Source organism: Lethenteron reissneri, chromosome 16 (genome assembly GCF_015708825.2).
Source record: "Lethenteron reissneri isolate LAM-NWPU_2019-01 chromosome 16, ASM1570882v1, whole genome shotgun sequence".
NCBI lineage: Eukaryota > Metazoa > Chordata > Hyperoartia > Petromyzontiformes > Petromyzontidae > Lethenteron > Lethenteron reissneri.
In genome coordinates, this window is record NC_083794.1 from 9,603,389 (window position 1) to 10,118,045 (window position 514,657).

The following is a 514,657-nucleotide window of genomic DNA, read 5'->3' on the forward strand; positions in this document are numbered from 1 at the left end:
CCAATTTATGCACGTTACATTTTAAGGCCACAGTGCCAAATACAATCGATTGCAGGAGAAGGAAGTGTGGGGAGAGGACGCCACTGTTTCGTTGAACAAGTCTGCCTTGTTTAGCGTTATAAAGGAATGGTCATTGCCTAACGTTTGTTGATTTAGCTTCTGTGATTGCGGCACAGGCGTCGCCTGCGAACACTTTGCACAGGGCCGCCGCGTTGCCATGGAGATGCGTCCGCGCGCGCCATGGCAACGGGCGGGCGGCAAGCGCGCGCACTGCGCATGCGCGGGAAGGTTCGCCCCCGCCCCCTCCCCCCACCCCACCCCGCCCCCCCCCGACCAACAAAACACCGATTCGTTTTCCCACCGCGCATAAGCCGCGCCCGCAGCCTGATTGGTCGCGGGGGCTTCCTCGCGCCCCGAATCACGTGCGCGCTTGGACCAATCAGACGTGCCGAGCGCCGAGTACTCCGGCGCGTCCGGTCTAGGAAATCTAATCTCGAAGCCGCATTAAATCAAAACACAGCCGGTTGGGAGAGCGCTCATTTAAAGCGACGTTTATGTCTTAAATTTTATCGATCGGTTTCAATAGCAACGATTAATCGTCGTGTATTTGTGTGTGTGCGTATATAATAAGCACACGGAACAGCTGAGCGACAGCGATGCCGGTAAATGCTGCTTGCACGCGACATTGTTTAATGGTGACACTAGCGCGCAGTTTCGCGTAGGCCCTGTGCATTAACGCATTACAATACATCGGTCGCGTGGTTTACTAACGTTCATGTCGTTACTTTTAATCGTGGCCTTCGCTGCGGTGCTGTGCGTTACACGATTTAAGTCGGGTACGCGCAGACGCGTTATTATTAGCACGTCATATGGATCGGTAGTGTTTTGGGGAGCGGTGGTGCAGCGGTTAGCGCGCTGCGTTACGAACCCGTCGGCCCGAGTTCGATTCCCGCCCACGGCTAACACCGGTGACGACTTTGTAATCGGTCCTGGGCCTCCCCTTGATCGAATCGGCCTCAAATGAGTACCTGGTGCGGTGTGTAAACATCGCCACTGGGGGAGACAAAGGCGGCCGGGCGTGGTGCTGGCCTTCATAGGTGCTACTCGCTAACAGCACTTGCCCAAACAGTCTGTTAAGACTACACGGGGGATCTTTGTCTTGTACGGAATGATTGTAATGTCCTTTATATATTGCGGTGTGTACGTACTGCAGGGCGTATGCTATATGGTTTTAGGGTGTGTACTGTGCATAATCCATATTCATCGTAGTGTGCGCTTATATATTATTCTTTGGTTCTTTCGGTAAAATCACGTAGGTAAAAAATGAAATAAAAATAAGGAATTCTATTTCCGACCATTGCTAGCATCGGTGGCGAGCACAATTAAAACCCGTCTTGGGCCTCTAATAGGCGAACTCGTCCTTAAATTAGTCCCCGGTCGTGATTAAAACATCAGCACTGGCCTCACTCAACTCATGCGTCGCTTGGGCTCCAATAAATACGCGGTAACGCTCCAATAAGCCTGTTAAAAGACGTTCTGTACTTGTACATTGTAATGCGTTTTGTAATGTGTGCTTCATTTTCTGCACAGCTGTGTATGTGCTATGCGCACCTTGTTTATTGTATACGGTACTGTAGTCTCTACATATGCATTGTAGGGTGTAATGTCAGTGCTATGCATATTCGGTGTGTTATGCATTGTGTGCTGTACTGTTTACATTTAATTTGCATATCAATGTGTTCCGTATACATTGTGTATACTGTACACATTGATTGCAGCTTTGTGTACCGCAGTGCTTTCTGCATAGGTATGTAGTAGTGGTAGTGTGTACTGATAATATGGACCTGCCCTTCATGGGATTCAATTCATCAATTTATTCATGTTTGTTTGCCTCATTTGTATGCTATGTAATCCCTTTCATTTCTACCATTAGGTTCAAGGGCAAAAACGCATAAACTTTGCATGAATTGAGAATAATGTACGCACAATTCCATGCATGTGTTGTGAATATTAGAGTTAATTAAACCCGTGGATACGCGTGCGGCACAGTGCTATATGATGTGATTTAAGCAGATGACAGCCCCTTACTGTTTTTTAAATGTATACGTCATTTATTAGGATTTAATTGTACTTAACGGCAATAGTAGTCATCCTATGGAGATGTTTATATGCTGACATCGGAATGTGGGCATTTCTGGCGCAGACTTAGGGCTGTCAGCCGATAGGAGCACTGACCCATGTTACCTTGAGCAGTGGATATACCGACCTGTCTATAGTACAACTACAAGTGGTGGGTGCAAACCATTTATTATCAGGAGACGGACTCTTTGGTTGACTGGCAATTGGGGTCATAATGTAAGTTTTTGGAAAGAGGCATAACTTAATTTAAACTTAAGTGCCACGCCTGCCTTATTTGAATCAATACTATCTCCGGGCTGTCATTTTTGTTGGCTCACGGACTCCAACATTTGGGCCAAGTCTCGGATGTTATACCCTTCAAGAACATAATTCGTGTAGACATACGTCACTTGGTTATGATTATCCGCATAAATTAGATTCATGTTTGCCATGGTGTAATGGTAAGCACATTGGAGTTGAGAGCTCACCTGTTCGATTCCACCTTCTTTTGAAACAAGCAATGGACCAGCTTATTAAACCCCCTTTGCTGTCCACCCAGCTCTATATTTGGTACACCACAGGCTCCCACCTCTTCCAAGATGTCTCGCCAGTGTGGAAGAGTAGGCCAAATACTCTCTAGAAAGGCTTCTTTGAGCTCCATCTATTGGAGGCCTTTCCGCCAGCAATGGCGTGGGTAACCAATTGCAGAGCTGCACCTTTACTCTTTCCCTTTGCATAGCACATGTGATATAGTATATACCATATGTGTAAGTTGGGGAAACATTTTCGAACAGGCATTGATTGTTGTCTGAGGATTAATTCTTTGCCTCACAAAGGACTCTTTGCTCTGAGACCAAGATACACCAGAAAGGAAGCCTCCAACCCCCATTTCCTACAGTCTGTAAATTATTCACTTTTAAAAAATGGCATTCTTGTGTTTAACCAGTGCAAAGAGCATGTACATGCTCTTGTATACACCAAATGTAATGCAGTGGCCAAGGCTTGAGTCACCAAATGTAACGATGCATTGTTAACGCCGAGGAACTAGCCTGTGTTATCCATCTTTTATTGCACTCAACGTGCACAGCGAAAGGACCGTCAGTGTGGGCAAAAATAATCCATAACAGTCCGAACATTAACAGAGTGCAATATGTTTGTCTAGCATGGCAAATTTTCCGTTTGGCATTCGGACAGACTTTAATTAGAACTTGTTTTATGTTTAATGTGAAATGCAAAACAGCTCTTTCTCCTTCTGCACTATTAAAATGCCATTTACAGTCCACGATAATTGCACTGCAACATCTAACAGAGCTAGCTTTTCCCTGTGTGCAAGGGTTCATCCACGCCATGTTTGGCCTACTGGCATTGTGGGTCAAGCACACGTACTATCAAAGGTATTTCATATGTGAAGGTGTCCTAATCAGAGGGGGGGGGGGGGGGGGGGAAACATCGCATGGCAAGACTACACCTTTACCACCAGAATATGGCAAATCAAAGCCAGTGCTTTTTTATTTTTTGCATTTTGTTCTCGAAAATACATTTTAGAAAATCTATTATTTAAGTAATTTAATATGTAAATGTACAAACGTAGTATATATCTTCGTTGGTGTTCTACCTTAGCAGTAGGTCCTTGGCTGTCATCTTCTCAATCCTTTCAACTCCCAATCCTTGCTCTTCATTTCTTTCCCATCCATTCTGCCATAATATTCTTCATAAAACCATCTCCTTGTAATAATGTGTTCAATATCATACTTTCTCCTTCTAATGACCTCTGTCGTTCCTATTTGGTTAATGCCATTGAAGATTGCTTCACTGGTCGTCTTCTCCTATCCAGCTTACTTTCTGCATCCTCCGACCGTCTTGCTTCGTCCTTAGTGTCTACGTTCCTGCTCCATATAAAGCTACGCTCCACACAATTGTCTTCACTCTCTTTACCGTTTCACTCATTGTTCTTGTCGACAACTTTATTTTTTAATGCCCCTTTCACCACCAATTCTCGATCTAATTTTCCGCATCCCGCTACACACCGTCCATCTTTGGCGATCTGAGTGCCTAAGTACCTGGATCTCTTCACCTGTTCTACCAATTGACCATAATTCTGGATATTCAGCCTTCCTCCACCTTCCCTTGATATTCCCATCACTTTAATCGTGTTTACATTTATCCTCATACCACTTATTTGGAATGTCGTGTAACCCATCCATGAGCCTTTGCAGTTCTTATTATCTGATTGCCCATCATCCCTTGATCAATAGAGAATTACAGTCCAACATTTTTTGTTGCATTGCCCTCAACTGTCTACCACATAGTCCTGCAAGCGCTATAGCAACCTGTGTGTGCAGTGTGGTCACCCATTCAAGCGCTGTCCAGGCGCAATTCCACTTAGCTGACGATATTTGATGAAAGATAGTGCATTCTGGGAGATTTACTAATAGACTCTACAAGTAGTTAAAGGCCACAACAAACTGCTCATGCTTGCCCACAGTCACTTTGCTCAACGGTGCTGCTTTTCCAACCTTTTATCTCTCTTTGTAGTGCAACAGAAAGGATTGCACTTAACCTGTCATAAGTTTTATCCATGAAAAACAACAGATGAAAGTCCCACTACATCGACAATCGGTTTGCTTTTGCTTCCAGACATTTTTGCTTCGGAAGAGTCTTCATCTTTTTTTGCGGTGTGGCATGCACAGGCCAATAGGTCGGAAAAGTCGGACTCTGGAGGGGACAACGTGAAGGTGGTGGTGCGATGCCGCCCCATCAATGGCAAGGAGACTGGAGCGGGCCACCGCATGGCCGTCCTTGTGGACGAAATGCGAGGCCAGATCGCCGTGCAGAGACCCGACTGCAACGATGAGCCGCCCAAAACGTTCACCTTCGACACGGTGTTTGGGACCGAGAGCAAACAGGTGGACGTGTACAACCTCACGGCGAGACCCATCGTCGACTCGGTGCTCGAGGGATACAATGGTGAGGGGATTGGAGTTTGGCAGGATGGTCCCAGGTGCTGAGCAATGAGCGGCAAATACATATTTAAAATGGCGATCGCTCGTGCCTATTTCGGCTAAATTAAGACATTTCCTTCGCTTCGTGTTAAATTAAGTTGAAGATCTTTAATCCTGCCAAACAGCTAAATAGGGAAATGATTTGCAATCAGCGTTTCTTGGCTTTCAAAGTGTATCCTGTTTGCGCTAAACTCTCTGGCTGGGTGTTGTTCATTACTTATGTTTACTTTTGTTTTATTTTTACTCGCTAGCATTACATTTTGAATGCCGCTCTGCTTTCTTCGCGTGGAGTTGTTTTTCCCTGTATAAAATGACAACATTGACAGTTTTTTTTAAGACTTCCATTTTCCACCCCTGAGTAGTTTCCTTCAATGTCTCTATTTTATTATCAACTATTCAATTTCAAGTTTTTTTCATTTTGGTTGTGTACTTAAGCCAATCTAACCAGTTATTTTTTTTTACATTCCTCAAGGTACAATATTTGCCTACGGGCAGACGGGGACTGGTAAAACCTTCACCATGGAAGGCATTCGAGCTGTGCCAGAACTGAGAGGCATCATCCCAAACTCATTTGCACACATTTTCGGCCACATCGCCAAGGCGGAGGGGGATACCAGGTTTGTTTTCTGAGAGCCGTGTTCCAAAGCCTGCTGTGCAACAAACAAACAAAAAAACGTGTGCTCGAGTTAACACGACACAATTTCAACGCCAATGATTATGCAGTTTATATTTTCTGAAATGTTATCTCGTGAGTGTGTCATTCTGAATAATACCATTATGCGGTGAATAATGAATCGGTTGAAATTTTCCATATTTTTAGAATGCTGCATATCTATCGTGGTGTCCTCAAAATAATGCATGGCCGTGACTGAAATGCTTGTTGACACATGAGACAATAGCCAGGCAAGATGATTTGCATTAACACTCTGTTGCTTGTAAGAGGTTCCAAAAAGTGTGAATCTAGTTTAAGTGAGAAGTAGTAACAATTGAGAGCAAGTGCAAAGCTCTACACTATATTCGAAGTTTCAAGCAACTTGGAACATTTTTGGCTGTTAAGATGTTTATATTTTAGAGCATGTGGGTAACATATTGCTGGCATTGCTTGCTTAACAAAAGCATAAAGGCCCATTTTTGGGAAGGAGAGGGCACCGTGACATCATTTGACTCGATATCCCTTGCCAGGTAAAGTGTTAAAATAAGAAAAGCGCCACGGTTGCCAGGCTGCGTGAAAGCGAATCGCGGCATGGTTCCAGCACTGGGCCGAGGCAGCGGAGCAGCTCCCGTTGCGCAAAAAGGAAGGCGTGTGCTGCATGTGGCATAGAGCCAGAGCAATGCTTACCCTTCCCTAGGACAGATGCTAATGGCCAGAGCAATGCATCGCTGCATAAATGCGAGTGCGAATCTCAGAGGAGCTGATTATCACGTGAAAATGGAATAATTATAGGCCTGGCAGTCCTGGCGAGGGCTCTGTAGGCGCGCGCTCTTCCCTTTCAAGCTCGCGAGCGGTGCTGCGATTTTTCCCAGAGCCCGCCCGCCTGTCTGATTCGAGCCGGGAGATGTGCCTTTCATTGCTGAGTGATGATGTCAGGCGGCTTGTCAGCGGCACAGGCCACCGTGTGGTTTGCTGTAATTGAGGAGCTTGTCTGCCCCTCTCTCGCAGGGGCCCCATGCACATGCTTTGAGTTCTAATGAGGCTTTTGACTGCCAGGCTCTGTCCGTGTTGTCACAAGATATGCTCAACTCGAGCCTCGTTCCTGGTGCACTAATTAATTTTGCACGTCACTTTTTGCAAGCAGAAGAGCAGCTTGTTCTCTTCAAAGTAGTTTTTCAAACAAACATTTCTGTAAACTTTGGCATTTTAGACAGTGTAAACCATGGACATTTTATGTTAAGATAACAGTTTAAGTCGGGGTCAGTTACATTTGAAGAGCTTTATATTTGCACCTTACCATCGCACGTAAGAAATGGAAGTGGTGTTGGGAGTGATAGCTATGATTAATTTTATCATGTAAATAATGTTAATTGGACAGATTACTCTAAACTTCTGTAAAGAATCGTTTTTACATTTAAAAACTTTACATCGTGCTTAACGTTTCACCACATTGTGTAGCAAGTTGTGTTGCAGCACACGGGATTCATTTTAGCATTCGCAACATTAAATTTGGTTCTTCTAGACTCCCAGCATTATTTAACATAGACTGGCCTGCCTCAATTAGCCTGGAGAGGGAAACATTCGGTATGCATGCATGCGGCAAGCCCGCTTCTGTGGATTGTTAGTGCTGTGCACCGCACATCAGATAGCCGCTGCATACACACACACACACACATCATCTGCATTGTCCTCGGTATGCAGCTTCACGGGCTAGTTTGCATGTCAGCACGCATGTGCATTGACAGAGACTTGACAGCTCGTAAGAGGGAGAGGGAGGCATAAGGGCCGCTCCCCTGACTATTGCATTTGTTTCATCTCGCCTGTCGACAGGTTTCTGGTGAGAGTCTCCTACCTGGAGATCTATAATGAGGAGGTGAAGGATCTACTGGGGAAAGACCAGACGCAAAGGCTGGAGGTGGGGCAGGGGGTGTTTTTTTGTGGTGTGGTGGGGGGGTGGGTTGTTTGGCTGCATGCTAACCCTTCCCATTCATTGCCTCACTCCCATTAGCAATAATACAACTAACCATGAGTGTTTTTTGAGGACAAGGAGGCGTCACAGTCTTATTGTACAGAACACTGTCCACTCTGTGCGTTACACTGTAATTGGTCATTGAGCTGGTATGAATTGGAAATAGCAGGTGTTTTCATCCGAGAAAATTTCCACTGCGATTGCCTTCTCATTCATGCGCATTGCCACTGCTAAGCCCCCTTACTCTTTCATTATAACAGTCGCCACGGTAATGCTGTACGCACATACAACCCTGTGACAGTCTTTTGGTAATGCATGCCTACAGATGTGTAGCACTTGTAAGCGGAGGGCATTATTACATGAAGAAAAAACAGTAAATGTGCCTGAATGGATTTCCTCGCTTACAATGTAACTGTTGCTTAAAGGCCTGCAGACATTTATTGTTCTCCCTGTGGTTCACGCTTTACGACTGATGAGCGGGTATAACACTTGCATTTCTGTTTCCACGGCAGATACACAATAGTATTCCTTTACAGTACAGTTATTTTACAAAGGTTAAATGGGTTGTAATATGCATCAATGTTTACTTTATTTTTTAAAAGAAGCTCTTTAGAGCCCATGTATTTTATCTGCTATGGAAATGTAAAGAAATTACTTTATCAAAACCAAGGTGCAAAATAAAGGCATTTACATTATAAACAGCACTTACGATAAAAAATTGTGTAATCTTAAAAAAACGTATACATTTGGGGAACACATGGAAAAAACTAATTCGATAAATTTGGTGCTCAGGAATATTAAGTGAGGCGAATTTCTAAATTCTAAAGGCAGTATGCTCGACAATATTGCACACCATGGACATGTTTTTTATGATACAGATTGTTTTTTATGGAAATTTAAATTATTGGTGAAGCCTACATAACAAGTGGTGAATTTTCCCATCACATATTGGCCTGCATAGGAAGTGCCGATCTGTATTACTTGTATGGAATGAAGATGAAATGTTTCTTGTCTCCAGTTTAGAGGGCATATTACTAAGTGATGCACTAACAGTGAGGGGTTTTTTTATTTAACAAGTTAATCTTGGCATTGTTGAACAAATTCAAATTTGACATCAAAAATATTATTTTACATACCTGTCATATGACACGTGCAGGAATTGAATTATGTAAAGTGTATATCATTGTATATTGATTGTTTTAAATGAATAAACATCAGTCATGATCTATTTACTTCTCGATGAAGGCCTTCCAATGTCATCTCCATCCCTCATGGTCTTGCAATGTAAATCTTTCTCGCTTCTGCGCGCGTGCTGATATCATCGCTCTATGGCGGTCATACTCTCAGGCATGTTTCCGGCTTTGGTTGCCACTGCCCCTAGTCAAACCATCGGCAATCATCACTTCTATAAATGTTTCTTGCCCAAAGCCCCACGTACTCGCGTTAGCAGTTGATATAACGTCTATAATTTGTGTATGCATTCTAATCCATATGTTCCTCTTTCACATGTCCATGCTTGTTTCTGAATTCACGGCACGGAGGAAAAAATATTCAGTTTTACAAAAGCATGCAAAAATGCTCTTGCGTCACCTCTTTCATAATTTTGATCCCATTGACTTTTGATAATTACCTTTTAAGTTAAGATACCTTCAATGTATAGCTAATTAAAATTCCTTCATGGGCTACAGCTTAAGAATTGAGAAATGTTTTAGCTTTGGCACCTTAAAGCAGGTCAAAATTGTAAAGGTGGATAACTGTATAAAGTATATACATCCTTGTCTGGTTATTGAAAATATATCATAGGTCTCAAGGTTACAAGTCAACATGTTCGTAAGAATTAGAGAGACAGCATCGCAGTAGATATTCAATGTATTTGTTTAGTTTCTTACAATCAGAGTGAATTCTGGCTTAAGCTTTTCCACCGTTGGGATTCTTGTGGCAGGTGAAGGAACGTCCCGATGTGGGTGTATACGTTAAAGACCTGTCTGCGTTTGTGGTGAACAATGCCGATGACATGGACCGGATTATGACCTTGGGGCACAAAAACCGTAAGTGGAAGGGCATTTGCGCGGTCTGCTCATTAGAGGTTATTTCACAGTGATGGCTTTGGGCATTGCTTTTCTGAACGTCAGCCTGGTATATGAAGGGCTGTCTGCCTCAAACTTTATGTTAAGATGATGATCTATCCAGATGTGCCCTGCTACATGGAAGTAGCCTCATATTGCTGCAAGTCACTTTTTTTGACAGTAAAAGATTCATGAATTGTGTCCAGGCTAGTTTAAACTTTTTCTTTGTTTGAATGTTGTTTCTTGTACACACTCGATCAATAACATGTCAAGAATTTTTTTTGGTTATCAGGCTCGTGCCAAGCTGCCTAAGCTCGCAGAGGTGAGAGATTGTTTCAGCGTTGCCACAGTCGAGGCTGATCCCCGTACTGTCTTGCCACAGGTTCGGTGGGTTCCACCAACATGAACGAGCACAGCTCGCGTTCCCATGCCATCTTCACCATCACCATTGAGTGCAGCGAGAAGGGCGTCGATGGCAACATGCATGTTCGCATGGGCAAGCTTCACCTTGTTGACCTCGCGGTGAGTATAAGCCCCATGTACAAGTACCATTCTAAATTTAAGGCACGTATAAATGTTTTATTACTGTTGACACTTGCCAGTTAAAAATGTTTCAAATGGGTACTCCAGTGTTTGCCATTATATTGCGGTCAATTTCAGTGTTTAAAATAATGTGAAGGAAGTGTAACTGCTTGCTTCGTCGGTGGTGTCCAGTCCAGATTTACCCTGGCCAAAGAACTTTGTTCATCTCACTTTTGGATGAAAGCCTCCCCCACACCACATTGGATATGGGGGTTGTACATTGCGTATCAGGGCCCCTGACTTAGTTATCGCTCGTCACTGACATTAGCCGTGGCCGGGAATTGAACTCTGGTGACTAGGTTTATAGTACAGTATTCAAAGTGCTGTACTGCTCTTAGCCAACCAATATTTAGAATCGGTGTAAAATATTTCTGTGGGTTGACGGCAAGGTGGACAACAGTGTTGCCTCACTTGAATCGGTGATATTTGACTGTCACTAGACGGTCCATGATAATGTTCTCTGATAACCATAATTCACAGTACAGTAACATTCACCTGTATGCCCACGCCAGGGGTCTGAGCGTCAAACAAAGACTGGGGCCACCGGTCAGCGCCTCAAGGAAGCCACCAAGATCAATCTGTCACTGTCTACCCTCGGGAACGTCATCTCCGCACTGGTCGATGGGAAGAGCACCCACGTACCCTACCGCAACTCCAAGCTCACTCGCCTTTTGCAGGACTCCCTGGGGGGCAACTCCAAGACAATGATGGTAATTGTTGTGACTTCACTAAGAACGGTTTGCATCCGGGATGCCACTAAAACCATTCACTCCATCAGGATCATTGATCATTAATCCATACCCTATATTGCACATTGCTGTGGAACAGCTTGCGTACCACTTTGTGGGAAGTCGGCTGAGGTTATCGTATGAATATATTTACCCCAGCCATAGAAATGTGGAACTTCTGCCAATTACTCAGTTCTATAAGAAGGAGAGTAGCACTGCACCATGTTCTTCACAGTGTCAAACCGCTGACCTTTTTACATGGCGGGATAGTTAAGTCTATTCTATCACATCGCAGCCAACTCGCTTCAATATCTGCCGCGTGTGAACATGTGTCATGCTGCACTTAAGACAACATGCACATCCATCTCTGGGAGGTGGACTATGTTTACTGCAAAAGTTGAAATGACTCTCCAAGTGGACTCAAAGGGGCCAAACTACTTCCCACTGCTCATAGTGCCACAAGACATGAATACTCTATTACTTATTACTATTAAATAAACTTTTTTTGATGTTTTATAATTCTTAATACAATCTGTCATTTAACAATGTGATTCATAAGTTTTGAAATTGACCGAAACAACCAAAGAGTTTGGATTCCTGCAGTCACGAAAGCTTCAAATCAAGATTGTTGTTGTTGTTTTTATTATTAATAGCTGTGTTTACATTATTCATAGTTTTAAAAAGTTGCGTTACGATGGAGACTGGATAATGGTAATATGGTTCAAGTGCATGATGCTCATGGCTTTGTTAGGAATTCATGTTGCAATTATCGCCTGGTGATGTGATCACAGGAGGTACGAGCAGTACACATAGGTCAGGGCTTCTCGTTTCATGCTAAATTCGATTTCCTCGTGAATCTGAGATTGCAACCAAATCGTGACTTTGCTTGCCATGTAGAAGGCCGTAAAAGATAGCCGGTAGAAAATGCAAGAATTGAAAATAATGCAACTTATTCACTTTTCCTGATGTATACAATTGGTGGTTTCTCTTTTTAAAACATATGTTTGAAGTTCGAAATTGGACTTCCGTGTTAAAAGGTGTACATTTAGCTGTGACTACATCCCTGCTTTTACGCAACTTGGTCCATTTTTCGGTATATTTTCATTTTTAATTATATTTTTTCAAAATGAATTTCAGTAACATGTATTGTCCAATCAAGTAATATGTGAAGAGCAAATAATTGCAAGCATTTACTAATCTGCTAAACTGATGACTCGCATTCAATTTTTAGTTAGATTTTCTTGTACTTTAAATAAATACTAAGTCCCTGCAGCATGTCCTGGCCATAGCTTCTATGTCAGCCATATGCCTTGATCATTATACACTCAAACATTTTATAAAGTCTACTTAATTTTATGTTGATTTGGAATTAATGAATAGCTGAAATGAGGACCCTGGTTACAAAAAGATAAAAAAGATGCTAAGTGGGTATCCGCGGGTCTGTATTTTTATATATATATTACGCTGTGGATTCTGGCTGACAAAAATAAATCACATGAGGGTTGGGTACATCAAGCATACACACTTCGGGCAGCACCGACTGTGGTGCTCTCTGACCTCGTTTCTCAAGATTTCACACCTCAAAAAAATCCCGCCTTGACTCTGCCTCCCCCATTTTCCAGTGTAATTAGTTCTGTGGGGATTTCAGCCAGCAAATAAGCTTCATTATCACGCTGGCGGTGGGGAGTGTGTATCGGGGGGTCGGGGGATGGAACGGAGGCGATGTGCAAAAAAAAAAACTTATTCAGGGGAAGGAAAAAAAGTACCTGGGTGGAGGAAAAAGCGTGCCTTTTCTCGTCAGTGCATTAAACATGACGATTTAAAATTTATCAGGATGCAGAGGCATGTCTCTCAGGTCCACTCTGCAACCCAGAGCCAAGTTCTGAACCTGTGATGTTCTGGCCTGTGATAGGCATCCGCAATGAATCTCTGGTCTGCCATCCCGGCTATACTGTTAACAAAAGTTGGTTCGAAACTTGCCATGCAAAAAGCTGTGTACTTAATCCCACATCATTTCACACCTGCTGTCTGTTTTCCCATTTAATTTCGCGTGCGCTATTGCCCTCCGCACTTGCTCCTTTTAATTAAAATGACTGACATTTGGACTTAAAAAAATAAACTACGTAATTTTAAAAAAATGTACAAAGCACAAACTTTATTAAATTACATGTTCATTTAGTTGCATCTTTAATTGCCTGACAACATAATTTCACAGTGAAATGCCATTTTGGACATCTGTATATTTTTTCGCTAAAATTGGCAGCTTGTTCTTTAGAATTTTGTAAATATGCAATATAACAAATGTAATAATGTTCATTAGGTTTTCGCAAATAACGCTTGTCGGTTTGTCTCGGTGGCCTTCAAGCAAATGCACCCTACGCTGGCCGAGCTCAAATAAAATAGAACACTTGGCCACGTCAAAACGATATAAGCCGCGCCGCATCTTCACGCTTAAAGCAACATCCGTGCCAATGCAAATTATTTTTGTGGGAAATTTAACGCGTCGTGCTCACACCAAACTCGGGGGGCATTCCCGCAGAATTACCAAAAGTGTTTTTGAATCTCATTTTGTCCGCAGTGTGCAAACATTGGTCCGGCAGACTACAACTACGACGAGACGATAAGCACACTGCGCTACGCCAACCGTGCCAAGAACATCAAGAACAAGGCACGCATCAATGAGGACCCCAAGGACGCACTGCTGCGCCAGTTCCAGAAGGAGATTGAGGATCTGAAGAAGAAGTTGGCGGAGGGTCAGTGCTGCCGAACCACGAGCACAATTCTAGTTTCCACCGCTGCCTCCTCTCTCGCGTTCTGACGACGATGTAGCTGTAGACAAAGCGGTAAACGTGGCATCGCTGTTTAATTGTCTTATTAAATATATATCTTCATGGCTTTTAGGTGATTACTAATATGTTGTTACTGTACGAAGGGAAACATGCTGGCATTAATTGTAAAAACTGAATTCGATTTTTGTGTATCTCTACCTGCAGTAAGGGAGATACTTACACAGCAGGAATGAAGGAATTCAAAATATAATTCATCCTTGCCGGCTTTATTTTTACTTTAAAGTGCTTTCTTTTAGTATGTTAGAACAACCGTAATTGTTTTAAAGTATCCAGCTACTCAATGCGTTATGAATTTGTTGGTGGTACAGGATATATCATTTTTAAGTATACTTTGTGGATACTATGATGACAACATGACTTTAACGCATATATTACAGGGGAAAATCAACACAATGAGTGCATTGTGGGATTATTCTCACGTGTTGTGAAGTTCAGCTTTAATTAACTGCTCACTTTAACAATGCTAGTGTTCTTGTGTAACGAAATAAGAATGCAAATGAGTTCCATTTGTCTGAAATGTGGTTTATGCTCAAAATAGTTCATTGAAACTTTACAGCCCTTTGTCAATCTCGGGTGGTTTGAGGTCTCCCCCTGCCTTTTGATCACGTGGGGTTTGTTTGACCGCACGTGACCACGCGCAGCAGTGTGGGTTCATAAAGACGGGGGTCTGGACCGGTTGTGATATCACTCACCGCTGACGTAGGCATGATGGGAAATTGAACTCAAGTTGTCTGATTAAGTGAAGTGTGATAACAATGGTAGCACTCAAACTTCTGAGGGTAGAAATAATTTGAACCAATACTAAATGTAGGACTTGCTTTAACTCTAGATACAGTCACAGTAACGATAACATCAAAGTGCACAATTTATTGTAAATCGCACATGCAAGTGTATCTTTCATGTAACTACATGGTTAAAGCCTGCAGTGTGCTATTTTAAAATTCAAAACCTATCCTATAAAATCACATTTCTCACGAGCCCAGCAATGTTTGAAAGCCAGCACAAAATAAAGTTTGATGACATTTAACTTTGAACTGCCTGACAATATTTTCCATAAGGGATCAACAGAGTAGATTCTTTTTGAACAACATCTATTTTGCTAAAGGAAGTGCCTCACCGAGTTAATTAGTTGAAGGTTTCATTGGGCCAGTAACCGTGTCAAGTTACATAGTGTAATCGCAGTGATTAAACTACCAGTGTGAATATGATAAAAGGCAGGGCCTTTAGGAAAACGATAATTTGAATGATGCGCCCCTTGCCTCTGGCCAGTCTGTTTAAATTTACATGTAAATTGATTTTCTTGCAGCTGCTGGTAAGAGTTTGTATTTCTGACATAATTGCCCGCAAGGTGTTCTAACTTCCGAAAGTTCTTTTGAGAATAAGCCGCTAGTCTTCCACACACGTGCCCTTAATCTGCTTATCGTAAGTGGTCTTAATGAGCACTTTTTTACCCGATGTCTGTACATTTTTCACTCGAAGCATGTGTGTATTTAAGACATTTTAACAACAAAAATCAAGATCAAATGCTTAAAATAGGGCATTGTCCCAATAGTTTGATTAGTAATCTTAAAGAACTGAAAAAAAACACTTATACGTCAATTGTCCTTTTATATAGATTATATGATATCTAAAAAAAAACTCTTTATTAAATTGCATTCAAATGCATTCAGATGCCAAACGATAGTTTTAGAAATGTAGCTCACGTGTTATTCATATAGAGTATCATTGCAATTCTTTTGTTTTCAAAATACACGACTGGCATGTATACAAGACATTTTATAAAACTTAGGCAGGGCTCACTGTCCAAAGCATACAGCTGTCTTCAGAGATGGTGCTTGCTTCATTTCCATATAAAAAGAATGTGTAATTACTTTTCTGCGGCAATTACGTTTCATAGAAAAGCGCAGCATGCAACACAAATAAGATATGAAGCTGCCTGCAAACCACACGTATTGTATTAAGCCGACCACCTTTTTCACTACCATGCTAATGTTAATATATATATAACGCTTATATTATGATCGGCAACATTTTAGGGTAAAAGAGGTTTCAAACGTGTATATGCATTTCTAGATATTTGCCTTTCATACTAATGGTATAATGTTCAGCCTTTTGTCAAACCCTGCCTGAATAAAGGCCTCCCCACACTCTGTAAGTTAACAGGATCGTTTGGCCATTCTTCACCACACTTGTCAGTGCCTGTTGGTAAATGGATAGCTAAGACCAGTTTAGATGTTAGCCATGGCTGGGAATCGAACCACTAGGTTCACAGCACGATGCGCAAACCGCTGTGCGAACACTGCCCGATATTTGCCTTTAGCTATTTTACAAGCAGATTTATGAAAATATTGGGGTTAAGTCATTGCGTTCACATGGCTGGTATATCCATGACTTAGGACTTAGAAAAACAATTGAAGATGCCTTCATACACAAGACCCATAGCACATGAGTTTTAACAAAAAAATCAATACCACAAAACAAAGCAGAGATAAATACTAATGGGTGCCAATTAGTAAATGTAAATATATAGGCATCAACTGTACCAGTTTTACAGCGGTGGTTATACATTTTCAGCCCTTTGTCAATTCCTTACACTGTCAGTTTTTTTAAAATCCACAATTCACCATCCTGGTCATTGTGGGTTTGTCGGGGTGGGGGGCAGGGGGTTTGCGCGCCCAGGAGCAGTTCATATATCATGCACCACTAATATTAGGGATGGCCGGTAACCAAACTCAAAATCGTCAGGTTCACGGCACGCCAACCACTTTTCCTCCACTTCAAGATATATTTGAGAGTAAAACTTTCATTTGTTGTACAGCTGCTTTTTTCCCGAGTAAATAGACTGCATCTCACTCCCTCTAATACCCCTGCTTTTCCATTGTCTTCTAAAGCTGAAAAGGCCTCTTCTTTCTGCTGCAGGAGAGGAGGTGTCGGGGTCAGAGTTCAGCGGATCAGATGACGACGAGAAAGAAGGAACGGAAGGGGGTGACGGCAACGAAAAGCGAAGGAAGAGACGAGGTAAAGCGTGACCCCTCCAACGATTCTGACTTTAGTCATGCCTTGGGACAACGGCAGCCATATCGGGGTGCTGTTTTAACAGCAGGGTTCTGGCGTGTTTTGTGTGTGTATATATTTGTATGCTGCATTCGGAGTGGCAATCTTATCACAATATTGAGCAGCCTAGAAGTTTAGTCAACCAAGCCAGCAGGGACAAATTTCATTTGTTTTACAGCCCAAGCATCTGCTGCGATGAATTCAGTATGTATCGTTTGCTAGTACTCTTGATGCAGAATGACACGCAGTATTGCTTGCCAATATGTAAATGTTAGTTTAATTAGCCATCGTAAGAATCTCTATTAAGATCTCTTAATATTTTGAGCCACACATTCATTACAAGACATGTACATACATGATTTTACATTACCTATATGCGGGCAAACACAACTTTGCTAAGTATACATATATAAGTACCTACGTGCATTTACATTAAAACTTATATTGTCATTTTATATAACAATCGTCCATTACAAATTACCACACAGAAAATCTATATTGATAAAAAAAAATCACAGGTTCGGCGACTCAAAAAAAAAACCCGGGTAATGTGATCAGATTAAATATTACGTTAAACTTTGGATCCTTTCCTTTCAGGGGTCTAATTCACCGTGTGCACCAAAGCAAATCTTTGGAGCACTCATTATTGAAATCCTCCTCTGGTGTAAATTGACGCCTGGCAGATACTCGATTGGATCAATCCCCTCGTTACGGCAGAGTCACTCGCAGCCTGTGGCTGTTATTGGGCTGGACTAAATTTGGTCCACTGATTAAATCTTGCCCCAGGCAAAGCTAGGAGGATGCTTGGGGCCAAGAAATCCTAATGTATTCTTGGCCACAAACCAATTTAGTCAAAGTTGAACCCAATGTGTAGAAGAGGGAATTTTTTCTCCCTCTACGCTTATCCACAAGACTTATAAGTTTCGATTCAAAGCTAATGAAGCTTAAGAGAGTACTTACGGGCATATTTATCTGAAGATATCACCTACAAGTTAATAGCAATCTGTTGCGTGACGGGTATAATTGCAGTCTTTGAAGTGTATAAAAAATAAAAAATAAACTACATCAATTAGCTTATTACTGGATTTGGAAAGCATTTACCCTAATGTTCCTAAACCAAAGGTAGGTATTCCCTATTCCTTTTCTAACACGAATTAGTGTTCCAAAAATGTCACCGTTGGCACAATTCTGTTCAAATTTGCCCTCCTCTGTAGTGCTCTTTGTTTTTCGTCATGTTTACGCAAATCCGAGAAAGGGCTCGACAAGTAATTTTGTGGTTGCACATCAAAGCGCACGTCACCCGCTGCCCAAATGAGCACCAACTTTTAAGCAGGCGTCGCAGCGCGCCGTGCAAGCGCGCCGTCACCGCCGCATCATTAGCGTCCCTTTACGTGGCGGCAGTAACTACTTACTGTGCCTCCACCTGCCCTCGTGTGAACCCCCCTGGCGCATCTGAACCCCCCTCCTCTCTTCGCAGGCAGCACCAGCAGCAGTAGTAGTGACAGTTCCACCTGCTCTGTCAAAGAGAAACCCATGGACAAACCACACTCATGTGGCTGTGAGTGTGTCCCAATGTTGATTTCCCATGCCCTGCTCTCTCGCCGCCGCCTTTTGCTGTCCCTCCCATTTGCGCTGGTGACAAATTCTTAACAGTCTACCCTCAGGCCCTCTGTTCTCGGAATTGCGCTGTTGACCATGGGCAGGTGCTTCAAAAATGCTCGGCTCTTCTGTCAAGCGGGAAACACGCCTGCTTATCATTTGCATAGTATAGCATCGTTCACAAACAGAGTACGAGAAATTACGAAGATTTTGACAGTCAGATGTCAAGACTGAATAATCACATAAAAGTTTTTTGAAGAATTATTTAAACAGATCATTAGGGCCAGTCTTCACATCTATAAAGTATTTTATCAGCTTGAAGCCATCTCATTTTTAATTCTTTCTTGTTAATTTAATGGTGCAATTGCAAATTCAGCAGCACTTTTCAGACACTGCAGTTTACGATAAGCCACATTCTCAAGTTGCAGCCATAATGCAATAACCGTCATCATTTATCTCACATCACAGCCAAGATTATTGCCAAGTTGTTTCTCATGCACAGTTAATCCTGATCAAGAGTAATGCCACTTTCTATTTGCGATTCTGGGGTCTTTATCAAAGCAAAGGCTGTATTTTAGCATGGGCTTCTATGGCAAGCTGTTGTATTTGCCTAGAAGTTGAGATGCGCCTTATTTCCATATCAACCAAACTGCCGATGGCTAAAATATTTCATTTGCTGGCTGTCATCTTTCTGGCTGAAAAGGTGGGAGAATGTGGTGGGGGGGGGACTCTCCACAAACCTGTGTAATGTTATAGAAATATGTTTAAATTTGTCATGTAAATATAAATAAGTACTCCTGCATCTGTAAATTTAAAAGATTGAACAAAACGTTTGCTTAGTTTCGCAACTGTGAAACTTTTACGTATTTTTTTTGACATTGAACACACTCTGTGCTGCTGATGCATCACATTGAGAAATAAATAAAAATAACGACAACAACACGTGCACTCAAAAACAGAAAAATCTCATTAAAAGTCTGTCATGGGATTGCTTTGTTTTAAAGCAGTGACTGCCCTGTGCAGCAAAGCCCCCTCACCCCCTCTTCCCATCATGCTCGCCCCCACGCACGCACGCGCACGCACGCACACACGCGCTGGCGCATGCACGCGCGCACACGCTCACAGCCCCCACACGCGCACGGCTGTCTGCGGCTGACTGTGACGAGATGTGACTGGAGAGCGCAGGAGCTGCACAGTGCTTTGTTCTTTCCACGCTTTTAAGAGAGGCACGGGGGAAGCAGCCTGCTTCCCGGTGGGAGCACCTCACGGCCAGAGGAGCTGCCCCCAAACCATCCTTCGCTTTCTTTTCCCTCCCCCCAGGTCCCCTTTCCTGTGTGCCTGGAAGGGATTTGTCCACTTAAGCTGTGCTTGCCATGCGCTAAAAAACAACCTCCCTCTAGCAGAAATGCACTTTTCGTTTATTTCCGGGCCCTCTCCACCCCGCCCAAAGTTTTAGCACTTTGACGCTTTAGCAAGTGGCCTGCTCTATATAAGTTAGTGTTGTCCTGAGCCACTTTTCGCTGGTTGCAATTCCCCTGGGATGATGGACCACAGTCAAATAGAATGCGCTTACAACTAATAATATTAACGCAATTCAGCATATTACTTTGTCGGGGGGAAAAAAGTACGAAACTGACATGTTGCATTATAAAACGCACTGAATATTTAATAAAGTAGTAATTCAAATGTATATAACTTTATGGTTAATGCTCAGTAAAAATAAAAGCATAAGCACAAATATAAAAGTGCGGGTCAAACTTAGTTTAATTCCAGCTCTTTTTATGGTCCTGGCATTGTAAACTCCGTAGCGTAATAATCATCATTGGTTGAACACATTCCCAATGTCACCAAATTCATACAGGCAATACAAATTCCCCAAGCACTATACCACCATAATGGCAAGCTGGAACAGGTTTAAAACATGAACATATATTTACTTACCAAAAATATATGTGCTTAGTTTAAACGAAATGACAATTAAATGAGATTTCACTTTCAAAGGAATCGTGCTGTTTCAGAACATTGTAGGCTTGTAATTATTAACCATTGAAGTAAACTTTTAGCAGGGTGGGTGGGGATAGGAGCGGTGTTACGTATGGTGCGAAAGATGTTCAACATACATATTGGACATCGATGAAAAAGAGCTTCATAGCTCATCGGATTCCTGCAGGATAAGTAGAGATTCTGATGATAGTTGAGCTTATGAAGGATATCCCATTTTAATGTTGGTTGTAAGGTAATAAAAGAAAATGGGTGGAAATAAGCGAAAGTGCTTTCTTACAAGCAACTTAAAGTGCAGTGTGCTTCGAGAGCAGGTCACTACCATGCTGTTGCTAGCTCGTGTCCATCTCTTGCTGCGACTGACGAGAAACCCCCGGATACTTCTCCAGCTGTTTTCTTTGCAGGCTGTTACATTCTTCAGATGCGTTTTCACAGGTGACCACGTTCATGCTAGCTGGGGGCCTTCAGCTGGCTTGAAACGATTTTTATTGGGGCAAAGCAGTGAAATGGTGGAAGGTAAAACTTTTGCTGTTTATTGTCTGCCTCCGATCTCTTTCACTGCATGGCCATGCCGTTGTCAGAACAAGCTAATGTACTCGTGCTGTCATTTTAGAGTAATGTTAGGCACTTAAAAAAAATAAAAACAAATGTAATCACTTTCTTTCCTTGCTCTTTTCACGCTGCCTTCTGGCTATAAAATTCTGTACAAGACCAAACAGGTTTGTGTTTCAACTTTCTCAGCGCCCAGCATATTAAATGGCTTTGTATATGCATCCTATCATGTCGATGTAAATGTAGAGCAGCTTTTTTCTAAACAATATAGTCAAAATCTAGTCATTAGCGCACATTTATCGCTGAAAACTTTTAATTGGCGAGTGTCTAAAGAGTTTGTACTTCTGAAGAACCTCTCCTATAACGATATATCTTTAGGATAAAAGAGCCATTCCAATTTGCCTCATTCCTTCCCACATCTCGATTTATGAATGCAAATGTAGAAATAGGTTGAAATAACCCCTCTCCCCATACATAAACTGTTTAAATCTTAACAATTTTTTTTTACCTTCAATGTTTTATTTCTTTTTAGTTTTTTGCACTGATACTGTTAGAACTAACAATTAGTCACATGATAATTGGTTCTTTACCCTTCTATCTGGCAACAAAACTGACACCTTTTTGCAAGGAGTCATGTTTGCATAGACCGCAATACCTGCAGTCATAAATACAAACAAAAGACATAACTCTGATAATGTGCAGAGTTATGTCTTTTGTTTGTATTTATGACTGCAGGTATTGCGGTCTATGCAAACATGACTCCTTGCAAAAAGGTGTCAGTTTTGTTGCCAGATAGAAGGGTAAAGAACCAATTATCATATTTTTACTGGCAAATGAGGTCCCCATAGTGTAGTCACATGATTTGAAGACAATGGTGAAGAGTTGGAAAAATGCATATCACTGAACTAGGTTCTGGTTGTATATGCTTATAATGAATTGAGATTTTAAAAATGTAGAGTTTTGTGTTTTCAATGGATTTTCAAATTCTTTAGGAGCTAATTGGTCACTGGTCTGCCTTCACTAGACAGTTAAGAAATAACCATGTCAGCTATAATTGTTTCAGGTTGGACATTTTATCATTACATATTATTTTAAAGTGTGATATTCAGAAGTGTGGCACAAAACCCCACATGACTCTTATGTAATGAAAATAAATGTTAAACAGCCCAGTAGTATTATTACAAATGCTTAGCCAGTAGTTCCACAGTGCAGCAAATGACAAATCTACTCAATGAAAAAAGTAAGTCCATGAAAATTTCCGAGTGAAATACATTACTATAAAAATATAAATTTGTAGGCCTGTGGGCATTCTGGCCAAGTGCTACAATTAATGATTTTTTTTGGCAGTGTTTTATAACCACATATAGAAAAAGGCACACTGGCAAATTGAATTGTCATTTGATAGTTGAGCACAGGCACTTACTGGCTCCTAGTGGCTTTTCCTAAGCACTGCTGTTGGAGTGCAAAATTACAAATCTTGAAACAGCCTGGGCACAATGCCCATCATCATAAGTATTGCACTAATGTAGGTTGGTGAAAAAAAACTAAAATATTGACGAGCACTTTATGAAGTTTAGGACATTTTTCCTCAAGTAAAATCTTTGCCCAGTATGATTTTACTAAAAGCTGTTGTACATTTTTATTTAACACAAGGTATGCATAAATCATGGAAATTCATTTGTACTTTCATTACTGTCATTCTTGGCACACATGCACACGCATTATTATGCTCAAATATACATATTTACCCTTTACAGGAATATATTGCTAGGTTGATATTTTCAAATTAGCACTGAATGGTATTCTTAGTTAAATGTTCTTTAAATGAACCGATTTATTAATTCTATGCCTTTACACTGCAAATAGCCTTCATGACATTAAGAAGAAATTATTTCCAGCCTTCTCTCTAGGGCACACAATACCCATTGGGAGCAATTATTGCAGTTGGAATAAGGTATGCACCAAGGTTCTGCTGGGAAGCATTATTTTATTAATTTAATTTTCATAACGTAAAAAAGCGCAATTTGCCTTATTCTTCATCCTGCTTCAGCAATGCGATGTTGGCAGCAATAAGCCTTCCACCCACTTTTTGTCTATGGACAGCATGCAAATATATTTTAAAAATTCTTTACACACATTATTATGTCCTCTGTGCATGTGCACGTGTGTGTGCATGTACTGACTAGGCAAAAAGAAGATTCCGGTTGAGAAGCTAGCAGAGATGCAAGCAAAGATTGAGGAGGAGAGGAAGGCTCTGGAGGCACAGCTGGACATGGAGGAAGAGGAGAGAGACAAGGCTCGAGCTGAGCTGGAGCGACGAGAGAACGACCTTCTCAAGGCGCAGTAAGTCCTTCCATTTCCACAATCATTGTGAATACTATTGATGATAATTGGTTTTTTACCCTTCTATCTGGCAACAAAACTGACACCTTTTTTACAAGGAGTCGTGTTTGCATAGACCACAATACCTGCAGTCATAATGCAAACAAAAACATAACTCTGATAATGTGCACTGTCCTTGAAGTTGATTGGTCCACACCCGAGACCGCTTTCCTTAAAGCCTAGTCTCACATGGGTTGGACCAGATGACGCCAATAGGCGCACAACTCAAAGACAATGCACCATCAGAGTATGAGAGCTCGGTAAAAAAACAATTATCATATTTTTTACTGGCAAATGAGGTTCCAATGGTGGAATAATATTGATGCCGGGCAGAGCTACAGAACATATTCTTTTGCAGTGAAGGTGAATCGAAATGGTACTCTGGGAATTATCTTTGCAGAGAGAGAAAAGCCGGCCTGACAATAGCTCATATAAATATGTCAACCACAAGGTGGCATCGTCTTCCAGTGCAAGCAATGGCTAGAACCAATACAGAATTGACTCATCTCACACAAATGCTAAAATAGTCTTCAGATATACTTTCAATTCAGTATATTCGTGAAGCTTTGTTTAAAAAATTCTAAGCACTAACGGGCACAATATGAATTTTTAAGAATTTTTTGCTGGCCCTCTTCGTGAATCAAGTTGTATGAAGAAATAAAATCAATTTTAGAAAATACCCTGGAGCAGAAATGAGGCAACATCAAATTCCATCAAAAGTTCATCGCCTCCTGCTCACACAAAACAATACCATAATTTTTTCCTTTTTCTTTTAAACCAAAAACAAAATTGGCACTGAACCCCTTAAGGAATCAACAGCGTACGAGACTCGACATAAAACTTTCTCAGAATAATAACAAGTCCACTATTCCTGCTGGGTGAATATAGCTGTGCTTGCTCACAAAGATTGTACGATTCTTCTTGGGATCTCTGGAGGGAACTTTAGGGCTTTCACACAGAAACACACGTCGAGAATCAAGGCATTTCCCATGGCAGAGTGCACGTACATTTTCTCACAGGAACATTCCCTTAAGAAAAGAGAGATGTCTTGTTTTATAAGCACAAAGGCAAGATTGTGGAAGTGTAAAGATCCATTCACAAGGTGCCACCATCGCAGGAGCTTAGACATTTTCCCCATTTTTTCTTCTCATTTTAAACCTGTAAAATTTTTTTCGCGTGATATGGAATTTATTGTTTTGTTTTTCTGTATGACCTGCATATCTATGGCCATAAGCCACACCCAAGTAATTTCCTATACGTTCGTGAATTCCGTTCGGTATATACACAGCTGGGGTTTCCCAAAGTATTACCATACCTCATTGTTTATTTATACATTAATGAATGCGTTAGGTTAAAAGATTGGCATACCTGATACAAACCTCTTGTTTGGTTTCCTGCCTTTCAAAACAGCTGAACAAATTGCATAAGAGTTTTTCATTTTGTTTACTTGCCTATTAAGTTGAAACATTTCATCCTACCTTTCAATTCCCATCTAGTCACGTCTTCCAAACATATCAACCCCTGTTTATCATGAGGCCAACATTACTGTGACTTTTATTTTGGCATCATAAGAGTGTTTACATTGTCTTGAAGATCCAACAGTGGTGAGATCATTACTGATGATGACACTGTATAAACATAGGTTAAGCCAAAACTAGAACCATTGTGCCCTTTTTACTTATTGCTGTAATACCCTGACATATACTTTGAGTTTTCGGGTTCATATATATACATATATATGAGGCTTATAATGCCTTTAGTGATGTCTCATTTTTGTACTCAAACAATAAAGGGCTTTTACTTGAATTCTGCAAAATGCTCCATCTGAGACTCAAAGGAGCACATTTACAGCGTTCATTACATGTTTACGCTTTGAAAAGGTAACTCAAGTGTGCTTATGTACTGCATGATATGTTGACACATACATTGCTTAAGTTTAGGGGGAAAAACAAAAAAACACGCACACACCAGGTCTGTTACTGCATAAGGGTCGCAATGAGGGAAGGGGGACGTATTAATTTTACTAATCATGGTAGTGACACATTGGTCAAACATGGGGCTGCTGCTTTCCATCTGCCAGGGAATGCAAGGCATTTTATTTCCTGTAGAGAGGAGCCTTTTACTTGAGGCTGAGTAAGCACACAGAGGATGGCACACATGGGGCCCCTTTTTTCCTGGCTCCATGGTGTGCATTAAATTTTTGGCGTAAACAGCTCGGGGTGTGAATACTAGGTTCCCATTTACGAGGGAAACAAATATCATAACTTAATCAAATAAAATGCACACTTCATTAGGGATGACATATATAATTTTGGCACTGCATTTTCTCACATTTGTGTGAAAACTTTTCACCACACCAAGTGACAACTTGGAAATCATCAATCAGAATTAATGAAAATATATATGTGAAGATGAAAGGCCACATCAGTCCCTTTGAACAATCCTTTTGTGCAACCAATGCTCTACTCGGCATGTGGTAACTTTGATATTATCCCAGTAGAAATAAAAGCTTGTATACACAAAGCAGTCCAGAGACAAATCTCTGCAGCATTAAGAGTACCTCATCAAATCGAACGATACAGTATATCACATCAAGGTGTAAACAGGCTTGCGACCTTACTTTGAAAATATTACATTAAACATTTACTCCTTTAGTGAAAGTATTCACCCTCAATTGGTGTTCCTTTTGTGGACCTGCAATTTTTTAAGTTGTTCGACACCTAAAAGAGTTAGAACATAATAAAACCAATGTTGGCTATTTTTTCTTCTTAACGGGTAAGCAGTTATATTCTTTGGGTCTTCCGGTAAAGTCACGTAGATAGGTTGAAAGAAAATAACAAAAAACTACGACGTTTCGATCACAACACAAGCGATCGTCATTCTCCGTTTCGATCACAACACGAGTGTTGTGATCGAAACGTCGTAGTTTTTTGTTATTTTCTTTGAACCTATCTACGTGACTTTACCGAAAGACCCAAAGAATATAAATTCCTGCAGTCACGAAAGCTTTAAGTCAAGGTATAAGCAGTTGTCCAAAAACTATTAGACGAAAGCATCCCCACACTTTCCATCTGATGGTTCCTGCAACATTACCATTCATCTCCTGCGCACGAGCTGAACTCACCCCCCTCTCTCCCTCTCTCTCTACTGGTAGTCATGTTGTCGGGATTGTTCTCTCCATTGTCTGCCATCTGTACTCGACTATGCCATTGGCTGTCATCCCTTCTAGCAATACATCTTTGCTAAATACACTTTCTTAACAGTCAATAAGTCTCTTTTTCTTATGTGATATGTTGATTACCTGCTCCTTTTCCCATCTCATCATTCTTACCAATGAAAAGATAATTTTCTTCATTGTTCCAATCACAATATGTATGTTTATTTTTTGCATTGGGATTTGAATGACTTCCACAGTAATAAAATCTCACTGTACTGGATTTTTGTTTAACATACATTTCCACCTGTGACATGTATTTGTTATGTTTAAGCCATTATCCCTTCCAAGCAAAAAACTTACCTGAACGCTTGTAGAGTTTAGTGATTCCTCAAAAAAACAATCAATTTCAATGAAGCAGGAATTCACATTCCTGGTTCGTTGAAATTGAACCAGGAATTTTAAATAAATTCAATAGAAAATAATCTATTGCTCATGGTGTACAGTGCAGTCTCCAACCATTATTCACCCTATCTCTCTAGCCTCTGTTTATGTGCCATAAAGAAGGGCCCTTGCCCAAATGTCACCTATAATATATTTTTCCTTTTAAGGCCACTGTTATTGACGAATGTGAGTTTTTTGTAATTCGCATAATGAGCTGCACTGAAACAGGAGTGGAATGCATCACCAAACCACAACTGCGACCCAACAGCTGTGCCAGCCTCTATATATCTCCAATGCACAAACAGTGAAGAGCTATACTTGGCTGTTCCAGGTGGCCACATGTCTAAATGGTGTAGGTCTTCAAACTGAAGTTGTGTGCACATACCCCAGCACCTCTGTTCCAATATGTCCACGCTTAAATATTCTCACTTGGACTATTTTCTTTATTCTTTCACGACAATTAATAGTTATAACTCACGTGCTCACAATTGTATAAAAACAAAAACACCAATTCAATGCAATATATATATACGTAGAACAGGTTACATGTTGCATGCTTTGTTAAATGTAGCTAGCAATTAATGTATGATAAAATTAACAACATTTATATTTTTAAAAAATCTCCATAATACACATGAAGCATTTGGGTTATACATATACAAATATTTCCTCCGTGCATATTGCAGGTTTTAATTAAAACATGTTATAAGCTGGTACGGTGCTGGGCAAGGGGAGGGGGTTGCAGTGGGGGGGGGGGGCAGAAGGCTGGAGGTCGTGAGCCACGAGATTCGGCTTCCATTAAGCCATCACGACGAACTGCCAATGTGGAAAGGCTGCAGAGTACACTCACGATGCTGTGTGTTTAGGCAGGAGCACCAGGCCCTGCAGGAGAAGCTGGCAGCCCTGGAGAAGAAGGTCATCGTGGGTGGAGTGGACCTCCTCGCCAAGGCAGAGGAGCAGGAGAGGCTCCTGGAGGAGTCCAACATGGAGCTGGAGGAACGGCGCAAGCGCGCAGAGAAACTTCGGCGAGAGCTTGAAGAAAAGGAGGCAAGGAGAACCCATTTGTGGGCAATTCCACGCATTCCTTGGGCCACTCTAAATTAACGTGTATTCATACTCTTAGTTTTTTCGGTAAAGTCACGTAGGTAAAAAATGAAATTAAAATTAATAAAAATAAAATAAAAATCACGACGTTTCGGAGACGGTCCCACCTGATGACGGAGACTTGTGTTGCCTCCGAAACGTCGTGATTTTTATTATTTTATTTTTAGTAATTTTTATTTCATTTTTTACCTACGTGACTTTACCGAAAAAACTAAGAGTATGAATCCTTGCAGTCACGAAAGCTTCAAATCTAGAATTAAAGTATTTTCATTTTACCAGCGAAGGCCCACTGAGATATATAGCTCTTTTTCAGAAGCGACCTGGCCACATATGACAGCTCAACGAAGTGGCTTATCATGTGGACATTTGTGGGAGCCAAATACTCTAAACGCATGTTGATTCTAAATGTGGAGGGAAAAACCGGTGGACCTGGGGAAAAATCCACGCCGCCACGGGGAGAACATGCAAACTTAAAATATACAGGCGTCGGATTCGGGATCGAACCCACGACCTCCTGTATACCAGGCAAGGGAGATAACATAGCACCACTGCAGCGCTCACTCCACTGCAAGGAGGTCATGTCTAATCTATATTGCCAGTATTTTGCTTGTGCATTATCTGCCCTTGATGTACCAGGCTCATTAGTGGTTTGGGTGCCCCGGATTATACGTGTTCTTAACAAGACCCTCATTATTTCCATGAAAACCCATTTTTCCTATTTACAGCTTATAATGTTACTTATTATTCTTTCCTATATGATATTAAAGGTAATAAAACACACCACTGGAGCCACAGAAAATCACAAGCCAATTCGGGAATGCACAATGCACTTCTACAACTACTTACTCTACAGCACTAAACTGGGACGGCATGGAGACCTAGTACAGAGTGAAGATGTAGCAAAATAACGCCGGTATATCCAGCCACACATTATTCCGAGGACACAGTGTGTGCTCTTGGCCAAGCAGTTGGTAGGGCTCAGGGTTTGTTTTGCCGAGCTTCAGAAGAAACTCGGACAAGGGCAGAGAGTGAACCATAACAGGCTGCGGACATCAGGTGTAGCCTATTACGTTAAGGTGAACGCGACAGTGTGCATTCATTGCTGAAGCGCTGCAGCTGGAGTTATTATTTTACTGCAGGAACCTATGTAAGTTACGGCACCTTTGCCTTGCGTGTCATGCTGGCCATTGCCTGCAGGGAAACTGAAGTTTAAAACTCAGCAGTGGCCAGATGTGCGCGCACTTAAGAGGTGGATTTTGTGAAAGACTTTGCTTACAGGCCTGGCTGTAATTTAGATGTTGTCTTTGCGTGCATATTCAGGGTTTCCACCGACCTCCAATTCTGATTAAACTAATGGACCAGTTTAGTTTTCCGTTCCCATGGCGAGGCCAATGCAATGATTGAGAATAAGACACCAATGCTTTAACCTTTCATTTAACGGTGCAGGACACACTTTTCATGCTGGAAAAAGCAGGCTAATTTGTCCTATTGGTAGACAATCAAAACCTATCAGGGAATGGTGAAGCAACATGATGTGTATTCTTTTGTACACATTCAGTCGAACAAGGTCCCGTTATTTCAAAACTTGTGGAACAAAAACTGTCCGGAAAAAAAGAGACCTGAAAATCACAGCGGGGCGACAGCATTAATCTCAGTTCCTTAGATTAAATTACAAACTATAAACAATTTTTCTTATGAATCTTTAAACAAGTGCATTACGTATTTTTCCCCATTCATGGGATTGTTTAGCAATGACAGGTTCTGGATTATAACAAACCTCCCCAATTCCAGACCTCCGTAATATTAACACAATTTCACATTTACCTTGTAGCCACAAAAGGGGGTGGGGGTGGTGGGTGGTACGATTATGGGGGTGGGGGAGAAGAAGAGAAATATTGGAATAAAACACTTGTCAAGAAATGACGACAACCAACTCTCCCTTTAATCCCCTGCATTATCCAGGGCAGCCAAGTTAGCAGCGCATGCAGGAGAGTAGAGGTGGGGGGTTTTTTTCCCCCTCTGGCTAATTAGTGTGCCGTCTGCTCCCACTTTGCAGCAAGAACGCCTCGATATAGAGGAAAAGTACAACAGCCTTCAAGAGGAAGCCGCTGGAAAGACCAAGAAGCTGAAGCGAGTGTGGACCATGCTGATGGCTGCCAAGTCTGAGGTATTGCAGAGATTTTCCAGATGCAGTCTTCTACACAGCACCGTATTCTTAGTGCTACCGTAGCATTGAGCTTTTGCAAAACACATAAGCTAATACGTTAAGCACAAACCCTGCTTTGGCCCCTGCAGTCCACACTACTTATAACATCAAACAGTTTTGATGAAATGCTAAATGCATTTCAGATACGTAGACAGATTAAAAATAATGTGTTCTAATTTTACGTACGTACTTGCACATACACAAAATAATGTAGCCCCAGCACAGAGATGCATATGCTGTCAGAGAAGTTAAGCATACCAGTACAGATGAACATAAAACATCATTGGATGTTTTATATATATACATACACATAAATACACCAGAGATCCCCAGTGTAGTAGCATACACAGGCTGTTTGAGTAATTTCTGTTAGCGAGCACCTATAAGGCTGGCATGCCGCCATGAGAGGCTGCTGTGGCCAAGACCACAACAGCCACCTTTGTTTCCCCAGTGCTGTTGTTTACACACCAGGTACTCATTTAATACCCAGTTGACCTCGGGGAGGCCCCATGTGTTTATTCAGATATTCGTCAACGATGTTGGCCATGAGTAGGAATCACTAGTGTGCTGGGTTTGTCGCACAGTGCACTAACCACAATGCCACCAATACATATATATACACACACATTTTACACAACATTTCCTTATCCGGTTTAAAGCATAAAATGCTTGCAGGCTTGTCCGAAATATGATGCTGAAATCAACTGCAGTTCAGGGGACCCAATGCTCCAGGAGATAATTATGACTGAAAATAATTTTCCCTTGGACACGTGAACTAATTCCCTGATTACCCTGCACACTAACAGCAGCCCCACACAGATACACACAAGTGTTACACTAAGGTAAACAACTTTAGTGCCTCGAACGCTGTGCCAAAAAGCCAACTCCATGTTATGAACGTGGACTCAAAACATTTCCGAAAAGAGAACATCCTAAAATTGAGAACATCCTAATATTAGAAATGGTAGCAAGGGACGTTGTTAGGTCTTGTCAAAATAACGATTTATAATGTTTCCAGTTGACCGTACAAAAAATCAGCATGTCTTCACGGTTCATGATGCAGTGGTCGTCTTATTTTTGTGTGTCCATGGCTCTGAACTTCATGACCTGCTTTGAGTTTGGCTTTTGTCCTGAGAAAAAAAGGCATCTTGAAGGTGATTTTCCTCATTCAAGTTCATTTGTTTGACCAAGTGAGAACTCATTGGTGTGAGGAGTTCAAAATAAGTGCAGCATATTGGTGTTGACAGTAGGACACGCGAGCACGCTACCTTGATTCAAATAGGTTCCCGTGATATGGAATGTATTACAGGTAGGAACAACAGTTCCACACTACCCACCAGGGATTATTTGTCTGTCGTGCATAGCCCCTCCCAAACATGTACGCTCCCGGATTGGTTGAAGTGCATCACGTGACCGCGAGCTTTCTGTCATGCACGAATGCGCTGTCCAACCAAGTTCCTACCTGCCCACTCCTAAGGAACGTGTTTTCTAAGTGGACGTTGTCCCGCGCCGACCTTGGAGCAGTTATTCCTTACTCCCTCTCCCACACATGGTCTGGCATTCCTGCGGTCAAGAAATCATTGGTAGAAACGGGAGGGAGGAGTATAAGGGATGTTCATGGGCTTATTTTGTCCAGTGGGAAATTGAGGTCCACCCACGCCTGCCCTGTCAGAAGACGTTTCTACACAGAGATAGGGTCAGTGATTGAAGAGCCAACCAATGTTCGGGTCAGGGGTTGCATATACACACACCACTGCCAAAGTAGATAGGAGGCTTTAAAGCCAGCAAAAGATTAGTCGCATGTGCCATTACATTATCTTAGTTTTCCATGCGTCTGAGGACTCTTGTGACAGTTTGCCAGAGCACACCTCACCTTTGATAAGATAAGCTTTATTTAAACCAAGCTGTATACAAAGATGATCTGTTTATAAACAGTGAGTGCGCAGTGAATGATAAGTTATAATATAAAGAAAGCTGTTGTTTAAAAATGCAACAATATTATTAATTGATACAACCTAGGGGGCCGTTAAATAGTACTTAATATGGATAGTTAAATCAACACTGTTGTACGCTAATAATGGGTGTTTATGTGGAGAAATGAAACTCGTTAATGCCCAGTTGATGAGTGGGATGTGGGGACCATCCAGGACTGCTTTGGATATCACTTGCCACTGAGGTTGGCCAGGTCAGTGGGTAAGTCGCGCCAATGTGCACTGGCGATGCATGGTCAGACAAACCCCACAACAGACACGGATTGTGGAGGCCTACAACCGGCAGTTGATTGATAGAGGTTTGATAAATACCAGCTGAGCTACCTTTAAAACTAACATGTATCAAAATTCGCATCATTAATCGGTTACAAAACTGCAATTACTTTTTTGCCATCAGCATTTCTGGCAGTGTCGCTCAGATGTTGCATTGCCAAAGGGGTAGTAGTGCCAACTGAAATCACTCTTATAAAATAAAGGAACATGAACAAGCTAAGAATCAGAAGCATTTCAATGGTACTCAGCCAGTTTCGGAATTCTCCATGCACAAATAATAACAGTACACTTGATTGGATTCCAGTGCATTTCAACCTTCCCCCCCCCCCCCCTTAATATTGTTGTAAGTATAATGTAGTAAAAAATGATTGTATAAATTCCCATAACACAAGTAAATATCACCCCCCACCCCCCCCCCCCCCCCCAAAACATTCGGTTTAACTTAAAATCATCAACGAATAATAATTTTGGTCAATTTGTAAAAGTTAAACCAAACTTTAATGTCAATATTATCATCCTTTAACTTTAGATTAATCATAATACATTAGCCCTAATTAGTTTTATATACCAATTTACCACACTGATCAAATTATGAACGCTTATAAAACCAAAATAAGCTTGCTTTGATTTGCAAAATATTGAAATATAGAATTGATTGTTTTCAATTTCGATTTAAAGCTTTCGTGACTGCAGGGATTCATCTTCTTGGTTATTTCGGTAAAGTCACGTAGAAGGGAAATAATAAAATAATAAAAATAAAACATAATAAAATACAATTCTCACGACGTTTCGGCCACAACGCAAGCAGCCGTCCTCAGGTGAAGAACAGGTCTGTCGGAAAGACAGCGTCTGAATGACTGTCTTCAGTTAATAACTTGAAAACTAGAAAGTTCAAAACACATTTATAACTGGTAAGGTGCAATGCACGGATTGTATCATTGTTCCAAGGAGTTAAAATTTACAAGCAGGACATGCATTCCACATTGACTTTATTCATGCCAATTGTTGTGTGAACACATTTTAAAAGGTTTGCTAATTATCTATTTGGCTTGCACTCTTAAAATACTATAGAATGACAATGGTAAAATAAGACAAATTTCCATTTATCATGTGACTTTACTGGGATTTTTATTGCATAGCACATCAATGCAAACCTTTTGCAAACCTCGTCATAAACATCTAGGCCATTAAAAAGCTTTACAACTGCTGCCAAGTTAGCTATACTTTTGCAGTTATTTGCCAAAGTTGTAAAATTGCCTTCAGTGCTGTAAAATAATTGGCAGTTGCCTACTTGATGAACGGCTCTCACATCCTTTGGTTGCGGAACACTGAACGGGAATTGAGACCAATGACGGAGGAACTGCCCACTGCTTGCTTCTCTAATCACTACAGGACATGTACATACTTCCCACCTTACACGCAGCATTATCTGTGGCCTGCGGCTTACACAGCACTCAACTAACCGGCATATGTACGAGGGGTGGGTGGGTGGTGCGGGGGGAGGAGTTTTTGTTGTTGTTGTTTTGAACACTGTCCAAAAGATGCTTGGGCAAAAGCATGAGCACGACCCGTTCTCCCAGAGTTCCTGAGAACATTACAGAAAACAGATGGGCGCCGGTAGTTCCTCGGTCTCACGGCCCCTTAGCTCCCTGCGGCTATAACCCCCCCCCCCCCCCCCCCCCGGTCCGGCCTCATGTTATTCTTTTTTGCAAACGTACACAAGTGAATTGCTTAGAAACCCTGGCCATGCACGTATTCCGCTTCCTTGCCATTGTTGTTCTTCCCCCCCGCACCTCCGATTAGCACGGTTGGCTACGTATGGTGCGAAAGAAGTTCAACATACATACATGTATGCTCCAATAATAAGCGCAGCTTGCATTTGAGCAACACGTGGAAGAACGCTGTTGTAGACATTTTCATCCGCAGAATGCTCGGAAACTCTGTGTTATTATTTGGGTGGGGTGTCGAGGTTGGAGAGGTTATCCAAATAGGTTTCTAAATGCCATTACTCTCAGAAAACTAATAGCAATAAATCACGACTTAAAAATGTTAGTTATTAATTATGGTTTTCTCTGTTGTTATGCACACTGCCATAGTGTACTTTTTACACAAAGTAGTTTTTAGTCATGGATTTCAGGGTGAGTATGTTTTCCATTAGTTCTTACCACACTAAAGAGTGGGATGTGTCCTTTGGTATAGCGCTGAGGACACTCAGGATGTCTCCAGTCTGAAGGGGGTAAATGCACTCTGTTTTGTCAACTCATCAAATAAGGCTTTTTCTATCCAATTAGCTTGCTTCACAAGGGATTTGTGTTTTTTCGATTGCTGTTAGCTTTGGGTCTTGTACACTTGAGTCCCGAATCGCTTATCATCCCCCAGGAGGGTTTATCAGTTAACTTACGATGGAAATGTTTACAGTTCATTCCTCATCGTGCCGGACAAAAATTCCGCTTCCTTGCCCGTTCGTGCAAGCAGTTGAATTCCAAGGGGCTCGATTAATCTTGCACAAGTATCTCAGTTGTTAACAAATGTTTCGCTTCTACTGTATACCCCTTTGCAAAATTGAAAAAAATGAAAAATGTGCATATTTTATGGCATTAACTGATTGAACCAATTTCTCAATTAAAATGAATGATATGGTTTCTTATTATTTTATCATAATGAGGGTCATGTAACGTAAATCATATAAATGTACACAAAGTCCTTGTACACCTCTTGATTCAGTTTCCACAATACTGTAACTGCACGCTGTTAATTGCTCAATTGGGACTAAACAGCAATCATCGCCCCCTACCGGCAGACTAATGGCGCAGGTCACTCTTGCAAATTAGACTATCGTGTTCTCTCGAATTCTCACCTGGCATAACAAAATAAACCTAATTAGAGACAGTTGTGGGGGGGGGCAGGGTGGGGGGAAGAAAATAAGCAATACAACTATCCCCAAGCTTTGTTTTACAATTTCAAAGAGTTGTAGAATTTAGGGTTTTTAATTCTCTTTCATAGCCTAAAAAGTAAACATTGTTACGGAAATGTTTCAGCTATAAAAAAAAAGGAACCATTGTGCCACGCACGAGACGTTTTAGTTTTCAACTGCCAACAGATCTTGAAACACGGTAAGGACGTGGTTCTTTGAGAACGGGCTTCCCACTTTATTAGCCAACAACTGCAAGGCATTTTCGGTCTACATAATAAGCAAACCATTTTCAGTATGCCTTGGAAAAACAAATTTACTTTATTACTGGCAAAATAACTTGGCAGTCTTTGGGCCCATTTGATTCATTACTGGAAAGGCCCCTTGGACAAAAAGTTCATTTTCGTTTTTACTATTTATTCACGTTGTGGAATAACGAGACGTGCTGTGCACTGTCAAACGGCTTCTTTGAGATAATGAATACCCTCCCAGCACTTAACAACTGAGCAGCACACATCCAGATGAGAATATAACTGGGGAATAGCTATAAATTAGGGCCACTTTACCATCGACAAAGCAGCAAATTTCCAACCTTGAGAAATGTGATTCCTGAAAATGTTTGAAATATGGCCGATTTTTTCCTTCAATGGCACTTTTATGACCCCGGCAATAAAGACCAACATGGCAGTGGAAAATAAATCCATAATTAAACATTAAGCATTGCTGTAGCTCTACACTTTCTGTCAAGAGAAAATAGGACAATAAAATTCATATGTGTGTATTGTAATTTATTCTTCAATATAAAATGCAGGAATATTAAAAACAGAGCAGTTTCTTTCACTTTCCTGCAATGCACACTACTTGGTTTTAATGTAATATACGATGCCAGTCACATAGGATCCATTTCACAGTTTCCAGGTTATTTACATTGGAAATAATCGCTTGTAGATATAACCATACAAATATTTACACCAGGTTTGTTAAGGTTTTGAAGATGTAACAATCGTATTAAAAAACATTGAAGGGCGTTTGAATTTCACGAACACTTTTTCAGGAGGATTAATTCATTCTATTTGATATATCGCCATGATTCACAGAGACATTTCTGACCGAATCAGGCAATCGCTATGTCTGGAAGACAAAGAGGCGCGATGGTGATAAATGCAGCAATGATGCCTACAGCCCACAGAACATTTTCTCCCCTCCAGCTTAGCCTCCCTTGTCTAACCGAAAATGGACTTTGTAGTAATGCGTGCCAGAGAGAAATGTCCCCGTCACCACTTGAAGCCTCATTTTTACAAAAAGCGGGCTCTCTTCCTCGACGGTCTGTGGTTTGAGAGTGGTTCTACTTTAGTGTCCAAGTGAACGTGTTTACTCATCAGTCTCCCTGTCTCCGAGAAGCGAGTCACAAGTGTTTTGGGGGCGGCCTGGGGTCAAGAGGTTAGAGATTATCCATGCCGCAAACGCAGCAGAGACACACTCGTGCAGGCGCCACGTCCCGTTTGTTCTCTCCCGCACCGGGAGCCATTGCGCCAGATTTCAGATGAGCACACGCAGCAAGGCATGTGCTTGGCAGCACATGCCGCACATACACGAAGCCACTCTCCTTTTATGTGCTTATGGAGCTGTTTGGTTACAGCTTTTGTTGATCAATGAACATAATGTAATTTGATATTTTGTATCGAAGGATTAACAGTAAAAGAAGTGGCAAAGGAAAATAATGTTTCATTTCAGTACTGCACATTCTTTGTTGTTGCAAAAAGACGTTGAGGTTATTTTTTTTTTTGGGGAGGGTTTGCTTTTTGTACGTCGTAATCAAAAAGCTTTTGCCTGTCTTCATAATTGAAAATGACAAATTAGAAATAAAATATGAAATGCTGTAAAGATAAAACGAAACAAGCAAAGTCTACATGGACCCATTTTGGAGGACACCCAAAATTATTGATATTCTAATGCAGTCAAGAAGATTATCCGCACTCCCGGGAGAAACCTCATGTGAAATGCAGTCTGCTTGAAAGCTTTCATCCTCGTGGTCTCCAACCCCCCCCCCCTTCCCCTTTTCCTCTCCCGGCCTCTCTGTAATTTCGCACGAGGGGCCGAATGGATCACGCGTTTGGCAATTGTGCCCCTGCAGACCACGATCTGATTCTTTCATGACTCTCCAGGGGGGAGGGAATGCTAACAAAATAAACTGTCAAAGAAATGTTTGCTGTTCTAGTTGCTGGTATCAGTAAAAACTATAGAAAATATTTTTCATATGAGTCAGCCTTTGCATTTAGGGCACACCAATGTACACATCTTTTGCATTGGAGAAAAAGAAACGTTCCAAACATTTAAGGTGAATTATGACCTCCCTTTATTTATTGGGCCAGGTTAGCATTTTTTCCTACTCTTCAAAACATTTATTGTAGAGTCTATACCATTTCTCTCTGCAATATTGTTTTATTTTGCATGATATTGATTTTAGTCATTTAAAAAAAAATCAAGAGACAGGCTTTTTTGGTCAGCCCAGCTCAGCAGTGCATACAGTGCCAGCAAAATACTTATTACAAGTTAAAAATATCAGTCCTTGGGAAACAGCAACCCCGCTGATGATGATCACACATGTTGCTTCATAAGGATAAATTCCCACAAACTCTTGCGAGACACCATGAGTGGATAGCATTACTGCAGTTTCTTGGAGAAAATCCTTCAGGCTGAACAGGGTCCTTGGAGAGCTTCCCTTCCCATTCCCAGAAAAGAAAAAAAAATGGAAGAGAACAGCATGAGTAGTAACCTTTACGTCCATAATTCAACGAGGACTCGGGCAACACACTGTTCAGTGCTCGGTTTTACACAGCAGCACTTAAAACGGCCCAGTGATGAAAACTGCACATGTGATATTTGTGTCAGATTTCATTACACAATCGTGGACATGGCACACTTCATTTAAAAGTACAAGTATGAAGTATAGGTGTTACACGGCAGCATCTTGCTTCCAAAGAGAAGAATGCAAAGGGAATGGCATTTTGGTCTAAAAAGTATTTTATTACCTAACTTTACCAACATATGCCATTTAACACTCCGGCAAATTCATTACAGAAGGGGAAATGTTTTTCGTGTGTACATTTTTGAAATAGCCAACCAATGATTTTCCAGAGTAATGTGGAAAAGGTGTGGCGCAGTAGTAATCATTTGTCTGTTTGTCCGTCAACTAATAAATTATAAGAGCCTTTCCGAACCCCCCCCCCCCCCAGATTTGGGGGTAAAAAGTTGATCCAACAGGTTTACAAAAATTGTCGACCCCCCCCCCCCGAGAAAAAATGTTCACTCCCTCCCCACCTAACTTTTTATATGCCGACATATAAAAGGATATATCTCCTGGTATATACGATGTATATGCCTACACATCCTATATACAGTAGTCAATAGTATCTGCACACATTAGGGGGAGGGGGAAGAAGAGGACATCGTTGGGGGCGCACGGAGAGGCACGAAGCGCTGAGAAGCCCTCCGCAGGAGCCAGCATTTTGGTGGACATTGAAATTCTGGTAAAACAAAAAGGTGGACAATGCAAGACATGTCAATTAGGCGCTAAAAATTTAACCCGTAAAAACAAAGTTTTTCACTATAAATCCTTTATATGCGTGGCGGCTAGAGTCCTCTCGTCCTCTGGCTTGAGATGGCTGCCACCTATGGGTCAGATGATTGCCTGCCACCATTAAGCAATTGGTAATTAAATAGATTTTTTTTTTTCCTAAAAAGTGTAAAATTTTGGATAAAAAATTTCACGAAAATAAATTGTACACGCACAACGAGTCTGTGTGCAAAATGTCAGCTCGATTGGATCACGGGAAGTGGGTTAAAAAACGACCGAAAGATTTGCACGGTCGCAAGCGCACAAGCAAGCAAGTGAACTTAATATAAAGGATTTTTTAAAACATTATTAGAGCTTAAGTATGTGAAATATGGGTGTGTGGACTTATAATGTGTTGTCTGATTTTATTGCTGCTTAAACCAATCGGTTTACTCGTGGCCATGTTTGTGGTCATGTCGGCACCGAGTCACAGACCCTTAATAATAATAACACTTTTATTTTATATAGCATCAGCCATGCTAATAGCATCCCACAACGCTGTGCATTAATTATATATGAGGACCAAATCCCATAGTACAGCCACTGCCAAGCAAATGAGAACCCTACTACCAAGCAAAATCAAAAATGAGTAAACAAATGAAATGTCACCAAAACAAAAAGCACAAACAACAAAAAAGTTAATTCTAGATTTGCAAGTTTTCGTGACTGCAAGAATTCATACTCTTTGGTTTTTTCGGTAAAGTCACGTAGGTAAAAAATTAATTAAATAAATTAAGACGTCTGAAGATGGAGGCTTTTGTTGCTTCTGAAACGTCATTATTTAATTTAGTTGTTTTCATTTATTTTATTTTTTACCTACGTGACTTTACCGAAAAAAACAAAGAGTAACAAAAAAGTTATCACAACAGAGCAATGTATCCATTAGGCAATGAGCAATAATTATGGAACTCGTGCAGAAGCTTTCCAATGCAATGTTTTGTATACATAAAAAACTACCTAAATACAGCTTACGTAAATTAAGGTGTGCATAGTTGCATTCAGTGTGCTTATATGTACTAGCAATTATAAATAAATAAGCAAATGTACCTGTCAAATTGAATTCGGTGAACCTTTTCGATTTTTACATTGTCCCTTGAGCCCTGTTGGTGTTAATTTTTTCACATTTAACATCAACCAGAAAAATAAATAAATGAATCCTTCAAACCTGTCAGAATATCTGTGCAGCCTTCCGCATCCACTGAACCTTAGCCTTCCACCAATGCTTCATGGTGATTCAAACACAAGTGATTCTTTAGTGTTATTAAAATTGCAAATATAACATTTTAAAGATTGAGCTAATCCTCATTACATTTTTATTCGATGTATTAGCTTGTAATTACATAAAGAGTATCAAATGTTTCTGTGATATTATGAATAATTTGCCAAACATTCCCATAACTGGAAAGGCTCTCTCTGGTTTTGAGAGGTTTTACCGTATTCACCATGAACATGCTTTGTCTGCAGCACAGATTATATTTATCCACCCACTGTTAAATCAAGGGTTCACTATATACACGACTACTTCTAGATTTGAAGCTTTCGTGACTGCAAGGATTCATACTCTTAGTTCTTTCGGTAAAGTCACGTAGGTAAAAAATGAAATTAAAAAAAAAATCACGACACACAAGCTTCCGTCTTCAGGTGAAACTGTCACAGCAAAATATCTGTATCAAGATAAAATATCTTGCCTCCGAAATGTCGTGATTTTATTGTTTTTATTTTTTATTTTTATTAATTTTAATTTCAATTTTTACCTACGTGACTTTACCGAAAGAACTAAGAGTATACACGACTACTATTTTTATTTTACCAGGTAAGGCCTACTGAGCTATCTGTCTTTTTAAAAAGCCACCTGGCCCACAAATGATATCTCAACCAAGTGGCTTATCATGTGCAAATGTATATCAGCCAAATGCTCTAAATGCATGTTTATAAATGTGGAGGGAAAAACTAGAGGACCGCCAGAAAAATCCACGCGACCACGGGGAGAACATGCAAAACTCCAAATATACAGGCGTCAGTGTCAGGATCGAACCAACGTTACCCTGTATACCAGGCGAGGTCGTTAACATCTCGCCACCCTGTCCTATAATGTGCAACTTTTCGACAGTAATAGGGGGGTGACCTTTTCCCGCAGATGGCAGATCTTCAGCAGGAGCACCAGCGCGAAACCGAGGGGCTCCTGGAGAACATCAGACAGCTGAGCCGTGAGCTGCGCCTGCACATGCTGATTATAGACAACTTCATCCCCCAAGAGTACCAGGTGATCCAGGCACCCATGCCGTGCACCGTTGACCCCCCTTTCATTCCCACAGTGCACGCATCTCTGCGAATGCTTCTCGGGTGGGGCCTTCGGGGTCATCACCGCGGCGTATAGCGTACACCCAGTTGAATTAATACGGTAGTGCTCAGGTGACCTGGTGGATCAGAGGCCAGAACACTGAGCTGGCCCTGCTGAGATGCTGGGTTAGAATCTTGAGCAACTGCCTGTGATTAAAAATTATTCTCAAGTACAGTGAGGTGATGTTCGCAGCCTTACCATCGATGATTGCACAAAATCATCGCAGATTTGGTTTCTGCACACAGTTTGGCTAAATTCCAGCTCTGCGATTTGTAAAAAAAAAAGTATATTGGCTATAATGTCATGCGACGAATATCACTCTTGGAGGTAAAGATAAAAACATTGTTTACGTAAGGTTTGAGTGATGAAGGCGATTGCGGATTGTATATATGTATGAGAATCGTGACGTGGTTCCTGGATATGGCTTGACACAATCTGTTGATGGTGTCCTGGAGTCACCCAAAAAAAACCCTGTTGAAGAGGCAATCGGAAAGCCACATTCATTGTCTTGCCCTAGCTCTGGCTCAACCTTAGTGCGGAGTGGTTCGGTGAATATTTGGGAGCAGGCGGGCATCGGATGAACCTGAGCTTAGGACCCGGATTTGGGTAGAGACCATTTAAAGAAGAGTTCAATTTACCTCCTGGATTTCACTGATGGACCGGCATTGCTTAAGCAGCAAGGTATTGATATTTCTTATTACAAGGGTATTTACAATACGGACAGTGTGGGCAGTGCCTGGTATTAGGGTAATATAGGTTATTGATCAATAAAAGGTAACATCCATCATCTCTGTCAGACATTAATCAATATAATGTGACCATAGGCACTGCCATGTTTTGTATGAAATTAATTTAACTGCCACGCTTCAGATTCTGGAATCAGCACCAGCAGGTATCACCGTTCCTGGTCTCATTAGTGTGGAATATCATATTTGCAGGTATCAGCAGTACTATTAAAGAGTCCATTGAATCTGCCAGGTACATGTCTTGCAGCAGAGCAATGCTGTTTGAAGGAAAGCAATGCCATTGTAATAAACGCAATGTTACATCAACACATGATTAAATGGTTTACAGTGTACGTGCTATCTAAAATGTACGTTTGTTACACCAATTATATTTAATGCCACGTTTTCTTGAAAATATGCAGTTAATTTCCAGTAACAGTTTAGCCCGTCATTATTGGTAGTTAGTGTTAAATTGTGCATGCATTTCTAAGAATTTGATTAATATGTTGAGCTGCAAAGTAAACCTTGATAACTAAATTATTGTTCGCAATCAGAAATGCTTTGTTCTTATTGTAATACATCTTAAGCCACTCGGGCACCATACATAGTTGTGAATGTTTGGTTAAACAGGACTCCCGTTTTAACAGGAAATGATCGAAAACTACGTGCAGTGGAATGAAGATATCGGGGAATGGCAGCTGGTAAGGAAATTCCAAACAACCTGTGGACATTTATCAGAACCGGAAATGTACAATTACATTCGTAACAATCTAAATTCTGTCCACATGGCAAAACATTTTTTCAGTCAAGGTCGAATTCGAAATGTACTGACGTTTTACAAAATCAATACCGAAGCAATACTAATCTGTTCATCACATTTTGATTGCCGTTGATTATCTCACGGCACGCTGTGAAACGTTCCCATTTCTGTTCGCGTTACCTACTTTTCCCGAGATTAACCTTTTTTTTCATTTTGGCAGAAATGTGTGGCATACACCGGAAACAACATGCGTAAGCAAACGCCCGTCCCAGACAAGAAGGAGAAAAACGTAAGTCATAACCAACACTGCAGAGACTCGTAGAATTAGCACAAACAAGCTACAAAATACAGCAAGGTCTATTCGGGCACACCTCATGACCTGCAGCTGTGCAGCTTGTTGGACTGACGACCGTGCCACCAGGATCCAATGGCTTTGTGTCAACAAGTTCCCAATTATACATTTCCCAAATTCTCCAGGACAAGGAGGTGTTACGCAAAGGGATGAAGGTCAAAAACGTGTGATCTTTCCACAGTCTGTAAACATTGAATGAGTAAGTCCATCTGAATTTGTGCCTTCTGAGTGTGGAAGGACAGTAGGGGGTCACACTGGCCCTTATATGGGAGCTTGTTGATGGTTCGGGGAGGCTGTCTCCCGATAAGCATTCCAGAGTCGAGGCCATTATCCTTGTATATATACGGACACCATGATATGGCAGCAGTAAAGTTACGGGCTGCCTTCACACATGAATAGTGCATTTTAAACAGATACAATAACTTAAGCTGCTACTAAGACTAGAAACGAAACTATATTTATTTTATCAGGTCAGGCCAACTGAGCTATATTGCTCTTTTTCAGATGCGATCTGGCCAAAACCGGAGTACCTGCGGAAAAATCTGCACGAACACGGGGAGAACATTCAAACTCCAAATATACAGGCGGCAGGATCAGGATCGAACCCACGCGCTCCTGTATACCAGGCGAGGTGGCTAACATCTCGCCACCGTAGTTTCAGTCCTTCATTCTCTGCCTCATTTCTATCCATGGAACACGTCTCAAGCGTCATTGGTGTTTCCTCCCTCTATTTATCCCACGCATATGACTCAAGAATAAAGAGTGACTCCTAATTTTTGGCAGAGATCTACTAAATATTAATTACTTATTTTGTCCCCCTCTAGCATCACGACTCTGTCCCACGCAGCTGTGCGAGAGTTTTTTTTCCACGTTCACAGACTTGCTCGCACAACAACAAAATGGGCGGACAATAAACATAATGCTGGCCTTCGTTTTTAAGTCTCTGGCAAGCTTTATAAACTAAAAATAATTAAAATAGGTCCCTGAAGAGTTCGTGCCCATTTGTGTAAAGTTAAAGGGCAGTTTAATACAAATGTTGGCAAAGCCTTTAAGCAAGCCGTTCCACTAAACATTGTTCATTCGATGCTTTTAAATTAGCCAACAATGGACCACGTCTTGACAATGGACGAATCCTTTATTAAATGGCTTGTTCACTGTTAAGTTCCCCTTTTAAAATGAAGAGCAATCACAATTACTTATAATTAGAAAGATTGTTGCAGAACGTATTGCGAATGCTATCTGTGACTTTTAAGTTCCCAAGTCCGCTCTGCTGTTCTTGGCCTCGTAGCGTCCAAATGCAGACCAAAAATATGGTTTGATTAAATGATCTAAGTGAACGTTACACACACTCCCTGTATAGCCATTAAGCTAGGTTATATACCACATTGTAAAAGGCTTAACCCCCCCCCCCCCCCTAACATACAATGCTGTATTGTAAATTAGTTTAAATGTACATTGACTGCATTCTCAACTCGTAATACTTCCAGCATGTGCAAATGGAATAATAACCTGGCATGCATTGTTGCCTTGTTAACCCCCTTCCTTCCCTCGCTTCGTTGGCAAGCCCTTTGAGGTGGACCTTTCGCACGTGTACTACGCCTACACCGAGGAGAGCCTCCATCGCTCGCTCATGAAGCTGGAGAGACCCAGGACCTCGCGCAGCGGCCCCAAATCACGGCCTAAAAGCGGCCGAAAGTAAGTGTGGTATCGGCCGCACGGGATATGGTCGCTCCCGTTTCGTGGCTAAGACATATTTGTCCCCGTGCATGCTTCAGTGCAGATGGCCACTCCCCACCCCAAATTGGGAGCTGCCAATTCAAGTGGCTGGCTAAACTTGTTTTTTGCATCTTTAAAAAACACGATTGGCTCATCCGTGGTTTCAATAAAGACGGCAAGAGGTGGTGAGTTACGGCAATGATACGATTTTTTAAAAATAAGGTTCCTCACTGATGGTTCATTCACCAACAAAAAGCCACCTCTTTGCGCAGTGATATTATTGTTTAGTCTGCCATTAAATACCTCTCAAAGGTAATAAAAGAATATGGAACACGTTCAACACTCCCACGAATTTAAACACAACCCGTGTGTGTGTATTAAACTTGTGTAAATATACAGTCTATTGAAGTTCTACATCAAACGTGCTTTGTACTGAACAATAAAGTGGGAGATGAGAAGCAGCCATGTATGAAGTACAGGCCATTTTTTTGTTTATTTTTTCAAAAATATACATATATATGTAAAGTCCACAAGGGCCAAAATTAAACGCCGCATAGTCCAAGTAATCCGCAATTGTGAAATGAAACCTTATCCAGACGGTAGCGTGTTTCATTCTACCCCGACATGCAGAAGGATCTGGGGCGCTGCACACAGCGGTGCATTGTGCTCGGCGTTGTTTTAAGTCCCGTTCACGTTAACGCTTTGCGACTTCAGAAGCGATGGGCACGGCACCAGCAACAGGGTCTCACTGTCTAGAATGAGGCACTGGCAAGGGACCCGTGTGCATTGCACACGGTGCGTGTGTGGACTGATTTATAGTAAGCTCCAGGGGCAGCGAAAAAAACACTTGGAAATTATTAAAGTTGGACCTGAACAATGAGCCATTTTATGCGGCGTAACTTACCTTGCCCTCACCACTGCAGTCTGTTTGGAAGAAATTGCTTCATCGTGTTTTCAGCGAGTGATGGACAAAGCTGTAATTGATAGGAAAAAAACGTAACGTCAAAACACGGCTAGTTCACCTTCGTTCAGCACACCGTATATATATGTGTGGAAGCCACTTTTTATATTAGAGAAGTTGTTTATTTTGGAAACTTTGCTTTGATGGTGGATGTTTATGTAATGAGTATGAAATTGTAGGAGACTGACCTGCGGGTCACTTCCCAACATCTCCAATGATTAAGCATTAAACTTGATATTTCGATTTCAAGGTTGTTTGAATTGTTATTGAATTTTTTTTCAAGGCTAAAGCTCGTTAATGTAATTACGTATAAACTCAGAAACGTGATACGTTGTTTTCCAGGTAACCGTGTAAGAAGAACTGCAGTTGTTTTTGACAGGTCTACATAACCTGCTTTCCAACATTTCCATTGTTTTTACTAAGATTTTATAGTCGAGTGGAGCACTGGTGCACCGTGCTATGAACTCGGCAAACAGAATTAAATTCCCGGCCATGGATAATGTCAGTGCCGAGTAGCAACTAAACCGTTCCTGGGCCTTCCCACTCTACTTTACAGACCCACTTCATGATGGTGAAGTGTGATTAAAAAAAAAATCCCCATGGCAGACACGAGCATTGAGAGGCCTTCATCCAGTAGTGGATTGACAATGGGTGAAAATTACATTTTTAGATGCCTCATAGCAATTACCTTTGCAGTAACAGATTCCAAAATGCAGGATATTACATGATGTAATTAAGCTTGAGTCATTGAAAACGGTGGTTCTTAACTTGGGGTGCACGCACCCCCTGGGGGTGCGAGATGCCCTTTCTTGAAGTGCGAGACATGGCCAGTTTTATTTAGAAGGTAAATCATCAAAACAAAAATTAAGAATGGTTACGTAAGTACAACAACTACTTTGTTTCATCAAACCGATGTATTTATTAACATATATTTTTTACGATTGAGAACCAAAGGGGTGCAAGGCTGCAGTAAAGGTTAAGAACCACTGATCTAAAACTGCTAGAAATCCAGCACCTCAATGTTTAGCAAGTTTTAACAATTTGTGCGTTGTGGAGTTTAAAAAATAAATATAATTTGGTTTGCCAAAATAGATAATTAAACTATGTTGATATGACGACGTCATCTGCCATCATTAAGAGATTGCATTCATCGTTCAAAAAAAACCTTTTCGCTTCCAGATGCCGTGAGAGATGCCACGATGCAGGGCATGTCAGTTGTGCGAACACGACACAGTGCAGTACGCCACGTTGGTCACTTGTTCGATGATTGTATTATTTCACACACGAGTTCACTTCTAGCCCAGTATTGCATAATATATGATTGCAAAGTATTGAGAGACAAAGTAATAATGGCACTTCCTCACTTCATAAAACTATTATTTACATCATGTTCCAAGACCACTCAAGTTTAAGGAACACTAAATTTTGATTTAAGGAACACGTTTTTTTTCGTCTGGACCCTAGACAGCGTCAAACTATTAACTCCAGGGATTCAAATGTGTTCTAAGCTGCACAGGCAAGGGTCTGCGCTCTCCGACCACAATGCTCCAGTCTGGAAATTCTAAGAAGGGCACATGGGAATTCCGATTGATGGTTAGCCGTGTCCTGCATTGAAGACTTACAGGATGCAATGCGTGCACACGTGTTTCAAACGAAACTTGTCGGAGCATCGGTAAACGATTATGGACCGGGCTTAAGCTTTGACTCCAATTTCTTTTGTTCGAGTCCGCGATGAATCAGCATCATAAACTTTGGCAGCGCTGAATTCACGTCTGTGTACAGTGTGCACTGCCCCGCCGAGGGAGCTAAAGCGAATTAAAGTGGTACGCGATGTAGCAGTTCATGTCACATTTAACTGTCGGCTTCTTAATCCCAACAGCTGTTATCCCTCCCGCGTGCAACCTATAGCCCAGGCAGCCCCTAACGGTGCCCAGGGATGCTGGCGCTGGAGCAGATTGGCGAAAATATATATAAACCGGTCACTGTCAGGACCGCAGCTGATTCCATCATCGTGCCAACAACATGCACCTCCCGAAATACAATGTGTTTACATGACATCAGCAACAGTTGCCAACATCTGTCTTATTGGACATGTGCTGTTCGACAAGGCAGAAGGAGAGGTCATGAATCAGACATTAACTTGGTAAATGTTGCAGCCACCGACAATTGGACATCTCCAGATTTTATGTAGTCCCCGTGCTCGATTGTTAACTCGGCATGATGGAAGAGGTTTCTAGTAAAACTCGTGCAAGCTGCGTAATGGTGGCGCCATTGCACTAGGTGCATGATAGAGCATTACGTGTATGCAAGACATACATCATGAATGTTACAGGGTGGTGCAGTGGTTATTGCACTGTGCTACAAGCTCTGACTCGAGTTCAATCCCCAACCATGGCTAGCATCAGTGGTGAGTAATATCTGAACCGGCTTTGAATACTTTTTACATTTCACCAAACAGCACTGACCTGATTTTTCGATTTAAAGCTTTCGTGACTGCAGGGATTCATCTTCTTGGTTCTTTCGGTAAAGTCATAAAATAATTCTCACGACGTTTCGGCCACAACGCAGGACGGCTGCTTGCGTTGTGGCCGAAACGTCGTGAGAATTATTTTATTATGTTTTATTTTTATTATTTTATTACTTCCCTTCTACGTGACTTTACCGAAAGAACCAAGAAGATGAAGCACTGACCAGCTAGGTGAAGTTTGGTCAAATGCATCTCCATGGTGTGGGGAGGGGGGCCTTAATATAGCTGTAGTTTAACAAATTGCAGGATGACTACTTTTATAACAGATTCGTGTATCAGTCACATGCACATCAACAGCAGTTATCACAGCATTTAATGAATACATAACCAGCCTCGACTGGCGAACTAACTCCAGGGCTTGCCTATATCCCTGCATCTCACAACCTGCAGGGCTTCTTTGTACGAGACCAACGCTGCGTGAAATCTCCCTTCCCGTCTCCGAATTATTAATTCATTTCCTGCCGTCTCTTGGCTTTGGTCACAGTCTGTACACCCATCTCACCGCGACGTTAATCTCCACCCTTCCTCCTGTCCATTGAAACTCTGCAGAGTTCTGGTCAGACAAATAGAAAGCACCTATAATCACAGCCCCGGAACGGTAGCCCACGTGGGATGGCTCAACGCACACGTTGAATTGTGGTGACGGAAGGAATCCACGCATGCCCTGTTGTATGTGTGCATGTTGAACTTCTTTTGCACCGTATGTAGCCAACCGTGCTAATCGGAGGGGCAGGGGAAGGACAAACTAAACACAAAAAGTACTTCTAAAGAAACGCGTTTTCAATCTAGATTTAAAAGTGCATAGCTTTAGTGGCTTCCTAATCCTGGAAGAGCGTTCCAGACGGCTGCAGAAGCGCATCTGAAAGTGTGCGGTGCAGTGCTCGTCTTTGTTCGATGGCTAGGCCAAAAGCTGCCGTGAGGATGACCGAAGTTGGCGTGATTGTTCATGCTCCTTGACGAGACCAGCGAGGTATTGTAGTTCATTTGTGGCATCTTGTCATGTGTTGTGTGCGCGGTAGAAAAGCATGCCCGCGAAGATGACCACCGGTGCCGGTGCGATGATATCGGTTCATGTGCAGCAGGAGTAAGGCATTCCAGGACTCTAAAAGGATGGTGATGAGAGTGGAGCAGCCTTCATCCAGCAGTGGATGGAAAATTATTAATGTGCATATTATCCAGGTACACCAGACATGTTTCATATAGGAGATGAGCAAAGGGATCATCTCGTGTCGGAGGGAAATGGAATGCGACCTCGCAGGACTCAAGAATGGCGTCAGCGTGGGAATGGCCTCAGTGGATGGGGCAAAGGATGATGAATGTGCACACCGCATATGTATATCGGTGGCAATTTGAATCGGTAAGATGGAACGAAGAGGTCATCTTGCGTAAAGGAGAGGTGGCTTGTGGCATCACAGGACCACGATGGGAGGCCTTCGTCCAGCAGTGAATGCACAATGGATCACGACGGCTGATAAATGATTGAGATGACGAGATGATTGACGCGGTGTTTATTGTTAAAGTGCGGACGGATGAGGTCAACCATTATTTCAAAATGTAAAACAGAGGGCTTGTCCTTTGAGGTTCACCCATTGCGTGGGTAGAGTCAGTGTTAAAACAACAACAAAAAAGTCTGCAAGGATGCACAATGTGCCCTGTAGGTGGGCGTTGTGCCTGATTTACGATAGGACGCAACGCGATAAGCGAGTATTGTTCGCGTTCGACTTGGCGTCCACACCCGCGGCACACGTGCAGGGTGATGTGCACGTATGCCGGTGCGTGCGTGTGCAACAAATATTCCATGCAAGCGCCCTTATCTCATCTTCTTGGTTCTTTCGGTAAAGTCACGTAGAAGGGAAATAATAAAATAAAAATAAAACATTAAATAATTCTCACGACGTTTCGGCCACAACGCAAGCAGCCGTCCTCAGGTGAAGACCAGGTCTGTCGGAAAGATTCAGACGCTGTCTCCCCGACAGACCTGGTCTTCACCTGAGGACGGCTGCTTGCGTTGTGGCCGAAACGTCGTGAGAATTATTTTATTATGTTTTATTTTTATTATTTTATTATTTCCCTTCTACGTGACTTTACCGAAAGAACCAAGAAGATGAATCCCTGCAGTCACGAAAAGCTTTAATTCGAAATTTAACCACCCTTATCTCGTTCGCTCGGCTCGTTTTGAAGGGGGGGGGGAGGAATCGTGGTGAAGGAGAGAGGCGTTTCCCACGCTCGCGGCCCAGACCCTTAAGTGCGTCAGCCACGCGTGGTCGCACTCCGAGGGACAATGGGGGCCCCAGCGTGTACTCTGTGGGGGAGGACGTGGGACACAGGGTGTGGGGGGACGTGGCGAGATGCACCACACCCTTGCATCATCCACCGGCTCGTACGGAAAGCAGCTGCGCGCTACGCACTAGCAGTAGCGACCAACAATGACAGCGGATTTGCACCTCTGCCGCTCCCACGCAACCCTCGCAACATCCTCCACCCAATAATAGAGCTTTTTGGGTTAGATCGCGTAAATATATAAATGTGTCGTTTAAACCCGCCACCACTCGACACGGCCAACTAGTGAGGGTTGTCACGTAAACAGAACGTGGCCAATTCGTCACTAGTCCAGCACTAGTGTAGTGTATAGTAGTGTATAGTGTATAGTATACTAGTACAGCAACACCGGTGTGTTGGAGAGCCAAGCCACAACATTTACAAACTGAGTACGACGTTTACGCGATCTAACCCAAAAACCTGTTATGGATGATATTGGTCGCGAAAGCCTACGTGTTAATCCTCCACCCCGCTACCCCCCCCCCCCCCGTGTCTTTTGTCTCATCTGCGACGCTGCGACCGATCTGCCTGCAGATGCCCTCTGACAACTTTGTCGAGCCTAAACTGTACGGGCGTCTTCCCACCGCGCGCCCTCATCCCGCTCACCGCCCGCTTCCATCGGCGCTGGCCGAATTTCAGCTTTTTAAATCCTTTATATTAAGTTCACTTACTTGCTTGCTTAGGACCGTGCAAATCTTTCGGTCGTTTTTTAACCCACTTCCCGTGATCCAATCGAGCTGACATTTTCCACACAGACTCGTACGTGACAATTAATGTTCGTGAAAATGTTTTTCCAAATTTTTACACTTTTTAGGACAAATATATTTAATTATCAATTGCTTAATGCTGCCATGCAATCATCTGACCCATAGGTGGCAGCCATCTCAAGCCAGAGGACGAGAGGACTCTAGCCGCCACGCTTATAAAGGATTTATAGTGAAAAACTTTGTTTTTACGGGTTATACTTGTTTTGCCTCTCATCTGGGTACTTCTGAAGCCGTCCGCCGGCTCAACAATCTTCGCCCCCCTCCCGCCAAGAAAAAGTATTGCTGGCGTGTTCTTTGGACGATTGTGTCATCACTTATTCCACAGGTCCGCGCCGAGGCCGTCTGAAATCGGAAAAAAATAGCATCGCACGTTAATGAGTAGCCCGGCTACACGTTTTATAAAGACCTTCAGTTGGTTTGTATAGTAACTGTGTACACACCCTTTTATATTTTTAAACGCTACTTATCAGCAATACTATTAAGCCCCTTCGATTCGAGCGGTCGTAAAGTTAGCCTCTCTTTTTTTTTTAGCGGAGCAAATATTTTGAGAGCTTGGGCCGTCCGGTCCAGTGAAGCCACCCCCAGCCATGTGAATTCAGGACTCGGGGAAATTATCCACGAGACCCCCGCGGACGGAGAGAGGAAGGGGGGGGGGGGGAAGGTGTCTTGACGAATGAGAAACAAAACACACGGTGGCTTTCACAGCTGCCAGAATGCTGCCTGTGTGTGTGTTTTTTTTTGTTGTTGCAGGAAACGTAGCCCCGGTGCAGATTCGATGCTGGACTCCCTCCTGCAGTGACTGCATGCAACTTCGGTTCTTGACGACCACGCATTGAGTCCCCATCGTTCGACGGCGGTCAAAGAACGAGCGATCAACCAATACCCCTCTGCAACCGATACCTCCACCGCAACCGGCCAACACGTATACACACACGCGCATGAAACACGACGCGTACACACACACAGCACGTGTTTTTTAGTTCCGCACGAAGAGATGGCAAACCAGCAGTCTACTTTCACCGAGGTGGTTGGCTACGTACGGTGCGAAAGAAGTTCAACATACGTATCGCATTTTTTTCAGGACCTGGAGAATTATCCACACGATAGGAGTCTATGGTTGCCCGTGCGAGGCAATACACGGTGTTAACCCTGTGCAATGCTTTTTTTTGCCGATCGAGTTTTTGGTGGCTATAGTACTTGTACACTGCAAAGCACTACCGGTACACACACGTGTGTGTGTGTGTGTGCGCGACACATCCGATTTGCGTTTTGCCGAGTGAATGAAAATTATTTACACGCACTTTCAAGGTGCGTCAGTCGTTCTTGCGACGTGTGATTATTGTTATATATGCACTCCAGACAAAAGCACGGTGTTTGCAATTGTTAATTACTTTTTGTCTGGTCGGGGTTTTTTGTTGTTGTTGTTTTCAAACGGTAGCAATTTTGCTCACTGCTCCTGAGAACTTGACGTTTTACGGACGACAGCGGTTTTCTGTTGGGGAGAGGGGCGGGCGATTTGGGCCGTGCACTATAACGTAGGGGCCTCGTATGCCTGTCAGATTTCATCACAGATTTGAAAGTAACGGACAAGGTCGACGTTGTAGCTATTTGATTCCCCGCCCTTTGCTCTCTCGTTCGTGGCGGACACAGCAAGCCGCGTGTACGGTATAAGTCGTTCAGACGTGGCATATTTAGTCCGCATCCCCCCCCCCCCTCTCTTGACTCTCCCCCGGCCCCTGCAATCCTCCACAAAAGGCTCTCTTGTGTCTTGTGTTTGGTGGGGAAGGGCAAAGAGAGAGGCCACAATTTAGGATGGTAATTGTTTCCTGTCTACTGCAGTTTGTTTGGAGACCTCGGTCTCGGTAATTAAGGAGATGAAGAAAAGAACGAGAGAGAGAGAGAACGATATGATGACCCCCGGGGGCTTAGAAAATTGCTGCACTTTGTGCCCGGGTCTGTTGTGAAGGGTGTTTCCATATCGGCTTTCAAGCACACATCACTCACTGTAATCAAGGTGTGTGGTGGTGGTGGTGGTGGTCGGGAAAAAGGAAAGCGTTGCTTTTGATTGGTACAATCTACTTTAACGCAGAGTTATGTAAAACTTAATTTCACGTGTAACTTATAAGATAATACTCAAGTGTTAACATTCGCCACGTTTTAAGCGTGCCCGCGTGTGTGTGTGTGTGTGCAGTCGTGTATGATTTACATCTCTGTCCAACCCCCTTGTTAGACAAAGGCCTGCTTTCATGTGATGAAACACAACTTATGGTGTATACAATATATAATAAATGTGACGCCTTGTATGCATTAAACACGCGCTTTTCGTGTTGGAAGTGGTCTCTAAACAGTAACCGTTTGTATGTGTGTGCGAAGTATATATATTGATTGGTAAATATTCACCTATTGAGAGCCATTTCACGCTAATTCCACGTGTTCTCGTGCCAGCTCTGCGTGTTCCGCGCAAATAAATTATGACAAATTGACGTCGTTTTGGAAGCACTTTTATGGACACCAATGTATACGCACGGTACAACCACGACCCTTGTGTTGCCCCACTGAGTCGCTCGAAGTTACGCCCGCCAAGGTGGGCTAGCTGGTCCAAGCATTTTAAATCACGTTTATAGGTTTTTCCCCCGAAGCTACCCGCTCCCAATTTTCCCGATAAGGCCAACTGTGTTAAAAAAAATGATTTACACAGGAAAGTCTTGCGGAGTGCCAAAACTATTTTTTCAAGAGGGTTCTGCATTGGGGCTGGGGGCATATGGCAGTTACATTCATCATCGTCATTATAATCAAATCAACCATGGTCAATCCACTGCTGGACGAAGGCTTCCCCAAGCTGCCACAAATTCCTCGCGATCCTACGGTGTGACAATAGGCTGCGAGCACACGCTGAGCAAAGTGCTGATCGAACCTCCCGATTAGCGCGCGGTTGGTTATGTACGGTACGAAAGAAGTCCCAACATCCGTGCGGACATAAAACAAGAGGTGGTGGACGTTTTCTGGGACGCGTTCCATTCCTTGGCCATCGCCCATCGTCATCCTGTCGAGCGGCGTGTCCTGCCCAAGAACACTTGCCATGAATGCGCAATAATAAATCATATTCTCGTTCTGCATCCCTACACGGCAATAACACTGTGTAGTCAAGGGGTCGGAAACACAAATAACAAGAAGAGACTTTTTTTTGTTTTTAATTCGGTAAAAAAAAAAACCCTCCCAAGATTTCAAGAGACGCAATGCCAATACGAGACGGCGAGTTCTAGATTTGAAGCTTTCGTGACTGCAAGGATTCATATTCTTAGGTTTTTTCGGTAAAGTCACGTAGGTAAAAAATGTTAATTAATAAAAGTAAAATAAAACAAAGTAAAAATCACGACGTTTCGGAAGCGAGTCCTTCATAAACACATCACGAAACAGATCTTGAAGAGCCGCACGCTGCTCCACAGCCACAGGTTGCTGGCTCCAGCCCATGGTAAACTTGGCTCCCATGGTAAACTGGACTCCCATGGTAAACTGGACTCCCATGGTAAACTGGGCTCCCATGGTAAACTGGACTCCCATGGTAAACTGGACTCCCATGGTAAACTGGGCTCCCATGGTAAACTGGACTCCCATGGTAAACTGGACTCCCATGGTAAACTGGGCTCCCATAGTAAACTTGGCTCCCATGGTAAACTTGGCTCCCATGGTAAACTGGACTCCCATGGTAAACTTGGCTCCCATGGTAAACTGGACTCCCATGGTAAACTGGACTCCCATGGTAAACTGGACTCCCATGGTAAACTTGGCTCCCATGGTAAACTGGACTCCCATGGTAAACTTGGCTCCCATGGTAAACTGGACTCCCATGGTAAACTGGACTCCCATGGTAAACTGGACTCCCATGGTAAACTGGACTCCCATGGTAAACTGGGCTCCCATAGTAAACTTGGCTCCCATGGTAAACTGGGCTCCCATGGTAAACTGGACTCCCATGGTAAACTGGACTCCCATGGTAAACTGGGCTCCCATAGTAAACTTGGCTCCCATGGTAAACTGGACTCCCATGGTAAACTGGACTCCCATGGTAAACTTGGCTCCCATGGTAAACTGGACTCCCATGGTAAACTGGACTCCCATGGTAAACTTGGCTCGCATGGTAAACTGGAATCCCATGGTAAACTTGGCTCCCATGGTAAACTGGACTCCCATGGTAAACTTGGCTCGCATGGTAAACTGGACTCCCATGGTAAACTTGGTTCCCATGGTAAACTTGGCTCGCATGGTAAACTGGACTCCCATGGTAAACTTGGCTCCCATGGTAAACTGGACTCCCATGGTAAACTTGGCTCCCATGGTAAACTGGACTCCCATGGTAAACTTGGCTCGCATGGTAAACTGGACTCCCATGGTAAACTTGGTTCCCATGGTAAACTTGGCTCGCATGGTAAACTGGACTCCCATGGTAAACTTGGTTCCCATGGTAAACTTGGCTCCCATGGTAAACTGGACTCCCATGGTAAACTTGGCTCCCATAGTAAACTTGGCTCGCATGGTAAACTGGAATCCCATGGTAAACTGGACTCCAATGGTAAACTTGGTTCCCATGGTAAACTTGGCTCCCATGGTAAACTGGACTCCCATGGTAAACTTGGCTCCCATGGTAAACTGGACTCCCATGGTAAACTGGACTCCCATGGTAAACTTGGCTCCCATGGTAAACTGGACTTCTATGGTAAACGTGGCTCCCATGGTAAACTGAACTCCGGAATCGATGGAGATTAACTCATTTACTAAAAACGCATCACTTAAGCTCTCGGCGAGGTGCTTTCCAATGTGTTGGACAGATGTGAAAAAGAGCTTAATAGCTCAACGGATTTGTCGAGTATCAATACATATTCAAGCAATCAATCAAAGTGTTCATAATAAAGGTTGTTTGGTTAAATCGCATTAGTATAAATGTAAGTATTAATAGTCGCAAAAGCCTCCGTCTTAAACCAATCAAAGTGGTATTGGTCGTATACACAGTGAAGCTGGTGTTACAGCGGGTGCAGATACATGCTCGAGTTGTCAGCTCCACAACATTGCAATAGAATGTCTAACAAATAATCAACAAAAAATAGAAAACAGCAAAAAATAACTTAAAGCTTTCGTGACTGCAGGAATTAATATTCATTGGGTCTTTCGGTAAAGTCACGTAGACGATTGCTTGTGTTGCGATCGAAACTGTCGTAGTTTTTGTCAATTATTTTGTTCTACGTGACTTTACCGAAAGAACCAAATAAAAAAAGACATTTTAAAAAATCACGAAATATCTGAACGAATCCTAATTCAAAACCAAATGACACTATAAGAATAATCCAAATAACAATCTGTGCGTATGTGCATGGGATGAATGAACACACATATATTCACAAATATGTGTACAACAATATATATTAGTTATGTAAATACGCAGTGTGTCTAAACAATATATGATAAAATTGGAAGTGCCCAGTGTTCAATGTCTTTACATACATAGGACAGCAGTGTTCACTGTGTATGTGTCTGTATGTGTGTGTTTGTGAGTGAGGGTGTATGTGAGTGTGAGAGTATGTTTGAGTGCGAAAGACTGCGTGTGTGCGTGGTGTGTGTGTACGCTTGTGTGTGAGTGTGTGTAGGTGCATGTGCATACTTTTTTTTACGTGTACAATGTGGGAAGCGGTAGTGTAGCGGTTAACGCGTTGTGTTACAAACCCGGCGACCCGAGTCCGATTCCCGCTCACGGTAAACACCGGTGATGATTATCTGAATCGGTCCTGGGCCTCCCCTAGGTCGACTCAGCCTCAAATGAGTACCTGGTGTGCGGTGTGTAAACATCGCCACTGGGGAGACAAAGGCGGCCGGGCGTGGTGCTGGCCATCCATCCTCTCGTGTGCTGTGCTAGCCTTTATAGATCCTCGCGAACAGCACTTGCCCCAACAGTCTGTTAAGGCTGTATGGGAGATCTCTTTCTTACGTGTGTATAAATGTCTCTAAGGTGCAGGTCAGAGAGTACATGGCAGATATACAGCTATAGTGATGGCAGATAGACAGCTATAGTGATGGCTGTTCAACAGTCTGATGTTCCGAAATTAGAAGCCGATTCTAATGAGTGTCTTGAGTGTTTCGGGGAAACTGGAGTCATCGAGAGGGGGCCCACCATGCGTACGAGGGGATAACACTGAAGATACACAAAGACGGGCTCGCTCTACTGCCATCTCCTGGCTTCCTCGCAGCCCAGCGGGTTATGGAGTTTCAGAAATCTCCGTGCGATCCACCATCTCTCGCCTCCAAAGAGCTGCGTCGCAAGCGTGCGACGCCACAACTTTCACATCCACCAGCCGACGTCATCCGATATGAATTCCCTAACGTCCGCTCATCTGGCCACCTCGACTTCGGGAATACGAAAGCGCGTCCTGCGTGGGCTCAGAGATTGGTACTGTGTCGAAAACAAAAGTGCAAATATGCTTGGAGAGACGCACGCTTCGCATTGCGGTCCAGAGGCAGACAGAGGAACGTGTGGATTCGGCAATAATGGCAAAAAGTTAAAGGTATTATTCTGACGGAGGAGAATAGTAAGTAGGCTTGCGCAGGACGCGTCGCTGGAAAGGGGTGACGGCCGGCGGTCGAGACTCGCGACGGAGTGACAGTCGAAGGAGGGAAACGCGTCCGACAGGAGAGCCCCCCACGGAGAATGAACGATGGCATCAGCTCATGTGAACCGTGCAGGAGGTGTATGGAATGTTGCATCGCAAGACAATGAGAGGATGGCGAAGGTGCGGTTCTGGCCTTCATACAGCAGCGAAATAGATCATGGCTGATGATGATATTACGATATCTGGAAGTGGGTGAAGGTTTAGCATCAAGAGTTGCATTTATAGAGATAAAACAGTCGATTCGACGAATCGCTTCCAACGTCACCCTAAAACTTAACCCTTAATTCTCGCTCACGTCCCTATCCATCCTCCCCCGTCCCACAGCCGCCCCGTGACCCACACCCACCCAGGTCACCTGAACCCACTCTCATTTGACCACCTCCCACGTCTTCAGAGATTCAGAGATTACTCACCACGGGGCAGTAGCAATTACTCAGGTTAACAAACGGAAGCCACGTTAACTCACGTCTCTGGTTGTTTTTTTTTGGGGGGGGGGGGGGGTTAAGACAAAACCACAGAAGTCATCCTCTCTTGCTTGCGGTGGAAAGCGTCGCGTCATCTCGAGGCGTGTTGGCCAGGGGGGTCCTGCACTCACACGCTTCGGACAGTTCACCTGTGGAAGTGGTTGCCCTGCGCATTTTTTGTGTTTATTTATTGACAAATCCCGTGGTAATCACGGATTCCCGAGGAAAAGCCCACGCATACCAACGAGGACGAGGATTGCACTCAATAATTCGAACAGAGAGGTCACAAACCTACCTCCTGATTTTGCCGTCTATTGGCCAACTTTTAGCCCCTAGGGGTTTTGAAGTCGAACGCCCGTGATGATGGTGGCGATGGCGGTGGTTCAAGATACATTTTCTGCTTCTGTCGATATCGGCAACGGCGCTGACGGTGTTACATAGAGCGGCGGTGATCGTGTTGGTGGCGGCTCTTTTTAAAAAAACTGCCGATGATTCTGGTACTCATGCTGCTGATTGTGACGACAATGATGGATCCGATCATAATGATGCCACTCATGCTGTGGCTTTTCCTGATGATGCCCACGCTACTGCTGCTGCTGATGATGACGACGCTGCTACTCATGTTGCTGCTACTGATTGCGCTTCATGATGCCGCATACGCTGCTCGCTAGCAATGCTGCATCTGCTACCAATGATCCTGCTCACCCTCAGAATCATCAATACGATGATCACCATCATCATCATCATCGTCGTTAGTCATGACCACACTTCTTTGTCTAACTCATTCAAATCTCCCCCACTTCTCCCCCGCCCTCAATCCTCCTCCTCCTCCTCATTTTCGCGCCGAGCTCTGCCCCCCAGCAGTGAGAGTCTGACATGTGAGCGAGAGAGAGTTGAGAGAGAGTTGAGAGAGAGACATAGAAAACAGGGGGAATATAGACATAGAGTAGGGAGAGAGGGGGTAAAGAAAGAGGGGGGGGGGTAGAGAGAGGGGGTAGAGAGAGGGAACGGGTAAGAAGGAGGAGAGCAGAGCGTGAAATCTTTTGTGAAATTTTTCATTTAAAAAGGTGGGGGGGGGGGGGGCAAAGCATTGAAAAAACGAAAGGATGAACGAAGCAAAGTGCCGACTACACCGAGCATCTTCTTGTTTCCTTTGATCGTATATAAAAATTAACCCGTAAAAATAAAAATTTTCACTATAAATCCTTTATATGCGTGGCATCGGTTTTTATTTTATTATTAATTTCTGTTTTTCTTGAGTAAGAGTTTCATTTTTATCACATTGGTATTTTAAATTAAATATGAAAAAAAAATTCCTAAAAAGTGGAAAATTTTGTACATTTTTTTTTCACGAAAATAAATTGTCACGCACAACGAGTCTATATGCAAAATGTCAGCTCGATTGGATCACGGGAAGTGGGTTAAAAAACGACCGAACGATTTGCACGGTCGTAAGCGCGCAAGCAAGCAAGTGAAAAAACAGAGTATCACGTGCGAGGGAGCGAGAGAGTTGAGAGAGTGAGAGAGTTGAGAGAGTGAGAGAGTGAGTTGAGAGAGAGTTGAGAGAGAGAGAGAGTGAGAGAGTGAGTTGAGAGAGAGTTGAGAGAGAGAGAGTGAGCGCGCTGGATCGGAGCGAGAGCAGTGCGCGGAGCATTTGTGGGTCGGCGGTGGAGCTGACGTCAGCGGCACGGGAGGGAAGAGAGAAGAGGGAGGGAGGCACCGAGCCGGGCATCACACGGAGCCCTGCGCCGACTCGAAGCGACACGCGGAGCAAGCGGCCACAGCAGCAGCAGCGGCGTGAGTCGCTAACAGCACCCCCCCCACCAACACATCCCACAGCGCCGCTTGCTTATATAGACCGCGGCGAGTGATCTACGGCGAATAAACGGCAGCGGTTGCAGGTAAATATTTAGGGGGGGCTTCAAAATAGTTTGCTTGACGGCGAAACACACACACACATAACAAGCGAGGAATAGTTTCCAAACGCAGAACCAAAAATCCATTTTGATATTTTTTCCTGTTTTAATACGTCCGTTGTAATGTGTTTGTAAACAAAACGAGCCAAACAATTACATTCGTGAATTTTTCATGTTTCGAGATGACAGATACTTGGTTTACGGCTAGGATTGATTTTACCCTAGATGGGTTTTTTATTGTTGTTCATGCGCAAAGCTCCCCACCAAAGTAAACTTTGCAATCATCGCCGCGCTCGAATTTCGCGACGGGAGGAGCACGCGGACACGAGTTTATATTTAGCGCCGTGTGGCTACACACGGAGAGCGGTCGAGCGCCTGGGCGGTTAGACGACGAGACATCTCGCAGTCGTGCCGCTCATGCCCGTGGTGGTCGTTGATGGTGGCTGCTGGTGGAATCTTTTTTTATTCTTCTTCTCTAACCCTAAGTCTATTCTTAGGTCGCGGACTCGAATCCGAGCGCACCCGCCGGGACATCTTACGCTGCGCCCTCGAATCGCCTCCTCCACCTCCTCCACCGCCGCGGCCACGATGTCCACCCCTAGGAGGTTCACGTCGACCTTCTGGCTCGCCCTGGCCATCGCCTTCGTCGTCGGCTTGGCCTCGGTGCACGGCCAAGGAAACCGACCGTTCTTTGAACCCTTAGACCAGTCCGAATCGGCAGACAACCAGACCATCGCGGTGATCAGTCCAGTGATGGCATCGCCGCCGCTCGGATCTCCTCGACTCGTGGCCCCCGCGAGCAATTCGTCTTCTCCTTCTTCGTCGTCGTCTTCCTCCTCCTCCTCCTTGGCATCCTCATCGGGGCTCAGACCTCCCGGGAGACCACCTCCGTGCCCCATCCAGAGCGGCATGAGCCACGTGTTCAAGTACATCAACACCATCCTGTCGTGCGCGATCTTCGTCGTGGGTATCATCGGCAACACCACGCTGCTCCGCATCATCTACAAGAACAAGTGCATGCGCAACGGGCCCAACGTCCTCATCGCCAGCCTCGCTCTCGGAGACCTCTTCTACATCGTCATAGACATCCCCATCAACGTGTACAAGGTACGAACGAGGAGGATGAGGGCGCGTGAACGGTGCGGTGTTCAAATCTCGATTTCTTAGCCACGTCGTGGCTCTTTAAAAAAAAAAGTTGTTTTTTGTTCTATATTTAAAATGCTGACCAGAGGGTAATGGATTCAGTCGTGTTATGTGAGAGATATGTGCTTGAATAAGATTGTTGTACATGCACATACCTGGGAGACAAAACAAAAACGAATAATCGCGCTTCACGATTTCGCGAAAAGATATTGAAAACAGGAGCTGCGTATAAAGCACGTGGCAGTGAAGAAAGTAGCTAAGCTGTACAAACTGGATAATCCCTGTAAGTCCACCCAGCAGCAATACTTTTCGGTGAGCTGTAACGTAGCGACGTCGTCTTCTTCGCGCTCTGACTTGCTGTCCCTTGCTCGCCGTCGTCCAAAACTCGCAGACGAACTTTGCAAAGCCTTTTGCTACCAGACCGCCACACGCGAGCGCTCGGTGTCTCGTCTCACGCGGCGCCCCATGCCACCTGTCCCGCTTATCTTTGACACCTATAAATAAAGCCCTTCTGAGGAGTGTCACTCTTGTCGATGAGTGGCAGCACGCGGTCGGTGTGGCCGCGCGCGCCTCTTTCATCGAACGCTTTTGCCTTGAGAAGTTCTCGCGAGTTCGATTCATCCGGCGGAGCCGATGAAGCGAGCGGGCTCCGCCAACGTTCGGAGAGAAATACTTTTTTTTTCGCTTTTTTTTACATTTAGTTCAGAGGTCATTCGCTCGGTGAGATGGCACGGGGGGCTGGGGTGGCGGTGGCGTAACACATCAACGTCCGTCCGCACGGGAGGATATTTGTTTCTAATGTGTGTGGCGGAGGCATCGAGCGGCCACGTTTTTGCCAAAAATAACAAGACGAGAATGACACGTTGGTCGAGAAACAAAATAGCCGTATAGTTTGGTATTTGTTTTACAGTGCCGCTTTATAAAATATTTCATTGCCACGTTTCTTAAATCCACTTTCTCCAGCCCACATTGATTGAGCGGAGTGAAGTATGGTCAAATACCCCCCCCCCCCACCCCCGTGACCCGCACGGTGTGTGGGGAGGCCCTCATCCAGCGCTGGATCGCACGTGTACACTTACAGGGTGTTCATAGAGGTTTCCATTATTATTAAATACAATGCGTATCGCGGTGCTCTTGGCGAAGCACGTGGCCTAGAAACCAGAACTGTGCGGAGGCAGCATTCAGGGTTGATGGATCACGCGAATGTTGTCAAATTTCCTTCCCGTGGGCATCAAGGAGGTACCATAACCCTGGCATTCCAGGAGAAGGCGGTACAGCAATCGTGGACTCTACCCGTTCCATCTGTATGGGATAGAGTATTGCCCCCTCGCATGCGTACATTTTTTTCTCCAGCTTGTTCCAGTTTCCTCCAACAGGTAAACACTCATTAATTGAATTTCGATTTAAAGCTTTCGTGACTGCAGGGATTCATCTTCTTGGTTCTTTCGGTAAAGTCACGTAGAAGGGAAGTAATAAAATAATAAAAATAAAACATAATAAAACAATTCTCACGACGTTTCGGCTACAACGCAAGCAGCCGTCCTCAGGTGAAAACCAGGTCTGTCGAGGCGACAGACCTGGTTTTCACCTGAGGACGGCTGTCGCCTCGACAGACCTGGTTTTCACCTGAGGACGGCTGCTTGCGTTGTGGCCGAAACGTCGTGAGAATTGTTTTATTATGTTTTATTTTTATTATTTTATTACTTCCCTTCTACGTGACTTTACCGAAAGAACCAAGAAGACTCATTAATTGTCCGATAACCCCTTCATATGTAGATGACTGCAGAGCTTGGAGGGAGGAGGGGTGGGGGAGGGAGGGAGAATGTCTGTGCTTCATTGCGCATCCGAGTCATTTTTCCGAGTGAACGTTGCGTGACCGACTCGTCGCAAGTTATTGTTCTAATTATTGGGCGGCAGTTTGATGTGGGGTCGAGGCAATTGCGGCCGCGCTCGCTCGCACGCACTTGGTCACGTAAAGATTTCACGGCGCGAGTCTCATCTCTCTAAAGTCTAAACCCTCCTCCCGCGTGTCCATCGTGGGCGTTGTGGGGTGACTCACACCGCATTGCAGGTTCGAGAGAGAGAGAGTCTGCCGCGTTCACCAGCGTCCCAGCTGCGATTGTTTCCTACGCTTCTTCTGGTTATCCTTTTCTTCTGTTGAAGATGACGCAAGCTTGTCGGTTTAACTTCGTGTGTTTGTGCAGGGGAAACACGACCAACATTGCAACCCACGCCGCTCACACCGCTGTCTAACTATAATTCTTGAAAGCCAAAAAACCAAGTATGGTGGTAACTTTATGGACCACCTGTAGAGTTTTTTTTTCTCTCTCTCTCTCTCCCTCCGGTCGTGTGTTGACAGAGTTGATTACAGACCTGAACGCGGTACACGTTGCCGAGGAATTCTTCAAGGAACACGAGCCCACAGTCTGCTAGCCGCAGAGAGTTGAGCATAACTTGGGCGTTTGGCACGAAAAAACAAAAACATGTAGCTACATCCATTCACATTAAGCCATGGCCGTAGAGTCCAACATTTCACATTCTTAAAACTGAGAGTCGTTATTTTTTGAGTGAAACTGTCGACTGCAATATTGCAACCGGCAGTGGATTTGTGTTCGGGACACAAACTTTCTGAAACACAACTTTCTCAAAACACAATTACGCATTTAGAAAGACCCGAAGAATATGAAGGTTTACAACTTACGTATCGCAAACCATAACTGCTCGTCTACCTTTAATTTTGAATGCGTATAATCTACAGTGAAGCCCGTTGTCAATCCGCTGCTGGATGGGTGCTGTTTGACCATACTTCACCATGCTGGTCAATGTGAACTGGAGAAAGGGGATGGTCCCAACACACAGTTCAAATGTCACTTGCGACAGATTCATAATTATTTGTTAGGTGAGATCGCGTTAATCAATTGTGTGCCGTATACCCTCCTCCACCCGACGCAGTAAATGTATCCAGTTGTCACGTGGTGAACAAACGTGACCAATGTATGATTGCTTCAGCAGCAGCACCACCACCACCGGTGTGTGTTGGAGAGCGATTTCACAACATTGGAACGCTCTTCTGCGGCCGTCTGGAATGCTCTCCCTTCCAATATTAGGAAGCCACTGGAGCTAAGCAGTTTTAAGTCTAGATAGAAAACTAATTTCTTTAGAATACATTTTTGTGTTTGGTTTGTTGTCCTTCCACCGCACCTCCAATTAGCACGATTGGCTACGTACGGTGCGAAAGAAGTTTAGCATACATATACACAATTGGGTCCGAAGTTTCGCTGTTAGTTACAACCAGCATCATCGAGCGATTATTTGGCTGTATCGGGTGTTGGAGTGTGTACGACACACGTTAGACTCACGCGATCTGACCAGAAAATTAATTATGAATCATAATATTGGTCGTGAAAATCCTACTACGTGTTAAACTTTCCACAAAATGTTTGACCGTGGCCAGGAATCTAACTCAGGGTGCTGGGTTCAAAGCGCAGTACGCTAACTGCTGTTCCACCACTGTGTGTAAATCTCTTTAACACATAATCCATGAGCGTCAAACATTTACAAGACTCATCTCCAGAGTTGAACATTTTAAAAGATGGTCCTTTTATTTAGTTGTGGCGTCGAACGAAGAATGTCTGGATGGATGGACGGAGAAAGAGAATGTGGAAGTTCTAGGGCAGGTACAGGAGGGGAGAAGTCTCATTCGAAAAATCTAGAATTGTGAAAAAGCGATGTGGATTGGGCACATTCTAAGAGGTGAACGCTCGATGAAGGATGCTCTAGAATGAGCGACGCTGGGAAAGAGGCCAAGCAGCAGAGAGAGAGAGCGAGATGTGGCGGCATGACAACTTGGAAGGCTTACAGTGAAATAAAGCAGAAAGCTCAAGATCAGGCAGGATGGAGAGAGAGTTTGAGCCAAGAGAGAGATAATTCTGGGTGACTGCACCCACCAGTCCAAATGATCTATTCATTCATATTTAGTCGTGCTCATTGGAGCACGAAGCCCCCCAAGGCGATGCAGACTCGGGAACCTGTACTGCGACTTGCAGGTCGCATACTAATTTCCGAGCCAAGATTACAATTAGTCTGTGAATACAGTCCGTCAACAACGAAAATAAATGTCACTCTGCCAGCTACAAAGTGACGATTATGCAATTCGTGACAATCTTGTCAGGTGGGAGAGGGGGGTGACGGTGATAATTTTGGCATTAAAGCTACCACGGTTTGCCTTACCCCAAAAAACAATAATGTGGATCAATGTGTTTAATTAATATGAATGCAACTATCATTTCCAGTCCGCTGTCAATCCACTGTGAGAAGGGGGCCTGGATAAGGGCCTCCCCATACCGTGTCAGTCATGCGGGCTGTTTGACCACGCTTCACCGTGCTGGTCAGGACAGGTTGGGGCAGGACCAGTTCAGATGTCACTTGTGACTGATGTTGACCATCGCTGGAAATTGAACTCAAGTTGCCGGGTCAATGGTACGGTGCGGTAACCACTGCCGTCACTACCACTCCACCACACGCATCGTGTGACTTGATAAATAGCAAGCTTTAAAGCTTTGAATTATAGACTGCTTCAAAATTTCGTTTGCTTCCATATGACTGATAAACAGATGGACAGAAAATATACAAAAATGCCCTCTGACGTATCCAGAAAAGCCTCAATGGAGTTTCAAGACTCTGTAAAACGAGCGTCCTGCTTGAGGATGTTTGGCCAATATTTAGGTGTGCACGCCATGGATTCGAGAGACTACATTCTGCACTGCCAATCTCCAGGCCACCTCGCAGCCCCAGTGGGTTTGGGAGTTTGGCAAATCTCTGCGTGATCCACCAACCATTGCCTCCAGAGCACTGAATCACAGGCGGGCACCAGCGTGTCTCCCCCCCCCCAGCTACAGCATGCTACGGATGTACAACCATAATAGAGTTTGGGTTTTTTTTTATATTTGCGCGATCTAACCCCAAAAAACCTCGGATAATATTGGGCGCGAAAGTCTACGTGTATATAAAACGCTTGCGTGTCTGCAGCCGGTCTGCACGGTCGGCTATGTATGGCGTGAAAGAAGTTTAACATACGTACATACACTTGGATACTATATACACGTAACTATATATACTGTCATGTTTTTTTTTACTGTTTGTTGTTCTAACGTTCTGACCCCGTGCCCCTACTGGACATCTGTGAAAAATAGATTTATAACTCATCGGATTCCTCCAGTATGAATACATATTCAGATTTTGATATACGAAGAGAATATTCGCAAAACGTTATTTGGCTAATAGACAGTTGTTATTCACTAACTTAGGAATATTCTGGCCAAAGTAAAGTGTCAAAACTTGTTATAAAACAAATAGAAATGCGTAGATGAAACGACGATGCCTCAATTGAAACATGCAAAGTATTTATTTACAACAACAAAAAGTACCCCAAGATTTTCGATTTAAAGCTTTCGTGACTGCAGGGATTCATCTTCTTGGTTCTTTCGGTCGAAACGTCGTGAGAATTTTATTATGTTTTCTTTTTATTATTTTATTATTTCCCTTCTACGTGACTTTACCGAAAGAACCAAGAAGATGTACCCCAAGATTGTGAAGTCAACAGCGGTGTTGCGATGAGTAGGCTCACCACTGTCATGGGAATGTGGAATTTCCACGACCGGTCGTGGCTGTAAGCAGGAAACGAGAGTTTCCCTGTGCTCGTTACTAGGATGAGAATTAATTAACTAATTGGCGCGTTGTTTACGTGACAAACCTTACTGGCTGTGTCGGGTGGTGGAGGGTTACGACACAACATTTCTACTTACGCGATCTAACCCAAAACACCTTTCTTATGATCATTAACTCGATTGACTTTTACCCCCCCCCCCACTCCCCCCTAAAAAGGCCTCAAAAAGTTCTGAAGACTTTTGTTGTTGTTGTTGATGTTTGGGAGGGCCCCAACTCATTTCCTCAGGAAAACCAAAAGTTCCCCACACCCTTCTGGGGTTGCGTGCGGTGCGTTTTTATCTTTTCAGCTTCACGCCGAGAACTGGCCATTCGGTGCCACCATGTGCAAGATGGTGCCCTTCCTGCAGAAGGGCTCTCTGGGCATCACCGTGCTGAGCCTGTGCGTGCTCAGCGTGGACAGGTGAGGGGAGACCCGGCCGCTCGCGTTAAGCCCCTTGCGAGACGCTGAAACCCGCCTTTGCCCGTTCGGAGACTTACGCAAGTCGTGGGGCGGCTGGGCTATTCCCGTTCACCGCTCAAATCGCGGAAGCGCTCAAAGCGATTGTTGGCGTGGATTTTGTCTGGAGAGGCGTAGTAGCGCCGTTGTTTTTGAAGACATTGTGCTCACTGCAGAGAACCGTAACGACACGACCGCACTCTACAATAGCCGGCACCGAGCTGTGCCACACTCCCTCCCGCATGGCCTTGTGGGAGCCTCGATACCGATAAAGTAATTTTATTTTAGTTGTTCTTCCGATTTTGTTCCGATGACGTACGTGTACATGACATACGTGTACATCATCGTAACGGAATCAGAAGAAGAATGGAAATGGGTTAACTACCTCGCCTGGTATACAGGAAGTCGTGGGTTCGATCTCGACCCTGATGCCTGCTGTATATTTCGAGTTTGCATATTGTCCCCGTGGTCGTGTGGATTTTTCTCCGAGTCCTCTGGTTTTTCCCTCCACATTAAGAAATAAACATGCGTTTGATTATAAATGCTTACAGTATTTGGCTGCTATAAATGTCCACATGATCAGCTACTTCGTTGAGCTGTCGTTTGTGGCCAGGTCGTATACAGCTCAGTGGGACTTGCCTGGTAAAATAAAAAAGAATAGGAACAGTCGCAGTACATCTCCAGAGTTTAAATTCCTCCTCTTGCCTCCCTCCTCCCTCCTCCCTTCTGCTCCTTCATTTATAAGCAGCAGGCTACAACAGTATTTTTTTTAAAGCAATTCCACAGCCCTCGGAATAGCCAAGCTTTAATTGAAGATTATTAAGTGACGGTATCATTCCTTGGGTGCCACCCAGAACCTCATTTCTCACTGAATATTATCCGACTTCCTAGTAGACTGGTATAGATGACACTAGCGCCGACTTGCAGCCACAGCCATAGCGAGCTTGTATACTTGATGTGGTGAGCCGCTGTGCGTACACATTTTTTCAGATTGCCAAACCGGACAGACGCGGCTGACATTAATCCCCGCTTCCCAAACATCCAGCACGTGTCAACGTATTGATCCAGCTCACTCCTGCGAGCGAGACTCACCCTGGCCACTCTCGAGTTCTCGCCTCGTTAAAACAATGAACACGAACTTGGCACCCTCTTCTTCAGGACCCGAAGCGATCGCCCGTTGCCTCTGCGTGTGCGTGGTGGTGGCGGTGTAGCGGTTAGCGCTACGCTGCGCTACGAACCCGGCGACCCGAGTTCGATTCCCGCTCACGGCCAACACCGGTGACGATTATTTGAACCGGTCCTGGACCTTCCCTAGGTAGACTCAGCCTCAAATGACGACGACGTGGTGCGGTGTGTAAACATCGCCACCGGCGAGACAAAGGCGGCCGGGCGCGGTGTTGGCCACCCAGCCTCTCGTGCGCCGTGCCGGCCTTCATAGGCGCTCGCTAACAGCACCTGCCCCAGCAGTCTGTTACAGGCTACACGGTGGTGGTTGGAGGGGGGGAGGATCCTTGTCTTTATCTTTGGTGGCGGTGGCTGCGCAGGTACCGTGCGGTCGCGTCCTGGAACCGCATCCAGGGCATGGGCATCCCCCTGCTGACGGCGCTCGAGGTCCTGGCCATCTGGACGCTGTCGCTGGTGCTGGCGGTGCCCGAGCTCGTGTCCTTCGACATGCTGTCCTGGGACTACCGCAACCGGACGCTCAACACGTGCATCGTGATCCCGCAGACGAGCTTCGTGGAGGTGCGCAGCGCGTCGCCCGCGTCAAGAACGTGGTGGGGGGGGGGGGGCGGTTTCGCACACTCCGGTCGGCACAAACGGAGATATGAATCGTCACCGAATGTTTTTTTGTCCGGGTTGCCGTTAAGACTGCGAGTGGGCACGTGACGGGTAAGCGGTGGCGCCACCACCGTGGCGATGAGATGTTGACTACCTCGCCTGGTAGGCAGGAGGGTCGTAGGTTCGATCACGACCCTGACGCCTGCTGCTGTGTATTTGGAGTTTTCGTGTCTTTCTCTCTCTCTCTCTCCCCGTGGTCGCGTGGAATTTTTTTCCGGGTTTTCCTTCCACATTTAGAATCAACGCGCGTTTAGAGTGTTTGACTGCTATACAATGACCACGTGTTAAGCCACTGGTGAAAATAAAAAATAGTTGAGAAATAGTTTAGTTTGAATTAGTCACTCGCAGCCATCATGATAAATATACTGGATGTGGTGTGCTGGGTGCGGACATATGTTCCAGTGTGGTCGACTGGGACGGACACGGTTAATAAGTAAGCTCTGCATGGTCACGTTTGTCCAAGTTTTACCGATTTATCTCCACTCGAATAGATATTAAGGGGTTACAAGCTGCGTTTGCCGAACGATTGGGTCATGCGATTGATGTGGTGGTGCACGTTGCGCTGAAATTGAATGAATATTGACGGCTTGTTTCGGCATGTGTCACCTCCGACGTGGAGAGGGCTAATTTGATTTGGGATTTGTGTCTGTGTACAGGTGTGTTGGTACATGTACGGATGTGCGGGGAGCGGCGGCGTAGTGGTTAGCGCACTGCGCTGCAAACCCTGAAATCCAAGTTCAATTCACACTCATGGCCAACACCGGTGACGAATATCTGAACCGGTACTGGACCTCCCCTAGGTCGACTTAACCTTAAATGAGGACCTGGTGTCGTGTGTGATCATCAGCATTGGGGAGACAAAGGCGGCCGGGCGTGGTGTTGCTCACCCATCTTCGCGTGTGCTGTGCCGGCCTACGAATAGATAACCGCTAATGAGCACTTGCCTCAACAGACAGTTACAAGGGGAGCTTTGTCTTTGTGCACACGTGTCACGAGTGACGTGCGGACTGGATAGTCGTCCGAATGACGCGTGCGTACCAGGCGGGGCGCAGAGCATTGCGTCTTCACGAGCGCTGCTCACGCCACGCGGGGCTTCTGTTGATCAGTAATGAGGCACGTGCAGCTTTCAGCAACTTGACTTGCAACTCGAATGCAGAAGGCCGGTTGAATGTGCAATGGCGGGCCGCGTTGGGTCGCGAGGACTGCAGTGTGAGAAACACCGATCCAGAGCATTCGAAGGAGAGAGGGGTGGTTGATGGTTGATGGTTTTTTTGTTTTTGTAGCAGATAAAGATGGCTAGGATGCTACAGGCCAGAGAGAGAGTTGTATGTATGTATGTTGAACTTTTTTCGCACCGTGCCTAGCCAACCGTGCGTGGAGAAGGGCGACAGACTAAACACAATGAGCGGCTCTATGATGACATTATTATGGCTGTCCAGGGGGGGTTTGGGGAGTGGTCGGGAAGGGGACTAAAGGGGACATTTCCTCTGAACCGCACACATAGGAGTGCCCCACAGTGAGCCTGCTTTGTTGGTATCCTGCCCTGGGCCTCCAGCCCTGACCCTCCAGGAACCTCTGGGCGCTCGCGGACGTTATTAGCCCCTTCCCATTGCGTCTCCCGAAGTAAGTCGCGTACGTCATCGGGACGGAATCAGAAGCAAAAGGCCACGCGGGAGGGCGCGTGGCGCAGTTTGTCGCCAGGCGTCGTGGAGTGTCGCTACAGTTCTCCGCGATGAGCACAATGACTTTAAAAACGACGGCGCCACGCCTCGCTCAATAAAAATCAACGCTGAGCCGCTTACGCGTTCCGAGATCCAGCGGTGAACGGGACACCCCATCCTGCAACTTGCAGACGTCTCAGAAACGGGAAAGGGTTAATGGACGAGCAGATGTAGAGGGAGACACCGACACTCGTAAGTAGAAGCAAGAAAGCCTTGAGCCCGAACTTGAATGGGATTGGTTGTCTCGGCCGTGCGAAACAGACAGGGGGAGGAATTCCAGACAGCAGGGGCAGCAGCAGAAGAGGGGCATGTGTGACCGCAGATAAACAACCCCTGGGCAGTTGAGGATGTGGTGGTGGTATGGGCCATGGTGGTGGGGAGGGTGAGCATCAGGGGAACCTAGTTTGGGGTTTTGCAGACGTAGAACAAGTGTCTCATAAGAAAGAAAAAAATGACCCAACGGATCCCACCGCGTTTCCCGAAGCAGACGATGTCACGATAAACCAAACCAGGGGCGTTTTAGGGGAAATCAACTCTGCTAAGGGCAACTCTGGCAGCGGAGTGACGGAGCTCTGCATTAAAAAAAAAAGCAAAATAGAAAATTGCGCGGTGACTACCGCCGGGCAAAGATTCGAGGACAGCGGTCGCTTTGACCGAACGTCTCTCCGCCCCCGTGACCTTCGGCGGGCCGATCTGACGCTGTCCGGCGGCGTCGGGGCAGACGCTGCGCGTTTGCGGCTCGTTCCACGCCCGTCCCACCGAGGCAAGGCGACAGCGAGAGGCCGCAGCTGCGGCACGAGCTGCATTTGTTTGTTCGGTCTAAACGCGCCGGCGTCTCGCGGCGTCTTCGCAAGGAGGGGGAGGCATGCCCATCCAGAGCAGCGGAGTTTCTCAACTCCAGTCTTTGCGACTCCCACCCCCCCACCGACCACCCTGCCCCCCCCTCCCCCCACACACAGGGCCGGATTAAGATTTTGGAGGTCCCTGGGCTGCAGATACTGTGAGGCGCCCAGTAATATTTTGAAAAGGAAAACAAAGTTAAAGAAAAAATGTAATGTTTTGTAACAATGATGATCATCAAATGAAATTCAGCATTCACAAATGAAACAACTTTTCACTTAACCTCATGCCTTGATCCGCCCCCCCCCCCCACCACACAGCCCAATACAAGTCGTAGATGCAGTCCAAAAAAAGAAGGGGCACACAAAGCGAAACCGCACGAGGAGACAGCTGCATGCCCACTCGCACACACAGTACACACACAGTACACACACAGTACACACACACGGTACACACAGTACACACACAGTACACACACACAGTACACACACAGTACACACACATGGTACACACACAGTACACACACAGTACACACACACAGTACACACACAGTACACACACATGGTACAAACACAGTACACACACACACAGTACACACACAGTACACACACACGGTACACACAGTACACACACAGTACACACACAGTACACACACATGGTACACACACAGTACACACACAGTACACACACACAGTACACACACAGTACACACACATGGTACAAACACAGTACACACACAGTACACACACAGTACACACACAGGACACACACACAGTACACACACATGGTACACACACACACACGCACAGTACACACACACAGTACACACACAGTACACACACAGTACACACACACAGTACACACACAGGACACACACACATAGTACACACACACGGTACACACACACAGTATACACACAATACACACACAGTACACACGCACAGTACACACACACAGTACACACACAGGACACACACACATAGTACACACACACGGTACACACACACAGTATACACACAATACACACACAGTACACACGCACAGTGCACACACATGGTACACACACACAGTATACACGCATGGTATATGCATGATACACACACAGTACACACACACAGTACACACGCATGGTACACACACAAGGTACACACACAACGTTGTCCCGCTTCTGACCGCGTAGTCACATATGAGTGAATTCAATCCGCAGAGTTTAGCAAATTTTGGTTAGCCGCATACACAGAACGCGAAATCTCACAATCGGAGCCCGCACAGAGCGAGGGAAACCTGTGCAAATTAAGGCAATGCACACTGCATGCGCCTGATAGTTGATAATCATGTAAATCTGTACCTGAGCTGATCTCGAGAGTGGGAATAGAGGTGATTTTGTTTTTTTATAGAGCAGGGTACACTGACTAGAATGTTTGCAGGCCAGACAGGGATGTGAAGCCGACATGATGGTAGAAGCTTGTATGAAGACGACACACGGTCCGTCTCTCAGTCACTCACAGAGATAGGCAGCTAATTAGATACTCTTTGGTTCTTTCTTTGGTTCTTTCGGTAAAGTCACGTATAAAGATAAAATAATAATTTATTATTTTATCTTTATACGTGACTTTTCTTTCTTTCGGTAAAGTCACGTATAAAGATAAAATAATAACCAAAGAGTATCTAATTAGCTGCCTATCTCTGTGAGTGACTGAAAGACGGACCGTGTGTCGTCTTCATACATATAATAATAAATTATTATTTTATCTTTTTACGTGACTTTACCGAAAGAACCAAAGAGTAATTCCTGCAGTCACGAAAGCTCCAAATTAACATTAATTAGATACTCTACCAACCCTGTGCTCGGCTGTCTAATCCGAGCACCTCCGCAGGTGTCACCACGAATTCCCACGTGGAGATTCTTCGCCCCGCCTGTATCTGACTAAACCCTTTTGTCTGCGCCCTCGCAGTTTTACACCCAAGCCAAAGACTGGTGGCTCTTCGGCTTCTACTTCTGCATGCCGCTGGCCTGCACGGCGGTCTTCTACACGCTCATGACCAGCGAGATGCTCGGGATGAAGAATGGGAACCTTGGCGCAGCCATCAACGAGCACCTCAAGCAGGTATCGAACCCAGGGACCTCGCTCCGGTACCGCCGGCCCCATCGGCTTGAGGCACGGACCAGACTGTGACCGATGAGGGGGGGGTGTGGTTGTGCGGTTATGTTGCCGATTTGCGGTGGCGGGCACGAGGGGGTGGGGGGGTGGGTGTCTGTGACGTTCGCCCCCCGACTTTGTCACCGAACGATGCGTAAAACTGCGAGATGTTGATTCGACCGATGTGGCAGTTAAATTCATCATCGTCGTTATAATCAAATCGCCCGTGGTCAATCCACTGCTGGACGAAGGCCTTCCCAAGCCGCCACAAATTCCTCGCGATCCCACGCTGTGATGATAGCACCTCCCGATTAGCGCGGTTGGCTACGTACGGCGCGAAAGAAGTTCAACGCACGCACGTGATGGCCGGGTGTCTCGGCGGTAGAGAGGGCGGCGAGCAGTCGAAAAGTTCCGCCGCCAGGTCCTGGTTAGGGGCTGACTCGGCCCATCATCCCACTGGGGTGGATAAAATTGTGAGAAGTCAACGGTGGAGAAACTCGACTGGCACAGGGCTGCAAACAGGAAATCGCTTTGACTGTTTTCTTTTTAATGTACAAGTTAACCGACGCAGCAACTTAATACGGCTAAGCGGTGTGCGTGTACAAGCGTGTGTGTGTGTTTTGTATGTGTGTACAAGTGTGTGTGAAGCGGTTAGCACGCCGCGCTACGAACCCGAGTTCGATTTCTGCTCACGGCCAACGGGAAACTTCTGTTAAGGCTATACGGGGGCTCTTTGTCTTTGCGCCCGTGCGCGTGTATGTTGCGTGTGTGTTGTGTGTGCGTATGTGTGTGCGCGTGTGTGCGCGTGCGTGCGTGTAGGTGCTCGCTAACAGCATTTGCCCCTACAGTCTGTTAAGGCTCTATGGGGGATCCTTTTTTTTGTGTGTGTACACGCAGCGACGTGAAGTAGCCAAGACGGTGTTCTGCCTGGTGGTGGTGTTTGCGCTGTGCTGGCTGCCGCTGCATCTCAGCCGCATCCTCAAGAGGACCGTCTACAACGAGATGGACCCCAACCGCTGCGAGCTGCTCAGGTGGGTGGGGGGGCCACCCCCCCCGAACCGCCCGCGTCCCCACCTCTCTCTTCCTCTCTACTCGTGCCCCCCTCTCTCTCTCTACTCGTGCCCCCTCTCTCTCTCTCCCTCTCTACTCGTGCCCCCTCTCTCTCTCCCTCTCTGCTCGTTCCCTCCTTGTCCCATGGGGAAATGAAGTGACAATCTTATTGTCACGTGACTATAGCAGCAGCAATAATAATAACGGTAAACGATGACGTTGTGTGTGCACGTCGAACTTCTTTCGCACCGTACGTAGTCGACCGTGTTCATCGGAGGTGTGGGGGGAAGGACAACAAACTAAAGGCGAAAAGCAGTTTTTAAAAGAATTTGTTTTCAAATTAGATTTAAAACGATGCGCTTTTCAAAAAATGTTTTTTTTTCAGGAGCGTCCAATGCCAAAAAAAAAACCCAAAGGAACGGTGTGACACTCGAAACTCCGCACGGTTAAGATTCGAAAATCCATTTGCTGCGTTGCCATCTCCTGTGTCACCTGACAGCCCCAGCCTGTTCGCAGGCAGTCGCAGCCGCCCCGGTGCTCGCCAGGCTCAAACCCCATGAGCTTCCCAACTCTGATGAGATCAGGGTACGTTCAGGGTGATTTGATTGTAGATTTTTCTTATTCAAAACATAGCAGCTTCGAGCTTCATGAAAATGGCCTCGGAAACACAACAACAACATCAGCAACAACCGCCATGCGCCGCTAAGTGGCGGTGACATCACCACGGCGTTCGTGCCAGGCTAGGTGCGCTTTGAGGCCACGTGAAGTGTCGAACGCCCGCTGGCAGGAGGTCACGGGACAGACCCCGTGTGCCACGGGTCGACTGGCTGAGATGAAACACACACGCGCGTTGATTTCGTGTCAGGTGACGAGCGAACGTGTCCGCGTTGCCACAATATTCTGGGTAAAGTGAGCATCCGCCGGCGCACAGAACCAAGCGAGGAACTGCTTCGGTGCCCTTGGCAATGAAAAGGGGGTGATGCCAGGAAACATCGCGTAGCTATGTAAGCGAGAGAGAGAGAGAGTGAGTTCGTGATTGACATGAGTACGGGGAGCGGAGTAAATACCCAAAACGCATTAATGTACATAAAAAATAAACCGCTTGAAACGCGGCGGAGTTTTCAGGATATAGAACGAGCTTCGAGTGAAATTTCCCCTAACAAAACACATCCTCATGTTGGCCTCTGGAATGTCTGGTGGCATTGTTAATTTAGCGTCACGTCAATTAATAACACATGTTTGGCTCGCGTGTAACAAGGGTAGTGGAGGGGGGGGGGGGGCGGACCCCAGTGGGGCCCTCCCTTCCGCGCGATCCGGAATGAAACGGCGCGACGGGCGCTCCTCGTTGTCACGGCACCTTCAAGAGGAAGGGGGGGGGGGGGCCTGCATAACCCCCCCCCCACTCCCGCCGCCCCCCCCCCCCCCCCACTCCATCCAGCCCCGCGTTTCCTCCAGGGCGTTGTTGTGAGCGTCCGACGCACCCGCTTCAAAACCCCCCCGGTGGTTTGCTTCTCCCCCGGCCCCGTTAACGCGAACGGCATGTGGCCGGCAAACGAGCCGGACCGCTGGATCGTGTCATGGATCGTGTCATGGATTGTGTCATGTGAGCGGCGTGGCAAGGAAGGGGGGGGGTGGATGGGACTCACAAAATATCGCAGCTCAACAGCGGGGGGGTGTGGGGGGGGGTCCCTTACCTATATCCATCACTCCTCTATCTGTTCACCGAATCCTCCGCTCAGAATCGTCACAAAAGCAACGCGGAGACGCAGCGGAGAGCTGAACGGCGCAACCGACACGAACCTGCGGAAGTCGTGAATCCAAATCGCAATGCATCTTGCCGAACCGACACTTTGCACTCCTATCGCGTTGTGTACTGTTTGCTGTTGCGACGTTCTGTCCCGCCCCTCCTACGGGACATCTGTGGAAAAAGAGCTTCGTTGCTCATCGGATTCCTCCAGTCTAAATCAATATTTAGATTCTGATCCGATTCTGATCAATGTTTCACTGGTGTGTTGTTATAACGCAACTCGTAGCGTGACTGTGTTCTTCACGGTTGGGCTACGAGTGGATTTTGTGCGTGGCCCCAATGAAATGTAAAGGTCTCCTGGCTCCTAATTCACAACGGATGTGTCCTCCGCCATCACCCCCACCCCCTGCAGCTTTCTGCTCATGCTGGATTACATCGGCATAAACCTCGCGACCCTCAACTCGTGCATCAACCCCATCGCCCTCTACTTTGTCAGCAAAAAGTTCAAGAACTGCTTCAAGGTGCGTTTGGTGGCGTCGGCCACGTTTCTGTCGTCACGGTTTAGATCACGGGCGGGCTTCTCAATCGCCAGTGCTCGAGAACCACGACAACAACAACAACAACAAAAATAACCACAACAACAACAACAAAAATAACCACACAGGTCTGACGATCGCGTTGCACGTTCGCGTGACGAATTCAAACTAATTTGGGTCTCGTATTATGAGTTGCGTATGTACGTATGTTTGTATGTATGCAAGTATGTATGTATGAGTGGGTGTGTGTTTAGCGGTCCTGGGCCTCCCCTAGGTTGACTCAGCCTAAAATGAGTACCTGGTCTGGTGTGTAAACATCGCTACTAGGGAGACAAAGGCGGCCGGGCGTGGTGTTGGCCACCCACCCCCTCGTGTGCCGTGCCGGCCTCCATAGGTGCTCGCTAACAGCACTTGCCCCAACAGTCTGTTAAGGCTATACGGGAAGATCTTTGTCTTTGTCATAGCAGAGTGTCATGAGTTAGTTTGTAAGTGAACGGCGATTAACTGGTGAAGTCGGCAAGGCATAGCACGGTGGTTCGTGAGAAGCGGAATTTGGGAAATCCTGCCGTGTATGTTTTCATCGGCCGGTACGGATAATTTAAAGCGCTCTTGCCGTGCTGCTGATAGGTCGAAGGTCAAGCATTTCCCGAGAGCTCTCCGCTGCCGTGGGTAATGGCCAAACCAAACATGCCCTATTGTTGTAATGGTTTTCACATTTGTAAGCATTAAGCATCCCGCACCTCCGATTGGCAGGGCTGGCTACGTACGGTGCGAAAGAAGTTTGATGTGCGTACATCCACTTCAGTGATTCACGCGAACGCGCACGTGACGCCTGATTGTGACTAAGTGGACCCCCACCCCCATGTCCAGGTTCGTCAAAAAGAGTTGCGCAGAGTAAAGGGCGAGTTTTACGTGAATTCGCCCGAATGCGCGCGCACCGGCCAAGCCAGTAATTGCACGGGAAATGACGGTGGAAGGTTTTGTTGATGTCGTGGATGTTTACGTCTCGTCAACAATGACGTCCGCGAGGGCGACCACACATGTGACAACCATCACCGCTCCCCCCCCCCCTCCGCTCCCCCACCTTGCAATTTAATGAATCGTCGCTGTGTGCAGTCATGATTCTACGCGAGGATCTATTTTTTTTGTTTCGTCTCCTTTTTACCGTTGAATTTGAATTGTTCATTTTTTGCCCGTCTTGCCCCGTGCAAGTTTAGCCCGCTCCCGTTATCCTCAAAGCTACATTCGCTCAGATATCGGCACTCTCCACGAATAATTATCTATTGCCCCGCGCACAAATTGACGCAGACGCCACGATCATTAAATTCGATGCTAACCGTTACGACGACGCACTCCATCGCCCTTGGGACGCGCGACCGTTCGTACGTACGTTGAACTTCTTTCGCACCGTACATAACCAACAGTGCTAACCGGAGGTGCGGGGCAAGGACAACAAACTAAACACAAAAAGCAGTTCTAAAGAAATTCGTTTTCAATGTTGATGATTTAAAAGTGCGTAGCTCCAGTAGCTTCCTAATATAGGAAGGAAGAGCGTTTCAGACGGCCGCAGAGGCGCGTCTGAAAGCGTGCGATGCGGTGACCACCGCCTTTGTTCGATGGCGAGCAGTCAGAAGCTGCTGCTGCTGCTGCTGTGAGGATGATGAGCGGAGTTCGCGTGATGGCTTTACGCTCACTTGACGAGATCGGCAAAGGTGTCGCGATTCATATGTGGCAAGCGCTTTGTGTGCAACGAGAGCGAATTCGATGTCGCTCGTCGCGGTGCCGACCCTCCTCACTCCAACTCTCTCTCCTTCTCGTGCACAGTCCTGCCTGTGCTGCTGGTGCCAGCACAAGACGCTGCTCAACGTCACCCCGCTGGACGAGAAGCAGACGGCGCTCAAGTGGAAGGCCATGGCGGCGCCGGGCAGCCCGCTCGACCGCAGCAACTCGCGCTCCAGCAACAAGTCCATCCTCACCTGAGCTCAGCCGGCCGGGGGGGGGGGGGGGGTGTGGGGGGAGGGGTGGTGGGTGAAGAGTTGGGTGGGGGGGGGCAACGGGGGCCGAAGTAAAAAAAAGACAGCGGTGGCGACGTCGGTCAAGCGACCAGGCGACCAGCTTGGCTGGCCGCGTCGGAGGACGGTGAACGCAAGCAAACGAAACAATCGACTTGGCGAGGCAATCACGAGGCGTGGCGAAGGACGGCGCGTGGCGCAGGGCGACCGGAGGGACAACGGCCGGCGCCGACCGCCGGAGGCGACGCTGTCGCGGTGCCTCGCCCAAGATGGAACGTGCCAGACGCTCGTCGGACTGAGCCGGAGCTGTCCGAGGTTGACTCGAGCGTAGCAACAACAACGACAACGACGACGATGATGATGATGATAGGGCCATTTGCATTTCAACAGGTTTACAGAAGGAAACGAATACAGACTACACAAGGACCAGTGGCATGGCGTGGTCGGCATGAGCCCTGGTGCGAGGGATTTAGTGGGCCCCGTTTGTCTAAATCCTCACCACCATCACCACCATCTCTGTAGCGCAGCGCCTGGACCTCTATGGCCCATGGACTCCGGTGCAGTTGCAGCGCCTGGACACTTGATAGCTACGCCACTGGCCACAACTCGTACATTGATTGAAGCTGTAATATTCAGGGGGTAATGCCACCACTAACACTGCATGCTGTGAGATTCGACTTTTAGACTCGGTTCCAACCCAACGTTGGATATTAGTTTGCAGCAGAACTAGCATGACTGTTGCACCGAGGGGGAACGACGTTGGCAATGTTTGTGCGTAAGCGCCGAGGCCAAGCAAGCAGAGATCCAGACAATCCAGTAACGGGACGCCGATCAGGGTCCCACCGTAGAATACCGTGAAGACATCTTCACGGTACTCACGACATCTGCAGTTGCTGTGCGTACACACGCATGTACCGCTCTGATCTCAATCCGCTTCTGGGCGAGGGCCTTCCCATTTGACTATAATTCACCACGCTGGACAGTGTGGGTTGGTGAAGGCGTGCCCTCTGCTGCCCACGATCTCGCAACAACCTACAACACCTGGTTTGTGCCTGGTCGTTGCCCATCCAAGCATTATCCAGGCTTAGCTTTCGACGCAAATTTTACGGGAAAAAATTTGAACACGTTCGTCAAAAACACTGCCTTGAACATAATAAGTACAGAATAGGGCGACGTTTCGGGCAACGGCCCCCATTCACAGCGCATGGAGAGGCCAGAGAGGGCGAGAGTGACATTTCACGAGCTCTGACGCATTCTGAGTGATTCGGATTCAAGGGAAAGTTGCTGTGATTAACCTTCCGATGGTCTTCACTCACACCGGCTTAACAACACCCATGACGGTGGTAAAGTGCGGTGTGTGTGTGGTGTGTTGAGCACAATACAAAACACGTGATGGGTTCAGTCAATGAGTCCTCCATTTAACCAGAACACCGCCATCAATGATAAGGCAAAGGGCTCAACTGCCAGCAGGAGCGACTGTCATATGGCAAAAAATAAACCCACACAGCCACCATCGCAGATAGGGCCGGAACACAGCCATCCATTCCTCCTCCTGCTGCTGTCACCATCCTTGAGGCCTGGTCACCAGAGAAGGACATTGGGATAGCGCAACAAACGTGAGGTCAGATCCCATAGAGCCATCGCCACCAGATCGTCAAATGTGATCAGAAATCAGAATGTTTATTTATCTCGGAGGAATTCGACGAGCGACGAAGCTCCTTCTCACAGACTACCAGCAAGTTACAATAACAAACGATACACAAAAAATATAGCAAAAAATTAGCAAATCTTTAAATGAATGCCCTCTCCCGCGGAAGACAAGCCCAGGCTTGTTAACCTTCGCGCCTCGAAGGTATATATTTTTTAAAAGTAATGATTATCTACAGCACACACTACAAGTTGTGGATTTTTAAATACGACATAGTATTCAAGAGCTAACTACCTTTTTTATATATATGAATATTTTAATGTAATATATTGCAATAGTCTTTAGAATTCACTGTACTATAACCATGTGTGATATCGTACTGTCCTGTAATTGTATCGGCCTCCAGTTCCATTTGTTACGAGTATTTTTTTTTAAAGGAGGCTCGTTTGTGTAATAAAAACCCAAAAATGTACACATTAAACCGTTATATGCCAACATGGAGCTCGCAATGGCGTTGTGTTTTTTATTTTTCGTTGAGAGTATTTGGCTGCCAAAAAAACGAAACGTTCCACGTGACAAGCCACTTCGCTGAGCTGTTAAGAGCTACATAGCCCAGTGGGCCTCACCTGGTAAAATAAAAAATATGTATATTTTTTTGTTTGGATAGTTGATTGTGATTAAAATGGGTAGGCCGCAGCTATGTCATATCAAACGTCCCGCACACGATCGTTGAACGCTCATTGCCAGAAGAACGCCCCCCCCCCCCCCCCCCCCGCTAACTATGTCCCGTACGCTTCTGGAGAGACAACGAGCAGAATGGGACATCACATCGAAAATAAAAAATTGTTCCGCGCGCGATTCTATGCACGTATCGCGAGCTTCCAAAATCGACGCATCGTTGCGCGCCTCCCCGCAAGTACGCATTGTACGCGTGCTTGCTGAACCTCTTTTGCACCGTACGAAAGAAGTTCAACATTTTGGGGGCGCGGAGGGGGGGAGGAAGCATTGCCGTGCTTTATTCCCCATTCCAAAATCAACACCGCTTGATCCGAACTTAGTACGGCGACCCGAGTCACGGGTCACCGACCCATAGCCGTTGTCTCAGACCTCCATTCGCCAAGGGTCAGTGCGATGCCAACACTCGCTTGACGGTCACCGATCAGCAGCGAACGATCGCGGCGACCTGCCGGGGATGGGTTTTTCTTTCTTCTTCCCTCCAGGAGTTGAGTTGAGCGGCTCAAAACGTCGCTTCCCAACTCGGTTTCTCGAGAAGCCTCCCGGCATGCCGAGCCGAACGTCGCAAGGGTCCCTGTTGAGCAAGACGCGCGTGGTTAGCAACTCCCCAAACCATGAAGCACAAAAAAGTCAGTTGTAGAAGCTCACGTAGCAGAGCAAACCACTTCGCAGCACTTACAAAGGACTCGAAATAAGTTCGATAACACTGGTCAAAAAAAAAAGTTTTTTTCTGGCCTGGACTTTTGCAGCTGTTTTAGACTCATTTCAGGGTGCTGATTCCAAATCTGCTCAGATTTGCTCTATCACATCTCATTTTTATGCTATCGGCATACCCAATTTTCATTGATCTTACCCGAAATTAACTCTGTCACTTATGATTGCAAGTTGTTGCGAGTCAGTGACTGCTTTAGTGTTAAAATATGGCGCTGTATTTTTAGGATAGTGTGTTTACAATATCATTTTATGTAGATATCCACATTGATTTAATATTTTTCTTCCGCAGTTTTTTTTGAAAATGCAATATTTGATATCTCAAAAACCTGACGTGATAGACAAAAACCGATGCCAGATTTGGAATCAGCATCCCAAAATTACCTTTTGGTAAAAGTGTGTTGACCAGTGTAAGAGTGGTCGACGTGGGAAGCTTGCTTTCGAGCGGTCCCCGCGGAATGGAAAGCTTGGGAAAACACGTTCGACAGTCACTGCTGTTGTTCTTCCATGCCTCGCCGTGCTCCCCCTCTATCCGTCGTTACAAATATATTTTTATTTATATGCAATGCAATGAACCGAGGGAGTTTGCAGCTGTAAATGCTCGGCAGAGCCGGTGCTCCCAACGGGTCGAGAATCAACTCGGAGCTGTCTTCGTGCTCGCAAATCAACGCGGCCGCAACGCGCTTTTTGGCTGCCCGTCAACCCCCCCGCTGTTTATTTAGCCACGAAATATCACCAACGTCAAGCAGAAATCTCTCACTGGCAGCCGAATCACCTGATTACTCACCCCCTCACCCCCCTCACCATCATCATCCCTCCCCCGCGCCGCTCCCCCACTACCACCCTGGGGATGAGAAAGAAGGGAGAGATGGGAGAGCAGTGGGCGATGGAGGAGGCCGTGTGCTCGGTGGCAGATGACGGGGAGCTCTGCATGCTGATATGAGCTACCCGTCGGAGGCCGTCGGACTGCGAGAAGGGCTGCGTGCAGAACGAGAGAGTGAGCAAGAGAGAGTGAGCGAGAGAGTGAGCGAGAGGTGGGGGTTTTACATTAAGCTAAGTTTTAAAATAATGAACGAAGCAAAGTGCCGAATACACCGAGCATCTTCTTGCTTCCACTGATCGTAAAAAGAAAAGAGATGGGAGAGAAGGGAGAGAAGGGAGAGATGGAAGAAGTGTGTGGGGTGTGTGGAAGGGGAGGCTTGGGGCGAACTGGGTCACGGAGGACACCTAATATGGCGACAAGTGAAAACGTTTGACGCTGAGAATACTCCCCTAAGTCGGCCTCACACGCTGCTGCGGTTCAACGCTGTTGGTGAGCACTTTTTTAATATCCGGATGGCACACGAAGCTATGGTGGGACCAGCATCATTGTCTCTCCAGTCGTGCTCGTGCTGACGTGCACGGGCCACAAGCAAACCACTGCTCGTGTTTTCACCAAGGGAACCTATTCCCAGAGCTAGTTGTTATTTATTAATGTTTGACTTTTTTTAAATCAATGTTATTGAAACTCTGCCATCAGCGTCATGTAATGGAACAACATGTTATTTCAAAACTATTACCCAGCAATGCATCACCCCGCGTATCAGCGAATGGCCTGCAGAAGGAGATATCACGAACTACTTCCGATATCCCTTTAATTGACTTACTTTTAATTCACAAACTAGAGGCACACATTCACACATACCGAGATGAATGTTTCTCGCGTGGCAGTAAAAGTGATTTTTTTTTGTTCATTCCCAGACGTGGAATTGAACCAAAGAAAGTAAAAACAAAACGTACTCTTACGGCACTCTTATTTGTTTGTGAAGCCATTGGTAACCGGGCTTAGACAAACTCGCTGCACTTGAGAACCCAGTGTGGTCACCAGGTGGCTTTGCAAAGCTGAACCCAGGATCCCAGTGGTCCCAAGCAGAGAGCTCTGACCCCTGGGCAGGAGCGTAACGAGCGTAGGGACAGGGGATGTGCCAGAGGTCGCAACCGGGTACCCGATACCCGTACCCTACCCGATACCCGGCTACCCGTACCCGGCCGGGTACGGGTACCCGTTTGCGACCCTGGTGCGGCCGGGTACGGGTACGGGTAGACCGTGAGTCACTGGTGAGTAACCGTTTGCCACTCATTTCCCAACGTCTTGTCTCTTCTCACAATTCAAGTTCCTAGAATCAACCCACACGCGCCTGCAACATGGCTTCATCCCAGAGGTCGCAATCGGGTACCCGTACCCTACCCGATACCCGGCCGGGTACGGGTAGCCGGGTATCGGGTAGGGTACGGGTACCCGTTTTCGACCCTGGTGCGGCCGGGTACGGGTAAGGAATCAAAACCCGTTTGCGACCTCTGGGATGTGCCTTGGGCCCACACGCTCGCGGTCTCGAACATGTAATGCTGTCGGGGCGCCCCGTCTTTGGTTGTCAAGGGGGCCCCCAACTCGTAGCTTTGGGCCACCAGGATGGGCCGAGGCACCCCGCCTGCCTACCATGGTAGTTACGCGACTGGGACGGACCGACGGACCGACGGACAGACGCTGTGGCCTGGCCCACGTGGCGATCCGTGATGTGTGTACGTGTGTTGAACTTCTTTCACACCGTGTGTAGCCAACCGTGCTACAATTGCGTGGTTTGTGTGCTGTGCGAATAATGTGAAGACGCGCTCGCGCGCGCGCGTGCGTAAAATGTTTACAAATACATACGTGAAAAAAATTGCTCGGTTCGATTGTGGCCATGAATTGTTATGAATTGATTCTTCGGGGGAGAGTGTGAATAGTTTTAAATGTCGGCGAGGACGACCCCGAGGCGCAACCAGTTTTTTGTTGTTGTTCTTCTTGCGCCCCGTTGATGATTCTCGAGACGTCGCGCCGCTTGGGGTAATGACACCGTGAGTATTATTGATGGCTCATCCGGCTCACTTAAGGAGGTCACTTCATCAGCGTTGGTTTCAACAATGACAACTGCCTGGCGTGGAAAATAAATGAGGTTCCGTACTCTCGATTGGTATCGGTCAAAATGATGCGCACGCTACATATTGTCTGTCACTCACTGTTGTTTTTGTATTACTTAGCGAGCGCTAATAGATACATAAAGCGGAGGGTATCGGCTTGAGAGCTTGTTCACGTTAAACTTGCCCAGGTCCACTTTATTCAGTCGAAGAGGATCTGCATGGATAATTAACAGGATACCATAAAGCATTGCGTCGCGCTTAGAATGTCTTTTAAAAAATGTAAAAATTAACGAGCTTGTTCGCTTGTGTTTAAATGTACACATCTAACTATACACACCTAACCAAAAACCTTTATTATTAATCTAACTACGCGTTTACTCCCAGAAATCCTATGCCGAGGCTGAACCACAGGAGCTCTGATCTACGACGTTGTTATTGTTGTCGTCGTTGTTGTCGTCGTTGTTGTTGTTGTCGTCGTTTTTGTCGTTGTTGTTGTTGCTTGGACTAAGTCTCGGTGTGGGGAGCGGTGGTGTAGCGGTTAGCGCTACGCTGTGCTACGAACCCAGCGACCCGAGTTCGATTCCCGCTCACGGCCAACACCGGTGACGATTGTCTGAACCGGACATGGGCCTCCCCTAGGTCGATTCAGCCTCAAATGAGTACCTCGTGTGGCGTGTAAACATCACCACTGGGGAGACAAAGGCGGCCCGGTGTGGTGTTGGCCACCCACCCCCTCGTGTGCCTTGCCGGCCTTCGTCGATGCTCGCTGACAGCACTTGCCCCAACAGTCTGTTCCAGGCTACACGGGGGACCTTTGTCTTTGGCATGGGGCAACTCCCCGCAAGAACGGCCGAAGCCGATGGATCCAGAATCCGTGGCGCAGGAGAGAATCCTGTCTCGCGGCTGTCCCTCGGATCGAGCTCGGTTAGAAACCGAACGAATGCACGAAACGAAATGAAATACATCTTCATCTTGCGTCGAGTGAGAGTGGTGCCGTGGTGGTTCCCGCGCCACGCTGTGAACCTGGAACACCTGTGCTTGATTTCCAGCCGTGGCTCACATCTTTGGTGAGTGACATCTCAACTGGGTCTGGGCCTCCTTCCAGTAAATCGCACTGACCAGTCAAGCGCGGTGAATCTAAAATAAAAAAAAACCTGGCACCGCATGGAAGAGGCCTTCATCCTGCAGTTGATGACCAAGAGACTAAACATGTATTCTTATTTTAATCATTAATTATGCAAAATTAAACATTTAAAATCTGCCGACAAACTTTAAATCAATCAATCAATAAGAGGAGCCTGTGTGTCTTTCTGGTTGAAGCTCGTGAAATTAAGTGAAATAGTTCCGCTCCGGGCAGCCAAATAAATTCCGCGTGCCCCGGGGAGCCGTGAGCAATCGCTCGTCTGAGCAAGACGTGCCGAGGAATGTGCCCGTTCGACCGTGGCTACGGGGACGCGGGTTCACGACTTCTCGTAACGGCGATTAAGACACAGCAACAAATAACATCGCCGGCACACACCAAACACCACCAACACCAACAACACAACCACTTTCCCCGGTGCCTCCACCTCACTCATTCCCATCCCCGGTATCGTGTGTTATCCATTTCTTGTTAGCCCGTCGCCGCGATTGGGGTAGTGGTGTGTTTATTTATCTATCGACTTAATCGGAGTGTGGAGAGAGAGAGAGAGGTACACGTGTGGATTTATACCGAGAGACAGGAAAGGGAGGAACACATCGATCAGAGAACGTGCGCAGGTTACGGACATAATATTGACCGACAGGGAAAAGTTCAGCAATATTTTTGGCAGGACGCATCGTGAGAAGGCCATTGGCGGTGACGGCCAAACGAAGAGAAGACGCATGAGTGGGTGTCACTGCAGAGACTCAGCGTTGAGATCATCTCGCTTGCAGCAGCTTCACGGATTGTTGCCACGATGGATGGTGGCGTCTTTGCAGCGAGGCTTCATCCAGCGGTGGATAGATCATGGCTGCCGCTGCTGATCATGATGACGATTCAAACAAGCCCGGCTGAATCTTGATTTGAAGCTTTCGTGACTGCAGGAATCCAAACTCTCTGGGTTTTTTTGGTAAAGTCACTTAGGTAGAAGAAAAATAATACTGGTAGGAACCTCCTGGTTACACCAGCCCACAGGGGATTATTGTGTCTGTCCGTCCGTCCGTCGTGCATCCGAAAATGGGAGGGGTGGGGCTGGGTGGAGAGGGGAGGGTGGGGAGAGGCTGGGTGGGGAGGGGGTGGGTAGGGAGGGCAGGGTGGGAGGGGTGGGGCCGGGTGAGGAGGTGCTGGTCACCCCGTGGTGCCCTTATACAACTCAACGTTTAACCTACTCACGCCGGCTTGTGCCCGCCCTCACAGTCGGGCATATTTGCGGAATACACCACGCTGCCGTTGACCCTGCCCATTGACCGAGCAACCCAACGTTCCTACCAGCTACCTCCGCAGAAATGTGTTAGATCACGACGTTTCGATCGCAACACAAGCAATCGTCATCAGGTGGGACAACCACAGCAAGAAGAAACAGCAAGAACAAACTGCTGAAGTAGGCGTGGTTGGCCCACCTGATAACGATTGCTTGTGTTGCGATCGAAACGTCGTTATCTATCATTTTTCTACCGACGTGACTTTACCGAAAGAACCAAAGAGTGAGCCCAGCTGACTCTGCTGATGAGCAAATGTCTGCCGAAACTCGTGAAGAATTTACTTTCATTGAGTTAACGCTACTGACATGATGCAATCCCAGAAAGGCGTGGGGCGGCTTGCTTGTGTGCGAACAAAACACATACTTTCGTTGAGTTGTCTTCAGCTGCTAGGGACACATCTATGAAGGGAACGCATCGATCGGTGCTGTCGCTCGCGCGCTGACAGATCTCGCCGCGCGCTCGGGCGTCGAGCAAGCGACGAGCGGCGCGCCGCTGTTGCTGCTGCAGCAGCTGGAGACTCGTGTGGGGGCCCGGGGGGGTGGGACACAAGCGGACCTGCGGGGTGTACGTGACGCACACGTGCACGGCGTGTCGCACACGTGCAGAGCGCAACGCACGCGTACACGGCGTGTCGCACGTGCACAGCGCAACGCACGCGTACACGGCGTGTCACACGCGCACAGCGCAACGCACGCGTACACATCGTGTCGCACGCGTACAGAGCGCAACGCACGCGTACACGGCGTGTCGCACGCGTACAGAGCGCAACGCACGCGTACACGGCGTGTCGCACGCGTACAGAGCGCAACGCACGCGTACACGGCGTGTCGCACGCGTACAGAGCGCAACGCACGCGTACACGGCGTGTCGCACGCGTACAGAGCGCAACGCAAGCGTACACGGCGTGTCGCACACTTGCAGAGCGCAACGCACACGTGCACATCGTGTCGCACACGTGCAGAGCGCAACGCACACGTGCAACGACCGCCATTCGCCACTAAGTGGCAGTGACGTCACCACGACGCTTGTGCCAGGCTATGTGCACCTTGAGGCCACGTGAAGTGTCGAACGCCCGCTGGCAGGAGGTCACTGGGCAGACCCAGCAGATGCCACGGGTCGACTGACTGAGATGACCGAAACGACTGGCTGATGCACCACCTGTGCCCCTTACTGTACCAACTTGTTGTGCTTTAGCCTTCCGGTGCTCCGCTCGTTGTTGTGAGCTGAGTGGACTTGCCAATGACTGGTGCCAGCGGTGTCAAGATCGGCCTCTGTGGAGGATGCTCGTGAAGGACGCTACTGGGCAGTTGGAGGCAGTCGCCCTCCAACAACAACGGAGGGCGGAGGAGCGACGCTCACAACGCTCACAACGCACACGTGCACAGCGTGTCATCCGCGTACACAGCACAACGCACGCGTACACGGCGTGTCCCACACGTACAGAGCGTAACACAAAAAGTAAACCTGCGTTCGTCAACGGCGGCTCGCCCACGAGTGCGTCATCTCTCCGTGCGCGTGTCATCCCGGTCAGCGTGACACAGAGCAGCGCTCCTGCAAGGTATATACACAGCCCCAAAAGGAATGACGTTATCCAGTTTTATTTATTAGGTATAACCCTGTGAGCCATGCGGCTCTTGACTCGGGTGCAGCCGCAACAAACAAAAACATGAACAACGCATCTGCGTTGGGCAAAGCATTGGCACCGCGCAAAAGCGACCGACGCCTATTTAACATCCACGAGAAAACACGCGCACACACACACACAACATATAAAGGTCTCTCTTTCCGTCTGCGAAGGGCGGGAAATGCGCTGATGAAAACACGGTTTGTTTTATGGCCGAAAGGTGGGGTGACACACACGCATACACACGTACGTTGTACCGCTTAGCCGGACAAAAGATCCCTTGCAAAGATTAACATTGTTTTCAGAGCAATTTGAAGGCGCTCCAGGGCAGATGTTTGCACTACCAAAAGAATTAATTGCTTCCAGACATGATCCTATTTTCTTTGGGGGTCTCGGCCCCTTTCCTGGCACGAGTATTTTGTCAAGGGTGGAGATGGAAAACGATATCAATCTTGATTTGAAGCTATCGTGACTGCAGGAATCCATACTCTTTGGTTCTTTCGGTAAAGTCACGTAGGTAGAAAAATAAAATGAAGTAAAAAATAATACATCACGACGTTTCGATCGCAACACAAGCTACCGTCTTCAGGTGGGACAATCACGACAGCAAGAAAAAACTGCTGTAGTTTTTTTCTTGCTGTGGTTGTCCCACCTGATGACGATTGCTTGTGTTGCGATCGAAACGTCGTGATCTATTATTTTTCTAACTACGTGACTTTACCGAAAGAATCAAAGAGTATATTTAAAGAAACAACTACATCGATGAAAAGTAGCTCCTACCTGTGCAGCAGCAGACCGGGCTTTGTTTTGTTGGTGAGGAGTGGAGAGAGGGGCCCAGCTGGGTGAAGGGACGACTGTCTGGATTTGGGATCCGTGCAGCTGAACTCGGAGCGAACGAAAGCCGCGGTGACGGACCCACGCGACCAGAGGAATTACTATACTCATTGGTTCTTTCGGTAAAGTCACGTATGTAGAAATAAAATAAAAATAAAAGTTTATTTTATTTTAAAATAAATTATTTTTTATTTTATTTCTACATACGTGACTTTACTATACTATACTCATTGGTTCTTTCGGTAAAGTCATGTATGTAGAAATACAATAAAATAAATTATTTTTAAATCAAATGTAAATTCTATTTATTTATTTATTATTTATTTTACGCGACTTTACCGAAAGAACTAAAATAAAAATTACTAAAAATAAAATTGTATTTTATTTCTACATACGTGACTTTACCGAAAGAACCAATGAGATTAGTAATTCTTACAGTCACTAAAGCTTCAATCCTAGGTTGAGAGGAATGTTGTTGCCAGTGAGAAGTGGGGACTTGTGAAAAGCTGCTGTTCATTTTTTTGGAAAATTCATCTTTTTGTTAAATCCTTTATATTAAGTTCGCTTGCTTGCTTGCGTGCTTGCTTACGACCGTGCAAATCTTTCGGTCGTTTTTTAACCGACTTCCCGTGATCCAATCGAGCTGACATTTTCCACACAAACTCGTTGTGCCAGACAATTAATGTTCGTGAAAAAAAATTCCCAAAATTTTACATTTTTTAGGCAAGAAAAATATTTTACATATATTCAAAAGAACTCATTCTTGGCTATGGCTGAACGTCACAGTATAAGAGCCCAGAGCGTAACCCCTCCACAGGCCGTGGCGGAGTAGCGCAGTTGGTAGCGCCCTCGTTTCCCATGCCAAAGGTCGCGGGATCGATCCCCGCGTCCTCCACAGGCGAATATATTTTTAAATCCTTTATATTAAGTTCGCTGCCACGCATATAAAGGATTTATAGTGAAAAACTTTGTTTTTACGGGTTACACTTATTGTTGTTGCTGTTGATGTGGCCTCTCTATCAGAAATGGGGCCGAGTGGCGCTGCACGGTCCACTTCCACTCAACTTGGGCGGGCGGCACATGGCAACAACTCACGGCAACTCACAGAAACTCACGGCAACTCACGGCAACTCAAAGCAACTCACGGCAACTCACGGCAACAACTCACGGCAACAACTCACGGAAACTCACGGAAACGCAAAACAACTCACGGCAACTCAAAGCAACTCACGGCAACTCGCGGAAACTCACGGCAACTCACGGCAACAACTCACGGCAACTCACGGAAACTCAAAACAACTCACGGCAACTCAGTGCAACTCACGGCAACAACTCACGGCAACAACTCACGGCAACTCACGGAAACTCAAAACAACTCACGGCAACTCAAAGCAACTCACGGCAACTCAAAGCAACTCACGGAAACAACTCACGGCAACTCACGGCAACTCACGGCAACCCACGCTCGCACGGGCGGCAGTGCCGTGGCGCAACGTGAATGCCGCTGTGGTTCACGGAGTTCTTTTTGACTTTTGTACTTTTCCTAATTTAGTTTTGATCTCCGAGTGTGTGTGGGTGTTGTGGGTGTTGTGGGGGGGTCACACCACGTGCGTCACGCCGCGTGGTAGAACATGGCCCGTAGAAGGAGGCATCACAGAAGTACTTCCGATACACTTGACAGCAACTCATGTTACCCCTCGCACTGCGAGAGAGAAATGTTTGTCATAGTCGAGTCAAACTGAGATATGTGTAATTGTCGGAGCTGGTGTGAGCCGGATTGACTCAGAAAACAATCTACTTCAATATGATGGTTATTTGTGCTGGCCAGGCTAACACAACCGACTCGCTACACTTAAGAAACGTGTTTATTCAACATGGGAGGTTGAAATTGGGGCGCCACGGTGGCGAGATGTTAGCAACTTCGCCTGGTATACAGGAGGTCGTGGGTTCGATATCGACCCGGCGTTTGTATGTGCGGAGTCTCTCTCCCCGTGGTGGCGTGGATTTTTCCCAGGGTTCTCCGGTTTTTCCCTCCACATTTCGAGTCGACGCGCGCTCAGAGCACTTTGGCCGCTGCAAACCTCCACGTGATGAGCCACTTCGTTGAGCTGTCATTTGTGACAAAGAACTACGTAGCTTAGTGGGCCTTAGCTGGTAAAAATAAAATGTATAGTTTAATTCGTTTAATTGTTCAGTTGAAATGCTGAAACCCGGATTCAAACCCATGATGTCAGTGGTGTTGGCTCAGTGCTCTGAGTTCTGAGCCTCTTGGCCCATCACTGAGGCTGTTCTCAAGACTGCGATGTGTTCCCAACAACACACATTTTTAACAACATGCACATTTATTAAATTACGTATAAATATCCTTTATGTAAACGTATTTTAAAATATTGTTTATACTTTTACAGACCCCCCCGCCCCTCCCCCCAACATGAAGCCTAAATAATGCATTTCATATTTTTGTGATTCAAGTGTGTGTGTGTTCAGTTTGCCAAAACTAACACTGGCGTAGGAAAACAGCATACCACCAGGAACATAAATAAAGAAATAAGTCATGCGTCCTGACATAATTTAAATCAATATGACCACGCAAGACTGTGCCGTGCTGGAAACTCTCTTCTCCTCCATTTACCACGGGGTCACACCACAATGTAAGGCAGCACACAAAGCCGAGAGCAAAGATTCATCCCCTGCAGAGCAGCACTGATCGTTGGCGCAGAGTGCTGTGAGCGAGCAGCACCTATGGAGTCCGGCACGGTGCGCAACAATGTGGAGTGGAGTGGTCAGCACCTCGCCCGGCCGCCTTTGTCTCCCCATCGCGAGATATGTGCACAGCTGCACCAAGTACTCATTCAAGGCTCGAGTCAAACCCCGGAACATTTCGGATATTCGTCACTGATGTTGCCCTCAAGAGGGAATATAACTCAGTTCGCTGGACTCGTAGTCCAGTATCGCTAACTCCCATGAGGCAGAGAATGACAAAGATCCCCCATATAGCCTTTAAAAGACTGTTAGTGCAAGTCCTGCGAGCGAGCAATTATGAAGGTCGGCACAGCACACACCACACTCCCAGGGTTGTTTATACACAGCACCAGGTACTCGTTTAAGGCTGAGTTGACCTAGGGGAGGCCCAGGACTGGTTCTGAAATTCACCACTGTTGTTGGTCGTAAGTTTGAATCAAAGCCAGGTCACCGGGTTTATCGAGCAGTGCCCTAACCATTACACCACCATTGCCATTAGGAAGTACACACACATGTAACATTCACACAATCTAGCACACACAAATTACTAAGGGGCCGTCCATAAATGACATCACGCGATTTTGGACGAGTTTTGATCCCCCCTCCCCCTCGTCACACAGCGTCACAAAAAGTCAGACCCCCCCTCAAATATGACGTCACAAGGCTCTAACCCCCCCCCCCCAAAAAAAAAAACATGCTTCAAATCGCTTTAAACTATTGTCATTGTAGTGCGTATTTAATGTGGCGCTGCACTCTGATGTTGTAGGAGAAAACATTTATTAAAAGTATATTTTATTAAGAAGAACGTGTTGTCCATATTTATTTAAAGTTGCGCATTTTGACGTGACGTCACATTTCTCAACCCCCCCCCCCCCTCGTCGTCACACATCGTCACAAATGTCTGACCCCCCCCCCCCAGGTGCGTGACGTCATTTATGGACGGCCCCCAACCAGACTCCCAGTTCGATTCCATGAATGTAAAACGAATCATTGGGCAGATCGCTCCATCACCAGTTGCCTCTGGGGCGTCTCTCTCCAGTGTGTGGATAATGGTTCACTGTCATCGTCGTTCCGATGGTTGCTGTTAAATTGTGGGTTATATCCCACCTCTTAAAAATACATCCTTTAACCTGGCACTGGGGAGAAAAAAACACATTAACGATTTCAATATACGGCTTGAATTTGCTTTTACTGCGGTGTTTTTGAAGATTTAAAAAAACGATCCTTAAATTTTGACTTAAAACTTTCGTGACTGCAGGAATTCATATTCTTTGGTTCTTTCGGTAAAGTCACGTAGATAGAATTTTTTTTTTATAAAAACCAAAAACTCACAACGTTTCGATCGCAACACAAGCGGTCGTCATCAGGCAACGTCGTGAGTTTTTGGTTTTAATTTTAAAAAATTAAGTTATATTATTTTTCTTATTTATATTTTATTATTTTCTATCTACGGGACTTTACCGAAAGAACCAAAGAAAATTAGAACGATCCTTGTTAAATTGACGTATTATTTATGTATTTATTACTTACAACGTGATACGTCACATTGAGATATTTTAAAGAAAATAAATATCCTTTTTTTTGCTTTGTTTTATGGGACAACCGTGTGAACCCAAAGGGCGACTCCTCGGCTCATTACAAGTCCTTGTAAAAAAAAATTCTTCACAACTGTCAAAATTATTTTTTATGTATTAGTTGGCAAGCCAACGCAATAAATTTGGCGTACTCGCACGGAGCACAGCACTTTCCCTCCCGTCGCTTGGGGGGGTGGGGGTGGTGGGGGAGGTGGTGGGGGAGGTGGTGGGGGTGGTGGTGAGGGTGGTAAGGGAGGTGGTGGGGGTGGTGGTGGGGGTGGTGGGGGAGGTGGTGGGGGAGGTGGTGGGGGAGGTGGTGGTGGGGGTGGTGGGGGAGGTGGTGGGGGTGGTTTTGGGGGAAGTGGTGGTGGGGGTGGTGGTGAGGGTGGTGGAGGAGGTGGTGGTAGGGGAGGTGGTGGGGGTGGTGGGGGATGTGGTGGTGGGGGTGGTGAGGGTGGTGGGGGAGGTGGTGGGGGAGGTGGTGGGGGTGGTGGTGGGGGTGGTGGTGGGGGACGTAGTGGGGGTGATGGGGGAGGTGGTGGGGGTGGTGGTGAGGGTGGTGAGGGAGGTGGTGGGGGTGGTGGGGGATGTGGTGGGGGTGGTAGGGGTGGTGGTGGTGGGGTGGTGGGGGATGTGGTGGGGGTGGTGGGGGAGGTGGTGGTAGGGGAGGTGGTGGGGGTGGTGGGGGAGGTGGTGGGGGAGGTGGTGGGGGTGGTGGGGGAGGTGATGGGGGAGGTGGTGGGGGTGATGGGGGAGGTGGTGGGGGTGGTGGGGGAGGTGGTGGTAGGGGAGGTGGTGGTAGGGGAGGTGGTGGGGGTGGTGGTGGGGGTGGTGGGGGAGGTGGTGGGGGTGGTGGGGGAGATGGTAGGGGAGGTGGTGGTAGGGGAGGTGGTGGGGGTGGTGGTGGGGGTAGTGGGGGTGGTGGTGGGGGTGGTGGGGGAGGTGGTGGGGGAGGTGGTGGGGGAGGGAACGTGCATTGCCTCCTTTGCCGTAGCTCTAAATCTCAGCAATGAGACGCAGCCTAAACAGGAAGCGGCCAACGCTGCATGCAAAACGATACTCTCTGGCTGACCTCCGCGTGCCGCTACGAGGGGATTGCACTTCACAATCGTGCGCCCGAACAAAGCCACGTGGCGCTTCTGTTTCGCGGGGGAAGCCGCACGCAGTTGTCCCACGAGACAATAATTATGCGTGTACGGTGTTGTCATTCGATGTACAATAAAAAATTAAAATCTGCTGTTTGTATCGTGAGCCAAAGAATTCGATGCGTCGTTACGTGCCTGCTTGCGTCTTGCTTCACCTGTCGCCGATTGCAAATGCTGCATGCGAATATTGTGCCCCAATGTGGCCTGGGGTCGCTCAGAGGTCAGAGCAAGGAGCATTGTCTTTGACACTGATTGGCCGACACCAGAGACAGCCTTCTGTACGGTCTCGTCTCACCAGTGCCACACCAGAGAATGCCAAAATGCGAACAGTACAACGACAATGCACGCATCAGAGCATGTATCGCCCGGGATGAGCAGCAATATCCCATGGTATAGCAATGCAAACTTGATCAGAGTTTGTTTGCACGCTCACCGCGAGCACGTGTGGTTAATGCAGACTTGTCTCCCTGCAAAAAGGTTTCTATTTGCTGTTTGAACATCGTAACACGTTCTGTTTTATTGCTTAGAAAGGGTAAAGTCATTTTGTGTGTTTCACGGTCCGTGTCAAGAGCGGAGAGAGAACACCCCTTGCAGATGGAGGTCGCACCAGCGTTAGTTCGTTTGTTTAAACCAGGTGAGAACTCAAGGTGCCCGGGTGAGTCTCACTCCCAAAGAGTCGCCTGACTTGCGGGTCCCCCTGAAAAGACTCCCAAACGCAAGTATAAGTGGGTAACATTTGCACACGCGTGAATAACGTTCGCATGAAGAGGTTAGCGAAACAGCCGCCCACAAGTAGATATTCACTAGTTGTTTACGTGGTGGTTTAGTTACTGCAGCTACATACTATTAACATTCCTTCCCTTTATTAATGTTACCCCTATCCCCTCCCTTTGATGCTGCTAATCCTGCATAATGCACGGGCATAATATGACTTTAAACCCCCCGCCAAACCTCCTACGCATTTCACAAGTAGTACTAATCGCATATCTGCATTTCCCATAAATATGCTAAATTCCTCTTGATATGCAACTGCTTTCGTCAAGGCGCTCTTCCCCCCTCCATCCCAGCTTAAATAGACGCTCCAAGCCTGGGGTGTGTCATTCAGACTCTGTCTTCTCGACAGACCTGTTCTCCACCTGAGGACGGCTGCTTGCGTTGTGGCCGAAACGTCGTGATAATTATTTTATTATGTTTTATTTGTATTATTTTATTATTTCCATTCTACGTGACTTTACCGAAAGAACCAAGAAGATAGATATTTACTACTTAATAAGTATGCGCGAACGGAAAAGTGTTCACATGTCTATTCAAACCCCACGGTTTATTTACGCCTCTGTGAGAAGCCAAATGTTACGCTGAAATAGAGTCGAGTGCGTTTATTCTGTTGTAAGGCAGTGTACATGGCTTGCGTGTTCAGTTAGTTTAATTTGTGCTCATGCACCACTGCTAATTGCAGTTGATTCGCATTTTTACTTAAAACGGGTTCACCGTGCTATAGGGACACAGTCAAATCCAAACAACTTACAGACTGAGAATCGTTATCGGAATCTGAATCTTTATTTTTGCTGGATAAATCCGATAGGCTAATGAAGCTCTTTTCCACACGGTGTCCAGTAGAATTACAAATTTTAAAAAAAAATTTGATGGTTGGATTGCTGCCTGGCTGGCTGTCAGGCTCGCAAGTCCGTGCGGTGGTGACGTCACCGCGCACACCTGCGTGATGACGTTACCTGCATCTCACCCTCCACCCCGGGCTGTGTATCCCGCGCAGATGCGATGGAGGGGATAGAGAACGGACTGGGGAGGGAGGGAGGGAGATAGAGGAGGGAGATACAGCGGGAAGGAAGAGACGGAGAGGAGATGGGAGAGAGTGAAAAGTCTTGAAAACGGAGAGGGACGAGAGAGAGACTTTTTTTGACTTTTAAATAACTTTTATTGCCGCCAGCAGCAAAAGCACTGGAGGCGATTTCGATATGAAATACACAAAGTCACCAGCAAACAAATGAAATTAAACGCTACAAATCGACGCGCTGTGGCTCTAAAAGCACCGCGCACAACACGAAAGAAAAGTCACGTGGTGGCTGTGGTGGTGGCCATCGCACACGCCACGGTGACGAGCGAGCGCTTCAGAAGGTGAACACGAGGGTGCCGTCCACGCTGGTACAGAGAGGGGCTTTTCCGGCTCCCCAGTGTTCTAAGAAGACGTGCACATAACCAACATGTGTGTGGTACATGGCGTGCTCCAGCCGGAGCCACGCCTTAAGCAGGCCTCTGAACACTGGAAGCACAGAGCAGCCGTCAGTGTCACGTTCCAGCATCTTTTATCTCGTTCTGTACACCGCCATCTTCGCCTGAGAGAGAGAGAGAGCAGAACGGAAAGTGGAGGAGAGGGAGGGAAAGCGCCAAGCAGTGGAATAGGGAAGGATTAGGGGAGAGGCAAGAGAGATCGTGACGGGAAAGGGAGAGGTGGGAATAAGGAGAGCGAGGGTGAGAAACAGGGGAGAGAGTTGGAGTGGGGGGGGGGCAGTGGGTGAGATAGAGTGGAGGGAGGAGAGGAATATAAATGGAAGAGGGTACAGAGGAATGGAGAGATATAAACAGAGACAAAGCAAGACATCTAGACGAATTCCGATATACAGTACAGAGAAGGCACGAGAAGGTTGAGAGACAGGGCACCAAAGAGCGTGCGGGTTGCTTATAAAAATAAAAATCCACCGCGTGCAGTGTTCGGCCAAAGATATTTTCACAGCCTTGCAAACATGACAAGTCTCTTAACAAGTCCTTCAGTTCGTTTGGTACACAACCGAGGCAATAAGCCACGAGCAACGTCGACGGAGAACGGTCACAAATAGTTGCACACTCCGGTCTCGTAAAGTTTTGGAGAGAAAAAAAATTCAGCAATTAAATTACATCCTGCTATCCGCTGCACCGCCATCACGACTAGCCGCAGGATGTAATTTAAAACATTAAATTATTCATAATTATCGTACTCTGCGCTATGGACACGCCGGGCTGTTCATTGACATCGTGTTTCTGCCAGCGAACAGGACCTGGAAGCAACATTGTATAGAGCCACCTCCAGTACACCTGCTTGTGTACACAGTACCAACAAAACTCAAACATCTCAACACATTCTGCAAGGTCCACTGCCTTAAAAGTAAAAAAAACGAATTTAATAGGCAAAACAATGTTCCCTTCATCTTCCCTCCACACTCGTGATAATCTAAGGTTGTAAAAAAGATGCGCGTTTCTAAATGTACCTACTCACTTTGTCTTTAAATAGCAACGCACGCGCATATGCAAGAGCGATAATGAACTTCTTTCGTGAATGCGCGCGTGCGTGTGGAGGTTGGTGAGCGAGGCAGTGGGGGGGCGGCTTGAGTAGCCTCATCGGAAATGGGTCGGCTCTTTCAGGGACTGCTTCGTGACCGTTATCCATTAAGGACCCCGCCGTCTCGTATTCAGATGCGCTTCTGCGGCCGTCTGGAACGCTCTTCGGGCGCCATTGGAGCTATGCCGTTTTAAATCTAGATTGAAAACGAATGTCTTTAGAGTTGCTTTTTGTGTTTGGTTTGTTGTCCTTTTGCCGCACCTCCGATAAGCACGGTTCGCTACGTACGGTGCGAAAGAAGTTCAATAACACATACATACGACTGCTTCGTGGCGTTATTTATCGAGAACCGTCTCCTATTCCACATGCATTGTGGCTCTTGAAATATTTAGTTTTTTTATTTTGCTTTGCTAACCCTTGCTGATGGGGAACATTTGCAACGTTACCAGCCAGTGGTTCGAAGCGGGACCAGTGCCGTATGTACCGTGCGGTCTACGGTTTGGAATTGGTGGTCACGGTGGCGCTGCGTGGGCTATTCTTGATTTCCCCATCGGTTTTAGGAGACGTTCGCATTTCTCGTGCGACTTTCAGTTACGCCATCTGTTCGGTACGTTCCCTGCCGGGCTAGCTGAGCGCGGGAACTCCTATTGAACCATGAGAAACACCACGACTGATCACTCACTTTTCCTTATTGTGCAAGTCATTGGCAACCCGGCCCGTCATCATACTCTTACATGGAAATTGTGTTATCTTGTGTGATCGCCATCGACTGCGTACAGCGATCGCAGTGGTGCTGGATCAGTGCTCAAGAGTGGGCACGAGCCCTCACGTGCCACTCAGCCATCCCTTGAGTTCACGCACGCTCATATCTGATTACTCTTAGCCAAAGCTATTGAGGATGACATCATGGTCATCATCATCGTGATCATCCGAAATCTGGGGATCAGCAGTATTTAAGCTCAATATTTTCCTGTCCCTTTTCGTAACGAATCGCACGTCGTGGTCTGCCCTTTTGAACCAAATCACGTCAACGCGTTGTTCACTCTCCCCTTTGTCTTCCCTTTCCATCTCTATCTAAAAATTTCACCAGTAATGCACACGTTTTGCCAATCCTTCTTGTCTCGTCGCATGTCCCAGAGATGTTGCATTCCTTTTTGATATGGCCTTTATAAGTTGCAGACATTGCCATGCTCTTTGTGTCACTATTCCCAGTTGTCGTTCTTTCCTAGCGCAGTTGATTTGCGGCATCGTCCGCAGAATCCACATTTTTGTTCAATCCAGAATTTTGTTTTATTTTTCTGCGAGGAAGACTCAGTGCTCGGTGGGACTGAGCGCTCGGTGGGACAGAGTGATCGGTGGGACGGAGTGATCGGTGGGACTAAGTGCTCGTGGAGGCAGTGATGGATTAGAGCCGAGAGCATGCGGTAACCATCACGATGTGACCAGTCAGCCAATTAGAAACCGGCAATGATGGAGGTTAATTGCTCTCGTCCTAACAAGGCCACTTTGTGTACCCGCGAACATGTGCGCGTGCCGTGCGTGTACGCGGTCGTAAAACAAGAAAAACAACCCTGTGTGTGCACGTATAAACATGACTACAACACAGCCTGTTTGCCGTAATGAAAGAAAACACCCCAAGCTTACATTGTGAACACATTTTACTTGGGTCAGTCATAAATGACCTCGCTACTTTTACTTGCAATTGAGAGGGCACAATAGGTCATGATGATGAATGCAATTCTACTTGAGGCTCATAACACATGGCAGACCAAAACATAATGTTTGAACGGTTTCCAAAGCCAGTTGATGGCGCACTGCTTATAACATTGTAGTGGTCTAATTAGTCATTTCTAAAAGGCCCATAAAAAATATAAACATTTCGCTCTTTGTCAATCCACTGCTGGATGTAGGCTTCTCTATTCTTTCTAGGTTTGAAGCTTTCGTGACTGCAAGGATTCATACTCTTAGGTTTTTTTGGGGTAAAGTCACGTAGGTAAAAATAATAATAAAATAAAACAATAATAGATGAAAAATAACTAAATTAAATCACGACGTTTCGGAGGCAACACAAGTCTCCGTCTTCAGGTGGGACCGTCACAGCTAAATTTACTGTATCAAGTGTTGTTTGACCACACTTCACCGCGCTGGTCAATGCGGGTTTTTCTAGAGCAGTGGTTCTTCTTAACTTGGGGTGCACGCACCTCCTAGGGGTGCGAGAAGCCTTTTCTTGGAGTGCGAGACATGGCCAGATTTTTATTTTAAGGGTAAATAATCCAAAGCACAATTTAAGCACGGGCACGTAAGTACAACTACTTTGTTTCATCAAACCTGTGTATTTATTAACATTATATATACATTTTAGGATTGAGAACCAAAGTGGTGCAAGCTGCTGTAAGGGTTAATAACCACTGGTTTAGAGGGTGTCTAGAACTACCTGGGATATCACTCGCCACTGATGTTAGCCGTTGCCAGAATTAAAACTCACGTGTCTGGGTACATTACGCAATGTGTTAAAGCAACTGCATCACCACTGCTGTACACAGATATTCTTTAGACTAATAGTCAAAGAGCCAAAGTTATTTATTATTCAAATGAGCATTGAGGCAGTGCTAATCTCTTGTTTTCAGCCCTGAGCTGCTGGTGGCAGAGATTCCACATTCCAATGGTTGGGGCAAATCGATCCAAAAGACAACCACTACTGACTTTCGCACAAAATGGCATTCGTTTTATCGACCCCAAAAATATGATTGGCTAAGTCAATCCAATTGCAAGCCACTCGCTCCAACGCTGAGACACTTGGCCGGCAATACTCGATCCCACTCACAATTCGTACAAACATTCCCAATTGAATTGCACAGTCCCGTTAAGGCAAGTGTCCTAAGTAGGCAGACGCCTATTAAAGTCAGCACGGCACACAGGAGAGATTGCTTGGCCAGGTTCAGACATTATTTCCACTGGTGGTGTGTGCAGCCAAGAATCAACCCCGTACAGCGTGCAAACGAATACAGATTTTCAGACGCACGAAGACACTCAGAGGTAAGGTAAGCTTGGCATGCACTCGTAGCCCATGATGTTGCCATTGGCCGCACGCTCCCTAAATCCCATCCAAATGTAAGCCTAGAGACCTATAGATCACAAAAAGAGTGCAATATGGGAAAATTTAAAACACGTGTGACCAAGGCTGGGTTGCTCTCCCGCATTCACCGGGATTGATGCTGTGTGTTTCTTCTCCTTGAGACGAAAACGTTAGCATCAGTATTTGCTATTTTCACTGGCCAGAAGCGCTCAGGAAAGAAGATTCACGTGAGAACAGCGGATTGCTTATATGTGCAACCATATTTGCATTGAAGAAACATAACAAAAGTCTCCTTTTATTATATAAACATTTAAACCAAAAAGAACTGAGCATAAAATCTCGTAAGAAAATGTTGCCATTCGTAACGTTTCATGGTAGCCTTGGGTTTATGAGTAAAAACTATTTTCACAAATACACGTGTTATGTGTGTCCCAAGCATGAGCACAGATGTGCGCGGGTTTCAGTCGTTAAATATTATCCGTGTACGGAATCCTAACAGGACACAAATTACGAACCCTACTCATTTCTTGAGTGTGCCCCTCGTAAGAAAAACAATACAAATAATAACAGAAGGGATAAACGTAATTTGCAAGAAACAAAATTACAACCAATTATTATTTTTTTTTCATAAAAAAACGTAAATATTCATGACCTTTCAACAACTCTTGATAAACAGCCGACGGAATAAAAGCGAAGCAAGTGATTATTATCATAGTCGTGCAAAAAAAAAAAAGTATTTCCGCGAGTTGAAGCCAGCTTTGCAAAGAAAAACATAATCGCCTGATATTAATCAAGCCAAGTGCTGCAAGGGAAAGAGCAGGAAATGAGCATTGCTTGTGGGCGGAGCGGCGGCGGGGGGGCATGCGGTGCCACGAAAATGATCGGGTTCCTCTGGTGAGTTACTCAGCCAGGGTGAAATTGGACACGTGGAGCGGTGGTGATCCAAGCTTGGTTCGGCACGTTTGGTGGGTGCGGTGGAGTTGGGCGGAAAAAGGCGGCGCAATCAGCACCGAAAAACTGCAAGTTCACGTGCGTCCAAGGGGCATAAACACGCGTGACCAACTTGGGCAGATCCGAAACAGATTGTGGGGTTGAAATGCGGCCTCGCGAGTAATGATATCGGCTCGTCTTCGCCGACGAGCGAAGCACACGGTGTTGTACATGCACTCGTCTCCCCTTCGTTTCAAACCACCGTGAAATGTAAACAGAAAGCAAAGCCAAAACAAGACCACACACGCACACCTTCAATGATTGTGTTGGGGTTTTTAGTTGTTGTTTTCGTTGTTTCTACGCACCAAAAGCAACTGCGAGATGCACGCTATGGGCGACCACAATCTGAAGGTGTCGAGGATTGTGTTTCGCCCAGGCAGACAGGAAGGGCATAATTCTAGATTTGAAGCTTTCGTGACTGCAAGGATTCATACTCTTTTCGGTAAAGTCACGTAGGTAAAAAATAAAATTAATAAAAGTAAAATAAAAATCACGACGTTTCGGAAGCAACACAAGCTTCCGTCTTCAGGAAGGGCATAAGCCAAACATCTCTAGACAGACACTTGGCCATTGAGACAGCGAGGGTCTGACTGAGAGCAGCACCTCACAGCGAGCGCACGCTTCAAAGCCTACGGGTTTTTTTTGTATGCTTGATCGGAGATCTTAAATGTACGATAAGCACTGAACATGAAATGCTCAGGGACGAAAGGCAAAACGTGAAAGTGTCAAACGACGCAAAAAAAAGAAATCACTTGTCGCTGCGTGCATTAATGGTCCATAAGTTTGCGGTGCATAAAAAGTATTTTCTTATTGAAAAAGTTATTCGATCTTAAAAAAAATGTTTAAACTATTCAACAGTACTGCTCTTAAATTGGAAATGTATAAAATGGTTATAAAACCAAAATTAGGAAGTACAGTACCATACTTTAAAATGGTGAATTCGTACAGTTTTCCGGAGCAAAACTAAATATCGTCGTGAGAATTACTTTATTATGTTTTATTTTAATTATTTTAATATTTCCCTTCTACGTGACTTTACCGAAAGAACCAAGAAGATAAATATGCGTCCTCGTGTAAATTACACCAGTCTGAAAGCATTGGTCATTACAAGATCCAGTAGAGATGATGATAAGTAAAAACTAACAAAAAATAATAACGTAGTTTAGCATTCCATTACACGACACAAATAATCAAACAAAAATCAACCCAAACAATAAGTGCCAAAAAAAAACACCACCCACCCCCACGGAAACACACCGCGCGCTACGCCAAAGAAAATTCGACCGGGCGTTTGTGATTGTGAACAAACGACGGCTTCCAAGGGCTTTCACGGACTGCTCGAAGTCGCTCCGCCGAGCCAGTGTCCATGTGGGCCCCATGTGCGATCAGCACCTGCCATCATCGCTGGGGGAAAGCGCGCACCCACACCGCGGCTCCGGAGATGGAGCCGGCAGGGGCGCAGGAGGGAGGGCTGCGAGCAGGAGGCCACCACAAACAGCAGCGCTTTATATTATTCAACTTAAAATGCATGGGGGGGGGGGGAGGACAAGCAAGCGCGTGTAGTTCAAACAAAGGGTAGCCATTCATGGCGGGGGTCCCTTGCCCCCTTCCTGCACGCACTCACTCACACACCCCACTCAACCAACCACCGTCCAAATGTTGGTTGGGGTGTTTTCCCTTCTCCCCCCCGCCCCCCCCTACTTCAGTTCTGCAGCAATCCTTACAAGGGTTACCCGCAATCACGGCTCGTGCAGTCACCGTTACGTTTGCAGATTGGTAAAAAAAAATGGTATTTATCGGTGTGCGCGCTGTACGCGGCATGTTTTCATTTAAGTTCGTTTGGGCAACAACGCACCGTGACGGCCAAACACAAGGGTCCATTCAGCGGCCGCACGGGAACGTGACGGTCGGGGTGTTTTTTTATTGACTCCATGAACACCAAGTCGAAACATCAAAACGTACGAAGAGGAATCTGCCAGCGCAGTAGGGCGCTGGCAGATAAAACGCCCTCTTACACCAAGAGGCTATTATTGCTTACGCTCTTGACTCTTTGATACCTGTAAGATTGTAAAACACTTGGGAGAAACCGGCTGGATTATTTCCCGCACCTCCGATTAGCATGGTTGGCTATGTAAGATGCAAAAGAAGTTCAACATACGTACACTGCAGACTTCTCTGCTGCCTTATGCGAGCTCATCTGCAGCTCTGCCATTAACTTGCTGAGCTTAAATGCAGATAATTGGAGGCAGATGGCTACACGATACCTACCAGAAAGACGAATCCTATTGCCGCAACGCAACGTTTTTACAAACTGCAGCACAGCTAAATTGTCTTAATTTAATTGGGCTTCATTAGCTACCTTAAATTGTTTGCAGCACGTTGAAACAAATTATGCAACACACGTTTTATCACTTAATGAACATCGGCGCACGTGGGTGCTGTTATCTGTACAATTTGAGGAAATATTTATTCAGGCCCAAAGTTGGCCGTCTAGTAGCAGAGAAAGACACGGGATCCCCCCTCCCGACTGTCACAACCCATCAGCGTCCAACTACAGCACCCGCGTCAGCACTGACAGAATGTCTACACAAGACAAAAACAACCCTCAAAGGCGTTAGCCGGAGGCAAACTGTGACGCAATGCTTCATTAAGTGCAAGCCGGCCCCGTGGAACTTATCAATATTATTCCATGGTGGTGTACCGAGCAAGCTTTCTTGGCTTGACAAGGAGCAAGCCTGATCAGCCAATAAAAGTAAGGCCTTGATTACGTTCACTCATGTTTTCCTTACAAATGAAACGCAGCTCCCCATGTGGTAATGCTTTTCCGTCCACGTTAGCTCGAACGCTGCCATCTGCTCAGGACCCAAAGCCCATCGTTGCTGGAGGGTGGCCAGATTGAGCATTTACCCACTGCAGCCCCCGCTGAGTTCCAGACATGGAGCAACACCGAGGCATCTCTCAACACTGGTCACCTTCATGTGTCCTTTTCAATCAAATGCAAATCACGTGTTTTCCAACTCTGCTTAAACTCATGTGAATTCCAGTTTCCATGTCATCTGCTAATAAAAAAAAGACAATCGCACGGTAAGACACTCTGTGCTCTCACCTACAAGGTTCCTGGCGATTGGTTGGTAACTCGGGGATTAGGCTGTGTGAGTGGGGAGTAAAATGGTCTTATAATCTTCTTGGTTCTTTCGGTAAAGTCACGTAGAAGGGAAGCAATAAAATAATAAAAATAAAACATAATAAAATAATATAATAAAATAAAATATAATAAAATTAAAATTATTTTATTTTATTGTTTTATTTTTATTATTTTATTGCTTCCCTTCTACGTGACTTTACCGAAAGAACCAAGAAGATGGATCCCTGCAGTCACGAAAGCTTATGGTCTTATAAGTAGAACTAGACCACATGGGAGCATTACTAGTGGAGGCCTACATCACAAAAAAGCAACTTGGCAACAAGACACAAATTAACAAATAAGTTTTGGCTGATTTAAGGTATTTATTTATTGCTGTTTACACTGCATCTAAGTTACAGGTTCTTTCCTCGGGCTATAAGATGGGGCCTTGCTGCCATGCAGTGGCTGCTTGGACCTCACACAGACGCTCGCGGCCGCCACCCATGCAGACTTGGCAGCGCAACGGAGTGGTCTTGGTGTCATTAACCATCACATGCGGAGTTGTTTTTCTCACAATGAGCTGCACAGCAGCCATACTACATACCAGAATCATCCAAGAAAAATGGTTCGAATTAAATAAAGTCCTGCACCAGAACCTTTATTCTTTGCAACTGCAGTCAGTGAAATGCTGAATGCACATGGATAATGCATCAACATTTTTTTACAAAAGCTTTGCAGGTCAGTATTAAAGCCTCAATACTCACCCAGTTTATCAACATTTATTTGAAATTCTCTTGCGAAGTTGCAGCCAATGCTGCAAACAGAACACTCATAAGTAGCTGCGTTATGTAGCTTTAATTACCCCTAGAACATAAAAAAAAAACTAAGAGCACATTCAGCTTGTGTCCTGGCTTGGCTAAATAGGCCTTGAAGGTAAATTACGTGCTTACAAACATCACTCGTTTTCCCCATGATTTAAGGCCCCACAGTCACGCAACGCTAAAGTGCCAAAGGAAGGTTTTACAGAGCTTCATTCAGCGTTAGGTGACTGGGAAAAAGACATCAGACAAAGATGTTAATTTGCTATCCTGGAACTGCATTAAAAAAATTGTGGTAATTTAACTGCATTTGCCATATCTGACGTGCAGTGAAAACACTGTACTGCTACCCTTGGTCATTTTAATTTTGACATGTTTATAATATAGATATTTGTGCTTAACAGATTGTGAGTGAGATGTTACTGGTATAGAGGGGTCAACCAGCCTCAAACGGAGAAGACTTTATTTTGTAAATGTTTGGAATAAAACTGTTGGCGATGGTTAGCTTTGTACTTCACACAGCATCTGCTAAAATAAATATCTTTGCTCGTACTTTATTTTAGGAGAACATTTTTAAAGTGTTTTGCATAAAAATTGTATTTTGAACAATTCAACAACGTACGAAAAGTAGATGTGAACACAGAGCAACACTACATGTGACACAATAACAGCTTGATGTACATTATTATTACGAATCATCCATCGGGTCTGCAATGCCGTGACTTGCGTTGTAGGTTTTCACGCTCGCCTGTGGAGCACAGAAAAACCAGAGCATTTCCATACAGCTTGTAAAACACACACTGTGCCGAGGGTTTATTATTGCACCACACAGAATTATAAACATGATCATGTGTATGTTTGCATCATTTCCCTTTTCACCAAATTACTAGTACAGCCCCTTTGATAATTTACTTACTGGATTTAGGTTTTCCCGTGTCAATGTCAGTTATGGGGTTGTTTGACCATACCTCACCACCCTGGTTAGTGTGGGTGCTCAGGACTGATTCTGATATCACTCAACGATGTTAGCTGTGGCCAAGAATTGAACTCGGGTTACAAGAGTTTGAATTGCAGTACTCTAAGCACTAAGCCACTGCTCCACCCCTTCCCACTATTTATTAAATGTAAATTGATATGAACATTTTAATTAAGAGTTCAGTATCGAAATTGTTTTTAACCATCCCCTATCGAGTAACATCATGTAATTATGGTCTCAAATCTATTGCACATTAAGGAAATTATATCTTGTAAAACCGCAAATGGATTTTCACAACACGCATCACAAACTCCCAAGTATTTAAACTTCCATAAAGTACACTTACAAAGGCAGGCCTTACCTCAAACGTGGCAAGTATGTGCTCACAAACTGTCGTCAGTTCACACAAGCCCCTTCGGAACGTATCGACAGCTGGGATTCCTGCCAAGCACATAAGAGCACACTCACATTTCAGCGCAGCACTGTAATTCAACCACAACTGTGTGCCTGTGTGGTACGTGCTTTCGTATCTGCTTTGACCATTATTACTGTGCGGTCTGCGGACATGAAATAACACGCTCCAATTATTTAGTTGTTGCAATTTAAATTTAATAGACAACATATTAAGCATCCACCCGCGATGTTAATGTTACCGTAAACGAGGGGTATAACGATGCATGACATGTGATTGAAATTGATTCTTACGCACTATTCGCGCGTATAGGAAATATTTTTTTCAGATTTGTACTCCTTAAATTAATAGGTTTACATGACATCTGCTACCACTAGAGACTGATGAATTCGCTGGAGAAATGTTTTTCTTTAATCGAATTACAATCCCGAACCATGGCAATTCATCGCATCAACTCAGACCTACTGTAGGCGTGCTTTTATCAATAAGGGGTGAAAGTTATATAACACGAAAGAAAATTAACAAAACCTCTCTTTATGTTGGCAAAAAACACACATGAAAGCAAACGGTGACAAAATGTGAAGGACAGTCAGTGCTTGCACTGGGAGCATCCAAAATAGGCTTGCCTCCAAAACGTGAATGTCCATAGGACATAATTGCAAACACAATAAACGACTTACCTCGTGTCTGAATTCGAAAGTTGATTTTATCCTCCGACGGATGTGTCACGCTATAACCGCAGAAGTCCACGTCAGGGCTGGAAACAAATTAGATTTGTTTACTGTACTTCCGTGCTGGCTTGCACGACTGCAACTATGGCCTGAAATCTCCTCAAATATGTTGCTTATTTATCCGGACATCCATGTGTAACCAATTTATATATATATATTTTAAACATCTCCTTTTCATTATAACAATATGTACCAGTTCTATCTACGCAGATGCATCAATGTCCACAACTGTATGACTTCACATTAATAAATCACAAACGATGAAGATGGGTTAGGTTTAGGGATAACAGACAGAAAAAAGCAAGGCACAACCACTGGCAATACTCCAGGCATAAGAGTAGCGGAAGTTGGAGCATATTCAATCAAAAAGTCATATATCCTCACAACGTATGTTGACAAATTAAACGGCATTCGCGTCATTTCATTGTTTTCAGCCCTCTTGTCAATCCGCTGCTGAACGAAGACCTTCCCCGTGTCAATAACGGGGTTGTTTAACCACACGCTGTCTCACTGATCAGTGCGAGTTGGTGACCAGTGGATAAAAGGGGGATCCAGAACTGCTTTAGCGAAAACTCTCCACCGATGTTAAAAGGTCGCAACGTTCAGAGCCCTAACCACGGAGCCGTGGTCTCTCCCCACAAGTCGATATCTTACAGCGTACACAAACACACACACCAAATGATGCCTCCTCTCTTCACGTGTCATATTTACACCACGCAAATGTGGATGATTTTGTCTCCAGCTTCACAGAACAGTGCCAGCTTCACAGAACCACTACGTCAGCACACCAAATGGGCTGAGCTGTAACGAAACACACAAAAAGAGTGGCTCTTTTTCGATTTAAAGCTTTCGTGACTGCAGGGATTCATCTTCTTGGTTCTTTCGGTAAAGTGACGTAGAAGGGAAATAAAAAATATTTTAATACATTATTATATTATTTTTATTATAAAGTCACGTAGAAGGGAAATAATAAAACATATTTTATTATATTATTATCTAAGTTTATTTTTATTATTTTATTATTTCCCTTCTACGTGACTTTACCGAAAGAACCAAGAAGAAGAGTGGCTCTGCAGCGTTGCCTTGCGCGAAAGCCGCCGTTTTGAGAAATCCGGGCGCGTTCACCGCTCGCCCTCTGGTGGTGGTGGCGGTACTCACTTCTTCATAACCATGTAGCGCAGCGGGTTGCCCAGAGTGTGGTCCTCGCCATTCAACACGAACGTGACGCATGTGTCGTCGTCCACATCCGAATGTATCTGCACACGGGGGTGAGTTACAGAGCGCGCGTGTCACCTCTCCCTGTGACTGACGACAGCCATGCACAGTGAGCCGCAAACGCGCACCTAGGGGGCAAATTGAGATGGAAAATCCAGCAACGCTGCATTAGCGGCCACACTATACCACCCATCACGTGTCCGGACCTAGTGTGGATATCACTAGCCGAGTGGTAATGAGCCTGGGTATTGCTTGAATGGGAGGCTTGCTTGGGAATCGGGAGATGCTGTGGACTTGGCTACGGGGTAGCCAGGAGATGGCGGTAGAGCACTGCTTTGAGTGTTTTGCCGGTGGTACCCTCATAATTTCCAAACACGCGTTAATTGAATGGTCCAAATATCTCCATACGGGATCCTGCTGACTAAAAAAATTAATGTAAACAGCTGCCTTAGGCAGAGCCCATACACGTGATGTAAATCTGAGTTAATCCACCCCGGAAGACGAGCTAAAAAACCATGTGTATTACATTGGTCAAAACAGTTTTTCTGGCATAAGGTATTCCAACGGTTCTAAGGTAATTTTGGGGTGCTGATTCCAAATCTGGCATCAGTTTTTGTCTATCACATCAGGTTTTTGAGATATCAAATATTGCATTTTCAATAAAAACTGCAGAAGAAAAATATTAAATAAATGTGCATATCTACATACAATTATACAATAAACACACTATCCGAAAAATACAGCACCATATTTTAACACTAAAGCAGTCACTGACGCGCAACAACTTGCAATCAATGAAATTGGGGTATGCCGATAGCATAAAAATGAGATGTGATAGAGCAAATCTGAGATCAGATTTGGAATCAACACCCTGAAATTAGTCTAAAACAGCTGCAAAAGTCCAGGCCAGAAATGTTTTTTTTTGTTGACCAGTGTTATCGTAGATCCGTGTTTATGTCGCTGCGTGTGACCCCCGTTTGTATCTGTACATCTGCATCTTGTCTGTATCCGTGTCTTTGTAGTGCATGCATCTGCGTCGTAACACTTTGTATTCGTGTGTTTGTCTCTTCGTATGCGTGTGTCCCCCCTATGTTTAGTGCTTCTTCCACGTGGGTCTGCCTCTCCATCAACTCCTGATGCGGTGCGGAGTGGTCCCTGGCAGCACTTGCACCAAATCCGCGGGTGAGGTCGCGTGCTGTAGTGGACGTGTGGCAATCAGTCTCGTCGCAATCGGTTTTGAACAACAGCAAAAATTATACCGGTAACCGCTTCGTGTAAACCGGTTTTTCCGCAATAAACGCAGCATTGCTATTTTGTCCATCAACTCTCTCGCGCTCTCTCTCTCTCTCCTCCCAGTGTCTCTTTATCGGCGATGCCGCACACGACTTGAACCCTGTTTCGTACGAGTCGCACGCCTTTCCATGCCGAACCATACGAATCGCGACAGTTGCCATGGCGACACTCTTTTCAACCCACGTGTACCAAGACGCGGTCATATATATATTATAAACACGAGGGTTCAGCGGCGACGTTCACGAGGCGCGCTGTGTTCCAATTGTTTACGGTGTTTCAGGTTGCGTTGAGAGCGCGAGAGAGAGAGCGACATTTGTGCCCTTACCGCCGAGAGGCAGCGCGGCCTTCCATCCACGCCACCCTCCATGCTCGCTCGCTCGCTCGCGCACGGGATTGTGGGGGCTCGCGCCGGTGACGTCACGGCACGCGGTGACGTAGTGAACTATGATGACGTCATTTTTCCGGTTGACAGTTTTTTTTGTGGGGGGGGGGTTTGAAATGAGACTTTCGGTAAAGTGACGTAGGGAGAAAAATAATAGCTCATGATGTTTCCATAGCAACACAAGCCGTCGTCCACAGGTGAAACAACACAGCAGGCGGACTGCTGAGGCAATAGGAAATGTGAGGACTTTTCCTGCGTGTGGAACACGTTCCTTCGGAGTGGGCAGGTAGGAACTTGGTTGGACAGCGCATTCGTGCACGACAGACAGACAAATAATCCCTGGTGGGCAGTGTGGAACCTGTTGTTCCTATCTGTATGTATACAAGATAACTTGACTTTAGGTAGCCAGGCAGACAGCCCCCTTAACTATCGCCCCCCCTCCCTTAGGCCCCTCCCCCCTTAGGCCCCTCCCCTGACCCCCTTTCCCTTAGGCCCCTCCCCTAACCCCCCTTCTGTTAGGCCCCTCCCCTGAGCACCCCCCCCCCATATCCTTAAGCCCCTCCCCTGACCCCCCCTCCCTCAGGCCCCTCCGCTGACCCCCCCCTCAGGCCCCTCCCCTGACCACCCCTCCCTCAGGCCCCTCTCCTGACTCCCCCCTTCCTTAGGCCCCTCCCCTGACCCTCCTCCCTTAGGCACCTCCCCTCTCCGTACCCGGCAGTAGGTCTCCACCAATCAAAGAGCTGTTTGTAAGGTCTCCACCAATCAAAGAGCTGTGTGTATTATATATTATGTACGACAGACAAACAGACAGACAGACAGCTAAATAATCCCTGGTGGGCAGTGTGGAACATTGTTCCTCCCTGTAACATTGCTCCTCCCTGTATTAAGGGCCGCCCATAAATGACGTCACGCACCTAGGGGGGTGGGGTCAGACATTTGTGACGATGTGTGACGAGGGGAGGGGGGTGTTGAGATATGTGACGTCACATCAAAATGCGTAACTTTTAATAAATATAGACCACACGTTCTACTTAATTAAATAGACTTTTTAATAAATGTTTTCTCCTACAACGTCAGAGTGCAGCGCCACATTAAATACGCGCTACAATGACAATAGTTTAAAGCGATTTGAAGCATGTTTTATATATTTTTTTTTGGGGGGGGGGGGGTGGGCAGAGCTTTGTGACGTCATATTTGAGGGGGGGGTCTGACTTTTTGTGACGTCGTGTGACGAAGGGGGGGGGTCAAAAATCATCCAAAATCGCGTGACGTCATTTATGGATGGCCCCTTAATGGGATTTGATAAATACACGACCTATGTGGAGGGTAGGGGGGGGCGTGACGTCAGCAGGCACACTGCGTGACGCTGCCGCATGCGGGTGACATCACAGATGTGACGTCACCGCTCACTTGCCGTGCAAAATATAACCATTATTTCGCCCTTCCCCCCAAAAAAAACCCACAAAAGTGTATTTTTATAATTTTTGCATGGTGTACAGTCTGGAAAGTACCCACATGCCAAATTTCAAGTTTGTTGCATGTCGGGAAGTACGCTAAACATTTTGAACAGACACACATTTACAAATTTCCCTTTCATATATATAGATGAAGACCTTGCTGAATAAAATGACTTAAAACGAGCAGCCTTGATAAGCTCTTATGTTACCTCTCACGGCATGGATACTAGAGTATCGTTGACGTTTACAAGGCTAGCCTGGCTAAACACAACTGCCACGCCTTGCACAATATAACTACACACTTGTATGCAGTGGCATGTATCGACATGCAGTTAACATTCTTGCACTTTGAAATTTTTACCTACCAATGTGGATACTACCACCCAATATACACGGTGCAGTGCTGTTAGTTACAGTGGTCATATGACAAACAAAAACTAAGCATACGTTGAGGTGTAGCAGTGGTTAACGCACTGCACTATGAATCCAGGAAACAGTAGCGACTATCCTGTCCTGCCTCCACTTCATCAACCTGTACAGACGAGCATGGAGAAGTCTTGTCGAATTGTAACGGAGGCCTTCTGACAGAAGTGGATTGACAGAGGACTGTAAATTATTATACAGGTACTTTTACATTTCATGAATTTCATTGAATCATTTTAATTGCGGTCTAGTCAATAATTGCCCTACGAGAGAAAAAAAGGCTTTACACTTTCTGACAATAAAACAGTCGTTAAATTTTTTAAATTTATTTAAAGCTTTCGTGATTAGAGATTCATATTCTTGGTTCTTTCGGCAGTCACATACAAGGGAAATAATAAAATAAAATTTACATTATTTATTCTTTCATTATTTCCCTTCTATGTGACTTTACCGAAAGAACCAAGAATATGAATAGGTGTTAAGATGTTCAAACACCAATTAGATATCTATTTCAAGGTATCAAAGTCTACATTAACCACACATACTTGTGACAAAATATGCAAACAGGCTCTGATATTGTATGCATCGTCTTTGAAACTGATTGGCCTACACCAAAGACAGCCTTCTTGATGGCCTTGTCTCACCAGTGTTAGACCAGAGAACGCCAAAAGGCAATGCAAGTGTAATGACAGGGTGACACCTATCGGCCTGAAGGGGTAATTGCGGTTACGGGGGTATTATGTAATGCCTTATTATAAGGGGGGCGTATCTGGGGTCAAGGTGAAAGGCGGAGTTAGTCCAGAGGCTCCAGGAACCTGCTCGAAGGTTCTGGAAGGGGGCGTGGCCACGCCGGGGCGCATATCAGGGGTGCCGAACCAGAGGTCTGGGTGCTGTTGCGGGTCCTGGCTGTGTCGCTGCTTGTTGTCATATCTTCGTCCCCGACCACGTGGCTGTTCTTCTGTAAGACCCTCTCAATCGCCATCGCTGCGCTAGTTGGACAGCTAGCGTAGCGTATGCCGGAGATGGGCTAATGTGTTAGGATCGCCGATGTGTAGCTGCGTTACGTAATGTATCGCCCCATGTGCTCTTAATAAACAAGAAGCCTTCTTTCTACTCGATGTGTCTCGGAAGTCGCTCACGACACAAGTGTCAAAGTATGAATAGCTCGGGTTGAGCAGTTCCATCAATGGGACCTTTTTGCCAGTATCAAGACGTTGAAAAGAACCGACGCAAAATATATGGATCATATTGACATAAGTAAAACGGGATTGGGAAGGACACATTGCGAGAAGACATGGATGGCCGCAGCCTTCACACAGCAGTGGATAAAGCATTGCTGCTGCGGATATTAACATTAGGAATCAAGAGCATATCAATGGTGAGTTGAATAAATATAATGTAAGTTTAAACTCAAAATGTTTATTAAACAAAGGACAACATAAACAACGAACAATACCCCCCAGGTTGGTCAAGCGATTTTGTCACGCCCAAAATAAAAAATAGAAAAATGAATCTCAAATGCATTTAATGTATTGTTAATAAAATGGCATATTATATAAATATCGCTAGATACGCCAACTTTTTCATTAAATGGCATTAACAATATCACCAGAACCATAATGAGCCCGACAGCATTCAAAGCTCAGATTACGTTAACACAAAAAAACGTGCATAGACAATTCTCCCTGCCAGCCATGCTGCTCAAATAAACGAACTAAAATTGTGTTAAAGAGCATGACTACTGTTCAATAATTAAGGCAACATCTGAAATATTCCTTTGTAAAAATGCAAACTATGGTTTTTATCAGCAGGATATCTACTAGGCATGTTATGATTCATCTCCCGAGTGGTTCAATACATCGTCACGATTCAGGCAGGGTTTGGGGTTCGATTCAAGAATGGTTCCTTTGCTCCATTAGCCTAAAAGTAACATTAATCGTATCATTTACATATAATTTGCATACATTTCAATGGATTCAGACAAGTGCAATTTTATGCATGCATCATGGGCAAAATAACTCACTTTCATTGATATACTATATTGATGAATCATTGCATGCCAAGTTCCTACCAAGTCCACCATACCTCTGTATTTGATTGTCTTGGAAAGTGACCAAAGAACCTAAGACAAGCACAACTTTGGTGAACAATTGGCCTGAGAAAGTTCAGCAAGTCAAAAAATATTGTACAGACGACCCTTCAAGGCTGCCATATAGTAAGTAGTAAGTGCTGCATTCGGGGCTTTTGGGTGCATTCATGCTATGCAATGTTTATCATTTGTAAAATATACGTACAAAACATATGCCACAAGTGCTTACAGCAGAACCTAAACATTCCCCTCTGTAACAGGATTTAGTAACAGTCTTTCTAAAGAAGTCAGTTAAGCATAACATTATGGCATGCAATGGGATTTGCTGGTACTGAGTTCTATGTAGTGCAATATTAGTAGTATCATTGTGTAAACACCACTGAAGGTTGTACCTTGTTGAAGCCACATACCACTGCATTTAACACACAAAGTTCCAACGGTAGGGCTGCAAATTCATGAACATGACAAAATATGATTATCCTCTTCGCAGAGCTGGTAAAAAATTTACTCTGTACCCATGTACTTGCAAAGCAAATGTTAACTAGCACAAATGATTGGGCAACCGTACCAGCGAGCCACTTAAAATAGTTTTTTCCTAGCTGTCTGTCTTATATGACAATCCGTAACCCTTCCATTTTCCTTCCAAATTACTCCAGTCCCATTTCAACAGCCACACAACACGTCCCCCAGACCCTCAACAAACACATCCCACTTCATCTACGAAAGCGTATCTGTAATGCCATCATTGGTTTATAACGGAAATATTAACCTATCCTCTACACATTTAACAACAAGACCTGCGTGCCCAGAATTTATTCGGGAACATTTATATATACTCCTGGTTTTAGTTTACAATAAATAGACCTGAATAATATTAATGGGGAGAAAAAACTAGGCTTATAAAATTGAAAAAGTATGACCTCTTTTCATAAGGTAGCTTATGTAAATTATACTTTGGATATGTGCATATATTAAATTACTAAACCTGCTACGATATCCAGTTCCATTAGTATATATAGTCAAAAAAACAATTACCACGTACACGCGAAGACTGAATAAAGGTTAGCGGACTGATTTTAGGCACAATAAAGGCTAGCAAGTTACAAGAAGAAAACACAAAGTACAACAGCATTATTCTTTGGTTCTTTCGGTAAAGTCACGTATAAATAAAAAATAATAAATTAAATAATAGCATACGACGTTTCGATTGCAACACAAGCAATCATCATCAGGTATAATGAAATAGCGACATAAAATCTAACCAGAAAAAATTACAGACATATAAGCAGACAGATATCACCAAGATACACAGAGCGGGCAACACAGGTACAGAGAGGGGTGATCGTCTCTGTGTATCTTGGTGATATCTGTCTATAATTTTTTCTGGTTAGATTTTATGTCGCTATTTCATTATACCTGATGATGATTGCTTGTGTTGCAATCGAAACGTCGTATACTATTATTTAATTTATTATTTTTTCTTTATACGTGACTTTACCGAAAGAACCAAAGAATAATTCCTGCAGTCACGAAAGCTCCAAAGTTAAGATTATAACAGCATTATTAAAATCCCTCCGAGTGCCACTTTGCAGGTGTGATTGCAAAATACACCGCACATACATTTAAAATCATTTTAAGCACGTGTGCAAAAGCACGCAAAGAAACTATGAATGTCTTCTTTGCAAAGCAAGGTGATTAATAAATGAATGCTTAAGTAGTGTACGTGCATGTCAGTAAATTATGCACATCTACAGTGGTTCAAAAAAGTCAAACCTATCAACTTGAATAACATTTGTTTTTTATAAAACAAGTCAAAACCCAATTATGTATGGGCATCCACATTCAAGAGGTATATAATCTGAATATGGTGCCTGTAATTTGAGAAAGGTATGATGAATGGCACCAGTTAACACTCATAACCTCACATGCAGACCTCCTATAAGTCAATAGATATCTGTATATGCTGGGATTGCTACATATCCTTCATTAGTAGTTGACTCTGCATGAAGCATCCTTTAACACCCCGAAAGACCTTTGCATTTGTAGGGACCTGTGGGGGAAAAAACAATGTCCAAAATTTACATATCAAATTAATGATGCTTGACATTACTTCTGTCAACATCTACAAATTGAAGCTCCTGACGCCCAATAGTTTTGAAAGATGGAAATGTAAATTACCAGCACGTGTAGCATTTACAAAATAGCAATTAAAATGTTTGACTTAAAACTTTTGTGACTGCAGGAATTCATATTCTTGGTTTTTTCGGTAAAGTCACGTAGATAGAAAACAAAAAATAAAAATAATAAAATAAAATTTAAATACATAATTAAAAGAATAATAAAACACAATAAAAATAGTAAAATTAAGTTTAAAAAATAAAATTTTAATATAAATTTTAACTGCATTTTATTATTTTTATCGTGTTTTTTATTATCTAATTAATTAATTTTTTAAACATTTTTTAGTTTTAGTTTTCTATCTACGTGACTTTACCGAAAGAACCAAGAATATAGCAATTTAAAAGTCCCATGATTTGTAGAGAGTAAAAAGGGTTCTGCCATTAAGTCCATGAATGATAAAAAAAAACCCTCCACAACCAATGCATTTCGGAACTGTGTGTCACAACAAGTTGCCTATGTAACATCAAACTATGTTTATGATTTTTACAATTCATTGTAAACGCAAGACTCCAAGTAGCATGAGACACATCGCAAGCAGCATCAAGCACTTGCACAGCTCCCTTGTTCCTCTATGTACATTTTTGTTTGCAATGTAATAAAGGCCATTTTATTATAATTTGCATAAAGTTTAATTCTAATACCCACAATTCACCACAAGTAACATGACCCACAGAATGGCTGTTCATCGATGCAACGTTAACTGTGCAATTAAACAGCATACCATTTAAGTACATGGTACATATTCACCTCTGAGTTGGCTGTGCCAGCTTGCTGCGAGGCACCGCAGAACACGGCTGGGTGTTAGGGCTGGTCTTGCTTGCCGCCAGCTTCGACAGCACACTCTTGCCCAACGAGCTGGTGCTTGCCGCCCGGGCGCCACCAATCCTGTCGCCGGCTCCTACTCCCGACGACGGGGACCCGCTCGGAACTACCAGGCGGGAACGGGGTTTCGGGGTTCCAGGCGAGGGCACTTTGTGCGTGGTGGTACAACCGGTTGGGCCGCCCTGAGTAGTGCCGGGACTGCTCGACTGGGAGGTCGTCCGATAGCTCGCTCCGGACGCGGCGGGAGGTGGCGTCGTTTTGCACGGCAGCCTCGACTGGGAAGTCGACGTCGGCAGACGCAGCCTCGACGAGCCTGTGACAAAATTATTACGGCACAAAAACGTTACTTCAAGAAAACGTCGTCCTTAACCCTTTCCGAGACATCTGCAAGTTGCAGGGTGGGTTCCAGTTCACCAATGAATCTCGAAACATGCAAGCGGCTCAGCATTAATTTGATTTAGAGAGGCATATCGTTGTTGTTTTTACAGGCAATGCACTCACCGCATATAACTGTAGGCACACGACTGCACTCTACGATAGCTGACGCCAAACTGTGCCACACGCCCTCCCCGCATGGCCTCGTGGGAGCCTCGGTACCGATAAAGTTACGTTATTTTCTTCCAGTTTCATTTTGACGATGTACACTTACGTCATCGGAACGGAATCGGAAGAAAAACCGATGAACGTAAACGTATGTCATCGGAACGGGAAGGGGTAAAGCAGCAGAGTATGAAAGCTTATTACGATATTTTGCAACAATGTTCATTTGAGATACAACCCACAAAAATCAAATAGCTGTGTGCACTGGGCTGTCCCATGAGTTTGAAGCTTTGTTAATGAGAAAATAAAGACTTTAACATCGGTCGGGGGTTCAAAAATAGCACCATGGTGATGTCAATGCACTGACAGTGATGTCACAGTGACATCACTCATGTTCCAAAATGACTTGCTTGACAGTAACTTTAAAGTGTTTTTATCTCATTAAATAAGCCCCATGTTTCTGTCAGACGTTTAAATTAAGGACACAGCCTGGGAACGTTTCTTCAACTACTATTAGGTAAATTTTTTGGGTTGCATGTTCCTCCAGTTTCTAGGCAATGTTTTATATTTAGAACCATCCGATTTTACAAACAGCTATCATTGTTTTATGAGAAACAATGCCAAATGTGTCATAACATGGGAGGACTCAACGTCAAAAGCTGCAAAACACGATGGGATGATACCTGTTTTGGTTTTACAGCGAAGAGATGCATCTGTAGCTGGATCCTGAAGATTGGACTCCAGGCTGAGGCTGTTTTTTACAACTGCAAGAGCCGGCCGCACGATAGTGCTGTTCAGGTTTGGCATGCTCACATGCATATCATCTATAAGGTGACATAGAATGGGAAAGGACAAATATAAAAAACTGAAAAATAAAACTAATCTTATGCAGTTTTTGCACTAAATGAAAATCCTTTTTCTCTTTTGGGTTGAATAAAATTTGTTGGCCTAGGCAGGCTCAAAATTTTCAAGACACAAAAGTGACCTCTGAACTATCACCTTTTTAAAAGGTTCCCTACCCAAAGAAAAATGCAGTATAGCACATTTCATGTTTTCATGCGTGCAGGCATGTACAGGTAACCTTTACATTTTATAACCGCACTTAAAATGCATCAACAAGCCAGAGCACTGTGCAACAGAGAGCAGACAAGTCAAGTTACCACACTCTTCCTTATGCAAAATAGCCAAAGCAGCTGCGATGGTGGGCAAACACAAGCCTATTTAAACTAACCAGATACCATATGGGCCAAAGAAGCAGTGTATCGAGCAGCACATGCGAAATTGGTGCCCAGGAGAATGCAGAAATTGCGTGTTGTGTCACGAGCTCCCTGGGTGGTTCAGAAATCAGAGTGTTGAGCTGGCACCGCTGAGATCCTGGGTTCGAATCCAAGCATCTTGCCTGCGTTTAAACCATGTTCTCAAGTGTATCACGGTAAATTTGGTTCTATAATATATTAAAAAATATTTGTTTGACTGCCATGCAACGAACATTAATCTATGTCGCAGGTCAGGTAGGAAGAAAGTTCTGCCTCATGCTGTGTAGAGCAAAGGTCACTTGAATGGCTCTCGCAAGTATTTTTCGAACAAAGATGTTCACTGCCATGGGCTCCAACATGGAGGGCTGCACCACTTTGCGAGATCTGGATGATACAATGATGGTAAAGACCAACATTTGAAGAGTGAGCATTGCATACTTGGGCTGGCATTGATTTGGCCGTGTCTCAGCGATCCCACTTTCGGCCTCTGTGCCTGCACGAGGCGTGACCGAGCAGGTGTGGTGGGACCGCTCGCTGCCCTTGGCTGCGGCGCCGGCTGCTTGTTCGTCGCAACAGTGCGGGGCCTCGTTTCCGCTGCGCGACCCACGTTCGTGTTCGCCAGCCGGACATTTTGGCCTGGGCTAGTGACCGCTGGCAGCCCATTGGAGGACGAAGGTGCTGGAAACACAAAACAATTACTATCTGAGAATTCACTGATGTCGTGATATTTAACAGAGTTCAAAATTGTAAGCATGCCCATACCTGGCTTTGGTTAATGGCACGGATACTATTAGGGGTCAAGATAAGGCCATGGGTTATAGCTAGGAATATGTTCAGGACAAGCAGTTTGATTTACAACTCGTATGTAGGTTACATTCTAGCTTCAGATTGTTTTATAAGACCACTGTTTGATTAGGATTCAACGGAATGTGAATGCATATTTACTAAGCCACTAATATATATAGTAGAGAATATATTACTTTTTAAAAGCATGCAAAGATGGTGCGAACGAACTCACGTACCCGTCGCCAGGCCTTTGGCTTGACCCGCACCAGGCACATCTACTCGACGCTGCTGAGAGCCTTGGGCTACCGCTGTACCCCGCACCACCGCCTGGGGCTGAGAGAGACTGGAAGCCACCCTCCCTGGCTCCACCATTAAATGTCTGCTCCTCTGCTGCAAGCCTACAAACCATACACATGTAATAATGCAGATTAAAATTTTCAATAACGCTTTAATTGTACAAGATAGTACACAGGGTGGAACGATGCATCGATTTACATTCTTTAGCTCGCGATACATTAACTGTATAGAGTGCATTAAAATGTATGTTTTTGCATGCGTATGTTATATGAATTAAACTCGCGTTATCATCTGCAGCCAAGAGGCACCAACATTCACCACAATCGAATCATGACCCTAAATTTAAATAATTGTACATCATCCTGAGATTAAATTGTATTGTGTCTGGTGCATAGCATACAGGGGAGCATGACACAAGTGGTTCACGCACTGCAGTATGAACCGGGTAATCTGAAATGAATTCCTGGCCACAGCTAAACATCAATGGAAAGTGATATCTGAACCGGTTGTGGGCACTACATCTTAAGCAAACTCTCACTGACCAGCATGAAGTACGGTCAAATAACTAGCATGACAGGGGTGAGAGATGGCCTTCATTCAGCAACGTATTGAAAAAGCACTGTAAATTATTATTATTTATACAATGCTTTTTTCTTAAAACGTGTTTTTTCTCCAAATATTGCTTTCACCTTCTTGGTTCTTTCGGTAAAGTCACGTAGAAGGGAAGTAATAAAATAATGAAAATAAAACATAATAAAATAATTCTCACGACGTTTCGGCCACAACGCAAGCAGCCGTCCTCAGGTGAAAACCAGGTCCGTCGAGGCGACAGAGTCTGAATGAAACAGCACACGAGCTTGGAGCATATATATAAGCTGGGCGCATTGACAATGCAAATTCCTTTGTCAATGCGCCCAGCTTATATATATGCTCCAAGCTCGTGTGCTGTTTCATTCAGACTCTGTCGCCTCGACGGACCTGGTTTTCACCTGAGGACGGCTGCTTGCGTTGTGGCCGAAACGTCGTGAGAATTATTTTATTATGTTTTATTTTTATTATTTTATTACTTCCCTTCTACGTGACTTTACCGAAAGAACCAAGAAGATGAATCCCTGCAGTCACGAAAGCTTTAAATCGAAATATTGCTTTCACGTCAATGTTGTACGTTTTTGATGCTGTACACTGTAGCATGAACGTGCATCCTGAAAATTTGTAAGTGAACACTTTAAAACATTATTCAACACTGCTTCCTTGATGCATACGCCAGTTGCCAGGAGATTGTTTATCCACTTTGACTGCAAGCACTCATTACTGTCAGCTGCGATTTTCAGGATTCAACTTGCCCCAGATAAATGAATGCAAACAATGCATACATGTACTTAAATTCAAGTTAAATACATGTTTGTAATGCACAGCTTGTTCTATGCACATATATATATATTTTTTCGCACTCTTAATATATGTATACTTTCTTTTCTGACAATTATATACATTCACGGTACAGTAAGTATACAATGAAAAGAAAAGGCACACCGTATTGCAATGCATCATTTTATTCGTGAAAGTGACTCACAAGGCTAGTGGCAAAAATTCCACATTTGGTCGGGGATCAGTCTCCATAAGGAAACAACTGCTTGACAATTAAAGGCTGCTAATTTTTCTCAACCCAGATATACGGTGGGTTGAGTGATCACCTGCTACAATATAAACTCATGGGCAACTGCTCTACTCTCTGATCTGTATTGCATGTTTCCATGATCTTTAGTTGTGAACATTCAAATTAGCCGCACTCGACCTTTGCGTTGTCAACATTACATCACTGGGTAAGCAAACCAAACTCGGCTTATGTTACCGTCTGTCCGGAGGCTTTGCGGTGCACGCAGACGTAAGGGCGGCTGAAGCCGGGACGCTTTGTTCGGGAGGTGGTCACTTGGGGATTCTCGCCGGCTTCCTCTCGAAGAATCGACATCGTCCGTGCAAGGTGAGAAAGGACCGCAGGTGTCCTCTTCCTCCTCCTGGTCGCTGAAGGGGGTGAGGTTGTGAAGAAGTGGTGCTCGGAGTCGCCCCGGCGAATCTGCGGGCCCCGAAACAGACGAGCCGTCCCCGTCCTGACGCTCATCCGCCACACGAGGCTCACATGGCGGCGGCGGCGAAGCGGGCGGGTCTCCTGTTCGAGGGTCGGCGGTCGCCTCCGACTGGAGGAAACCCTGGCACGAGGAAAGGTCTGTGGCAGTCTCTGCGAGCATGGTTTTCTCCAAACTGCAGATGCATGTTGTGTCAAAGCCGCACACCTGGATGCACTGCTTGAGAATGTCGGGAGAGTACATGGGCGGGGACATCTCATTGAGCAAGGACCCAAATTCTTGCTGTTGCAGCTCTGCAAGCAAAAGATAAGATGCATTTAATTCATAGCCAGATAGGAATCCAATGGGACCAGGTGTCTCTTTTTTAAGGGTCACCTGTGTTTAAAGAAATACAGCAACAACATGAAATAGATTGCAAGAAAATAATGCAGAAATACATACAATATATATGGAACAGTTACAAATTAAAGATAATTCAACTTGTTTAAAAAACTACTATTAACAAAAACAAGAAATTCCAATTAGTAAAAAATTATATGCAAAAACACCATGTTAACATGTTTTCGAGGGTGGATGGAGGGCAGGTGTGACATAGCACGCACGAACCCGGCTGAACGCAGTGGGACGTGGGTCACGTGAGCACAGTACACTTGTCCACCCACATGCCAGCCAAAAAAACGTTTTTATTTGCATGACTTCCAAATAATTATGACATTACATATTTAACAAAAGAAAATGACTATCTCGCCTGTTTAATAAATTACACTGATTTAGAACTTAATGTTGTGACATGAAAAGACTAAGTTTCACTATATTTTTTTGCACGACATGGGTAATTCCATGTTGCACACTTCCACGACAGCAAATCGATCAACGTGCCTTACTGTTTAAGTTAAGGACACACCCCCCATACATGCCTGAATAGAACGAACATTTTTGTTCAAACCATGAGCTCCAGGATAATTTTATAACTTGGAATTTATATTGTTACACTGCCACACAATGATACTCTTGTGACATACCACAGGAATTTCAACATCTATTTTTTAAAAAGGACATGCTTAAATTATCAAACAATAAGCCATCGACCATGTACATACTGGCCCAGTGGTAATAGCGTTGACTGCTGGATAACAGTTGCTCAAAATAGACATAGAATCTCAAAGTACTCACTCTGCTCCTTAAGCCAGACCATTAGTCGGAGTTCAGAGATGTTACTTGGGCGGGAATCCATACAAGAGTCATCACCATCCAGAATCTGGGTTCCGTCCATAAGCTGCATCATTTTCAAAGGTGTTTCATATTCTGGCCCCTTTGAGCTTTTAATCTCAGGGCTTCCGAATGTATTTAGGGGAGTGCTGTACCGCCTCGTCACATGGTCCAAGTCACAATCTGTGAAAGAAAAGGAAAATGTCAGCTCCACTGAAAGCCATTTTGCCATAAATAAAACATACCTGAAGCGTTGTTTGATATTTTTATTATTTCCCTTCTACGTGACTTTACCGAAAGAACCAAGAATATACCTGAAGCAGTCTATATTGTTTAGTGATAACCAAGTGGAGAAGAAAATATCTCAAAGATAAGCATATTGCAAAGTTGAGCTACAAGCAGAATCGAAGTAAAAATCAGATGACAAGGTGTTCTCACACGTTTCATTGCGATGTGATCATTTACGTTGTTTCTTATCCTCAGCTGCTCGCACTGTCTGGAACTCCCTTTCTTTATCTCCTGTACCTCCGACTCCATAAACATTATAGTTCAAACTAGAGGTCTTCATTTCCTCGACAAGCTATCACTCATCAGTTTTATCAGCTGCTTCCCCACTTGTACTGTTTAAGACTTTTCTACCAATAAATGTGCATGCAAAATGCAAACCATTCACTTTCACTCCTGTCACCAAATGAGTGCGTAATATTGCCTGATATTCTTGAATATACTTTACTTTCTTATTCAAATGTAACCTGTAAAAACCTATACATTACATTTAAACAGTAAATGCATAGGCCACAATTACAAATTGCATGGTGACTTATAATAAACACTGGAATAGCAACAATAAATCAGCCAACCTCTTTGGTTGGAGTGACGGCATCATGCATCACCACCAGGTGCGGTGGTGCAAACTTAATCTATAACTTAAGATTTATAAAACTTCGAAACCTGCTATACTGCAAGGCGGCCATGCAACAGCAATACCATCTCAGATGCCTACAATTCCTCAGGGTAATCAATTTCCTTCTGTATGAACATAAATGCTTAAAAAACATTTAGCAAAACACCCCAAAGTAGAACCCTCCCGAAAAGCATTATGAGCCTCATTGCAGCTTTCCTGGATAAATAACATTCTTATTGAAACTCAAGATCGATCTAAATGCAGACTGTAAAGACGAGCAGCTGTATCTCACAGTGTTCTCTGAAACTCGACGCCACTTTAGCCTCAGTCAATACTTCAAAGCCATCAGTACACGTATGACCCCATTACCATCCACAACGGCTCGTCGGTGTCGCCCCAGTTGCGGCGCGGAAGATGGCAAGGTGAGGTTAGCTCCTTTGGGGCTCTCGCAGCCCACCATGGTGTACTGCCGATTACAGCCACTCACTCGGTGCATCCTATTCCTGCTCCCTGCAAAACATGGTCAGGAAACAAAACAACACCGTTACGACCGTGAAACCCACGTGTCGTTCCATTGCTTATCCGGCGTGTTCCCAATAAGTGCACGCCTTACGCCATCGGGCAAAAATGTTTTTAACCAAAATACCCAAGGCGGCACACGTTGGGGACAATTTACATCCTTTTGTTTACGTTTCTCAACGGACAGCTGGACTGCTCCATTTTGTATAAATATACAGAGCAAAGCCCGAGGGAAGAAAGAGGAAAAAAAAACGTAGGCACGCGAGCGTAAATTATCCAGCAGGCAAAAACGTGTTATGGAACTTTCAGCATCGCTCGCTTCTCTTGCAAGCACAGGAAACACACCGTGAAATTATAGGAAAAGCACAACCAACTTAAAAACAACACGCAACTTATTTGTTATAATCTATCATTCTGGCACCAATTCTTTTCACTATTAATCTAAATTGTGCATGTAATGTATTAGCTACAACAAAAACCACACATATAAAGCACAATTCAAGTTGGGGGGGGTGGGGCTGGAGGGGGGTGAAAAAAAACATTGCCTAAAAATCCCTGAACTTGCAAACTGATCGTGCCGGTTCCTGTCTGAGCGCTTGTGATATGGCTGTAGGGTTTTGAAATGCAGGTGTATGGGCTTGGCAGGTAGCCTGCGATTTAGCTAAATCCCCTGCAGGAAATCTATGAGTGTCCCGTTGCTGATGAATCCGAGTTGGGCGTATCGCGTGTCACTCCCCTTTTGTACGTGTGTCGTACAGTAGACACAAACTGGTCGAACCAAAAGACACGATTACAAACAATACATTATGTATAGCCATTTGTAAACACCAGGTTTAGTACTTAAGACTCCACTGGACACATTTGTATTGTTTGACTAATCACACACCATGTGTAGGATTCCATGTACGTAGCTGTGAAAGCCTCAAGGTGTATCAAGACTTGTGGATTTTCAGGAGAGTCCTGCATTGAAATATTTGGCCCATTCCTTTATGAGAAGCGTTTTCGCATGTCAGAACAAACCAGAGTACCCAAAGAAAACCCACACAACTAAGGGAATGAAGCTGAAAGATTTACACCAACAGGTTCACAAACATATCTCTACTGCCATCTTATCACACAGCTCAGCAGGTTTTAGAGTTTACAAAATCTATAGGATGCACTGACCCCTGCTTCCAATGTACTGGATAAGGGTCATGCACCACCCTGCACACCCGGTAAAATATTTCAGATAATAGGATTTTCAAATAATGTTGCACGCACAGACGCCAAGGCAACATTTATAAGGAGTAGGTTTTTTTTCGGGCAATTATATATCATGTAATAGTTTGTAGTGTCTATGTGGCTTCAGACACTTATTAGCCATTATAGAAATTACAACCTTGGTGTGCACTCGCACACAAAGCTTGTTGACAGGAATTTACATTAGATAATGCTCATCATCTCAGCAGCTCTTCGACGAGACTACTCTATTGGATTCCAGTTCTGAGCAAATTCACACATCCGTCCGGAGAATGCCACTGGCGAGCTACTGGAGAAGATTTGCGCCAACCTAAGTCTTCCGCTGACGTCAAACATCTTTTGCCCGCCTACTGTCCGTCTGTCATCACGGCACCCACTGTGGGCCAATATGCCATGCAAGGATGTGTCAGCAGAGTCATTGTGGTGTGAGGAGTGGCTCATCATCAACAAGGAACCAATTCCCCGTGGTGGACCGATGCTACGATCCGCCCACCGTGACTGGGCCCTGCTCAACAGGTTCTGAACTGGCCAAGGCCTGTGTGCATCAAGTCTGCACAGGTGGGGCCGATACGACAACCTGAACTGCAGCTGTGGTACAAGACAAGAGGATTACGCATTGTTTAAGAACTGTCCGCTAACCAAGCTTAGCGGGTTTGAGGACACTGCATTCTGCAAATGATGCATCTGTGGCCTGGCTTGGCACAAATGCGCACGCGAAATTAATATGAATGACCACCAAACTTGTCAGAGCCTGCCCAAGCTCGTAGCCATAGCTCAGACAAGTAAAAAAAGATGCAGCTCTACAATTGCTTGCTCATGCCACTTCTGGGGGAAGGGCCTCCACTAGAGGGAGCTCTAGGGAGCCCCTCTAGAGGAGATTTGGCCTACTCTTTCACACTGGCCAGACATCTTGGAAAAGGTGGCAGTACCCACTTTACCCCACCACAGGTGACCTGCCGATTGACTGGTGTACTCATTTTTGCACTGCCATCTCCTGGTCAACATGAAGCCCAACCCTACAACACCTGGTATTCCCAGGGAGTCTCCAATTCAAGTACTAATCAAGCTGAACTCTGATTAGTTTCCACGTTTTGACATGATCAGGTGCATTCAGGGTGATTTCAGGGTGATTTCACCAGACACGAAAGTCGATCAAATTGAATGCATTCAGCTTCAGTTGCTGCATGAACGAGGTAGATGTTGATTTCATGGAAATATTAACGCTGCATGCAAGAACTTCAAAGCTGTGCAAGATGCTATGTACCCACATCTGCCAATCACTGAAAAGTTGGTATTAACATATCTTCATAAACATACAAGGTTATTACTAGGGCTACCGCGATATAATAGTTCATCGTACATGATAAGATCCACAATAATTATATTTTCTGTTTTGTTAAGTATTGCTAAATCCTGATTACCGTTGCTCATCGTGTTTCTTAAATATTTTGCGATTGAAAAAATATGAAATCACAAAATAAACTATTCAAGTTGTAAATAACAGATATCCATTTAATGACCACCTTGTAAAATGTTTTCTGGAGTCATTGACAGCATGAAAGTTAACGTGATATCGTCATCTCAATAATTGAATTAACTACTCAACTGTTCCTTGCATGGCTGACGGCACTGCCCTGTAAGCATTATAGATTGTAACTTTCCAACGTTTAGCAGACTTATGGCAGGTTGTACTGAACTGCAGTTAAATAACTTAAGTAATTTCTGTGTGTCCTGGAAATGCAGAAAAGCATACATATTATGGAATAAAAACTAAAATTACAATTACAAAGTAGTGGGATATTGATACGGCAATAATCATCATTATGAAATTTTATATCATATCTGCCATATCGTGAAAAACGTTATCGCTGTATCGTGCAAGCATAGTTATGACTTTCAATCACGCAGTGCCACAAGTAGCATGTATAACTGCTGTCACTGACCTTCCACAGCTTAGGCCAAGCTGTACATAAAAGGAACACTGTGGAACTGCCTACAGGACAGCAAGAACATGGGACGGGGCCACGGACCTAATCGGTCAAGGCACAATGGGGCTCTACTGCGCTTCCACTACGGCTGCCAAATTCCAGAAACTGCTCGCGTCCCGTGGCCCCCTTTGACCATTTGGCTGAAACAAGAGTTTTGTGTCGCGTGTTTGTGCCAGCACAAAACACTGCCTTTTATGATCATGCTATAGCAGTGATGGCCACTATATCTATTCACCAGTGTTCCCTTCTGTGCCACACTGGCAGTTTTGTACCATATAAAAGGCACTGTATATTGTGGGTGAAATGTAAAATAAGGTGAAATTGCGGGATAACCAAATGGGAAATTGTGTGATGTGTATATAATGTGTGCAAACATACAGCCATGTTTATATGGTTGAGAGTCCTTTGTCAATCCACTGCTGGAAGAAAGGTCATCCTATGCCGTGTCAGTTACGTGGGTTATGTGACCAAATTTCCCCACGTAGGTGAGTGCGAATGGTGAAGGGAAGGCCCAGTACTATTTCAGGTATCCCTTTCCACTGAAGTCAGCTTTGGCTGGAAATCAAATCTAGGTTCCCTGGCTTGTAGCACAATGCACTAACCACTGCATCACCACGCTACCCACCCCACAGTCCTGCTACCGTTTTAAACTATCATATATCCTGCAATTCCCCTTATGTGGCTAAGAGTGGGTCCCAAATGTGCTAAACGAATCTCAAAACCATACAGCACACTAAAGTGGTATCCCAGTGCTGATATCAAAATTCACATTGATTCTTGGCCATATTTGCAACAGGACATTTCACTTGATTGACATGCTTAAGAGATTGATAATGACATTATGCAAGAAAACGATATGCTCGTATCATCTGTCAATACGCTTTTTCTTAAAGCTAAGAACACCGACTATAGGGGAAGAGCAGAGTAAGCAGGGTTGAAAATCTTATGAGTGCTGCGGGTAGAGGTGGCGGAGTAAATTTGATCACAGGCAGGTACCCCTGAAGATTATTTGAGTCATGGCAGATTAAACCGACATCTATAGTCCGTCTTTAATCACCAGCCAAGCCTGTCGACTACAGATTCTTGGCGCACTACCCTCCGTGTCCCCTTGCTCATTGCTGCAGGTGCCCTCTTAAATTTATTTGACCAATGGCACTTGCCACCTTAATTTAGGGGTTATAAAAAGAATGTTATTTTTAATTGAGTCTATTTATAATCACCAGACAACCCAGAATACTTACATATTCACGTCGCAGCAGCTCCTGCATCTTCTTGCTCTTTAAATCTGCAAGGGATCCCTATAATAACTTCAGCCACGGTTCTGCGACCTTAAACCTAGAGGCTATGAAATGTATTTCTGTAATATACAGGCAAGTCTTCTTCTTGATCATCTGCTATTAATCCATATTAAAGAAGAATATATAGCCGAGTCTGTATGACGGTGTGATATGAATCTTAAGACTAAAGACTCATACCACACGACCATAGTCATCTCCTTGCCCTTAGTTCGAGGGTTGCTCGACTGCGGGCCAAGTGGGTAAGTGCTGCACCCCATACCAAGCATTGTGCTGCTGAGGCGCGACATGAGGGAGCGGCGAGCCGCCTCCATCTCGGGGCTCGGGTTGTCCAGGACTTGACGGCTCCACTCGTACCAGCTCGGCGGCGTCCCGTCAGAGGTGCTGCATTTGCGAGAAGACGTGTACAGCCTGCGGGCAGGAAGGAGCGCACCCCAGGGGAAGTGGGGGGGGAAATCAATGAGCTTGGGGTGGGATTGTGGTGGGCGCTGGAAGGTTATCTGGAGACATAAAAACTAAACAATTTATTCTTTCCCTGGCAGCATTAAACAAACCAGCTAATGCATTCTGCAAACTCAAAAAGGCCTGAAAGGATGACGGAGGGGAGAGTGCCAACGGCTAAGTGGATGAGAAAAAAAGAATAGCTATTGATGTAAAAAGTGCACTAATGACCCCAGATTAGTGCAGGTTGAAGGAAATTACTTGATAAACTTTGCATCATTGATGGTACTGATATTACTTAATGATAGCACCAAGGCTTATATATACTAGCTCACTTAACCTAAAATTATCTCTGTGGAAAATGGGCTCTGTTAATAATTAACAGATGCTTTTATGGTCACATTCCCGAGTAAGAAAAACAGCTATACCTAAGCAGCTTAGACATGTTTTCATTATTATTAAACTGCTACACGTGTTATTGTTAGCCTGAAAATGTACCGCGTAAAAGTTGAGTCGGATAATTTCGCAGGAGCGAAGCGCACGGGAGACAGGCATGGGTCAGCAAAGTACAGGCAAACCAAGAAATGTAAATCTGGTGAAGATGAAACCTCGTTCTAAATCCAAGATTCACAGAAGTTCTGAGTGGACGAGGTAACCTTACAGAAAGTACAGTAAAAAAAATAACACATGCATAACAATACAGTATAGTATGCTTGTTTCTTTCGGTAAAGTCACGTAGAAGGGAAATAATAAAATAAATATAAAACAATAAAAATTCTCACGTTTCGACTGCGACACAAGCAATCATCAGATTTCACACCAGTCGAAACGTCGTGAGAATTTTTATTGTTTTATATTTATATTATTTTATTATTTCCCTTCTACGTGACTTTACCGAAAGAACCAAGAATACGAATCCCTGCAGTCACGAAAGCTTTAAATCGAAACTATACTGTATTTCGATTTAAAGCTTTCGTGACTGCAGGGATTCATATTCTTGGTTCTTTCGGTAAAGTCACGTAGAAGATACAGTATAGTGTTACACAGTGTAACTTTAAAACGAAAACTACTGGATGACCATGTTGTTACACGAGTGAAGCAGCCAGAAGCGACGAGCAATTTGCACTTGCCAGCTCTCATCTTGCCAGCGTGCGCACTCTTCAAGATCAACTAAGGCCACGGTATTAAGGGTTCCGTCTCGGTGTCCTCCCGGCCCCACCAAGGTCTCCTCCACTCGAACTGAACTTGGAGGCTGTGGGTCTACGAAAGTGGCGAGGCCATCCGACGAGACGGCATGGACTTGTCGGTGAGAAGAAACCTGGAGGTCTGAGGACACACGAAGATCAGTGGGAACTGAATGATGGCGCAAAGACACGTGGGGGTGCGAGGGCATGGGATGAAGGTCCAAGGACATGGGATGCAGATTCGGGGTCACTTGGCGATCTGAGGGCACATGGAGATCCGGCGAAATGGGATGAAGATCCGAAGACAACTGCAGATCCGAGGCCACCTGAAAGTTTGAAGACACGGGATAATGGTCCGAAGGCCCAAATTGTTGTTGTTGTAGCTGTTGCTGACGGTGTCGACGGTGGTGACGCTGGTGGTGATGACGGTGGTGGAGACGTCCCGACCCTGCATCAGGCATCACGGTGGTCTGGAGATCTGAAGAGGGACTTTGGGGGCCCGAGGACATCGGCGACACCGGCGACGTGGGTGACAGTGGCTGAAAGTCCGCGCAACCACGACACGGCGGCCCTAGCAACGGAGACGTTAACCCGGCGGCGGCGGCGGGGTCCATCCAACCTCTGTGCTCTTCAGCATTTGGTTGTCGCTGCTGGTGGATGAGCTGGAAGTCGAGGAGTTGGCGGTGATCGTCGCTCATCTGCCGCCTTTTCGCGCCCGTCCTTCTCGCCCGACGCAGCTGCTCGTTCTGCCGCTCGAGTTTCTTCACGAGCTCCTGCAGTTGGGCTACTTCGGGTGAGTCTCCTCTGCGCTGCGCAGATGCCGCAAGCCGCTGCCGACGGCCGCCGTGGTCACCGTCGTCACCGTCGACATCACCGTCGACGCTGTTGCCGTTCACCACCATCACCGTCGTCATCGTCGTCGAGGCATCATCCTCCGTCTCCTCCCCCGTCATCACCACCACGTCCACCATGGCGAGCAAACTAACTAGCGCGCTTGGGTTAGTTAGTAATCACGCAGAGCGAAGTGCTCGTCCGTATTTGTGTGCGTACAGAAAAATTCCAGTTGCGGCGACAGAAATTGGCGCGGCGACAATGTGCGGCGGTCGTAGAAAACTTTTTATCGCACAGACCTCCCGACTCCTCCGAAGCCGCCGCCGCCGCCAAAGCAGCGCCTCATCCTCCACCCTAAATCAGTGGCGCGCCTCGAACCGTGACGTCAGCGCGCGCCGTGACGTCCGTGCGTGGTGACGTCACGACGCACACGTCGCTCTTAACGCACAGCGACACGCCCCCAACGCACAGCGACACGCCCCCAACACACAGCGACACGCCCCCAACACACAGCGACACGCCCCCAACGCACAGCGACACGCTCCCAACACACAGCGACACGTTCCCAACGCTCAGCGACACGCCCCCAACACACAGCGACACGCCCCCAACGCACAGCGACACGCCCCCAACGCTCAGCAACACGCCCCCAACACACAGCGACACGCCCCCAACGCACAGAGACACGCCCCCAACGCACAGCGACACGCCCCCCATGTTGTTGCCGATTGCCTAAGCGACGCGGAACGCTGCTGGGGTTGATTTAATTTTTCCGCTTGCACCATCAATGACGATTTCGATTCACAAATTTCTCGCACGGATGTGACGGATGCACGTACTGGTGTTGTTCGACCCAATATTTGTTTTATTGGGTCGGGCAACAATTTCACAGCATTTGTCGATGACACGGTGGTCGAAAAAGAAGAACAAAAATACATGATAAGCGACGTTTCGGGCAACGGCCCTTGTAGCATGTTGACGTTGTTTTTTTGTTAACTGCGTGTGCGCCACTGCCAACGCAGCAGCACAAATTGCTTGTCAATAACCCTCCACCACCCGACAGGATTCACACAAATTATTATTCAAACGTGCCAATCAATGTACAGTATTGATCAACTCCTGACCAATAACGCTTCTCACCGATGGCTTAAGACTTTCGTGACAAATTTGTTTGCAAAGTGACAATCCAGTTGTTGGGTGATGCGAGGGTTAATGTCAATAAAGTTGTCATGAAACTATCGCGTGGCCTAACCCAACAAATATTAATCGATTCTAGACTTGAATAAAATATGAATCGTATTGGTTACGAAAAGCCACTTTTGATGTTGTACAGTACTCTCTGGCTCTTCACAAAATTCATTGTCATCAACAACCATGTACGATCCAATGTTGGGAGAATGCCTTCCCGTGCTCCGGCCACCTCTCTCGATGCTGCGATGTAACATTCCATCCTTGCACCGTCACAGGAGCTCTTTTCATCGCTCCATCTCCTAGGTTTAAGTGCTCTCAGACGATTTCAATTTCTTGGCTGCCACTCTTATTTTTCTTGGCCATCTGCCATCATCTTTCCAGCCGTGACATGTCCTGCCCAAGCCCACTTTTTTAAAAGTTTGACTTGTAATTGACGTTCCCATGCCCTCTAATCCACGTGTTTTTCATCTTTTTGTCTCTAGATGTAATTCCAGGAAACACATCTATGCTACGTAGATAAAAAAAAATTAAATTAATAAAAGTACTTAAAAATACGGGTTTCTTGGAATTTCTCTCACTTGATACAGCTATCGTGCTGTGACTGTTCCACCTGAAGACGGAAGCTTGTGTTGCCTCCGAAACGTGATTTTTATTTTATTTTTATTTTACTTTTATTGATTTTAATTTTTTACCTACGTGACTTTACCGAAAAAACCTAAGAATATGAATCCTTGCAGTCACGAAAGCTTCAAATCTAGAAAGATCTATGCTACTTTACGCCCTGTTCAGTCTTGTTGCTAATGATGGTGTTTATGAGTATATCTCATAGCAGGTAGTATGCACTGATTTTGGTATTCTAATTCCTCGTTTTGGCTCTCGATGTAATTCCAGGAAGCATATGTGTGCTTCTTTACGCACTGTTCAGTTTTTATGTTAATAATAACCATGTTTTCTAGCACATCTCATGGGTAGTACGCACTGATTTCGGTATTATAATGCCTTGTGTACTTATGTGGGCACATCGGTATGTAACTTCTCATTGTAAAGTTCAGCTTTCCAAAAGGACTCCAACCTGCCCTTGTCTGCTTATTTATGTCATCATTCTTACTTCGGTCCACCTGCAGTAGCTGGCAGACAGAAGTTTTGTTACTCTGGAAGACAATTCAAATAGTTTAGAGAATTGTTCCGTGAATATTTTTGTACATGCCCTCTGCTTCGCTCATATTTATTACATTTATCCGGAACCCAACTGTAAAGTAGTGCATTGTCCATCAGATCATTAATATTTGTTTAGGAATGTCAAATCTGGACCAATTTCACCTTCATAGTCTCATCAGTAGAGGTGTGCCTGTTAAATCAATGCTGCTTGGTTATTATGTACAGTACAACCATTTGGCAATTCACTGCTGGATGAAGATCTCCCCACGCTGGGGTTGTTTGACCATACTTCACCACGCTTGTCAGTGCAATGTTGGTGAAAAAGGTGGGGGAGGGGGGGGCGTGGTTGTCCCTGACCAGATAAAATATCACTCGCCACGAATGCCAGCCATGGCAGTGTGAAATGAACTCTAACACAATGGGGCCCGCGGTGACTTGTACCAGTAAAGCCCTCTGCTGGGTTGCTTTGTAATAACAGGAAACAATCATGAGATAGGAGAGACTTAAGCGATTTGAATAAAGCTGTCAAATGTGTATTTATTATTTATTCGGTGATGCCACTGCGTTGGCAGCGGTACAGAAACACAAATTAACAAACCAACTTAACACATTCGTCAATAACACTGTGGCCTTAAAAGGGAAACAATTTTAAATGGCCCTTCTGCATAGCACGTCCTCTGAATAATTATGTAAATGGACTCATCTACTTACGAACACTCGACTTATGAACTTTTAGAGATACGAACAAACCTGTCCGTATGCCCAGTTTGCCTGTTCGGACGGAGAGTCGTAAGTTCAACCGCAGCGCAATCGATGGAGGGAGTGGCATCTACATCTGTGGAACAGGAACAGCCAGTGGCATCTACATCTGTGGAACAGGAACAGCCAGTGGCATCTACATCTGTGGAACAGGAACAGCCAGTGGCATCTACATCTGTGGAACAGGAACAGCCAGTGGCATCTACATCTGTGGAACAGGAACAGCCAGTGGCATCTACATCTGTGGAACAGGAACAGCCAGTGGCATCTACATCTGTGGAACAGGAACAGCCAGTGGCATCTACATCTAGAGGAGATTATACATCTTTGAAAGCCATTCCCCGTGTTTAGTGTAGAAGCCGTACAACATGTTTGGAATCGACAGGTGTAAAGTTGGACTTACGAACAAATCCACTTGTGGACAGACCTCTGAAACTTATAAGGTGATAACTCAAGACCAGGGTAGTCTAATTTGCAAGGGACCTGGGTGCTCACACGAAGCAGTGCTGCTGATCTATAAAGATGATGAAACTGGTACACGGCTGAAAGTCACGGGATCACTACTAATATATGTACGTGACTGAATAGATAGCAGCTGTTGGAGATGATGAAGTGATGAAGATACTGATGCTAATTGACAGTAATAATGACGACACATACACATCATGATAATGACTCGTGATACAGTCATGATAATGACAGATCCACATGAAATAAAAATTTGATCAGCTTTCATGATGGTGGTGGTGATGGTGATGCTTATGAATAACTAGACGTGCCAAAATAACAGGACGCATGGCTTGGTCAGCAAGTCGAGACATGCCTCCGAGATGTTCAGGTGGCATATTGGTGACTAACATCGTGACGCATTGCCATGTTAATTTCATATCCTTGGGCTATAATATACAGTATTTGCCAACACTATAGACAGGTAAGTTGGTGTTATGTATACATTCCAAATTCTCAACTGGGTTACATATAGCAACATGACTCCCTATTCGCAGACAATATCCCTCTGTAGAACATAGCATCCTCATGATAGCCCTGCGCTATAAAAACGGTAGGAATACCAAATGTGGTATATTATTATTGCGACCACTCATCGGTTGCAAGACTATGGTGTAATGGGTGCCAGGGTGGTGCATTGGTAACACTTGTGTCTCAACAGCAAAAAGTACTTAAGTTTCATTCCCGTCTTTCTGCGTGGAGTGTGTATGTTCTCCCCCTGTTCTACATGGGTTTCCTCCTGGTTCTCTGGTTTCCTTCCAATGCTCAAACATTTCTCGCAAAAAAATACTTACTTGAGATTATACATAGTAATATCCCCCTCTACTGAAAAAAAACTTGGCAGGACCCTCCTGAAAAAAAGCCTTGAGATTAAGTTAGGCCTTCCTGGACAGACAAGCATAATAACCGTAAAGCCACCAAACATTCCAGTTTTGTCAGGACAGTCCCGGTTTCATTACCAGGTTCTCGGTGTCCTGAAAAACTTGGAAAAAGTCAGAATTTTGACCCTGGTTTACATGTCTGGCATGACTCAAGAGAAGGCCAAATAAGGTTCTGGTGGTTGAGTGGGCAGGGCTATGCAAAAGTTGGCTGATGAGATGTAGAGGGGGCTGCTAGCTCACACGTATCCTGGTGGAGCTCACCAGAAATGTTGGAATCTTTACTCTGTCATCACTGGCAGGGAGATTTCCCGTGAAACTTTTATTTTTACATTCTCCTGGAGTGTGACCCATAGCGGTGGATGGGGTCATGCAGAGATGTCTGACATTCCATGGTCACTGTATACCTAGAGAGTGGAGGATTTTTTTTTGTAAAGTGGGTTAATGATTAAAACGAAAATACATGTCCGAACTATTATGTAACATGCACATTCACCGTTAAGAAAACAGATATAGTAGTTAAATAATACATCGGTATATAACGTACATGAACACAGAAATAATAAGGAAAGGCCAAGGCGCATTTTTTTTAAACTTTCAATAGCATTGATTGTGTAGCCTATACAAGAATAGTTGTGAAACAGGAAAATCACAGCAACAGCATTCTCGTAAAAAGTGAGAATAAAAACGGACATTTTTGCATTTCCCTGGAGTCCTGTAGTTTCATCCAGATGGTGTACTTCTAACTTAGCAAAGGCACAAGCATTGCTGTATATATATGCAAAGTTTCGAGTTAGCACGTGAAGCTGTAGTCTTGTTTATTGTTCTGAGACAGTGGTGGACATTCCACATTCCCAAGATGAGGACCAGTCCATACATAGGGTGTGTGTGTGTGTTTTTAAAGTTATCAATCCCCCGCAGAATGGCCTCTCCAGCTCCGTGTCCGTCATAGGGGTTGTCTGAGAATACTTAGCAAATCTGTCAACCCATTCTCAGTGCCCTACCTTATTACAGACCAATACAGACCTTATTGATCACCTCGTGCCCCTGATAAATCTCAACGTTCATCCTACAAAGTTCCATCAGAAGGGAGAAACACAAAAACAATGTTTTTTTTAACTAAATTCCTCTATACAAGAATACGGGTAACCGGTATGACTTAGGAAGGACGTATCGTACCGTAATAATTGGATTTACATGCAGCAAACAATTTACATGGCACTATTACGACTATATTCTTGGTTATTTCGGTAAAGTCACGTAGAAGGGAAATAATAAAATAATATAAAAAATATTAATTCTCACGATGTTTCGACTGCAACACAAGCAATCATCATCAGGTGTGAAATCAACAGCAAGAAAATTTTCTTCTGATGATGATTGCTTGTGTTGCAGTCGAAACGTCGTGAGAATTTTTATTGTTTTATATTTATATTATTTTATTATTTCCCTTCTACGTGACTTTACCGAAAGAACCAAGAATATGAATCCCTGCAGTCACGAAAGCTTTAAATCACTATTACGACTGTTCACATCTCTCGACATGCAATGCTTAAGAGCAGCCAGCGAGTGGCGTGCGTTTGCTGGAAATCGGCGTGAGACCTACAGAGAGATGGGATGTTTCATAATCAACGTTTTGGGGTTAGATCGCGTTATTTATAAATGTGTCGTAACCCTCCACCACCCGACACGGCCAATCAGCAAAAAAGTGTCACGTTGACAAAAGACAAATAGTTCACTGCTTTAGCCCACCAGTGTGTTGAAGCGTGAAACCACAACATTTTAAAATTTTGAGTCGTACGACGTTTCGCTGGTAATTGCATCCAACATCAACGGGCAATTCGCCAGAATGGTGAGGCTCTGCTCTCGCGATCTAACCCAAAAACGTTGATTATGAATAATATTGGTCGCGAAAGCCTACGTGTTAAACGGATGGGATGGTGTACTGACATATCAAACGGAAAAACCCACCCTTCCCCCAAAGAAGAACCCACCCTTCCCCCCAAATTTTTTTTTTGTCTCACACGTGAAATTGCGTGACAGAAAATAATCTGTTACGTTGTGCCTGCGTGAGTCTCGCGGTTTGATGCGTGAGACGTGGCAGGCGTGTGCCCTGTGTGCGACACTCGATGTTGTAACGGGTGCACGGGAACGCCGGACGTGCAATGAGTGAGAGCGACCACCGAGTGGCGTGAGTTCAGTTTCATTTATTAAGCATAGCCCTGTGAGCCATGCGGCTCTTGAATTGGGTGCAACCGCAACAAAAAAAAACATGAATAAGAAACATCTTAAAGTGACTTCGCGCAACAGAAACATCCAGGAAAAAAACAGCAAAGACTTCCAGAAAAGATCGCTACCATCAGCGTGAGGCCAGCAAACTGGGTTGTGTGTATGATGAGGAATGATGTAATAGCCACACTGAATACACAAATATCCTTGCCCAACGTCCCCCCCCCCCCCCACTGAATTTTCACACACACACATTACACACGCGAAACTGCACGATGTTACAACACGTTGTGCCAGCGTGAGAGGATAGCTCGTGTGTGTCTCACGGCCGCACGCGTGAGACGTGACGGGCGGCTTTGCTCTCAGCACGTGCTCTGGGACGCGTCCTTTTGCATCAGGCGTGACCCGGAAGCGCGACCACGTGGGGGCAGCGTGCGTCTGGACACGGACCACGTGGGTGGTGGTGGTGCTGCTGCCGCTGCTGCTCCACAACCTCAACGTGTACGGGCAATAAACATACACACAGTACATAGATTACATATACATTGTGCATGCGGTACATACAGTTTGTACAGTAATGCAGTACACACCGTACGTACACACAGTACATACATTACATAGTACATACATTACATAGTACATACAGTAATGCAGTACACACCGTACGTACACACAGTACATACATTACATATACATTACATATACATAGTACATACAGTAATGCAGTACACCGTACGTACACAGTACATACATTACATATACATACATTACATATACATAGTACATACAGTAATGCAGTACACACTGTACGTTCACACAGTACATACATTACATATACATTGTGCATGCAGTACATATCGTTTACATAGTACATACAGTAATGCAGTACACACCGTACATACACACAGTACATAGATTACATATACACAGTACATGCAGTACATACAGATTACATATGCACATCACATATATACTGTACATACACGCGGTACACACGGTTCATACACATGACATATATACAGTACATAAGTTAACATTGCGCACATTTCATACAGTACGCACAGTACACGCAGTACATACAGTACATACAGTACACGTGCATGTGCCATAGACTCTCAGGAAATAGACGTTCTAATAGACACGTATGTATGCGGTGTACACTCCGCATAAGCATATACTCTGTATATTTAGATAATACGTGTATGCTATGTATGTGCCGTTTACAGCTCAGCGTCACGTAAGTACTGAATTGTATGTATTGACCTGTAGCATTTGTGGAGACTTTGCGTGTGTGTGTGTTATAGTGTATAGTACTTTACACCAATGAAGCGTGGAAGATTGCAGTGGCGTGCGTGTGTATAGTGCAGCGGTCAAGAACCTATGGCTCTTGTGGTGACGGCATATGGCTCCCAGACAATTTTGAGTTGAAAAAAAAATACAAAAATCAGTTTGGAACTGATTTTAAAATACTTGTGATATTGCTTAATAATAGTGTGTCATTTTAAAGTAAACAGAAATTAGTTTTGAAGATAAATTTCACGGGTCACGCCTGCACGAAGCTCAACCTCACCACGTCGTATGAACCAGACTACTACAAGGCCATCAGCAAAACCATGCAGCACCAGAAGTCGCATAAAAGTAAGACATATTTAATTTATTATACGTTAAAAATACTATATGGCTCTCAATGCAATATATTTAGAAATATTTGGCTTTTATGGCTCTCCCAGTCAAAAGGTTCCCGACCCCTGGTATAGTGCGCGGTTGCTTGCGACTTTCGCATGGGCTACAATGCAACAGTTGTCATGTCCATTAAGCTAGCAGTACCTACATGCGTTATGTCCATATAAAAAAATTAACCCCCACTAAGAGTAATGCTTGTGTAAAGGGTCGTCCATAAATGACGTCACGCACCTAGGGGGGGGGAGGGGTCAGGCATTTGTGACCACGTGTGACGAGGGGGGGGGGTTGTTTGAGAAATGTGACGTCACATCAAAATGCGCAACTTTAAATAAATACAGAATTGTTATAACAACACTAATTGTTATAACAACACTCCTACAACATCACATTAAATACGCACTACAATGACAATAGTTTAAAGCGATTTGAACCATGTTTTATTTTCAAGATGGAAATATGGGTTTTTTTTTGGGGGGGGGGGGGGCAGAGCTTTGTGACGTCATATTTGAGGGGGGGGGGGTCGAAAATCGTCCAAAATCGCGTGACGTCATTTATGGACGGCCCCTTATGAGCTTTACCAAGCCCGTGGTTCTCCGCACGCAGATGAATGCAGCAGTACCTACATCCGTTATGTCTAGACAAAATAAACCCCCACTAAGATGAATGATTGTGTAATACGATTGTGGTTCGTTGTTGTTGTCGTATTAGTACATGGGCGGTATATTAAGCGAAGCGAGTTGAATTGACCGGACTGATGGAATTAGGGGCCGTCCATAAATGACGTCACGCGATTTTGGCCGATTTTTGACCCCCCTCCCTCCTTCAGTCACACGGCATCACAAAGTCAGACCCCCTTCAAATATGACGTCACAAAGCTCTGCCCCCCCCCCAAAAAAACAATATTTTTTAAAATTTTAAATAAACATGCTTCAAATCACTTTAAACTATTGTCATTGTAGTGCGTTTTTAATGTGGCGCTGCACTCTGATTTTGTAGGAGAAAATTATTAAAAGGAGGCGTTGTAAAGCTGAAATTTTGCATAAAATGCACTTGAAAATATTCAACGTCTAACTAAAACTGCAGATGTTCAGAATATTAAATTGGAATTCTCTTATAAATATAAAATATTAAAAGTAATTATAACTTTAAAAAAATACTTGAAACTTTGTAGTAGAACGAAGCAAAATGGAGAGTACAATTATAACAATCACATTCATTTCACAGAATGAAAAGCCCTGGTAGAATCATTAGTATCAAAATGTTTAATAACAATCATAAAAAAATACAAAAATGATGCTTCTCCATTCTCCCATGGAGAAGCAAAATGCTCCTTCATGGAATAAATAAATGGTGACCTTAGTCAATTTAAATAATCAAATAGTTAATAATGAAAATGAATCAAAATTAGTGTTATAACAATTCTATTTAACTAATATTTATTTAAAGTTGCGCATTTTGATGTGACGTCTGATTTTTCAAACCCCCCCTCCCTCCCTTGGAACACATCGTCACAAATGTCTGACCCCGCTGCCCCCCCTAGGTGTGTGACGTCATTTATGGGCGGCCCCTTAACGCACGTGGGCATTTGCTGTGCATCGTTAGCTGTCGCCCACGCGTTTCTAATAATTGATGACTATGAGCAATGATGGTACCGCACCTCGTTTGCGTGTCGTGGGATTGTTTAACCCAGGGGTCGGGAACCTTTTTGACTGGGAGAGCCATAAAAGCCAAATATTTCTAAATATATTTCATTGAGAGCCATATAGTATTTTTAACGTATAATAAATTAAATATGTCTTACTTTTAATGCGACTTCTGGTCACGGGACCCGTGACCCGTGAAATGTATCTTCAAAACTAATTTCTGTTTACTTTCAAATGACACAGTATTATTAAGCAATATTACAAGTTTATTTATTTATTTTTCAACTCAAAATTGTCTGGGAGCCATATGCCGTCACCGGAAGAGCCATATATGGCTCGCGAGCCATAGGTTCCCGACCGCTGGTTTAACCGTTACTTTAAGCCAGGGGTGTCCAAACTTTTTGCAAAGAGGGCCACATTTAATAAAGTGAGGATGCCCGGGGGCCAATCGTTCCTTCTGAATTTGTTTTAACCACAAAAGTTACTTGTAAATACACACTGTTATAAAAAAAATTTCATTGTCACAATTACCTTTATTTTTCAAATGACAATGTAACCAAATATAAGCCACTCAGGCAGACGTGAACAACTCTACAAACGCAATTCTGCCTTTCATTCAGTCTGATAACATTGAACAAACTGTATAGAATACCTTAAATTTCCATGAGTTTTATGATGTATTTATTCTGACAGCTGGCGAGCCATAACTAACACGTTATAAGGACGAAGCTGCGGGTCGTATGAAATCTGCCCGCGGGCCGTGATTGGCCCGCGGGCCGGACTTTGGACATGCCTGCTTTAAGCACAATGTTTAGTTGCGGGTTGTTATTGAAGCGTGGGGGTGGGGGCATAGCAGTGCAGTACAACATTGGATGTCGCTGCCCGCAATGTAGCCTACAGCGATGCTACTTTGTTGGGACCCCTTTGTAATACATTCTGGCCTACATATCTTATCAAAACCGACTACTTGAATAGCTTATCAAAACTGGTAAGATATGTACGTCTTCAAAACCGATAAGATATTTCTGAACGTATCAGTTTTGAAAGTTGATTGACGCCCAGCGAGACGGAATGGCTTATTGTGCACAAGGGAAGCGAGATCTGTAAGTTTATTGCAGTCCAATCCAGTGGCCCATCTTGCACCCGGCGCAGTTGGCGTTCTGCTGCTATCGCTTGTTAATCATTGATCCTTTGATATCCTTTGAAGGCTAAATGTCACGACAGGGTTGTTAAATCTCGCATATATATATTTGAGCGACTCATCGATTTGTTACTGTATGCGGGATGAGTGCCAGAAAACTCAGGACGGCCAGAACTGCCGAAGGCGGATGGTCACCATGGGGTTGGTTTGGCTGTTTGTCTGGACATTAGTAAACCCCCCCCCCCAAAAAAAAAAACTGGAAATCAACAAAACCTCCCATTGTGCAATTTTTGGACCCGGCAAAGCACCGCGTGGGTGTTTCATTCAAAGTTTAAATCAACATTTGGCGAGGTCAGCGGATCGAAAGCCATGACAGATCCATGAACTGCTTCGCTTGAGCTGCGAGCAAGCAGTGCACAACAAACATCCAACTCATCCAGGCTGAAGCCTGCTTAGCTTCCAAGATTTGATGAGATCGGGCACGTACCAGGTGATTTGGTTACAGACTGATGGTTTCAGGTGGAATTAATACGTACCTATGGGTTTTGTTTCATAAGGTATTTAAAACGTAACAGGTTTAAAACACCACCTTAGCTGCTGCTCTTGACTGAATGGTTCGATTTTCTAACACACAGATCAAGTTTATAAACACAGCTCCAGCTACACACAGAAATACATTTATGGCGCATTAGGATCCTTGGATGAAACGCCCCTTACAAATGTAAATTATTATAATATTATTAAACCTCTGACCATGAGTTTGAAAGTGCTTCTGAGACATCTTTACAGCCTCCTTTTGTCAATCCACTGCTGGATAAATGCCTCCCGACGCCTGCGTCAGACGTGAGCGTTGCGTGATCACGCTCGCATCTCCACGCTCATCAGTGCGGCTGTTTATTCCTCGAAGGTTTAGATTTTAGTACAGACCTCGAAATAGTTTCGTGCAATAGCAGCTCGTGACTTGGTCGGGGTCCAGATTGCCTCAAGGGTCTGCTGTTTTACAAGCATAGCACCATTCATTGTTCTTTAATTTCTCAACAGTATCACGTTCCATTTAATGGCACCATCTCCACGTGATGTCTGACTCTCAAAGGAATGGATTAGACGCTAACCAGAGTCACGAGCTTTTCGCCAACCTTGGTGGTCAACGCCGGTGACGTGGCACAAAAAACTAATTCAGCCATTCTCAATCCGCCGTTGGATGAAGGCCAAGACACATCGGTACATATTGGGGATTTTTGTTTTTACCAAGACTCCACCAGGCTGGTCCGTGAGGGTTTACGAATGAATGAGTGGTAGGATAACGGGAAGTGGATCGGTTCTGATATTACGAGTCACTGATGTTGACCGTGGCTGAGTATTGAACTAGGGTCACGCAGTTCATAGGGCAGCACGTTAACCACTGCACCATTGCTCCACCCCGTGACTTATTAATCTTTAATCACATCGGTATTGTTTAAGCCTATTTAATACCCTCCTAAGGTTCATCTACAGCTTTTCTGGAATGTGCTAGGGTCTTTGTCCTTGATTGTAAAAGTTGTTTACCTCAGCGGTCCTTTAATCCTATCCACGTTAATCATGGGGTAGTCATAATAATAATTTACAGCCATTTGTTCATGCAAAGCCTTCTCAAGCCACATGAGGCATGGAAGTTGCTTTGTCCATACGTCTGCGCACTGGTCAGTGTAGGTTGGTGGAGGAGGGAGGGGGGAGGCAGAACTGGTTTGGATATAATCGGCCACTGATGTTAGCCGTGGTTCTGAATTAAACTAAGGTCTCTGAATTCCAGCAAATGCTAATTACAATCACTTTTATTTTAACCAGGTGAGTTCTCAATGAGCTTTTACAATGGTGACCCGCGGAAAAAACAATCACTTTTATTTTAACCAGGTGAGTTCTCAATGAGCTTTTACAATGGTGACCCGCGGAAAAAAAAGGGATGAAATATAAAAAAAACATTTAATTTATGTAAAGGGACAGCCTAGCATTTAAAAAACTTAACACAAAATAAATAAACGGTAAAAGATGGGGCAGGAAGATGAATAGATATTGGCCAAAAAATAGGACGGAAGAGTTGAAAGTTCTATAGCTACGTTGTGCCTCATGAGTAAAACAACAATATACCTTCTTCCACTATAAGTACTTATAATTAGTAACTTTTTCACAAATTATATTAGCTTGTTGACAATCACATTTAATAAAGTCACAGGTGCAAGTTTTTTTTTATGGGATGGTTTAAAAGTAAATGAGCCCCAAAATATTTGAAACTTTTTTTAACGGCAAAAATCATTGCGGGTAACTTTACAATATGCATAGCGCTTCACAGTTGCATTTAAAGTTATACCAATTCAGTTGAGCTTGGCAGTTAAATGACAGGCAATTCAAATTTCAACATTTTGTGAATATTCAAACCTTTAGTGCCTTGCTACAGACAAGAAATATATAAATATATAAAAGCACTTCTGAGCAGTTTATGGGTAACCTGGTTACTATCGTGTGATCTTTGCTCTTGATGTATTGATCGGAAACCCTATAAAAAGCCCACCTGCGTTTGTTTCAGGGCCAACAGATTCTTCAGCCAGTGTCCGCAGCTGGCTCGGTGGAGGGGCATCGGGGAGAGACAGAACCAGTCATGCCACAGACTAAGTTGGTGTTCCTCCTGGCCATGTGGGCATCGAATGCCACGGCCAGCGAGCTGCTAAACATTTGCATGGACGCCAAGCACCACAAGACTAAGCCGGGGCCCGAGGGCTTACTTTACGGACAGGTAAGTTTTGTTCGTCGCCGCCGCGTCGTGTGATGCTTCCGTGCTTTTTCGCGGCTGAATGTGCGTGCGTCTCCTTTTATCCTGCAGCGTAGCAATATGGTGCATCTTTGATTGAAATCGATTCGCACGCTCGCGTTACGTGCATCGAAAAGCACGCACATGTCAGAATCGATTAGTTACCTGAGTTCAAGTCCTGGCCACGGTTTACATCAGTGGCGAGTGATCTCTCAATTTGTCCTGGTAAACCTTCACCAACCGGCACTGACCTGTGCGAAGTATTACTATTAAAGACTATTAACTATTTTTTATATTACCAGGTACGGCCCACTGAGTTATATACAGTAGCTCTTTTTCAGAAGCGATCTGGCCACAAATGTGCATCAAAATGTGTGAGAATTAACATGGATTTATGCAAGTCATATTCTGAAGTTATATTTAGGCTGACGGTGTGATTTTTTTAATACAATTTCGACAGAAATGCACAAAAAGAAATACAAGTCATATGGGTAAAAATTTGAGAAGTTCTTCTTGTTTCGAATTGTGAATCTGAATTGTGACAATTCATTGTGAAAATTCAATTCTCTCTGTGTGCGTGTATTCTATGTGTGTATGTGTGTTCATTCAATGAGTTGTTAATCTGAATCATGCTAAGTCAATGAAACACAACCTAGAATGCGGTAGTGACGGCTCAAATCACAGGCGCGGAGAGAATGAATTGCTACATACCTAAAATGTAGTACACTTAATGCGGTATATGTTGACAAAAAGCACTTACCATTGAAAGTGCAATATGTGTTACAATTGCAGTGGAGTTTCGAGTTTTGTTTAACTAGATGAGAACTCAAGAGACCAGGAAAGTATCATTTGAAAAGTCACCTGGGTCACCAAGTACAGCAATGTAGAAAATACAAATCTAAACAACAAAAAAAGCGACCGCGTCACGTGAGAATTTGAAAATACTGCACAAACATAAATCAATGTTAATTATGCAGTTTAATCTCAAGTACATACTTCTGTTCAGACTCTTGACACAGCTGTGTCTCAGTTCCGAGTGGGGGACACTTTTATAGTATCTCATTTGTCTACATTGTACAAATATTTATCCGCTCTCAATCTTTCGTGCAATATTGACCCACTTCATCTGAAACGTATCTCATACAAATTAGATGCGTTTGCTTGAACATTAAAAAGTCGATCAAAGGTCATGAGTCTAAAAGGTTGGTCATGGAGACGTTTTGGAATTCAGTGCAATAGAGAGTTCGCGTGACTATTAACCCTGGTTAATACACTGCTATTAGCGAGAATAATATGCAGTTAATGCTCAGAATAGATCGATGTCAGTGGACCAGATTTTTATTTAAGCAATAATTCTTTAGCACATTGTACATGCTCAACCCCTTGTCAGTCCGCTGCTGGTTGAGGACCTCTGTGCGGGTCGTGGGGGTTACTTTGGCCATACTTCACCACACTGGTCAGTGCAGGTTGGTGAAGGTGGAGTTCAGGACTGGATGTAGATTTTCTTTCATCGAAGTGAGAAAGAAAGACAAGGAGGTCTAGAGATACAGAACAACATGTATTTTGTTGTCCATTGTTTAGCCTTGTGGGGCTCGATTGCGACATTTAAAGAGTGGGCAACCATGTGTATATTTTAAAGTCTTTCACTTAAATAGTAAATACATCCCATCCGGTGACGGTTTATTTTCCCTTCATGTATCCTTGTTCCTCTCAAGTATTTCTTTTCTGTGTGTATATATGTGTGTGTGTTAACCCGGCAACCCGAGTTCGATTCCTGCTCATGGCCAACACCAATGTCGATTATCTGAACTGGTCGTGGGCCTCCCCTAGGTCGACTCAGCCCCAAGTGAGTACCTGGTGCGGTGTGTAAACATCGCCACTGGGGAGACAAGGGCGGTCGGGCGTGGTGCTGGCCAACCACCCCCTCGTGTACCGTGCTGGCCTTCATAGGTACTCGCTAACAGCACTTGCCCCAACAGTCTGTTAAGGCTATACGGGGGATCTTTGGTATCTTTTGTGTTAACCTATAGGGGAGTGGTAGTGTGTCAGTTAGCTGGGAGTGCTACGAACCCCGCGACCTGAGTTTGATTCCTGCTTTGGCTAGCAACAGCAGTGAAGATTATCCGAACCGGTCTTAGGTCGACTCAGCCTCAAATGAGTACGTGGTGTGGTGTATAAACATCGTCACTGGGAAGACAAAGGCGTTGGTAACCCACCCCGTCGTGTACCGTGCCGGCATTCATAGGTGCTCGCTAACTGCACTTGCTCCAAATGTTGGTTAAGGCCATGAGGATGATCTTTGTCTTTGTGTGTGTCAATGTGAAACCCAAAGTGTGCACCATGGAAGGACAATGCATGTTGCAACGCCAACACTACAGAACAAGCTCATGAGGATCAATCGTACCTGTACAACTTCAACTGGAATCACTGCTGGTCTCTGGGCCAGCCTAAATTGTCGGATGCATGCAAGAAGCACTTTGTGCAGGACACCTGTTTGTACGAGTGCTCGCCAAATCTGGGACCCTGGATCAAGAAGGTACTTCACTGATTTAGCGTCTTCTTATTTCCTCTGGTGAAAAATTAATCAGTAAAGTATATATGTTCGTGTCAAGGTTGTGAAGGTGGTGGATGGCTTCAGGAGTGGCATAAGGTATTCCAACGGTTTTATGGTAATTTTGGGGTGCTGAATCCAAATCTAGCATCAGTTTTTGTCTATCACATCAGGTTTTTTGAGATATCAAATATTGCATTTTCAATAAAAATTGCAGAAGAAAAATATTAAATAAATGTGGATATCTACATAAAATTATATTATAAACACACTATCCTAAAAATAGAGCACCATATTTTAACACTAAAGCAGTCACTAACTCGCAACAACTTGCAATCATAAGTGACAGAGTTAATTTTGGGTAAAATCAATGAAAATGGGGTATGCCGATAGCATAAAAATGAGATGCGATAGAGCAAATCTGAGATCAGATTTGGAATCAGCACCCTGAAATTAGTCTAAAACAGCTGCAAAAGTCCTGGCCAGAAAAAAATGTTTTTTTTTTTTTGTTGACCAGTGTTATCTGAGATTCTCCTGTGTTCCACAGTTGGAGATTGGTGACCAATGTCCCACTGTGGGCCATTTTTACATGCCCTTTGTGTAGGAGATAGCTGCATCTGCCATGCGTCCTTGAAGCGTATTGATGATTATACTTGCAATTGCACTATCTGCATTCTAAATAAAAAAAAATGAGTGTCTGAGACCTGACACGAGGAGAAGTCAAATTTTCACCACATGCAAAGAGCAATAATCCAACATTGAACAAGAGATTGTGGAATTCCAAAGCATGGTCAGCAAAACTTCACCACATTTGTAATTTTCACTGGCTTCGAATATCCATTAGGGTGGCACGATGGCGCACCGTAACACAGCCACATTTATTTAATATTTTTCTTCTGCAATTTTTATTGAAAATGCAATATTTGATATCTCAAAAAACCTGATGTGATAGACAAAAACTGATGCTAAGTAAAACTTAGTTTTATGTAGCGCAATTCACACAAGGCTTCACAGCGCTTTACAACAGAATCCCAGTAAACACCCTTGACACTAAAACTAAGAGAAAAATAACCCTACACAAACGGATAACAAAAGAGAAAATAAATGTGTTTTTAGACGAGCCCTAAAAACCTCGACTGACGGAGCATCCCTAACGGTCTGGGGCAAGACGTTCCACAAACGAGGCGCCTGACTACTGAATGCTCTATCATCCATTGAACGCAGATTTGTCTGAGGTGTACACTCAGGTGCCCGGAAGTTGGTGGATAGAAGTTGCCGGACAGGGGCATACGATTTCAGCGGATCATCGAGATATAATGGCACGAACCCTTTCAGGGCATTGAAAGCCAATACAAGAACTTTAAATTCGATCCTGTATTTTACTGGAAGCCAACACAGGGAACGAATAATGCGTGTGATGTGCTCATATTGTTTTAAATGTGCTAGAAATATTTTATGGTCATGGAACAGCTCTTGGTTTCAAATATGCATTGTTCTCTAATTTATACTACAAATACCATGTATTAGATGCTGGTGCGGAATCCACTAAGTCGGCTATTAACACAATTATGAAAAACATGTGGTTCGTGGTCAATGACATAATTTGTTATCACTGCTCGAACGCGTGAAATTGTGAGTAAACTGGGTTCTTAAGTGTTGTGAGTTGATTGCATCAGCCTGGTTACCAATGACTGCAAAATAAATAAATGTAACATTTAGTTCTGCAATAAATTTGGATACATTTTAACACTGACAATAAAAAATATTGGGTTAACTCGTGACAAACATGACTCTTGCTGGGTGGCGAGGGAAACTCCTGCCCCTTACTGTGCAGAATAGAGATCACTTGACGGGATCTCAACGTTAGTTCTACATTATCCGCTTCCATGGGACTTTCTTTAACGCGAAAGGTGGCACTGCATTGCGAGAGATTCTGTGTCTCATGATGCAACTCTGAAACTGAAATCGGGATAATATTGTGGAAAAATACATATTTGTTAAAATAATATGGGAACACATGGCTCCGTAATTAAACGAATTGTTTGTTATGTTTGTATCTTTGGCCTTATGTGCAACAGACTGACAGCAGCTGGAGAAAGGAGAGAATCATAAATGTTCCACTCTGCAAAAGTGACTGCCATAGTTGGTGGAATGACTGTCGAAATGATTACACCTGCAAAGAAAACTGGCACAGAGGTTGGGAATGGATAAATGGTAAGCGACTCGTAAAACACCACAAACTCTCAATGCCACTTAGTAATATCCCCCCATTGCACAATATATCCACAGACAACCGAAGCGTGGTCGAATATTGACTTCATTTTGGTGAGGTGACGCTCGGTGGTTAACGCACTGCACCGGACCGATTGGAATTCGATTCCCGGGCGGTGAGTGATAGCTCCTCGACCTCTGAACGCGTCGTGTTCGCACCGCTGGGAATCCTGGGTTTGAATTGGCACTTCCACCTTGGTCAAACCAGCTTCTCAAGTGTAGCGATTTGATGATTTCAGCCAGAGGTCGCAAACGGGTTTTGATTCCTTACCCGTACCCGGCCGCACCAGGGTCGCAAATGGGTACCCGTACCCACCCAGGTACGGGTACCCGTTCCCTACCCATACGCGTACCCTACCCGAAATGAGTGACAAATGGTTATTCACCAGTGACTCACGGCCTACCCGTACCCGTACCCGGCCACACCAGGGTCGCAAACGGCTACCCGTACCCGTACCCAGCCGGGTACGGGTAGCCCGGTATCGGGTAGGGTACGGGTATCGGGTATCCGGTTGCGACTTCTGATTTCAGCCCTGTGACTTCACGAAAAAAAACGTTATGAAATCCAGCTTTGAAACAAAAATGTTTTTGACGTTTTGGCGGTACACTAGTGGAGCACAACACAACGGTTCTTCTTAAACAATTTATATCCAACCTTTTGAACTGGTATTCGTCTTCCGACTGCTTCGACATCACGAGAACTGATTTTGACGCACCACCCTGCAATATTTTCTGTCAGGGGTTGCGAATCATGGGAAAATAAAACACATTCCTGCGGAGGGAGCTGGTAGGAACGTTGGGTTGCTCGGTCAATGGCCAGGGTCAACGGCGGCGTGGTGCATTCCGCAAATATGCCCGACTGTGAGGGCGGGCACAAGCCGGCATGAGTAGGTTAAACGTTGAGTTTCATAAGGGCACCACGGGGTGACCAGCTCCTCCCCACCCAGCCCCCACCCCCCACTCAGCCCCACCCTCCCGACCCAGCCCCTCCCCACCCTCACCACCCAGCCCCTCTCCACCCTCCCCACCCAGCCCCTCCCCACCCTCCCTTCCCCACCCAGCCCCACCCTCCCCACCCAGCCCCTCCCCACCCTCCCCACCCAACCCCTCCCTCCCCCCCCACCCAGCCCCTCCCTGCACGACGGACGGACACAATAATCCCCTGTGGGCTGGTGGAACCAGTGGGTTCCTACCAGTATAATTATTGAGTAACGTGTTTTTATACTGTGCACCTGTGTACTGCCAATACGTTCAAATGTCAGTTTTACTGTCATGTAATACACAGTCATATTGCAGAGTGCGTGGGCAAAAACACACAAACTTTGTGGAGTTGATGGAACATATGCTGTGAAAAATATATTCCGTTGGCCGTGCTCTGACACATGGGTGCGTGGCTCTCTAAAATTCAAAATGGACTCGCATGACACGAGGCCGAGAGTACAATTTGAGTAAATTTGGAAAAGTGACAATTAAAAACAATCTCAAAGCCATCGTAGATCAATATATTTCCCATGCTGTGCTCTGCAATCATTATTAAATGACACAATTGTATCATTGCCTTCCAATATCTTACCTTTCAATTATTGCCATTCCCCCTGGCAGGTACCAACCTTTGCCCACCTGACTCCCAGTGCAAGCTGTTCCGTGTGATCTTCCCCACACCGAAGGACCTGTGCGAGCGCATCTGGAGCAGCTCGTATAAGTACACGGAGGACGATCGTGGGAGTGGCCGCTGTATCCAGATGTGGTTCACAGACAAAAACCCCAACGTCGAGGTGGCTCGTCATTACGCCAGCCAAATGGGAAACGCCGGCCGTGGCCGCGCAAACATCGCCGTGACGCTCTCACTCACTCTCGTTGCCACCCTGGTGCACCGAGTCGCCCCGCTGTGATTTCAAGGGTGTGCGAATTAAAAATGTAACTTTTCGATTTGAAGCTTTCGTGACTGCAGGGATTCTTCTTCTTGGTTCTTTCGGTAAAGTCGCGTAGAAGGGAAATAATAAAATAATAAAAATAAAACATAATAAATAAAATAATTCTCACGACGTTTTGGCCACAACGCAAGCAGCCATCTTCAGGTGAAGAACAGGTCTGAACAGGTCTGAACAGGTCTGTCGGAAAGACAGCGTCTTCCCGACAGACCTGTTCTTCACCTGAGGACGGATACTTGCGTTGTGGCCGAAACGTCGTGAGAATTATTTTATTATGTTTTATTTATTTTATTTTATTATTTCCCTTCTACGTGACTTTACCGAAAGAACCAAGAAGACAAAAACTTCACATTTAAACAAATTCGGGTTTGGTAAAAGATTAGAAAGATTGCAACCTCCCCAGGTTGTGCTTTTTCGGGTTGTTGCTGCGCTTTCTACGGCGTGGTGTCTGATGTTTCGCTGCACGTGCTGGGTGGTGGGAGCTTTGTCAGGAGCTGAATAGTGCAGGAACTGAAATCAATTCGATGTCCTAACAAAGACTATGCGGAACAACCCACAAACTGGAGAGCTACAATGCGGTATTCCCTCGTTATCCGCGAGGGATACGTTCCGGAGATGCTCGTGGTTAGCAAATTTTGCGGATAATGATACCTTAAATAAATAGATGAAAATAATCTCATCACTTTATCACTTTATCTCATCACTTTCTCTCTCTTGGTGTAGTCGTGTAGAGTTCCGGATAAGGTTCACGGATAGCCCAAATCACGGATAGTATGTTCGTGAATAACGGGGGGGCAAACTGTACAGCATACCTGCAAAAACGTATACAGTCGCAAGAGAAAGATCAATTTAAATGATGTGCTGGTTGTGCTCGGTGCATTATTGAATGAAATCAATGGGTGTTAATCATACATTCGATCCTCCGATTAGCACGGGGTTGACTACGTACGGTGCGAAAGAAGTTCAGCATACAGTCTGTTCTATGACGCGGTAGTTCCGTTCCTGCAGAACACCGCATTATATTATATTGTAAAGCACACTACGCGAAAACATGTGAAGTATGCAGACTGAACAAAGACTGAGGCACGTGGGTAGCATGAGAAGATGCCGAGGCGACGTAGTCCTGATTGCGTTATATCAAATTCGCGTTATATCAAATTCGCGTTATGTGAACACACGGCATTATAGAAGAGACTCTACATAGATACTTTGTGTTTGGCTACAGTTTGTAATTTGCTGAAGCGTGATTTGATTTTCAGTATTATAAAAATAGAGGTTGAGCATGTAGATTCATAATATCATGACACATTAATGTCTCGGATGGCGTAACCTAACGTTTTATTTTATGGTTTTGGTGAAGTTAAAATAGCAGGCAGATTCATTCACTCGCCTAAAAGATTACTGCAATAGTACCGCCGTTTGGCACTGATGTAATTGGATTTACACGAATATATGTACAGTGAATAGTGTTTTATGAAAGTGCCTGTAGGTATAAATCTACAAAACAACGTAATTCTTTAGTTTGTATTAAACAAGATGAATTTGTTGAACAAATGTAGCATTCTTCGATGAAGCAATGAAACTGGAATACTTTGTAAAAGTGTATTGTGTCAAGGTTTGTAAAGGGGTACAGTGAGCCAACAAGCGGTATATCGCGTGGAGACACTAAAATCGTCGGTGGAATCATTTGTACGAATGTCGTTGTGTCGCATTCGCTACTTTTCTGCCGTCATCCACCGCACTGATGGTCATGATTGGTCGTTTTTCCTCGGGTTTCGTCGATTGTTTTCTGAAAAAGTAACCAGTGGTTTGTTTAATCCACAAATGAGTATGCGTTGTAAAATTCCGCATGTATTGCGATATTTTTTATTATAATATGTAATCGCACATACGTTCAATTGTTCATCCATACTGTAGGTAAACGTGTTCACGTGACGACCCTTGCAGTCATTAGAGGCCACTACCGTTCACCATCATGGCAACACATTTGAATTGACACCAAATTGTTGCAATTCATCGAATAATGCAATGGGGTGGGGGGGGAGGACGCGGAATGGTTAGATACCAAGTATTTATCGTCGGGTTACAATACTTTATAATAATTCACAGCCTCGCAACTGAACAAAAACTGTATTTCTTGAGGTCCTTGCTTGTTATACATTACCCGTGCCAATGCTGAAATTAGTGACAGCGTCTCTTTTCTTCAATGCAATAAAATTATCAAAGGTGAATCATTCCTCGTGTGCAATTTGTGTGGAATATATACACAGTACTGTATCTTTACACACACACACCCTGCAGCACTTTATCATAACTGATAATCCGTGTCAACAGCAAGAGCGCGTTCTTGAATAATGTTTGCAGTGTGTATTGCCATGGTTGGGAGCCGAATGCCGCTGTTGCGTTTGCAATCTACTTCCGGGGATGTTGCAATTCTATCCAATGTTTTTGGATTCATCAACAAATTATAGCTGGGAATCGATCAAAATGTCCAATGATATTCCAAACAATTATTTTAAAGAAACAAACATTCCTCTTGTGAACACCTAAAACGGAGGTGGACTATATACAATTGCATTTTATAACGAGGACTTCAATGTTCGTCAATGTGAAAATTGTACCGTCTTTATCAACAACCTGGAATACAATTCTAAAAAAACTCGAGTATGGATTTTTTTTAATTGTCAGCCTCAAAGCTACAATACCTTTCGTCATCAGCTATGAAAAATCCACTTATTTGTAACGGCCTCACCTAGCCATTGCCGTCTCTAAATAGTCTTTAATGCAATGATCTCTGTAAGCGTCTGACCACGAGCTGATTTCATAACTGTCGGGGAGTATCCCTTTGCCTGCCACTCCGTTATTAGTCTCGGCCACTGGCCATCACATCTGCAAGCGACGTGCCCTGCCAAAGCCAATGCGACTTCCTACCAGTCGATACGATGTCTATAACTTGCGTATCTGTCGTGCGTTCATCTGTCCCTCATTGCAATTCCAAGCACACGCCACTCCATGGTTATGAAATGTGTATTTAAAGATGACTAGCTGTACTACCCGGCTTCGCCCGGGACTTGTATCTACCACGGCCGGCCGCCTTTGTCTCCCCAGTGGCGATGTTAATACGCTACAGTAGTTAAGTTACTCGTTTGAGGCAGAGTCGACCTAGGGGAGGTTCAAATAATCGTCACCGGTGGTGGCCGTGAGCGGGAATCGAACTGGGTTTGCCGGGTTGGTAGCGCAGCGTAGCGTTAAGCACTACACCCACCGCTCCTCACACACCACACACGCACAGACACACACACAGACACACGCAGACACACACAGACAGAAACACACACACAGACAGCACGCTAACCACTACACTACCGCTCCCCACACACCACACACGCACACACACAGACACACACACAGACACACACACACAGACACACACACACAGACACAGGCAGCACGCTAAGCACTACACTACCGTTCCCCCTACACAACACACGCGCGCGCGTCCATAGGTACACATACACGCGCTTGCTGCAGACACACACGACTTTCAGGGTGCATACGGCAGTAAACGACTGAAATAATAAAGCGGCAATGCTGTGTAAGGAACGCCTTAGACCCGCATTATAGATTTGTGTAATGCGAGCGTAAACACACAAACACACACAAACACATACACAATACACACACACATACATGCAGACACACAGACAGACACATAACACACATACATACACACACATACAAACACAGAAACACATACACACACACATACATAGACACACACATACATACACACGAACACATCCACAGACGTACATACACACATACATACAGGCACGCAGACATACACATAAACACATACAAAAAAACCCACATACATACACACACACAACAACAACAACAACAACCGCCATTCGCCACTAAGTGGCGGTGACGTCACCACGATGCTTGTGCCAGGCCAAGTGCACCTTGAGGCCACGTGAAGTGTCGAAAGCCCGCTGGCAGGAGGTCACGGGGCAGACCCAGGTGCCACTGGTCGACTGACCGAGATGACCGAGATGACACACACACACATACATACACACAAACACATGCACACACATACATACACACATGCATACAGACACACAGACATACACATAAACACATACACACATACACATGACCCGGCTTCGCCCGGGACTTGGATCCACCACGGCGGCAAAACCGACATACATACACACACAGACATACACACAAACACATACACACACATACATACACACATGCATACAGACACACAGACATACACATAAACACATACACATGACCCGGCTTCGCCCGGGACTTGGATCCACCACGGCGGCAAAACCGACATACATACACACACAGACATAGACACAAACACATACACACACATACAAACACACATGCATACAGACACACAGACATACACATAAACACATACACATGACCCGGCTTCGCCCAGGACTTGGATCTACCACGCCCAGCCGCCTTTGTCTCCCAAGTGCCGATGTTAATACGCCACACCAGTTACTCGTTTGAGGCTGAGTGGACCTAGGGGAGGTTCAAATAATCGTCACCGGTGGTGGCCGTGAGCGGGAATGGAACTGGGTTCGCCGGGTTGGTAGCGCAGCGTAGCGTTAAGCACTACACCCACCGCTCCTCACACACCACACACGCACAGACACACACACAGACACACGCAGACACACACAGACAGACACAGACAGACACACACACACACAGACAGCACGCTAAGCACTACACTACCGCTCCCCACACACCACACACGCACACACACAGACACACACACAGACACACGCAGACACACACAGACAGACACAGACAGACACACACACACACAGACACAGACAGCACGCTAAGCACTACACTACCGTTCCCCCTACACAACACACGCGCGCGCGTCCATAGGTACACATACACGCGCTTGCTGCAGACACACACGACTTTCAGGGTGCGTAAGGCAGTAAACGACTGAAATAATAAAGCGGCAATGCTGTGCGAGGAACGCCTTAGACCAGCAACACATTTGTGTAATGCGAGCGTAAACACACAAACACATACAAACACATACACACACATACATACACACACATACACACAAACACATACACACAGACATACACATACACACAAACACACACATACATGCACACAAACACATACACAATACACACACACATACATGCAGACACAGACAGACACATAACACACATACATACACACACATACACACACATACATAGACACACACATACATAGACACACACATACATACACACAAACACATGCACACACGTACATACACACATACATAGAGACACGCAGACATACACATAAAGACATAAAAAACCCACATACATACACACACACATACACACAAACACATACATACACATACATACACACATACATAGAGACACACAGACATACACATAAACACAAACACACATACACATGACCCGGCTTCGCCCGGGACTTGGATCCACGATGCCCCGCCGCCTTTGTCTCCCCAGTGACGATGTTCACACACGACAGCAGTTACGCTTTTGAGGCTGAGTGGACCTAGGGGAGGGCCAGGTCCGTTTAAAATAATCGTCAGCGGTGGTGGGCGTGAGTTGGAATCGAACTGGGGTCGCTCAAGCAGCTTAATGACTGTTTGTACAAAGAACATATAAAGAATCGAATATAATAACCAGGCAAGAGTCCACATTATAGACTGCCAGTACACGCACTCAGCTTCATAAGCAGGCTAGAGTGTACATGATAGAGTGGCAGTACGCTCACCGAGCTTAATAAGCAGGCTACAGTGTACATGATAGACTGGCAGTACGCTCACCCAGCTTAATGAGTATTTGTACAGTGAACATTAAAGTAATCGATTGTTGGCGCGTTGGGTTTAAAAGTAATATTAATAGCACACATTGTGGTGGGGGTGTAGTGAAGAGTAGGAAAAACTTTGATGAATTTACCTCAGAGTGGCGTGGTGGGTGTCGGGGCCTAGTAGCGTGCAAAGCCTGCGGCCTCGCCTAAAATTGTCGGCTTGAAAGAGGCAGGGTACGGGTGGCGTTCCTTCCCCCCCCCCTAGCGCTCCAACAATACTGTGTAATGGCTATTATTTAATTAAATACGGAGCTTATGAAAGTGGCGAAGGCGTGGCTAGCCGTTGGCAGGGGCAACCGCCGTCCAATGAAACTGCAGCCCTTGGCGAAGGCGTGGCTAGCCGTTGCCAGGTCCAATGAAAGCGGCGAAGGCGTGGCTAGCCGTTGCCAGGGGCAACCGCCGTCCAATGAAAGTGCGTATGGGCCAAAGTCCACACACACACACACACAGACAGACATGAACGATTTTATATATATAGATACTGGTAGGAACCTCCTGGTTACACCAGCCCACAGGGGATTATTGTGTCCGTCCGTCGTGCAGGGAGGGGCTGGGTGGGGAGGGAGGGGCTGGGTGGGGCTGGGTGGGGAGGGGAGGGTGGGGAGGGGCTGGGTAGGGAGGGATGTAGGGGCTGGGTGGGGAGGGTGGGGAGGGGAGAGTGGGGCTGGGTGGGGAGGGTGGGGAGGGGCTGGGTTTGGAGGGTGGGGCTGGGTGGGAGGGGTGGGGCTGGGTGGGGAGGGGCTGGTCACCCCGTGGTGCCCTTATAAAACTCAACGTTTAACCTACTCACACCGGCTTGTACCCGCCCTCACAGTCGGGCATATTTGCGGAATACACCACGCCGCCGTTGACCCTGGCCATTGACCGAGCAACCCAACGTTCCTACCAGCTCCCTCCGCAGGAATGTATTAGAGAACCGAGTATTGTAATGGGCAATTCAGAGGCCAACCAACAGGAACACACGCTGCGTTTATAAAACACGAATTCGCCCAATAATGATTGATGAAGATACGAAGGCAAATTTGTCTGCAATTCTTCAAATCAATGTTATCTCCCTTTATGGACAGAATGATTGCAAATACTTGATATCTGTGTATTATAAATTTGGTGAACAGAAATTGGAGAATAACACGAAAATTATTGGAAATACAAGCAAATTGGAGTATGTATACAGCAACAGGGATGTTAATTTAGAAAGCACAAATCTCTTGCAGTTTTGGTTACTGACAGAACAAACTAGCAACATTCGACACATTGATCAATCATATACATATGTATCACCGCATATGCTCAACCGACAATATTGTTTTACAGAGATGATGTTGTAGCACAGTATGACCTCTAGATGGCATCCGACACATTCGTATGAGAGGCCTGGACCGAATCGCAAACTCACCACGAGTGGGAGAGCATTATTGCAAGAGCACACAGCAGATTCCAAAGGAAGTCAACAGTAGACGTCCTGCAGATAAACTCGTCCTCGTCTTTGGGGTGTGGAATTTCCGACACTTGGCTCAGGGCTGTAAACAAGATAAGAGTTGCCTCGTGCTCATTTAAGCATTTCAGACCACTTTACATTTTTTAAATCCTTTGTATTAAGTTCGCTTGCTTGCTTGCGTGCTTGCGTGCTTGCTTGCTTGCTTACGACCGTGCAAATCTTTCGGTCGTTTTTAAACCACTTCCCGTGATCCAATCGAGCTGACATTTTCCACACAGACTCGTTGTGCGTGACAATTAATTTTCGTGAAATTTTTTTTCCAAAATTTTAGACTGTTTAGGGAATTTTTTTAAAACATTTAATTATCAATTGCTTAATGCTGGCAGACAATCATCTGACCCATAGGTGGCAGCCATCTCAAGCCAGAGGACGAGAGGACTCTAGCCGCCACGCATATAAAGGTATTAGAGTGAAAATCTTTGTTTTTACGGGTTAATTTTTATGGAGTGCATTCATAGTGTCAATTATTTGCTCCAATAAATCCTGAGTCTCAAGACTTTTTCAGGAGGGTCCTATTGCAATTGGAGGGTTTGGGCAATTGCACGAATGAAGCGTTTGGATTCGGAAGGACCCACACACACTAAAGGGACACACTAATTACCGCAATCTCCCGTGGGCCATCTCGCAGCCCTACGGCCACGACACGTGGCAAACCCCCGGTGGTCACTCATCCCAAGCACAGTACTCCCCAGAATAAACCTCGCTCAGCTTATGAGATCTGGAAAGTATTTCGGGCGCGATTCGATCGACGACAAACACTGACGGTGCAAAGTCGCACACCTGATGTCAGCTACGATCAAAAAAAGACCACGGACTTTTGTGTCAAACGTGGAAATGACCCAGGATCCACTCTGCGCAAGACAAGCAGCTGGCCTTGCACTATGAATTGAATGAACAAAATTGCAATATCGACAGCAATTTGTCAAACCACGGCTAATGTCAGTGGTGAGTGATATATCTGAACGGGTCCTGAATCCGAGCTTTACCAGGCCACACTGACCAGCATCCCAGTAAACATGCCCAACGTTGAGGCAACGTTGGGCAGGCATGTGGTTGGAACCGATGGACCAACGTTAGCCCAACGTTCCATGTATACTTTGGACGGTGACGTACGGTTAAAAAGCAGCCACGACTAACATGGCGTGGGGAGTCCATCTTCCAGCAGAGGCTTGACAAAGGGCTGTGAATTGTCATTAATGTACAAGTGTACAGCATGATATCTGAATCACCATTGAGAAAAGTGCCACAATTACTATAATTAAAAATCCCCCCATTATTAAGTGAAGTGTGGAATTAAGGACCCCCAACGCTACTTGTGAAGCGTTAGTTCAAGTTCGGCTTGCTGTGTGGAAAAATCATTTACAAAACACTTCTCATTAAGACTGTGATTTTACTCGTCACTACTTTGAGCTGCACGTCTTTAAAAAAGGTACTAATTTGATCGACCCTGGATGGGCGCCGTAATGGCGAGATGTTAACTGCCTCGCCTGGTATACAGGAGGTCGTGGGTTCAATCCAAACCCTGCCACCTGTATATGTTCTCCCCGTGGTCGCATGGATTTTTCTCCGGGTCCTCCCGCTTTTCCCTCCACATTTAACAACACGCGTTTAGAGTATTTGGCTGCTATAAATTTCCACATGATAAGCCACTTCGTTGAGATATCATTTGTGGCCAGGTCGCTTCTGGAAAAGAGCAAAATAGTCCAGTGGACCTTACCTGGTAAAATAAAAAAAATAGTTTATAGTTTAACTTAGATTTAACTCAGGCCCTCTATTTTCGACAAGGGCACAATAACGACTGTGCTACATGTACAGTAAGTAGTCTTTATTTAATCGATGTAACCATTAAGAAATCCGATGCAGGCAATACCGCAAGAGACTGTCTGGGATCATGACATCTCCTTGTTAAATTATTAATCTTACCCCTGCTTTTTTATGCTCTGCCACAGTCACATACGATGTAACGAAAGTGCCGAACGTGATCAATTGTTTATGTCCAAGTCGGAGGATGGTATCATTGGTTTCCTCTTTTCAAAGCATTGTTAGCAGCATTACCCGCCTGGTCCGCTTACTTACCACGGTCTTATTGTGAAAACAGTCGTTAATGATGGATTGAATACTTTATCAAACACCTCGCCCTCTTTCAAACACCTCCTCCACTCTCAATGACCTCATCCCCTCTCAACGCCGCCAATGCCGTCTAAAATACCACTCCTTCTCTCAAACACATCCTCTTTTCTAATACACCCCCTCTCCTGCCAAAACACCTCACCCACTCTCTAACACCTCCTCTCAAACACCTCCTGATCGGCTTGCTCTGGATACATTACAACACGTCCCCCCCCCCCAACAACACTCTGCTTCCACTCAGCAAGAGAGATGAAAATTGTATTCTTTGACGCCGTTACTTGTGAAAACATGAGACATCCGCCTGAGAAGATTATTCCATTACTCTTTCTCGCCTTAACTATGGATGTGAGCCCCAAGGCACACACTCTCCAATGCTTTGATCGTCAGCATTGAGGCAACACACACACGCGCTGCATTATTCTTGCAATCGTTGGAATAATACAGTGGCAGCGACTTACATCCATTAAGTCTGACCAACAAACGACTCAATCGAGAGTTTCCAAAATATTGGCTCAACAATTTAACGAGTGTGGAGGTTTTTATTTGAATAATTGCCATGCGGATGTCATTTGCTTCTTAATCAGAGCTCTCCTCAACCAGACAAGGGGAGCGGAGGCTGCGATCCACCTCAGTGTTCCAATCTCCTTACAAAGTGATGACAAAATAATAGGCTTTAACCTTTCTCTCAATACAACAGGAGGTGTTAAGACGCTCAACCACTAAACAGATGCATGTTACAAGGGCACCAGGTCTGCATGAGCCACAGATACTTGTGGCAAAACATGCAAACAAACATGCTCTGATATTATAAACATTGTCTTTGAAACTGATTGGCATTCACTGCTCTAACACTGGCGAGACAAAGCCATGAAGAAGGCTGTCTCATTCCATGGAACATTCGAATCGAAAAACATTGCTTCTTACATACACCACTCGATGGTTAAAATGTGAGCTTAGATAATCAATATTCACTAATCGACGCGTGACGCATACAGTAAATACCGTATTACAAAAAAAAATTTGGAAAAGTATTTGAATGAAAAATATTAAACAATCATCATAATGCGCAATGTTTTCCGGTCAGGTCAAGGGCATTGTCCAATGGCATTTGTCTTTCTGCATATTTACTGTGAGTCATCTGTCATTATAACATTTACACGAACGGAAGATAATGTGGCCTTAGTCTGCCATAGCCTTTTAAAGTCCACATAAAGCGCACACAATAAGGTGATATAAATGTAAAATCCCTCTGTCAACCCACTCACTTTTGTCAGGAGGTATCTTAATGCCTTGTCAGTCATCGGGCGCCACGGTGGCGAGATGTCACCTCCCTTGCATGGTGGTATAAAAGAGGACGTGGGCTCGATCCCAACCCCGGCGCCTGAATATTTGGAGTTTGCATGTCTCTCTCTCTCTCCTTTTTTTACGATCAGAAGAAACAAGAAGATGCTCGGTGCAGTCGGCACTTTGCTTCGTTCATCATTTAGGTTTTTTTATGCTTTGCTTTATGTAACCCCCTCTCTGTCCCCCCCTCTCTCCCCGTGGTTGCGTGGGTTTTTCTCCGGGTCCTCCGATTTTTTTCCCTCCACATTTAGCAACATGCGTTGAGAGTATTTGGCTGTTATACATTTTCACGATATAGGTCACTTCGTTGAGCTATCATTTGTGGACAGTTCGCTTCTGAAAACGAACGAGAAAGCTCAGTGGATTTTCCCTGGTAAGATAAAAAAAATAGTTTAGTTTTGTTGTTGTTTGAGGGGGGAGAGGGGTAGAACTGGTTCAGGTTATCACTTTCCACTGATGATGGAGTCGTGTGGATGGTTCCAGGCTCACGTCTCTCCCCCTTCCCGCACCACCTCCACATTAAAACAGCCTCGAGTCATCTCGTGGATGATTACGTGGTCACGTCAGTTGTATCGGAGCATCACAACGTGGTAATTGTTTTGTTCCCCCCGATTCTTCTTATCTGCGTTGTATTTTTGCAATCGGCCTGCAATTTGTTTCCAATCGCGAATCATCGCTAGTGGCGCCACGTTGACAAAGTGGCGCGCACGTGTGACCCAGATTGATCGATGGCTGCAAAAGCTCTTCTCCGATGCACGATCCTCATACCATTCTATTTCGATAATTGTACGAACAAAGGGAGTTTCAAAGACATTGAATTTATCTGTCGATCCTTACGCAGATATTCAAGAACACTGACTGCAATGTAAAGACTATTTCTGAAATGTGTATTATTGAACGTATATTTAGAGTATTTAAATGCTATTTTAATGGCAGATAATCTGTTATTGATAGATGAAAACTAAATGACGCGTAAATTACAACAGAATATCGCAAATATATAATGCTAATTTAATAACAGAATAAATATAGTAGTTTAGATTTGCTTAAACATATTTTTTAATTCATGGATTATGTCAATAATTTACCCAGAAAAGACTACGTATCATGTGTCAGGAGGATCTTGCTACTGTACATTGGGGATGTTTTGGAGGAAACTGGAGCACACATAAGGGCACTGCCATCTCCTGGTCACCTACACTTCTGACCTTCTTTCACACCGTACGTAGCCAACCGTGTTAATTGGAGGTGCGGGGGAAGGACAACAAACTAAACACAAAAAAATAGTTCTAAAGACGTGAGTTTGCAATCTTGATTTAAAAGTCAAAAGCTCCAGTGGCTTCCTAACATCGGAAGGAAGAGCGTTCCAGACGGCCGCAGAAGCGCATCTGAAAGTGTGCAGTGCAGTGGCCGCCTTTGCTCGATGGCCAGCCAAAAACCTCTGCGAGGGTGGTGGTTACCCATCCAAATACTAACCAGGCTCAACTTTGCTTAGCTTCTGAAATATGATCAGATCTCAGGCATTTAGGGTGCACTTGTGATAAGAAAAATGTTTTACCTTAAAGGAAAATTGTAATGTTTTTGACTGATTATGAAAAAATATGCATGTTCATGTTCATTTACCATACACATTGGCAGTGTACGGATCTGGAATGCGACCAACTGAAATTCCCGACTGACTGCTTCACACTTGCACTGCCCCTTCAAGTGTTTGTCTATCAAAACGGGGCATTATTCAGGTATGGGGTTGGTCACATGTTAAAGGACACTCATTGAAATTCCGATTCCCATCTGTCTGCATCTGTCAACGGCCGCTGCAGTCAGTGACGTTTGAGAATACTCTACTCAGCTTTTTTTTCCCAAAATCAAATTGTATATCATCAAAAAGACCTGCAAACACAGTCGCTTCATCCACCATTAATGTGGCTATTTGACTGAAGTGCAAATCGATATTTACGTAAAAAAAAACACATCTACGTATAAACCAAGTTAGGCGTTTCGCGCGTTACTTTTCACCTGCAGCCGTCGTTTTGTGCGTCTCCAACTGCGAGACATCCGGACCTTTCCTTCTTTTAAAATCCTTTATATTAAGTTCACTTGCTTGCTTGCTTGCGCGCTTACGACCGTGCACATTTTTCGGTCGTTTTTTAACCCACTTCCCGTGATCCAATCGAGCTGACATTTTGCACACAGACTCGTTGTGCGTGACAATTTATTTTCGTGAAATTTTATTTCCAAAATTTTACACTTTTTAGGAAAAAATGTATTATATTTAATTACCAATTGCTTAATGGTGGCAGGCAATCATCTGACCCATAGGTGGCAGCCATCTCAAGCCAGAGGACGAGAGGACTCTAGCCGCCACGCATATAAAGGATTTATAGTGAAAAACTTTGTTTTTTATTTTTTTCCCTTTCAGCGGTGACTCCGAAGTCGAGCCGGTTTTGGTAGCAGAACGTGCGTCGCGGCAGATTTCTCCCTCCGACCGACCGCCTCAATCCACCGCATTATTAGCACATTGCTCCCATCGCTCGCCTGCCATCGATCGACAGTAGGGGCATTGGAGAAAATCCATCCAGCGGCCTCCTCCCCCCGAGATTAAAACCTTTCACCTGCAGTGCTTTAAAGTGCGCTGGGTATAATACACTGATTTGTTTACGTGCGCGTTCATCCAGTTCCAAATAAGTTGATGCGCCAGAAAACGTGGCGTGTTAAAAAAAAATGGAAATCGGCCCTTATTCCCCCCCCCCCCCCCCACTCTTTAACATTTTACTTCGGTATTTTTTTTATTGTGTTCCATTGCGCTCATCGGTGTCATGTCACAATGATGAAGTGGTGTGCAACTTGGTATGCTCGGGGACATCATAGCACTGTGCTTCCTTTGAGGTCTATTAATTGTCATCTTATTCGCACTCGGAGTGTTGTTACTTTCTCTCTCTCTCTTGTCCTGCTAGTGTGGTGTTTAATCGCGGGTGGTTGTCGAGATTCTCAGGATCTCAGTGGTGCTCACTCACTTGCTTCGACACGATGATACCAGCCCTCTGAGCCAGCCACACAACTGCTTCTTGGGACTGCTAATGAGAAACCGGCAAACTTTAGGGACCTTTAAAATGTAAATCACAAAAACTTAACCAAACCTTCATTTTAATGGAAGGTCAAATGTTGCTTTGCGTGGGAGTAAGATATTGAACTTTTTCTCACACTGCACAGTAAACATCCTGTATATGTCTCCGTACATATTAACACAAAATCACCCCCCCCCCCCCCACACACACCAAACACACAACACTCGATTTCGAGGTTAAAGCACGTGATAGCCCTGAGTGAGAGGAAAATCCGGAGAAAATCATATCCATTCATCATAGAATGCGCTGGAGGGGTTTTGCAGGCACGACCTCTTGCCCTTTACCTGTAAACACTGCGAGTTAAATCACTCGCGGAGGGACACCACAGAGGGTGGCGAGACCTTTTCAATGGAGGGAGGGCAGCTGCCCAGTGGCTTTGAAGGCTCAAGCTGAAACAAGGCCACAACGATGGATTTTGTTAGCGAATTCACAGTTCAGAGATTCTCTTTCTCTGAATCCTAAACAAGTTAAACAAATAAAATACTGGTTTTTTTTAACGGAGTTGGGATTCATATTCTTGGTTCTTTCGATAAAGTCACGTAGATAGAAAACTAAAATAAAAAATAAAAGCAAAAAACCCACTTATCACAGCCGCGGGGTGGCACGCAAACACGCAGAGTGCACTCACCATCACCACCACCACCAACAACATCAACAACAAAAAACAGTCGCGATAACTTTTGACCAGAAGCATAACACACATATTAAGAGAACATTGACGATTACTCGTGTAAACATTTGACTCGTAAAAGGCACGTGCATTCAGAGATATGAAGCCCAGCCCTGGACAGTTTATTTTTAATACCGTATTTATCAAAAACAGATGTTGTTTAAAAAAAAAAACTTTTGTTTGTAGGCTGGAAAAGTCTCGTATTCAACGGGCCAGATCTGTAATGGATCTTTAGCAGACATCATTGGCGACGCGGCTTGATCGTGAGCACTCGACTCCACGTGGCGGCAGATTCCCCTGTGACGTCACAAAACTAGTGAGCAGACCAGGAGGTAGGAATAAAAAAAAACAGGGACCCGGACCACCCAGTACATGGAAAGATGTTGAGATAAACGGTATTAATATATATATAGCCTATGTCGCATCTGTGTAACCCTTTTGAGAACATCACTGAGCAGACGCGGCTGAGTTATAGCGATAAGAGCTCTCAGCGTTTCCCCTGTGGGTGCTGTAGGTAGCGAGCCGTCTGTTAGTGATTAGCATGATAAATGTTCGTAGCCACGTGGCTTCGACGAGGCAAGTCTCTGGGGACCGCGCCCCAACCTTCATTTTTATGTTGACTTTCCACGGGAGTTTCTGCGCGAGATCTCAATGGAGAAGGCTATGTGGTGGGACAAATTGAGTTCTTAATATTTGACAATGTCCTTGAGGAGGCAAGTTGACGTACTGGCGTTACACTGGTGAAGCTGTCCAAAATCTACATTTGAATCAGCAAAATCTGTTTTATCAGTCTTTAGTTGACCCTGCCGCCAAGTTTGACGCCATTCCGAGGTTTATTCTTTATACCGAGACGTGCTAAAAAAAAAGGTGAATATTGACCGTCGATTTGGGTCGGTTCAATCGAGGAACCGTCCGACCAATTCTGTGGCACGGGGAGTCAAATGTTTGCCTTGGCAACACGGAGCGGCCAATCGTCATCAGCCTGGGTGCTGCTTGTACGGCAACAAACGACGGGGCTTCGTGTTCAGACGCTCGGAACGTTCGTCTTCCGACCGCTTCGACATCACGAGTGACTCATTTTGATGCACCACCACCCCACCGAATCTAGGGAAAAAGAAATGATTGCCAAAAATCTGGGTTTCTTTTTTTGTAGCGCGCACCACCGGTCAACCGCCAATACGACAAAGTGTCAGATTTGTAATGAAATTGCTGTAAAATAGACATGTCGGTGGAAAAAAATGGTTTGTAATTTGATTTCCTCGATGCTTTGCAAACAATGACAGTGTTCTGTTGGTTCAAGGGAAAAACTGAAGTTTTGTGTTTAATTTATATAAAAAAGGTGCACAGTTGTGGTTTTTAAATTCATAAAGCTGGAGATGTCGATGCCCCAATTAGTCTTTAGCAAGTGCTAGTTTGGTACTTATGGAATTCCAATTTACTGTACGTATTTTATATGGAATGGTTCAAGATCATAGGTACGTGCGGTGTAATGATTTCGTAATTTGATGGATTGTTGCGATTCAGGGTAATGATTAGACTCAGGAATCAATGCTATGTTTAATATTATGGTAAATGTAATAGCCACTTGTGACTGCAATGGGTCATATGGACCAATTACATTCAGCGCAGACGTATTGCAAAACATCGATTCTTCCATGCATGACTCTATGCGTGTATCGTGAGCATCGAATCGATATTGTATCAGTGAATCAACACATCTGACTCTTCTTGTGCACTATTCATCAGCTCCAGTCCGCGTGACCCTCCTCCCCCATCCACCGTTTCGTGATTACCAAAATGTGTTACTCGTTTGCGAATTAAGTCCCTTGCACACCGCACCTACCTGATGGTTGGTAATTATGAAAAGCTGCACGGTGGGTGGGTTTGCTAGGACTGGACTCATAAACGTGAGATGGCAAATGTCACAGTAGTAACGCTTGTGTGCCTTGTCGAAAAAGGACCTGGGTTCGAGTCCTGATTCAGGGCGCCTTTCTGTGGGGAGTGTCTGTTCTTCTCATGGGTTTTCCTCCTGGTTCTCCGGTAATCATCCCATAGGGCTAACAACAACAATACATACGATAACAACTGGAATTGGCCAAACATCTCAATGCTGAGAGAACCGTTGCAAATTACTAAATTTGAAGTGTACACAGCAACGTTGCTCCCTACTGCGAAAACCTGGCAGGACCTTCCTGAAAATGGGTCCTGAGACGCAGTGAGGCTCTCCTGGGTAAACAAGTATAATGACAAGTAGATGCTGTATATAAATGTGTGGTCTTCAGTTTGAACGGTGTGTGAACACTGCATAGATTTTCGCAAATCTCCTGTGTAGGCTCTCCGCAAGGGTTTTCGTGCCGTACTTCCCGAAACTTGTGAATTACCGAAGAAGCTCCCGCCAAGCGCGTGGAGCGAAACGTCGGACATCGTGCCGAACGGCGAAACGGCACGACCCGAAAACACATGGGAGAGTTAGACCGGTGTCCGACTTCATGTTAACACAAACAGTTTAAATGAGTGTCTCACACACACACACGCGCGCGCTTGGCTGTAACATGCAAATGAAAGGGCTTTGCCAAGCCGTGTCTCTCAACTCCCTCTGGGCCTACTACGCACCGACAAAAATTAATGCAAAAAACCGAGTCCTCTGAGGCTTCGAGAGGGCTTTGCGGCTTGCGGCCACAGCTGGTGGTCATATTTCTGGGTGACTCTTATTTTCCGCGGCGATTGCTTCGCTGTGTGCGTACAAGTGCTCTCGTCTGAACGTGCTGCAGAAGCGGGATAATCATTCCAGGCGCGACACCGCTCCGCCCTCCGTTCTATTACCAATCTTTCAAGGCAGCACAGCCCCTTTGGCTCGTGCGTACGTTGGATCTGCGACATTGTTGTTCTATGGGTGCGTGACACCCAAATTAAATGCCGCAAATTGTTTTAAAACCTTAGGAAAGTTAATCACAATGACAATAAGAATAAATACTTGACAGCCCGTTCTCATCTTCTTGATTCTTTCGGTAAAGTCACGTAGAATGGAAATAATAAAATAATAAAAATTAAACATAATAAAATAATTCTCACGACGTTTCGGCCACTATGCATGTAGCCGTCCTCAGGTGGAGAACAGGTCTGTCGAGAAGACAGAGTCTGAATGACACACCCCAGGCTTGGAGCGTCTATTTAAGCTGGGGTGGAGGGGGGGAGCGCGCCTTGAAACGTCGTGAGAATAATTGTATTATGTTTTATTTTTATTATTTATTGTTTCCATTCTACGTGACTTTACCGAAAGAACCAAGAAGATGAATCTCTGCAGTCACGAAAGCTTTAGCCCGTTCTCAATTCCACTACTGGAGGAAGGCCTCCCAATGCTGTGTTGATCACGGGGGTCATTTGATCATACTTCATGCTGGCCCAGTGTGCGTGTTGTTGCTGTGGTGGGCACGGCGGACCAGTTCAGATATTCCTCGCCAACTGATGGCCATCGTAACCGCGAAGCAAACGCGGATATCGTAGCACATGTCACGAACCCCCTGCAAACCAACCGCTCCAACTATACCTTCTTTCTCTCTCTTACAAGCGAACGAAAGCCTGCATTGGCTTCCATATGCCGAACGAATCCATTGTAAGGTCGCACTCATCACACACACACAAAGTGTTTGCCACGAATGAACCACAATAACTTGCTGATCTCGACGAGGAGCATAAACCATCACGCGAACTCCGGTCATCCTCGCAGCAGCGGCTGCTTCTGGCTGGCCATCGAACAGATGTGCTTCTGCGGCCGTCTGGAACGCTCTTATTTCCGAGATTTGGAAGCCACTGGGAACTATTTACTTTTAAGTCATCATCTAAATTAAAAACTCATTTCTTTAGAACTGCTTTTTGTGTTAAATTTGTTGACCATCCCCACGTCAGGGGTCGCACTAAAGGCCACCAGGTGGGCCGCCAGTGGCTCGCAGGAGCCTTGCAATGAAGAATCACTGCTTTCGGGCCGACGCGTGGGGTCATGATGAGTGCACAAGCGCGATCTCGAGCTTGCGCTCCACTTGGAGGTGAGGGAGGGAACCGCTCGCTCCACGTGGCCCAAATACTAAAGTCTGCATTGCCCATCACCACCGCACACCGCCTCTAACAGACTGTTGAGGCGCGCTTCTTTCCGCCGCAGCCGCCCGCCATGGCAAAGTGCACGACAGGAGGTTGGCATTGTGGGCAAATGTGGCCAGTGCTGCATTATCGTAGTAGCAAAAGTAGCTACATGTGTAGCTGCGGGCCCCGCACTTTCAAGGGCCCCGCGCTAAATGCCTTCAAGCGATCAATTCCAGTTCAGTGATTCTGCACTTGCTCTATTACTATAGTACTATACCGCCTTCAACTTTTATGAACGACTGGGTGTTTAAGGTTAGCGATTTGTCGTATCATCTGGCCGTATAGCAAATGATAAAATGCAATTACTTTACAATGCAAGTAAAAAATGTGTGTTTTAATATTTGTGTTTTTTTTTTATTTAGGGCCTCTTCATAACAAATGCTACAGGCCCCGCACTAGCTTAATCCGGCACTGAGTATGGCACGCGGTCACGGCGCGTCCCTCGATAAGATGGTGAAGAAAAGCGAGATCGGCCAGCACGCCCAGTACACTTGCTCCTTCCGCGGCAGGACCAAGACGAAGAGGAGGGCGGTGATGGGCATCTGTCACTGCGGCTCGCGCGTGATGACAGTGGCGGGAAGTGCCATGGGCCACCAACACGGCCTCGGCCTTCACCGTGAGGTCTGCCATCCGCCGCCTGCTTGAGCTAGAGGGCCAGCGAGGGACCTTCCCACGCGACTCACACCGCCATCCAAGTACACCAGAGAGAACACAACAAAGTGTATATGAACCGGGGAGAAAAAAAATCCACAGATTGTTGAGTACAGCCGGGTGAGCGCCCATTAAAGGCCGGCACGGTGCAATATTGTGAGGCTCAGCGTGCAGTTGTACCGCTGCTCTACCCAAATTATCGGGTAAGAAAATACTGGTATTCACTCGTTAGTTCCAACTCACTAAGTGCACCACAAAGATGATAACAACAGCATCAAGACCTTGCTGGACGCCTTGATGTATGATGAGTACGCCTGGGAGGTCATCGGAGACTTCAAAATGGTGGCATTCCGGCGGTTTTACCAAGTTTCCCTGATATTTTTGCCTTTGGGACAGCAGGGACACCAAGGCGCACTACCACAGGCGGGACTGGCCACAGCGGACCGAGTTCTCTGTGGGGAGGAACAACGTAAAGTGGGAGCCACTGGTGGACCCCCAGAAGGTGCTGATGCTATCACTGCACATCAAATTGGGCCTCATGAAACAATTTGTCAGAGCTGTAGATAAGGAGTCGGCAGCCTTCAAGTACCTTCAAAACTTCTTCCCTAAGCTCTCTGAGGCAAAGGTCAAAGCCGGTGTCTTCATCAGACCACCGATAAAGAAGATCCTGGAGTGCAATGCATTCCTCAAGAAGCTCACTAGTAAGGAGATAGCGGCTTGGAACAGCTTTGTCGCAGTGGTTCGTGGCTTCCTGGGCAATTACAATGTCGAAAACTATGTGGAGCTGATTGAGACTGGTGAAAAACTACGGCACAATGGGTTGTAGGATGTCCCACAAAGTCCATATCCTTGATACTCATCTTGATAAATTAAAGGAGAACATGGGAGCGTACTCGGAGGAGCAAGGCGAGCACTTTGAACGCCGCTACCAAGGACAATAAAACGAGAACATGATGGGAGACTACATTTGGGGGCTGATTCGTGAAAGTGATTTACAGTATAATCGTAAATCACGAAAAACTACTCACTTCTAAATCTTTTGTAGTAATTTTTGTATTACTTTAGTATAAATACATGATCATTTTGATTCATATGTTGTTTTTTCCTGACTTTATGTGAACGAAAATACACAAATTCGCCCGTTTTCTCATTGAAAATAGGTACATTTAAAAAGATCATTGTCCTGGTCCCAAAAGCAAAGTTTGTGGGGAATAATAGCAATTTTCTATACTTTTTAGGCATAAGCAATTAGGAAATAGCACTTACTAGTCAGGAACAGAAATTGTGTTACATCGTGTAAACGTATCAACCGTTTGTGAGGGTACCGCAATTTGACGGCGGCATGAGCCGGGGTTAACGCTTACACACACGCGCCACGCACCGACTCGTGTGAACACACCTAGTTTTTTGTACGAGGCGTCATCGCACCCTAAACGTCCACGAGGAAACGTCGTACTCAAGATTGTAAATGTTGTGGCTTGGCTCTCCAACACACCGGTGTGCTGTACTAGTACACTACACTATACACTACACCAGAGGTGTGGACTCGAGTCATGTGACTTGGACTCGAGTCAGACTCGAGTCATGAATTTGATGACTTCAGACTCGACTTGGACTTGCATAACAATGACTTTGTCCCACCTCTGAGATGTGGACTCGAGTCATGTGACTTGGACTCGAGTCAGACTCGAGTCATGAATTTGATGACTTCAGACTCGACTTGGACTTGCATAACAATGACTTTGTCCCACCTCTGCACTACACTATACTACTATACACTACACTACTATACACTACACTATACACTACTATACACTACACTATACACTACAATATACTACTATACACTACACTACTATACACTACACTATACACTACTATACACTACACTATACACTACACTATACTACTATACACTACACTACTATACACTACACTATACACTACTATACACTACACTATACACTATACTACTATACACTACATTACTATACACTACACTATACACTACACTATACACTATACACTACACTATACACTACACTACACACTACACTATACACTACACACTAGTGCTGTACTAGTGACGAATTGGCACGTTCTGTTTACGTGACAATCTTTACTAGTTGGCTGTGTCGGGTGGTGGCGGGTTTTAACGACACATTTAAATATTTACGAGATCTAACTTAAAAACACCTCTATTATGGATGATATTGGTCGTGAAAGCCGACGTGTTAAACAGGCCACTATGCTGTTGACGACACACATCGTATCAATAATTGAGAGAATCCCACATGTTCACCGACATCGCAGCTATGATCTCGCTTCCCAACGCTTCTGTTATGTACTCTTGAAGGTCATTCAAGATTTTACATTCATCTTACATACGAGCAATATATTGGCATCATCAAAACAAACTTAACAGTTCAAACTACTGTCTAATCATTTATAATTCTTTAATAATGGGTTGATATATTTACGGACTCCCTGTACATTGTGTTAGTTAAATTCTGTGAGTTCACGCGTGATGAATTGGGTGGTCTCTGGGAGGTAGGGCATCTTCATTAATCTGCATGCACCTTCGTGAGAGGAGAAAAAAAATGCCTCGTCTCAAACCTTCCAGTGAGGGCTTGGGACGATGTGGACACATCTGAACGTTTTTTTTTACTTCGAGATCTACGCCTCTATATAAGGAACGAAACAGATGGACTTCTCCACAAATCTGGCGGTCGCCTGATGAAGCTAGTTGTAATTGCTGGCAAAACGTCGGACTCAGATTGTAAATGTTGTGGCTTGGCTCTCCAACACACCGGTGTGCTGTACTAGTAACGAATTGGCATGTTTTGTTTACGTGACAACCCTTACTAGTTGGCTGTGTCTGGTGGTGGCGGGTTTAACGACTTATATATTTACGCGATCTAACCTAAAACAAAACCTTTATTATGGATATTATTCGCGAAAGTCTACGTGTTAAACTGACATCTGAGCGTGCTGGAGCACGGGTTGCAGACGCTTGCTGGAGAGCACTGGGACTTCTTCAGCATCACAAAGAAAGCAAAAGAGACAGCGAGCCTATTGACTGCCTGTCAAACGTGATGGATCGGTCATCGATGATGTTCCCATTGCACCGTTGATCATGTCCCGGTGAAAACGCGTTATTGCTTTTTCTATTACAGTGGCTGTTATTGTTTGGGAAAACATTGGCTCGGGTGGAAATGCAAGAAATGAAGCTGGGTTTGTGTTATTTGAATTTCGCATGTGTTTTAATTATGTTGAGAAATTCTCACGGTGATATTGTGGGTGGGTATATCTCGATTTTTTCTTTATCTCTCTCCATGCTTGAACTCGTTTTAGATTTTTTTTCATGTCAATATATTTCCACCTGAATTTTTCGATTTGCATTTCAAAGCCTTCCCTCAAAGTCTGCTTCACAAAGGATGAAAAAAATTCCCCCATCTCAGCGGGTCGCTATTTTACGGTACCGTAACTGCACTTAAATGTATCCTACACTTACATTGGTTCCTTTGCCAGGGCTAACATCAGTGCCGCGTGAGAGTGGTACCGGTCATGTGACTCCCCCTCCTTCAGCAGGCCACATACTCTGACCGGGTTTGGTGAATTATGGTCAAACAACCCCCGACGTGACGCGCGGAGACCCTCACCTGCCAGTGGGTTGACGAGAAGCTGGACTTATTATCGCTACGAAGCGGGGAGTGTGTGAGAGAGAACGATAGCCGTGCCCTTTCCGAAATCAAATTATGAGAATACATTTATCTTTTGGCAAGATTTACACAAGTGAGAATAGAGTGTCAAAATATAGGCAGCAATTGCGAGAGAAAATGTAAAAAAAAAATCTCTCCAGTCTCAATAATTGACTCGGTTACATTTTGTCGCAAAAAAAACTGTAAAACTCTGTTCTTCAATACAAGTTTTAGTGACATTTTTTACTGCCAATCCCTAGTAGAGCCAAAAAATAAAAGCATAGATTTGAAGCTTTCGTGACTGCAAGTATTCATATTCTTAGGTTTTTTTCGGTAAAGTCACGTAGGTAAAAAAAAATAAAATTAATAAAAGTAAAATAAAAATAAAAATCACGACGTTTCGGAGGCAACACAAGCTTCCGTCTTCAGGAGGAACCGTCACAGCCCGACAGCTGTATCAAGTAAATGAGAGATTACAAGAGATACCACTCCGTATATATATAATGGTTGAGGGGTGGGGGTAGGGCCAGGAACGGCTCACTTTTCATTATTATGGTAAGGTGCGGTTTGAGACTGAATAGACTACATAACAAATGACTGAGCCTTTATTATGGAGAGGTGCGGTTTGTGACTACGCCTAGCCTACATAACAAAATAAAAGCATCTCTACGCTTTTGACCAAGGGAGCCGCACGCACGCGCGTGTTTAATTGAGAATCAGTGGTAAGGGTCACGACTCCACGTAAGCCCCACACCATGCAGCGAACACGAGGCTCATGCTCACCAAACACTAATTTGTCATCACGAGGCATTCAGCGCTTCCCGAAACATGTTGGTCTCCCTTGGCAAAAAAAAAAAAACGGCCTACCATATAAGAGCAGGGCACTTAGCTGTTACTAACCGACTTGAGTGTAACATATATACACAGAGAAGCAATTGTTCATGCGTGCTGGGAAATTGAGTGCAGATTCATGTTACATCATTCAACACTCTACGACATACACACGACCCGTTGTGCAATTATATTTCACGTTGATTTCCGTGAATTAAGTTCTGGCCGGAATATCTAATGCGAATAACACATTAGGCTGCTCCTCAATAAGCTCTTATGATGCCAGCGTGCGTCCATAAGTGAAATAAACAGGCTCACGACACTCGGGGCGTCTGCCTCTCTTGCACAGGTGCAGAGCTGCTATGCGGTGACAGGCAAATGAATATTGATGCACAGATTAATGATGCGGCCACGCTCCCCGTGTGTCCACTCGACCGACGGCCTAATCACACCGTTGTGAGCTAAGGACGCAAAGGCAGCGGGTCCTCAACCCATGGATCGCCTTTCAGGGGCGGCAGATGGGCGCAAGGCTGCGGCATGGATACCGTGCAGGACGATCTCTCGAAAAGGCACACTCGTACACAACATGACGCGAAATGTCTCACGAACACCGCGTTGACTTCGAGGCATGGGCAGTTGATCTCGAGTGATGCAGCTTTAGTTGCTAGGGAAGGGGGCGGTGGGGGGTGTGGGGGTTCATGAGTGGGTGGAAGGGGGGGGGCATGAGGACCAGTTATCGTGATGGGGGCGGGGGGGGCGCTTTCATATATATATAAGATTGAGAACCACTGCCCGCGTTTGGTTCAGGATCACAGATGCTGAGCCAAGGCCCAGCGGCCTGTCACGCACGGCGGCCACCCGCTGGTAGCACCGTAACCATCTCTCCATGAATGCGCCCAATCTCTTCAGATCTCGGTGGCGAAGCAGGGTAAAACTCTGGTTAGTACCTCGTTGGGAGACTGCCAGGTGCTGTCGGCTTGGGTTGTGATGTGGCCAGAAGATTGCAGCGCAACAATGGATTTTCTGAAATGTTCTGTGTAGAGCTGAGTGTTTGCTGTCTTGTGTATGCATGGTGTTCTCTGGTTTTCCTCTTCCTTTTGGCAATTTTCAATGATTTTTTTTAAATATATGCTCTGTTTCGAATTAACATCGGAGTAACTATGCCAACGGGCCGAGGTTGGCTAGAGACTACAAACCAGGGTTTAATTTCTCACCAAATATTTTCCGAGCCACTGGTAGACTGGAATAGGCGCGGAACCCATGAGCCACAGCCCTTAGCGAGAGGTTTACGGGATGAGGTTTGCTGGGTGTGGAAATATTTTTTTATCCTAGTCGCTGACCCGGACAGACCCAGCTGACCTTAAGCCCTGCTACAAACAATAAATCGGGGACCAAACAACACGGCACGTGAGTTAAACGTGCATTGCTGTCAAAGATATTTACTGGGTAGGAGCAAAGTCAATGTGGACAATACGGCCATGAGCACACCCGCCTCAATCAGCCCAAAGACTTTTAAGCGCTTCATCTATTAATTGCGAGAATATCGCCGTAAAATTTCATCTACAGAGAGCTCGCACCCTTGACAGTTCGTGAAGCGGCATAAATCAACGCTGGCTTTAAAAAAAAAATGTTTATGCCAATCTCCAGGCCGCTGCTACGAGGCCAAGAGCTGCGATCCCGAAGCCCGAGCGGAGATTATCACGATCGATCGTGTCGCTGGCAGCGAGAAAGGGAGAATAAATGCGACCCGTGGAATAGGTTAAGGTTTGCAAAAAGAACATTGAACGCAGCGAGCGCTGTTATTCACAGGGAATGCTGCGGCGCGCAAAGGAGGACCGACAGAGTGAGAAAAAGAGCCAAAAGGATTTTCGACAAAATCCGGTGTAAGGCCCCACACTTTAATACAGTATTTAGTTATGTACAGATCCATCACCATAACTTAACGAGCAGGTGCAAACGTAGCTTGTTTTTTTCCCTCCCCGTACATATAGAGAAATAATTCAAACCGAGTAAAAAATATATAACGCAAAGCATCAAGAACAAGCATACCAATCACCAAAAATTATATATATAGATACTCCCAGCAAGTTGTGTCAAACACTGTAGGAATTTTAACTCTTAAACAAGTCCAAAAAAATTAAAACTATCAATTAAAAGTGTGTAATCCTACAAACCGAAGGTATACATCTGCTTTGATTTATGTACACTATTTAAATATTCTGTACATATCACGACCGTAGCCATCGGTGAAATAATGAAGCCTCATCTTCTGTCGAGAGAGCGACAGAGCGCGCACGAAATATGAAGAGCAGAATTCGTTCCACCCCTCGTGTTACGGATCTCAATCGACTGGCTTACATAATGCGACATTGCAATGCACGCCCGATGGCACGAGCAGTGGTGAGAGAAATAAAATAGGCATCGTTCTGGCTCCACTTCCATCGTCTCTGCTGCTGCTGTTGACTGAACATTTAAAGACTTACCCGGGGCGCCAGAGAAAACGCCATCAGCCAGATGGGAATATATATATACATATGCGTGCAAGCTGAAATTTCTGATAATATATGCGCATGTGTGTATTTAGGCAGGAACCCCAAGCGTGCGTTTCATGTCAAGGCATCTTCGTCATCATTGTCATCAAGATGTCATCTTGACATGCAAAGCATGCTGGGAGTCCCTATCATGTTTTTTGTTGTTGCTATCTCAACACCTTTTTCCGTTAGTGTCGCTCGCGTTGCCACCAAACCTCGACGGGCTGACTCGGGCCGACGACGCAACTCTCCGGATTATTGCAGATTTTTGTTTTTTACGTACGATGCCAAAAAAAATTGTCATCTATCCGGGGGAATTCTTCAACTAAACATTCTAATCACGTACAGCAGCAGTGCCACAGCGCGCACAGTGAGTAAGGCAGGAACAACACGAGTGGGGGAGGCATCACGTCGCACTCTCCATTTCGGGTGCGCGATATGGAAGCTGTGCCGAGTCTGGCCACGTGATGAAAATTCATTTATCTCAAAGTTTTCGTTTTTTTTTTTGCCAAGGGCACGCAGTTGTCACGTCAGCAGCAAAAGTCGTCGCTTTTCGGTGGAGTTTTGTGAATTGTATGAAATTGCGTTGCGGGTTTTTGTCAGTACAGGCCATCTTCTTCAACCTGTTACGAAGGGAATTCCGACATCAATATTTTTTGTTAAAACAGACACTCTGATCAATATTGGCACATTTAAAACAAATACGTTTTAGTCGCATTAGCCTTATAGCCACATTAACATCGCGTTGATGTTAATGTTATTGTTGTGGTGCACGGGGGATCTCCCCTGCAAACTAGCTGGATAAATGGATAAACGGGACTTACTGCGTGACAAAATAGACATCGATTGATCGATTGATAGCCTGCTGGCCTTTTCGATCCAATATTATCCAGCAGCATTTTTGATAAAAAAAAACGCCAAATTTGACCTGGCTTTGACCTTCTGGTTACTCATCAGCAGAGTTCGACTTGTAAAATGTATTCTGCTGAACATTAGCTCAGAAATCCAATGGTCTGATGGACTAAAAGGTGTTTGTTTTGTGTTGAGAGGCAAGCAGATGTTTGCTTATATAACGCATTACGTCATAATTCTCCACAACAGCACGCAGTACATTTGTATGGGTTATTATTGTTCGTTTTACAAATTTGTATTCTCAAGCTAAAACCAGATCGTCGGGCAATCAATCATAATTGCAACATACTTACTCTGAGCATATTTCTTACGTACAGAGACGTTAAGAGGAAAGCTTTGGGCTCAAGGTAGAACGGGAACATGCACAAATACAAATGTCGCTGCATGGTACAATGCCTCTGGATGCAATAACTGTCAGATGCTTGTCAATGTCTCAGGTTAAGGTAGATTTTTTTTCCGCCAACTCATTTCCTTTTCAATTGCTGCTGCAGAAATGTCACATCGCGCTCGACATTGCTAACGCCTATTCTGCCAAACACCGGTGCCAATTCTTACATTCTGAAAGCAAAATTAAATCCCATAAACAAGAGTTTAATGTCCATGAAGGTAAAGAAAACATCAAAGGTAAAGCAGCAGTCATCTACACAGAACTCGAGTTTTGGAAAAAAAATACGAAATAAAGTACTGCGTCTTCCACATGGCCACGTGAAATGTACTTTTAAAATATTTTGCCCATATTTATATACAGCTCTAAGCACGTGTCGGATCGCATCTGCGTTACAGAATCGCAAGATCACGCCCAACGATTCCGAAACTCAGAATTTAAAAACGTGATGTAAAAGCAGCGCAATACGAGTCAATTTCGTATTTTTATTTATTTCAGTGGATAAATGCCTGCAGTGGCACTTTGTGAACACGTTGAGGAAACCTCCTTCACCAAAGACCCCTCCATCATCCGAGGATCCGTCCCTATCCAAGGAGACCCTCCCTCACCGAGGACCCCCGTCCCCACCGAGGAATTCAGAATCAGAATATGTATGATTCCAAAGAACACAGGATGAGATGTTACTATCCTTTGTGCAAGCACTTCCAAGAGTTCATGAACAGTGAGCCTGGTGAAATTTGGGGAGCGCATCGTCAGTAGTGACCCTTTGGTTCCTAGGGTGTTTCGGCCTTTCATACTATACACCCTCCCCAAAGGCGGCCAGCGACAGGGTGATCAATCCTACGCTTGCGTCCCATTCCCAATTAGTCATAGGAGTTGCCTTGTTGTTGGTAGCCAACATCCAATGGGACTATGCATGGCAGGGGCGTCCTCCTCCCTGAGTCAAGCATTGTTGACTGCATACCTCCTGGCCCTCTCACTTTGGGGCCCAGCTGGGGTCTTTCCTCTTCATCCAGAGCCACTGACTGCTGCCTTCTGCTGCCTCCGATACAGCTTTGATTGCCGAACGCTGGCTCTGGCCCTTAATTCCCAGGTCTCTAAGCAGTCTGGTTGTAGATGTTGCCAGAAAACCTCTGCAGCCCACCTCCACTGGTCGGACTTCTGTGTTCCAGCCATGATGCCGTGCTTCGGCAGCCAGATCGGCATAGCGCAGATGTTTTCGCTCATAAGCCTCATCTACTGAGTCCTCCCAGGGTACTGTGAGCTCAATGATGAAGACCTTCTTGAGCGAACGGGACCAGAGCACCACGTCAGGTCTTAGGGTGGTGGTTGCGATCTCCGGAGGAAACACAAGTTGCCGGCCAATGTCAGCTAGCATTTTCCAGTCGCGGGCCAAGCGCAGCTGGTCTCGCTCTATTGGTGTAGAGCCGCTCTTCGGTGGTTTAGCCCCTTCGCGGACAAAGGTCGTCCGTAAGGGGTGTGATGCTGCTGGGGGTGGTAGGGAGTTGGTGGCAGCTCGCTTGTCCTCCAGGGCGGACGCAAGGTTTTTAAGGACTTGGTTGTGACGCCAAGTGTAGCGTCCTTGGGTGAGGCTTGTTTTACACCCTGTGAGAATGTGCCTGAGGTTGGCTGGCATGGAACAGAGGGCACAGTCCGGATCTTCACCATACCATTGGTGAAGATTAACTGGTGTTGGAAGGATGTCATATGTTGCTCTGATGGAGAAGCTCAACCGCCTCGCTTCCGTGGCCCACAGATCCTTCCAGCTGATCTTCCTCTTCTCCACACTGTCCCATCGAGTACACTGTCCTTGTTTGGCAAGAGAGACTGCCTTGGCCCACCTTGCAGCCTCCTCCTGATGGCGTACTTCCTGCACTACCATCTTCCGCCGCTCTGGTGCAGTGGCCTTACTCCAAGCAGCACGGCTAGTTAGCCCAAGGCCTCCTCTCCCTTGCTGAACATGACCCACAATGTCAGCATGTCTGAGGGCTGCTGTTGCCTCCTGGACTGCTTTTCCTGGCCTCCATTTGCGCCCAGTTGCCAAGGTCGGCGCGTTGTTGCTCACCACTGGGTCTCGAGATTCATTCAGTGTCATCTGGAGCCTGGTTTTTGCACACTTGAATTCCTCGGTTAGACTGGTGAGGGGCAGCTTGAGGACACCATCTCCATAGAGGCCTATGGTGGTAAGGCATCGTGGAACTCCGAGCCACTTCTTTAAGTAGCTCGTGGCTCCTCTTTCCATCTTCTCCACTGTTGAGATTGGAACCTCATACACTGCTAGGGGCCACAACACCCGGGGTAGGAGACCAAACTGCAGACACCAGGCCTTTAACTTTCCAGGTAGCTGGGTGTTGTCGATGGACTGTAGGCTACTACTGATGTCTTTGCGCAGCTGTTGCACCTGGTCTTTGTCCTTCAGGCTTGCATCATACCACCTTCCAAGGCTTTTTACCGGCTGCTCAGACACTGTTGGGATTTGGTCATCTCCGATGAAGAATTTCAGGTCACAGAGTACTCCCTTCACAATCGAGATGCTGCGTGACTTGGATGGTTTAATCTTCATACGGGCCCAGCTGATGTTCTCCTCGAGTTTTCTGAGCAGTCTCCTGGTGCATGGGACAGTGGTGGTCAATGTTGTAATGTCGTCCATGTAGGCTCTGAGTGGAGGGAGGCGAAAACCAGAGTCGACTCGCTGTCCACGAGCAACCCATTTTGAGGATCTGATGATAACCTCCATTGCCATTATGAATGCCAATGGTGAAATGGTACATCCCGCCATTATACCTACATTCAGGCATTACCATGAGGTGGTGAACTCTGAGGTGGTGAAGCAGAACTGCAGATCCTGAAAGTACGACTTCACCAGGGTTGTGATGGTGTCCGGTATGTGGAAAAATCTGAAGGCAGACCACAGGAGTTCATGGGGCACAGAGCCAAATGCATTGGCGAGGTCGAGGAAGACTACATGGAGATCCCTTTTCTCCACCTTGGCCATTTGGATCTGGTGCCAGATCATGCTGGAATGTTCCAAGCAGCCAGAGAACCCTGATATTCCTGCCTTCTGTACAGATGTATCGCCGTACGCATTCCTTTGCAGGTACTCGGCCATCCTCTGGGCAATGATCCTAAAGAAGATTTTACCCTCGACATTCAGTAAGGAGATTGGGCGGAATTGGCTGATGTTCACTGCATCCTTCTCCTTAGGGATCAGGACCCCGCCTGCCCTACGCCACACTTTGGGTATTATCTTCTTTTGCCAAGCTGTTCTCATAAGCCTCCAGAGGAACCTCAGGACGTCTGGTGCGTTCTTATACACTTTGTACGGGACTCCATTTGGCCCCGGGGCTGATGCTGTTCTTGCCCTTCGAACTGTGTTTTCCACCTCTTTCCATGTCGGAGGGCTGGTCTCAATATGATGTTCCGGGGGTTCAATGGGTGGGATATCTGATGGGATGGCCAGATGTTCATGTCGCTTTGAGTCAAAGTTTGTTGTTCTCAGGTGCTCTTCTAGGTCTTTCTTTGTTGTTTTTAGAACTCCACTTTTTTCCTTCGTGAAGAGACTTTTAAGGAACTTGAAGGGATCTTTATAGAATCGAGTTCTAGTTTGTTCTTTCTTCCTTCTGCGCTTCCGTAGGTTCTCTGCTCTACGGAGGGATGCCAACCGGTTTTTGATGTCAGCCTGAAGTGCCTCTATGCCCTCCTTTTCCACTTCCGAGGCTTTCTTCCACTGTTTCTTAAGCTGTCTCCTTTCTTGAACGAGGCGCTTGATTTCTTGTTGCCTCCTGGAAACTGGTGGGGTTGGAACCGTTCTCCCGCCTTTTGCCTCTTGCACTCCAAAGCTTTCTGCCCCGTACTCATAGATGATGTCCCCCATCCTCTCCAACTTCTTCTCCACTGTGCCTCGAAGTTTCTCGAGGGTCAAGGTAAGGTCAGTATTCACTGTTTCCCACAACTTCTTGTCACTGGCGCCAGGCCACTTCACATACGGTCTGTGCCCTGGTAGTCTCCTCTCGATTGCAGGTCTCGGAGGCTGGGTGAGTTCCACTCCTGTTGTTGGTTCCACCTCAGTTGTTACTTCGGTGCTTGAGTTTACGTCCTCCATGACAGTGGTACTGATGCACTGCAAACTATGGTTTGCGTCCAGTTGCTGTGCTTCATTCGACTGATTTGATCGCTTTCGCAGAAAGTAATCAATGCGAGGCCTCTGTCTCTCTTTACCCAAACACCCCTTCTTCCCCTGGTGGATCCTCAACCCATGGTGTGATGTAACTTTCCTCCAACCACAGACACATACCTGCATCTGTTTGTGGCCTGCTGTTGCAGCGGAACTTGTGACAGTTGCTGTGGTGTTCTCTTGTGCTGTGCTCTCATTACTCGTAGTCGTTTCCGGTCCAGTCGTTACCATGTTGTCAGTCGATGAGTCATCTTCCGCCCCCGCTCTCGCAGACTCTAGGGGTATTCTCGAATCAGAATATGTATGTATATACTGGAGGAATCCGATGGGTTATAAACCAGTTTGTTCACAGATGTCCAGTACATCACCCCTCACCAAAGGCCACTCGCTCACCAAGTCTCCTCCCTCAACAAAGACCCCCTTCCTGACCAGGTTAATCCACTTTAGGCTTCAACGGATTGAATTAAAACATTAACGTTCAGCAAAAAACAATGCTACATGAAGAGAATTGAACAGCTCAAAAGTCAACCCTTAATGGAAAGTCTGGTTTTTCGTTTTAAATTATCAAAATGTAATTTAATGTCAATAATTGCAGATTCAGAATTTCTTCAGAGCTTTACCATCCACGTTGAATTTGAAGTATACACATTGTTGTTGTATAGTAAATGTAACGTATATACAAAGCTCACCCGCATGAACATACAGAGTGTAGGGGCAAGTGCTGTTCGCAAGTGCCTATCAAGGTACTTGTATTAGGCATGGTGCATATGTGGGTGGTGTGGTCAGGGGTATGGCCCGCTGCTCATGTCTCCCCAGTGTTGATGTTCACGCGTGGTACAAGACACGCACTTAAGGCCCGTGCCCAGGGATTGGTTGAGACACCACTCGCCACCGATGTCAGCCATGGCTAAGAGTCGCTGAACGCGGCTCGTTTGGGGCGCGAATCACATTGCCGCAGCTTTCCACAGTCTTTAAAGTAGTACAGGTTCACCTTCCCTCTATGCGGGTTCGGTTTGTGCGATTTCACGCTGCATATGCGGCAAACCTATTTATATCCAAAATTCGCGACTACTCTGGCAGTTTGAATTCCATCATATTCTGCTATGCGGTGCGGATGTGGGACAACGTTGTGTGTGTACTGTGTGTGTGTAATGTCTGTGTGTACTGTGTGTACTGTGTGTACTGTGTGTACTGTGCGCGCTACTCGGCAGAGAGCCGTCTCCTCGTGGGGTCTCGTTTTGTGATGTCCTTATGTTGGAACGCATCTTCGACTACCGCGTACAGCGAGGGAAACCTGTATACGGGGGAGATGTAATATTGGTCGGACCTGTCACAATAATTTACACAAATACACACCGCACCCACACACACACACACGTATTTACACGCGTATTCTTCTGATTGTGATTAAATCTCATTAACACCTTCAATAATTCCATGACGTGTTTCGAGGGATGCCTACTGTGTTATTGGATGTCGTCCCTAGGTGCCACTCAACTGACAAATTATCACATTGCATAGGTAGTGTTTTTCGTGTTTTTTATATATTTTTTTATATTTTAAATGAGAATTGTTTTCCCAAAAATCTTTGTTTAAAAATGTTCGAAGACATGTACACGAATACATGTAAGCATTATATCAGCACAAAGGACAAATCCCAAATTCTAGCTCACAATATTTTGTTTTGAGTAGCGACGTGTGTGCAATTTATAAAATGAATAAAAATATGTGCATCGTTCACAAAATGTGTCCTTTTCAAACGTATTTTATCCCCCCCACACACACACACTCGATAAAATCTATATAAAGGCATGGCAAGAAAAGCACTGGGATATTCACGACCGTGACCAAACAACAATGACAACAAGCATGAAAGACGTTTCACCTTTCCAGCAGTGAGAACAAAATGTGGTGGGGCAGGGTGGGGGGGGGGGAGAAACCGGGCTATATTTTTTTGTGAATTAATATAGTGATATATTATATCTTTGTAATTTGTCCTTTTTATATGTCCTTATATTTTTACATGTAAAAAAAAAAATCACCCACACAGAACAATGTCTCTCTTTTGCTGTTGCTGCTGTTGTAACACTTGCTTCTTCTTTCCTCTTCTTCTTGTTTCTTCCGTTCAACTTTCTCTGCCCGTCTGGTGGTGGTGATGCGGGGGCACCTCGACCCTGGTGGCCCCGGCCCTCGTGCCGTTGACGCTGCCCGGCGGTCCGCCATGAGGCCCGTGCACCACCTCCCCATCCTCCCGCTCCTCCTCCTCTTCCTCCGTCGCAGTCTCCGCCGCCGCCGCCGCCACGCCGTTGTGGCTCCGCTTTGGCACGGGGCTGCTCGACGCCTGCTCGCCGGCGTCCTCGGCGCCGCTGTCGAAGATGCCTTCGAGGTCCTCGTCGAGGAAGTCCAGCGAGTTGTCGCTGGGCAGCCCGCGGATCGTGAACTTGTGCGACACGCGCATCCAGTGCTCCTTGTTGGCGGCCACTCGCTCGTACAGCTCGGCGGCGCCCGGCAGCATGTCCTTGAGCAGCCTGCAAAACCGCGACACACACCACAAGACAAAGATCCCCCGTGTAGCCTTAACAGACTGTTGGGGCAAGTCCTGTTAGCGAGCACCTGTAAAGGACGACACGGCGCACGAGGGGGTGGGTGGCCAACACCACACCCGGCCGCCTTTGTCTCCCTAGTGGCGATGTTTACACCGCACCAGGTACTAATTTGAGGCTGAGTCGACCTAGAGGAGGCCCAGAACCAGTTTAGATAATCGTCACTGTGTGTTGGCCGTGAGCGGGAATCGAACCCGGGTCGCCAGGTTCGTAGCGTAGTGCGCTAACCGCTACATTACCGCACACACACCACACACACCACACCACACACACCACACACACCACACCACACACACCACACCACACATACACACCACACACACCACACCACGCGGTCGGCTCCTCTTTCAACGTCTGTGGAAACGTCGACGCTCGGGGAGACAAAGGCGGCCGGGCGTGATGCTGGCCCACCGCACCTCCTCGTGCGCCGTGTCGGCCTTCATAGGTGCTCGCTAACAGCACCTGCCCCAACAGTCTGTTGAGGCTGAACGGGGGATCTTTGTACTGTGTGTTGAACTTCTTTCGCGCCGTACGTAGCCAACCGTACTAAATCTTAAGCGCGGGGGAAGGACAACAAACTAAACATACAACAAAAATCAGTTGTAAATGGTGGCGAGTTCGCGTTGTAAATGAGTACCGGACATACCCCTGGGAAATCGACCTCTGGGCTGCTTCTGCGATCAAACACCCCGGTGGTCCTGGTGCGGCTACGATTCCAGAATTCAGGCTGCCAAGTGAAGTGACACATGGAGGGACCCCCCCTGGGGGCGTGGTAGTAGTCACCGCCCGCTGCTGGGGTTGGGGCATGATGGATGGTGCGTTTGGTGAAAAATGAAAAAAAAATTGAGCAAGCGAGCTGCGGTGCATTGAGAGGTTTGCGTGAGCGTCGAGTGCAACGCACGGCACTTGCAACTTGAGAACAATAGAATGGGATAGATATCATTACGGAAAAGTGGCTTCATTAATCAAGCGGGGCTATGGTTGTGGCGTTTCCCGTGGCACGTTAATTGTGTGACGCCGAGACCCAGGGGGAGCGTGAAAGCTTAAAAAAAGTGACATCTGTCAAGAAGGCGGTAAACAACACACATCACGTTTCGCCAATTTGCCCTGGGCACATCAGTTTTCCCACGCAAAGATACTCGCGTTAACAAATTCAGCTATTTTCCACCGATAACTTGAAAAATAAAATGTTGGTCATTTGGTATTTATCTAATTTTCTCCGACTCGCACAACTTACCATGTGGAATCACTTTTTTGTTGCCATTGTTGGGAAATAACGACGAAATTGAAACCTTCACACGGTAACCCCACAATTTGTCCCATCACCCTTGCTCTCCACTCCTCCACGCGCTCTCCCATCAACATTGCTCTCCAGTCCCTTTCATCTGCCCTTACCAGCTGTAGTTCTGAACCACTCCCAGAAGATGGTGTGAATTCTCCACCGCACCAACAGCACTGTACGATCTTCGTTGGTCTCTTATTTAAACTTGAGCATCAAAAGATTTCCAACGTGCTTTGTATCAGCCCACTTATCTTTTACCTGCATCCAGCCGGTGAAATGTTATTTTCCTTGGGGAGGCTTTCATGCAGATCATGGCCGATGATGAAGACTATGATACGTCTATGAAATTACAATTATATTCTGTGGAGCGTTTTCTTTTTAGTGATCCCTGCTCTTTTTAAATCCTTTATATTAAGTTCGCTTGCATGCTTACGACCGTGCAAATCTTTCGGTCGTTTTTAACCCACTTCCTGTGATCCAATCGAGCTGAAATTTTCCACACAGACTCGTTGTGCGTGACAATTAATGTTCGTGAAATATTTTTTCCAAAATGTTACACTTTTTAGGACAAAAATATTATATTTAATTACCAATTGCTTAATGCTGCCATGCAATCATCTGACCCATAGGTGGCAGCTATCTCAAGCCAGAGGACGAGAGGACCTTTGCCGCAAAGCATATAAAGGATTTATAGTGAAAAACTTTGTTTTTACGGGTTATACTTGTTTTGTATTGCTCTACGCTTATTTACACCAATTGTAATCTGATTGTCTTGTTGGCACCTGGACAACAATCGAATCACAGTCGTTTTCCTCCGTCAACCCCGCACAACAAGCATAGCCACAGGCGATGTTTATTTACAGAGACCCACGCGTGACACAATATTCCCTTCGTCTTCCAATGCTCTGCCGTGCCTCTGGGTGTGGGCAACAGGCAGGAACAATTACGCGTTTGGAGTAAATCGGAGCAGATGCCTGACAAACCTTACTAATTGGCTGTGTCAGGTGTTGGCGGGTTTAACGACATTTTAACATATTTACGCAATCTAACCCCCCCAAAAAAAACCTCGATTGTGGACGATAACACTGGTCAACACACTTTTTCTGGCATAAGGTATTCCAACGGTTTTAATGTAATTTTGGGGTGCTGATTCCAAATTTGGCATCCGTTTTTGTCTTGAGATATCAAATATTTCATTTTTTTTTAACTGCAGAAGAAAAATATTAAATAAATGTGAATATCTACATAAAATGATATTATAAACACACTATCCTAAAAATACAGCACCATATTTTAACACTAAAGCAGTCACTGACTCGCAACAACTTGCAATCATAAGTGACAGAGTTAATTTCGGTTAAAATCAATGAAAATAGAGTATGCTGATAGCATAAAATTGAGATGTGATAGAGCAAATCTGAGATCAGATTTGGAATCAGCACCCTGAAATTAGTCTAAAACAGCTGTAAAAAGTCCAGGCCAGAAAAAAATATTTGTTTGTTTGTTGACCTAGTGTTATCAAAGACTGGCGAGCACACGTGCGGCACGCTGGCCCCGCGCCGTCACGCCTACGATGAGAAAAATAAAAAACAACATTCTCTTGGATCTGCTGCAGCCAAACGTGGTCACAGTTGAACTACCCTCCCTCGAACAACCGGCCAAATCTGATGCATGAAGTGTCCACACCTGGAGCATCGCGGGGCTCAGTTGCCTGCATCGCTAATAGTTCATGTGAAGACTTTGGTCCCCTTATGTCTACTCATTCCGAACTTGAACATCTCACCACATCTTTCCACCTACCGCCTGTCACTCGCTTCCTTTCCATTTGTATCTCGCCCTTCTTTTTTCTACTGTCCCCCCCCCTGATCTCAGATTTGGAATCAGCACCCTGAAATTAGTCTAAAACAGCTGCAAAAGTCCAGGCCAGAATTTTTTATTTTTTGTTGACCAGTGTAATACGTACTTAAAGAGAGGCATGGCGATGTGCTCCATGAAGCTGATCTGAAGCTCGGGGATGTAGGCCTTCTCCCTGTCCATCATCTCGCTCGGACGATTGCCCATGGCTTTCTCCTGCCGCGGGGGGGGGGGGGGGGGGGGATGGGGCACCAGACAAACGGTCAATCAATTCGACCCAACGTCCGAGCACACATTACGCAATTGATTCACTCGCAAAGAGAACGTGATCGATGCGTCGTGTAACCTACCAGATCTCCTTGTGAGAAAAACTCTTTGTAAATCAACTCCTAAAAAAGACAAAAAAAAGACACACGCACACACGACATCATCACGAGTGAGGGAACGGCGCACGGTGGCTTTCGGAAAGTTCACGCGAATTGTGCAGGTGTGCGTCTTTGACGTGTTCATTGGCGGGGAGGCCTCACAGCGATTTTCCTCGTGGTCTTCCAGCCTTTGGTTTGGTCGGAAAGGTCGCACGAGGTCATGAGCAGGCACAGCAGCAAGCTGTGCTGGTGACCGTTGTCCGGATTGTACCCGGCTGTGGACACAGAAAACATCGACGTGAATGCGTTGTAAAGGAACGTGCGTGTTAAGCAAAGTCTCCGTGCTGTGCATAGCTGTGAGCGTGATTATCTGTTAATCGGCTACACATCAAAATTCGAAGAAAGTAAACCTCGCAAAAAGCACTCCCCGTTGGGATTAAATAAAGCAATCATTACTCCCGATTGTGAAACTACTGCAGACTGAATGTGAAAACAAAGCAACTTTTGTGATAGCTTTGCGATACAGGAATGGCGCGAATACCCAACACACTAAATTATTATATCGATGCACGTTTGCTACAATACACAACGATATTTTGAGGCCCAAAATCGATGTGCCCGGAGGATCTGTGGCCAACTGTCTGCACTGGCTAAAGGCTCAGTGGGCCCTGGTATATGGGTCACGTCAGAGTTTTGTGGGTCCCTGGAGATCTAGGTCCCTTTGCTGGGGTTGTGCCTAAAACAATCAGCAATCCACTGTGTCTCTGAGTTACAACTCCGCAGAAGTTGCCACGTGAAAATTGTAGGTCATGGCTGCCACATGAGCCCGCAGTTAAATGTTGTGGCACCAGATTGTTGACGTTTGAATAATAATCCTTCATGCTGGTATTGCGTAACAGCTTGTAAAACAAAACAAACATCAATTACCCATGGCCCCACTGAATGTGCACTTACGGTTAAAGTTTAATGCGAAATGTTCATGCATGGGATTGGCCAAACATCCGAATGCAGGACTCTCATGAGTAAAGAGCATTGAGCACTCCGTGAAACGTTCCTGGTGAATTACTGGAGCATATTGTTATTGTCGTCAAACAATAAAATAATGTACAGCCGTCTGTCAACTCACTGCTAGATGAAGGCCTCACTGTGCTGTTGACTTTGGGGATTATTTGACCGTACTCCAAAAATGCTGATCATTTGCTGGTCCTTACCATTACAATCGTTACAATTATTTGTTCATTCCAAATTTAAATAGACTTCGTAATGTTAAAAACCACCCATACAAATACAATGCGATGTGATTAATCGTCTTTGGTAGTTCTACTGCATCTAATGACGGTTGCATATGAAGACACTGTTGGATGGCAACGCCAGATTAGTATCTCTGTGGCTGCATTAAACTGCTGAATTTTACTTGGACTCCAAACATCGATGCTCGATATGGAACATCTGCGAAACAAAAAACAAAAAAGGTGCAATGCTCTCCCGTCACGATACCATCGGCTATTTTCCGCAGGTCCTTGAAGATGCGGAGGTGGTGAGCGAGGTCTGTAGCCAAGATGATGTCCCTCATAAGGTCCAGCATCCTCTGGTACTCCTGTGTTTTAGGGTCAAAGGGCAAAGGTGCAGAGGCCATAGGGCGACGTGAATACCGAGTGGCATGCATTTGGAAGGACGTTTTGCCCAATCGGGCGAAACATTTTTTGTTGGAAAATTGAGCAATTTTAATGGCGTTTTTATTTGTACGTAAAATAGGTTGAAATATGAAAGAGAATACAAAAACAAACCCACAAAAGTCAGCGGAAAACTTTCTCAAAAGGTCACATTGCAACACATTCTGAATACAGTATTGCAATTACACATATTGCATTGCTCCATTGCTTTTAAAACCGATGACAAATGTATATCACTTGAGTTTACGAGAATGAATTTTAATCAGGTAATAAATACACTCCACACTCTTCCATAATAAAAGTGTGAGCTTATTGCCGTGGCTGCAATCAAAACTTTCAGGTTGCATATTTTAATAACTTGAACTTAAGTGGATCATATATAAATAAAAACCACAACAATGGAACGTAGCAATATATAAATCTATCCAACTAGTTTTTTTTATTATTATGGATCGTGAGAGGTTTTATCTGTGAATTATCACTCAAACCTTTTTTTTTCACCTAGAGCATTTCACTTTATCTCTGATCTTTTAATCTCAAACGCATTTCCAGAACACGTACAAAACGACCAAATTATTATTTCTGATGAAAAAAAAACATTCACCAGCATCAGCCAATAATTTCAAAGAGCAGATCGTGTAGGAATTGACAAGATTTAAAAGCGTGGACCTTGGTGACTGACCTTTTGACTTGAAAACTTATCCCAGGTGAGACACGGTGGTCATGGGGCCTATCAGTGTGGATTTCATCTAAGATTGAACCAATGATTGCGGGAGGCGCTACGGGTGCACAGACACACAGTTGATCACGTCCTATTCGCATTGGCAGAGAGATGAGAGGCTATGAATCAATACGTCATATCCAGCATTATATGCCTAGAGCTGTGCCGGTAGATACTACACATATCAGAGGGTTATATTTATTTGAACAAATGTTCAAACACTCACATTAACATTAATGCACGCATGAGTTATTTTTAAAATAAATTTAGGATACATTTTTTATTCATCAATTCATCTTTGTCTCAATTCATTCAGGGTTCTTGATCGAGTTTTGTTGTGACTCCACAGGAAGAAGAAACATCTTTATTAATAATGATCCATAAAATATTAACTTAAAGAATACTCGATTAAAATGTTTTAATGCCAGTGTAAAAAAAAATTAAATAAACCGATGTGTTTTGACTTTTGGGCCACCCTATGTATATAAATATAAATACCATGGGCAGATAACATGTCATGTAGTGAACGGCCACAAAGCATGCTGAAAAATCCACATTGAGATTTAAGTAATTAATTAATTATTCAATAGCGCCATCCTTTTGGGAAATTACCATTTTTTAAGTGAGAATAATTGTTGCCCCAAATCTAATATTCCACCTACATAAATTTTTTTCTAAGTTTACAATCGCTTAACTATATTTTTTGTGAATCAACAACAGGATACATTTAATTTCAGACATTTTTGTCATTTTAGTCTTTTTTTCTAATTTCATGATGATTGTGCTGCAATGTCATGATGAGAGGAAGAATCCATTATCACAGGGGTCGGGAGCCTTTTTTCCTGGGAGAGCCATAAAAGCCAAATATTTCTAAATATATTTCATTGAGAGCCATATAGAATTTTTAACGTATAATAAATTAAATATGTCTTACTTTTAATGCGACTTCTGGTGCTGCATGGTTTTGCTGATGGCCTTGTATTCTGGTTCATACGTGGTGAGGTTGAGCTTCATGCAGGCGTGACCCGTGAAATTTATCTTCAAAACTAATTTCTGTTTATTTTAAAATGACACACTATTATTAAGCAATATCACAAGTATTTTAAAATCAGTTCCAAACTGATTTTTGTTATTTTTTCAACTCAAAATTGTCTGGGAGCCATATGCCGTCACTGGAAGAGCCATATATGGCTCGCGAGCCATAGGTTCCCGACCGCTGCATTATCATGTCTCTCAGATCAGCGCAACGCTCTCCGTTAGGGCAACTGAACACAGAACCAGATGTATTATTGAACGACTTCTGAAACCCCGTCAAGTGACTTCTGGTCTACACGTTGGAGTGTGGCACTGTAGCCTTGCTGCAAAGAGCATTGATCATCGTATAATATTGAAAAATGAAAATTTAGATCTCAGAACTGGAATCTATCCAACTATAGTGCAGAACCATATTCAAAGTGAAAGCTTTTTTGTTGTTGTTGTGTGTGCACATAGTTATTGGTGATCAGGCTGGGGCCCATCACCTCAATGCATTTAAGGAACCTGATTTAGTCACAGGTGGTTGTCTGGATATGAACCAATGATCTCAGCGGTGCCAGCTCAGCCCTCTGACTTCTGAGCCACCAGGCCACGTTCTCCCACCCCCCCCCCCCCGTACCATCACCGAAGCTTTAATTCGCAACGTTCAACTGACACGCAACATTTTCCACAGACGCGTTCAAAAAAGAGGGCTGCTGCGAAACGTGTTCGCATCGTTAGCGTGCCGTGACATTAACTCATAGAAGCAGCTTTAGTAACGAGAGCACTTTGAGGGAGGTGAGGACGGGGTGGTGGGGGTGAGTGTGCAAAACGTGAATAAATAATCATTGCTGTTGATTCTAGCCGACGATTTGAACGGAGCGAGGCATTAAAAAAAAAATTGTCCGACTGCATTAGGCCGAGCGACGGGCGCGATAATTAAAGCTCGCGGGAGGAGGAGCGCTGCCAAACCCCAGAGCACGCGCGTCGGCCGTGAGGTCGTCGCCGAGTGAACGCACGCAGCTGCCTCGAAGCCTCGCCACTGGACGGGTCATCGCGCTGTGAAGCGACGCTTTCACTGCAGCCTGGGCGCAGTTTCTAGGACGTCACTGGAAAAATACGACTAAAACGTTTCTGGCCGACGCTGCAACGTTGCGTGCATGAAGGGAAGAATTAATGAATTAAAGAAACTTAACAAAATAGTTCATGGCTGACGTTAGCCATGAGTGCGAATCGACTTTGAGTTGCTGCGTTAATAGCACGGTGCGCTAATCACTACAAACGCCTTTCCCCGCACACACAAAGACAAATATCGCCCGAATAGCTTGCAGAGACTGTCGGGGCAAAGGCTGGTTGGCGAATGCCTATTAATGTCGGAGCGCCTATTAAGGTCGCTGCACCACATGAGTAGTGATCGCTCGAGAAGTATTTCGCAGGAGAAAGTATAATTAATGGTGTGGCCAGCGCCGTGCGTGCCCTGCCGCCACCTTCGTTAACCCAGTGGCGGATTTTTTTTTCCACACTGCGCCAGGCGCAAATTTTTTTTTTAAGATTTAAGTCAACCGAGTGGAGGCCCCAGATCCAGGTTCAGATATTCACCGCTGATGTTGGCCGTGGCCCGAAATCTAACCCAGGTTCGCAATACGCCAAACGAATACACCACTGCTCCGCCCAAAATTGTGAATGTATAAAAGATAAAGATCCCCCCCCCCATATAGCCTTCACAGACTGTTGGGGCAAGTGCTGTTCGCGAGCACCTATGAAGACCGGCACTGTGGCACACGAGGGGTGGGTGGCCAGCACCACGCCCGACCGCATTTATCTTCCCAGTTGCGATATTTACACACCGCACCAGGTACTCATTTGAGGCTGAGTTGACCTAGGGGAGGCCCATGACCGGTTCAGATAATCGTCACTGGTGTAGGCCGTGAGCGGGAATCGAACTCGGGTCACTGGGTTCGTAGCGCAGCGCGCTAACCGCAACACCATCGCTCCCCCAACAAAAAGCAAAGACACACTAACGCACACACTTGCGCACACAAAACACAACGATTCTTGTACTTGCTCGTGCCCGTGACATTTTGTCAAAGAGCCGTGCAGGTGAGAGTTGTACGCTTGGCAACAATGGATTGCACAGACCACTGGCTTATTGACTCACAGCCCCGATGTTTGGGTGTCTTATGTGCATGCTGATTGTCGCCGTGTCCCTGTGAAAGTGTGTGTGTGTGTTTGTTTGTGTCGGGGCATCAAAAGCGGAGGCGAGTGATAGGCGTGCAGCTGGGGGAAACGGTAAAGTGCAGCGTAATAATTCTCACCTTTCTGGAAAGATTCTCAAGTATATTGCATCCAGCCGAGTTGATAATGGCGATAGCCTGAGCGAAATGATGCCTCTGCAATAAATTGCACACAATAGGACAAAGAGGTGTGTCAGACGCATCACCGTCAGGGTAATAAAACCCAGCAGCATTGCGACGCGTGAGAAAATAATATTTTCGCGACACAAAATTGCTCCGTACCTCCATCACGGAGCCTTCGGAGCTGTACAAAGCAGCAAGGACTGATTTCTGCAAGGAGAAAAACAAGACAAGGCAAGGAATGAAGGCAGTGCTCATGATAAGAATAACGATATACCTCAAACACAATTCATATATATTTAAAAAAATGTAACATTGGACTTTTTCCTCGAAAGTGACACCAGAAAATAACACGGAAGCGCTTCCGCCACGCGAGGGAAATATGAGGCAGCGCACTTTAGCGCAGCGCCACATTCAAGATGAAGACAATTAATTGCCTGTAATGAATTTCCTTGGAAACATGCGTTGACAATAAATGAACCTCATGCACAGGACAGGCGCATGCAGCGTGATTTAACACAGCGTAATAAAAAATAAAACAAGGCCAGATGAAATTGCCCCAAATTGTTTTGCTGACCTTAGAAAATTGCATATCGTAACTCTAAACCCCCTTTCGTCAGTGGTTGTGTATAATGTTCATAAACTGTGCAATCATTTTTTCAGAAAGGTCACATGGGTACATCAAAGATGATAAAAGGTAAAGGCGGTGGCGAGATGTTAACGTCCTCGCCTGATATATCGGAGGTGATGGGTTCGATCCCGACCCTGACGCCTGAATATTTGGAGTTTGCATGTTTTCTTTCTGTGGTCGCGTGGATTTTTGTCTGGGTCCTCCGGTTTTTCCCTCCACATTTAGAATCAACATCACGCGTTTAGAGAGTATTTGGCTGCTATAAATTTCCACGTGACAAGCCACTTTGTTGAGCTATCATTTGTGGCCAGGTCACTTCTGAAATACAGCTACGTAGCTCAGTGGGCCTTACCTGGTAAAAATAAAAATAGCAGTAGCTAGGCCAGTAGCAGTGGGCCATCCCCACCAGCCGCCCTACTAGAGGGTATATTGGCCTACTCTTCCACACTGGCCACACATATTGGAAGAGGTGGGGATATCCACACTTCACCTCAACACACAATACCTGCCGATCGAATAACTACCATTTATACTGCTGAGTGGCCAGAGGCGCTGGGAGGGGGGGGGATTTAAGAACCTTGCAATCAACTGCTGCGCCGGGAGATTGAATTGGCAACATCTGGACAGCAAGTCCAGCTTGCCAAACATTCAACCGTGGCAGTGGCATCCCCGGTATACAAGTATTATTGTGTTGCATGCATGTTGAACTTATTTCGCACCGTACGTAGCCATCCGTGCTAAACCAGAGGTTGACATTGCTTTACACAGCCATGTGCGTTGAAGGCGGGTAGGGATCAAAATTATGAAACATTTAGTTGAGCAAGAGCAGAAGTCTGAGCTTTGATCATGAAAAGAAACATACCAATGTGCTCAAAGAAGAAAGTTCTCAATGACCTTTGGATAAGAAACGTTGACACCGACAAAGAAAAACGGAACAAAAGTGGAAATGTGCGCAGAGAAGCATCGAGATATGCACGCTCTAGATTACACCGAGAGATTGAGTCAGGAAACAAATGGAAATCAAGAGACATCGCATTGACTTCAGGAAGCTGAGTGGGCTTTCGCCAGGACACACTGCTCGAAGAGACGATGGCCGATGGACGAGGCTCGTGACAGAACGGCAACCAAAGGAGAAAAACGATGCCGGCTTGACGGCAACCACGGAGATGGAGCAACGGGATCAGCTCGTGCACGCGGGAGCGAGATGGATCGTGGCATTGCGGCGCCGTGAGAGACAGTGACAAACATGCGGAGACTTTCATCCAGCAGTGGATAGAAGCGGATAGAACATTTCCGTTGATTGTGCAAAAAGAGAAAAAAAACATTAACATCCACAATGATCACTTTTAGACTAGATACAGGCTTCATGAAAAAGCAAGGCTCGAAATCCAGAGTTTGGTCAGAACTGGCCAGAACCTGGGTTTGAACCCAGGTTTCCCCCGCGGCGGTTGCTGGCTCAGCGCTCTGACCACCCGAGTCGCCTGGCCATCTCCTGCGTCGCATTTCTTACCCAGATTTAAACATCAGTGGTGCATATTATTCTTTGTTTTTTTCGGTAAAGTCACGTATAAAGATAAAATAATAAATTAAATAATAGCATACGACGTTTCGATTGCAACACAAGCAATCGTCATCAGGTATTGTGAAATAGCGACATAAAATCTAACCAGAAAACTATAGACAGACATATAAGCAGACAGATATCACCAAGATACATAAATACATAGATAGATGTGGGTGTAAAAATTTAAAATCAGTGGTGCAGCTCAGAGGCAACTACTTCGCTACAGCAACAACTACAACAGAAAATGTCACAAGTCGTAGTCATACAGTCGCGGCGTGTTTCCTTTGGGGAAAAACATGACCAAATAATGCCCACGGCTGTTCTCACCGAGTCCACTTGGAAGGAATTGTTTGTTCCGCGATGGTCCAGGTCATGGCAGAGACACGAAACAAACAGAGCAAAGATTTCCATGTCCCTAAAAGTAAAAGAAGAGCCAAACAAAAATCCTTTAAATGGGGGGGGGGCGGGGGGGGGGGGGGAAGTCAGTGTAACAGCAAACTGTAAAAATGTCATTGCTGTCAAATACTTGTGCACTTATATGATTAGACTCACGTAGAACGCTCAACAAAAAAAAACTAATCATGTGTTTTAAATTTAAAACGTCACATCTCATCATGCAGACTTCCCTCTCTATCACGTCCCCGCTTCTCTGCTTTTTGTTTTCTCTCAAGCCAAGGGCCAGGCCCACGGCTCGAGTTCCCTCCATCCGATCCAGCGTCTCCCCTCGCCCCGTGACTTCACAACACCGCCCGCTGTACTCAGGTGTCAGTTTTTGTACCAGTTGAAAGGGTAAAAACCTATCACTATATTTTGCCACTGGTAAAGGAGGTCTCATAGTGTAAATGCTTACCCCGAGCTCTCAATACTCTGATAGTGCGCTGTCTTTGAGTTGTACGCCTTTTGGCGTCATCTGGTCCAACACCAATGGAGACTAGGCTCTAAGAAAAGCTGTCTCGGGTGTGGACCAATCAACTTCAAAGACAGTGCATATCATGATCATCATCAGAGTAGTTTCTTTTTGTTTGCATTTTGACTGCTTGTGTTGTGGTTATTGCAAACATGATGCCTTGTATAAAGGTGTCAGTTTTTGTACCAGTTTAAAGGGTAAAAACCTATTACTGTAATCAGGTTCTAAAGCCATAACGAGGGAAGGAATGGTTTTCCCATTGGCTTCGTAAAACAAAATGGTGACAGCAGGGCTTTACGTTACACTCGGGGCAGGCTTTTCCATACACAAACCGTACGTTTTCTCGTCAGCAGGGTCTAACAGATTGTAAACAAACTTTACAACGCGTGTACCACCACGCCAAAAGACACACACTTGTCAACACGGACTCGATCGCTGTGGCATCGCGGTTCTAGGGGTAATGTCGGTGGCGCTCGTGGCGGTGATGGTAACAATGGTACTGACTGAAGGTATTTTCCCAGATCGAGGTTTTTGTAGAGAAGGTAGCAGAAGTGGGAGACAGAGTAGGCGTGCATCCAGTTGTGGTAGGGAGGGTCGCGGTATCCCTTGCGGACCATCAGGCACCATCTGCAAAGGTCGGCGGCGTGAAAACGCAGAGGGAAGTTGGTGGGCGAGGGGGAGAGGGTTAAGAAAGGAAATACAAGTGATGATGATTTTTGAGATTTGGCGTAAAGTAATCACGTTAAATATATATAAATACCACTAATTATTTGGTCCTACTGCATTCGCAGTGGCGTACAACAAATGTGTCAATGACACTGCGTTCTTAAGAGTAAAAATATAGAACAGGTGACATTTAGGGTATGAATCAATCAATAAACTTCAAGGACAGTGCATATCATTATCATCATCAGAGTTGTTTCTTTTTGTTTGCATTTTGACTGTTTGTATTGTGGTTATTGCAAACATGATGCCTTGTATAAAGGTGTCAGTTTTTGTACCAGTTTAAAGGGTAAAAACCTATTACTATATTTTGCCACTGGTAAAGGAGGTCTCATAGTGAAGAAGAGCCATTACTCGAAGCATCAACTATAACATATTTTGCCTTTCACGGCAGTATTATTGACACATGTTTAAAAAATATATATTAACACAAAACTTAACACATCCATCAGCACCACTGTAACCTAAACATAGAAAAAACATTTAAAACAGGTGACTTATCGGGCATGGAAAAGGGCCATTACCTGAAGCATCAACTATTAAATGTATTTCCTTATACAGCAGTGTTATTGACAAATGTCTTGAGTTTTTTCTCTTGTAATTTTTTTATATATATATAAACACTACACTCTGTTTTTGTTTCATTCGCTACTGCCTTGATATGGCAAAGCAAGAGGTTGTGGAGTGTCACAGAAAGCAATTATATGATCACTAAATAAAACGTAAATACTGCAGGAGTACTTCAAAGGCACCGTTTTATGCATAACAAACACCCCAGCGAAAGCTAAGAAGATTAATATTTAATGCGTGGTGATTTATAAATATACAAAACAGACATGTGCCCTAGTCTATTTCACTTCACATGACACCACAGGGCTCAATGGAGGGAGTGGGTGGTAAGATGCATGTATTTTTTTAAAACATTTATAGCGCTTATGCTTGTCAAATACACTGAGTTTTTTTTCCTTTTGAAACATATTTACATGATATCATTATTTGTTTAATAAAGCCTTGCTTAACTGGTTTTAAGAAAGAAAAAAAATCACACACCTGGGCAGGTTCTGAGTTGAGTAATCACTTATCATATGGATTTAAACGTTTTTTTTACAGCCAATTCACTCCTGAAATGAAGGCCTCGACCAATGCCGTGTTGTTGACCATACTTCACCACACTGCCCATCAGGGGTGGTGAGTGAAGGTGGGAGGCAGGACACAGGGGACTTGTTCAGATATGATAATAATTTTAACTTATAAAACGCCCTTAAAAACCGTTCTCACAAAGTGATGTGAGCCATGACGGCGAATGACTTCAATGTCACATTTTTTTTGTTACATTGAAGTCTGTTTTGAAAAGTTTTAATGCAGCTGTCGTGTCATCTCTTGAACCCATGTATTACGTGGCAGTGTGCCACCTTAGCCCTCCAATCCAAACGCACTCTTCAAAGAGGCCCTCGTTTTACATGGCCCTGTACATACTTGTTAAATGTGGCATGAGGCATTATGTTCGCGCTCGAAGCGCACTGGGGCGATGCACGCGCACTTGTTGCAACGTGCTGTGAAACATCTCGGAGTACGAAGAAATATATATTATGCATTGTGCGGACGAACACCGTTAAATAAATACAGCTGGAAAAACACGACTAAAAAAGGAAAACACGATGATTGTAAGCCGTGAGTTTACATAAATCACTTTGTCGGTAACGTGTCAACAAGTTTCATGTATTCCATACGAATAATAAGACATTTCTTATTGTGATCAAAAGTTGTCTACGTACAATAACTATGTTTAACTACATCGTCATCAGTTGTGGTCAATCCACTGCTGGATTGAAGTACACATACACGACACACCATGAAATAAAAAACCCATTCAACTAGTAACGATATTAGCATGATTTCAGATTCCCCACTCCTCCACGAATTTGCTGGTCTTTTTTGCAGTTTTACTCCGGGTAAAGTCACGAGACAAAGTGCGTCTATTTGGAACTCTGGCAAAGTGGCACATAACTCGATGTTTTGAGAAAAAAACGAGGAAGGTAATATTGCAGAACGGCTTCTGGCATCCCATCAGATTAGCTCTGCATGCTCTGATATATCCCTGCTATGCAGATCACCACTTGGCAGTCAAAGTGCCATTCCAAAAATCTCAGAGCTGTGATTTCTACAAAATTAAGTTTAAAAAATGTTACGTGATGGTAAAATGTGTGAAATCACTGGTGAAGAGGCTCAATTAACGTTGTCTACCATAGAACACTTATTAACGATGCACGGCTGAAACCCAGGTTGAAATTCAGGTTTCTCAATGGTGTCATCTCCGTGCTCTGACCTCCGAGCCATCTGACCCCCTGCTGTAAATCGCAAAAGTTAATTATCACGTTGCCACGGTGTAATGTTTAGCACACGAGACTGGCAATCCAGAGGTCACCGGTTCAATGTCCAAGCACCGCAGCTGTGAGACAATGGACAAGTTTCTTAAACCCCGCACACCCACCCAGCAGTACAAATGGGTACATTATATTTGAGATGTTAACTCCCTCGCCTGGTATGCAGGAGGTCGTGGGTTTAATCCCGACCATGACTCCTGCTTATTTGGAGGTTGCATGTCCCCGTGGTAATGTGGATTTTACTCAGGGTCCTCAGGTTTTTTTCCTCCACATTTGGCTGCTATAAATTTCCACATGATAAGCCACTTCGTGGATCTATCATTTGTGGTCAGGTCGCTTCTGAAAAACAGCTATATAGCTCAGTTGACCTTACCTGGTAAAATCGTTTTTTTTATAGTGATCGGTTTGTTGCATGTGGCGGTGTGGTGGGGTGAAGTGTGGGTACTCCCAACTCTTAGAAGATGACAGGGAGAGGGAGGATTACCCACACTAGCATCTCAAGGGGTTCTCCAGAGTACCTTCACCGTCAAATTAGCGTGCGTTCGCGAATGTGTTTGCAAATGGCATTTGTACTGCACTGCGTAGAGAGACCTGGTCAGAGTCCGCAGGTCCAGCTTGTAGTTGTTGATGAAACCCATGTCCTCAACCATGCCCAGGATGGCCTGTTCACCACAGAAGAAAAAAAACGCCGGGTCATTGTGTCAAACCGTGGCCATCTTTGTTGTTGTTGTTTTTTAGTTGTTTGTATTTTCAACACCAACAAGTATTTAAAAGCAAAGGATTGGGATAGACGGTGTCCGGACCACTGTCATAAATCAAGCGTAATGATAGAGGGCCTCTAGTTATGGTTTAGGAATCGGTAGAGGAGCAAGAAAAGGGAAAGAGGGGGGGGGGGCAGTAGAAAAAAGAAGGGAGAGATAGAAAGGGAAAGGAAGCAAGTGACAGGCAGTAGAAAGATGTGGTGAGATGCTCAAGTTCGGAATTAGTAAGACATAAGGGAACCAAAGTCTTAACATTAACTATTCGCGATGCAGGCAACAGAGCCCCGTGATGCTCCAGGTGTGGACACTTCATGCATCAGATTTGGCCGGTTGCTCGAGGGAGGGTAGTTCAACTGTGACCACGTTTGGCTGCAGCAGATCCAAGAGAATGTAGTTTTTTGTTTTGCTCATCGTAGGCGTGACGGCTCGGGGGCCAGCGTGCCGCACGTGTGCTCGCCAGTCTTTGATTACACTGGTCAACAAACAAAAAAATAGTTTTTTCTGGCCAGGACTTTTGCAGCTGTTTTAGACTAATTTCAGGGTGCTGATTCCATATCTGATCTCAGATTTTCTCTATCACATCTCATTTTTATGCTATCGGCATACCCCATTTTCATTGATTTTACCAGAAATTAACTCTGTCACTTATGATTGCAAGTTGTTGCGAGTCAGTGACTGCTTTAGTGTTAAAATATGGTGCTGTATTAATTCTAGATTTGAAGCTTTCGTGACTGCAAGGATTCATATTCTTAGGTTTTTGACTTTACTTTACCGAAAAAACCTAAGAATATAGTGCTGTATTTTTAAGATAGTGTGTTTATAATATAATTTTATGTAGATATCCACATTTATTTAATATTTTTCTTCTGCAGTTTTTATTGAAAATGCAATATTTGATATCTCAAAACCCTGATGTGATAGACAAAAACTGATGCCAGATTTGGAATCAGCACCCCAAAATTACATTAAAACCGTTGGAATACCTTATGCCAGAAAAAGTGTGTTGACCAGTGTAATTAGTGGCGCCGCGGTGGTGTGAGGTTAACTACCTCGCCTGATATGCAGGAGGTCGTGGGTTCGATCCTGACCCTTACGGCTATTGAATATGCGGAGTTTGCGTGTCTCTCTCCCTTTGGTTGCGTGGATTTTTCTCCAGGTCCTACGGTTTTGTCCTCCACATGAAGAATCAATATGACGTGTTTAGACTATTTGGCTGCCAGAAATGTCCACGTGATAAGCTATGCTTTGTAATAGCCAGGTCGCTTCTGTAAAAAGAGCTAGACAGCTCAGTGGGGCCTTACTTGGTTGCAATAAAACATATTTTTTTAGTTTTAGTTTATTTTTTTGTAAAAGAAAAACGTGCCCAACGAGCTAAGCTGTTGCAGGGGAGGAGTGGGCGGGGGGAGGAAGTGAGGGCCAGCTACAGCTCTTTGTGGCGTGCGTTTACCGGCACTCCATGCCAACACCAAAGCCAGGACCGACTGGCGGACGCGTGAAGGCAGCGGGCCTTGAGATGCATCTGAGCGGTGCCGACCAACCCTAAGCCAGCAACCGCGTGATTGGAATCCAGGGATAAAAGTCGAGCGGTGTTGTGCCAGAATGGGGTGTGTGGACATGAGAGGAGAAATCGCTCAAAAAAAAACAGAGGGCCATGTTCACTCTAATACAAGTGTCAAACAGTTGTGTGAGCACAGAGTCCAGGACACTGCCGGGAGATGTGGTAGACGCTGACCACAAATTGAAAATACAAACATACAAGAGAGTTTCAGGAAGTAAATAAAAAACTGCATAGTTAACGGGGCAATGACCCCGACACCCAAATGCAGATGTTTCCATTTGATGGCAGACCCACCGTGCGATTAAAGATACGAGTGCCCTTGCAGAGCAGCAAATAAGAAGAGCGGAGCACTTTTTTTTGTTTGCCACTGAGGTTGAAATTAAGTTGAAGAATGAGGCCACAATGTGGTGACAACTCTGATAGTCACGTGGAAAATCTTCTTGTAATGTTTTCACGATTCTTAAAGTCATTCTCTACTCACCATGCAATTTTTAACCAAAATTCCACTTAGATGACTAAATTATTAAAAGTATCTTGGCTTACTGAAACACCCTCGTACATCTTTTACTAATGAGCATGAAGGACCATATTGAGATATCATGATCTCTTTTTGCAAAGGAGACCTTGCATAATTAATGAAAAGATGAAAATAACATTACATAGCTTCAGGCTTTTCAAGTCCATGGTTTGAAACTTTTCGCTTGCTGCTGGCGTTTGGCCGCCAAACTGGCAATGCTCCTAACACTCAAAGTTCAGCCGGAGCGCATTCCCTCGAAGCGACTGGTCACCGCAACCTCATGCACTCCGCTCTGAACTTCACAAAGCTCCACGCGGAACCCCTCGGCCTGCCCCCCCCCCCCAACCGCCACCCCCCCCCCCCCACCTCTCAACTGGCGTGGCGCATGGTTCAGAAAAGATTAAATAATCATACAGTGGCGAGTCATGAAAATGTATTTTTTTGTTCTGCAAGAGAGCCGATACCATAGTATACAATGGAATGTCTCGAGGAATATCCATTTATATTTCCATTGTGCTATCGTTGGCATGTCAGCGTCAAAATATTGCAAATTACGTTTCACCACAAATTACTCGATTAGGATTGTACGCATGAATCATCACCCCCTGGCAGACTAAACGCGACTCATCCTTGTCTCTTGAATTGTCACCGAGTTAAATTTGAAACTTAATGTCACGAGGTGAAGAAAGTTACATTCTGATTCATGGTACGCAGCAGTGCCCCATGCTGTCAGAGAATAGCATTGGAAGACGATGTCATAGAAATACATTGGAAGTTAAGGCAATAGGCCGCTATACACACCAGGGACAGATATTTCATATTCCCTGCAGAGTGTTTACAACATGCCACTCAAACCAATATTTTCATTCTCAGGAGGTGTAATTTCCTGAATTAAGAAAAACACCTAATATTAATGTATATTTGGTGTGTGTGTGCAGTTTCTGGTGACTAGGTTGACACCGTAATCTCACAATTTCAGAAGCCGGTTCATATGATGAGATCATCAGGAAATGGTGCTCTTTAATCAACAATAATTCTAGAAGTGAAAATAGGTCTAGGAAGGCACGTACGGTGCAAAAGAAGTTCAATATACATCCGTAGATACAGAAAAGGAAATGCATTGATGACCCTGGAGGATTGGACTGGCAGAAGTTTTGTGGAACTTAAGACTTTGACCTGGCACGGAAGGATCCGGAGATGTATTGTAATTTACACTCCGAAAAGAGGCGATTATTATTGAGAATAAGAGCAAGTTATGAAGCAAAGTTTGAAGGGTTGGAGAGAGAGAGAGAGAGGAAGAGGCTGAAACTCGATTTCGAACCCAGGACCTCGGCAGTGCTGGCTCAGTACACTGCCGTGGCTCTCTGGTGTGCGGGCATTGCAACTTCACCGAGCCCCATGGGCCGGGTTGGTGCGCAAGCACGGGGCTGGGGGGGGGGGCTGGGGGGGGGCTGGGGGGGGGGGCTGGGTGGGGGGCAATTTCAGTCCTTGCTCCAGGGCAGGGGTCGGGCAACCAAAATAACAAGAGCTATTTCTGTTTCACATTCGGTACCAAAAATTTAATTTTCAAGAGCCGCCGCAATGCACTGTGGACGAATACGAGAACGGTGGTGGTCCTTGATGAATGACGTAACGAAGCAGCCGCTGAGAGGGCCGCTTGCCACGGCGCCGGAGCCGCAGGTTGCCTGACCCCCCCTGCTTCAGGACCCAAGCCGATCGCCCCACGCCACCCTGACAGCGGCATCGCCGTTGGCAGGAGTCACGCGGCTACCACGCACGGTTCTTATCTTATCTTCAAATAATGTATATAGCGCCAAGGCGCTTTACGCAGAATTAACAACAGTACACATGCGTGTGATGGCGGAGATGAGGTGAATGAAACAGGTGACAGGAAGTAATGGGAAAATCTGTGATGCATAAATTCGGTGAAAGCGAAAATGACGACAGTAAATGATGACGAATGCATTGAATGAATGGGGAATGAGTGAGGGTCATACAATAACAATATGAAGAGCGAAAAGTCAAGGCGGCAGATATGAGGTGGAGATTGAGGTGAACATGCGAGTGAGTTTTGAGAGCAGAACGGAAAGGGATGAGCGACGGTGACCGTTTAATGTGGAGGGGGACGTTCATTCCGGTGAAGAAGGGGGTTGAGAAGAGAAAAAGGAGCAAACGCGTCGACTGAGCACGAGGAGAAGGAACAAGGAGGAGGAGGAGGAACGGCCGTATCGTTGTCGACCGGTATACCCGCCAGCCTCGCGCCAGGGTGGCCCGCGTAGTTTACCGTAATGGTCTGGTCCTCGCCCAGGGAGCGTGGAGTGTAGGTGAACTTGGCAAAGTCTGGGTGGATGTCCGTCACCATCTGGATCCTGGAGTTGAGCACCTTGTTCATCTCCTCTGGCGACACCTGGGTTCGTGGCAGATGTAGAAGTTATAAGGCATATTATTAGCTTTTTTCGGTAAAGTCACGTAGGTAAAAAATTTTAATTTATAAAAGTAAAATAAAAAATAAAATAAAAATCACGACGTTTCGGAGGCAACACAAGTCCCCGTCTTCAGGTGGAACAGTCACAGCATGATAGCTGTATCAAGTGAGAGAAATTCCAAGAAAACCGTATTTTTATATATACTGGTTGAGGGTGGGAGGTTCGGTGCGGCTGAAGCACGCTGTTAGGAAAGAGCCTTTGTTGTGTAAACTAGGTGCGGATGATGTAAAGGTGCATGTAAAAGGGACTGAGCCTTTTTGTTATGTAGAGATGATGCGGCTAATTATATTAATTTTAATTTTTTACCTACGTGACTTTACCGAAAAAACCTAAGAATATGAATCCTTGCAGTCACGAAAGCTTCAAATCTAGAATTAAAAGGCACTCGGGCCAAACTGTTGAATCGATTATAATCCATCAATCTTTATCCTACGTGACAAAATCGCCCTCAAGCAGGCATCGGTGCACATTACAGCAGCACGGGAACGGTACAGGTGGGGCACGGAACAACAGAAATGAAAAAAAGTAACCCGTAAAAACAAAGTTTGTCACTATAAATCCTTTATATGCGTGGCATCGGTTTTATTTTATTATTCATTTCTGTTTTTCTTGACTAAGAGTTTCATTTTTATCACATTGGTATTTTAAATTAAATATGAAAAAAAAAATTCCTAAAAAGTGGAAAATTTTTGAATTTTGTTCACGAAAATAAATTGTCACGCTCAACGAGTCTGTATGCAAAATGTCAGTTCGATTGGATCACGGGAAGTGGGTTAAAAAACGACCGAAAGATTTGCACGGTCGTAAGCGCGCAAGCCAGCAAGCAAGTGAACTTAATATAAAGGATTTAAAAAGAGGCCCATCATGCCCACAGCCACGAACACCAACTGCGTAAGTTGCAACTGCGCGCAACGAATAGCATAAGAAAGGTGAGGAGTAAATAATGTGAATAAAATATCTTCTTCTTTCGTATGGCTGCTGATGCCGATGCAGAGCAACAGTTAAAAATGCACGTTCAGGTGGTCAAGCAAGATAGCCGTGTCAGGAGCAGCGGAGGTTATCGCTGTGACGTCTCCTTCGTATTGGTGGATCGGGGCATTGCATCGTTACACATTGCACGGTCTCTGTTCTAGATGACCACAGTCAATACAGCAAATCTGGCTGTGACGGTCCCACCTGATGACGGAGACTTGTGTCGTGATTTTTATTATTTTATTTACATTAATTTTAATTTCATTTTTTACCTACGTGACTTTACTGAAAAACTAAGAGCATGAATCCTTGCAGTTACGAAAGCTTCAAATCTAGAATTAATGACCACAGTCGCACCACGACTGCAGAGTTTTCCATTTGTGTATCAAGCGTCCGCATAAAAGAAATAATAAAGTAGAAAACATTTTTTTTTCCTTTTTAAGATTAATCTTCTGAGGAAAATGACTTATCTTCGAATAGCAGGGGTATAGCCTTTTTTAAATTAATCGATTACAATCCATTGTTATACCCATATGCATGCATCAGATCGTGCACGCAAGAGTCGATAATTGTAGGGTATTTTCAATTAATGTTTATTGCGTGCAATGGTCTTCCCATGAGCACCGTGCTGCCACGAGAGACCGCTACAATCACAACAAGGCGAATCAAATAATTGACTCTCGAATAGCCTTTTACAACTTCCAATCATAACACGTCACTGAGTCGCAATGGAGGCAAAACCGTGAGGACGCCTACTCAAGGAGTCTGTCAGTGAATACAGTCCCACAAAACACGGAGCGTTGGGAGTCAACGGCGATCAAACGGTCGCAACCGAATGCCAACGTTGTCCCAACGTTGGCATTCGTACTGGGGTAATTTTAGAAGATGGACATGCAGTAAATGGAAACATTAAACCCGTAAAATTAATTTGGACCATTGTCAATCCACCAATGGATGAAGGCTTCCCCACATCGTGTTTTATCATTTGGGTTGGTGAATGAGGATGAGGTCATGATCAGCTCATATTATCACTCACGACTGATTTCATCTGTGGTGGGGGAATCGAACTCGGGGGCTTCCAGGTTCATGTGGGCAGCATGCTAACCCCACTGTACGAACCGCTCCTGCCCATACTAACCATGCACGCACGCCTATTCAGACTCTCGCTGATACACACAATTATGCTGTCAATCGAGTCGTATAATTCAATCAAGTTACACATCATTCTCTTCATAATTCTTTTGATTTTCGGCCCTCAGTGGCTTCTACAGGGGCAAACAGATTGAAGAGCTGTAATTTAATTTATTCCGGACGAGATCCCCTTATCCACGTGGATGTTTTAAGCCACGCAAACCTCCCCCCCCCCCCCCGATCCACACAATTCTGCTCCACTTACCTCATCATCCTTTCACGTAGAGCGCAACAATTGGCCTTGGCTCAACAATGGGGAAGCGCATTACCCATGAACAAGGTCCTTCTCTGTGTGGGTGTAAGTGCCGTTATCACCTGGGCTCCGGCTAATTTTGTCCATAAACATTGCCTCCAATCCCACAGGCCACAGCGGAAACCCACGTCAGCAGTTGCCGCACGTCCATTGCTGATGCAATCCGTCAAGGGCAATCCAAGCTCTGCTTTGTTACATTTTTTTTGGGGGGTAAATAAAAGGCCCGGCATGTATTTCATCATTGCCGTCATAATCACCGAAAGCATCAGCGGCCTCGCTCCATCCACTGCTGGATTAAGGCCTCCAAAAGCTGTTGCGCCAATGCAACAATCTATCCGAATCGATGTTATCACTCCATTTCTATGGTGGACGTTATCTTGGGTGCGATCACTTATTGTGTGTATATTCTATTTGCTTGTTTTTTTTACCGTCTGTGTAAATAATTCATGCCGAGTCGACCTAAATGGGACAAAAATCTGGCTGAGCAAGGCACATCGCCCCATTATTTTAATCCAGCACTTATGCGAGGAAACGTTGAGTGGTTCATGTAGAGATTTGGATTCTTGAATCCGTCTGTGCAGACCTTTGAGGTTCCTCCCACATGTCACACACTCGTAAATGGAAGTGGACAAACATCCCAATGTTTGGGATGGACAAACGCACGGAAATTATTACTATCACGACTTGAACTCTCTCTGATGTTGGGCATGTCCAGAAGATCACTTCAGCTCATACGCTGTTTGCTGTCCCTCCACAGCACCTCCGATTAGCACGGTTGGCTGCATAGAGTGCGAAAGAAGTTCAACATATCCTATACATACATGCTGTATGTATAGATAGCTTCGTGCTTAATATGCTGAGCTGGCAATCCAGCAGCTGCAATGAGATATCGATTGTTGTGCAATCATACGGACCGTGGAATGAGTTGTTTATCACTGGAAATGATATGACCGCATCGCGCGAGGCGATCGCTCAATTGAGGCGGCAAATGAAAGTGTGAGCGGTCATTGTCACACGTTTAGCCATTCGAAATGGAATTATACGTTACGGGCATCGCAGACAACTCTCTGAACGTTGTCAAAAGGTACAAAACATGCATTTCCCCGAGTGAGGAATTATTATTATTTTTAAATTGACGGTTGGAGCGGTGTTGCGGTGGGTTAGGTTGCTGGGCTGTGAACCCGACGGCACGAGTTCGATCGGCAGCCATGGCAAGTATCGGTGGTGAGCGATATCTCAACCGGTAGTATTGGCGCCATTCACCAACCCGCACTGCCTAGCGTGGTGCAGTATGGTCAAATAATGCACCGTAAGACTATCCGGACATACGAGATAATTTGTTGTTCATTTATTTTTAAAAAATATATCCGGGAATAAAAAAGAATCTGTCTGCGAGTGATTGGCATGGTCGAGTTATTTTAACTCAATTCAGCTTGCGGTGCGAAAACGGCAGAAACAAGTTGCGGAGCTTGGAGCAGTCTGACTCTAACCCAGCCCTCCCTTCAATCGGGTCGTGTTCCATGGATATATAAACATCGCCGCGAAATTAAAATCCATACAATCTCTCGTGGGGCATTGAATGTGGTGTCACATTGAGCTGGTGGAAAAAGTTATCACTCGCCACCCCCCACCCCGCACCACCCCCCCCCCAAGCAGTTTCTACCAAATCAATGGCCAAGCTCTACTCTTGGCTCTGCGTGGAGGGCATTGTGCTTGAGTGCGCCGTCGTTTAGAGAGGAGAATAAGTTCTAGATTTGAAGTTTTCGTGACTGCAAGGATTCATACTCTTAGGTTTTTTCGGTAAAGTCACGTAGGTGAAAAATAAATAATAAAAATAATAGAAATAATAGAAATAATAATAGAAATAAAAATTCTAAATCACGACGTTTCGGAGGCAACACAAAAGTCTCCGTCATCAGGTGGGACCGTCACAGCCAGATTTACTGTAAATTTACTGTAGATTTGCCTCACTGGTTACAGTAAATCTAGCTGTGACGGTCCCACCTGATGACGGAGACTTGTGTTGCCTCCGAAACGTCGTGATTCATCATTTTATTTCTCTTATTATTTCTATTATTATTATTTTTTACCTACGTGACTTTGCCGAAAAAACCTAAGAGTATGAGGATAAGTTCCTAGGATTAAAATAATAATCTATTATTGGGTTTTTGTCCATCATTTTGATACCACCAAAAAAGGTCCCATAGATCTGCGCCTGCTCAACCCGAGCTATTCACACTTTGATGCTTGCATTGCCTTCGGACTGTTCGCCTTTTGGCGTTCTCTGGTCTAGCACCGGTGCAGAGACAAGGCCATGAAAAAGGCTGTCTTTGGTGTAGGCCAATCAGTTTTGAAGACAATGTCTATATTATCAGAGCATGCTTGCGTACATGTTTTTTTGCCACAAGTATGTATGTTTAATGCAGATTTGTTGCCTTGCAATAGGTTACCTACTTGGTAATTGGGAACAAAACTGACATCTTTTTTACAAGAGTCATGTTTGCATTGACCACAATACCTGCGGTCGGAATGCAAACAAAAAACACAGCTCTGATAATGTATGCACTGTCCTTGAAATTGATTGAGCCACACCCGAGACAGCTTTTCTTAGAGCCCATGGTGTTGGACCAGATGAAGCCAAAAGGCGCAAAAAAAGGTGTCAGTTTTGTTGCCAGATAAAAGGGTAAAAAAACAATTATCATATTTTGCTACTGGCAAAGGAGGTTCCAATGGTACCTACTTGGTGTTTGAACATCTTAACACCTGTTTTATTGTTATTATTAGAAAAGGCTGCAGCCTCTCCTTACTTTTTTTTTCATCAGCGTAAGCCCCAATTCCCATTTTTGTTCCGCTTGAATGCGAATAAAAAACCCTTTCGTTAGACGACGACAATGATGACCCAGGCGTATTGGCGCCAAGGTATGTTGAACTGCCGAGATAATGTAGGCGATGAGGGTTCATACAGCTGAGCTCCAGCTTATAGCAGCGGTCGGGAACCTATGGCTCGCGAGCCATATATGGCTTTTCCGGTGACGGCATATGGCTCCCAGACAATTTTGAGTTGAAAAAAAAAATCAGTTTGGAACTGATTTTAAAATACTTGTGATATTGCTTAATAATACTGTGTCATTTTAAAGTAAACAGAAATTAGTTTTGAAGATAACATTTCTCGGGTCACGGGTCCCGTGACCAGAAGTCGCATTAAAAGTAAGACATTTAATTTATTATACGTTAAAAATACTATATGGCTGTCAATGAAATATATTTAGAAATATTTGGCTTTTATGGCTCTCCCAGTCAAAAAGGTTCCCGACCCCTGGCTTATAGGCTGCGTGGGTGCACACACATCAACCGCTCACGCCAACACGTGCGCGTCTGTGTGTGTACAAGGCATGCAACGACTTGCCTGCCGGGTTATTTGATGAATTGTCACAACCGTGGGTGTTGATTGATTAATTAGTTTTTAGTTTTTTTTTCCCATCCTCATTTTACTTTTTCCTTTGCATTGTTTCTCATTTGCATAGATTTGAGTGCTCGGTTAGCATAAACATATATAATTAGCGTATCATTTGCATAATGTAAAACCATTACAACAAGTCATGCTTACACCACGGTTTGATGGGTGTATGACGGGCATGATAATCGAATTTTTTTTAAATCAACGAATCGATGCAAGAATTGCTGTCCCTGTGACCAAATCGCCTAACAAGTATAACCCGTAAAAACAAAGTTTTTCACTATAAATCCTTTATATGCGTGACGGCTAGAGTCCTCTCGTCCTCTGGCTTGAGATGGCTGCCACCTATGGGTCAGATGATTGTCTGCCAGTATTAAGCAATTGGTAATTAAATATTTAATTTGTTTTCCGTAAACAGTGTAAAATTTTGGAGAAAAAAATTTCACGAACATTAATTGTCTCGCACAACGAGTCTGTATGCAAAATGTCAGCTCGATTGGATCACGGGAAGTGGGTTAAAAAACGACCGAAAGATTTGCACGGTCGTAAGCAAGCAAGCAAGCACGCAAGCACGCAAGCAAGCAAGCGAACTTAATATAAAGGATTTAAAAATCACCCGCTATGCGCTCCATCTCGTGAGCGCTCAGAAGCTCAGCAGCGTTTTAAGCCTGGACACCGATTGGATCGATGAGAAATGTGACCAAAACAACACGTGTCGTCGGCTGTCGCGGCGCCACGGTCGTCAGCCGAGGGCGGTGCAGCAATAACCGTTGCGCTGCACTGGCCAGAATGGTGGAATGTGTCAACCCACGCGACGTGGGGAGAGGGCCTTCCTCTCGCAGGGGAATTACACCGGGGCTGGACGCGTGTGTCACTAATCTACACATTCTTGCCGCCCTTAATGCAAACGCCGCTCAGCCAGCGGTGTGCAAAGACGCAACCTCGTGATGGTGCCGTCATTTCATTCCGTCCATCAATCGAACGCATGCTACATCTGCCTAGATGAACATTCTTGAGATTTGTCGTCCGACGCATTGGCGTTTCTCTCGAAATCCCATGCGGTGCAAGCGTATAGTTCTACACCGCCCTGAGTGGGTTGCCGGCTTATGCGGAGTCACTAAATGCGCGACAAATTATACAAATATGTGTCGACGATGACAGTGGCTCCAAACATGGGCAGCTTATAGCTGCACCACAAAAAGGAAAAAAAAACCCTAACACGTTCATCAATAACAGTGGCCTTAAATGGAAAAAAAACAACTCTAAAAGGTGACGTTTCAGGCAATGGCTTCTTCCCCATAGCACACAGAGGTCAGAGAGATACGTTGAATACGAGTTGGAGACTGATAAGAATTAAATGAGTAAAAAAATTCCGATTATCAGTTTCAAATTGCCATGTGAATAGTTACCAATTATTATTGTCATAGTCTACATACGTACCGTATAGTGTACATGTTGTTTCATGATAAAGGATATTATCATTTTATGTTGTGTACAGCCATACGTGTCTACACTAACAAAGACACACATACACGCATATGAATTGTTGATATGAGCGCTTGGGTAGTGAATAGGTCCTGATATTGCTTTGTTACCCCAGTGGGAATATTAATATGTCTTCACGATGTAAGCGATGATCAATGGCTATGTTAATTGGAATCAGCGTAGGCTATTATATTCTGTAGAAGTACAGTGTACATATTATAATTCAGGAGATTATTTTATTATTATTATTTTACATAAGCACAGCGTGTTTCTGTTATCGTATTATGAAGGTCACGAGTTTGTTATCATAGATTTATAATTAAACACAAGTAAAACATATGTTATTGCATTTATGGAGGTTATGATTTTATAATTGTTTTTACAGCATACACTTTATCATAGAATGGAGCTTATTGTAGTATTATTTCAATTCACAGATTTGCAGTGTATATGTCATTGTAATATAGAGTGTATTATAATTATTTAATTATGATTATAATTTATAATTCTACGAATGTGTATGTGACGTAGAATTATGGAGCATGTGGGGAGCGGTGGTGCAACAGTTAGGGCGCTGCGCTACGAACTCGGAATCCCGATTTAGATTCCCGCTCACGGCCAACATCCAGTGACGTGATTAGCTGAACCGGTCCGGGGCATCTCCTAGTTTGACTCGGCTTCAAATGAGTAGCCTGATGCAATGTGTAAACATGGGCATGATGCTGGCCACCCAACCCCTCGTGTTTCCATGCCGGCCTTCGTAAGTGCTCTCTAAAAGCACTTGCCCCAACGGTGTGTTAAGGATATAGGGTACATCTTTGTATTTGGAGCATATGGAGCCTATTCAGTAGACCTGTTTCATAAGCTACGCATCATCGCGCGTGACGGCTTGCGGAGCGCGAGCGAGCCACGCGTTGTGTTCTCAGGACCCCTTCGATGTAGCAGCACACCTACCTTCATGTGGTACATCATCATCTCATTGGAGAGCTGGCTCCGCTGCTGTGCCTCTGCCACCTTCTTGTACAGCAGTGACTGGGGACAGAGAGAGATAGAGAGAGTGGGATGGATAAAGGGGGGGTGGGGGGAAGAGTGAGAGACGGTGGTGAGAACCCAGAAAACTGGGCAACTCCACAAGAGGTCTCGTGTGACGGTCAGGGCAACCTCGTTACGGGCGATCTCGCTTTGCCAAGATACATTTCAGTCCTGACGCACGGGCTTTGTGAAACCGCCGAAATTCTCAAAATACCCAAAAGTCCGGCGGGCGACACTCAAGCAAACCTCCCGTGTTTGTGTCAGCCCCAAAGTGCTTTCGGGGAGACATGCAATATTATTATTGGTGCAAACCCCCCCCCTGAATATTTATGATTATTATTGCAGCTGCGTAATACGACCCACTTCCGGAGCACTTGAATGCTGCTTTATTAACCGCCGCATTACGCGTGTGTGTTAGCGCACAGCGGGGGAAAGAAGTCATTTAAAAGAACATAAAAAAACATTTGGTGGTCTTGCTTCAATCAATCCTTTCTCGTGGCCGGCTCGGCCAAATAAGTGGCAAGAGCTGCCATGTTTACGTCGGTGTATTGAAAATGAGAACGTGACCGAATAAGAATGCGCGTGTCGGCAGTACCGTTGGATTTTCTGGTGAATTAGTGGCAGATTACGTGCGCGGCATGAATGTGAAGTGATTGGTAACGCAATACGGGGTTACATCCACGTTCAGAACGGAAAAGAATAATTGTTTCTTAATTGGAAATGTTTTCAAATTACAGAAGTACGAATGTAAAAATTGCAACATGGAGTTAATCAGCTGAAACACGCGAGACCGTGTAAAATATAAAATGAAAACCCATAGGCCTCTGTAATCGTGAGACAAACTCAAGAGTCATTTGCAATGTCAACATATTTCAGAAGCCTGACTTTTTGTAGCAATTTATGATATTTCTGCATTAAAATATCGAATGGGGGAAAATGTGATATTTCATAGATTAATAATGTCTCATCTGTATTGTACAACAAAAAAAAGATTCCGCAGAGTGTAACAGGATATGGGATATCCATCGATGCCTGTGTTTGCTCGGTGGTGTGTAATGTTTTTATACAAGCAAGTGTGGGCCAGCTTGATTTATTGCCAACACGGCTCGCGTAAATAAATATAAAACATCAACAAAAAGCACATGATGTGTCAACGCCGTAAATAAAACGTGCACAATTTGACAATGAACAATCGTGGCACCGATCACCCCTCTTCACGACGGTGCCAATGCATCCACCCGCCTTTACACAAAAAAAAAACTTCCATACATCATCGCGGTAAAAAAAAAAATCTGAGCCGCTGAGCGCGCCATCGGCCACTAAGAGCTCCGAGCCGGCTGAGGGCCCATGCGCCCACGACATTTCAAAGCCATCATCAGGATCCTACGGAGACTCGAAAAATGCTGATGTAATCGCACTGCAGGAACGATAATGGGGGGGGGGGAGGGGTGTGAAAAATGGGAGTTTTGTTTGGTCCGGCGTCTGCAAATTTATCAAAAAAAATCCCATTAGACTGTAATGTGCAGTGTTTAAAACATTGAAATGGTTAGCTCATATTTCTTTCGGTAAAGTCACGTAGATAGAACATTTTGAATAAAAAAGAAAGTGAATAAAACATAAGGAAAATAAAAAAAACACTAATGTAGACTATAGCCTGGTTCTTAAGTTTGGTGTGTGTACTGGTAGTCTATAATGTAGACTGTAGCAATGGTTATTAAGCTGGGTGAGTGTACTGGCAGTCTATGATGTAGACTATAGCCTGGTTCTTTGAGGGCAGTGGTGTGACACGCAATTTATATCCTTTCATCACATGTATTTTTGCAACAATCGCAGGTTTATATGGAAGTACGTTACATATGAGGTTGTGGAGAGACAGCAGAGTTTAATTCAAGTGCGTTCCCATTGTATTATTGAAATACTATTAATGGTTTATGTTACTAACGAGACAATCATTTGCCCTCTCACTGCTGGACTCCAACGAAGAAGAGGGGCCCTCAAAAACCCCTCTCAGAGGGCATTTGCCCTCCTCTTCCACGCTAGCCAGACGTCTCGGAGAGAGGTGGGGGGAGTACCCACACTTTACCCCACAGTGTACGCAAACCAGCTTGACCAGCTGTGATAAACCCATTCACACTGCTGCGTGGGTGGGATTCAAGAGACTTGCTCACATCATTGAAACTTCCGCGACGCGCGAGGTCGAATCGAACCGGCGATCAGGACCGTCCATAAGGGGGTGTCGTGGCTCAGGCCAAATCCCCCCCCCTCCCGACTGTGGGTCCCACCGACACCATCAAACTAATCCAGAAGTATTACATCCGCCCCCCAAAGCGCGGGGCCCCGCGGCGGTCGTACCCTCGGGGACGGCTCTGCCACGCGACCTCTCGATGGTAAGGTCGGTGCGCCGCCAACCGCTACGACGGGGCAGCATCCGCCCCTTTTGTTCACGATCGTCATTTGTTTGCGACACCGAAACGGAAGGGCTCCTCGTGCACATTCGGGGCCTTTCGGCTGTAGGAGTCCAACTCAAATCCAACCCCGCGAACGGGGCCCACTGCGCGTCTTGTGATTGTCTCCTAGCCCGGAGGGGGTCCGTTCCACCAGTGGGAGTCGATTCAGACATGGGTTCATAGCGAGAGCCGAGCAGTGGCAGCAGCTGAGAGCGATAAGCACCAAAAAAAACGCCCCCTTTTTAAATTACACTTTCCTTCTAGAATCTATCATCTCGCGACGCCGGTATGGAGTATGCACACTGTTGCTCCCTCCGGGGCGAGCAGCGGTGTGTGCCACAGCGATTGGTGTAGGAACAGAAAATGAGAGACTCTTCCTCTGGCTCTGACCAAATGCCTCTTCTTGTTCGAAGTGAATAAATAAATGCAAAGTCTACTGTTGAGGCAAAACGATTCACTCTCCCAGCGATTTGGGGAATTTGCCAGAAATTAAGGGTTGCGCAGTTATTCAAAATTAGACAAATTATTTTCTCATTGTGGTAAATGTAGCGGCCACCAGTGGCTGTGGGGAGGAGGGGGGGGGGTGGTCGTTTTTAACTCCTTACGTGGAACATGCGTGAGTTGAACACAACTCATTCTTTCACGTGTGAATTGATGCCTGCATCGATGCACTTAAGAATCGACATCGTGGTGCAGCTCGGCGAGCAGAGTTTGATTCCTGGTCACATCTGAACTTCTCAAAGCCTAAAACCTTCACTGAAATTTTTTAAAGCTAAAGTGAATGCCAAAATGTTTTTGAAAGCTTCCAGGGGTCTTCAACAGCACACAACAACAGCTCTTTCGAGCGAAGGCTCCCCTCCGCCAACACAGTGACATGGAGCAGGAAATTGCAGGGCTGCACCTGTTTCGCGGTTCAAGTTTTGCGCACGTATCGCAGGTGGTAGCTGACGGAAGGAAACGTGCATCTCGCGATGGCTTCTTTGCGCACTCACGTTGGCGATGCTGATGCCGCAGTAGATGGAGAAAGCCGTTGCCAGGTCCTCGTCAAACTTGGAGAACCACGGCCCGTTGATCTTGTTGCAGAGCTCCGCAACCCCGATCACTTCTGGTGGCATGGCAAGCGACAACGAGGAGGGAGGCATGGGAAACAGGGAGGGTGGGAAGAGAGTGAGACTGGAGTGCAGCATGGAGCGGTTAATTGGGGGGGGGGGGGGGGGTGGGAATAAACGGAGGCAATTGAAGAGGGGCCCAGGCATTAAGCTATTCGTCACTTTTAATTTGAGCAGGAAAGGCCCACAGCTATATAGCACTTTGTCAGAAGTCACCTGATGCATTGAAGTGGCTTATCATGTGGACATTTATAGCAGCCAAATACCGTAAACGCACATCGATTCTAAATGTGGAGGGAAAAACCGGAGGACCCGGAGAAAAATCCACACCACCACGGGGAGCACATGCAAACTCCATATATACAGGCATCAGGGTCGGGATCGAACCCATGCCCTCCTACATACCAGATGAGGTAGTTAATATCTCACCACCGAGATGGAGAGATGACAGGGATAAACTCAGCTCACACATGCTTGTACCCTGACTTTCTTGAAATTCTTCCTGCCCCATAGCACAGGATGGGCAATACAAAAAAACCCGCACAATCTTCGGATTACTGGAGCAGGTGCATTGGCGGAGCACTTGGTCGAGTGCAGTGTTTCTCTGCTTTCATCCTCGACCGATCCTCCAACTGAGAGCCAGATCAGCGGTGAGCTTCATGTCATGCCGAGGATTGCAAAGCTTGGGAGATGAAGCTTTCGTTTTCGCGACGGGAGCTTGCGAGGTACGTGGGCAGCAAGTCTGGCATTGAACGGAGACCACTCGCAAGCGTGCAGGAACTTACGAGACAGCCGTATGAAACACATCATGATGCAAGTACTCACTTAAGGTAGTTATACCGGAACATATGGTGATGGCATGAGGCAAACTAAGCACAAGCACAGGGCCCCAACTAGCTCAAGGGGGGCTTGGATTGAAGATTTGAAAAAACGGGAGAACCAAAGATCTAAATAAAATTTTAAAAGCTCTAATTCCATTACCACGTGTAAAGTAATTAGAATTAATGTATCCCATTAAATAATAATTCAAATGTAATTAAGTTACGCTGTTTGCCTCGCGTAGAATGTTTATGGTTACTTAACACGTATAAAAAATAATGAGTGCTTAGCTCCCCCAATGGGTTAGCACCGCCAGTGGGTTTGTCGGGTAACTGTGCATATAGCTGATATGGTGTCATATGTGAAAGCATAACAACGGAAATGCAAAATGCGGAGATGGGAACTTTTAGAAATGGCAGAGAAACATAAAGAAGAACCTATGAATTAATGAGAAATTTCTAATTTATTTCAGAGACATATTGTCTCTACTCTTTGGGACTTACGGTAAAGTCACGTGACTTTCGGTAAAGTCACGTGACTTTACCGAAAGAACCAAAGAGTATGGATTCCTGCAATCAAGAAAGATTCAATCAAGACATATTGTCTGTTTAACATGTAGGCTTTCGTGACCAATATCATCCAGAATACAAGGTTTTTTGGGTTAGATCGCATAAATATATAAATGTGGCGTTAAACCCGCCACCACCCGACACAGCCAACTAGTAAGGGTTGTCACGTAAACAGAACGTGCCAATTCGTTGGTGATACAGCACACAGATTTGGCTGTCGCCTGATGAAGCTAGTTGTAATTACTGGTGAAACGTCGTACTCAGATTGTAATTGATGTGGCTTGGCTCTCCAACACACCGGTGTGCTGTACTAGTACACTACACTATACACTACACTATACACTACACTACTATACACTAGTGCTGTACTAGTATACTACACTATACACTACACTATACACTATACTATACACTACACTACTATACACTACACTATACACTACACTATACACTACACTACTATACACTAGTGCTGTACTAGTATACTACACTATACACTACACTATACACTACACTATACACTACTATACACTACACTATACACTACACACTAGTGCTGTACTAGTGACGAATTGGCCACGTTCTGTTTACGTGACAACCCTTACTAGTTGGCTGTGTTGGGTGGTGGCGGGTTAAACGACACATTTATATATTTACGCGATCTGACCACAAAAAAAAATCTGTCTCATGGATCGTATTGTCTGTTAGGAGGAGTGGACTGTGGCAGGAGACACGGCTAAAAGCGATGATGGCCAATTGAATAAGACAAGTGACAAAATGGCGTCGTCCTCACTCAGCGATGGCATCAGCTCGTGAGCACGAGCAAACTGATCATGGCGTCGCGCATCCACAATTAAGCGGCGACGACGCACGCAACCCCTTCACCTAGTAGCGGATTAACAACGGCCGTTGATGACACTAACGCTGCTGCTGCTGCTGACAAAAAATGGAGGGCTGAAAACACAGGGGCAGATATTGCAGCAGAAGCGCTGCGACCCCACCTCCCCCTCCTGGCCCCCACACTGAGCACACACCCGCAGCGCACACACGCAGTGTCCTGACGGGGGATCGCCTGGCACAACGGGGTTTTAATCCAAAGGGTCCCTAGGAGGAAAGTTCCACGGTTTCCCGGTGCCGGGAGATTGACCGACCCTCACAGGACAGGTTACATTGCGGTGTCCCTGAGTTGGCTTAATATTGTATGGGCGCAAAAAGGTTCACCGGGCCAGCCGCATTGAGTCATTCACGACATCGGGAGGGGCTGGGGTAGAATATTAAGCGAGAAGGGCAGACCATGAGGTCAGGGGATCGCAGCGGCACGACCTCCCCTGACCCCAATACTGAATACACACTCGCAGGGTGTGTATTCGCCAGCCGGGGTCATTCCGGATTAACAAGGGTGAGTAATACATTAAGGAGTACGGACAGACAGATAATGGGTTGCAGAAGCACCCGCCGCAACGCTCCATGTAAGGAAAAAAAAACCGGCTGTAATCACAGGTAGGCGCACAATTGGCTGCGTGGGACAAAACGACCCAAGGCTATTGAAGTCATGGGGATAAAAGGGGAGCCTGAGGATGTTCAAGAAGGACTCGTCTTCAACATCTTGGTTGCCAAGACTCACCCCCTTCCGTCCTGCCTACTCGAGCCACTCGCAGCATCCGTGTGATGACAGCGAATGCTGCTACGAGGCAGTGATAGGCAAGGTTTTTTTTGTCCTCTGCCTCTCACAGTGTCCGTGTGACGCCGTGAGTACAGCTTCGAGGTACGTGGTTGGGCGTTTGAGTGACTGGGGACTGAGGCAGCAGTAGGCTGGGCTCTTCTCTCGAAATATTCTCCCAGGTAGTGCGTAGTTGCGCCGAGAATAAAAGTTCGCACAGAGCATAGGCGTGGTGTCTGTGATTTCTGTGTGGAGCGACTGCGTGGGGGAACACGCGCGGCGAGGATGAACGCGGAGCCACAGCATGTGCGCGCGTTAAGAGGTAATCGCCCGCAGGCACGAGCACGTTCGTGCCCCCCTGTGTTAGCGATGTGCACGGGCGTTTGGTATAACTCCGTGTGGCTCCAAAGCCAGCAGCACGAGGATGTCCCTCAGAGAGGGCGCTAGCGTGGGGGGCCCCCGTCGCTCGGTTGGCGGGGGTCCAGGGGTAGCCAAACCCACGTGGAGGAGGAGGGAGCGGAACGGGCGGACATAGCGCACCACCTGGCTGGTGAGGGCGGTGGGGTGGACGTCAGGCCTCACCACTAGCTGTTGTCTCCTGGCGCTGCGCAGATTCACAGGCAAGGAAACCCACCGATGGCGACAAAGAAAGGACCCGAAAAACCCATCAAGATGCTGCACCGGCACGCAGCCCTCGATTTCGCACCTCCGATTAGCACGGTTGGCTATGTACAGCGTGAAACAAGTTCAACGTGCACACGTACACGCACGCACGCGTACGGCGCAGGCTGCGGAACGAGCAGCTTACTTAACGTCTCGCTTGAATCAAGCGGAGATTGCTCGCGCCCCGACGGCAAAAACGTAAAGGGCGGAAGACGCGCTCGTCAATCGCTCCGAGTTCGCGCATTCGGGTAAAAATAGATCAATTAAGAAGTGCTTCCGGTGAGAAGAGGACAGTTCATCAGCGTTTCTCGTCTTAAGACGAGGGGGGCGCTGGGTTTCTAGGCATCGTACATTCCCCGGCACAGTGGCAGCTAAGCCGGTGTTGACGGTGCGACGGTGGACAACCTGCACTGCCTGCGACGGTCCATTTACAAAACCTGCCTGGCACACTGCGCACGATCGTTTCCGCGAGAACGCAATGAGCCGAAGGAACCCCCTGCGTTAACAATTCGATGTGTTTAATGGCCATGAAAGAATTTCACACAGCGGGGGGAGTAGGGGGAAGGGGAGGGGAATTTCGTTCGAACAATCCCCAACGGCCCGTACCGTGATGCGGGTAGGGCCCTCATCCAGCAACGTACCGACAGAGAGGGCTGTGCACGTGCACAGCAAATCACCACCACAACCCCAGTGAGATGATTGTTTCACGATTCAGGGCCACAGTCATAGCCGGTGCTTGGGGGGAGGGTGGGGGGAGGGAGGCCGCGTGCTGATCCGAGCCCCTCACCACCAATGTCCCTTTGGCACCACCCAATTTGGAGTGTTGTTACATCGCGAGGTCGCGGGAGATGGCCGCGGCTTGTCAAAGGCTTCCATTCAGCAGTAGATGGAACATGGCCGACGATGATGACGACGATTCACGATCAATCTAGCTGCGGTCAAACGGGGGCGTCAGGGTAGTGACATTATCGTATCCGGCCATCACGTCCTCTCACACCCGCCCCTGTTGCTCTTCCTCCACCGCCATAACTCTAAAACGCAACAATAAAAGCTCGTAACCTCCGACTGCACAATTTCGCACAGAGAAACCGACTCGAGTCTCGCAGCGGTGGCGAGACATCCATCATGTTGTCACAGCAGCGCAGAGTGCAGCGCAACCCAAACGAGCGAGCGTGCATCACCACCGATTAATCTCGGCCACCTTGCGGGGGCCGGCCTGCGAGGTGTCTGCCTTGAAGCACGCGATGGGGAGACGTGGACATTAATATTAATGGTCTTCACAGGAGAACAGCTGGCACGAAAGGTGGGCAGAATGTACAATAATGCTTGTTCGCAATGAGGCCCAGCAACTGACTGGAATGGTTACGAGGTTGTTTTGGGATAAATTGGCGAAGAGCTCGCGCTGTAATTGTGCATCATCATCATCGTCGTCAAAGAGGTTGTTTACTCCAATACCCTCCATGCACTCGCCTACCGCTCTGCCTCTCATATCACTCGACTCAACTCCCCTCCATGCACTCTCATATCTGTCTCCTCTCATCTCACACTCGCCTCATATACTCTCCTACCTATCTCTCATGCACCTCTAACCCCTCCCCAGAGCACTCTCACCTCCAGCGACCGAGGATTTCCATTCAAAGCAACCGGTCAACCTTGGCTCAGTGGGAAGTCGTTCATACCACGGGCCAGAAAGAGCTACCACTCCGTATATATAATGGTTGGAGAGGGGAAGGGCCAACCATTATATATACAGAGTGGTAGCTCTTGTAATCTCTCATTTACTTGATACAGCTGTCGTGGCTCTGACGGTTCCACCTGAAGACGGAAGCTTGTGTTGCCTCCGAAACGTCGTGATTTTTATTTTATTTTACTTTTATTAATTTAAATTTTTTACCTACGTGACTTTACCGAAAAAACCTAAGAATTTGAATCCTTGCAGTCACGAAAGCCTCAAATCTAGAATTGCCGCTAACATGTCACTGCACTTCAGCATGGTGTTGTCCAGGAGGCTAGCATTGATCCGGTCACAGAGCAAGCAGGGTTGATAGTTGGTGCTGTGGCTTGGTCTACAGAGGAAAGCAATTGCTCACGTTACCTTTAAATGTATTTCAAGATGCATTTAAAGCAACAAGGCTAATTTAAAGGAAAATGATTCCAGGGTTTGTTTTTACGTCACTGGAAGGAAATGACGATTGATACTGTTGGCCACTGACGTACTTCAGGGAAAATAAAAGTGTATTATTTTGGACTAACCTGTTATTGACCATTTATAAAATTCTATGATAAATACATTTATCCAATTTGCAAACCATAAAAAATTGTTGCCATTACCTGATCAATAATGAAATGTGAGTATGATAATTGGTTTTTTACCCTTCTATCTGGCAACAAAACTGAAACCAATTATCATATTTTTACTGGCAAATGAGGTTCCCATAGTAAATGTGAGAATTTTTTTTTTAAACTAAACAATTGAACTTCACACTTATCACATTCAAGCAGCAAAGCAAAAACCGATAAGGGTATCCTTGCGTGAACACTGCTTGATAAATATTGGTCTGGAAACACAATCGGCTGATAAGCTGAGAACAATAATGTCGCTGAAATGCAGAGGCACCAAACGGAATGTTGCTTTGTATATATATATATATATGCGAACAGGGGACACGTCAGGCCAAACTCGTTGGTGAATTGGTCTCCGAAACACATTATCGGTGTGCCATCTGAAGAGCCGTGTTTGGGAAACCACCGGGGATTTTGTCCTGGCCGCAAAAATTAGCAGCCGGCAATTTCCAAAACGTTTTCCCCCCCCATTCACCTCGACAACTATTTGGGCTAACTAATTCCACCCGCCGGAATTTTCGTGCAAAAATTAATGACTGTATTTTCCTCAGCATTAAGAGGCCCCGACCGATGTTTGTGACGTGGGCGAATTAAGCTAAGTGGCTGGTTTTTTTTGTTCAAACATCTGTTTGCAACTTTAGTTGCACGGCGATTAAATCATAACGAAGGAATTTACGGTTGTACAATTATGCCGATTTCAAATTAAACTTTGTTCATTATCCCCCCCCCCCGCCCCCCTCCCTCATTACGCGAGTGGAAACTTCAGGGGCAACATTTTCAGTTTCAAAATTTCACTTTGCCATCGGAGCACCAAGAGGATGACGCTGAGAAGCGCTGCCGACAAATCTCCCGTGCTCACGAGACCCAGTTGGCATGGTAACACCATCTCCAAGCTCTTCCGTTGTGTGAGCATCAACAGGTCAAACGAGAGGGAAGAATTATAGTGACAAATGGATGCGAAACATCCCAATGCGACTTAACAGGAAGTAAAGTGCCTCGCAACAAACAAAACTCTTGCTTGTTGCGAAACCTAACTTGTTCCTACACTTGCAAGCAATACTTATTATTCATCAGCATAGAAATGTTATACAAGAAAATACCGCGCCTGATAAACTTGTTCGTAGGTTTGGTTTATATAAAAAAAAAAATTTCAAGTATACGGCGATCGTCATAATGAACCTTATGGCGGGATTCTGGGTCCCCGAATAAACCGAAAAAAAAATTCGTATTATTTTTATTCTTTTTTGTTATTCTTTTTTCTATCTACGTGACTTTACTAAAAGACCCAAAGAATATAAAACTTTTAAACTTTGATTAGCGCATCGTGTAGAGCTCGTCGAGAGGAATAGATTGCCATATCGTTCGCCTTCAAAATACATAAAATGACGTCGCAACGCCATAAGGTTCATCATTTAAGCATCATGTCAAGAGGATACATTTCCAATTGGAGTGCTTTCAGTGAGACAGACATTACAATTACCAAACTATTTTTAAGTCACTTGTCTAGATATCTTGATCAAACTTGAGGAACACTTCTTACTATATGTTCCCTGCAAACAGTTTATTGTTTTTGCAAGTCAACAAGCCGAACTGTTTAATTCGCAGAACTGCAATGGCTTTAAATAAGTTAAAAATAGAATTTCACGTTACATTTTTTTCTTGCACTTTCAATTTCAACCAGGCTGAAACCAAATTGTAACCGAGAAACTGCCCAGATTCGAACCCAGGCATCTTCGCCACGCCGGCTGACCACTATAACCAGAAACTATCCTCTCGAGCCACTTGGCCAGACCGTAAAAAATAAAAAAAAACTTCACCACTGCTTAAAGTAGCAGCTTCCATATTACTTCTGATGTGCCAAGTGACAGGGGAATTAGAGACGCAAAGAGCTGACAAAATAAGTTATCTGCTTTATAAGCAGCCAATTACGTCCGCAAACTGTTTACACTGGCTGCTGATGGACTGTTTACAAAATGACCCTGTTCCACGGACCGTCGAGTGGGGAATTTGGCTCACCTATGATGAGCACAATTTTTGCCGACAGCTTTTCCTCGTGACGTCAATGGATAGAACGCTCAGCCCTTGTTGCCGGGCGGCTGTGGAATAGAGTGCTACCGGAAAACACTCGAGGGTAGAAGTGGCGAGGTTCGAGGGTTCTCCAATTAAGAGTGAAAAACCAGAGAGGAGTAGCAGAGGCAACGGGATGCTAATCAACGAGCCGGCGTGCGATGCGTCTTCGAAATAACATCACGTACACCGCAGTGCTGCGTAACATACCGTTGTCTCGTATTTATAATGAGCCTCTTATTGCGGGCGGTCCCTTAAAATTTAACGAAGACATTAAGAAAATGGGAAAGAAATGCAAAAATCGCACTCCCAAACCCCCCAAAAACTGAACGGCGGTGCACAGCAACGCTGACCTGCTGCTCAAAACGTCACATGCCAGGCAGCACAGCACAGTATCGTACAGCAACTACTGCAACGATGGATTGCGCACTCCAGAATTGGCTTGCGATGGTTTCAGTGTCAGCGTTTTTTTTATTTTAATTACAAATATAATAGTAATACACACAATATAATTCTCATTACGAGCTGTACATGAGATACACCTGGTCTTCACGGAAATAATCTGGTTTTGGAAAGTAAACGGATCTACTGGGGGGCATGCCACCCCCAAATTTGGCCTACGTTTTGATAGAAGGTGCGTTGCATTTGTTGTTGGGCAGCCTCATTCATTAAAGCGATATTCAAGTTTAGCTTTTCAGATAATCTAAGCCATACATCAGAAGAAGAAGCATTTCTTAAATTATAAACCTGCAGCGTTTAGAATCACCGGTTGTTCGTCGTCCCCGCAACAGCTTCCACGTCAGCTCCATGAATCAAATAAATGCCAAGCAACTAAATAGATAATGCGGCAGATGCCATCTCTGCAGCACAGCTCTCTCATGGGACCTTTTACTGCAGTGAAGAAGAAAATGTGTACATTCTCGCAAAGAAAGTTCATGCTGAGAGGGAAGAAGCAGGTGGAGGCAGATTATGGAATTGGAATTGAAACCAGCACTATCATTTTTAAGAACCACGCAACACAAAGTGGTCAGATGGCACCAAGGTCATGGACACTGAGCTTGGCACTGTGGGAAAGCTTGAGAATAAGTTTTTCGCTTTTATCTGGCAACAAAACAGGTGTTAAGTTGTTAAAACACCAAACTAAAACCTTTTACAAGGAATCCTGTCTGCATTAACCACAATACTTGTGGTCAAAATGCAAACAAAAAACATACTCTGATAACCTTTGCATTGTCTTTGAAACTGATTGGTCCACACCAGAGACAGCTTTCTTTTGAGCCTCGTCTCAAACGGTGTTAGACCAGAGGACGCCAAAAGGCGTACAGCCCAAAGACAATGCACTATCAGAGTAATGAGAGATCGGGGCAAGCATCTACATCATGGGACCTCCTCTTTGCCAGTACCAAAATATGAGAATAAAATTTCGATTTAAAGCTTTCGTGACTGCAGGGATTCATCTTCTTGGTTCTTTCGGTAAAGTCACGTAGAAGGGAAATAATAACATAATAAAAATATAATATAATAAAATAATTCTCATGACGTTTCGGCCACAACGCAAGCAGTCGTCCTCAGGTGAAGAACAGGTCTGTCGGGAACTTTACCGAAAGAACCAAGAAGATGATATGAGAATAAGTTGACCCCTTTTTAAATCCTTTATATTAAGTTCGCTTGCTTGCTTGCGTGCTTGCGTGCTTGCTTACGACCGTGCAAATCTTTCGGTCGTTTTTTAACCCACTTCCCGTGATCCAATCGAGCTGACATTTTGCACACAGACTCGTTGTGCGAGACAATTAATGTTCGTGGAAATTTTTTTCCAAAATTTTACACTGTTTAGGGAAAACAAATTTAATATTTAATTACCAATTGCTTAATACTGGCAGACAATCATCTGACCCATAGGTGGCAGCCATCTCAAGCCAGAGGACGAGAGGACTCTAGCCGCCACGCATATAAAGGATTTATAGTGAAAAACTTTGTTTTTACGGGTTATACTTATTCAATCCTTTATATTAAGTTCACTTGCTTGCTTGCTTGCGTGCAAATCTTTCGGTTGTTTTTTAACCCACTTCCCGTGATCCAATCGAGCTGACATTTTGCACACAGACTCGTTGTGCGTGACAATTTATTTTCGTGAAAAAATGTTTCCAAAATTTTCCACTTTTTAGGAAAAATTTTTTAAAGGATTTATAGTGAAAAACTTTGTTTTTACGGGTTAATTTTTATCTGGCAACAAAGCTTGGTTATGATTTGTCGTTTCAGCCACCCGTGATTACAAGCAAGGCTCTCGAGCAGCAGCTCGGCCACACCAATGACTGGGCGACAGAGCTATCGTTTAAAAACAATGTATGTATTCACTTAATTTGCTTAAATTCCAGCACCGAGGATTTAGCATGGAGGTGTTTGTATATCGTGTGACAGCGAAGTGTACACGAAAGTCACTTGAAGAAACTGTTTGGAGACAACCTTTGACAGATCTCTGCCTTTCTGTGACATACCACTGTGTGAGATTTCCAAACGAACTGTTCATCTCACGGCACAATTGGAATATGCTGGCGAATTTTTTTTACCGAGACGAAAAAATAACCACACACTACCACCGATGGATAACCCAGCCAACACGTGTTTGATATTCACATGTGTTTTTTGTGAGTGAAATGGAAAGCAAGATAAGAGTCCGAGGACAAAAAAAAATATCTGTTGATATTTGAAACTGAGTAAAGTTGGATGTACAGTGGACTTGCATATCACAAATAAACCAGCTGTAAATAACTCCGGCAGCTGGTACTCTAAAATTGGCATTATACAGGTGTATTGTGCCATTTATCACCACAGAAAGCAATTTCTTTCAGTAATAGCTTGTCCTTTCCATTTCTTAAATGCTATAAGCAAGCAGAATATCGCCACAGCTTTTATTACGTTTGAAATATTGAAATATGAATGGCAAAATGCAAAGGTTGAAAAAAAAACAGATGACGATGATGATGCCAACGATCGAATCGGCGAGCGTAAATAACGTTTGGAAGTACACAATAACATCATGCGAATATTGGCTTTTTTGCTTTTCAGACCGATTCGTGAAGCAACCGCCTCGTTGAATTCGAAGGCCACATCTCCCCTTGCACGCTCACTTCCGCCGTGACGCAAAGCGGCAGTAAAAAATAAACAATTACGTCTCCAAGCGCATAGCGAAACCGCTTGCGAGTTAATGCTTGGTAGCCACGCAATGGCTTCGGAGCAGGTGGAAGTTTACTGCCTCATTGGTTTTCGCCGTGGAACAAAGCGCAGGTGCTGGAGCGCAGATTGCGGGTCTCCGAGCAGATTTCGTGCGAAATTAAATTAAGCCACGCCACAGGTAGATGCGCAGGAACACGTCCAAAAAATGTTGGCCGCCTGCTCCACTCCCTTTTCGCGTGACCATATTTCGTCTCATAGCCGTGCGTATGTGCTTTTTGGAGAAGATAAAACTGTTCATAATATAGGTTTTTGAGTCAGATCGCGTTATTTATAAATGTGTCATAACCCTCCACCGCCCGACACGGCCAAATAGTAAAAAATGTGTCACGTTTTTCAAAGGGCAAAATAATTCACTTCTTTAGCCCACCGGTGTGCTGATTATCAGCGAAACGTCGTACTCAAATTTAAAATGCTGTTGATTCTCTCTTCAGCACATTGGTGGGCTAAAGAAGTGAATTATTTTGTCCTTTGGAAAACGTGACACATTTTTTACTATTTTGCCGTGTCGGGTGGTGGAGGGTTACGACACATTTATAAATAACGCGATCTGACTCAAAAACCTATATTATGAATAGTAATGGTCGCGAAAGCCTACGTGTTAAAGAGAAAACTGGTCTAGATTGTGTGCAATAGTGGATGGTAAAGATCGTCGTCATTCAAGAGCCGTGATCGATCCACCGCTGAATGAAAGCCTCCGCAACGTTGCTGCCTTGGCCGTACATTCTTGCGATGCCAGAACGCACCTCACCCCGGCGCACGAACCAATCTCATCGCTCCTCTTGGCAACTCTCATTCCTTTTGCTGCCACTCCATCGGCCATCACCCCTTCTAGAGACATGCCCTGTAACCTGTACTAACCCATTTACTGTTCTCATTTTGATTTGTTCTGTGATCAATGTATTCCTCTTTTTCTTGGCCTGTGGAACTTCGATCACACATCCACGCTTCTTTGTGTACTTTTCAGCTTTAGTGTCATCAGCATCCCCGTTTCCGAATCCATGTGTCATAGCAGAAAACATGCACCGATTGAAAATTATCCTATATTGGAACGTGGCGTACATGCTGTATATATGTTGCTTTGCATGATCAACTTCCAAGTTTACAAACAAACTCCGACCTGCTCTCGCTCGACTCATAATTTACTTATTTTAATCCCAGTCTAACCTCCATATTCAATAATAAAAGCTTAACACGGTCGTCAACAACACTGCCATTTGCTCGAAGGACCATTGCCTGAAAACGTATTGGTTATATATATATTTTCATGAACACCCTGTGTATGCGCTATGTATATATATGTAAAACTGTGATTTGTGTGCTGTGGGTTGGTGAAGGGAGCACATTTTGTCTCGTGTCATGCTGTGGACTTCCCGGCTGGTGTGGTTGCTGCTCTCTGGTATTGCCGCTCAGGTCTACCACGCTCGCCAGCTTTTTGCTTTGCCATGTCAATAACACTGCTGTAAAAGGAGATATATTTGATAAAATAATAAAAATAAAACATAATAAAAGAATTCTCACGACGTTTCGGCCACAACGCAAGCAGCCGTCTTCAGGAGTTTTATTTTTATTATTTTATTATTCTCCTTCTACGTGACTTTACCGAAAGAACCAAGAAGATGAATCCCTGCAGTCACGAAAGCTTTAAATCGAAAAATATATATTATAGTTGATGCTTCGGGTAATGGCCTTTCTCCATTCCCGATGTGTCACCTGTTCTAAATATATATTTTTCTGTGTAGCAGCTTACAGTGGTGCTGATGAGTGTGCTCGGTTTTGTGTTAATTCCGCGTATGCGCCACTGCCAAACAGCATCACCAACACAATTTACCCTTCCGTAATTGCCTTCGACATACTGTACACACACACACATTGTGTTTTATTTCCAGATATGTCTTTCCAAAAGTAATTATAATCGTTTTGTTCAGAGAACAAGCTGTACGCGACCGAGCTCAACATTGCAGCCTTCTCGCTGTTAAGCTATTCAATAATTTCCTGTGGGTTCATTACCATTTGTTGTTATCGTGACTATGTCACCAGAAAATCTGAAATCGTGAATACTTGATCCGTGTGCTCAAGCCCTTTGTGTCGACCAAAGCAATGCCTTTACGTAATCTTCAGTCCCATCTTCATGAACGCTCTCGATAATTTCAACATTAATTTTTTTAAACGACTGCCATCAATTTTTGTTGCCAACTCAAATGTCCTTAAAAAATATAGAAAAGAGAGGCTTAACGCCGTTTGATGCTCACTTATATTTTTATGTAAATTAATTGATAGTATGAATTAAGGTAAAGGGACAAACAACCCATTGCTTTTTTTTTTCGATTTAAAGCTTTCGTGACTGCAGGGATTCATCTTCTTGGTTCTTTCGGTAAAGTCACATATAATGGAAATAATAAAATAATAAAAAGAAAACATTTTTTATTATGTAAAATTTTATTATTTTATTATTTCCATTCTATGTATGTGACTTTACCGAAAGAACCAAGAAGATAAACCCTTGCTTATTCACTCTGTTGTTCGGCCTTTTAAATATCCATTAATCATTTCTTTATTGCTTTTGTGAACAATTTAAATGTGCGATAAGGGGTTGATGGCTCTGTAATTCTTCAAATTAGTCATATCTTCTGTTATGAATACAATAATTATTGAGGCATCGTTCCACAATTGAGCTATTTCCTTTCCCTGCAAACATGTTGTAACTAGGTCTGCTCATTTTCTGACCCAACAGCTGAATCCCGCATTCTTTGATGGTCACCGTTATTCCATCTGGTGCAGACGCTTCTTTAAAACAACAATATTCGACTGTGAAAAAGTAGTGGACACTTCTACAAGTGCGGCATCTTAGTGCATTTTATGCAACAGTTATACTGGTAGGAACCTCCTGGTTTCACCAGCCCACAGGGGATTATTGACTCCGTCTGTCCGTCGTGCAGGGAGGGGCTGGGTGGAGAAGGGGCTGGGTGGGGAGGGGCTGGGTGGGGAGGGTGGGGCTGGGTGGGGAGGGTGGGGAGGGGCTGGATGTTGAGGGTGGGGAGGGGCTGGTCACCCCGTGGTGCCTTTATAAAACTCAGCGTTTAACCTACTCACGCCGGCTTGTGCCCGCCCTCACAGTCGGGCATATTTGCGGAATACACCACGCCGCCGTTGACCCTGGCCATTTACCGAGCAACCCAACGTTCCTACCAGCTCCCTCCGCAGGAATGTGTTTTAATAGCCAAATGTTAATGGTCCAGCGGGCTATGACAAAGCCCAGCGATTGCACTTTCCCCAGTAGGCCGCCCTGTTTAACACCGCATGTGCATTTACTCTAAAGAATACACAGTCTGCTTCAGAGAAGGACGATAACGATCCATTGATGTAATTCGAAATGCGTAGGCCATTGTCTTCCAGTGTCATTGACCATACTTGTCAATTTCCACTCATCTACGAGAGTGACTGTTCAGTTGTTGAAGATGTTCAGTTGCTGAAGAAGCTCCCAGCATGTGGAGCGTCATATCGAGCGTCGTGCCAAACACACTCAGAGAGCTTCATGATCACGAACGCCTACGCGGTACTTCTACAACCGTATTGAACCAGCAGCGGCGCTCGGCCCAAGCAAACCAAAAGAAGAATCGTGAGGCACCAAGTAGACCAAGAGGTCCGCGATTCATGACCAAATTAAGGGAGCGTAAAATATCAGCTTAAAATCCAATCATAATAAACACAACAAGCTTAATCAACATAACAAAAAAGCGATTTAATCACTCTCATCTCTATCTTATCCGACTCTCCTCTCATCTCACGACATCTGTAGTTTCATTTACATTTATCGTTATTATTATCATCATCATCATCGTCACCCACGGTCAATCCACGGTTGAATAAAAGGCCTCCACAAAACTGCAGCCACCGCTCCGGATTCCGCGATGTAAACAATCCACCTACCGCCTGCACACAGACGGCCGACAACATCGCTCCATTCCCTCGGCACGTCCTCTCGGACGCATCCCTCGGCTGCCGCTCCGTCATAATCCGTGACCACCGGCCACCATCCCTTGTGTCGCGACCTGCGGCTGCCCAAGGCCCCACTCACCATCTGTCTTATCGCACTGCACCCCTTGTCCACATCTCTTCCGTCATCTCGCTCGTATTTCACGAATCGTGAAAAGGCACGTGTCGTCGTCCCACTCCGCTTCCCACCCCAAACTTAACACTTTATACTCAGCCCCCCCCCGCCCCCACTAAGGGCTCAGCTCCACCGGTGATCGTGCACAACAGCTGCCGAGGGACCGCGTGGACGAGGAGGGGAGAGGGAGCGACGCTCGGACGACCGGCGGGCGAGACGGGCACGCTCACCCTCGTTCTCGTCCTTGATGGGGAAGCAGAGGATGCTGCGCGTGCGGAATCCCGTGCTGTCGTCGACGCCGCGGTAGAACAGGGGGTGCGAGTACGCGTCCTTGATGTTGAGAACCTCCCCGGTGGTGGCCACGTGGCCCGCGATGCCCTGGTCGGCCGGGATGCGGACCTCGTAGCTCTACGAGCCGTGCACATCAAGGCGGTGGGAGGGGTGCAAAGGGGGTGGAAGAATGTCGGGAGCACGAAGTTTAGATTTCTCTCACGCGCGCGCGTGCATGCGTTTGCGTGTGCGTGATATGGGGAGCAGCGGTGTCGCTGTTAGCGCGCTGCACTATGAACCTGGCGAACCGAGTTCGATGCTTGCTTGCTCATGAACAACAACAGCGGCGAATATTTGAACCGGTCCTGGTTGAATGGGCAAACATCGCCACGAGGGAGAAAAAGGCGTCCGGGCGTGTTATTGGCCACCCACCCCTCGTGTGCTGTACCCGCCTTCGTAGGTGCTCGCTTAACAGCACTTGCCCCAACAGTTTGTTAAAGGCTACATATGGAATATTTGTCTTTGCTTTTTCTCGTGATATATGAATGCCGAGCGTGCTCATGTGGCATGCGTTCACATGGATCTGCTTGTGATCCATTTAATCATGGATATGCAGCCATCAAACCATGACTGCAAGAGTTTCAAAGGCTACCAATCCAATCCCAGATCAATATCAAGATCGGTCATTATCATCTTCAAGATCCTCCATAAACTTGCCTCCTGCCTCTCTCTTCCACACACTCTCTGCTCCAACAACCAAGGTCATCCATTGAAGCCCCCCCCCGTAAACATTGACTCATTAGGAAGTCACTCATTCTCCACTACTGTCTGGAACTGCCTTCTCCAAGTCATCTTGCATTGTCAATTACCTGGCCCTGTTCATGTCCAGGCTCAAGATTTTCCTTTAGTCATCTGACCTTAACCATCTCTGGCCATAAAATAAATACGCCTACTCTTTCTGAGCAGCACCTTGATATATGGTCACATTTAGACTTTATATATATGCATTGTACTATATTATTGTGTGATATCCAAAGCTGCCAGTGCAGGTTTTTAAACAAGCTCCTCCTCATTACCCCACCATGGTAGATATTTAAAGGGTTGTCAAATTTTCCCGTCAGCCCAATAGGAATACTAAAACAATTTTGTGGGAAAAAGACAAACAAACAGTTAAATAAATGACGCAGCAAACAACATCCTAAGCGGGATGCTCAAGACCTGAAGAAACACACCGAAGCTTTCCTGGACAAGCAATAACAGACTTGCATCGGCGGCAAGCGGCGTGTGTGCACATCTGCAGTGTGGACTTCTTGTGGGTCAACTCAACCCTAAAATTAATCAATAACACCCAGGGGTTTGTCCGCGCTTATCACTAGCGCCGAGGAAGAAAATTGGGCAATGCAACATTTTTTTCTACGTCAAAATCCAACACCCCACCCGCCGCCCCTCCCCACTAACAACATTCGCTCATTTGTCGCCGCGTTTTTTTTTACGACCACGTGCTCGTCGGGACATTTTTTTTTTTAAATCCACGTGGGCGTGCGGCGAATACTACGGCCGACGAGTAACGGCGCAGCGTGTGCTCCGGTGTCGCCGCTTTAAGAGTTGCGCGTGCGAGCAGAGCGAGCGGAGCGGGCGGGCGTGAGCGTGGGTGTTGCTTCGTGTGCGCGTGCACGCGAGCGTGCGCGAGTAGTAAGCCTTATTAAATTTAATGCAAGCCACCCCTTATGCGTGCGATAACGCGAGGCAATATCGCGTGCCGTTATGCGGCCCATATAAAAGCCCCTCCGATTGTGCGCCTGCCGATTGCGAAAGCGGACGCTCGTGCCGATGATGATGATGATGCACGCGCGCATTCGTGCGTGCACGTGTGCTCGCGTGAGCGTCTGAATGTGATGAATTGGAGTAGCCGTTACTAAGGAAACGTCCAAATGTGTGGGTACAATTAGCAAAAAAAAAAAATTCGGATTAAAAATAAATACATTAGTATTATCGCTGCCACTTATGATAATACGTTCATTATTTATTAAACTGGCCACTTGCGCCAGTTCGCATGTTTTACCAATTACATCGCCGTCAGCCTTGGCAACACGGGTGCCTCCGAGGTGAACCCATCGCGGCATCTTGCGAGTTTGTTGCCCGCAGCAGAATCGTTCGCGTGGATTCCTGCATCGCTTCGAGGAAACCGGCGTCTGAGTATCGCAATTCAATTATCGTAATTGTCATCATCATCATAACCATCCATGCTTTATCCACGGCTAGATGAAGGCCTTCCCCGAGCCGTCGCCCTCCCTCAGGGTCACACAAGTATATGTAGGGTCCTCGCGCAAAGCCTTATCTCACTCCTCCATCCCAGTGGCATGTCCTTCTCAGTGTGGTCCATCGTTTGGCTTAGATTCCGATTATCGTCTCGAACACCGGCCACTCTCCTTTCAAGCCACATGTCCTGCTCAAGCCAAATCCCTACATCGCCTGCATTTCGATGCATGCACTCTCCACTTTATACCGTGACATGGGGTTAAACTAAACTTTTTTTTTTTTACCAGCTAAGGCCCACTGAGCTATATACGCTCTTTTTTTTAGAAGCGACCTGGCCACAAATGATAGCTCAACGAAGTGGCTTAGCATACGGTAATTTATAGCAGCCAATTACTCTTAACGCACGATGATTCTAAATGTCGAGAGCAAAAACTGGAGGACCTGGAGAAAAATCCACGCGACCACGGGGAGAACACGCAAACTCCACGCGTGAATATCAACGTGTCGTTAACCCACCACCACCCGACACAGTTAATCAGTAAGGTTTGTCACGTGAACAAAACGTGAAAATTAGTTAGTACTTCAGCACCCCGGTGTGTTGGAGAGTAAACCCACAACATGTCTAATTTGGCTGTGTTGGGTGGTGGTGGGTGGTGGTGGATTTTAGAAGGGACTTGACCACAAATGATAGCTCAACAAAGTGGCTTGTCACGTGGAAATTTAAAGCAACCAAATACTCTAAACGCACGTTGATTATTAATATGGAGAGAAAAAACGGAGGACCTGGAGACACATCCACGTGACCATGGGGAGAGAGACATGCAAACTCCAAATATATAGGCATCAGGGTCGGGATCGAACCCACAATCTCCTGTATACCAGGCGAGGTAGTTAACATCTCGCCACCTGTGATACCCTATTAAATTGAAAATACATGGTTTATCTTTTTCTGTTGACGCAGCATTACTGAGGCTCGAAAAAGTCTGTATTTAGTCATCGTGGGTAGTGCTGTTTAAGTCTGCCTGCATGTTTAGGCATTTCAATAACGATTTAAGTGCCAACGTTAATTCTTAACAATTTTCAACATATGTTAATTTTGAACGTGTGTATTCGTTTACGAATTCATTTATTGACGCATGTGTTGATTTTATTTGTTTTTATTATATGAAGTGGAATGGTGGTACGATGGCTTGAGAAGCCATGCATCCGGTCATTTGAATTCAACATCAGTAGCGAGTGATTACCCCATCAGTGAATTGTCCTCCCCTCTCTGCACGCAATACTAAAACCTCGCCAATCGCCACTCAGTGTAACGGTGACGTCCCCACGATGCCTGTGCGAGGCCAGGTGCACTTTGAGGGCACGTGAAGTGTCGTCACGTGGCCTAGACCGCACACTGACCAGCATGGGTGAAGTAAGTTCAAATAAACTCCATGACTGAAAGATCTCATGAGGATTATTTACTGCAGAGAGTTTACAATAGGAACAAGTGCCTGTGTCGTCTCATCTCTCTCTCTCTCAAAATCTCACACTGAACTTCTAATTTAGCAATCTTTGGAAGAACGTAATCGACCAGGCTATGCGTTAATTGTGTGTTGACCGACTCTCTGTGTTGCATTGCATTACATTTCCAAATTTGACTAAGTTTGTTAGATTAAGTGTGTTGTCTCTCTCTCTGTCTCCCGTTGTTTTGCTCTTCTTATTTCCTACAGTCACAAAAGCTCCAAATCTCTCATTGACATGCTGATTTCTCTACCCCCCCCCCTCTCTCTGCCCCCCTCTTATTTATGTAAGGCCTCGACACAGAGGCGTTGTTTCTCTGTGTGCATATGTGTGTGTCTCTCTCTGTGTGTCTCTGTGTTATCTCTCTCTGCCTATGTGTCTGTCTATGTGTCTCCGTGGCTGTGTTTTGTCTCTCTTTCAAATTTAGCAATCTTTGGAAGAACGTAATCAACCAGGTGGGGTGTTGACTGTTATGTTAGCCGACTCTCTGTGTTGTATTGCACTATATTTCCAAGTTTACTATGTTTGTTTTCTCTTTCATTTGTACCTGATGATGATTGCTTGTGTTGCAATCGAAACGTCGTTTGTTATTATTTAATTATTATTTTATTTCTACGTGACTTTACCGAAAAAACCAAAGAGTAGGAACACGTGCTGTTATATCATCGTCTACGTTTTCACAGTGCTTGCATTCACAAAATACTGTCACGTTAGATTCACATGGACATCTAAATATTTCACATTGAATTTCTATTAATTCATATTGTTAACGATGCTGCTGCTAGCCAGCATATTGATGTTTTACCCGCGTTCATTAATACATTGATTGCCCACCACTGTATATTTCTGAGCGCAAAATATCCCCGATGCATTCGCATACAATGGCGCTGCTCTAGCCTCTCGTGACACAGATGTGGAGTGTATTTGGTGAATCTTCATTCTGCCTTAGGGCAATGAGATTCATACATTAACATCTGTATTTAACAAAACGAGAGGCTACCGAGGTTCATTATATATTTTAGAAGGGCGACCTATTTTTTCGTTAAATAAAATAAACGTCCCAGCCATTCCTCTCCCCATTTATATTGTTTGTTCATCAGCTTATATGCTTTCCAGAACTATAGTGTCCAGCAGGGATTGTTTAGAGAGAGCAAATTCTGGACCGGCTTTGACTTTCAGGGCCACATCAGCAGCGTCAATCAGCCCTGTTAAATTTATTCATGGCCGCATGGGGACAATAATTATGCTATTGTGATTAAGGTGCATGTAATTATGAAGAGGATGAGTTCTGGGCTATTTCATGGGCGAATAATGTCCCAGAGTTTTTTTTTTAATGACCACCTTACGGCTTTGGTAATTCCACACGGGAATTACCGAGCAGATGCGTGCGTGAATTGAACCGACAAATCCACAGAAACTGATCTGTTGGCAGGCCAGTTGACCGCCAATCTTTATTAACCTCAATAATGAATGTATCAATTCATACATTAAAATATTAATTAATTACGTAATTTGTTGCCACTTCTGCTCCAGAGATGGAGATGATCAGGTGCAGAGTCAATCCCAGAAGGCCTACATTGTTTCCACTTCGCTGGTCTTGCTAGGCCATGCAGTGTTCTCATCGTCAAGTAAACCCGCTTGCAGCTTATATATGTATATACATTTTTACCATTAATTTACGAAAGCAAATACATTTGCGCTGTCACCACCAGCAAGCCAATTACGGATGAGCTGCCCGGAGCCGACGGCACAAGACGACAATCCGCTCGAGTCACGCGGCAATGGCAAAAAAAGGGCCCCCCCCTCCTTCTCCACCCACTCGCTTCGCCGTGCTCCGTGAGCTTCGCGTCGCCACTCGCCACCCAACCCCACCGTTCTCCAGATCCGCTATCATGAGTCACCTCCACAAGGGCCCTCTCTTACCCGCCGTGGGATGTGTTTCGCCTACGTTTTGTCAAACTTAGTTTGGTAGAAAAAAGAAGGGGTTTCAATGCTGCTGAATTTTCTAAATTACACCTGCTGCTTGCTACCCTCCTTTTTCTGCCCCATCTGTACGTCCCGATGAGGCCTAACACACGTAGCATAATTGCACATGTGCCTAACTTTATTCTGGTACCTCTTGTTACGACATGTTTGCACCTTATTTTAGATTCGCGTGCGTTTATGTCACCGTTAAGACTAAAACATGGAGCTTACTTGTACCTTCTTTAAGAAGGCCGTCTCCGGTGTAGGCGAATCAGTTTAAAAATCAGTGCATACATTACTATCAGAGCATGTTGGTTCACATGATCACCACAAGTACGTGTGGTCAATGCTGACTTGATTCCTTGCAAAAGATATCCATCTGGTGTTTGAACATATTTACACCTCCTGTTTTATTGCCAGAAAGGGTGAAACTTATTCTTATTTTTCATATTAAACACTGGAAAAAAAGGGTACCATGATATGTAGAACTTCTTTCACACCATACGGAGGTGAGGAATGCAGTCCTTGCGTGGAAACGTATGGAGAGAGCGATTCTCGAGGCACGAGTGGAACTAGGATAGAAGTGTGCTGTGGATGGCAGCATTGTTATAGAGATACTTAAGGAAGATTGAGTGGTCTTTGGTGTCAAGAGCAACGTGAGGTCTAGGAGAACGGATTGAGATGGATCGACGGCGTGAAGAGAGCAGTTGATTTACCACACGCAGGAGAGAAGTTTCAGGGGAAATTGCCTTGGGGGGGAAAAAACCCAGATTGCATTGGGTCACGGAGACGCGACTAACTCGAGTACGATTCAACGTCGGGATTCGTACAACATCTCAATGCGGCCGCAATCTCAAGGCACCGTAGTACAGAAACAGTGGGCACATTTATTTTACAGAGATAAAGAGGGCGGTCCAGTCAGCGAGTCTGAGGGTAAAGAAAAAGGAAAGTCTTGAGCCTGGACTTGAGAACAGCAGTGGCAACTGTAATGTAGACCTGAGGCATTGAACTCCCAAACAACTCGTAACATCGGGGCAACATTAAGCACGTACGCACGCAAGCACGCCGTGAGCGGATCGACTGAACGGTCGACCCCAGCTTTTTGACAGCGAACAATCGCCTTCTGTGATGTGCGGGCATCCCCATGGGCACGCCAGCCGCCCCGATGACATACCTCGTCGCTCACGACGCCGCCGTCGAACACCTTGGCCACGAGCTCATGGCTGCTGCGATCGAGCAGGAACACGGAGCACCTGAGCAAGGGAGAGCGAGCGGGGAGAGCAGCATTGCATTAGCAGTCCTCGACATAAACAGGCCGTGGTGGGCCAGGCTACATCCGTCCATTGCTCGCTGAGCTGCATTGGCTTCCGTTTGCAGGACGAATACATCATAACGTCGCATTCACTACACACGAAGTGCTTGCCACAAATGAACCACATCCCCCCCCCCTTCTCTCTCCCCCCCTACTGCCGAGGCCTATGTAACCTCGTGCCACGGCAGATCTCTCGCCTACTTCAGCAGTTTGTTCTTGCTGTGGTTGTCCCTCCTGATGACGATTGCTTGCGTTGCGATCGAAACGTCGTGATCTATTATTTTTCTACCTACGTGATTTTACCGAAAGAACCAAAGAGTATGGATACCTGCAGTCACGAAAGCTTCAAATCAAGATTGAACCACAATTCTTTGCCGATCTCGTCAAGGAGCATAAACCATCACGCACAACTCCGGTCAACCTCGTAGCAGCAACGTCTTTGGCTCGCCATCGAACTAATTTGGTCACCGCATCTCGCGCTTTTGGATGCGCTTCTGCGGCCGTCTGGAACGCTCTTCTTTCCAATATTAGGAAGCCGCTAGAGTTATGCACTTTTAAATCATCCAGATGTAAAACTAATTTCTTTAAAACTGCTAGTTGTGTATAGTTTGTTGTCCTTCTCCTGCACCTCCGATTAGCATGGCTGGCTATGTATGGTACGAAAGAAGTCAAATATACATACATGCAGGATATGAATACTGTCTTAACGCTTATTTGAGAAAGTAAATTGCTTTGACTTGACTTTTTCCTCTTTAGCCATCGGAGGACTGGTGCTCTCCACAGAGTAAGAGGGGTCAAAAGGTTTCTGATTCGGGCAAGATCCCAGCGATGCGAATCTGGGAATCCCAACGATGACTCAAGGATGGTATTGTCGCCGAGCATTGCCCAGAGCCCACGTGAGAATTGGGGAGGTCAAGTGCACGGGCTAAAGGTCAAAATGTGCTACTTCGGGGAAGGTTAAAAAAAAAGTTTGGCCAGCTGGATTTAGTTTAATGAATGAAATAATGTTGCGTGTGTTATACATGCAGGGGTTGTCACCGTAAGACTCGCATGCCCCCAAAGGGTTCACGCCGATTGGATCAGCCTGCCACGTGCTTTGGCAGTGGCGAACTTTCTTTCTCTCGTTGGCCTGACCCCGCCAGGCCCGGCCCCGAGAGGGTGTATTGCACGAGGCTCTGTGTGAGTGCACAACGATAACTACTGGGTTTGAGGGGGGCACCCCCCTTCCCCCCAAGTTCTGTTGACTCCGAGCCACCTGCCACCTACGTTCAAATTGGGTCAGAATCAGAATCTCGATTTTAGACTGGAGGAATCCGATGAGCTGCGAAGGCTTTTTTTTCACGGCTGGCCGGCGAGCCGTGCGGCAGCGCGAACCGGAGTTGCGTGTAACCTCCAGTTGCCCGCCTGTACCTTTCGGCGTTGCTCAGATTCCTCGCCTCTTGAATGATCTCGTGCAGCAGAACGGACACGTCGTCTGAGATCGTGAGACGGGAGGGGAACAGTTTATTCAGAATTAGAAAAAGGGGCCACCCCCCTTCCCCACCCACTCGCAGATGCCCAGTCGGGGGGCCACGCGGTCAGAACGTTTGAACAAACAAACAACACACAAACACGACGGGAACGCTGAGTTATGCGAAAGGTAATTTTCGAAGCGTAAACTTATTGTTCTCAATGAGAACAAGGGGCACCCGAGGAACGGAGGGAGAAAGAAAAAAAAAGAGGGGCAACGTGAATTTCTGCAGCAGATGGGGAAAAATCGTGGCACATTACACGTGGGTCGGTAACTTTGCTTAACATTTTTTTTGCTATTTAACACATAGGCTTTCGCGACCAATGTTATTCATGACAAAAGTTATTTTGGCTTAGATCGCGTGAATATAAACGTGTCGTTAACCCACCACCACCACTCGACACAGTTAATCAGTAAGGTTTGTCACGTGAACAAAACGTGCCAATTAGCTACTACTTCAGCACCCCGGTGTGTTGGAGAGTAAACCCACCACATGTCCAATTTGGCTGTGTTGGGTGGTGGTGGATTTTAGAAGGAACTTGGCCACAAATGATAGCTCAACAAAGTGGCTTGTCACGTGGAAATTTAAAGCAGCCAAATACTCTAAACGCACGTTGATTATAAATATGGAGAGAAAAAACGGAGGACCTGGAGAAACATCCACGTGACCATGGAGAGAGAGACATGCAAACTTCAAATATACAGCAGGCATCAGGGTTGGGATCGAACCCACGACCTCCTGCATACAAGGCGAGGGAGTTAACATCTCCTAGCCACCGCGACATGATGCGATGTTCAACAGAATTTACCAACTTTATGTAAAAAAAACCCCACAGATTTGTTCTTTTACGAGATTGTCCAAAGTAAACGAGTATGATCTTAAAAAGAAACCTAATTTTAACTTACCTAAATGAGTGAACAGGTTTTTGGCAACTTGCAGCAGAGCCTGTAAGGGAATGAGAAGAGAGTTTGTGAGGCCAGGATTAAACAACGGAACCAAATCGTGGCATTCCTACTCCACCCCCTACTTTAGATTCGACATTTGAATCGTTTTTCAAAGTTTGAAAAGACATTAATGTTTTATAATGCTGAACGATGAGATTTCTCCCATCCCTTTCTCGTATTGCAATTTTAAACAGGGCCAGATTTTGCTTTTCTTTGCTCTATATTAACATAATGATTTTTCTTCCGTTGCTCCAGCCGCCTCTTGATTAAAACAAAAGCCATTTTTTCGTATAAAACGTCACTTTTACTGCTCATCAAATGGTAAATTAAAGAAGAGTTCCGTATTTGATGTAAAGACAGGATCTCTCTCTCACGCTCAAAAGAAATCACCATTCCCCTTGTCCACTAAAACAACCCAATTGTTGGAGTGAGCGGTGGTGGGAGGGGGTGAAAGTGGTTCAATTATATGGAACACGATTTTGGTTCCTGGGTAGTAAGTGTTATTTTATAATCGCTTATTTCTCAAAAGTATAGAAAATGGCTATTGTTCTCCACAAACTTTGCTTTTGTGACCAGGACCTTACGTGAAGGAATGAGGCATAAGCAATTAGGAAATAACACTTATTACCCACGAACAAAAAATAAATAAATGTGTTACACAGTTTTATTAATGGAGTGGATGATCAACATAACTTTTGTAGTCTGGTCACTAAAGCAAAGTTTGTGGGAATAGCCATTTTCTGTACTTTTGAGGCATAAGCAATTACAGAATAACACACTTACTACCCAGGAACAATTTTTTTTTTGTTACACAGCGAATTATTGGCGGTTTGAATACAGTCACTCGAGTTCGAATCCGGGCCAAGGCTATAACGTAGGTGACGACTTGTATACGAGCCAGTCCCTCACCTTTCACCAATCCACACACTGACCAGAGTGGTGAAGTATGGTCAAACAACACCCCGTGTCTGGAGGCCTGCAAGCAGCAGTCAATTTGACATATGTATTCTGCATATATGGACCTATATTTTAGCCGTATAAACTGAAAGGGAGAAATACTATTTGCAAGCACTTTACATTCATACATACAAGGGCAACGATGACAGATTTAGACCAAATGACTATAGGGCGAGTGCTGTTCGCGAGCGCCTATTAAGGACAGCATAGCACAAAACGGATGTAAATTACTCTTTGAAATTAGACCATTTGGCGTCACTGGAATCCACCTGCCATGTTTGCCCTGTCAGTACCACACGTGTGCACAGCAATCCGCTCGCTCCAACAATTGGGAGGCTTTTTTCGTTTTTCTTTTTTACCAAACTCTCATGTGCAATTCATTAGCGTGGCGGACCAGTCAAAATAAATCTTTGATCCAGAAAGGCATTTCCAATCAGCAGGGATGTGTGTGGGGGGAGGGGGTGGAAGTGGATAGTGTTGATAAACCAGAAATATTTTGCTTTTGTTACGCCAATTTGAAACACCTGCCCCCCCCCCAACTCCTCCTGCCCGGCTCAGATTTGACAACTCAGCCTGGCTTCCGCCGCGCGCGCGTGACTCAGACACGACAAAAAAACCATTCCTCTCCTCGCCAGAACAAATCCCGAATATCCGCGTGTGGCACTTTCTAATTGAGTCCATTCAACACGGCACGAGCGGACTCAGCGCGACGGACAGAAAGCCCCGCGGTGCCGGTCACTCCCGGGTGACCCGGGGGGCTCATTGTGTTTCATCAACGCCACAGGAGGCCCTTGTGTAGTTCGTGAAGATTTGAGAAAATTGTGCGCACACTCACAAAAACACACTGCCTGGCTCCTAGGGAGGGGGTGGGGGGGGATGGGGGGGTTTGGGGGGAGGATGGGGGGATGATGGGGGGGATGGGGGTAGGATAGGAGGGGTATGGGGGAGACGATGGGGTGGACGATGGGGGGGCGATGGGGGGCCAATGGGGGGGGGGGAGAGGGGCGGAGTGGGTTGGGGGGTTGGGGGGATGGGGGAGGGGACAAATAAACCTGACCTCGACGTTCACATTGCACGACGCCAGGTGAACTCCCCCTGCCAAATCTAGAGAACGTGCCGCCCGGTTTCGTCGACGATCGGCGATATTTTTCGACCACGACGTTCGCTATCACCGGGGACTGCTGCCCAGCGCTCGCCCTCATTCCGCACGGTCATTGGCGTTGCGGTGCGCGAGCGGCCAGCCACAGCCGTTTCCGCCACGCAAAGCACGGGAGTTTACGTTACGGAAGGGAAACAGCTGCTGAGGTTGGCGGTTCGAATGCGGTAGGCCGCCCCAGCGATTACCGCGGTGCTGTGTACAGACCGTAAAATATGCGACGTCTGCCTCACGCTTGATGTGATGGGTCACCGGACGTCATTCGATACGAGTAGGCTATGGTTGTCGCGGCGTCAATGGTTCCAAATTTGCTAAATCACCAGCTCTAGTACTCAATTGGGGTTACACATAGTGACATCGCCACCCTATTGTGAAACTACTGCAGGCGATGTGAAACGCAGCGTATTTTTCATAATAGCCTTGCACTATAATAATGACACCAAAACTGAACGTACCAAATAATCAACATTAATCAATATAAATTAAAGGTGGGCTGCTCACAAACGCCATGGACGCATGATTCCCATCATGATTCCCATCATGCCTTGCATGCATGTCATGTGATCACAAAATCGTCACTGGCCCGAAGGAGCTGAAATTGCGTGGCTGTATTACCGTTGCCATCTCTGCCTGTTGTCATCGCTTTTCGTTTCCAGGCTGCGTGCATTTGCTCCCTCTTCTCGCGATGGAGAGGAGGGGGGGGGGGCTTTCTCATTATTTACACAAAGCGTATTGGGGTTTCGAATAAATTACCCGTGTCATTGTCGCCAACGACAAAAAAAATGCTCACTTTTCGGTGTTGTTTATTTTCTGTTGCCACTTGAATAATTGCGACAACAACAACACTCATTACAACCAGTTTGTGTTGACGCTGTTATTGACGCTATCACCACGATTTGTTTTTTTTCCAAAAACAACAACAACAAAAAATCCCGGGGGTAGAATTCAAGCAATAAATTAGGGCAGGTCACGCTGAATCCAATTTCGAGCCATCAAAAGCACTGACTTGCTGTTGACAGCTAACGCTTTTGCCCTATCTCTCTCTCTCTCCCAAAGCTATCATCCCAAGCTACCCGTCAGCACATTGTGCGACAAGTGTTCACCAAGGCTGCCTCGGCAACCGGCGAGCGTTCCTGGCCTGGCTTGCTTCGCGATTGCAGCCGCGCGAACGGCGGCGAGGGGACAGATGCCGGCTGAGACGAATTCAAGGAAAGCGCCAACGCAGAGGCGATTCATCCCTCGTGGGGGGCGGGGGGGGTCACACTCCACCCCAGGTGTAACGTGTCCTCAAGTGCTGGCAGACAATTTGGTGAGCAATGCAAGTTTCGGTTCGCGAACAGGCGCATGTATTTGATATATCTGTATAGCCGCAGATTCGAAAGCGTGACTGTCGTGATAATGTATGCATACATTGACGTTGACCGTCACTGACTGTTCATGCACGTGAAGCATAGTTTGATGGAGTGAAGACGGGTTGATCAAACGCAGTGAGAGACGAGACAAAATTGGCAGGCAGACAACCTGGCAGACAGACAGGCAGGCTGATTTGACAGACACCTTCACTGACAGACACACAGACTGACAACGCTAACAGACAGATGCACAGGCAGACAGGACAAACTGACAAGCAGGCAGCGAAATACACAGGCAGGCGGAAATATAATCTGACGGACAGCGAGACAACACGATCACAGATCGATACACAGATTGACACACTGACTAACAATAATAATACAAAGGCAATGCTACCTGTATTGCAACCCCCCTGCCCTGCCCTTCGATCCTCTGCCCCCCACTGCCATGAACCTTTCTATCACAACAGCCACTGCACTCTCGTCCCGGGGCTGTGCCTGCAGACCCCAACGCCCCCGAATCGTGGACTCGTCGCAAAACCTCCTTGAAACGGACAATCGTTCGGTCGAGGCCGGAGCTCTTGGTCTGCGATATCAAGAGCAGCGATGCCGAGGGGCTTCAGTGCACGCCTGCTAAAGCCACGGCGCCGCTTAGATGATTGGTCTTCGCTTTGAAACAAAAACCCTCGGTCGAGCTCAGGGATGATGAGAGACTTAACCACTTCACCTGCAATTCCAGGGGAAAGAGAACGAAATTATAACGACGCATGGGTTTTTTTTCTTCTTTCCCCTCCCTTTAATGCCGCACGGATCCACTCCCAGGACTCGGAAAACATCGATCCCCGCCGCATAAATTCGCCGCGCGAACGAACGGCGGCCGAGTTATAGATGTTTCTGCTTTTCTCCCCCCCCCCCCGCCCCCGCCCCCCCGGAAAGGAATTTTGTTACACGCGGATAATGAGCCAATTTTCTTTCCGACAAACCTGCCAGCGAGGGAATTAAAATTCGAGTGCGTGAAGACGTACTGCCGCAGTTCCTTCCCCGATGTGCGGAGCGGCAGTTTCGTAACCTTTGGCCGCAATACGGAGAGCACGAAAAAAATACCAAAACTGAATTATCTAGACGAGCGAGAGCGGAAGGCGTTCGGCCGAAGCCAACAAAAGGGCATTTTAATGCCGATGTCCAACACACAGGTGAAACGATGGCTTGATTTTTCTCGGGACACCCATTTCATGGAATTGGACAAATATCCCCAATGCAATACTCTCCTCCTACGTTTGGATGATAATCGCAATCCCAATGCGGGGGAGCCACGACAATACATAGTCCCCGCGATGCCCACAATCCATCTCATTTCTGCACGAGGTGATGTCATCTTTCCACCTCTGCTGTGGTCATTCCTCTCAGGCATGTTCTCTCCATTTCCAATCAGTTTTTTTTTTACCGGTTAAGAAATGAAAACAATTCAAACTGCGTGGAGGTTAATTGCTGCCACTTTGAGGCTTGGCAGCAAATCACCACAAAACATTGTAAGAATGAACAGAAGGCAAGAGCCCATTTCTTTAACGCGGGGCTGGGGCAATGTGCCCCGGGAGATGCTCGCACTGTGGGCTCAACAAATGCTCATAGGCGGCTCAACAAATCTTGAGAACAATCCGAGCCAATTTGACAGGATAGGAAACAAACATCTTGATGTGAGCAGTTCCACTGCTGGATTATTTTTTCCGCCTGAGGACGACCGCTTGTGTTGCGATCGAAACGTCGTGATTTATTATTTTTGGTTTAATTTTATTTTTCTACCTACGTGACTTTAACCGAAATAACCAAAGAGTATCTTCTTGGTTCTTTCGGTAAAGTCACGTAGAAGGGAAATAATAAAATAATAAAAATAAAACATAATAAAATAATTATCACGACGCTTCGGCCACAACGCAAGCAGCCGTCCTCAGGCGAAGAACAGGTCTGTCGGAAAGATGCTGTGGCCGAAACGTCGTGAGAATTATTTAATGTTTTATTTTTATTATTTTATTATTTCCCTTCTACGTGACTTTACCGGAAGAACCAAGAAGATGAATCCCTGCAGTCACGAAAGCTTTAAATCGAAATTTAACCAAAGAGTAGTATACAAAAAGTTGCTCGTTTCATGCGCGACGCTCGCAACGCGGCGCTTTGATTGAGGAGGGTCCACGGGGGCCGGAGTCGTCGCTTTCGCACTTCATCGCAGCGCGATCAGCAGCCTCGCAAAGGGAATTTATCTTTGAAATGAAGCTCCCGCAGGCCCCTCTGCCCCCCTCAATGTAATTTAGGACAAGCTAAAACTAAGTTTTAAGTCTCTGCTTCTTCCTTAATTCCCAAAGGGGCTTAGGCAACCGTTATACATCTTTTAAAAAGTTGAAGCTTTACTTCAAAGAGGCAAAAACAAGGGCAGGTTAACGAGCAGTCTTTTGTTGAGTCTGAATTTGATGATGGAAGGAGCGTACCAGTGTCATCCTGACAAACGAACGCCTACACCCGGTGCCCATTATCGGCTACGATCTCAACGCGTGGATCGGGAATACATGGACACCGACATGAAACATTGATGTAACCCAGTGGGCCTTACCTGGTAAAATAAAAAAAAGTTTAACCGTTTCGATTTAAAGCTTTCGTGACTGCAGGGATTCATCTTCTTGGTTCTTTCGGTAAAGTCACGTAGAAGGGATAAATATATATATATATAAATATGCTGAATTCCTCTTGCTATGCAAATTCTTTCGTCAAGGCGCTCTTCCCCCTCCAACCCAGCTTAAATATACGCTGCCAAGCCTGGTGGTTTTCATTCAGACGCTGTCATTCCGACAGACCTGTTCTTCACCTGAGGACGGCTGCTTGCGTTGTGGCCGAAACGTCGTGAGAATTATTTTATTATGTTTTATTTGTATTATTTCCCTTCTACGTGACTTTACCGAAAGAACCAAGACGAGTTTAATCGTTGTGCCTCCTGCATTGCGATTATAATTAGCATCCAAACGTATGAGGGGTAACTGCATTGGAATGTTTGGCCAATTCCATGAACGGTTGTCCAGAGAAGACCATCACGTACGACGGGGTCAAACTCTTAGATGATGCATTCAGACGGAAGCAAGCGGGGGGGGGGGGGGGGGTGGATGTTGCACTGCCTTCTCCTTTTCCACGCCGTGTTCGTGACGACGGAGACGGGGCATCATCGGGCACAGCATCCTGTGAATCCGCTATTGTGTTGGTCACGAGGGTGAGTTGTCTCACCACGCTTTCAACGCATTGGCCAGTGCTTGTTTGGCGGGGCAGAAGCAGCTCCGATATCGTTCGATTTAAAGCGTTCGTGACTGCAGGGATTCATCTTCTTGGTTCTTTCGGTAAAGTCACGTAGAAGGGAAATAATAAAATAATAAAAATAAAACATAATAAAATTATTCTCACGACAGAGTCTGTTCAGAGTCTGTTCAGACTCTGTCTCCCCGACAGACCTGGTCTTCACCTGAGGACGGCTACTTGCGTTGTGGCCGAAACGTCGTGATAATTATTTAATGTAGAATTTTTATTATTTTATTATTTCCGTTCTACGTGACTTTACCGAAAGAACCAAGAAGATGAAGCTCCGATATCGTTCGCCACCGTCGTTAGCCGTAGCCGGCAAAATTATGGGGGGGAGGGAAGAGCATTTTTTTGGGGCATAGATTCCAGCAGCAGGGAGCAGTTGCAGTTACCTGGCACTCGAACTTGAGCTTCTGCTCCTTCTGGAAGGCGATGGTGCTGGTGAGCACGGTGGACGTGAAGCAGAAGCAGTGCTGGATCTTGCGCTCGTCTGTCTCCGTGTAGCTGCGAGGGGGGAAGGCAGGGGGGGGCAGAGGCAAGAACGAGCCGTGACAACGCTCCAGCCGTCGATCGATCGGTCGCTTTGGTGGAGGAAGCGTTACGTTCGAGTCTCCTTTGCGAGCGAGACTTCGACCAGCGAATGCGGCTAAAACACACACAGTGGCAGCGATGAACATCAACGGCAAGGCGAAGTAAAATTTGGCGTGTGCGTACAAAGACAAAGATCACCCCCCCCCCCGTATAGGCTCAACAGATTGTTGGGGCAAGTGCTGTTAGCGAGCACCTACGAATGTCGGCACGGCACACGAAAGGGGCTGGTGAGTCAGCACCGCGCCCAGCCTGCTTTTGTCTCCCATGTGTGTGAATGCATTCACACACTCACACGTAATGGGAAATAATTTCTGTTTTGTCTTGTAGAACATCGGTGTAGGTGGTGGGTGAGTAACCATTTTCCTTCACTTTGAAAAACTTTTGGCGGGCAGTCACACATTAGCACACACACAGCTCGGGCACTTGTTCCTGCAAGAGGCTCTTCTGCAGTGACAGTCTCAAGTGACAGAAGCGACCGAGTGTGATACAATTAAACAACACAGCAGTGTCGCCATGCCAAACAGACACCCCTCTAGTACCCGCTGAGGGTGGCTAAAATGCTTTAAGGATCGGCAGGTTTGCAATGAGCCTCTTGTTACAGCAGCCCTTTTGCCCACTTCAGCAATTGTTTCTTGCTGTGGTTGTCCCACCTGATGACGGACGCTTGTGTTGCGCTCGAAACGTCGTGATTTAATTAATTTTATTTTGTACCTACGTGACTTTACCGAAAGAACCAAAGAGTATGGATCCCTGCAGTCACGAAAACTTCAAATTCTAAATTGAACACGGGTTACCGGGTTCATAGCAGCCTGCTAAACCACTACACGAACCGCTTACCACAAATAAACACACACACGTAGACAGACGGAAAGACTCGCGCACGACGCATAACAACTGTCGTTCAAATTGAGCAGATTTGTTAAAAGGATTTTTTTTTGCCATCGTTCTCCACGAGGGCTCCACGCTCACTGTGCCCTGTTTCACGGGGGAGATGTCAATTTTTTTTCCGGGCACTCTGTGAGCCGAGGTTGCTCATGGGATTCCTGCGGCGGCGAGAAGCAGAGGTCGCAACCGAATACCCGATACCCGTACCCTACCCGATACCCGGCTACCCGTACCCGGCCGGGTACAGGTAGCCGTTTGCGACCCTGGTGCGGCCGGGTACGGGTAGGCCGTGAGTCACTGGTGAATAACTGTTTGTCACTCATTTCCCAACGTCTTGTCTCTTCTCACCGTTCAAGTTCCTAGAATCAACCCACTCGCGCCTGCAACATGGCTTCATCCCAGAGGTCGCAATCAGGTACCCGATACCCGTACCCTACCCGTACCCTACCCGTACCCGGCCGGGTACGGGTAGGGTACGGGTATGGCCGGGTACGGGTACCCGTTTGCGACCCTGGTGCGGCTGGGTACGGGTACGGGTAAGGAATCAAAACCCGTTTGCGACCCTGGTGCAGCCGGGTACGGGTAAGAAATCAAAACCCGTTTGCGACCCTGGTGCGGCCGGGTACGGGTACGGGTAAGGAATCAAAACCCGTTTGCGACCCTGGTGCGGCCGGGTACGGGTAAGAAATCAAAACCCGTTTGCGACCCTGGTGCGGCCGGGTACGGGTAAGGAATCAAAACCAGTTTGCGACCCTGGTGCGGCCGGGTACGGGTAAGGAATCAAAACCCGTTTGCGACCCTGGTGCGGCCGGGTACGGGTAAGGAATCAAAACCCGTTTGCGACCTCTGGCGAGGAGTGTCGCAGTGGCTACGCAAATTCGGGTCAAAAGTGGCCGCGAGGCAATCGCACGTGCTGGGGCCATTGGTAGCCAAATGTGACACCTGGGATAGGTGTCTTGTAGGTGTAGGAAAGAAAAAAAACACTTGTAAGGCGGGAAAACAATGCACACACGTGCAGCCAGATATCTACAAAGCGTAGAGGTAACAAAACCATCTTGGTAGCATTATTTATTTAACTGCTAAAACTACCCTGTAATTAAATGGAATAGGAGTTGGCCGAGAGATGCGTGTATCATGAGTCCGGTGTTTCCAAATATACCCTAAACAACCTTTCCATATAACACTGGTCAACAATAAAAAAAAATTCTGGCCTGGACTTTTGCAGCTGTTTTAGACTAATTTCAGGGTGCTGATTCCAAATCTGATCTCAGATTTGCTCCATCACACCATTTTTATGCTATCGGCATACCCCATTTTCATTTACTTAACCCGACATTAACTCTGTCACTTAAAACATGGTGCTGTATTTTTAGGATAGTGTGTTTATAATATCATTTTATGTAGATATCCACATTTATTTAATATTTTTCTTCTGCAGTTTTTATTGAAAATGCAATATTTGATATCTCCTGATGTGATAGACAAAAACTGATGCCAGATTTGGAATCAGCACCCAACAATTACCTTAAAACCGTTGGATACCTTTTGCCAGAAAAAGTGTGTTGACCAGTGTAATCCAATCTCTCTCAGTTATATAACAGATGTACGTAGTTATATGCTACATGCGCCTAATTGTTGCACGTGTCTGATCATTGTTAAACATTCCAGGTGACTTGTGAGCATTGATTAAAATCAAGGGCCGTCTGATTTGAAAAAGCACTCTCTGCACCGTGTCGGCTGTTCACCAATCATCAGGTGCGTGGGTCGTGTAACAACTTGCATTGTAATTGAATGGAGTTTGGTCAGCACGGAGAGGCTTGCTCTGGCGGGTAGCAAGAACTGCACCAATAAGCGGTAGCGAGGCATACTTCAAAAGATCAAACAACCCCCACACCTAATGTAGCATGGGGAGGCCTTCATCTAGCATTGAATAGATCACAGCTAAATTTGATGACGATCAATCCGATTGTATTGCATTGAGCTCACTGGGTTCCGTAGCGCCCACACTCGCTATGAACGATTTCCTCTAGACACGGTGAATCCACACGCCCAAGAATCGCTCCAACCCACAAGGCGTCACGCGGGAGCCGAGCGATGCAGCGGAGGCCAGGGCCGCAACCACTGCGGGTATCACGGCTGTACGGACACCCACGGAATTCTTGGACACGGATACGGGAAACTGTGTCCGCACTTTGTTCCTTAGCCCGTGTCCGGCTGTCTGGAGACCGGCTAAGAGACACCGTGTCCACCGTCTCGCGCGCGCTGCCCATTTCGTGGGCCCCGTTGACATCCCTCCGTCGCGTCTTGCGCTGCGGAGCGAGGCTGTGGCGCAGAGACCAAGGGGAGCGGCCACTGTGGGTGTCGTGGGTGTGCTGATGCCCCCTCCCCCCCACCATGTTTTTGTCCAAAACTTCGGTGAGAATTTTTGGTATTTGAGTCTGAGCTTGTCTTCATAAATGTCATTCATGCGGACGACGGAATGTTTAAATACACAGTAGCGCAAGGACGCACCAGGCTCAGTACTGAGTAGCCAGTGTGTAGATTTAATGTAATTTTTTTTAATTAGCAGTAGACACTCCTCTTTATCCACGACCAAGTGGGGGGTGATTTCTCAAATCTTATCTGTAATCTAACCTTTAGGAACTCGTCAACTTCCTCTGTGTGGCTTGGTCCCTGTGGAACGGCAACTGCCTATGACAGACGCCAAATTAATTTATTTCCATGAAGTTAATTGTTAATGCAACAAATTAATGGCGCCTGCAGTGGCCTGTGGAAATTAGTTTTACTACGTGACAAAAAAAACTTGTATAATTAGTTTTCTTTTTGTGCCGCAATAAAGCCACGGACAAATTTCAAATGCCCCATCAAGTCTGATTATATGATTTTGTTGTGGGATGAAATTTGACTCTGCGGTCCCGACAACACAATACGTCAAATTTGGCATTTACATCATAAACACAGGGGGTTGTGAATTTCACCTCGCAAGACAGAGGGTATAAATGAAGGTGAAATGAAAAATTCATCTGTGCTGTATTGCCCATGAATTATGCATGTTTGAACTTTGCTTATTCACCGTCTTCCACCTCATTTTATTTCACCCGCAGCAATGTCCTCACCGTAAGCCCCCCTCCGACAGAGTCCCCCCCCCCCCCCCCCCCACCACCACCACACACCCCACATGCCACTCATCTCTTTAGTGTCCTTGCCAGGTCTTAAGCTCTGGGATTATCTCGGCGGGAGAGACTCGGGGCTGCGTTCCTGGCAGGAGAGGTGACATTTTGCTCAGAGGCTGCACCTACAGCGCGCCGGTAATTGGCTGTTCGTGGCCCTAGAGGCTGCAGATGGGCAAGCGGCACAAACCGGATTTACAGCGGCACATCAAACCCTGACCCCACCACAGGCGAGTTGGTGACATTTTCACAAGTTGGTCTTTTAATTTTTTGGGGCGCGGGGGGGGGGGGGGAACTGTTGAACATTAACACAGCGTGGATTTTTTTTTTACTTTATTTCAAATTAGTCACAAAGGCGTGTAGCTATGCCCGGACCTCACTGCAGTCGTCCAAATACATGCGAAATGACCCAAAAAATGCCCCCTAGCCAAATGCAGCCTAACGGATATTTAAAAAGAAACAAAGCTCTTCGATTGGAAGAAGGATGCCTCCACGGTGATTGGTCGGGAGGCAGACTTTAAAAAGGGTTTGGAGAATAAGGGGTTGAACGGAAAAAACAGAAAGGATCCGTTAAAGGGAAATGAGAAGGATTGTCTAGTGCAGGGGTCGGCAACCTACGGCTCCGGAGCCGCATGCGGCTCTTTACGGGCTGCTTCTTGACGATGAGTACAGTATGTACTCAGATGCATTGCGGCTCTTGAAATACTGAATTTTGTACCGAATTGGAAAGAAATGGCTCTTCTTGTTATTTTGGTTGCCGACCCCTGTCCTAGAGGTAAAAACAAGGAGAAGAAGGTTCGAGAAAGGGGGCTGAGAGAGATATACGGGGAGAGCACGAGGAGTGGGGAGGCTAGGAGGAAGATACAAGCAGGAAGAGAAGCACGAAAGCCGAGCGTCCCTCATCGTGGAAGTACATAGTGGGGTTCCGTATTGTGGAAATCTTTAAATCAAAGTGGCTCTTCCTATAACTTTTCGTCGGAGCCGTCACGCGTGTGCGATGGTTTGGAGGAAAGTAGGGCCTGACTAAATAACCATGACCACCGATGATTTCGACCGCCGGTGACTTATCTGAAGAGCCAGGCGTTTCGGAACGTGGGCGTTGTGTGGGGTGGTTTTTTTTTGGTTCGTATTGTTTTAATAAGATCTTCGGGCAGGAGGACAAGGCTGAGTCACTCGCACCCACGGGGACGGAGCAAAGGCACGAAACGCTCGACGATAATCAAGTGCTGCCGGCAGCGTGTGCGAGTCCCGGTGATGACACATCAGGGGGAGGGAGGGGGGAGGGGCAAGTGAAATGTGAAGGAAAGAAGTGAAGAAAATCGATTAATAGATTTTGCATCTCTCGACTACACTGAAGAAGGCCTTGGCATGACACACACGAGAGAGCGAACAAATGTCAGCGTTATAAAATTGAAAATTCGCAGGAGCTCTTTCGTAATGAATGTCACAGAGCGTGAGCACAGAATAAACATAGCTCACAGACACGGAGTGGGGGGGGGGCGGGTGGCGGCGGGGGTGGGGAAAGCGTATTACTAATTAAAAATATATATCATTAACAAATAAGAAATAATTAAGACGTATATAATTAAAACACATCCATACGTTTCATCTTCTTGGTTCTTTCGTTAAAGTCACGTAGAATGGAAATAATAAAATAATAAAAATAAAACATCATAAAATATTTTATTATTTCAAAGTCACGTAGAATGGAAATAATAAAATAATATAGCAAAACATAATACAATATTATATACATATATTTTTTATTATTTTATTATTTCCATTCTACGTGACTTTACCGAAAGAACCAAGAAGATGAATCCCTGCAGTCACGAAAGCTTTACATCGAAATCCATACGTTTGTTTGCATGAAGACAGATGCGCAGTTCGCAATGCGCCGACGCCCAGCGCTGTTGAACGCTGCTGGGGCGCAATGTGCAACAACGCTGTGCCACGTCCTCAAGAGCCCTCGCTCCGATTCTTCGCACAATTACAAAACGGTGAGTTTGGTTATCTAAACCTGGCCTGGCTCTCCGCTAGGTTGACTCAGCCCTAAAGTCAATACCTGGTGGTGAATTGGGGGGGGAAGTAGAGTATTTGAGGTGCGCGTTGACAAGGACCCCGTTAATATTCCTGTGCCGTCCTTAGTAGGTTCAAAGTTCAAAGTTCATTTATTAGGTATAGCCCTGTGAGCCATTCGGCTCTTGAATCGGGTGCAACCGCAACAAACAAAAACATGAACAAGAAAACATCTTAGTAGGTGCCCACAAACGACGCTCAGTGCAACATTCTATAAACTGTGGATGCAAGTCATTGCATTACGACCATAATAAGTTATCAAATATTGACACAGCCCTGGTGGACCAGGAATCACTTCTAGATTTGAAGCTTTCGTGACTGCAAGGATGCATACTCATAGGTTTTTCGGTAAAGTCACGTAGGTAAAAAATGAAATTAAAATTAATAAAAAATAAAATAATAAAAATCACGACGTTTCGGAGGCAACACAAGTCTCCGTCATCAGGTGGGACCGTCACAGCCAGATTTGCTGTTTCAAGTGATATCAAGTGAGCAAATCTGGCTGTGACAGTCCCACCTGATGACGGAGACTTGTGTTGCTTCCGAAACGTCGTGATTTTAATTATTTTATTTTTATTAATTTTAATTTCATTTTGTTACCTACGTGACTTTACCGAAAAAACTAAGAGTAGGAATCACTTCGCCTGGCACTGCTGAGATCCTGGGTTCAAACCCTGATTTCAGCCGCCTGTGATTCAACTGGGTTCTCAAGAAGAGTAAGTTGATGGTCTCAGCCTGGTCCCCACTGACTTAACCCCACGCACCCCCATCAAACGATAACGTGTTTATAAACTTAATTTGGCTTATTCCAGATCCGAGTCCTAAAATGTCTTGGTTTGACATGCAACGAACACTCTTCCCAGAGTATTAAAAGTCGTGCCCCCTAGTTTGGATAAAGAGGCCAATCGGAGCAATTTCCGGAGACATTCTCTCACAGGGTAGTGCACCGCTCGCTCCGAATTGAAATGTCCTCAACCTCCGTGACGCGTTTGCCGATCGCACCTTTTGAAATATAAATTCACTGAGCGGAAAACGAGTTTGGATTTTGTACAATCTGTTCACAGGTACAAACATTAAGGTGACCGATCATATAATAATAAGCGTGACATTTGGCCCCAACGGGGGTGGGGGGGTTACTCTGCGGATGACAAAGGAGGAGGCCCATTGATTTGCCACTGAAAGAGATCATACAATATGCCAACTCTGAAGTGGTGTTACCCCCCCTCCTCCCTCCCTGGCAGGGAGGTGGCACGGTTCCAAGATCCCAGGGCTCCAACAGTGCCAAAGGGTTTCCAGCGCTGCATTCGGATTGTGGGCCTGCACACTGGCACCTGTCACGGTTTGGGATTTCGGAAAGGAAAGAATTGTGGCGAGAACAAAACATAATTACCGCGATGCTGACACATGCCGGAACGAGTCGGTGATGCGAACATTACTGAATGGGAAGACTCGCCCTGCCAAACAACCAAAACAAATCGATCATCTTTCTCGAAACAAAGTAATAATGGACAATGCACTTGGCTCATCCCTATATTTGAATAATTATAAGAAAAATTGAGCCATTGTAAATCCATTTATTGATGGCCTGCACAAGCCGAGCCACTCATTGACCATACTTCACCACACGGGTCAGTCCAGGTTGGTGAACAAGGCCAGCACCCGTTCAGATCTCACTCACCGCTGGAATTAGCTGTGGCGAAGAATTTAACTCGGGCCGCCTGCTTCATAGTGCAGTGCGCTAACCACCGCATTGCCGCTGCAGCCCGATGTTTTTAAATGCAATGCGTACGTACAGAAAAAAATCGTCATTCATGCCCCCCACCTTCACCCCTCACGAAATTGGACATCAAATTGCATTGCCATTCCCAAGTAAAAAAATATTTAAAAAAGAGTCACAACTTAACAGCTTTCCCCAAGCCATCAACACCATCTCCCCTACTGCTTTCCACCTCCCTTGTAATCCATACCATGAAAATTCCCAGGATCACCCTGGGATCGAGGCAGCAATGATCGCTTCTGCGTTGGGACATTACTGTGCGCATGTAGACGCATGCGTACGTGTGCGAGTGTGCGTACGTGTGTGTGTGAGATTGTGGCGAGCGGTGGCAGAGTGGTTAGTGTGCAGCACTACGAACCCGGCGACCGGAGTTTGGTTCCCACTCACGGCCAACACCAGTGATGATTACCTGAACCGGGCCTGGGCCTTCCCTAGCTCGACTCGGCCTCAAATAAGTACCTGGTGCGATGTGTACATGTCGCTGATGGAGAGACAAAGGCGACCGGGCTGTGGTGCTGGCCACCCACCCCCTCGTGTGCTGTGCCGGCCTTCATAGGTGCTCGCTAACAGTACTTGCCCCCAACAGTCTGTTGAGGTTACACGGGGGATCTTTGTCTTTGTGTGTGCGAGAGTGCCCGCTCATACCTCTGCCCGTGGAGCTTGTTGAAGACGCAAGCGAGGGTGACAACCTGGGATGTGGCTCGGGCTACGATGGGCACCGAGAGCATGGAGTTCACGCGGAAGCCCAGCAGCGAGTTGAGGTGGTTTTGCTCTTCCTGTTGTTCCACACAGAACAAAAACAAAGATCCCCCCCCCCCCCCCCCCCATATCGACTTCAGTACACCGTTCTGGCACGTGCTGTTCGTGTGAATGAAATTGAGGCAGGAATAGAACATGAGGCGGTGAGTGGCCAGCAACCAGTCCGGAAGCCTTCATCTGCCCAGTGACGATGTTTACACACCGCACCAGGTACTCGTTTCAAGGCCGAGTCGACCTAGGCGGAGGCCCAGCATCAGGTCAGATATTCCTGGTTGATGTTAGCCACGAGTGCGAATCCACTTTGGGTTGCCCGGATCATAACGCAGTGAGCTAACCACTACAACTACCTTTTCCCGCACACAGAGACAGAGATCCCCCGTATAGCCTTAACAGACTTTTGGACTGTTGGGGCAGGTGCTGTTAGCGAGCACCCACCCACCCACACTCGCTCACTCGCTCGAGCATGCTGCACGTGACACGCGTCCATGTGGGGCCTGAGCGGCGCCAAAACGAAACACCCGCTCAGGTGGCTCTACGCTCTTTTTTGTCGGGACAAAGCTCCAAGTCCACCAGGGTGATCCCTACGAATGCTCCGAATGCTCGAGGCTCGCGTGGAACACCAAATGTCTCCCCGGCGCGATAGGGCAAAAGCGCGAGACCAGTGGGGACGCGCGCTCTCTCACCACGGTAACAACAACTCATATTCTTTGGTTCTTTCGGTAAAGTCACGTAGATAGAAAAAATTAAAGATAGGAGAAAAAACTACGATGTTTAGATCACAACACAAGCGATCGCTTGTTCTATTTGCTTTAATTTTTTCTATCTACGTGACTTTACCGAAAGAACCAAAGAATATGAATTCCTGCAGTCACGAAAGTTATAAGTCAAAACAACAACAACGACGACAACAACAACGACAATATGTTCACGGCCGCCGGCGCTAATGGCCGGACGAGCGAGTGAATTTAAAACGCTCGCGTCCCTCTGCGCTCCCGCGAGCGCGCGGCCCATCACTCGAGCGCGTGGCGTGGATGGAATCGCTGGCGTGCAATTTGGGTGTGACACGGAGGCCAGATGGAGAGGGGTGGGGGGTTAATGCATCGGCCGAGTTGAGTGTGTGGGGGGGGGGTGATAGGTGGCTGGTGGTGGGGGGGGGCATCGCAATGCCATGACGCCGGGCTGTAGAGGCACGCCGAATATTATCGCGGCGCCGTATACGCGTAAACAAAACGTGTAACCAAGAGCGCTCGCGTGCGTGCGTGCATGTCCGCGCAAACAAACTCGCACCGAAAACGGAGAGGCAACCGTATAATCCACCGACATGCTGCTTGTGGCTGCTCGTGACCTCCCATCGAGGCTGGTGAGGCAATTCAAGTGCTGGCGGGGCACTTAGTGGTGATGTACACAAACCACGTGTGCCCCTCTCACACAATGTCGAGTATGACTCACGGGGGTGGGTAACATGGATAGGTAAAGACACCACGTGATCCTCATGGCTGTACCCCGGGTACCAAATAAAACTAAATAGCCGAGGCAATTAAATATTTTATTTCTCGACAACTATTTTTCCAGGGTTGTACTTAACTCCGCGACTGGGGCACCAATCAATCCGAAATCAGTGCCACTCCGCGATGTCGAAATGCAGCGAGGACGATTGTGCCGAAACCCTGAACGCTCGTACGCACCACAGTGGTGCAGCTCGTCGAAATGAGTCGATTGCCGCATCGCCGACCATCAACAGACTACAAATCACTGCATCACGGACATTATGCGAGAGCCGAGGTACTATGGTACCCCGGGGTACCGCCATAAGGTTCACTTATCACTGATGGGATGTATACGGAGGAAGTAAAGCCAGGTCACTGGGGATTCACCAGAGATTAAACCAGAGAATAAACCAGAGAATAAACCAGAGAATGAACCAGAGAATAAACCAGAGAATGAACCAGATAATAAACCAGAGATTAAACGAGAGAATGAACCAGATAATAAACCAGAGATTAAACCAGAGATTAAACCAGAGAATAAACCAGAGATTAAACCAGAGATTAAACCAGAGAATAAACCAGAGAATAAACCAGGGATTAAACCAGAGAATAAGCCAGAGGATAAACCAGAGAATAAACCAGAGAATAAACCAGAGAATAAGCCAGAGAATAAGCCAGAGAATAAGCCAGAGAATAAACCAGAGAATAAGCCAGAGAATAAACCAGAGAATAAACCAGAGAATAAGCCAGAGAATAAACCAGAGGATAAACCAGAGAATAAACCACAGAATAAACCAGAGACTAAACCAGAGATTAAACCAGAGAATAAACCAGAGAATAAACCAGAGAATAAGCCAGAGAATAAACCACAGAATAAACCAGAGAATAAACCAGAGATTAAACCAGAGAATAAACCAGAGATTAAACCAGAGAATAAACCAGAGAATAAACCAGAGATTAAACCAGAGAATAAGCCAGAGAATAAACCACAGAATAAACCAGAGAATAAACCATCTCTCTGCAACAGCTCCCTGCTGTGCATTGTACGCAAAGATATCGATCCCCATATAGTCATACAGACTGTTGGGGCAAGTGCTGTTAGCGAGCACACGGAGAGGTGGTGTATGTAGCCAGCACCACGGCCAGTGGCCCTTGTGTCCCCAGTTGCGATGTTTGAATGAGACACCACGTACACATTGCTGATTGAGTTGACCTAGGGGAGGCTGAGAATCGGTGTAGATTCCAGCTGCCACTAACCACTAAGGCACAGCTTCCCACGCACACACAAAACTAAGAGAAAAATCCCCCCGTATAGCCTGAACAGACTGTTGAGGCAAGTGCTGTTAGCGAGCACCTATGAAGGCCGGAACGGTCCACGAGGGGGTGGGTGACCAACACCACGCCCGGCCGCCTTTGTCTCCCCAGTGGCGATGTTTTTATGCACCGCACCAGGTATTAATTTGAGGCTGAGTCGACTTAGGGGAGGCCCAGTACTGGTGCAGATAATCGCCACTGGTGTTGGCCGTGAGCGTGAATCGAACTCGGGTGGTGGTGTTCGTGGCGCAGCGTAGCGCTAACTGCTACACTACCGCTCCCCACCCCACAAAAACACATGCACACACGTACAAACACACATACACACACATGCACACACATACAAACACATTTAGAAGGTGGGCTAATTCCATACACCAATCTCTCAGGAAGTCTGCAATGATTTCCACAATATGCGTCGCATATAAATGTAAAACAAATCAATTTGGCCTTGTTTTACCAGGCTGAGTGGAAATCATTTCAATGTTCAAATGTCGAAGGATCCGATGTGCAATACCTTGGCTCCATTTTATTAACCTTCAAACTGTTGAAACGTTTTTTCAATTAGCTATACAAAATATGTATATTTTAATGTCTTTAGCACCGCTTGTACTTATGATAACATTCATATAATTTAGAGTACTTTTGGGAATTCACTGTTGAATGAAGGCCTCCTCTTGCCATTGTCAGTCATGGGGGTTTGTTGATCATACTTCACCACCCTGGTCAGCGTGGGTTGGTGAAGCGGGTTTAGGGGCAAGGTGCTCTGGAGCGGTTCAGATCTACGGGACATCTGTGAAAAAAAGTGCTTCATAACTCATCGGATTCCTCTAGCATCATTACAAATTCTGATTCCGATTCAGATTCCTCTCACCGTTGACGTCAGCCGTGGCTGTGAATCAAACCGAGGTCCCCACTGCGCCGCTTTAGGGTCACAACAAGCCTACGCGAGTAATACGACATTTATGTGTTACTTGTTTCGTTGCGGGATAAGCAGGAACACTGCGGGATAATGAACCGCTTGGAGGAGAGAATTTACACGTTTGAAAGCAGCGAGGGCTCCCCAGACATCTCAGTTTTTGAGAAAACTGAGAATAGATTTGGTATCAAGGTGTGACTTTGCGTCAAGCCTGAGGTCTTCGGGGAGGAGTGGGAGTGGGGTGTGGGGACAACGAGAGACGGACAGCGACAAAGAGGAGTGGTGGCAACACACATCGATGGATTGGGCGGACAAAGGACCGAGACGCACAGACAAACCAGTGCGAGGAAGCAGGCAGAGAGACATTGGCACAGAGACACTTTGTAATTGTAGCGAGAAAAAGAGGGAGGGAGAAGTTGTGGAACAGAAATAAACAATATCGGTCCATCCGGGGGAAGGTTTGTTGCTGCTTGCTACTGCTGCTGCTGCTGTCAGCCGTGCACTTTAAAATAGATCACTTTTCACGAGATCTCATTTCTCCCCAGAGTAACAGAAGAGAGAATGGTGCCAAGAAACGGGGGGGTGGGGGAGGCGGGTGGTGGAGCCTCTTAGAAACGTCTCGCGATTCGCAGCGCCACCACGCAACAACAACAACAACAATGGCGGCGGTGGCATTCACGTTGAAACACCGGGAGAGAAACAACGCCGGTAGACGCCGGGAGAGGCAATTAAAGCTCACACACCCCGGAATTACCTTGCACAGCCGATGTTTAATTGGGTGCCATTAAAAGGAGAAATCATGAAGTCGGTGGGGGGGGGGGGGTGACGACGACTTCGTCGGTAATTGAAAAACAAAACAAAAATGTCCCCAAGAGACGAACGCGTGGTGAGGAGCTGATGCGGGGCTTTATGAGCCTCACCTGATTAATGTCTCTCAGCGTGATGGATTTCTTGTTTTCCACCGCCACTCCCAGACGACCGAAGTTGAGCTGCACGGGACAAAAGAGAAATCGAGGCAAATGTGTCACGGAAAAGGTTAGATTGCAGCGCTCGCCTTGGAGCATGTTTGCTTTACTTGATGGCGAAACGGTCAGCTTGCAAAAAAACTGAAAGCTCAATTCGCCTTTCTCTTCCTACTTGTTTTGTTTTTGCGGCACTTGTCTTTATTCTTGTCCGTAATTAGTCGCAGGTAAGCAACAATCAAACGCCTTCAACTTCGGGGTAGCGTCACCGGTGCCAAAGCGTGGGACAGGGCACCGCAGAGCAGCGACGGAGGGAAGGATTTCATTTTGCCAGCGCGTAACGTGAGAGAACCATCCTTATCTTCGATCGGTCAACATCGCATGTGTCCCCATTACTCAGTGAGACCCCGCGAGATGAAGTGACAAATGGCAAAACATATTTGAGAGCCGTTTTGGTGCAAATGAAATACGAATTATATTGCCTGCTCTGCACGACATTTGGGTCAGAAACGTTGGCAACGGCAAAGCAAATGGTACGGAAACTGGAAAGTGCACAAAGAAGCGTGGAGGGGTGGACGCTTGGAATCACACCGAGGGACACAAAGACGAACACATGGGTTTGGAGAACAAACGCAGATCGAAGACCATCATATTGACGCTTTATGAAATTCAACGGGCTTGGGCAGGACGCGCCGGGAGAAGAGGTGAGGATGGAGCAATGTGACTTTCTGACGCTGCCCTACTGGGCATCAGTGAGAAATAGCTTTCTAGCTCATCGGATTCCTCCAGGTAAATAAATGTTGTTTTAAAATCCTTTATATTAAGTTCGCTTGCTTGCGTGCTTGCTTGCTTGCTTGCTTAGGACCGTGCAAACCTTTCGGTCGTTTTTTAACCCACTTCCCGTGATCCAATCGAGCTGACATTTTGCACACAGACTCGTTGTGCGAGACAATTAATGTTCGTGAATTTTTTTCCCCAAAATTTTACACTGTTTAGGGAAAACAAATTAAATATTTAATTACCAATTGTTTAATACTGGCATACAATCATCTGACCCATAGGTGGCAGCCATCTCAAGCCAGAGGACGAGAGGACTCTAGCCGCCACGCATATAAAGGATTTATAGTGAAAAACTTTGTTTTTACGGGTTATACTTATTAAATCCTTTATATTAAGTTCACTTGCTTGCTTGCGCGCTTACGACCGTGCAAATCTTTCGGTCGTTTTTTAACCCACTTCCCGTGATCCAATCGAGCTGACATTTTGCACACAGACTCGTTGTGCGTGACAATTTATTTTCGTGAAATTTTTGTCCCAAAATTTTCCACTTTTTAGGAAAAAAAAAATGTCATATTTAATTTAAAATACCAATGTGATAAAAATGAAACTCTTACTCAAGAAAAACAGAAATGAATAATAAAATAAAACCGATGCCACGCATATAAAGGATTTATAGTGAAAAACTTTGTTTTTACGGGTTAAATTTTTCTCAATATCTGGCCTGGCCCTGATTGACTGTTTGTGTAGGGGACCGGCAATTCAATGCTGCTTTCCGCACTTGCTCTCCCTTGCTCAGGTGCCGCTGTATTCCTGCTCGATCTCAAGCAGTCATGAGCTCGTGGCCAAGGTGATTCTGATGCTAGTAGCCCTTGCCCAGGAGACGGTGAGAGGTGGTGACGGCCTGGGAAAACCTTCGTCCAGAAGTTCGATCATTGCTGATAACAATGTTGACTGCATTATAGGAGGAAGAAATCACTCCCCACCCCCCCCCCCCCCCCCCCACTTAGTGATTCAGGGTTGTGATTTTATTAATTCCTCCTTATGCATTCCTCCAGTCTAAATAAAGATTCTGATTCTGAATGTTAGCACCTCAAGTGTCTGAAGGGGATTAGATGCATTAATTCCATATATTTCTTTAAAACGACTTTTTGTGTTTAGTTTGTTGTCCTTTTACACACCTCCAATTAGCACAGTTGGCAAGGTACGGTGAGAAAAAAGTCCAACATACGTACATACAGCGTATACAAATAAAACACATCGACGCTCATAGACGCGATGCGATGCGTCAATGATTCGATTCCACCGTTCCACCCTTACGACGCAATCAACGTTTTACTTGCGCAGAACAGGATCTTCAAAAATCAACGAAATGGAAATGAGCGCAAATTGATCCTCTCTGAACCGGATTTCAACACAGGTCCCCCAGAGACGCATGTGTTTTTGGTTTGTAGGTTTAAGGACTTTTAAGCCGTAGATCCACCGAGGAAATCTGTGCGGCAGTTCTTTAAGGGATACACATCGGCAGCTTTGAAGTGTCTACGTTTCTCTCCTCTGTGGTTTTGCAGCACCAGAACTTTTTTGTTTTCCCACGACAGATTTGTAATTGCTTTCACGAATGTCTTTACACTCTGCAGTTTGTGCGATAGCAATAATAAACTTAAGTTAAAATGTGAACAAAAACATATAAGAACAGGCTTTACTCTTTCTGGCAAAAAAAAACAGGGGGTGTTAAGACGTTCAAACACCGAATAGAAAGCTATTTCAAGGCATCAATTCTTGCATTAACCATACAAACTTGGGGCAAAGCATGCCAACAAAAATGCTCTGATAACACTGGTCAACACAGGTTTTCTGGCATAAGGTATTCCAACGGTTTTAAGGTAATTTTGGGGTGCTGATTCAAAATCTGGCACCGGGTTTTCTGTCTATCACATCAGGTTTTTGAGATATCAAATATTACATTTTCAATAAAAACTGCAGAAGAAAAATATTAAATAAATGTGGATATCTACATAAAATAATATTATAAACACACTATCATAAAAATACAGCACCATATTTTAACACTAAAGCAGTCACTGACGCGCAACAACTTGCAATCATAAGTGACAGAGTTAATTTCGGGTAAAATCAATGAAAATGGGGTATGCCGATAGCATAAAAATGAGATGTGATAGAGCAAATCTGAGATCAGATTTGGAATCAGCACCCTGAAATTAGTCTAAAACAGCTGCAAAAGTCCAGGCCAGAATTTTGTTTTTTTGTTGACCAGTGTTATATATACTTTGTCTTTGACACGGATGGGTCTACACCAGCGACAGCCTTCTTTGTGGCCTAGTCTCACCAGAAAGCAGCAAAAGACAAACAGTAAGAAAGGCAATGCAAGTCTCAAATTATTAATAGCTGGGGTTGAGCAGTTACATATATATGGGACCCTTTTGCCAGTATCAAAAGGCCACAGAGTTAAAAATAACGTACAGCCCTTTGACAATCTACTGCTCGATTTAGGCTTCCGCGTGATGTGTAAGTCATGGGGGCTATTGCACCATGTTTCACCATGCTGGTCAGTGGCGAATTGCCCGATGATGCTGGATGTAATTACCAGCGAAACGTCGTACTCAAAAAATTGTAAATGTTGTGGATTCACTCTTCAACACACCGGTGGGCTAAAGCCGTGAACTTTTTTGTTTTTTGTCAACGTGACGCTTTTTTGCTGATTGGCCGTGTCGGGTGGTGGAGGGTTACGACACATTTATAAACAACGCGATCTAACCCAAAAACGTGTATTATGAAGGAATGCGGTTGGGGGGGGGGGGGTAAGGGCTCAGGACGGACTGGTTCAGATATCGCTCCCCAGTAATGTTAACTGTGTCCGAGAATTAAACTCAGGGCATCGGGTTCATGGGGCGAGGGTGGGGTGGGTGGGTGGGTGGGGGCGGCGCTAACCACTGCACCACTGCCCCTCCAATAATTTGTTTATCTCGCTGCTCATTATAGCCACGGTGACCGATTTCTAACGGAAACATCACTCGCCTTTGAAGCTCGGCCCGTCGGCCAGTATTATGCCCGCTTCACAATCGCGTTTGGCTCGCACTCTCCGCGATGAACACACAACGATGAACGGGTCACACGCTCCGCGATGAACACACAACGATGAACGTGTAACACGCTCCGTGATGAACACACAACGATGAACGGGTCACACGCTCCGTGATGAACACACAACGATGAACGTGTCACACGCTCAACGATGAACACACAACGATGAACGTGTCACACGCTCCGTGATGAATGCACAACAATGAATGTGTCGCCGAAGCAAGACGCTCGTTTTGCAAACGAAGCGAACGTCCCGGTCACCGTGCATGGGGGCAAAAATTCTGCGCCGGCGGCGACCCGAACTTACCGGAATGCTGATTTCTTCCTCCAGAACTTTGTCGCCAACAACCTGAAGAGGGAGAAGACAAGCTCGCGGAGATTGGTACACGATGCACGCTCACACTCCGCTCACTAAACAACAAACTCTGGTTCTAGATTTGAAGCTTTCGTGACTGCAAGGATTCATACTCTTAGTTTTTTCGGTAAAGTCAAAGGCTAAACATTTTTTTTCTCAGCCCACGGTTCGATTTAGAGCTTTTTTCCCCCCGCCCTTTAAAGCCGTAGACAGCATCTGAATAGGAACCACCGGGTGTTTATTTAATTCGTATCTTGCAACAAAAGGATGGGGCGAAATAACGATGAAGAGAACATCAGAGAGTCCGAGGATAAATACAAAAGAGTTGGCTTAATTATGTTTACAAACATTATTAGTGAGGCTTAAAAGATTTAATTTCACACACACACTACCACCCCCCCAAAGCATTACACCATCAGTTATGCATAGTCACTGTTCGGTTTCGTTTGTAAGGTATCATTAATTCGGCGTGTTTGTTTTGCGTGTTGTTTATTTTGTCTGCTTCATTGCATTAGTCTAAAGGTACGCAAACTCGGCATGGTGTTTGCATTTAATTTGTCCTTCACTCTGAAGGACCATTGCCTGAAACGTCCACCTAACGCAGTCCAAATTATTGATTAATGTTGTGGGTGTATTATGAGTCGCGTCTGCGTGCCACAAACAACAATACAATGCCTTAATTTTTTTATCCCTTACTATTTTTGTCCTTTGCGTACAGAAAACCAATATGTTCACTACGTGTAAGTTAACCTATTAATAACAAATATTGATGCATTTGTTTGTACAAGAAACGAACTCCGTTATTCATATCCCCGAGGTTGCGAGGCTCCAGAATTCCCGTTCTGAAAGGAAACCAACGAAAAAATGTCGGCAACGCCTACCGCCAAAGAAAACGTCTCTGAAACATAACCTCGTCGCATCGTTTGGAAATAGACAATCTAAATGTGTCCTCCTCCACCCTCCTCCTGCACCCAATCGTAACGTCGCTCTCTCCCCAGTTCTTTACAACAAAACGGCCGCAGCCAGACGGCCCCGTGGATTTGTGCGCCCGTTCCGGCACCAAAGGGTCGAGAAGTCGCTGCGCCGAACGTGCGGATCGCCGCAACGCGAGCAAGCGGCGACCTCTCCGAGCGAAACTAAACCCGCGAGAGCAAAACCTGCAGCAGGAGCCCGGCCGGCACGTCTGACACATGGCCCACGGCAAACGACGCCCAGCGCCTCTCGCTCGCCGGCGGCGCGTGGCTCAAGGGCGACCGGGAGGCACGGTCAGCGAGCGAAAAATATCACCACATTTCAAAATGAATTAAATCAATGAAATAATCTACTTTCAATAATCCGCGTAAAAATGTGTCTGTCGCAAGGTCGCCACTAGCAGAGCACGTGCTGGACGTGCCCATGGGCACGGGGCCAGGCCTGGCTGCAACTCCTCACGGATGGGGGTGGAGGGGGCAGTAGAGCTGCTGTGTGTGGGGGGGGGGCAACCATCGCAGTGAGTCACCGACGGCGAACTTGGGTGGTGTCAAAGGGACATCTGGTGGTGTCAGGGCCCAGCACCCGCCGTTTGCCACACGCGCTGCGCTGGTGACGACCTTGCGCTGCCTCACCGTGACCTGGCTTCGAGAGGTTGCGCTCTCTGGGGGCTGAACACGGCCGCGGGTGCGTAACCGTCCGCAAAGTGACGCGTCGTCTGCTACGCAGCAGACGCTGGAGATGTAGTTCGCAAGAGGAGGCCATCACGTGCCGGGTTTCATTGTCCAAATTTGTTAAATTTGATAAATTACCCCCCCCCAACCCCACCACGTCCGCCCCACAGCATGTGGTGGTGCCGCCTGCGCCATCCGCACCTGGCAGAAGAGCTGGTTGGCATCCTCCGAGACGAGCAGCAGGCAGCAGCACTCGGACTGCGTCTCCTGCTGCAGCTGTGTGGGGGGGAAGCAACACCGCAGACAAGGGGAGGACGTTACCACCGTGCGCGGGCGTGAGCGCCATCGCCGCTGTGCTGCCTCGCAGCTCTCCCGTGCGTTGTCGGGTCGTCATCCCACCGCGTGTCGTTCGGAACGACGTCCGACGTTTCACTCCGTTCGCCGGGAGCTTTTTCAGCAACTCGACGCAGTTGGCTTAAGAAGAAGCTGCGAGCACGTGGAGCGAAACGCCGGACACGGTGGCGAACAGCGCGCGGTACGATCCGAAATCGCGTCGGGTAGATGCGAGGGGAACATTTTTTTCTTGCTCCGTGGTGCATGCCAACTCGTGAGTCGGAAGAATTTGTTTCAGGAGGGTGCTGCTACGTCGTGATGTTCGACCTCATGTGGGTGGAAAGTGAGGAAGCTGGAGAAAACACAAGCTTGCAAAAGGATGTCACTTTAAAGTACTGCACGGATGGATGAAAGAATCCACGGCTGTGCTGTCATACTTTTGTCACCTGTCCTCCTAAAAGGCCACGTCTACAATGCCCCCAGAATTATCACGCATTTTTGCATCCAATTGCTAACGAGGCTCAACCCTTCTGAGATACATCACAGCAATTTCATCGTAGGCAATAGACTGGTTCTCAGCTCTGTCCTCTCATCGACTGTGCCATCTGAGTTCCATCACTGCGCGAAGGTTTTTGCGTGCGCGTGTTTTTGTTTGTGTGCCAACAATGCTACTCGGTGGTGGGCAACGTGTCATCGGCCGATAAGTGTCATCGCCCGTCTGCGATTGTGCGAGATAGGGTTTGGCGACTCAAAAGTAATTCTAGATTTGAAGTTTTCGTGACTGCAAGGATCCATACTTTTTGGTTCTTTCGGTAAAGTCGTGATTTAATTTAGTTATTTTCATTTTATTATTTTTATTATTTTTATTTTTCATCTACGTGACTTTACTGAAAGAACCCAAGAGTATGGACTCAAAGGTACAATGGCAAACAAGACGCATGCGCAGAGGGTACAATACCGATTTACAAAGCGTAGCATTTTGACGATATCGCAAGAATCCTGCAGAATAGGCGAGACATGCACATTGACAAGGCTTGGGAAGAGAGGAGGAGTTAAAAATAAGAATTGGAGGTGGTGAAGAGCTGCAGGGCAGAGTGTGAGGTAAGGAGATGATGATGATGATGATGATGCTTTGATAAAGGCACAGTTCCAGACACTTCAGAGAGAATAGAAAGTCACTCGTGGCCAGGGGATAAGAGGATGGAATTGAGCCTCGACTTAAACCAGAGGTGGTGTCTGTGCAGCGATAACCGAATTGCAGCAGCATTTACAGCGGGGATTACTCTCGTGGGGTAAAAACAGGAGTTATAGAAGAGTAGCAAGTAACAAAAAAATGTTAAATGACAAATGTTCAGTTTAGTTTCAGCTGAATGTTCCGGCCATTAACCCCACTTCGTAAAAATGACTTTTATATTTTTTTTGGTGATTCATGAAGAAGAAGAAAAAACTGAATCCAAAGTAACGACGGCGACGAAAGTGGGGACATTAAACGATTCGGTCACAAATCTACGAAAGAAATCTCCAACACGAGAGCGAAAGCTGAAGAGCAGGTGGGGGATAAAGGCCCTTAAGTTTTTGACAATTCGCCCCTCTGAGCTTGGAGCTCAGCGCAAATCTCGTGCCCATGCCGGAGCGCCTCGATACATCGATTTTGCTCTCGAATTCGCCACCACGTTTCAAGAAAACCGCGGCCCAATGATTGCGCTCGAGTCACGGGGGCGCTCCCAAGCGTGACTGGGTGGGGGACACGGGGATCACGATCCACGGTGGTCATAGGAGTATGACAAAGACAGAGATCCCCCATATAGCCTTAACAGACTGCGGGGGCAAGTGCTGTTAGCGAGCACCTATGAAGGCCGGAACGGTACACGAGGGGGTGGGTGGCCAGCACCACGCCCGAACGCCTTTGTCTCCCTAGTGGCGATGTTTACACACCGCACTGGGTACTCATTTGAGGCTGAGTTGACCTAGGGGAGGCCCCGGGATCGGTTCAGATAATCGTCACTGGTGTTGGCCGTGAGCGGGAATCGAAACCGTGTCGCCGGGTTCATAGCGCAGCGCGCTAACCGCTACACTACCGCTCCCCACATAGTATGACAAAGACAAAGATCCCCCATATAGCCTTAACAGACTGCGGGGGCAAGTGCTGTTAGCGAACACCTATGAAGGCCGGAACGGTACACGAGGGAGTGGGTGGCCAGCAGTCACGCCCGACCGCCTTTGTCTCCCTAGTGGCATTGTTTACACACCGCACCGGGTACTCATTTGAGGCTGAGTCGACCTAAGGGATGCCCGGGACCGGTTCAGATAATCGTCACTGGTGTTGGCCGCGAGTGCAAATCGAACCCGTGTCGCCGGGTTCATAGCGCAGCGCGCTGACCTCTACACTACCGCTCCCCACACACGTGTACACACACACAACCCGCATCAACCGCTCCCACCCTGGCCGCTATTTCAGCACGGAAGACCCAGCGCGCGCACGCACACGCGCACACTCCGCCATCCGTGAAGAAACCCCGTAAATCTCAACAGATTTCTCAGTAACACCCCCCCCCACCTACTCACCCGCCCCTGCTCCCACCCCGCCCTCTGCCCTTGCGTGTTCCGTTCATCTGCCGCACGCTTCAGTGCCGTTTGTTTAGGCAGCGGCATTTACAGGAGGGCTCCACCACCGAGCACGTGACTGGCAGTTTTACGAGAGGAGAGCCCGGCGTTGCTTCGCTCCGGAACGATCGATTTTGCGATAACGACGCAAGTTCGTCCGCAGACCTCCGTGCTGCTATCCTGGCCAAGGGAATAAACTACGGATTCAACAGTCCATACGCGGGGGACTGGATTTCCACTTGGATTTTAATAAACTATGCGCAAAAAAGCTTACTGTGTCGGTATTTTGAGACGTAGCTCTTTAAAACAACGAGACACCAGCGCAGGGCAGAAGGTATATATTAAGACGGAGGGTAATGGAAGGATGCCGTGGAACGAGATACGAGGATAGTGGACACGACTAGAGAGATGGGGAGTACTTGGAACAGCCAAACCCAGATAATAATGGGACATTTTTGCTGAGAAGAATATGGAAATCTCTGGGTCTCTCTGTAATTCTATGAATCTCTGTGTAAGGCTATGGATCATGTCAGTGTATGTGCATCTATGAATCTCTATCCAAGGCTATGAATATCTATTTAAGGCTATGGATCATGTGGGTTTATGTGCATCCATGAATCTCTTTGCAAGGCTATGGATCATGTCAGTGTATGTGCGTCTATGAGTCTCAATGTAAGATGATGAATAATTTCGGAGTATGTGCGTCTATGAGTCTCTATAGAAGGGTATGGATCTCTATGTAAGGCTATGGATCATTGCAGTGTATGTGCGTCTATGAGTCTCGTAAGTATGCACAGTGGATGCGACACTCGAAGAGGCACAGTAGTAGACTCACACACAGAGAGAGAGAGAAATCCGAGCAGCGGAGCCCACAGAGTAATGGAATTTTTCTGGCTCGGAAGAAGGAAAAGATTATAAAAGCTATGGTTGGGCATATTCACGTTCAGCCAAACGTGCACAATGTTCTGGTTTATTAAATTAGTGCCATTATTGCAGAGGAAGAGAAATTACTGCCTAATTGGAAGAGTGGTTCGTGGAATGTTTTTCGTCGTTCCTGGTTACAAAAATGAACTGGGCTCTAAGACGTTGCTGGAAACTGCTGGGAGTCAGGATCGCAATGTGTGACTGTGTCTTTGTCTCTTGAAATACTTCAGTTACTTGTTTATTTATTTTATCGGCCAATACAAATATAATTCATGAGCAAAGTGACGACACTCGATGCACAAATATTACATTGTTTTGGTGGAATTCTAATACTGAATTTAGTTTTTTTTTTACCAGAATAATATATAACACAGGTGCTTGCTCGATCCACCTATTTTAATGCAACATCATATTATTATAATCATTTTCTAACTGGGTAATATGGTCCTACTCGGCAGTGGATAATTGCATTTCTGATGTTAATATTAAGACATCTGTTTAAGCCTCAAAGGCACATCGACTCCGTATCCCAAAAGAAATAGGCACATTAAACATCCGCCTCTGTTATTCCACCACTACCCTCTTTTCATTTGGTTCTCATTAGACAACCAACACATTCTGTTTGCTCAAATTACACGCGTAATGTTTGCAGGCGGATTTATTGCGCAAAATATTCAGCATTTTTTTCTTGTTCTCCTCGCAAGCCCCCCCCCCCCGCCTCCAGAGTGGTAAGCAGAGAAATAAAAAAAAATCATGCCTGTTGACACTGGCCACATTCTGACCCAATCAACATGACCACACATTCAGCTTATTTGAGCTCTCTGGCTTTGGCAAAGCTAAACTAAACTACGATTAAACAATGTTTTTATTTTATTTTACTGGGTAAGGGCCACTGAGCCACGGAGCTCTTTTTCAGAAGCGACCTAGCCACAAATGATGGCTCAACGAAAGTGGCTTTTCGTGTGGAAATGTATAGCAGCCAAATGCTCTAAACGCGCGTTTATTCTAAATGTGGAGGAAAAAAACCGGAGGACCCGGATAAAAATACACTCTGAGCACGTGGAGAACATGCAAACTCCAAATATACATGGAGGTTGGGATCGAAACGACGAGCTTCTCTACAGCAGGCGAGGGAGACAATATCTCGCCCCCACAAAGAGCGTGGTACACACAATGTGGTGGCCACACGGCGTGAGAGGAAAGCCTCGGAAGGGGATCACGCCTTCCAACTGCTTGCGAGCAGCACACCTTTACGTGTTGTTCAGTCTGATCGTTGCCAGCCTCCACGTATGTTCCTGCTGCGATGAGGCGTTCTCATCATTTTACTGACGAAGAGTTTTGGATTTTTTTTAGAATAAAAAAATAATCACAATAATTTCAAGACAGATTTTTAAAAAAAACTACATCCTTTAAAACACGAAATGTAAGCGTTGAATTGACATCCCGGCTGGGTATGGGTGTGCTATCTGTGCCAAGGTCGATGTGTTTTGGGTTTTGCTTCCCATCGCACGCGTACTTACAAACTGAATGACCTTCAGCTGAAGGGAGGCCGCGTCGAGGTCATAAAGTTCCCCTGTGAAGAGAGAACAGGACGAGATGCAGCCAAAGTAGAAAGCATCGACACCACCACCTTGAATTTCCAAATCACACCAAGGAACAGAAAGACGCTTCGTTCCACCTTCAGGAATTCATCACGCCAACGCTGGTCCGACGGCTCCGCCCACGAGCCAACGTTGGCCCAACGTTACACTTTCACCGTTGGTTGTGCTTTGGTGTTCGCGAAGCTCAGCGTGGATTTGAGCCACGACAGGGCTTTGATGGGTTGCTCACTGCGCATGCAACGGGTGTTATAGGCCGCTGTTGGGTTGTGTCGCGTTACGGGCCACAGAGGACTGTTGTTGTAACTCCGCTTTGCTGCCAAGTCTATGTCCATTGCGCCCACCAACCAGCATTGACCAGCGAGGCGAAATTTGGTTCGTACAACCATCCCATTATTGACACTACGTGAGGAGCCATTCATCCAGCAGTGGAGTGAAAACGGACTGAATTTTTATTTTCTTTTATTGTACACTTATATATTAAATATATGCCTCTCTGACCCCACGATGAACCTGCCGCACCGTTTTGTACAGTGCAGTTGCATTTAAATGCAACATAAATGGAAATTGTAATCGTATAACTGCGCCGTAATAGCCCGACAGGGATGTGCAGATGTCAGCGATGAAGACGCACGATGTTACGTGTGCCAAACAGAAATGCAAACCATTAAATTATAAGCGCGGTAGTCAATTTTACGAGTGTGTTTCTGCTTATAAAAGTAATGAATATAACAACCGGACAATATCGACGTTAAAAAATTTTGAAGAAAAAAATGTTTCGACCATAAAGCCGTGTTCTTTACTAATTTTTAGAGGGGGGGGGGGGGCGCTTTCGCTGATAAGACATCACCGGTGCGAGGGCTGCCAGACCATTTGAAACCGCTGGGTTTGACAGCAGCAATGAATATAATACCTGGACAATATCGACGTTTAAAATTTAGAGAATTTGACCATAAAGCCGTGTTCTTTACTAATTTTCAGAGGGGGGGCCGCTTTCGCCGATAAGACATCACCGGTGCGAGGGCGGCCACACCATTTGAAACCGCTGGGTTTGACAGCAGCACGACGGGTGCGGCAGGGGCCGCACGAAAGGCCACCAGTGGCTCGCGGGCCTTGAAATGAAGACCGCTGCCACAAAGCCTTGGGACTTTCTAGGCCAGAATTTCTAAACTTCAGTCCTCGCGATGCCTCCACGGCCCCGCCTCTTAGTGATGATCAATTTCCAAATGCACACGGAGGCCCCCTGCACACTGCACGCACCTGATGTTTGGTAACTATGTAACACGATTTTTGTTTCCTGGGTTGTAAGTGTTATTTTCTAATTGCTTATGCCTCAAAAGTATTGATAATGGCTTTTATTCCCCACAAACGTTGCGTTAGTGACCAGGACTTTACATGAAGGAATGACATAAATGCACACCACGTTTTCTCATTGAAAATAGGTAAATTTTTAAATATCACTGTTCTGGTCACAAAAGCAAAGTTTGTGGGGAATAATAGCCATTTTCTGTACTTTTGAGGCATAAGCAATTAGAAAATAACACACTTACTACCCAGGAACAAAAACATTTTTGTGTTACACAGTGAATCACGGAAATCTGTACCGTGAGGGCAGGTCACTGGGGCTGTTATCCAGAAGCAGTGGCATGATGTCCGACGTTTCGCTCAAAGTGCTGGGAGCTACTTAAGGATATTAATTCAAGCTTCTGGCACGTGGAGCGAAACGTCGCACTTCACGGCAAGCAACACGCAGTACCATCCGAAACAACAAAGTAACATTGAGGAGAGCGATATAGGACAAACGCAAAAACATCTTTACGCAGTGATGCCACCGCTTTCCTGGGTAGAACAACGAAAAATAGGCAAAATGGTTCGTTTGTTTTAGTTTCACATGGTAAAATACTTTTTTTCTACACATTAAAGAGGGCAGAGAGATGACCTCTGGTGAAGTCTGGTGACCGTTCTGGCCTCTAAATGTGCTGAGAAGAAGGACCTTTGGGTCAAAATGTCGCCTATTATATACTTTCCCTTTTTAAGGCAACAGTGCTATTGACGAAAGCGTTGCGTTTTGTTTATTCATCACAAGGTCTCCACCAGCAGTTATACATCTTTACACTTAGAAGCAGGTGAGAGCAATTTGTCTCATCCTCATCGTTATAATAAAATTGTCCAGACAGAAGAGGCAACAGGTGCAATGACTGCCAACTAATTCTTTATCCCTTAATGTCATCTACAGCATCAACCAATATCCATGTAATTGGTAAAGTGATGAAAGACAGACTGAACAGTGCCAAGAATAATACATTCAGGGGCTGCCCATGTGCTCGCTTCTAAAGGTTAGCAGACAGACATGGGGGCCATGAAACGTGAAGGCGTCGTTGATGCATGTTGACAAACTGGACGCCTTGGATTTGAGCGACAAACTGATCCCTTGAAAGTCACACAACTGGAGGATTATTCATATGAAAAGTTAAATTTCTCTTTGGGGGGGGGGGGGGACGTACCATGTGTCACACCTGCCCCCCCCTCCCCCCCAATATTTGTTTGCACGACTTTCTCAATAACTTCTGCGTCGCTGGTAGACTGAAGTCAGCGTGCAACTAGTAGCCACAGCCATAGCGCAAGATATACTGGATGTGATGGGCCGTGTGAAGAAATATTTTTCGCCGACAAAGACAGCTTCGGCTAAAATTAACTCCAGGCTTCCATGAGATGTGATGATCTGCATACCGCATAAATATGATGTTCATCAGCTACATAAATTGGTGTAAAAGATGGCTGTTATTAAGCAGAGTAACGGCGCATACCTTCAATGCCTAAACATATTTACCCCTTGTTATGTACGAATATATCGCAAGTATTTTTCAGTCATTACCAATCCACTTCTGGACGAAGGACCCCCCCCCTCCCCCCCATGCTTTGTTGGTCATGGAGGTCATTTGACCATACTTCACCGCAATGGTCAGTGTAGATTTGAAGCTTTCGTGACTGCAAGGATTCATATTCTTAGGTTTTTTCGGTAAAGTCACGTAGGTAAAACATCAAAATTAATAAAAATAAAATAAAATAAAGATCACGACGTTTCGGAGGCAACACAAGTCTCCGTCATCAGGTGGGACCGTCACAGCCAGATTAGCTGCATCAAGTGAGGATTACATCTTGAATCATTGCCTCACTTGATGCAGCTAATATGGCTGACGGTCCCACCTGATGACGGAGACTTGTGTTGCCTCCGAAACGTCGTGATCTTTATTTTATTTTATTTTTATTAATTTTGATGTTTTACCTACGTGACTTTACCGAAAAAACCTAAGAATATGGTCAGTGTAGGTTGGTGAAAGGGGGGTACCTATGACTGCTTCATATATAACGCGCTACCGATGTTAGCGGTGGCCAGGAATCGAACTCAGGTTACCAGGTACATAGCGCAGTGTGCAAACAACTCCACCAATTCCCACCCCCCGCCCCCCCCCCCAAAAAAAAAAATCGAACTAAAAATAATCTTGCAACTGCACTTAACATTCCATGCAAACAAAAAATGCATCTCAATATTCATGTGTTTACCATTCCCCCGTAATTCGTGTGATTTAATATTTCATCGTTGGCATTAAACTACTAAAGTAGGACGTGCTCCTGAGCCACTTCGAATTTTGCATCATTATTATTTATATCACTGAAATGTAGTCTCCCATTCGCAGAGTGCCGTATCGAACGTTGCCATTCATATGCATAAGTGGCTTCTGGGCTGACGAGCTTGTATTATCTTCGACACTTCGAGCGCAGGCACAGTCTCACAAAAGGTGACAAGAAAAGCCATTTTAATGTCAGCATCCTCCAGGCTCCGCTAATGTGCCACGGAAAAGCCTGAAAACGCTTGTGGCCCCCTTAGATTAGCCCCATCAAAGGCGACTCGATGTTGGACTCGGTAATACCCCTCAGCGCATCTCTCCATCCGACACGTGCCGTAATTACCACTACACCGAGAGGGAAAGAAAAAAAATGAGGAAAAAATACTTATCAGATATTATGCCACTGAAACCTAATGGAACTGTTGGGAGATTTGTGATGCATTCTCATGATTTATTTTATTTATATCTTGCCAGGTGTTGGTTGCTGTTTTTCAATGAGTTATCCTCACCATCTAATTTTCCTGTGTGACATTTGTTAAAGTGTTACCTGGATCACAGGAATGTAAAATAATGTTTTATTTTTTACATACGTATGAATCTTAGAATATATATTTTCAATGGGCAATATGTTTAAAACATCGCCTCGCCAACCAAATAATATATTTTAAAAAAACAGCTAGGAAAGGAAAAATATAATGCAATAAAAAATTCAGATGGCCGATCGACAATTGCTTTTGAGACTTTGAAACTGCTTAACAAAATACATTAAAAGCCAATTTAATTTTTAAAAAGCTATTCAACAGACTCATTCAACCAACATAAAATCAACAGTGGCGAGGCACTCCAAAAGTTGGGCCCCCTCTCTCTTTTTGCCGATGCAAAGTTACGTTAAAATGCGCCGCTTTAGAGCCTTACATAATAAATAAATGAATACAACGCAAGAAAATAAATAAGAAATCAATACATGAATAAATAATATCACAATTTCAGATGGGGTGACATTTTAAACCTTTGGAGGCAACGGGCAGTGTGGATGTGTGTGTGTTGTGTGTGTGTGTGTTGTGTGTTTGTGTGTGTCAGTTGACCCGTGGCACCTGGGTCTGCCCCGTGACCTCCTGCCAGCGGGCGTTCGACACTTCACGTGGCCTCAAGGTGCATACAGCCTGGCACAAGCGTCGTGTTGACGTCACCGCCACTTAGTGGCGAATGGCGGTTGTTGTTGTTGTGGGGAGCAGTAGTGCAGCGATTAGCGCTGCGCTGTGCTACAAACCCTTTGATTCGTGTTATATTCCCGCTCACGGCAAACACCAGTGACGACTATCTGAACCGGTCCTGGGCCTCCCCTAGGTTGACTCAGCCTCAAATGAGTAGCTTGTGCAGTGTGTAGTAAACATCGCCACTAGGGAGACAAATGCGGTCAGGCGTGGTGCTGGCCACCCACCCTCTCGTGTCCCGTTCCGACCTTCATAGGTGCTCCCTAACAGCACTTGCCCCGAGAGTCTGTTAAGGCTATACGGGGGATCTTTGTCTTTGTGTGCCCGCGCGAGTGTTTGTTTGTGGGAGGGTGGTGCGTGCATGAATAAACCAAAACAAACAACGCCACACACGAAAAAAAAATACTTGAGCGACCATGGGCCACTCCACGGAATGCGTAATGAGCCCTGGGCAAAGCCTTCACATCCACGGACAGAAGCTTTGTTATTTAGATGGCACACGCGATAGGGTGCCTCCCCACTAGCAGGTCCTTATCACCTGATCTACACACACACGCAGACACCTCTCCCCCGAGCGCCCGAACTGACATTTGCGGTGTCGGCATCTGCAAAGCTGCTACAGCTCCTGGGTAATTAATATCCCACCTAGGGGGTGGGGGGGGGGGTTTGCTAAAGGTGCTGTCACCCCCTCCCCTGCTTGCATCTGCTGACCCTCTTTGTTCTCCACCCCTCCGCCACCTCTCTCCCCTTCATGCCCCCGTCACTCTCCGTCGCTCAGACAGGTTCCCGACCGAGACGTGGCCCCCGTGCCAACTGCCGCCCCCCCCCACCTGCCCGTGGAGTCGATTCAGAACGACGTGGACCGTGTCCGAGACACACCTCCGCTGACACCTCACTTGCGATACGCTCATGTTGCCCGCGTGTCCGCGCCTTTGTCTTAGCTCGGTGTGGGGAGCGGAGCGGTGGTGTAGCGGTTAGCGGTGAGAACCCCGAGTTCGATTCCCGCTCGCGGCCAACACCGGTGAGGATTATCCGAAACGGTCCTGGCCCTCCTCAATGTCGGCTCAAACCTGAGATGAATACCTGGTGTGGTGTGTACAAAATACTGGCACTGGGGAGACTAAAGGCGGCCAGGCGTGATGTTGTACACCCACACCCCCTCGTGTGCCTTGCCAGCAGCCTTCATAGGCGCTCGCTAAACAACACTTTCCCCAAAAAAGTCTGTCCAAGGCTACATGGGGGAATCTTTGCCTGGTATAGCGATCGCCGATGAAGGCCGGAGTGGCACACGACGGGGGTAGTGCGGCCAGCACCACACCCGATCACCTTTGTCTTCCCAGTGCCGATATTTACTCACTATCTACCAGCTACTCACAAAATATGAAGCCCTGGTCAGTTTCACTGCGTCAAGCGACTGGACGAACATTGCAATTGTTTGTCTTTTCGGTTGGGAACGTGTGGCAGGGTTTATACGTTGTCATTATTTTGGCTGTTGTTTAGTCCCAGCACAGCTGTTCATCACTGACGAGATCCAAAATGCTGAAGGGCATTTCAGTGGTTCCCTGCGTATCTCGAGTGGAAACACAGTCACGTGTGTGGTGCATATTTTAAGAGCTCTATGACGGCACTTAGGGTTGTAATAAGCACAGCCCCCCCCCCCCCAGGCCCAAATGACATTAAACTATTTTCAACAACGTTTTTCTTACCAATAGGGTTTTTCCCCTTTTTTTTCTGGCAACAAAACTGACACCTTTTGCAAGGAATCATGTCTACATTAACGCAATACTTGCAGTCATGATGTAGCTGCTTACCCCTGAGCCCTTATTACTCTGGTAATGCGTTGTCTTGAACTGTGCGCCTTTTGGCGTCATCTGGTCGAACACCATATGAGACGAGGCTCCAAAGAAAGCTGTCTCTGGTGTGGACCAATCAGTTTCAAAAACAATGCATAAATTACCAGAGTATTGTGTTTTTGTTTGCATTTGACTGCAAGTATTGCGGTTAATGTAGACATGATTCCTTGCAAAAGGTGTCAGTTTTGTTGCCAGAAAAAAGGGATAAAACCCTATTGGTATATTTTGGTACTGGCAAAGGAGGTCCCATGATGTAACGTTTTTATTATTTTACCAGGTAAGGCCCACTGAGCTGTACAGCTATTTTTCAGAAGCGACTCGGTCACAAATTATATCTCGACGAAGTGGCTTAATCACGTGGACATGTTTAGCAGACAAATACTCTGCGTTTGTCTATTTTAGCGCTACAACTGACGATCAGTCTGCCAATAGGCCGATGACTAAAAGAGAACGTATTCATATTCAGACACTGAACGGAGGTCTGCTTGTATATAAATGTATTCTATCACCCATAACACTGCGCAACAACGCTCAAGAGCGTTTGAGTACGACACAGTTTGTTTTTTTGCATTGAACAGGTCCCAATCATTTAGACGGAGTTCTCTAGCATATACCGCACGGCAAACCTGCAGCATTTGTTCAACAAGCCTGAACTCTGCCGATGAGATCCAGATGGTCAAAAGTGGTCAATGAGAGTTTGCTGCCTTTAACAAATGTTGCTGGATGAAATTTGTCTGGGATGCCAATAGGCCGATTAATGCAAGCTGCTTTATTTTGTGTGTGAAGACACAGATCGGAGGTCTGTTTAGATACGTTGTTACGCATTTTGCTTTACAAAAAAACGTGTAATGAGTTTGTATATAACACATTTTTCATAGCAGATTATCCCTCTCTCTGCCACGAAGAAGAGCGATTGCCCAACATGTCATAAATGTTCCATATTACGATTTTCCTCTTTGAAGGGGGCGGTATTATTGATCAACGTGTTGAATTCTGCGTGTGCATCACTGCCAAACGCAGTATCCCGAAAGACTAATAAGTCAGTTGAGTCAACTCACCGCAGAGCTGCAAGATCTTGTGGTCTGCCGAGTCATTGTCGTCCACTGCCTGGCACCGATTGGTCAGTCTGGCTTTTGGCAGAGAATTCTGGGAGCAAGGGAGTCCCTTGTGGGACTGCGCCGAGGGGCGAGGAACGGCGGCCATCCGATTGTAGCAAACGGCAATCTGATGGGGAAATTGCAAAAAATATTCTTTAAAATTCATAATGAAGACAACATTCACAACATTTTTTATTCAACTTGTACGACAACCTCACTTATCTTATGCTATAATATCAGAAATTGTATTTTTGTTAACGATGCACAAAATAGGTTCATTGCTAGCAGATACATACAGATATTTAACCTCCATGATAATCACCTGGACTTTTCCGAATCTCATCACGTCTTGGAAACTACGCAGGAATAGTCATTGGATGGGCGGACGCCATCCGCAAAACACAGGCTTGCTGTGGGGTGGGGGCCTACATTGTGGGCATCAGAGGGTAGTACAGCAACATTCACTGTTGTACTATGCTCCCTTCCTTTACCAACCAGCCAGCGTGGTGAAATATGGGCAAATAACCCCCCGCGACCCACTCGGTGTGGAGAGACCCTCATCCAGCAGTAGATTGACAAAAGAACTGTACATGTGCATGATGTATGTCACTCTTTAAATGTTGTGAGCAAACGCATCAGCACACTTTTAATCTGCAATGATTAGTTTCGTAATGATGAATTATAACAACAATAATAACAATTACGTTAATATTCAGATTCTAAGATGCAATTTCCCCATCCCCACCCACCCCTGTCTTTTGAGAGCAAAACGTTGCAGAAGGGGTTTTCTAACATTGTTTAAGCGCAATGAGTTGCAGGCGCTCAGTAAATCTAAAATAACATCAGGCATCGGACGCAAGTTTTTTGAGTGCGTTTTTTGTGTGACTTTCTGCAGTTGTCTTATAATCTGGAGAACACGGTGATAGAAGCAAATTATGGCATTGAACAGTGCCCACGATAAGTGCATCATCAACAGCTCATTAGCACGCAAGCAGACGAAGTGGATGAGGAGGAGGGGGGGGTAATACAAACATGACGCTGGCGCGTTCCATTAATCATATTTTCAAAGCAGTGCGTGCGTGAGCACAACGAAGCAAAACATCTCATTCATTAGCGGCGTTCGACGCCTGCACGGAGGGGCATCGCAAAATACACCCCCCCCTCCTCCGCCCCCCCCACGGCTTTCTTCTTAAGCCACATTGGCTCGGCAAAAAACCATAAAGTGGGAAAATAATACAAAGGCAGGGGGCACGGCACAGATGCGAGGATCTCATTAGGATGGATCGTGGACAAAAGTGCGTTCGTCATTAGGTGCAACAGCAGAGAGAGCGCGAATGTTTCAAGACACGAGCAGCAACCGTTGAAATGCGTTGACCTCTGGCGCCGACCCCCACCCCCCCCCCCCCGAGGGTCCGACTGATAAATTGTGATAATGGACTGTTTAAAAACGCAACGTGCGATTCTTCTGAAGTTGCTCTACAAAAAACCCCACGACAACAACAACAACAACTCACTCCCCTTGGACACCACTCAGCCCATTGAAGGTGTCGTCACGTTGTCATTGACGGCAAGGCCGAAAGAACATTGCAAAGCGGCAAATCTAAACGGACGTCAACATTAGCAGTCACCTCCCGTGACGGACAAACTCCTTCGCAACGGCGTACAGAACGTAGGCTTTTCAGCGACTAATTCCATCGACACATCGGGAAGGTGGGGATGTGAGCACGAACGCACCTGTGGAACACATTACATTTAAATGGAAAGGGGCAGCCCTGAAATTTTTCTTCTGGTCATCCACACTGAACAGAGTTGCCCACACTTTACCCCACAGCACACGTGCGATCTGCCGAACAACGGTGCTGTAACCCATTGACACTGCTGATTGGAGAGGAGACGGTGGGGGAGATTTAAGAAACTTGGACCAATGCTTTAATATAAACTCAGCTCCTTTGAGTTGTCCGGCTTTGGCAAAGCTAAACTAAACTACGATTACACTTTTTTTTAATTCTAACAGGTAAGGGCCACTGAGCTACATAGCTTTTTTCAGAAATGACCTGGCCATAAATGATAGCTCAACGAAGTGGCTTATCAAGTGGAAATTTATAGCAGCCAAAAACCCTGAACACGTGGTGGTGATTTTAAATGTGAAGAAAAAAACCGGAGGAATCAGAGAAAAATCCACGTGACCACGGGGAGAGAGACATGCAAACTACAAATATACAGGTGTCAGAGTCGGGATCGAACCCACGACCTCCTGCTATACCAGGCGAGGTGGTTAACATCTCGCCACCATGGCACCGAATCAAACTGGTGAATTCTGAATTACAAATCCATTTTGAGAATCCCTCACACCAAAGCAACATCAGTGAGATTTTAAACCGCCCCCTCCCCAAAAAGGCACGATGTACTGTAATAACCCAATAAAGAGCTCTTTGTTGCTGGCAAGGGTTTGACATTCGTTGGGTCATTAGAGAAAGAACAAGTGTGCCGTACTGCATCAGAACAGCTTGTGAGTGTGGCATCGTCATCATCATCCACGTGCCAACTCCGCGGGCAAAACACATCCAAAACTGTCGCCGTCAAATGCGGAAACACGGGGAGGTGGCACTCGCCACAGGACTCCTTTTGAAGTTTCAGATCAAAATCCTTCGTCAAACGACCGCGTAGTTCACGCGGAATCGATGCCCGGCCAGCGATGGACAACAAGAAAGGCACCACGAGCGCACCGAGCGCAGGGCGAGCTGAATGCTTCGACCGAGGAGAGATTACGGCATCTTCCGTTAGCGTCCGAACGAGGAGGTGGAAGTTGCTTACGTGCTTTTCCAGGAACGAAAGCGACGCGTCCTCCATGGGCGACAGCTGTTCGCAGAGCACCTGCGGAAGGTACAGCGCTGCGTGAACGTTCCGATCCGTCACGCGTCCCGGCCGCGCACTGTTGCACGCAGGCTGGTGTAACGTTTTGTGGGATTTGGTTGAATGTGATTGCGTTTAATAATTAACTGCATTCACGCCACGTATATGTAGACTGTCAAATACAAACATCCCCGCTTCCTCCCCCCGTATAGCCTTAACAGACTGTTGGGGCAAGTGTTGTTAGCTGGCCAGCACCATGCCCGTCCGCCTTTGTCTCCCTCGTGGCGATGTTTACATGCCACGCCAGGGACTCATTTCAGGTTGAGTCGACCTAGAGGAGGCCCAGGACTGGTTCAATGGTGTTGGGCCGTGAGCGGGAATCGAACCTGGGTTGTGGGGTTTGTAGCGCAGCGCGCCAACCACTACGCTACCGCCCCTTCGCTAAAACACACACAGACACACTGACCGTGATTCACGATTCGTCTGTTGGCATAGATCGCGTGAGTCGAATAGCGATGGGAGCTACTCACCGCACCTCCACCACCCGACGCGGCCAAACAAATTGAGTTGTCTCGTGGGGAAACGCGTGCCAATTCGTATTTGTTTCAAGAACACGTTGATAAAGGAAATCAAGCACCTTGCGACCGTTATACACGATGTGTCGCTGGCGATTGCAGCTTTAGACCTTAAGTGAATGTGCTTCCCGATCCGGGTCCTTAAAACAAGTTCAACATCGTGGTGAAGTATGGTCAATCGACTCCCATGACCCGGTGAACCCGTGGGGAGGCCTCCCTTCAATCAAAAATGCGCAGGCAAACGGTTTTGAATTATACATTCATGCACGGAAATGATTTAAACGTACCACCTTACAGCATAACATTTCCATTACGAGTCAGCATTAACAGCATACCGGTTCTGTTGTAAAGGCTGTGTCAGTGATGACGGTGGCAAACAATAACAACTTTTGCTTGTACATCCCTTTGCCAATAGAGCCCGATACATCACCCTAATGGTCAGTGCTGGTTGGTGAAGAGTGGGGGGGGGGGGGGGGGGCAGGACCGGTTGAGATATCACTCGTCACTGACGTTAGTTAACCTTGCGTGACAACCAGACTCGAGTTGCTGCTGGGTTCGTAGCGCGGGGCGTATTGCGGCTCGTGCAGTGAAGTGAATCTGGCCCCGGTGGCCCAGCGGTGGAGCGTGGGGGGCTCGCGGTGGGAAGGTCGGGAGTTCAAATCCTATTCGGGCGGATCGACTGAGCCCATCGTCCCTCCTTGGTCATTAAGAGGAGTGCCACGCTGTCGGGGAAAGTCGACAGTGGTTGTCCGATAGATAGACCTGCCCCTGTCATAGGAATGTGGAATTTCCACTCCTGGCTCAGGGCTTGTAACGCCGGAGATGGACACTTAAATGCTTATTTGAGTAGGAAATCACTTTGAGTTGACATTTGACTTGAGGACTGTCGAGGTGCCGTGACTGGACAAATGAAACACACACAAAATTGAGCCTGAACTCGTGGTGATGGGGGGGGGGGATGGCGCTGGGCAGGTGCGGGGGATGAATCGTCACACTCGTAGCGTGCGGTCTAGCCGAGGAGCTCGGCTGACATTCCCGTACCGAATTTATCTTGGAACCGAGAATTGGAAAGGCACAGCAGGGAGCTTTTCAAGCGGAGTGCAGACTGCCGTGACCGGGGCTGAGAGCCATTGCCGCAAATGAAAAAGTGCCCTATTATTCAGACGCAGGTGCTGTTGCCCGCCACACTTCGATTAGTGGGGGGGGGGGGTTGAGTTTGTAGGGCCTTGTTCGGGCCGAAGTGAGGGCAGGGCACAATGAAATTTCAAATGGTATCACGGTGGGTGGCGAGCGGCGGCGGAAAACGATCAGCGGCGCCGCCGTCCCACGCTGTTCGTACTCACCAGCACCACGAGGGCCACGTGATCGGAGCTGTCCATCACTGGCACGATGACCACTGCCCAATGGATAGCGGGCACACGTACAGCAAGAAGGATCGTGATATCAGAGAGAGAGAGAAGGAGGGAGAGAGAGGGAGAGGGAGAGAGAGATAGACACGAACAGGATGAGAAGGGAAGATGGCATTTAAGGAGTGCGGGGAGAGGGAAAGAAATGGCGGGGAGGGGGGGAGGTGGGGTGGGGGAGAGGAAGATAAAGATGACATCAATTATTAATATTTAAAATTTTACCCTGTTAAAGCAATCGGTGCATGTGCCATAAGACGCACAGAGGACGTGTGTGGCACAGATGGCAGCGTGTTGTGTAAGCAAATGTCAAACTCAATCGTTAATGAAAGTTCCGTGCAATAAATATTATAGTGGCACCTGCGCTGCCAAGGGAGGGCATAAATTCAAAAGGCATTCAATTTTGCGGCGCGATGCAAATCTGCCGCCCGTAAACACAAACGTGCACCCCCGATGGGGTGATTGCATCTCGCAAGCGAAGCAGAGCTGAGCCTGGTTATCCACTGGCTTGGGTGACCACCTGGCCTTCGTTGTACGCATGGGGGGTGGGGGGGGGGTCTGCGAGCTGGTCGGAGAAATCGGCAGTCCCGAGTGCCACGCCAGTAGCATTGTTCGTGTTGCGGGTCACAAGGTCGCGAGCCAAACACCCAGCAGCAGTTCTACTCAGCTCGCCGAGGTCTGCAAATCGAGTGCCACTCTCCACCAATATCCGCTTTCCACCACTAACCCCGCTGGGGCTCCCCCACCGCGAGACGCACCTCTCTTGCCGTCGGGCAGAGGCTCCGACAGGAGGGAGGGTGCTGCGTCCCTTCTCCGGTCGGCGTGGTCGAGGCCGCGGCACTCGGTGCGGCTTCCCTTGTCCACCGCCTCCCTGCGACAGCAAAACGGGCGGCGCGGTTTCAGAAAAGGGAGCGAACCGACCCCTGCCACGCGTCGTCGCGACCGCGCCCCACCGCTCCGTCGCGATCGGTCGGCCCGATGCCGGGCCAACAGGTGATGTGTCGGTTTTCCTTCGCCTCTTTTGCAAAAGTGAAGGCGACCCCCCCCCCCCCCCTCGTGGAATGTTACTGAATCCGTAATCGACCGGGACATCCGAGTAGTTTTCCACCAGCTACAGCGCTGGCCTCACAACGTATTGCATGTTGAACTTCTGTCGCAACCGTAACGTAGCCAACCGTGCTAATCTGTATACGGCCTGGGGCCAAGCAGGGCCAGGGGTGGGGCGAATCGTCCGTTGCCTGTCAGCGGCACAGCTCGGCTTGTGCCTTCTGAAGCGTGACAGGTTGGCTCGGCATGGTCCTGATGTGGCTCGGGTTTTTAGTGGAAAATACTCAACCAGTTAAGGCCCACTGAGCTATATAGTTCTTTTCCAAAAGCAACCTCGCCACAAATGATAAGCTCAACGAAGTGTCTTCTTGGTTCTTTCGGTAAACTCACCTGAGGACGGCTGCTTGGGTTGTGGCCGAAACGTCGTGAGAATTATTTTATTATGTTTTATTTGTATTATTTTATTATTTCCCTTCTACGTGACTTTACCGAAAGAACCAAGAAGATGAATCCCTGCAGTCACGAAAGCTTTAAATCGAAGCTCAACGAAGTGGCTTATCATATGGAAATGTATAGCAGCCGAAAACTCTAAACGCATGATTCTAAATGTGGAGGGAAAAACCGGAGGACCTGGAGAAAAATTCCACACGACCAAGGGGAGAACATGAAAACTACAAATATATAGGCATCAAGGTCGGGATCGAACCCATGCCCTCCTACATGCCAGGCGAGGGAGTTAACATCTCGCCACCGCGACGATAATTCATCTCAGCATGGCAGTTTCAAGAGAACTCGTGGCCACTGCAGTCGTTTAGGGGTGACCTCACCATCTGCGATATCTCTCAAGATCATCCAGCCGGCCAAAACGTCGAGATCTTTCATTCCCACACGGTAGCAATCGCAAAAATAAAAGTTAATATTACACTGGTCAACAAAAAAAAAATTCTGACCTGGACTTTTGCAGCTATTTTAGGCTAATTTCAGGGTGCTGATTCCAAATCTGATCTCAGATTTGCTCTACCACATCTAATTTTTATGCTATCGGCATACCCCATTTTAATTGATTTTACCCAAAATTAACTCTGTCACTTGTGATTGCAAGATGTTGCGAGTCAGTGACTGCTTTAGTGTTAAAATGAGGTGCTGTATTTTTAGGATATTGTGTTTATAATATCATTTTATGCAGATATCCACATTTATTTAATATTTTTCTTCTGCAGTTTTTATTGAAAATGCAATATTTGATATTTCAAAAACCTCATGTGATAGACAAAAACCGATGCCAAATTGGGAATCTGCACCCCAAAATTGCCTTAAAACCTTTGGAATACCTTATGCCAGAAAAAGTGTGTTGACCAGTGTAATCAACGAATCTGTTATTCACGTCTACAGCAGGCTGGCGAAGGGGCCCCAATAAGCACGGGAGTGAGGATATCGTAGACGCTCACCGATTACCGCGGCCACTGTTAAGCGTCAAAGACGAATCGGCGCAGCCCGTGAACGCCGCTGGACGCGAGAGTCAGTTGTGGCCAAGGACACCGGCTCGTGATTTTAATTAAGCTCAGCCACTCGGACGCAGCGAGCCTCACGGAGGACCACTGACAAACCTAAATCCAATAAGCCCACGCTGACATCCTTTAAATGGAGAAGCGAGCAGTTGAATTATGATTGATCTTTAAAAAATATTAAGATGTAAAATTATAAAGAGCTGTGAAGCATTATCAAAGCAAGCTTTTGGCTCGCGCGCATTTATCGCTCGGAATTTAATTGGATTCATCTTTTAACTTTAAGAATCTCCGCAGAGGACGGACATCTCACGGCCTCAGCATGTTATAAGTTGTCAGTTGGGCCCGGAAAAATTAATTGAAGGGTGATGGCAGACATACGGCGCAGGAATGGCGTGACGGCCAAAACAGATTAATATTGACAGCGATGCACCCGCCAATTCAAGGCAAGTGCCCTCCGATTCAGCCAAGGGCCTAAATTCTACAGCCTACTTATTAGTCTTAAACATATAATACTAATTGTCCATTAAATATGATTAATATTGCATTTGTATGAGAAGGGAAAAAAAACACAGAGGTTCTTTTGGACACCTAAGATAAGCTTCGTAGACTGTGTGACGCAAGGCTGAAGATGTGTTTAACGATTCAACATAGCCAATGAAAGTCACTTCGAGAAAAATAAACTGGAGCTCGAACCTAGTTGTCGTCGTTGTTGTTTTCAAATCCCCCTCGGTGCGCTCGGCTCCATTCCTTGAGATTTTATGAAAGGCGCTAAATACCCTAAAATATGTATTATGATTATTACTGCCAATCTTTAACGGGAGGCCGGTAACGACCCTGCCGTGTGGGCCACGTGTTGGGAATCACTGCCACGTTTGTCCGTGGAGCCGGGCGCTCGGAGGACAACGTGAAAGTAGCGTTCGCGAAACGTGACCACACAGCCATTAGCTGCCATGACCGGAGAGATGCATCGGCATTGTTATTTACGGCAGCAGATTTAAACTGCGTTTCGCCATCGATCGATACTCCTTTGATGATTTCATTGGGTCAGATACACTGGCGGCTCGGTGGTAGAGCAAGCAGCTCAGCATTTGGAGTGCGGCAATAAGGAAAGTTGCGAGTTCGAATCGCGGTTTTAGAGCTCGTCGTCCCGCCGGGGTCAGCCAAATAAGTGCCACATTGTGGGCGAAGTCACCAGTGGTTGTCCTGTAGATTCTCACCCCCGCTATAAAGATGGAGAATTTCTATAGCTGGCTCACGGCTGTAAGCAGGAGACGAACATTCCCGTGACGATGCTCATTTGCGTAGGAAATCGCTTTGACCTAAACTTTAATAAAGCAACGAGCAGTCTGCGGTTGTGCCTTCGCTCAACGCTGTTGCTGCTCGCATGAGCGAGCCACTGCCAGGTCACAGAAGGTCAGCGCATATCCGATGGCTGCTCGACGTCCCCGCATTAAGCATGCACGGGAGGGTCTCTCCTCCGATTCACAATAATTCATGCGGCCGCCGAAGATCAACTCGTGTGTATTTACCGAGCATCGTTTTAAAAGTCACCGAGTCCATTTTTCACAGCGCGTCTTAAATAACCCCAAAAAATAATTCTTCACGCGAGACGCAAGTAACGCGTGGTGCAGGCTGCATTAACAGGTCCCCAAATCTCATTAAGATTATTTTTTGTGCGAAGGACAGAAAGCCATTACAAGTCTGAGTGGATATTAGATTAATGAGCCCTGCACCATAAAAAAGATAATTAATATTTCATAACCTGGACATGCACGCCGCACTGTTTCCAATACCGGGGTTACCCCCTCTCCTTATCGCTCCCATCTCTTGTTTGCAAACGGTCTGAACGGCAGATCGCTCATCCAAGAAACCACTATTTGTCATCGTGGCTCCACGGTCCCTCTGCCTTAGACTTTAATTTCGTGAATGAAATGCAAAAAGCTAAAAAAAAAAATTCAAAGGTGATGAGAAAAATGAAAGAAAAAAAATCTAAAGGTTAACGAATCATTAAAGCCGCCAAATGCGGCGTCTGCCACGTGGCGGTCGTTCGTCAAACAAGATGGACAAAAACAAATCTGTCGGGCCACGTTAAGTGGAGTTGTGAAAATAAGGAATGCACAGCCCCGCGTCAGCACCACCGCTGTACGAAGGCCTCCTGTGTCGTTCGTGGAGGTTGTTTGGCCGTGCTTCGCAGGGCTGGTCAGCGCTGGTCAAAAGAGAGTTTGGAACTCGGGACTGGGTTTAGATACGACTCGCCACCAACGGTAACCACGGCCGGGAATCGAACTCGGGTGGCGAGGTCGCGAGGTTCGTAGCACAGTGCGATAACCACTGCGCCACCTCTCCACCCCAGGCAACGCGGAACAACAAAAAAGTCCCACGCTGAGATTTTGAAGAGTGGCTTCGATGACAATAACACAGGGGGAGTGGCCCAGGCCTTTCCGCTCGCCGCTGCTGGGTGGCGCGACCCCTCACCTGCTACCAAGCACGTGTTGTTACCCCCAGAGCACTTTAGAGCGGCGTATCAAGCAATCGACATTACGCATGGAAAGGCCGACGTCATTGTGTATGTGTCTGTGTGCGTGCGTGCACGTGGAGAGCGGTAGTGCAGCAATTATCGCGACCCGAGTTCGATTCCCGCTCACGGCCAACGCCAGTGGTGATTATCTGAACCGGTCCTGGGCTGCCCTAAGCTCGACTCATGCTAAAAACGTGTAGCTGGTGTGGTGTGTAAACATCACCACTGGGTAGACAAAGGCGGTCGGGTATGGTGCTGGCCACCTCCCGGCTCGTGGGTCGTTCCGACCTTCATAGTTGCTCGTGAACAGCATTTGCCCCAAACGTCTGCAAAGCCTCTACGGGGGACCTTTATCTTTGTGTATGTGTGTATGAATTAGGCCGGGTTCGCTTATTTGAAGACTATGTGGACTGCCCATTATTGCAAGTGCTTGGATACCCTCTCAGCAGTTGACATGGTCGTTTAATTCTCCATCAGAGCGCGCGAGTAAAAAACGTGGCCGGACAGCTTCAAAATTGCTTCCCGTGATAGGCGCCTCTTAAATAATCTCTTGCAAAACGCATTAAACTGAAATGGCCAAAAGCCCCGCACTCCGCCAACGAGCACGCACGGTTATTTGCTGGATGCGTGCGGATGCTCAGAATGTGCCGCACGAAATACCGACCGAGAGCGGGGAGACAACGAACTTGTTCCGAGCGTCGCTCGACCGCCACGTGTACGGTCGCTACACGAGCTTACCAGTCGATTTGGCTCGAGGGTCCGCGAGCCCCGATTTGGTCGCGACGGTGGCGAGGCCGCGGGTGCTCGCGACGGTCGCGCAAGCTCTCGAGAGGGAACCTCGGGTTAGGGTTTTCGTTTCTCACATTTCTGCGGTGCGCGCCAAGGCTGCGAGCGTTGCTCACGCGTACCCGGCCGGGTACGGGTAGGGTATGGGTATCGGGTACTTGATTGCGACCTCTGGGATGAAGCCATGTTGCAGGCGCAGGTGGGTTGATTCTAGGAACTTGAATTGTGAGAAGAGACAAGACGTTGGGAAATAAGTGACAAACGGTTACTCACCAGTGACTCACGGCCTACCCATACCCGTACCCAGCCGCACCAGGGTCGCAAACGGGTACCTGTACCCGGCCGGGTACGGGTAGCCGGGTATCCGGTAGGGTACGGGTATCGGGTACCCGGTTGCGACCTCTGACGCGGCGGCGTGCCTCCCACGGGCAAAGGAGTCATCGGCCAAGAACCCCGTGGGCTACAATGGAGCCACATTAACGGGCGGCTGATCAGCCAGCTAGGCAGCCATCTGGCAGCAGTGCCTTGGTGGGCCATGAGCCAAGGGGGATTGGGGTTAGCACCACTCGGGGTGGCTATTGTTAATAGTGTCTGGCAAACACTTCCTATGTACGTTTGATGTCACCTTTATTAAATGTTATTTTCCCAAAGGAGATATTCTATATCACACACATATTATGGTACTCTTCTTTCATAGAATTTGTATCCTAAAGGAAGCTAACCCAATGCCCTTGCAGATAAATAGTGGAAGAAAATCGTCGTGAGCGTTTGCCCATCTCGAAGGTAGCAATAAGACACTTTTTGGAGCCAATTGGTTTCAGAGGACCTCATGGGTTGGATGGAGAGCATTTCGGTTGTGTGCCAGAAGCTCAGGGCAAGCATTCGCTTGTCCCCCCCCCCCCCCCCCCCCCACATAATGCAAGCCCAGATCAGGGTAGAGAAACAAAATAAGTTTCGTGGTGTTTTAGTTTAAACAAAACGGTCGACCGTAGCTCGTGTTGCACCAATGTCCCATCATTAGATTTGATTTCCCCTGCATATTTAATGCAAAGAAATGCAATTCTGCATTTTGTAATTATTCGTGATAAAATGTCTATCTCTGTGAAAGAGAAGCAGTATCTGTGTGAAGCCCTTTACTCTGGGCAAGTGCGGCTGGCTTATACGGAACACATTGCTTTCATCTATCACTCCGTAATAAGGTTAACTTATCGGAAGGCTTAAAAACAAAACATTCATTACAGGATGTTTACAACACGTCATTGTTTTGTATCTCGCATTTGGTGGGGGGGGGGGTGTAGGGTGGGGTGCCGTGGCCGAACTGTTGCGCATTTGCCGCAAGTTGCAGAGGTATGCGGTTCAAACCCCACGGCTGCTCTGGTTAACATTAACTCCCGCATTAACTCCCGCAGCTCTGACGGGTGATCAAATCCCGTGACATGATGGTGAAGATCGCGTGACGTCAGTCGACGAAAGAAAAAAAGAGTACATTTGTGAGCCACAGTCGTGGTCCGAAAAATATCTTCAATTTAAAAAAAATTTGTCCACAAATTATTTCATTGGGAAATAAAGAAAAAACATCGCCCCTTCGGTGCATCTTACTGCAGACTACACAGAAACTTGCCGCTATAAGAACGGCACAAATACCAAATGTGCTTTTGACTTGATTTGATTCACAATGACATGACACAAACAAATACTATTCCCTCTCAATCGTGTCCATATGTGATTCTGTGAAATAAAAAATGCTCCGTTTAGCTTTGCCATGAAAGCCCTCTATTTTAGATTATATAGAGATGTTTAATATTGAAAGCCACAATGGAATGTCATTACTTTTAAGAGCCAATCAGTTTCTGCTCTTTGAGTCTGGAAATACGAAAGCAATTTTACAAATATTCAGGGTTGGAATATTGAAACAGTAAACTCTAACTTGCTTGATGGTGGTTTATTACTTTCTGCGCCAACACAAATAACAATGAAATGTCATTTAAAAAATCCATTTGCTATTTTGTTAACATTTTTTGTCAAAATAAATTAGATTTATTCCTTGCACAGTACAGTACGAGTAGGGAGCTACTTTGCGTTTAACTTCCGCTGCATCTCGAGGAGCTGGACAAACCCTTCATACAGCAGTCGATCCACTGCTGAATGAAGGCTATCCCGATGCTATGTCAGTCATAAGCGTTGCATGGACCATACTTTACCATGCTGGTCAGAGTGTGGGTCGGTAAGGTAGGATGAGGGTGAAAACCCAGGACCAGTTTTCAGACATCACTCGTCACCGAAGTTAGCGGTGAGCGGAAATGAAATTCAGCTCATCGGTTTTACGGCGCAGCGTGCTAACCAACGCACCACCACTCCACCTCGTTGCTATATATCCACTCGTAGTATAACAAGAGTTTGTGTCGTCAATTTGTTCGGGGAACCTTTAACGAGGTGGGCAGGGCGATAATAAACATCATCATCATCATCATCAATAATGTATCCTGCACTCCCAATGCAATACAATCTAGGCGCCAGTCCCAGAACCACGGGATGCAGGAAGCTAAATTAGCATGGGGCAAATGCCCCACGTTTGTTTCCGCAGGAGGGGAATCATTGTGCAGAAAATTTTTCTCGTCGTGCGGCAAGCAACAACGAGCAAACTCCGTCATTCCACCCCATCTCCCTGATCACCGCCGGGGACGACCACTCCGAACATCGGATTGTTGGAAGTGGCGGAGAAAATATTCCCGCACGTGCCGCCCTCCCATCTAACAAACATCGCGTGTGCAGGGTCGGGGGGGGGGGGTGTGCCACGGTGCCACCCACTCAAATTGGCTCGTGAGCGCCCCACGACTTTCAAAAAGCTCCCCGCCCTCCGCCTCCCGTTTGAAGACGGAATACCCAGCCTGTGCAGAGCAGAGACAGGCGGACGACCAATCTTGCTTAGCGTTGGCCAGCTGACACACCCCCACCCCCCCCCCCTGCATTAGCGAGATGAGTGCTTTTTAGCCTCGCGAGCCGATTGCCCAATGAATGTTGCTTGACCCTTGTGTGTCGATGCGCATTAAGCGTGGAGGTGGGGGGAGGGGGCATGTGCTTGCTGTGCACTGCTACGGAGGGTTGGGGCCACTAATAATGTCCCCTCGCTGTTAAAATGACGGTGTGTGTGGGGAGAATGTTGTTTCTCGGTTGCGGAAGACGGAAACAGGGTGGGTGCCACTAACAGGGTGTCGTCGCTAATTTCCTGAACGAGACGATGCAGTCAGAGGTCAACGAAAAGGATTTCAATCGATGACCCCCGACAATGTAGAAACATGAATAATCTATTCTTGGTTCTTTCGGTAAAGTCACGTAGAAGGGAAATAATAAAATAATAAAAATAAAACAATTAAATAATTCTCACGACGTTTCGGCCACAACGCAAGCAGCCGTCCTCAGCTGTCTTCCCGACAGACCTGTTCTTCACCTGAGGATGGCTGCTTGCGTTGTGGCAGAGACGTCGTGAGAATTATTTTATTATGTTTTATTTTTATTATTTTATTATTTCCCTTCTACGTGACTTTACCTGAAAGAACCAAGAAGATGAATCCCTGCAGTCACGAAAGCTTTACATCGAAAAATGTATAATCTCCTTCTCTCCAAGTTCCACCGTAGGATATTGCTATAAGGACGCGTTATCTAATGTAGACGGCTGTGACTTCAATTGCTGCAAATTCGAATTAGGTACAAGAAGAGGGATATAAGCAAAGTTTTTGCATATATTTTTTTGGTTCTATTACTACATCTGGGAAACTTCAAAACGTTGAGTGCGTGCATTTTCGGTCTCTAAAAATTACGGCGCAGAGGTTGATTGGTTTCACCCAGAGTTCAGTCAGCCGAAGCCGCTACAAGGCTTGCACATCTTGTGCTAAACACTTGCGAATATACAAACGCGACCATTGGTTACCACGAGTGAACCAAGTAATCTGCCTGCTGTGGAGGATGATGCTATACATGGAAAAAAAACTTTGAATTAAATTATTTTAGGAGAAGAAAAAACTAATCTCAATAACCATTACCACGGCAAGAGCAGTGATGGAAAAATAAAATAAAATTAAATACTAGCAAAGAACCAAAGAATAATTCCTGCAGTCACGAAAGCTCCAAATTAAGTTTGAAAAATTTAATGTTTGCTTTAAGTTTGTCATAACGCATAACCAAAAACTCTGGCGTTCTGCACTGACCAGCTACGATTTAATCAGCCATCACTGCGGGAACGCGACCATGATCCCAATTGACTTTAAAGTGCGGGTTAGCAAGAGATAGACTCATGAAACAGCTGTTGGTGACACAGCCACCCGGACAGTGCCTGCGACGATAAGAACGATGCAGAAATAACAACGATGGAATCCCCGTTTGTAGGCCCTCGCAGCTCTTGTGCCGTAGAAGCCACTGTTGGTTGGCAGGATGTTTTATTCACGGTTTTCACTTCATCGATCCACTGCTGGATGAAAAGCCCCTCGTGACGTTGTCGGTTCACGAGCACTCTTTGACCCCGCTTCGTCACGACAACCAGTGCCTTGCAAACGCGACAGGTTGGGCGCAGTGGCGGCTCCTGCAAAATCTCTCAGGGGGGGCAAATGTCTGGATGATTTATAAGGATAAGGTCCACCCATGCAAAGAATAAATTAACAGCTTAAGCATGTAAAGGCAACTTCACTTCTTTAATATTAATGAAAAATAAAGTTACTCTTACAATACATCTTGTTTGTTTCTATACTCACTATGAATACAATCCACTCAAGTTTCTTTTATTAAAGATTCCACTAGGTGGCGACAAATAATTTTGTTGGATGAAACGTGCTTACGTTGGATGACGTAAGCACGTTAGTGCGAGCCCTCCCAGGAGCCATAGAGAATGCATTGCAGCGCCCCCCGTTCGAAAAAAAACATCTTTGAATGTAAGTCTATGGGAACACTCTGGGCGATTCTCAGCCGGAGTGAAATCGCCCAAAAAGAGGCGGTACTCCACAGAACGTGACATGACGCTGATTGGACTATATCCAGAGGCACAGTGACGGCTAGCGTGACTCTGTGGTTGAATGACATTGGTGGTGCGTCGCCCAATTGCCCTAATGAAGAAACCGCCCCTGGTTTGGCGCCGAGGACAAAGCCGATTAGCGCGGTTGGCTACGTACGGTGCGAAAGAAGTTCAACATGCATGCAAAGCAATTTGTGCTATGCTGGTACGTTTCCTCCGGTGGTTGAAAGTAAATGGCTTTTATTTATAGCTGCACAACGTAGCAACTCAATTATCATTTTCTTTTTCTGGTCATCAATAATGCAAAGCCCTAAGTCAATTCACTGCGGTCAAAAATTGCCTTCGCAAGACACGTCAGTCATGAGGTATTGTGAGACCACGCCGGTCAGTGTGGGTTGGTGAAAGAGGTGAGTTGGGGGCATGGTGGTGGGGGGGCAGAACTAGTTCAGATATTACTCGCCACTGGTGTCAGTACGTGGCCAGGAATTGAACCAAGAAAAACGGGCTTAGGGTCCCAAATGCACCTCACCACTGCGCCATGGTTTGAGAAAATCAATTGTCGCCAGTTGTAAAAAAAATGTGTTTACTATAAATAATTGTACGCTCGGTCCACACAGCTCAAACGTATAAGGCTCACGCGCACTACATCCACGACGCAATTCCAGACAGGGACAATCGGGCAAAATGGAGCACATTTTAAGTTGCCGTCGATTCGCACGCTCAAAATTGGGGTTCCTGGCATCGTTACCTGCGGGAAAGCGAGCGACGAGGCGAGCGAGCGAGCAAGTGAGCGCGACTCTTCTACCATTGTGATATAGACCAACGCTTTGTGTACAATCAGGACGCCCCTCATTGCCTCCTCAATTCCCCTCGCCTCCACCCACGGCTCAATGCCCAACACACGATTACTGTTTGCCTTCGTTATTTCACTTCCAGTTCTTTTTGTAAACGGCGCTGAAATGAACTAGACTATCCCATCGTCGCCACGTGACTGCCAATAGTACCGTGTGAGCCGTGGCCTTACATTACCAACGATCGAATCGTGTCAAGAATTCTATCGTTCCGCATCAAACTAGGACCCATTTCTTACAGAAACTAGGGCAGTTCACCTGCGTTGTTTCAGGCAGATCCGACTGATGAGACACTGAATGTCAAAACGGGCCCAGAGATTCCTGACATTGAACTAAGGCTGCAAATAAGATGCACTCACGGAAGTCAGTGCGGCCAATTGGTTGTTTCCAAACGCACATTTATTTTACGTGGAGACACAAATATGGGAAGGGCGAGACATGATTAATTTCCTTATCGGCTTTATCATAATGCTACAGTCTTGTATTTGAACCCATCATACAGCAGTATATTTTTGGGGGGTTCTGGGTCCCCTAAAACCTCCCGCGGTAACCTGGCCCCGGGTTCGATGGCGAGAGGTTAAACGAGAGACCGCGGCCGCATCGCGTCAGGAGTGGCCCCTCTCGCGAGCGCGCGATTTAAATTCCTCGTGCGCACCTGACGGAGACATCGTCTGGAAGCCGGTGAGGTGGGTCGCAGCAGAGCAGCTCACCGGTGTCGGGGTCTCGGAGGTAAACAAATGCTTTTTCCTGTGCGAGATTGGGTTGGGGGGGGGGGGGGAAGAGATCGTAGAGAGAGCACAGATTTATTATTTTTTTAAATATGAGCAGGCTCAGGGAAGAATAGATTGGCAGTGAGAGGGCGTGAGAGAGATCGCGCGACGGAGATAGTGGGTGAGAATTGAGTGTGGGGTAAAGGGAGGGAAGGTGGGAGAGCGAAGAGGCAGGAAGGGAGAGGGGGAAGGGAGAGCGAAAGTTGCAGATTAAGAGAAAATTATGGCAACGCAACGACTAAATATTCTCCACATTAGGTAGACGGCAAGCCCTGCTGAAAGCTTTCGTGGATTGGAAGATTGTGGGGAAATTTCAATTTGGACAAGAAAAATGCCGAAAAGCACGCATGAATAATGTACAAGGAGACGCAATTGGCCAGTTGAAATGCACCTGCAAAAAAAAATCTCCGACAAACGGGAAAACGGCACGAGTGGTTGGATTGAGCTCCGAATCAGTACGTCGATCGGGGGTCAGCAGGAGATGAACTGTACAGGGGGCGACAATCCACGTCCACTCGTAGATGACGCTGTCTGGATATGGAATTACATTTTTTCTTTAACTCGTGAAATCCAGGGCTTTTGATGCAGTCTATTAGTATGCAGCGGAGCTGCAAACGGGAACACGTTTAACCTCCGGCAAGCGGACGTTCTGCAATGCACGTCTGCTGCTGAGAGTGTGGAAATGGGGGTCAGCGATTGACCTTTTCACGGTGTCACAAGTCCCCCAATTATCTAAAAATGCATGTAGGAAAGCTGCAATGAGTCTCAAAATTTATTTTCCGAAAGGTCCAGTTGCAGCAAGATGTTTGGCCAATTCCATCATGATAAGTTTTCTTTGGCTCAACGTGGAAGGAAACCGGAGAAGTTGAAGAATAACCCACGCCGACATCTTCTGGGCCACCTTGCAGCCCATACATAGAGTGCATGGTATACCCAGGCAGTCTCCAATCCGAGTATTAACCAGGCTCACGCCTGATTGTGCTTCAAATATTCACCGAGTTCAGCCACATTCAGAGCGATTTCGGTCTCAATTGCCGCAAGTGGTGTTCAGCGAGCCGCTTTCCCGTCCCTCGGTGGAGTAGCTCTCGAGAATGCAGGCGGTGTAATTGCACCAGGGCTCGCGGGTTGGAGGGACGAAGTATGAGTTTGGGGAGGCGGTGGGGGTGGAGGCAGGAATTAGACGGGGGACCCCCATATCGTTCCCCGCAACCAGAAGCCCTTGCCACCCCACGCCGCGCCGTGGACCGAAATTGCTCGCGGCTTACCGGCTCGTGATGTTTTTCCCCCTCTCCCATTTAATCACAACACGTGGAAGGTGCCAATGCGCGTTTGCTGCGCGGTTGGTAGACGGAGTTCGTGGCTGCCATGTGTCTCACACTCCCGGTGGGTTGTAACCGCATCAGGTTTTCACAGCGGCGTGCAGACGCCCCTCGATTTTTGCACAATGATATTTATTTATGACAGCACTCTCATCTCTCTCTCTCGGGGGTGTGATGTCATCCTCCAAATTCGCCCTTTAAATTCAGGCCACAGCAGAACGAGCCACAAGGTTGTTTGGGAGGGGGGGGGCGCATAGCCAGTGCTAGGCTTGTCCACGTTACTATGGCCGAGGATGAGATCTGGACTGCTCTCGAAACTTAACATATGTGTGAGGTTAATTTAAAGACTGGTCGACCAACACGTCCATTACTTTCGACCCGCGGTGACCGATTGTCAATTTTCGGATAAGTGGTGGTGGTGGAGTTCAGTCCACAATTAAGTTATCTTTTTATACTACACGGCTGTACCGAAAATCTACGGTAAAAAAATTATAATTGTGGCCGTGAATGCTTCAAATTGTAGCTCTAGGTGCTAACCACTACACTACCACTCCCCATATTACATACAAATGACATGTAAAGGCACACGCACGCACATGCTTACGAATTCCGCGTAGATATAAATGGTATACACCTTGTGTGTTGTACGTCTTTGCAGACGTTTACCATTCTCGCTTTGAAGTCGGAATCATCGTCGTGTATCAGAGGAGGCGCTTCGATTAAAGTCCGTGCGACATGCTGTAATTATTGGCATTTGCGTTTGAAGCTAAGCTCGCGTGATGACACAAAAAAAGAAACGTATGATGAAACGAGGAGGGTTCACCGGGGTTCGTCGATGCTGTGACTTCAACTTTTATTTTCACTCGTTTTCCGTCGCTCTGCACTCGAGATTTATCGTATTGCCATGACTATTTGCTCGCCCTCTCTCGCCGACAATGATTACGTTCACAAACCCCGAAGCTAGCAGTGCATCGAACGACCCTGTAAACATTGACATCACGAATTCGCTGCAAATGGCCACCTTTGATGAAGGGAAAAGCACGCCTGTTATATGCCCTGCAAAGAGTGTTTTTGTCACCTTCATTTAGACGTGTCAATAGAACCCCAACATGTGGATCTCAGAGCTAGAATGTGGTCAAATTAAGTAAAAATAAACTAAATTAATATTAGTAATAGGGTTTTACCCTTTCAACTGGCACAAAAACTGACACATTTATACAAGGGATCATGTTTGCAATAACCACAACACAAGCAGTCAAAATGCAAACAAAAAGAAACAACTCTGATGATTTTTCGATTTAAAGCTTTCGTGACTGCAGGGATTCATCTTCTTGGTTCTTTCGGTAAAGTCACGTAGAAGGGAAGTAATAAAATAATAAAAATAAAACATAATAAAACAATTCTCACGACGTTTCGGCCACAACGCAAGCAGCCGTCCTCAGGTGAAAACCAGGTCCGTCGAGGCGACAGAGTCTGAATGAAACAGCACACGAGCTTGGAGCATATATATAAGCTGGGCGCATTGACAAAGGAATTTGCATATCAAAAGGAATTTAGCATATTTATGGGAAATGCAGGAATGTGATTAGTACTGCATATGCATGTGCATTATGCAGCTTATATATATGCTCCAAGCTCGTGTGCTGTTTCATTCAGACTCTGTCGCCTCGACGGACCTGGTTTTCACCTGAGGACGGCTGCTTGCGTTGTGGCCGAAACGTCGTGAGAATTGTTTTATTATGTTTTATTTTTATTATTTTATTACTTCCCTTCTACGTGACTTTACCGAAAGAACCAAGAAGATGAAACTCTGATGATGATGATATGCACTGTCAGAGTTGTTTCTTTTAGTTTGCATTTTGACTGCTTGTGTTGTGGTTATTGCAAACATGATGCCTTGTATAAAGGTGTCAGTTTTTGTACCAATTGAAAGGGTCAAAACCTATTACTATATTTTTGCCACTGGTAAAAGAGGTCTCATAGTGAAATTAACATTCTTGATTTGAAGCTTTTGTGACCGCAGAAATCCATATTCTTTGGTTCATTCGGTAAAGTCACGTGGGTAGAAAAATAATAGATCACGACGTTTCCCCCCCCCCCCCTTCTCTCTCCTCGCCTGCAGCCGATTTCTCCAGTGCTGCCGCGGTGGTCCACTTACTCCAGAGGCACGGGTGCTGCTGCGGGATCCACTTTCTGCCCAGACTCCTTCACCCCCCCTCCCCTTCTCCCCCCCCCCTACTGCCGAGGCCTTTATAACCTCGTGCCACGGCAGATCTCTCGCCTACTTCAGCAGTTTTGTTCTTGCTGTGGTTGTCCCACCTGATGACGGTTGCTTGTGTTGCGATCGAAACGTCGTGATCTATTATTTTTCTACCTACGTGACTTTACCAAAAGAGCCAAAGAGTATGAATTAACATTGTGATTTTTTTTGTGTGTGTGTGCAGCCATTGGTGACCGGACTGAGACCATCAGCGCAATCCAATTGAGAACCTGCTTTAAAACATCTGTAGTGGCCGAAACCCGGCTGGAATCAAACCCAGAATTTCAGCAGAGCTGGCTCGGTGCGCTGACTTCAGAGCAACCCAGCCACCTCACTGAGACTTCAAAGAACTTAATGAGCCGAGTCAATCCTCGGTTAAACCAATTATTAAACACAAAGGATGTCCCATTGTGCTGTGGTGGGGGAATAGTGTTCGGTAGCAACAGAAATGATACCGGCATTGTAGTGATATGGAAAAAAAGAATAAATAAATAAAAAATACTCGGCAAAGATGATAAATAACTCAAGATTACGAGGCTTTTCACGTCGCAAATATTTGATTTGCGCCAACCAATTCCTATCACAAAGACGACTCGGATTCTAATATAGATAAAAGGGTGCACTGTGTGTGTGTGTGGGGGGGGGGGTGATGGTGCATTCGCGTCCATTGTTCCATCCGCGAGATGTCTTTGGTTGCCGCCTCCAGCCCGTCGTGATGGAGTGAATTTTGATCTTTGCGATTCACGCGCGCGAATGTGCACAGCAGCACGCACGCTTACACGCCGAGACCAGTCGCCGTGGCATTGAAGTGGCCCGAACAACGTTCGTCGTTGTGTTTTTGAACTCCGCGCGCGCGCGTTTGTGTGCTCGTGCGTGGCCATGAAAAACACGCAACACTGTTTAATTATAAGCGTGAAAAAAATGTGGTCCAGATTGACCAAAAGAGACAGCCCATGCTGACACAGACAGAATTGAAAGACATGGAGAGAGAGAGAGAGATGGGCAGTAGGAAAATAGGGGCTGAGGGGTCAGGCAGACGGAGAGGCAGCGATATCGAGAAACAAGGAGACTACAGACAGACAGAGAGAAAGAGGGGCAGTTAGAGACAGAAAGACAGGGAGACACAGAGACAGACAGGGAGACAGAGACAGGGAGACAGACACAGAGAGAGATAGGCAGTGGGGTCCTTTTTGGCCAAGGTTTTTTGCGGTCTGATTTTTGGTGGAAACATATCGATAACTATGCCACAAAGAAAATGAGAATTGGGCAAATGACAAAGGCAACACAATACGTTTCAGCCATTTCATTTAAACGTGCATCTGATCATTTCTGTAGATATCACATCACTGGGGATTAGGAGCACCTGTTGACAGGTCGCTGTGAGCCATAGGTTTCATATTTTATTTAAAGTCAAACGCGAGCCCATGGGGAACACAAGACATCCATAGATGACTCATCGATAATCAACGATTTATAATTACGCATGCCAAAGTAACTATACAAAAGACAAGACAAAAATCCCCCTTCCCCCATAGCCTTAACAGACTATAGGGGCAAGTGCTTTTAGCGAGCACCTATGAATGCTGACACGGCACACGAGGGGGTGGGTGGCCAGCACCACGCCCGACCGCCTTTGTCTCTCTAGTGGCAATGTTTACACACCGCACCAGGTACTCATTTGAGGCTAGGACGACCTAGGAAAGGCCCAGGATCGGTTCAGATTTTCGTCACTCGTGTTTGCCATGAGCGGGAATCGAACTCAGGTCGCAAAGCAAAGGTCGCCCCGTAAAGCCTTCACAGACTGTTATTTAGCACCTATGAAGGCCGGCACGGCACACGATGGGGTGGGTGGCCAGCACCACAGAACTATCCAGGAGCATGCAGACAGGGTGGCGGGTAGATACCATTGGGCGGGTCTCAGCCCTCTTAAACTTCGCACGCCCACGTTGGCGACGCGCATCGCATTGGAGATGATTTTGGGAGATGCCCGGGTGTTCACCAGCATCTCGAAACTTCAAATGCTCCTCTTACGAGCTGTTCAAGTTCACTCACGCTTAAAACAAACACAAAAAAACGTGACCACTGACGGAAGACGTTGCCAACATTTGAACCGCACAGTTCAAACGGCTGCCCATTTATGATTATTTAATAATGGACAATGCCTTCGTGGGCAGCAGCATGAGTTTTTGATTGGCTGACAAATTGTCTGCAATTACTCATTGGTTCTTTCGGTAAAGTAACTTAGAAAGAAAACGAGTTAAATAATAGAATAAGACGTTTCGATTGCAACACAAGCAATCGTCATCAGGTAGAACTACATTTGAGAGAGAGACAAAACAAAGACACGGAGACACACAAGCAGACACACAAGCAGAGAGAGACAACACAGAGACACACAGAGAGACAACATAGACATACTGTCTCTCTCTGCTTGTGTGCCTGTCTGTGTGTCTCCGTGTCTGTGTTTTGTCTTTCTCTAAAATGTAGTTCTACCTATTGACGATTGCTTGTGTTTAAATCGAAACATCGTATTATATTTTTTTACTTATTTTTTTTCGACGTGACTTTACCGAAAAAACCAAAGAGTAATCCCTGCAGTCACGAAAGCTTCAAATCAAGTTTGTCCGCAATTGTTCTGACAAAACTGTGCAGTGGGAAAAATCGCCTCCGAAAATGTGTATTTTCTTTATTTACAGTGAAGCGATTTGACCTCAATAACCCCCCATGGAATTCCAAACTCCCAAGCAAGTGAGCTTTATGGTTAATTAAATAACTCGCAGACAAAGTAACCTGCAGAAATGTTTTAACCGCAAAGCTCTCTGGAAATATTCCTGCAATACACAGCAACGTTTGCAGCGTCCGCACCCCCCCCGCCCCCCCGGCGGCAGGACTACGTTGGAGCCTTGCGAGTGTTCGTGCAGGGATGGCACAGAAGATGATCACAGCGGGGTGCACACACGCACACACACGCGCGCACAAGGCCAGCTGAAGTGTAGCGGTGTATTCATGTTCTCGCTTACAATGCTCTGGCACATGGACATGACATTCAATTAATTCCTTCGTTCATCTCGTGTGCCAAGCTGTACGCAACTTGAATGCAGCTGCGATCGCAGATTCCTTGTAGCGAGGGGTGGGGAGCTGAGCATTTTCTAGAATCTAAATGAGGTAATCATTGTGCTAAAACTAGCTCCTTAATAGGGGTTATCCTCCATGACCTTTGACAAGCAGAAGGTAAATGAGAAAGCCCCTGGCGGCCTCTGTGAGAGTTCAACTTCACTACCAGAATTAAACGGCTCGCTGCGGTTCATCGGACGCTCCACTCCCAAATCGGACGACGAGAGATGAAGTCACGTGGACAGTATAGGTCGTCAATGTTGTCGTCATAGATTAAACAACAATTCTATTAGTTTCTGGAAAATATGTTATAGTAAATAAAAGAGTATTAATTGACTTCTGGGCTAAATTGAGCAATGGGGTGATGGCAAATCTCCCATTTACAGACCTGAGCCAGTGCTGTACATTTATCAGTTCTGTGGCAGGGGCCAGTGTCTCTATAGGACAACCTCGTTTGATTTCCCCACAAAGCGATACTTGTTGTATTGACCCCACCGGGGATGATAGGCTGAGTGAAGCACCAAACCAAGATTTGAACTCTCAACCTTGCAATCGCAAGCCGCCCGCTCTACCACAGAGCCACCGAGTCGGATATACGAAATCAATAAATGATAGTCAATACAAGTTTAACCCTGATATGTTTCGCGTGATGAAAAAAAAAATCAATGCGTATTGGCAAGGAGACCCAGAGAGCGTCCGGCTCTCGCGTTGCGGCTAAACTCTCCGCCGTGCGCGACAGCGACGCTCGGAAAGACTTTGCCAGAATCAGAATTACAGGGCGTTTTAAAAAGATGGACCCAATTTAAAAGCAGTATATTTCACGATGGCAACATGTTACAATTACACACAAAGTTACAAACGGTTTAATGAGTTATCAAGTTTTACTAACCATTTTATAAATGCTCTATGTGCCCCCTCCACCTGCTGTACGGACAACATCGAGACGATATTCTTAGGTTTTTTCGGTAAAGTCACGTAGGTAAAACATTAAAATTAATTAAAGTAAAATAAAATAAAAAATAAAAATCACGACGTTTCGGAGGCAACACAAGCTTCCGTCTTCAGGTGGAACCGTCACAGCCACGACAGCTGTATTAATTTTTAATGTTTTACCTGCGTAACTTTACCGAAAAAACCTAAGAATATGAATTCTTGCAGTCACGAAAGCTTCAAATCTAGAATCGAGACGATAGTTGATTTCGTCCCCAACGCCTCTCAAAGTGTCGTCTTCTTCCACTGAAGTCACCGCTGCGGTGATTCTGTTCTTGAGGTCATCCAGATTAGTCGCTAATGGTGGAACAAAAACACGGTTTTTGACGTATCCCCACAAGAAAAAGTCGCAGGGTGTGATGTCTGCGGATCTTGGGAGAAAAAAAGTGTAGTGCCAAGTCTTGGGTTCCCGTGCGACCTATCCAACGTTGAGGCAGTGTGTCTTGCGAATGACTGAGGCTAGGGGCTGTTTGTACGCTGGGAGAGGCATCTCGAGGTAATCATTTGAAACTCTATGCCCCGCCCTCTCTATGCCCCGCCCTCTCTATGCCCCGCCCTCTCTATGCCCCGCCCTCTCTATGCCCCGCCCTTTCAAGTGGTAAGAGTTTCATTCATGGGCGGTTCGTGGTTGCAGAGATATAGCGATTTCAAATCGGGTCCATCTTGTTGAAGCACCCTGTGTTTATTCACGACTGGAGGAATCCGATGAGCTGTAACATTCCCTTTATCAGAGAAGTCGAGTCGAGGCGGTTCAGAACGTCACGCCAACAGAGGAGGCTGTTGGGGGCATCGCGCACCGAGACGCTCGTGAAAGAGGTCACGCGCCATGTGACCGCGCGCCCCGAAGGAATGGGCCTCATTTACAGAAACTGTGTTAGATTTGAATGAAGGATGTTTGTACGATGTCTGATTTAATTTATCTCTGGAGGGAAGGGAGGGGGTGGTTCTCGTGTGCGTGTGTACGTGTGTGTGTGTGTTAGCGGGGAGCAGGTAGTGTAGTGGTTAGTGCACTGCGCTACGAACCCGGCTACCCGAGTTCGATTCCCGCTCACGGACAACACCCAGTGATGATTATCTGGACCGGTCTGGGGCCTCCCCTAGGTCGATTCAGCCTCAAATGAGTACCTGGTGCGGTGTATAAACGTCGCCACTGGGGAGACAAAGGCCACCGGGCGTGGTGCTGGCCAGCCACTCCCTCGTGTGCCGTATCGGCCTTCATAGGTGCTCGCTAACAGCACTCGCCCCTACAGTCTGTTAAGGCTACACGGTGGATCTTTGTTAAGGAGTGCCATCTCTCCCTTCATCTCCGTCGCCCCCTCTCACCGTGTGTGGAATCACGAGACGGACGATCTCGACAACCGCACTCCGCAGAGAACGTTCATCCACCACCCCGCCCAGACGCAGCAACGCCTCCTGCAGGGAGAGAATAGCAGAATAACATGGGCAAAAAGAGAAAGATTTCCATATAGCCTTAGACAAACTTATGTCGTCGTTTTTTGTACACACACCGCACCAAGTACTCATTAAAGGCTGAGTTGACCAACGGGATGGTCCATGACAGGTACAGACATTCCATGTTGGCACCGTTGTTTGCGTGTGACCTAGATTGCATGGTGGTCAGGAGTTGGCAGAACAAGCAGTGGATTCTCGATCCGCCTGTAAGGAGCTTCTGAACGTTTCCTCTCTCGCGTGTGTGGGGTTGTTTTGTTGTGTGGGTGTTACGATTTTCTCATATGTGGCATCCCAATCTGGCAGGGCCCTCCTGAAAAAAGAAACTTGGGATCCAGATGGGCTTTCCGAGGTCAATGAAGGGCATTATTACTATTGTAATTATCATCATCATTATCACACAATCGAACATGGGTCACCGGAGATGATGATGATGCAGCAAGCTAACACAACTTCCCAAAAATAGACAAAGATCCCTCGTATAGCATTAACAGTCTGTTGGGGTAAGGGGCGTCACGCGATTTTGGACGATTTTTGACCCCCACCCCCCCTTCGTCACACGGCGTCACAAAGAGTCAGACCCCCCGTTAAATATGACGTCACAAAGATCCGCCCCCCCCCCCCCCCAAAAAAAAAATATAAAACATGCTTCAAATCGCTTGAAACTATTGTCATTGTGGTGCATATTTAATGTGGCGCTGTACTCTGATGTTGTATGAGGAAACATTTATTAAAATGTATATTTAATTAAGTAGAATATGTTGTCTATATTTATTTTAAGTTGCACATTTTGATGTGACGTCACATTTCTCAACCCCCCTGCCCCTCGTCACACATCGTCACAAATGTCTGACCCCCCCCCCCCAGGTGCGTGACGTCATTTATGGACGGCCCCTAAGCGATGTTAGCGAGCACCTATGAAGACTGGCCAGCACAACGCCCGACCGCCTTTGTCTCTCCAGTGGCAATGATTTTACACACCACACCAGGTACTCATTTGAGGCTGAGTCGACCTAGGGGAGGCCCAGGACCGGTTCAGATAATCGTCACTGGTGTTGGCCGTGAGCGGGATTCGTACTCAGGCCGCTGGGTTCGTAGCGCAGAGTAGTGCTAACCGCAGCACCACTGCTCCCCACATCACACGTGCACACAGACACACAGACAGGTCTTTAAAAGCCCATGAGGCGTATTTGTCTCAGCCGATCAACATTGGATTGCTCAGATTATCAGCGATAAACTGAAGCAATCTGTCAAAATTTCAAAAGTGCCCTACATTAGTGAGGCGGAGGGAGGGATGATCAGACGGTTCAATGCCGATCTGTACACAGCCCAGAGCATTCGTAAACGTCAGCATAGTTACAAATAAATAGCCAAACTTCTAAGTTTCAATGTCAACTCCACAATAATCATCATTATAACGGGTTGTCCACACATCAAAGGCAATTACGTAACATGTTCAAAAGTTGAGGCTTCTTGGAGGGAATACGTTAGCGGTTTGACACGTACACGAAACTAAATGCGCCATCGCAATCCGAACGCGGATGAAAACAGTCGTTTTGTTCATAAACGTCGGACTCTGAGCATTTCAAGAAGGGTGGACAAATGACAAATTATTTCTATCGGAATTACAGTCATGATCGGTCCACATGCTATGCCTCAGTAAATGGAGATGATGATAATCATCATCATCATCAAAATAAAGTTGTCGATTATGACAATCATCATCATGAGCCATGATCAATTCACTGCTGGATGACGGCCCTTCCCAAGCAGCCTTCATCTCGTCATCTCTCGCGGTCCTTCCAAGGCAACACTTCAGCCGCACATGAAGCCAACTTCAACTCTTCAACTCCGTCTCCTCGATACAATCACACCCCCCGGTCCCCGCCCCGTAGTTCATGTGAAACAGTCAAAATCTGCCCCGGGGGGGGGGGGGGGGAGGTGCAGCACAGCAAGTAGGAACAACCCCGCTGTGTCCTCTGGGATATTCCTCAATCAGCGGGGCAATTTGCACCTCCAAGCTACGGGGGGGGGGGGGGAGAGGTGTTGGAGGGGGGGGGTCAAAATGCGAAGCGCCAAGCAGCATTGTAAATCTCGCTGCGTTTCGCAGGGACGAGAGAGCGCAAATAAAATATTAAAGCTTCGTGGAAAACTGCACTCGCGTTGCTGCTGCTGCTACTGCTGCTACTGCGCCTCTCACTGTGCCTCTGTGCCCTTGAAACCCACCCACCCCACCCTTACCACCCACCCCCTTCGGATTCTTCCTAATTTTAACGACAACGTTGCGATACCGCCTCTGAAATGAGCCGTGACTAAAAGCCCTGCGTCGCTGGAGGGGCGGAAAAACCCCTCGCGCCCATCTCGAATCCTCCCTGCAGCGGCGGCGGTGGCTGGCAGCAGCAGCGGCGGCGGCGGCGGTCTCGTTAGTCGAGAAGCGCGGCTCTCTTTTCCTCCGGCGTTCTTGGCACCGCTTTAAATTGTCGAGTAATCAACTTCGTGAACAATGTGTCAATGAAAGCTCCAGGGTGGGAGGGGGCGCGCGGGGTGGGGAGGTGTCTCGGACATACGTTCCTCGCTCTGAAACCGCCATTTCCGTCACTGTTAAGCAATCTTAGTCACGTCCCTCATGCGAAAATATTTTTTTGTTAATTCTCAACGGCCTCCATCCAAATCTTGATTTGAAGCTTTCGTGACTGCAGCAATCCATACTCTTTGGTTCGTTCTATGACGTCACGTAGGTACCTGCGTGAAAGAAACAAAGAGTATGGCCTCCATCCCAGTATTAAATGAAGCTGCAATTGATTTCATGCTACGTTAGTGAACGGATTTAAAAGTGGGCCTTGAGAGAGAGGGAGAGAGAGAGAGCGCCGCTCCTATCGCACTCCCCTCGTTGTGCCACCGAAGCGGTTTGTAGGTTTCACGCGATCCCACAATCACATGCATCCCCTTGGTCGGCGCATGACGATGGGGTCCGCGTCGAGAATGCATCGCTGTCCATCTCTTAACAACAACAACTCTAGATTTGAAGCTTTCGTGACTGCAAGGATTCGTATTCTTAGGTTTTTTTCGGTAAAGTCACGTAGGTAAAAAATTAAAATTAATAAAAGTAAAATAAAATATCGTGCTGTGACGGTTCCACTTGAAGACGGAAGCTTGTGTTGCCTCCGAAACGTGGTAATTTTATTTTATTTTCATTTTACTTTTATTAATTTAAATTTTTTACCTGCGTGACTTTACCGAAAAAAACCTAAGAATAACAACAACAACGACAAAGCCACATTCAACATCGCACGGCTGACGACGTAACAATTTCACATCCATTGTAACACGACACACGCACGACTTCATTTCAGCCGGGTCTTAAACGTCCGAGTCGGCGACCCAGAAAATTAATTTTTCACACCCGGCACACCGCATCCAGTATCATCTCTCACTTTGACTGAGGCCACTTCCAACAGCATGAATGACCGCTATGTATACATATTATATGTCTCCTGATGCGATTGCCTGGCTTGACCCCCTGAATGTGAAATTGTCGTTGATGCTCTGCCATCTCCAGCAGCCGTACGAGAGAAGAGAACGCAGAAGCGACGCGGACAATACTCGGCGAGGAATTAAGCCCTGGGAATTACTTATTTACACGCTATGCTAATTGCATGTACATATATGTAAATCGTATGGTAAATGTCATATTGCGGTTAATGGGGGTGGGGGGGGCGTGATTAAATTGTGCCAACAGAACGAACAAGGATAACAAACAAACAAAAAGGTAATACGAAAAATAGCAAAAAAAATATCCATTATTTAAATAACAATCCCGAATCATGACTGAAAAATAAAAAAGAGAAGGATTATATCTAACTGCATAGCCATATTTGTGAAAATGTTTGCTTGGGATGGATGGGAGTAGAGGGAGGGGGTACTTTCTAAATTGGCCGCATGAAGGGAAAAATAAGAATCAGAATGTGATTCAGATCTGCATATTTATTTACACTCGAGAAATCCGTGGTGGAAACCAGTATCCACATAGAAAGAAAGAAGTTGGCCTGTCATATCCCATCGTATCCCATCGCATCGTATCCCAATCCCATCCCGTGGCATCGCCCGCCGGCACGTAACACTGGAAGTCAGAACTTAGGCTCGACTCGGGTCAGAGGTCGTTGCATCTGTCAGAGTCTGGGAGGCGCGGGTCACCCACCGCTCGCCGGCGCCCGTTGCCCCGGGACTCACCGACGCGGAACGACTTCCCGGCAGCCGCCAACACTCGGGCTGCATGCGCACCGTGAGACACGCGAAAAATGTCGCGCGTGGAATTTTTAAAATAATATTTCGCAGGTTTGTGCGCATGTACGTTGAACTTCTTTTGCGCCGTACGTAGCCAACAGTAACAATCGGAGGCGCGGCTTGTACTCACTCGGCTGGCATGTAATGATGCGTTGAATCATCATCATCATCGTCAGCAGCCATGTTCAATTCACTGGATTGAAGGCTCCCCCCCCAGCCATAACCATCTGTGATGTAACAATCCGCCGAACGCCAACACAATAAATGATTTTTCATCGCTCAATCTCATCGGTTGATGTCCTCTCGGACGAATTGAATTATAGATTTAAATTGATTATCATGCTCACAACTTGGACGTGTTTAATCATACGAGGGGAAAATCTGTTGTTGTTGTTGTCATTATTATTCATAGGGGTGCACCAAATATTAACATCACCTTCCAATTCGGCAGAAAATCAGACGACAGAGCATTGAGCATCGTGGGCAGCTGTAGTGACATGACTTCGACTGCCCAAGGTGATTCGGAATCAAAATATTGATTTATTTTGGAGGAATCCGATGAGCTATGAAGCTCTTTTCACAGATATTGGGACGGGGAAGGGAGGAGTGGAGAGAGCCAGGGAGAGCAACTTGCGACTACAACAACGCCAACCAGACGCACGTGGCAAGGGCGAGAGACACAGACAGACAGAGACTATGAGAGAGAAGACAGAAAAAAAGGAAGGAGGATGGAGAAGACAAAGTTGAGAGACAAAGGGAAAGAAAGACACGCAGAGACAGACATAGAATGAGAGAAAGTGCCAGAGAGAGAAAGACTGCCCAGATTATTGAAAAGAAAAATACATCACTTTGGCCTTGAATCGAAATGTGACTGAACGGGTTAAAGTGCTCTGCAGCATGCTCCTAATTGTTGAAGATGTATGCAAAGTGCATGCAAATATTGCATTTAAGCTAATTGAGCAAATTAAACTGTACACAGGACAAAAGAGAATGGGTTCGTGAACAGAATCACATCCTTGAATCATTGCAATTTCATGGAAACGCTTGGGACGAGTTTATAATGTTACAGCCCATTTTATCAATACAGCATTATGCTTGCTACAAAATGGTATAATTGCCTTCAGATTAATACAGTTGTGCATGTAAATTATGTAAGCAGATATATTATTGGAAATCTATAACCGACATTATGTAGAGACAATTCCCGCTGTTGCAATTGTCGTTCATCATCATCATCATCATCCAGGGTCTACCCACTTGTAGATGATGTCTCTCATTCGTGATTTTTCTCCAATTCATCTACGTATCTACATCAGTTCAAGTCTCCTGTACATCACGTGGCTTCTGTGTGGACGCATCCCCACTCTGAATCCTTTCAATCTTCTCGCCCTCTGTAACAGCAGACACTGCTGCGTGTCGTAGCGTCCAAAATATCCTTATCTTTCCTGACCATTTGGTGCCATAATCTCCGTTTTCCATCCTTTAACTATTATTTCCCATTCTGTCTCTTCTCTCTTTCCCATCCCCTTCCCGTGGCGTGCCGCGGTTTAAAAGGTTGGTCGTGTGTTCCAGGTTTTGTTTCTGTGCAATTTCAAGCTTGCTCCAATGCACACTTTTGAGCCACTGTTCCATTTTCCTTCATCATTAGGTCCACGTATCTCTTCCACATGGTATCGCCGGAAATATGCCTCGGTTAAAAAAAAAAAAACTTTCTTTTACGTGAACATTGCTACGCTCGTTTTCATTGCCACTCCGTCTACCTGAAAACACCAAGTGTGCTTTTGGTCATTTCCGCAGAAGTGAATGGGTGGCAGTGGGTATTGAACCAACTACTCTGAAAACGATGTCACCGCTATGCTCTCCATAACACCCAAGCGAAAAATACAAAAATATACAGAGTTGGAAAAGTTAAAAGTTTATTTTGCAAGTTTTCACTGCCCAGCTGCAAATTCACGTTCTTAAAGTCGGCACAACTCCTTGACCAAAACGCGCTTTTATGCATCAGGAAAAAAAACTGAGTAGAAATGTCTGCAAACAATCAAAGTTCTTGCGTGACCCTAAGAGTGAACAATATTTGTTCAGCTCCGCTAACACTACTGGCAGTATTCGAGCAAATCCGCCTGCTTTTATACCGAGGTGGTACAGGCAATACAGCAGCATTGTGCCGTTGAGACATCCCCCCCCCCAATTCGGACAATTTGCGTGGCTCGACTCCACAAAACGAAACGTGACATTGCACGCCACCCTTTAACGAGCTTAAACAGGGACACGACTTGCAAATCGTTCCATTACAAACACCTCCCCGATACATTCAAACAACAGCAACAATTATGATTATGACCCAATTCACGGCCCTTTGGTCAATTAATTGGCGCAGGAAGACCTCCCGATATCCTGTGCTGGTCGTGGGGGGGGGGGGGTCATGTATCCCACAGGTTTCCCTGGCTCTATGCGGTAGCAGTAGTAGTAGATGTAGTAGTAGTAGATGTAGCAGATGCGTTCCAAATAAAGGGGGCGCACAAAGCGAAACCGCACGAGGATACAGCTGCCTTCCGAGTAGCGCTGCTCACCGTACACACAGTACACACACAAGCAGTACACATACACACAGTAGACACATATAGTAACCACACACAGTACACACACACACAGTACACACAGTACACACACAGTACACAGTATACACACAGTACACACACACAGTAGACAAAGACAAAGATCCCTCGTGTAGCCTTAACAGACTGTAGGGGCAAGTGCTGTTAGCGAGCACCAATGAAGGCCGGCACGACACACGAGGGGGTGGGTGGCCAACACCACGCCCGGCCGCCTTTGTCTCACCAGTGGCGATGTTTACACATCGCAACCAGGTACTCATTTGAGGCTGAGTCGACCTAGGGGAGGCCCGGGACCGGTTCAGATAATCGCCACTGGTATTGGCCGTGAGCCGGAATCGAACGCGTGTTGGTGGTGAGAGTCGCTTCACCATATTTCGCCGTGCTGCTTTGTGCCTGCGAGCACACATTAGGGCCAACACGAGGGAGAGTTGTGGCCGGGTCATCATTCTCAGCCACCTTTGTCTCCCCTGGTGGTGATGTCAAACACGGCACACACGCGCACCTCTGATTACCACGGTTGTCTACGTACGGCGCGAAAGAAATTCAACAGACATACAAGCAAGTTCCCGTTTATTTAAGGCTGAGTTAGCCTAGGGAGAGGGGCTAGGAATGGTGCTGATATCAACTCGCCACTGGTGTTAGCCACGGCTCAGACGAATTCTGAGTCGTTTGGACTCACAGCGCGGTGAGCAATTGTGCTGGCTGTTTGCTCCAATACTCCAGCTCACTCCCTCCCCCCGCGTCGATGGTGCTAAATATAATTAATGAAAACTCCCTGTCGGATTAAGAAAACGCAGCGGAAATAATAATAATAAAGTATTCCGTGCGGGGAATTAAAGATGTGAGTGTCACCGCCAAAGTGGCTAAATCATCCGAGCAGATAGCGCTCAAAATGTCAACGAATTCACTGGCAAAGCCAGCCGGCCGAGTGTGACGGGCGCGCAGGTCTCTGCGAATGTCAGACCTCTCTGCGCACGGGACGCCGAGCGGAGCGGCGGCTGACGTCGGGGGGACGTTGGGAGCACAGGAAGGTGGAGAGGGGAGCGGGATAATGACGGATGGTGTCCCCCCCGCCCCCCCCCCCCCCCTTCGGCCACAACCAAATGGCAGCTGGGCGATTGTTTTTAGGCCACAGCCATCACCACACTCATTACGCGAGATCGTTACGCGCCCAATAAATGACCGCCAGCCTCCTCACCCCGCCGTCTCCCATCGCTGGGCTGCTCAACGTAAATTAAGGCGAATGCGGGGGGCGGGCGGGGGGGGTGTGGAAAATTCCGTGGCTCGGAGAGCCTTGTTTAAAACAAACGCGACGGGGCCGGGAAATGACAAACTGCTGCCACCGCAGCCGAAGACACGGGGCGTTCAATTATGGGGCCGTTGTCCACAAATCTTGTCACCTGCCTCCTGCAGCGTGGCCTGAATTTAAGCCCCCCTCCCTCCCCCCCATCGTTTTGTGAAGATGATGATGGTGGTGGTGGCTATATACATGCACGTGTGTTTGATACATCGTGCATGTACATCATTTATGCATTTTGGCCCCAAGGGTAAAAACACTAAGTATGGAAATCGTTCTATAGCTACCAGGTGCGCACATCACACGTGGGATAATATTGCGTCCCGATTGCGATAAAAAAAAAAACGTCTCCCCGGGCAATTTTTCCATGGAGAAACGGGCTCGTCGCTTGTATAATACCATAATGTAATTGTCACTGCGTTCATTTTACTTTACTGTCATGATGTTTTATGTACATATGCACGTTGAACTTCTTTCGCACCGTACGTAGCTGACCGTACTAATTGGAGGTGCGGGGGAAGGACAATAAACTGAACACAAAAAGCAGTTCTAAAGATATTCGTTTTAAATTTAGATTTTCAAATAAATGCATAGCTCCAGTGGCTTCCGAATATCGGAAGGAAGAGCGTTCCAGACAGCTACAGAAGCGCATCTGAAAGCGCCGTGCAATGAGATGACCGTCTTTGGTCACCGCATTACATCATATCTCAAACAATGATTGATATATACTGTTCAGAAAAGTCAGTGGGCTTGTTTAAAGTCTCAATTTCAATTAGTTTTACCACCTGAGAAATGAAGAGACCAGGCTGAGTCTAATTCACAAAGAGTGACCTGGGGTATTACTCTTCCAGAAGGGGGGGGGCGATGGTTGCTACGTGCTTTATAATCCCAATGCAGTGATTTGACCTTGAGCAGGACATGCCCCGAGAAGGAACAATGGCACGTGGTCGAGACTAGCAATGGAGAGGCAGCCAAATGAGGGACGAACGCTCGAGAAGACATCCACCACGGAGATGAAGCAATGAGATCATCTCCCGTTCAGCAGCTTGATGGACTTCATTCAGTGGTGGAGAGACACTGGCTGCTGATGATGATATTTTCATCGGGAACTTAATGACACAATCCATCACGAACATCATTCTACAACACAGACATCAATTCACATCATCAACATACGCTGCCACTTGTAAACAACACAAAAATAATGCTGCAATAACCGGTCATATATATATTTTTTACGCATTGTTTGACAATGGCAGGCGCTCACAAAAAAACATTGTTGCAGTGGTGTTGTGACAGTTTTGTTTTAGTTTTCGTCGCTTGGCGAGCCTGAGGAATTTATCAGGATCCTGCCTCTGACACTCCTAGGGGATCGGTGTGGTGTGCCAGCAACCGATCTGGAACAGACACGGTGAGACACGGCGAGACACGGAGGGGAAGGAACCGTGAGTCGGCCGCTCACCGCTGTCACGACAGCGGCACTCACGGCACAACCTTCCAACGACGCCCGAGCCGAACAGCTCACAATTTATTTTCGGAAACATTATACTTTTCTTGGTCAATTGTCATCATCATCTGTATGATCATCATCATCTATGATTAATCCGCTGATGGATGAATGACTCTACAGGCTGTGTCCGCAACTAATGGTTCTGCCATGCCGCCATCCATCGCACTCCTGCGCTGATATCACCCGCTCCCGTCTGCACGATGGCCACCCACGTGAGCGCGTTGCCGCCTTTGGCTGCCATTCCATCACGAGTCTCCTCCATCGGTTGTCGTCCCTTTGAGTTATCGCGTGTTCCTACCCAAGCCCGCTGACTTTTCCCGTCAATATGTACAGGATATCTTAGTTAATGTTTCTTCCCCCCCCCCCCCCCGTCAACGTGTTTCCTCTTCTCTGTCGCGCCGGTGTAACTCCCAGCATGCATCTCTCCGTGTTTCTTTGCACATTTTTCACATTTTTGTTTTCATTTTCCTCCACTAAACGACCATGTTTCCGATCAATGCGCCACGGCTAGCAGCATACGCAGTGATTGAAAACTTTCTCCTTTACGGGCACATTGGTAGGCCGCTTTTCATTACCACTCACCTTTCTCGGGTCTAATGAATGGATTTCTCCCCCCCTCTCATCAATCCTGAAATCTCATCCAAGACAATGCCCAATCCATAGCTATGCCCGCCCACTAACCTCACTACTCCCCTCCCACTAAACCCGTAGCGTCTTTTTTTTGTATCAGCCACCAACGACCCCTCTCCACCACCACCACCACGACGACCATCAACCAGGAGACATTTCCATCACCAAGGCTACGCAGAATCGATCACCCAGGGCCAACAAAACCACGTGCTGGGGTCCCATCACGTTAAGAACCTGCCACCTACAACCATTATTTATTGCACTTATTTACATCAGCAGCCGTGGGCCACTCGGCGGCAGCCACTCTGCTAAATTGGATTCATTTTGCAGGACCAATAAAGTGGCTCCCTTTCAATTCCATCCCCACTGCTCTCTCTCTCTCTCTCCGAGCGCTCCCCTTCCCTCCCCGGCCAGCCTCCTGCCCCCCCGCTTACCCCTCCCCCTACACACATCTCCTGTGTCCTTTACGAGTCGCACATTAGTCATCAGTTTTTCCAACCTCCGTGCATTTGGAGAGTACGAGGCATCCCCCCCCCCCCGCCCGCCTTCGCCTTTTCTCGGCCGAATTGGAAAAGGCAATAATGAAAGGTCGGCGAATGTTCACCGTGGCGACAATTCCTCTCCCGACGAGAGATTACGGCCGTTGCAACGGGAGGTTGAGAGTAAAGTGGCATTAAATACATCTACTGCCTCGTTTGTCTACCACCGCAGTGCGCAGAGATGCAAGGCGTAACTTTGTTTGTTGGGAGTTGTTTCCTCTCTTTCTCAGGTGAAACGGAGAGGAGAGGATGATGATGGTGATGCAGGAATATGCTGAAGGAACAGAGAGCCACAGCGCTGCAGTGATAACGCTATGTAACACGATTTTTGTTTCTAGGTAGTAAGGGTTATTTTGTAATTGCTTATGCCTCAAGAGTATAGAAAATTGCTATAATTCCCCATAAACTTTGCTTTTGTGACCAGGACTTTTGTGTGAAGGAATGAGATAAATGCACACCAAGTTTTCTCATTGGAAATATGTAAATTTCAAAAGATCTTTGTCCTGGTCACAAAAGCAAAGTTTATGGGGAATAATAGCAATTGTCTATACTTTTTAGGCATAAGCAATTAGAAAATAACCCTTACTACCGAGGAACAAATTTATTATACATTTGTTACACAGTGTCATTAATGGAGTGGATTATTAACTTTGCTTTGTGACCACGACACAAAAGCAAAGTTATTAGCGTGTACCACCACAGGCCGGTTACTGGCGTGTATGACCGCTGCACGCAGAGCCGGCCCTAGACCTTTGGGGGCCCTAAGCAAAATTTGGTTGCAGGCCCCTTTGATGTATGACTTTTTTCACCCACTTGCTAGCAGTGACTCTAGGGGGCCCTCTGCTGGCCACGGGGCACTTTGCAATTGCAAGGGTCGCTTAGTGGCTGGGCCGGCTCTGGCTGCACAGTTATTGGAATAAGGCACGACCACGAGAATACGAGGCACGCCTATGCACGACAATCTTATATTGTTGAACCTTATATTGCTATAATCCTATGAACACGTTTATGTAAAGAAAAAAATCCGCTGGAGCAAATAAGGTCAGACGGATGTGGCGTACCAAAATATATTCCCGGAACAGCGTTCCAGACCGTTCCTGATTAAATTAAGCACTGCTCATAACAACAACTAAAATATATATTGCAGGCTGAATTTTCAGCCACAATCCTACCTCTGAGCACAGAGCAGAGAAAGAGAGAGAGATTGACCGACTTGTAGCTGCAGATCTCACTTTCCACCGTTGGGCCCTGAGAAAACTGGAAAGTGTAACAAAAGTTGACCAATTTTTTTCGATTTAAAGCTTTCGTGACTGCAGGGATTCATCTTCTTGGTTTTTTCGGTAAAGTCACGTAGAAGGGAAGTAATAAAATAATAAAAATAAAAAATAATAAAATAATTCTCACGACGTTTCGGCCACAACGCAAGCAGCCGTCCTCAGGTGAAGACCAGGTCTGTCGGGGAGACAGCGTCTGAATGAAACAACACCACGCTTAAATATACGCTCCAAGCGTGGTGGTGTTTCATTCAGACGCTGTCTCCCCGACCGACCTGGTCTTCACCTGAGGACGGCTGCTTGTGTTGTGGCCGAAACGTCGTGAGAATTATTTTATTATGTTTTATTTTTATTATTTTATTACTTCCCTTCTACGTGACTTTACCGAAAAAACCAAGAAGATGAATCCCTGCAGTCACGAAAGCTTTAAATCGAAAAATGCTAACGCCTTCTGTTAAGCTTTGCTTCACCCGTTATTCACCCTGCAGTTTGCATTCGTTTTCATTAATTGACACAAAACAACAACAACAACAACAAAAACTCTTAATTAGTTACATTTTTTTCCCCAATCGGTGATCCTGGTGAACCGACAACGTTGCATTTATCTATGTTAGACATACGGCCACTTTGGCATGAGTGACTTTGTTGGTCTCAATCTGAAAGGGATGCGCTGCTTTACTCTGCAGCGCAGTTGCAACCTGCATGACGCACTGCGTCTGTCTGTTGAGGACGAGTGTGCGGATTCGCTAACCCCGCCTCGGAGAGCGATCGTGATATGTTGTAAATCAGAGCCAGGAATGAAATCAATAATAGTTTTTTTTTATTATAAAAATTTTACCATCTCGTTTGTACTGCTTTTCTTTTTGTCCATCTTCGTTGTATAATTTTGTTATCTCCCTTACCCTACATATATATATAACATCAGCCAATTACTCTCATAATCGATACAAAAAATATTGACCTGCTGGCTCAATGGTAGAGCGAGCTGCTCGCAGTAAGAAGGTTGGGAGTTCAAGCTCCACCATTTCTCCAGGGTTGATACCATCATCACCCGATTTGTGGAGGAGTCAACATGGTTTTCATATGGAGAGACTCGTCCCCGCCATGAGAATGTGGAATTTCCACCACTTACTGAACGCTGTAAACGGGAGATGAGCGCCGCATTAGCGCTCATTGGGGAAATAAATCACTTTGACTCAAAATCACCTTAGCTCACACGTCCGTCGATTACAAGCCTCGATATAAATGTTACGAATGTGTGCGCGCCGTAGCCCCCCAGACTGCAGTAGAGCATTACACAGGTCCAGGGACGCAATGCAGTTGACAGACTTGGCTTGCGGCCTGGGTAATGTGCGGACAGACGGCCCAAGCACCTCTTTCTTAAAACGAAGAAGACTCTTATTCGCTAAACGCCTTGCAAAAAAAAAGTGTAAGACCTTCTGCCCGCATTGACTTGATCGCCAGGCGCTGACTTATTCTCGAGAATGTGTGTCCATTTGAGAAGTGTTTATTTCTCCTTTCACCTTACAGAATTTCCAATGCACCCCCCCCCATTCTGAAGGGCAATGTAACAGGGCGTGTTTTTGTATCGCTCTCGTTAGTAAAAGAAAAAAAATGTCAACGTGCGCTCCGAAAGTAAATAAATCTACGGTCAACGTTGCATGAAATTTCACTCCTCGCGCTATAGATTTACTTTTTAAACTTCAGTGGGTTTTTTTTTTAAACCAAGTGAAGATGTCAACGATTTTCAAGTTGCCAACTCTGCCGAAATATTTAAAACACTTTATAATTGGCTCTCGTGCCCTGTGAGGACCCTCCCCCCCATATGGTTAGCATAGCCTGAAACGATCGTATTGTCAAGGCACTCGATACTCGCAAAAGCCCTCGGAACGTTTTACAACAATAAATACACTCCACTTTCCATTTTTTTTAAACTCATGCCGTGTGCGCAATGGTTAGCAGCGTACTGGACTTGCAAATCCAGATGTCGCCGGTCCAATTCAGTCTCCCAACGAGGGAAACTGAAACAACGGGGGGGGGGGGGGGGGGCAGGCAGGTTTCTTGACCACCCAGCCCCACGCCCACACCCTCCGTCGACGCAGCGCTACAAATTGGTTAACATCACGGCGAGGTCGATCTGCAGGCCACGTGTCGTGGGGTAGAGTGTGGGCGACTCGCAGGCCTTCCCGAGTGTGGGACAGAAGTTCAAATAACCCACCAGAGCCTCGTCTCGTGCAGGTCCTTACGCCTCGTACGCTGGTGGCCTAAGCGAGCAAGCAATTGCAGGGTTGCTCGGTTACCTTTGTCATTATTTAAAAAAGAAAAGATAATCGACGTTATGACTTTAAACTTTCGTGGCTGCAGGAATGCATATTCTTTGGTTCTTTCGGTAAAGTCACGTAGATGAAAAAAGACTAATAATAAAAACAAAATTGAAACCAAAAACTCACGACGTTTCGATCACAACACAAGCGATCGTCATCAGGATCGCTTGTGTTTATTTATTTTATGTTTATTATTTTCATTTTATTTTCCATCTACGTGACTTTACCGAAAGAACCAAAGAATAGATAATCGACATTTCTGGTTGGAGTTATTCACCATCGGTTGTTCTAGAGCTGGGGGGTGGGGGTGAAGTGGTTGCACATTGGTCAGTGAATTGTGCTTTCAGCCCAGTGAGTTAAAGTTAGAAAATTGTATGGATAAAATTGTATCATTATTTATACTTTTTTACCGTACTACGTGCTTACTCAGGAGAGCCCTCACCGAGGCTCAAGGCTCTTTGCAGGAGGTTCTTGATCATTTTTCCCAGTCGGGGCCCCCAATAGAATAATTTGCAAGTAACATTTCAGCAATGGAATTGTCTGGCCAACAACGATTACATTCTTGGTTTGTTTGTTTTTTTAACCATAGCAGTTAACCGGAGAACCCAGGAGAAATCTCCGTGCAAAGAAAAAGGAAAATGCACAAACTCGAAGGAGGAAAGGCGGCCGAGGTCAGAAATCGAACCCAGCCGCTGCTTTCCAAAGTGGCACGGCGTTGTGACGGAGCGCTGCGAGCTTGCACGCCCCGCGAGAGCCGGCGTTCACACGGAGGCAGCGAACATCATCATCATGGGCATCATCAATAATAACGTTTAACCGCGCGAAGCTCACGCACAGCATATTTCAATGAGACAGGAGCAGCCGCGCGTGATGGATTTACCGTGAAAGCGAGAAAGAGAAAGGGAGAGAGAGAGCGGAGAGGCAAAGCTGGGAGATGAGAGGCGCGGCTCAAATACGCGACGGGTTTGCAGAAGGCAATACACAACAAGCACAATGAAAAAACGTTAAAATCTTACAATTTCGCTGTCATGTGGCACACACACACACGTACGCCTACAAGGGTATCCGTTTTTCAAAACAACAACAGCGGCAACATTTTAAAAAAAAAATCACCATTCCCCAAGGACCTCACCAAATCGTGCTATTTTTCAGTCCGTGTTTATCTCCCTTCGATAAGGTGAAACGTGCTGACGATGCTTTAAATACACGTTAGTGCGTGAGCGGGAAGCTTAGTACTGAGTCAGCCGCCAGTAGTTGCGTGGAATCAAACTGCAGCAGAACTCCTCTTATCCGTGATGAAGTTTTGGCGGCGGAGTGGATGGGGCGAGGGGTGAACTTCACGGATGCTATCTGTGATGTAGCCTATAACCACCGAGAACCACTCGCCAGTCACGAGCCCCCCCCCACCCTCCCCCTCCCCACGACTCCCGCAGCAAATTTTCACGCTCGGCGTTATCGGAGCCACACGGACAAGCGAGCGCTCGGCGTGAAACGGAGCGTGTGCCGAGCAAAGGCGACGTGTGCGGAGACGCCGCGCGGGAACAGACAACGAGCCACAAGGCCCCCCCTACACCCCCCCCCCCACGTGTTCACGTTTACTAAATGACGATTGCGATGTAAAAGTGAAATATTTAGAGCGAGCGACCGAGCTGGTAGTAAGATTTCGTGCGTGTGGGGAGGGGGGGGGGGGAGGGGATTATTACAGGATCGCGATGCTAAAAATATCTTTGGACAATGGGATCACCAGCATCTGCCATGATCTGTCCACTGCTGGATGAAGGCGTCGTCGAAGGCATTGTCATCTCTCGCGGTGTCGCGGTGCAACAAAGCCACCCGCGGCGCGACCGCCAATTTCACCGGTCCATTTCCACGGCGGGCAATGGGACCCCACCATGCACGCACACACAGTCTTTCCTGCAATTTATTCCCGAAAGAAAAATACACTTTCCCTCTCAGCGGTAAGCAGGTATGAATAATTTTCATTGCCTCGGACAAAGGGCTTATTTTTTCGAAGGGCGGGGGCGGATGGTGGCGGGTATTGACAGGGCACAGCAGCCTTGAGAATTTGTCAGGGCCGGAATGGCGCTTTGAGATTGTGTGACAGTCAAGACGGGTCCCTCCAGAAAATACCAAACGGCCAATCAGCCCGCAATGAAACGTTGCGGCGGCGGTGGTCGATCCTCGTGGGAACTTCAGGGCAGCACCAGTTACAGCGCCGGGGAGGAGGTGGCAGGGGCGGGCGAAATCTCCACGCAGCAGCAGCAGCAGGAGCAGCAGGAGCAGCAGCAGCAGCAGGAGCAGCAGCAGCAGCAGCAGGAGCAGGAGCAGCAGGAGCAGCAGGGGCATCAGCAGCAGCAGCAGGAGCAGCAGCAGCAGCAGCAGCAGGAGCAGCAGGAGCAGCAGCAGCAGCAGGAGCAGCAGGAGCATCAGCAGCAGGAGCAGCAGCAGCAGCAGCAGGAGCATCAGCAGCAGCAGGAGCAGCAGCAGCAGGAGCATCAGCAGCAGCAGGAGCAGCAGCAGGAGCAGCAGGAGCAGGAGCAGCAGCAGCAGCAGGAGCAGGAGCAGCAGCAGGAGCAGCAGGAGCAGCAGCAGCAGGGGCAGCAGCAGGAGCAGCAGCAGCAACAGGAGCAGCAGCAGCAGCATCAGGAGCAGCAGCAGCATCAGGAGCAGCAGCAGCAGGAGCAGCAGGAGCAGGAGCAGCAGCAGCAGGAGCAGCAGCAGGAGCAGCAGCAGCAGCAGGAGCCGCAGCAGCAGCAGGAGCCACTCGCTTTGCATTCCGCCAAGCGCCCACGTCGGGCCGAGCGACAAAACGAGACAACGAGAGACGCGAGCGACTTGGCACGGGAAGGGGGGTGGGCGGTGCGGGGAGGGGTTTGGGAAAAGCGCCTCCGTCAAAGTGTGGAACGGGGGGCGTGAGTGAAATGCATCCGTTGCCAGAAACACTGATGCCACCACCCTCCCCCACCTCCGCACCCTGCGCTCCGTGCTACGACCTCTATCTCTGGACCGCTGCCAGCGACGCCTGTGCCATTAGGAAGTTTGCGGAAATGAATTGATAGACGGGATTTGCATGATAATGGCCATGTCGTGAAAGTGGGTGCTGCTGGGATGCGTGTAAAACTTTTTTGGCTGCATCACTCTCCTCACAAATGTGTTTGTAGCAAGAATAATAATGATAAAAATGCTCTTTATGTAACGTCTGGCCCAGGTGTCTCTCGGGGTAGAGCAAGTGGACTGCGAGTTAAATTCCTTGAGGGGGGAGTTGGCTCGGGCCATCATTCCATAATTGAGAACCACTTTGTGGGGGAAGTCAACAGTGGTCGGCGCATGGGTGGAATTGTCCTCGTCATGGGAATGTGGAGTGTCCATCACTGCTGGCCCAGAGCTGTAAACAGGAGATGGGGGGGGGGCACCTCGATGCTTATTTGATCAGGAAATCACTGCGTGTTATCGTTGACCTCCATTTATCCAGGAAGATTCAACGAATCCAAAGACTATTTTCTCATGAGGTTCCTGCATTGGGATGTTTGCCCAATTCCATTGAATGCGAGTAATTGCAGAGGCTTAATTTCGAACCAGCTTGGTTCAGGTCAGCCACTCATAAAATGTGTCAGGGTCGCCACGGTGGCGAGATGTTAACTCCCTCGCCTGATATACAGGAAGAAGCGAGTTCGCTCCCGAACCCTGACACCTGTATATTTGGAGTTTGCGTGTCTCTCTCCCTGTGGTCACGATGATTTTTCTCCGGGTCCTCCGGTTTTTCCCTGCACATTTAGAAACATGCATTTAGAGCATTTGGCTGCTATACATTTCCACGTGACAAACCACTTCATTGAGCTATCATTTGTGGCCAGGTCGCTTCTGAATGCGAGCTACGTAGCTCAGTGGGCCTTACCTGGCAAACTAGAAATAGTTTCGTTTTAGTAATTTCCGTGTCTGGCACACAACATCGAGTATGCCTCTTTGCTATGGCAGTGACTTAACTCGTTAGCTGCCACCCGGTCCAGTAGAATAGCAAACTGAAAAAAAACCCATCGAGTAATAGCAATCATTTAAAATGTACATACCCCGTATAGGGTAAGCATACGAATGTAAATCGGAACATACGGACACGACAAACGCTAAAGAAAAATAAAAAACAAGGCCCGATTCGGGCATATTGATGTTGCCAGCGTCTGAGCGATGTGGTCCATCCCGAGCATCATTACCCAAACGCGAAGATGCTGAAATTCACCTCTTTTTGTGCAGCACTCACACGATGCGGTGGTGGTGGGTGGGGAGGGGTAACTGCGTGTGGGTAGCCAGGACCGTGGATATTCATTAAAAAAACACTTGGGGCACAGCAACGAACTAACGATGAAAGCGAGACGGTTCCACCACCACAGCAGTGATGTTGTTAGTCGCCGCCGCCGCCGCGAGACAGAAATTCACCACCGGCGCGACCGGCTTAATAAGCAGGCGCAGAGCCCACCACGGCGAGAGAAAGGAGGAAGAGGAGGAGGTTGGTAACAGGGCGGAACTGTTAAGCGCACACACACACACCTCCATTTCTAACGCAATCTCGCAAGGGTCGGCGGACGTGCCCGACTCTCTGGCCCAGAGATAAACGCGTGCGCACGTGGGTTTGGCAGTCGCCGCAGCAATGCAAGCGGGATTAGCAATTGTTGTTGTTGTTCCTAAAGATTGCTGCGTGGGAGACGGCCGAGAGATGCTGGCGGTCAAAAACATCGGCCTTGATCAATAAAAAGGGCCGGCGAGCACCAACGTATTGCCGTGGATCATCGCGGGAGTGCGCTTTGTGTTATTGTAATTTTTCTTTAGATGACAAATCAGAGGAGTGGACATAATGACTCACCGTGTTCCCTTTTCATGCTTCATATTGACATTCCCGCCCCCCCGCCCCCCCGATGTATAGACATGCGTCACTCCTCACTTGACAAATGCTCAACATCATCATCGCCGGCTTCTCGGATTATGCTCGGAAATGCCACGCGCGCCTTGCTTACACTATTTGCACACCGGCATCGTCTTCATTTCCTAATTGCTTATTTTTCATGTTTTATTACCGAGAGAGATGATACCGGATTTGGCTTTTAACGATTTATCACCCCACCTGGGATCAAGCAGCCCGCTCGATGGGTCGTGAATAAAGTCCGTTGCGTGTAAACATCTCGGTTTGTTTACGACCAGAGAGATCGTCTGCTTGGAAACGGTTTCAAGTAAAAAAAAAATCTCTAAATCGCAATTCGAATTCACTTGATCGAATTATTGCGCCCCGATTATTTGTTTACGTATTGTGCTCGTGATTGTCATTCGACTCGTGCGACCTGTGTGTTGCTTGACCAGAACTTGTTGTAACTGGGCACCTGTTGGGAAAAAAGGCTTTATAGCTCATCGGATTCCTCCGATGATTATTTTTTTAAAATCCGATTCATTTCTTTGCGCTTGCATCGTAGACCTCGTTGGCTGCCTGCGTTTAGTAGGCGAATGGAAACACCGGTCTATTCAACCATCTGTCGGTGAATAGGTTTATGGGATGTAGCTGAGGAGACAGTCATTGTGAACGTGGCGCCCCGAGTTGAATTTCCACCCGTGGCTAACATCGGTGGCGAGTAACATCAGTTGGCCCTGCGTCCCCCCGCCTTCATCAAACCTGCACATTAATTCGGCGTGGTGAAGTATGGTCAAACAACCCTGACACAGCCACAGCACAGGCAACCGCCGTCCAAGCAGTGGATTGATGAACAGCTGTAATCCTTTTGGAACAGACCGCTCCTCTCAATTTGGTTTCCGATCTCACCACCCCAAGATTAAAATCGGCGAGCACAGACCGCCGGGCCAAGCAGCCGAGTGAGAGTGCGCTGCGCGTGGGTTTGCGCCAATTTGCCCGAGTAAATTGTTAGTCTTTCTCCGGAGATACTTTTCTTTGCCCGCCGCTCCTCAATTTCCCCCACAAATCACGGAGCCGTCTTCCTCTGCGGCAGCGCCGGCAGACATCCTGGGGGACGAGGGCAAAGCGGCACCGACTCGATCGAGTTCCGTCGGGGGAAAAGTAAAATAATGTTCGGCGGAGGAGCGAATCGTTTGGCGACTTGCAAAAAAACATGGATGGCGACGCCCTCTGCGAACGGATTATTACGGGAAAAGTTTCGGCTCGAGTCATAAGCATTTCCAAGTTGATGCCACTTCTCATTGTCTCCCGCTGTGAAGTATTGGGGTTTTTTTTCTCTCCCCCTCCGATTTCTCGTTGTTGTTATTGTTGTTGTTATTGTTGTTATTGTTATCAGTGGCTTCACAGTCGAGATAAGGGGCTGCGAGCTCCGAAGGAGACACTGTCTGCATCCCGTCCTCACGACAGCCGCGCGTGCCCGTCCACCCGCGTCACCGTTAATACCCGCGACGTCAATGCGCCACGACTAATATCGCTGTCCCGCAACTTTAACCTCCGAGAAACATTAGCAGCGACTTGTCAGACGTCATTAGCCTCCGAGAGAATGGGGCACGCGGCCAGGGCTCGACTTCACTGCAGCTTCCTGGGCAATTCCGTTGCCGCTAATTTAAACTGGCAGATCGGAACGGCATGCAAATAGTGTGCGTGGCAGCGAAGCTTGCATCCGAAATGCCAGGGAAATTTGCCAATCGGGCATCGGTGGTGGTAGTGGGTGGAGGGGGCGTTGGTGAGGAGAGGACATCAAAATATGTTTTTTAAATGTGGTTCAATTATTTGCAAAAATACACGAAATCGATCCGTTTTTTACTTGCTTATTCAGAACATTCACGTCTGAAAACAAGAAAGTGCGCGCAAGGTCATCGTTGAGCGGCGCACGCAGCTAGGCCAATATCCCCCCCGAGGGCACTGGTTCTCCGACCGTTTTGTCCGTTCACCCACGCACTCTTGCAAGTGACCAACACCACCACCACCTTCTGCTCTTCTCGCCGAGTCCGCGTTTGAGTGTGAGCGCCGGGGATCAGCTTCGCGAGAGCCAAAGCCCCGTCAGCACTGGCCACCCGCCGCACTATGCCACCCATCGCATTCGTGTTCTCAGTCTCGGCTTTTTTTTTCATGTATTAAACTGATTAATGGTGCCGTCTGTTCACATGCAATATCAAGCAAGCACTCTCAACGGAATTGTGTGGCTTCTCCATGAAATATAAAAAACAGCGTTGGGGAGCTGAAAAAAAAAAGATGATTTGTTTACTTATTACTGCTGCGTATCTTCTTGGTTCTTTCGGTAAAGTCACGTAGAATGGAAATAATAAAATAATAAAAATAAAACATGATAAAATATAAAATTTAAGCTTAAATATACGCTGCCAAGCTTGGTGGTGTTCATTCAGACGCTGTCTTTCCGACAGACCTGTTCTTCACCTGAGGACGGCTGCTTGCGTTGTGGCCGAAACGTCGTGAGAATTGTATTTTATTATGTCTTATTTTTATTATTTTATTATTATATCCCTTCTACGTGACTTTACCGAAAGAACCAAGAAGATGAATCCCTGCAGTCACGAAAGCTTTAAATCGAAACTGCTGCGTATGTTTTTTTGCAGTTGTGCTGTACAGCTCTCCAATGTGTTTTGACAGTTGTCCCACACATCGGTCGCCACGATGTCCGACGCTTGCTTCCTGTACAAGTTTCCCGGCGCGCGGAGCGGAACATCGTGCCGAACGACGCGGCGCAAAACCAGGAAAGCGCATCGGCGAGCCACCGAGGAGAGAGTAACGCACTCCGAATCCTGCACGGGGCAGATTCAATAGTCGATCACCGTGCTGTTATCTTAGGGACACCCTCGCACCCCAAGCCAACCATACTCGGTATGCCCAGGCAGTCTTAACGAAGACGTACTCACCAGGCTCAAGCTCGCTCAGCTTCCGAGATCCGACGAGGCCGCGCATGTCACCCCTGAGACCGCCGATGCAGACAAAGGACTCGGGCCAGGTAAAGTTCTCATATCCAACAAGGACAGGCTGGTTGTGTGGTACAATCCCAGCAACACAATGTGGAATCATCATCACCATCACACCATTGGAACCTCATTTGCCAGTAAAAAATTATGATAATTGTTTTTTTACCCTTTTATCTGGCAACAAAACTGACAGCTTTTTTACAAGGAGTCATGTTTGCATAGACCACAATACCTGCAGTCGTAATGCAAACAAAAAACATAACTCTGATAACGTATGCACTGTCTTTAAAGTTGATTGGTCCACACCCGAGACAGCTTTCCTTAGAGCCTAGTCACACATTGTCTTTGAGTTGTGCGCCTTTTGGCGTCATCTGGTCCAACACCATGTGAGACTAGGCTCTAAGGAAAGCTGTCTCGGGTGTGGACCAATCAACTTTAAGGACAGTGCATACATTCAGTGATGTTTTTTGTTTGCATTATGACTGCAGGTATTGTGGTCTATGCAAACATGACTCCTTGTAAAAAAGGTGTCAGTTTTGTTGCCAGATAAAAGGGTAAAAAAACAATTATCATCATCACCATCATTAGCCATGATCAATCCACTACTGGGCGAAAACCTCCCCCCCACCCCCCCAAACTATTGACATGTCTCGCATCCCCGTGACGTAGTGAGCGTGCAATATCCAAACAGAAAATGACACGAGGCGACACAAGAGGGCACAGGATCACGATAAATAACAATGCGGGTGGAGGACACGAGACTTAATAACATTTGAGAGGATCAAGGACAACGTCAATAAGCTATATACGGGGGGAGATGCACGTATCGAAATTAAGTATGACGTTCTCATTAATCCACGTGTTTTGACCGTGTAATATTTCCCCGATACGAACATATATAACGATTAAGCAAAGTAATCTATTAATGCAGCTACGGTCCCGGGTATTACTCCAGCTGTAATGAAAGCTCGAAGGTTAACGAATGGTATGGAAAACTATCGACGACAGGCATAATTACACATCCTGATACTCGATTACCATTGCAATCGCCATCATAAAAAGAGGATTTTTTTTTTACAAAAGCATTCGAAGTCTAAATTGCTAAGTGATATTTAAAGTCGAGTTTTTTTCTTTTTTACGAGCGCTGATATTTTTATCCGCGCGTGTGGTTTTTTGTTGTTGTTGTTGTTACATTACCGTGAATTTTTAACAGAGCTGCAGCCGTCAAGAGAGGCTGCAACGGTGTCAGCGGTACGAATTTAAACTCTTCACAGGCTGCGTCGACGGAGGCGCGCATGTTGGTGCATGTGCCTGGTACATTTGTTGAGATTATCTGCTCAATTTGACCCAATTAGGTGTACGCCTCGAACCTGATTACTGTAATAAGTGTCAGCGTGTGCACAGAGATCGTTCGAAAATGTTCTTATTTTAGCGGGGCCTGCACTCCGCGGGGACCGTTGAGCGCGTAGTGTTCGGCAAGTATCACCCACGCGAATGTCACCAGTAAGGGGGGGGGGGGGGGATCGCGGTGTGTATGTTAAACGTCTGTCGCGCCGCACGTAGCCAACCATGCTAATTGGGAGGTGCGGAGGGGAAGGACACACTCAACTAAAATTAAGAGTTTAAGAGTGTGGCAACACCGCTCGAGTGAAAGAGGGCAAACGCAGGAAAGCTTGCGCCTTTGTTCCAAACTGCCACGACGGGAGATCGTAGAGCAACTGGCGACCCCTGGATTTCGCAGGTCCGTTGCTCCAGCGATTAACACACCCGCGGCACCAATAGGGAGAAGAGAAGAAAAAAAGAGGTCCCGAATTAGGCTCGCTCGATCCCCTCCAGCTGTTCGCACCATGATGACCGGTGTTCTTTACCACGTAAGAGTGTGCACGGAGACAGAGATCATCGTTTTTCCTATGGTGACCCGATTCTAAACAAGTTCATATAGATATTACACCACAAAAGACAAAGATCCCCGTATAGCCTTTAACGGACTATTGGGGCAAGTGCTGTTAGCGAGCACCTATGAAGGCTGGTACGGTACGCGATGGGGTGGGTGGCCAGCACCACGCCCGACCGCCTTTGTCTCCCTAGTGGCGATGTTTACACACTGCACGAGGTACTCATTCGAGGCTGAGTCGACTTAGGGGAGGCCCAGGACCGGTTAAGATAATCGTCACTGGTGTTGGCTGTGAGCGGGAATCGAACCTGAGTCGAACGTGTTTGTAACGCAGCGTGCTACCCGCTACACACTACCGCTCCCCCCCCCGCACACAGAGACGATGTATATATCCCAGGAAGAGGAAACCCTATGAATTCTGTAAGTAAAAAGTGACCCTGGTCAGCAGCAATGGCAGCCTGGTATTGATTAAAAAATATAATGACGTCCAAGAATAATTTCGCGAAGCTAATACAAAATTAAATCGCACGTTGACACCGCGGGTCGTAAAGCAAACAATGCTGCAATCGCACTTTGTTCAGCGGGACCTTTGCAGAACACGGCCTTTGATAGAGAGGTAGAGAGCTAATGGTTATTGTTATATTTAATATATAATTTTTTGGGGAGTCTTTTCCCAACGTCACCTCCCCCCCCTCCCCAACCCCGTACAAATTGTTCTCTCGGGAGGAAGAAAAAGGATCCATTTGGAAATCTCGTTAGAGAACGGAAGAGGCCGAGATTGTTGAGAGCATTTCTGTAAAAAAATAAAACTCTTCAAGCGCACTCTTGCTCCTTGACGGTAGTAGGGACGGCTCAGCTCTGAGATGATCACTTTTAAAATCAGACCTATATTTCCCTTCTTGCGCATGGAGGTTAGACAAATGACGTACAAAAGCTAATTTCATATAGTTCAACAGGTCGGCTTCCGCGACCAATATTATCCATAATAAAGGTTTTTATGGCTTAGAGCGCGTAAAATTCGACGCGATCGAACCCAAATAAGCAAGTTTATGATGAGACCATCGGCGCTTGCTCTACCTGAGCACCCAGCTAGAATCACGGGTGGCTCACGCCCAGACTCAAATCCAGGATTCCCAGCGGTTTCTGGCCCTGCACACTGAGCCGCCGAGTCACCTGACCACCTCAACATCTAAGGATGTAATGAAACAGACCGAGAAATCCCGTCTCACATTTGAATCACTCTTTATGAAATATGTGGCCGCATCGGCAGTGGTGCACAACGGCTAACAACGAACGGACTCGACTCGCTTGTCAACGAATAGAAAAGGCGACGTTTCGGGCAACGGCCCTCCTTCGTCGTCGCCGCCGCCGCGCTATTTTGCGATCAAGAAAATGTGCGTTGGTCGCTTGGCTCGGGGAGTCAGGGCGGTGAGCGAGAAGCGCTGTAAAGAGGGGGGGAGGTGGCAGTGGTTGGAGGAAAGTACGGCAACCCCCACCCCAGTATGGACAAGAGGTCTCGCCCCCCAAAAAGGGCTCTTGAAAGTAGTTCTGTGACATCAGCGTCTGTGGGCCATTCCCTACAACGGGGGGGGGGGGGGGGGGGGGTGATGCACAGCTGCTGAGCTCGAGTCGCAGGTGGGCACGTCGGCTGATCAAGACGACGCCAAAGCAACCGGGGGAAGGGGCAAGCGCATCAGCTTCACGAAAGAAGAATCTCATCTTTGTTTCTTCCACTATAAGCATCGTAATAATATTGTTGTAGACCGAAGGTTTGCGTTGTGAATGTTGATTCTTCACCCAACGTGCTTGTATCTTGCAAACATGGGCAGAGTTTGTGGGGGGGGGGGGGCACGGGGAGGGGTATAACCCCCTCCCCTCCAAAACTGGACACCTTTATTAACTTATTCAGTCGTTTACAATTAAGATAAAAATATGAAGTTATTCATTATATGCGCTCGCGATTCCTAATGTGAGGGACAAAGCGAACCCCTACCCCCCCCCCCCCCGAAAAATAAAAATAAAGGCCAAACTCCGCCTGAGCTTCCAAACCCTGCAATACCCAATAACATACATGTATTGTGTCAACCGCTTCACCCTTGCTTGCGAATGCCGACTGTCTCGATCGCGCGTTCCCTCTGCCCCGATACCAGCGAGGTGACGTCGGTGGGAGCGCGAGAGAGAGGTGCGGCGAGGTGAAACTTCTTCTGCGGATTCCTTTTAAGGTCGCCCGTTTGCAGCAGCAGCAGCAAAAAAAAACAACCTCCCAACGTCCGCTCGACACCGTCCGTGAGTCACGGCTCACGAATGCTTTCTCGAGCAATAACAAAAAAAATGAATAACGGCTCCGCTCATTTGTGAATTTTGACGGCCCTCGACTCTTCGCCGTTCGTCGGTGACTCACACGCGAGCGCTCGGCACGCGCTCGGCACGCGCTCGGCACGCGCTCTCTCTCTCGCCCTCCGTCATCGCCGCACACTTTTTGTTGTTTTTGGTGAAATCAGAATGTTTATTTCGACTGGAGGAATCCGAATGAGCTACGAAGTTTTTTTTTTTTCTCTCACATATTTCCAGTCACCTCTGGAGGAGGGCCGGACGGCCGGCATGGTGGTGGTGCCGCCAAAAAGGTGGAGAGGATTTAAAACAATTCTAATCACTTCCTGCTTTTATTTTTTGTATTTAAAATAAACATCGCGGTTGGGTTGCGCGAGACAGGCGAAGTGCCAAAAAATTGCACAAATCAATATTCGTAGCACGGGGAGTATACGTAAAGTATGTCAAGTTGTACGTAATTAATCATTTGCCTCTATTCCACTGTGGCTATAGAGGTGGTATCATTGATTAAATTAAAGATGTAAGATTTGCATCGAACAATGTTTTTATCCGTGATATTGTTTTTTTTGGGTTGGATCACGTAAATATAAATAGTGTCGTTAAACCCGCCACCACCCGACACAGCCAATTAGTAAGGTTTGTCACGTAAACAGAACATGCAAATTCGTTACTAGTACAGCACACCGGTGTGTTGGAGAGCAAATCCACACCGTTTACAATCGTTGTCGATCCACTGCTGTATGAAGACTCCACCAGGCTGTGCCGGTCACGGGGGTTGTTTGACCACACTTCACCGCACAATGGTCAATGCGGGTTGGTTTACCCAGGTGGCCAAGAACACCAGTGGATATAATCGCTCAAGACGGCTAAAAACTCAACTATAAACTATTTTTTTTATTTTACCAAGTAAGGCCCACTGAGCTATTTGGCTCTTTTTAAGAAACAACCTGGCCACAAATGATAGCTCAACGAAGTGGTTAATCACATGGAAATTTATAGCAGCCAAATACTCCAAATGCATGTTTCTAAATGCGGAGGGAAAAACCGGAGGACCCAGAGAAAAATTCACGTGGCCACGGGGAGAGAGACACGCAAACTCTGAAATATACAGCAGGCGTCAAAACCACTACCTCCTGTATACCAGGCGAGGTAGTTGCATCTTGCTACCATGGTGGAATGTTAGCCAGAGCCAGGAATCAAACTCAGGTCGCCGGGTGCATAGCGGAGTGGTTTTAACCGCTCCCACCTCCCTTATGTCAATATTTTTGGTACCAGAATATATTTTTTATATATCACAAGCCAGGAGCAACTCGGCACTGCAAGGCATTTGGGGCCCCACCAGGAATAATTAGCGCTCGGCAAAAAATAAGTAGAAACAAGGAATAATCGTTACAACTCGTTGCTTGAATTGGGCTCACTCGTTCGATCGCCTCTGCTGTCACGTTCACGTTTTGTAAGCGCGAGGCAGACCGCATACCTCGATTACATCTAACGGCCCAACACGGTTTAGTTAATTCTGCGAAACCTAATAGAAGTAGATTTTCCCCTACGGAGCCCGTCACTCCGAATTCTGGAGACGACACTGCCCACGTCAGGCATGTCCAATACACTTAATTGAATGATTGATAAGATATACACGCAAGCCACATTGCATATATTGGCCATGCTTCACATGGACCGCATGAAACAGGACAGGCCGACTTCATTCGCCGCTGAAGACAACAAGGTTTTGAGCTTTCTCTCGTGTTTGATTTTCGCTCTTGCTTCTCAGCTGCTCCGTCAGTCGTCGCTCTTTCCCACAAGTCACCTGGGTTCCTCTCCCGCGAGAAGGCCCCGTGGCTGACCCGTCCGCCGAGTGGGAGTAATGACCCCATTTCCTGCCCGATGATCAGCGATATAGGAACCACAGCACGGTCGTACCCAACGTGGGACCCCATCCTCGAGGGGTCCTCCAGCCTCAACCTCTGATAATGCAAATGTCAGATGCATGCCGACAACATCATAGTAAATTCCACGGTCTCGGATGTTCAGCCGAAGAACCTTTCATTAAATTCGAGTCGTCGCAAGGAGGCTGGAACGTTTTCGAGGTGTGGGAGCGGCGTCGAGTGAAGGAATTCAGTCCTACGAAAATAAATAGTAACATGGAATAATTGGAGCTCGTGTGAGTCGAATAATGCAACGGCAGACAGAGAAGAAAAGAGACCATTGCTAGGAGATTCGAGTGAAGAAAACGGTTGTGCCCGGACTCATCCTAAAGACCAAGGCATTATATGCAGACATTTAATTGGAACGATCCGCACCAGTTAAATCCCGGTGAATTTGGCACACTGTCAGAGGGTAAGGTTTGCAGAAGGAAGCTCGAGAAGGGAAAGATGTGGCAATGGGAAAGTGTATAGAGATAGCAAGGCACTGATTAACAACGTGACACAAAGGGCGCCCACTATATGATGAATGAAGAGGAACGGCCACGGTTGGGGAGTACAGAGAGGCCTTGAACCCAAGAACCTGCCCTTAGAAAAGTGAACTCAAGGAGTAGAGAGAGAGATTTAATTTCAGTAAAACTTGTGTTTCACCCGCTCCATAATTGTGGAATCCTCAAAAAGGAAAACATTCGGAAGGAGACAAAACTTGCGGAACGTCATTGTCGTTGCAGTAGGAAGTTTGGATAGGCAGCCTCGGCTCTTCGTGCACCACAGCCTGAGGTCAGGCAAGCTCCCTCGCACAAGGTCATGGGGCCAGAGCACTAGTTGGCACCAAGTCAGATGGTACCAATTTGACCAAAGACATCTGAGCGAGTGACTTGTAAGTGTAAGTTAGAATGATGGAGGTGACCGAGTGGCTCAGGGGTCAAAGCGTCAAGCTGCCACCGCTGAGACCCTCGGCTTGAAATTGATTTAGATCTCTGCGTGATTACACCGGCCTCTGAATTCTAACGAGTTCACTAGTCTCTGGCGAGTCACTCACGACTAGGCAAAAAAATAATAAACCAAATTTTAAATGAGTTTTTTCACTTAGTTTGCGAAAATTTGCAGCTCATGCAAAGTTAAAATGTTCACTCAGCTGCCATTTAATGAACACGTGGGCAGCACGGCGCGTGTGAAAAAAGTGCAGCACCCACAGTGTGGATAGAGATTTTTGTTGTTGTGGCATCTCTACATATTTCGGAGTTGTCTGGACACACGCGACACCCACAGCACCCGTCGTCTCTGGCCTGTTGTCCTTCCCCCGCACCTCCAATTGGCACGGTTGGTTACGCACGGTGCGAAAGAAGTTCAACGTGCATATGCACATGCGAGGGGCGATGGAGGCAAAATCTAAGCAGGACAAGAGATTGGGCCGTGGACGAGACGGCGACACAGAGAGGCACCCCGGGAGCGTGACGGTCACCGTGGTTCACCGCGGGACAGAATCCCGCGCATAGTCCGTGCGCCGACGTGGGATGATTCTACACGAGCGTGCATTTTATTACAGCTCCCACGGCCGGCACAAAGTCGACGCTCACGTGCGCGAGCGTCACAACCAACGGGACGCGCCGATAGAAACAATCGGCCCCCGCTCAAGCGCAATGTGAAGATTAAACAGTCGTTGGCTCGATCACACAAAAACGAAAGTGTTTATTGAATCTGTCAGAGCGTAATTTTTTTTTCACTTTGACGCGGCATACAAACCGTGCTCATTTAGACGGTCCATATATCAAAAAAGCAAACGGAGAAATGCATGCTTATCTAGGTTTTTTTTGCTTCACCCAGCCATAACCGGGTTTAAAGCGCGCTCATTATTTCAGACGCGTGGCCCGCGTGAACCCAGAATCGTGGGGGGTTGTTTTTGTTGTTGTTTTGGTTTCGCTCGTGCGAAATGTTGTTTTTTCTTTAAAGATGCTCACCTTAGCCCGGGCGTTACCGCGGGCGATTGCCAATGTCTATCCGACAACGTCAGACACGCGACGCGTCGCCAAAATGGGGTTGTTGGTCTCTCAGCGCCGTCCTCTAGGTGTCAGCAAGAGGATATCGTGACGACGTTGTGTTTATTTTACGAATGAAATAAATCAGCACCACACCATTGTGAGGTGGCGAGTGGAGAAGTAGGTCACCACATACAAACATAGGGGCATTCAAAGGAACGCCCGCCAGCGAAGGCATCATTAACATTCATTGTTTAAACAAACAGTTTGAAACCCCAGACGTTGCCTGCTCATCAAAAAGTTTCAGGACTTTGTCAATCTGCCGCTGGATGAAGGCCCTGTAGTTCTCCGGTTTGGTCAGTGCAAGTTGGTGCAGGGGCAGTGCTCGCATTAAGCTAGTGCGGGGCCTGTAACATCTGTTACAAAGGGGCCCTAAATGAATAAGAAAAACACGTAAATATAAAAAACACATTTTTTTTACTTGCACAGTTAAGTAATTGGATGTATACAAACAGATAATATGACAAATCGCTAACCTTAAACACTCAGTCGTTCATAAAAGTTGAAGGCGGTATAGTACTATAGTAATAAAGCAAGTGCAGAATCACTGAACCGGAATTGATAGCTTGAAAGCATTTAGCACGGGGCCCTTGAAAGTGCGGGGCCCGTAGCTACTACATATGTAGCTACTTGTGCTACTAGGATAATCCGGCACTGAACATAATGCACGAACCATCCACAACCATTGCACGTGTATCTCATGAATACTACATATATATGTGCTCATGTTGTCCTTCGCCGCATCTCTGATTAGCACGGTTGGCTACGTACGGCGCAAAAGAACTTCGACATGCATACATAGATATGGGATCATAGTTACGCAAAGCATTGCAATATGATGTCGTGGCTTTTGAAGCGTAAAAATCAAACAAACGGGAGCATAATCTCCTAATTGACTAAACATGAGCACAATAAGGCAAGCATAGCAATGGTATTCATTAATAAACACAGGTTAAACAAAGGGTGCAGTAGTGGCGCAGTGGTTAGTGCTCCGCAATTTAAACTCGGTCACCGGAATTCCGGGCCATGGCTAAATTCAAGTGGTGAGTGACATCTGAACTGGTCCTGGATATCACCTGGCAGGTGTCCCTCCCTGCTCTACCATCACTCCCCCCCTCTGCCCACCCACCCCCCTTTGCCCCCTGACCCCATCCCCCACACACACATTCACTCGTACATCCTGATCTCTGGACTGCACATTGCACTACATCGCACTACCACACTGGTTTAAATATCTTATTTCTTTAAATACTTTATTTAAATAATATTTTACATTTTAAAAATTCTTGACTGTTGTTTATTTTAAGTTTATTACATTTTTGATTATTTATCTTGTGTTGATCGCCGATTGTTTATTGTTTATTTATGTCTGTTAATTGTGATTAATTTTTTTTAATTGCTTGGTTACACCGTGGGACCAAGAGAGAGGACTGTAATTTCATCTGTGTTGTATGTCATGCATGTAACACACTTGACAATAAAGTGACTTTAAGACTTTAAGACTTTTAAGATGATCACGTCAGATCTCGCAAGCCAAGCAGATGTTGAACCTGTCCATTGCTTGGACAGGAGACCAACAACCATTCATCGCTGGTTTCTGTAGACCGATGCGACGCTATGCGGTGGGCAGTAGAGGCCAGCCAGCACAGCGAAATCCATTGTTGTACTGTACTACTATGTACCCACATTCATGCCCCCCTCATTCACTGGCCAGCGTGGTGGATGTATGGGCAAACAACCCGCAACGACCCGCACGGCATGGCAAGACCCTTATCCGTCCAGTAGCGGATTGACAAACAGCGCAAATGAGTGCACATATACATAAACAATCACGCGAGATGCACGCAGCCATGTGTTTGCTCACGCCTTGCATATATATCCGAGCCGGTGGGAATTGCAGCACCATTAATCCACACAAAGAAAATGATTTTGCCATCCCCCCACCGCCCCCCAAGGGCCGCATTAGTCGGGCTGACAGAGCCTCTCAATACACTCACTAATGAGCCGTGCGCAACCCATATCCTAAACACACACACACACACACGCGACGCTGCCAGAGCTAGTACGCGCACACGCCAGCCTCCGTTCGGTCACGTCGTCACGTGTGGATGAGACAACTGCAACGCACGGGACCGCCAGGCCGACAAATCCATAAACGGCCACGTTGGCCAACGATTCTTCGTTCGTTATTCATCCACACGGTTCACGTGCGGCCCGCTACACGGATTGAGAGTCGCGGGTTAGCGCGCTAATTTGTTAAACGGGGAGCAGGGGTGGGGGGACGTTCGATCCCATCAGCGAAAATTACACAACCCGCCGCGTCGGCTTTAATGACCGAGTTAATAAGCTGCCAGAGGTTTCGCCAAACCGCGAGCCCATTTGAAAATACGAATCGCCGATGGAATTCGCGGCGATCGCGTATACGCGTCGAGCCCACGGGATTCTTCTGGGGACGTTCGTGAATGCTGTGAGATTTTCATCTCCGTCTTCACGCGGTGGCCTTCTCCGAGCACGGATGGATACGGGTGTCTCCCACTTCAAAAATTGTGGAGCAGAGCCAGACGCTGTCTCGTCTAGAGGGCCACGTGAAACGCGGAGAAAGGAGGTGAAAGGGACAGAGGAATAGCCTTCACACGCCTGCTTCACTTTCAAGAATGCCTTTTAAAATATTTTAAAGGAGCCAAAAGAATACCGCAGAGGGAAGCCAAACATGCTTACATAATTACGAACATAATAGGAACAACGAAATTGCATATTTAAAGGGAAGCTTAAGGACCTTTGAAACAAAAGGGTTTGGGGTGGAGTGTTTTCTACAGAGAGGCAGATGGAAGACTGAGATAAAGAGGCCACAAAGCTGGGCCCGAGGCATTGTTTTTCCCAGGGTTACACTCACGCCATAATTTCCCATTCATCCCGCACTCCGGGGGCATAAGCGCTGCTGAAGGCTGCATAAAAAGAAAATAAATCCACATTTTTGATTTCCTTGGACTTTTTATGTTTTACTGTGAATTACACGTGGGCCTGAAGGTCGACATTTAACAACCCTGCAACCCTGAATGATATTACAAACCAACTGTGGTTGTTTAATTAAGAATAACGACAACTTTGGATAGATTATAGTAAACCCTAAAATGTGTAGTAGCCCATACGTCCACGTGTGATCTGCTGGTGACTGACATTGACCCAGAAAGTAAAAGTATGTGTGCGTCTAGTTTGCATGGCCAGTCCCGCACGCCTCTGGTTAATGACAACCGTGCCCGTTACGACGCGTTGGACCACGCCAGCCTGTGTATGAACCACTTCCGTGTAAGATGCACCACCGAGTCTCAAGACACTCTTTCCAGGAGGTTTCTGCTGCATCGTTAAGTTATCAGCAACTCCAAAGAATGACCGAACGTTTTTAAATTTGTTTGAATAAATACAAAATAATGCAAACAAATCTAAATCCCCCCTGTATTGTTATAAACGACATTTCAAATTCCATATGCGAGTCTCTATAACTACCGTCACGTCTAATGCTATTTTGAATTGCTTCTTAGATTTAAATTGCACACAGATCTGGTTGTTTAGGATTAATACATATTCATTAGGCCTGTTTCTAAAATCTCCCTGCTTTTGTCTAAGCAATCCCTGTAAACCAACCATCCCTTCTTGAGTCACTATTAAAAATGTGCTTCTCAGCTCAATAGGCCTTACCCGAAATAAACGGATCGACAAACTCACGGATGCTAAACAGGCTAATCAGCGCTCGTTTACTGAGTTCCTTCCGATTATGCCTTGCCCATATGAATGCTTGCCATATTAAACAGATTATCCATCTTAACGGTTAAGTGTCTGAGCACCACCCTTGAAGCATGCTTACGTAATAATAATTGCCATTTCATCCATTCGGTAGCAATATCTAATATCGGCTCTGCATCAGTAACCAAGGGTTTTATATCAGGCTGGCACTACTATCCTTTTCTCTAGATTATTTTGCTTCGGATTATCTACGAAGTCATTTGTATGGCATCGCACGCACACTTTCGCACGCCCACCCACAGCAATGAATATTAATTCCAAACACATTAAATGTGCTACAATTTCCTCCTGTGCATGCTATTCAAATATTCCTTCCATCAAAACATAGAGAATATTTGCCTATCTATAATTAATTAGTCTCTAATCCAATTACTATGCCAAGCTGGATAACGAAATAATTACAAACACCATTTTGCTTTTTTATGTAATTAAATCATGCATAATAAAGCACTCTGACTCACTAGTCTTTACACGACAGGGAGGTGCTGTTGAAAGTCTCGCTGACAGCATCCACGAGAGTAGAATTTGCTGGATCGCTCAACATTCATTTTCGCCGATGGCGTTTCAGATTGCCATCTGCATTCTACTCACTTAACCACATAGCGCTGTTAGCAAATACCTATTAATGTCAGTGCTGTACACTGCAAGGCGACAAGGGGGACATTCTACATGCCCTTTGGCTGATATCGCCCGTGGGCCGGCGCAAAATAGCCACGACTAAACACCAAGAGGTTGCAGACATTACCATATACTAGTCAATACATATGGCCAGTATGAATGGTTTATGTGATAACATACGTATTGAACAAGGTTAACTGCACAATTCATTTTTACTGGTAATCATGGACCAAGTGTTGCCGTGTCACGCGGTGCCACCAAGTAAAATATTTGAGCCAGGCCCATGGGCTATTAGTCTCCGAGTAACCGATGTTGTCACATCACACCGGGCACCTATCTTGAGGCCGATTGGACCACGGAGAGAGGCCCATATGCTTGGTTTTGGGCAGCAATTTCTAACGTAGCGGAGCACGACCAGGAATGGAACTCTGGTCGTTGGGACCGCGGCCGCACGGTGGTTAATTGCGACACCTTTGGCTACGACCACGCCCGGAGATCGGAATATTCCGAGCACACGAGAGAGGTTTACTTGGCACTTTGGCAGGGCAGGGACGTACGTATTAACACACGTGGAACTTCTATCACACCGCACGTAGCCAACCGTGCTAAAATCGCAGGCGAAGAGACAACTTCAGGGGTGTTGCTTGCGGGTCCGCTCCGCTTCTCGATTGCCGCTCGCGTCCGCGGGAAAACAAAACAAAACGCTACCGTAGTAATAGGTTTTTACCCTTTCAACTGGTACAAAAACTGACACCTTTATACAAGGCATCATGTTTGCAATAACCACAACACAAGCAGTCAAAATGCAAACAAAAAGAAACAACTCTGATGATGATAATGATATGCACCGTCCTTGAAGTTGATTGGTCCACACCCGAGACAGCTTTTCTTAGAGCCTAGTCTCCATTGGTGTTGTGGTTATTGCAAACATGATGCCTTGTATAAAGGTGTCAGTTTTGTACTAGTTGAAAGGGTAACAACCTATTACTATATTTTGCCACTGGTAAAGGAGATGTCTCAGTGTAAAACGCTCCTGCTCGGTGCCTCCGTTACGCGACTGACGGCGCGTCGTGGCGACGAAGTGTGCAGGCACAACACGGAAGGGCCGCCCGCCTTGCACGATTGCCCCCCCGCCCCCCCCCGATTACGAAGGAAACGCGATGCCCCGCGCGAATTGCGGCGATCTACGCCGTCACTGCTTGCTCGTCATGAATATCCCTGCCGGGCAACACGCGGGGTAGGTGAGATGGACACACCGCGACACCACGGTTGGGGGGGGGGGGCAGGGGATTTGATGTCATTTTTATTTCTTTTTTTATTCTTTATCATCATCGTTCCACGGTTTTATCATTTAGCGCCCGCGTGCGCGGGTCACCGGGCCGAGGCATCTTGCACACACGCGCGGAGGTCGCGGTGCTGCGGCTCGAATGACGCAAGCGGAGCTTACGACATCACAGAAGGCGAAATGTCACGGTGAGAATCCGGGGGGGGGCGGGGTGGATATCTCGCACGCTGCTCAAGGTTGTTCCCACAATTCGACCGCACTCCGCGCACGCGGCGGTCCGGGATGCGCGGAAGGACAATCCGTCTCATCGCGATCGTCGCCAAGGTTGCACCACGATGATGTCGGTGAAACAAGTAGTGTTATGTTTTTTTTGTGTGAAAAAAACCATTTGCCAAGTTTCGCCGAATCAATAGCCTCTCGCCCACGAAAATCGGCCAAATCCATTCGCGCGCTGCGGTGCTTTGAGTTTTTGGCAATTTCCGAGCCGTCCCATAATTGTCTTTGTCGTGAACAATGCCCTGCGTTGCGACCCACAGGAATTTCATGAACATTCAGTGGAATTTAGGAAGGGAAAGCTATTGCAGGAATGGGGAAATTGGCTACGCATAATAATAATATATAAAATGAACACACTTGTAAATCGCATGCATTTTTCACGGCTGCGTGCTTATTAAAGCCTACGTAATGTTCACCCTGCGTCACCGACCCATTCTGTTTAACCCGCGTCTCATCGGCATGCCTCTCTCGCTGCATTATTCAGCACTCGGTCACCGCCTCATTTTCCCAGCTAAAGTTTCTTACGAGTGCACGACACGGAGATCTTCATGATGCTATATGTACAGATATATATCTCGCCTATGTACTATGACCTACAGAGTACATTGGCGATATTAAAAAAAAAGTTCAACACAATGCAGGGTTTAATCTACACTTCAGGTACACTCACAGACTGAAACTGCTGCCTGATATACGGCCACAGATATGGTGAACACTTATAAAGAGGTTTCCCCCAGGTCTCCCGTTCAAAAGATCAATCTTGTCCCAATGGGCTCTCAGCTTGTTATTGGTTATAAAGGTTATTGATTGTATGGCCGTTTCTTTGGCTGCCTAGCTGACTGACTGACCAAACAGACCAACAAAATGACTGACTGATGTGCTGACTGACTGACCATCTGACCTACTGATATACTGACTGTTTGACTGACACTTTTACTGGATATCTGACAACCTAAATTGATTTCGTCACTGACCGAATTGAAAGACCGACTCACCAGCTGCCCGACCGGGTGCCGGACGGACCATCCGACCGGTCTGCGAGCGCCGATGAACACGTGACACGTCGCTGGTTAAGGCTTGGGGGGGCGGGGGGGTCGTCGGGTCACGTGTGTGGGTGCTGGACCCGCTGGCAGGGTGGGCACGAGTCTTCACGCTGGGTTGTACAGCCTGGGTTTTAGCCTACACCGACCCCGGACACTCTGATTGGACAAGTCAAGGGTCAGAATAGGGTAGAACCCACAGCTTAAGAGGGGTGCGAAACTTGACATCTTCACGAGCAAGGCAGGCAGAGGGCGAGAAGTGCCAGAGGGACAGGGGCTCACGGTGTAGTGGGATGCGTGAGCTTGCGACAGAGATGTAGATGCAGTGGATTGGAGGCTGTAATTTATCGCGTTCGTATTATTGTAAACGCTTCAACACACCGGTGGGCTAAAGCAGTGAACTATTTGTCTTTTGTCAACGTGACACTTTTTTACTGATTGGCCGTGTCGGGTGGTGGAGGGTTACGACACATTTATAAATAACGCGATCTAAACCCAAAAACGTTGATTATGAACGTATTATTATTATTTTGATGAATGTATAGGATGGAGGTAGATTCTTAAATGGTCATCAACCAGGGCAAATCAAATATGATTTGACGGGCAGCAGGGGCGCACCCAGGTCACAAACGCAGGGATGCGCACCGTCAATACGTCCTTGCGGATGTTGCATGCGGCCTTCGATTCACCCCAGCAGAAGCAGCAGCAGCAGCCTCACACAACAGCCCCTTTCACTGCCCAGTGACCATCGACGACGAGTTCGCACCACCGATTAGCACGGTTGGCGATGTACGGTGCGAAAGAAGTTCGGCATCCAATTCAGTTGTCCACAGCTGGACAGTCGGTGGTGTGACCTGCCACTACCCCCCCTGCCTCTACCCTCCCTGCCACTATCTGCCACTACCCCCCCTGCCACTACCCCCCTACCACTACCTGCCTCTACCCAATCCTGCGTCTGTCCGGCTGGAGCATGTGGTGCAAGACACATCTCGTGGAGCGACTTGCAAGTTCGGGGCACCATGTGCCGGAGGCAACTTCACTCGTGGGCAACCCAATCGGCAAATCCTCCAATGCGGCCTCTGCTTTAATTCTGCGATCTTAAGCGATCTAATCAGAACGAGGAAGTTGGGTAAACGAACGTGTAAAGAGTGTTATTATTAGAAATTTGAGCAATGTCATTCTCGGATGTTTGTTTCTTCCAGCATCGCGTTCGGAATATCGAATCAGAACCAGTGTTTGTTTATATCAAAGAGTTATTTTTCTGCTACTCTTGATAATATACGTAACGGATGCAGCCGCCACGGTGTCACGGTTAGCACGCTGGATTCGCAAACCAGAGATCGCCGGTTCCATACCCACCTCCTCGGCGTGGCAGTTGATACAATGGGGCAAGTATCTTAAATATTCACACCCCACCCGACATCTATAAACCAATTACTCAAATCGGCAGTTTTGCACGGAGTGGAGTAGAGTGCCCATACCCTGTCTTATCAGGTGAAGGCAGTCTAGCAAAAGTGCTTACTACACTACTGATATCATCTATGGCTCTCTGTATGGGATCGAGTGTTGCTCCCCCCCTCGCAAACGTGGGTTGTCTCCGGGTGCTCTCCGGTTTCCTCGCTCGTGTATGAAACACTCATTCATTGGCTGAAAACATCTTGATATATAGAGGACAGCAGAGCTTGGCCAAGTGTTGCCAGTGCGGGCTAACCGCGTGGCTACTGCCTTCCAGCTTCGTCCGCAGTTTCGATCGCACGATGTAAAACTGAACACGACTGACCTGGCTCGGATTCAAACCCACGCCCTCGCAATTCGCGGGCCCCACTGCTCTACGAAACCGCCCATAAAGCCGCGGAATGAACTCGCATTGCCTCTTCCAGCATCTGCTCGCAAGCAGCACCGTCCATTTGGTGACAATCCACGCTTTATGAAACATTTTCCCTTCCCCGGGGTTAATGAAGCACGGCGAGCGAGTGTACTTTTTGAGGCCATTAGCCCTACAGGGCAAACAAAGATGATCGGCATAATTGCCGGCTTTTACTGGTCACCATTAGTTCTCAGCCGCAATTAACTTCAACCCGGTGCACATCGCAGTATTGTACACGTGGCTGTGCGTATCGGCAACACCAGCTGCCGTGATCAATGCAATGCTGGATGAAGGCCTGCCCCCGTGCCGTCTTCATCTCTCAATGGTCTTGTGATGCAGCAATCCATCTAGCTCCCCCGCACATGAGCAGATGTCAACGTTCCATCTGTTGCTGTTGAGCCGTCGTTCCTCTTTGGCTGCCGCTTTGTCGTTAGTCTCTCGACCGCCGGCCATCAACTCTTGTTAGTGACGTGCTCCGACTAAGCCCAATGTACTCTTCTTAACAGGCAACACGATGTATCCAAACTTGCACGTGTTCTCCAATGTATTTTGTAAATAAAGTCATTCGGCGCCTGTTATATTTGCCATGGGTTACATCCAGCAGGGGAAATGACATTTGTGAGATCTAAAATGCAACAGCAGAATCGTGCAAAATATCCTCTGTGTATGTTTAATTTATGTAGGGGAGCCATAGTGTAGCGGTTAGCGTGCTACGCTACGATCCTGGCCACCCAAGTTTGATTCCCGCTCACGGCCGACACCAGCGACAATTAGCTGACCCGGTTCCGGGACACTCCTAGGTCGACTCAGTCAAACAAGTGAGTACCTCTGCGGTGTATAAACGTCACTAGTAGGGGACAAAGGCGGTCGGGCGTGGCGCTGACCACCAACCCCCTCGTGTGCCGTGCCGGCTTTCATAGGTGCTCGCTAACAGCACTTGCCCCAACACTCTGTTAAGGCTACACGGAGGGGGCATCTTCGTCTGTTTGTTATTTCATATTGGCGAGAAAGGTGTAATCATTAAATATTTTTTTTTCAAATAAAATATTTTTTGTTTCAAAAAATATTTAAAAACGAACAAATTCATCAATTCAGGAATTACATTTCAAAAATGTGCAATGTAGCTCAGCCGCGGCGATTGGCCGCCCGCTTCACTGGTGCCGACAAGATTACGGGGGTCGTTGTTGTTCTTGTTTGACTTTACACCCCCAGCGTCGCATTTGCTCTCTGCGGACGAACGAAGGCGGCGATAACGAGAGGACGGAAAGGAATCTCTTCGCGCGCTCGCCAAATATAGTTCGCCGAGCAACAGGGAAGGAATCAAATTACGACAAGGCAGCAGCACCGGGGGGCCTCGCGGCGACGACGACACTCGACAAACACACACGGCAACCGCGCTCACCCCAACGTCAATTATCACGACGGGGAAAGAAAAAAAAACACGAATCACACAAAATTCACCGTTTCGCTGGAAACGTCCCGGGGCATTTCGCCACCGAGGAGGCGAGAAAGGAAATTAAATAACGATCACGGTCTAAGGGTTAGGGCAGCGTGTCGACGCAGTATTTGCTACCGCTTGCGAGTCGTGGAAACGACTCAATTCCAAAACCCTGCTCCTTACAATTTTTTCTTCCTTTGAGCCGACGCGGTACGCGCCCGGCATGCAATTTAGCCCCTCGCAGCACTTTGTGTGCTCACAAAATCCACTTAATTTTAACGGGGTGTCACTCAGGACCACGCTCCACCTCGCCTCCTTGTCCCCTAACCCCCCCCCCCCCAAACGTTTATTTGTTCGGCGCTTTTGCGGGGCCGCCCACTCTCGGCTCTGGAGGGAACGACCGGCTCTGAGAATGAGCGCCGGGAATAAACCAACAAAAACCGGCGTTCGCCTTCGATGCCTCTAAACCCCACCACTCCCACCCCCCCCCGTAGGTTGAGCAGCATGCCGACGACGACTCCCGTCGTGCCTTGCATGCATGTCATGTGACCACCGCGTGGCATTGTGGCAATGCTGTCGCCCTTGCCGCAAAGCCGCTTCACGGGGCCATGGACGAGGGCGGCTTTCGATGTCGGGCAAAATTCTCCCGGTCTCGTAGGCGGTGCCATCACTCTCACGCCGCTGCTGGCAGATTGGCCTCCACTACGGGGAGCTCTCACGGGGGACCCCCTCAAGAGAGAGCGTATTTGGGCTACACTTCCACCCTTGGCCAGACAATTTTTGTTCGAAGGGGCGGTGGGAATAGTCACGTGCAGCCCGCCGAGGCTGCCCAACGTTTGCTCCGCAGTGGCGCGCGCACCGATATGGGGAGCGATGACAGAAACTCGGCCATGTCATTTCAATCGCACCCCCCCCCCCCCCGCGGTGAGCGAGGGGAGATCGAATGGAACCGGCGAAACTTACGCATCGTAGGTGAAGTGTGCGAACCGTTACACCCCCCCACCCCGCCACCGTGGTGTCCCGAAAAAGTGTGAGGATGGGGGGGGTGAGCGAATTGACTCTGCAGTGGAGGTTGCCGGTGGGGCACTATGGGGGGCTAGGGGCCGGCACGGTGTTTACTCGGCGAAAGTCAAATTGTAAAGGGCCAGCCCGTTTACACCCCCCCCCGCACCCCCCATAGAAGCGCTGTGGCCGAGTGGGATGAGATTTAGGAGGCGGATTAATTTGAGCCGACCAAGGACGCAGCAGGTTCGAATTCCCCGTCTCAGGTTGCGAAGAGTTGCTATCTTCAGCCCACCGGTGACGTTGCTGAATAAATCCACAACATTTTTACATGTAAATGTCGTGCGGAGCAATTTGCATGTAAAATGTTGTGGATTTACACTCCGACACACCGCTGGGCTCAGGTGGTAACTAATTGGCGGTTTTGTTTACGTGACAAATCCCTTGATAATTAGCTGTCGGGTGGTGGACGGTCACGACGCATTCATACGTACGCGATCCAACCCCAAAAACCTTTATTATGAATAATATTGGTCGCGAATGCCTGCCACGTGTTAAACAGGTTGCAAAGAGTTTTCTTCCTATTAAACCCGGCCCGCTCGGCTACTACAGTGTCTCTACAGCACCGAATCATGCTGCTGCAATGTAAATAATCTTGTACGAGTTATCCGTACGCCACATTTTTTACACGCTTTAATTCACGATAAATCGGAGGACGGGTGAAGGGGGGGTACTCCTAGGATACCTCTAAAGATTGGCAAATCGCAACAAAAAAAAAACCGGACAAATGTCACGAACAAACGCCGCAGTCGTACGCGACGACGGTGCCGTGAACCGGGCGAAGACTAAAAACGGGATGGATGGCACCACGAACGATGATGGAACGAATCGGCATTCAGGGTTGCAATAACAACAGCAACAACAACAAACGACGAAGCCCCGCCTCGTGACCAGGAAGCCTGCCCGACAGACTCGAGCGTGAATATCAACTCGTACGAAATGGGCCGTGGCGTGGTCGAGTTTTTTTTTGTTGTTGTTGTTACATCCTTTGTATGTTTTATGTACGTTGAGGAATTTTTGTAAAAAAAAATATAAAACCAGCAATACCCTTTTGAGAGAGCGCCGAGTCGCACAAAAAGCAACGGGAGCACAGATTGCATTTATTTGTCGTGCGGAGCAATCGCCTTGATTAATAATTTCCTTTCAGCTGAAATAAACAGCGGTGCTATTTGAGGACTCCCACCGCGAGCACATTCGTCACCTCTGGCCCAGTCACACAACAAAAACAAAGAAAACGACCGCAACATCTATACCGATTCTCGCACGGTTTCTGCGAACGTAGGCAGAACTTCTTTCGCACCGCACGTCACCAACGGTGCCAACTGCACGGTGCGAATTAAGTTGTAGATGCGCAAGGATTCTCAAGGAATCGGGCACGCGTTCTGAGCTCGTCGCCACCAGTCGATTAGGCGTGGCTGGAAATGTATGTTTGTATCGTCGCGAAAAAAAATATTCAGCGTTTCTCAATGGCAGTCTGCGCACACCTTCCACTATTCAGCCTTCTATGTGATTGGCAAGCTTTTACAACAACAACAAAAAGGTACGGCCCTGTAATCGCGAGACCAATGTCACTGCTGGAGGAAAGACCTCCACTCGGAGGGAGATGTGCAGGACCTCTCCCTGGAGGCCATTGGTTCTGCTCTTCCACACTTGCCCAGACGTCGTCTCGGAGAAAAGAAAAATCCTTCTGAACGCGTATGCACATTAAGCCGCTGCACACCGCACGCACCAGATGGTTGGCAAACCATGGAAAGATCTCCCGTGAACCGGGTCACGGCCACTGGAATTGAGAATACTGGCCCACAGAAGTGCAGGTCACTGGGCTACATCGTCAGAACATGATCATTCTACCTGACCATTCCAGAGCAAACTAGATTCGAAGCTTTCGTGACTGCAGGAATTACTCGTTGGTTCTTTCGGTAAAGTAACCTAGAAAAATAAAATCAAATAATAATAGAATACGACGTTTCGGTTCCAGTACAAGCAGCCATCATCGGGCAAGAATGAATGATAAAACACAGACACGGAAACAACACAGGCAGACACACACGCAGAGACGCATCTTGGTGTGCGTCTCGCTCGGTGCGTCTCTGCATGTGTCTGCCTATGTTGTTTCCGTGTCCGTGTTTTATGATCCATTCTTACATTCCAGAGCAGTTCAATTTAGTCTCAGAATGCACCGCGTCGGCATTCAAATAGCACGGACGTGGAGTTGACCGTGTGACTTCAAGTGTTCAATTATTTTTATACATGTCCGATATTTCCGATCGCCACGATACGCAGGGGACATTTCAACGGCAGCGCATCCACGATGAGAAACGATAGCAACGTGGCACATGGACGGATGCAAGCTTATTGCGACATGCCTTTGATGAGCAGCGATTGGCCTACGGGGAACGCAATCTCAGGCAGCCATCTGATACATATCAGTGATCTTATTGGAGGAACCGATTCCAATAGGCGATCAGATTTGTCCATATTCGGGGAGCACGTGTTTCCGACAACATATATTGCCCGGTAAATAATCACCCCAAAATTCTCCCCGAGCGCTTATATCGTGACATTAAGGGTCTTCTTCTTGGTTCTTTCGGAAAAGTCACGTAGAAGGGAAATAATAAAATAATAAAAATACAACCAAATAAAATACAATTCTCACGACGTTTCGGCCATAACGCAAGCAGCCGTCCTCAGGTGAAGAACAGGGCTGTCGGAAAGACAGCATTCAGACGCTGTCTTTCCGACAGCCCTGTTCTTCACCTGAGGACGGCTGCTTGCGTTATGGCCGAAACGTCGTGAGAATTGTATTCTATTATGTTAATTTTTTTTATTTTATTATGTCCCTTCTACGTGACTTTACCGAAAGAACCAAGAAAATGAATCCCTGCAGTCACGAAAGCTTTAAATCGAAAATAAAGGGTCTTTCTTGGGTTGACCAATCAGAGCGCACCAGCAGCTGTCACGTGACAGTCATCCCACGCGTTCATGTTTACATTCCTAACTCAACGTCTCTGCTTAATGTGTCAATACCTAATTAACATCAGCAGTGGGAATATTGGAGAAAGGACCATGTCGGGGCAAAGGGAGGCACAGTTGGAGAGCCATCGATTTATGAGTAATATTCCACCGTTGCCACAATAAGGCAATTCTTTCCCCCTAACTCCCAGGCGCGTAAATTTCGATTTAAAGCTTTCGTGACTGCAGGGATTCATCTTCTTGGTTCTTTCGGTAAAGTCACGTAGAAGGGAAATAATAAAATAATAAAAATAAAACATTATTCAAATTCTCACGACGTTTCGGCCACAACGCAAGCTGCTTGCGTTGTGGCGCGTGTTTTGATGGCAGAAACTGTTTGAATTGCACAAACTGGTGATTCGTCATCACTTCAGACGTCAATTTGCCAATAAATAAATAAATAACCCTGATACAACCAATCGACATGTTCGTCCCCGCGTGCGATGGTATGCATGCCCCCTCGGAGTGAGACTGCCAAAAGAGGAACGAATCGAGCAAACCCTGAGCGCAGGTAACCGAACCACAGGACCCACACAGTCACGTCCTGTCGATAACCCACACCGCCATCGCCGCGACCACTCATAGCGATGCTCACGAGGGGCCGAGGCTGCTCTTCTGCGTGACGTCACCAACTGTGACTCGGTCCTAATGCACCCCCTTAAAAGCCTTCAACAGACTACTGGGGGGGGGGGGGGAGTGCTGTTCGCGAGCACTTATAAAGGCCGACACAGCGCACCAAGGGAGTGATTGGCCAGCAAACCACGCCCGGCCGCCTTCATCTCCACAATTATGATGCTTACACAAAGCACCGGGTACTCGTTTAAGGCCGAGTTGACCTAGGGGTGCCCCAGGTCCATTTCAAATATTTACCACCGGGTCTTTGCCATGGCCGGGATCCGAAACGAGATGGCAGCGGAGTGCGCTGCGCACACACGAGCGCTCAGTCCCCTTCACCCACGCACGCACGCACACACGGGCATTTAAACCACCCCCCCCGCCCCCACGAGCTGCGGATTACATCGGCTTACGGAGGCAATGGAGGAGAGCGATCGTTTGGCACCGCTGCAGTGCGCAAGCCTCGTTTTCTGACTGGCCCACATCGCGGCGATGTTACGCAACCGAGAGTCACCGTGCCACCAACACAGACCGCTCGCGGTGGAGACTAGGAACGACGCGAGCACGCGCGGAGAGCGCCGTTGGCCCTTCGGTGAAAACGCGGAGAGAGTGGCTTGTTGGTTTTACGTGTTCAAAACAGGTTTGCCGACAAGTGTAATTTCAAAGGAAACATCTCCTTCGTACGAGTGTGGCCCCTTTTTAAATCCTTTATATTAAGTTCGCTTGCTTGCTTAGGACCGTGCAAATCTTTCGGTCGTTTTTTAACCCACTTCCCGTGATCCAATCGAGCTGACATTTTGCACACAGGCTCGTTGTGCGTGACAATTAATTTTCGTGAAATTTTTTTTCTCCAAAATGTTACACTTTTTAGGAATTTTTTTTTATATTTAATTACCAATTGCTTAATGGTGGCAGGCAATCATCTGACCCATAGGTGGCAGCCATCTCAAGCCAGAGGACGAGAGGACTCTAGCCGCCACTCATATAAAGGATTTATAGTGAAAAACTTTGTTTTTACGGGTTATACTTATTCCTACGCGACTCCCTGGAAGTGCAGCGAGACCGACAATGCTGCAGGAGTCCCCATGTCCACATCTGCTGAAAACAAATTTGTCCCGTCGGTGTTGGACCTCAAGGTGTGGGGTCGTAATATTCGAGCGGAATATCTGGTCTCTGTTACCCGGCACTTGTTTATAAAAGAAAGGAAGAGAGAGAGAGAGAGAAAAGTGAAAATAAAATCCCTACAGACAAAATATTTATGGATCTTAAGCATTGCCAGCTGTGTCTCGATTCATAATTTATTATTTCGCGGAGTCCACGATCAACACAGTCGCTCACAACTTCCCTCTCGTATTGTCGGTCGCTCTCAAGGTTAGCGTAACCGGTTGGCAGCGCCAACGTAGGCAGTCGTTTAAAATTCACACCAAGTACACAGAGCCTCCTCCTCGGAATTGGCGGTTTCGACCGACGGTGGCAGCGAAGCCTGGCATCAGCGGTAATGAGGCCATTCCTCTTCGCCGAGTGCTTGCGGCAGAGGTCGCAACCAGTTACCCGATACCCGTACTCTACCCGAAATCTGGCTACCAGTACCCGGCCGGGTACGGGTACCCGTTTGCGACCCTGGTGCGGCCGGGTACGGGTACGGGTAGGCCGTGAGTCACTGGTGAGTAAGCGTTTGTCACTAATTTCCCAACGTCTTGTCTCTTCTCACAATTCAAGTTCCTAGAATCAACCCACTCGCGCCTGCAACATGGCTTCATCCCAGAGGTCGCAATCGGGTACCTGTACCCGTACCCTACCCGATACTCGGCCGGGTACAGGGTAGCCGGGTATCGGGTAGGGTACGGGTACCCGTTTTCGACCCCTGTGCGGCCGGGTACGGGTAAGGAATCAAAACCCGTTTGCGACCTCTGGCTCACGGCGCTTTGCTCCGACGATTAGAATCAAATTGTCACGCTCACGTTGCGAGCGCCGATCGACGCACGTGACAAATCAATAACGTGCGATGTATGCAAACGTGAAGCCGATGAGGTGCCAATGTCACACGTGAGATAATAAAACTTCACGGATGAGACAACACCTAAAAAATAACTACTAACAATACGAATAAGATGGTAAGAGAATATTACAAACAGCAAACGATTATTTCACCAATCGACCCAAATACGATAATTCACGAAATCACTGCCGGGTGGCGGGGGCTGAATTATTACACGGATAATGCCCTCACCAAGCGGCGAGTTCACAATGGGCTGTATGCTCACGCACGCACGGACGCAATGTCCTCAGCAGTTCCAGCAAAGCAGCAGTTGGGGGGGGGGGGGAGCCCTGTGGAACATTTGCCACGGCAGAGAAATCCCAAAGGGTTTGAACCCTCGTCGGTGCAATTGAGTCCCTTAACCCCCCCCCCCCCCGCACGCCCGAAGCGACGAGGAGGAGAGGTGAACGGAGTCATCACTCCCCGTTCGCTGGTCACGAGATTCATGTCACTCAAGTCGAGCCCGCGACGCATTTGCGGGGAATGAACCGCTGGTAAAATCCGGCACCCAACGAATCAGCCAGCATCTGCTCCGCTATAAAATCGAGCAGATTTTGTTTTCCAGGACATTAACTGGCACGGCGGCTGGCGGATGTTTTAGTCCTCTGCCCATTTAACCGCGCTAAACTAGACGCGTGCGAAGACTTGCGTTTAGGCTTTCGCGGTGACGCGCGTCTGTGATACGGCGGCATTGAGAGGGAGACGAGCGTTGGTGGATCGCGCAGATTTGTGAAACCCGCACCCCCGATTGGCACGGTCGGCTACGTACGGCGGGCGAAAAAAGTTCAGCAGACATACGCACAAACCCACACTCTAATACGAGGGGCTGCGAGGTGGCCTGGAGGTTGTGGTCCAGCAAGTGGGCTTCTTGAAGCCATCGTTTAGGAAGTTTGAGTGTTATTTAGATGTGTGCGAGCATTTTACCCGGGTGCTCAGGTTTCCTTACAGATAAAAAAAAAACTTTAAAAAATGTTTGTGTCCAAAAATAATTGGTCAAATGCTCCAACATTTCTTATGGACCCTTCTAAAAAGCAAGGGTATGAAGCCAGATTACCCAGAGAGACAGTCATGCATACAAAGGGGATAACACTTACAGCACTGCACAGATGGATTCAATCAACTTTTGTACACCGATGTCTGTCTACCTCGAGGTAGTAAAAACCTCAGTAGTGCAAATGCATTTATACGGCTAATAATGATGCAATGTAACTATTTGAACAGAGCTGAGTTTTCACGAAATTCATGGAGAACTCACTTCTTATGCGATCGCTCGTGGAGCAAGAGTCTGATGACTGCGTGCAGTCTGTTCACCCTCCACTCCGACATTCATCGTATTGTATGGCACTCTTCGTTTCTCTCCCCTTGGTCGACCCTTATTTCGTATGGAGAGTTGACATTATCCCACACAGAGCGCTTTGCGACCTATCGATGAGAGCGGTGCTGTGTTAAAATACAAAATATTGGAACCACTAAAGTTTTGCCACGTCAGGTGGTACCCACGAGCGAAATAATTTGTCTGCGGCTCATCGACTTAGGGTGCAATTTCATGAATCTGCTCGACCCTCAATACCCGTACATCCAAAGTGCGAGACCAAAGGATTGTGCATCGCCAAGCCCAAGACACAGCCACGAACGCCACTGTGAATTCAATCTCTACCCCACCAATCTATCGTTGCAGATCCTCTTTGTGGACAATCCAAGGTTAGGCGTCGCATTATTAGCCAAAAAAACCAAGGGTGGCAAACAAAGCGACCCAGAGGTCAAAAAGGTCAAGCCTGGATGTTTTCTGCTCCATAACCCAGTTGTAGCCATCATCTCTGGCTGCCCTAAGGGCATAGTGCTGTGGGAGCAAAATTGAATAAGCGTACCGCATATTCTGGCGGGGGTAGGGAGCGGGGAGTGGTGACTATTCCATCTGGAGTGAAGCTGCGGTGCAGTGGTTAGCGTGCTGCACCCGGCGACCCGAGATTTGCTGTCAGCTACGGCTAACATCTGAATTGGTCCTGGGCCTCCCAACCTAGGTGAGGTCAGTCAGCTTTAAATGCGTACCTGGTAGAGTGAGTATAAACACGAGTACTGCTGGCCATGCCACCCGCTCATGCACAGTGCTGGATTTTAGAGACGTTAATTCTAGATTTGAAGCTTTCGTGACTGCAAGGATTCATATTCTTAGGTTTTTTCGGCAAAGTCACGTAGGTAAAAATATATATATAAAATAAAAATCACGACGTGCCTCCGAAACGTCGTGATTTTAATTTTATTTTTTACTAATTTTAATTTTTTTTTTACCTACGTGACTTTACCGAAAAAACTTTTAGAGACGTCTCAAGGCTCGCAAACGGCGCTTGTCCCGATAGTCCATCAGGCCATATTATCGGGGGCCAACGTTACCTGAACCAGCCCTAGCCCCCCCCCCGCCCCCACTTCACCAACCCAAACTGACCAATGTAGTGTCGTATGATCAAGCAACTCTCATGATGAACTTAGTGTGGATAGGCGTCATCCAGCAGTGGATTGGCAAAGGGCTGTTTATTGTTATGATTGACATCTTAATTATCATAGCCTCACCTCTGTGATACAATCCAGCAACTGGGACACAATTGACCCTGGGGTATTGACCTCCTAGCTGTCAAGGTGCCCCACTCGTCCGTTGCAGATGCACCTATGTAGAACTCCTTTAGCACCGTAAGTAACCAACCGTGCTAAATCGGAGGTGTGGGATAGATCCATTGCAAATTGGTGGTACATGGTGGTACATGTTGTTTATGTTGTTTATTGTGAAAATTCGGTCACAGTTCTTATGATCACTGTTACATTGCTTTTATGGCTTTATTTTGGTGATTTCGAAAAGTTTTTTGGTTTGGCCATGTTTGTTTGTTGTAGTACGGAGTTAGATGGATGGCCTTAATCTAAGTTGTCTTATGGTTGTTGTTGTTTGACTTGCATCCCACTGGAATTTTTGCACACAGTGTTGGTGTACAGTGCTTTTTTCTGGAATTTTTGCTGTTTTATTTCCTGGATTTCAGTTTGTCCCATAGTCACATAGTCACTTTACGATGTTTTTTCATGTTTTTGTTTTTTGTTTGTTGCACCCGATTCAAGAGCCGAATGGCTCACAGGGCTATACCTAATAAATAAACTTGAAACTTGAAATGGACCCATTGCAAATGAGCCATCCACCCGCAGCTCAAAGGATGCCCTCCCTCGCACGAAGCCGCGAAGACAACGAAGGGGACGTAGAAAAATCGACACAACGCATTCGCCAACTCAAGAGCCACCTTGCGTTTCACAGCTGGCCTGCAAACAATCAGGTGATGCATAAACGGCTCATCATGTGCTGATTTCAAAGGTTAAAACAAGACCTGCCCGATTACCCAAGGAGGCCCCATTGTGAAGCAAATCACTTCCTGTCCATTCCAATCGCAGCGCTCGACCTGAAACCCTGCGATCACGGCAGTCCCAAGAAACCCACGGACGCCCCCCCCGCCCCCCCCCCCTGGCTGAAGATGCCTCAGGAGGAAGGCACAAGAATACATTTCATCAACATCGACATCATCATTATTATCGTCATCATCAGTCATACTCAATCCGCTGCTGGATTCGGGCCACCCCAAGCAAACAACATCTCCTTAATGGGCCAGCGATGCAGCTCTCAGCCCTGCATTATGGGACCTTTCTTTCCAGAGACGAGGCTCTGGTCTAACAGTGTTTGAGACGAGGCTCTAAAGAAAGCTGTCTCTGTGGTGTGAACCAATCAGTTTCAAAGACAATGCATATATCACGAAAGCATGTGCTTTTGTTTGCATGTTTACTACAAATATGTGTGGTTAATGCAGACACGATTCTTTGCAAAAGGGTTCTGTTTGGTGTTTGAACATCGTAACACAACTGTTTTATTGCCATAAAGGGTAAAACCTATTCTTATATATCAACCCAGCGCCTGATCATTAAGAGTATTGGGCAAAATATCAAATTTTAAGAGGAACGTTCTGAAAAAAAGATGGAAACCTCTGAGGCTGGATGTAAATATATATTTTTTAAATATTAGTATGGTGAATTTGTACACATTTGAATTTATCAGCTGAATATTACGATGTATCCACCTTTGACCCGGCACTTCGGAGGCAAGGGCCGGTGGATCACATGCACATTTGTGAAACTCCCAAACCTGCTTTGGCTGCAAGGTGGCCAGGCGATGGCGACGCAATGCTTCATGAAGCCGTCTGCGTAGATGTGCGAGTGCGTTATCCCCGGTAAGTGTGCATTTCCTCCAAATGCTCCATTTTCCACCCACACGTCCCCAATTGATAAGAGCCTTCCGTAGTGATTTTCTGAAGAATTATTATTACTACATAAGCCTTGAGAGGCAGTGGCATTATTGCTGATGACCAGTAGAGAGCATCAGTCAACGTTATACTTTATCTGTCACACAGCCAGTGGGAGAAGTTACAATAAAAGCCTCATGGTATTAGAATACCATTTGAGTCAATGTTCATCCTCGATCTGTCAGAATCATTCGAGTGGCGCTCGAGAAATTCAAAACATACTTTGGAATTGAGATTTGACAGGCTGCAATACGACACACAAGTCACACAAAACAACACGGAATTGACTCTCATGCTGAAGATCCCACTGCTGCCAGTAATTTCGATTTAAAGCTTTCGTGACTGCAGGGATTCATCTTCTTGGTTCTTTCGGTAAAGTCACGTAGAATGGAAATAATAAAATAATAAAAATAAAACATAATAAAATAATTCTCACGACGTTTCGGCCACAACACAAGCAGCCGTCCTCAGGTGAAGAACAGGTCTGTCAGACAGCGTCTGAATGAACACCACCAGGCTTGGCAGCGTATATTTAAGCTGGGTTGGAGGGGGAAGAGCGCCTTGACAAATGAATTTGCATATCAAGAGGAATTTAGCATATGTATTATTTTATTATTTCCATTCTACGTGACTTTACCGAAAGAACCAAGAAGATGCTGCCAGTAATGTCGATGGAATCTCAGAAGCTTAACGATATATTTTTTTGCGTGCAAATCTCAGCAGAATGTGAATATAAGATCACTGCAAAAAAAAAATGTTCTAGCTACCTCAGGTGGTATCAGCAGTGAAATAACTTCGTCTGGGCTTAAGGACTATTCCACATTAGCATCGTTCATTTAATCAATAGCTAACGGCCGTCAAGATGATTAGAAAAAAAAATCAATCGGCTCTGCGCTCTCTCTCTCTCACGAGGGCCGTGTAATAAAAAAAAATGTATTCGCTCGTGCCCAACTGCACCAAAGACCTCTTCTCATGTCACCTCGTGGGACCGTGCGCACTCGCGCGCACGGTCCAGCGCGCACATCGGTCGCTTGTACCCCGACCTCCGGGGACCCATCGGCGGAATTACAAACCCGCGCTTTTCGGTTAAGGGGTGATGATGTGAGCATATCGTGTCAGTTTTTTTCCTCCCCTCACTACTGGAGCACGTCGTCGTAACAGATCGATCGATCAATTCTCCTACCGGACCAGAAGAGAGAAGCTCTTGCCCCCACCCCCCCACGCCACCCACCCCGCTATTTCACCCGCAAAAAATGGCGACTAAACACGAGGCTGACTTTGTAAAAAAAAAAAAACACACAACGGTCGATTTGTATATATGTACGTTGAACTTCTTTCGCACCGCACGTGGGCAACCGTGCTTCAATCGGTGGTGCGGAGCGGGGGGGGGGGGCGGGAACTCGCGAAGGGCAATTAAAGACGAAAATGTAATGCTTTGCTCAAATGGTGCAGTCACCATTTGAGCTTTCTGCTCCCGACAGAAAATCCCATCGCTGATCACAAGTATGGATCCGAGCCCCCCCCCCCCCGCCCCCCATACAAGGATTGACAAATTCCTGTGGCAACCGGCATCCTGATCACACAAGCAGGCAAATCAAATGCTCGCTCGACTTTACACCCAGATGGAGGCACTCCATTCAAATGGGAGGCATGCTTTTTATTTATTTTTATTGAATTACCTACATCAAGGGAAATGTAAAAACACCCAGAGAGGTGCCCATCAAGTGAACTATGTTCGGGGAAAGGCTGCGAGGATGTGAAACCTTTGATGCCGCTTTGGCGTTTCAGACCATCAGTCAGACAGTATTTGCTCGGGGCAAGCTCACTCTCAAGAAGGTAAACAGACACACGTTGGTACAACGTCACAGCTGCGATTGTACACTTTTATTGTTCATTCTCATATTTAGGTTTCTTTTTCGTATGAGCCTACGGCCGGACTATCCTCAAAGTGCTCGATAAAATTCTAGATTTGAAGTTTTCGTGACTGCAACGATCCATATTATTTGTTTCTTTCGGTAAAGTCACGTAGGTGGGAAAAAATAATGAAATAAATAAATTTAATCACGACGTTTCGATTGCTTGTGTTGCAATCGAAACGTCGCCCTTTTATTTATTTATTTTCTTTTTCTTTTTTCACCTACGTGACTTTACCGAAAGAACCAAAGAATACTCGATCAAACTTTCAAATCTGACCAAACATACAAAGACGTAGCAGGACCTTCCTGAAAAAAAGTCATGAGACTCAGTGAGGCTCTTCATTGTAAATCGTTTTTGTTACATAATTTGATAAATAAAGAAATGGAACATCTTGCAAATGTTGATATTCAAATATCCCTCTAGGACTGAATCTATTAAAGGCCCTTGTGATGAGATGGTAGAGAAGCCTTTCCAAAACACTGCCTGCTCCGCATGCATGCTAGCTTGGTCTTCAGCTCCCTGTGATCTTCGTGCAGGATGTATGTGTGTGTGACACGGTGTGGTAGTGTAGCGGTTAGCATGCGGCTCTACGAAGCTGGCAACTCGCCTTCGATTCCCGCTCACGGCCAACACCTAGGTTGACTCAGCTTCAAATTAGTACCCAGTACGGTGTGTAAACATCGCCACCGGGGAAACAAAAGCGGCCGGGCGTGATGCTGACCACCCATGCCCCCGTGTGCCATGCCGGCCTTCGTAGGTGCTCACCAACAGCACTTTCCCCGAAAGCCTGTTTCGGCTATACGTGGGATCTTTGTCTTTAGTTCGCCGACACGCTGCAAGAAGGCAATCTTGGCCGTGGGCGAGGGGAACCTCCCTCAAGAGGCCCTGCAGCCCAGAGAACGAGCGATGGGATCAGCGCGTGTGCGGGCGCCGCGTGTATCCTTTGCTCAGCGGGATGGCCAGGGGATAGCGAAGGCTTAAAGAGGCCTTCCTTCAGCAGTGGATTAATCATCGCCGACGATAGCAATGAAGGACGAGACGTGCAGTGGTTATCGCAACGCACCGCTACGAACCGTAATTGCGCGATTTTCGACTGCCGGCCACGGTTTACAAAAAACAAATCTACCCGCGCTGAGCAGTTGCGGGTGAAGTATGGTCCAACAAACCCCGCGGCCGACAACGCTGCGAGGAGGTTTTTATCTGGCAGTGGATTGACAGAGGCCTCAAGATTGCGATTTGAGAGTCTCGATAAAAGAAAGCATTCACCTCGTAAAGGTAAACAACAACATCGCAGGCAAACAGCGAGATCACAGAGGCCTTCCGTTGACCTCCAGAACCTAGCGTTCGCTCCAAAAAGACTCGCAATCAGTTCGTTACTAAATTCCAGTTGGCCAATTATGAGATCGTGTGCGGCGGGGTAAAGTGCGGGTACATTATCTCAGAATGCTGGATAATTTGGGGGCCATGCTACGCTTAGCAGCGATAATAAATAACGATAATGATAAGAGGCAGCGAGCCCATTCCCCATTTTTCCATCCCCTGTTCATAACCGGGTTGGGCTTTAGCTGATGGTGTGAACGTCCGTCACAACGTGATGTAATGGACCTCAATAAAATGTATATGTAAAAAAAAAGAATGATAAGAATGTTTAGTTTAATATATTTGCCCTGTTCATGCTAAGTGCATCTCACGATTGCCGAGAAATCACAGACGAGCGAGAAAGGCAGCAGCCTGCGCTACCAACAATTGCCCAGGTTCTGCTGTCCTCGACATAGTGAGATGTCTTGAGCCTATTAATGAGTGTAGGGAGAAGGGTGCTCGTTAGATTATATCCAGATAGTAGAGGAACAATGGCAGGGGTTTTCAGGCAGAGAAAGAAGATGATTGGACCGAGGTGACAACATAGACACCCAGAGACAGACGTGTGTGTGTTTGTCTGGGTGTGTGTCTGGGTATGTGTGTGTGCATGTTGACACAGTAGGGGGCACAGGTGGTACATCAGCCAGTTATCTCGGTCATCTCAGTCATCTCAGTCAGTCGACCCGTGGCACCTGGGTCTACCCCGTGACCTCCTGCCAGCGGGCGTTCGACTCCTTCACGTGGCCTCAAGGTGCACATGGCCTGGCACAAGCGTCGTGGTGACGTCACCGCCACTTAGTGGCGAATGGCGGTTGTTGTTGTTGAACTTCCTTCGTATGTAGCCAACCGTGCTAATCGTAGGTGCAGGGAAAGGACAACAAACTAAACGCAAAAAGCAGTTCTAAAGAAATGAGTTTTCAATCTAGACGATGATTTAAAAGTGCATAGCTTTAAAAGTGCATAGACTTGCAGCAAGCACTTTGTGTGCGTGTGTGTATATATGTGGGGAGCGGTAGTGTAGCGGTTAGCGCGCTGCGCTATGAACCCGGCGACACGGGTTCGATTCCCGCTCACGGCCAACAACATTGACGATTATCTGAACCGGTCCCGGGCCTTCCCTAGGTCGACTCAGCTTGGTGTGGTGTGTAAACATTGTGCCACTAGGGAGACAAAGGCGGTCGGGCGTGGTGTTGGCCACCCACCCCATCGTGTACCGTTCCGGCCTTCATAGGTACTCGCTAACAGCACTTGCCCCTACAGTATGTTAAGGCTATACGGGGGATCTTTGTCTTTATCTTTGTATGCTGTATAGGAGAGAGCGGAGTGGAGGAAGTTCTTGATGCTAGGCTTTCAGCGATGCAGCTGACCGCAGGCAGGCAATTCCAGACTCCGGTAGAGAAGAGCGGAGAAGTAGCGATCTCCCATCGCGAGTAGCATGCACAACACGCGCCACTGTTTGTGCTTCTGTTGCCGAAACCATTTGAACAAGTTCACCTTCAAAATGACTTGAGCAAAATTAAGTGGAACACATGGCAACTCCGTTCATCCGTTTGCTTGCCATTACCTCATCGTTATTTCGAGCGTGCCGTTGGCATTGGTGCCACGAGACAGTGCACCCACGGCGGAATAAGCGCATGGCCGTGAGCCAGCCCTGTGCGTTTGGAGAGGAAGCAGATATGGTGGAACTACTTCTCAAACCTCTTTCAGTGGCCTCGTTTATCCACACGTGTGCTTTCCCGTGCGCTACCGCTACAGAGTTGCGCTCAGCGCATGGCAAACGAAGTGGAAGCCCACATTTGCGGGATTTTCCGGGGTCATTTGGTGACCCTTCAATCCGTGACACTTGAGAACCCGGTTTAATCGATGGTGGTTCAAACCTACGATGCCGGCTCAACGCTCTGACCCGTGGCACCACCCGGCCCCCCCGCCCAACCAATGGCTCGATCAGCAGTTGACATTGTGACAGGAAATTAATAGTAAACGTCCGTCTGCGCAGCATGCCTAACAAGGCACGCCGAACGACAAGGCGAGTCTGCATATCATCAAGTGATCAAGGAGCCATCATCAAGGCAGACGGGTGCGCGCATCTGCAAGGCATTGTTACAAGGGCCATCACCATTTCACCAGGACAAGAGGGTAACGATTTTTACAATTTGTGCAAAAAGCGAATTCATTTCATCGTCTATCAGGAGCACAGCCTCGTGGTTGAACAGCACCGAGAAGAAAAGGCAAGCTTTTAGAGATGATAAATTATAGATGCATCTCACAAAAATAAAATAAAAAATAAACATGAATCCTTACAGGATGCAGCGAGCATTAACATGTCATGCTCAACAAGGTAGAGCTCGTGGCTGGAACTAATGCGAGAGCCTCCCTTCATGATTTATCTGTTCTTCTTGTCGTCTGAGTGGTTAATGGCTATGGGTGCACATCCACGGGATGAAATCAGATGGATGAGCAGCATTGTGGGTAAACGTGCGACCAGGTTTTGTGAGTGAACAACAGCAGCGGTGGCAGCCTTGAAAAGAGAGTCACCAATGTTGCCTCGATTAACCCTGACAAGTTTAGGAGCGACGCATTGATTCGTCGATTAATGCCAATTTATACACGCCGAAGGACATCCATTCAAACCCGCGCGCGATATGTAATTATAATCAATTATTTCGACAAAGCTAAACTGCATCAAAAACGATCCATGAGAAGTCACGTATCGGCGAATAGAGCGAACAAAACTGTACGAATGATAAGAGATTGAAAAAAGAACCAGACGCCGGGCATACGTTTGGTAAATCGAATCGCGACTCTCGGAACCGCGACAATTCACCGAATCGCCCACAGCTGGAAGACATCTTCTTGGTTCTTTCGGTAAAGTCACGTAGAAGGGAAGTAATAAAATAATAAAAATAAAACATAATAAAATAATTCTCACGACGTTTTGGCCACAACGCAAGCAGCCGTCCTCAGGTGAAGAATGAAACACCACCAAGCTTGGAGCGTATATATTTAAGCTGGGTTGGAGGGGGGGAAGAAGAGCGCCTTGACAAAAGCTTGAAAAATGCTTACATCTCTGGACTGAGAAACAGCAGCGGCTGAAACCCCAGAGGATCGGGCAAACCAAAATAACAAGAAGAGTAACTTTTTTTTCGAAATCCGTAACAAACAAAAAAAAGAGCTGCAATGCACTGTGGGTGAATACGAGACGGTGGGGTCCTTAGAAAAAAAAAACGTCACAAAGCATTCAGTTAAAAGAGCAGCACGCGGCTCCGGAACCTGCAGGAGGTTTTTGCCGACCCCCGGTTGGTGCTCGATTTAATTACCAGCGAAACGTCGTACTCCTCAATGGTAAATGTTGTGGATTTACTCTCCAACACACCGGTGGGCTGAAGCGGTAACTAATTGGCGTTTTGTTTCGCGTGACACATCCCTTAATAATTGGCTCTGTCGGGTGGTGGACGGTTACGACACATTTATATTTACGCGATCAAACCCCCAAAAGCCTTCATTATCAATAACATCTGGCCAGCTAAAGCCTGCCACGTGTTCAACCGGACAAAAGCATTGCCCCCTCGTTTCTCGTTTTGACATTGGGGCCGGGCCCAGGTATTGACGTCAGCGGGAGTCTAATAAAGTCGCGCGGTGACAGACGGCAATGCCCACGGAAGAGAGAGGGCCCAGCCACTCCACCAGGAACGCACAGACGGACGGACGCCAGCTGCTGCCACTGCCGTCACCGCTGCCCGATTCGTCCGTTTGATCTCGGCCGGATAACGTGTCGGGTTCCACCTCCCAGTCAAAATAACTGTGCGTTGACTGTCGCCCTCTGGCTGTGCGGATTTCTTTTTACTCCCCCACCCACCGGCCTGCCCGCCCCTGCGAGATGTAATCGACGGCGACCCACGATTCGTCGTAAGCCCAAAAAGTAACGTTTCACCGACGCAAATTTGCAAATGCGCTTACGTGCGAAATTGGGTATATTGTCAATCCACTTCTCGATGGTGGCCTCCCCCCCCCCCCCCCACTGCAATTGCCATGCATTTCGTGGAGGTCGTTTGACAAGACTGCGCCACGGGTTGTTGAAGGCAGTGGAGCATAGAAGTAAAGTACAACTATGTTGTTTTTTTTGTCCTACACTATCCTCTGCTAACCGTCATGTAGGCCCGCTGCAACCTATCGCAATAATTCGGTGGTCACCCATCAACGAACTATGCAGGCTGAAACCTGCTTAGCTTCTGAGCTCTGAAGCGATAGGACCCATCCCGGATGATTTGGCGATTTTGCAAATATGAAAATAAATTTATTTGAAGCTTTCGTGACTGCAGGAATCCATACTCTTTGGTTCGTTCGGTATAAAATAAAAAAAAATACTTGAATAAAAAAATATTTTATACCTACGTGACTTTACCGAAAGAACCAAAGAGTATGAAAATATTTGTTTTAATGCTGAAAGGTGCAACTGCCTGAAATTGCTTGCACAGCACAGTTATCAATGTTATTGTTCAACGTTTCTTGCATAAGCAGACCTGCTCCCAATAGAATGGAAATGCAATGTTCTAATAAGTCAGCCTGCATTTGTACTCAAATGAGACACTCAAACCCTGGGTGAGATACGGCGGAGACTGCAGCATCATCTTGCGTTAACCCCAGGATGTTATGAGCACTCACTGGTGTCCTGAGGCACTGCGTGTGTGCGTGTCTGTCGTGTGCATGTGAATGCATACACGTGTGTGGTGTGTGTGGTATGGTGGAGAGCGGTCGTGTAGCGGTTTGCACGCTGCGCTACGAACCTGGCGATCCGAGTTTGATTCCTGCTCACGGTCAACACCTGTCACGAATATCTGAACCGATCCTGGGCCTCCCCTAGGTTTACTCAGCCTCAAATGAGTACCCGGTGCGGTGTGTAAACATCGCCACTGGGGAGACAAAGGCGGCCGAGCGTTGTGCTGGCCCGCTCACCCACCCCCTCGTAGGCCGTGCCGGCCTTAATTGGTGCTCGCCAACAGCACTTGCCCCAACAGTGTGGTCAAGGCTATATGGGGGATCTTTGTCTTTAGTGTGGCGGGGAGCAGTATTGCAGTGGTTCGATTCCCGAACATGGCCAACATCAGTGACGAATGTCTCAACCAGTCGTGTGCATCCCCTAGGTTGACTCAACCTTAAATGAATACCCATGTAAACATCAGCACTAGGGGAGATAAAGGTGGCCAGGTGTGATGCTGGCCATACAACCCTGTTTATGTGCTGTAGCGGTCTTCAAAAGGTGCTCACTCACTGCACTTATCTCAACAGAACAAGGTGATCCCCATGCATGTCTGTGCATTTGTGCATGTACGTGACAAAGAGACAGATCCCCCGTGTAGCCTTAACCGACTGTTTGGGGCAAGTGCTGTTAGCGAGCACCTATGAAGACCGGCACGGCTGCTGGGTTCGCAGTGCGGTGTACTAACCACTGCGCCATCACTCCCCATATGCACACACATATACAATTGTGTGTGTGTCTCTATGTGCATGCATGCACACATATGTACGCGCGCACGAGCGTGTGCACACACGTGTCTAAACGATTACTCCCGGGTCACCGCATCATGCTCCATGTTGGCACATCCGGATTTATTCATCCAAGCGCAGTAATTTTTCCAATCGACCCCCGAAGCAGTGCGACATAGACTCCTTAAACATACCGCTTACACTGCATAAACCCACACACACACACACACACGTTTTTTTTTACAGACATACACACAAATGTAATTCCACGGGAATGGAAATACAAGACCAATGCAGGCATGCAAGACACAGTTGATGAAATCGGATCTTCACTGCATTGCACTACCTGCTGTGTGTAAAGAACAGTTTTTAAATTACTATAACAAATGATGACGATCGTGTTCAATCTTTGCGATTGTCACGCTCAGTATCTCATCATGTGCGTTCGTTACCAGGGAACGGGACTACACCGGTGGATGTGTTAATTATTTGCCGAGGGAACCCCTCGAGACGATTTTTTTCAAGGTGGGACTTTGAGAAAAATCCCACGACTGAGGCTTGGTGAGAAGTTAACCCAAGTGCCGGTGATTGGAGAAACACCACGACCACGACCACCACGTGCTCGAGGAGGTTCCGACTCAACACCGGCACCGACTTGCCGCCGCGCGGTTCCACCACACCCGACAAGCCACTGTGATCACCAAACCCAAATAACCAATCAGGCACAAGCCTGCTTGGCTTCTGGCACATTTAGGATGAGTTCGCCGAAATAGGGATAGAGATGCCGTGGTAAGAGGTTATATAGGTCAGAGAGGGGGGAGGGGCAAGGGAGGGGGGTAGGGGGAGGGGATCGCGTTGCGTGGATGTTAGGAGAGGGACGTGAAGCTGGACGGGGGGGAGTGGGAGGCTGAGAGAGCTGGGGGGGGGGGGGTGCGCGGGGGGGGGGGGGGATGCAACAACAACGCCACTGCAGCAACAATGCCAATGAAGCCAACAATGCCACTGCAGCAACAATGCCAATGAAGCCAACAATGCCAATGAAGCCAACAATGCCAATGCAGCAGCAATGCCAATGAAGCCAACAATGCCACTGCAGCAACAATGCCAATGAAGCCAACAATGCCAATGAAGCCAACAATGCCACTGCAGCAACAATGCCACTGCAGCAACAATGCCAATGAAGCCAACAATGGCAATGCAGCAGCAATGCCAAACGCTGTGGATACAATTAACTCGGCAACATAGACTAGTGCCCGGCAAAAATTTGCTTGCTGTGGTTTTCCCACCTGATGACGATTGCTCGTGTTGCAATCGAAACGTCGTGATTCATTCATTTTATTTTATACCCACGTGACTTTAACGAAAGAACCAAAGAGTATGGATCCCTGCAGTCACGAAAACTTCAAATCTAGATTGGCCGAAATATTTTGTGTGTGTGTGTTTCGCGTGACAGTTAGCACGCTGCGCTACGGATCCGGCGACCCGAGATCAATTCCCGTTCACGGCCAACGATTATCCTAATCAGTCCTGGGCATCCCCTAGGTCGACTCTGGGGAGACAAAGGCGGCCAGGCGTGGTATTGGCCACCCACCCCTTCGTGTGCTCGCTAAAATCACTTGCCCCAACAGTCTGTTAAGGCTATACAGGGGATCTTTGTCTTACATGCGCGACTATTGAGAAGGGGAAGAGGTGCTTTATTATTTTGCAATATTTAGTCAAACCCACAGCGTATTTGACTGGAGGGAACTGCGCTGCAGAGCCTTCTGACTTGCAAGGATATGAGTCACAGGATGGGCCGGTATTGTTGTCATAGAAATGAAACACAGGCATTTTAATAGCGCAGCCATGCACATATATCTTGCCTGCAATGATTGCATCTCTACCAGCGGGATCCCTTTTGTTTGCGTGTGTAGGTGTGTGTGTGGGGGGAGAGGGGGAGCGATTGCGCCGTGGCTAGCGTGCTGTGTTATGAACCCGGCGAACCGAGTTCCATTCCCGCTCGTTACCAATATCATTGGCGGATATCCGAACCGGTCCTGGGCCTCCCCTACGTCCGCTCAGGCTCAAACGACGACCTGAACCGGTGCATAAACAGCGCCGCTACGGAGACAGAGGCGGCCAGGCGTGATGCTGGCCACCCACCCCCTCGTGTGCAATGCCGGCCTTCATAGGTCTTCGCTAAGAGCACTTGCCCCTATAGTCTGTTGACGTTATATGGGGTATATTTGTCCTTGTATATGTATATAAACACACGTGCGAGCGAGTGTGTGTGATGTATTGCCTTCTTGCGCCAGTGAAGCCGCTAACTCCAAACAATATAATTTTTCATTATTTTGATTCGGGGGTTAAAAGGTTCACCGCAGAGCCTGTGCTGTCATGAGTGTGGCCGGAGAAAGGTTTGGCTGATCTGACGGCGTGGTTTGGGATTGCTTGGTAAAGTTATGCAGTCGGAAAATTCCAGCGCTTCGACGGCTAGAAAGCCAGGTTCACGCTTGATCAACCGAGTGCCCAACCATTCTAGATTTGAAGCTTTCGTGACTGCAAGGATTCATATTTAGGTTTTTTCGGTAAAGTCACGTAGGTAAAAACCATAATAATAAAAAGTGGGCCGTTCCCCCCCACCCGTCAACCATTATATATACGGGTGGTATCTCTTGTAATCTCTCATTTACTTGATACAGCTGTCGTGCTGTGACGGTTCCACCTGAAGACGGAAGCTTGTGTTGCCTCCGAAACGTCGTGATTTTTATTTTTATTTTATTTTTATTTTACTTTTATTAATTTAAATTTGAATTTTTTACCTACGTGACTTTACCGAAAAAACCTAAGAATATGAGTGCCCAACCAGTTGGGGTGGTGCGGTGACATGGTCCAGCCCAAGCTCACCTGTGAAAAGGAGCTTTATAGCGCATCGGATTCCTCCAGTAACAAATACACATTCTGGAGTTCGCAGTTGGAAGCTAGCATGCCCCGCCCCTGTTATCACTGCGGGTGTGTTAACCATAACGGACACGAAAGGTCACTCGGCATCTTTCGAAATGCGCCGGGCCACCGCGTGCGAGCGTCGTGGTTCCAATTTTTTTCCACAGGCGTAAAATTAGCCGCCAATTTTGCTCGCTTGGGATAGCACGAAGCGACCATCGACTGCTCGGTTGAGATTACACATCGCAATCCCCTGGCACGCTTTTGTCCAGTGGCAGGCCGTTGCCAAGTCACCTCGTGCCACACGGGGGCAGCTGCTACTGGGGGGGGGCACCCCTTCGAACGTTTGAGATGATGAGATGGCGCTTCGAGTTGCCGAGGCATTTCAAGCAAGCGTGACGTGAAACGCAACGTCTGTAGTAGTGGTATTATTATCACGACTCTATAGTTATCGTATTACCCGAGTCGTTCTCAAGATCACGCAATTTCATCGCGGCCAACTGCTTTGTTCGCTCCAGAGCGAGTAAGGAAGCATGTGTCGTAGGTTTTCTTTCTGATAAATACGATGACCGGCTCTCACGGTGCCGTCCTTTCTTTTTGAAGGATGGCATCATGAATCAAGAGACAATCCTGAAACGCACAAGCATCTCAAATGTTTCGTGTTTTTTGCTGACCGCATTATTATCAATCGGTCGATTTGTTGTGAAATTACCGCACGCGTTTACAACGGCTAATTAATCCAGCGCACAATTCAGGATCGTAACGACCAATCGTAGTTGGCAAAAAATGTTTCACTTGGTGGTGAAGCGCTTCGCTTAAAAACACGAAAAAAATCACCGTGCAGATCGTCGTTCGAAATCAGAGTCCGTTTCAACTGATCGCAACCGGTTGCCGCAACTGCTCGCAACCGGTTGTGCCGTCACCGAGTTGCACGCAACCGATCGCTTCGGTGTGTGTGTGTGGGCCCATATTGACACGCGCGCCGCTCTCGGCAAAGTGCCGCCCCGTCTGGCAATGATCACCTCTCGCAATGACTTTAAAGGGTGTCCTGCACTCGCGTATGTCGTCGTGGATGGGCCGTGTGCGCACCGTTCACACGTGTGCATGTGCGGTAGTGTAGCTGGTACCAGCGGTGTCAAGATCGGCCTCTGTGGAGGAGGCCCATGAAGGACGCTACTGGGCAGTTGGAGACAGTCGCCCTCCAACAACAACGGAGGGCGGAGGAGCGACGCTCACAACAACGAGCGAGCGCCGGGTGGCTAAAGCACAGCAAGTTGGCACAGTAGGGGGCACAGGATGGTGCATCAGCCAGTCATCTCGGTCATCTCGGTCAGTCGACCTGTGGCACCTGGGTCTGCCCCGTGACCGCCTGCCAGCGGGCGTTCGACACTTCACCTGGCCTCAAGGTGCACATGGCCTGGCACAAGCGTCGTGGTGACGTCACCGCCACTTAGTGGCGAATGGCGGTTGTTGTTGGTAGTGTAGCGGTTAGCGCGCTGCGCTACGAACCTGGCGACCCGGGTTGGATTCCCATTCACGGGCAACACCCAGTGACGATTATCTGAACCGGTACTGGGCCTCCCCTAGGTCGACTCAGCCTCAAATGAGTACCTGGTACGGTGTGTGAACATCGCCACTAGGGAGACAAAGGCGGCCGGGCGTGGTGCTGACCACCCACCCCCTCATGTGCCGTGCCGGCCTTCATAGGTGCTCGCTAGAAGCACTTGCCCCTACGGTCTGTGAAGGCTATACGGGGGATCTTTGTCTTTGCCTTTGTTTTCATACACACACACACGCAGGCACGTGGGTGTTTTAGATTTAATTGAGCTCTCCGAGCACGCCGAGTGCACCATCTCACACACAATAAAACGTGGCATGCACGTTTCATACGTAAGTAGGTTGCTCAGAGACGGCCTGCCCTTCTTACAACGTCTGACTATTCGCGGGTCAACAGTTTATTGTCGTAATTTTTCAGCGCGTGCGTGCGTTTGCGTTCGATTCCTACTCACGGCCAACACCAGTGACGATTGTCTGAATCGGCCTTAGGCCTCCCCTAGGTCGACTCAGTCTCAAATGAGCTGCTGGTTCAATGTGTAAACATTACCACTGGGGAGACAAAGGCGGCCGGGCGTGGTGCTGGTCACCCCACCACCCCCTTGCGTGCAGTGCCAGCCTTCATTAGGTGCTCGCTAACAGAACTTGCCCCAACAGTCTGTTGAGGCCATACGAGGGATATTTGTCTTCGTGTGCCTGCAAGGAGCGGAGGTACAGCGGTTAGCGCACTGCGCTGCCTATGAACCTGGCATGGTAAAGTAAAAATCAAAGAACCCCGATGGCCATGGGATACCTCAATGTATCAGTAGAATGACCATGGAGTACATCTCTGTGTAAACCACCTCAATGTACGCTCCAGATTGCTGCTTTTCATCACCTTAATCCCCTTTGCGTTCGCACCCATTTACAAGTAACGTCAACGTACGTGGGGGGGGTGGGGGAGCAAAGGCCCACACGTTCTTGGCTCGTATCATTGCAATAATAACCACTTGAGCTATGGCAAGCAAGCAGCCCAGGCACTACCGGCCAAATGCCGTTCAATCGATCACGCAGTGTGAGGTCGCTTGCTCCTACACCGCTTGAAACAGCCCTCCCTCCTCCCAGCCATCCGTGCTCTCTGCTTCCTGCTCCAGTTCAAGGCCAGGCTCAAGGACCTTCCTCAAATCTTCCATGCGTATGGCTGACGGTCTCATCTCTTAATAATACACACACACACACGCGTGCGCGCTACATACCGTGCATTATATGAACACACACAAGAGTGCATACGCCTGCACATTTAGAAACATGCATTTAGATTGTTTCGATTACTCTGCTGCTATAAATTTCCACGTAAGCCACTTTGCTGAGCTATCATTTGTGAGCAGGTCGCTTCTGAAATATAATCTAATAGCTCAGAGGGGCTTTAAAAAATGTTGTCTAATTTTATTTCTATATTTTGTAAGTGATTTGTTTACCTTTCCTATACTTTCCACTCGTATCGTATTTTTTGTATTGTTTGTTGTTGGAACGTTCTTACCCCGTGCCCCCTACTTGACATGAATACAAATTCTGCTTCCGATTGTTCGACGCGATGCACGCCCCGACCGTCGACTTTCGCGATGCGGTTGGCTGCACGTGCGCGCCACGTAATGTGCCCGATGCATTGTGACGGTTGCATTGTGCTATTTGCATTGTGCTATTTGCATTGTGCTATTTGAAATGTGCTATTTGAAATGTGCTATTTGCATTGTGCCCGTCGCATTGTGCCCGTCGCATTGTGCCCGATGCATTGTGCCCGATGCATTGTGCCCGTTGCATTGTGCCCGTTGCATTGTGCTATTTGCATTGTGCCCAATGCATTGTGCCCGTTGCATTGTGCTATTTGCATTGTGCCCGTTGCATTGTGCCCGTTGCATTGTGCTATTTGCATTGTGCCCAATGCATTGTGCCCGTTGCATTGTGCTATTTGCATTGTGCCCGTTGCATTGTGCCCGTTGCATTGTGCTATTTGCATTGTGCCCGTTGCATTGTGCCCGTCGCATTGTTCCTGTTGCATTGTGCCCGTTGCATTGTGCTATTTGCATTGTGCCCGTTGCATTGTGCCTGATGCATTGTGACGGTTGCATTGTGCCCGTTGCATTGTGCTATTTGCATTGTGCCCGTTGCATTGTGACGGTTGCATTGTGCCCGTTGCATTGTGCTATTTGCATTGTGCCCGTTGCATTGTGCCTGATGCATTGTGCCCATCGCATTGTGCTCGTTGCAAATTGTCAAATTGCATTTACGGTCGCGACAGACCCGACGACGGCCCGTGTTTAATAATGAGTTCTCGTGCGTGCCATCACTATGGGGCTCAACCTCAGGTGACGTAGCGTGGCTGGCTCGAGCCCCGCAGCAGCAAGGAATGAGATGGGGGAGGTGGGGGGGGCGATTCAGCCCTGAGCCTCAGTGCAGTTGCACCGCCTTCACACTCATTAGCTATGCCACTGCATGTGTGTGTCTGCGTGCGTGTTTAGTACCCAAGCAATGACGCAATGATTCATCCACATAAACCGAGTGTCGATTTGTCGTGTTACTTGCATTTAAGTGGACCGTGGAGGAATTGATAATGTTCCATTTGTACAATGTATGTGTGTAATTGGACTTTCAGCACGCTGTGCAGATGCACCAGCGCCCTGTACACTCGATAGCCAGGCTTACCGGCTTGAACTCCCCTCATTGATTCACCCTCCCCCCAAACCTCCACTGCTGTGGCATCGGACAAGCCGGGTGGCACCCTCCACACGAATAACCGCACAGAATCGCGGCGGCGCAGGGCAGTTGCCAAAAAATGTGTGGAGGGCGAGAGCGGGCAGGGAGGGGAGGGATGATGGATAGAGAGGCTGGGCTCGTGGTCGGGTGTGGGCGGCGGCGGTGTTCTGGAGCGTGAGATGTCACTACTGCCGCCAGAGTGTACCGCACGTGCAAACAGCACAGGTTTGTTTTTTGTTATCAGTGAATGCTAAGCTTAGCGTGAAGTGCCACCATTAAGAGGCCTTCTTCTTCTTCTCGGAGTGTGGTTTAAAGGCCGGTGATTATTGCATCATTGTTTAGTGCTGTTGTCGCCCCGCCCCCGCCCGCGCGCACGCACCTACGATTATCACGGGTTGGCTAGGTACGGTGCGAAAGAAGTTCAACGTAAATACATTGTAGCTAGGCGCCTGAGCTCCCATCTGGCCCCGTGGTTCCGGGTGCAGTTGCACAGACCTGCGGCACTTCAATAGCTACCCTGGCTCGAGATGTCGGGTGAAAGTTACGTCCCTATTCACAGATTCATCCATTTAAACAAATATTATTGTGCTCAACTAGTACGTGTCCGTTTTTGGAATTCGACCCTTGAACGCAAACATAAGCGACGGCGAGAGAGACACGCAGAGACCAAAAAAACACATGGAACGTGCAATCGGGCGGGGTGGGGAGAGGGTCAAACAGACAGCGACGAGACAACTCTGGGAGGGTTAGGCAAGTCGCGCTCGCCGAAACACGCTCAACCGGACCGGCGGCAGACGCCTGACATCACCCGCAGGGCCACACAGGGGCAGGGAGGAGGGGGAGGAACAACGTCACAAGGACGTTGTTATTCTTCCTCGGCGTCAGGTTGTCGCCGTTTTAATTTGTTTAATATAATTTCGGCCCACTGAGCTATGTAGTTCTATCTCAGAAGCGACCTGGCCACAGATGATTGCTCAACGAAGTGGCTCGTCGCAGTGGAAATGTATTGCAGCCAAATACTGTATAAAGGCACGTTTAGAAATGTGCAGGAGAAAAGCCGGAAGACCCGGAGAAAAATCCACGCGACCACGGGGAGAGAGAGTCACGCAAACTACAAATACACAGCAGACATCAGGGTCGGGATTTAAACCCACGACCTCCTGTATACTTCGCGAGGTAGTTAACATCTTGCCACCATCAACGGAACTGGCCAAAACACACGTCCCAATGCAAGCAGAACCTTGCCACAAAATAATCTTGAGACTGACCTTCCTCGGTAGATAATGTTGCAATGTAAACGTAAGATTTGGTGAGGCGGCTCTCATCTCCCCCAGACGTGGCACCCAACAAGACAAGTGGACATTCCACATTCCAGCGAGTGTGTCCCAAGCATACAACCACAGTTGGACGACTTCCCACAAAGTGGTTACTTCGCTTTGGGGAATTGCCGGACGGGAGATTATGGTTAAAGCACAGAGTCTCTCTCCGGCCGGGCCGTTTGGACTCCGCAACCTGCAAATCCAGCGCTCTTGAATTTAACTGCGCAACACCGTCGCCACATCTAGGATTGTGGCTTGGCTCTCCAACACGCAACTTGTGTGCTGTACCAGTGACGAATTGGCACGTTCTGTTTACGCGACAACCCTTCCTAGTTGCCTGTGTCGGGTGGTGGCGGGTTTAACGACACATCTATATATATTTATTTACCCGATGTAACCGAAAAAAAACCTCTTATGGACATCTACGATTACCAGACACGGGCATCGAACGCCACCCCCTTCAAGAACATTTATATATATAATAAAGCAACCACACCAGGTGCATGGCAAGTTACAACAGGCACGCGCGGGCGGCACGCAACAACACAGGCCGTATTGTGCAGAACATGAACATGATGCACGAGGGCTTTCCTGTACATTCATCACAGCGTTTATTTGCGCCGTTGCTAGGCCAGAAAATAAAAGCCCCGTGCGACCACTGCGATTGGCTCACGCTGGGTTTTGGACTGGACGTAAAGACGTGGCCGCTCACGGGCAGAATTGTTGTTGTTGTTGTCGATCCACTGCTGGACGAGGGTCCGTGAGAGTTATTTCGACCCATGACCGACCACGCTGCTCGGTGCAGGTTGCTCAAGAAAGGTGTTGGAGTACGGAATGACGATGCATGTTTCTGCACTTTCTCCCCACCCCCTCCTCCACTTCTACACACAGTGCCCACTACACACTTGTTTTTTACTGGTAGGAACCTCCTGGTTACACCAGCCCATAGGGGATGATTGTGTCCGTCGTGCAGGGAGGGGCTGGGTGGGGAGGGGAGGGTAAGGAGGGGCTGGGTGGGGAGGCAGGGGATGGGCTGGGTGGGGGGTGGGAGGGGTGGGGCTGGGTGGGGAGGGGCTGGTCACCCCGTGGTGACCTTATGAAACTCAACGTTTAACCTACTCACGCCGGCTTGTGCCCGCCCTCACAGTCGGGCATATTTGCGGGATACACCACGCCGCCGTTGACCCTGGCCATTGACCGAACAACCCAACGTTCCTACCAGCTCCCTCCGCGGGAATGTGTTGCGTATACAGTCGGTCGCCCATCAGAGCATTATCCGGGCTCAACGCTGCTTAGCTCTCTGCTATCTGACGAGTTTGGGCGCATTCCCCTGCGACTCGGTCTTACACGCGTGTCAATGCAAGGAGCCGCTGTTTCGGGCCACGGCCCTTTATCAGAAGAGGTTTATAAGCGCTGTGCTTTATAGACATCCAGTAAATGTGGTTGAGGAATAGTGGCTTCATTTACCCATCTTGTGCCACAACAAACAGGTAGTTTTTAAAGACACATTATGGTTTGTGTTAGATTGAACCGACAACATCTGGAAACCCGGCAGCATTCTTGGACCGAGCTTGACTCGGCTGATGAGACCCGAAACGTCGGGAGCCAGTTCAGAGTTTGCTGCTAAAAATGCTGCTGGGCATTACCGGTGTTGAAAATTGATTGGCTGATGGTCAACAACAACAACAGCAACAACAACAGCAACAACAGCAACAACAGCAAAACCCCGCATGTGCTACTTTGTTGAATAGACCGATGCAAGTCACGTGTATTCATTTAAATTCCGCTTCGCCGTGACTTCACTCGCAGTCAGTGGTTAGACTTGAAGTCACGAGGAGCCTCATTCGGCACGGAGTGTCTCTCTCAAAAAGTGGCTCCTTTGTCCAAACCCTGAACTAGCATGTTTCATTTATATATTTAAAAGTATGCACTGCAAGCACTTCAATTAATATATAATATAGCTATTGATGAAAGTGGTCAAATATTCCGAGCGAGGGCTTATCCGCTCTCGACAATGCGATCCATTGACTTGCATGCGGTAGCTCTGAATTGACGTAACGTGGCCTTGAGTAATGAATGTATTTCGCACAGATGCGTTAATGAGATTTTGGTGGTGGGTGTGGATGTGTGGGTGTGTGGATGTGGGCAGCGGTGGTGTAGCGGTTGGCGCGCTATGCTACAAACCCCGGCGACCCGAGTTCGAATCCCGCTCACGGCCAACACCCAGTGACGATTATCTGAACTGGTCTCGAGCCTCCCATGGGTCGACTCAGCCTCAAATGAGTACCTGGTGCGGTGTGTAAACATTGCCACGAGGGAGACAAAGGCGGCCGCGCGTGGTGCTTGCCACCCCCACCCCCTCGTGTGCCGTGTCAGCTATCATAGATACTCGCTAACAGCACATGCCCCGAACGTCTGTTAAGGCTACACGGGGGGTCTTTGTGTGTATGTTCGTGAGTGGGTTGAGTGGATGAGTGCGTAAGTGTGTGGGGGGGGGGGGGGGCTGGTTGCTTGATTTAGTGTGTGGGCGTGTTGGTGGGATGAGTGTGCAAGGCGAGTGTGTGCGAGTGGATGGGTTGGCCGCGTGACTGTGTGTGTGTACGTACGAATATGTATGGTTGGGTGGGGAGCGGTAGTGCAACGGTTAGCGCACTGCGATATGCACCCGGCGACCCGGGTTCGGTTCCCGCTCACGGCCAACACCGGTGACGATTATTTGAACCGGTCCTGGGCCTCCCCTAAGTCGACTCAGCCTCAAATGAGTACCTGGTGCGGTGTGTAAACATCGCCACTGGGGAGGCAAAGGCGGTCGGGCGTGATGCTGGCCACCCACCCCCTCGTGTACCGTTCCGGTCTTCATAGATGTTTGCTAACAGCACTTGCCCCTACCGTCTGTTAAGGCTATACGGGGATCTTTGTCTTTGTACGAGAATGTATGTATGGATGTGCGAGTCCGTGTGTAGGTGGGTGTGCGGATGAAATGGTCGTTTGGTTGACTGTGCGAGTGTGTGGGTGGGTCGCCCGTGTGTCTTGTCTATTTGACCGAGTGCGTGAATGGGCTCGTGGGTGGAGTCGAGAAATGCATTGGATTGACATCTCGTACGTTGGTGACTCGACCATTGATTCTCTCAAACGATCGTATCATACACTCACAACTAATCAAGGCTCATTTGGCATCGCGCTGCGAAACAAAGGGTCACTTCAGAACTATAGCAGAGCAGCGATGCAACAGCCCACGTGTTAGAGAACGGCTTGTGGAAGCATATATCGTAGAACTACTTCCGAGTCTTCTTATCAACACGAGGGGCGGTGCATAATTAAGTCCATCGCATGTCAGACCAACCGATGTGTTTATATTCTGAGAGCTGGACTGTATTTTTTTTAGCAAAGTTAAGAATCAAATTCATCACGATGATTTGTTCTTGTGACCGAGACAACCAACTAGTTTCACCGGAGAACCCGATTTCATCAAAAAGGAATTGATCACTCATTGCGTCCGAGTGATAACGAACCATGCAATATGCGTGGCTCAATTAACTTCATGCCAAGCTGCATAGGGGGGGGGGGGGGGGTGGCACACTTATGGGCAAATCACCATACTACTTCACACAAGTTAGGGTGCGGTCCCACAATTTATTTCTGCCGGTTGAAGAGCCTCCGCTAGAGCAGCGCTTTGGAAAGCCATTTTAGACTCTAGAGAGCATTTGGCCTAATCCTCCATGCATGGTGGGCAGACGTCTTGGAAGAGGTCAGAGTACCCAGACTTTTCCAAATCACAAGCGACTTACCCATCGAACAACTGTGGTGTCCCTACTCATGCTGCTTGGTGGACAGAGGTATGTGTGTGTGTGTGGGGCGAGTGTGTGTGTGGGGGGGGGGGTGTGTGGGGGGGGGGGTGTGTGGGGGGCGCTAGGGTGGGTGGGGGAAAGAGTGGGGTGCGGAATTAAGAAAATTGCCCACCTATTCAACTGCCGCGCCTGGAGATCAAACCGACGACCCCAGCGTGTGCACGTGCGTTAACCATTACACCAGGAGAAGCACCCCCCCCCCCGCAGGTATAAATCTACACCCCTTGCGAGCGCTCATCCCGCAGCAAGGTCCCGAGCCAGTTGACGAAACGCACACCAGGAGGTCGGAGTTCACCAAAAAATTGAATGTAATCCCGATGGAAAGGGGACATTGGCCAACGACACTTGAATCGGACCCCGATGTCTTTACTTTCTCGAGGTGGAACCCAATTACGGGAATATTTAATCTCCATCTGTCAAGGTCGACGGCTGTTTCAAGGTAACGGCTCTGAGCGGCCTTCATCCCACAGTGGCTGACGACGACGACGATGATGATGATGTTGTTTATTATGATTTGTCAAGGTCGGCCCGGGTAACTGTATTTCAAAACATTGTCACCGCTATTTATTTATTTATTTACCCAGGAAAGTGGCCTCCGTCGCACTTGGCGTATTTGGGCAATGTCCTTTCAACGCGTTGCATTCAAAAGTTGGTTCGCAACGGCCTTCTCTTGTTGTTGACATAGTGCCTCGCCACTTTGCCGCAGACAATGCACCTCTTTAAATTGCGACCCACTGCAATCATTTTACATCAACGCCCATCGACTGCAACTCGAAATCTAACCGTCGACTCGGTACTCACTGGTCGGAGGTGGTGGAACATCCATTTGTAGTCAAGGGTGTAAATGACTCATCGGTTAAATGCGATTAACACCCACACTTAAGGCTCACGATACACACACACACACGTTTGATGTTTGAAAATAGTATGCAAATGCGTGATGATGTCTGCATTTGGGCAACGCCTTTGTAGAAACGAGATGGAATGTACGTGATGCGCTACACGCGCCTGATGATCGCTCTACGCGTAGCATAGGAGACGCGACTCCAGCTGTCAGTCTGAATTCAAATCTGTGCCACGTGCGTCACGCGGTCCGCACGCGCAGACACACAAGACAAAGATCTTCCGTGTAGCCTCCGACACACAGTTGGGGCAAGTGCCATTGGCGAGCACCTGTGAAGGCCGGCACAGCAGACGCAGCGAGCGGGTGGCCAACACCACGCCCGAGCGCTTTTGTCTCCCCAGTGCTGATCTTTTACGCATCGCACCAGGGTCACAATCGGAGTAATTATTGAGGCTGGAGGAATCCGAGGAGCTGTAAAGCTCTTTTTCCCCCACAGATGTCCAGTAGCTGGGCAGCTAATTGTCGATGATCATGTTCACACGACGTCGCGCCTCGAACCGGCGCTCAGTCGCACGTGGGACGCGTTTATCAATCATCAGACGGGTGCAACACAGGCGTGGGTGGCTTAAACAAGAACCCGCTCGAGACGAATCGCGTTGGCCGTGTCGCGAGTACTGACGAAACCCGTTTAGGGCTCACGAACCAACGAAATCAAACGCGCTATTAGCCCGACTCAACACACACACTTGTTCGAGCCGTAACACCTGCCTCTAAGTGGCTGACGAGTTTGTGAATGGTTTTCAAGTGCGCTCTCGCACCTTGACGCGCAGCTCACACGCACACAGCAATACAAAGCTCCCCCGCATAACCTTAACAGACTTTTGGGGCAAGTGCTGTGAGCGAGTAGCACCTATGAAGGCCGGCACGGCACACGGCGAGGGTAGGGGGAGGGTGAGGGGGGGCTGCCATCACAACGCCCGGCCGCCTTCGTCTTCTCGGTGCTGATTGGAGAAGCGGTAGTGTATCGGTTCGTTGCTTGCGCCACGAACCCGAGTTCGATTCCGGCTCACGGCCACCGACGCCAGTGACGACTCGTCTCAAACCGGTGATGCGCCTCCCCTAGGTCGCCTCAGCCTCAAACTGAACACCTCGTGCGACGCGTATACACGCCCACATACGGCTCATGAACACACACGCACACGCGCACGCGCGCACACACACACGCGCACGCGCGCACGTGCGCACGCAACAATGGGATCCCGGGTAGAGACTCACCTGCAGGCAGTCGGGCAGGTGCAGCTCGGCATCCTCCTCGGCAGCCTCCACCGCTCTCCTCTCTCCAGATGCAGCCGCAGCCGCCGCAGCCGCAGCCGCCGCAGCGAACGCTTGCCGCCCCCTCCTGAAACAATGCACGGCGGCGATGAGCAAGTGGTGTAGCACCAGCACCATGGCTCTCCGTGCCCGTGGCCACCCCCCACGCGCTCCGTGCGCGCACGACGCCGCTCGCCAAACGGCGGGGTCTGCACGTCTCGTGCGCAGACTACCCCCGGCTCGCTACGCCTCTTCCTCCTGCCCCTAGTTTTCTATTCCTGCTGACAACCCCCCCCCCCCCCCCCACTAAACCCACCACCACCGCCGCCTTCAGTGAACGTCTCTACGGTACCCCCTTACCAACCCCCCCACCCCCGGTCCTCATCCCTCGAGGGCACCCGCTACCCCCTCGCTGTGCGCAGTGGCTAAGAGCGGAAGGCGCTCGCTGAGCTACGCGGAGGTGGTTGGACAGCGGAGAGGAGACGCGAGAGGAGCAGCAGCAGCAGCAGCGCGCATGGTTCGGTGTGAGCGAGGTCGAGTTTCATTTTCGCGTCTCGGTCCCGGTTAAATACGAAACGTGCTGACGTCACTGCTGGGCCGGGCGAGCCAGGGCGAGACTCGTCGTAAAACCACTCCTCCTCCTCCTCTCTTCCATCACCCCCCCCTCCTCCGCATGTCTCTCCACCTCTGCACCCTACCTCCTCACTCCACCTTCACTCCATCTCTCTACACCGCACTCCACTGCATCCATCAATAACCCCCCCCCCCCCCGCTGCTGCTCCAAACCCCTCACTATCTCCTCACCACCTCCTACCCCCATCCCTTCACTCAATCTCTTCAACCCCACCCACCCCGCCGCTCCTCCACTCCATATCTTCCCCACCATCCATCCCTTCGCTCCGTCTCTCCCCTCTGAAGCGCTCAGCTCGCGGCGGGCACGTGGACCGCGCGCTGACAGACTCACGGACACGCGCGCGCGCAACAGCTCACGCGCGCGATGCGTGAGCCGCCAAGCAGCACGGAGGCGCACGGACACGCGAGCCTGCAGACGGACAGACGCGCTGACCGCACGCGCGAAATACGAAGGTCCCCCGTGTGGCCTTAACAGACCGCCGGGGGCAAGTGCTGTTAGCGAGTAGCACCTACGAAGGCCGGAGCAGTACACGAGGGGGTGGGTGGCCAGCACCACGCCCGGCCGCCTTTGTCTCCCGAGTTACGATGTTTGCACACAGCAACAGGTATTCATTTGAGGCTGAATAAACCTAGGGGAGGCCCAGGACCGGTTCAGATAATCGTCACTGGTGTCCAGTTCGGGTCGCCGGGTTCGTAGCGCAGCGCGCTAACCGTTGCACTCCCACTCCCCACACGCACATACTCACAGACACACACACTCAGACACAGACACACACACAGACACACTCTCAGACACGCTCAGACACACACACTCTTACACACAGACACACACTATCACACACAGACACACACTCTCAGACACAGACACACACACAGACACATTCACACACAGACACACACACAAACACACACAGACACACACTCGCACACGCATTCACACACGCATTCACACACAGACACACACACACAGACACACACACTGACACACACACACACACTGACACACACACAGACACACACTCGCACACGCATTCACACACGCATTCACACACGGACAGGCGCGCCAATGCAAAGCCGCCTCTCGTGATTCACCCAGAAGTTTCCACGGGGGAGGGAGTGGTGAATGAGTGGATGCAGGTGAATGAGTGGATGCAGCTGAACGGGATGTATTCGTTAGGAAATCTCCATCGCTGTAATAATTATTTTAAAATTATTAAATCAATAATGATCATCTCCATAAATAGCATCATCATATTACAAAATAAACTATCATTGCTATCAGAATCAATACATTAATGACTAATAATCATTCAATGGATCAAAAAACCAACAGCATCAACAATCTATGGGATATTTTTGGTAAAAAAAATTTTTATTGAGCATTAACAAATTAATAAATAATTTTCATCATCGAATGAATCAATCAGCCATTATTACCATCATCATCATCCAATGGGGAAATAAATCTACGACATTCCATTGACATTCTCATACATTAAATAAATAAATCCACGACTATCACAATTTATTAACAGCATCATCATCAAATCAATCAGCAGCCTTTTGCACCACTACATGAATAACATAAATCACGACGATCAATACATCGATCAGGATAAAATCAATAAAAAGAATTATTTATCAACCGCAAGTCTCCGTGGACAACATCCAGAAACACGTGAACACGCCCTATTCTCTCCACATGCCTTTGCCTGCGTGTCTCGATTTGCTGATCTACGCGTGCGTGTTTGTGCCTGTGCGCATTGTCGGCGTATGGTTATGAAATGGCGATGCGAGTCGAGAAATCACAAACGAGAGGGAAGGCAGCGGCCATGCGGCCATGCGGCCATCCGGCGCCAATAATTGCCAAAGCTCTGCGATCCTCTATATATTCAGGTGTTGTGTTGTCTGCCTATGGTTATGAAATGGCGATGCGTGTCGAGAAATCACAAACGACAGGGAAGGCAGCGGCCATGAGGTTATCTCACGCCAACAATTGCCCAAGCCCTGCAGTCCTCTATATAGCGAGATGCTATCGGCCAATTAATGCGCGTTTTACAAGCGAAAGATAAACCTGCATGAACTGTAGAAATCAACCACTAATTCTTGTAAAAACGAATGATTGCGCGCAGCGATCCAAACCCACGTGGTCCAAGTCGCATCAACACGTGGCAACCCACGCCTCGCTTCACGCCCACTGCCCCACCCATCCCGCCGTGCCTGTCGCCTCGTCTTCCCAAGTTCCCCCAGAAATGACGCCCGGCCGCTTTTGTCTTCCCGGTGCCGCTGTTTTTACCCAAATCGTTACCGGGTATTCAAAACACAGGGACGCCACGGTGGCGAGATGTTTACTACCTCGCCTGGTATGCAGGAGGTCGTGGGATCGATCCCGACCCCCTGATGCCCGCTGTATATTTGAAGTTTGCGTGTCTCTCTCCCTGTGGCCACGTGGATTTTTCTCCAGGTCCTCCAGATGTTTCCTCCACTTAAAAAAACGCGCGTTTAGAGCATTTAGCTCCTATAACATGTCCACATGATAAACCACTTCGTTGAGCTATCATTTGTGGCCAGGTTGCTTCTGAAAAAGAGCTACACATCTCAGTGGGCCTTGTAAAATAAAAATAGCTTTAGTTTCGTTTATTTATCGGCGTAAGGCACTACCACGAGAGTGCAATCTATGCCTGCCCATAATAATCGTTAATTATAGTGCTCGAAATTTGCATTGGTCTGTAAACCGATGTATACACAATTATGACGCCCAAATGAGGCGAGATGGATGTGGCAGTGGCAAAATAATTCCCCGGGACAGCGATGCGGAGTGTCCTGGCTAAAGTTAAACATTGTGCATAGTGACGGGGAGACAGAGACATGAATAAGTAGCAGTGCAAATTTAATGACGCGTGAAGATGTGTGTACAGTAATTGTATAGCATGCATGTGCAATGCTGAAGGGCCATTGCCCGAAACGTTGTCACTCGCGCACGTTCGCGTCTCACTGCGAGGTCTGCGGGGAACGCTTGGGGGGGGGTCACGTGGTGAGTATTTGTGTGTTCTTTTTTATCATTCACGCGGCAGACTGCAAAAGGCTGAAGTGAAATTTCCTTAACAAAAAAAAACACCCGCAGGTTCCTGCTGATTAAAATGTGGAAGTACACCAATTGACTTCTCATTTTTAAACATCGGGTATCATAATTTAACCACACAGACAAAGGTGCCCCCCCCCATATAGCCTTAACAAGGCTGTTGGGGCAAGTGCTGATAGTGAGCACCTATGAAGGCCGGCACGGGCACACGAGGGGGTGTGGGTGGCCAGCACAATGCCCAGCTGCCTTTGTCTCCCGAGTGGCAATGTATACACACCGCACCAGGCACTCATTTGAGGCCGAGTCGGCCTAGGAGAGTCCCAGGATCGGTTTCAGGTCATCGTCACTGGTGTTGGTAGCCGTGATCGAGAATCGAACTCGGGTCGCCGGTTCCGTTAGCGCATCGCGTTAACCGCTGCACTACCGCTCCCCGCGTCGTAAGACGGGCACACGAAGGCAGCATCTTGTTATTTTCCTGCTGTATTTTCAAATGTTCTTATAATCGTGCTCAATCGAAGAAACGCATTCACTCTTTATCCAGCGGCATGTCAAGTCACGTTCGTTGCTGGCTGTTTGGCCCACTTGGATCTTTTGGGGGGGGGCTCTCTGCGAGAACAAACCGAAAGACAATGAGTTCCTCCAGGTTCTTGGCGCTCACGACGACAAATTCAGTGACTGCCCCCCAAAACCCTCAAAGGGAGCCAGGGCCCTCTTGAAAATGTCAGCTTAAGACCGCCAAATCACTCCGCCGGCCAATTGCCCCGATGCAGGGATATTGCAACATTTCATCACGTGGAGGAAAACAAATCCATCTCCCGTCAGTCTCGGTACAACAATGGACGAAGGCCTGACTTGCATCGTGTCGGCAACGGCGGCGGCGAGTGGGGGGGGGGGGGTGTTTGACCATACTTCACCACACTGGTCGGTGCGGTTCAGATCGCCACTCGCCACCGGTGTGTGCCGTGGGTCGGAGTCGAACGCAGGTCGTCGGGTTCACAGCGCCGTGCGCTAACCACTGCGTCACCGCTGCCCTAACGCTACCACGTGTGTATGTATACAAAAAATGTTGCCACGTGCGCGGTCCCCCCACTTCTTACAACCGCCACGAAGCTTCTCCTAATCTTCTTGTCGACAGGTGCTCACGTCCACTCACTCACAGCACTGTCGTAGGGCAGCTGCAGGGAAGAGGCTTGCAGAGAGCAGGGGTGGGAGGGGCCGGGTATTTTAAATTCCGCCAGGCATGCCCCCCCTCCATCCCTCCAATTCCACAACCCAATACGTGTTGCACATTTGTATACACAGGGCTTACATTTCTCACCCACCGGCATGCTACTATAATGACAATAGAGCCTGCATGCGGTGTGTGGGGACTAGTGGCCACGGGAGGTAATGACAGAGGAGTCAGCCTTCAGTACGAGTGCACTAGTGGCCACGGGAGGTAATGACAGGGGAGTCAGCCTTCGGTACGAGTGCACTAGTGGCCACGGGAGGTAATGACAGGGGAGTCAGCCTTCAGTACGAGTGCGCTAGTGGCCACGGGAGGTAATGACAGCAGGGGTATCAGTTGTGAGTGCGAAGGGACTGGTGGCTACGGGAATGTTCGAGAAGGGGGGCGTGGTCAGGTTACGGAAGGAGGACGGTGGAGTCTGCCGGTGGAGCGAGCGTCCAGAGTCAGCGAGAATAATCTAGAAGGGGGGCGTGGACTCGTGCTGATATCTGTTAGGGAGATGTGCGGGAGACTCGGGGCTGTTGCAGTGGGGGTCTCGGCCTGGTGTCAAGTGAACGTGTCTTCAATAAAGTGCCATCTCAAGAGAAGTGCGTCAAGTCGTCGTTACACTACAATAGGCTGGCTTGGAGTAGGAGATGTTCACTGACCTCGCATGGTATGCAGGAGGTCCGTGGATTCGATCCCGACACTGACACCTTTATATTTGGAGTTTGCATGTTCTCCCCGTCGTCGCGTGGATTTCTCTCTGGGTCCTCCGGCTTTCCCTCCACATTTAGAATCAACACGCGTTGAGAGTATCTGGCTGCTGTAAAATTCCACGTGATAAGCCACTTCGTTGAGCTATATCTTGTGGCCAGATCGACTCTTAAACAGAGCTATGTAGCCCAGTGGGCCTTACTTGGTAAAATAAAAATAGCTTTAGTTTAGTTTAATTGTCGGCGTAAGGCACTACCACGAGAGTGCAAGCTATGCCTGTCCATAACAATGCTTCATTATTGTGCTCTGTATTCTTATTGGTCTATGAACAGATTTATACAAAAAAATATGACGCCCAAATAAGGAGAGGTGAATGTGGCGTGGAAAACTAATTCCCGGGACAGCGATCCGGAGTGTCCCGGCTGAAATGAAACATGATGCATCGTGATGGCGAGACAGAAACACGAGTAAAGTTGCAGAGCAATTTAAGGATGAGAGAAGAAGTGTGCATAGTAATGGTATATGTGCAATGCAGAAGGGCCGTTATCCAAAACGTCACGTATTACATGCTTTATTTAATTCCACCAAAGTGTGATTAACGAACGTGTTGAATCTTCTTGGTTCTTTAGGTAAAGTCACGTAGAAGGGAAGTAATAAAATAATAAAAATAAAACATAATAAAATAGAATAATTCTCACGACGTTTCGGCTACAACGCAAGCAGCTGTCTTCAGGTGAAGAATGAGACACTACCAAGCTAGGAGCTTATATATACGCTGGGTTGGAGGTGCAATTATTTTATTTTATTATGTTTTATTTTTATTATTTTATTACTTCCCTTCTACGTGACTTTACCGAAAGAACCAAGAAGATGGATCCCTGCAGTCACGAAAGCTTTAAATCGAAATTTAACGTGTTGAATGTTGCCGTGTGGTTAGAACAACCCAGAACGGGGATCACGCAATTCTCAGAGGTCAGCCCTCGCTGAAGGAACTCATGCCAGGAAGGAGGCCGGGCAAGAGGCCAAGCGGCAGGTAAAGAAAGATGCGGTGTGACGGCTGGAGAGAAGGCAGGAAGGTGATAGGGGTGACCAAAGAAATGGAGAGAAACACGTTCAATAGCACAAGGCGGAGGGAGTTTTCACCGATAATTACCTACCATTGCGAAGATTTAGATTGGCACGGTTGGCTACGTACGGTGCGAAAGAAGTCCAACATCCGTATATGCATACGAAAGAACGTGGTGCAAAGAATGTTCGTTATTCTGACTGTTGAGAAAAAAACATGAAAGCGTTTGGGCAGGACACGTCGCGAGAAGGGACAATGATGATGGAGTGACAGTCCAGGGATGGAAACGCGCCGGAGGTCACACGCTCTCCGCGGAGATGGAGCGATTAAATCAGCCCAAGTGCAGCGGCTATGTGCTGATTATTACATCGCAGCAGGGTGAGCGATATCGACGACTCGCGTAGGAGGCCTTCATCCAGCAGTGACGATTGAGTTTAAATTTTACAGGGTGGCTCATAAGTCAAGACACACGTGGTTATTATATTTTGTTTGAAAGAAAGAAATCACAAAGATGTATACAATTTATTTTAACAAATGTTCAAACTGACTTCCATTCACGTGAATGCATGATGTATGCATTCTCATTTTTCAATGAATTGATGACTTTTGTGAGATTGCAGCTGCCTACTTTAGCATACATAAAAAAGAAATCGAATTAAACAGACGTTAAACAAGTCTAATTAAACTCGTTCGTCTTTTGTCAAATTTCTTTCCATTTTGAAATGTCATGTGAAAGGGAAGAATAAAAAAAAATATTAATAATGATAATAGATAATTTAAAAAAAATTACGAATAAACAATTCGTAAAAAAAATCCCTATGTGCCCTGCCTTGTATACACAAACCAATATACAATGTTAGATTTGAAGCTTTCGTGACTGCAAGGATTCATATTCTTAGGTGTTTTCGGACAAAAGTAACGTAGGTAAAACATTAAAATTAATAAAAGTAAAATAAAATAAAAATCACGACGTTTCGGAGGCAACACAAGTCTCCGTCATCAGGTGGGACCGTCACAGCCAGATTTTCTGCATCAATTTGCTGCATCACTTGATGCAGCAAATCTGGCTGTGACGGTCCCACCTGATGACGGAGACTTGTGTTGCCTCCGAAACGTCGTGATTTTTATTTTATTTTACTTTTATTAATTTAAATGTTTTACCTACGTTACTTTGCCGAAAACACCTAAAAATAACAATATACAATGATCCCCCATATCCAGTCATACGGACTGCTTTGTTTTTTGTATTAACATTCTGACCCCCCCACCCCCACCCTTCTGGAAATCTGTGTGCAAAGTGCTTCAGAACTCAAATATGCGGATTCAGGACAGTGCATATCATTATCATCATCAGAGTTGTTTCTTTTTGTTTGCATTTTGACTGCTTGTGTTGTGGTTATTGCAAACATGATGCCTTGTATAAAGGTGTCAGTTGTTGTACCAGTTGAAAGGGTAAAAACCTATTACTATATTTTGCCACTGGTAAAGGAGGTCTCATAGTGTAAATGCTTACCCCGAGCTCTCAATACTCTGATAGTGCGCTGTCTTTGAGTTGTACGCCTTTTGGCGTCATCTGGTCCAACACCAATGGAGACTAGGCTCTAAGAAAAGCTGTCTCGGGTGTGGACCAATCAACTTCAAGGACAGTGCATATCATTATCATCATCAGAGTTGTTTCTTTTTGTTTGCATTTTGACTGCTTGTGATGTGGTTATTGCAAACATGATGCCTTGTATAAAGGTGTCAGTTTTTGTACCAGTTGAAAGGGTAAAAACATATTACTATATTTTGCCACTGGTAAAGGAGGTCTCATAGTGTAAATGCTTATCCCGAGCTCTCAATACTCTGATAGTGCGCTGTCTTTGAGTTGTACGCCTTTTGGCGTCATCTGCTCCAACACCAATGGAGACTAGGCTCTAAGAAAAGCTGTCTCGGGTGTGGACCAATCAACTTCAAGGACAGTGCATATCATTATCATCATCAGAGGTGTTTCTTTTTGTTTGCATTTTGACTGCTTGTGTTGTGGTTATTGCAAACATGATGCCTTGTATAAAGGTGTCAGTTTTTGTACCAGTTGAAAGGGTAAAAACCTATTACTAATATATGCGGATTATTTGCAAAGCGCCGTTAGCACCTGAGGTGGCCTAGAACTTGCGCGCAAGGATTGGCGGTACGGCGGCCGGACCAGTCACCCGCCCGGCCGCTTTTGTCTCTCCCGGTGCTCTTATTCGCACCACCGTGATCACCCACCCTCTCGTGTGATGCTAGCCACGCCCGGCTTCTCACATTCACGCGCAAGAAGATCGCACTTTGCACGTGCGGTGCAATTAATGCGCGCCCGTGACCAAATCTCGGATCCCATCAGATCTCCGAAGCTAAGCCGAGAGTTGGGGGGAGGGGGGTTGAGCCTGGCGAGCGCATGCACAGGTTGCTGTAGGCTGCTGCGGAACCACGTTGTGGGCAGCAGAGGGCAGTGTTGCAAAGTCCATCGTTGTACTGTACTATGACTCCAGCGTCTATGCTCCCCGCACTCACCACCCGCGCTTAGTGTCGTGTGGTCAAATATACACCCAGAAGTTGCGCGGCGTGAGACGTTCCTCGTACAGCAGTGCGCACGTGTACACACAGTACACACAGTACACACACGCACGCACGCGCGTCACCCTTTATTAGATGCCTAAGGGTGGAATTCCCACTGATACGACATTTCCCTTTTCTGCAACACGCGAATAATAATAATAATTTCCACTCACAAAGCGCCTCTTCGACGAGGCACTCAAGGCGCTGTGCATCGCGCCAAAATAAATTCATAAATGCATGCCTAAAGGGAGGAAAAGCGAACGAGTATCCGAGTATAAAGCCGAGGCGCTTGTGATGTCATTATTTAACAACGCAACGTCTCGACTGTGTACGATTCCACTGAGCGCAGCATTCAACGGAGTCGCGAGCACCCTGCAAATGAAGCCACATGCTTCATTAATAGTCCGTGGTCGTATAGCCATTAACAGACTGTTGGGGCAAGTGCTGTTCGCGAGCGCCTGTTCAAGATCAAGTTCATTTATTAGATGTAGCCCAGTGAGTCATTCGGCTCTTGAATCGGGTGCAACCGCAACAAAAAAAAACATGAACAAAAAAAACATCTTAAAGTGAATATGTGACTGTGAAGGGAGGCACGGCCCACCAGGGGGTGGGTGGCCAGCACCACGCCCGGCCGCCTTTGTCTCCTCGTGAATTGGCAAATAATTCTAGATTTTAAGTTTTCGTGACTGCAAGGATTCATACTCTTAGTTTTTTCGGTAAAGTCACGTAGGTAAAAAATGAAATTAAAAATAATAAAAATAAAATAATAAAAATCACGACGTTTCGGAGGCAACAGCAAATCTGGCTGTGACGGTCCCACCTGATGACGGAGACTTGTGTTGCCTCCGAAAAGTCGTGATTTTAATTGACAAATAACTTCCCCAAAAAAATATTACATTTGCGGGGTAGCGAGCGGTCGGCCATTGCGTGGGACACGACTTGATTTAGTTGTAGGGGGCACGACGTTGCTCCGAAAGGAAGTGTGGATTCACCCGCAGCCGCGCGCGTGCACGTGTGTGTGCGTATCACGCGCGCGTGCACGTGTGTGTGCGTCTCGCGCGCGCGTGCACGTGTGTGTGCGTCTCACACGCGCGTGCACGTGTGCGTGTGTGCGTCTCACGCGCGCGTGCACGTGTGTGTGCGTCTCACGCGCGCGTGTACGTGTGCGTCTCACGCGCGCACACTCACTCCATCTCTACCCGCATCCTCAACAGCGGTGGACGAATCTTCCTCGTCCCCATTCAATGCCAAACTTGAGAACTCACTTCTCTCTTCTGCCGTTGACTAGTCACGTCCCAATAACACTCTTAATATATATTTTTAAATCACACAAACTCTCGTTGCCCTTCCACTGCCATCCAAATTGCTACCTCAATCACAGTCAACATTTGGAGTATAAGATGGCAGCCGTCACGGGGCCCCACTCTGTTCGGTGATAAATCACGACGCGGCGACCGAACATCGATCATCGATAATCGATCCACGGGTCTCCAGAGCGACAACAACAATAACAACAACAACAACAACAAGAAAAGCCACGCCAACGGCTCCTCTCCAGTGCCAAAGAGCGACGCGCCAGATATGGGCCCTGGGACAAGGACCCCCTCCAACTGAGCATCGAGGGACTCTCCCGGTGCGAAGTTGCGATCATCTCGCGATCCGATCGCAAACCCGTAACGCCGACGATCACGGTGGACACTCGGCGTGCGCGTGGGTCTCGAGGCGGGTGGCGGTGGCGGCTTCCTGCGCGCGGTGTCACGCCGCTTCTCACCTCGCGTTGTTTGGAACGCGACGTCCACGCGGCCTGAGACGTTCTAGGGTTGTTCGGAATCGATGTATAAATTTGCGAGAGGAAGACCTCGCAGAGAAATGGCCTGACGACATCACGAGAGATCGGTGGCAGAGAGATGTGGCCACGACTCGCGCGTGTTGGCACGAGGCAGAGGGAAGTGAAAACAAATTGCGACATGTGCAGTGGACACCTCGCGTGCTATCGGTCCATGGAGCGTGACGATGATGATGATGATGCATTCAGCAGTGGGATTGAGCAGTGGCGCAGCGGTTAGCGCACCGCGTTACGAAACCGACCGCGTGAATTTGATTCCTGGCGACAGATAACATCAGCGGCGAGCGATATCTGAACCGGCCGTAACCTCCTCCCCTCACCACCCCAACACCCATCTGTGCTCACCAGCGTGGCAAAGTATTGATCATTGCATAGACAAATTGTCGTTGTTAATGACGATCGCTCACATGCAGGGAGGAGGTTGGGGGGGGGGCGGAGGGGGCATTGGAAACCTGCTGGGGGTATCTCGCGGTGGAGTGAAGCGAGGGTGCGACAATGCCGCAGTGGCACGGGAAGAGGATCGAAGCTCCGTCGCGTCCTTCTAGGGGACTGCGCGCGGCTCGCTTCATTGATGTTAAATATAAACCTCGTGGTGGTGGTGGTAGGGGGGGAGTGAAGGTATCCTGTTCCTCAACACAGCCAACACGAGCCACTTCTCCCCCTGGCTCAACCACTGCGTAGTTTCTGTCACAGCGTGGGTGTCCCTACGCTCCGCTCTGAACTTACGTTGACCGTATCGCCACCCCCCACCACCCCCCGCCATGTCCCCCATGCAGCTAAAATAATTGAAACAAGCTGCTAAGCCAGGCCATTAATAGAGCATTCCCTTGTGAGAATTCGACCGAGAGACTTAGGCCGCAAGAAGGGGAAATGTGACCCTCGGACACCCCGCAGACCCGAGCGCGATTATCGCCGCTGATACGCAGCAGCAGCAGCGTTAATTTCGTCTCATTGCATCGGTTATTGTAAAGCTGTTAATATTCATAGACTCATCCACAAGACTATACCGATATGGGGCGTGAGATGTGTGAGCTGCGGGGGTGAGTTTCCTGGCGATTGTTTTTTTGTTTTTGCAATTTTCGCGAATGGCCACAGAAGGCGTGCGTAATGTAATATATACGGCGCAAGGCATCAAGCGATCCATCCGTAACCTCACCAAATACAAGAGTTGACGTTGAATATATGTGTAGACGCATAAGTCGTAATGGTCTTCACCCTGAAAAGCCTCGCAGAGCCTCGAGACTAATTTGAGGAGTGTTCGGGGTCGGGACGTTTATCGGATTTATTTATTTCTTATTTTTTTTATCTAACTCGCGTGGTCGACGATAGAATAAAATATTTACTCAACCCGGATTGTCCACGTGCTCGCGTGCCCTCGAATTGTTCCCATTAGTACTGGTAGGAACCCACTGGTTCCACCAGCCCACAGGGGATTATTGTGCCCGTCGTGCAGGGAGGGGCTGGGTGGGGAGGGTGGGGCTGGTTGGGAAGGGAGGATGGGGAAGGGCTGGGTGGGGAGGGTGGGGCTGGGTGGGGAGGGGCTGGGTGGGGAGGGATTGGGTGGGGAGGGGCTGGTCACCCCATGGTGCCCTTATAAAACTCAACGTTCAACCTACTCACGCCGGCTTGTGCCCGCCCTCACAGTCGGGCATATTTGCTGGCCATTGACCGAGCAGCCCAACGTTCCTACCAGCTTCCTCCGCAGGAATGTGTTCTAGTCCCGTTGATCCTCGCGACCAACATTTACAGGTGCCAGGAGACGCCATGGGATTGAAAAATCTTAACGTCAAATTTAGCGCTCCCATGTTTTTTAATGCCTTAATCCAGCAGTGGTGATGATGATGATGAAATGAGATCGGAATACTCACACAGCACGTGTTACGCAACTACCTTTTTAATGTACACCCTATTGATTGCTTATTTTATTTCCACAAAACAAGACGCATGGGTGTAATCTAATTGCTGTTGATTTGCAAATATTGGGCTTGTCTACAATGCTCGTTGTTCATTCGAAACAAAACAAGATTTGGATGGTATTTATTATTATTATTATTAATTTTGTCGTATCAATAAATAAGCACCGCTTTCGACAGCCCGTACTGACCAGCGCGGTGAAGTACGATCAAATAAAACGCCACGGCCCAGAACGAGTTGGGAACGCCCTCATCCAGCAATGGATTGACAACGGGATTAGTCCGTGTCAGGAATGAGCGCCGTCTCGTCCCCGGCACGTGGGTGTCCATGCAGGGCCGCGAGGGACGTGAACCGCTCACGCGAACTGGCTGCCTGCTCAGCTCCGTCATCCCTCTCAGCCAAACTTATCCGTTCCTTTTCCTAGCTCGAGAGTTGATGGGCAACCTCCCAGGCGTAACTTGACGAATGTCTTTTTTTAAATCCTTTATATTAAGTTCGCTTGCTTGCGTGCTTGCTTGCTTGCTTACGACCGTGCAAACATTTCGGTCGTTTTTTAACCCACTTCCCGTGATCCAATCGAGCTGACATTTTGCACACAGACTCGTTGTGCGAGACAATTGATGTTCGTGAAAAAAATTTTCCAAAATTTTACACTGTTTATGGAAAACAAATTAAATATTTAATTACCAATTGTTTAATACTGCAGACAATCATCTGACCCATAGGTGGCAGCCATCTCAAGCCAGAGGACGAGAGGACTCTAGCCGCCACGCATATAAAGAATTTAGAGTGAAAAACTTTGTTTTTACGGGTTATACTTATTTTACTTGATACAGCAAGCGTGCTGTGACGGTTCCACCTGAAGACGGAAGCTTGTGTTGCCTCCGAAACGTCGTGATTTTTATTTTATTTTTATTTTATTTTACTTTTATTAATTTACATTTTTTACCTACGTGACTTTACCGAAAAAACCCAAGAATATGAATTTAACGAATGTCTCTCAAGCGGTCAGCGGATGATCGATGTCGGGGGTGGGCCAGTGGACGAGAGCGATTATCACTCCGTGCCCCCTCTGCTCAAGGCAGAGGGGAGCAATCGCCACCTATTGAACCGTGCGGCAAGTTGCAGAAGCAACCCGAGCTCAATCCGACAACGAGCTGAAAGGCATCCGTCACGCGAGCCCGGCGGCCCAGAGTTCGTCTCGCTCGCTTTAATTTTTTACGATCAGAGGAAACAAGAAGATGATCGGTGTAGTCGGCACTTTTCTTCGTTCATCATTTAGTTTTTAATGCTTTGCTTTATGTGCCCCCCCCCCCCCTGATTAAATGAAAGATTTTATGGAAGATTTCAAGCTCTGCTCTTTCTTCTTGCCCCTTGCCTCTCTCTCTCTACCCCCTCTCTCTCTACCCCCCTCTCTCTCTACCCCCTCTCTCCCTACTCTATGTCTATGTTCTCCCGTCTCGTTCTCTCCGTGTGTTGGTTAAGTCACCCCTGCGCTCAATGTGTATCGACGGTGGCTTCAAACAAAGATGACCACGGTGCAGTTCCTCGGGAACTGGTGGTTGTGGTGGTTTCGCATATTTCTTGAGGTCGTGAGTGTTGTTTGTTCTTCTTACCGCACGTCACACGTGCTGCCATTGCGTCGCCTGTTGCCACGTTGTTGCTGTTGAACGCAAGTGGCCAGCATCAAAGTCCGTGAGTGAAATGACTCTTCAAAGGGCTCACACTGATTCCCATTTTGCCAACTGACGGATAACATTGCGTTCCACGTGTTACGCAAAACTGAACCGCCAACGCTTGAGTCTTAACCAATCGATCCTGCCGCTGCTGATTTAAGAATTACTTACGTATCTATCATAGGGCGCGAGCAAGCGCGTAACCACGTGGTTGGTACGTTACGCGACAGGACAGATGAACAAGTTCGGGAAAACTGTGGGCCGCGTCGTGCGACGCTTTACCCTCACCACGTGGGGCGTGCAACACATCCCGTTTGCCAATCCACTGCTAGATGAAGACAAGGGGGTCGGGGGGGGCGATGGTTATCCGACTATACTTCACCACGCTGGTCAGTGCTGGTTGGTGAAGACGGTGGCGAGTTACGGAACGGGTTACGCAGCACTGCCCTCTGGTGCTCACATCGCCTACGACTCCTGTGCCTTCTGGTGGTTGTCGTTGGTGGTGGTTGGTGGCGGTGGTGGTTGGTGGTGGTGGTATTGGTGCGTGGTTGTCGCCCGTGCAGACACGTTAGCGGGAGGCTCCAACGATTCGCTTTTGTTTGACAGACCTTCTCCAGACCTTCAGATTCGAGACGAGCGCTCTCCCAGGCGATTACAACGCACGGGAGAGCCGCGGTGGTGATTTCGTCCTGGAACTAAAATTCAACATCGAGTGTCATTTTCACCTTGTCGCGCGCAACCAACCCACGCGATGGCCAAATGCTGACACTGATCTCCCCCCCCCCCTCTCTCTCTCTCGCACACCACGCGCGCATCTTCCTATTCTTCTTCCTCGCGCTGTAATTTTTTATATTTTAACTCAACCACGTCCCGGATTGATAACGAAATATTCCGCACGTGCATTTCCCAATTAACACCTTTTTTTATAATTGCATCTCTGATGCGCACCTTCCCATCCCTCCCCCACTCACTACCCCCCCTATCCCCCCCCCCCCCCCCACCACTACGGGTGGCCGTGTCCCGTCTGGCTGATGACCAACTCATGGATTCCCGACTAAGCAAGGGGGCTCGTGGAGTGGAGTGAAAATTGACTGGAGCAGTGGGGGGGGTGGGGGGGTGATGCAGCGAGCCTCGTTGCTCGTGTGACTCAGTGCGAACCGGTCCTGGGCCTCCCCCTCGGCTCGACTCGGCCTCGCGCGGTGCGTAAACGTTGCCCCGAGTGATACGAAGGCGGCCGGGCGTGTCCCTGGACACCCATCCCACCCCCTCGTGGCGCCGTGCCGGCCTTCGTAGGTGCTGACTCGCTAACAGCGCTTGCCCCAACAGTCTGTTACAGGCTATACGGGGGAGCTTTGTCTCTGAGCGTGCACATGTTGTCGCTATGTGTGTCAACATTAAAACTCCCCTGTCCAAAGTGACAACAACAACATCATCATCATCATTTATGACGACGAGGAACGGATGAGGAATATTTATGATGATAAGGAACGAAACAGGAAGATTTCTCCACAAATCTGGCGAAACTTCGTACTCAGATTGTAAATGTTGTGGATTTGCTCTCCAACACATCGGTGCTGCTGCTGTACTAGTAACGAATTGGCCACGTTCTGTTTACGTGACAAACCTTACTAATTTGCTGTGTCGGGTGGTGGCGGGTTTAACGACAAATGTATATTTACGCGATCTAACCCCCCAAAAAAACCCATCTGTATTATGGATCATCATCATCATCATGGATTAAATGAGACGCACCGATCGAGGTTGCGTGCGTGTGTGGTGTTCAAGTCGCCGGCCGCCAATCTGCCCACCGGCCCACCCCACCTCAGGGTGTAATTACATTGAGATGTGTTTGAGGGTTTCTTTATTTCCTGTGATTCTGGCTGTTAAATTGCCGTTACGGACACGACTGCGAGGCCTTCATCCGCCAGTAGATTTGACAACGTAGAAGTGTAAGTATGATATCAGTTTAAGTCGTTGCGAGTTTCGTGCTTGTGTGAAATTGTTTGAAAAGTGTGTTACTCGAATCACCCTGAAATGCACGTGATCTTGTCAGATTTATTCACTGCTAAGTTGGATTGACCGCGACTGGTACTTGAACGGGTGGTGGCGAGGGTTTGCCCGGTGTTGCAGGTGTAAGGCTGTGGAAGTGTGGTCAGGAGATGGCAGTGCTGAGTGTCTCTCCCTCCGGTTTTTTTCCTTTTTTTACGATCAGTGGAAACAAGAAGATGCTCGGTGTAGTCGGCACTTTGCTTCGTTCATCAATTCGTAAAAAAAAAAATTTTACATTTTTTTACTTTGCTTTATGTAAACCCCCACCTCTCGCTCACTCTCTCGCTCTCTCTCGTTCTGCACGCAGCCCTTCTCGCAGTCCGGTTTCTTTCCACTTACGGACAAACATCCCTCCTGAAAAAGTGCGCCGAGATTCGGTGATGCATTCCTTGGCAAATGTAAGAACATAAGAACGTGAGCAATGTTTACAAACAAGAGAGAGGAATTCGGTCCATCGAGCTCCTTCGGTTGTTAGTGGCAGATCGAGTCTAGAATCTCATGGAGGCGTTTGCGTGAAGATTCCAGCTTCCGTCACGTGGGTAGCAGTGCAGCCTGTTCCAGACTCGCATCACTCTTCAGAGGTCGCAACCGGGTACCCGATACCCGTACCCTACCCGATACCCAGCTACCCGTACCCGGCCGGGTACGGGTACGGGTAGCCGTTTGCGACCTTGGTGCGGCCGGGTACCGGTACGGGTAGACCGTGAGTCACTGGTGAGTCACCGTTTGTCACTCATTTCCCAACGTCTTGTCTCTTCTCACAATTCAAGTTCCTAGAATCAACCCACCCGCGCCTGCAACATGGCTTCATCCCCAGAGGTCGCAATCAGGTACCCGATACCCGTACCCTACCCGTACCTGGCCGGGTACGGGTACCCGTTTGCGACCCTGGTGCGGCCGGGTAGGGTACGGGTAAGGAATCAAAACCCGTTTGCGCCCTCTGTCACTCTTTGCTTAATACTCGGACTTTATATCAGCTCGTAAGGCCCAGTTAGCTAAAGAAAACACTGCCCCCGGCCGCGATCATATACTTTCCTCCTGCACGCATCTTCCATCTGTGGCCCTGTGGTTCTCTTCTCTCTGTGGTGAGCTTAAAGCAGCGGTCCTGGTCGATTTGGTCGATGCTATTTATGGGTTTGCCGACCTGGATTGCTCAGCGGCGTTGCCATTAGAATTACCACGAACATACCATGAAGAGCACCGTTTGTTTGCTCACATCAAGGATTCTCAAACTTTGTTCCTCGAACACCGCTGCTAGGCGCATTTCTGGGTTTACCGAATTTCCTCCGCTCACACACAAATTAAATCATTACACACTGCACTTTCCTGATGATTGCCAAACGTGGGACGGGATTTCACAATTTGAACTAATTGAATTTAGCACGTTGTACCACACGTACGAACACTGCATATACAAATTAAATAACATTGGGTTCAAATAAAAAATGTAGTAGGCGACGTTTCGTGCCATGACCCTTCTTCAAAGCAGATCACAGCCCAAAACACCACCAATGTAATGTATATACTTTCTAAGGCCACAGTGCTATTGATGAATATGTTGAGTTGTTTTGCTAATCGTTATTGTGTACCACTGCCAAAGCGGCGTCACTAAATAATTTAAATTGACTATCGAAAGGACTTCGATTGGCGCTCTGATTATGACGTGGGACGCGTTGTTTTGTTTAGCAATCATCGGCCGCGTGCAGCTTCTAACAATTGAAAAATACATTTTGGGGGAGGGGAGGGTAAAACACTCTGGAAAGACTCGCCGTGGTGGGCGGTGAGTGATCGTGTTCGGGGAAACATTGGTTTTGATCAGAGGCCGACCACAAAAATAACCCATAATCAACGTTTTTGGGTTTAGATCGCGTTATTTATAAATGTGTCGTTATTTATAAATAACGCGATCTAAACCCAAAAACGTTGATTATGAATAATATTGGTCGCGAAAGCCTACGTGTTAAAAATAACTCAAAAAAATTTTCTTTTTTAGAATTCGGTAAAGAAAACTCAACATTTCAAAAGCCGCAATGCACTGCGTGGTGAATACAAGCCGGTGGTGTTCCTTAATAAATAAGGGCACGAGGCAGTCACTTAGAGAGCCGCACGCGGCTCCAGAGCCACGGGTGCTGCCGACCCCTGGCTTAGATCATTGTCGTGGGATATCGCGTTTACATTCGATTCGCTCGATGGAGTGCACGCGCACATCATTACCGCCAACGCCACCACGGCCGCAGCGTTCGCGATTCTGGAGCGAGTTGGAATTGAGCCGTGCGGCGTGCATTGCTCAAGTCAATTCGGTCTGTGATTGTAGTTCTGTGGAGGGCCCTTCAGCCCTAGCCATTTAGGCTCGAGGGTTGAAAGAGACGGCTGCATACCCACACTGTGCCCCACCGACAGTAGTCAGACAATCTAAAACTATCTTCTTGGTTCTTTCGGTAAAGTCACGTAGAATGGAAATAATAAAATAAAAAATAATAAAACATAATAAAATAATTCTCAAGACGTTTCGGGCGCCTTTCCCCCCTCCAACCCAGCTTTAATAGTCGCTCCAAGCCTGGAGTGTGTCATTCAAACTCTGTCTACTCGACAGACCTGCTCTCCACCTGAGGACGGCTGCTTGCGTTGTGGCCGAAACGTCTTGAGAATTATTTTATTATGTTTTATTATTTTTTATTTTATTATTTCCATTCTACGTGACTTTACCGAAAGAACCAAGAAGATGAATCCCTGCAGTCACGAAAGCTTTAAATCGAAATTTAATCTAAAACAAAGATAAAACTAAACGTTTTATTTTAATCAGGTAAGGCCCACTGGGCTGTATAGATCTTTTGCAGAAGCTTCCTGGTCACACACGATAGCCCAACGAATTGCCTTATCACGTGAAAATTTATATCGGCAACCAAATCCTCTAAACGCGTGTTTATTCTAAAAAAGTGGAGGGAAAAACCGGAGGACCCGGAGAAAAATCCACGCGACCACGGGGAGAGACACATTCAAACTAAAAATATACAGCAGGCGTCAGGGTCGGGATTGAACCGATGACCTCCATGCATACCAGGCGAGGTAGTTAACATCTCGCCACCCTGATGGCAATACCCCAACCCCCCTCCCCCCACCGTGCTTTGGACCTTAATGAGAACTAAATCTTCTTGGTTCTTTCGGTAAAGTCACGTAGAAGGGAAGTAATAAAATAATAAAAATAAAACATAATAAAATAATTCTCACCACGTTTCGGCCACAACGCAAGCAGCCGTCCTCAGGTGTAGAACAGGTCTGTCGGTGTGTCATTCAGACTCTGTCTACTCGACAGACCTGTTTTCCACCTGAGGACGGCTGCTTGCGTTGTGGCCGAAACTTCGTGAGAATTTTTTTATTATGTTTTATTTTTATTATTTTGTTATTTCCATTCTACGTGACTTTACCGAAAGAACCAAGAAGATGAATCCCTGCAGTCACGAAAGCTTTAAATCGAGAACTGAATCGTAATGGCCTGCTTGTGTTCGCAGGATTTTGGCTTCCAGCGAAAATAAACAAAAAGCGAAACAAAGTATGGATTACGTTGGCAGCTGTTCACAAACATAAACGAGCCAAACAACCTCGCCACATTCATCATTTGCAGTGCCATGAATCACATTACTTACACATAACATCTTACTCATGAACAATGGGCGCGTGTCCAACCGAAAGTGTTGATGAGTAAGCTTCACTTAAATTCCACTCTTTTTCTCAGAGCCCCCATCCATCTAAAATGAAATCTCCAACTACAAAAAAGTCACAGTTGATCACTTTAGGATATCGCGTTTGCGCTGCTCTACAGCTCTCTGATGTGTTTCCGGGTCGTGCCGCGTGTTGCTCGGAACGATGTCCGACGTTTCAGTTCCTGCAGAAGCTCCCAGCACGTGGGGCGAAACGTCTGACAATCACGCCGACCAATAGAGTGCGTTACAATCCGAGGGCTACACCATTCACTGAAAAGGGGGCATTGCGTGAAACGTCAAATCTATCACATCGCGCCGAGCAGAGTGGTCGCAATTTTAACGTGGAGTGAAAATCTGGATGCAGGGAGCAATTTGGCTGTCATTGGACTCTACGTTTCCAACCGGAATATGAAATGAGCGTGGCAGAGCTGCCTGATGGTTCCCCACTGTGCTTTCTCTGTCAACTCGCAAGGAAACTTTCTCGCCGAGTTGACGCCTCGGCCACCAATCCCACGGTCTGGCGTGCAACGCGTGTCACGTGACCGAATGTGCGTGCGTGCGTGCGAAGACTGGGAAACGGGTTTCTCGCTGTGCTACGAACACGGCGACTCCGAGTTCGATTCCCGTTCACGGCTACCAACACCGGTGACGATTATCTGAACCGGTCATGGGCCTCCCCTAGGTCGACTCAGCCTAAAATGAGTACCTGGTGCGGTGTGTAAATACATCGCCACATTTCCACTTTGGAGACTAAAGCCATCGGGCGTGGTGCTGGCAACCCACCCCATCGTGTGCCGTGCCGGCCTTCATAGGTGCTCGGTAACAGCACTTGCCCCAAAACTGTGTTCAGGGTATACGGAGAATTTTGTCTTTGGCTTGTTTACATGTGCAGTCAATACACTGCTGGATGAGGGCCTCCTTACACCGAGGTTGTTTGACCATACTTCACCACGCTCGCCAGTTCGAGTTGAAGAGATTGGAAAGGTGGAGGCAGGACCTGTTCAGATATCACGCGCCACTGATGTTAGCCGTGACCCGGAATCGAATTTAGGTTTCTGGTTTCACAGTGCAACAACCACTGGCCTCACGCTTCCATTTTAAAATATTAAATTGCAATATTTAATCTTTAAAAAAAGATTTAAATCTCGCCTTATAATCACTTGACAAAAATTATTACAAAATCATTACAAAAATAATTTAAGAAAATTATCCTGGAAATACCCTTTAATGGACTTCAGCACAGCACAGGGGTTGCGAGTTTCGGCGCACTTTTGCCAAACTGCTGCAGGGGCAAAGTGCGCACGCAAAAACACTAAGTGACGTCACCGCAGCTCTCATGCCAGGCTAGGTGCACGTGGAGGCCACGTGATGTGTCCAAGGAACACAAAGACCCCCCGCCACCACGTAGCCCGAAACACCGCGCGGGTCAACACTCACGCCCCGTCCGCTTTTGTCTCTTCCCAGAAAGCACGTGGGATAATTTTGACGATCACTCGCCACTGCTGTTAGTTGTGGCCAGCAATCGAATCTAGGTGGACGGGTTTGTAGCGTAGTGCACTAACCACGACGTTACCACTGCCCACTCACTCACTCCCACACATGCATGCACCTATAGATGTGGGGAGCGGCAGTGGCATACAAACCGTCGCGATCCGAGTTCGATTCGCGACCACGGCTAACATCGGTGGTGATTACCCGATATCTTTTTTTTATTTCTGGGCCCTCAGTCGACTGTGCTGACATTGAGTGTCTGGTGGTAACAGCATTTGCAGGCTATACGGGGGATCTTTGTCTACACAGTATATGTGTGTGTGTGTGCATGTGTATCGATCCCTCTGATACATTATCCTCCAGCATTAGACACATAAATGCACATCGCTCCATTACCCGCAGCGCAGGTCTCGGTGAGCCGGGCAACCACCAGGCACGGCTCGCTCGCTTCCCCCAACATCGAAGTTGCTCTCATCGCCACAATTGAGCAAATTGCAACCATGGTCAATCCACTGCTGGATGAAGGCCTCATCCCCCCTCCTCCCCAAGCAGCAGCCATCTCTCACGATCCTGCGATGCGAGCGGTTGCAGGATGGCAGCGACGCCAGTCTTCCTGCACAATCACCCGGGCAACTGGATTTCTCACTCAATATATTCAAGATGAGTCAGAGCATGCCGGAGGCACGTAAACTAGTGGCCACCGCCAAAAGCAAGAGAGTTATACCGGCTGTGGTGTGCCGGGAGCTGTTAACATGCTCCGCATTGCCTACCCCGGACAGACGCGGCTGAAATGAATCTCTGCAGTCACCGTCACTCGAGGGAGCGGTGGCGCAGTGGTTATTATTAGCACCGGAACGACGAAACTTGCGGGTTGAGTCTGATCGTGTCTGGCGAGTGATCTCTTATGAACTTGTCCGAACCTGCCCCCTCCCCCCCCCCCCGCTCTAGGTCTACTTAGCCTTAAATTAGTATCTGGGCTCGTGAGTAAATACGGTAAACAACACTGGGGAAGACAAAGGCGGTCGGGCATGATGCTCGTCATACCATTCGATGGTACGCGGTGCCGACTCTGAATAGGTCTTCGCTAATTACCACCTTGGCCCCGTCTTTGTTTATGTCGCGTGTCGAGGAGCGGCTGAGGTTATTCGATTGATTCCCTGTGTTGTTATCGATGTTTACGCACGGCCCTCGTGTTCATTTTAGTCTGAGGCCACCCTAGGGGAGGCCATGCCACACGTTCACATATCACTTGCCAATCGTGTGACATTCGTGGCCAGGTATTGTAACCAGGTAGCCGCTTTGTAACGAAAGCATCGCAACTCCCCCATTATCTCGCTATGAAGGCCAACATATACACAGGCGTATGCCGACACACTGGTACAAAGACAAAGATCCCTCCCCCTATAGCCTCAACAGACTGTTGGGGCAAGTGCAATTAGCGAGTACTCGTTAAGACCGCCACTGCACACGAGGGGGTTTGGTCGTGGGCATCCCCTGAGTCCGAACCAGGACCGGTTCGGATATTCGTCACCGGTGTTGGCCACGGAGCGCGCACATCGTAAACCCGGTGTCGCTGGGATCGTAGCGCAGTGCGCTAACCACTGCGGCACCGCTCCCCACATACAAAACAAAGACAAAGAACCCCCGTATAGCTTGAACAGACTGTTGGGGCAAGTGCTGTTAGCGAGCACCTATGAAGGCCGACACGGCGCACGAGAAGGGGGGGTGGGTTGGCCAGCACCTCGCCCGGCCGCCTTTGTCTCCCTAGTAGCGATGATTACAAATCGCTACACATACACACACACGCCGCAGACACACTGCCCCACTCCGAGCGCATCGTCTCAATGACATAGAGGAGCGTCGCAGCAAGCGCGCCCGCGTCTCAACGCCACCGCAAGCGGTGTCTCACTGCTCGCACCGAGAGCCCCGCCTCGCGCATCCACAGCCGCCGACGCTGCTCCGCTTACCGCAACCGCGCGCACGCCCGGGTTCGACTCGTAGCGGGAGCGAGCGATGTCATTCGTTCTCGACAATCCTCCCTCCCTCCCCCTATCTACGCCGTGCCATCGCATTGCCACCGTGGGATGTGCGTCTCTATGCGTGTGTATTTGTGCACGCGCGGCTTTGTGCGTTCACAGCTGACAGCTCTTATTATATGCACGTTCGCGCGTGTACGGCACTGCACGCGCTGCACATGCATGCACACGGGTTCCTGCCTGCACTTCGCTGCGCCGCGGTGTCCCCGCGCGCAGCGGTGCCGGCGAGCGCGTGAACATTGTTCGTTAGCGTGTGCGTGTTTATGCATTTGCATTGTGAGCGTGATGCACGTGGGTGTTATACACGCGCGCGCGTGTGTGGCTCCGTGTATAAATTAGACGGTAACGTCTGCGCGCGCGCGCGAGCGTTTATGTGTTCACGCAGGCGATGTGTCTGTGTGTGTGTGTCTGCATGCACGCATGAATAACAGACTGTTGGGGGCATGAACACAAGTGCATGGCATTTACATCGAGTGCGTATATATGTGCGTGTGTGTGCATGCGTGCGTGCGTGAGTATACGTGTGTCTGTATGTACGTGTACCAAGAAACGCTCGTGTACGCACGTGCGTATGTGCATCATGTGCTCGTCCACGTGTATGCATGAACGCGTGCGCGCGTGTGCCAAGCGCACGCATACACTGACACACAGACACGATTAAGCGTAACACACATAGACACACGCGCGGTTATGCGTTAAGGCACACACGCGTGGTTATGCGTTAAGGCACACACGCGCGGTTATGCGTTAAGGCACACACGCGCGCAGACACAACCGGAGACATTTACGATGAGACGTAAATCTCACTCACGCCTCGTCCGTCTGGTGGTAGTGATGGCTTCGACAGAGCAGGGAATGTCCGCACGCTTGCCCCATCCCGATCTCTCTACCCTCTTTGCCCGCTCTCCCTCTCGCTCACGGAAATATATAAAGGGTACAGTATATATTAATATTATTATGGTGCTGATGAATCAAGTGTTATATTTAACGGCGGGCTTGCCAGTCAGAGCGCTCCCAGTAGCGGCAGCAGCGGCAGCAGAGATGCGAGGTTCATCGCCGCCGCTCTGAGCCTGTGCGCCACCGCGGGGGAACTGCGGGCGAGCGAGATGGGGGCGCGCCTTGTCGCGCGCTTTTTATTCGTGCACGGGGCGTGCGCGCGTGTGTGTGTGTGCGGCACGTGTGTGTGTGTGTGCGGCACGTGTGATGTGCGCGCGCGCGTTCGGCACGTGTGTGTGCGTTCGGCACGTGTGTGTGTGCGTGCGCGTCAGGCACGTGGGTGTGTGTGCGCGCGTGGGGTACGCGTGTCAGTGTGTGCGCGCGTGTGTGTGAGCGCGCGCGGCACGTGCGTGTGTGTGTGTGCGTAAGGTACGCGCGTGTGTGCACGTGGGATACGCGCGTGTATGTGTGCGTGCGTAAGGCGAGTGCGTGTGTATATGTGAGCGTGCGTTGAGCACGTGTGTGTGTGTGGATGCAATAACTATATGTGCACTGCCTGGGTGCACGCGTACAAAGACAAAGATCCCCCGTATAGCCTGAACAGACAGCTGGGGCAAGCGCTGTTAGCGAGTAGCAACTATGAAGGCCGGCACGGCACACGAGGGGTGGGTGACCAGCGCTACTTGCGGTCGCCTTTGTCTCCCCAGTGCTGATGTTTACACATCTCATCAGGTACTCACTCAAGTCTGAGTCAACCTAGGGGAAGCCCAGAACTGCTTCAGATAATGACCAATGTTATTGGTTCGAGAGCGGAAATGGAACTCGGATCGCCGGGTTGGTAGCGCATCTCGTTAACCTCTCCTCCACCACTACCCCACAATAGACAACAGCCGTGTACATCGAGACACACACGCGCGCGCGCGCATTTTGACGCCTCCGTCTCTTCGTCGGTGGAATTGGCCCAGGGACCCTCGCCCCCCACCTCCACACAACCCCCGGATCCAACCGAAGACGAGCGATTACGCAATCGTGATGAGGGTGATTCTGTGACAACCGCCTTTCCCCTGAGACTGCAATTGGCGTGTTGGGGCTGCGCGCGCGTGCACGCGTGGGTTGTGTGCGCGTGCCCCCCCCCCCCTCTCTCACTGCGCGTTATCGCTTTACGCGTGCAGCGATCGCTCTGCCGTGAAGACGCTGTTTGCGAGGCGAACCTCGGCGCGCCGCTCGTCGACGATGTCTCACGGCTCGACTCTCATCCTGCGGTTTTTGCTCGAGTCCGAAGCAAGCCGCCGATCTAATTAAACGCCGCCGTAGCGCCTTGCGTAATGCGCGACAGCGAGTGGATGGTGTCAGTCTGTGTGGGTGGAGGGATGTGGGTGGAGGGATTTGGGTGGCACTGTAGCGGTGAGCGCGCTGCGCTACGAACCCGGCGGCCAGAGTTTGATTCCCGCTCACGGCCACCAACACCAGCGACGATTATCTGAACCGGTCCTGGGACTCCCCTAGGTCAACTCAACCTCAAATGAGTATCTGGTACGATTTGTAAAAACGAAAATAAGCAATCGGGAGACGACGGTGGCCGGGCATGGTGTTGACCACCCACCCTCTCGTGTCCCGTCCCGGCTTTAATAGGTGTTCGCTAATAGCACTTGCCCCCATATAGCCGACAGTGGACTGCACATACCCCCTATAATCGCCCAGTAATGTCTGTACTTAACGCTCGTGACGTCACTCCACATCGACCAGCCCCCATCATTAATATTCATGAGCAGGAGACGTCCTCCAAATGAACACCCCTCCTCATTAATAATCATGTGCAAGTGACGTCACTCCACATCGAACAGCCCCCCTTATTAATAATCATGGGCAGGTGACGTCCTCCAAATGGACATCCCCCCCCCCCCTTATTTTTACCTACTATAATGAGCCAAGAATGTCTGTGTGCAACGCTCGTGATGTCACTCCACGTCGACCAGCCCCCCTCATTAATAATCATGAACAGGTTACGTCCTCCATATGAACCCCCCTAATTCATAATAATCAGCGGCTGACGTCACTCCACGTGGAGCACCCTCCCCCCTCATGAATAATCATGAGCAGGTGACGTCACTCCACATCGAACAGCCCCCCTCATTAATAATCATTATAAGGTGACGTCCTCCAAATGGACACCCCCCTCGTTCATAATAATTAGCGGGTGACGTCACTCCACAATGGGGGGGGGGCGAGGCGCCTCCTCCCCCCTCCTCAGCGTCAACTCACAACCCTCACTACAAAGGCAGAACCCTCACATCATCACGTGATCTCCGTAACGCTGTTGAGACATAGAAGTAAAAAGGACGTCATGATGAACATGGGATTATAACCTTAAAATGAAATGGGTCTGTGTCACCGCTCCCCTACAAATTGCACACGAATGGATGCAATGAATATATCACGTCGCGGTCTGATTTTCGCTTGCAAGTTTCAGATTCACTGCAATACACCCGTCCTTGGACGAGCAAAAAGGCTAGTTTCCCAATAATTATCGCTAACTGATAAGATGCTAATTGTGTGTGTGGCTTTTAAACAACGGGATGATTAGAGCCTCGTCCTTTGCAATAACCGATCATTCGTAAAACAAAAAACGAGTCAAAATAAACAAAACAAAACAAAAAAAACCCTCCGTCGTGAAAGTACAGAATCACAATTAGGCTGAAATTAGGCACGCGGATTATTGCAGCGCGGTCGAGTGGTGTAAATCGGCGCGTGATTTCATCAAACCAATTATAGCGTCGTACTAAGTGAGGCTTTTTACTCGCTAATCACCAGCCTCTTATTCGCCACGAGAGAGTATAGTGTCGTCAGAATGTGCACGTGTTACCTGTGTAGAGAAGTTCCCACGGACGTACTCGGAGACGGAGGTAAGTGAAGGGCTTCCGCCAGGGTTTATTAAGCTGTTACAATAACACACAGCAGGGTGCACAACTCCCAGGGACTAGGGGGGTCCTACTCTGAGTCCGGGTCCCTGCCGGCTAGCTCCGGTCTCTCTCTCTCTCTCGTGTCGGATCGTGGACTCTGCCGACTCCACCGAGCGGAGAGAGAAGCACCTCTACGGCTACTACCACCGGCTTCTCCCCAGACTCACCACTCGATCCCTCTCTCTACCCCTGGTGCCCTCTTCACCCCGCTTACTCTACCCGTTCCCACAGTGACCCCGCTGACGTCACGGGGTATCCCTTAAGTACCCGAGGAGACGTGACGTCATCGCATTGAACGGCACACCTGACGTCACGTCCCCATTTTACTCCTCTACACCTCGATTTAAAGCTTTCGTGACTGCAGGGATTCATCTTCTTGGTTCTTTCGGTAAAGTCACGTAGAAGGGAAATAATAAAATAATAAAAATAAAACATAATAAAATTATTCTCACGACGTTTCGGCCACAACGCAAGCAGCCGTCCTCATTCAGACGCTGTCTCCCCGACAGACCTGGTCTTCACCTGAGGACGGCTGCTTGCGTTGTGGCCGAAACGTCGTGAGAATTATTTTATTATGTTTTATTTTTATTATTTTATTATTTCCATTCTACGTGACTTTACCGAAAGAACCAAGAAGATCCTCTACACCGGTACAGCCCTTTTGTCAATCCATTGCTGGATGAGGCTCAGGTCACCCTGGGGCCCAGGTCACTCCTTGAAAATGAAGCCCATTCTCGTCTCTTGAGTTCTCACCTGGTTAAAGAAATACACTTCACTCGAGGGTCTCCCCTCTCCGTGTGGGTCATCGAGGTATCGTTTTGACATACTTCACCGCGCTGCTCTGCGTGGGTGGCTTGGTGACGGAGAGTGATACGCACGGCCGTCGCATGTCACTCGCCACTGATGTTCACTGCAGTTCGGAAACAGATTCTGGTCGCGGGGTTCATAGCGCCGAGCGCAAACCACGAACTGCTCCACCCACCGCTCGCCCACTTGCAGAATCATCTTATATCGCAGTGGCCGCTGGTGTAGATGCAGAGCAAAGGAACTTCACCGCAGTTCAGGAACAGATTCTGGTCGCGGGGTTCATCGCGCCGAGCGAAAACCACGGACTTGCTCCACCCACCGCTCGCCCACTTGCAGAATCATCTCGTATCGCAGTGGCCGCTGGTGTAGATGAAGAGCAAAACAACTTCACCTTTTCACATTCCAGGTGGTCAAGCGCAGATAGCCGCGCGAGGAGTAGCGGATTAGTGCCACGCCGCTGCCATGTCCCCATCCGTTCTAGATTTGAAGCTTTCGTGACTGCAAGGATTCATACTCTTAGTTCTTTCGGTAAAGTCACGTGGGTGAAAAATGAAATTAAAATTAAAATAAAACAATAAAAACCACGACGTTTCGGAGGCAACACAAGTCTCCGTCATCAGGTGGGACCGTCACAGCTAGATTAGCTGCATCACTTGATGCATCTAATCTGGCTGTGACGGTCATACTCTTAGTTCTGGCTGTGACGGTCATACTCTTAGTTCTTTCGGTAAAGTCACGTAGGTAAAAAATGAAATTAAAATTAAAATAAAACAGCCAGATTAGCTGCATCAAGTGATGCATCAAGTGATGCAGCTAATCTGGCTGTGACGGTCCCACCTGATGACGGAGACTTGTGTTGCCTCCGAAACGTCGTGATTTTTATTGTTTTATTTTAATTTCATTTTTTACCTACGTGACTTTACCGAAAGAACTAAGAGTATGTCCCCCTTCGTGTTTGTGGATCGGGGCGTTGCGTCGTCACGCATTGTTGACGGCCTCTGTTCTCGATGACCATAGTCGCATCACTGCTGGAGAGTTCTTTTTTATTACATTTTCCATTTGTGCACCATCAGGTATCCGCATCTACCGCCATATTCTTAGGTTTTTTTCGGTAAAGTCACGTAGGTAAAAATTTTAAATTAATAAAAGTAAAATTAAAATTAAATTAAAATCACGACGTTTCGGAGGCAACACAAGCTTCCGTTTTCAGGTGGAATCGTCACAGCACGACAGCTGCATCAAGTGAGAGGAGAAGACGGAAGCTTGTGTTGCCTCCGAAACGTCGTGATTTTTATTTTATTTACTTTTATTATTTTTTTACCTACGTGACTTTACCGAAAAAACCTAAGAATATGAATCATTGCCGTCACGAAAGCTTCAAATCTAGAATCTACCGCCATAGTTTGTGCGAATGCGATCTAGGGTGGACCATGAGCTTCGTGGAAGATTAACCCCCCCCAGGGATCAGAATCATCATCATTAACCGTAATCATTCCACTGCTGGATGAAGACATTCCCATGAGCTGTGCGCCCTCGATCGTGGGCTCGTGACGCATAAACTCACGTGGCACCTGCACACGGGAGCTGATTTGATCGCTCCATCTCCGCGGTGGCGCCGTCCTCTCGGCCGTGTCGCTCTCCTCCCCTTGGCTGCCGCTCCGTCGCAAGTCTCGACCATCAACTCCCTTCGAGTGACGTGTCCTGCCCAAGCCCATTTACAGGGTAATGGTCCCAATGTATTGTCCCCACCCCCCACCCCAATTATTAATTGAAACCTAACCTTTTTTTCCCATTTGCAAATTTATTTATGTTTTAAACAAACCTTTCCAAAAAATATTTTTATTAAAGTGTTACAGAATTAAAGGGGGGGGGGGGGAGATGGGTCCCAACACATCTGGACCACCCTGTACTGTAATCTCAGGATGGTGCTGCATGCACCTTTGGATGTTCGCCCAGTTACTTCACCCGTGATGTTGCGTACGATAGGAAAGCGGATTGCCCGGAAGGGAAAAAAACCACACTTTGTGCGGCGGGACATCAACACTCAAGGCACTCCTTTGTGCAACTGGCCGGGAGACGCCAACGCGAGATTTCGTTGCGGGACACCATTCTAGGCGCGTACAAAAAATGAGGCCGCCATTTATTTTCGTTTGTAAACGTTGGTCCGGATGAACCCGTGGCTGGTTTTGAGAGGCATCCCACTTTAGCCTTCTGAATCCGTCACGTGACTGATACAACAGGCGTAATGGAATCTGCGCCCATAAGCCATCGCCGCGCTGGTGTAAGAAGTTGTTTTGTTAGATTCGTAACTTGTTTTGCTATTCGACTGACCCCAATAAAAACATTCTGCCTAATGCATCAACAAGGCTTGCCCCCTAACTTGAACAAAGCGAACCATGGCAGAGCAATACCGGTAATGAGACAATGTATCCATCATACATGTCTGTCCTTCCACATTTCTACAAAAATCAAAAACCATTGGTCCTAGATTTGAAGTTTTAGTGACTGCAAGGATTCATACTCTTTGTTTTTTTTAGGTAAAGTCACGTAGGTAAAAAATTTGTAATAAAATAAAACCGTCACAGCTGTGACGGTACCACCTGAAGACGGAAGCTTGTGTTGCCTCCGAAACGTCGTGATTGAATTAATTTTATTTGAACGTTTTACCTACGTAACCCATTTGTCGCATCGCCTGCTCGCGCGCCATTACTCCAGTCGCGTTTGTTTGCAAGGAGCACACTTTCTGGGACCCGTTCCAACGTACGGTAAAGCGTGACTCATCGGTAAGCTTGAGACAGCAACGCCGTGGTGCTGGCGCGAGTTTGCTTGCAATGAAGTGACGCTCGCTCAAAATGATGCACTCCCGCGAGGCAATGGAGGGTTGTGGAAAAATAACGTTTGTGTGTTGCGTGCGTGTGTGCATGAGACACGGATATCAGAATAAGAAGAATATACTCTTAGTACTTTCGGTAAAGTCACGTAGGTAAAAAATGAAATTAAAATTTATAAAAATAAAATCACGACGTTTCGGAGGCAACACAAGTCTCCGTCATCAGGTGGGACCGTCACAGCCAGATTTGCTGCATCAAGTGCACAGCCAGATTTGCTGCATCAATTTTAATTTAATTTTTTACCTACGTGACTTTACCGAAAGTACTAAGAGTATGAATCCTTGCAGTCACGAAAGCTTCAAATCTAGAAATAAGAAGGTTTATTTTTACGCGAAGAATCCGATGCGCGACAGTGACACACTCTCCCGTCGTCAATGATGTCTTCTCCACAACGACCGTCATGAATTTTCGGAGGAAGAGATCGTTTACAAATATATACAGCTACTAGTCACCTTCCTTCCATACGGCTCAAGAAAAAATACGTCCGAAGAAAAACACACGCGCCCGCGCGCGCGCTGGAAAGCGTCCAATAGGTCCATGCGTACGCGTGGTTTTTCCTCCTTGCTTCGTGAAGCACACACACACAGAGAGAGAGAGAGCGAGCGGTTTCGCTAGTTGCTCATATGGCCCCAAGTCTCATACCAGGCGGCAGATGGCGCAATCGAAAAGCCTTTAGCCCCATAGCGACGGGGCAGCGTTCACAAACGGTGACGGTGAATGAGAAAGCGAAATTTATACTAAACTCTTTGGTTCTTTCGGTAAAGTCACGTAGGTAAAAATAACTAATAAAAGATAAATAATACAAATAATAGAAAAAAAATAAAAAAAATCACGACGTTTCGGAGGCAACACAAGCTTCCGTCTTCAGGTGGAACCGTCACAGCACGATTTACTTGATACAGCAATCGTGCTGTGACGGTTCCACCTGAAGACGGAAGCTTGTGTTGCCTCCGAAACGTCGTGATTTATTATTTTATTTCTACTATTTCTTCTATTATTTTTATTATTGATCTTTTATTATTTATTTTTACCTACGTGACTTTACGGAAAAAACCTAAGAGTATAAATCCTTGCAGTCACGAAAGCTTCAAATCTAGAATAAATTTATACTCTTTGGTTCTTTCGGTAAAGTCACGTAGTTAGTAATATGTATTTCAGTCACGAAAGCTTCAAATCAAAAGCAAAATTTACTTTAACTCGTGCGAGCGGAGTCGTTTTTCATCATAATTGGAAACCACGTTTGAAGGTGCGTGGATCAAATGTCTCTCTCACGTGCCCCCCCCCCACCCCCCCCCCCAATTGCCAGGGTGCTTCTTTGCGAGCTCCTATTAAGAGCAGCATAGCTCAGTGGGATTTGCCTGGTAGGTTGGGGATGATTGAGTGTTGTATTTGCACGTGTTTGGGCGATGTGTTTACCTTTCTTGTACTTTACACTCCCATTGTGTTTTCGTACTGTTTGTTGTTGTATCGTTCTTACCCGCCCCGACTGGACATCTGTGAAAAAGAGCTTAATAGCTCATCGGATTCCTCCAGTATAAATACATATTCTGATTCTTTTATTCTGACAATAAGGGGGGGCTGGTATGACCGGTACCACGTCCGCGTGGCTACCTTTGTTCGCCTAGCGCCGTCTTTTCGCAACGTACAATGATCTCTGTGCCCAGTCGACCAGAAATATGTCCGTGGGCAGGTTGAGACATCGACTGCCAGCGATGTACCAGAACGTACACATCCACAACGTCAACAAAAGTCCACGCATTCATTTGTGAGCAAAGGCATTTTAGTATCACATGAACTCAATATTGACTACGTATGATGATGCTGATCATGAGCCAGATGTTGTTCTTTAGCTCAGATAAGCAGGTTAATCTTATTAATTTTCTTGAAACAACTCAAAATGTATTCACCCATGCAGGAAGTCCTCGCTGAGTCTCACGATTTTTCAGGAGGGTCATAAAAATAATGTATTCATCTAACACGTTACAATTTCGATTCATGTCAGTATCCAACTGCAACCGGCGAAGACCATTAATGGACTACACTTGAGAACCCAGTCTAACCGTGGGTATTTACTCAGATCTCAAACCCAGGATCTCTGCAATGCGATTTCATCGCTTCAGGCGAGACCTCCACATGCATTTAAGTGCACAGCGTGAAGCGAAGGCACTGGCGCATTCGAGATGCTCCCAGCATCTTGATGTGCTTCTTCACTGACTCTCGACATTGCATTTCATCTCAGTGCTGTGACACCTAAGCCATCAAAAGCCAGGCTTCGAATCATGTAGATAACGACGCACCAATTGATCGATTTAAATCTGCTTCTATGTTCGCGATACGCGCATGGCAAGCAAGCGCGTGGGAAAACCGTACGTAGATCGTTTACAAGTTTTGCAAATCATCACGAATGAAAACGCACTCGTTGTACATCTGGGCTCACGGCGCAAACGGGGAACTGTGCAAGTTGAGACGCGACAAACGAAGCCGATTCCTTCAATCGAATCACAACCCCGGAAAATGACAACTCATCAAATCACTCTGGGGAGGGGGGGGGGCTATGGGAATTGTTGCAGGTTCAGTCGTAATAGACGTACCACTCGGAACTGCCGGTGGAATCGAGGCCATGGAGTCCCGAGGGGGCCTCGAAAAAGGCGCTAGGAGGGCCACAGCAGAGGAGGCCTCATCTGGCATTTCGCCCCTGGCTTCCAAAGACCCGTAGGTAAAAAATTTAAATAATAAAAGTAAAATTAAAATAAAATACAAATCACGACGTTTCGGAGGCAACACAAGCTTCCGTCTTCAGGTGGAACCGTCACAGCACGATAGCTGTATCAAGTGAGAGAAATTCCAAGACGGAGGCTTGTGTTGCCTCCGAAACGTCGTGATTTTTATATTATTTTTATTCTACTTTTATAAATTTTAATTTTAAATTTTTACCTACGTGACTTTACCGAAAAAACCTAAGAATATGAATCCTTGCAGTCACGAAAGCTTCAAATCTAGAATTCCAAAGACCCGTTGGGGTGACACTGAGCGCACTATCCACAGTGCGAGTGTGAATGCATTAGCTTTGACCTTTGCGTGTCCATCTTTCTCTCTCTGTAATGCGGGGCAGTCGCGGTTTTCTTCGCAAAGATGATCCAATATGAACGAAAATTCGAGTATAAAGTTGCGCTGCTCTTAGGGACCTAACCCTGCAGGAAAAAACACGCCGATCAAAGGGTTGCCAAAAAATTTGTCGATAAATCTGGAGAGCTACAAGCCAGAAGCGAACATGATTTCGCACGTCATGCGTGGGCCTCGACATCATCTTGCGGCTGCACACGGCAAGCACCACATCACATCGTCTCGTGGAGCAGCGGCTTTAGAAAACATCGTCACCGCCAACCAAATACTCCCGAGGACGAATGCGTGTTGCGAAGCGGTACGGAATCTACGCGCGCGACCGATTGTTCGTCCACCTCGTTACCAATCTCTGCGGCCAGGAGCGACCCACCCACCCACCCACCGCGGCTACACGCGATCGAGCGCGACGCCGTGAACCAGGACCCTGTCCGCCGAGACGGCGCGGCCCGCGACCCCCCTCGCCGCGACCCCGGGCAGTAGCTCGCCCCTCTGCAGCGACGCGGCCAGGTCCCAGCGGCCGGCGCGCGCCAGGTGCTCGGCGAGCAGTGCCCGCTTGTCCGCCCAGGCGGGCAGGCCGCCCCGCCAGTGCGCGAGGGCCGCCATCATCCCCTCCGTGGCGGCGGCGGACGAGGACGGGGTCGGCTCGCCGCCGGCGGCGCCGGGGTCGGTGTCGAAGGAACGGGCGCGCTGCGCCGAGCGGCCCCGGGACTGCAGGGTGGCGCGGCGCAGACGCAGGGAGCCGGCGAGGCGGCGCGAGTCTCGCTCCGAGAGCTCCGACACCAAGCCCAGCCACGCGCCGCCGCTGCCTGCCAAGGGATGGAGGAGAGGGAAGAGTTTCGATTTAAAGCTTTCGTGACTGCAGGGATTCATCTTCTTGGTTCTTTCGGTAAAGTCACGTAGAAGGGAAATAATGAAATAATAAAAATAAAACATAATAAAATAATTCTCACGACGTTTCGGCCACAACGCAAGCAGCCGTCCTCAGGTGAAGACCAGGTCTGTCGGGGAGACAGCGTCTGAAATTTTCAGACGCTGTCTCCCCGACAGACCTGGTCTTCAATTATTTTATAATGTTTTTTTTTATTTCATTATTTCCCTTCTACGTGACTTTACCGAAAGAACCAAGAAGAGAGGGAAGAGCTTTGGATGTCGGTCGGCGCCGGCCGAATGCGCAGAGCCGAGTGGAGTGAGGCCATCCCTTCGACGGAATGAGACGCGTTGTGGGCCCAGCAAGGATGGCGCAGCGGTGACACTTGTGTCTCATGGCAAAAAAGTGCCTGGGTTCGATTCCTGACATGTTTGTTGTCGATTCTCCCCCTGTTATGCATGGAGTTTCCTCCGGGTTGTCCAGTTTTCTCCCACAATAAAAAAAAAACCGATACAATGTAACTGGAATTGGCCAACACATTTCAATGCAGGACCCACCTGCAGGCCAAATCGTGGCTTTCCTGGGTAAAATAAACAATGATTATTAATAATACTATGAAACGACGTTCGCATTTCTGACAAATGTCATCATGTGACTGAGCTCCCAACTTAATAACGAGACATATCGTTGTAAACTGGAAGCATTTGCGGAAGCGCAATTGCTCATCTCTTGTGTAAACAGATAATGAGTCTCAACGGGGCTTTCATGTCTTTCAATAAAGGTCATTGTGGGTTGTTTTTTTTACATTACATATGCCGGTGTGAATTCTTGTAGACCCATCTATAGCGCAGCAATGTACGGTATCAGGGCGTTTACTCGGTGTATCAAAGCATCAATTCGTGGACATTGATAATTATGCTGAACAACACGTGTGCCATTTTTTGACTCCGATGCATTTCTGCGTGGAATCTCTCGCGTTAGAATACTATTGTTCGATTCGCATACATGCCGTTAATTTCATGGGACCGTGTTACGTTACCCATGATCATGTGTTCATCGCAAACGTGAAAGGGAGAATAAATTCTCGAAATCGAAAATCACGTCCCCCCAAATCGTGACAATTTATCACATCACGCGGGGTTTGGTGAGCGTCGCTTGCACCCCGAGCGATTAGTCCGTCATACTCCATGGGCACACGATGTATGTCACTCATTTAAAAAGTGGAAGGAAACTGGAGCACCCTGAGAAAAGCAGTGTGTGCTAAGGAGATCATACTTTAAGACAGTGTGGTTCACAATCCAACTTGCTGTGCCACGGCCTCCCAGCCACCTTACAGCGCAGCAGGTCAGAAAACTTCACCAATCTTGGTGATTCGTCAACCCACGTGTGGATGACAGGCGTGTGTCATCACGACTGACAAATTCGTTTTTTTTAATTGACCGCATAAAACAAAAATTGACACCGTGAAGAGTCTTATCGACACCGGTGGTGCTCATTTCTGCCGGGGCACGTGCCACTATCATGTTGACTCGGGCCACCACGCCGGTGAGTTAGTCATGTTTTTTTTCCAATGCAAACATTTAATCAGCGTGTCTAAACGTGCCCACCAGCCTCCCCACCAGCACTTGCAAATGATGCCACGACACCCCAATACTCAGAGCCTTGCACTTGGTTCCCGATCGCAATACTCGATCAGCTGCAAGATTGCCCTTTATCAAGACTCTCCAAAGACTCACCGCCACCCACCTCGGCCCCTCTCACCTCGCTCTACTCCCACGCTCTCTCTTTTTTTTACGATCAGTGGAAACAAAAAGATGCTCGGTGTATTCGGCACTTTGCTTCGTTCATCATTTCGTAATTTTTTTCTTTCTTACATTTTGAAACTTAGCTTTATGTAAAACCCCCACCTCTCGCTCACTCTCTCGCTCACTCTCTCGCTCACTCTCTGGCCCAGCAATCAAGGCCCTCCGTCAAACAACGCTCAACGGGAAGTCACTCCTCGTTCCCTGCCGCTGCACCGAATGTCTGGAACTCCCCTCGTGCGTCCATCCTCACTGCCGATCGCTCCCCGAATTTAACTCCAGACTCGAAAAGTGCCTTTGTCTTCTCCGCGGGCTATGAGTGAATGCTTCAAGCCCACTCTCCACTGTGGAGTGTTTCCGTGTATCACACTCTTGCCAAACAGCCATCTCGTCACGTTCTCAGCACCGCCCCCGCCAGCATTCTAACCCTCACTCTCTCTTCTCTGGAATACGATTACGAATTCGAAACAAATGTTCAATTCGTCTCAAGTCTGCACGCTTTGCCTATTTCTGCAGCGCCTTGAGATGCGGCAACGTCGAGATGCTTCATACACGAAAATCGCTATTGTAAAAAAGATGCCACCGGTGGCGTGGCGTGTTTGCCACGGGACCTGGTGCAAGGAATCAAATGGGGCCCCGTCCTGTCCAATGTTGTCTCCTGCGCCCATCTGGCCCCTGGGGCCTGGTGCAGCTGCACCGCCTGCACACTCGATAGCTCCTCCTCCTGCTCCCCAGGACACGATCTGCGGAGAGGGACACGGCGCTGTAGGGAACGGCAGCGAGGCACGCACCGTCTTGATCCAAGCTCAGCATCCTGGAGCTCGCGGGGCGGCTGAGCAGTCGTTCTTTCTGTAACGACAACAACGACGACAACAATAACAACATGTCGCTTGGGAAGGCTTTGAAGGTCACGGGGAATCTGCCCTTTCGCTGCCCTTTAATAGCACACATTATTCCCGGCGATTTGGCAGCAGATCACGGTGCAAAGGAGTTGTGAATGTCATCATCGTCCTAAGTGTCATCATCATCATTAGTGTCATCATCATTAGTGTCATCTTAATCATTAGTGTCATCATCATCAGTGTCATCATCATCATCAGTGTCATCATCATCATCAGTGTCGTCATCATCATCATGACCATCTCCATCGTCGATATATTGTCACCAGCAACCATGATAGATTCACTCACGGTCCTACAATGCCATTTATTTCGGGAAGCTTCACTGAGTGACAAATTAATTTTTTTCAGAGTTTAACCACCCACGATTAAACTGGGTGCTCGTGATATGTTTAATAATAATCATCATCATCATCGCCCTGTGCTGGTCTTGCTAAGCGGGAGGGAGGGAGGGAGGGAGGGGAGGGTGGGAGGGGAGGAGGGAGGGAGGGAGGGAGGGAGGGAGGGAGGGAAGGGAGGGGAGGGAGGGGAGGGAGGGAGGGAGGAGGGAGGAGGGGAGGGAGGTCAGGCAGGTGCCTTCGCCGCTATGGTGCTGGTAGCGCAGCAGCGGGGGATCTGGTGATGGGTTTTTGAGGGTGATTTGTTTTCTTGTTGGTGTCTATGAACACAGTAACACACAATGGGACTAATGTTACACGGGAAACCCGCGTTATATTTTTGATTAAAAAAATGGAGCACATAAGCAAGCAAAAAAAATACAAAAAAACGACATGATGAACGAAGTAAAGTGCCGAAAGACCGAGCATCTTTCTCGTCTGATCGCAAAAAAAAGGAGGGAGGAGGGGGGGGCCTTGAGTCCACCACCGTCGAGTCCAGTCAGGGGCCACTTGTCGGCAAAGTACAACGCGGTCTGCCACTGTGCCACATGGACTCGCTTAGGCGGGGCGAGTGGATGGTCTCGGGTCCAGTCACCATGGGACTGCACAGAGAAAACCGATCGCATTGAATCCGCGTGTTTTTAAATCCTTTATATTAACTTCGCTTGCTTGCTTACGACCGTGCAAATCTTTCGGTTGTTTTTTAACCCACTTCCCGTGATCCAATCGAGCCGACATTTTCCACACAGACTCGTTGTGCGTGACAATTAATGTTCGTTAAAAAACAATTCCCAAAATTTTACACTTTTTAGGACAAAAATATTATATTTAATTACAAATTGCTTAATGGTGCAATGCAATCATCTGACCCATAGGTGGCAGCCATCTCAAGCCAGAGGACGAGAGGACTCTAGCCGCCACGCATATAAAGGATTTATAGTGAAAAACTTTGTTTTTACGGGTTATGCTTGTTTTCCACGTAACCTGGCAATGACTGTCGGCCTGAGAATGAAAAATCTCAGTTCGACCACCATGCGACAGACATTTGTCCGTGCGCGCGGACCATGTGGCGAATTGCGGTGGCCGCAGTGTGGATACGAGGGCACTTGAAAGAATCTCTCTGATGTTTCCTTCCACGGGGATCTTCCCGCCACGCTGCGCTGCGCTGCTTTAGCAAGAGTCCCAAATGACCTCTCCCACTCGAGGCGAGACACAGTTAGCGCAACCTGAACGACGCTAGGCAAAGGGTAAACAGATATTTCAACTGCCGCACGAATATATTTCTCGACGAAATCATAATTTACAGCTTTTTTAATTTGCCAATCTGCTGCTAGGTCTTCGCACGCCACGTTGGTCATGGGGGGTTGTTTACCCATATTTCACCATGGGGGCCAACGTTTGGGAGTGAAGGGGGGGGGGTTCCCAGGATCGGTTCAGCTGTCACTCGCCGCCAATTTTAGCCGAGTCTGCGGGTTCATAGCCACGTACCAAGGGCCACGCATTTAGCGAATTACGTTGAGTGTAAATTTCGATTTAAAGCTTTCGTGACTGCAGGGATTCATCTTCTTGGTTCTTTCGGTGATGTCACGTAGAATGGAAATAATAAAATAATAAAAATAATATTATTCTCACGACGTTTCGGCCACAACGCAAGCAGCCGTCCTCAGGTGAAGAGCAGGTCTGTCAGACTCTGTCTTCTCGACAGACCTGTTCTTCACCTGAGGACGGCTGCTAGCGTTGTGGCCGAAACGTCGTGAGAATTATTTTATTATGTTTTATTTTTATTATTTTATTATTTCCATTCTACGTGACTTTACCAAAAGAACCAAGAAGATACGTTGCGTGTGTTTGCGCGAAGCATTCTGTGCGCCTGTGCAATCGGCAGCAAACTCTTCTGCAATCCGGCCAGCAGCCCCGAGACGCCCAATCTTGTATACATGCCGGACAATGTCCGTGCATGTTTGGTCAGGTGCATTGCATACATTCTAAGCACTTCAAAAGAAATCGGTGGAGATGGGGGGGTTCTATGGGGGTGGGGGGGGGGTGTTATAAAGAGTGGGCTCACCCCACAGATAGTGAATGCGTGCTCTTTCAACATCGCTCCTTCAAAGCCGCTGCAAGAGCACACGTCCCTGGCGGGTCAAACACACAAAGTGAGTGCATTAGCGCCTCTTTACCTTTGCCAGTGTGGCCACGCCACCCGGAACGTCACGCACGGCGCGTGTTCTCTCTCTCTCTCTCGCTCTCTCGTTAGATCTCGGCGGCTAAGCGGGACTCAGCCTGGACAAGCGCTCGGAGCCGTGCGTGCGCGTGCGTGCATACGGCAGGTGTGTTACAGGCTGCCGCGCGGTGTTGTGCCACTCGGCGGGCAGAGGAGAGGGGGGGGGCAGCAGAGAGGGGGGTCAGCAGAGAGGGGGGCAGCAGAGAGGGGGGCAGCAGAGAGGGGGGCAGCAGAGAGGGGGGCAGCAGAGAGGGGGGCAGCGGAGAAGGGGGCAGCAGAGAGGGGGGCAGCAGAGAGGGGGGCAGCAGAGAGGGGGGCAGCGGAGAGGGGGGCAGCAGAGAGGGGGGCAGCAGAGAGGGGGGGGCAGCAGAGAGGGGGGCAGCAGAGAGGGGGGCAGCGGAGAGGGGGGGGCAGCGGAGAGGGGGGGCAGCGGAGAAGGGGGGCAGCAGAGAGGGGGGGCAGCAGAGAGGGGGGGCAGCAGAGAGGGGGCAGCAGAGAGGGGGGGCAGCAGAGGGGAGGGGCAGCAGAGAGGAGGGGCAGCAGAGAGGGGGGGCAGCAGAGAGGGGGGGCAGCAGAGAGGGGGGGCAGCAGAGAGGGGGCAGCAGAGAGGGGGCAGCAGAGAGGGGGGGCAGCAGAGAGGGGGGGCAGCAGAGAGGGGGGGCAGCAGAGAGGGGGCAGCAGAGAGGGGGCAGCAGAGAGGGGGGGCAGCAGAGAGGGGGGGCAGCAGAGAGGGGGGGCAGCAGAGAGGGGGGCAGCGGAGAGGGGGGGTCAGCGGAGAGGGGGGCAGCAGAGAGGAGGGGCAGCAGAGAGGGGGCAGCAGAGAGGGGGGCAGCAGAGAGGGGGGCAGCGGAGAAGGGGGGCAGCAGAGAGGGGGCAGCAGAGAGGGGGGGCAGCAGAGAGGGGGGCAGCAGAGAGGGGGGGCAGCAGAGAGGGGGGCAGCAGAGAGGGGGGGCAGCAGAGAGAGGGGCAGCAGAGAGGGGGCAGCAGAGAGGGGGGCAGCGGAGAGGGGGGAGCAGCAGAGAGGGGGGCAGCAGAGAGGGGGGGCAGCAGAGAGGGGGGGCAGCAGAGAGGGGGGGCAGCGGAGAGGGGGGCAGAGGAGAGGGGGGCAGCAGAGAGGGGGGGCAGCAGAGAGGGGGGGCAGCAGAGAGGGTGGCAGCAGAGAGGGTGGCAGCAGAGAGGGGTCAGCGGAGAGGGGGGGCAGCGGAGAGGGGGGCAGCGTGTTGGAGTCGCGTCGCTGTGCCGCTTCATTCCGTGCATCTCGCGCCACCGCCGGCGATGACCAGCGTGGTGAAGTCCAGACGAAAACAAAAAAAGCCATGTCCCCTCACCCCCCCCCCCGCCTTCCACCTTGCCACCGCCACCTCCAAGATTCACACGGTGTAGGGAAGCTACTCGTCCAGCAGCGGATTTCCAAAAGGGCTGTAACGTGTGCATGTGCATGAATCCTGATGCTGACAATTACAAAGGCAAACATTCTCGTGCAACTGTTTGGGCTTTTTGTCGTCTCTGAATGTTCTTGTGACACAGCTGATTAAGTGCAGTGTAAATAAAAGATCCAATTTCGTGATGCGCTTCTGAATTGCCTTCATTGTTATTCCATTGCCGTGGAATCGCCACGCGTCCGCTTGGGGGAGGCCTTCATTCAGCAGCTGATTGATCGTGGCTGACGATGACGATTAGATATCCGCCAAAGCTTTCGACAAAACAGACAACAATGTTCCCATTTGTGAGAGTAAAGCCCAAATGAAACAAGAGGTGTTTTTGACACGCGACAACCGCGTGCACGCATTGCACACCACGCACGCACGCGTGTACCTTTGGCAAGGCGAGCGGCAGCCTGCAGCACGCGAGGCTGCCGTCGTGGGCCGCGGGCCACTCCCCGGCCTCGATCTGTCCGCGGTCCCTGCGGAAGAAGAGCGCCGCGCCCTTGTAGTGCGGCGAGCTGCGGTTGGCGAACTCGTCGCGCGCGCTCAGCTCCAGCAGCGCAGCGGAGCGCCTCTGCGCGTGGAACGTGAGCGTGGCGCACGCGGAGTCTGGCGCGGCCCCCGCCACGCCCGGGACGGCCGCCGCCACGTTCCCCGTGACCTTCGCCACGAGCTGCTCGCCCTCCCGCATGGTGAAGACGGAGGTCAGGGACGGAGCGCCGTCGTAGCCCTCCTCGGCCAGGCGCTCCGACTCGCGGTCGGCGTCGCGCGCGGCGACGAGACGCAGGCCGAGGCGGCGGGGGTCGGAGGCCCGGCACCGCGCCACGAGGCAGCACGCGGTGGACGACAGCGCCGCCTCGACGCCGCGGGCAAAGCGGGCGAGGAGAGCCACGTCGACGGGCGAAGAGACGCGCGCAACCAGCAGCCTGGGCGGGAGGTGACAACGGCGGGTCGCTGTGCGTTCGTCGCGAGCTGCGATCGTCGTCGTCAGAATTAGTCACCGGCTAACCACGGCGGTCGCTTCCCGATGGCAGGGCGGTTTGAAACAAATTCGTCGCCCTCGTCGCTTGCGAATGCGTGACGTTCGTCGCGTGACCGACCGCACGTGGTGACTAACACCGCGGGTACGGACAGCGGTAATGTCAAGCGGCAGCCGATGCCATCGAATGAACGGTCAAACTCAACCCACGGTTATAATGTTCCGCCACTTGCTCTTTAAATGCCATATGAGGGAGGTAACCCACCAACATCACGGTCGTCATCATCATCGGTACGAATATTGTCAAAATCAGATATCTGAACTTAAATAAATGTAACGTGCGTCTACATAAACACAGAGGGGAAAAAAATCATCGAACGCGGCAGATTGTTACACGACGAAGTGTGGGTCTTAGGAGCGAGGCTGCTGACAGCTCCGTCATGCTCCAGGAAGTCGCTGATGCGACAGCTTCCAGAACTGTCAACGATCCGTGAAGCCCTCTCGACACAAAGCAGCCTGGTTAAACGCAGGATGGATCCTAGTCAGGATGGTCAGACCGGCGCAGGTGTCGCCGTAAAGCAAGGCCGTAGCCATGGAGTCAACATTGGGGGGGACCAAATCTTCCAGGGGATCTGGGGGTCATCCCCCCCCCCCCCCCCCCCCAGAAAAAAAAATCTAAATTCGAAAACGAATTTCCTGCCTAAAATATAAAAAAAATTCACTAACATAGGATTGATTTTTTTTTCAACTATAATGTCTAATAGTGTATTGTATTACATTGCTCTGTTTTTTTCTTTTAAACATTTTCTTGTTTCATTGTATGCAATGGCAGAGATTAGGGATTTATAAAGTACAACCTATTTTATAGCAATATATTGGGGGGGACATTTTGAGCATATTTTAATATTATATTATAATTACGGCCTTGCCGTAATGGGGTTAGCGTTTTGCAAGCATAAAGAGAAGCCAGCTTCCACACAGCGTTACGCAGCCAATGAGAAGACAATGCTGCTCAACTGACTTGAAGTGAGACCTCCACTGACAAACCGGGACTGGTCATCACCATTCAGGTATGGGAACCGCTCTGCTCTTTCCCCAAATGCCCCATAGCTCGCTTATTTGCCCCACTAAAACCCCACTAAATATACATAACGAATAAACACTCACTGAGATGACTGAGACGACTGGCTGATGCACCACCTGTGCCCCCTACTGTGCCAACTTGCTGTGCTTTAGCAACCCGGCGCTGTTCGCAATGCGCACATGCACACACACACACAGGTGGGGGGGGTGGGCACCTGCGCACGGGCGAGTCGAGCTCCAGGGTGACCAACCCCTTGTGCAGGTTGCGCAGCGACGCGCAGTCCTGCACCTCCCACTCGGGCGGCGCCGTGGGCTCGGCGCTGCGCTGCACCAACAGGCGGAGGTCGCCACCTCCGTGCTCTCTGCTCCGCGAGCTCGCCGATCTGCGTGAACCCACGGGCGGAATAATCCGGCTCACAGAGTGGTCATTCACACTGCAGGAGTCCGACAAACTATGAGGCTCTTCTAGATTTGAAGCTTTCGTGACTGCGAGGATTCATATTGTTAGTTTTTTTTCCGGTAAAATCACGTGATCTTCTTGGTTCTTTCGGTAAAGTCACGTAGAAGGAAAATAATAAAATAAAAATAAAACATAATACAATAATATTATAATATAATATTATTGTATTATGTTTTATTTTTATTAAAACATAATAAAATTATATTATAATATATTATTGTATTGTGTTTTATTTTTATTATATTATAATATTATTTTATTATGTTTTATTTTTATTATTTTATTATTTTCCTTCTACGTGACTTTACCGAAAGAACCAAGAAGATGAATCCCTGCAGTCACGAAAGCTTTAAATCGAAAAAAGTCACGTGACTTTACCGAAAAAACTTAACAGTAAGAAAGACAAATCAGCTCTCCGCTTTTATTTTTACGTCGTGTTTAAAGACTCGCAAAGGCTTCCGAGAACCCCTCCGTGCATAATTTAGAGACCCTTCAATCAATCCCTCGGGGCAATCATGGAAATGTCTTCACGTACACCAGCAGTGGGGATTAAAACATTGGACTGACATGTTCTTAATCTCATCCGTGAAATTGTCAATAGATCCGAAGGTTATTTTTGAGCAGGGTCCTAACTGTGGATGCTTGGCCAGACGCTCAGCGAACCATCGTCGTTACCAAACCTGGTCTTGAACTTTATTCTTCTTGGTTCTTTCGGTAAAGTCACGTAGAATGGAAATTAAAAAATAATAAAAAATAAAACATATTAAAATCATTCTCACGACTTATCGGCCACAACGCAAACTGCCGTCATCAGGTGAAAAACAGGTCTGTCGGAAAGACAGCGTCTGAATGACAGACCTGTTCTTCACCTGAGGACGGAAAATCCACGCGACCACGATTCTAAATGTGGAGGGGAAAAAACACACGGGGGGAGAGACATGCAACTACAAATAAACAGCAGGCGTCAGGCTCGAGATCGAAACCACGACCTCCTGTAGACCAGGCGAGGCAGTTAACATCCTGCTGGCTGCGCTCATCAAACCGAAGAAACACGGGGAGAGAGACACGCAAACTCCAAATACACAGCAGGCGTCAGGGTCGGCATCGAACCCACGATCTCCTGCATACCACGCGAGGCAGTTAACATCTCCTAGCCACCGTGGCGGACATACCTGGTGGCCCCGGCCGTGTGAGCGCGATCCACCGGGTCGCGGGTGCCAGCGCGGTTTGGCGGCGCCGGTCCCCGCCCGTCCGCCCCGGTCCCCGTGGGCTTGTGCTCAGGGGCCGGCGGGCAGGGCAGGGTGATGGCCACGGGCCTGCGGAAGGCCTGGCCCAACGGGTAAGCCAAGTGCAGCAGCGGGCTGCAGCTGGCAACGGCCCGGAGGGCAGAGTCGCCCTCCCGCGCTGCCGCCAGAGCCGCCGTTTCCACCGGTTGAATCTGTTCGGCAATTGTTATTGTTCGGACATCGTCCATGAAAGCGCGCACACACACACGCGCGCACACACGCGCGCACACACGCGCGCGCACACACACACACGCGCACACACACGCGCGCGCGCACACAAACCGACGGATCAGTACGGCCACCGTCAAAACATTACCGCGCACACCCACTGATCTTGAGTTGTATCCATGGGTGGAAGGTTGCGAGTTCAGATTCTGGGTCGAGGGTCGACTCTACCCCATCGCTCCTTTGAGGGCCAGCGGGGGGGGGGGGGAATAAATGAATACCACTTTGTGGGGAAGTCAACAGTGCTTGTCTCATGTGTAATGGCTAGACTCTGCCCCGCCATACGAATGGGGAATTTCCACCGCTGGCTCAGGGCCATAAACGGGAGATGTGGCACCGATGCCTTAATGCACATTGGGGCAAAGAAATCACTTTGATTGCTTTGCAGTGGCAAGTGAAGCGTCTTCAAAGCGTGAAGGGAACACGAAGGGAAGGATGGTAATTGGCAGCACTCCTGGGTCCCCTAAGCCGCGCTCCCAAGAAGGATTATCAGGCAAAGGGGAGAAACAGCCACGTGTATAGGACAAAGGGAGACTGACTTAAAATCAAACACCTTCTGTTTATCAGCTGTAATTAGGGTTACCACTGCAAAGGGAAGTACACAACCACAACGCGAAACGCACGCCGCTGCCCTCGGAGGATTGTTACATGACCAAGAGATTTGAGGCTGAGTCGATCTCGGGGAGACTCAGGACCGGCTCAAATCATCGTTACTGGTGTTGGGTGTCCGTGAGCGGAATTTGAACGCGGGTCCGTCGGGTTCGCAGTGCAGCGCGCTAACCACTGCACCACCGCTCCCCCTTCACCTACAACAAGCGCTGTTCGCCACCATGTGGAAAGTACCCACATGGCAAATTTCCAGTTTGTTGCATGTCGGGAAGTACGCTAAACATTTTGAACAGACACACAGATTCACAAGTTTGCCTTTTATGAAAATGGAGATAGCCCTGTGAGCCATGCGGCTCTTGACTCGGGTGCAACCGCAACAAACAAAAACATGAACAAGGAACATCTTAAAGTGACTACGCGCAACAGAAAAATGCAGGAAAAAACAGCAAAGTCTTCCAGAAAAAGCACGTATATTCACGTGGCCCTAAGGTGCACATGGCCTGGCACAAGCGTCGTGGTGACGTCACCGCCACTTAGTGGCGAATGGCGGTTGTTGTTGTGGTGTGTGTGCGTAATGTGTGTGTGGTGTGGTGGGTGTGTGTGGTGTGTGTGTGGTGTGTGTGTGTGGTGTGTGTGGTGTGTGGTGTGTGTGTGTGTTGTGTGGTGTGTGTGTGTGGTGTGTGTGGTGTGGTGTGTGTATGTGGTGTGTGGTGTGGTGTATGTGTGTGGTGTGTGTGTGGTGTATGTGGTGTGTGTGTGGTGTATGTGTGTGGTGTATGTGGTGTGTGTGGTGTGTGTGTGTGGTGTGTGTGTGATGTGTGTGGTGTGTGTGGTGTGTGTGTGTGGTGTGTGTGTGTGTGTGGTGTGTGTGTGGTGTGTGTATGTGGTGTGTGGCGTGTGTGTGGTGTGTGTGTGTGTGTGAGTGGTGTGTGTGGTGTGTGTGTGGTGTGTATGTGGTACGGCGTGTGTGTGGTGTGTGTGTGGTGTGTGTGTGGTGTGTATGTGTGTGGTGTGTGTATGTGGTATGTGTGTGTGGTGTGTGTGTGGTGTGTATGTGTGTGGTGTGTGTATGTGGTATGTGTGTGTGGTGTGTGTGTGGGTGTCGTGTGTGGTGTGTGTATGTGGGGTGTGTGTGGTGTGTATGTGTGTGGTGTGTGTGGTGTGGATGTGGTGAGTATGTATATATGTGTGTGTGTGGTGTGTGTGTGGTGTGTGTGATGTGTGCGTGTTTGTGGTGTGGGGTGTATGTGTGTGTGGTGTGTGTGTGTGGTGTGTGGTGTGTGTGTAGTGTGTGTATGGGGTGTGCGTGGTTTATGTGGTGTATGTGGTGTGTGTGCGGTGTGTGGTGTGTTTGTGTGGTGTATGTGGTGTATGTGGTGTGTATGTATATGTGTGTATGTATATGTGTGTGTGTGGTGTGGTGTGCCCACCTTGTGCCTGGCCACGACGTTCATGGCGAAGGTGCCGGGCGGGTAGGCGGCGGTGATGCGCCCGTCCACGGCGGAGCGGTGCAGCGCGCCGCGCCTCGGCACGTCCACGAGCTCGGCGCGCGGCCGCGACACCACGGCCAGGAGGCCCAGGCCGTAGCACCGCGCCTCGGCGCAGCTCACCTGGACAACGAGGCCACGGGCGAGGGGGGTGGCGAGGGAAGAGCGGCATTGACGAGCGGTGACAGCGGCGGCAGAATAAGAAGAAGCAGCTGTAGCGGAAGATGCAGCAGCATCTGTAGCGGCTGCAGCTGGAGAAGCAGCAGCTGTAGCTGTAACAGCTGCAGCTGCAGGAAGTAGCAGCAGCAGTAGCAAGTGCAGGAGTAGCAGAAGCTGCAGCTGTAGCAGCAGCAGCTGTAGCTGCAGCTGCAGGAGTAGTAGCAGCTGTAACAGCAGTAGCTGCAGCTGCAGGAGTAGCAGCAGCAGCAGGTGCAGGAGTAGCAGCTGTTGTAGAAGCAGCTGCAGCAGCTGCAGCTGCAGGAGTAACAGCAGCTGTAGCAGGTGCAGGAGTAGCAGCATCTGTAGCTGCAGCAGTAGCAGCAGCAGCTGTAGAAGCAGCAGCTGTAGCTGCAGCTGCAGGAGTAGCAGCAGCTGTAACAGCAGTAGCTGCTGCTGCATGAGTAGCAGCAGCTGTATCTGCAGCAGCAGCAGCTGCAGCTGCAGCAGCTGTAGCTGCAGGAGTAGCAGCAGCTGTAGCTGCTGCAGCTGTAGAAGCAGCAGTTGTAGCAGAAGCAGCAGCAGCAAACGCGACTGTGGCAGAAGCAACAGAAGCAGTTGTCGAAGCAGGATCAGCAGGAGCAGAAACAGTTGTTGCAGAAGCAGCAGATGAAATAGCAGGTAGCAGTCGTAGCGGAAGCAGCAGTTGTTGCAGTAGCAAGCAGCAGCAGAAGAAGCGGCAGTCGCAGAAACAACAGCGGCAGCAGCAGAATGATCAACAGCAGGAGAATGATCAACATCAGCAGAATGATCAACAGCAGCAGAAAAAGAATCGGCAGTAGCACAGCTGCCAATGGCATCGTCTCCCGGCAGTCGTATAGCAGTGTGTTTCTGCCACTGTGTTCCTGTGGACTCAAGGGCGGGATTATCAATTAATCCACGGGCGGATTATTGGGGCTGCGGATTGATCATGTTCGCGAAGGTGTAAACGAAACATGAAATTGAGGGATGTTTTTTTTGGCACTGAACAGAAATCCAGTGGAAATCAAGACAACCCGCACAATTGATGGAGGCACGTTTCATTTGCCATCAGTTATCGCCATTGCTACCTCGAGGCATGTTGTGCTTATGCAAGTCAAATAATTGAATAATGAATCACAGGCCAATTTGTCACGCTCGTTTTCCATATGTGTCAGTTTCCACTCACGTGATGCAAAATAAGGACTCGTTCTCTTTGCAAAACGCGGGGGCCCTTGACTGGTTTTATATTCAGCTCATCGATTGAAGGCTTAATTACCGGTGTGCTTAAAACCCGCCAGCTCGAGCAATGAAGCCAGTTCTAACCTCCTAGGACAGGGGTCGGCAACCTACGGCTCCGGAGCCGCATGCGGCTCTTTACGGGCTGCTTCTTGACGATATGTACGTATGTACAGTATGTACTCAGATGCATTTCGGCTCTTGAAATACTGAATTTTGTACCGAATTGGAAAGAAATGGCTCTTCTTGTTATTTTGGTTGCCGACCCCTGTCCTAGGATAATCTACTGCGGCTCATCTCCAACTCGCGAACATCTCGGCAGTGTCTCGGCTGATGTGCCGAGAGGAGGGACTGGGAATTAATTACTGGCATCATTTAAAAAAAATGAAGCGTACGTTGTCATTAAATGTATCATTATCACGCCACGTTACCCGCGCTCCAGATACGGTTTTGTGTGTTTGAGTAATTTACACACCAATTTAGTTGCTGTGTGAGTAACGTGCATGTCCAGGGGGTTAAAATGCGTTATTACAACCGCTCCACCCTTGTAGTGTTATGTAAATGTAATTTAGACTCACGGAGTATATCGTTGTTTGCAATATGCATGTTGAACTTCTCTCGCACAGAACGTAGCCAACCGTGCGAAATGGGCCGGATAATCCCCAATCGCCGGAAAGTCCCTTCCCCTGAATCATCCCCGTCCCGGAGCCGGCTTGATTCCACTCTCCGTTCGCCGTGACCGCTCTCAACCGCTGCACCCGCCGCACCCTATCCCTCTCGAGCCGCCGATTTGCCCGTCGGCGATTCGTGCAGGCGGGGGTCACCTTGCGTCCCTCGTGTGACAATTCCACCGTCACCGACGCCAGCAGGTCCCACCGCAGCCCGTCCGGTGAGACGCGCAGGGCGACGTCGCGGCTCGCCCCGCGGTAACGCGCCGAGTACGGCACGGCCACGGTGATCGGAGAGGGCAGCTTGATCCGGGAGTCGAGGCAGCGAACGCTCACCACGTGACTAACGAGCTCCTCGCCGTCATCGGCCGCCACCGCCAGCGGGCTGTAGTGGCCCGCGAGCTCGCACGCCAGCTTGTTGGCCACGAAGAACGGAGCCGTCGCGTAGCACGCCAGCTCGGGTTCGAGCCCGGGTTCCGGCGCTGCGAGCAGCCTGCGTTGCGGGGTGGGTGGACAGGTTTGAGAAGAGCAGGCCAGGGGCAGCGATTCGTTTCAGCTGGGACGTTCTCTGGAGAGCTGCTCCGGGATTTATTTTGGCACCCCCGCTACCGATTCTCCTACGCAATTGTTTTTTTTTTTTACATAGGACGGTTATGGATGGGCGTACCTTGTATTCTAGTGGTAGTGCCTTACACCGATAATCTCCCACTCCGAGCCAGCCTCGGCAGCGTTGCGGAATATATCGAGTGAGAAATTAAGCCCTGGGCAGATGTCAAAACGAGGTCAATTCAACTGAAATGCCTTAATGCTCAAAGAGCCAGACTATCACATCTTTATCATTTGGCATTATCATCATCATCATCATCAGCTGTGTAACGATGTATTTCGAATCGAAGTTTATTGCTCAGTAATGCCGTGTGTAACAATCGATTTGATGTAATATATTGTAAGTGATGGGTTCACATTTCTTGTACAGCCACTAGAGGCCGCTACATTCACTACATTCACCACGTTAAACGGAAAAAATTAACCCGTAAAAACAAGTTTTTCACTATAAATCCTTTATATGCGTGGCGGCTAGAGTCCTCTCGTCCTCTGGCTTGAGATGGCTGCCACCTATGGGTCAGATGATTGCCTGCCACCATTAAGCAATTGGTAATTAAATATAATTTTTTTTCCTAAAAAGTGTAAAGTTATGGAAAAAAATTTCCACGAAAATAAATTGTCACGGACAACGAGTCTGTGTGCAAAATATCAGCTCGATTGGATCACGGGAAGTGGGTTAAAAAACGACCGAAAGATTTGCACGGTCGTAAGCGCGCAAGCAAGCAAGTGAACTTAATATAAAGGATTTAAAAAGAATGCGGTAGATTGTTTACGGCATTCTCTAAGTTGAGAAGTGGGAAGAGAACCTGGAAGGGAGTTAAGAGTGTGATGAGAGGAAAGGGGTAGGGGAGTGATCGGGCAGAGTTGAGTGCGATGAGAAGAACGAGGTCAGAGAGTACATGGATGGCAGTCAAAAAAGTTAAGAATCAATTGTAATCGATGAAACGCTCCACTCACGCTCGCCTGCACCACCCGTTGGCCAATGTCTCATAGCCGTGGTCACCGCGGGGAGTCGCCGCGTCCCCCACCTCATCCCCGCGCGGAGATGTATCCAGAATCCTGTCGAGGTGCCTTGCATCCCCAGGCCCTGCCGAGAGCTGCCGTGCTGCGTCTGCCTGGCTTTCAGGGGGACAGCAAGCGCCGTTGTCACCTCCATTCTCATGACTCCTCGCGTCTCCAGATTTTGGATCAAGTGAGGTGATGGATAATGACGACGACGATGATGAAGTGGGCGCCGGTTCTGTGGCATCTATCTCGGCAGGAATACTCGTCGCTCTCTGCGCCTCTCCGTCGTGTGTACAATCTCCTCCGCCTCTGTCCGCGGGGGATCCTTCTCCGCGATGGGAGACGTCCTCTCGGCTCCGAATTGCGACTCCTCCGCCCGACGCCAGGGACTTCTCCGCAGGGTACTCCACCTCGCCCGCGCCATTCTCTGCGCGTCCCCGTGCCGTGTCGTTCCCGACGGTGGACGACTTTTCTCCTGCTCCCACCAAGTTATCGGCAGCGTCCAGAGGAAACCCGTTCGAATGGGACAGCCGCGTGCCGCCTTCCTTCTCGATCCGTCCTCCTTCCTCCTCGTCCTCCTCGTGGTTGTCTCGCTCCACGGGCAATGTTGTTCTCCCTCCACCTTGTTTCTCGTCGACTTTGTCGGGGCAGCGCGCGTCTCGAACGTTCCACGCCGCGTCCAAGCGCGAGGCCGCGTCTCCAAGGGCTTCGGCCAGCGAGCTCAGGTAGCCCTGGTGTCTGGCGAAATCTTCACGCGCGGCAGACGAGAGAACAACCCGGATTTGAAACGCCAAGGTTTCGACCAAAAATCGCACGTGGTTGACCGTCTCCCTACTCTTAGTTCTTTCGGTAAAGTCACGTAGGTAAAAAATGAAATTAAAATTAATAAAAATAAAACAATAAAATCACGACGTTTCGGAGGCAACACAAGCCTCCGTCATCAGGTGGGAACGTCACAGCCAGATTTGCTGCATCACCTGACGACGGAGGCTTGTGTTGCCTCCGAAACGTCGTGATTTTGTTGTTTTATTTTATTATTTTTTATTAAATTTTTTACCTACGTGACTTTACCGAATGAACTAAGAGTATGAATCCTTGCAGTCACGAAAACTTCAAATCTGGCGTCTCCCTGTTTGGGGAAATGGATGGTTGGGCCCCGTGTTTACTTTTTGCAATATCCGCCGTGAGTGATCCGATGTATGCGAAACTATTATCATGCGATGGAAATGTGGCCTGATAAAACGTTTAAATGGGACCGCATCTCTAGACGCCCTTGCTGGGGAGTTGTAATGGTGTCCGCTGTCATTGTCACCACCCATCGCGAGCATTCTCAACATCAATTGTAATAATCATTGTTAATATCAAAAATACAAAGACAAAGATCCCCGTATAGCCTTAACAGACTGCTGGGTAAAGTGCTGTGAGCGAGCGCCTATGCACGGTATACGAAGGAGGGGTGGCTAAGACCACCTCCGGCCGCCTTTGTCTCCCAAGTAGCGACGTTTACACACCGCACCAGGTACTCATTTGTGAATATCACCACCACCATCATCAACATCACCACGATCTTCACACCGCGCCTTCACAACACGCCTCACGCTCTTCGTGACGTATCGTGATCATCGTCATCGCAGTTTGTATGAAACATAAAACATGCGTGAATTATCATTTAAACGTGTGTACGTTAGCGGTTGTAATATATGGATCAGATGCGTTGGACATTGACGATAGAAATATGTGAACAGGCTGAGAAAGTGCGCAAAGGGGCGTAACAAAGGTGCACGATTTGACGTCCACTACACAAAGAGGAACTCGTGGAGTTAGAGGCCGTACACAAGTCACAGACTTATTGACCGTTCAACAAACTGAAGTGGGGCCTTGGGCAGGACTTGGGGTTACGGTATACCGCTCGAAGAGACGGCGGGACTTGGCCGAGAGTGACAACGGAGTGGCAGCCAAACGGAGAGGGGAGGGAGGCGCACGAGAGAACATCGTGACGCGGAGATGAAGCAATGGGCTCGGCTCGTGTCCGGGCACCACGTGGATCGTTGCATCGCGAAATCGCGAGAGACCACTTGGGGAGGGCCTTCATCCAGCATTGAGGAGCACACGGCTGATAATGATGATGGCGCAAACACTCTATGGACAACGACTCTGACAAGCTCTCACCATCGGTGCCGTTCGCTGTCCGCTCCTCTCGAGGGACTTGTGCCATGAGGTTCAGGGCGCGCTCCAGGGCCCCCCTGCACCGCTCCACGTGGCCACGCAAGGCCTCCGCGTCCCACCGAGCCAATGCGACCAGGGTGGCCCCCATGCCGAACAGCCCGGGCGGCACTCGGCCCGGGTGGGCCCGCTCCTCTGCGGCCAGGAACCGCTCCAGCGCGTCCCCGTCATCGCCGCCACGATCCGACGCAGGGGATGGTTCCATCGCGCGTATGCTGTAGTGCGCGCGTGTGTGTGTGATAGCACTTGCCCCAACCGTCTGTGTAGACTGTACGGGTGGTCTTTGTCTTTTCGCGTGCGCTCGCTTGTGTCTGTGCGTCGTAATGCGTCTTACGCGCAAACGAAGGCGTCGTTAAGTGTACGTACGTGTCTTTGTTTACACGCGTGCGTAGGTATGCACGCGTGTGTACGCATGTGTGTGTGCGCACACGTGTCCGTATGTACGTGCGTGCGTGTGTTCACGCCGTGTGTACTCGTGTGTGTACACACGCGTGTGTCTACAGACGCGTGTGTGTGTGTGTACGTGTCACCCTACCGCCTTCTCCTAACGCCTTGCCAACCTCGAATGCTGCTCGCCAACAGATCTTGCTCCCGGCAGTCAATACGCGTATTTGAGTTATCTTAAAGTTATATTTTCTTACGACATTCACTTAAATATTAAAGTTGTCCGCAAATGTATGCAAATACAAAAGCGGTTTTTTTTTTACCAGTGAACTTCTGTCTCAAAACGTGCGGCAGTTTAGGTGCACTGTTGTTATGTACTTACTGTGTTACAATACAAAACGAACTCGATAAAAACATTCAACAGTGTGATTTCGCTAACAGCGCAAACTAAAATCAAATCGTCCGTTCAACAACAAAAAAACCCCGATTACAAACGACCCAAAGATATCCCCAACAACTCAGTCAAAACGTTAAACTCGCCAACAACTAAAGACGCGTGCGGACACGCGTAAATCACCGCAGATCGTGACTTACGACGAAGACCGATCGATCATCGACACGCGAGTTGTTCCATGCTCTGCGTTGTCGTCTCCCGGACAGTCCGTGACTCAGGTGAAACTCAGGTGGGGGGGGGGGGGGGGGCGCACAGGTGGTCTGCGCGAGACCCCGTGAGCTCAGTGGGGGAAGTCACAGCCAGTTGTGTACCTTGGCCCATTTTTTTTTGCTTTCAGACACTCATTCAACCCCACGTGAGTTGTGGAGAGTGGGAGGGGGGGCAGTATTGGTAGTGTTGGGGATAGGGAGGGAGGGAGGGGGTGAGAGGGGTAGGGTGGTGGTGTTGGGGGTAGATGAGAGGGGTAGGGTGGTGGTGCTGGGGTAGATGAGAGGGGTAGGGTGGTGGTGTTGGGGGTAGATGATAGGGGTAGGGTGGTGGTGTTGGTGGTAGATGAGAGGGGTAGGGTGGTGGTTTTGGGGTAGATGAGAGGGCTAGGGGTGATGGTGTTGGGGTAGATGAGAGGGGTAGGATGGTAGTGTTAGGGTAGATGAGAGGGGTAGGGTAAGGTAGTGTTGGGGTAGATGAGAGGGGTAGGGTGGTGGTGTTGGGGGTAGATGAGAGGGGTAGGGTGGTGGTGTTGGGGGTAGATGATAGGGGTAGGGTGGTGGTGTTGGTGGTAGATGAGAGGGGTAGGGTGGTGGTGTTGGGGGTAGATGATAGGGGTAGGGTGGTGGTGTTGGGGTAGATGATAGGGGTAGGGTGGTGGTGTTGGGGTAGATGATAGGGGTAGGGTGGTGGTGTTGGTGGTAGATGAGAGGGGTAGGGTGGTGGTGTTGGGGTAGATGATAGGGGTAGGGTGGTGGTGTTGGGGGTAGATGAGAGGGGTAGGGTGGTAGTGTTGGGGTAGATGAGAGGGGTAGGGTGGTAGTGTTGGGGTAGATGAGAGGGGTAGGGTGGTGGTGTTGGGGGTAGATGAGAGGGGTAGGGTGGTGGTTTTGGGGTAGATGAGAGGGCTAGGGGTGATGGTGTTGGGGGTAGATGAGAGGGGTAGGGTGGTGGTGCTGGGGTAGATGAGAGGGGTGGGGTGGTGGTGTTGGGGGTAGATGAGAGGGGTAGGGTGGTGGTGTTGGGGGTAGATGAGAGGGGTAGGGTGGTGGTGTTGGGGTAGATGAGAGGGGTAGGGTGGTGGTGTTGGGGTAGATGAGAGGGGTAGGGTGGTAGTGTTAGGGTAGATGAGAGGGGTAGGGTAAGGTAGTGTTGGGGGTAGATGAGAGGGGTAGGGTGGTGGTGTTGGGGGTAGATGAGAGGGGTAGGGTAAGGTAGTGTTGGGGGTAGATGAGAGGGGTAGGGTGGTGGTGTTGGGGGTAGATGAGAGGGGTAGGGTGGTGGTGTTGGGGGTAGATGAGAGGGGTAGGGTGGTGGTGTTTTGGGTAGATGAGAGGGGTAGGGTGGTGGTGTTGGGGGTAGATGAGAGGGGTAGGGTGGTGGTGTTGGGGTAGATGAGAGGGGTAGGGTGGTAGTGTGGGGGTGGGTGAGAGAGGGGAAGGGGGGGGCGAGTGGGTGGGGGCGTTGCGCGTTTGACATTTCCGAGTGGTCTCCATAGCACCGCGACGACGCTTGCACACACACACATTCACACATACACACACATACACACACATACACACACATTCACACATACACACATTCACACACACATTCACACACACACATTCACACATACACACACATACAAACACACATTCACACATACACACACACATACACACACATTCACACACACACATACACACACACATTCACACATACACACACATACACACATACACACACATTCACACATACACACATACAACAACAACCGCCATTCGCCACTAAGTAGCGGTGACGTCACCACGACGCTTGTGCCCGGCCATGTACACCTTGAGGCCACGTGAAGTGTCGAACGCCCGCTGGCAGGAGGTCACGGGGCAGACCCAGGTGCCACGGGTCGACTGACTGAGATGAGTGGCTGATGCACCACCTGTGCCCCCTACTGTGCCAACTCGCTGTGCTTTAGCCACCCGGCGCTCCGCTCGTTGTTGTGAGCGTCGCTCCTCCGTCCTCTGTTGTTGTTGGATGGCGACTGCCTCCAACTGCCCAGTCGCGTCCTTCACGAGCCACATACATATTCTTGGTTCTTTCAGTAATGTCACGTAGAATGGAAATAATAAAATAATAAAAAATTAAAACATAATAAAATAATTCTCACGATGATTCGGCCACAACGCAAGCAGCCGTTCTCAGACCTGGTCTTCACCTGAGGACGGCTGCTTGCGTTGTGGCCAAAACGTTGTGAGAATTATTTTATTATGTTTTATTTTTTATTATTTTATTATTTCCATTCTACGTTACTTTACCGAAAGAACCAAGAAGATGAATCCCTGCAGTCACGAAAGTTTTAAATCGAAATTTGAGCCACATACACCCTGACAGCTACAGCTAAAAAAAAACTAATTTATTTTTGTGAGGTTAACAGAACCATGACGGAAGTCTTTGCAAAGTCAATCTGTCAGCGCACAGTGGCCAATGTAATAGATCGTGCTGCCGTTCTCACACACGACGCCTGCGTTGGGGTTCACGTGCCAGGTTACCAATTGCTTTGAACGCTTTCGGAAGATTGGCCCAAAAAGAGTCAACACATCTGTCAAAAATACTATGGTTTAATAAAATATATATGCACAGTATAATAAGGCGACGCTTAGGGTGTAGGCCCTTCTTTGTAGCGCATATAAAAAGGAGCAGTTCCCGAAACGTCGTATTTTGTTAAAATAAATGTCACCTTTTAAGACCACAGTTTTCTTTGACAAATGTGTTGAGGTTTGTTGTTGTTAATTGTGCTTGTGCATCACTGCCAACGCAGCAGCAGCATGACCAAATAATGGACATCTGTAAAATGAAAAGGGCTTCATAGCTCATCGCATTTCTCGAGTATAAATAAATATTCTGATTCTGATGTTGAGCTCAGGTTGAAAGCGTTATTACAATGGCGCTGTGCGTCTGTTTGAAAGTTGGGGGAGGGGGGTATGGGGGCACGATAAGTCTCGTAAATGTGATCAAATATGAACGAAACTTGAATACAAAGTTCTGCTGATGTTCGGGACATACCCTGTAGACACTCGGCTACATTGATGGAAGCGACAACCGTTCCACCCTCCCTCCCCTTTGTCCGAGCTGCGTTGTATATCGCACACGATTTGGATACAAAAAAAGCATTTACGGTCGCATTCAGAAAATTTTGGAACCACGTAGTTTCGTCCCTTTTGTCATCTCCATTCTGCCATCTCTGTCCTAATTTTAATTGGCTTTAGTGAGAAAAATCGCGAAAGTTTAAGTGTCAATGTAATTTTGACAACATCATTGCAATTATTGTCTAGGTGTTACTGTTTGGGTTTACATCTGAAATTGTGGAATGCGTTGACGATGTCTGCCGGCCGAGTCGCGTCTATATGGATGTTCGGCTTCCTGTGTGCTTGCCTCGACCGCGACCGTTATCGCCAATGAATTACTTCCGAGGACAATCTTGTGCTGGAAAGTGTTACAAAACCCATGCGTGTGCATTATTTTTCATCTTTAATTTTAATAATTCGAAATCATAATGAAATAAAAAAAAATTATGAGCAGTGCTAGTTTGTTTGCTGTTGGCGAGTTGCGAAAATTCCACATTCCTTTTGGCCTCACCTTGAAAACGCAATCGTTAGCTTTATTTATTATAATTGTGGCCGTCTATCGCAAAGTAAACCCATGTAGTTTGCGCTCCTTCAGCTGAAGAGGAATTTCAAGCCTACACGTTCCCCTCTGATATATGTCTTACTTGTAAGACCACGGATGCGTTAGAATATTATTTTGTCATGTGCAACGACTGCGTGATCAAGTGTGATTAAGTGTGTTAAATCGACTTCGAATCGTGCACAGTTGTACATCGCTAATAAAAGTGGAACAATATTTAAGACATCTTCTTGGTTCTTTCGGCAACGTCACGCAGAAGGGAAATAATAAAATAATACAAATAAAACATAATAAAATAATAAAATTATGTTTTAAATAATAAAAAAAAACATTACAAAATTATGTTTTATTTTTTTATTTTATTATTTCCCTTCTCCGTGACTTTACCGAAAGAACCAATAAGATGAATCCCTGCAGTCACGAAAGCTTTAAATCGAAATTTAATATTTTAAACAAAACTAAAAACAATACCACCCGTAGGTAAACACGTGAACCAAAACACGTCAACTCGGAAGCAATGCGACGTCGTGGCATGTTTGCCTTGGTAATGACTCCCAAGGCTTGGGCCGCAACAGCAATGCGCGTGTCGCTCTGCAATCCACGTGTTTGCTTTGGACGCGGGGGTTTCACCGCCGCCGCCGCATGCGTGACATGAAGCGATGTCGGCTAATTTGACTGCGCCGGCAATAACGTCGGCCTCTGATCGCCGTCTCCGAGTTACAAAGCCACCGCGATCCTGGATACACGCGATCGGTCGTCTTTGTCCGTGTCCCTCTGGGCCGAGTTGTTTCGGATGGGTGTTTGCTCTGCGCGCTTTTAAGTGAAATGATGAAAGGGGGGTGGGGGGGGGGGGTTCGGATAGCGGCAGTGGTTAGAGCCACTGCGCCAAATTTTAACCCAGACACTTAAACCGCATGTTGTTGTTGCCTTCTACAAAGGTCGGTGGCGAGTGATACCTGGACCGGTGCCGAGCATCCCACATAACCAACTGATAACTGTAATCTACATTGTCTTATGATTGTTATTGTTTGACTTGCATCCCACTGGGATTTTTGCACACAGCGTTGACATACGGTCATTTTTTTATGGAAGACTTTGCTGTTTTTTTCTGGATTTTTTGTTGCGTGTAGTCACTTTAAGATGTTTCTTGTTCATGTTTTTGTTACGGTTGCACCCGAGTCAAGAGCCGCGTGGCTCACGGGGTTATACCTCATAAATGAAACTGAAGCTGAAAAGTATTTGCGGATGTCCAGCCGTCAAAACACAGCGATGTTTATACCAGGTCAAGCTAGACAGAAAAAAATCACGTAGGTCACGTGAGCGTTGCACACAATCTTAAGTCATAAACACATTCCTGCAGAGGGAGCTGGTAGGAACGTTGGGTTGCTCGGTCAATGGCCAGGGTCAACGGCGGCGTGGTGTATTCCGCAAAATATGCCCGACTGTGAGGGCGGGCACAAGCCGGCGTGAGTAGGTTTAACGTTGAGTTGAATAAGGGCACCACGAGGTGACCAGCCCCTCCCCACCCAGCCCTACCCTCCCCACCCAGCCCCTTTCCACCCTCCCCTCCCCATCCAGCCCCTCCCCACCCAGCCCTACCCTCCCCACCCAGCCCCTTTCCACCCTCCCCTCCCCATCCAGCCCCTCCCCACCCAGCCCGTCCCTGCCCACCCAGCCCCTCCCTGCACGACGGACGGACACAATAATCCCCTGTGGGCTGGTGGAACCAGTGGGTTCCTATCAGTATAATATATATCACTCAATTATAAATACCAGCGACTGCGGGGATAACGATGTTATCTATCGATTAATATCGATTATCTTCGCGATTATTCTAGCTCACGTTGAATCCCTCTTTTTTTTAAACACGCAGCCCTGAGACTCAGTGAGGCAGTTCCCGTGTCAGTTAGCGAAATCGCAATCAGAATGCATCATCGAATCGCATGTATTAGATTCGATTAGGGGCAGTCCATAAATGACGTCACGCGATTTTGGACGATTTTTGACCCCCCCCCCCCCTCGTCACACGACGTCAGAAAAAGTCAGACCCCCCCCCCCTCAAATATGACGTCACAAAGCTCTGCCCCCCTCCCCCCCAAAAAACATATTTTCATTTTTAAAATAAAACATGCTTCAAATCGTTTTAAACTATTGTCATTGTAGTGCGTATTTAATGTGATGTTGTAGGAGTGTTGTTATAACAATTAGTGTTGTTATAACAATTCTATATTTATTTAAAGTTGCGCATTTTTGTGTGACGTCATATTTCTCAAACCCCCCCCCCTCCCAGTCGTCACACATAGTCACAAATGTCTGACCCCCCCCCCCCCTCCTAGGTGCGTGACGTCATTTATGGACGGCCCCTTATCCCCCCACCACCACCTCTCTTGCAGCCACTCGAGGCGCTACATTCACCACAGGTGCAATGCTCTAGATTTGAAGCTTTCGTGACTGCAAGGATCCATACTCTTAGTTTTTTCGGTAAAGTCATGTAGGTAAAAAATGAAATTAAAATTAATAAAAAGAATGTATTATTTATTATTTAATTTTAATTAATTTTTATTTTATTTTTTACCTACGTAACTTTACCAAAAAAACTAAGAGTACAGGTGCAATGCTCGTTGAAGGATTCGATTTGTGAACCGACACGCTATTCTTAATCGCGTCTGTAGGAATCGGTGTTTTTGGGGCTTCGTGTTTAAGCTGTTAGGGTGGCGTAATATTTTTCAGTTTCAGTTTCGTTCATTAGGTATAACCCTGTGAGCCATGCGGCTCTTGACTCGGGTGCAACCGCAACAAAACATAAACATGAACAAGAAACATCTTAAAGTGACTACACGCAACAACAACAAAAATCCAGGAAAAAACAGCAAAAGTCTTCCAGAAAAAAACACCGCATTTCAACGCTGTGTGCAAAAATCCCAGTGGGATGCAAGTCAAACAATAACAACCGTAAGACAATTTACATTAAAGTTATCAGGCTAACTCTGTACTACAACAAACAAACATGGCTGAACCAAAACGTTTTCAAAATCACCGAAATAAAGCGACAAAACAATGTAAGAGTGATGAACATTGTCACTGCGGTGAAATTCAAGCGTTGAGCCCTTGAGGCCGGTTAGACTCCCCGTCCGTTCGCCAACGCTGTCGTGCCGCACCTCCGTCGAGCGCCGTTGGCGACTGCGTAGGGTGCAAAAGAAGTTCAACATACGTGCGAGCCATCGAGGTGGCCGAATCGTTAAGGCCCCGGAATCACTTCAAGGGGAAATTATATCAAAGACGACGTTTTGGGCAAAATGTGTCATTGGGTCAAGAAGGTTCATTTCCCGAAACGTCGCCTATGTGCTATGACGAAGGAGCATTGCCTGGTGCTGGACATACTTCACCACGCTGGTTATTGTGGGTTGGTGAAGGCGAGGGCTATATAAATGGAGCATAGAATTGCAGTGCAGTACAACAATGGGATGTTGCTGCACTGCTCTCTGTTGATTCTAGATTTGAAGCTTTCGTGACTGCAAGGATTCATGTTCTTAGGTTTTTTCGGTAAAGTCACGTAAATTAATTAAATTAAAATTAATAAAAGTAAAATAAAAATAAAAAGTACTTCATACAGCAATCGTGCTGTGACGGTTCCACCTGAAGACGGAAGCTTGTGTTGCCTCCGAAACGTCGTGATTTTTATTTTATTTAAATTTTACTTTTATTAATTTTAATTACATTTTTTACCTACGTGACTTTACCGAAAAAACCTAAGAATATGCTCTCTGTTGCCCGCTAGGTAGACTCATTGTAGAATCGCTGATGGCATGCGACCATCAAACAACACGAGCGTTGTGCTTGTGCCACGTTGTTTTCCCAGCAAGTGTTCTGCCAGCCAGGACCCGGTTGATATTTTACTCGCCACCGATGTTCGGCGTGGCCGGGAATCGAACACACGTGGTGTGGATTCACTGTGCAGATCAATAGCCACTGTACCACAATATACGCTGCCAAGCTTGGTGGTGCTCATTCAGACGCTGTCTTTCCGACAGACCTGTTCTTCACCTGAGGACGGCTGCTTGCGTTGTGGCCGAAACGTCGTGAGAATTGTATTTTATTATGTTTTATTTTTTATTATTTTAGTATTTCCCTTCTACGTGACTTTACCGAAAGAACCAAGAAGATGAATCCCTGCAGTCACGAAAGCTTTAAATCTAAACTGTGCCACTAGTTACTAATATTGAGTATAATAAGCTTGGAGTAGTTCCATGGGAAATTGGAATTCCTACCAACAATGGGAAGCGCGCTGGCAGTGACCACTCCATATACTGACATGGAGACCCATAGACTCACATAGAGGCCCATGGACTTACAAAAGACCCAATGAGAAACTGGAATGCGCTGGCAAAGTCATCATCAGCGTTTTCTCCAGCAGACGGGCGTTCGCAGTCCACGCGGCACCCAAGAAGAACTGGTCCGGTGGAACCCAGCTCTGGATTCTTACCATCCTCCTCACCACCACGACAATTATCAATTAAGTCCACCTGAACGCGTTATCACCTGACACTTGAAACCCCGAAGCGGAATATGTTTCCTTCTTAATCTGGAGCCGCAAATCCGCTAAATGCTAAAACTTTTATTTTACGTTGCCTAATGAGTGAAACCAATCAGCCTGCGGGCTGTAATAATTATGGAGACCACATTTTTTCAGAAATAGTTTTTCGATATTATTCTCTTTGAAACCAAATCTCTCATGTTAGTACCAAATATCATCTTCCTGGCCATTCTAGAACATCACTACAGAGTTTCTCAAACTCCAGCCCCGACATCCCCCCCCCCATGTTGCGTAATTTGTAATTAAATGTACCTCCCTGCAAATAAAAATTAGGTATTTACACGCTGCACGCGCCTCATCATTGCTAAACAATAGGCCCCGCGTGACGTAGAGAGAAGCCTGATTAATTGTGTCCCGTGAGACACACCCCGCGCACACAGAGACATAGGAACGACGTCTATACATTTTAATCACCCCCCCCCACCACCTACATGGCAAGTTAGGATATTGTTTAATCAATAACGGGGCACGAAGAATAATGGTAAAGACAAATTGAGGGACGTGGCGACGAGAGTTTGATAATCCCCCGAGTGAAAGTGCGGATCGGATTCTTCAAACTCCATTCCTTGGAGCCGAACTCCGTTCCATTTTTCCACGTTCGCCAACGATTTCAATGCGAGATGTTGAAGTCGACGCGCGCCGCGCATGAAATCGTGGACTGGCACCTGAACTGCCCAGGACTGGAGTCTGGGCGACACCGGCTAAACGTGCGCGGCGGCAACGAGTTGTTAACTCCCTCGCCTGGTATGCAGGAGGTCGTGCGTTCGATCCTTGACGCTGACGCCTGGTGTATAAATTGGGAGTTTGCGGTGTGTTTCTCGATTTTTCTCCGGGTCCTCCGGGTCTTTGTTTTCCCCCCTCCACATTTACAAACACGCGTTTCGAGTATTTTGCTGCTATAAACTTCCACGTAATAAGTTGAGCCTTCTGAAACATAGCTATATAGCGCAGGTATTCTTATGAGGTTCCGACCACACCACGCCCTCGTGCTAGCATTAATAGTTGCTCACGAAAAACAAATTAACCAACAGCCCATGTGGCCTACACGTGGGATCGGTTTGTTTACTTTATTTTAAAATACAGTACGTAGGTGAGGAGCGGTGGCGCTTTGGTTCGTGCGCAACTCCCCAATCTATCCCCGTGACCTGGGTTCGATTCCCGACCACGGATATTAACGAGGATCGGACGTTCATATGATCCCGGTCTGGCCACCTGCGTTGTCAACTCAGCCTTAAATGAGTATCCGGTGAGAGGTTTGCAATCGTCATCACTGGGAAAACAAAGGCGGCCGTGCTTTGATCACATCACACATCTCCTGCAGTGGCGTGCCAACCTTAATAGGTGCTCGCCGACAATTGATCGGCGCGCCCCGCGCGATGAAGCCACGTGTTTTGCGCCCCCAAGTACAGTATGCATATCAGTGAGCGGCACTTTAGTGGCTAGCGCGCTACCCTACAAACCCGTGCCACCCGAGTTCGATTCATGCTCACGGCCGACGCCAATGACGAATATCTGAACCAACTTTGTGGGCTTCCATTTGGTCGGGTCAGCCTAAAATGAATACCTGGTGCGGTGTCTGAAGAACGGCACTGGGGAGGAAAAATTTGGCCGGGCGTGGCGTTGGTCACCCACCTCCCCCCCCTCGTGTGCCGCGCGTACCTTCATAGGTGCTCTCGAACAGCACTTGCCCGCAATAGTCTGGTAGAGGCTATACGGGGGACCTTTGTCACTACGTCCATGCGCGCGCGCGTGTGTGCACACCTACAACAGCCAGCGCGGGCAGCAGCGGCAGCAGCGGCGGCGCTGTCGGGGCGAGTTTACGCATTCATTATCGCTCCGCTCCGGAGTTCCCGTGTCTTCCTCCTACACCACCACCACCACCTACTTCTCATCTTCACCACCGCCACAATCATCATCATCCTACTCCCCCCCCCTACACCCCACGATATCAAGACGAGGGGAGAGTACGTGCTTGGGCAGCCGTAGCAGCAGCAGCATGGCCGGGCAGTTGCAAGGGGTTCAAGTCCCGGACGATTCTGCGTTCATCTCGTTCCGCGCGCAGTGCGACTCTGACTCGGGCTGGCTGCAGTGCTACAGCCGCAGCGGGGTCACGGTGTGGTGCCAGCCCCCCGCAGAGGGACAGTCCGTGCAGAAACTCAAGGTGCGTTCGGGCAGGCGGGATTGGCATGGTGTGGGAAGTGTGCGCGTGTGTGTGTGTGGAGAGAGAGAGAGAGAAAAATATTTGGGAGATTCCCAGTCACGATTAAAATCAATGGAAAGTGGTAACAGAACGTGCGTTTGTCTTTGTGTAGAGAGAGGGGGGAGCGTTAGTTCGATTCCCGGCCACGGTGTGTGGGCGTGGAGACGTTCAAAGTCCCCAGTCACGATTAGCAGCCGTGGCAAGTGGAATCAGAACGCTGGTGTGTGTGTATGTATTATGTATGTGGGGAGCGGTAGTGTAGTGGTTAGCGCGCTGCGCTACGAAACCTGGTGACCCGGGTTCGATTCCCGCTCACGGGCAACACCCAGTGACGATTATTTGAACCGGTTCTGGGCCTGCCCTAGGTCGACTCGGTCTCAGATGAGTACCTGGTGTAGTGTGTAAACATCGCCACTGGGAAGACGAAGGCGGCTGGGCGTGTTGTTGGCCACCCACGCCCTTGTGCGCCGTGCTGGCCTTTATAGGTGCTCGCTAACACCACTTGCCCCAACAGCCTGTCACAGGCTATACGGGGGATCTTTGTCTTTGTATTGTTGTGGGAAGAGGTGGCGCGCAGTGGTTAGCGCAGCGCGCTACGAACACGGCGACCCGAGTTCGATTCCCGCTCACGACCCATTTCAGTGACACAAGCGGTCTTTGGGGGCCTCCCCCAGAACGACTCGGCCTCAAATGTCTTCGTTGTGTAACGATCCTCCGTGGACAGCGGTGTGCCTCTTGTGGACATCCCCATGCAGTGGAAACTCTAATTAATGGCTAATAAACAGGAGGTGTTTGCCTTTAAGTCGGTAACTCTTTGTCATATGCACGTGCCTGTTTTTCCACTTGCCTGATAATCCTGCTGGGGGAGGGGGGGGGGCTTTTATTGCTCGCACGAGGGCCCATGCCAACCACACTGACGTGCTCGGCTCACAATCAATGATCTCCTGGGTCGATAAAATCGGTGGCAACCTTGTGAAAAAAAAGTTGCCGTCTGTTCAGGTTTCTTTCATATGAATAGATAAAGTTTATTGCACAGTTGTATCTATCCTAGCCCTTGACATAGCAATGTGAAATTTCCACAACAGTAGGAAACGAACCGACTCTCTTGAAAATAATTTCAATCTCAATGGGCTCCCTTGATTCCATATTCGGATAACTTTTTAACAGTGATAGATACGTGGCTGGGAGGGGTTCGTGTGAGCGAATTACATATAATATGAACGCATCTAAACAAAAATCGAATCTTACACGCGTGATTCAACATGTATCCTGAGCTCAAGGATGCGTTGTATTCCATTAATTATTCGATTAGTCGTGACACCGCTAGTCATCGTTACGATCCACGGGCAGATTGCCCCGTAGGTGTCCACTGCACATTTCGTAATTTGTTTACACTTTCCTCTCTGTCTTGTGCCATGATGCTCAGGAAGTGGCCCCACGTCTTTCTGGTACCGATCTCTCACGTCGCCACATTTTGTGGCAGGGTCCCCGAGTCGTACACAGCACGCGTGTGCGGCTGCCACAGAGGCTATATCTTGCGGTTTGACAGTGGCGTTGTCGTACAATGCTCAATGAATAGGCTGCATCATGGCGCTGTGCATCAACATGTTGAACACTTATATGGGACTATCGTTGCTAATGGAAAACTAACGGATAACACACTGTAACATGGTAACAAATGTATGTTAATAGCTTCAAAAAGTCAAAGTCTCCACGTGTTCACCATCGTTGTCAACACGTGCCTGGAATCTTCTCCAGGTGGTCTCCAGCGCCCGCAGGAGGCACATTTCTCGCGGTGTTGTTGCAAATTCTCAGGAGTGTTCACATTTTTCCGGAGCACCTTGTACTGAAGCCAATTCACGCACGGTGCAAGAACGACGGTCCGCATCCACACCCACAGATCGATGGATCCACCGGCTCCCCCAGAGGTAGCCGGAGGAGACCCGTCACAACTCTGGCACACTGCCCCGCACTCGCGAAATCGACGTTGTGTTTTACGTTGTATTGGAGCCCCCCCCCCCCCCCATCAGTCCATCCGTGGGGATTTAGGCTTCACAGGGCAAATCCCACACACAGTACAGGCAGGAGATGTACACCAGGGACACACTTCTTTGGCTGACAACCAATCCATACAGCGTCGTCTGTCCCCATCATCGTGAGCGCGTGCGGATGGAGGTGACTGCTCGTGGCATTGACGGGCACTGAGAGATGGAGAGCTTATCCACCTGCCCCGGCCAGTAGATCGGTGACGATGTAATCGATTCGAATTGATTTGCACGTTGCGGTGGCCGAGTGGCTCAATTGTCAGAGTGCTGAGCGGCACCCCCCCCCCCCCTCCACCTTGCTTGTCTACTGAGTTATCAATGATAGATTGAAGCAAACATCTTTTGAGCTGATTTTTTTTGTTTAGTTTGTTGTCTTTTCTGCCCGCACCTCCGATTAGCACGGTTGGCGATGTACGGTCAACATACGTACACCGGGCATTAGCGGCCACACATCTACACACACAAATTGCGTAACTTCTAGCTAGGAGAGCAAAAAACTTTCCCGTAAAACCAAGAGAACTATCGGGATAAAGTTGTGGGTGGAAGAACACGGTTTACGCTTGCGAGTTATGCGTGTGAGTCGAGTCATTTACGGTTTCTGAAAAGTGAAACACTCGTGGTACATTTAGGTTGACGGAGAGAACACAACCGACGAGGTGGCACAAATTTAGAAATAATAAAAACTAGTCTGTGAAGAAAACAAACTTTTTGGGGGGGGCTTAAATTCAGGCTCTCGGTGAAGTCAATCCGTCGGCCTAAACGCCCAAAAAATTGGATGACGAACGTGCGAGAGAGTTTGCAATCGGCGCGTGTTAACTGCGATGACTTACAGGTCAGGCACACGGCCGTGGAACACAGAGAAAGAGTGAGCGGATTCGAATTTTGTCACCGAGCGACGGCAAGAGGGGAGCGCATGGGTTCGAGAGCATACGCGGGTCAATGACATTCAAGCTCTTATAGACACGTGAGTGGGCCTCGGGAAGGACGATGGCCAAGAATCGTCGCGGACTTGCAGCCAAAGGAGGGAACGCATCCGGTAGGACGACCGCCAAAGAGATGGAGCGACTGATGTTGCCTCGTGTTTGCAGGTGCTCTGGGTAGATTGTTTACATCACGTGATTGTGATAGGCGGCGGCGGTGGCGGCTTGGGGAGGCCAATCATCCAGCAGTGGATTGACCAAGGCTAAAGAGGATGAATAATACAAAGACAAACACCCCCCGTATACCCGGATCAGACTGTTGATGCAAGTGCTGTTCGCGAGCACCTATGAAGGCCGGAACAGGACACGACGGGATGGGTGAACCAGCACGGTGCCCCAACCGCCTTCGTCTCTAGAGTGGCGATGTTTACACGTCCCACCAGGTACTCATTTAAGGCTGAGTCGACCTACGTGAGGCCCAGGACTAGTTCAGACATTCATCGCCGGTGTTGGTCGTTCAGTGGGTATTTAACTCGGGTCACCGTGTTCGCAGCGCGAAATGTTACGCAGATATAAATATCCCCCGTATGTAAGCCTTCAACAAAATGTTGGAGCAAGTGTCGTTATTAGCGAGTAGCACCTAATGAAGGCCGGAACGACACACGAGGGGGTGGGTGGCCAACACCACGCCCGGCCGCCTTTGTTTCCCCCAATGGCGATGTTTACACCGCACCAGGTACTCATTTGAGGCCGAGTCGACCTATGGGAGGCCCAGAACCGGTTCAAATAATCGTCACGGGGTGTTGGCCGTGAAGGCGGGAATCGAACTCGGGTCGCCGGGTTCATAGCGCAGCGCGCTAACCGCTACACCACCGCAGACAGACACACACACAGACAAACATACACACACACGCGCACGCACGCACGCGCACTTAATCTACCCATCGGAGCCTTGCGAGGTGGCCGATTGAGTGCCGTGGGCTGAGCGCTCCCTTTGATGAGCGCGTCACTCGCGAGCGAGCGGACGCAGCTGTAACTGAGAGGGCTTCGTCTATTAATTTAGGACAACAACACGCGAGAAAAGGCGCTCGCGGCGGGGAATCGCGTTTCGCTGACGCGGGGTGCGGCGGGCGGGGCTTTTGGCTCACTCTCCATCCATACACATCTCCAAACTTGAGCTCTCTTTGTCTTCTTCCCAACATCCTTCCCTCTGGAACATCCTTCAAGTATTATCTAGAGTGTTCTATCTTCTTGGTTCTTTCGGTAAAGTCACGTAGAAGGAAAATAATAAAATAAAATAAAAAAAATTCCCTTCTACGTGACTTTACCGAAAGAACCAAGAGATGAATCCTGCAGTCACGAAAGCTTTACATCGAAATTTAAATCGAAATTTAGAGTGTTCTAATGAGACGTTTTGTCCCCCTGAAACTGCACGAGGGTTTCTCCATTTCTCTTTCTCTCCATCCAAACTTATAGGAGGCATTGAACATTTCTAGGGGTTGGACGTAAATATTGCTTCCATTTAGCGAGAACGTTTTCCAGGAATTATATTGATATGCCACAACCATCTCTCACCCTATGTTGTCCTCATCGGAATATAGGGTACAATAATGCAAAATTCATCAAATAGGCATACCTTGTACATCTAGAGGTAGTACCTTATGCCGACCGATAAATATATTCCGTACTCCACGTCCGATTATAGCCGCGTTAAAGAATATATCGAGTGAGGAACTAAGCCCAGTTTGGGCATAAGTCACGTTGCCTGCACAACTGTGATGTCTTCATGATAGAGGCGAGTAACTGGTGTACTCCTGTGGTGTATTCACGTGTGTGTGTGTGTTAGTTTAAGACTGCATTGTTTAGTGGTCTGGCAGAGCCTTTTGCGAGACCCAACTTTCCCATGAGACAGGTGCCCTCTCGGGCAAATGCAAACGGTTGCGTGGATAAAGGTTTTTTGGGGGGGTTAGATCGTGTAAAGTATTATTGTGCCATTAACCAACCACCACCCGACACAACCAATTAGTGAGGTTTGTCACGTAAATAGAACGTCCCAATTAGTTACTACTTCAGAACACCGTTGAGAGTTGTTTACCCTCGAACACGACGGAGGGGTGTGCTTGTAAAAAAAATATTACGGCTGCTGCGAGACTGTAGCTAGTGATCGGATATGTTGCATGGCTCCTGGAGCGTGCGCTAGAAAATGTATAAAAGTTAGGGCCAATGTGAATTATGATGGTAATAATGTTTTTTGTATTAACCCAGGAAGGCACGGTCTAGCCTTAACACGTTTTGTCAGAAGGGTTCTGCTGCAATGTGAGATCATTGGGCAACTCCGTCAATGTGTCTCTGACCCACCCCCCCGTGTTTGAAGAAACTGAAGATCACGGAGAAAACCCATCTCGCATATGAAGGGATAACACAGCTCCATACAGATGGATTCAGGTATCCATTGCTGTGACTGCCGTCTGCTGTTGACATTTTGCAGCCCGAATCGACAACACGTGGTATTCTCCAAATACCATCCAGGCTCAATGCTGCTTAGCTTTCAGTTGTCACACAGTACAATGATTCATTTCACTCGCACACACAAAGCTTCTCTCAATGCTCCATCTCCACGGTGTATGTCCTCTTTGGGAATGTCTCCCCTCCTTTAGCTGTTACCTGAGTGTTCTCAAATGCACGCGTTGAACTCCAGGCATTCGAGTTTACCCGCCACTCACAGAATTACTCAATGTATTTTCTTAACAGAAAAAAACATCGTAGAAACTCCACAGGTAAAGACTTAAAAGCTACTTAACTAAATATTTCAGTCCGTGAGTCTGTCTGTCACAAGCAGTTGAACGATTTAGTTTAACGTGCAGAATTAAGGGCTCACTGACCAGAAGGAAGTAGGGCCCAATGGTATTGATGATTAACTCACTGTACTGTATCTATTCTTATATAACTTTTTGAGTTGGGTATAATAAAAACCCGTTGCTAAAACTTTTTTAACACAATTTATTAGTTCTAGTTAGAATTTTGCTTCGTAATTATTACTATTTTTACTTCTGGGGCTTTAAAAATGTCTACATGTGCTCTCTTTCCAATAAATTGGAACCCTGGCACGGTATCGGGAGAACAAATGTAGTCTTTGCTAAAGCGGTGAAATTACACGGACATCCTCTGGCACGAAGCCGCCCTGCCTCGGTCCACCCAGCAGTCTAAATTAGCACACTGCGGTCAATCGGCAGATCACGTGTAGTGGGGCAAAGCGTGGGTATTCCTATATCTTCCAAGATGTATGTTGAACTTCTTTAGCACCATACGTTGTCCACTTTTCCAAGGGGAGGTGCGGGGGAAGGACCACAAACTAAACACAAAAATCGGTTCTCGAGAAATTAGTTTAACAATTTCAACTTAAAAGTGCATAGCTCCAGTCACTTCCTAATATCGGAAGGAAGAGCGTTCCAGACGGCTGCAGGAGCGCATCTTTTAACGCGCGTGATGCGGTGGTCGGCGTGGAAGAGAAGGCCAAAAATAGCCTGCAGCGAGAAGTTCCCTCGGAGCGCCTTCTAGTGGAAGCCCTTGCGCAAGCAGTGGCGTGAGCAAGCAATTTCAGGGGCTGCGCCTCTTGCCTCTACTCTAACTATTAAGGCAATTATGGACCGAAGTCATCCGTAGCTGGCGCCGAAGCCGATGAGAGGCCCACCCCGTACGTTTCCAGCTGAACCCCCCCCCCCCCCAACCTCCCAGCCCCCCACCCACACCCAGCTAGACTGCGCCATCAATGTTTAAGCAGCCGTCACTCAGCGTTGCTTTTCTTTGGAGGCGATTAATAATGCAAGGCGGTGGTTTGGGGTTTCAGAACACTGCGCTGACAGCGATAGGGATATGGGGCCGGACGAGCCGCGCGTAGCGGGGTGGGGGGGTGCAGTGGGCACAGTGTGGGGCGGACGGACGGGGGAGGATCATGCGCCCCGTTATGAAACGAACTTTCGCTCTCGGGCACGAGTGTCCGAGCGGGTTACCTTCGGTGGACGTTTGTTAACGTTGTGGGGGGAGGGGGGGGGGTTGAGGGGCTCGGGGCTCTGGGCATCGGGGAGTCGAGATGCGAGGGCGCGGAAGAAGATCTGCGTGCCCCTCTCGCCACCCGCCGCCGTTGAAACGAGCAAGAAAAACCACGCGCACGCATGGATTCTGGTAACGCTTGCCGACCGGCGTTTGTCGTCAAACGTACATCGTGAGCGATAATAATAATGATAGCAGTAGCCGCTCGCGCTGGGCGAAGGGAATTTTCCTGGACATCTGTGGGAAAATAGCTTCATAGCTCATCGGGTTCTTTTGGTAAAAATGAAAATTCTGATTCTACGAACGAAGGCCGCGATGAGACCAGGTGGCTCGCATAGCTGCTCTGCCGTGGAGGTCGTTTGTCAGCCGGCAGGGCTAGGATGCTAAACGAGGTTTATTTATGGCTGAGGCAACGTAGGAGAGGCTCAGGACTGGTTCAGACATTCGTCACCGGTGTTGGCCGTGAGCCGGAATCGAACTCGTGTTGCCGGGTTCGTAGCGCAGCGTAGCGCTAACCGCTGAACTACCACTAACTCCCCACTGATACAAGACAAAGATCCCCCTCATAGCCTTTAACAGACCGTTAGGGCAAGTGCTGTGACGATGTTTCCACAACGCACCAGGCACTCATTAGAGGCTGAGTCGATCTAGGGGATGCCCAGGACCGGTTCAGATAATTGTCACTGGCTGTCGGTTGCGAGCGGGAATCTAACTGGGACCGTATCGCAGCTCGCGAACCACTACACCACCGCTGATATACACGCACAAACAAAGACAAAGATCCCCCGTATAGCCTTAACAGACTGTTGGGGCAAGTGCTGTTAGCGAGCACCGATGAAGGCCGGCGCGGCACACCAGGGGGTGGGTGACCAACACCACGCCCGGCCGCCTTTGTCTCCCTAGTGGCAATGCTTTACACATCGGACGAGGTACTTATTGTTAGGCTGAGCCGACCTCGGGGAGGCCCGGGGCACCGATTCAGATCATTGTCACAGGGTGATGGCCGTGATCGGGACTCGGATCGCCGGGTTCGTGCCGCAGCTCGCTCTAACCACGGCACTACCGCTGATATCCACACACGCTCGCACAGATACACTGTAGAAAAAGACACGTGTACATCGATTGATGATTGCGCCCTGTCAATGGCTCCCACGCGTCCGTCTGAATCGTTGGTTTGGGCAGCACTGATGTTTGTTGAAGCCTCTCTAAAATTCGTACTGCCCCCAATGATGATTTATGTATCAAATGAGCGCGCATTATGAACAGACTATTTTCTTAAAAAAAAAATCCCCAACAACCCAAGGGATTCCTCGTCCCCCGCCCGCCCCCCGGGGCAAATAAATATACAGTATTTCACGAAGTAAACATGATAACATTGCTCTAGACTGTGGGAGGTCTCCTGCTACGAAACGTTTGTCCAACTCGTATTTCATGAACCGATTGAACGAGCCGAGGCGACCAAAAAAATGCACGCGGTCCGTCTGATTAATCGCCACGGCTGCGTACAACAGAGTAGCATTACTCGGTGTGTTCGTGTGGAACGCATCATACGCCGCTCTGCATCTGTTCGTCGGGAGCGTACTCTTGAATTCGTAGTTGAGATGTCCTTTTGACAGAAGCATATTTTCTCTCTTTCTCCCCCCGTCCTCTGCTGCTCCTTCTTGCCTGGGATCCACAGAGGTTCGTCTCGAGAGAAACTCGCTTGACGACCTCCTGTATCCTGGGGTGGTTTTATCTTCCGTCCGTTTACTTTTGTTTTATAATGTGAATAATAATAAGATAAATTATTGAGTCTTTCCATGATTATGTTGTTGGCGTTACGCCATAAGACGAAGAGTTTCCTCGTTTCAGAAACTCGAGCGGCGAGCAGCGCACCACCGCGTGCCGGGCAGCCCGGGGGAAATGACGTCACAGGACTACCTGTGACGTCGACTTTTAGTCGGACTCTGAATCCACGCTGGGGGCAGCACCGCGTGTTCGTCACGTGGCAAACGACGCGCAACTTTTTACGCGTCGGAGCTGAAAGTTGGTTAAATTTGGTTAAATGAAGTGATGTTATGAGCTTTGAAGTTACTAGAAACCAAGCTGAGACTGCCAACTCGCTACATTTTAAAAAAGCGGAATGGTCCCGTGGACACTAACACGACCTCCCTTAACACGTGTTTTCTCCTACAACATCAGAGTGCAGCGCCACATTAAATACTCAATACAATGACAATAGTTTAAAGCGATTTGAAGCATGTTTTATTTTCAAAATGGAAATATGGTTTTGGGGGGAGGGGGCAGAGCTTTGTGACGAGAGGAGGGGGGGTCCAAAATCGCGTGACGTCATTTATGGCCGGCCCCTAGGGCAGCGCGCCCGAACTCCCTAATTCGTTCCCTAATTTCGAGAGTATGTTTGTTGATCTTCTTTCGCACCGTACGTAGCCAACCGTGCTAATGGAAGGTGCGTGGGGAAGGACAAACCAAAACTAAAAACACAAAATGCAGTTCTAAAGAAATGAGTTATCAATTCAGATCATTTAAAATTGCAAAGCTCTCCAGTGGCTTCCGAATATTGTCAGGAAGAATGTTCCAGACGGCCAGCCAAGAAGCCGCTGCGAGGATGAGCGGAGTTCGCGTGATGGTTGATGCTCTATGACGAGGGTGTCATTACGCCCTAGGCTGTTATACGTTACCCATTGTCTACCCCTCCTTTTGAAATTCCCATTGTATTCAATTTTTTTTCATGACGATAAAAACCACGGCTTACAAAACGAACAATGCGGATTGATCACACAGGCGGTTGAAACCTGGATTTATAAACCCTCTGGGACCTTAATTGGCGCTGGCTCTGTGTCTCTGCCCTCGGAGTCACCATGCCCATCTCCCTGCGCTGTGGCCAACTCCGCGCGTCGTGTGGTCTTTGGGACCTTGTACCGTTTGTCATTTGTCAGCAAACAACACGAAGCACAAAAACAAAGAACCCCCGTATAGCCTGTAGCAGACTGTTGGGGCAAGCGTTGTTCGCGAACACCTATGAAGGCCGGCACAGCACATGAGGGGGTGGGTGGCCAAGACCACGCCCGGCCGCCTTTGTCTCCCCAGTGGCGATGTTTACATACACACTTGAGGCTGAGTCGACCTAGGGGAGGCCCAGGACCGGTTCAGATAATCGTCACTGGGTGTTGGCCGTGAGCGGGAATCGAACACGGGTCGCCAGGTTCGTAGCTCAGCGCGCTAACCGCTACACCACCGCTCCCCACGAAGCACAATCCACACACACACACAACGAGAGAGCTGTACGGCTCAACTGCACACACAAACACAAACCAACCTTACACATTGCTGCGTCTTGCCACAGATAAGGAGTGGGAAAGATCACGTCGGCTTTCACGACCAATATTAACCAAATAATTATTTTTTGGGTTGGAGCGCGTAAATATAATTGCATGGTTGAAATCCGTCGTAGAACAATTCTGGCGAATTGCCTGATGAAGCTGGTTGTAATCACCAGCGAAACGTACTCGAATTATAAATGGTGTGGGTTTACTCTCCCACACACTGGTGTGCTGAAGTAGTAACTAATTGCCAGATTTAATTTACGTGACAAACCTTGCCAATTGGCTGTGTCGGGTGGTGGCTGGTTTAACGACACATTTACACGATCTACCCCAAACAAACAAAAAAGCCTTGATTATGCTCGGTAGCATTGTTGCCGGGGCTAAAAAGATTCCGCCGATATTTTCACGAGGACGTGACGTTACGTGAATTGACATCGCAGATCATTTGTCTCCTTTCATTAAAGGCTCGTTCAGTCTTTCGGGCAAGGGAGTTGAGGACATCTGGTAACCCTGAGCACTATTCACGCACGTGTATTGCACACCGCACGTACACCACTGCACACGTGCACCACTGCACACGTGCACACCAAGATCCAAAGATCCCCCTATAGCCTTAACAGACTGTAGGGGCAAGTGCTGTTAGCGAGCACCTATGAAGGCCGGCACGGCACACGAGGAGGTGGGTGGCCAACACCACGCCCGGCCGCCTTTGCCTCCCCAGTGGCGATGTTTACACATCGCACCAGGTACTCATTTGAGGCTGAGTCGACCTAGGGGGATGCCCAGGACCGGTTCAGATAATCGTCACTGATGTTGGCCGTAAGCGGGAATCGAACCCGGGTCGCCAGGTTTGTAGCGCAGCGCGCTAACCACTACACTACCTGCTCCCCAACCCCCCCCACCACGTGCACACACGCACTCGCACACATCCACGCCACCGCACACATGCGCACTCTACCGCACGTACGCCGCGGTTGCCACGAGGCACAATGAGGCGACACGAACGAGACGTGGCCAAAATAATTACCTAGAACTGTTCTGGCTCGCACCTAGCACTGCTTGTTTGCCGGAATGCAAACAAACATGGCCATGCGTAGACGTCCTTCTGTGATAAACAGCCAGAGTCTTAAGATCTTAAATAGGCGAAGCTACGTGATCTCACTTATTTATCAATTCGTTCATCGGCGCATTCATTAGTGCACGACGCAGAGATGAGCGAGAATAATGAAGGGTGAAAACGAAGCTCGGGACGAAAAATTGAATGCAAGTCAAAGACAAATGTACGTAAAATCACGCCTGCAATTTTTGCTCGTTGTGTTTTAAATAAGTGTGAATTCACGTGCCGGGCGTCGGCATGCGAGATGTCGTCGAGTCCCGACACTTCAAGCGCCAGCGACTCCAGCGAGCGGAGGGGGCAAGGCGTGCAAAATTAATGGCTTTTATATTTAGCCTTTTCACCGTTTCGGATGCGTGCATTATTAAACAGGAAAAACGGCCACGAACACGGGGATTCTGTGACGGTGCCAGGGTCAACCTGATCGCGATCACTCGCGATTATGAATTCTGTGGTTCTCAGCCCCCCCCGACCCCCCCCCCCCCCCGTGTCACGGCTCATCGTGCGCCAGCACCGTTTCAAGTTTCTCGATGTTTTCCAAAAAGGCAAAGGTGCAGGGGCCGCATCACGATCACTTTCTCGACCGCCGCTTGCTGGCGTTCTTGCCACAAAGGAGGACCCCTGGCGTATCGCTCTCACTCGCATCACGCAACAACACAACTGGGAGATGTGTCCTCCCCGCGGATAAAAGCGTCAATAGTTTGTTGTCGACGAGGCTCGCCCACCGACGGGTGCCAGAGATCCTGGCCGCGCAGACAAAGGTAAAGACGCAGCCCTGCAAGCGCGTTTTTGCGCCACAGCACGTGGTGGGGATTTTTACTGGCGAGTAAGGATGTTTGGCCTACTCTTCCACGCCGGTCCGATGTCTTTGAAGAGGTGGGACAACCCACACTTAACCCTACCCCAGGCGACCTGCATCTTGACTGTGGGTGTACCCAGTCACATCGCAGCGGTGGCGAGATGTTAACTACCTCGCCAGGTGTACAGGAAGTCGTGACTTCGATCCCGACCCTGTCGCCTGTATATTTGGAATTTGCGTGACTTCCCTGACTACATTTAGAATAAACAAGCGCTGAGAGTATTTGGCAGCTGCTCTCAATTTCCACGTGATCAGCCACTTAATTGGGCTATCATTTGTGGCCAAGTCACTTCTGAAAAAGAGTGGACCTGGCCTGGTCATGGGGGAAAACTTGCACCTTTGTTGCAACTACCGTGTTGATGGATTGAATCGAACCCGTAGGCCTCCGTGTTGTGTCCGTGTTTTCTTTTGTATCGAGGGCGGTGATGCGGCCTCCTCTTAGAGGTTTTCCGGTTTGGAACCAAGCGGCCGCCCTGGTTAAGGACTGCGGGGCTAATAACCATAAGAAAAAAATGCGCGTAGTCTGCTTCACAGTACACGTTAAAGATCCCGTGGCACCGTTGGCAAGAGTAGGCAAGGCCATCGTGTGCCCGGGGGGTCATGGTCCATGTGTGCCGAATTCAAGGGGGAAAAACGACCCCGCAAATGACTCAATGGGAGTATGCATTTAGATCATCGCCCAGACCATCCAGCCCAGTAAACAGTGGCATGAATTAACGGATTTTCGGTTAACGGTTCGCCTCCCATAGGGAGGGACCCATGGTTTCAACGTAACGTTAACATTTTGATTAACGGGATGTTCAACGTTATGCACGCGGGTGCCAATTTCGGCCAATCGGAGCGCTCGTAAGTGGGATGAGCTATGCCCTCAGCCAATCAGGGACGCCCATTTATGAGCATTTAGACCTTGACTGGCCATAGATTAATGCTTTTAATGTGTTATTCCTATACTCGATTCATAGTTATTTGGGTTAACAGTAGTTTTCGTGAAACGGAGTAAAAAAGGTTCACTACTGTGATACAATCATATGCCAGTTAAGCCACCGCACACACCGCACGCGCCCGATGGTTGGTAGTCAGTGAAATCTGTACAGGGACTCCTCTACTTACGAACGAGTTAGGTTCCAGATGTCTGTTAGTAAGTCGATTTGTTCGTAAGTCCAACTTCACTCCTGTCGATTCCAAACACATTGTACGGCATGTACACTAAACACGGAGAATTGCTTTAAAAGTTGTATAATCTAACGTAGATGTAGATGCCACTGGTTCTTCACGTTCTGCAGATGTAGATGCCACTGGTTCGTCACGTTCTGCAGATGTAGATGCCACTGGTTCTTCACGTTCTGCAGATGTAGATGCCACTACCGCCATCTATGGCGCGGCAGTTGAACTTACGACTCTCGGTCCGAACAGGCAACTGGACATACGGAGAGGTTTGTTCATATCTCTGAGAGAAAAGTTCGTAAGTCGAATGCTCGTATGTAGATAGTCCCCTGTAATGTGGAGGGTGCAGCGAGGACTGCAGTTGAGAAACGTCGCTGGCGATGACGGGGGTCGTGGCGCTGCCAATGAATTCCTCGCGTCCAGCGCGACTTACCAAACGAATCTCCCCCCCCTCCTTCCTTCCTCCAGGGCAACGCTCCGCTTCACGCCGCGTGACATTTACGCATTCCGCCGCAGCTATTGAATTATTTATCTCGAGAATTCGTTAGATGTTTTTTTTGGCGTCGTGTCTCCGTGTTTTTTTTGCTTGCGCTTAACAAGTGAAATGCGCTCTCGCGGTCACCGGACGCATCATTGCATCGCGTGACCATTGGGGGGAGACCGAGACGGCTTGAGGAGGTCATGGACGATGATGATAATGATGCTCATTATCATCATCTAGCAGGAATGGCTTCTGGCAAACGTCGTATTCTACTGGTCTGTATCAGGGAGGACCTTTTTGACCAAATCAGCCGGAATGGGCCCGATTTCGTCAGATCTCGGAAGCTGAGCCGACTTGAGCCTGGACAGTGCTTGGATGGGCGACAGCCATGCACAGACAGGTGGCTGTCATATCACTGGCAGGTCTAAATGGAGGGCAGCAGAGGGCTTTGCAGCAAGATTCATTGTACCGTACTATGCCCGCTCCCCCCTTCCCCATGTCTATGCCCCCCCCCCCCGGCCCAACAACTTCCACTAACCGGCACTAACAGCACGGTAAAGTATGGTCAAATCAACTCCCACGACCCAAGCCCTGATCCAACGATGGATTTGACGGAAGCATTCAACTTGCACACGCGAGCGGCACGACTGCATCCCCGGCGAGGCGTTTTCTTGTTCTCCCCTTGCTCCACGCGCGCCGCTCAGCGCTCATCGTCCAGACGCTGATGAAGCGGCGGCGTCGTAACGACAACGATCATCGGCTCTGCGTGGAGCCCCCGATTCTTTGATTTGGCTCTCGTTGTGGTTAGTCAAGGGGGGGGGGGGCAAACTCGTAGCTTTGGCCACCAAGGGGGTGATGTGGTGGTGGGGGGGGGGGGGCAAGGCACGCAACCTACTGACCAGTCACGGCCCTGACGACGATTCTCGATCCTGATTCAGATACCATATTCTTCTAACGGGGTGGGGGGGGCGGAGGGGGCAATGTCTGTGAACGGCGAACACTCCCTTCCGCCACCCCCATCGCCACCCCCATCGCGCAGGTCAATTCGACAGCAGTGAGAGGTGGGGAAAAAAACCCCGTGTGGCGAGCTCATCCGATCCCACGATTGATTATTAATCGAGTGGCGGCGGCGGTAGCGCACGCCTTGCGCGAGCTGCGCTGGGTGCATTACTGCGCCAGTGCTGGACGTGTCGGGGAGACAAGCGAGTCGCTTGAACTCGCCGCTCCACACCGATGCCCCCCACCCCCCCGAGGTAGCGCCGGGTTCGCCTTGTCGCACACCCGGCCGCTCGAAGCGTGCGTCGAGCGGGCCGGGTGTGGATCAAGGCCGTTAATCGGCGGAGGTGGCTCCGAGGTTAGAGCGCTGAGCTTGGCACCGCTGGGCTCCTGGGTTCGGACACCTTTTAATTAGACCAGGTCCTCGAGTGTAGCGAGTTGATGGGCTCAGCTCGGTCAGCGATGACTGCGCCAGATAAGCAACCGTCTCATTCAATGTGGTTCTGTGCTGGGAAAAAATTCGAGGTTTTAGGATTAAAATCTCAGTTTGGCTGTCATTCGATGAAACTTACTTTCGTACGCAGATTAGGTGGGAAAGTGCTGCCCCCTCCTGTGTGGACCAGCGCGTCACTTGAATGGATCTCGTCAGTAGCTCCGCGCGAGCAAATTCCGTGGGCCGTTCTTAGCCACTGCGTCTCGTGACGTCACGTGATGTTGATGGCAAAAAAACCCGAAAAAAACCGGGAGGACAAATACACAACTTTTATTTTTAAAGGTCGTTAATTGGTTGTACTCGAAAGCTTAAATCGCCATTCCGCTTGCTTCACCGTGACAAATTATTACCATAAAGCATTCTGCGGTCGCAGTGCTATGAGCGAAGGCAGCAGCTGGGGGACTTCTCCGACATCTGCCGCAATAATTCCACTTTGCTGCTCGGGCCTTGAGCTCGCTTTGGGAAATAATTGAGTCGGGGATGAGTCCAATTATGTACTCCCTGGGCGTTCGTTATAATGATGTTCACGTATGCCCCAGCCATAAAATATTTACCGGGGGGTAAAAAAAAAAAGGAATTATGCTTCCATCATCTCTGGCTTGTGATCAGTCGATAGTTTTTTTTTTGTCGGCAGACAAACCGAGTCTTGGCTCAAGGATTATAAGGTTTGTCTCTGATTATGAAACGTGGGATATTGGAACAACTAATCTTTTGAAGATTACACTGATGTATTTTTTTTATTGTGTTATTTCCAATTGTATTCCAAATTGCGCTATTGATGTTGAGACACAGGTACCCAATTCAGAAGCTTTGCAGATGCCAGTGCTCCACCTCGTGGCAGAGGTCGGTTCCGTAATGTGACCACCGAGAACGACTTTTGAAGGCACTTCAGTCGGCCTCTCTATTCACAATCGGGTCACGCCTTCTTAATAACCTATGAAGGATTCATATTCTTGGGTTTTTTCCGGTAAAGTCACGTAGGTAAAAAAATTTAAGTAATAAAAGTAAAATAAAAATAAAATAAAAATCACGACGTTTCGGAGGCAACACAAGCTTCCGTCTTCAGGTGGAACCGTCACAGCACGCTTGCTGTATCAAGTAAATGAGAAACCCTATGAAGGGTTCCCCTTATGTAAAACCAACAATCTTAGGTCTCCGAAAGGTAGAACTTTGCTCTGTTGTGTAAAAAAAAAGCAAATTGAATGTGTACTTAATTTGGAGCTTTCGTGACTGCAGGAATTACTCTTTGGTTCTTTCGGTAAAGTCACGTATAAAGAGAAAATAATAAATTAAATACTAGCATACGACGTTTCGATTGCAACATGCTAAAATTTAGCATTCTCAGGAAGAACGTAATCAACCAGGTAGGGTGTTGACTGTTATGTTATCCGACTCTCTGTTGTATTACATTACATTTCTAAGTATACTAGATTTGTGTTTCTATATCATTTATACCTGATGACGATTGCTTGCGTTGCAATCAAAACGTCGTATGCTAGTATTTAATTTATTATTTTCTCTTTATACGTCACTTTCCCGAAAGATCCAAAGAGTAAATCGAATGTGCTTTCGATGTCTGTCTTGTGCAGTCCGTCAGTGATCTGGCTGGGAGCCATCGACTGACTCTCTTGGCACCGTGAACCCAGATTTAAGCACCACGGGCAGCGGCTGGGACGCGAGATTTTTGAACCCAAGATCTCGGCGGTGACATCTCGGTGTTTCTGGGCCCTGGGCGTTTAACCGCCCGTCATCCCACTGACCTGTCTTTTCAAAGTCCGACTGTCGTTCTTCTCACCATGGACGACAAGCAGGTCTCAAAATTATGACCTGAAAACTTTCGTGACTGCAGGAATTCATATTCTGACCATTGCTACAGTCTTCATTATAGACTGCCAGTACATTCTAGATTTGAAGCTTTCGTGACTGCAAGCATTCATATTCTTAAGTTTTTTCGGTAAAGTCACGTAGGTAAAAAAATTAAAATTAAATTAATTAAAGTAAAATAAAAAAAATCACGACGTTTCGGAGGCAACACAAGCTTCCGTCTTCAGGTGGAACCGTCACAGCACGCTTGCTGTATCAAGTAAATGAGAGATTCCAAGAGATACTACCCCGTATATATACTGGTTGAGGGGGGGGGGTGAGCCAGGACAGGCCCCCTTTTATTATTATGGTAAGGTTGGTGCGGCTTGAGACTATGGCTAGTTAATTTTAATATATATTTTTTTACCTACGTGACTTTACCGAAAAAACTTAAAAATATGAACTGCCAGTACACTCGCCCAACTTAATAACCACGCTACAGGAGGTGGGGAAGAGGTGGGGGGAGGTGGGGGGAGGTGGGGAAGAGGTGGGGGGGGGGGTGCGAGACTCGAAATGATTAAACCCCACACTAGCGCACACTTTCCTTTGCGATACAGGCTCGGTAATTACGGCGATCATCGAGGCTGAAGTGAAGTATGGGGGGGGGGAGGGGGGGAGTCAACGTTTTGTGTGAGCAGCCCCTTTGTGATTCTGACGGATGGCGGGGGAGCTCCCATTCCCATTCACCCTTCTGCTGCTACCAGTTCTGACGAAATACAGCAATGGGGGGGGGAGGGGGGAAGCACGTTTCTTGCGCCGATCGATACGCCGTGCCCGTGTACGCCGCGCAGCTTATTCATCAGCCTCTCTTGATTGCAAACATGATTACGTTTTAAACAGGGGGGGCGGGGGCGGGGGTAGAGACCACACGGGTGTATCGAGCGGATTTGCTGCTTTCATTTTCACGTGTCGCGCCGAGGTTGTGTTCGGTGTGTGTGTTGCGGTAGGCGGTGGAGTTTGGAATTAAAGCAGCGGGCTCCATCGCGATTTCCACATCAGACACACGCAGAGGCAGCAATAATCGAACGCACGGACGCAACAAGAGCCTATGATGGCCTCGCTTAACCCATTCCACCCCATAGTAGAAGGCTCCTCCAAACGTGTGGTCTTCACAGATGTGTAGTGCTGTGACGTTTCCCAAATCGGTGGCCGATGTTGGCATCCGCAGTGGCAATCCCACTCGGTTGGTTGTGCTATGAACCCAGCCACACCTGAATTCGATTCCCAGTCACCCGCTGTCATCATTGGTGATGTCATATTTGAATTTGTTCTGCGCCCCCCCCTCTCCCCTTTAACCAACCCACACTGGCCACCGAGGTGAAGTATGGTCAAACAACGCCGATAACCAACACTCCGTGGAGAGGCCTTCAGCAGTGGATTAACAAAGGGCTGTGAAATGTCGTTTATTTATTTGAGTGTAGTGTAACATTTCGATTTAAAGCTTTCGTGACTGCAGGGATTCATCTTCTTGGTTCTTTCGGTAAAGTCATGTAGAATGGAAATAATAATAAAAATAAAACATAATTTTTATATTTATTATTTTATTACTTCCATTCTACGTGACTTTACCGAAAGAACCAAGAAGATGTAGTGTAACACTTTTTTCCACTGCTGGATGAAGGCCTCCCCGTGCCGTGCAGGTCACGAAGATCATTTGGTCACACTGCGCTACGTTGTATTACACTGTGCGTACATTTTCTCTCTTCTCGTATTAACAATTCACCACAACTCTAATGAGAGCCAATTTAACATCGATCAATGAGTCGAATTCAAAGTTGCTCCTATAAGCACGGGGCAATGCTCTTGGCCAGCCGTCGGCTAAATTTTGTGAATTCAACATTTCAATTGTGGGGCTGAGATTACCCAAAGAATAAGCAATGTTTTCGCTTGCCACAAAGTGGTGTTTATTTTATCCACCCCGGAGAGATGATTGGCTGATTCATCCCCCCCCCACCAACCCGGCCAGGATTTGAACTTGGGACTCCACCGAGCCAATAATTTGTGCTTTGCCAATATATCACTTTCTGGTTCATATTAAAGAGCTATTGTTACAGCTCGGAGGTAATTGTAATTCTCCCTTATCTCCACTTGTAAATGGGTTTAGGGCACCGGATTTTTGTGTTAATATAGACGTCGCGTAATGATCTCGTTCAGTTGCAATAACTCTTCTCATTCGTTAAACCTAATCTGACTGTGCAGGGAAGTCGCCACTCGCTTTGCAATCCGGGGGGTCGCTGGTTGAAAACGATGGTGAAAGTTGAGATCTACAGGTCGCGTACAGAGGAGTAAAGTGCGTGCACTGCACTGCCACCTCTTCCAAGACCGGTTGTGAGTGTGGGAGACTATACCCAAGTACCCTTTAAGATACGCTCTCTGGCTCTTCCACCAGCATTGGCATTAGCAGGCAATTGCAGGGCTGCACCTTAAACAGTCATCACTATTAGCTGGACTATAGAACGTGAGACATCACCTATGTGTGTAACACATTACGGATGGTATTTCGTGGGCTTTCATTGTGAGAGCCAAGAAATGATTTTGGAGACAATGGCGCTATAATAACGGGTAAGATGTTCATGTGCGTTTATTTAATGTTTGGGCGTCGTCCTTAACTGCGGTTACATTCATCGTAATGGAACTGACGGCCACTGCGATGTGGTCGGCCTTTGCGTTGTGGCTCACATCGATGCATGCCACCTGTTTAGTGGCCTGTATGGGTGCCGCAGTGCCGAGATGTGAACTACCTCGCCTGGTAAAACAGGAGGTCGTGGGTTTCGATCCCGAGCCTGACGCCTGTATATTTGGTGTTTGCGTGGAATTTTGTCCGGGTCCTCCAGTTTTTCCCCCTCCACATTTCGAATGAACATTACGCGTTTAGAAAGTATTTGGCTGCTATACATTTCCACGTGATAAGCCACTTTGTTGAGCTATCATTTGTGGTCAGGTCGCTTCTGAAAAAGAGCTACATAGCTCAGAAATGAGTTTAAAAAAATAATCTGCTGGGTGTTAATTGCGCACTGTTCATTTTCTGGAAATAAAAATAATGAATTGCTGCAGCGCCGCATATTTACACGTGTGAAATCTAATCGCAGTGTCGGGAATCATTCACCGTGTCACTCGATGACATACATACTCTATTTGACACACATAAGAGACGATCATATATTGTACTTGACACACGCACGCACGTGTCAATATCTATACCCTGGTTTGCCAGGATAAGGAGACGGTGGAACAGCAAAATGTCAACTCCCATCTGTTCCATCTGCATGGGACAGTGTTTTCCCCTGGCACCTGTGGGGTTTTCTCTGGGTGCTCCAGTTTCCTCCCACATGTAAATGCTCATTTGATCATCCGATAAACGCCTGAATGTATAGAGGGCCGCAGAGCTTGGAGGAGAATATGGCATCTCACCGCCTGGCTGCTTCCCTATTCCCGCTCGTCTGCGGTTGCTCGCGCCTCCCAAGTAGTTCTCTCTCTCTCTTCTCGAGTCTCACGGGGCCCATTCTGCGCCACCTCTAGGCCTGAACGCACCTGCATGGCCCAGGTTAGGGTTGAGGCCCGGGCGCGTCCTAACTGGTGCCCCCCCCCCATCCCTCTCTCATCTCGCTCGCTCGTCCCTCCGCCGCCCGTAGATGCGCCTCGTGTGCAAGGACGTGCAGGCGGACACCATGTGCGACGTGCTGCACGACGCCGCCTACCGCCACAAGTGGGACGCGAACGTCATCCAGACGCACGACATCGGGCGTCTCACCGCCAACGCCGACGTCGGATACTACGCCTGTGAGCCCCGCGTGTGTGAGCCCTGCGTGTGTGTGTGCCCTGTGTGTGTGTGAGCCCCACGTGTGTGTGCCCCGTGTGTGTGAGCCCCGCGTGTGTGTGTGCCCCGCGTGTGTGTGTGCCCCGCGTGTGTGTGAGCCCCGTGTGTGTGTGCCCCGTGTGTGTGTGCCCCGTGTGTGTGAGCCCCGCGTGTGTGTGAGCCCCGCGTGTGTGTGAGCCCCGTGTGTGTGAGCCCCGCGTGTGTGTGTGTGCCCCGTGTGTGTGTGCCCCGTGTGTGTGTGTGCCCCGTGTGTGTGTGAGCCCCGTGTGTGTGTGCCCCGTGTGTGTGAGCCCCGTGTGTGTGAGCCCCGTGTGTGTGAGAGCCCCGCGTGTGTGTGAGCCCCGCGTGTGTGTGTGCCCCGCGTGTGTGTGAGCCCCGTGTGTGTGAGCCCCGCGTGTGTGTGCCCCGCGTGTGTGTGAGCCCCGTGTGTGTGTGCCCCGTGTGTGTGAGAGCCCCGTGTGTGTGTGTGCCCCGCGTGTGTGTGTGCCCCGCGTGTGTGTGTGCCCCGCGTGTGTGAGAGCCCCGCGTGTGTGTGAGCCCCGCGTGTGTGTGCCCCGCGTGTGTGTGAGCCCCGTGTGTGTGTGCCCCGTGTGTGTGAGAGCCCCGTGTGTGTGTGTGCCCCGCGTGTGTGTGTGCCCCGCGTGTGTGTGTGCCCCGCGTGTGTGTGAGCCCCGCGTGTGTGTGAGCCCCGCGTGTGTGTGTGCCCCGTGTGTGTGAGCCCCGTGTGTGTGAGCCCCGCGTGTGTGTGAGCCCCGCGTGTGTGTGTGCCCCGCGTGTGTGTGAGCCCCGCGTGTGTGTGTGCCCCGTGTGTGTGAGCCCCGCGTGTGTGTGCCCCGCGTGTGTGAGCCCCGCGTGTGTGTGAGCCCCGCGCGTGTGTGTGCCCCGCTCGTGTGTGTGCCCCGCGCGTGTGTGAGCCCCGCGCGTGTGTGTGCCCTGTGTTGTGTGTGTGCCCTGTGTTGTGTGTGAGCCCTGCGTGTGTGTGTGCCCTGCGTGTGTGTGTGCCCTGCGTGTGTGTGTGCCCTGCGTGTGTGTGAGCCCCGCGTGTGTGTGTGCCCCGCGTGTGTGAGCCCCGCGTGTGTGTGTGCCCCGCGTGTGTGAGCCCCGCGTGTGTGTGTGTGTGCCCTGCGTGTGTGTGTTCTGCGTGTGTGAGCCCCGCGTGTGTGTGTGTGTATGCCCTGCGTGTGTGTGTTCTGCGTGTGTGTGTGCGCTGCGTGAGAGCCCCACGTGTGAGCTCTGCGTGTCCGCTACGGAAGCAGTGGTGCGGTCGCGTAGAACGCACTGCTGCGCTACGAACCCGGCATCCGTGGTAAATGTTTGAATGGGTCCTGGGCCGTTCCCCTAGGTCGACTCTGCCATAAACAAGTAAAGATCAGCACTGGGGAGGCAAATGTTACCAGGCGCCGTGCCCGGCCACCCACCCCCTCGTGTGTCGTGTCGGTCTTTTAGAAGTGCTCGCTACCACCACTTGCCCTGACGGTCTGTTCAAGGCTTTAGGGGGGATGTGTTTGTGTGTGTGTTTGTACATCGTTACAATAACTTTATCCTGAGCCAATTCGAGGACACTCACTGACACGGGTTTACCGGCGTTCGGGAGTTCTCTGCACAGCAGCAACAGCAGCAGCCTGCCGCTTGCACTCTTGCAAGCGGTGAAGTGGTTTCGGGGGACCTCCTGCTGCTAATGTGGGACTGCATTGACAGCGGCAAGAAGGCATCCATCCGGCCTCTCACCAGGTGGCCCTCCCAAGTGGATGGGCAAGGGCGGCTTTCTGCAAACGACTGATTTACGACGACGTGACCAAGCTGCTTGCCATCCCTCGTGAACGTTAACCACTAACGGGACCGGATTTCGACTCGCACATTCGGAAGCAAAGCCTTAGGGTGGCATTCTCTTTGCAAACGCGGCAATGATTTAACTCGCCCAGAAAACGAACCTCGCCGAGTCTCTCACAGAGTGGTGGTTTTTTGTTTAATCTTAATTTGGAGCTTTATGTTTTTAGGTTTTATGTTTTTCTGTTAGGATGGCCCTGCTACATTGGGAGCTTTAAAAAAAAAGCTATCAATGCGAGAAACCGGAGAAACCCGACACGCATACGAGAGGGATAACATTCAAAACTTCACACAGATGGATTTAATAATTTGTCGCCGTCCTGCCATATCGTAGCCACCTTCACAAGCCACAATGCTTTGACAGTGCCGGGCAGTCTCCCATCAGGCTCTGTCAATCCACTGCTGGATGAAGGACTCCACACACTGTGTCGGTCACAGGGAAGATGTTAGACCATACTTCACCACACTGGTGAGTGCAGGTGTGTAAAGGGGGGGGGGGGGAGGAGGGGGAGTCAGGACCAGTTCAGATATCGCTCGCAACTGATGTTATATAGAGCTGGGTTCTTAGCGCAGTGTGCTAACCACTGCCCCACCACTCCCCCTCCCACCCTCCCCATCATATATGTTTAATGTTATACCCGTAAAAATGCTTGCATAATCACAACATTGTAACTGGTGCGTACAGGGCACTAGAGCAGCATATGCCGAGGCCACGGAACCACGTGTTGTGATTTTTTTTTCATGAATTCTTGGCTTGGGGAGCGCGACACGTGCGAAACGGCTGCCAAGAGATTTGTTTTGTGACGAGCACAGCCAGGAGATGGGCGTGCATCACGAATGAGTGTGAACAGGGACTGCTGCTGCTCCTGTGATGTTTCTGTTTTTCCTATTGCATCTCTTTGCAGGTCCCATGGCGATGAAAATGCAAGATTGCGTCTGTGCGTCCGTGTGTGTGGTGACCCGTGTTCGATTCCCGCTCACGGCCAACACCCAGTGACGATTATCTGAACCGGTCTTGGGCCTCTCCTAGGTCGACTCAGCCTGAAATGAGTACCTGGTGCGATGCGTAAACATAGTAGCTGGGGAGACAAAGGCGGCCGGGCGTGGTGTTGGCCACCCACCCCCTCGTGTGCCGTGCCGGCCTTTTATAGGTGCTCGCTAACAGCACTTGTCCTTACAGTCTGTTAAGGCTATACGGGGGAGTGTGTGGAGGGGGAGCCGTGGCTTAGTGGTTAGCACACAATGCATTATTAACCCAGCGACGTGAGTTCGATTCCTGGCCGCGATTAACGTCAATGATGAGTAATATATAAACAGGTGCCGCGTGCCCTTCTCTTCACGAACACCAACTAACCAAAATGGTGAAGTATGGTCAAACATCCCCCCCCACACACACACGGTGCGGGCGGAGGGGGGGTGAGGGATGGGGGCTTGGGAGTCTTCGCCAAGCAAATGGGCTGACGAATGCCTGTAGACTATTCCCATCATCATCATCACCATCGTCACGATTACTTTTATACAAGCGAAGCATTGTGTCATTGAGGCCAAACCGCGCGTCGGTTGACATTTGAGCGCCGGATCGTTTCGCGTCTCGGACCTCCCCGGGTCGTCTCGCGTCTCGGCCGCTGGCTCGGAGCCACCGCGAGCCTCCTGGCTCGGAGCCACGACGAGACGTGGCTCCGAGCAGGACCCGCGCGCACGCGCCCCCCAACTTCAGCCGCGCTGCGGAGAGTTTTGTGTCCCAGGTGCCAAGGCCACGTGGCGGTGCTTGGAGAAGTGAGGCGCTCGGTCGGGAAAAGAAAAAGAAAAACACCACACAAAAAGCCTCCGTTGCCACCAGTCGAGCGGATGGACGACGGAGAGAGGAGGGGGGGGAATCGGGGGAGGAGAGGGAAATGGGAGGCAAGGGGTGCGTCGGAGGGGTGACCGCAACGACTCCTGTGAGATGAAAATGTCATTGGTGATAATACCGCTGCCTCCGCCGCTGGTGCACGAGCACATTTAAACAATAGCACGAAATTATTCAAAGTAAATACAAATAAGTAAAAACCAAACACGTTCGTCAAATGATGACAACGCTGCGAGTGGCCCTGGTAAGACAAGTGGCGTATGATAATAATAATAACGCGACGTTCCTGGAGCAATAGCCTCGTCTTCATAGCACGGGTACTGTGCACGACTGGGTGTCTCCGCCGACAACTGCCCACGTGTGGATGTGTGGAGTCGCTGACTGCCGGATAAAGGAAGAGGATGGAGCACGCGTTTGTGGGTCCTGGGCCTCCCCAAGGCCGATGTGTAAACGTCGTCACTGGGGGAGACAAAGGCGGTCGGGCGTGGTTGCTGGTCCCACCCACCCCCTAGTTTGCCGTGGCGGCCTTAATAGGTGCTCGCAAACAGCACTTGCCCCAACAGCCTGCGATGGCTGTACAGGGGGGGGGGGGGGGCGGCGTCTTTGTGTGTGGGTGTACAATCATGGCCAAGGCGCTTCGGCAAATGTCAACGTTTGCGCGAATGTTCGCTCGGACGTGCGAATGCGTTGGCCGTGCGCGTGTTTGTGCATGGGCAGCAGAGTGGCTTCACATCAAGTGGATCCAGGGTTCCAATTCCACCTCTGGTGCCAGTAAGGCCTGGGTTAGAATCCAACCAATGGTGCCAGTAGGGCCAGGGTTAGAATCCAACCAATGGTGCCAGCAGGGCCAGGGTTAGAATCTCACCCCTGGTGTCGGTAGGGCCAGGGTTAGAATCTCACCTCTGGTGCCAGTAGGGCCAGGGTTAGAATCTCACCTCTGGTGCCGGTAGGGCCAGGGTTAGAATCTCACCTCTGGTGCCAGTAGGGCCAGGGTTAGAATCTCACCCCTGGTGCCAGTAGGGCCAGGGTTAGAATCTCACCTCTGGTGCCGGTAGGGCCAGGGTTAGAATCCAACCACTGGTGCCAGTAGGGCCAGGGTTAGAATCCAACCACTGGTGCCAGCAGGGCCAGGGTTAGAATCCAACCACTGGTGCCAGCAGGGCCAGGGTTAGAATCCAACCACTGGTGCCAGCAGGGCCAGGGTTAGAATCTCACCTCTGGTGCCAGTAGGGCCAGGGTTAGAATCTCACCTCTGGTGCCGGTAGGGCCAGGGTTAGAATCTCACCTCTGGTGCCAGTAGGGCCAGGGTTAGAATCTCACCCCTGGTGCCAGTAGGGCCAGGGTTAGAATCTCACCTCTGGTGCCGGTAGGGCCAGGATTAGAATCCAACCAATGGTGCCAGTAGGGCCAGGGTTAGAATCCAACCAATGGTGCCAGCAGGGCCAGGATTAGAATCCAACCAATGGTGCCAGTAGGGCCAGGATTAGAATCCAACCACTGGTGCCAGCAGGGCCAGGATTAGAATCCAACCAATGGTGCCAGTAGGGCCAGGGTTAGAATCCAACCACTGGTGCCAGTAGGGCCAGAGTTAGAATCCAACCACTGGTGCCAGCAGGGCCAGGGTTAGAATCCAACCACTGGTGCCAGCAGGGCCAGGGTTAGAATCCAACCACTGGTGCCAGCAGGGCCAGGGTTAGAATCCAACCACTGGTGCCAGCAGGGCCAGGGTTAGAATCCAACCACTGGTGCCAGTAGGGCCAGGGTTAGAATCCAACCACTGGTGCCAGCAGGGCCAGGGTTAGAATCCAACCACTGGTGCCAGCAGGGCCAGGGTTAGAATCCAACCACTGGTGCCAGCAGGGCCAGGGTTAGAATCCAACCACTGGTGCCAGCAGGGCCAGGGTTAGAATCCAACCACTGGTGCCAGTAGGGCCAGGGTTAGAATCCAACCACTGGTGCCAGCAGGGCCAGGGTTAGAATCCAACCACTGGTGCCAGCAGGGCCAGGGTTAGAATCCAACCACTGGTGCCAGCAGGGCCAGGGTTAGAATCCAACCACTGGTGCCAGTAGGGCCAGGGTTAGAATCCAACCACTGGTGCCAGCAGGGCCAGGGTTAGAATCCAACCACTGGTGCCAGCAGGGCCAGGGTTAGAATCCAACCACTGGTGCCAGCAGGGCCAGGGTTAGAATCCAACCACTGGTGCCAGCAGGGCCAGGGTTAGAATCCAACCAATGGTGCCAGTAGGGCCAGGGTTAGAATCCAACCACTGGTGCCAGCAGGGCCAGGGTTAGAATCCAACCACTGGTGCCAGCAGGGCCAGGGTTAGAATCCAACCACTGGTGCCAGCAGGGCCAGGGTTAGAATCTCACCTCTGGTGCCAGCAGGGCCAGGGTTAGAATCTCACCTCTGGTGCCGGCAGGGCCAAGGTTAGAATCTCACCCCTGGTGCCAGCAGGGCCAGGGTTAGAATCTCACACCTGGTGCCGGTAGGGCCAGGGTTAGAATCTCACCTCTGGTGCCATGCAGTGTAACTGCCATTGCCCAAAACATCCCGATGTTGAAAGAAGAATAAAAAGAATGTACCTGCAAATTACTCAATGTACGCAGCAAAAACATCACAACCCCCTTGGCTGCAACAAAAGCTTGGCAAGGCCTTCCTTGAAAAAGAGTCATGAGAAGCTTTCCTAGGTCAACAAAGCATAATTAATAAAGATCGTTAAGAAATAATAACGCTCGGACATTAAACCGATACTCGCCCATCCCAAAAGTGGAAGTGATTTGCTGCTAAGAAAAACCCCATTTGAGGGAGCGATGGCTCCATCCCTCGTTTACAGCCCTGCGCCAGAAATGCGGAATTTCCAGCGGGCGAAATGTCTCCCGGTCGCGTAACGCGCGTGCGAGCATCAACAGCAGCAAAAGCAACAGTAATATTTCTATTTAAAGCTTTCGTGACTGCAGGGATTCATCTTCTTGGTTCTTTCGGTAAAGTCACGTAGAAGGGAAGTAATAAAATAATAAAAATAAAACAATAAAATAATTCTCACGACGTTTCGGCCACAACGCAAGCAGCCGTCCTCAGGTGAAGACCAGATCTGTCGAATTTAGACGCTGTCGCCTCGACAGACCTGGTCTTCACCTGAGGACGGCTGCTTGTTTTGTGGCCGAAACATCGTGAGAATTATTTTATTATGTTTTATTTTTATTATTTTATTACTTCCCTTCTACGTGACTTTACCGAAAGAACCAAGAAGATGAAGAGTAATATTGCTATTATTGCTCCCGTGTCTCACGTTTGATCAACTATCTCCCCACCAACCCTTGACACCCCCCCCCCCCCCCCCCCCCCCCCATCTGACCCCTAACGAAACAAAAATTGCAGGGAAGTGCCCGAAGCCACTGAAAAACAGAGACTTTGTCACCTTGAGGTCCTGGCTTCCCCTGGAGAACGATTACCTCATCATCAACCACTCGGTCAAGCACCCGGTACGTACACGTCGAGATGCAATCCAACGACACACACGCACACACGCACACACGCCTCCTCTCTGTCCATCCACTGCTGGATGAGGGCCCGGTCGTAACTCTTAATTTGATGGTGACTCACCCACCACATCCCACTACGGGTGTGTGCAGGGGATCCGCAGGAACCCGGTGGTCTCAGAGATGTTGAGAACCGCTACGTTACATGCTGCACTTGCCCGATGATTGGTCAACCTGCGATGCGGGGCACAGAAGCACATTGCACATTGCACGCGTGCGCGAGGTGCCCACGTTAATTCGAATCGACGCTCTGAACATCTCGCGGGCACGTTGTGTTTAGCAATCGTCTGGCATGTGCTGCATGCAATGGCAGTTTACATTCGAAAGGAAGGTGCATTATGCGGTGTTGGTGATGGCTGGCTGAGCATGGTTTTGAGTTTCACGGGTGCCTACATGGGGAGGGGGGTGGGGCGGAATTTGTCGTGACCCGTGTAACCGTGGGTTAGGGTGCTGCGCTACGAACCCGGCGACCCGGCCCTGGCCCTCCCCTAGATCGACCCGGCCTCAAATGAGTACCTGGTGCGGTGTGTAAACATCGCCACTGGGGAGACAAATGCGGCCGGGCGTGGTGTTGGCCGCCCACCCCCTCGTGTGCCGTACCGGCCTTCATAGGTACTACTCGATAACAACACTTGCCCCCAGCAGTCTGTAAGACTATACGGGGGGGATCTTTGTCTTTGTTATGGCCTGCAGCGTAGCTGTACGTTACGTAACAACGCAGCGATTGTTACGTTTGCGTGGTAAAGTTACTTCCCGGAAACGCTGCACCCAGTGCTGCGAAAACAAAGAAGCATTGGTTAGGCGCTTCGGGTACGTGGGTGGCGAGTTGGTTACGATGTTGGTTACGATCTGCGGTCGCATGATTTTTTGGTGAAGGCGAGAGAGTTTTTTAGTATTTTAGTTGTGGGTTTTCTCACAGCACAGGCCTCACCCGCCAAGTTTACCAAATTACAAGAACAAAGTTTTTTTTACACGCTACACTTGCCTGATGATCGCTAAACGCATGATGAGAAGCACACGTGTACACTATACTGTGCACACACACACAAAGATCCCCCGTATTGCCTTCACAGACTGTAGGGGCAAGTGCTGTTAGCGAGCACCTATGAAGGCCGGCACGGCACACGAGGGGGTGGGTCGCCAACACCATGCCCGGCCGCCTTTGTCTCCCCAGTGGCGATGTTTACACACCGCACCAGGTACTAATGTGAGGCTGAGTCGACCTAGGGGAGGCACAGGACCAGTGAACATTATCGTCACTGGTGTTGACTGTGAGCGTGAATCGAACTCGGGTTCCCTGGGTTCGTAGCGCAGCGTGATAGCCGTTACACTACGGCTCCCCACACACGCACTGATGCACACATTGAGCTCTCTATCTCAACTTGAATCATTGTTTAGTAATCATTAGGCACGTGCAGCGTGCTCGGGTCGTTTTGGAGGTTTTGCTATCCTCTGGGTTAAAGTAATTGTTCAGTGTCTGAATTAAATGTTATCTTGGCGTCGTGGGTATGTTGTGTTCGTTTTTGCTGTGGTCTTGGTGTACGATGATCATTGAGCTTTGGGTTAGTGGTAACGATAGGATTTGGGTAAAGTGAGTTGTTTTAGTAAGAATCCAAGACTTTTCATTCACTGGCAGAAATTCCAACGGAACTTTGTCCAGCGTAACGCACGGAGTGAACGAGCTTTAACTCTGTGCGTGTCTGTAGCGCCACCTTCTGACTCTGTGCGGCCCCTGGGTTAGGAGCTCCAGATCAAAGCAGCGTAACAAAAAAAGGGAGTCGTTGTCAACAGGGGGTCAAGAATTGGGCAAAAGAAAAAAAACACACACGGCAGCGAAATAATGAAATAAGTAAGGCCGAGAGAGATGACAGCCACACGGAACTAAAGGAAGAAAAGTCAACGGCGAGCATTCCATCCAGCCGTAGATGGAGAATGAACAATGTATGTATGTTGAACTTCTTTCGCACCATACGTAGCCTACCTTGCTTATCTGTGGTGCGTGGGAAGGGCAACGAACTAAACACAAAAAGCCGTTTTTAAGAAATGAGTTTTCAATCTAGACGATGATTTAAAAGTGCACAGCTTCAGTGGCTACCTAATATTTGAAGATCGTTCCAGACGTTCCAGACGGCCGCGGAAGTGCACTGGAAGCACGCGATGTGGTGACCGCCGTCTTCGTTTGACGGCGAGCCAAAAAGTTTGATGAGCCAAAAGTTTGATGAGCCAAAAACCGGGGGTAGCGCGGATGGGGTTGCCACGGTAACCCCGGTGTTGCTCCCTCCTGCGAAAGGGACCGAGAAATCGCCGCCAAACGATGATGATATGGATAACAACCTAATTATAGTCAACGTTTGGCCGGCTGTGTGATGCAACACCGAATAGGCCAATTAAAGTGCTACACAATAAAACCGATTACGCATAGGGCTGAATCCACTCGTGGCTTTTTGTGTTTATCTTTTACACCGTGCCCAGGAAAAGCACTCCCCCGCCGTGTTCATAAGCGCTCGGGTGACTGTTTAGCAACGAATGGCTCGCAGAGTGATGTATTCGTTGTTTTGTGTTAGCGAGGCGAGGGCCGTCGCAAGCCCCCCGTCCGTGCCAAATCGCTCCGCAAATTCCACGACAGAAATCGTACGCGTGCTATATACCATGCATGCATTCTGAACTTCTTTCGAAGCCGGCATGCAAGCCAACCGTGCTCATCCGGAGGTACGGAAGGGTGATTAGGGGTTGGGGCGGGGAGGGGGGTTTACAATTGATCATTATAGCGGTCTGAAGAAAAAAAATTCTCACACGCGGTCTGTCGAAGTCACGTCACGTTTGGATGGTCGGACATCCCTTAAAACCGTGGCCAACCTCATGGCGCTGATTGTGTTATAAACGAAGTTTAATGCGGGGGCAGAGGGGGGTGTGTGTGTGTGCGTGGGGGGTGTGTGGGGCGGGCGTACGCAATCAATGCACGCCACCACGAGACGCCTTGCCAGCCCCATTGAATCACCGCTGCAATTATCTGTATATTACCGTTGTCGTGGCAACCACCCGGAGGGGGGTGGGTGTAGCTCGGATGGCGTTGCCACGGTAACCCCGGTGCTGCTCCACCCCCCCCCCCCCACCTCTGCGAGAAGGGGACTCGAGCAAGCGCCGGCAAAAGGCCGCGCGCTGCAAGGGCTCGCTCCCGACGGCCGCGTGCGAGCTCTTGTCGACCGATGTCCATCCGCGAGCTCCGTGTGGCGTGCAAGGCTCTCCCACGGGCGTTTCTTCTCGATGAGCGCGCGTTGTGCGTGATGGAGCCTGTGAAACTCACCCCCTCCCAACCCCCCCCCTCTCCCCCCAACACACAACCGCCCCCTCCAGGCACTAGAGGCCGCTACAAAAAAATGTACGCAAAAATGTAAATGGGTTTTTTTTATGTAATCGTGAGTCAGTGACAATGCACTCGGCGAGTGGGCGAGTTTTTAACGACCTCTGATAACGATGGTGATGACGACGACGACGAAGATGTCGACATTGAATTCGTTGCCAATGTCGGTGATTGATGGTGATGATGATGATGTGATTTGCGAATACTTGGCAAAGAGCAGACAATTTGTTAAGTCATAAGGGAGGCGAATTGCCGAGTAATCGCATCACATGGCAAGCATTTGGTGGTGAATGCATCCGTATGTAGATGCATGCATGTGCTTAAGTGCAGTATATCTCTCTCTCTCTGTGCGCGTGTGTGGGGGGAGCGGTGGTGTAGCGGTTAGAACGCTGTGTTAAGAACCCAGGGACCCGAGTTCGATTTCCGCTCACGGTCAACACAAGTGACGATTATCTGAGCCGGTTCTGGGCCTCCCCTAGGTCGACTCAGCCTCGAATGAGTACCTGGTGCGGTGTGTAAACATCGCCCCCGGGGAGACAAAGGCGTCCGGGCGTGGTGTTGGGCACCCACCCCCTCGTGTGCCGTGCCGGCCTTCATAGGTGCTACTCGCTAACATCCCTTGCCCCAGGAGTCTGTTTCAAGGCTATATGGGGGACCTTTGTTTTTATGTTATAAAACAATGGTTGGGCCGGGGCAGTGGCACAGCAGTTGTGAGCGCACGTGCCCTACACATCCGGCCCCTTGAGTTTGATTCCTGGCCACGGCTAAAATCGGTGGCAAGTGATGTTCTCCCAACCAGCCTTTGGGCCCCGTTTACCCCAAAACCTGCACCTGGCCAGCGTGGTGAGGTGATGGTCAGATGGTTGCACGTGCGTCAACACGTTTTAGCATGAGCAATACGCACTCGCACGGTCTTCTATGTCAGTTGAGTTCCCCAAAGAGACCTCGCCACGTCTCCTGCAGCAGCCTCTCGTGGCCTCCTCCACACTTCGGCCGTTTACGAGAAGAATATGCGTTTATAATATGCGTTTATCCCGGACGAACCCGATGAACTATGAAGCTCTTTCCGACAGATGTCCAGTTGTTGGAGACGATTCCTCACCTTGTCAATCCAGCACGTGGCCTCCTTATCAGCAGTTGGGAAACACAATTTTTGAAGAATGTTGCTTTGCATTGCTGCAACTGATTTTCGTCGGGGGCCTGCATTATTAATCCCTCCCCTGCCGTGTACTATCCGCTATCCTCTACCCAATTTCCACTCTACCCCTTGACGGCTGGAAGGCAAAACATATTGAAGACATCACTTCCCACGCGTGCGTGCGCACACGCACGAACGCACGCACGCACGCAAGCGCCACGCGCGCGCGCGCCAAAACGTTACGCGCTCGCTCGGGCACGGAGATGGCTCTGTATTTTTTTCCCACCGCGGTCATGTGTGGGTTTTTGTGATTGTGTTTTAATATAGATTTATGCTGGTCTTGATATTGCATTGTGATTTTAATCGTTAAAATAAATGAGCCCATTCACTTCTTTCCTCCGCAAGTCTACTCGCGCAACTGCTCCTGATTGAATGCGATTTTTTTTGTGTGTTTGTGCGTCGGAAACAAATTGACCTGACCCCCCGCGCACCCGTTGCGCTAGGTACCGGTGCGGCTACACGTGGCCTCCACGGACGACAACGTGAATCCTTATTCATTTTTTTTTCTTTCTTTGTTGTCGCTCGTCAGAAATTTCCGCCGAAGAAGGATTTTGTCCGAGCGGTGTCCATCCTCACAGGCTACCTGGTGCGGTCTCACGGGAACAACGGCTGCACCCTCATCTACCTGACCCAGCTTGACCCCAAGGGTACGCGCGACACCAATGCCCCCGCCCCCCCACCCCTCCCCCGGTATGGCCTGGTTAGTTTGTTGTGTCGTGGCAAATGATGCAAGCGCTTCCCCCCCCCCCCCCCCCTCCAAAAAATGACCTTTTTTATTTTACCAGGTAAGGCCCACTGAGCTATATATCTCTTAAATTTCGATTTTAAGCTTTCGTGACTGCAGGGATTCATCTTCTTGGTTTTTTCGGTAAAGTCACGTAGAAGGGAAGTAATAAAATAATTAATAAAATAATTATTATTTTATTACTTCCCTTCTACGTGACTTTACCGAAAAAACCAAGAAGATATATATCTCTTCTTCAGAAGCGACCTGCCCATCGCAAATGATGGATTCTCACAAAGTGGCTTATCATCACGTGGGAAATGTCTTGCAGCCAAACACTCCAAACGCGTGTTCATTTTAAACGTGGTGGGAAAAAACTGGACGACCCTGTAGAAAAATCCACGTGACCACGGGGAGAGAGACACGCAAACTCCAAATATACAGCAGGCGTCGGGGTCGGGATCGATGCAGAGGGTCATGCGAAACCCCGGTTTTAAGTGCGGCGAATTATAGTTTTTTTGTTAAGGTGTGGCTCTGTAAATTCCCTACCCATGCCGTCGCTGGCAGAAGATCTTTCCGCTATAACGCTTATACCGACCAGCGTTCACTTATTTTCACGGGGGGGGGGGGGGGGGGGCACTTTTGCCGATAAGACATAATCCGTGTGAGGGCCGCCACACATTTGAAATCATTGGGATTGACAGCACGATGTGGAGCGTTTCACATTCGTGTGTTGTCGAGGGGCTGCACGTCAGGGGCCGCACTAAAAGCCATCGGGGGGGGGGGGGGGCGCCAGTGGCTTTGGCAATGAAGAACAACAACACTGGCTTGTACGAATCGAAAAACTATCGAACGGCGGTACACGCACGGGATTGACGATCGCGAGTGAGCCCTTAGCGACCGAGCGAAATAACTCGGTGGTCCTTCCGCTGTACTGGCAGTGGTACACAAGCGCAGATGAAACAGTTGAACACGTTCGTCAGTGGGTGGCCTTATAAGGAAAAAATATTTGTAAATGACGTTTTAGGTAATGGCCCTTCTACATAGCATGTACATAGATGTGCCAGAGAGAGAGAGAGAGAGTACCAGTTAGGAGGATGCATTTTACACCAAGGGAGCCTGACAATGAAATATTTAAACTGTTTTCAAACTAGAATATGAGCAGTTGCCTAAATATTCGCTTTTGGGTAACAGACAAACCGACGCACAGCATCAATCAGCAGCAGCATCATCAGCAACATCAGCAACATTAGCAGCAGAATACAGAGCAGGGGAAGTCACAGCAGTTGCAGAATTCACAGCAGAAACGGAAATCGCAGCAGCAGCAGCAACATTCACAGCGAGCAACAGCAGAAGAATGCACAGCAAGATAATTCAGAGCAGAATACACAATACTCAGCAGGGGAATAGCTAGCAGGATGATTTGCAGCAGCAGCAGTATTCACAGCAAACAGCAAAATTCACAGCAGCAGCAGCAAAACGCACATCAGCACCAGAATTCGCAGTGGCAAAAGCAAATTTATAAGGCAGTAGCAGCAGAATCCACTTGCAACAGCAGTCGTGTTCCTGGTGCCGTATCTGTAAGGGGGGCAAGGAGGTAGGATCAAGCAGTCATCCTTGCACGCAGCAGCAGCAGCAGCCATGGGGAGCAGCTCCAGTGATCAGAGCAGAGCTGCTCCTTGTGCGAGCACAGGGAATTAAAATGTTAAATCAGGGAATAATGCCCACTCGCAATTAGGAATCAGCAGCGCAAGGAATTTGATTAAGTGAAAGCTAATGAAGTGTCTGCTCCTCTTATGCAAATTGTGCGTGGTTTAAAAAAAAAATTAGATTGCAATTATTTATGGAGGGGTTTCCGCAAATGTTAGCTTCCCCTTTGCAACCCGCTGTGGTAAGCGTCTCCGTCTTTACAAACCTTCTACATTGAGGGTGCCGTGGTGGCGAGATGTTAACTACCTTGCCTGGAATACAGAAAGCCTTGGGTTCGATCCCGACCCTGACGCCTGTATATATGGAGTTTGCATGTCTCGTTCTCCGTAGTTGCATTAATCTTTTTCCCAGGTCCTCCAGTTTTTCCCTTCACATTGAGAAACATGCGTTTGGGAGTATTTCGCTGCGATAAATTTCCACGTGATAATCCACTTAATTGTGATAATCCACTACATAGCTCAGTGGGCCTTAACTGGTGAATAAATATAGTTTAGTTTTATAGTTTTAAGTATAAATACACTTGTCGCACACTCACTGCACTAGCCCGATGATTGCTAAACATGTCCCAAATGACGAGGTACAAAGGGTTGGATCAAACGGTAGCTCAAAAAAAATCTCTAGCTTCTACTTAAATCACAATTCGAGACTTGTTGGGGAAAGTGCCGTTAGCGAGCACCTAATGAAGGTCGGAACGGCATACGAGGAGGGGGTGGGTGGCCAGCACCCACGCCCGGCCGCCTTTGTCTCCCAATTGGCTCGAGATTTACACATCGCACCGGGTACTCTTAAGGCTAAATCGACCTCGGGGGAGGCGCAGAACCAGTTCAGATAATCGTCAATGGTTTTGGCCTTGAAAGTGGGGAATCGAACTCGGGTGGCTAGGTTTGCAGCGCAGCTTACACACGTAAACATTATATCACGATCAATTTTGATGCTCAAATGTGACAGAGACCCCCTCCCCCACCCCCCACACACATGCAGAGTTATTCGCGAAGGTTCCAGACGGTCACCGTACGCACAAACCATTATTTTGGCTCCGGCTAAGTAAATACAGGGTGCTTCAAAATAACGTTAACACTTACATGGGACTATCGTTTTTAATGAAAAAAGACATAATACACTGTAACAAAATCTATGTTAATAGCTACAAAAAGTCTCCACTTATTCGCCATCATTGTCAACACGTGCCTGGAATCTTCTCCAGGTGGTCTCCAGAGCCCGGAGGAGGCACATTTCTCGCGGTGTTGTTGAAATTTTTCAGAAGTGTTGAAACATGTTTTTCTAGCAGCCGGTACAGGGTGATCCTTTTAATAGACACCCCGCTAAAATAATACGGTGAAAATCGTATTCCACCGGGTCTCCCACCAACCTTAATACATTCATTACTTACGTTAACGCATATCGCCCGTAAGATGTGGAGCCGAACGTTGCACAACAATATAGAGCCAGGGAGAGAGAGAGCGAGAGAGAAAGTTTGCAAATTAGTGGGGTGTCTCTAAATGGATCGCCCGATGCACGGCACCAAATGAACGGGGAGCAAAAAGACGGGCAACAACGTTACACTTAAAGGAAGCCCCCCCCCCCTCTCCGTGTCGCCCACCGATCTGTAATGCACGCATCAAATGTTCTGACTCTCTTCGCTGTCGTGCATGGGAAGCTGTCGTTTTTTGCATAGAGTTTAATCGCCTGCTGGGGTGGGGGGTGAATAGGTGATCAGTGGGGCGTCTCTAAATGGATCTTCCCCCCCCCCCCTCCCCATAATGTGAACTGGCTTCATCTTGCGTTGTTCCACGGACGTGAATAGTCCTGTCGGATAAACCCAACGAAGCCACAATTGGGTTTCGCTTTTGTAATGCAAAGCAGACATTTAGCTAATTGCAAAACGACTGGTTTTGGAAAGTCGGATGGAAAAGAGAGAAAAAAAATCTTGACTGCATTTATTGAATTTAAAATATCTAATTACTTCACAGCGTACCTCCATTATCTTACCTCGGATGTTGAAAAATCGTCGTTGGCTCGAGGATGACTTTTAAATGCGTTTTTTTGGGGGTTGTAAATGTTTCAACGCGGGATGCAATTTGCCAATTATAAATCGACATGCAGTCATCGCGACAACATTTGCAGAATGGTCGCAAAAGTATCCCCCCCCCGGATGGAATGTTAATGCCAGCCGAAAAAAAAAATCTTGGTAAATTTCTAACGATGAATGAGGAATGTAAATGAGCCAGCATCGCCCAAATACCTCAAATGTCTCTAAATCCCTCCAAACGAGTCCATCATCAACGGCAAGATCTCATTCGCCGTCTTTAAGATCCTCCACGGACTCGGGCTTTTACCTCCTCTCTCATCTTTCTCCACTCCCTCCCGCGCGCTCTTCTACCGCTCCCCTCTCAGCTCTCTCCACTCCCTTCCACGAGTTATCTCACCTCTCATCTCTTTCCACTCCCTCACATGAGCTCTCATATGCCTCCCCTCTCATCTCGCTCTACTCTCCCCAACGTGGTCATGACTCCAGCAACCAAAGTCTTCTGTCAAAACCCTCCGTAAACTTTCATCCAATGGGAGGTCCATCCTTGTCATCTTCTGCCCCCCCCCCCGCCCCCCCATTTCTCTGTCTGCACTGCTGTGACCCCACCCCTGATCGAGTCCAGACTCGAGACTACTTCCCCCATTCTATTCTCCCTAGGGCGTTCTCTTGCTGTGACGTGTCCTTTGTATGCACGGTATTGCAACATCATCTCTGTTTCCCCTCCGGCCCGTGGAATTCGTTTGCTGCTCGGGCTGAAGCCATCGCCTCGCTATGATTGAGAAACACGGGTGGCTGAAGTGCAGCTTTGAAGCCAGCTCGGTGTCCTGACTCCTGAGTGGTCACCCACCCAAGCGTGACCCAGGCTCCAGGCTGCTTAGCTTGCAAAAAGTAATGAAATAGGCGGGTCCTCTGGCGGTTGATTTGAGCTCGGACCACCACCACTATTATATATATATTTTTTATTTTACCACTGAGCTATACAGCTCTTTTTTTCAGAAGCGACCTGGCCACAAATGATAGCCCAACGAGAAGTGGCTTATCGTGTGGAAGTTTATAGCGGGTCAAATACTGTAAACGCGTGATTCTAAATGTGCAGGGGAAAAAAACCGGAGGACCCGTAGAAAAATCCACGTGACCACGGGGGGGGGGGGAACATGCAGACTGAAAAATAGACGTGCATCATGGTCAGGATCGAGGCTACGACCTCCTGTATATCAGGCGAGGGAGTTAACGTCTCGCCATCGTGGCGCTCTCTCGACGCTGCATCGTGTGAAGAATAAGGATAGCTGCTGGCTTGGTCCCAAAACACATTCCTGCGGAGGGAGCTGGTAGGAACGTTGGGTTGCTCGGTCAATGGCCAGGGTCAACGGCGGCGTGGTGTATTCCGCAAATATGGCCGACTGTGAGGACGGGCACAAGCCGGCGTGAGTAGGTTAAACGTTGAGTTTTATAAGGGCACAACGGGGTGATCAGCCCCTCCCCACCCAGCCCCTCCCCACCCAGCCCCACCCTCCCCACCCAGCCGCTCCCTGCACGACGGACACAACAATCCCCTGTGGGCTGGTGTAACCAGGAGGTTCCTACCAGTAAAATATTTTACATGAACACAAGTGTATTCACACCATGGTGACTTAACCAAACCTTTTTCTGGAAAGATTGTATGTTTTTTTAAAACGTTTGTCTCGCATAGATGCCCATGATACCGACAATGGTGGTGGCAGTGATAATGGTGACGTTTATGATGATGATGACTAATCATTGTGCTTGCTTAAATGCCTCAGAAGCTAAAAGTGCCTTACACCTCCTTGAAAATAATTTGAAGGGCACCCCCAGGGGCAGCTGTCCCTGTGCAGCACAACGTGACTCGGCACCGGACTGCCCCAGTACAGGAGGGGATGATCAATGGTGGCGGCAGTGGTGATGATGATGACGACGACGACAATGATCATGTTGCTGATTGGCGTGATGGGTGGTCATTCTATTGTGGTTGAATAATGATTACAATGATGATGATGATGACAATGATGACGATGACACTGATTCTCATCGCCAGGCTCTTTGCCGAAGTGGGTGGTGAACCGGGCTTCTCAGATGCTGGCTCCGAAGGTAACATTAGCTTCCCATGTCCGAAACGAGAGCCGACGTTCGCTTGTACAATTCTTCATTTTATTCGCACCGCCGCCACGTAGGTGTAAATGAATAAAAAAAAGTTTCGTCATAATCCTCCCCATGAATTCACACCTGCCAGCCGCCAAAGTTTTTTGTTTTATATATATGTTCGCGAGCGGTGGCGGCGGCTTCAGTGGCTCCGGCTCGGTGTAAGGGGGCAGAGCATTGTCCCGCTGCTCTGGCGTGACGCTCGCGCCGTGCGGTGCACGGAGAAGTGATCCGCAGAGAAGCGATCCGCAGAGAAGCGATCCGCAGGCTCCCACTCGCGATGAGGGGTGCCCCTCCAACCCTCTAACCCCCACACCCCCGTCCCTCCGCCTTACACGGCGCCCCCCGCCCCGCCGCCCACAATCCTTTCTACAACTCTGCAAATCATCATTCGTATCATCACCAAAGACAAAGATCCCCCCCTCTCCCCGTATAGCCGAACAGACTGTTGGGGCAAGTGCTGCTAGCGAGTAGCACCTACGAAGACCGGCACTGTGGCGCACGATGGGGTGGGTGGCCAGCACCACGCCCGTCGGCGTTTTTTTGTCCCCAGTGGTGACGTTTACTACACACCGCACCAGGTACCCGTTTGAGGCCGAGTCGACCTAAGGGAGTCCCAGGACCAGTTCAGAGAATCGTCACTCGTGTTGGCCGTGAGCGGGATTCATAGTCGGTGTCGCCGGGTTCGACCGGCCACCAGGCAATCGCCACTTCACCTATTTGCGTTTCGCTCTCTGTATTTTTAAATCGGTAGCCGCGGGGTCCTGTGGAAGTCTCCTTCAGTGAGTTGGGTGTCCTCCCCCCCCCGAGTCTGCCCGGCAGGCGGGCCGCAAGTCCACGGGGTCATCTTGACCGGCGGTGCCATTCGCGGCAGGGCACGATCTCAACGTGCCCGCGCCAGTCGACAAGTTCGAACCGTTGTTGTGGTTGTTGTTATTGTTAAGTAAGTCCATCATTCCTCTCCTGGGGGTTATGGATCCATCATAGCGCTAGAGTAATGGACGTTTCAACAACGACACTGCGATTCATCCGGACCGGGTAGCTCAGCGGTAGAGCGGACGACTCGCAATCGGAAAGGTTGCGAGTTCAAACCCGTCGTTTTGGTTGTTAAATAAGCCCATCATCCTGTGGACAGACTCGCCCCTGTTATAGGAATATGGAATGGCCATCACTGGCTTTAGACTGGAAACGGGAGTGTTAGCACTACCTCGATGTTCAAGTTAGCAGGAAATCGCTGATTTTTTTTACCTGTTTTTGAGCCGTAACGACTCTTTTCGTTGTATTTGTGGTGGTTTCTCAAAACCTCAGGCCCGAGGCTGTGGCCCCTACAGGGAGCCCCCCCCCCCCCCCCCCCCCGTGTTAATCCGGCCCGGGCTGCAGGCGACTTGCTGTCCACTCTCCCAGCTCGGAGGGAACTTTACCCATCGTGTCCGCTCTAACTTTAATTTTTCAACAAATTAAATATTCTTTTGTGTAAAAAAAAAAAATACATTTTATAATAGGAAATGTACGTTCTAAAAACGAGAGTGGGGGGAGGAGACAAGGTTGCCGCTGGGACGTCGCTGCTCGCCACCCACCACACCGCGTCCGGCTCGTCGGAGCCAAGCAGCCGGTTTCACTACCCCGAGTGTCGTTACCTGCGCGGACACTGCTTCCAACCTCCTCCAACTCCATCATGACCCCCCCCCCCTCCAACTACCCCACCCAACCGTTCCACGCGCAGGCAATGAAGCGGATCCACAAGGCGTGCGTCAAGTACCCGGCGTGGAAGCGCCGCCACGAGCCGCAGCACAAGCCGTGGCTCTACCCGGAGCAGAGCAACCTCCCGTCGGTGCGGCTCGCCGAGCTGGCGCTGCAGCGCTGCGACTCGCTGGAGCACATCGACGAGAGCGCGCTGGCGGAGGCGTGCGACGACCACGCAGAGCTCAGCGAGGACGACGACAACGCTAACTGAGCGGCGTGAGCCCAGTCCCGACGCTCTTCTCCTCCTCCTCACTCCCTCCTCCTCCTCACTCCCTCCTCCTCCTCACTCCCTCCTCCTCCTCACTCCCTCCTCCTCACTCCCTCCTCCTCCCTCCTCTCTCCTCCTCCTCGTCGTCGTCGTCACCATTCTTCCTGCTCCTCCCGCACCACGTTCCCTGCCATCAACCGATTCCTCTTCCCACTAAACCTCCTCCTCAACCCCTTCCTCCACCATCCCGGCAGCAGTCATTCGACCTTCACCTGCGGTTCGTCCTCCATCCATCTTTCCTCTCCCTCCTCCCTCCTCCTCCTCCCTCCTCCTCCACCCCCACTGACCTTCGTGGCAAGAGGTCTTCGAGCACAGTGGAATTGACAAAGAGCTCGACCTTACATTACATTTCACACACGCAGCTGAAGACATTTACACACCGCACGCGCCTGATGATGGTTCAACACGTGCCACGCGATATGAAGAGTTCTGATTCGGTATGCGTGTACACGTGTGTGTATGTGTGTCTCTCTCACTTCGACGTAGGGTGTGTTGGTTGAAATTACGATAAAGGTTCTTGTTTGTGTATGAGAGTGTACGTGTGTAAAGTACTCTAATACGTAAGCAAGTAGAGAGCGGTGGCGCAGTGGTTAGCGCACACTGCGCTACGAACCCCGCGACCAGAGTTCGAATCCCCCCTCACTGACAACAGCGGTGACGATTATCTGAACTGGTCCTGCGCCTCCCCTAGGTCGACTCTGCCTCAAATGAGTACCTGGTGCGCGGTGTGTAGTAAACATCGCCACTGCGGAGACAGAGGCTGGCCGGACGTGATGCTGGCCACCCACACCCCTCGTGTGCTGTGCCTGCCTGCATCGGTGTTTGCTAACAGCACTTGCCCTCCTAAAGTCTGCTAAGGCTATACGGGGAACTTTGTCCTTTGGCGTGCATAATTACTGTGTAACAAAAACAAATTATAAGTGTCATTTTCCAATTGCTTATGCCTCGAAAGTACAGATAATGGCTATTGTTCCCCACAAACTTTGCTTTTGTGACCAGGACAGTGATAATTTTGAAAAGTACCTATTTTCAATGAGAAAACGTGTGCATTTGTGTCATTCCTTCATATAAAGTCCTGGTCACAAAAGCAAAGTTTGTGGGGAATAATAGCCATTTTCTATACTTTTGAGGCATAAGCAATTGGAAAATAACACACTTACAACCCAGGAACAAAAATCGTGTTACATCGTGACATGAGGGAGACATTGCCACAATCGGAATCATTGGCGTTCTCGCCATCGCTTGAGGGATGCGTTTCGAAATCATCGGGGATCTGTGCGGAGGGTCATGATTGACACGACATTTAAACAACGTAGTTTAACACGCAGTAGGCTTTCGCGACCAATATCATCCATAATAGAGGTTTTTTTTGGGTTGGATCGCGTAAATATATGAATGTGCCGTTAAAACCCGCCACCACCCGACACAACCAACTAGTAAGGGTTCTCACGTAAACAGAACGTGGCCAATTCGTCACTAGTACAGCACTAGTGTGTAGTGTATAGTGTAGTATACAAGTACAGCACACTGGTGTATAGTGTAGTGTATGGTGTAGTATACTAGTACAGCACACAGGGGTGTAGTGTATAGTGTAGTGTATAGTGTGGAGTATAGTGTAGTATACTAGTACAGCACTAACCGGTGTGTTGGAGAGCCAAGCCACAACATTTACAAACTGAGTACGACCTTTCGCCAGTAATTACAACTAGCTCCATCAGGCGACAGTCAGATGTGTGGATACGTCTTACTGTTTCGTTCCTTATATAGAGGCGTAGATGTGGTGAACGAAGGCTTCTCCACAAATCTGGCTGTCGCCTGATGAAGCTAGTTGTAATTACTGGCGAAACGTCGTACTCGGATTGTAAATGCTGTGGCTTGGCTCTCCAACACACCGGTGTGCTGTACTAGTATACTACACTATACACCACACCCCTGTATAATACACTATACACTACACTATACACTACTATACACTACACACCAGTGTGCTGTACTTGTATACTACACTATACACTACACCCTATACACTACACTATACACTACACTATACACTACACTATACACTACATTATACACTACACTATACACTACACACCGGTGTGCTGTACTAGTACTACACTATACACTACACTATACACTACACACTAGTGCTGTGCTAGTGAAGAATTGGCACGTTCTGTTTACGTGACAACCCTCCCTAGTTGACTGTGTCGGGCTGGTGGCGGGTTTTAACGACACATTTATATATTTACGCGATCTAACCCCAAAAAAAAAACTTGTGGAGGTAACTGTAGGTGACTCTCGCAAAGATGTACCACAGTGGTGGCGATAAGAAACTCAATGGGGGCAAACCTCTGACCTCGGGTTGCGCAACGTCGTCTTTGGTAATTTGGCGGTCCACGTAAAAAAAGAGTGACGCTTCGATGTTTCTGACGCGGACCCCCCACCTCGAAGAAACCGATTTCGTCCCATCGATTAAAACAAAACGCAAAAAAATCAACAACTCTTCTGCTCGACGGTGCATGCTTCAAACGGTAGCGCGTATACATCGAATCGCATCTAATTCTCAGCGAGTTGTGCGCGAGTAATGGGTTCGCGCGTTCGCCGTGGTCACGAGAGGCGCTTCGGTGTGCGTGGAATTGTTTCTTTTAAAAAAACACAACAACAACAACACAATTCTTATTTCGCCAACTCGATTTGTCACAATTGAACGGACTCGCGAGAGGAGGGGGGGGGGAGGATGGGGACTGATCGTTGCACGCGTTGTGGCTGTGTGCTCTCGCTCCAATCCGCTGCCTCGTGTTGCACAATTTGCCTCTTCTGACTGCTTTGACTCCTCTACAGCAGAAAAAAAAAACCCGTGAATCGTGTTGCCAAGCTAACATTGCTCGTAGCCTTAGGCAATTTAACCCGGAGGTAGGAGGGTTGGGGGGCTTGGTTTCACTTGGGGTGGCAAATGTTTCCCGTGTGCACCATGGGCTCTGTCCACAATGGGCAGAAAGCCTAGCGTATAAAAATGATAACAATGCTGTCTGTTTTAGACGCTTCCTATTTATTTACATATCCCGTGGATGTTTTATTTCACATTGTTTCTCTCTCTCTCTATCTCCCCAAGCACACTGGTACTCGTACATGCTGAAATGTTTTTTTTCTCATACAAAGCTATGACGGCGACTTCGCTACCATGCATATTTACGAGTTCGGGGGGGGGATAGCATTCTCCAAGAAAGTCATTGGTAGCATTTGGCACCCTGGGTGGTACCGATAAGCTGCTTTTAGCAAGTGGCTTAAGGACCAAACGTGGAGCGTGTCGACCCTATAGCCACTACCTCCCCATCCTCCCTCCTCCCTCCTTCCCTCCCCTCTCCCCTGCCACCCTCCCTCCCCCATCCACCCTTCATCCTTTGGCCTCTAATGCAGAGATGGACAATGTTTGAATTAAATGTAATTTAAATGAGTGACTTGATCACATTTGTAACTTGTAAATGATATCTAAATTACATATCTTAAAGTAATTGGTAATTTGTATCTCAATTAGACTGGACAAATTGGTCATTTGGTCAATTGTACCCTAACTGAATTTCCTCCCAATGATTTGTAATGCGAATGTACATTGCACCATCTGCTGCCGCTTCCTTGCCTCTCGATGCTTCAACCCCTTGCGATCCGGGGCACGCTCCGTAACGCCCCGACCGCCACTCGCTGCAGGTGGCAAACCTACAGGAAGCCGACGACTGATTTATCACCTCCCCACGATGTCCCTTCTTCTGCTGCCGCCGCTTGTGGCTTTGCCTGCAGCCAGGGCCGGATTAACTCAAGGGGTGTAAAGGGGGGGGGGGCTCACAACCGACCAGAGCATGCGGCTTTTGAGAAGCCACCAAAATAATTAAAATTATATAGAGAGACAGAGAGAGTCGTTACTGCTCCATAATAGTAAGAAAAACAGTCCGCGATTTCCTGCTCAAATCAACATCGAGGCGGTGCTAGTACTCTTGTTTGCAGTCCAAAGCCAGTGATGACCATTCCACATTCATATAACAGGGGCGAGTCTGTCCACAGGAGAAACTACTTTTTGACTGACCGTAAAAATAGATGGTAAATATTTTAGCGACCCCCCCCCCCACTCCCCAGAAGGATGATGGGCTTATTTAACAACCAAACCACGGTTTGAACTCTCGACCTTTCCGATTGCAAGTTACCCGCGCTACTGCGGAGCTACAGACCCAGTTGAATCGCGGTGTCGCTGATGAAACGCCGGTACTCTCGCGTTATGATAGATCGTGTCGGTAATTTTTTTATGCATTTCAAGCCCGTGGCACTACTATGTTGCAATTACTCGCGGTCACGTGCCGGCGTTGTGAGTTTTGTCCCGCTTAACTTCGAATTGGCCTCACGATCGCATCCGTCCATCTCGTTCACGAACAATGATTGAGGTGGCGACGTGATTAACGAGCGGAGTCATTGGCATCGGGCACGGGTCCGGTCCTACAACAGTCTTGGGAAGGTCATTTAATATACCGGGGAGCAGTGCCGGATTATCCCAGTAGCAAAAGTAGCTACATCTGTAATAGCTACGGGCCCCAAACTTTCAAGGGCCCCGCGCTAAATGCTTTCAAGCTATCAATTCCGGTTCAGTGATTTTGCACTTGCTCTATTACTATAGTACTATACCGCCTTCAACTTTTATGAACGACCGGGTGTTTAAGGTTAGCGAGTTGTCGCGTTATCTGGCTGCGTAGCAAATGAAAAAATACAATTACTTTACTATGCAAGTAAAAAATTGGTGTTTTCATTTATGTGGGTCTTTTATTTTTATTTAGGGCCCCTTTTATAACATTATTCTACAGGCCCTGCACTCGCATCATCCGGCACTGCCAGGGAGGGGTTACCCCCCCCCCCCCTGTACCCTCCACGAAAACTGAATCCGGCCCTACCTGCAACCGCCGCTGTGTGCGACGTCTCATCAGCAGCTGCGGACTTTGCGAGGACGTTTTGAATACCGCTGGTGATTTTTTCAATATTCGTCCGTACCGCGTGTTGCACTTCGTTCGCACCGTATGTAGCCAACCGTGCTTAGTCGGAGCGGTTTCCACCGTCGTAATTCAAGTGAGTTAGGCTATGTGTTTCTTTGATTTTGACGGGACGATTTTGATTTCAAAATCAACCCATGCGGCAGCACCAGCAGCCGCCGCGTCGATCTCTCGCGCTGCCGCTACGTTCGGCTTCTTGGCAACAATTCCACTTGCACTTTATCTGCCGAAAACCATTATCTAGTTTCGTAATGGCATGTAGGGGCGATAAGCGACTCTTGCAGCACTAATGCTTTGTGAATGCCTGCAAATTACGTACGAATCCATTTCCCTCGCTAACGTGGTTTTTTTTTGTGTGTGCGCTCGCTCGCTCGCTCTCTTCCGCGTAATGAAAAACAAAACAGAAAAACACCCTCGCCGATTTTATATTCATCACAACGGGATGAGCCGTCGAACAACGGGCCGTTGAATTTCCGCGACTGTTTTTAGCAGAGATCTGTTGAATCATCCTCGTTTCCCGTTAGCGGCCGCTGACTTCTTGAAAACTGTAAGAGGGGCTTATGGTAAGAAACACAATCTAAGTGGGATAATGTTACGTGTTGTGCGATGTGCCGCTCCTGATTTTTGGTCTAGGTTGTGAAATGTTTACGGCGATCCGATGACTAAAATTGCTTTGGACTAATCTGATAACTGTGACGTCACGCTGGTGACGTCACGTCCGCTATATTGACGCCGACAAAAAAAATGCGTCGCGTGCTGTTAGGTGACGTCACGTGTAGAAATCTATTCCGATTGCAAATGACATGAACACCTGAGGAAAAGATCCTAAAGCAGGGGTGGGGAACCTTTTTTCTGCCAAGGGCCAAAATTAGCCTGTTATATTTGGTCAAACATTGAATTAACTCGCCCCTAATGTTATGGCTGGAACTGCTTCTCTTTAGCGAGGCGTGTGATGTTAGCTGGTATTGATGATGTTGCTACTCGCAACTGCTTTTCCAGGTTTGCTCCTAGATTTATTGAATTTCGAGTCCCGCCTGCGGTTGCCTTTGCAGGGCCACACCAAATGATTTCGCGGACCTTACACGGCCCACGGGGCCGTACGTTCCCCACCCCTGTCCTAAAGTATCCTTTATAAGACGAAATCTAAAATAATTAAAATCCAAAACCCATCCCGACTGCGTTTTTTGTTCGTGCGTGTTGTATGTCCTCCGTGCTTTTCCCTCCGCGATTCAGAAGCACGCGTTTAGAGAATTTGGCCGCTATAAATTTCCACTGCGATGAGCCACTTCGTTGAGCTATCATTTGTGTTCTAGATTTGAAGCTTTCGTGACTGCAAGGATGCATACTCTTGGTTTTTTCGGTAAAGTCACGTGCGTAAAAAATATTAAGAAATAATAATAAATAATCGAAATACTTGATACAGTAAATCTGGCTGTGACGGTCCCACCTGATGACGGAGACTTGTGTTGCCTCCGAAACGTCGTGATTTTTTATTTTATTTCTATTGTTATTTCTATTACTTTTTTTCACTATCATTTGTGACGAGGTCGCTTCTGAAAAAAAAAACTCCAGAGCTCAGTGGACTGGTAAAATAAAACCAGTTTAGTTTTCGTGTGTAAATTTTTTTAGTGATCTGCTTACCTTTTCTATACTTTGCACTCATCGTTTTTGTTGTATTGTTTGTAGCTTTCTGACCCGCCCTCGCTGAACATCGTGAATAATAGCTTCATAGCTGATCGGATTTTTCCAGGATAAATAAACATTCTGATTCTGATGTCCAGAAAACTCCCCTTTTAGCCTGCTCATCAAATAGCAGTAGACGAGGAGTTAATTTGAAAGTTCAAGATATGTATATTGTGCACACAAGCTTGAAATTATAACAACAACAAAATTACCCCATTGATCTAATAAAACAGCAAATTTGGTTTGTTCAGCCTTGGTGCTGTTTATTAGTTCTGTTGTTTACAATAGAACAGCACGTAACGGGAGCCGTGATTCTAAATCGTACACCTGATAGGAGAGGGGGGGGAGAGTCGAGAGGGGGGTGGGGGGGGGATCGAGAGGGGGGGGGGGGTGGAGGGGGGTCGAGAGTGGGTGGGGGGGGTCTAGGGGTTGGGGGGGGTCTAGGGGTTGGGGGCGTGGTCTAGAGGGAAGGTGGGGGGGGTTAGCGATGGGGGGGGGGGAGCCGTCAAAACGAAACGTGCTTCTCGTCAATCCAACTTCGTGGTTGAGTTCCATTTTGCTGTTGACAGATGGTGGCTGTGTGCTCCAACGCCCCCCCCCCCTTTCCCCCACCGTATCAGCCCCCACGCTCTTCACTCGGCCTCTTATTAACATCGCTATTTAATCTCGCCCACCCACCCACATCCACAATATTTGCCGGGAGGTGGGAGGGAGTGGTAAAAGGCCACCTTATGCAATGCGCGTGCATGCCCCAGAGCAATTGATATCGTTAATTGTAATGCTTCGTTAAGCGTGGACTTTTCAGGGAAAGCGGTTTGAGGGCAATGGCAATAAACATTTACTCAATTTTCACATTAGTACTCTTTATGTGCAGGTAATGTGTGTGGCTAAAGATTTCGCAAGGCTGCTGCACACAGACTCCTGACTTTAGAAAAACGTTGAATGTACTTTACACTGTAATGCAAAAAAGAAATGCATTGCCTATTTTAAACGTTGCCCTGTCTGTCTCTCTGTCTGGTTGTTTGTCCTCTCTCTACTGATTTTCTGACTTACTGTCAGCTGGTTTGCCTGGCTGACTGGCTTACTGTCTGTCTGGTCGACTGTCTGCTAGCTCGTCTGACTGGCTGACATTTGGCTGTCTGCGTGATTATCTGCCCGTTGCCCTGTCTGGCTATCTGATTACCATACTGTTGGCCCATCTTCATTGGCTGACTTTCTGTGTGGCCATCCGACTGTTGGCCTGTCTGGCCTCCTAAGTGACTGTATTTTTGGTCTGTTTATCCGACTGTTGGCCCGTCTTGACTGGCTGACTTGTTTTGCTGTCTGTATGACTGCGTCAGCCTGTGTATCAGTCTGTCTGCCTAATCTGTAGGTCTTGCTGTGCCTGACTGATTGCCCGCCGGTCTCTTATGAGCCGTGCAATGTAACAAACGTGTTCGTAAGAAAGCGTGTCATTTTCTTGCCTCGTTTGAGATGCTGGAGATCATAATCGGCATGCAACTGCCTCTTTAAATCGTATTAACATTACAGAACGCCCTTGGGGACATTCTGAGATCGGCTCATCGGCGTTACGTCAGACAACGCCCAAGCAACTTGCTGTGCTCAGGTGGCACACACACACACACATCAAATAAAATCTACCCACAAGCCTCTGCAGCCTTTACTAAAGCAAACGGCATTAACATTATGAATGGGCCGTTACGTGAACTCCACGGCGGCAATGGAACTGCGTTACGTGCTTCGTACCCATTGTGACTCATCAGCATGTGCTGTTGTATAACCTCGGTTTGTATTGACAGCAGCCTTGCCGGACTGGCAGGCACGTGTCTTGCCTTTTGTACCCCCCCCCCCCTTCTCTCTCTCTACCCCAGTTGATGGAGCTTTTGTGACGCCGGTGAACGCGTCATCTTGTGTCAATGAGTTATTCTGCAATAGTTGTTTTGATGCGATACGCATGCATTTAATATTTTCCCCTGTAAAAACCTGTGTGCTTTACTGACGTTTATGTAAACAAACAGACAAGATCGTGATCAAGATGATGATTATGAAGACGCTGGCAGCGATGATGGTGATAGCCATGATGATGGTGGAGGCGGCAATGATGATGATAATGGGTGACAATGATTGTGGTGGCAGTGGTAATCGATGATGAAGGTTACGACGATAACGATGTTGTTTGGGTGGTGGTTATTAATTGTTAATGATGGCACGATGTCCGACAAAAAAATAAATCGACTCCGCACCTGTACAATGAGAAAGCTAATTGTGACCCCCCCCCCCTCCCGCATTGTGAAACATTCATGAAATCAGCTGGGTGGTTGGGGCGATTCGCGCGATCCTTAACGAATAAACGGCACCCGTATTTATATTTTTTTGGGGGGGGGGGCGGAGCGGACGCAGACAAATCCCTCGGATGGTGTCACGACACACGGTTTTTTCTGAGTGGTGGAAGAATTGAACGCGACACGTCGTGGACGATTGAAATGCTTCCAAAAAAACAAACAAACGCCACGAATATGGCTTGCAACGTGTCAACTCGAAACAAGTTCCCGGAAGAAGAGGAAGAAGAGGGAAAAAAATAGCCCAGAGCGTTGTCATTTCACATCGACGATGAGTCTTTATTCAAGTTTTCCTCGAGGTGTTGTTACCAGCAATAACAGCGTAGTGTCTTTTGTTTAGGTTATTGAAGCCGTATGCAGTGCAAATTGTGGTATGTTTCGAGTATTTTATTAAAACGTATGAAATGAACCGATGACGGTGTGTGTGTATGTGTGTGCGTCTGTGTCTGTCTCGCGCAACATCAGTTCCACCGCGTGTCTTTAATGTGGAGTTGATGGGAAATTAAATTCGCCGGGGGAGAGTAACGAGAGGGGTAATGAAATTCCCGCTCGGAGAAGCGAGTATATCGGGTTGATTGTCCGTGCGATGAACGCTTATCGTCGTATTGCGGAGCGGGCGGGGAGACGGCTGACCTCTACTGTGTGGGTCAGAGGTCACTTGAAGAAGGGATGTCCAGAAGTAACTCCATGATATCTGCTTCCGCGGCCAGTTTTCGAACACGAATGGCTGCACTGCTTCCCCCAAAGACGCGAATGGATGTTTTTAATATCTCATGCGTGGCATGACGCCGAAAGCACAATTAGGATAAACGTGGGTAAACATTATTTTTCTTGCAAATTAAAAACAAGACTTGTGATAACAGTGGGGTTGTTTTTCTAAGCAAAATCGTCAATTAAAAAGCACGCAGCCTGCAAAGCATGAAATTGAGATCAATGGTAAGTATTATGGAAATGGCATTGGCGAAGAGCAATTCCAGCTGTTGCTCTCGACGCAATGATGACAGCATGAATGTGGCCGAGACGTCATTGTGTTTAGGAAGATCGAGAGGTGAGTTGTGGTCAGTGGTGTGGAAGGAACCACACACTTCGCCATCGCTCCTTTTCTCCTGCTCGAACCCAGAATTGTACAAATTGACACCCGAACTAAAACACATTCCTGCGGTGGGAGCTGGTAGGAACGTGGGGTTGCTCGGTCAATGGCCAGGGTCAACGACGGCGTGGTGTATTCCGCAAATATGGCCGACTGTGAGGGCGGGCACACGCCGGCGTGAGTAGGTTAAACGTTGCGTTTTATAAGGGCACCACGGGGTGACCAGCCCCTCCCCACCCCACCCAGCCCCACCCCTCCAACCCCCCACTCAGCCCCACCCTCCCCACTCAGCCCCTCCCCACCCAGCCCCTCCCCACCCAGCCACCCTCCCCACCCAGCCCCTCCCCACCCTCCCCTCCCCACCCTCCCCTCCCCACCCTCCCCTCCCCACCCAGCCCCTCCCCACCCTCCCCTCCCCACCCAGCCCCTCCCCACCCACCCCCTCTCCACGCAGCCCCACCCCTCCCATTTTTGGATGCACGACGGACTGACACAATAATCCCCTGTGGGCTGGTGGAACCAGGTGGTTCCTACCAGTAAAATCTTCTCTAATTGTCTTGTCACCACCACAGTCTGGTTGGGGGATCTTCCCTCCGCTGTCCTGCTGACACGTCCTTCGATGACAACTTACAATGTCATCATCACCACCACCACCACCACTTGGTGGCCACCTCGATTCGAATAACCTGCCCTCCTCCCTGCGCGCGAGCCCTGCCCATCACAACATTCTTTCTGACCCGCCTCGACTGGACGTCTGTGAAAAAGGGGCTTCATTGCTCATCGGATTTCTCCAGTATAAATTAAGAGTCTGGTATTCCTGAGCACATATACAGTACAACATTTTTCTGGCACTGTCCTGCCACACTTAATTTTCGGACCCTCCAATTTTATTACCCTTTACCGCCATGCTTATCACGGTTGGCTACGTACGGTGCGAAAACAGTTCAACGTACGTACATCAAATTCCTAACATCATCGGCACGCATTTGCCAAAATCGCGTGCAAGAGGTTGATTTTTATACATCCGCTTTGTTATGACTTCCCTGTGGCGGGTTGCATGAACAACTTAAGTGTGAAAAAAACCACCCTCAGTTTGGCATTCGTAGCCAGGAGCAGTTGAGCAGAAATTTAAAAAAACCGCGAGGCGCTTCAATGCAACCGGCCCACAGCTCGCTGGCGCACACAGCAAAACAAGACCATCACTTCTTGCGCCGCGCCTCCCTCTCCTAACATCTACAATAAAAATAGATTTTTTTTAAACTGCAATGCGACGACGATGCAATGTCTTGTCGTCCTCTACGTATCCGCGTTAAACAAGCTGAAGCGTAAAATTGCGTCCTCATGGCCGCTGTAAATTGTACCATTGCAGTCTCGTGAAGGTGGCGCAGAGTGCGTGGGGAACGAGTCTTGACACCACAGGGGAGTTTCCCAGCTGCCACTGCCGCTGTTGCCTCTCCCGCCGCTGCGTATCTCCCGGAGCGGCATGCGGTTCTTTAAGTGTCCGCTTAGTGACGTTGATTCAGTCAGGATCACCGTCTCGTCTTCACCCACAGTGCATTGCGGCGCCTCTCGAAATATTGCTGTGGTTTTTATCGTTCGTCTGTTTTTGTTTTACCAAATTCGAAAAAAAAGGCTCTCCTTTGTTATTTAGGTTGACGGATCCCTACCCATAGATGAAGGTAAATTGTAAATGATGCAGCACTGCAATTTGACGCCAGTGTTGACGTAAGGCGCTTGACTATTGGAGATTCGCAGAGCTGGCAAGATTAAAAAAATAATTTGCTCTTTTAGATTGGTGGCAGCCGCGAAGAGCCTTCGAACTAACACGTTGTCTCGATAATTGTATCCCAATTATTGCAGTGGGACATCTATGCGGTCGCAATCTATACGTGCTATAAAAAAGGGCCATTGCCCGAAACGTCGTCTGTTAATTATTATATTTCTTGTTCTATCCTTTTAGATAGATTGCATTTATTTGAGCAGGAAGGGCCCCAATGAACAGCTTGGCTCTATTCCATGGGCGTCCTGCGACGGCACTGATATTGCGATAACAGTACACACACGGTGGTGTTGACGAGTGTGCATTCAATGCCCTCTGTATAATGCATGGCCGATCACCAAATTGAGAACGATACCGAAACCTCCACAGCCCCTTAACGATAGCGGTGGGGGGCGGAGGGGAGAGGGTGAACCTCTTGATAAGTATGATAAATAAGAATATGTTTTACAATTTATGGCAATGGAACTGGTCCATAACACAGCTATGCTATTGCCGATTCTGTTTCTGCTGCTGTTGATTATTCTGCTGCTGCTGTTGCTCCTCCTACTGCTTCTGTTGTTTCTGCGACTGCTGCTGCTTCTGCTGCTGCTTCTTGCTACTGCATCAACTGCTGCTTCCGCTACAACTGCTACTTGCTGTTTCATCTGCTGCTACTGCTGATTCTGCTTCGTCTGTTGCCTCTTCTTCCGCCGCTGATGCTGCTTCATATGTTGCTTCTGCTGCCGATTCTGATTCATCTGTTTAACACGCAGTAGGCTTTTGAGACCAGTATCGCCCATAATACAGGGTTTTTTTTTGGGGGGGGGGGTAAATCGAGTAAATATGAATGTGTCGTTAAACCCGCCACCAAAAAAACCTTGTATTTTGGATATTGGTTGCGAAAGCTTATGTTAAATTAAAGAGATGTTAAGACGTTCAGACACCAAATAGATACATTTTGCAAGGAATCAAGTCTCCGTTAACCATACCTACTTGTAAAAATACAAACAAATTATTGCCAGGGAGGCCAAAACCTATTCTTATTTATCACACCTTGACGCTGGCAAAAAAGGCCCTCTCTCTCTCTGTCGTGACGAGTCAATCCGTAGGTTCAATTGGCGTTTGATCTCCGATGTAGCAGAGACCCCTGGTGGAATAGAGGCGACATTGCCACGTTGCAAAAAGCTCACGGAAGATGATTTCACGGCGGCCGGCCTGACGGGCGGGCGGGTCTTGTGTATTTGTCTGGCGCCCGCCGTCTCTTAATCGCCCCTAATTGGAAGGCAATCATCAAAGCAACGGCGGATGGGATTCGTTAACGATGGGACCCATTAGCGGGCGCTCCACTAATTATCGAATTCGAGTAAACCTCGGGGTGGGGGGGGGATTGCAAAGAGCTCATTAATAGGCGGGAGGGGGGGGTGGAAGGAGAGAGAGGTTGACTCCGTTTCAAGCGCAAAGGCCAGAATTTTTCGTGAGATATTATTTATAATTAACCTTAAGGAGAAATGTCACTTCCTCCTGAAGGAAAATGTTTGTGCCGTAATAAACAGCCAATTACCCTTATATGGGATTATCTCGCGCCGCGTGGCGTTCGTGGCAATTAAGGGCACTCGGGAAATTGCGGTTTTGATATATGCAATATGATCACTGCATTATGCATGAAATGCGCACGTCTTTATACATACACGCCATAACAAACAAACAAAAATGGACATCTGTTAAATTTGTATTCTTTGTATATTTTTCTCGTTCGAATGGGTCTTCCATGCCAATATTATCCGGCAACATTCGCGTCGCACGCAGACCAGAGGTCGCAAACGGGTTTTGATTCCTTACCCGTACCCGGCCGCACCAGGGTCGCAAATGGGTACCCGTATCCGTACCCGGCCGGGTACGGGTACCCGTTCCCTACCCGTACCCTACCCGAAATGAGTGACAAACGGTTACTCACCAGTGACTCACGGCCTACCCGTACCCGTACCCGGCCGCATAGATACAACATAGCCACCGTGATAATGAGAGAACGAAACACGCAAACTCCACATATACAGCAGCAGGCGTCAGGGTCGGGATCAAACCCACGACCTCCTGTATACCAGGCGAGGGAGTTAACATCTCATAGCCATCGCGGAATCCTGCAGGTTGCCCTCAGCATTCTTCACCACCCTGGGCAATGCATTTTGGTGAAGACGGGAGGAAGGGCTTGAACCGGTTCAGATCTCCCCCCCCCCACCCACCACCACTAATGTCAGCCGTGTTTGGGAATCGATCGAGGTCACAACGCCACCGCGCCCCGCAATGGAGCATTATGGGTAATTAAAACATCGATCCACCCTCTCTGCACTGTGGGAACACGGGCACGGATGTGCGCTGTTAACCACATTAGCGTAAACGGAACGCGAGATGATACTTTGCATAATTTTCTCTTAAATCGTTACTAAATCAGTTTGTACGTTCGGAAGTGCATGCAGCGCATCGTGAGAAGAACGGATATAAATCAATGCGGCATGGAGATTCGGCTTTGTTCCCTACTCAATAATCTGTGTGTAGCTTTAAAGTAGAGAGGCGTGACATTGATGCACGGTCATGTCCTGAACCAGGAACATCTACAATACTCTTAGGTTTTTTCGGTAAAGTCACGAAAGTTTCAAACCTAAGAGTATGAATCCTTGCAGTCACGAAAGCTTCAAATCTAGAACATCTCCAATGCTACGATATATCTACTGCTGGATGAAGGCATCCCCAAACCATCGCCATCCCTCACAGCCCCGCGATGTCAAAAGACCACCTCACGCCTGCACGTGACCTGATCGTATCGCTCCATCTCCGCGGCGGTCGTGCTTTGTGTAAATAATTTGTTGTTGTTTTGCCCTTGTTGACTCGCACATTCCCTCCACCCTGCAATGTCCTATAACTTAGTCTTTTAGTGTGTTGTCCTATACCCCCCCCCCCCCCCACAAACACATAACACGGTTGGCTACGTACGGTGCAAAAAAACTTCAACATACGATGGCCATGCTTCTGATCCACGCGTGCTTGCGGCGGGTGCCGTGCAATTATTGAAAACTCTCCTCTCCGCGTGCACCGGTATTCTGCCTTGAATTCCCGCCACAACCTGCTGTTGATGGCAGCCTCTTCGTCTCATCATTGATCCCGACTCCACATCGACTCCGCTCGGCAGCACACGAAGCCCTGATCGGCCCACGCACCAAGACAATACGATTCGCGTCGACACATGCACATGACTCACCTACCAACTCTCACTCTCTCGCTCGCCCACCCGCTCACGCTCGCTCGCCCACCCGCTCACACTCACTCACTCACTCGTTCATCCATTCACTCACTCACTCACCCGTTCATCCATTCACTCACTCACCCGTTCATCCATTCACTCACTCACCCGTTCGCTTACCCACTCACTCACCGGCTCACTCACTCACCCGCCCACTCACCCACCTACTCACGCTCGCTCGCCCACCCGCTCACTCACTCGTTCATCCATTCACTCACTCGTTCATCCATTCACTCACTCGTTCATCCATTTACTCACTCACCCGTTCATATATTCACTCACTCATCCGTTCGCTTACCCACTCACTCACCGGCTCACTCACTCACCCGCCCACTCACCCACCTACTCACGCTCGCTCGCCCACCCGCTCACTCACCCGTTCATATATTCACTCACTCATCCGTTCGCTTACCCACTCACTCACCGGCTCACTCACTCACTCACCCGCCCACTCACCCACCTACTCACGCTCGCTCGCCCACCCGCTCACTCACTCACTCGTTCATACATTCACTCACTCGTTCATCCATTCACTCACTCACCCGTTCATCCATTCACTCACTCACCCGTTCGCTTACCCACTCACTCACCGGCCCACTCACCCACCTACTCACGCTCACTCGCCCACCCGCTCACTCACTCACTCGTTCATCCATTCACTCACTCACTCACTCACTCGTTCATCCATTCACTCACTCACCCGTTCATCCATTCACTCACTCACCCGTTCGCTTACCCACTCACCGGCTCACTCACTCACCCGTCCACTCACCCACCTACTCACGCTCGCTCGCCCACCCGCTCACTCACTCACTCGTTCATCCATTCACTCACTCGCTCACTCGTTCATCCATTCACTCACTCACCCGTTCGCTTACCCACTCACTCACCGGCTCACTCACTTACCCGCACACTCACCCACCTACTAGCTCACTCGCTCACTCACCCGCGCACTAATCACCCACACTCACTTGCCCACTCACTCACTCGCCCACCCGAGCTCGCATCCACCCACTCACTCTCTCGCTCGCTCACCCACTCACTCGCTCACGCACTCGTTCACTAATTCACTCACTCACTCACCCTTCATTCACCCACTCAGGTTAGTGGTATTCAGCCCATCTAACAGCCGAACTCATGATGGAACTGTTGAGTAAAGCTTACAAAGCCAAACTAAGGCGCCTTCATTCGTGATCGCTTGTGCGCTATAAGGATGTCGCGAATGCTAAACACACGAATGTATTAAAAACCCATCTCTTTAAAGTGGCCTTCCCTCTTACATTTGCCCGGGTTCTGTTTTCGTTTCCTGCTCTTCATGCTGTGCGCATTAGGATCCGAGGATGGAGTGCGTATTGTAAATTTGAATTATAATTAATTTTCAAGTTGCGTCTCTCCAAATGTCAACGTATGTCTGATGAGCAATTCGGTTGTCCGCTCCATCATTCGCGGCTTTTGTGCAATAAATGTGACCATTTAATTTGCTCCACAAAAAAAATGCGAAATAAATCACCGTCGAAAAAATGTGCGTCCAACAGGTGGCACAATCTCCCAACAAAAGAACTCGCACGTGAATTGCCGGATGGAGGAGGAGCGGTGGCGCAATGGTTAGCGCACCACACTAAGAACGCAACTTACGTGAATGCGATTCGAGGCCACGCTGTGGTCTGAACCTAAATTATGGCCCTTTCCACACCGCGCCCCCATTTCAACAACCCGCGTTAACCGGCGCGGTGAAGTATGGTCAAACAACCACCACGACCGACACACCGTGGGGAGGCCTTCATCCAGCAGTGGATTGACAAAGGACTGACATTTATTGTATTACTGTGCCATGTTATATATCACTATTGTGCACTTTTCATGAAGACGATCGCTTGTGTCGCGATCGAAACGTCGTAGTTTTTTTTTATTTCCTTTGAACTTATCTCAGTGACTTTACCGAAAAACCCAAGAATACTATAGTACAGTTAAAAGTCTTGTACATTTCCATTATTCTCCAACTTGCAAGCATTTCTATTATGGCTACTCATCATCAGAAGCAACAACCATGGTTTATCCACTGTTGGATGAAGGTCTCGCTAAGCCGCTCCCACGATGGAACAATCCATCTGGCTCCTGCCCAAGAACAACCCCTTTGTAGCCCTCGCTCAGGAGGGGGGGGGGGTCACTCTTTCTGCGTTGCTGGTCCCACTGACTGAAACTCCCTCAAACCCCCCTCCCCCTCTCGTTCATCCGTGCTGTCGACTCTCTGGTCGTGTTCAAGTTCAGACTCAACACATTCCTCTTTTTAACACGTAGGCTTTCGCGACCAATGGTATGGACATTCCTCTTCTCTGCCTGATTGACCGCCTCTCTATAGAACAAGAGTATGCCCCCCCCCCCCACGCCTGTTTTTGTACAGCGCCTTGCGACGAGGTCACACGTTTAGACGCTATAAACATTGTACGTAATTTTGTGAGTACATCATGGGACTTCCTTTGCCAGGATCAAAATATAAGAATAGGTTTTCCCCTTTTTTCTGGCAACAAAACAGTTTGGTTAAGATGTTAAAACGTCAAACTGAAACCTTTTTGCAAGGAATCATGTCTGCATTAACCACAGAAACTTGTGGTGAAAATACAAACAAATAACATGTTCTCACAGTATGTGCATTGTCCTTGAAAGCAGACATGCATCCTTGCAAAAGGTTTCAGTTTAGTGTTTTAACATCTTAACACAGCTGTTTTGTTGCCAGAAAAAAGGGGGAAAAATCTATTCTCATATTTTGGTACTGGCAAATGAGGTCCCATGATGTAGATGCTCACCCCGAGCTCTCATTACTCTGATAGTGGCATTGTCTTTGTGCTGTTCGCCTTTTGGCGTCTTCTGGTCTAACACCATTTGAGACGAGGCTCAAAAGAAAGCTGTCTCTGGTGTGGACCAATCAGTTTCAAAGAGAATGCATATACTATCAGAGTATGTTTTTCGTTTTCATTCCAACCACAAGTATTGTGGTTAATGCAGACATGAT

At 47.4% G+C, this 514,657-nt stretch overlaps 8 protein-coding genes across 13 annotated transcripts; 4 read left to right on the forward strand and 4 right to left on the reverse strand.

Moving 5' to 3' along the window:
- Positions 1–487: 487 nt before the first annotated feature.
- On the forward strand, positions 488–54,204 carry KIF3A (kinesin family member 3A). Of its 2 annotated transcripts, XM_061552350.1 has the most exons (18): positions 488–662; positions 4,809–5,085; positions 5,593–5,737; positions 7,603–7,687; positions 9,684–9,789; positions 10,190–10,329; positions 10,902–11,099; positions 13,696–13,870; positions 16,886–16,984; positions 18,498–18,578; positions 23,359–23,515; positions 28,019–28,199; positions 30,313–30,423; positions 41,391–41,516; positions 42,967–43,020; positions 43,300–43,368; positions 44,996–45,126; positions 52,472–54,204. In XM_061552350.1, the coding sequence occupies exons 1-18, from the start codon at positions 657–659 to the stop codon at positions 52,518–52,520; spliced, it is 2,190 nt and encodes a 729-aa protein (XP_061408334.1). In that variant the 5' UTR covers positions 488–656; the 3' UTR covers positions 52,521–54,204. The 2 variants fall into 2 exon arrangements, with proteins under 2 accessions (XP_061408334.1, XP_061408335.1); XM_061552351.1 differs by lacking the exon at positions 18,498–18,578.
- Positions 54,205–60,485: 6,281 nt separating this feature from the next.
- On the forward strand, positions 60,486–79,936 carry LOC133342952 (endothelin receptor type B-like). Of its 3 annotated transcripts, none has more exons than XM_061552353.1 (8): positions 60,486–60,638; positions 61,255–61,864; positions 67,915–68,027; positions 69,608–69,806; positions 74,419–74,571; positions 75,502–75,635; positions 77,814–77,922; positions 79,762–79,936. In XM_061552353.1, exons 2-8 carry the CDS (start codon positions 61,346–61,348, stop codon positions 79,915–79,917), a joined length of 1,383 nt encoding a protein of 460 aa, XP_061408337.1. In that variant the 5' UTR covers positions 60,486–60,638; positions 61,255–61,345; the 3' UTR covers positions 79,918–79,936. The 3 variants fall into 3 exon arrangements, with proteins under 3 accessions (XP_061408337.1, XP_061408338.1, XP_061408336.1); XM_061552354.1 differs by having other exon boundaries at positions 60,579–60,742; positions 61,244–61,864; XM_061552352.1 differs by having other exon boundaries at positions 60,579–60,742.
- A 27,568-nt stretch (positions 79,937–107,504) lies between these two features.
- LOC133342953 (DNA-directed RNA polymerases I and III subunit RPAC2-like) lies at positions 107,505–112,788 on the reverse strand. Its single transcript, XM_061552355.1, has 5 exons — positions 112,633–112,788; positions 110,958–111,055; positions 109,749–109,825; positions 109,018–109,097; positions 107,505–108,428 (listed from the first exon to the last, which is right to left on the reverse strand). The coding sequence occupies exons 1-5, from the start codon at positions 112,672–112,674 to the stop codon at positions 108,369–108,371; spliced, it is 357 nt and encodes a 118-aa protein (XP_061408339.1). The 5' UTR covers positions 112,675–112,788; the 3' UTR covers positions 107,505–108,368.
- Positions 112,789–115,968: 3,180 nt separating this feature from the next.
- LOC133342955 (SLAIN motif-containing protein-like) lies at positions 115,969–134,662 on the reverse strand. Of its 2 annotated transcripts, XM_061552356.1 has the most exons (10): positions 133,350–134,659; positions 132,041–132,189; positions 127,107–127,247; positions 125,798–126,016; positions 124,393–124,917; positions 122,480–122,641; positions 121,896–122,135; positions 120,885–121,025; positions 119,587–119,974; positions 115,969–118,708 (listed from the first exon to the last, which is right to left on the reverse strand). In XM_061552356.1, exons 1-10 carry the CDS (start codon positions 134,372–134,374, stop codon positions 118,645–118,647), a joined length of 3,054 nt encoding a protein of 1,017 aa, XP_061408340.1. In that variant the 5' UTR covers positions 134,375–134,659; the 3' UTR covers positions 115,969–118,644. The 2 variants fall into 2 exon arrangements, with proteins under 2 accessions (XP_061408340.1, XP_061408341.1); XM_061552357.1 differs by lacking the exon at positions 120,885–121,025 and having other exon boundaries at positions 133,350–134,662.
- Positions 134,663–141,246: 6,584 nt separating this feature from the next.
- LOC133342956 (folate receptor gamma-like) lies at positions 141,247–157,189 on the forward strand. 2 transcript variants are annotated; one of them, XM_061552358.1, is made up of 5 exons: positions 141,247–141,457; positions 147,984–148,190; positions 150,538–150,741; positions 152,835–152,970; positions 154,630–157,189. In XM_061552358.1, exons 2-5 carry the CDS (start codon positions 148,056–148,058, stop codon positions 154,917–154,919), a joined length of 765 nt encoding a protein of 254 aa, XP_061408342.1. In that variant the 5' UTR covers positions 141,247–141,457; positions 147,984–148,055; the 3' UTR covers positions 154,920–157,189. The 2 variants fall into 2 exon arrangements, with proteins under 2 accessions (XP_061408342.1, XP_061408343.1); XM_061552359.1 differs by having other exon boundaries at positions 147,993–148,190.
- A 23,644-nt stretch (positions 157,190–180,833) lies between these two features.
- Positions 180,834–414,108, reverse strand: PDE2A (phosphodiesterase 2A). Its single transcript, XM_061552360.1, has 31 exons — positions 413,878–414,108; positions 389,033–389,156; positions 313,711–313,800; positions 304,590–304,681; positions 292,981–293,093; positions 292,163–292,215; positions 290,206–290,265; positions 287,353–287,518; positions 279,521–279,573; positions 274,341–274,415; positions 272,449–272,490; positions 268,221–268,289; positions 263,467–263,597; positions 254,712–254,823; positions 247,483–247,522; positions 246,477–246,540; positions 244,929–245,007; positions 237,988–238,165; positions 222,178–222,290; positions 218,661–218,738; positions 210,147–210,269; positions 205,618–205,688; positions 202,424–202,546; positions 201,340–201,427; positions 198,980–199,027; positions 198,779–198,853; positions 194,553–194,652; positions 193,218–193,330; positions 193,041–193,079; positions 192,800–192,906; positions 180,834–189,479 (listed from the first exon to the last, which is right to left on the reverse strand). Exons 1-31 carry the CDS (start codon positions 413,940–413,942, stop codon positions 189,077–189,079), a joined length of 3,087 nt encoding a protein of 1,028 aa, XP_061408344.1. The 5' UTR covers positions 413,943–414,108; the 3' UTR covers positions 180,834–189,076.
- Positions 414,109–424,170: 10,062 nt separating this feature from the next.
- LOC133343112 (death domain-containing protein 1-like) lies at positions 424,171–444,444 on the reverse strand. Its single transcript, XM_061552618.1, has 9 exons — positions 443,365–444,444; positions 441,148–441,943; positions 439,741–440,077; positions 437,447–437,626; positions 435,069–435,334; positions 433,652–433,819; positions 431,766–432,300; positions 427,245–427,302; positions 424,171–424,589 (listed from the first exon to the last, which is right to left on the reverse strand). The coding sequence occupies exons 1-9, from the start codon at positions 443,621–443,623 to the stop codon at positions 424,171–424,173; spliced, it is 3,018 nt and encodes a 1,005-aa protein (XP_061408602.1). The 5' UTR covers positions 443,624–444,444.
- Positions 444,445–454,531: 10,087 nt separating this feature from the next.
- On the forward strand, positions 454,532–496,443 carry LOC133342817 (START domain-containing protein 10-like). The gene is made up of 6 exons (XM_061552118.1): positions 454,532–454,881; positions 475,861–476,008; positions 483,101–483,204; positions 488,350–488,467; positions 494,337–494,389; positions 496,164–496,443. The coding sequence occupies exons 1-6, from the start codon at positions 454,717–454,719 to the stop codon at positions 496,392–496,394; spliced, it is 819 nt and encodes a 272-aa protein (XP_061408102.1). The 5' UTR covers positions 454,532–454,716; the 3' UTR covers positions 496,395–496,443.
- Positions 496,444–514,657: the final 18,214 nt, after the last annotated feature.

Excerpts from the sequence above, each read along its gene's own strand:
- LOC133342953 (XM_061552355.1), bottom strand. The coding sequence starts at position 112,674 with ATGGAGGGTGGCGTGGATGGAAGGCCGCGCTGCCTCTCGGCG. Across the intron at positions 111,056-112,632 it reads GGCCGCGCTGCCTCTCGGCG|ATACATTCGGATGTGGACGA; the intron begins GTAAGGGCACAA and ends CCCCGTGTGCAG. Across the intron at positions 109,826-110,957 it reads CGCTACATGGTTATGAAGAA|CCCTGACGTGGACTTCTGCG; the intron begins GTGAGTACCGCC and ends ATTTGTTTCCAG.
- LOC133343112 (XM_061552618.1), bottom strand. The coding sequence starts at position 443,623 with ATGGAACCATCCCCTGCGTCGGATCGTGGCGGCGATGACGGGGACGCG. Across the intron at positions 433,820-435,068 it reads CACACGGCCGGGGCCACCAG|ATCGGCGAGCTCGCGGAGCA; the intron begins GTATGTCCGCCA and ends GGGTTCACGCAG. Across the intron at positions 427,303-431,765 it reads TGCCGCTCGCCTTGCCAAAG|AAAGAACGACTGCTCAGCCG; the intron begins GTACACGCGTGC and ends TTGTCGTTACAG.
- KIF3A (XM_061552350.1), top strand. Across the intron at positions 16,985-18,497 it reads AAAGCGAAGGAAGAGACGAG|GCAGCACCAGCAGCAGTAGT; the intron begins GTAAAGCGTGAC and ends CTCTCTTCGCAG. Across the intron at positions 43,369-44,995 it reads CAGACAAGAAGGAGAAAAAC|CCCTTTGAGGTGGACCTTTC; the intron begins GTAAGTCATAAC and ends TTCGTTGGCAAG.
- LOC133342956 (XM_061552358.1), top strand. The coding sequence starts at position 148,056 with ATGCCACAGACTAAGTTGGTGTTCCTCCTGGCCATGTGGGCATCGAAT. Across the intron at positions 150,742-152,834 it reads TGGGACCCTGGATCAAGAAG|ACTGACAGCAGCTGGAGAAA; the intron begins GTACTTCACTGA and ends TATGTGCAACAG. Across the intron at positions 152,971-154,629 it reads AGGTTGGGAATGGATAAATG|GTACCAACCTTTGCCCACCT; the intron begins GTAAGCGACTCG and ends TCCCCCTGGCAG.
- LOC133342952 (XM_061552353.1), top strand. The coding sequence starts at position 61,346 with ATGTCCACCCCTAGGAGGTTCACGTCGACCTTCTGGCTCGCCCTGGCC. Across the intron at positions 68,028-69,607 it reads TGCGTGCTCAGCGTGGACAG|GTACCGTGCGGTCGCGTCCT; the intron begins GTGAGGGGAGAC and ends GTGGCTGCGCAG. Across the intron at positions 75,636-77,813 it reads AACCGCTGCGAGCTGCTCAG|CTTTCTGCTCATGCTGGATT; the intron begins GTGGGTGGGGGG and ends CACCCCCTGCAG.
- PDE2A (XM_061552360.1), bottom strand. The coding sequence starts at position 413,942 with ATGGGGCAAGCGTGCGGACATTCCCTGCTCTGTCGAAGCCATCACTAC. Across the intron at positions 304,682-313,710 it reads GTCTCGTGATTCCACACACG|GAAAAAGCATTTGTTTACCT; the intron begins GTGAGAGGGGGC and ends AATCTCGCACAG. Across the intron at positions 202,547-205,617 it reads GACCTGCGGACTCTGACCAG|ATGGTGCCTGATGGTCCGCA; the intron begins GTCTCTCTACGC and ends CGACCTTTGCAG.
- LOC133342817 (XM_061552118.1), top strand. The coding sequence starts at position 454,717 with ATGGCCGGGCAGTTGCAAGGGGTTCAAGTCCCGGACGATTCTGCGTTC. Across the intron at positions 454,882-475,860 it reads AGTCCGTGCAGAAACTCAAG|ATGCGCCTCGTGTGCAAGGA; the intron begins GTGCGTTCGGGC and ends CGCCGCCCGTAG. Across the intron at positions 494,390-496,163 it reads CTCAGATGCTGGCTCCGAAG|GCAATGAAGCGGATCCACAA; the intron begins GTAACATTAGCT and ends TTCCACGCGCAG.
- LOC133342955 (XM_061552356.1), bottom strand. The coding sequence starts at position 134,374 with ATGGTGGACGTGGTGGTGATGACGGGGGAGGAGACGGAGGATGATGCC. Across the intron at positions 124,918-125,797 it reads GGTCTGGCTTAAGGAGCAGA|AGCTGCAACAGCAAGAATTT; the intron begins GTGAGTACTTTG and ends TTTTGCTTGCAG. Across the intron at positions 119,975-120,884 it reads TCGCTGTAAAACCAAAACAG|GCTCGTCGAGGCTGCGTCTG; the intron begins GTATCATCCCAT and ends ATTTTGTCACAG.